Consider the following 576716-nt stretch of genomic DNA (forward strand, 5'->3'; position numbering starts at 1 on the left):
AAAAGAAAAATCTTGTAATGTGTATAATCAAGCAAATAAAATTCTCATATTGGACAATTAAAAATAAAAGATTCATTTTGCCCCCTTTATTATACTGATCAGAGTTAAGTCAATGTAGTGTTTTGTTTTTTTGTTTTTTTTTTAGACAATACTATTGTTACTGTTATAAATTGTTTTTTTCACTTCATTTTGTATCAATTTGTACAAGCTTCCCAGGTTTCTCTGAAGCTTTTTTTTTTCTTAAATGATTTCTTAGATTTTTCACTTCTCAAGAGCAGGGACTTTAGTTTGACATTTTTTGTATATTCAGGGCTTAGCAAGTTGCCTGGTATATAGTAGGCACTAAATGTTTATTGACTGACTGACTGTCTAAGGATCAGTAGTGGTACTGCTGGATCAAAGGTATATATACTTTAATGATCTTTTAAAATATAATTCCAACTTGCTTTTCAAAGTGGTTAGACCAATTCACAGTTCCATTAGCAGTTCATTAATACACCTATTTTCCCAAAGCTCTTTCAATATTCAACTTTTTTCTTTCTCCCTTCCTCCCTTTCTCTTTTCCTTCCTTCCTTCCTTCCTTCCTTCCTTCCTTCCTTCCTTCCTTCCTTCCTTCCTTCCTTCCTTCCTTCCTTCCTTTTCTTTCTTTCTTTCTTTCTTTCTTTCTTTCTTTCTTTCTTTCTTTCTTTCTTTCTTTCTTTCTTTCTTTCTTTCTTTCTTTCTTTCTTTCTTCCTCCTTTCCTTTCTTTTTATTTCTCCCTCCCTCCCTCTCTTTCTTTCTTTTCTTTCTTCCTTCCTCCTTTCCTTTCCTTTTCTTTCCTTCTTCCTCCCTCCCTCCTTTTTTCTTTCTTTCTTTCTTTTTTCCTTCTTTCCGATTTTAATTTTGCCAATCTGTTGGGTATGAGGCAGAACATCAAAATTGCTCTAATTTGCCTTTTAAAAGTTATTAATGATTTGGCACATTTAAAAAAATGTGTCTGTTGATAGCTTTGATTTTTTCCTTTGAAAAATGACTGATTGAATGTTTGAGCCATTGATAAAATATATAATTTATAATATAAATTATAAAGATTTATAATCTTTAGAAAGATTATAAATGGATTGGTCAAGGTTATACATCTAATATGTTCAGCACTAAATGATGAAATTGGAGTGGACAATTCCTGGTTTGAATATTAGGTACAAGGTGAAGGCACATATGAAGAATTCACAATGGCATTCTTTTTCCCAAAAGGTACCTTTATTTACAAGAAGAAGTTATAGACAATACGAAAAGGTAAAATAGATTCCAAGAATGGTAAATATAAAATAGATTCAGGAGATCACATAGTTAGCAAGGAAAGGGGTTTTAACAATTAACAAAATAAAAGATAAGTTCCCTAGTGGAACTCACCATTAACCAAGGAAAAGGGAATATGCCATATGTGGGAGTATGCCATCGACTGGCAGGCTAAATCCATAGAGGAGTTTAACATCCTAAAAATGTTAGTTAGTTATAAGGTGGAGAAAGACACCATGAGGCATGGGGGATAGGAAATGAGAAGAATGATATCATGAGGCAAGATAACCCCAAAAGGGATTCAGCAAAGATGGCATAAGCCATAGACAGATTTATAGGGAAAATTTAACCTGGAAGGGAGAGGGAATTTGACATCTTAACTTAGCTTTCTGATTGGATACAGTAAGATTGGGCTGTCCAAGACTGCCACAGGGGTAGGATTGTAGGGCTGAGCTGATCCCATCAGTGCTCTTCCCTGATTGCCTCCAAGAGTACTATAATCTTATCAGTACTTCAAGCTTTCTCTGCCAGTTCTAACTAGTTACACAGGTATTTCTTTCTTGCTTGCTTGCTTAATTTCTTTCTTGCTTTTACTGAGGCAATTAGGGCTAAGTGACTTGCCCAAGGTCACTCATCTAGGAAGTGTTAAGTATCTGAGGTCACATTTGAACTCAGGTCCTCCTGACTTCAGTGTTGGTGCTCTATCCAATGCACCAACTAGCTGCTCCCCTCCCCCCAGGTATTTCTTAATATAAACCTGCTCCATACACTACTTCTCTGCTCCTCTGGACCCAAGAGGTCCAGAAATGAGGGTGGTCAGGAAAATTTCGTGAAAAATATGACACTTGAGTAATCTGTTAGAAATGGGTAGAATGATGATAAAGTGTGGGGAAAGAAATGGAGGGGAAGTTGAGTGCTCAGATCAATTTTTGGTGAGGACCAACTGAACAAGATATTTAAAAGGCATTAAGAAACCAGAACAATGAGTGCAAATAATTAAAAGCTACAATGAGAAGCTTCCCAACAATTAGAACTAAGGGTGCAATGGGCAGCCTTAGGAGGCGTTCCTATTACTAACAGTCACTAAATAGAAATGAGACCATTGCTTCTCAGGAAATTCAAATCCTGCTAAGAGGTGTGAGGGAGTTGGTTGCTTAGACCAGATGACCTCTGAGGTCTAGATCTAATTCGTCTAGATCTAATTCTGTGATGCTTTCTGGAACTGAGGTTTCTTTCAGATGAGCTCTGGGAAATAAGCCTGGAAAAGGAGGGTGTGTCCTGACCGTGAAGGCCTTTCATATAAAAACACTAAGAACTGAACAAACCATATAGCAAACGACACCGGAATTTTCCATTTTCTGTTATGTCTTATAGAAAAGAAAAAGGACAGAGACAAACTTCATATTCCCTTTTTTTAAAATCTAGAAAATAAGTGATTTCTTTTGGCTTTCCAGTTTTTCACTTGTATTTCTCCCAGTTAAAAATGCTTTTCTTCCCTCTTTTGAAGTATATTTTCAGTCAGTGAGAGATACTTTGGATGCCAATTCTCTTCTAAATGTAACTCAGAAAAAACAAAACAAAACAAAACAAGACTAATAAGTAAAATGTGCTGAATTGCCCTGAGGTTGTCCCAAATGAAAATCTGAATATGATAGTATTATATAGCACTTAACTTTACAAAGCACTTTACTTGTTGGATTTGTGTGAGCTGAGGCAGAGTAAAGTGAGCAGAACTTCAGAGAACTATTTATACGAAATTAAGAGAAACAATTTAAGAATGGTGATCTAGGCAATGACTAGCCAGAGATATGAGGAAATCAAAAAGGCATGTTTCCTGATAAAGAGATGATATATTCAAGATCCAGAATAAAACATATATTCTTGGATATGGACAAAGTGGGGATTTGCTTCTCTTGACAATGCACATTTGTTCCAAGGGTTTTGTTTTCCTTCTTTTTTGTTTGAGGAGAGAGAGAAGGGTGAAAGTGATAGGAACAGAAAACAAGTATTTTTTAATTGAAAAAGTTAAAAAGAAAGGTTTTAAAAAACAAAACTTTTTTTTATATATAATCTCATCTGATACAACAACTGTAAGACAAGGCTGTTATTATTCCCATTTTACAAATAACATAAATGGGTTAAGTGGCAATAGCCACTCACAGGATTCAAATTCAGGTCATACTGATTTTAAGACCGCTACCCTGGTAATACTAGTGACCAATCACCTAAGTTTCAGAATTAAAAAACCCCCCACAAACTATATAGTATAGCCATATATGTCTATCACCAGATCAATAGCCTAGCTACCCAGTTAAATAAATAAAATATTATATATTATGATATATAATTTTATACATATGTTCTAAAATGTTAAATCATGAAGCAAGGATTCTTAAATCTATTTTTGGCACTGATGAAATCTACAGATCCTTCTTCTGAGAATATTTCTCATCTACACTCATAATAGGAGGAAATACAAATTTTCAATGAGAGATTAGTGTACATATACATACACACATATTCTATAAACATATATTTATGCATATATATGTATATATACATGCATGTAATCTATAGGCGTGAACACACATGTATATACACATATACTCTTTTCTCCATTCAAGTTCCTAGCCTCGCAGATTAAGAATTTATTTTAAGTATATTTAAGTATAATCAGATTGAAGAAATATGCAACAGAGATATAACGGGTCCTTAAAATATTGAACTCCAGGGCTTTTTTTATAGTTTAAAAAAACTTTATTCATATCATTATTAGACTTATTTAATCTCCACACCAACTTTATGTGACACTTGGAACAAGTTACTTGATGTCTTTTTTCCTCATCTCTACAATGGAAACAGCAATGATTCATGCCCTACCCACTTTTAGATGCCTTCTATCTTATCTAGTGGAATCCAGTTTCTCACAGAAAAGTCTTCTTGTGATCATAAAGGCATGAAAAAGTACATGCTAGGTTGGACTAATCCTCAAGGCTTGAGATTGGGGGAGAAGAATGTTATAGTTATTCCTTGATCTTGACCATGATCTCTCAGATCTCACCATGTCTCACAACCTAAACTGTGCTGTTGCCAGATGTTTGTCTTAGGAGGAAAGGAGAATGAAAAGGATGTAAGGGGAAGAAAAACTGATAAAATGAAGTAAGAATAGTGTGTGTGGGGAAAATGTTTAGGGAATTCCAGAGTGGTTTGGAGGGACCAAAGAAAAATGAACAGAGTTAACAAAAGAGTTGAATGTCACTAAATTTTGTTGATTCTTCCATTAAAATGACTTTTTATATATCTCTTTCTTTTTATTACCATCAACTTAGTCCAAGTCCTTATCACCCTCCTTCTAGATTATTACAATAACTTCCTAATTTGTCTTATTACCTCCAGACTATTTTCCCTGCAAAATGTTTTATACAGCATTTTCAGATTAGTTTCCCTATATAAACTTCTACTTTCCTCCTGCCACTGCCCCATTCAAAAACCTTCAATGTCCATGGGGTAAATTCCACCCTCTTTAGCTAGTTATTCAAAGTTATTTATACTCTGACACTAAACTATCCCCTCTCTACTCTCACTACTTCCTTAGCAATATTTTTTTGCCCCAGCGAATTGGTTTCTTTACCTTAGTCAAGCATGCTTTCTATTACAGTATCTTTGCTCTAAATGTAATGGGAAAAAGCACGATAGTGATATCATTCCCTCTACCTAAAATGCTCTGTCTTTTTCCTTCCTCCAGGTAATCAGTATCTATCTTTCAAGGCCCAGCTCAGGAGTCACTATCCATAAAAGCCTTCTCTAATTACTCTCACACTGAATTCTTTCCATCCATTTGACATAAGGAAAGGAGGGAGATGAAGAAAGAAAAAGAGAAAGGAGGATGACAGAAAAAAAAAAAAAGATCTCTTCAATGCTTAAATCTATGATTCTATGACCACTCATACCAGCTCCATCTGTAATAAGTCACAAAATTTCTCTAGGCTTCCGCTTCCTCATCTGATGAAGTTACTAGGTCATCATTAAGATCCCTTTCAGCTCTAAACACCTAGGGTTCTGCTTTTCTATTCATTTTGATATCACACTGGACTTTCCAGAGCCCTAGAAAGGGGCCACTTTGGGGTAAGAATTTTCTCAATGAGTCTATACCAAGCTGGTGTGAGCAAGCACCCCCTCTTAAAAAAAAAAAAAAAAAGCTATTAAACTTCTTAGTGATGTGAACCAGATGGAAAATAAGACAAAAGAATTCACAACTCATGTTAGACTGAATTGAATGCCTTTAATTTCACACAATGAATAACATATGAATAGGATTAACTTTTTTTTTCTTTTTTTCCTTTTTTTTCTTTTTTGTAGTTAAGTGCTCTATACTGTGCTAACCTGGTCTGGTAGCGAAAAGACTGAGCTTTCTTTTAGAAAAAAATGTTTAAAAATCAACATCTAAGATCATGGAGGAGCATGACATTAAAGCATGCCAGATGTATCTACGCCTCAAAGAACAGCAAGTCCATATCCATTTTGAAATGTACAAAAATGCTTTATGAATAAAAACTGTTACAAAAAGAACATTTCAAACAATGTACAAGTTTCTTGCCTCTATATTCAATAAAATACAAATACATTTTTTTGCTCTAAAATATGTTTACATACAATCAAAGTAGAACATGCAAATTACACTTTAAAAAAGGCTTTTAAAAACCACTTATGAATACAAACTAAAAATTAGCCAGCACGACTTGTAAAACAATCTTGTGCCCCATTCTTTTTCTTTTGAAATATATACATATTTAACACGTCATGTGCATTTATTATTATTTAAGAAATAGCTTTAAAAAAAAGTAAAGAAAAGAAACCAACATAGGGTGGAGCTGCCCTCCCATTTTGACCAATTGACAGCTCTTTTCCTAGCTTCACTATTTTTTGTTTATTTTTCTTCCGTTTTTTTTTTTTGTTTGTTTGTTTTGTTTTGGGTTTTTTAAATTTTTTATTTTATTTTATTTTTTAGTGTTTGCTACAACCTGGGTAGGTAGGCAGGCAGGCTCTGGAGATCCAGGAAGTTCCTTCCTTGGTTGAAATGTGCTTCTCTAAGAACTGTCCCCAAGTGAACAAATCCCTCACTTTGGACTAATTTGGAAGGACTGAAGGCCAACTCTCTGGGAAACAAGAGGCAAGGGGTGGGGAGCCTTGTTTTGTGTCGAGAACATAGAAGTAATGCAAAGGCAAAGACAACTTGACCAGGTTTGAGAGTTCCTGTCTCGAGGCACTGTAATGCTACTTGCTGTTAACTGTGCTGTCCTGGACCATTATGAGATGACTGCCTGGAGAAGGCTGGGGGTGGAAGGAAAGGATGTCCTTAGTTTTCTGCTATGAACTAAGAGGAATAGAATCCAGTAACTAAATTCTGAAATGGCTTTTAAGATGCATCTGCTTCCACTGCCTCCTCTCCTCCCATGTTATAGTTGGCATTTTTAAGTCCTTGAAAATATATGTATAGAATTTAGACAGTTCCCAGGTAAATCTTCCTACTAGTAGAGGAAAAAAAAAGACTCTAAAAGCTCATTATCAGAATATTGTTGGGTAATAAGCTGTAGGAGTGGGATTTTCGACTTAAGCCCTAAAACCAAATCCTGTATGATCTGCATGTAGTACATCACCTTATACTATTATTCTGTCAGTACTTGCTTATCATATTTATAGACCCAGCAATATGCAGAACACCAATTCTGACTGCTGCCTAACACACATCTCCCCTCTGCTTGCAGCCAAGTTAACATGCTAATCCTCTGCAAGCCCCAGTTACCACCACCAAGCTGTCACTGGGCCACTGTTCTTTAACCAGAGCTCTGCCAACCCAATTCCCAGGGCCTGAAACTTCATCTTTACACAAAGGCTCTCATCACAGGGTTGGGGCTGAGAGTTATTCAAACCTCAATCCTTCTCTAAGAGGGTGCAGAGGAACTCCAAGCTCATTTTTACTCGTTCAGGATGCAATCATGCTTAACAAAGTAAAAGACCTTGCCAATTAATAAAAAGGACACATACCCCAAGTAGGTCCAAAGAGATTGAGGGGAGGGGCTGTAGGCTCTTACATCAAAGTCTTATTATGTAGCTCTTTCTTCCATCAAATCTCCTTAAGTTAAAAGTAGACTTAAACAGAAGTTTTTGGCCTGCTTCAGATGACATTATTATTAATGATATTCTCCTCACTCCACTATAGATTACCTCCCTTGGTTTCTTGAATTGCTCCCTATTAGAAACCAAAATACAGCAAAGAAATGTGGAACAGGAAGGTGTTGTTCACAGACCAATAAATTGGAGAGGGGCATCCAGAGACCTGAAGTGTAGTTATGGTTCTATTTTTAACTGAATGACCTTAGACAATAAGGGAAATTATATTCAAAATCCAAGAAGGAGAGAAAAGGAAAGAAAAATGGCTGATCTTTGACTTGTGGAGGCTAGACAGTGTAAAGGGGTGAAAGGATCTAAATTTTCTGCACCTGTTTTCAGCACCTATCAGATTTGGCTTGGAAAAGACACTTTAAAATTGGCTAGTTTGATTTTGCTGTTCAACATAGAGATAAAAAAGGGCAGAAATGGTATCTCTGGTCAAAAGTCAAAAACATGGGGGAATATAATCCTTGAATCTTTAATGTCACTAGAACCAGGACATGTGTGGGTGAATTTTGTACTAGTGGGTCCCCAAAAGGGTTATAGGGCACAACGACAAAACAATATAATTGGGTGAATGGGGCATGAGAAGTTCCATCTGGAGTCTGGATCTCCTCAAATGGTGCAATGCCCCAAATTCCCCAGGCTGATTCCAGGGATTGAAGGTGTGCTGACAAGTTAGAATGGCCAATGCTGTCAAATCCATAGAGATAATGCCAACTGGGTTGCTCCTGGGTGAGTTGTCCATTGGACAGCTGGTACTTGTATGCACAGCAATATAGAAAGATTGATGTGAGATAAATTCATACTTGTGCATAAGCTTTGACATTGCAACATTTCAAAATCTACCCTCAACTTCATTTGGACAATTTAAAGGTTTTGTTCTGATGTGCGAATGAAAATCTCACCCTGCCTCAGTTGCTGCTGACCTTTCTCATTTGTGAAATACCATTTGGAAGATGACTGAATTTCCCCTTCCCACTTAAGATTATAAATTCTCTTTCTTTATTCCTTATTTTATCATTTTTTTCCTCATATATGGAAATAGATATTCTGGAGGGTGGGGAGAAGTGGTGTAGAAGGACATGATGTAGAAGGAGGAAGTTGACAATAACTATTTGAAATGTTCACATCTGACTGTTAGAAAACATTTACGGCAATGGAATAGCTTCACATTCAGCCTGAGTCTTGTTAACAGTTTAACCTGGGCTGTAGGAATGAATACTGGAGCTGAGCTATCTGTCCAAGCTAAATCAATGGCTAAAGTACCACTCCAATGAGAAATGTACATTTGAAACTGACCATTTAAAGACGATTTGTCACACACAGTTTGCATTCATGCAGACTGATAGCTTTATAATTACATTATGTACAAAAAAATCATTTTAGTTTATTAAGGCAACCACAACCTGGATAACTTGCCCAAGGTGGCTCGATGCAACTGCAGTGGTGATACCCTTGGAGCACTATTTTTTTTTTTTTTCAAATAAGAACACTTACTCCTTTTTTTTTTTTTTTTCTTTTAGGAAATAACTGCCAAGAGATAATGGACTTTTTCAGGTCTCTCTTTCTTGTATGTGTGGGTGTATTTGGGTACATCTTTTCAACAATTTCCAATAGCTATTTGCAAAGCAAATCACATACAAAGGCATTGACACACTTGTGTTTTGGCTTTGACTTTTTTTTTTTTTGGTGAAATTTTCATGTTCATTTGTAGTGGGGTTTTAAAAATAAGTTTCCAGCTGTTCTCTCCTGATATGTATTAAGCATAAAAATAAGATGGTTGACACAAAAGTCAACATATCCCCGGATACTCCACGTCACTTAATAAGATGGCTGTATCATAACTGAATATATAATACTTAAATGTGAAACTACACCACCATTGCTAGGGACATTTTAAATTTTGAGTGAAGTTTGTGTTTATATGTGATTGAGTGTGCACTCATGACAGGTGGACTACTTGATCCAGATATGTACAGAGATGAGGGTGAGTGAATTAATGAAATTTATGGCTGAGTAGTGAGAAAGGAAAAGGAAAAAAAGGATGAAGTGATATCATATATTTGTATACCTGATATGAAAGAGATTTTCTATAAAAAAGTTTAAAATCTGAGCGTGAGAAAGAAAGTAAAGATCTTGTTTATGTGTTTGTGTGTGTAGGTAGGTGTGTGCCTATAGTGGAAGCTCAACTTTAAAATCCAGGAATAGCTGAGAAAGTTTATCATTACAGAAAGATTTAAGCCACTTGAAGATGATGTCATCTTAAATTCTTAGAAGGGTTTTTAAACTGATAAAATAAAGTAAAATAAAAATTAATCAAATGGATTACAGCCAAGACAGTTGAGGGATTTATAGCTATTGGCCCCCCACCCCCCAATCCTAGCCCTCTCTTCTCCCTTAGAGCTCCTCCTAATCAAGCATGGTGCTTCTGTGATTGGACGGCCAGCAAATGAGCCACACCTTTTTGCTTTGGATTCTCTTATCTCTTTAGGTGACTGAGAGAACCCTCTTCTCCCTTCTGTTAGGCTGTTTGACACTCTTTGTTTTTAAAGACAAGCTTGCAATGCTGATTGGCTGGGAAACTCTGTAATGCAAACGGCTGTGTTTCCTTTGAAGGTGCCTCCCTTCCTTGCTCCCCCAGAAGCTAATAATGAGACTCCTGGGGGGGAAAAGCAAGTCTGTGACTGCGGCCAGAACCCCCTCCCTGCTCCCTCCCCTTCCCAACCCTCACTTTTGCATGTTCAATGCCTCAGTTTACCCTACCCCATGTTCCCATTTGCCCTTCCCAACTCTAGGGAAGGACTTCATTTTCATTTCCTCTTGATTTTCGGTGTCTCTTAGCCTTCACCTCCTCCTCATGTTGTAGCTGCTGCTGCTGTTGCTGCTGCTGTTTGTGTTTCCTCTTCCCACCTCTGGGTGTTCGTGGTAGAGGAGGAGGAGGAGGAGGGGGAGGAGGTGGGGGAGGAGGTGGAGGAGGTGGAGGTGGAGGAGGAGGAGGTGGGGGAGGGGGTGGTGGCAGAGGTGGGGTCTCTCGGGCCATGTGGATGACAGCCTCAATGGTTGCCATGATGGTGTCTTGACTGGTCACTGGTTCCAACACCAAAGGGTTTAAGGTGGGTTTCTGACCTCTCTTGCTGGGGAGGTCAATGCATTTTTCTAGCACTGGCATTTGGTCTCTGGAGTCCTCGTCAAAGGAGAGAGGCTGTTTTCGGGGTCGCCCTCTCCTTTTCTTGACAAAGTTATTGCCTGTCTTTGATTGTCTCTGCAGCCGTTTGGCCTTCAGGATCTTGTTCACATGGTCGAGGTTCTTCTTTGTGGACAGGATCTTGGTATAGTTGCACATCTTACGCACCTCGCACTGGATTGCTTCAATTTCTCGCCTCTTGAAGCGTTTCTTCAGGGATGAGCTGGCTGTGTGAAAGAGAGAAAACAGAAACTGAGATTTTAGTTTATTCAAGTTAAAATCACAAATTTATACCTGGAGAGGATATAAAAGATAATCTCCTTCAATCTCACTGTCGACCTTCTTTGAGGCACAAATCCTCAATTTTCTAAGGTGCTAGGACTTAGGATTCCAGCTAAGTTTTCTGACTCTCAAGAGGTCTTTCCACTAAACACACTTCCTCCTCACATTGTGATTGTGGAATGGACCTCAGCAATAATAAGAAACCAATCAAAATTCACCTGAAAACTTTTGATTAATATTACACATTTTCTGTGCCTTTTAAATTGATTTGGCAGATTGAGTTAAAAAGTGAGGAGAGCCAAAACACTTTATACTATACAAAAACAAAACTTTAAAGGACTTAAGAACTATGGTCAATCAAATGACCAACCATTATTCCAGAGGAATAAATGATAAAGGGTGCTTCTCACTGCCTAACAGAGAAGTAATAGGCTCAATACATAGATTATATATATATATATATATATATATATATATATATATATATTTGAGATATGACTAATGTGGGAATCTATTGTATTGACAATGTATACTGTTTTAAAGGCTTTTTTTCCTCTTTCTCAACAGGGAGAGGGGAGAGAGAATATATGTCTTATTTAAAAAAATAAAAAATTCAATATGTGTAACTTAGCACAAAACACAAGTATACTTGTGGCATACATATTGCATACAAATATTTATTAATATTTATTTATTTAAAATGTGTATTATATATATAAAATAATAAAAAAATATTTGTTAAGTGCTTATTATGTGTCAGGTACTCTGTTCTATATATTGGGAATACAAACAATGAAATAACTACTTCCCTCAAAAAGCCTATATTCTTTTGGGGGAGAAAGGGATAGGTAAAACTTATAGACAATGAAGTAAACATGAAATAATTTGAAATATATAAGGCCCTTAACAATTGGGGAAAGATGTCAAAGATACCTTCATGAATGAAGTGATAATTGAGGTTAGCTCTAAAGGAAGGAAAAGCTTCTGAAAGGCAGCAGTGAGAAGGAAGTTCAGGTCAGGCATGGAAGACAGTTTGTGTAAAGGAATGAAATGAGGAGAGAAGACTGTCAGATTTAGGGAACAGGCTTGTTCTGTCTATAATATTTGATGGTGAACAATCTTAAAGGTGAGATTGTAGAGATTGTAAAGGCTTTTTAATGCTTGGGTAAAAAGTTTTCTCACCACCACCTCTTGGGGCAATATAGAGTTACTGAGAGTTTCTCATTATAGGAGTGACATGTTTTCAGCTTGTGACTTTGGGAAGATTATTGTGGCAGCTATGTGGAGGATAGTTTTGAAAGGCACAGGCTGGAACCAAGGCCAATTTAAGAAATGACCACAAGAGCTCATGTTAAAGGGCCTAAATTATCCCTGATTTGGAGAAAAAGAGATGGATTTAAGAGATATTGTAGAAGCAGAAGTAACAAAATTGGGAATATGATGGATGAGAGAGGGAAGAATCAAGGATGAACAAAAGGTACTAAATCTGGGTGACTGGTATGGTAATGCTTTCTTCAGAAGTGGAAGAAGAAAAAATCCAGAAGATATTTGGAGGAGAGATAGATTAAGGGACAGAGAACATGAGGTCTATTTGGAAATGTGGAGCTCAAGGTGCTTATGGAACATTTCAATGGAGATTACCAGTGACTAGAGATATGGGACTGTATTCAAGAGAAAGTTTAGGGTTCTGGTTATAGGTTGAGGAGGCAACTGCATTGTCATCACTGACAACAGTGAAAGTAGAATAAATGAAGAAAAGATAGCAAAGTGAAAAGAGTAGATGGCTTAGTTCAGAGCTTTAGAAGATCTCTGTATCTAGTTACAGAAGACAGAGTAGAAACCCAAAAAAGAGATGGAAAATTACTGTCCAGTGTGATAGGAAGAGAACTGCATAAGAATCAAAGAAACTAAGAATCTAGGAAGAAGGAATGGTTCATAGGATCAAAAGCAGCAGAGTAATCAGGAAGGATGGGTAGTTACTCTTATTCCTTGAAGCAGTAACCTAGCTACATGATAAATAAAATACTAAAGGGTACGATCTTAGCTTATCATGTTATACTGAGTTTGAACACTGAGACATGGAATACTAGAATCAGAAAATCTAGATTTGAAGCTTGGTTTTGGCAGCTACTAGCTGTATAACTTTTTGAAAGTCATCTAACATCTAAATTTCCATTTTTTCCATCTGAACAATGGGAATAATTTGTTGTTTTTCAGGTGTGTCTGACTTTTTGGGATCACATTTTTGAGTGTTTTCCTGGCAAAGATGCTGGAATCGTTTGTCATTTCCTCTTTCTGATCATTTTACCAATTTACTGAGGCAAACAGACTTGTCCTGGATCATGTAGCTAGTATCTGAGGTTGGATTTGAACTAATGAAGATGAATCTTCCTGATTCCATGCCTAGTGTTCTATCCACTGAACCACCTAGCTACCCCAATGGAGAATGATACCTGTCCTATTTATCTCATATGTTGGCTGTCAAGATCAAAAAGAGGCATTGGAGGTGAAAATACTAATACATTTTAGTATTTTATATCACCCCAACTACATAGTAGGTGATCAGCAAATACTTGTTAAATTAAAACAATGATACATCATGGACTTTCTCATCAACTAGCTTTCATGGCAATTCCAAATAAGGTAACACTCTACTTTATATCTTATTTGCATCCCAATAGTAAGAAGTCAATTCATCCTGATCCCATCTGTTAACAGAACATATATTCCCTTTATTTTTTTCAGTGACTCAAGTGCAGGTTGATCATGAGGGCATTGGATTCTTAGTAAGCATACATGTGATTTTCAATTTTGTTCAATGTTCTGGGTTATTCAGACTTCAGAAAATGTCTACCTTAACCACATCCTCCTTCAGCAGCTCATCTCTCTGTGGACTTCAAGGGAAATATCAGCCAGGTGTTTCTGATTCATTTACACTCAAGCTACTAGGCTATTCTCTGGAAAGGGCTCTTTTCATGTCCTGGTGACCAGATGCATCTCCATTTTATGAGCCAAGATTGTCTGCCTCAGGAAGTCCTCTGTTCCAGCCACTAAATGGCCCTCAGAACTGTTTTGTTTTGAAGTACGGAAACCATAAAGTGGGAATAGCTTCAAGATATAGGAGAAAAGATGCCCCATCCCCCTTTCCCCATTCCAGTGTCTCCTCTCCTTGACTCCATACACATACAAACACACAACAAATTCAATCTCAGGAGTCCCATTCACAATATCCATTCTTTTGAGATATGATTCAGTTATCAACTTATCCTCAATATAAGTAGCTATTTCCCCAAAATGGGGCAACCCCTAACATGGTCTAATGTAGGCTGCATGATACTTCTAAATCCCACAGCAGGGAAACAAATGTGTTTCATTTTAGCATTGCGGTTTGTTGACCCTTTTGTTGTTTCACACAATAGTGAGAAAGTACAACAAACATCAGAACAAAGGGTTTTGGAAGAGGGGTGGGATTTATACTAGGGGCTATGCTGCTGGATCTCTACAACCCATCCTTACCTCCATCTGGATAACTTGGGCAAAACCAGCTGAGTAACCCCTCATGTTACTCACCTCACTCCTCCCATGCCAAGCATAGCTGTCCATGCAGGGTTCCTTTTAAAGCCTGGGGAACAGTAAACTTTTGTGTAGCTGCTGGCTCCAGGTTCCATTGGTCAGGTCAGATTTTATTACCATTGGCAAGTCTTACAGGGGGAGTGTGTGATACAGTAGGATCTTTAAAATCAGTTATAAAGATCCAAATTGAACAAAACTGGAGTGAGTTTTTGAATGTAAAAATGGTAACATTTCAGAATTAATTATTTAATAACTGGTACCCAATTGCTTTAAATATAGTGTCTAATATAGTTTGAGATCAAATTTTTTAAACAGCCAGTGTAAATCGTGATTTTAAAACCAACAAATATGCCAACTTCAAATATAGGGAATTTCTTTGGTGGTATTATTCCAGCACAAATATTCACCCCAAATTCCCTATCTCCTTTTCTTCAGTAGTTTTCATTCAAAGACAGAGCGTCACATTATTAGGTATACATATTATGCCAAAATAGCTTATTAACTAACACATTGAGTCATAATGTGTGTGTGTGTGTGTGTGTGTGTGTGTGTGTGTGTGTATGGGGGATTGTTAAATTGTGATGTTGAGTAATTTTCTAATTTTATCCATTTGCGTGTACATATGCATGTGTGCATGTATGTTTGTGTTTATGTGCAGATCTGTAATTTCATCATTATGTACTGGAACTTCCAGTATAGCAACTCTCTCCACTAATGCTGCTTTTCTAGTCTTGGAAAGTTGCCTAGGGTCACTAAGAGGTTAATTAACTGACCAGTCTTCTAATACAGTTCAGAAACTTAAACCTGACTCCTGGTTTTCCTGACTCCAAGGTCTGCCCTTTACACACCATGCCTGGCTGCCTCTCTTTTATCCACTTTGATGTCCAAAAATGATTAAAAGGGAAAACAATCAGCCTGGAAATGAAGTAGGGCAAAAATTTTTTATCTAATATTTTTCCTTCTTTACATAGATCCCAGATTAATAAATTCTTCCCTAGGATAATTTTCTTCATGACATGGCATTGGGATAGACTTATATAGAAATGACCTTGAATATTAATCCATTTCCTTATTTGAAAGTTTATTGTACCATTGTAGAAGGTGAAAGACTATATTTAAAAATTTTAAGCCCTCTTTGTGAAAGAATTCCATAATTTCCCCCAGATAATTCTATTATGAATTCACTCATGACAGTATAGACTTAGAAATCAGGAGAAATTGTCTAAAATCTTGATTCAGAAATTTGACTAGTTTTGTAAACATGGGCATATCCCTTCTCTGAACTCCAGTTTTCTTATCCATTAAATGAGAATAGCAATATAAGTAACACCTATTATCTGAAAAAAATTTCAAGAAACCTTGTAAATCTTAAAGTATTACAGGTATGTTAGTTCAATGAGAAACTGCTAAGTGAGTGTATTCCTTTCCCTGTCACTTGGTAAGATTTTTAAGCAAATGCAGATAACTTCTCTTACTGCACTAGCTGACCTATTAGTCCTTCAAACTCTTATTCATTTTTACCATTTTCAGATATTTTTAATCTTGAATTTAATTTTGTCTTTAGCCTTTGCCAAACTTTGTCTTTTTTATTCTTGTCCCCATGTAAGCATGTCATTCTTCTGTCAATTTATGTGGATCTATAAGAGAGTGTGGGGTGGAAAGGGGAAGCCAGGACAAATTTCCTGAGCTGACTGATATTTCCTACTATAGTAGCTGTGCTGCTTGAATGGAGTAGAGGAGATTCATTTTTTTATTGAAATATTTAGGAATGCTTGCAGCAGGAAGGGGACTGCTGTAATACAAGTAGTTTTGTGGTAGCATAAATCAATTATGATGGGAAGGAAGGAAAGAAGGAAAGAAGGGAGGGATGGAGGAATGAAGGGAGGAAGGGAGAGGTAGAAGAAGGAAGGAAGGGAGAAGGAAAGAAGGAAGAGAGAAAAGGAAGGGAGGAAGAAAGGGAGCAAGGGAGGAAGAAAGAAAAAAAGGGAGGGAAAGAAGGAGGGAGGAAAAGAAGGAGAAGAGAAGGAAGAAAGTAAGGAAGGCCAGGGTTACTAAGCTAGTATCTGAGGCTAGATTTGAATTCAGGTTTTCCTGAACTTAGGCCCAGCACTCAATCTACTTTATCACCTCTGGTAAAAAGAATATAGAAGTAATAGTGCCTCATGAAGAAAAATGGATGCTATGGTAAAAATTGAAGGAATTATCCTTGGGGGAAGATTGGTAGAGACTGGGAAGTATTTGATGAATACTGCAGCTCTAGTCTAGGGTCTCCCTCTCCTCCCCTTGTCACTGTAGAATTTAGGAGGGGGTGGTCTCTCTGAGTCCATGGCTAATGCTTTTCCAGTTCCCCCATGCAGTTCCCCATGCAGCCTACCACAGAACTGGGGAACCAAAAGATGATCAGAGATGTAATCAGATCTAGTAGAGTCATGCTTGTTTGTATTCCATCAACTAAGCTTATTTCTTGTTTCCTATCTCTAATCAAAGATATTCAGGGAAACAGTGAAGTCTAATGGCATGGAATAATGGAAAGAGCCTTGATCTGGTAGTCGGGACACTCAGTTTCTAATCCTTGTTTTGCTTATAACCAGGTGTGTGATCTTAGGCAAGTCCCTTCTTGAGATTGGATGATCTCTCGAATCTTTTACAGCATAGAATGTCTAAATAGCTATTTTTCCATGTTCACTCTCACTTTTGAGTGTTCTCTGCAAATTTATACAAATACCATCCTGCCCAATCACTTGGTGTAGTACTCTGCAAAACATTTACTCCAAACAGTGCTTTGGAAGGAAATTCAAGTGGAAAGGGGCAGCAGCCATTGGTTTGGCAGAATTTATTCTTAGAAATCATTCTCCTCACTGCTCAAGGATTCACTGTCCTCTAAATGCTTGCAGATTTTTTCTCCTCAAATTGTTCCTTTGCTGGATAGTAATTTCTAGGCTCTTGTTGGGAGATTGATTCCATATTTGCTTTCTCTCCTTTCTAATCTTCTGATATATAGCCTGCTCTTCATTAGTTTTCAAGAACAATTATGAGAGCATGAGGCAAACTGTGAACTCGTTCTCTGACAATCCTACAATTCATATAATCTTCTAGACATTGCCTGTACTTTAAATTTCTTTGTGAATTACAGAGCAGCTTTAACCTTCTCTTATAGATTGTGGGGCAGAGTTGACCAGGAGCAGCTTAGATGGCACAGTGGCTAGCGCACTGGGCTTGGAATCTGGAAGACAAATTTTCCTGAGTTCAAATTCTCATTTAACTCCTGTTTACCTAAGTTTTTTTCATTTGTAAAATGAGCTGGAGAAGGAAGTGGGAAACCATTTCTCTATTTTTGCAAAGAAAATGTCAAAAGGGGTCATGAAGAGTCAGATAGGATTGTTTCTAAAAACAAGAAAAATTGACAAAATGCATACTGGATTTCCTATTTTTTTTTTCCTATGGATCTCTGACTTTTGTGGTTCATTTCTACAGTTATCTAAGCTTTATGACTAAAGGGTAGCTACTATACCCCAAATACTCAGTGAAGAATGGGCCTTCAATTAGTACTGCTTGAAATGAATCAGATAGTTGAAAACTTCTTCATGATCTGACATTTCTTCCCCTTTAGGTAGATGAATAAAAATAGCAAGAGTCAAGGTTTCCTTTGCCAAATATCCCTTTTGAAGGGACAACACAAAATGGTCTACTTTAGGCATGGATCCTACTGAAGGCCAGACTTAAGGATTTTAAACTTTTCTTGTATGTCTTTACAAATTTATGCTACTTAATTCAGTCATGCATTTTTACTGAGAAAGTTAATTCTTCCTTCCTGAGATTTGAGTTCTCAAGATCAAAAAGGCCAAGGCCAATTGCTTTCACATTCTAAAACAATTCTGCTTAATCAAAGGTTACAATGATCTGACTGGGAATTTTGTTGTGCTCCATTCCTTTGCTCTTACCTGCACTGTTTCCTTTGTGTTTATGTTTCTTTTTCACTCTTAAGATTGTTCTCGGTGAAGTTAATGTAATATTTTGAAAATGTTAAATTAGATTTAAAAAAAAATCTTGATTGATCCTTTGAGTATTTAAAAATTCTCTGAATATATCACTTTAAGCTACTCTTTTCTAATCAAGGCATCAAGGTCAGCAAGGTCAACATGTTTTCATGTTTTAAAATGTATTACAAAATATATTAAACTGTGTTGTGAAAATGTCCTCAATATCATATTGTCTGTCCCCCTGGTAATCCTGTCTTGTTAATTTTTGACCACAGTCAGGGGACCCTAGAAGTATTTATGATCATAATGGAGAGAAGAAACAGAAACATTCCTTTATACAGTTGGGGAAGGAGGAAAGAGGAAAATATATTGGAAAAAATATAGATATATTGGGAAAATATATATAAGTGTTCCCAGGTATGCCCCAGAGTAGAAAATTTTGGAGAGCCCTGCTTTGTGCTAACAAATATCTAACTCTTTATGATGTCTTCATGTTCAAATGCCCATTTCAGTGTATGAACCTTTGCCACAGCATAGATAACAAGTCATATTTCAGCCTTGGCTTGTAGATTTCCAGACTTGAATACTCTTCTGAATCAGTTCAGTCCATTCCTGATCAGTTCTCATAAGAAAGCTTTCTCTTATACTGAACCAAATTCTGACTTTCTGTACCTTCCAGTCTTTGGTCCTGGGTCTGCTGTCTAGAATAAATTTACTTTCAGCTCTTCCCTTTTACCCTAGGAAAGTCCTTCAAGTACATGAAGATATTTCTTATGCCCTTCTCTCATTCCCTCCCAAAGTTTCTGCTTTCTGAGTTAAACACATGAGTTTTCTCAACTGCTTCTGCACATGGTGAGGATTTGTAATCCTTTTTTTACCATCATAATGGTCTCTCTTCTGACTGCTGGTGTCATTCTGAAAATGTACAACCCTAAACTCGATTTGATATTTTGAATTAAATATTTCTATTATTTTTCCTTGATTTTTATTTTTACTACATAGAAACATTTATAATTCTGTGATTTTATTTTGGCTTTGTGACTTAGATGGAATCAAGAAGATTTGAATTATGAATTGCTTCAAATATTTCCATCACTGATTCTTCAGGGATTTCTAAGTAAACCAAAATGTCTGTAAAGAAGATTGATTTCTTTGTTATTTTTTCTTTGATGATGTTTACACCTTCCATTTATCTCCCTTTCTTTAGTTAGTATTTATAGAACTATGTCAATTAATTCTGGATACCTTTAACATCCATATTTTATTAATTTTTTATTTGGAAAGTTTTACATTTAAAAAAATGAAAGATTCATGAAAAATTGGGAAGATTCATATGAACTGAGAGGTGAGCAGAGCAGAAATACAATTTATATCATGGCTATAATAATATAAGGGGGGAAATACTGAAAGACCAAAATTTTGATCAATGAAGTGATCAACTATGATTTCAGAGGACTTGATGGTAGAACATCCCTCTGACCTATTGTAAAGAGGAGGTGGACAAGAGGTGTGATAGATATATTTTTAGGAATGGCACATGTGCTAATTTGCTTTGTTTGAATGCAATTATTTGTTACAAGAGAGTTTTCTATTAGTGAAGATGGGAAACAAACTGGGAACTAAAAGTAATTTTAAAAGAAAATAAAAGTGTGACAACAACAACAAAATACTTTCAGTTTTTTTTTCCATTTTAAAATAATGATTGCCTCTCATTTTAGAGATGTACCTTTTATCATTTTAAAGATGGGACATTTTGATCCTATATATTTAAAGAATTTAACAAACATTAATACTGTATTTTGCTCAAGACTTTTTTTGCATCTGTTGATATAATTAATGTAGTTTTTATTTTTGTTGATTATATGATTAATTGTACTAATTATTTTCCTAATTTTGTGCCATCCTTAAATCCTCTGGGATAAATCCAACTTGATCATAATGAATAATTTTTTGGAAAAACTGTTATAGTTTCTTTGCTAAGATTTTATTTAAAATTTTTATGTCTATACTCATTAGTGAAACTGAATACAACAATCCAGTTCAGTCTGAATTCTAGCATTGGACTAATACTTCCCTAAAACTGCATCCCGTTTCTCTCCAGGCATATTGTACTATTGACTTGTCAAAAGCCTGCCACCAACTAAAATTTACAGCTTTATCTGAACTGCTATCTATCCACTGACTATTCACCTTCAAGTTGAAGTCAATCCTCCTTAGCTTCAAACTGAAGAAGTGGTTTTGAATGCCATTAGATCCTGTTCATGTGGCAAAGCACCTGGTGCTGATTCTATTCCAGCTGACATTTACAAGATGGGAAGAGGTCCATTGCTCATAAAAAAGCTGACTGAAATTTTCCGGGTTAAATAGCAAGAGGAGTTCAAGGATGTCTCCACTGTCCATCTCTATAAAGGAAAAAAGAATAGATTGTCCTGTGACAATCATAGAGATTGCAAGATTCTTGCTGGAGTCCCTTTTGATAGGTTGATCCTTCACCTGGAAGATAGTCATCTACCTGAGAACCAGTTTGGCTTTTGAAAAGGCTGAGGAATGACTGACATGGTATTTGCTGTCCAACAACTCCAGGACCAAGACCCTTGATACTATCAGTCATGAGAGTTTATGGAAAATTATGTAAAAAGACTATTGTCCAGAGAAGTGCTTGCCTCGGTTCTGGAAAATGAACAATGCTCTTATACTTTCCTAGTCACTAATGGAGTGAAATAAGACTAGGTGGTTGTTCCCATGCTTTTTAGCATGATGTTTTCAGCCATGTTGTCTGTTCTTTAACTTGAAAAGACTACAAACAAGCCAAGACTAAAATGGAAGGAGTGCTGGTGCATGATTTTTTGTTTGTAGATGATTGCTCATTCAATGCAGCCTCTAAAGCTGAGATGTAACAAAGTATGGATAGATTCTCTGCTGCTTGTACTAATTTTGTCCTGACAGTCAACATCAAGAAAATAAAGGTGCTCCATCAGCCAACATCATATCATCCATAGGTAGAACCACTGGTTACCACAAATGGAGAAGTTCTGAATGTTGCGGAGAGGTTCTCTTACTTTGGCAGTATATTTTCCAGAAATATACACATTGATAATGAGGTTGACAAATGCATTGCCAAACCTAGCTCAGTGTTCGGAAGGCTATGAAGCAAAGGGTGGGGGAATACAAAATTAGCCTGACTATCAACATCAAGGTCTACAGAGCTGTTACACTGAGTTCATTGTTGTATGTGAGTAAAACCTGTACAGTATACCAGCACCATGCTAAGAAACTGAATCGCTTCCACTTAAATCGTCTTAGGAAGAGTCTAAAGATCATTTGGCAGGCCAGACACTGAGGTCCTTTCTTAAACTAAACTACTAAGCCTTCATACTCTACTGTAGAGAGGGCTGCCATTGGCTGGCCAAATTTTTTGAATGCTCAACATACATTTGCTAAAAATTTATGGAGAGCTCATGCAGGGAAAACATTCACATGATGGTCAGAAGAAGTGATACGAGGACACTAAGTCTCTCTTAAGAACTTTGGAATTGATTATATGACATGGGAAAGCATGGTATGTCTTCATCAGAGAAGGTGCTTTGTTCTATTGAAGTAGCTCAAAAGAAACATGAGAAGTGCAAATTGACAGAATGCACTCCAAATGTTCACACAGACTATTTATGCCCAACCGGTGGAAGAACATTCTGAGCTCATGTTGGTCTGATTAGCCACAGTTGGACACACTATAACTTGACTCTAACATAGTCATATCATTTTGGTCCTTTCTGAGAATGAAGGAGAACAACCAACCAACCATTCTGTTACCTCTTTTATTCTTGATTTGAGGTTATTTTGAATACAGGCATAAATGTTATACCTACCCCAAATAAATGTCATTTTGATAGACTCAACCCATTGTTCAAACATTTTTTCCCCTCCATGCCACCCAAAGTGTAGCAGGGATTCTCCATAAACCACAAATATTGTTTCTTAGGTAATTAGATGATCTCTAACTATTGTTGGCTAATGAGAAGCTTTCCTAATTGTCATGATTCAGGCTTAAATGAAAACAGTATAAAAACATTCCCACTGTCAATGCCAGGACTTGGATATAATATTGTATGATCTCCATATTTGATTCTCTTGCTGGCTTTTATTACTTATGTATTTTATTACATATATATATCTCCTTCATAATTCATTTGAGTATTTGAGTTTGGAGGAAGACTTCTCTTTGCCCTCATGTTCAGAGGGCAATGGAAAGAACACTGATGTAGGTAACTGGGTATGTATTCAAATTGAATTGCCATTATGAGGAAAATGTTGTTAATGGAAGCATAACAGCCTTCAATTTCAACATTTGTAAAATAAAACCAATGATTCCTACCCTGCCTTATTTTCACAGAGTAATTGTGAAAACAGAGATACACTTGAGTTCTTATATATAAATGGTCTATAAGAGTCCTGCCAGTTCTAAATCCCATGATCTACATAAAGCACTCGAAGAATCAAAGTTGTTTGTTGAATGAAGTGATGAATAGTATCTTTTTCTCTTTACTTAACAGTATTTTATTTAGTATCCTCTTAACTCAAGGAAGAACAAACAGCTTTCTTATAAACAACTAAAGCACACTGTTTTGCAAGATGTGGTAAGAAGGACCCGAAAAGAGTCTGAACACCCAATTGCTGATATAGGCCTTTAGAGGACTGGTGATGGGGGTGTGTGGGGGTGTGAATATTAGAGGTCCTTTAGTCACTGGAAAGTTTAGAATCTCACTTGCCTCCTTACAATTTCTACTTTGACCTTAGTTTTGTTCTCTGAAGGAATACAGAAAATTATCTATTTTCTTTCCTGTAAAATCTTTGCCAGACCTTTATACATTTGAAGACAAAATATACATCAAAGGAACAGTAAATTGAAAACTAATTGGACTTTAGGTCTGGCTATTATTAATTTTGAACAAATAACTTCATCTCTCTATGCCTCAGTTTCTTCATCTATAAAAGGAGATTTGGGATTCTAATTCTAATTACATCAATACTTTCAGTTTGCAAAACCAGTGCTTTTGTATTACTACTAGTTAACTACTAGTTAGTTAACACAATTCAACCAGTATTTCCTAGATTCTAGACATTATGCTAAGTGTAGGGGAATCAAAGGAATCAAAGACAGAAATTCAAACCAAAAAACGCAAAAAGGTCTCTGCTCTTACATCTTATATTTACCCACAAATCATATATTTTGCTATTTAAATCTTTGTTTCCCTTCACAAAACTTATTCATACATTCACCTGAACAATGTAAAAAAAAAATAATATAACTTGTGAGGGCTTCAATCAGTCTTAAGTCCTGTTCTCTAGCATGGGCTCCCCTAAAATTGATTATTTCTAAAATAATTTCAGCTGTAATATTCCATGATCTTGTGACTCTTTAGGGAAACACCTACAAATCTGACCATTTATCTTTGTTAGTGACAGCTGTTGCTTCCATTTACTATTCTTATTTTTAGGCTTTTTCAACCATTCCTTCACAGGACATGATTTCTATATTCTCACCATTCTCCTGTGGTTTCTGTCTACATTATCAAAGTTCCTCCTAAAACAAAGTAACCATAATTGAACACTCTATTACAGATGTAGTCTAATTAGCACAAAGTCAAATGAGTCTATTATTCCTCTTCTTCTGGACACTATATTAACATAGGTCAAGATTTTGTTAGTTTTTTTTTTTTTAAACAGTTATGTTACATCGCTGACTCATGTGGAATGTGAGGTCAACCAAAACCCTTAGGACTTTTTTTTCCACATGAACCATTTTACCTATCCTGTACTTAGGCAATTGAACTTTTCAAATCTAATTGTAGGATTTTATCTGCATCCTTCTTTCATTTAACCTTTTGGTGACTGACCCTGAGCTCAAATTTGTAGTGATAATTTTCAATCTTGATTGTATCACTAGCAAAAAAAAAAAAAAAAATAGTATTCAAATTTGTAGGCAGCTCCCCAAAGAGTTATATTTTATTCTGTTTGTACCAGCTAATCACTGTTCCTTTAATTCCCTTTTGGGACTAAATTCAAGTCATCAAATGCATACTATCATTCCTCTGGATGCTAAAGATATTTTCTGTTTTTAAAAAAGGCCAGTAAAACCAGTGAGGTATTGACACCACAGGATATGGGAAGGGAAGGGGAAGAAATGTTTTTTTAAAATGATAAACATCTTTATTTCTGCCCGGAAAGGAGATGGATGTACTACTAGATTTAGAATTTTTTTTTTTTTAATCAGTTTATGTGCTAGTGCAAAGCAGGGTTCTTTCTATGAGTGACAGAGAAGATGCTGCTTCTGCTATGTGACTAGAAATATAAATGACATTTTTCTTTAAACCAGAAGCAGTTCTTTTCCCTTGGTAGAAAAGCCTAGATGCATTTTCTGTGGTTTTTGAGGAAGAACCTTGTATCTTTCCATCCAAACAAGTAGGACTTTGTCTCAATCAGCATTCAATTATCCTTTCATCTTTTCCACAAGTGTTCCAGATGTGTGAGAATTTATACAAAGTGATCCAATTAAAAAATAATCAGGTCCAAAATGGATTCATACAGAACCTAAGCTTAGGTTCTTAGATAATATGACATGGTGTAAACAACAATCTTGTGGATTGCATTTGAGTTTGGGATTTGCCTCTTGCTAGCCATGTGACCTTGCCTAAATAATTTTACTTCCATGTTTCTAGTTTCCTCATGTATAAAATGGGAGCAATATTATTTTCATTACTTATCCCAAGGGCAATTATGGGGGAAATACTTTGTAAAATTGTCAAGTACTATCTTTTACCTTTTATTGTTCTTTTTGAACTAACCCTTTTGGGTTCACATGGTTACTATACATGAGTCAGTAACTTCCTAAATATGCATGTGGAATGTGCATGTCTGAGGTATAGCAAAAATCTTATGAAGTCTGAATTTAGAATCTAGAATTAACACCTTAGAATCTAGAGGTGTTAAGAACATTTAAGAAAGCACTGCAAATCCAACTTTCCTTATTTGAAAAATAAAACTACTGATTCCTACTAGTCTATTTTATTTTTATAGAAGAGTTCAAAAATAGAGTGTTGGAGATGAATGGGGGCCATGGCACCAATTTTAATTCCCTCTCTATGCAAATGAAAAACAATTAGATCCTTAAAAGTTGAGGTGACTTCCCCAAGATGTGAGCTGATTTATTCCCTATGTCATGACCCTACCTCAAGCTACTAGAAAATAATTGACTGAGGAAGGAAACAATTCTGCAATTCTAGTCTTGAAAAATAATCTGAGCTGAAAAAAGGGGTGTTTTTAGGAATTAATGAAATACCAGATCCAAAGAGATTTTTTAAAAAATAGAACGTTCTTTTTGCAAGGGTTAATGTTGAAAAATTATCTATGCATATCTTTTGAAAATTAAAAAGTTTTATTATCATCATCATCATCATCATCAAATGTCTAAACAGATCCCTCCCATCCCTTGCCAAAAACCAGCCTCAAAGGCATCTGGGATTTATAGTAAAGTTTATTGGTGGTGGTAGGGGGGTGAAGAGGTGGGGTAAGTTTGGGATCGTTATATATTGAAGTTCTAAAGACATAAGTAGTGGGGGGGAGGAGGGAACAGTTATTGCTTTAACATCATTCAAACAAAGTTTGGACAGCCCTGAGGCAACAAACTCTCCTTCCTCAATCTGAGATTTGACAATTTAAAAGGAAAAAGCTCATTCATCATCTTTTCCTTTTAGAGACTATAAATTATTGGCTCATATAGCACCATGTGGCTTGGATTCTGTGAAAAGTTAGAATAAACAAACCGGTTACAATGCAAGGAGTAAGAGAGTGAGTCATAAACAAAACACAGACATATGCGCTCATATAAATAAGGGCCTGGATCGCCAGTTTTCCAAAGTCTGCTTCCCATTAATTACACAACAAAATGCATTTTCCATATGTAAGCCCCAAATCAATTCACTTTGGTGACTTCTTGAAGACAAAAGCCAGGAATTCAAGTGTTTGGATCCTAAACAAATGAAACCTTGAAAATCTAGAAAACCGCCAAGGCTACCAAAATATCTTCTGATACTAGAGAGCCCAACCCTAACATGCTGTCTCAGATGCAGTGACTTCAAACAGTATACATTTAAAAATCATTCAGCATTGCTTGCACGATTGGTTTAGAGGTCCTGCTTTGTTTATGGATGATGAGCAAATCATTTTGGATTCACCCTATTTTATGATCGTCTTGGTCCCTGACAATGGAGACTATACAGGGTCATGGTATTAGAAACCTTGCAAAGTTGACATTACCATGCCCCAGCACATATTCAGTCTCTTCTTGTTTCAAAACTCCAGTTCTGCCACTGACTAGACATGTGAACACCCTACCCACTATACCCACAGTATAGTAGTTTTTGTTTTGTTTAGTTATTTTCAGTTGTTTCTAACTCTTTGTGATCCCTTTTGGGATTTTCATGACAAAGATAATGAAGTAGTTTGCCATTTCTTTCTCCAGTTCATTTTATAGATGAGGGAACTGAGGCAAACAGGGGAAAGTGATTTCCTATGTTTGCTCAGCTAGTAAGTGTCTGAGGTTGGATCTGAACTCAGGAAGATGAGTCTTCCTGATTCCAAGTCTGTCACTCTATCCATTGTAGTACCTGGCTGCCTCATAAAACAATAGGAGCTTCCTAATCTCTACCTTCTCCAGTGCATTTCCACAAAGTTGCTAAAATGTTTGGACTGAAATCTTAAGAAAGACTCATTCATAGGACTCAGTCAACTTTGTGGCTAAAAGGTGTCACCTGGAGTGTCCATATTGCAAATCAAAATGCTGCTTATCTCTGGAATATATGGCATAGCAACTGAGCATTTCCCAAGGAGGGAACATGGGAAGTGAAAAAGAAAAAAGAGTATGGAAATACTGGGAAAATAAGGGTAGAGACTGAAGCTTTTTCTGACTTTCTTTTTAAGAAGGGGAAACTAATAGACTAGACTCCTGAGATACATTAAAAATACTTAAAAAAAAGTATTTCCCATTTTAGAAAGATCGGAAAGAGAAAGGTAGGATTTGTTTTTTGTTTGAAGGGAAGGAGGAAGCTATTGTGGAAGAGAGATTGATTGACTGAATCAATCATGAATTCATTTATGTGGAAAACATGCATAACGGGGAAGGGGAAGGTGAAGTGACTGCCTAGAAGGAGCTTAAAATATAGCCACAGGGAGAAAACTAATACACATTAAACATGTCAAGAGCAATTTAAGACAGTGATGCACAATGGCAAAGTCAGGAGGGGGTGGGGAGGGGAAAGAAAGGGTCAAGCAACTTCTATGTAATTCTAATTCAACCAGTGCCTAGCCATGTAAACCCGATCACCTTTCACAAGAATTATTGAAATGACTTCCTAATTGTTCCCCTTGTCTCAAGTCCCTTTCCTCTTCACTCCATCTCACATAGCTATCAATATGATTTTCTAAGAATACAAGAATATTAATCATGTCACTTTAGTTTTCAATAAATAGCAGTGGCTCCCTATTACTTCTAGGGTCAAATAAAATGTCTCTGGTATTTAAAGTCTTTCTCATGTAGCTCTAGTCATACTTTCTAGTTTTATTTTACATTACTCTCCTTTATTTAGTCTATAATCTGGCCACACTGGCCTCTTGTCACATGAGACAATTGATCTTCTGTCTCCAGACCTAGTAGAAGTTGTTTCCTATTCCTGTCATGTACTTCCTTCTGCCTTCAGAATCTCAGAATCCTCAATTTTCTTCAAAGTTCAGTTCAAACTTCACTTCTCAACAAGGTCTTTCTTGATTTTCCCGGCTGCTGCTAGTGCCACATCCTCCAAGTTATCTTGTATCTACATATTTTTAAAGATATATTTTACATAGGGATCTAGATGGTATAGTTGACAGAATACTAGATCTAGAGTCATGAAGATCAAAATCTTGTTTCAAATAGAAACAAATTTCAAATTTGTTATTCAAATTTTGTTTCAGATACTTACTAATTGCATGTCTCTGGCCAAGTCTGTTTCAGTTTTCTCAGATGTAAAATGGGGATAATAATAGTAATTCCATTTCAGGGTAATTGTGAGAATAAAATTAAATAATTTTAGTAAAGCACTATGTAAATTTTAAAGTCCAATACAAATGTTACTTTTAATTATTATACTTAATATACTTAGTATAATATATTATACTAATTATTATATAGTGTTCAATATGCTATGTTCACTTTTTTCTTTTTTGTTTTTTTCTCCTGTGGTTTCGTCCCTTTTGCTGACTTTTCTCTCAACATAATTCATAAAGAAATGTGTATTAAAAAAAGGTTATATACATGTATTACCAGAAACAATGAAACAATAAAAAACGGTAAAGGGAAAAAAAAGAATATATTTGTGTTGTTTTCCCTAATAAAATTGTTGTTGGTTCTTCATTCTTAAAATTTTTAAAAGAGAACCATGACATCAGGGAGGTGATGCCATGATATGCAAGTGAATTGGATTTAAGTGAGGGAGGAAGGGCTGTGCAAGGTCACTTGCCTTACTTTCCCCTCCAGAACCATCTAGGAATAGTGGCCAGAAATAGGTCAGGATTACTGAAGATGGTGCTGGATACAGTGGGAGACCTTGGCCTTCTTAAGTTAAGGTCTTCAACAGATTTCCGTTTGCCTAAGGCTGTACCCATTCTTTTTAAATTTAGGTAGCACTTGTAGGTACTGTTTCTCCTGATAAAATATGAGCTCCTTGGAGGCAGGGACTATTGTATAGATGTCTACGTATCCACAGTCCCTGGAACATAGTCGTTTTTAATAAAAATTTTATGGATTTGCTGATACTTGGGAATACATTCTAACCTAAAATGATTTTTCCCATCTTTGAACTCTGACTGTAATTACTAACTGCACAATTCATTTACCAATAAAACAAGAAGTGTCTTGTGACATCTTAAAACTTTAAATAATAATTCAAGACAACAATATAAACTATATTTAATTTTTAAAAGTTTCTTTTAAAAATTGAGTAAGTTATAAACTCCTAGAGGGCAGGAACTCTTGTCTTTGTCTTATATTGTATGCTGTTATAGTGCTAGCAGAGTTTCTGGCATCACTTAAATATGTGCTGGGCAATATAACAGCTGGTAGTTGATGTGGACTACTAGAATAGTCACATTTGAACTCAAGATCTGAGGGACATATGAATGGAAAAGACCAAGGAGTAACTCTGCCAGAGAAGTCTCTACCTTATGGTCATAGACAAAATAAGGTATTAATAGAAGATGCTGTATATAGAACTAGTAAAGGGAAAAGAACACTAGAAGTCAAAAGGTTCTTCTTGTTCACTCTTTGTGACCCCATTTGGGGTTTTCTGGGCAGAGATACTACAGTAGTTTGCCATTTCCATCTCCTGCTCATTTTATAGATGAGAAAACTAAGGCAACACTAAGGCAAGCAGGGTTAAGTGATTTACCAAGAATCAAACAGCCAGTAAGTGTCTCAGGCTGGATTTGAACTCAAGAAAATAACTCTTCTTGACTCTAAACCTGGTGCTCTATGCACTCTGCCACTTAGCTGCTCAAAATTTAGTAGTGTGCTATTGTGTAAAAAAACCCCACAGGATCTGGAGTTTGAAGAAATGAATTCAAATTTTAGCTGTTATTTCCTTCTGCAATCATAGGCAACTTCTAGAAGTTTTTGGACCTCTGTTTCCTCAGCTGTAAAAAAAGATGAAGTTAGATAGGATGATCTCTAATGGCCCCCTTTAGATTAAAATACATGATCTCTTGACTGGGATTTTAGATCCCACCCTGTGGATTGTTAGCTATGTGAGCATGGGCAAGTCACTTCCCATCTCTAAGGCTCAGCTTCCTCAGTGCCCAAATATGGGAGTTGGACTAGAGTACCATAATAGTCCAATTCTAAATTGCAGCATGGTGATGGTGTGGAAGGCATATGGGATGATAATTGATTCGCTAGATCAGGAGAACTCACAATGTGTAAATTCTTTTCAATGTGTAGATCAGCAACACCTCTATAATTTAAAATCTCAGAAAGTCACTTGAAATTTTGGGAGATTAAATGAGTTGCCTGTGGCTATACATTAGAAAGATACCAGAGACAGAACCTGAGGAAACCCTCTTTTACTCCAGGGCAGTCCTTTATATTTTGTGGCAACTACCATGTTCTCAGCTGTGATATTCCATTCTAAAACCACCTTCTAACCTACTTGCAGTAAATCCATTTAAAGACATCTTCATTCCTGATGTTTCTGATGACACCAAATGTAACCAGTGCTAAGAAAGTGATGATAAGAAGGGAAGTTGAAGCTAAAAAGAATATTTGCTCTTTCTCCCCCTCCTACTTCCTTCTAACCCCTTCCTTTTTCAAACCAGCCACAGCTTGTCTTTACCCTTAAAGATCATTCTTAATGACAGTCATTACAAAGCCTTTCTGAGATACTCGAAGTCAATTCCCGTAGCACTGAGCAGGAAAGGACCCCCTCCCCCTCCAACAGCTGGGTTCAGTTTGCTAACTTCATTGAAATCAAAAAAGTTTTTTCAAAGACCTCATCATTAATTACAGGAAACTCATAGCATTGTCCCCCTTTCCCATTAACACGGTTGCTTTTGGTGGCCACTAAATTATCTCACCATCATTAAGCCAACAATTTAATTAGACTTCTGGAAATGGAAAGAGCAAGCAAGTCAAGCAAACCCTTTCATCTCAAAACTGATCATAAAATATTTGTGCCCTTTCCTTTTCAGCTGCAGAAAAGCTTGCCCTTGGAAGACATCTTTCATTCTTTCCTCTTTATAAAGGGAGCCCTGAATATTTGATATAAAATGAGTATCTTAATAGAAATCACTTCATGCACAGAATCTATTCTCTTCCTGACTTTGCCTGAGTCTGGAGTCCTCATTTTAATAACAACACCTGATGATCCCACTATATGATGCCTTCCACCTCTCTTGCTGAGTGGCTTCAATAGTTGTGAATGATCATATCACAAAGAAGCTGATAAAATTTATTTTGCTCATTACTTCATTTTAAAGAGGATCTAACAGAGACTTAAAGAGGTTTCCCACATAACTGATACTTGGCATACCGAAAACAGACTTTCTTTTCAAAAGCTTCTACGGGGAATTACTTTAAAAGGTGTTAAATCTTTCTATTTCCCCAAACATGGATCAAGTGTTATGATACTGAGGCTGCAAACCCATCTTGGAAAGGTCTTTCATGACCACAATCAAAACATCTTCAACACTCTGGGCACAGGTTCTTTTTAAAATGAAGGAATGGAACTGGACAGTGTCTAAAAGTTCTTTCCAATTCCATCATTCTGTGACTTTAGGACTAAATGGACCCTAAAGTCCTTCTCAATTCTGTTGTGATTGGTCAACTGAAATTGGTCAAATTAAGGAGAAAAATATGAAGCCTCTTCTATCCTCAGGACTGGACAAAACTGTAAGTTCTCTACTTATTTTGTTTGCCCTATGGTAAGAACTAGGCAGAGAGCATGTGCTAAACATATTCTTGCTGAATTAATTAAAAAGATAAATAAGATGGGGTTCTTGCTCTAAAGAGACTTACAGTAGAGCTGTTCGGGAAAGACTAAAACATAAAACCATAAGAAAGCAAAACAAAGCTGGATGAAACTGTTTAGCTATATAGTTTTGACTATGATTCCTAAAAGAATTCACACATATACAGGAAGGCAACAAGTATTTATTGAGTGTTCATTATGTACTATATATATGTGTGTGTGTGTGTGTGTGTGTATAATGACACATATACATTTGTACACACACTTAGATATTTATTTTCAGTTCTGTCTAATTCTTTGTGACACTTTTTTTTTTTTTTTTTTTTAGCAAGGATATTGAAGTTGTTTGCCATTTCCATCTCAAGTTAATTTTACAGAGGAAGAAACTGAGGAAAACAGGATTTATTGACTTGCCCAGGGTCACACAGATAGTAAATGTCTGAAGCCAGACTTGAATTCACTAAAAGGAGTTTTTCCAGACTTTAGACCTAGCATTATATCCACAGTACCACCTACCTGCCCTCATCTACATGTATACATATACCATACCATATGAGTTAAACTTTTAAAGTTGAAGATAAATATTTCTTTGAATTAGATTTCAGCTGTACCTCAATGAAATGAAAAAAAAATTCTGCAAAAAGTTTTGGTGTGAGTGTATTTTAATAACAGTAAAATTGCTTCAAGCCCCTTTACTTCAAGTACTTCATTTACTTCAGTGGACAGAGCTTGGATGAGCTCATTTAGTAGTCTTTTCAAATTCAAATCAGCACTCCAGAAATGAATTTAAAATGTTTCTAGTCCCTTTGCAATGACTTAGAATGTGCTCATAGACAGATGTTAAAAAAAACAAAAAATACATTAAAAGTTATTTGTAAAATAAAGATTTACTTTTTAAATGAATGGTTAAAAATAGATGTCTTTCCACTGCATTTAAATGAAGAATTTAGACTTTTGGAAATGTATTACTGAATTCCAAGATAGCTTCCAGCTACTGCCTATCAACTTGGAACTGAGAGGCCTTATTGATATTGAAAGCTTGTTGATTTGCTCTCTTTTACTTTGGGGAACATAAGACCTAAGGCTAGGGTGGAGGGCAGATTTGCTAGATCTAATTGTGTATGCCTATGTACAAATAAAGAGCATAAGGGAAATTACCATAGAACCATTTTGAAAGTAGTGAATTCCAATACTTTAAATAAAGTTTTTCACTTTCAATGAAAATCTTTACCTTTACCTTTAGAGCAAAGATCTTGGAGATCTCAAGATTTAGAAAGGCTGTGAAAGATCATCTAATAGACATCATAAATTCTCTGTATAGTAACTATTAGAAGTCATCTTGTCTGCTTGAATATTTATAGCAATAAGGAACAAACTATCTTATGAAGCAAACTTTTCTCTTTTTAGACAACGAACTGTTAAGAATGTCTTAAATTATTCTAAAATTTTTCTTTTTACAATTTCTACCTATTCCTCTTAGCTATGACCTCAAACATAATAAACATAATCCTTCTATGTATTAGCATTTCAAATATTTAAAGACAGGAAAGAGGATCTCTTTAATTTTCTTTTCTTCAGGGGAAATATCCATAGTTCCTTTAACTGATATTCTATTTCAAATGACCTCATCATCCTGGTTATCCAGCTCTGTATAAGCTCCAGTTTATGAATGTCTCTCCTAAAATCTGGTGCCCAGAAATGAACACAAAACTACAGATGTCCAGCAGAACTCTAAAAACACTTAACTTTACTACTTCTATCCTAAAATATTAGAACTTTTGGCTATCACATCACAGTATTGACTGATATTAAGCCTGAAGACCAAAACTCCTGAAATATTTTCCCGCTGCTTTTTAGATCTATATTTCTCTTGTTCTAAACTTATACAATTATATATATATATATATATATATATATATATATATATATATACACATATATATACACACACCAGGGAGAATTGTAAATAGCTTTCTTTGTATAAAAATTTAGTCCTTTAAAAATAGAGATTTCTCATGTTGTGGCTTTTAAATTACTGAAACAAAAAAAGTATAGGTATTTTTGTTGTAGATGCCTCATTATTTCCTCCAAAAGTAGTTTGTGAATTTCCCTTATAAATTTCATCTGCCTATGGATTCTACCTGTTGGAATTTTTTTTTGGATCCTTATTTGGTCATCTACTATATATTAGCTATCTTTCCTAATTTGGTGTAACCCGTGAATGATAATCTATGCCTTTCTCCAAGTAACTGACAAAAAGTTTAATGGAAGAGAGCCAATGAGCAGTCTCTTATGGCATAATTCTAGAACTTTATTCCAAAATGACAGAACTCATTCATTTTTCTTTGGACTCAGCTGTTAATTATTAAATTCAACAATTGCTGAATCTACTCAATTTCATTATCACTCATTCTTGCTCACAAAGATACAGTGAAAATTGGGCAAGATATTTTGCTGAAATCCATTGATGGCCCCTGATCTATCCCTTATCTACTACTCTGATAATATTACTGATAAAAGGAAATAAGGTGATTTTAAGATTACATTCTTTTTTTTGGGGGGAGAGGGGTTTTTTCCTTTGTTTTTTAAGGCATTCTTAATGAACCTATGTTTGCTCATAGTGATCACTGTTTCCCATTTAACTGCTCACAGACTGTCTATTTAATAATATATTGAATAATTATGTCTGAGATTGAGGTCAAGTTCACTAGTTTACATCTTGAGCAATTCATCTTCATTTCCTACCCCAAAATGAAGATTTTTGTTCATCTTCTGTGCTTTGAAATCACTTCTATTTTCCATGATTCTTTAAATGTAAGGCTACAGGGCATTAGCAACCATTCCTTCAAGTTCCTTTAGCATGTAACTCATCAGGACAATAAGACTAATTCATTAAGGTACTTAGAAATTTTTTCTGGAGTTTGAATTCCTTTATAGAATCTTTTGCCTCTCCTTTTCAGCCAAAAGATAATTTGTCCTTGATAAAGGAAGGCTGAAGCAAAATGCTAATGCTCTTCTGAATCACAGTTCTTCTCTATAGCAAAGGATACCATTTTGTGAACTGTGATTGGTCAACTGAACAGGCGGTCTAATCTATTTCATCATAAGATGGCAGGTGGTATTGCTCTCCTTGGGGTCATTGCCTGAAATAGCAGTGAGCCACTGGAGAAGAAGATGGTGGTAGCTTACAGCAATGCATTGCTTCTAAGGTGAAATGGGAATGAATTTGCTCTTAGGTACTCCCTCAGCCACTGAGGGGCATCACCATTCATATAAATCTATAGTGTTACTTTGTCTCCTATAGGTTTTCAATGCTTTGAGCAGCTCCTCTTAGAAGTTTGAGGACTCCCATCCTAAACACATTTCTAATTCACTGACCCAAAATTTTTTCCATAGTTCATAATGGATATAAAATAAATTGGGATATGAATCTCCCTCACTGACAGTCAACCAAAAAATACTTTCTAGAAAAAATTCAACCAATTACATAAATAACAAATATTTGTTGAGCACTTTGGTATCTTTCAATCAGTTTGGCCATTTAGATGCCCTGTGATTAAATGGAAAGATTTTTATTTTTGGTAATGGGATTCCAAATAATTATAAGAACACACACACACACATAAGCATAGACAGACAAATACATTTTCTTTGTTTTCAGTTCTAACATCTACTCCATGATTTTACTTCAAGAAGGACTCGGAAGATGTTTGTGCATTTAATGGCAATCAAACAAGATCCTATTCCAAAATCTCACTATGATTGAGTCTATAGGATGCCAAACATCCAGATGGAAAGTGAAAACTCAGTCAATCATCCAGATGTTTTGTCTACCATTTTCAAATGCTTGAGCATTTGGATGAATGAATGCAATTTTCCAATTTCTTTCCATTTTTTTTTTTTTTTGGCTATTTATAGAAACAGAATAAGACTTTACAGGATAGTCTGTTTCAGTGGATTATTAAAATATGGCTATGTTACGAGAATATACATAAATAACATGGTTCAGGTATGATTTGCCAAAGGTGAAAAGTTAAGTTTGATTTAGGATTTAGAATCATAAGACTTTAGAGCCATAATGAACTTTGGAGAACCCTATTTTATAATGAGAAAACTGAGATTAAAGCGACTTTCTCAGAGTCCCAAAAATAGTTAATAGAATAATTAGGGCTAGAATCCAGACCTTCTGAGCCCCATTTCTATATTTGAAATTATCCAGTTTTGTTTGGTTTTGAAGCCCAGGTCAATCAACTTGGGCCACTGAAAAACAGTACCTTAAATGAAGAAAAAAACAGAAACACAGCTGATAACTTGGCTCTGACATTTATTCCCCGAGTCATCTTCTGTAAATTATTTAGCTCAGTTTTCTATGAAACAAGGAGATTGGACTTGATGACATCCAAGATCCCTTTCAGATCTAAATCTATGACCATATAATACTACATTCCCTTCCACCTCAACTCCAATTCCACAACTCTAAGGTGATAATCAAAAGTATTTTAGAATAGCTCCCAAAAGGTATTCTCTCTTTTTTTTTTCAAAGAAGTAAATTCAAAATTAGGCAAATTAAGGTCACAAATTCTCATGTTGGATGGTACTTCAATAGTAATCAAGTACAATTCATACCTGAATATAATTTCCTCTAATAATATATCTGAAAAATGGTCATCCAGGCTGTCCTTGGAGGCCTTTTCTAGCAAGGGTGATCCCCATTCCCTTTTTATGTAGGCTATCTTATTTGGGGATACTTCTGATAGGGCATTTTTCTTAGGACAAATTTAAACTTGCCACTCTGCAACTTTTATCCATTACTGAGAATTTTGTCTTTTGGTACTAAGCAAAACATGTCTAATCATTCTTCAAGTTAGCAGTCCTTCATATCCAGGATGACAGCTTTCACTTCTCTGATAAACTGTTTTTTCTTCAGGTTAAACAATCCCATGTCTATTGTAGGATCATTATATAGCATGATCTAGAAGTTCATCATTGGGGTTACCTTTTCTGAATGCTCAATTTATTAATATATTTTGTGAAATAAGAGCCCCCAAAAGGAATGCAATCCCCAAATGTGGTCTGAGGAAAGTATAGTGAGGTCTGGAGCTTCTAATTCTGCATATTCTATCTCTCAGTATAGCCCCAGGTAGCACTAGCTTCTACTGACCAATAATAAATGCTGAATCACTGATCTTGCTGTCTACTAAGTTCTTTAGATCTTTTTCAGAACCCTATGATCTTGTCTTTTCTATCTTGTACTTGTGAAATACATTTTTGAGTCAGATTATTTTACAATCATCATGATTTAATTTCACCTTATTTAATAAGGCCAAATGTCTTAGCCTTCTGATATCTTTTTGAATTTCATCTAATGAGTCCCTTTTAAACTTTGTTGTCTTTGCAGATTGGATAAACATATGATCCATGCTTTGATCTAAATCACTGAGAACAATGCTATACAGTCCAGCAGCAAGCATAGATGTGGCAATCAAGATGAGATCTTTGAAGGTCATAATGAAAAAATGACTTCCACTGGGGTACAGCCATTCAATAAGTTTTTGGTTCATTTAACTATATTATCATCTAGTTCTCTGCATCTTGTCTTAGAGGCAGTTAGATGATATACTGGATGAAATGCTGGGTCTGGAGTGAAGAAAACGAGTTTAAATTTGACCTCAGATTTACTATTTGTTTTGCCCTGGGCAAGTCCTTTACTCTGTCTGCTTCAGTTTTCTCACCTGTATAATGGGGATAATAACACCACTAAACTTCCAAAGTTGTTGAAAACATCAAAGAAAATATTTATGTAATACTTTTTACTGTGCCTGGAATATAATACATACTTAATAAATTCTTATTACCTTTTCCTTATTGGATGAACAAAATGTATTAAAAATGAGAAAGTAGTATAGTGTAAAGTACACTGAACTATAAATGTCTATAATATATAAAACATATATTTAGTTTTTTTATATTACTCATAAATAAAAGCCCATAAATGCTTATTTCCTTCTTTCTCATAAGAACAGAACAGAGAGTATATAACAGTGTTAAGATCTAATCCTAGGGGCAGGTAGGTGGTACAGTGGAAAGAGTAGAAGTCAGGAGGACCTGAGTTCACATCTAGCTTCAGACACTTAATACTTCCTAGCTGTGGGACCCTGGGCAAGTCATTTAACCCCAACTGATGGGGTGTGGGGGAAAGGGAGAAGGGAGGAGAGGGAAAGATCTCATCCTAGATTTCTTTTCTTGCCTATCTATTGCTCTTTCTACCAGCAGAACATTTATCTTCACTTAATTAACAGAATTTAAGTAGTGAATCAACTAACGAATTCAATAGTGAATTAAAAATTATGAAACAAATTTTAAAAATTGAAACCCAATCAACTGAAAAATGAAAATGTAATTAACTTTATTTTTTAGATCAGAGAAAGTGATTTATAATTTCATCTTACTAATTTCTTATCCCAAAGTCAATTCTCCCTGCCTCTTTCCTCCCAGTTTAGCACACAAAAAAGTGGGGCTTTTTTTGGTTTGTTTTTTAGTTTTTTTGGTTTCCTCAAAGATAGCTGCTTACCAGAGATGGGTTCTAGTTGAACCTAGAAAATACAATGAAAAACACTGGATGGAAGCTACTGAATAGATTGATTTTATGTTGATGTAAAGACAAAATTTCTAATAATTTTGGCTGTCCAAAAGTGTAATGGGCTCCTATAGGTGGTGATAGAAGCAACTAAGTGCCATAGTGGATAGAGTACCAGGCCCAAAGATAGGAAGACCTGCGTTCAAATCTCAGACTGAATGTGTGACAGTGTTCAAGTCATTTAACCCTTTTGCCTTGGTTTTCTTATCTATAAAATGAGCTGGAAAAGGAAATCACAAATCATTCTAGTATCCGTCAAGAAAACCCCAAAAGGGGTTAGGAAGAGTTGGATACTACTGAAATGTTTAATTTACAACAACCACAACAAGAAAACAAAGATGGTAACAGACTGAAGACTTCAATGGTTTCAAGTGGAAGCTCAATGATTTGACCATCTATTAGGAATGTGGTAGAACAGTTTTCTCTTCATGTTTACATTGGGCTAAATAACAACTAAGATCCTTTCCAATACCAAGACTATATGATTCTGGGTCCTTTTGTACATAAGGGTCCAACATCTATACACTTAGCTGAAAATAACTAAAAAGTTCCTGCTTGTCTGATGGAAAACAGAGAGAAACAAACAACATCAGAAGAAAGGAAAACAAGTAAAGTGGGTTTGAGTATGCTGTCCCACCAAGTTCTTTATGACCACAGGACACGGGCCCTTTTCAATTCCTTTCTATTTTATTTGTTTTCATTAAATAAGTACTGATAAATATCTACAAAGTACTTAACCCTGTTGGCTTTTAATAAAGAGATCTTTGCAAATCAAATCCTTAGTTTACTATTCCTTTAAAAGTAGAAGTTGGGGTTTGTTGAAATAAGAAAATACAGCCTTTTACTCTTTATAATTAAGAGTTTGTGTGTTGAACAGTCTTTTCTGCCATATTCTCCCTCCAATATGCTGCTCAGTGGTTTTGCTATCCAGAAATGAAAAGAAATTCAGCTCTGGCTGAATCTGTGACATCCTTATGAGGAGCTCAATTTTTGTATTGCCAAACAAATGTTTGCCATACGCCTTCTGACCTTATCTTTCTCTGCTTGTATAAGATCTTTCTAGACCTAGTTCAAGTTCTACCTATTCTAAGAATTCTTGACTATCTTAATCCTTAAGAATTATTCTGCTCTTAGAATTTCTATAATATTCTGCCTGCCTATAGTTAGTCAGATTTATTTCCATGTTCCTGTCTCACCCAGATTGGATGGTTCTCAGATTAGGGGCCATGTTCTATTTCCCTTATATCCCCTATCCCTCCAACAATGCCAAAATAGCAGATGAAGTCAATTTTTTCTTCACTTAATACTTTTTACAAGAAATTCTATGTAAGCCACATTCCAGTTTCTCCATCTTTCCCACCCCAATCCTCCCAGAAGGGGAAGTAGCATAAATCCCACTCCATATGTAGCTGATTCTTGTCATTGGTCTTTACAACCTTGAGTTGCAAAAATGATAAGGGGTTGGGAAGAGGAGAAAAAAAGATGAGGTTGGAAGGGGTCTTACATAGATATAGATATAACTGCTTAGGGGTTGCTCACTTCTTTTTAGCTCTATGTATCTTTCAGTAAAGCCTATAGTAGTAAGCCAAGTATGGATATGTCCCCTTGTATTAAATAATGGTAATCTTTAGAATCAGATACTAATATAGATATGGTAAACATTCAGAAAGCTATGGACCACTTACTTAGATAATGGAAGCCAGGATATTCACTATAAGAAAATGGTAGCAAAACAAATATTGAATAAATATGAAGAATATGCAAAAAACATATTTTTGTCTTTCAAATGAATTTTTCAATGTGGTCTGGCTGTAATTATCTTGGTGTATTTCCATATCCTGTCTCATGAAGTAGATTGCAAGACTCTTAGGGTCAAGGACAATGTTTTATCTCTGTATTTCCAATCATGCTTTAGAATTATCAAACATACAAAAATACTTGCTACTGCTTCTGGCTACTCACCTAAACAACCCAAACTCACTAGATAAGAACTTGCCCTTCTTCATGTTACCTGTAGCCCTAATCTACATAGGCTATTTGGCAGATATAAATACAAAGCAATTACCTAGGCAAGCAGCTGTTATAGAAGAGCTCTGTGAACTACCCTTCTGATAGGATGCTTTATGCAATGATCTCAAAAGACCACTCCCTGTCAGGTATAAAAGCATAAAAACATCAGAAATCCATGAGAAATATCATGTGAGTTCAGACATTCACCTCACTACTATATGTAAACAGCCCATGAAATGTTTATGGGGGAAAAAAGAATAGAAACTATCTTCTCTACTGCTGACCTCAAAACTATTCCTTGATCCAGCCCTTATGGAAATCTTTCACTTAATAAATATATATCTGTTGGACATCTACAATGTGCCGAGAATTCAATATTTTGATAGAGTAGAATGCAAATCCCTGTTTTCAGGGGATATAATTAAATTGATTTATGTGAATTTAGCATAGATTCTTGCTTCAGGTCTTCTTTATTCCCCCAACCAACTCTTTGCTATAAACTGATGTGGTATTCTAGTACAGTGGCCTCTAAAGCAATATTGATTATGCACCCTATTGGTGAAAAAAAAATGAGAGAGCGATCGAGGGTGATAGAAAGAGAGAGAGAGACAGACACATACACACACACACACACACACACACACACACACAGACACAGTGACAGAGACAGAGACAGAGAAAGATAAATACAACACACACACACATACACACATACAGAGACAGAGAAAGATAAAGAATATAAGACACACACACACACACACACACACACACAAACACACAAAGACACAGATTTTCCCATTTGCAGTTGCTGTGGTAGGAATTAGTTATAACTGTCCTAAGGGATCTAAAAATCTCCTGATGAAACTTTCAACAAATCAATGGGCTTAGGGCTAATCTTAGACAATCCTGAATTCAGAAACAGAGAAGACTAACATACGCAACAGTACAGGAGATAGAGGGAACTCCCAGAAAAACAGCAAAAGGAGAATAATTAAATTAATGTTTCCCTCAAGGAATGTCAGAATATGGGGTAACAAGAAGACTAAAAATGCCAAGCTTTATTTCTCTCCTTCAGAAGAACTAAGTCCCAGATATTACTAATTTAGTTCATGTTGCGGGTGATAAAAAATCCCTTCATTTCACAGTGGGCTTAGGAGGGGGAAGGCTAGGAGCTTGTACATTGGTAGGAAGGGATGGAGTTGAGGATTAATGGGATGTAAGAGGTGAACATTATGAATAGTTATGTTATAGGCAACTTCCATGCCTTTCTGTCTTGGGGAGGGTAGAATGATCCTTCTTGCTGATCCCATAGTTGTTAGGGTCAAGCCATGGTTGCCTTTCGATGATGCTGCAGATCCTTGGAAGCTATGACTACCTGTTTAGAACTCACTGGTCTAGAGAAATATCATTTTAGAAAGGTAAAGACAGGTTGATTTACCTGCCAAAATCAATCAATCAATGAGAGACTGTGGCTGAAGTGAATTGCAAAATGACAACTCTCTTTCATGGTTTCTAAAATTTAATAGCTATTATTCTTTTTAAAAATTTTTTTATTTAATAGCCTTTTATTTACAGGTTATATGTATGGGTAACTTTACCCATTAGCATTAACAATTGCCAAACCTCTTGTTCCAATTTTTCACCTCTTACCCCCTAACTCCTCCCCCAGATGGCAGGATGACCAGTAGATGTTAAATATATTAAAATATAAATTAGATACACAATAAGTATACATGACCAAACCGAATAGCTATTATTCTTACTATGGCCAGAAATAATTCATTCATTTGTTCATTCATTCATTCAACACTCATTTATAAACCTCCTACTAAGTCTATTATATTCACATCTGGGAGATGAATGTTTTAGAGGATTTCAAACAACAACAAGCACAAAAAACATAAGATTGGATTCTGCTCTCAAAGAACTCATAATAGAACTAAAGAGGAACAGACACATACACAAAAAGTTAAATGACAATACAATATAAGATAGTGATAAAAGAAATATTTTAAGGCAGAATATGATTAAATGTAAAAGAAATGATACAGAAAATGCATTCTGTGAGTTCAGGAGATCAGTAGGTTGGTAGGAAATCAGAAGAGGTGACTAGATTTCAAATTCAGCCAAGACTTATTAAGCACTCTATGTATATAAACTTGGAGTTTAGTCTAATAGCACTATATGATATGCAAAAGTCAACTAATTACCAAGCATTTATTAAGCACCTACTACGTGTCTGGAATTGTACTAGGAAATAGGAATACAAATACAAGGGAATACAATACTTTTTGTTGTTTTGTTTTTCTTTTTCTCATTAGCAATTCTTACTCTCAAGAAGTTTGCAATCTAACAAAGTAAACACATGATAAGTACATAGAAGAAGTGCAAAGTGCTATATTAATTACAAGGGGCCAAGGACATTATTAATACTACCAGAACCTTGAATTATGAGATAAGGAGAATACTATAAGCAAAAATGGTAAAGATGGACATATGGATTCCTGCTTTGGGAACTATGAATTTAACTGATTTGATTCACATGCATGGTCCTATTAAGGGAGGAAGATGACATTGGCTTGGCAAGGTTGTTTGAGACTAGACAATAGAGGCTCTGAAAAGTCTCTGAAAGACAAGATAAAAAGCTTATGTCTTATTTTGAAATCAACAGAGAATAACTGCACAACTAAAGGATATGTTCTGAATATATAAGAAATTGATGTCTCATGATGTTGTGGAGTTGACTTGGGATTTGTAAAAGTAATATCTAGTAACTGGATAAAAGTTAAAACAATATCTAACCTAGCCAGACCATTTCTAGAATATTGTACACTGTGCACCATATTTTAGGAAGGAAATTGACAAATTAGGAGCATCCAGAGAAGAGTAAGGAGATGGTGAAGAGCTTTGGCATGCTATATGAAGTGTTTGAATAAATCACATGAGGAAAAAAAGAAAAGGAAATTACATGGATAAGAAAATACTCATGGGGCACATGGGAGCTGATTCCAAGTGTCTAAAATGTCATCATATGGAAGATAGATGAAATTGGTTTTACTTGGCCCCAGAAAACAGAACTAGGTCTTCTTGATAAAAGTTGTCAAGGGGCAAAATTTGGTTTGTTGTAAGGGGGAAAATACCTTATAATCAGAGCTATCTCAAAGTGGAATGGGCTGCTTCGACAAGTAGTAGGATCTATCTCACCACAGGATTTCAGGGAGATTGTTCACATATAAGTTGGACAAGGGAACCTAGATTCAAAGCTGATTTCTGATTTTTACTACTTGTAGGCTTCAGACATACTTGATTTTTCAAAGCATCAGTTTCTTCACTTGGAAAGCGAGAGAAATGTGTTGGATAGTCTCTTGCTGCTTCAAGCTCTCAATTTATGACTTTACAATAAATCTCTGAGCTTTATTCCAATATTGAGATTCTCAGGTTTTAAAGGTTATACCAATGGAGATCAACTTTGGTGTTCTTACCAAACTAGAAAGACTTAGAATATGTGTGGTATGATATGTTTGTATGCTAAGAAAAGATGAAATTAGCTAAATAGAGGCTGAAACACAAAACAGTTGGCTACCAATTGATCAGTTATTTTGGGGCCATATCAATTTATAAAAACTGTCTAGCAAGACATAGAACGATTGCAATCTGCAATCCTGGAGGAACATCTATATTAGGAGTTCTTAACATTTTTTTGTGTCATAGACTCCCATTTAGCAGTCTGGTGAAACCTATGGATCCCTTCTCAGAATAATATATATTTCCCCCACTTAATAGTGGGGGAAGTAAATTTTCCCTATTACATATAAAGACAGTTTTCAATATTCATTTTTCTAAGATGTTGAGTTTTGCTTTTTTTCTCCCTCTCTTCCTTTCCTTTCTCCTCCCCATGCAGCAAGCAATCTGATATATGTTACATAGGTACAATCATTTTAAACATATTTCCATATTAGTTATATTGTAAAAGAAAAATCAGAATTAAACAAAAAATACAAGAAAGAAAGAAAAGTGAAAATAGTATGCTTTGATTTGCCTTTAGTCTCCATAGTTCTTTCTCTGGATATGGAAAGCAGTTTCCATCACAAGTTAGAATAATATTTTTAAATGAATACAATAAAATATATGATTATAAAGGAAAACAAAGATTAGTGAAAATAAAAGTGCCTCCCAACCAATTCATAGACCTGAAATCTATCTATGTGCCATGGTTAATTAAGAATATTTGGTCTACACTTATAAAATAATGCATTTTTTAAAAACAGTAAATTATCCTGAAATGGATCAAATGAATTGATGTACAGAAGACCCATAACTTCTTCCCAATCTGAGTTGTTTTCTTCTGCTAACTTTCTTTAAAAGTAATTCTTGAAACCATTGGTTTTCACATTATCATAATTTGTGAATCTAACCTTATCTCTTCTCCCTAGGGAACTATCTTTTGCACCAGAGAAAGAGAATAAGATTAAGAATAGGAAGTGAAGAAGAAAGAAGAGGAGGAGGAGAGGGGAAAGGAGAAAAAGGAAAAGGAGGAGAAGGAGAAGAAATAGAATTAGAAGAAGAATAAAAATTAGAAGAATTAGAATTAGAAGAATAAGAATTAGAAGAAGAAGAAGAGGAGGAGGAGGAGGAAGAAGAGAAAGAGGAGAAGGAGGAAGAGGAGGAGGAGGAAGAGGGAAAAGGGAAGAGAGAGGAAGGAGGAGAAAGAGGAAAGGCAGTTTAGCAGAAATGACTAACATACTGACCAAGTCTGACTACAATGTTCCAAACCTCTGTAAGGACATGGGTTGGGGGATATTAAAAAAAAATCTCTTATTTCAAATGTTGTCATTGTAATTATACTTTCTAGTAAATAACAATATTTACTGGCTAGCTAGAAGGGAAAGATCAGCTGTTTAGAGACAAATTATATCATATATTCTCAACTTTATAGAATGTTAGATGAGAAAGGGACCCACTTGAGAGATTACCTTGCTCAATATCCATAATTTACAGATGAGAAGACTGAGCCTCCAAGTATAAGTGATTGGATCGAGGTCACACATGAACACTCCTAGCTTGTTTTCCACAGTCTTCTCATAGACAACATGGACTGACCAGATTTCTCAGGACTCACCTGCTTCAGATGCTGCTGCCGTTGAAGCAAGGAGAGATAATACTGGTGTTGGGGCTATTGCAATACTTTCAACCGATGTTGGCTTCCTCCTGGTCAACATGGTAGATGTGGGGCCCTCATTCTTACTATTCACTGAAGTCTGATCTGCTTTTAAATGGGGACTTGCAATTCCTAGAAAATAATAACACCATAAGCAGTAGATTAATTATTAGGAATTAGAAAAGAGACAGATATAGTAAAAAATCAAGAATTTTTGCTTGATTTTCTTTGTTATAAGGGATCATGAAATTTATGTGGTAGAGAGGTTTTTTTTTATCGAAAGTAAAAATTAAGTAAAGACAAAATGCATTAATAAAACAAAGAATCAAAGACTTCCAGAGTATTACAATGGATGGAATAGTGTCTGTAGGATCAGAAAGACATGAATTCAAGTCCTGATTCTGATACATATTAGTTATGTGATCATGAGCAAGTCACTATATGTTTCAGTGCCCCAAGCAATTTTCTATGACTGTTAAATTATGGGGAATTTCCACACCAGGGAGTTTCCTGTGCCACTGAAATCATGAGTCCAAACAAAGAAAAACTGATGTAGAAGTTGAAAATAACTTGAGGATGTCATATATAGATAAAGAAATAGATACAGTCATCTCTTTTGGGGTGTTTTAAGGTTTTGGAGAAAAATCTTTTAACATGTTAAAAGGGAAAATAAATTACTCATTTTTTAAAAACTAGGGTCTAATCCTTTGATAGAAAACACCTTCTCCCAAAGAGCTTACAATACATTTAAGGAATTGATTGTCTCAGTAAAGCCAAAGAATTTCCTGCTAGCCAATACATCTGACTTTTGGAAGAATTCTGGAGGAGGGATTGCTTGAATTGAAAGAACTAGGGAAGGCTTCATATGGAAAATAGAGGTAAACAACTGAGGGATACATGGAGAACATTCTTGGCATGGGGAACAGAATGAGTAACTGCATATAGATGAAAACAAACATGATTGTTTTCAAGGGACAGCATGAGGTGACCAAAGAAAGGTATATGTTACAGAGTAGTGCATTTTGCACATAATAAAAACTTGTTGGATTAGATTAGATTCATTCTATAGGATAAAGCCAGACTCTGTGGGTGCTTGACACCCAGGCAAAGGAGTCTGATCATATTTCTTTAATTAATGATAATAACAATAGCAATCAACAATAGCAGCAATAATGCTAGTATTTGTTTGTCACATATGTTTAATTCACTCAGTTCTTTTTGACCCGGGATGCAGTTTGATGACAGGGGATTGGAGCATTGTGCCTTAAGTTTAAATCTAATCTCAGACACTTAGCTTTATGATTTTGAACAAGTCACTTAACCTCTATTTACCTTAATCCACTGGAAAAAGAAATGGCAAACCACCCTCGTGTCTTCTCCAAGAAAACTTCATGCCCAGTGTGGTCAATGGGACGATGAAGAGTTGAACACTACTGCATAACTGAGCAACTTCCTAGCCCTAGGTGTAGCATTTTATCCACTGCACCACCTAGCTGCTCTAAGCACTCGGTATAAAATACTGACAGAGCTGGATTTGGAGTAAATTATTGTTGTACAGATAGAAATAATTTGGATGACTACCTGAATTCTTTTCTATCAGATGTTTCTGAGCTGTATGCATGGAATTACGACCTTCACTACCCATTGGACACTTTTTTTTTTCTTTTGAAGTTTTACTCAACCTTCCTCATTGGTGTTTCATCAAATATTTCCTGAAATTCCACTAAGTGGGCATCATTTAAAATAGTCATCAGCATTATCCTTATCAAATACAAGGTACTTTGTATTTTAAGGTGAATATCTATTTTTCTGTCAAGTGCTTTGGGTAATTAAGTAGAAAAAATTTTTGCCAGTGAGCTTAATTTTCTGCCATATGGGGTCAGAGGGCATACTGAAACCCTTCAGGTCTCACTTGACTCAACTGTAGCACTCTACCAAACAATAAAATAAATTATTTAGCTATAGCTGCTTTGAAGATACCTCATAATTGGAAGTCCTAATAGGAATATGTAATCAGCTACCAATGATACAACTGGAGAAGCTGACTTCCTAATTCTAATCAAGGAAGAAAGATCACAGTCTCAGTGTAGGGAAGCACATTTGAGGACATTAAACTTAGATATAGGAAAACTTAAAAAAAACTGCATTCTAAAATTTAGACTATTGCATTTTTAAGGGGAAAAGAAAAATAAGATTTCATTAAATTACCTTAAAAAGATAATAAGGTAAAGGAAAAAAGAATAAAATCCTGAATGACAAAGGTGAGGAAATATAGAAGATCAGGTAATGGCTCAATGGACAATAAAGGCATTAAATGTATGGATGGTTGCAACTGATGGCTATTAACTCTGATAATGAAGAGAATCTGGGGCTAATGATTAAGGTCTATTGCTTAAGTGATCTTTTAAACATCACTAACATTTGTTTTAAATGGAAGCAAGTATTTTTCCCCCCAGAATGTACTTTTTTTTCCATTGACTTTTAAGGTTGTATAAGAATATTGCTATCATTTGAATCTCACTGATGTGGAATTAGTGGCATTGCAGACACAGGCTCAATGCAGAATTAGATTTATCTTTACTCTCATTATGATTTGTGAAGCAAATTAAAAGTAAAAGCTATCCCAGAAGAAGAATATTTAAACTCTGTAACATAACAAATGGGTTTTGAAAGCTTCAGTAACCACTACTTTCATGCACATACCTTTGAGTCAAGTTACTTTATGTTGGTCTTTGGACCAAAACTTACAATCTCTAAAAAGAAAAGGTTAGACTAGATATTCCCTAACATCCTCAGTAATGCAAAAACTCTAGAATCTTTATCTTCTTAAAAAAGCAGGGCTTCTACCAGACACTTTATTAAACCTATTAATTTAAGTGATTGTATGCACTTTTGGGAAAAAAATCTAAGTTGGGCTTTTCAATAATTTACACTGACTCTTTTCCTCTGACTTCATCTAAGTTTTGTGGAACTCTTGTTGTTAATGACCATTTAAAGGAGTGGTGGTAGGGATGGAGGATATCAGCATCACCTTATTTTTTAGCATTTTATATTTCATGTTTAAAATCTCGTTTTGGACTCAGTGCTCTATTAGATAATTAAGGGTTGTAGTGTGTTTGGGAATGACTATCCCATTCTGGATGGAAGAGTTCATATGGTATATCAATGACCATTTAAAGGTACCATTTTGCAATGGTAAATTGCAAAAGAAAAGCAAAAAAGAGACTGCAACAATTTTGGCATTTAAAAAAAAATCTTTCTTTTTTGACTTTGTACTTAAATTCACAGAATGGAACAACAACTCAAGAAGTAGAATATCTGCCTAAGAATATCACACGTGGCTGACACAGAGTACCTAATGCAAGATCATCTGTGTGGCACATAACAGAATAAAAAGCCAAGCTCAGGAAGGGTAGCAGGAATTAAGTAGCGTTAACTACCGAGACAATTGGAAAGGTCATATCCATTCTCGGTTTCCATTTCATTCCAGATAGCTACCAAGAAGCAATTAAGGTGAGGCATTTTGACAGAAGATAGATTGAAGAGTGTGGATCAATTTTGAAATCCAGCACTGGCATTCAACAATGAACTGCAAGAAGAACCATTTTGGAGGGATATCCAGGAGTGCTTCATGTAGTGTACAATATACATTATTCTCCAAAGCGGGGTGGATACTTCTGGAATGGGAAATGTCCTAAAGTTGGTCATTATTTCAGAAATATGGTTCTACTGATCACAATGCTTAGCATGTAGCTGGACATCTTGGTTACTAAAACTGAGATGCTAGAAAAGATTTTTGATGCAAGGCCTACTTTCTGTTTTAAATTCTAAGTAATGAATTAAATACACATGACTTCAAAAGGTGTTTAAATTCAAGATGCTATGCTAGATGGGGATGGGACAAAAGTAGATATAAGACAAGGCACTTCTCTCTAGGAATTTACAATCTAAAGGGTAAGGGGAGGAGGAGAGGCAGACATTTGCAAATAGCTATGACACTTGGAGCAGTGAGATAAATATACAGGATAGGCAAGTCTCCTAGGTAAGTGCTCAGAGAAATCCAAAGAAGGAAGGACCAATTTCGTAAGGGAAGGATGATAGCCTGATATGATGGAGTAAGTAACAGCCAGGAGGAAGTGAATCCTATGATCAAAGGCCGTATCAGAACATAGTGGGGTAAATATGAACATGACATAATACTGGAACATCTGAATAACTCGTCCCAAGAGAAAAAAATCATGAAAGTTTGTAATTTGGAGACCTTCCTCAGCTTCTCCAAAAAGCTCACTTCAAGAGCTACCTCAGTTCAAAAGTCTTTCCTTTCACCTCCAATTATTAATGCTTTCTTTATTGGCATGTTAATTTATATTTATTTATACTATCTGTTTATATGCTATAATTCCTAGCAGAAGGTAAGCATGCTGAGGGAAAGGACTTGTTTTGGGATGTGTGGTGGATTGTATTTGTAGCTATGCATTGCTGTATTGTACATATGCAGCATGCTCTGCACATAGCAGGGGCTTGGTAAATGTTTATTGAATGGAAATAAGCTGTTTTTTTTTTAAAGTGGAGATAATAATGCTAATAATACTGTAGATCCAGCATCTGTTCATAATTAAAGTGGGACTGGATTGAGGAAGGGAAAAGAAACCTATATAAAAGCATGCTGCTCTAACCTGGTGACCTCTATTGATAATTTTTTTTAAAGTCTCTGTGAAACTGTGCTCCAACATATCAAGGGACAGTCATTCATTTTTCAAAGGTAATCTCTCACAAACCACTTATCCCCTCAAATCTCTACCTGCACACAGTGTTTGCATTAGGGACCATGATTTATGGATTCCTACTCTCGTGCTAGGGAGGCCTACTTCCTGTTGCCGTGGTTACTTGGATCTCAGTTCAAGGTTAAACTACTCCCAAATCAAAATCAGTGGCAGGCACAGCTTCTAACGGCCAGGTTATTGACTACCCCAGGATGCGTAAAGGTCAAAGACCAAAGCACTGTTTACTGCCTTGAGGGGGAGTCAATACCTTCAATATTTTTGTTCTGTTTCTTCCCAAGTAGTAGTTGCTGCTCAATTACCTTCTCTCCAACTTGACTAAGGTCATACCAATCACTGAGGAGAATTCGCTTCCAAGTCTCAGTGACTTGCCTAATGTATCATTAATGAGCAGTGAGAAAGAGTGGTGGTAGGGATGGAGGATATCAGCATCACCTTATTTTTTAGCATTTGATATTTCACGTTTAAAATCTCATTTTGGACTCAGTGCTCTATTAGATAATTAAGAGTTGTAGTGTGTTTGGGAATGAGTAGCCCATTCTGGATGGAAGAGTTCATATGGTATATCAATGAGAATAAGAATAAGAAAAATACATTTGTGGATGGCCTTGAATACCAGGGTAAGATATCGGAACTTTATTTTTATATATAAAGTAAAAAGGCACACACAGAATAAGAGATTGACATGATGATAACCTTTTTGGTTATTTCTGATTTGAGTTTTATGCATGCATTTTGTTTTCATATTATAACACTTAGAAATAATTCCTAATTTGTAAGAGGGTTCTTGTAACAAAGTAAAACAGCTAAGTAAAACTAATGATACAGTGACTTGGACTAAAATGCATAAAACATTTTATATCTATAGAACTACCCCATCTCTAATTAAAAAAAAAAACAAACAAACCAGCAGAAATCTATTTTTTCCTCCCTTCCCCAACCCAATTGGAAAAAGAAAAGAAAAATAAATTTGTTGTAACAAATATGCATAATCCAGAAAAGTAAATTCCCTCAACAGCTCTACACAAAAACATATGTCTCATTCTGTACCCTAATCCATCACCTCTCTATAAAGAATAGTGTATTTCATTATCAGTTTATTACATTGATCCAAGTACTTACAGGTTTTCAAAAGTATTTATTTTTACAGCATTGTTATTCCATTTTTTAAATAATAATTTGTTATTCCATTTCTTAACCATTATAGATAAAGTGGAGTTGAATCTAATTCTTAGTCTTACATGTGACTTAAATGCAATTGGAATTCACAGTCAGTCAGTCAACCAACATTTGTTAAGCATTTATAATGTATCAAGAATTGTATCAAGTTCTGGGGATATGAAGAAAGGCAAAAACTCAGTCTCTGCCTTCCACAAACTCACACTGTATCAGGGGAACCACCACGTAAATAACTATGTACATATGAGTTATATAAAGTGTAGGTAGGTAGCTGGAAATAGAAGAAAGGCAACAGTAGCAGAATAGACTGAAAAAGTTATGAACTGAGCCAAGCCTTGAGGGAACTGGGGAACTTTAGAGGCAGAGGTAAGAGAAATATTGGACATAGCCAGTGCAAATAAACACAATTGGGAAGTATCATGTCATATGTGAATAACAGTGTGGCAACATTACGGAGTTTTTGGAGGTGAATATAGTGAAGGACTTGAAATGTAGGAAAAGATTAGGTTGTAAAGGAATAAAAATAGGATTTTGGATTGATCCTAAAATGTAAGAAGGTGTCACTGGAGTTCACTGAGTGGGGGATGAAGAGTGATATGGTCATAGCTGCTTTTTAGGAAAATCACTTTGGCAGATGAGTGGAGCATGGATGAGAGTAGGGGGAGACTTGAGGCAGGGCAGTCAGTCAGAAGATTACTGTAATCATTCAGATGAAAGGTGATGATGGCCTCGTGTTAGGGTGGTGGCTATGGGAGTATAGAAAGGGAGATAAATATATTCCAACACACATATAAATACATATGTGTGTGTATATATACACACACATATATATGTATACACACATATAAATGCACACATATACATGGATACACACACATTTTGTACTCTAAGATGGAGACAGCAAGAATTTGAGAATCTGTCTCATTTTGAAGATTATTTCTGTCCCTGGGTAGACCCATGGCTAATAATTTATCAGGGAAACCTGCTTTCCAGCTGATTCATCATGGAAAGAAAAAGGTGCACATTCAGTCTCCAATGGCTATCATGTGTTTTCTGCAATACTCCTTGCTTAATCTCTGACTAGAGATTACCTCAAAATGAAAATATTTAGATTCCATATAGGGATAGAGATAGGATATGTATTTTCATTGATAGAAGAAAGTTCTGGAGAAAACTCCTTCTATCAAAGCACCTCCAGGAGTTTCTCACAGGTTCAAAGAGTTGCTCTGAGCATTGGGAGGTTGGTTTAAGTGGCACAGATGTGGGGACTGAATTCAGATCTTTCTGTCTCTGATGCCAGCTCTCTATCTACCTGATACAATGCTCTTCTTTATAGATAAATGGGAATTAAATGTCTTGACTCAATCCAAGACTTATTTATATCTTTCACTAATCTTTATGATCAAACTTAAGGAGTAGATATGATTTATATTTTGTGTTCGTTTGTATAGCACAGAGAATGAACCCTTGAATTTTTCCATACATGTCCCCCAAACTATAAGCTTCTTGGACTATCTTCTCATCTCCCATTACACAGGGCATGAGGGTGGGCACATGGGAGCTGCTCAATAAACAGTTTTCACTGATCAGATCTGTTAAGTAGAACATTTTTAGTTTGTAGCATACTGGATTGGAAGTCAGGAGACCCAGTAGCAGAGCTTCTCTTCCTAGCTACTAGCTAGTCCTTATGACCTTGGGTAAATTTCTTAGTTGTGTTTTCTCTGTTTTGCCATATCTAAAATGAACAAGTTGGTTTAGACATTTCCTAAGTTCTTACAACAATAAAATTCATTCATTCTAGCTTGCAAACCAGGCACATAATTAGTGCTTAATAAACACTCCATTCATTTATCCATTCATCCATTCAAACTTCTAATTAATTATTCAATTATAATTCTCATGCCTTTCCCCCTTTTCCTTTTGTACCTTAATACTTCTGAGGTATGGACAGAAATGGCCTAAAATGATTGCATACCTTGGAAAATTTCACTTAAAACCTTCCACAGAAAAATAGATTTTCATTAAAGCTTCCTTGTCTGACTTCATGCATTTCAGTGGAGTGAAGAAATTAGCTGTTTAGGATTTGGTGGTTTCTTGAACCCTGACCTGTATATATCCCTTGGGCCTACAACAGAAAGTTCAACCTTTGCTCTCCCTTGAGAGCTCCAATGATGTAGTTCTATACCTGACCTGAGTCAGATGATCTTAGTCAGTAGTGATTCTTTTCACAGAATAACAGTAAAGGCCAGACTGGTGGCCCCAAGGGAACAATGTTACCATGCAATCTCCATGGAATTTCCTACCAGGATTTTGTGAGGAGAGTTCAGATCTTTGAAAATAATAACCATTGTATGTTTTCATTTTTTAAAAAAAGTTATGTCCTCATGATGATGTTTGCAGGTACATTTGTCAATTCCATTAAGGCTTTGTTGATAAATAGTTGAAAGTAAAGCATCTTGAGGATAGGAATCATTTTCACTTTTTTTTTTTATGCCTAGACTAACATGGTATCTAACACTTAGCAGATATTTAATAATGAATTACCTAGCCAATGTGTAGATTTTATGCTCCTAGGGTTAAATGTTCACATACTAGAGTACTGGTCCTTGTTATGCAGCTATATATTTACAATTCTGTTGGTACTGAATATCTCAGAAACCAACACATCTAATGAACCAAATGCTGCAGGCCTGAGGTCCCTGGCCCTATTCTATATAAAGATTTTTCCTTATATTGTCCCCCAGTGCACAAAACTCAGAACAAACTAATGGAAGATTCCCATACAATCTCTTCTATCTATATCCTGTGTATGTGTTTAGTCACACTTTGCATCTGTATGGTAATGTAGATCTCCTTGCTAACTGGGTCACATTATTTGCATTTTGATTACTGCTTATTTAGAGAATACATTGAGGGGAGGGGGAGAGCTTAATTTCACCAGCATGTGTGTGTGTGTGTGTGTGTGTGTGTGTATGTATGTATGAGTGTGCATATACACATATAAATAGATAAATGCCTATTTACTGATTTGAGAGAATCAATCAAAACTTGTTCTTCTCTTGTGGACAAATTGGCAGAAGCTTGATCATATGGGGATGCTAGAACTATATCATGATAAATGCAGTTATGGAAACTAATTATTCTTCTTAATGCAATACCAGCTACTATCTGGCTAGAGACATTAATTCAGAATACATTATCCTTGTTAAATGGTTGTCTCTTTAATGTATAGAAAAGTTCCATTGTTTTAACAGTCATCAATGGGCTTTCTTTATACCACCCACCTTAATTCATTTTAAAAGGAATATTCTCTACCTCCCTCCTTCCTTCCCTCCTCTCTCATCTCTCTCCTCTCTCTCTCTCTCTCTCTCTCTCTCTCTCTCTCTCTCTCTCTCTCTCTCTCTCTCTCTCTCACACACACACACACACACACACACACACACACACGTCCACATACAGAGCTGTATACTGGGAAGGCCCAAGCCACAGAGTAAAAATGGGAAAAAAAAATCACAGAAACCTAGACTCATCATTAGATAGATCTCCCAATCTTTATCTCTAGTAGTTCAGTCAGAAGAGCTAATACCATGATGATAGCTTTGAAATCTCTTAGGAATTGGATGAAGGGAAGCGATAGTGATGAACTCCTAGCTAATAAACACAGAGTGCTTATTTCGGCAGAATGATCAATTTCTAGATGTCCTGAGGCTTGTCTGATACAGTTGATTTACTCATCCTCGGTTAACTCACTAATAAAGCCAAAGTCCACCATCAGATTACAGAAGAGCCCAGAATTTCTTAAAGGGGCAGCAGAATCTGCAATGGAAGTATCCCTGGACTATTGGACCACATGCTTGGCCAACAGCTGCACTCCTCTACTGAAGGCTTATAGTTGATCATCTTGAGGCTAGTACAGTAATGCAATTAATTTATCTTGTTAGTGGCAATTTAATGCAATGATCTAAAAGAACTCTTACATATTGTGATAAACTTTAGCGCCTCTGGGTGGTTCCTCATGCATTGGGCTCATTTCACATCTCATCCATTATGTAAATGAGATGTGGAAATAGTTTGAGTTTTTCCAATGTCTCTCTACACTGATGGATTGGAGAATCAGTTCTAGTGAAACTAATAAGGCTAAGTGCATCTCACTATTCCTTTCTACTTAGATGGTTCTGTAAGCCTCAAGAAATATGAGGCAGTATACATACATACATACATACATACATACATGTATGTGGATCTGACAATCAGTCTCCCACAACAAGGTGGCCTGAAATAAGCCCTGGTTGGGTAGAAGCTGTATTAGTTGCAACCAAATAGACACAAAATAATGTAAGAATAGTACTTATAGCTAATCGTTTACAAAGTGGCTGAAAGGCATTTAGCATAGGGAACATGGCTAAAAGAGGCTGGACTTCAGATTTTATTTAACAACAACAAAAAAGGGAAATTTCTCTCTAGTTAAAAAGTTTGAAGAATCATCAAGATGGAGCAATGGTGACCTCTAGACATTTCAGAGAGGTGAGAAAGGGAAAAAAAAAAAAAAAAAAAAAACATGATCAAAGGAATAGCATTTGGTTGTAGGGATGTTGAATAGATAGGAGTCACTGTGAAGTAACAGTGGGATATACTGCTACATCATCCTTAGACAAATTCTTACAAAGCAGGAGGGCTTGGTTCAAATTTGGGATTCAATTGGGCAAGTCCCTTAACTTCCCTAAGGCTCAGTTTCATTATCTGGACAATGGGGCTTCTAATACTTGAAATATCTACTTTAATATAAAGAAAGCACTTTGCAAATATTAGAGCATTTTTATTTGAATTATTGTTATTGAGGTCAGAAAAAGAAATTTATTCAGCAGAGAACTTTGGAACTGAGAAGGCAATTTTTAAACTCCAGCTGAAGATTCATAGGAAGCCAACAGGATAACTAGGACTATAGACTCATAGGAGGAGTAAATAATTGTGCTGCAGACTTCCATGCCCCACTAATTTCATTTAGAAAGCTAAAAAAAGGGTGCTAAAAATAACCAAGGCAGGATGCTATTAAAATATAAATAAGTATTTTGCAAGAGGTAGTCTCAAAGCATGATGGACTTTGGTGCCAGATAGGTGGCAGTAAAAAGAAAGTTAAAAATAAAAATTTTAAGCCTTTCTTCTGGTTTTAGTCCAATAAAAGAAATCAGGCTTTGAGTAGAGAAAAGAACTTACAGGGGGAGGAATAAGACATTTGACTCTGGAAGAAATTAGTGGCAAAAGATGTCAAAATCAAGATGATCAAAAATTTTGAGTTAGAAGACACTTTAGTGAACAACTTACAACTGAAAAGGTATTCCTACAATTAACATGTCTGAAAAGTAATCATCCTGTCCCTTCCTGATGACTTTCAATTAAGGAGAACTCATTACTTCCTAAGTCAGGTCATCCCACTTTTGTGGGATCTGAATGTGTAAAAATTTTCCTGACATTGAACCTATCTTTGCCTCATTGTGATTTCCATTCATTGATTCTGAGTCTATGCCTCTGGAGTCAATTAAAACAAATCTAACCCCCTTTCTATTAGGTGGTCTTTTAAATACTTGAAGATTACTATTATTTTCCTCCCAACTCTTCTCTTATGATGAATTTTGCCAGTTACTTTAAGCTACACTCATATATGATCAAAGTCATTAACCATTTCAGTGGTGGTCCCTTGGAAACTCTTCAGTTCTGGTACTGAGAATTAAACCAAATACTCTACATGTGGCCTGACCATGATAGAGCCCAGAGGACCTGTCATTCTCATTCCTGGACAGAGTTTTTCTTTAGGCAGCCTGGACTACTACATCATACTGTTTACTAAAAGACCTAAATCTTTTTCAGGCAAACTGCTCTCTAAATTCTGCCCTCTTATCCTATATTTGTGAAGTTGAATTTTTCATAGTCAAGTGGAAAACTTCAAATTTATTCTTAATGAATTTCATCTTATAACCTGCCAAAGCCTTTCTAAATCTTGGTCATCTAGAGTCCCTCCTCACTTTCTGTCATCTGCAAAATTTGATGAGCATACCATGTATGCCTTTAACTTAAGGTGCTAATCTAAATGTTAAACAGACCATGGTTAAACATATAGCCCCAGGGAACTTTCATGGAGATCTTCTGCCAAGTTGACATTGACCCATCAATGACTATCCTTTTAGTTCAGTCATTTAATCAGTTGCAAAACCACCTAACTGTATTATCATCTAGTCCATATCTTTCCATCTTCTTCACAAGAATAGTACAAGATATTTTATAAAAACTTTACTAAAATGTAGACAAAATGTATCTACTACATTCTTCTGAATTAGTGTTTTAATAACCTTGTCAATAGAGGAAATAATTTTAAGCTGGTATAGCATGTTTTTGATGGCACATGCTGACTCTTCAAAACCACCATTCTCCTTTCTAGATGTTCATTAATCATTTTTCAATAGTCAATTCTAGAATTTTGTCAGAAATCAAACTCAAGTTCACTGGCTTATAACTTAGACTCTAGTTTCTTGTCTTATGAATGTCAAGGCACCTGCTCCTTTTCAGGCCTGTGAAACACATCCTGTTTGCTGAAATCTTTCAGCTTTCAACTATCATTGAAAGTGATTCAAAAATCACATACAACAGTGCTTTCAAAACCTGAAGACTGCAATTTATTTTTATCAAGTAACTTGAATTCAGAGGTAGCTAGGTGGTACAATGCATAGAATATTGGGCCTGGAGTCAGGAAAACTTGACTTTAAAGATGGGCTCAGATACTTGCTAGCTTTGTGACTTTGTCCCAGTCTGCTTCATTTTCCTCATCTATAAAATGGAGATAATAATCACATCTATATTGAGGTAGTTGAAAGGATCAAATATGTTGATATTTGTAAAGCATTTAATATAGTACTTGGTACATAGTAGGAATTTAAATGCTTATCTTCTTCCTTCTTTGATTTCATCAATTCCACAAGGAAACCTAGAATGTCTTTATTTGCTTATCTTGGTCATGAACTTCCCATGAAGTATTTCTGTTCTATTATTTCTGGTACAAAGATAAATTTCTTTGGATGAGAAACTGAAAGGAAAATAAAAACTGAACAGCTCACTCTTTTCTTCCTCCTTTCCTTCTTCCCCTCCTTCCTTTCTTCCCTTCCTCTCCTCTCTTCATCTCCTGTCCTGTCCTGTCCTCTCCTTTCCTTTCCTTTTTTGTCATTCCATGCTATGGTCCTATCTTTTTTTTTTTTTTTTTTTTTTTGATCTTCCTCATTCTTTGAATATTGCCTTTTAAAAGAGGAACTTTTTGCCTTTCTTCTCTCTTCATGCTCAGCTTAGCATTTCATATATTTAATACAGTCCAATATTTAGATATTCATCTTCAGTTATGTGAACTTACTTCCATCTTCTATATAATTTAAATGGGAGTAATTTTAACTCATTATCATTCTACAAACTATACCAGAAAAGTAAGTTGCAGAGTATTTGATATGGATAGATACAGTAAAATAATATTCACTGGTATGCTGTTTCCTTTTATAAGCATAACTCTGGAAATCTATTTTTATATATATTTGCACATTTCGTTGTTCTACTTTGAACTTTAGAACTTAATTTCAAGATCACATTGTATTTCAGATTTACTTTGCAATTTTGGCCAATAAGCCAAAAAGAAAAGAAAATGAAAAACAGCAAAATTCTAACCTGAAATAACAATAAACTGTATTGTAATAGTTAATGCTTAATAAATCAAGGTAGAGTAGACTGGAGTGAACATTATAAGGAAGAAGACTGACTTCTGCTGATAACCAGATGAATTATCTTAGACAAGTCATTTCCTCTCTACAGGTCTCCATTTTTAAAATCTGTCAATTAGGGTGCTAGAGTAGATGATCTCTAAGGTCCTTCTCATGATTCACTTAAGCATTTAGATTGTTGAGAAGTTCTAGTATCACATTCCAAGACAAGAAAGAATTTCCTTTTGGTTAATGAAGAAAGTAGTATGATACAATGGAAACAGCCTCTGATTCTTACTCTTAGCTATGTAATCTTGGGCAAATCACCTAATCTAGGGATGCTATGAAGTTCACCTAAGATAATGAGTGTAAAGGACTTTTCGAATATTAAATGCTGTATAAATGCCAGTTTTGTTATTATTATTGTTATTGGGGTTTTTGTTGTATGCTTATTATCTCCAGGCTTCCATTCTGGGGCCTTCTGCAACATTGTTTCTGAGCTCAAGTTATCTTTAAAGTAGAGAGGTATACTAGTAAATGTCTAATAACTGGACTCTCTAAAGAAAAAAAAAAGTATAAATTTACACTTTTAAATTTAGTCTGCATTATTAAAATTTCCTTCATTTTAAACAATCAACAAAACAATAAATCAAACTTGATATGTGGTAATTATTTCGGAGATATAAATGCCTCCCAGTTAGAACTGGTTTCAGCACATCTATAACTTAATCACTAAGAAAACCAGTTACCTTATCCATAATGGGGAGACTGGACCAAATAACATCTTACATCCTGTCTAGCTCTAAAACTCTGTGGTTCTAAATATTTAAGAAAATCAAAGAGTAAGGAAGGAAAGATACATATGCATGTCAGAAGTAAGAGGCAATAGGCTATACAGTAGATGATGCACATTGAATAGAATGTTTTTACTTAAGTAGAAATTCCCAATAAATAAACAAGAAGCAGCAATAGTCTAGTACTTAAGAGGACTAGAGTGCAATAAAAAACAGCTGGATTGAAGTCCTGCCTTTGATATCTCCTCATTGTGTGGGTTTGGCCAAGTCACAACCACCTTGAACCTCAGCCACTTTATCTGTAAAATTTGAGAAGCATGCTGCAAAACTTTGCATACCTGTATAAATCAATTGTTATAATTTACTTTATAAAATCAACAGTAAAGTAAAATTTCTTGGTCATCGACAAAAGTGAAAAAAATATATAATCCTTTCCATTCCCCTACCTCCTTGGTCTATATACTTGGAGATTATCAATGCTGGAAGGGATCTTAGAGATTACTTAGAAATCCCCTTCACACTATAGATGAAAAAAAACAAGAAATTGCCCAAGGACATGTAGCTAGTGGTTGTCAAAACTCGACACCCTACTTTCCTGACTCAGTCCAGTTGTTACACCATATATTCATAGTTGTGTCATATACACACACATGCATATGCATATATAGGCATATGTGTGTGTATATATATATGTATATTTATAAATATTTATTTATGCATTACACACATAGAGACAGGGTTTTGTTAAAAGGCTTTCTTTGGTGGGACTGGTCTGGGCCATGATTCTTTTAATTACTTTTGGTCCCTTCAGTATCGACCTCATGTCCCTGCTCCAGCTCTAAGACTAAACCAAGTAAGCATGAATTATATTCAACTAGTGAGCTAGAATGACATTTCAATGTACTTTTTGCTACATCAAGAGAATATTGTTTCTAAATATTTTTCTTTTCACTTTCCTGAGGAACTACTATGGATTTCTCATTTAAACCACAAAGCCCTTTCCCGCAGTTACAGGCATACCACATGCCACTGGGAGGTCAGGAAGGAAAAGAGAGAATTGGGGAGGGAAGAGGGACATGAAGTTTCTTATACATTTCCGCTAGACAAAGAAGATGGTGTAAAAGAATCTTTCACAGATAGCTTCTTTGTCAGCCACTGGCTTGTTTCTTAATTCCATTTCGTTAGCTCTGGGTACAAGCACATAATAGCCTAATGCAGGATTAAGAAGTGGCAGAACATGCTGACATACTAATTCTGATTGAATTCTTGATTAGGCCACAAAACTGTGGAAAATCCCCATAAATGCACAGAGCTAAAAAATAACTTCCAGGGTTCCACGTGAGTCTGAGCTATAAGCTGCCTGAAGAGAGAAAAGAAAAATAACACCAGGGTTTAGTCAACAAATCAATGGCCAAGAGGTGTCACTGATGCATATACAAGACTTTTTAAAAAGATGCTGGATAGACAATGTCATTTTTCATTTTATGAGTCATCCCTGGCAGCATCTCCAATGGACTGGAGAACTCTGAAGATTTCCAGATTTTGAAACCAGTTATGTTATTTCCCTTTTCCAAACTGAAGAAAGTGAAAGAATATAGCATGTCTTTTTAAAAATCCATAGTGATAAGTAGAATGCTATGCATCTAGAATGGTTCAAAATGGCATTGGCCATTAAAAAAAAACCCAACAACAATAACAAAAAAATGCCCATTCAATTCAGTTCAACAAGTACATTTATTATGTCCCTACCTTGTATGTGCAAACACTATGCTAGTTGTTGAGGTTACAAAAAATAAAAATTAAAAAAATATAAGAAGAAAGAATGTTATAAGGATTAATTAAGATATTACAAGTAAAGCTCTTTTAAAATACAAAAAGTATTTTGTTAAGTTATAATTTTTTGGAGGACCCCTAACATTGAAAGCTATTATATTATCTTGTCTAGGTATAGACATTTATTCAATAATCATTCATTAAGCATCTTCTATAAATGAAAATACTATGCTTGATTGGGGTTGGAAGGTAGGCACAAAAATAATTGAGTTACAGTCCTTATCCTCATGAGACTAGTTCTTGAAAGGATTTCTTTTCGTCAAAAGATCCATATTAGTAGGTCTTTCCACATCTTTCTAAAGATATCTTAGTTTATGTGACTATGCAAATTGAATGGTTTCCTCTTTCCTTGACATCTTATTTAAAACATTCATCTTCTTTGAGGTCTAATTCAAGCAGTACTTCTTACTACTGGCTTCTTAAACCATGGATTACCCATGCTATAGATTTGGAGTACCTGATTATATTAAATTTATAGGTAGAAGGGTCTCTAGAGGCCATCTGGTCAAATCCCCGCATTTTACAAATAAGGAAAGCAAGGCTCAGGAAAAACAAGTCAGTTGCCCCAAATCACAAAAAACAAACAAGTATAAAATGTGGAATTTGACACTAGGTATTCTGATTCCAAAGATGGTGTTCTTTCTTGATTTGGTTTACCTATAGTCTGAGTTAAAACACTGGAGGACTGAAGCCCTATACCAGATATATGGATCCTGAGGATCCATGGTCAGTTCCCTTTCTTTCCCTCTCCATAGTAAACTTAAACTTCTTCCTCCACCACTATCCCCTCTGACCTCTCTATTTACTGTACCTGTAGGTAATTTCCTTTATCTGGAGTTCTTTACCTGAGGCCATTTTTTGAAAAATGGATTCCCTTGTAAAGATAAGTGTTTTTATTTTATGCATTAAGCCATTATCAGTAAGATATCACCTTTTCTCCTTTCATGTTTTCTCCATCCTGTTCAGATTCTTATTGCTATAATCTGTAGATCTCTATCTCATTCTCCCAGTCTACAATAATTTTACTACTTGGTCCATAGTCTTCTATGTCCAAAATATTTTGAATTGTTGAGGAATAGTTTGTCAACTTCATCAACTCTCATGACCTGTCTCCCAAATCTACCTAATGTTATGCTAGGAAATGTTTAATGAGACTTTTCACACATTTTAAAATTTAATCTGAATTACTGTTAACATCTTCTTCATCATTTTCTTACGTCTAGATAATTAGTAAAACAGCAATTAAAACCTTGATTTATATTGCCAATTTGAAAATACAATGAAAATATAACAACTGATAAGCTGGTATAAGGTTTTTCTAGCATACACAAATCTACCTCAATGCCTTTGCTTTCTCCAAGCTGCCTGATATTCGTCCATAGAGTTCCTATACTTGTAAATACTTAGTTATTTAACGGTATTCAATTGTGACTTCTTCAAGAGCAGGGATTGTTTTGGTCTTTCTTTGTATTCCCTATACTTAGCCCTGTCCTTGGCCCACAGTAAGACTTAATAAATGGTTGTTGACTGATTAACTGATGGCTCAACAACATCCTAGAAAGATTAAAAAGTAGTTTCCCTTATTCCCAAATATCTACACAGATGCATAACTACCACATCTACATTTCATTGATTTTGCCCTTGCTTCCCAAATGCTTACTTGTAACATATATGTTATATATTCTACATGTGATTCTAAGCTCCTGAAGGGTAAAAAAAAAAATGCATGATATATTTCTTTCAAACAGATCCAGAGAAAATACTTTTGAGTTCCATCAATATTTATTCATAAGATTCTTTGGCTAAAAATACTGCCAAAAATTAAAAGGAAAGAAAGAAAAGAAACCCTACATACTCCAAACACTTGAAAAAGAAACAAGACTGCATTTTTTTTCAGGTCTTACAATAAAGCTTTCAGCATTCAATGACTATTATAATCAAGACAATAAGAATTTTATATTTTAGAGAGTCCTAACAGAAGCAAGTTCTTTTTTATTAGTCCATTCCAGGAAGGGTAAGATGTAGAAAGGCATGTAATTGTTAATATCTTCAATTCTTAAAAAGGCAAGCATGGAATAAAGTCTGTGTGTTAATGGTAAGTCATAGGAAACTATATCTTGGGATTGTAAGACTGTAGCTTAGTCCATTGTTGTCAAACTCAAATAGAAACTGATCCCTCTGGGCTGCATATTGATATAGAACATCACATATTACTATCATCTACGTTGTATATTTTTAGGGCAGCTAGGTGGTGTAGTGGATAGACTCCTAGGCCTGGAGTCAGCAAAACTCATCTTCCCAGCTCAAAATCTGGCCTCAGATCCTACCTGTGTGATAATGGGCAAATGACTAGACCCTTGCCGCAGTTTCCTTACCTGTAAAATGAGCTGGAGAAGGAAATGGCAAATCATTCTAGTGTTTTTGTCAAGAAAATCTCAAAAGACTTGGATATGATTGAACAACAATTGTATTTTGTCTATTTTCTTAAACTTTTCTCATTCACATCTTAATCTGTTTGGGAGATCACTTGGGAGCTTTGCTGCTGTGTGGGCCACAGACAAAAGTTTGACCCCTCTAGCTTTAGGCATTGACTCTCATACCAAGAGAGGGAGGCAATTTGTCCGAGACCATACCAGAAGTGTAACTGCTTCTCAAACTAAGTTTTAATGACAGAAGAAAAATTATGTTTTATTAAAACTTTATTTTTAACCTAACAGATCTACTCCCGAATATCCTCCTTCCTTCACTTCCCATCCCTTTCATATTCAGGGAGTCTTCTTTTGGTTTAGTGATTTCTAGATAGATCTCTTTTCACTAAAGCATACCATCACTGCAACAATCATCCTGCTCCCTATTACTTCAAAGAAGTGAAATGACAGCCAAGCAGTGGCAGAAAAGAAAGGTATTTGACTCTGCCCAATCCTTTTTCTAGCACCCATCAGATGAGCAATGCTAGAGATACCTAAATGGGTGAAGTAGGAAATATATTTGCTGTCTTCTCTGGCATTCCCTTGCCTTTCCATTTGTTCCACTGCTTATTAACAATAGCAAAAGGTCCCAGCAAGGGAACAAAACTTCAGAACAAGCATATTTTTCTTCTAGGATAGCAACCACAAGGGCTGAGAAACAAATAAGAACTGCCATCAATAAAAATCTCTGGCAATAATGGGAATGATCAGAGTATGATTTGTGCTCAAAAAAGAAAAAAAAGTATGTGCAATGTCTATTAGTATAAGGAATTAAATAATATCCATATTCATAGGTGGGTTTTTTGGAGACTCTTCTTGTTTTTGTCAAGAGTGGGAAAACAGCCCATCAAGTCTTAAATATCTGACTGAAAATAATGTTATTTTTCCCTAAAGAATTTCTGGGCCAAATTCCAAAACAAAGTCACATGGTCATTCCCAGCATATAAGCATGTAATTCATAAAGCCTTTAAGGGTAAAAGGAGCCTTGAATTCATCTAGCTGAGCCTCCATATTTTTTGAACCAGGAAACTGAGGCCTATAAGTAGTAAGGAGCAGATCCAAAATAAGAACTCATGAATTCTGATTCCTGATCTACAATTCCCTCCATGAAAACTTTGTCTAAATTTTGTCTCTGATTCTTAGTAATTATGTGATCATACAGTCTCATTGGGCATTTTAAAAGTACTTTTAGAGCTTATTTATTCATGCATAAACTAGAAATATCTATATATCTTTCTCCATGTGGAAAATACCATTTCTCCTTGGTACACTGAAATGACACACAATATAAAAAATTCCATATATGTATGTATTATATATATGCAATCCATACATATAATACACACACACATATACATATATATATATATATATATATATATATATATATATTTCTTATATACATACACATACAAATTCCTTAGATTTTTCTTCAAGGTTCTGCAGAAATGTCCCTGACTTAATTTATCATTCTTATATCTTACTTTTAACCTATAGAAACAATCTCTAAAGAGTAAGATAGTTTTTTTTTTCCAAAACCCTTATATACTTCTGGTCTCTAATCATCAGGTCATACAATTCCTCATGCTTCGAATGCTATCTCCACCTCTGCCATGAAAATTATGGACATCTCTGTGATTTAGCTCAAATGCCATCTCTTCCATGAAGTCGATGTACTCAGCTAAATGTGGTCTCTCTTTGTCCAGTATATTGTTGAACAAATTATCTTTGGCACTTTTTGAACTGAAGGTCTTGGTCTATATGTTCTATCTTCTCAACTACCTTGCAAGCTATTTGAGCAAAAGGACAATGTTTTACATATCTTTGTATCTCAGTATCAAATATGACAGGTAGTAGATAGCAGGTAAAGGCTAAATATTCATTGAATGAAGAGTACTAGTTTCAGATGAACACTATTTCCAGATTCTTTCTCTCTCCTTTCTTGCTCTTAGACTGTTTGCTTCCTTTATACCTTTCTCTTCTAATTTTCCTTCCCCACCCCTCATTTATTTCCCCATGTACTTCTCATCTTTGTTCTCCTCTACTCTCATCAATAATTTCTTCCTTCCTAATGTCTTCCAAATGCTCTCCTCCTCTCTACTTCTCATATCCTGTAATAGATTCTGCAAGAAAAAAGATAAATAATCCATTTCTCTAAAATTATAGTCTTCTAGTTACTCTATCATGAAGGTCCTGGGCAACCAAATCTTTGCTCATAAGAAAACCAGGCTAGACAAGTCCTATATCTATCCACTGCTTGATGCTTAGATGCTGCTAAAAGGAATATATATTTCTTTCCCTTGGGTCTTAATATGACTCAATCAGGTGGCTAGACTATAAATTTTGAGGTGCCTTTTAGCTCTCTAGTTCTCTGGATTAGGAATCCTAGAACACTTGGCACACTTACATTCGTTTGCATTATCACACCTGGAGTTAAGATATGCAAGGGACAACATGACAATGAAAAGAATGTTTGATTCAAAGTCTGAGGACCTCAAATCAAACTCAGGTTTAAGCACGTATTGACTACATAACCCTGGAAAAGTTACTATTCATCTTCATTATCATTATGATCACCATGAACATCATCATTACTTGAATTTACATAACACTTTAAGGATTACAAAGGGCTTTACAAACGTCATTTTTTTCATTATGTCCACCATGAAGTAGATGCTATTATCATCATTATATCATTTTATAGATGAAGAAACTGAGGCAGACAGAGATTTAGTAATTTGTTCAGGGTCACACAGCTAGTAAGGCCAGAGTTGAAATCAAGTTTTGTGATTCACTTTTCCACGTAGGTGTCTCTGGCTGTGTTTTCTCATGTATTAAAAAAAGGGAGGGGGAGAATGGATTCAATCATCACTAAGGTCTCTTCTAGCTCTAAATCTATTATTTTGATGATTCATATTTTAATACCATTATTTTGTATGATAAATCATCAATTACACAGAAAGTGGAATATTAGTTATAACACATTAAATTGCAAATATTGTTTAGATACCCACATATTTACCACAATTAAATAAATGTAGTATATCAATATTTTCAGATTGTTAATTTTTCTTGTATAATATGACATCTACTATTCGTATCTACATATATTGCATGTATCTAGTTGTTTATACCTTGTCTTCCCCATTTGAATGTTTGTTCATTGAGGGCAGGAAGTATTAAAATTTTTTTTATATACTTGTATTTTCAACATTTGCAACATTTAATAAATTCTGTTGGATCTGTTTTATTCCTCTGTTTCTAGAGTATTATTCCTGCTAGGACAGGCATTTCTCCCCTTCCCAGTTCAATCTTCTTACTTCTCCAAGACTCTAGTAACAAAGGCTCAAGTAATGAATAAATGTGGAAGTGTGTTTGGAACTGGGGACTATTTAGGTTGCTTTTTATTTCCACAACTAGTCCTAACAATGTGTGCTTTTTTTTTTCCTTTTTTACTGGAAACTAGGATTGGTCAAAGTAATAACCATGTGGTTATTAAAACAGCAACAACAAGAAGAAAGGTAAACTGACTGGGCTTATCAGCTCAACAAGTCAACTCAAGAAATATTTATTCATCACCTATTATATATCAAGCATTAAGTATTCAAAGGCAAAAGTAACTTTTGTCCTCAAGTAGCTTTATACTCTTTTGGGGAAAATGGCATATAGGGATGTAAGTAAATAATCTGTAAAATAAATAAGAAAATAATTTGAGAACCATTACATCACTAATACTTGAGATGGAGAGACAAGAAAGGTAGTAGGGAGAACAGGTTATAGGTATGTCCAATAATATTGTGGACAGAAACAAAGGCAGATTTTTTGTGTAGTTATGAAAGAAGACAGAGGAATCCTTTCCTTCCTTGAATAATAAAGGCATTTGCTAATTTTAACCAGAGCACACGCAGAAAAACCTGCAGTTGCCTGTAAGTCACAGGACCTCAAGGGAATAGAAGGTAGAGAGGGAGGAAAGGGGGGAGACAGAGAGAGAAAGGGAGTTACACACACACACACAGAGTGAGTGTGTGTGTGTGTATGTGTGTGTGTGTATGTGTGTGTGTGTATGTGTGTGTGTGTATGTGTGTGTGTGTGTGTGTGTGTGCTGCTGTGCATGGGTGTGTGTAATCTAACAGTGCCCAGAGCTTTGGAGATCCTGGAACACTTCAGTAGCACAGGCCAGATTCATTAAAAACCCTGGCTACAGTCCAGCAGTTAAAATTGAAGCAGCATATTTATTGCATTTTGCTCAAATAAATCTGAAAACGTGTGAATCATATTCCTTGGAGAGATTGGGAGAAGAAGTAAACAACATCAGGCTAATACTTACAAGCCGAGACTGAGGGAGAACAAAGATACAGAAGGTTCTGCCTTTAAAAGAACTCTGTAAGATGCTTGTTAAAGTCTGAGGTCCTGTGGTAGCTAAACTCTGCCACCATTTTCTCCATCAGCTGAAATCTGGCTCTAGAATCCTATCCAATCCCATTTCCATTCTGTCTCTCGATCCCCTTCCCTTCTCCCTCTTGTTCTCAGAAGCACCCCGATTTAACAGGGTGCCACTCTGTAGCTCTTCATTCTTTCCTAGATGCTGATGCCGACGTAATCCTTCTTTCTAATAGCCAGCAACAGCAGAAATTAAGATTCAATGATGGTTGCTCTGACTAGGACAGAATTGGTTTGGTTTCCTAAAATAGTACATCAGGAAATAGTGGCTTGCTCTGTGCTTTATTCTCTTTAGCCTTTTCCGATGAAATTCTCTGCCAGAGCCCAAGTCAGTCATGTACCTTTGTAAAATAAAATAAAATAAAATAAATATTTACTAAGTTTAAGTCTCTCTGATGTTTGGGCCATGTTTGTATTCACTTGTCTAATGTCCTTTATATCTTAGTCTGTATAACTTGAGTCTGCTTTGGGATATAAACTCCTAAGCTTTGGATAGGATGGGGTAGGGATGGAAGGATAGACTCATTTATATGCCAAAATTCTTAAGAATTTAAGAAAATTTAAAGAAAAGTAGGAGTCATCTACAAGGTTAGGATATATAAGATTAAGGGTCTAAATAAAAATTGATGATGATGAGGGCAGTGGTAATGATAATGATGACGTGACCTTGACATAGCTAAAGTGGAAAGCACCGTAGAACAAAGGCTTTATTTTAACCTGACCCCCTTCTTCACACGGAATAGTCTTTTTTTTTTTTTTTCTAGTACTCTCAGGGATTTGGGAGAAATATTCTGAAAGCTTTGCTCTGGATCAAAATGACATTTAACCAAATTCAAGAAGGTAGGCTTATTCTGAGGCAGAGAAAAAAGGGAATATGCATTTATAAAGCACCTACTATATCCAGTACTTGTCTAAGCACTTTTATAAATATTATCTCATTTGATATTCACAAAAAAACTTCAAGACAGATGAATCCATAATGTCTATCTGAATATTCTCTTTGTTCTAAGAGTCCTGAAGCTGGCCTAGACCTACCACTTTAGGATTCAAACCAGTCTCCTAGGGACATTTAGAGAACTAGGGATGATCTAGAATTTAAGACATATTTTCCAGAGGTTGATTGATTTTGGAGCTGGACCCAAATTAATTCATTATCTGGGGAAAAAGAAGCTAGCTACCTATCCTACATTGCCTTTGTTTCAGCCTTTTCCAATTCCCATTGATACATATGGTGTATTAAATCTCAAAGGAGATTTTGTCAAGGGGAAGCCCAGACTGGATTACTGTTATGGCCTGCTTGTATTGTGACATAATAGAAATTCCATCTTAACAGCTAAGTGGTAGAGCAGATCAAGTCCTGAACTTGGAATAGGGGAAAAAAAACTGAGACTGAATCCTATCTTAGACATTTAGTAGCTACAGTTCATGGACACATCACATAACATTTCTCAGTCTCACTTCCTCATCATTGTAAGGGGAAATTGAAGCATTAGATCTGTTGTGAGATTAAAATTAAATGGGATAATATAAATATGGCACTTTAAAAACCTTAAAATGCTATCTAAATGTTTGAGCTTATAATTAATTATTAGCATTTGTGTTAGAATGCCTATGTTTGCTTTATTGACTTCACTCTCTATCATCTGTGGATAAATCGCTTAACTCTGTAGGCCTCAGTTTCTACACAATAAAAATGTGAGGATTGGCCTAGATAAATTCTAAAGATACTTTTAGCTCTGAATGTCACAGTCCTGGGAACCCCAATTAGAGATGCAGCAGGAAAACTGGTTCCAAATTCTGGATCTATGATTTAGGAATTCTGTGACTTTGGACATTTCATTTAATCTTTTTTTTTTTTTTTAACCTCAATTCCTCATCTGAAAAATAGGGACAGTAAGAGGTATACTGTTTAACTCACAGAGTTGTTCTGCCTATCGAAGGATAAGATGAATGTAAGTGATGTGTTTTTATATTGTTAATCATTAATGATGAAAGATACAAAAATAAATTTTGACAACTTTAAAAAGTAAAGTATTAGATTTGTAAATTCTCAGCCTGTTAGAGAGATCTGAGATCAATTAACTAGCAGAATTGATTCAGCTCAGAGAGGTAACACTTGTCCTCAAGAAGCTTTCAATCTCATTGAGGAGACAAAACTATACAGAGAAAATAACAATGACCTCGGTGTCTTTATGAACTCCACTACACTTTTGGGATTTGCTCAGGCTCTTTCCCTTTCAGCAGGTGCATTCTGTTCATTGAACTCCATATTCTGCCTTGTGTTAGCTATGGCTATTTATACATTAGTTGGAGTCATAGTGCACAGAGTGCTGAGCTCATCTTCTTGAGTTTAAATGTGACACTTAATAGTGAGTGTCCCTGGCAAATAACTTAACCCTTTTACCTCAGTTTTCTCATCTGTAAAATGAACTGGAGCAGGAAAGGAAAAATCACTCCATTATCTTTGCCAAGAAAACCCAACATGAAGAGTCAGATAGAACTGAAACTATTAACAACAACAACCTGTTTCAACTCAGACTCAGTCCTTTGGTTTAGAATTAACCATGCTGAGTGGGAGATGGAGGCAGAAAACCCAAATAGATCATCCCACTGATACATCTGATCTTGCCTGAGGCCTATTCCCTGATCTCAGCTTGAACATTTTTTCAATCTCTTTTCTAGATCCAGCCTCATGAAGTTGCTCATGACTAAGTTTCCAGACAATAAAGTTTATCTTAAGCTGACCTCACTTAATATTACCCTTCCTTTCTGATTATCAAGAAGGGGACTTAATAGGGTAAAAGGTGGTGATAAGAAGGTTAATTTAGCCAATAAGACAGTATTTATTGGCCATCAGGCTTTAACCCTATACATGGTATAGAGCATTGCATAAAATGCGAGGGTGAGGAGTAAGCATTTACATTTATACTACTATGTTCCAGGCACTGTGCTAAGTGCTTTACAAATATCTGATTTTAATTAATTGAATTAGGTGTAGCTATTTAGGCTTCTCTCTAAGAGAGAACCTCTGCTCACTAATGATTCCACAAGAGAACTCCTGAATTAATTTCTTTTCAGAAGTCTTTGCTTTGAAGATACCACTGGATCACAGATAATAAGAGCATAGATTTAGGGCAAGAAAGAACCTCAGAGACAATTTTAGTCCAATCCTCTTAATTTTACAGATGAGAAAACTAAGATCTACAGAGCTGTATTGCCTTGCCCAAGGTCACACAAAGAGTAAGCATCAGAGGCAGGCAGAATTTCAATTCAGGTACTCTTACTTTTCAGAACCAGTTTTCTTTTCATGTAAATAGAAGTATTATTTTACTTAATACTTATTTCCAACAGGTATCATGAGGTTAATACTTGTAAATCCCCTGGGAACAAATGCATCTTAAAAATACCTTTTATTTTATAAATAGTAGCAAAAGTTATAAACAAGCTCTCTTGATATGCTAACAATGGTTGCCTTCTTCAAAAGAAAGTCTTGAGGGTTCAAACCCAGCCTCATCACTTTGTACTATTTAACTATTTGACAAGGAGTCAAGTTTTTGTCATGATATTAATCCTCTCTGTAGACACATTTATTTGAAATAAAATAGGCCATCTTTTATATGTGAATATAACGACATTAACCTATCTTCAGTAAAACACTTGCTTTGAATTATTTTTCTACTGGAGGGAGACGTACGTGTACTGAGTCATTCACACACGCTTTTTTGGTTCCTTCTGTGTTGTGAGACTGCTGGCTGAGTCCATGTAAGATGTTTATAGACACAGAATTGAGCCAATCTAATTACTCCCACACAGGATCAAACCTTGGTTTTGGGTCTCATTCACACTGTACTCTAACCACTTCCTGACCACAAATGGGTTAAAGTATTTTAATTTCTCAGCATAGACTCTTTCACTTTATGGCCTGTGCTCACAGCAAATCCAAGGGATCCAATTCAACGAATATCTATTAATTGTCCAATATGTTCAAGGCACCCTGCATATGAATTGCACAAAATACATTGATTTTTTTTTTTTTTTTTTTTTTTACCATCTATTCTGGGGAAGTAAAGTTCCTTAGCTCAGTTACTCTTGTCCACTACATGACTGAGATTAGAAACTAGATCTCCTCCCATTAATATTATTTGTTTATACAATAAATAAAGGAGGATTTGGAGAAGAAACCAAATAATTGTAAAATCTCTGATGATTGGAACTGTATGTGACTTTCCAGATCCTCAATAGTGCCTTGTAAATGCTTCACAAATACTGAAGGAGAAAGAGAAAGAAAGAAGGAGAAGAATGAGGACAGAAGAGGAAAAAGAAAGATGCAACAAAGGAATGAAGGAAGAAAGCAGCAAAGAAGGAAGAAAAGAATATTTTTATATACTTGAGGACATGGAGCATCACGTGAATTTTATTAAAAAAAAAGAAGGGAAAAAAGAAAGAAAATTGTGTTCAACTGAATGTTTTCTATTGACTAAAACAGCAGAGCTGCAGACCTGATTTCTGTAATAATGATGGTGACTGACTCTCAACTGCAATACCACTAAGTGGCTGCTGCTAGAAAACAATCGGCTATTGATTTCCAGGGTCTCTGGTTTCCAACAGACTCTTGGTTTAAGTGATTTCCACCTTTAGGAGCAGTTCTGTCACAACTAATCCCGGTTGACTTGAGGCAACCAGATCCTCCTGTACTCCTGGCACTCTGAGGATGTATTGTCCCTAGTGGAAGAATGCCTGGTAGTGGTGTTGAAGGCTTACACTAGTGGCTTATTGACCTCTGTGGCCTTTATTCTCTTCTGTGAACACTGAGTGGGCAGTAGGGACCACATTCTGTTAATCAATCAGACAGAATTAGAAAAATGGAATGGACTTTAGGGATTATCTTGTCCAATCTATTCATTGTGTAGATGAAGAAACTGCTCCTGGGAAGGGAAGAGATTGGCTTGAAATCACACAGCTATTAAGCAGAATAGCCAGGACTTGAACTTAGGCCTTGAAAGGTTTCTGTTATTGCTGGTTTTATTTAAAATAACAGATTTATCCTAAGAGTCAAAAGTTATAATTACAAAGTTTGCTGTGCTTTTATAATTGCAAGGTATATTGTAAGTATCTCATTTGATCCTCATAATAAGTTTATAGGGTAGGTGATATTATTATTCATTTTTTTACAGAGAAGGAAACTGAGAAGAAAGAAATTAAGTGCCTTGAGAGAGTCATATAACTAGTGTTTGGAATAGGATTTGCATCCAAGTCTAGACTCCAAAATTAGAATTCTCTTATGGCAATCTATCTTTTGAACATAGGTCTCCAAATCATATAGAAAGTTGGATCTATCTCTCTATGTATCTATCTCTTCACTATTCCAAGACATTCTGAGTTCAGTGCTACTTAGGGTTCTTTGATTTGACTAGGTATGTTTACCTTCTCAACCCTGGACCAAGCCAGATGCCAAATATATAGCCTATGATCTCTCTTTCTCAACTCAAATAACATCTACAAGTCAAAATATGTTTCCCTTAATAGGAAGCATATGAAAATGTTGACAATAGCATGAAACCTAATCTTAGTTTCAGTGGTTGTAATCTAATCAGTAAGATTCGCTCTCATTGACACATTTATTCTTTCTTTTCTTCATTGAGTTTGGGTTCTATCCACATTTCTGTCGCTATAACACCTTTGATGACGCCTCGATCTTTAGATACTTCCAAGTTTCTCCCTGCCACCTCACCACCCCAATTTTCAACCTTGGATTTTTTCTACCACCATGCCTCCTAAAAACAGGCATTGACCTGTATTTGCTTTGGTCCTATGATTTTTAAGTAATGAACATAGTATTGCATTATACTGTTTTATAGTATATTACTTTAGCACTACATCTACCATTGGAATGGGTTGTTGGCCAGGGACATATCCTAGTCTCCCTGTTCTGGTTGTATTCTGGATTTTCAAAGCCTATGGAGAGGGCACAGTGCTACTTATAGAATGAGGCTATGGTGGAATATGGTAAAAAAAATATAAATTTCCTCCTTCTGAACATTCTGCTTTATTAATGCAGCCCTAGACCACACTCCTCTTCTAAAGAACTACATTGAGGAGAAGGCTATGATATTATTAATGATCCCATGGCCAAAGTACTACCTAATCAGTCACTAACCCTCTTTTCTTTGACCTGTGGCTAATGCCTTCTGGGAAGCAACAACAGGCTCAGACTTCAATTCAATGGAGAAGGACTCTGGGGCAGTAAGTCATTTCTCCTCTAGCAGGCTCCTGGGGATGTTACTTAGCGGCCGATGACAACATAGAAGGCTGGAATAGCATGGGGTTGTAGGGAGAGGAAGAGGGATGAGGGGCAGTGGTTATAGAACTCAAGTTTCCATCCTCCCCCTTCTCAAATAGCTGGTCAATAGCAGATCCTCTGAGACAAGTGTTCTGTGGTTAAGAGGGATTGATCTGTGTACCAAAGGAAAGGCCACAACTGATAGGAGGAAAGAACTTGTGATTAAGCAATTTGTCGTGGGTTAAAGGGGATGGGGTGGAATTTTAAAGCACTTTACAGTGTGGTATAGTAGAAAGAATATTAGACTAAGAGTCTAGAGACACTATTCCTAGCTTTGATGATGGCTTGCTGTGTGAGTCTGGAAAAATCACTTGCCTCTCTGGGTCTTATTTTCCCTGTCGGTTAAAAAGACTATTATTAGAACCTCTCTTCCCATGCCACAGGGTTTCTCTGAGCCTTGAATCAGAAATCATTTCAAATGTTGTACCCAATATAAGGTATCACTGTTAAAAAAAAAAAGTGTAAAAGATATCCTGTATTCCTCAAAAGCCAAAAAAATTTGAGATAGAGTAGTGACACCAGTTATGTGACATGTAGTCATGCTAAGTGTTTTGCGTTATAGAAAGAACATTTAGGTGGGAACAAAAGGAGATATTCCTGACTCTTGGTTCTCTTACTACTTTCACTGACCTCAGTTTCCTCATCTGTTAAAGAAAGAACCCCCAGATCTAATAGTCTCTGGACAACAATAATCAATTGATCACATATATTTATTAAACACCTATTATGTGCTAGGGACTGTGCCTAGAATGACAAAAAAAGAAAGCTAAAGTGACTAGTGGTTCCTGTTGTTGTTCAATCATTGTGTGAAATTCTTTGTGACCCCAAATGGGGTTTTTTAAACAGAGATATTAGGGTGGTTTGATATTTCCTTCTTCAGTGGTTTAATGCAAATAATAATGGGCTAAATGGGCTTAGTGCTAAGTGACTTGCTCAGGGCACGTAGCTAATGAGTATCTGAGGCTGCATTTGAACTCAGGTCTTTCTGATTCCAGGCCCAGCATTGTCTACTGAAATTCTTAGCTGTTTCCTGGACTCCAATCTATTTGAAGCTTTGCCATTCCATTATATCATGTGAGGCTACATGAAACCAAAATAGAGATCTTTTCCTCTGATTTGGTACTGTTACAGGGCAATCACCTGGATTTCCACAGGGAACCTGACTGCCAGACAAATGGCTATAGCAATGAACTATTGGCAAAAACAACAACAACAACAACAACAACGACAACAAGAAAACAAGCAAACAAACAAAAATTCCTGACCTCCTTACCCCTTAAAAATGCCTTACAAAGTCAGCTGCTATGCCCACTGCAATGAGGAAAACAGTGTTTCTACTCTAGGTAAGGTTACTGGCTGGGTGGGAATGAAGCTTTGCCAGCATCTTCCCCTCTGAGAGCATCAGCTCAAGAGAGAGCCCAACAAAGACAATGGCCCAACTGAGCAATGGAAAATTGCCCCCAACAGTCTTTCTTTTGTTCATGGAAACATGTCTAGGAGATAAGATATACAACCCAAGTCATAAAGTTGCATTCATTGGGAAGGGAATGCTTGTAGTCTGGGCCTCTCATTTTTTTTTAATACCCTGCTATTCAGAACTGTTATAAGCCCAGTCTGGGCAGAAAGGAAAGGAAATAGACTTGACTTCCTCCTTATTTGGCCCAAGCAGCAGAGCAATGAATTGCCAGTTTTGGGCCAGGTGGTGGTATCTCTCTGGCATTCTCATAGGAGGCTGTCCCCTACAGCTGCCAGACCTGTCTAGAATGATAAAGAAAGAATTCTTGTGATCATTTTCTACTTTCTCTCATCCATCCCATAAAGGCACCAAATCCTGTCAATGTTTCCCTCAAAATTCCTCTTATATTTGTTTTTTTCTCTCTGTTACTCTCTAACCATGAGTGACCCTTCAAAGCTCTCACTCTCAAAGCTGTCACTCTACTCATCTCTACTTCCCTTGCGCTCATACTCCCTGATCACATCAGATCCTTTGGGTGCCATTTTCTTTCTAATATATCCAGTCCTAATCCTTCTCCTGAGATGTATCATTGCATCTCCAACTGCCAACTGGTCATTTCTACTAGGTTTTCCCCTAGGTATGTCAAACTCAACATGTCAAGAAACAAATCCATTAGCCTTCTTCTAAATCTACCTTTCCTTCAAACTTTGTCATTCCTCTTGAGTCATCCAGATAGGCTTGTAAATCAGGAATCATCCTGGACTCTTAATTTTCCCTTCTTCCCTTCTCCCATTAATCCTGGCTGTACATAGTCCCAACAGTGGCCATGTTTGGCTAATTACACTGCTATATCCTGTGCCTCCATCCCTTTATCTCCAACCACAAGGACAGGATACTCCCTTTATTACATATTATCTTAGTTTTAAAAATGGAATGTTTAACTATATTACTGTATTTTTATTTCTTTATTTTGTATTTAATATTTTTACTTTTCCCTAGTTACATTTAAAACACTTTTTTAAAACATTTTTTAATGTATTTTTATTTCTTTTGTAAAATATTTGCAAATTATACTCAGGAATATTGTGACTGCATGCTACAGGGAAGTGTGTTTGAAGTCTTTACTTTAGGCAACTTTCTATGACTCTAAAGTGGAAAGAGCTAACCTGCATTTGGTGAATTTGGTTGTGTCTGATTCTTTCTTGGCAAAAATTCTGGAATGATTTGCCATTTCCTTCTCTAGATCATTTTTCAGATGAGGAAACTGAGGCAAACAGGATTAAATGACTTGCCCAGGATCATGTAACTACTAAATGTTCAAGGGTGGATTTTTACTTGGGTCTTCCTGCCTTCAGAAGTGTCATTCTAATTCAGCTGCCCAAACCTGCATTTGCTGGAGGAAGTTTATTTATTTGGGGGTTTCCTTAGCAAGATGAAACCACAAATCTAGTTCTCATTGGTCTTTCTGACTCCAGGCTCCAGAAAATTAATTTTCTTTAAGTACTGCTTTATCCCTGTCATTCAACTTAAATTCCTCCACAAAACTTGCAAAGTCCTAATTGTGAATCATCCAATCCCATTTCCTCCTTTTCAACATGAAACATCTGTTCCAGTACCTCACTGTCCCCTCTACATGCACCCTGCCAATTTGAGCCTCAGCACCTTCACCCATGTCATTTTCCTCATTGGGAATGCTCACATTTTCTGATTGCCTAATCCATCTTTCCCATCTCCTCCATGATGGTTTATGTGGTTACTCCTACCATCACACACAGAGATGGATTTGTGTTTCTTCCTAAGTCCTCCAATGTTTATAATTTATACCACACAATTAGGCATTATTTGTGAGTATGTATGTCTTGTGTACTTAATTACAAAGGCAATCCCCCAAGAGCAGAAAGCATGCCTTTTATTTTTCTTTCTTGTAGTTCCTTGGTATAGGTACATACAACATATGATATGCCCAATACCTAGCAGTGAATTCAGAGTACTTCTTCTTTCATAGCATCTCAAATGAATATTCTCCTTTCTAATGCATCTTGACAGACACAATAGAAGTGAACTAGCCATGACCTCTGAACTAACAGACCCCAGAGATGCTGTTAGGATGAACAGCTGTACACAAGAGGCTGCAGGGAATGTAGCAGCTCACAGCTGTCACTTATCCCCCAGGCCATTTAAGAAGTATGGAAAGATACTCTGCTCGTGTTCTAAGACATGACAAGAGGAACTCCCAAGAGGAGAGAATTGGTCAATGTGAGAGAATTCTAGTTTTGGTGAAGTAATTTGTAGTCAGTGCATGAAGAAAAATAATGTAATAAAAAAATTAGGGAGAATACTTTATGAAAGAGCAAAAGTAGTTGGCAAATGTGGAAATTATTGGGTCTGCATTGGGCCATAAAAAAGAAACTATGTTCAGGAAACTGTATTCAAGTACTCCTTAACAGCTTTCCCCACCCCAAGCAGTAATCCCAATAGTGGAATGCATGATGAAAAACCCCATCAGATTCTGTACTATAAATGAATATTAAAATTTTGGGTTCCTTATGTCCACACAGCAAAAGAGAGCTCCCATAGTGATGGGTCATAGATGCACTCAGAGCTAAGGGTATAAAGTGATACTAGTGTCAAAAATGTCATCAAGAATAAAAGGATACTTAACACTTTCTCTCCCTCTCCTTGCCCTCTTCTTGTACTATGACAAGATGCAGTCTATTTACTCTTTTTATATTCAAAACAAAAGCCCTTCCCTTCATTTTGTGGTAGGGCAAAGAGAAGCTGACAGATATTTGAGCCACTTTCTTTGGTTGCATGGTAAATTTGTGGGACCCCTGGAGCTTTGAAACTACCTCTTTATTCTTAGTCCAGGATTCAATAAATTAAGTCAAAAAGGGGGCAGCTTATCATTTTTTAAATACACAAGATAGAAATTAGATGCTAATTCTAATCGGAAGAAGCTTGATTTATTGGAATGCAGACATCTCTAGAATGGGCATTTGATAGCTGCTGGGTTCTACTCCTTTTTCTGGCATTAACTATAGATATTGTCCCTAGAAAATAACAAGAGCAAATTATTCATCTACACTTTTAAGGTTTGTAAATTATGTTCCTTAGAATGTTTGGCAGTAGATATTGGAAACATTATTACTCCTATTTGACAGATAAAAATATATCCTGTTTATGTAAATGAAAGATAACCTCACAATAATATTTGTCTAACCTATCTCATGGTGATTTTGTGATAATTATCACATGAAATGCTAAATGTGTGATCTATCTGAAAAGTATAAGGTGTGATGTAAAAGCAACATATTGTAATGGTTTTTTAAAAACTTCCTGAGACTACTTCCAGAGGCTAGGGTATTTTCGTCTTCTACTGTTTTGTCTACACCATCCCTGGAAGTAGATTCTCAGCCTTATGAAAGGGCTCCTGGGAATAGGAGCAGGGGAAACCTATGGGGTCAAACAGGTTAATAGCTTCTAAATATGAAGTAAGTTTGTTTTCCTTCAAGTGATCCACTGGCTTATTGTAAGCCTAGGCTACAATTTGATACCACAACAAAGCCTGTATTGATTTCTCATAGTACATTCTACAGTACCCCCTTGGCCTCCTTGGATTGAGTTTTTCTTCTTTTTTCTTTTTCCCAAGTTTCCCAAACAATGAGGCATCAGTTCAGTGCTTGGTGACCTGATACCCTAAGGCAAGATGGAGAGCCCTTTCTGAACAGAAACATACTGGAAGAAACAAAATAGAGGATCTGGTGTGTCATGCTTCCATTTCTGTTGCCCACATAGAGCCTTCCACCTAGTTTGGGGTTGTTTGATTGAGGTGCAGGGAGAGAGGCACTGGTGTATGAACTTTACATATGTGCTAGCTGGCTTTGGATGTCCGTATTTAGCTCAAGAGGAACTAAAAGAACCTCTGTTGATAAAATAAAACAAAACAAAACTGGTCAGGTTGAGCTGTTCTAGTCCCAAACAAGTAGAAGAAAAACTTTGACTGAATCTTTTCTGGAGATGAGTGGAAATCAAAGGATAACATTCTATTGTTTCTTTTGAAACAACAGAATTAAGAAATTATATTAATTTTGTAATTCAGGTAACTGAATTTTCCAAGATTCTGAATCAGACTGTTTGAGGCAGCTGAGTCTGTCTTCCTCTAGTCCATTTGCTTCCTAATTATATTAAGTAGTTCCCTATAATGACAGCATAAAGATTTCCTGCAGTTTTCAAGCAATGGGATAATATATGTAAAGCACTTGGCAAACCTTAAACTGCCATGTAAATGTGAGTTATTATCATTATTATTAATATAATTCTTAATCCTGACTAATTCTTCTGGGATTTTCCTCATTATGATCATACAAATTGTATTCAATGATGAATCTATTTCTGAGTCCAGAAAATTAGAAGCATAAGATTTCCCTACAGATGATATTCCAGGTAGATTCTTATTCTATTTTTGTCATTTTTCCAAATCCTATTCCTAATGTTTCTTTTATTGGAGCCATATGCCTGATTGTGTTAATTTCCAAGGGTAGCTTGCAACTTTTCTTCCTGATCAATCATACATGGGAATGTGAGAGGACCTTGCTTCACAGTACTTCTGTGGCAGCTTGAGTGACTTGAGTCTTAATTTCTTTTCATTTGGTCTTAAACCCAGTTCTTTTAAAGTCCCTGGGAATGAACTGGGAGGTATTTATTTTTTAATCATCGTCGTCATCGTCATCATCGTTATTGTCATCATGATTTCTTTTCCATGGAGAAAAATAGTAGGCTACTGTCTGGCCTTCTCCTTTAGTATCCCAGAAGCAAACCCACTTAGGGGTTTGCAATCTGGATCATGTTATTGTGATGGGTTGTTGGAACTATATGTGAAACCAAAGAATTAAAGCTCAATCCCTCCTACTTACAGCAGAATTTAATTTTTCCAGTTACTTTAAAATGAATGCATTTGGTATCTAGGGAGTTAAAAGAAGTTTATACAATACTAATTATTACTTGAATTCTCTGTTTGAGAAGTAAGAAAAAAGAGAAATCAAATTAAGGACATTCAGAGATCTATTTTGAGCTCTCACTGTCCTCTTTTTTCATTTTATGCCAGTTGAGAAGGAAGAAAAAGATTGGGTCAAGGATTTCTCATCAAGAATTAACTCATGGGAATCTTCAATGACTAGCTGCTAAACAATAGCCAATGTTATTATCTGCAACTGGGAAAATGTAAAGTATTCTCCTTTTGGTGTTATTATTTTTGAGGGGCCAAGAGTACTAATAAAGTCCCTAAGATGTTGTAGGAATTTCAGGAGCCATTGCCAATGGTATAATGGGGCTTACAGGGGCTATAATGAATCCTTACAGGGATTCAGGGGATTCAAAACAACAAACTGCTGCTCTTTCTCCCCAGGGTTCCTATCCTCTAAATTTCTGGGCCTACATTGATTTCAGTTTCGATTCTTTTTGGTTTGTCAAGGAGGCCTTCAGAATACTGGGAATAACTTATTCAGTCTATCCAGAAACTTGCCCTTAATGTGATATTTATTCTTCATTTAGGAGAGTAACCTCCAGAAGACCAACACTGAAGAGACTTCATTCAGAAAGGGGACAGTGTGGTACAGTGAAAAAGCATCAGCTTTGGAATCAAGCAAACTGAGTTCAAATCCCAGCCTGGGTGTTTACTATTAGAGAGAGGACAGGAAAATATAGTGGGGTGAGATTTTAGAGCAGTGTTATCAAAATCAAATAGAAATGGATCCTTGTAGACAGCATGTTGACTTAGAAACTCACAATTTAATATTATCTGGATTGTATTATATTTTTATTTATTTTGCTAAATATCTTCCAATTACATTTTAATCTGGTTCTGGCTGTACTCAGGCAACTTGAATATGTGACATCTTTCTTTTAAAGAATTTTGAGTCACAGACCAAGTAGTTCAGAATTAATTCTCCAGGGGATTGGAGCCATTGAAGTTTTCAGAATAAAGGAATAAATGAATATTTCCATCTCACCATGCTTTGAGTTAAAGCATAGTCCTGTGGTGTATATAGCCAATGGTATACATTTCTCCACTCTCAGAGATAACTTCTCATGAGAAGCAATCAAAAAGGGAGAAAAAGATGGGGTCAGAGCAGAGTAATGCAAGATATATACTTTACATTGCTAGCATTACATTAGACTTGGAGGCAAGAAATCTGTGTTTCATTCTCTGTTCTGATATTTATTTTGTATCTGTTTAAACTTCTTAGAACCTCTGATTCCTCTACTATAAAACAGGGATAATAAAACTTTTACTATTCAGTTTATAAGGACATTATAAGCAAAGTGCTTTGTAAACCTTAATATACTAAATGGATATGTTATCATTAGTATTGTTATTAATATAGCCATGCTACAACAGATTCTTATATGACTTGGGGTAGAAATCACTCTGATTAAGCTATGAATCTATGAACAAACATGACAACAAAAATACAGCTGAAAACAAATAGGTTCAAGATGAGGAAGCATAGTTTTGATAAAGAAGGAGTGAATCAGAACTCAAAAAAGAAGACTTTAGCTCTAATTCAATTAAGTACCCTTTTCCTGGATCTACTTTCCTCATATGTCAAATGAGAGGTTTGAATTGATGATCTTCATGGTTGCTTCTAGCTCTGAAATGCTATGATCCCAAACATTTTTAAAAGGCTCTTTTCTCAAATAAATTGTAAGCATGAAACCCTTTGCAAATATCTAAGTAGTCAATGCTATTAGAAAACTGATCTGGTAGTTCTCGTCTACCTTTTGAAAGGGAGAGATAAATGTATTCTGGAGTAGTTGAAGGAGGCTCAACAGGGTATTCTGAAGCTGGTCTCCAAAAGGTGTATACATTTCTTAATGCTTTTTAAGAATTATTTTGCAGTAGAAAATGCATTGATCAGAACCTAAGTTTGACCATTGACTATCACTTAACTAGCAATGTGACTCTGGCCAAGTCATGTAACCTTTTGAAAGCTTCTTCTTGTTCATATGTAAAATGAAGAGGCTGTGTTAGATGACCTCACTAAGATCCATTTTATGTCTAGGATGAAGGTCCTAAGTCATTAAGTTTATGTTTTGTCCCATCTTTTTGTCCAGTTTAGTTCTAATTCTTCACCAAAAATCTCTCATGAGGGCAATTCCCTGGCTCCTATATAGCCTCTGTAAAATGGCCAGTCCTTGTTTGAAGGGTCATAACCTTGGCTGTCAGCCTCACCTGAAGCTAGGTGGATGCTTTTTATACTGGTCTTATTTTTGGCTCCATTTTCCCATGAAGAAAATGAGTATAACATCACACAGCATGTTGTCCAAGATTCTTTTGGAAAGCCTCTCAGATTTTCCTGAAAGAAATGATTAGTCAGCCAAGAGTCCCTTTATATTTATGAATTCTAAAACAAGAAAATATGATTAATTGGTCTAGTGAGGGCATACATGCTGCCTGTGAAATTATCCTTGGTGGGAGGCATCTGTCTTGTCACAATATTAGGTATGTCCCCTCAATAAGATATTGTAGCAAACTGAAGCTGTCACAAATTCACCCACTGCCTTTGTCTTTATTTTGAAAATTCAAAATTTTCAAGAAAAGGGCTATTTAAACATTAAGGTGTTAAATAAAATAATACTATAATATAGCACTGATAAAAACAGATGATTTAATTACATGGATTAGAGTACTATAGTACCTTTCTAGGGGGTTTCTCTTGCTAGTTTTTTCTCTTTCCAATGAATCCTTAAATGTCATTGTCAAATTAATCTTCTTTATGTATAGATCTGATATTAAATGGCATTTTCTTGTATTTGTATATATTGTTTTCCTCTGGTAAAAAGACAGTTCCTTGAGGGACACAACTAATTTTTTATTTCTTTGTTTTTGTTTTTTGTATACTAAACCCTAGCACGAAGTTTGGCATATACTGTTTGTTTGATAAATGCCCTTTGAATTGTCACTCTGCCCAAATTTTTCAATGGGTCCCTATTGCCTGATGAATAAAGTTCAGACTCCTGAGGGTATTCAAGACTTTCTATAACCTGCAGTTCCCTAGCTTTCAAGCTTTATCTTCACTGTATATATTTTATGGTCCAATTAAATTGAATTGGTCACTGTTCCCTGTTTGTGACCAGAGCATCCTTTTTCTTTCTCCATGCCATGCTGTTCCTCCTTTCCCCCTACATTTGGAATGCCCTCTCTGTTTTCAAATCTGCTTTCAGAAATCCTTTCAGATCTGGTTCACGTGCTAGAAAGCTTCATGAGACATTCCTTGATCCCTAAATCAGAAAGAACTTAATATTAGTCATACTTAAATAATCTAATCTATAGTATTGCTAGTCAATTATTATGTATGATCACATATCTGTACACATGCTAAAAACCTAACTAGATTGTAAGCTCCATGAAACTAAGACATAACTTAATTGCTCTTATATCTTCTGAACACTTTGTGTGGCTCTTGATTCACAGCTGACATTTAATAAACAGTTATTGAATAACTGAATGTGAAATATCTATACAAAATCTAAGGAGATAGAAGCAATCCTAATGCCCATTCCTTGACACTGACAGAAGAAAACTATTCAAAACAGCTATTGGGGGGCTTGGTTAATGTAAACTTAAGTATAGTCTTGCTTTCTGAGACTGAAAAGAATCTCTGTTTATACAATACACAGAGTAGGGCATATTAAATGGAGTTACAGTTACTATTCATTCTAAATAATCTTCTGTGAACATTAGTTGTTCATAGGGTACATAGCCAATTCATCCCAAAGCTATTTCTACTTGTAAGCTGCTTTCTGCTTTGATGTTAGCAGGACACAACTTGTTTTATTGGCTGAGGGAATGATATAACTTCATAAAAACACCACTTTCAACTCCTCGAGAGAGCTACCAGATCAGAGTTTCAGTGGTATTGGCTCCTTGGATATCTGGGAAAAGTTTGGGAAGAGAGCCTTTTTAAAAGGGTTACTCTAGGAGGAAATGTCTTTACCCACTTTATCCTTATTCAAAGGAAAATGAATAATCAAGTTTTATGTTTATACAGAACTACCTCATTGTGGTAATAACATTTTCATGCCCTTAAAGTAGAAAGTTTTTAATAACAATAATAATAACTAACTAAGGCTAAGTTTCCTCCCTTGTACTATTGCTCCTTAAGCTTCTTATGGCTATTTCTCCAACTCAAATTCACTATTAAATGATGAAGATCTTTCCACACTGAAAATATCAGAATTATTAACATGGTTCTCTAGGTCCTTCCCCAAAGGAGTTCCAATGGTATTATGAATAGCAATAGCATAACATAATTGATAGAGAGTCAGTCTTGGAGTCATGGAAAATTGGATTCAAGTCCTTCTGATACATTTTAGTCTTGTGCCTTTGAGCAAGTCAATTAACCTCTTGGTGTCCTGCACAATTCTGATAATGTGCAAATAAGATCCTTCTATAGATCAAGTTTCTATATTTTAGAACTCCCTACACTGATAAAACACCAAGTCTAGATTTGAAAAAAAAATGGCAAATTTCGTAGATTGAACCCCAAATGAAAAAGGCCAAAAAGAGAATGGATTGCATTTTTGGAAACTGCAAAAAAAAAAAAAAAAAAAGACCAGATATTTTTCTCTGATACAAAGTAACATCTTTTTTATATGAATATTCTGCCAATATAGCTGTATGGCAGTGAGTCTTCAAATACTACAGTCCTCTTAAGAAATGGAAATTAATATTACCTAGAGGGTAGTGGAGAGGAATATGGCAGATGTGATCACACTACCATACATTCAAAGAAGGACTTCTGAATGAAAACTAGTACAAAATGGCTATATAAAACATATACCTAGCAAAGGATCTAGGCTATGCATGTGGTAAAAATGAAATAACTTGCATTCATTGAAGTCCTTGTGATGTCAAAAGAAAGCAAGGTAAGGTCTAGGACCCTATTGGTAGATTCACAAATCTATAAAAGGGCTTGAACAGAACCCCACAAAATGGACAAATATGGATGGGGTGGGATCTATATAACTAGAGGGACATATTTATAATAAGATCCCAAATGCATTTGGATATTTTTAGATGGAATTGGTCATCCTCATTTTGACTACAATGAAGAAGATGTCACTCATTTGCATATGTAAGTTTTAGTGTGCATTTTACAATGAATTTCACAGGATAGAAACATACTATACAGTATCTAGTTCACAAAGTTATCACAAGGAAAGCACTTTATAAAGTTTTAAGTGTTACAATAATTAACAATATTGTTAGGTTCATTCTTTGCAATGCAGTTTACTTATGGTGTGCTCTTTATACCAACTTACTTTACTTCTGTTTCATATATTAAATACATGTAGACCACAGCCAAATAATTGACTAAAATCTCTTTCATTTTAAAGTGTATATGTGTCTTTATCTGGCCTAGCAAAAATGTTAAAATTCAGACTTTGAATTTATTTGCCTTTGAGACACTAAATTTAATTCAAAATATGCATGATTGGGTGCAGCTAGATGGCTCAGTAGATAGAACATTGAGCCTGCAGTCAGGAAGATCTGAATTCAAATGTAGCCTTAGACATTTACTAACTATGTGATACTGGACAAATCTGGACAGCATGGTCTATGGGATCAAAAAGAATTAGCAACTGAACAACAAATGCATAATTGTCTCCCAACCCCTGTATCCACTGAAATAAAAGTTATTTTTTATCCTTTTTTTTTCAGAACCAGACATCTTTTAGCATTCTGTATAAATTTTTATTCTAACTGCTTCTGTTGGGATAGTGGATTAAGTAGGACTAGAAAGTTACAAGAAATTCTCCTGGTTTGGATAAAAACATGTTTAGCAATGAGAGAAGGAAAAATATGTGAAACATAGTAGAGCTGGCACCAATTTGTTCTTTCTTGTTTCTCTAGCACCTAATATAAAACTCAGTGCAGAATAGGATATTTACAAATATTTGTTGGACTGAATTAAATTGTACCCTAGTCACTTATTCCTTTCCATTATCCTCATCTGTTCCTCCACTCCACTTACCAGAACACCCAGGAAATGATTAAGGATCCCAGGTTTGTGGTGTTCACCTAAGTTCCCACTGCTTCTCCACTTCTCCCTTCTCTTGGAATATCTGAACCCAACAAGCTACAATACAACAAAAGGCTGAAAAGGTGAACAGGACAACACTATCACCAGAAACAGTGGGACACTATTCAAGGAAGATACTCTTTGAGGTTCTTGGGTGGGGAACATTTTGGAGGAATAAAAGGAAAAGACAGATACAAGCTGGAGGCCATGAAGACTCAGGGTGAAACCACCCACACATTGTAATAATAAGCAGCACTTAGATTTGGGCACTGCCCTCGGAAACATTTACAGGCTTAAAAACATAATTATAAAAGATATGAGGCGGGGAAAGAGCGAAGAAGAAAGTGAGGTGAATGAAAGAACTGTTTCATACCTCAGTGTCATTAATATTGGAGTATTAAATTAAATCCCAGATGAAGAAAGGAGCTGCGTTGAGACAAACACTAAATTCCAAGGGACCAGACCTATGTTTTGAAAACAAAGATATATGCATGTAAAGGAATGCTGTGTGCTCAGTTGTGTTTACAACATGGCAAAGGACTCAAGAATGTAATCTGTTCCTCTTAAAAAAAAAAAAAAAAAAAAAAGCTCCCCTCTATTCTCCCTCCACCTTCAGCTCCAGATCTGAAAGATGGGATTCTCTGCGAATACTTGGAATGCTCAGTCTCTGCCTGTCTTTCATCAACAGAGATGGGAAGATGGTGGGGGTAGGGCTGGGGGGCTGAGGAATCAGCAGGTAGGGTGGAAGGGGCATAATGCCAGAGAGTTAAACCATGGAGAACACTGCATTATTCTTTCAAAAAAGAGATCAACAGAGAGTAGGAAAAAAAATTTTTTTTAATTTCCTGAGATATGGCTTTAGGCCTCAGATATTTTCACACAAGTCTGTTCCCCTTCTCTCTTTTCTTCTTCATCTTCTTCTCTGACCAATGATGCATTTTTCCCTGAAAGGTTTTTGTTTGTTTGTTTTTTACTTTCGGAATGTGTCAAGTGGGTATCTATTACAATGAGATCTACAGACATGATTTTTCTTATTTTAGCTCCTAAGATTTCCCTGTGACCTACCAGGCTTATGATAAACATGTCCAGTAGAAGGAATTATGGAAATAGAAAATCTGACTTAATATGCCACAAAATCTGACTCCTTAACTTGTGCAGGTATTCATTCTATCATAGCACAGAAACATGTGATCAGCCATTTTTGCCCAGAACATATCCACTGAAGAGTAGCTTAGTGCTGAGATAGCTTATTCTTGTTACACTACTGAGTTAGACAGCTTTTTCATACATTAAACCAAGATAACATTTTCTACTGGTTTCCATTTTGCCCTATCAAGCAACACAAAACAGAACTGGTCCTCCTTATAGGTGGCAATCTTCCAAATATTTGTAGTTCATTATCAAGCTTCTCCTTAATTGTTTCTCCTTTAGGCTTATCACATGCAGTTTCTGATACCACAGATTCTAACTATCCTAGTTGCCAGCTTTGAGATGCCCTTTACTTTTTCACTGTCCTAATTAAAATTCTGAATGGAAATACATAATTCAAAATATAATATTGTTATTTGCTTGAAAATACTGGGTAAATGCTATGTTTGAAGGTGGTATAAATCTTGGTCAGATTTCTTTTCTACTCTACAATTTTTCCTTATCTCTATTCCTATTTGTGCACAAGTTCTCTATTTTAACTTTGAATGAATGAAAAAATGAAATACAATTTATTAAATGCTTATTATATTCCATAATGTGCTAAGCACCAGAGATTCAAATAGGAAAAGCTAGACAAATTCCTTGAAAGCGAAAATTATTACTCATCTTGCCATCCCCAGGAGCATTTAGCATAATATCTTGTACAAAGCAGGCACTCTAAAAGTTTTGAAGAATGAATGAATTCCTTTTTCTATCTTAAAATCTTTAACTTCTATATGGTTACCCAAGAAGCTTTACACTTTGTCACTCCAATAATTTAATTCTACTAGCCCCTTATTTAGAAGTTCTGATTTCATTATATGTTAAGTCCAAAGGCCTTACTTTATACTTCTTTATGTGGAACAGGTGCCCTTATGAAAGAATTATGTCTGTATCCCACCCTTTCATTGAATAACTATCTTACTTTTTGTATCTGATATAAGAGGAAAAGGGCTGGCTTTGGAATCTGGGAGAGCCTGTATTCAAATCCTACCTCTACCACTTACTGACTTTATGATCTGCACAAGTCATTTATCCTCTGTGAGATTCACTGTCCTCTTTTATAAAATGGGCACAAAAATGCTAATGCCACTTCAAAGAACTATCGGAAAGGAATAATTTCTCTAAATCTTGGAGCTTTATATAAATGTAAGCTATTGTTATTTTCACTGAAATTAGCAAAGTCTCAGAAAAGACTCATTCAGAATTGGTTCTTATAAGAATAAGAATAATACACAATTTTGAGGTTGAAAAGGCCTTTGAAGTCATTGATGCAATGCATATTTAATCAGGAAAGTAGAAATCTTATCTATAACATCTTTACCTAGTCATCTACCTTCCTTCTGAAGACATCTAATGATATCACATCATTGTAAATCAACTCATTTCACTTTTGGATAGTTAAAAATCCTTAGGAAGTACTTCCTAGTATTAAGACAAAATGTTTCCCTGCAACTTCAACTCTACCCTCCGGGGTCAAACAAAACAAGGATGATTCATTTTCTTCATGACAAGCCTTTATATATTTGAAAGCAGTTATCATGTTTCAAAGAATTCAGAAAAAAAAAAGCATGGATAGGATACTATGATTAAATATAAATCTACAGTTGACTGGAGACAGAATACTCTCAAAAATAAAATCTTGATGATAAAAGATTATAAAATATTCTGATTAAAATGAAGAAAAAAGACAAGCTATTAAAAAATACCAATGTTACTGATCAAATTGGATTGAAAAAAAATACATTCAGAGGATGGAAATAATTGGAATCTAATTGTGGATGGACACAAAAGAATAAGGTCCTATAGAAGCACTAATTATAATCTCCAATATGACAATCCTTCACATACATGAAGATACATTATCTTATCCTTAGGACTTTTCTTATCCAGGTTAAACATCACCAGTTACATCAACTGATGTTTATGTCATGGTTCCTAGTTTTTTTACCACCTTAGTTGCCCAGCTTTTCTGTTAATGTATTTCTGAAATTCTGCTCGGAGCAGAACACTATTCAGATACAGAACAGTGGAATTCTTTCATATTTCTTCTTGGATACTATGCTTTTCAATGCAAACAAATAAACACAAAAATTAGTCTTTTGGTTGGATGGAGCACTTTAGACTCACTGAAACTGCAGGCCACAGACATTCTGAGATTAATTTTTTTCCATCTCACCCTGGATTCAAATACAGGGAAGATGCACATGGGCTTCATCTCAACCCTGACAGACAAAGGAGATTTGACCTGTCTGCTTTCAGTATGGACTAGTTTACTGCATCCTAGGTAAACTGATTGTTCCTAAAGGCTCACAATATTGATGCTGTTCTTAGCACAGATGTATGAATGGCTTAACCCACTGCAGCTCAGAATTCCCCAAACTCAAATAACCAGCATCAGCTTCTATAGCAGCAAAAGGTATCAGTCTACTGATTCTTAAATCTTGTCTCCCAGGAACTATTTTTAGTCAAGTCTCCTGATTCTGTATTTATGAAATGATTTTTTTTTTGCTATACCAAGTGTAAAGTTTTATATTTATATCTATTAAATTCCTTTTTATTGATTATGACCTATAGCTTTTGCCTGTTAAGATCTTATTGGATCTTGCATCTGTCATTTAATATTTTAGCTATCCCTCCTGGTTTCCTGTCTGTAAGTTTGAGCATGTCATCTATATCTTCATCATGTCACTAGCTTATAAATCACAATCCTAACACTTTAAAACAACATGAAGCATTCCTTCTTCTAACATGAGGCATTCCTGGATTTAATATAGAAGGGATAAGTGTTCTTAGTTTATGGATTATAAAGGCCATCTTTCCTAAGAATTTTAACCACGCTTTGAAATTACCCCTATCCATATTTTGATTTATTGTTAAACATCAATTGAGGGTTAATATCTATTTTTTAAAAAAGCAAAAGAGATGAGTACAATTCTCTTTGTAGTTCTATTTTGCGAAAAAATACTTTTTAGCTTAAGCTATTGTCTGCCTCATTGAAAATTGCTGTTCTAAATAAAACACTGATAGAAGCTAGGTCTGCTGCTTAAAAAATGGCTGGCAGGATGTAATTCACACCTCTGAAATTCAAGTACTTTGTCTTTTACTTCATTGCAGTTAAGACTAATAAATTAAGGCAAAGTCCACAAAGGAATGAGTATTGTTGTCCCCCTCCCCAAAGTATCAACAAACCATAGATGAATTAATTTGTTCAATTCAAACTCATGACAACAGCTCAAGTTCTGTATTTAGTTTTGACATATGTGACTTCTCTTAAAGTTTTTAATCTCCCTTATGTATTTCCTGTGGGTATAACCACAGGCCACATATGTTGGTCTATCCTAGATCATAAACTATTCCTTTTTAGGAGCCACAGAGAGGAGGTTGTCTTTGAACAGTAGCAATCCTATGCCAATCCCAATTTTTTTTCCTTCAGAAGTCATTTTTTATGATGATGGAGAGATGTCAGTGAGATCAAGAGAGTTAACTGACCTGGTAATACAGGCATCCTAAATATTAGTTCTTCCCTATAGGGTGGGAGAAGATTGAAGGAGAGAGGTTAGCATCAATTTCCCATCTATTTTCCTGAGATCTTTTTCATTTGTCCTCTATAGATATAAGTTAAAGTCTACCATTTGTTACAGGACATCTTCCTGGGAATCAGGGAAAAAAAAGGAAAGTGCTTACAGAAGTAAGGGCTATTTCCAGGTATCATTTAATAGAATTTAATTCCCCCCCTATATTTCTACAGAATTATTAGTATTATATATATATATATATACACATATATATATATATGAAAACATCTTTTAAAACATTATACATAGTTCCTCTTTTTAAAATTTTATTTTTTATTGACATCTTTTTTCTTACATTACTTTTATTTTCAAATATATTTTCTTTCCTCCCTTAGCCAACAAGTCTTTCCTAATGACAAAGATTAGAGGGGCAAAAGTGAACACTATATGCAATATCCCATACTCATAGACTCTCACTCTCTCCAAATGAGTGGCACCTACATTTTATCAATTCTTCTTCAGATCTCAGCTTGATTATCATAATTAAATAGCACTTAGTTTTGTTTCTTGGTCATTTACATGTTGTAGTAGTAGTTTATATTGCTTTCCTGGTTTAACTTTGTATCAGTTCACCTAAGGCTTTTCATGCTTCTCTGAATTCTCCATATTCACAATTTATTGTGGTATAGTATATACTATTGACCACACTTTTTTTTAGTCATTCCATCAATGAAGGTTCTGCATGATTGTCAAAGCAGGTTGATATGGTGCTCTAACTAGATCTCTATTCCCCATCCGATAGGTAGGGGAGATAATCCCTCTTTTAGAAATGAAAAAAAAAAAAAAAAAAAAGGATCTCAAAAAGCTCAAGTTGCTCAATGAAGAACTTTTAATAAAGTGGTGAAACTGTTACCAGACCCAAAGCTTTTGATGCCACTGGTGCTACTATGCTGATTATGTATTTATAGAGTAAATTATTCTAAATCCTGTCCAGTTACTTAGTATTAGTCAAAAAATACTTATTCAGCACTTAATGCATATGCTGACAGGCAAGTGGAGTAACAGCTAGAGAGTCAGTCTCAGAATCAGCAACATAAGGGTTTAAATCCTGCTTTTGATTCATGCTATCTGTGTGATCCTTGCTGAGTTACTTAATTTCTTAGTGTATCAGGCAACTTTTAAGATTACAAACTGCAAAAGGGTTGCCAATCTGCTCTGGGGAAAAACTTCCTTACTAGAAATTTCCAACAAGGGGGAAAGCACAGATTTGGACAGAAACCAAAAGGTGCCTAGGTCTATGCGGAGGTGTCATAGGACAACACAAGGAATAGAAATGTTACAATTGAGGAAGCATAACAAGCATGCACAAAGCAATAAGTGATGATGAGACTATAAATTTAGGTTCTATTTTTTTTTTTTTGACTGTGAGTGGGATATTTCAGGGAAAGGAGCCATCAGTGAGGGCCAGAGTGGTCCAAGGAAGCTACCCAAAGAATATGGCACTTAAGCTGAGTTTTGAATAATGAATAGGATTATTATCCATTTAGTAACTAGAAATCAGGAGAATCTTTGCAGAAAGGCTATTAGGATTCCCATTTAACATGTTACTACCTCTGATTTGGTTGGATTTTTAAAAGTCAATTCTTGGTTTTTCTTCCCTCTCTATGTTAATCTAGCAAGCCTCACAAGTAGTAGCCACATAACAAGTGTTCCCTGTTAAGGTTATTTTAGAACTACTCATAAAACAGCAGTAAATAATATTGTTTATGGAGCCTTAGTACTGTATTTGGATACACCATAAACCAACATCCCTGTGGATTTCTTTCTCTGCATCCAATCTTGTACACCATTCTCCCCAGTGTTTAATGCTAAATTGCTCAAGAGCACTGAAGGAAGATGCAATAGAGACTCCCCACACATGTGCGTGTATGTGTGTGTATATGTGTATGTGTTTCTATAGCCTCTTTACATTCTGACTCAAACAGTTCTCTATGTATCTAACCATAGATGTAGAAGGAACGGCAGTAGTTTAGGATAAAAACTGGAAGCTGTGAATACAGTCAATATGTCTGCTGAAGGGTACATATGGTTGACTGAAACAGACACAAGCATTTATATGGATATAATTTCAGTCTGTTTGGGGGCAAGGATTCTCTGGGGTCTCAAATATTCACTAGTCACCCTTGAAAAGAAAAATAAATACACTGAGCCATAACATGAATGAAATCATTGCCATAATAAAGCCAATTTCTGGATAGAAAGTTACAGGATCACAGGATTTAAAGCAAGATAAAACCTCAGAGACATTCTAGTTATACCCTACTCCCTTATTTCTACATATGAAGAAACTGAGGCTAAAAGAAATGAACAGATTTGTCTAAGATCACAGTTTATAAGTGTCACATAAGTGAATTCAAATGCCATGTCTTGTCTCAGAGCTTATATATGGAATATCTTATAATAGAATCATTACATTTGATTTCACACCCTATTTGATATGGATTTTTACAAAAAACCAATGGGATCAAGATGTGTTGAGGATTTAGGCTATACTTAGAATCCCCATTGTCATTCAGGGTCCTGGGCATAGTGATGAAACCAGTCCTATCCATCCTTGATTATTCCCCTCAGTACCTGGCCAGAGCTACTCTGCTGCCCCAAAGAACCATAAAGATCTCAGTCTCTCTTCCCTTTGGCTAGAGCTGGGCTGTTGAATGGCCTCATGCCGCCTTTTGCGTGTGGTGCTAATTAACGTGAACCAACTTACAATATGTGCTAAAGATTCTGGTTTTGTTACTTATTTAATGAGCTTCGTGGGATTTGAACATGAGGCTCAAAGTAGCAGGGGAAACCTCATAATTAGTTTCAATTAGGAGAAGTTCCTACGCATTACGATTATTTGATGAACTGCTGAGGGAGAGAGAACTACTGAACAGATACAAATCACTAGCTTTGTTTCATTTATTATTATACTTATTTTCTTCTTAATTAGTACTGATTGGCTTATGATCCTAATTAATGCAAAGGAATTTGGAATGGTATACAATGGTATGGCTTAGAAGATGCCAGCATGTACAACTGCTAAATTATTGCTAATTGTTATTTACATGAGGAGGGGAAGACTAAGTAATGCAATGCCTAATTAGCATTAAAGATATGGTATCTATTTCCAATTTACAAGAAGGCAATAGAGATCAAATCATTAGTTCTTCTGCCCTATGTTACTCCCCTTTTCCCTTCCCCCACCAGAAAAAAATACAGTGTTTATAAGCCAAAAGTTACTGTCAGACAGTGACCACAAAGTAAAGAAAGTAGATTCCTTGACTCGCATCTTGCTAGGTTTTTGCTGAAACTTTGTGAAAGGAAAGTCACTGAGGACCACATGGATCACTGTTATATGCCAAGTGGCAGAGAGATGAAGCCCAAAGCTTCTGATAGCTTCTGAAGTTCTTTAGAAAATAAAGTTTAGGGGGCAGCTAGGTGGCACTGAAGTCAGGAGGACCTGAGTTCAAATTTGGCCTCAGACACTTAACACTTCCTAGCTGTGTAACCCTGGGCAAGTCACTTAATCCCAATTGCCTCAGCACAAAAATAAATAAGTAAAAGAAAAGGAAAGGAAAAGAAAAAAAGAAAATAAGGTTCAGATGTCTCTGCTTTGATTCCTGAGGAAATTGATAATCCTTTAAAGTCTAGTTTCATGGAAGCCATAGAATTCACATTACTATTGAGAGGTAATTCTGTGATGAATTTGTCTCTAAAGGTTTCCCAAGGCTCTAAGCAAAATAGTGGGATCGATCTCATTAGGTGGAATTTATTTTCCTTCTCTTAGAACACCCCCCACCCCTTTCTTCTGCCCAGGTTCCATTTGGGTAATGATTAATAAATTCAGAATATTGAGCAGTTATCTAGTTCAACTGGAGAGACAAAGACAAGTTCCTGGACTGCTATGAATTCTTGTACCAGGTAATAAACAGAAGGAATTAAGTTTGGAGAACTAGCATGGGGAGAGGGGGGAACCAATAAAACATTAAGATGTTAATCTTCATTATTACAACTGGACCCAGATATAAGTCATTCTGATGTTCACAGAGGAAATCTAAGAAGTGAAATGGAGTAAAGAGAGGTTTCAGTGAGGTTCCATTAAGACAGTTCTCTGTCTGTGCAAACCCAGAACCAATTGTAATTGGTACTATAACACTGTATTTGAATAGTACTAATACTTTCAAAAGTATTTTAAACTAATAATGATAACAAATGTATATGATATTATATGATATAATATAATAATATAGAAAGCCTATAGTACCATACAATATATATTATATAGTAATATACATATTATTACATATTATATAGCATATTATACAATAATGCTATATATAAATTTATTATTAATGATTTAATTACTATATAATAGTTTACACAGAATATGCCATACATTTTATATACTATATTTTATAATATATATCAAAATATATAATATTTTTATAATACTAGTACCTGTATAATAAGGTTAGTGTAAGAATCAATTGAGATAACCTATATACAGAGATTTGCAAAGCTTAAAATTCCATATGAATTCTAGCTATTATTGTCATTATTTCAACAAACTCCCTTACATATTAGTGTTCTGTCCCTCTTCAAATTATCTTGAGTTTATTTATCTATTTCTTTTCTGGGTCCTTTTCTAGCCAATGAATGTAAACTCCCTGAGGGAAGACACTGGTTATTAACTGTTGTCTTAAGTAACTATAGCACCTAACATAAGGAATTTTGTACATAGTAGATGCTTAATTGATATTTGCTGGCCTGAACTGAAAATTGTAATCTGATGACTAAGAGGCAGTCTTTAGTTATCTTATCTGACTTCACCTACTTCATAATGCTAAGAGTAGTAGAGAACTGTCTTTAGTCCTATACACTCCTAGAAATAATCTCGTCTTCTCTTTATTTCTTCCCCTTCACATGTACATTTTCCTTTTTTTAAAGCTTGTTTCTTATCTTCTCTCTTTCCCTCATGTCTTTTCCTGATAACAGGGAAGAAAGGAAGGAAGGATAAAGAGAAGGAGAGAAGGAAATTGGTATTTGGGCCTTTCTATCATAAAGAGCCCTTTAAAGCCTCAAAAGAGAAAATGTATATAAAAATAATCTATATAATGATTGCTCACAAGAAGTTCAACCATTTGTGTGTGCTGTAGTGAAAAAAGGGTTAACTTTGGAGTGAGAGAAGCTGCCTTTGAATTCTAACACTGCCAATGGACCAAGCCCTTCCCTTCCCCCCAAAAAAAACAGCGTAAGCTCCAGATTTATCTAGTTTTATACTTTTATCATTTAAACTAGTTTTGTGGGGAAAAAAAAGGCAAATAAAACAAGTAACAGTTTTTAACTGTCACATTAATAAAACCTGAGGGATTACCCCTCCAAAAAAAGTTATCTTGCAAGGCCAAAAAGAATATTTAAGTTCTGATTCTCCTTTCCTTTTCAGTTCCAATTATGACATTGATGTCCCTATGCCTCTTGAGTTCTCTGCACATTTTATACACTGTTAACCTTATTGACAGAGGTCTGGGCCAAGATGACTGGGTCTTTAGTTTCCGTGTTCCTCTGACAGATTATTTTCAGAAAGAAGACTTTTCATCTTCCTAGACAAACATTGTCTTTGGCCACTGTGATGTATTTAAAGATGCCATTTTCTGTGGCCTCATAAGTATTTTATATTTTTAGAGAGAGAAAACAAGACAGTAGACACTTGATGTTTCCACATAACACAAACTCTGTCTCAGCTCTTTGGGGAAAGCTTCATTCAAGATTTTTACTCTAGGCCAACTAAGATTGAATTTCTCTCTGTGGGTAAATGGCATTTTCTGGACAAAGATCAATTCATATAATTATGCTCAGTAATAAGGTATTCTTTTTTTAAGAAGAGGGATTCACTATTGAATCAAGTCTACATTTTGCTCACATTGCGTATTATTGCAATGTGATATTGCACACATATCACAATATATATATGTGTGCAATATATATATTTACTAAAAAGTAAAGTAAAAAGTAAATATTTCTACTTGTGACTGCTTTGTAATATTTTAAATTGCACTTTCACTCCTATCTTTTACACACACACTAATATATAAGAGGCCTTTTAATTTTCTAGGCAATTTCTAATTTAGCTAACTATGGACTTCACAAAATGAATAATTCAATATAATTTCAAATGTACAAAAAAGGTCAAAGGCATTTTTCAGTGAAGGCCAAAACACAGTAGTATGTACTCACCCTTAAAAAATAAGAACAAAGAAACCTGATATTTGGAACTAATAATGATATGATTAGTCTTGATTTGGAACAAACTGTACCCATTTTATTGACTGGGAATCAAAATGCTCTTCAGGAATTAACATGAATACAACATGCTATTATGAACTCTGATTCAGCTGGGTTTCTAGAAAATTTTCCTCCCACTTTTAAAATATCAAACCATCAAAGATATTGTGAATTTGTGATTTCCTGATCTGATAGAGAGCCATTAAGGAAAATCTTTTGGATGTTATAAATGGAACTCACAGGATCACAGGATTCAGAGGTAGAAAGGGTAGTGGCTATCATCTAATTTAACCCATCTCACTTTATAGATGAGAAAATTTAAGTCCAGAATAGTAAATCACATAGGTAATGGGTCAGCTTTTTTCTACTCACATGGTTGCAATTTTCATTGAGATCCTTATCATGGTTCACCTGGACTATTATAATAAACTTCTAACTGGATTACAGTCTTTCATTAAGTCAAAAAGCTTTATTAAGTACTTCCTATGTACCAGGTACTTTGCTAAGCTCTGGGTTTATAAATATAAGCAAAAAGGTAGTCCCTGTCCTCAATGATTTTACATTTTAATGGAGAAGGACAAGTATAAAAGGAAATTGGAAGTGGTAGAAAAGTGAAGATACTTATGTTGGGAGGATGGTGAGAATTGGAGAATGAACCATGATTAGTCTTAGTTCTTTCCTGAAATGGAGGTTCCAGGAGGAGTAAATCAATGGGAGAAGGCAGCTGATGAGGTAAAGGTAGAAGGCAGCAGAGACATAGTTCCCTCTCTTATCCATCTCCATACAGCTGCCAGAATCTTCTTGAGAGGAGAAATATTTTCTTTTCTTCTCTCTTTTTTTTTGTTTTTGTCTCTCCAGTGCCAGATTGGTAGAGTGAATAGAGGGGAAGTTTCAAAGATAGGAAGACTTAGACTTAAGCCCCACCGCCAATAAATAAAAGCTATATGATCCTCACTTAACTCAAAGGCAAGTCACTTTACTCAAAATGTTCTAGGAAAATGCTTTTTCATAATACTAATTTTCATAGATGGCTCTGACTACCAGCATTGATAGAGGAAGTTTCCTCCTCATGGAGTTCCTTGTACTAATGCTATCATAGAACCAGTCTGTATTCCCAGTTCTGGCACATACTGGGTACTTAATAAATTCTTGATGATTGACAGACGTAAAAGAGCTCAGAATTGAATCTAAGATTTTTTGACTACAAATTTGGTACTCTTTTTATTACACCAGGACCCTCATTTTTTTCTGAATTAAAAATACCTTTCCTACCAAATTCTAGAGCAAGAAGATCAAAACAAATAATTTCCAATCCAATCCAACTGATTTATTAGGTGTTTATTATGAGCATAGCACCACCGTGCTAAGTATAATATGTACTGGATACCCACAATAGACAAAACAAAAATGAAAGAAATAGCAATTCCTTTTATAATAACCCCAAAGAATTGGGTGGGGAGGATGAAGGTATATGACACACATAAAGATACAAATACATAATTGGCTATTTGAAGATAAGCCATCATATAAAGGAATTTTAAGCCATCATATAAAGGGTTTAAAGGAATGGTGGTAGGGAAAAGTATGTTTTGGGTATCAAGGACAGCTTGTGCAAAGGCACAAGGTAGGAAACTGCATATGAGAAAGAGAAAACAGAGGAGTTTTGTTAAAATATATACTGCATGAAGGAGAGTAAGGGGCAGCAAGTCTAGAAATGAAAAGTGGAATAAGATTGTAAAGGGTTATAAATGACAAGTTGAGGAATTTATCCTGAAGGGTTTCTAAATAATTAAATAACATGGTTAGATTTGTGTTTTAGCAAGATGAGTAGAGGTTGAATAGAAAATGGAGGAGACTGAAAGTATTATTAGAAAGTGGTTGTAATAATCCAGGTCAGAGGCAATGAGAGCCTGAATCACGGTGGTGGCTGTGCATGGAGAGAGAGAGAAAGAGAGAGAGAGAGAGAGAAAAACCAAAACCATGTGTGAGATGAAAATTAGCAAGACTTGGCCTCTGATCAGTCATGGGTAGGGATGAAGAAGAAAGAGTTAGAGATGGCTCCAAAGCTTCATGTTTAGATGACTAGAAGAGTGTGGGTGCTCTCCATAAAAATTGGGAAATATGGAAGGAGTGAATTAGAGGGAGGATAATTAGTTTTCTTAAGGTTTTGCCTACTGGACATCCAGTTGGAAGTAACAAACAGACAACTAGTGATGTAGGACTGTGGTTCAGGAGAGAAGCTCATACTAGACATAACAGACATGGAAGTCATCTGTATAATAATATCTAACATTGATATAAAACTTGCTATGTATACTCTGTGCCAAGCTCTATGCTTTCTACTCTATTTGTTGCACCATCTAGTTGCCTACAGAGATATAATAAGTGAACCCCCTTCCTCGTCCCAAAAAAGAGTCTAAGATAGAGACAATGGATATCAATATTCAATGATAGGAAGAAGAATGTAAATGATGGTACAACAAAGTAAACAGAGAAGAGGTCTGGCAAATGGGATGAAATGCATGAGAGAACAGTGTTGGAAAAAGCCAACAGTAAGGAATAAAATGGAAAGCATATCTGAAAAGGTGACAAGAAAGTTCTTTGAAGAAAACTGAATGGAAAATTAAATGATCAAATTGCACATATCATCTATGAATGTAACATGGGATAGCATAATTTTAGACACATTAGAATATACTTGTTTTATTGTAACAATTTTTGTTGTAACAAAGTTTTGATCTTTTTAAAGTAGTCACTTTGCAAGGCCATTCATTTATTCCAATAATGGCATCAATATATTTGTTCTCAGTAATCAGATCTATCACTATGACTCTCTACCACCTGTCAGAAGAGCCATGGTTTGCTTCTATGAAGTATACTCAAAGAACTGTGTTTCTGGTACTAAAGGTTGTTCTCAAACAGGAATTCCGCAGATGTTCTAAGCTGGGGGATCCCTATTTTGGGTTCAGTAACATGCATGACTAAAAAGTTAAATGATAAGTTTCTTTGTCTGGTTTGTAAATAGACTCTAAAGGTAGTACTAAAAGAGAAGTCCCATATGTATTTTGAGTAACACTCTCATCAGTGGAGTCCTCTCAGGGGAAATCTTTGGAAGTAAAACATTCATATGAATATGTAAACTCTAGCCCATTTGTTAAAAATCCAAAACAAAGCTCCACAATTTTATAACTACACTTTGTTAATTATGGTATTATTAAGCTTACTTTCTCTTCCCATCATAATATGAAAATTCTATAAAGTAGGCATATTTCTTTCTGGTCTCTCAACACAAATATTCTAATGGAGTTCCATTACACTTCTATTACCTTTCATAAAGTTGGTTTGATTTTTGCTTTGTTTTTGTTTTTTTTTAAACAAAGTCTTACCGTATTTTAGCCTTCAGTGCTTGATCTTCTTGGCCTTTGTACATTTGACTTTTATGGCAAGTGGAGGCAATTAGAATACTTGTAAAAATGGAGCTGGTTAATAGCTGATGAATAAAAATGAACAATGGAAAAGTCATAGCCCTAAAAATTGATTAAAAATTAGATACTAAATTAAAGAGACCAAACATGTAGTCCTTAAAAATAAACAAATAGCATTTAAACAGCATAGTGAAGGTAAGACTATTAAATAGAAATATTTATACAAGGAAATTTGACCTTGAAGGAAACCACAAATTTATAGAAAACAAAGGATCATAGATTCAGAGCTTACTAGGACCTCAATGGATAGAGGGTTCAAACACCTTTAATGGATGAGCAAAACTGAGAGCCAGAAAAATCACACAATACTCTCAGGTTCACACAGCTACTAAATGTCTGAAGTAGAATTTGAATTCAGGTTTTTGGATTCCAAGTCATCACTGGGATGACAATGTCTTGGGTCCAAAACCAGTGGCTTGTGTTCACCATGCTAGAAAAGGCAAAAGCTAAGTAATCAACAACCAAATTGGGTTAAATGTATATGTACACACACACACACACACACACACACACACACACACACACACATTCTTTATTTCATGGTGAACTATTTCATTAAAGAAGTGATGGAAAATCCAGAAGCCTAATCAATGAGTAAAAATAAGAAATAATGAAGAACATGGTGGCCAAGGCCTACAGATAACCTAAATAATAGAATAATTAAAAAGTGTTTATTAATTTATTCAATATATTTATTAATTTATTGAAATTAAACATGCAATGATGATGGATTCACTCAATACCCATGGAGAACAGTTGAGAAAGACAAGGTGTGAGAACCTCCCAGCCTGTAGTAGTAGGACAGTGTAACCCTGTTCCTTGACATCTGTTTTTAAGACTTTCTGCCATTGTGCATTTCAAAGAACCTACTATCTTTTTCACCCAAAGGGTCAATTTTATACTTGTATGCAGGAATATTTGTACCCAGTCACCTTTATACTAGAGAGTTATGACACAGGGCAAGGATATTCACTCTACATATGACTAATTTACACACTGAAACAAGTGAAGGGCTTTTCCTTTCCCCTCCTCCCCCATTTCCCTACATTTCTACTGAGTGATTACATTTTATAGGTTTTCTGGCTAAATGATTCCAAACTTACCTCCTAAAATAAGACATCTCTGAATATAAACAGACATTTCAGATGCACATGGCACTTTCTATCAGTGTGAATTGAAAATCTTCGAAAGATAACTCTGATGAAGCAAGCGCCAACCTAACACTCTAGTGATTTAATAGCTAATTAGGAAGAAGCACAGGTTCAACCTATTGTGGATTAATCAGCTATTAAATCTAGGAGTTTCTTTTCTTGAAGGAAAAAAAAATAAAATTTCCTTGGCTTCCATATGGAGAAGTAGGATAGAAGAGAAACCTTGAAAATATGTCCAAAATATTTTTCTATTTTTCTTTATATGAATGCATTTTTTTAAAATGCAGGGTAAAATATAAATGTGGAGCTAGATAAAAAACCTCTAGAGGTTTCTGGATTTAAAGACCTTACTTTATCAACAGAAAGATGAATCTAAAACAACTCCCTAGTCCAATCTGAACATTTTACTGACAAAGATGTTCACTACCATACATTTATAGAAGGGTACTTTTCCAAGGGTACTTGGGATTAATAAGCAGGTTTGTGTAAGCTTTCAACTTTATTCAATTAATTTAATGTAATTCTTTAATGTATTGATTCTTTAAAAAGCCAGATACTTGAGTCAGAAATGTCTCTGGAATGGCTCAAGGATATAAAATAGCTCTGAAATAGTTTGTACTTCCTTCATTCTCAAAGAGGGCTAATGACATCACGAGTGTGAGTTGGATTTTAAGTGAGGCAGAGTTGCACAAAGTCTTCAACCTCAGCACCACAATATCACCACCACAAAAATAACAACATGTAATCTAGAGAATTAAGAAGCTGCCCATGGGAGTGGAGACAAAGTCCTCAGTTTTGGTTGGGCACTGATTTTTGCTTATTTTAGCACAATATATTATACAATGCTATGTAACTAACTGGCAAATTTCCAATACAAATATGCTTTCCATAGGAATACTATGCTATACAGGTAAGTTGGTTCTTCTAAAGAATAAAATCTTGCTATTTGGACACCATTAATACGTGAGCTATGCAATTCCTAGCACTGGCTGAGCTGCTAGATTGATAAAAATGCAGAATAGGAGTCAGGTTCTTGGTGTTCAACTGGTCCAATCCATACCTGAACAGAAGATCTGCTTTATAACAAGCCCAAGCATTCACCTTTTCTTTGATTGAAGATCACCAGTGAAAAAAACCCATTGTGGGTGGGTGTAGAAGGACTAAGTCATTTAGATAATACTTACAATGTGTAAGGTAATGTGCTAAACACTTTTTACAAATATTATTTGTTTATCCTTACTACAATCCTGTAAGATATGTACTGATACTCTTGCCATTATATAGCTGAGGAAATATAAGGCAAACAGAAATTAAATGACTTGTGAAGTTTCACACAACTAATAATTGTCTCAGGATGTATTTGAACTCGGCCTTCTTGACTCTAGACTCCGTGCTCTGTTCATTTGGCCACCTACTTCTACTTTTAGACAACTCTTTTACACTGTTATTGTTGTTTTCCTCTCTGCAAGTTAAGCCTAAATCTAGTGTCTTTGCAACTTAATACACATCGTTTCTAGTTTTGGCATCTGGGGTCCAAAAGAAAAAGCTTCATTGCTTATATACCTTCATTTGAGGGCAGTTGTTATTTTCCCCTGAAACTTGTCTTCTCTACATTAAACATCTCCATTTCCTTCACTTGATGCACATGAAGCATGGGACATTACCTTTATAATGGATAAGAAAAAATTTACAAATAATAGAGGAAACTAGGTTTCTGGGGACACATTAATTTGCTTAAGCAATAAACTGTTTTTAAGTACTTTAGCAATACTCATTTGCATTTAACAATAAAAATGCTAATTATATATGATCTTTATCTACTCATAAAAGCAGGCCTGGCAGGACCTCCTTTTGGCAACATGTTGCCAAAAATTGGCATGTGTTACACTGTGGACTTGAAAGCTAAGCAACTGCTCCTTTAAATGTATCCTATAATTCAGATTTTGACTCAGATGGATTTCCTCCCTATTCAGTTGAACTCAATCAGATTTCACAATATTTATTGGCCTATTAACCATGTGGCATTAGCAGGAATTGAGTGAGAATAGAGAGAGTTCCTACAAATCCTCCCAGGGAGCCGCTAGGTGACATCATGGATAGAATGATAGCCTTAAAAAAAATCTTTCGTAAGATACTCACAACTAGATGAACCTGACCAAGTCACTCAATGCTTTTTGCCTTAGTTTCCTTATCTGTAAAATAAGTTGGAGAAAGAAATGGCAAACCATTCTATTACTATTACCAAGAAAGCCCCAAATTGGATAACAAGTCTTACACAACTGAAAATGACTAAACAACATATTTTGATAGCCTATCTATCATATATATATATATATATATATACTGGCCAAGAAGACTCAAAACAGGAAATATCAGCTAGACTACCTACACCTGCTATTCACTCCATGGTTTTGGTCCCCGGCCACAGCCTACATAGTAACCATCAGGGTATCACAGCATAAAAATTACTAGATTTGGGATCAGAAGACTGGGGTTTAGTCCCAGCTTTGCCACTCAGAAGCAATGGCACCTAATGTAGGGATCCTGCATCTGTTTTGCTATCAGAGCTATGAAGAAATGAAACAAGCTATCTCAAGGGTATCTGTTTCACTGCTTTAGTAAACCTCAAATGAAGGTTAGGTTGTCATTTAGTGGGAATGTTTCAAGGGGCTCTTGGTCAGGTACAGGTTAGATTAAATGGCCCTTCAAACTCTGAGATTCTATGATCTACAAGATGGGAATACTATTTAGACTACCTTCCTCACAGGATTGTTTTGAGGACCTCGCTTTATAAAATATAGAGTACTGTATTCACATAAATATGAATTATTATCTTGATTGACATGGCTTATTTAAAGGCATATTAGTTGCAGTCTCTGAGTAATCTCATTATTTGGCACACTGAGTTGTGGCACACCTAAAAACAATAATCAATAATTCTGGCTTCTTTACATCTTGAAAACCTCACTGTTCATTCTTTGTACTGTGTTTATTACTCTGATGAATCCTAGTCATCTAATATTTGCCCACACAATAAGCACTATATTAAATATATTCCAATATATATATTCAAATTAAAAGAAATTATCATTTGAAAACTTTAATTGGATATTACTCTATTTCAAGAAGTCAGCTGAAGTCATGAGTTGAGTTTAATATTTATTTACCTTGAGATGGATACCTTTACATGACTTGTCTTATTAAATGAGCTGGCTCCTTCAAGGAGTACCATAGGATCTTTGTGAAGGTCAAATGAAGCAGAATTCTTATCTACTGAGAGTCAGTCTTGAAGTAGTCATTCAACAAAAAAGTCCACCTCCTAACCAAAGAGTTTAACTCAATCTCTTGGTTCATCCTTTATAGCTAAACTGCATTCAGCATAAGGAATAAATGCCTAATCTCATTAATACAATCTTTATCTGTGTGGATTTGCTCTGTACTACCTACAGCTTTGATTTAATTAAGTTGAGCAAGTATTAACTAATGTGCCTACTATGTGCCCAACATTGTGGAAAATGCAAGGTGATGTTTAAGCTCAATGATCTGCTAAGTAGATTAAAATATAGTACTCTCAAAGGTTCTAAAAGTCTAAGACAAAATAATGCAAATATAGATTCTGTGCTGATCTGAGATCAAGAGTTCTTAACTTTTTTTGGTGTCCTAGATCTTTTTGGAAATCTGGTGAAGCCTATGGACTCCTCAGAATAATGTTTTTAAATATATGAAATAAAATATGTAGGATGACAAAAAAGGAAACCAATTGTATTGTGATATAGGCTGTAGATAGACTGCCATCGCATGAAATTTATCAATGGGTATAATAACTAATAATTTCAAAACAGGGGTGAGTAAAAAGGAGATTTTGATATGTATGCAACAATGACAATGTGATATAAAAATATCTGATTTTTACTTGTGAAAAAGTCACAGGTACTACTAATGTACTACTATGGTTTGTTGCATTTCTTTCACAGATGGAAATGCTAAATTTCCTTTCTAGTCCAAGTTTATGAACCCCTGAAAAATTTTCACAGTGCTCTGTTTTAATTAGGAAAAAAATTCCAAGAACAAAGTATGTTAGAGATTAACTTCACAGATGTACATGCTGAAAAAAAAAAAAAAGCTTAACAGCTTTTTTCAAATAAATCTCATATCTTCAACTGTTTACCTAAATCATCTTCCATTGGTCTTAGATGGAACTTCCTCCAAACAGCTTTTATTTAAGCCACCCTTTCCTCAGAGACAGGCCTGGAGGAAGTAGTAAAATCAACTGTCGGAACACAGAAGTTAATATTCACTCACAGTAGCTTCTACTGGTCTGATGTCCTTAACACATCTCCAAAAAGCCTCATGGACTCTTCACAAGGAGTGTCACTTTGCCTTTCATACAGTTTGGGAATGAATTACTCCCTATTTCACCCTACCCAATTCTGACCATTCATCAAGAACCACCTCAAGCCCTAGTTTCCCAATAAGGACTATCTTGACTATGACAGCATATATATTGAGCTCTTCCTTTTCTTACTTCCTTTAGTACTACCTCTGTTCTTCTCACACAAATATTCTTTCATAACAATTACCACTTCATGTGTGAATGAATGACTTATTTTATCTAAATGATAAATTTGCTCAGGGAAAGGATGACATTCTTTACTCTTCTTCTCTTGAGCGGTACTTCAGGAATATTCATTTGCACTCAATTAAATTCAACTTAAGTGCCTATTATGTTCTAGGTTCTGAAGGTACAAAAATGAAATAAAAAGTTATCCCTTCCTCTGAAGAATCTTACAGAAACCTTGAAGTGCCTACCAGAGACAATGTTCTATTGAAGTTGTAACATTTTCAAAACACTTTTAAGATGAATAGAGGTGCTATATAGCAAAAACATTTAATCCAGACTGAAAAAATTTTAAAAAGCTCATAGCCTTGTTATGACACGGTCACTATTTGTGTGAATCTGGGAAGGCCATATCACATCTTTAGAATTTAGATTGTTAATCTATAAAATGAACATGAACATAACAATTGTTATGCTTGAATACTCTACTATTCTATGGTGCTAGAAGATTATGGGAAATTTTTAGAACCATTAAATGGTAAAAGAAAAAAAATCATCTGGGCTTATTTACTTGTTTGTTTTGTTTTGCTGAGGCAATTGGGGTTACGTAAATTGCCCACAGTCACACAACTAGGACATGCTAAGTGTCTGAGGACAAATTTGAACTCAGATCTTCCTGACTTCAGAGCTGGTGCTCTTTCTACTGTACCACCTAGCTGCCCTTCATCTGATTTTTACATCTGAGTAATCTCCCTTTCATTCACTGACTTAGAACCAGTCTAGAAGGAGTTAAGGAACCCAAAGATGCAGATCCTATTCAGCAACTTTCTCTTTTGCCATTCCCCCAAAAAGGGAAAGAAGACACAAGGTGGTAAGGTGTTGGGATAATATAAAATAATAGCTTCTTCAATACTCATCCCAACTTATGTTAAAGGTGCTTTCATCAGCTCCTATCATAGGTAGTTAGTCTTTCTTTCATCATTATCACAAAGGTGGACATTACTTAACTATATTTCCCCCACTGGCATTCCTTTTTCCAGCTTTTTAAATACACATTAGCTAAGAGCACTGAGTAAATATGCATCACATGTGAGGAACGAAGGGGGAAGCTATAAGATAATATGAAAAAGGACTTCTGCCCTTACACAGTCATCATTGCCCATTACTTTTGATCTTGGGAATTGGGTGAAATATGACTAAGGATTGCAGTGGCAGAGTGTTGAATTTTATGTTATTGGATGAAAGTCCAATATGACTGTCCTTTAAAACCAATGTGACATTCGGCAAGTCCTTAGGCCTTGATTTACTTATTTACAAATTATGGAAAATAATCTGGATTACCTTTAAGATATCTTTCAACTCTAAATATATGAGTCTATGACAACACTATAATGATGTTCTTTCTCCTTGTCTAAACCAACTACAACCTTGGGTCTTACTTTACTCAACTAGCAAATGAGGATCATAACATTTATATGGTATTTACCTTTGCAAGCTCACTAAGCTATCTTAAGAATCAAAAGTAATAAAATATAAAAATGCTTTGAAAATTACAAAGCTTTGCAAAATACTAGGTGTCATGATGAGGATGATGGTGGTGGAGAACATTATCATCTTCATCACTCTTATTTTCACCAGACTACTTCTCTAGAGATCTAGCTAGGTCAAATACATAGAGGAACTTGGCTAGAAAGTGGTCCACTAGGCACTGAAGATATTCTGGCTATGGCAACTCATGAGGATCAATGAGTAAAGTGTATGAAGGCTGTGGAATCGCAGATCTTTTGAATTATTGTTGTATAATTTTGGAGAAGGTGCTTCTTTTTGGCCTTGAGTCCCTCAACAATAAAATGGAGGGATTGGAATGAATAATTTATAGGTCCCTTTCAGTTTTTAAACACTATGATTCTACATTCTATTGTAATTCTTGTAAAAGGTGTATGACAAACTTTAAAAAAATGAATAATTCCAGCATAAAGACTGACAGGTAGCAGTATAATACATTTTTTAAAAAACTGAATTTGAAGTCAAAAGTCCTGGGTTCAAATCCCAACTCTATGACTTATTATATCTGTGACTAAGTACAAATCTCTTAGGCACTCTAGGCTTTAATTTCTTCAATTGCAAAAAGAGATGGTTGTATTATATCAGAAGTTTTTGCTCTTCCATGTGTTATGGATAGTTTTATAAAGCTGGTGAAGCCTATGAACCTCTTCTCAGAATAATGTTTTTAAATTTATAAAATAAAATCCATTATATTAAGATAGTTATCAAATTATTAAAACAAAATAAAACAAGTCAGGGACCCCAGAATAAGAATTCCTGAATCAAATGATCTCTAAGTTCTCTTCAAGCTCTTAATCTATGATCCAATGAACTGATCATCTGGGCCTTTTCTCATCTGGAAAATGATCAGGCTAGACTAGATGACATCCCAAATTGTTTCCAGCCCTCACATTTCTTGACTCTACAATACTTTTAATACATTTGGGCCTTTCCTATTTTTTTTTCCATCTTTGCTGAGAACATGAAAGAAAAGTAACCTTTCCACAAAATGCAGTACAACACACTTCAAAGATCATGGCCTCTGAAGGTGATGTTTGCATTGAAGCCTTAAAATATGAGCCTGTCTTAATGTTTTATGTTATTGATTGTACCTGCCAGCTTTCTTTGCGTGCTAAAGAATAACAGGACTGTTGTTCCTTTGCTCCTACTGGAGCTGGTGCATAGGCTGGAAAGCAGCTTTTGCTAAAGAAGGAAGATAGTCCTTCTTTTTCAATGAGGAGGTTTTTTTTTTTTTTTTTCTGATGATGGTATACTGTTAACCTTTTACTCATCCCTTTGGTTCAGGGGGATATTGTTTACTTTGAATATATATATGCGATATATGTAAATACATATATATATATATATATATATATATATGTAAAGAGATAATATATTTAAGATAATATAATAATATAATATATGTAAAGGATAATATATTTGATGTCTTAAATATAAGACAATATAACACATGTAAACATAAATGCATACATATATTTGCATGTATCTTATTTATATGTATTTGTAATCACATACATATATGTAGAAATTTTATTGATACCTTTTTAAAAACACATTTATTCCTGAATATGTGAATCCCTGCACCCTTACATAGCAAACCATCCCATTAAAATAAAGATTAAACTAGAAAAAGAGATAATAAGGAGCAGTTTGGCAATATCAACCAAATCATCAATTATATGTGACAGTATATATAATATTCCATACCCATTGTCCCCACTTCCACAATGAAAGAAGGGAGAGGCATTCTTTTAATTTTTCTCTATTATTACCTTGATATTTTTAAAGGTACAATGCCCCTACCCATAAGAAATGCATATGGGATTACTTGATATTCATAATGTAATTTCATAGTGTAATTCATTGAGAATTTATAAGGAGAATTTTATAAAAATTCTCTGGCAACTCATTTCTCTTCTGTAAGCAAAGTCCTGTGCTCCCCAGCATTCTCTTCTAAGCATAAAGTGGGGGTGCTATAGGGACTCTAACACTCACCCCACTGTCACATAGTAAATTGTTGAGAAAAATTAGGTTTTTCTAACCTTTCTGCCCTATTGGACAGTCTCCTTTCAGCCTCTCAGTTCCTTCTGGGAGGCTGTTTGAGGTCAACATTTTTAGATTGCATCCTTTCCTGTGAGATGAGCATGGTTTAAAGCATCGAGTTAGTGAGACTGTTCTGGGAGGTGAGGTTTTAACTTCTATCAGGGAAACATAAGAAGCATGATGGCCCACTAATAAATCAGAAGGCAATTAGAGTACAAAATTCAATGTTCAGAAAAACATCAAGGATCTGAATTAAATCAACATCTCAGGGTAATTCAAAGACTTGTGCCTTGAAGGCAACATTTTATTTAGAAACCAATCCATCTATCAAGCAACATTTCCCTTACTTCTATTCTCTCCATTTATTTTGCTTATTAGGGACATGTGCACCACAATGTGTCCAGTGTTCCTGGGTAGAGACTGACTGTTCATTGTCTCAATCTTTGTTTGTGTTAAGGACTAAGCTCAAAGCAAGCCTTTTCTTTTTCTTTTTTTTTTTTTTTTTTTTTTTTAACCATCTGCCCTCCCCACCCCTCAACTTCCTCCCACCCATCTTAAATATCCACACATATTTCTTTCTTTTTTTCTCCCACTTCTATCTCATGGACTCAAGAAATGTCCAAACACAATTTCCACTTGGTTTCAGATATAATTACATTATCGCCACAAAAGAAAGCCACCTTTTCAATGTCTAGATTAGAGATTCTTAATTTAAGGTCCATGAATCCTTATAGAAGTCTTTGGACAGATTTCAGAGTCTTTAAACTTGGAAGGAGAGAAAAAATACATCTTTATTTTCACTAACCATTGTTTCCTTTGGAATCCTATTCATATTTTATACAATATTTTGAGAAGGAACATCAAGATTTTCATCAGATTTCCAAAGAGATCTACATCCCAAAAAAGGTGAAAAAGGCTTATTCTAGATTAAGGCTTAAACAAGGGAAAAGGAGTGGGAGTGGGAGATAATTGTGGGCAACATACAGTTAGTGAAGTGTCAAAATGGGAAGATGATTAGCCCTTTGGAGAGGTACAGAGTGTTAGTACTGCAGAATATAAAGATTGGAAGGGACTTTTGAGGGAATCAAATTCAATGCTCCTTAATTTTACAGATGTTTTACATTTTATAAGCAAACATTACAATGTTGTCATAGGATCATAGGATGAAATGTGGAAATTAAGGTACATATATAGAGATGCTGCTACTTAAAGGTATAAACTGTGGCATCTGTTGAATCTGAACTTTCCTGTGTTTGATGCCTTTTTCATTATCCTGCTGATATTTTTGGCAGCTTAATCAAAAAATACGTATTCACTGAATGCCCACTATATGCCCAGCACTGTACTTCATACTGTGTGTAATGCAAGGGTCACCTAAACAAAATTCTTTCCTTCAAGGATTTATATTTTCCCTGGAGATGGGAGTTGGGAGTTTCAGGGAACTGCTACAAGGAAAGACTCAACAAATAAGTACTGAATTGAATGGAGGGACTAAAGTGACAAGAGGCAATCTTCAACATGGGCTTGAATGGTTACAGGTTTTGTGGAAGGGAGCCTTGAAGGATGAGATTAAAGAAAAAAAGTTAGTCATTAAGAAAATCAGAATCAACGATTTAGAGATAGAAGATAAATTAATGGGCATCATGTATAAACTTCTCATTTTACAAATAATGAAAATGAGCCCCCCCCCCAACCTTAAATTAGTTGCCTAACATCACACAGGAGGAAATCTATATCCTCTGACTCCAAATACAGAATATTTTCCATTGAACTGTGTTGCCTCTCAAAGCTCTTATTGGCTTAAGAGGATCTGATTTCTTTAATTTTCTTTAAATCAATACAAGTTCAGCCTTCTCTGACCCCTTAATATCTGATACTAGTAATGGATGACACAACAAGGCCTATTCTAATAAGTACCTGGAAATTACAAGCTTCAAAAGTATTTTCATTTGAGAAAGTTATAAAGGTAATAAAAATATAGAGGATTATAGAGTAGAAATTGCCTTTGAATAGATCCTCAAAACAGTGGCTTCCCACTGGTTATAGAATTTTAGAAAATCTAGTCTTTGGGAGTAAAACTGACAAACTTCCTACCTTTCCTTCTTTATGCTCAGTCATTCTCCCTCACTTATCATATGTTCTAGCCAAACTACACTGTAAGGGGTTCTTTAATAAGGTTCTCTCTTACTTCTGGGCACTTCCCTACATGTTGACAGTACTTGGAATCCACTCTCTTCATATATTCAACTACTGAGATATTTTGTTTCTACAGTCTCCAAAAAAGTCCTTATTCGATCCTATCTCTGGACCACCTTCCCCATTCCTTCCCCCAGGTGATTTCTCCTTTACAAATAACTTAGAATATTTTTCGTATTTCCTTATTGCATTCCACTCTGGGTCACATGTATTTGTATACATGTCTCATCCTCCTATCACATTAAAAGCTCCTTAAGGATAGAAAACTTGTTATATTTGCATGCTTAAATCCCTAGCATTTGGCACAGTATATGAAAATGTACTTGTAAATGAAAATACAGTACATGAACAGGTATGACTATATCTAACAACTAAGAGTTAGGAGACAGTGAGTTTTAGTCATATATCTGCCATGAATTTGCTTCCTGATCTTGAAAAGGTCAGTTCTCTTTCTGGGTCTCAGCATCCCCATGAATCTGCAAAAGGAGGGGGTTAGATAAAATTGTAAGTTCACATCTGGTTCTAGAATTTTGTTAGCATTCCCTGACATAGGAGGGCCAAGCTTTAGCCCCCAGTAAGGAAGATTGGGAAGGTACAGTAAATGAAACTAGGATAGGTATTTAATAATAAAAAAAAAAAGTACATTGAATTACAGTATGAATGGAGAAATATTAGACCTGAAAGACCTCACCCAAATTTGTACCCTGAGAACCAAGCCCTCAAATGGTGAGACTAAATAAACAAACAACAAACTATTATTTATTTTAGCAAGCTTAGCAGAGTAGGACAACCTATACCCCTAAACTAAAAGATGGATGAGGATAATCATGGTCTTATAGTATGATTTGAAACAAACATAAACATATAGAGTTGCCAGAATAGTTTTATTAGTTTTACACACAACTTACATTTTAAACGAGGGGATAATTGAGATGACTGTGTGTGTATGTGTATGTGTATTACTAAGATGGTTTAAGTAAGAATCATCAATAAGCATTCATTTAGTGCTTACTGTATGCTCTTGCCAAGTGACAAAGATACAAAAACCAAACCTTGTTCCTGTCCTCAAGAAGCTTACATTTTAATAAGTAGGTTGACATACATATATGGATAGAGCCTGGACCTGTTCTTTTTTATTACAGGAAACTTTCATATAAGAATATTTCCTCTACCAATGCAGACTGGCACATTTTCTGTAACTCATAGTCTTAAAGAGTTGCCTAGCCCTAGAATACCAAGAGCTTGGGTGACTTGCCCAGAGTCATCTGGCAAAGATATTCAATCCACATGTTCCTAACTAGAAAGCCAGCTCTTCTTTCTAGAGCTACCTCTATAAACATAAAAGTAGATTAGATGGAAGTAATTTAGAAGGTAAGGTACTACTAGCTGGGGGCACTAGCAAAGGTTTTCCACAATTGAGGAGGAAGAAAGAAAAAGGAAAGAGTTCTCTCCATACAAGTGAACCATCCTCTATAGAATTCCAGTTTCTTTAAACAATTCTTACTTATACAATAAGATCTCCAGAACCTTCACAATATAAGGTATTCTCTCAGTATTCTTCAGTTTATTAATTTCCTTCCCAAAATTAAAAACTATATGAAATATGGTCTTTCCCAAAAAAGGCATCAAGCATTTGTGAAGTACACATTATGTATCCTGCACAGTGCTAAACACTGTGGGTACAGATATAAGCAAAAAGAAAGCCACTTCCTTTCCTCCAGCATCTTATATACAAAAGAAAACAGAAAAACCAAAGGGGAGGGGTAGCAGAAACTCAACTTCTTTCAGTCTTAATTCAGCTTAAGATGGCATTAAATTTTCTGGGCTATCATGCTAGAATGTCAAATTAATTGAATAGTCTGTCCACTCAAACATCAAATTCTTTTTTCAAATAAACTTTTATAGAGCTGTATCTCCTTAATCTTATACAAATGAAGTTGCTTTTTAAAAAATCAAGTCTATTGTAATATTTTACATTTTTTCTTAATATGAATTATCATGTTATATTTATCACTATGCTTTAGCCTAGTAAGATGTTTTTCAGATTCTGATTCTGTCAGCCAAAAAGTATGTCATTCATCCCTTTAGTCAAGTTAGCAATAAGAATGTTAACTAGCCCAAGTTGAAGGAGAAACTTGGGGATACTCCACTGGAAACCTTCTAAATACTACTATCATTCATTATCTATTATTATTAAACATCTCAGTTTGAACTATGATTCCTTAGTATTTATACAGCATTTTGTAACTATTAAAATGTTTTCACAACTACTACAGATAGTAAATTGGAAGCCCTAAAAAAAAGCCCTAACGAGTTCAACTGCTTCTTCTAGCTTATCTAGGTAAATGTGGATGAATCCACCGTACTAAACTAAACTGACACTCCTTTCCACAAGGAGAGCAAGATGGACTTTGTCAAATGTGTGGTCAAAATCCAGACAAAGTATATTTACAGTGTTCTTCTGCTCTGACAGTCTAGCAATTCTGTCACTAAAAAGAAATGGAATTAATCTGTTCTGAGTTTTTATTAATGAGTACTTTTTATGATTGTTGCTTTTTTTCTGGACATTTACTATCTTTAATAATAGGCAAAAATGAAAAATTTAAATTTATTAACAATATTTAATAATGTTAATTTTGGCAGGAATAAAAATCAAGCTTTAGGAAGGTAAGAACTACTTCTTATACTTAAGATGATCATACTTCTTGAACTCGAAATTGGCATGATCTAAAGAAAGGATTTTCTTTTTGAAAAGCCTTGATAAAAATCATTTTTTTTTTTTGGTGAAATTGGGATTGTTCTGGATAGGCTAATGTCACCCAACTTAGAAAGTATATGACTGCTATATTCATTCTGATCTCAAACAATCTCTTATGATAAGGTTAAGTACATATAGCAATACTTCAACAACAAAAAGGAGCATCTTTCAATGGGGCTAACTTTTTAACTCCAGAGCTAGAATGGATTGCTGAGGTTGCCTAGTCCAATTCCTTTATTTTACACATAAGAAAACTGAAGCCCTATTAGATAACTTACCCAAGGTTACAAGAGAATGTAAAGAAGTAGGATTTGCACACAGGGTCTTTGCCTTCAGAGTCAGTAGCAAGTACTTGGCACTTGCTGTACCAAGCTGATTTCCTAAATAGTCCACTAGCAGCCATACAAATACACAGTGAGAAATAGAGAGAAAGAGAAGGAGAGGGAGAGGAAGAGGGAAGAGAGAGAGAGAGAGAGAGAGAGAGAGAGAGAGAGTGAGTGTTAGTTCAATGGCCCGGTTTTGACCTAAACTGTATCTAAATCTTTTAGCATTCTTGAAAAATTGCCCTCTCATGTTTTGACATCTTGTTGTTTTGACAAAGGACAAGGCATTCTGTCCCTTTGTGTGAATTGTCTTCTGAACATCTTCTAATATGATAACTGAGCTGGACACAAGAGGGGGAATAAAGACCAGGTTAATGCTAAATGGATTGATGTTATGGCCTTAAGAAGAATCTAAATATATATATATATATATATATATATATATATATATATATATATATATATATATTTTAAATGCAGGGCTCTGTGTACATGCGTGATTTAATTACTTATAGGCTCAGGTTTATTTGCTTTGGAACTTCCTGAATGTCAGAGCTTCCAATTTCAAATATGAGACAAGCTTTTGCCACTGCAACTGCTCCAGGTTAATATAGACCGCAAACAATGATGTCTCCAAAACTCATTTTGGCTGTGGCAGCTTTTTCCTTCACACCTGCTTCCAACAGCATTTTCCTGATCTTTGTGAAAGGGACTCCTAATTCCCTTGGGAATATTTTCCTGGTCTTTGAGAAAAGGGATTCCTAACTCTCTTGGGGTTGAGTTAACTAAATCTTTACTCTCCTCCCCCTTCTCTGCTTTGCCTAGCTATATGGCTTCATGGCAAAAGGCTACCACCAAGGGATAGGAAGCACCAGGACCTTTGGGAACAAAGTTCTTTATTGCTTATAGCAATGGTATGGTGGAAAGCAAAAAAAAAAAAAAAAAAAATCCCAACAACTAAGAGTTAGGAGACAGTGAGTTTTAATCATCTATCTGCCATGAATTTGCTTCCTGATCTTGAAAAGGTCAGTTCTCTTTCTGGGTCTCAGCATCCCCATGAATCTGTAAAAGGAGGGGGTTAGATAAAACTATAAGTTCACATTTGGTTCTAGAATTTTGTTAGCATTCCCTGACATAGGAGGGCCAAAGTTTAGCCCTCAGTAAAGAAGATTGGGAAGGCACAGCTTCTTCATTTTCTTTTTAACTAAGGTTACTGGTATGATAGAAAATAAGGATATTTCTATATATTTTATATATATCATATATATTTCTACACATACAAAGTCATTTTTAAAGAATGATCACAATTTAGGAAAACTGTTAAGCAACTATATACATTGGATTTTTAGTTTAAATTCTTTTACTAACGAAAAATAGCTTCTGTAGACAAGGGACCTATGACTAGCAGAAATTAAGTCCCTGTCATCTGTGAAAAGACAATTTACCACTTATTACCAGAAAGGTCAAGGTTACTTTCTCTATGCACACAATTGAAATGATTAAAGTTTAAAAGGTAAAGGTTTTAAAAATTATATAAGACTTTATGGAGATTCCATATTTGTCTAAGAATTTAAAATATTGCTATAAAAGGACCTTTCTACTATTTGACCCTTTAGTTTGCAAAAAGCCTTCATGAGGATTTTTCATATGCTTTGAAGGTTCTTGAAAGAAAAGAGAATAAAGGACTTTTAAAGGTAGATAGAATTTGAGTGACCATAGAGTAGAACAGCCTTATTTACAAGTAAGAAAACTGAGGCCCCAAGAACACATAGCTAATTAATGACAGTGCTTGGGACAACAATAATAATAATATAGCAAAAGTGGCATAGTGGATAAGAGTACTGAGCTTAGAATCTGGAAGACTCATTTTCATAAGTTCAAATTTTTCAGACATTTACTAGCTATAGGACCCTGGGCAAGTCCCTTAGCCTGGCTGTTTTAGTTTCTTACCATGTAAAATGCATGGGAGAAGGAAATGGCAAGTATCTTTGCCAAGAAAACTCCAGATGGGGACATGGAGAGTCTTGAAATAACTGAACAACAACAAACATCTTAGAGAGTTTCAAAATTTACAGAATATTTTCTTCACAACAATATCTGAGTTAGGTATTGCAAGTATTATCTCTCCCCAGGCTTAAAAAGGATAACTGACTTTCAGACATTTGTATGGATAAATCTAAATATCATGACCAGGATCATAATTCAGGTACCTTGGCTTATGTCACACATTGCCTTTTAACACCAACAACTTTGTGAATGGCTGAAAGGATAGTTCTTTCTCAATACTTCATGGGAAGGAGCTGGACTTATTTGAATGAAGCTTAGAATTAAGCAATGAAAACTACCTGGGGAAATCCTCATTAAAACTTATTCTCCACCCCCACCTCCTTTCCTGTTCTTCTTTCTAAAGATAATATAATCTGGTCAATGAATCCAGGCTAATGTGTAAATTTCTGGAAGTTATATTATTTCCTCCTGGTCTGAGTTGTATTTTAATCACCCAAGACTGACTCAGTGGGAATTTCAGGTGCCATGGTTAGGGGAATGGATGAGGGTGATGGGAGATCTTTTAGCACCTTATTCATGCCACTATCCAGATTATGTATGGGTAGGGTCTACCCTAATAAAGGATGATCATTAATACTTGAATATCAAAACTTAAAGGCCATAAGTAGGCAGCTAGGTGGAGCAGTAGCACAGTGGGAGCAGAGTACCAGTTCTGGAATCAGAAAGACTCAATTTTTTAAGATCAAATATAACTCCCACTAAATAGCTAGGTAATCCTGAGAAAATCAATTTATCCTATGTGCCTCAGTTTCCTCATTTGTTAAAAGAGCGAGAGAAGGAAATGACAAATTATTCCAGTGTCTATGCCAGGAAAATCCCAAATGGGGTCACAAAGAATGAACAACAACAAGACAGGCAATAAGTAGGCTACTATTTACTCTTGGTTTAGTCCTTGGTTGCATTGACCTGATCACTGTATAAATCTGATTCCCACTGTCCTCCAGATGCCAAAATCTTGACACTTTCCAATTCCACCTTTATTTGGCCAGTGCAATAAAGTATTCTAATTCATGTTTTTAAAAATTTTAAATTTGAATTGTTATTTCATACTAGAAATACAGAATAGAATTTTTGGAACAGGGAGGGATCTTAAGAGTTTACCTAGTCTCTCCTTTTACAACAAGGCCCTCTGAGAAGGAGGAGTATATAAGAGATAGCATGTACCAAGTAAGTCAACTATCATCATGCAATCATGAGGAAACTGAGGCATGAGAGGAAAATTGATTTATTTACCCATGCTCAAATAACTTGGTCTCTAGACTTCTACTCTAATAGTTTTCCTTTCATCACTACAGAACTCCTAATTTTTCTGCCACCCTATTTTAGCTCATTTGAAATTTTATTTGATTGGTTAGCTTTGTAGTAAGAGATGAAATTTAGTCATTAGACAAGAAATATCATGAGCTCCAGGGGTGAGAGGATTATAACCAGGTTAGCCATTACAGGTTAGGAAGGGAGAGGGTCAGAAGGGAAAATCATTTGCAGTCATTAGTGCCAAATATTAATTCTTAAGCTTTCTGAGAAACCCTGAGGTGAGGAAAGTTAGCTCAACGGATATAGTGAAATTCCCTACCCACCTCCAAACCCCAAAGAGGTTATATTGATGCTTGAACAGGGGATGAGAAAAATAAAGTGAAAGAGGGAGGGATAAGGAAGGCTGTAAGAGAAAGGAAAGAGAATTTCATTAAAGGGAAGTACTGATTTATAGATAGGTTGCATGAGAATTTAAAGTAAATATAAACCAGGATGGAATGTACACAGTACTATAACAATTCTATATGATGATCAGTTGTGAATGATTTAGCAATACTGATCGATAAAACGATCCAAGACTATTTCAAAGGACTTAGGATGAAAAATGTTAACTACTTCCAGACAAAGAACTGATAGAAAATGAATGCATAGTGAAACATTAATTTTTTCACTTTTTTCTTGCTATTTTTTGCAACATGGCTAATATGGAAATATGTTTTGCTTGATTTTGCATGTATAATTGATATCACATTCCTTGCCTTCTTAAGGGGTAGAAGAAATAGTAGAGGGAGAGAATGTGGGACTTAAAACTTAAAAAAAGAATGTTAAAAATAAAAATATTTTTTAAAAAAGAAAGAAAATGTAGAAGCAAGGATTAAGTCAATTTACAGATAGAGAAAGCAGGGAAAATAGCCTTGGGATATACTATAATAGGATAAAGATGATAAGCTAGAGTTTTGAAGAGGATACTTATCACAGTTTAAGTTATTATCATGGTATACTAGTTCAATTTAGATTTTTTTAAAAAAAATATTTAACTTGTTTGATATAGATTGTTTTATGATTAATTAGCAAAGAATCAAGTTTTGTGAGTTATAGGTCATTATTTAAGTAAATTTTATTCTATGAAGCCATGAGTTTGTTAAATATAATATCTCTGATTTTCTAAGCTTTACATGCCTGAAGTAAATTCAACTGCTCTGCTTGTACTATTCTAATGAGGCATTACTAATCAGGTGGTGGCAGCTATCAGAAGTGAAGGACAAATAATGGGGAGAAATATAGAAACCCTCTAATAGAGCACTTAACCCAGGGTCTATGAAATTAAAAAAAAATTTTTTGATAACTGTATTGCAATATAATTGGTTTCCTTTGTAATGCAATGTATTTTCTTAAATGTTTGCATTAAAAATATGATTAAAAAAAAAAAAAAACAATTCCTAAAGTGTCACCAGACTGCCAAAGGGGTCCATGACACAAAAAAAGACTAAAAATCAGCTAACCTGAACTCCCAGGACTTATGCTAAAACCTCTACCCTTTCTAAGAGATACAAGTAACATAACCATGCAGTAACAAGAAATTGTTTCAAGAGTATTTTCAACATTTTATATGTAATATAATCATTTACACATTGTTAGAGTCCATGGGTCTACATGGGTTGGAAATAAGTGGGGGAAATTGTTTTAAAAAAAATATTGATTGCCCCTTTGCACTGAGTCCCATTTACAATGCCTAAGTACTCTAAACCAGCCAGAACAAAGCTACTTGCAGTCTTGAAAACAAATGATACTGGAGCTTTTAACTGGGTTGGTTACACAGCTGTTTTTTCCTCCTTACTCTTCTCTCAGATGTTACATTTGGAGAATATTTTAGGTGATGCTAAGTAGGCATTTTGGCACTGCCTCAGAGACTAGAGAAGGACAGCTGTCTGGACTCCATCCTATAGTTCATTATCTCTGCATCTGGACAAACATGGGCAGTGTGGAAGACACATTTATAGCAACTAGGATAGAAATGAGAGTTACAAGGCTGTGACAAGTGACTTCAATGCATTCTCTGTGGGAGCCCTGGAGAAAGGGGCTTTACATTTCATGGCCACTAACAAGTGGCTGAAGTCCATCTTTGTGACCAGCTTTGGTACTTTTACTTAACGAGTAGTTGGCATGTTGCCCACTTTGTTCTCAGCCACTGTGAATAGCAAAGTACACAGTCTGCTGCCCTCTGCCACTAGAGAAACATTGGTCTGGGTCTTTCTGCTAGAGTCAGCCATAGCCAAGAATTATAAGCCAGGGCATTTGAACCATTTCTCTTGCAAAATGTCTCTCAACGTTTTATGGATTTTACTTCAAACTCTAAGACTACAGAGAATAATTCCATTCCAAAAACAGGCCAATTTAGCTGAAATTTTCCTACTTCTATAGTTTAGAAAGAGACAGAGACAGAGATAGAGAGACAGAGAGAGATGGTAAGAGACAAAGCAACAGACACAGAAACTCAGAGACAGAGACAGACAGACAGACACAGACACACATATGCACACACAGACTGAGACTCCTGACAACTGTGGGCCTTTAAAATACAGAACATCAAGACTGGTCATTTCTCTGCTATTGTTCTCCCTGATTTGTCTGTATGATGTATATACTGCCACTCACATCTAACTGAAAACGTCCCTACTTTTCCTAACAAAAACAACCAAAAGGAACTTGAATTATTAACTTCAGTTTACTCAGCTATGAAACTTAAGGAGAACCAACACTCCTGGTTATATATTTTAAAACACTAGTTCATACTTTTTAAATTAAGCTTAGACTTAGGAAGAGTGAATTCTGAACTTTAAACTGGTATTAATACCAGTTCCACAGGACACTGAAATTTTTTATACCATACTCAATATCTCCATTAACACCACCACAAAAAAATACTAGGAGATAAGTTCAATGTACCCAGTGATTTTCTTATTTGTCTGGAGCTAGAGAATTTGAATTCAAATCCTGATTTTGCCTCAAAAACCTTTAAGGTTTTTACTTCAAACTCTTAAGATTACAGAGAGCAATTCCATTCTGAAAACAGACCAATTTAGCTGAAATTTTCCTAATCCTATAATTCAGAAAGAGAGAGAGACAGAGACAGAGACAGAGAGGTCTTTGGGTCACTTCTCTCTAGTTTGTAAAGTTTCTTAACCTGTGTAATGAGAGGATGAGACTAGTTAACTTCTGAGGTCTTTTACTGGTCTACATCTGTGAACCTATAAGCCTGACAAATGTTTGATCATTGGCCCAGATCCAAGCACAGGGTAAAAGCAGAGGCAGGAGAGATGAAACCTGATAGTCAACTTGGCTTCCAGTTCTAACCAGGGAGTAAGAGAGGTCATAGAAGAGAATGTGTTCTTAAGTGACCACAGAAGCATAGCATGGTGTTAAGAGCACGATATTTACAGTTAGACAATTTGGGTTCATATCTCAGCTATGCTATTTACTGTTGAAATGCCCTAAACAAGGATTTAAATTCTCTGTCTTCTTTTTTTTTTTTTTAATCTATAAAATAAAGGAGTTGGACAAGTAGATCTCTAAATGGGCAGCTAGGTGGTGCAGTGGATAGAGGTAGGGCCTGCAGTTAAAGGACCTGGGTTCAAATCTTGCCTTAGACATTAGCTATGACTGGCAAAAATCTAATCCAGTTTGCCTCAGTTCCTCCTTTGTAAAATGATCTGGAGAAAATGGCAATGCATTCCAGTATCTTTGCTAAGAACAAGAGTCAGACAGACACAAATGAAATGACTGAACAGTTACAACAATAACAAAAGTCCCTTCTAGCTTCAAATAACATGAGCTCCCCTTACCCCTGGGAAGTTAAAGCATAGCTTCATAAAATAGGTGCTTTGGGGTTGTTTGCAAGGTTACTGAGTTACTGAGGCTTCTTGAATGAAGCTGAAGCAAGGCAATAGTCAACAGTGGACCTCCATTCTTGGAATCACATCTGTAACATTTGGCCTAGAGAAAAGATGCCAGGAGACCCTAACTTAAGGCAAGACTTTAATTTGAAAAAAAAAATTCAGAAACCCTAAATGCTCTGATTTATAACTTCACAGGAAGGGATGGTAGGCAAAAAAAAGTTTAAAAGAACATTCTGTGTAGAGTTATTATTTTGCCAATGGTTTGTGGGTTGGATGAGAAGTGGCATTCCTGAACATTAGACATGACAGATTTTTTTTTCTTGGGGGAGGAGGATGGCAAGGAAATACAAATACTCTCCTCATATCAATGTTCCCCAGCCCATCTGACTTTTTTGGTGGGGGGAACATTTTTCTTTCCTCTGGTGGCAAAATAAACTGTAATAATATTAGGAAAACTAAGTTTTCCCCCCCTTAGAACCAAGAGAATGTTTAGGATTGTGAGTTTAACTTCAATTTTGTTTCATAATGAGAGGAAAAAGAGGAAGACAGACAGACAAGTAGAGACAGAGAAAGGGAAGATTAGGGGAGTGAAGAAGAGAGAAATTTTGTAGGGATAGATCTATAAAAAGGGGCATTTTGATATTTAACATAAATTACATGTTTTAATGCTTTATAAAAAAGCTTTCAATCCAGGATGTATTATGTAATAAGAATTTCTGGACAGAGAAGATTCTTCCCACTTTTGCTACTTTCCCCCTATCGACCCATGGAAAAATGACAAGAGGAAATAAGAAAGAGATTAATATTATTGATTATAAAGGATTGAGTTCCAGAATGTGAATTGTGAGGAATTTAACAAAGGAAAATGTTTCGGCTTAATAGCAATGCAAGATGGAATTAAGGGGACCCTGGGCCATGCTTACAGTAAGCTCTTGTTCTTCAGTTGACAAGACTTTGAATGTGGTGGTATTGATAATTACAGGCTTCTGTTTATTGTCTGAAGAATAGGTTCACTAAGTATGAAAAAGCGAGCTAAGAACCAGGCATCTGAATATACCAAGTAACAATGATTTGGGTACAATAAAGCATGAAAAAATGCAAAACGTTTGAAGATGGGCAACTAACAGTTTCTGCACTGGAAAATAGGGTCCTTAATTCTTAGACAAACTATAAAAATTAAAACTCAAATTTTCTCAGTCTGTGGGCTCTGATTTCTTTATAAGTTGCATGCTTTTAGTTGCTAACAAGTTTTCAATGCATTTATATATAGCATATTCATATAAGGAAGATTATTTAAATATAAATGATTAAGCCTTTATTAATGTAAAATTGTTGACAATTCAGGTGCATATTGCATTGAAATTTACCTCTTCCTGCATGTGATGGGCAGTATTAGTAATTAACTTGTATGACAAAATTACAGGTTAAGTTTTAAACTATTAAAAGGAACAAGAAGACTTATGCTCCCTTTCTCACAGCTTATACATCTTACAATCTTACAACATCATTTTCATTGTTACTTTTCTCAAGAAAAGAAAACCACACAGTGGCTTCTGCCTGAATACAATTGTTCATCTAGTTCACCTCCTTATTATACAAAAGAGGAAATCGGAGTCCATAGAATTATAATAGTTTGATCAAGTTCATGATATTAATGAGGGACAGGGCAGACATTTGAACCCAGGTCCTTGCTTCTAAATTTAATAATGTTCTACTACAACACACACACACACACACACACACACACACACCCATCCAATCTTACAACTGAGCTCTTAGAGAAGTCATTAGAGAAGTCACCAAATATTCCTTCTTCCCTGATGTAAAACAATACTTTCCATAGCTTGGAACTTCACTTCTTTGCCTGAATGACTTCCCCTTCCCTTTCCACTTGGCCAAATATTTTTCATCTTTCAATCACAGTTCAAATCCTCCCTTTGGGAAACTTCCTTTGGGAAGCTTTCTGGAATAGCCTCTCTCTTGCCGATTTCTCTTATTTATGAATAAGTTTAGCATTTAATTATTTTTAAAATGGATATGACCAAACAAATTATGTCTCAGTTCTCATTGGCTTCCCATTCACCGACTCCAACCCTGAATTGATTGCAATTGAATAACTGAGGCAAAGGCAATACTGGAATTCTCTTCCTTCACATCTCCACTCCTGCCTTCCCTGGAGTCTCAGCTAAAATCCCACCTTTTGAAAGAAGCTTTTCCCAGTCCCATTTGAAATTTATGTCTAATTTATCCTGTCTGTATTTTATTTGTACATAGTCATTTGTATGTTCTCTTTCTAATTCTGGGAGCTCTTTAAGGGAAGAAAGCACACCTATTGGCCTCTCTTCCAATGCCCAGTACTTAGCACAGTGCCTAACACATAGCAGTGCTTATAAATGCTTGTTGACTTGAACAGATAGCTTCAAAACATTTTAGAAATATCCACTCAAATACAAACAATGAATCTGTTATTTACAAACCACTCTATCTAGTCATTATTGACACTCATAAACAATTTAAACAAAATTTCAACAAAATCCTGGTCCAGGGCTTACTCCCTGCCTGGTACTGAAGAAATCATGTATTCTCTGTGGGCCTCTTTTAACTATCAATTAATATGGTGACAATAATACTTATGATATTTAACTCTTGGGTTCTTTTGAGGATCCAATTAGATCATATATATAAGAAAGACTTTGCTGTCTTTAAACACAGGTATTATTATCAAGACCAGTTTTGAAAGCAATCAAATTTTATTTCTTTACAAATATTCGACAAATTCGATTCTTCACTAGTTCTGGTTGATCTCACACTTAAGAGATTTGACAAAAAAATTTTACTGCATTCTGAAACTATTGTATATTGTTTCCCCCTCAAAAAAAAAAAGCTAACTTCACTCTTCCACACCACCACCAATTTGTTAAATTTAAGTCATTTGTTGATAAGCAGTTTCAAAAAGGGTATCCTTTAAAGAAAATAAAACAGGTTGCGATCTACAAAAAACCAATTATGAAACTAGATTTTCATACTTCCTATCAAAATGGCAGAATACATCAGTTGGAAAGTTTTACAGGGCAGACCAGATTTCCATATTAAGAAACTCAAATGCACACCCATACATACCTATTAACTACTCCCTTATTTGCTCCTGTGCTGACACAATGGTACCCTATTTTAGTGCCAGGCACCTCTGCTGGAGCTCAGTAAATACTTGTTGGTTGACTGGCTGGCTTACTGAACAAGCTATTGCACTCTTCCAAAGAAGCATAACTTAATCCAAGGAGTAACTTAACTCTTAACTTGCACACATGGATTTTAACAAGCTTTTTATCCATCAAATGGCAAAATTTTGCTAGAGCAAAACACTTAAGCAAACTCAAAACCAGCATACACCAAACAATGGCAGATACCATTTGGAGGAAATTTGTCCTCCTTGAAGTTGAAATACAATATCTCTTTGTTGATAAAATGCATCTAATCTAAGTAAAAGATTGTTTGGAGGCTTTAATGTGATTTAAGTGTGGGTGCTTCAGAAAGGCAGAGTGATGGATAGTCCAGTCTATGCACACAATATATGATCAGGAAATGATTCTCCAGCAGGAAGTGCTTCTTGCTGATGAGAAATGGAGGGCCCCCAGAGTTTCCACTCAAAAATCTTGCTTAGCACAAGACTAAAGAGAGATTCCCATGAAAACATAACCATTATCTTCATATACTTCAGAAACCATATTTCTTGAATTAGATAAAATTGTCCTTGGCAAAGAACTGACTACTAAAGGGGATTACTGAACTTGGGTAGTAATAGCCATGACATATTTTGTACATTACTGACCTCTCCACTCATGGGGTTAAGAGATAAATTGGTCAATGATATGGTTACTACTGGTTAGTGGTAAAAAGAAAAAAAAAAACTATTGATGGGCATAGTCAGAAATGCATTTATTGTATTGTCAGAGGATTGAGATGAATAAAGATAGGACCATTGCTTCTTTTCCTTAAAGAGCTTCCTATATCCTCATAGATAGATGTTTTTAGAAGCAAGCTTCAATTTAGAAGCAAGGTGGGTTACCACAGCAAATATATAATCTAAGTCATCTTGCATCTGTTCTCTCTGAACTCCATCAAACTACTGCACTTCTGTCCATCAGTTTGTTTGAATGCATAGAAATACATACAAATATGATTTTATTCCAACTAAAACATAATTTCAAAAGAGAATATTTTACTTAAAAAATTTAGCCTTTTATTCTAAATCCAAAGGAGTATTGGGCTTTTCATGATTTTGATTTTTCAGAATTTTTCCTTTCTGTGAGGAAATAGATGATTGATGACTCAATTGATTTTCCTAGGCTAGTGGTTACAAAGTGTATGCTAGGGCCATTACTGATCATGATTTCTAGATTTGGTACCTGTTAGATAGCTGATAGTAAAGTGAATAGAGTGTTAGGCTTGGAGTTTGGAAGATCTGCGTTCAAATCGAAGATCAAATATTTATTAGATATGTGATCCTGGACAAATTACTATTTGCCTCAGTTTACTCAGATGTAAAATAGTGATGATAAAAACACCTGCCTTTCAGAATTGCTGTGAGGATCAAATGGGACAATACTTGTAAAAAGTGTTTAGCATAATGTCTTAGCTATTCCCCATATGATAAGTCATGTAGCAGGTTTTTATTATATCACCAACAATGTGACACCAAAATAGAATAAAACCTGGCTCCTTCCCTGAAAATATGCTCTGGGAAAGGAAATGACAGCAAACAATATCTTTAAAAATTCCATAATTCAAAATTCAATTATGTGGCAGGATGCTATGAGTACTTTACCATTTTAGAACAGGGGAAGATGTCAGAATTGGTAAACTTTATGAGAAAGGCAAAATGGTAGACTCTGGAATGGGAGAAATGATTCCAGATATGGAGAAGAATGTTAGCAAAGACAAAAATGTAAGAAAAAATCATGGCAGACTTATGAAGCAACCCATGGCAAAAGAACACTCAATCTGAGGATGTCAAAATTAAGGCTGGATGGATAATTGTGTGGTAAGCCAAATTATGGAGGGACTTGGAGAATAGGTAGTGCAATTTAAACTTGCTAATAGTAGGAATAGCCAGATTTTCTATTTCTGCCATGAAGCAACAACATTCTTCCTTTTCATTTTGGTAAGCATTTTATTTTTCTTTTTGGAGTGGCAACAGGAAACGGAGAAGGCCAGTTTTCCATAAGGTTATTAGCCAAAGGGGTCTCTGAAATGAGAAGAACTTGTCAAATCCCCATAAGAGAGAAGGCTAAATTATGGCCAAACAGGTTGACAGCACCATAATCTGAAGTTTCCTTGATGAAAATAAAAGCCAAATAACTGGTAGCACAATGAGCTATTCCAGTGTGGTGGGGCACTTTCTCCAGTGACTCAATATTTAAAACCTCTGCCAACTTTAGTGAAAGGCATAAAGAAATGAGATCCTTTTCTTTTAGATGTTTTAAGATGGATTTTTTTTTGTACTATAATTAGCATCAACCGGAACTAGAGAAACAGAGTAGAAAAAGCCAAGGATAAGAGAGATTTTAGTTATTTGAGAAAACCATCTGTGATATATGGCACTGTCAAGAAAGATTTGGGAAGTCTTCTGGAAAAAGCTATCCAGCTATGAATCCCGCATAGAAATCCAACTCTAGATAATCAAGGAGATGAAGTGCCTACATACACTGTATAAGGAAGAATGAATGATTCTTCCATAAAATAAGAGATGGCCTATACCCCAAACAACAAGACCTAAGAATAGCCATACATATGTAGGGACTGGGAATTTATATGATGTAAGTAAGTGCAGGAATAATGAGCTGAAAACAGACCCTAGCCTTTTCTTTTCAAGCACACTAAATTTGAAAAATATCAATGATCACCAATTAATAATGTGGCATAGAACATTCACAAATCTCTAGACAGGAAAGACATGTAACCAATAAAGAAATAACTGAGTTTGCTCAAGATCCCTGCTACTCATTTTTTTTTGCCAATTTTTGCCAAAACATAAATGGGGAGGGGGAACAAGCAATTCATAAATTCAATTTCTGCCTTTAAGCAAACATCTCCAAAATTCTTTTCTCTCTAATTCCACTTTCTCCTGCTCTGAAGCTGAAGAATTGTGTGAATTCAGGCAAGATCACATCATTCATGAGACTTCGTTTCCTCATTTGTAAAAATTAGACATTTGAACCAGACCATCTTCTGGATACCTTCCCTCCAGATGTTGCTGGAACTACTTTGTTTTATTTCCATTCTATACCCATAGACTCAAAGGAATCTGTTCTGTCATTCCTTTCTACTAACATCCAGTTTAAGGAGGTAGGAGACCCAGATTCATATTCTGACTTTGCTACTCGCTGCCTCTGTGACCTTGAACAAGTCACTACATCCTTTTTAAATTTTTGTTTTTTCATCTGGATTATGAAGTGGTAGATGCAATGACTTCCAAATTTCCTTGCAGCTATTCAGCTAAGATTCTATGATAATTCTGTCATCATTCTTCTATTAAATTTTATTCTATTACATTTAAATTTCATTGTTTCTATTCTAACTCCTTTCCCTTCTATTCTATTTCATGGAGGTAGAGAGTCAATTGGACACATTCTTTTAGAGGAAAGTAAACATTGATCCTTAAGACACAGAGTAATCAAGATCTGTTCAGGAATCTACATCAAGAACAACATTTCTCTTTAGGTCCAAGAAAAATGAAGGCAGATTTCAATACCTGAACTATATCAGATTCTTTGAAGGCTGCTTGCTCTTTGCTTCCAAGCCCTTCTCAGCAATTAGATTTCAGCCTTTTAGCCACCTCAACTTTCCGATTCATATAATCCTAGAATTGGAAGGGTCTTCACTCATGAATCTGTTTAACTCTTCCTCAAAATATGAATCACATTTTCAATATCCCTCTAATGACAGAGAATTCATTACTATCTCGGATAGTCAATTCCATTTTGGAAAACTTTCTCATTTTTCAGGTTTTTCCTTATATTGAGTTGAAAACTGCCTCCCCATATCTTCTAACTACTGGTTGACTACCTATAGAAAAATCCTTATCAATACTTTGAATTTATGGGGTGTCTTCCCTTAAAATGGAATCCATGGGATTTTCATAGTTTCTTATCTTTAGCTGAATCCAGATGGCAGAGGTTGTTATTCTTTTATTCCTTATTTAAAACCAAACATATTTGTTTTTCATTTTTTCCCTTTTTGATCTGATTTTTCTTATGTAGCATAATTATGGAAATATACATAGAAGAATTACACATATTTAACATATACTGGATTATTTGCTGTTTAAGGGAAGAGGTGGGGAAAAGGGAAAGAGGTGGGGGAAGGGAAGGACAGAGAAAAATTGGAGCAGAAGGTTTTTCAAGGGTAAATGTTGAAAACTATCTTTGCATATATTTTGAAAATTAAAAGATATTATTAAAAAAACAAATAGATGAATATAAAATTGATAAAGCCTATACTATAACATAATTTTCTTGTATTATTGAAAAGTTTTTCTTGTAAATTTATTATGTAATTTATTGCTTGCACTGTGAATACTGTAATTAAAATAGCATAGGATTTGACATCAGTACAGGTTCCAAACCCAGCTTTGCCATGGAATAAGTAAGTGAACAGAAGTAAATCACTGAGCCTTTCTCTGCCTCAGTTTCAACATCTGTAAAGTGTGAGAGCTAAGATTTTAGATGATCTTTAAGGTTCCATGCAACACTAAATCCAACTAATTCCTGGGATCTATTGAACTTGTTTCTTAAGATAAATTGTAAACTATAAGCTTCTGGAGGACTTGTTTTCCTCCAAATTTTTTTTAATAATAATAATAACAGTTACTATTATTAGTAGTAGTTCCTTCTACTAACAGCTTACTTCTATAGTGCTTACTAAGTGCTAAGCACTATGCTAAATGCTTTACAATTATTATCTCATTTGATCCTTACAATAAACAGGGAGGCAGCCATTTTATATATAAAAAACTCCTAAGTCAAACACAGGTTAAGTTATTTTCCCAAATTGACATGTCTGGGAAGTATCTAAAGCTAAGTTTGAACTCGGGTCTTCCTGAGGCCAGGCCAAATGTTCTATATACAGGCCCACCTACCTGTCTTGATGTTCCTTAAGGAAGGTGTTCTTAACCCAGGTTCTATGAAGCTTTTTTTCCTCCCATATTTTTATAACTATTTCTGTCCTTCAATCATTTTTTGGCAGTGTCCAGGTCTTTGTAAGCCAATTCAGGGTTTTCTTGGCAAAGAAATTGGAATGGTTTGTCATGTCTTTTTCCAACTCATTTTTACAGATGAGGAAACTGAGGCAAGAGTAACACAGCTAGGAAATGTTTAAGACTGGATTTGAACTCAGGAAGATGAAAGTTTACTCTGGGTCCAGGGTTCTGATTTCATTATACACGGTTCTTTTTAAAGTTCTCCATATTTTCATTTTATGAATTAAAAAACATTATTGTCAGAAATCCTAGACTTCACCAGACTGACAAAGGATTCCAAGAACTCCTGTCTTAGAAATACACACTCATACACTTTCATATAGCAGGCACTTGATAATTATTTGTTGATCTGGGTGTGTGAAGAAACCAGAATGTTAAAAGGGCAGCATGGTATCACAGAAACTATGAAGTAAAGAGAATAGACTCAAATAATCCTCTAGCACTTATCAGCTGCACAATCTTGGGTCAACTATTTACTTTTATTTTCTTTATTAAATAAAGGATGGAGGCCAGTTCAGATGATCTCTGAAATCCCTTCCAATTCTAATATATTGAGTTTTAGTCTCCCAGTCTGCTCACTTTCCTTGGAGTACAAATTTACCTTTCTTTTCTATGTTTCTTTGTTATAATTATTCACTAACTTGACCCTTCTCCCCGTCCCCCCTTCCCCTGGCTCTAAAGTTCTAAATACTAATCTAATGCCTCACAGAATGGCAGAATGGGAACTTGAAGTTGCATGGATGGTGGGTCTGGGTAGCATTTTCCAAGGAACAATTGAAAAGATACCCCCCCCCAATCCTGCTCCTAAATTTATCTGCACTTAAAACCAATTCTGAACAAGAATTCTGTTCTAGCTTTTGGATCCTGTTTTCTCCCATGGTTTATCAACAGAATGACACACAATCAGCCCTCACCCTCAAGAGGATGATGTCACTTGGTTTGCTTCAGGGGAAGAACTGGCTGGTTGTATTTTAAGCTTTGGGGGTGGAGTTGTGGTTCAGTTCCTCTAGATTGCTCACAGCCTCTCCCACTGTCGGGGCCACCCTACAAAGACATGCTGCTGACTTTTGAGCACATTCCTTGAAGCCTCTCAACTGGTCAGAGGTTCTGCCCATTTTCTGGTCAATGCCTTGAGGTTGTAAGGCTTGTAGAGAGTGGTTTCTGAGGTTTACTTAAGTAGAACAGACTGGAAATCAGGAAAATTTCCATGTCCAATTGATCCCAAGTTTGTTTTTACATTTATGTTACTGTTTGGGTGGTGGCAAAAACTAAAGAAGGCACCGGTGACTATTCTATTGGGAAAAAGAGGTGAAAGAGAGGAAGTAACAACTGCTTGTGATGGCGAAAGAGAAAAGGGAAGGAGAGCTCACCAAAGTAAAAAGAAGATGGAGCTGATGGTGAAAAGGATCCTCAATCAGGTGGTTCAGTGGAGAGTGCTAGATGTAGAGTCAGAAACCCCTGAGATCAAATCCTGCCTCAGTGAGATCATTTAATCTCCCCAGGCTGTGAATGGAGGGAACCATGAAGTCCCTTTCAAATGCTGTTCTTCAGTAGAGTCCAATCATTATTCTGGTGTTGTAGTTTTCTTTGGCAACGATTCTGTAGTGGTTTGCCATTTCCCTCTCTAGTGTATTAAGTGTTAAGTGATTTCTCCAGGGTCACCCAGTTAGTAAGTGTCTGAGGCCACATTTGAACTTATGAAAAGGAGTCTTCCTAATTCCAGACCCAGCATTCTATCCACTGAGCCATCTGTCCCCTATGATTTTATGAAGCTGAAGTCAGAAGATCTAGCTTAGTCATAACTGCCATTTCCTAGCTATAGGAAATTGCCATTTCCTATAGGAAATATATTTCCCTGTGATATTCCTATAGGAACTGCCATTTCCTAGCTATAGGATTATTTATTCTTTAAGAGCATCAATTTCCTCATATGTAAAGTAGAGATAATAATACATACCCTATACTAGCTCAAAGATTACTTTGATGATCAAAATTGTCAGAATTCAAATCTAGGTACTCAAGTGCTCTTTTTACACAAAAAGGAATTGAAGCTCTGAGTGATTAAATGACTTACCTATGATCACATGGAAGGAAATGACCAATAACCAGTAGGTAATGGCCCTGTGGTACACATACTGATTTAGAAAACCCAATACTAACATTATCTAGATTTTATTTTAGTTGTATTTACTTTGTTAAATATTTCTCAATGACACTTAATCTGGTTCTGGTTACTTGGAAGTATTATGGGCCACAGGAGGCCAGTGGGCAATGTGTGTGTGTGTGTGTGTGTGCGCGCTCTGAATTAAATTGTGCCACTTGTTGGAATTATACATTTAGAACTATAAGGGACTTTATTATCTAGTCCAATCTCTTCCCATCCCCCACTCCCTGACATACACACATCCTACTCACATGACAAAATCTGGGTCTCTTGGGATAGAGTGACTTGTTTGAGTTGCATAGGCCATGAGAGTCAAGGCTAGAATCTGAACTGTGTCTTCCATTATAAATTCAATCAGGGTACTTCCCCTTATGCCAAATGACTCCTGGCTCACATTGTAAGCCACACATATATCATTATACAAAGGGAAGGAAATGGCTAATAATACAATTTTAATGTAATTTATAAAATAAACATACTTTAAAAGTAATATAATTTATAAAATTAACATACTTCAAAAATCTATATAGATCTAGATCCTAGGAAAGTAAAATGGCACAAACATTTGACTAATGTGTCAGATTCCCTCAGGTGAGGCTGGGAAAGAAAGTATGACAGAGAGTAATCAACAATCATTCACAAGTAGGAAGTTCATTCTATAGTAAGGTTCTTTACTAACATCCTTATCCGATGTTTCATTATAGCATAGAGGGGATTATTGGCCCTTGATTTCTATATCATTGAACCACAAGTTTTAACAAATCCTACTTGTCTGAAAAGGCTATGAGCTACAGACCTGGTTTGGGGTTATGTTTCTGTGGTCTGAGAAATGTCTTGCTAAGTGGCTAAGCACCAGAGGTTTGGGAACCAGGCAAGTTAAGTGTGTGTATGTGTGTGTGTTTGTGTGTATACATATATCACATACACAACATTTTATTATTTAGTAAGACTTGGTAGACTTCTGCCATCTGCATTAAAGAAAGCAGTATCACACAGATAAAAATCACTGGTTCTTGAAATAATGAAGTGTGACTGCATGCTGGTATTATATTAGGTGTAATGATTGATATAAGGAAGTATAAGACACTAAGACTTCAAGGAGCAGTGTGCACAGAGTCAGCCTTTGAGGAGGTGGAGCTGGATTCAAGTCCTTCCATATAGCACTTAATCTTTCAATATTCTAGGCAACTGTTGAAGAGAAAGGACTGGCTTGTGTTGGCAAAAGTTTCATATATCAGAAAAAATCATTTTTTAAAATCTTCATTCTTTTCTATTTTTTGGTATGTTCCATATGTCTATCTACCAACATACTCTGTCTCCTTAATCTTTAAAAAGCCTTAACTTTATCTTATTATCCACATAAGCTGATATCTCATATCTCTCCTATTCTTTGTGGGGAAATTCCTTAACAAGATGCTCCTTTAGTGAATATACATTTATTAAACACTTCCTTTGTGCCAGGCACTCTTTTAAGTAATATGCAGATATCTTGTTTGAGCCTCATAGGAAACCAGGAAGGAGGTGTTATTATGATCCCTGTTGAGGCTATCATATGAGATAAGGAAATAAAGTGTCTTAGCCAAGATCACAAGCTAGTAAGTATGGGAGATTACACTAGCTAACTCCACTTTCTTCTCACTCTCGAGCTTCCAATTCTCTTGCTCCAAAGTTACCAGATCTCTCATCATTCTCACATCTGATGGCTTTTTTTTTTTTTTTTTTTTTTACAATTCTGATATTTTTGACCTCTCTCCACCACCAGATATTGTTATCACCTCTTAAATGCACTTTGAACAATTGGTTTTCATGGCACTGCTCTCTCCTGGTTATTATGCTATCCACTGGTCCACACCTTCTAAGTCTCTTTTGCTGGTTCTTGGCCCAGGTCATGCATCCCAACAATAGAGATCATAATAGCATATAGCTTCTAGTGATAGTATGAGGATAAAATGATACATTTATAAAGTACTTTGCAATTCTTAAAATGTTATATAAATCTCACTTACAGTAATAACAATAATAACAATTTTATTATTTGGTGTACAGATGATGTATATTGAGTGTTTTGTAACCTCAAGGTGCTATACTTGTCAGGTATTACTCTTTCAGCATAAATACTTCCACAATTTTACTCTTAAAGTAAGATTTAGATATGTTCTAAGATTACCTGTTTCTAGTTTCAAGAATGGGAGGGAATAACATTTATATAGAACTTTATATGTGCCAGACACTATACTAGGCACTTTACAATATTATCTCATAACAATAAGCTTGAGAGTTATACGCTATTATTCTCATCACCATTTTACAGTTGAGGAAACTGAGGTCGACATTAAGTGATTTGCCTAGGGTCACATAACTAAGAAGTATTTGAGACTCAGATTTTCCTGAGGTCAGGCCCAGCACTCTACAGCCCTATGAATGTAATTGTGGGATTCCCATGGTCCTAATATAACAGGATCAGGGCATAACTTTGGGTTACATCTTCCCTGACATTCCCTTCATGCTTTTATGGATTTTAAACTCATCTCTTTTCTATCTTTGCCTCTCTGGTTGTCATTAAGCTGAAAAGAACTTCACTTTAGAGATTACTGAACACCTGGAGAAAACTTCTGACTTGATATAAAATTCTTTTGAAAAAGTCTTAAACAAAGAATATCCCACTAAATATACTACCAAAGACCTTGGAAGAATAGTCGAGAAACCTAACTTTAGATGTGGGCATATTTGACAGTTTGGACAAAAACTGCTTCTTAGATAAAACAGTGGAATTAAATGCAAAGACCTAAGATTATAAGGATGATAAAACATATTTATTCTTCTTCTTTCTATAGAGAGGTGTGAACAATGGGTGAAGAATTGTGCATATAAACCAACTGAGGTTAATATGGTTATTTGATATTGTTACAAGGTTGTTGTTATTGGGTCTTTTTTGGTTGTAGTTTGTTTTTTGGTAAGGGGCCAAGAATTGGGAAGAGAAGGCATTAAAAAAAAGCATCATAAAACATTTTTAAAGAAAAGAATGCTGGTTTACGAGTATAGAAACCTAGATTATAGGGAGAATTCTATCACTACCTAGTTATGAATTCATGAATAAGTCATTTGACTTGTTTCTCATCTGCCAAAGAAAGAATACTACTGGTCTACCTGCCTCAAGGGTAATTATAGACATGAAATGAGACATGCTGCTTTTAAAAAAAGCATTTTGAAAAGTCAAAATTCTGTGCCAAGTAAGGGTTCTCACTTCTCCTTAAGGAAATTTTTTACCTCCCAAAGCCCTCTGACTCTCCATCTAGCACAGAGGCACAACGTTTTTATCACTACCAACTTCCCACCCTTTGTCTTGTTTACTTTCTGGAGATAGTGAGAATTACTGAGTTGTACTGGATACAAAGCACCATGTCTAAAGGGGCTGTGAAACTGGAAGGCCAATTGGAAAGAGGCATAAAGCAAGTTAACTTAGAGATTCTAAAGAGCATAAATACTAATACAAGCAGCACAATTCAAGCATCTCCAAAGGGTGTTCATGCTAGACAAGAACTGATGAGATCAGAAGAAAGAGATATATTTGGTTAACCACAAAAATCTCCCAAACCGATGACCCTCTTTCTTACTCCAATATCCTGTCAGGACCTCCTGAATCCTTATGGTTGAACCTTTCTCCATTTTGGTCTTTCTTCTACAGTGGTACAGTTTACTTATTAGTTTTTTTCTTCACAAGATGCTTATAATTTTTCTCTTTGAAAAGATACAGGTTTCTCATACTGCTCTTTCATTAGTTTTCCATGTGTACAGGATTTGTCTTCTTAATTAGGTTATTTTTTCATTTCCTTAAAAAAACTTTGAAAGTTTTGTTTGTTGTTTATATATTAGTCAGTGTCCTTTAGGCCTCTGCATTTTCCCCTTCTATTTCAACTAAATATTCCCTTTCTATTTAAGGAAACCTGCTTAGCCCCCATATTTAATGAGGAGAGAAATTTATGGAGAAGGGGTCCACTGAACTCACCATCAATAGTTGATCAATTGCCATTATTGGAAAAGTAAATCCAAGAGGCCTGGAGTGATATCCTTGGAACTAGCAATTCTATTCCCAGTTCAATCCCATAGTCTTTGTTCAGGGGAGAAAGCCTTGTGGAGATGGGATCTGGCAACTGCTTTACAAGTTCTGCTATCTATCTATGCCCTTGCTTCTTCAGCACCACAGGTGCTGAAGATTGTGAGTGGGGGAGAGGAAAGTCAGGAGGGAGAGATGGGAAGCAGCTCTTGCTACTAATGCCTTGGTACTGTCAGATGGTTCACACCATTATAAACTATATATATGCAAATGTATGTACACATATATATGTACACACATATATGTATGTGCACATCTACACATATATTTTTAATGAAAATTATATTCTAGATGTATTAGCATTTGCTTTGCTCCTGTTCCCTAAGGAATACTGGGTGTTTCTATTTGACCTATCTATGAATTCTCCTTATTAGGAAGTCTTCCTTATTAGAGAGTGAGGTCCTTGGGAACAAGGACTGTCTTGTTTTTCTGGTTGTAACCTTAGTAATTAGCACACTTTTATCACATAGCTAGAACTTAAACCTTATTCACTCATTCATTTGACTATTCTTCCATGCATCTATTCATTCATTTATGGCTTTTTTGAAGGTGAGCTCTTCCTCACAGACATCCTAGATGATTTGTTGGAACTCTGTAAATGAAGTGCATCACACCTAAAAGATTAGAATAGTGGCTGACAGGAAAGGAAAAAGAGGATGGATGTAGAATACCTTCTCCTCTACCAAATGTAAGTAAACAGTGCTACACCCTGAATGTGTCTTTAGACACCTTTCATTATGAACTTTTGGATGAAGATGAGATCCACAAGAAGGTAGAAACATAAGATGTATCCATTTGTAAGTGAAATAAAACTGGGCTGTATCTTGGGTCTCTCAGTGTCAGGTGTTGATCATGTTAGAACACAACATTCTTCTTTACAACTCTTGGGAAGACTATAATTCATTATGCCAGGGAAGACTTGACTTCTGCTTACACAGAAGAGGAAGCTTTCACAAAGGGATATTTATTGAGAAGAAAGCGCAACAAGAGAAATATAAAATACAGCTTGGAATGCATTTTGGCTTGATAAAAGAGGAAACTTCCTAACAATGATAGCAGTCCAAAAGTGAAAAGATATGTTCTAAGGCAGTGAATTCCCTATCACTGGGGTGGAGTGGCATTATTCAAATGGAGGTTTGATTCCTGGCTGTTGGAGATCTTTTAGAAGGTGTTCCTGATTGATTTGAGTTGGATTTAAATCACTTCTAAAGTCTTTTCTAGTTGGGAGAGTCTGAGATTTTCTGGTTTCTTTATTCCTTCCTACACACTACTTTCAGCCAACTGGCATTTAAATGCTATTTGGGGAAAAGCATAGTGTATGCCAAAGGTATCCAGCAGGGTGATTTCACCCCAGGTAGCTTCATCCTGAGAAAGATTCTTCTCTCCAAGCCTTTCCACAGTGTCTCCCAATAGTCCACTTCTGGAGAGAAGAGGTAATGTGTCCAAACTTTCTTCCACATAGCCATGTTTTCGCTTATCTCTGCTCCATGACTGGCCACTCTTGGGAAGCCGTGAGTATTGCTGCTTTCCTTAGCCAAGAAAGCCTCAGTGGTATAGCCAAGCCAAGTCTGTCAAAACCACAGTTTCTGCACCGCCAATCCAGAAGGTGCATACTTCCCCACTCCTGTAGAGGTCTAAATAAAACTTCCAACAGAACTTGAGAATCTGTGCCAAACTAGGGAAGATAAATGGCCTAGGGACTCCATGCTCTGAAGGTGAAATTTTTTGATCACTGTCTTCAACATGGCCAAGACAATACAATTTTTTTTACGTTCGCCAAGTTATGATTTACAAAATTTAATTTGACAAATACTAGATTTCCAAAAGAGCTTTATATAGAATCTTAAGATCAAGTAAGTATGTACAATTGTTAAGACAGGGAAGGGAGGAAAAAGCCTTCTTCAGTAGATACCCCCAAAATGGTCTTCAGTCTGATACAACAGTTTCTAGAGGTAGCATGGAAACCAAATGTTTGGCAGAGAGATACTTTTAATAGTAGCTTATAGTAGAAAAAAAGTACTATATAGTTTAATATCTCTTACTCCATTCATCTTTCCAATTTTCCTTTTGCTCTTTTATTCTCTCTCTCTCTCCCCCCCTCTGTGTGTGTGTGTGTGTGTGTGTTATCTAAAGAATCACAAAATATCAGACATGGCAAGAAGAACCATAAGATCATGAAGATCAAATCTTATTTTATAAGTAGAAAAAAGGAGGTGATATGGCTTGCAATGGTCACAAGACAGTATGGAGACCACCTGAAATTAAATAAGCCTAGCAGATAAAATATAGCCAAGAAGTCATCCAGCCTCTGACTGAAAACCTTCAGAAACAAGAATACCATCCTTTCCTGAGGCTACCCATTGTACTTGTGGATTCCTCAAATTGGCACAAACCCATGTGACTATATCATTTACATTTTTTTTAAGATGAAGTAACTAAAGATTTGAGAAAGTAAGTGGTTTGACTAGTTATAAATTATAGCTCTTAAATTTTAGAGCATAGATTAGAACTCAGCTTCCAACTAGACCTCAGATCTGTTCCACTTAAAGAGACTGCATGCAGAACTAGCTCTCACAGTTACTAATTTTAGGACTCCTGATTTCAAGATGAAAAAAAAAATGAAACATACTAAATCTAATCAGTGCTCCTCTTCTTTTTTGTTCTTTTGTTTTGTTAATCTCCACTTTGGGGGATGAATCCTATTCTCCTTTCCCATCCATTTTTAGTCAATATTTTGTCAGAGGCATATTGTTTTCATGCATTTCAAGACTTTTGTCATCCTAGATAAATCTTTCCTTGGGACAGTTGTTTAGATGTTTTCTTTCCTCCCTCAGTTCTCCAAACATATGAGATCTGCCAATGGGCAAAGACAAGGCCCAATTCACCAGCTCCTAATATCTCTGAGGTTAGCTCAATATTATTTTGTAGGTCACAAATATCTGAGTAAAAACTTGGACATTATTATATTGACCACCTAGCTTAATATCCACATGTGACTAACAAGTGAGTAAATTTACCATGCTCACAGCTTCTCCCTTATCTGAGAGAAGCTTGTTCCCTTTCTACTAGCTTGAAGAGGAACACATGTCTGATATTCATGGGAAGATTTGAATAATTATTAGTTAAGATATATGGGGACTATTAGTATTTGAAAAAAATAAAGATTGTGATTAAAACTTCTTTTGCATCCTCATGTGGGATTTCTCTAAAATACCCAGAATCACATTCTGATTTGGTGACTAAAAAGTTCACTGCTGTGAGCTAAATGAAAAATAGTATCTCTGAGATGCTTTAGAGGGATTCTTCTAATGGCTTAAATAAAAATTGGAGTAGTTGACCTCTAAAGTCCAGTTTTAAGATTCTGTAATTCAGTTCTCCTCTATTCATTCCTTAGTTCCAGTCTGACTCTATAAATGACTACATAGTAGTCGGCTTACACTATACCAAAAATCCTAATAGCCATGATCACCTTCAAAACATGAGAGGGGAAGAAGAGAAAGAAGAAGCAAGAAGAAGGAAGTGTTGATATATGGAATGGGTATAAACTGTAGATATGATAAGAGATGGCTAGAAACATAATTTTGCCATCTGGTGGGGCAGAGGGATGGGAAATAAATGATTTTCTGACTGCTGAAGGGGAAATGAAGTGTGCAACTGCTGCTATTGCTAAATGGGGTCTCTAATTCCTTTCTCCATAATGATAATGACTCACATTTATATAGTGTCTTTCACTAGCCCAATCCCAAAGAAGTGTTTCAGAAGTGTAACCAGACACATCTCTTGGTTCATTTAAAAAGTTAGGCCTCCATAGGGTAGAATTTTACAATGCTTTTAATGTGAAACTAACTGTTGGAAAAACAAATATTCAAATACAGAAGGATGAGGGCAGAGGAAAAGTAGTATGTGTGTGTGTGTATATATATATATATATCTTTCCCTGAAATAGGAGAAGATGGAAAAGGAGAACCAGTTTATATTTGAAATCTTCACTCACATTATACTTTGGTCAAGGCAAAAACTTCCATACAGATAAAATCATCCATGGATATGAAGGGTTTTATGTAAGCAAAGTCTAATCTTAATTGCTTCACATCTCTACCAAAAGATAGCATTCACTGGAAGATATATTTTAGGTGAATCCTCCTCAAGTGTTACTGGGTCACTAGGGTAGTGACTTTGGTAGCTGACATCTGGTTCCAGGATTTATTAAAGACCATTTTTTGATGCTCTGGATGCAACAGAATGTTTAGGAGCAATCAAAGATGAAGGCAAGAAGTGGAATGAGGGCATCAATGAATCAAGTTGCAATGAGATAACCAAGGAAAAAGAAAATAGCTTGGATCTTAAATGGCTGTCAACAACATTTATTAAAACATGGGCAATATACTTACTAAGATAATGTTATACACATAGTTAAATATTTCACAAATATTTTGCAAACTGAATCTCAGTAAGAAAAAGAACAGAAGATATCACTGGAGACATTAAAGGGTTGACATTTATATAAGATTGGGCTGTAAGGAATGATTCTACATTGGTATTGAATTAAGTAACAGAATGTCTTAATTACTCTACTTCTCTTGATCAGTTGTATAATCACTGTTCAACCACCTTAGGGGAAGACTAGTAATTTGATGGGTGAATATGTTTTTGAAAGAAATAGACAGTGGGAAGAACACTGACTTGGGAGTTTGATTCTTTCTGGTGCTGACTTTGTTACTGATTAATTTTTTTTGACACTGGTTAAGTTACATCAATTATTTAAGCCTCAGTTTTCTTAGAGGATAAAATAAAGATTAAAAAAATCATTGAGCTTGAGAGATAGTATGGGAACTTGGGAGTCATTTAGCTCCAACCTCTCATTTTACAGAGAAAGAATTTGAGGCCCAGAAAAAGAGTCTTTCCTGAGGTCAGACAGCTAACAATAATAATCTTAAGGTTTGAGAAGTGCTTTAGATATGTTATCTCATTTGAGCCACACAAAAATCCTGTGAGACTGGTGATATTATAGAGAAGGAAAGCATGACTCAGAATTTAAGCTATTTGCTCAGGTTTGACCAGCTAGTAAATATTTCTGGTTAGAATGAAACCCAGAGTTTAAAACTCAGAGCTCTAACCACTCTGCCATGATGTTTGCTGATAATTTAATAGTTAATAATTTATTAAATATGAATTTAATTAAAATAGTAATTTAAGAGTAAAAACTAGAACCCATTCCTCATGATTCCCAATTCTTCCATTATCCACACTTCTGCCTTTTCTATCTTACTGGGCAAGTGTGAAGATCAAGGAAAAGAACAGATGTGAAGGTACGTTGGAGGAAAATGTCACCAGAACCATATAAATGAAAATATAAGGAAAGCATTATGGCAAGACTAGAAGCCAACTGTGAGCCCCTAAAAATAACAGGATCTGAGTGTAACTGGACAATTTATTGAAGCTCAAACAACCCCAGGATAACAGTCTGGTTTAGGAAAATATTAATCAGATTGTTTCTTTAATGTGTGATCATGGTGACAGGACCCCCTTGGCTGCCCTACTCTCTTATTTTCTGACTAGTAAGTAATGTTTTTGTTTGTTGATGCTTCTGAGTAAAACTGTGACAATGTTTTTCATCTAACTAAAGCTCAGAAAATGCAGAAATGTGAACCAACTCTGCTCCTGGCTAGGTGAGGTCCCAAGGTTCAGCTCTGTCAGGCTGAAAGAGAAATTAGGATCATGGCTTGGGCTTAGGGTTAATTTATCTCCTTTCTCAGGCTAGGCTTCACCATTCAGACTGCATGATACTGAAGATACATAAGAAAAGCCAATGAAAGTTAAAAAACAGACTTGCCAATTGACTTTGTGTGGAGGTGGGGGGAAATGAAATTTGGATCATTTATCTCCTACAACATATCCAAAAGGACAGGACTGCTGATTGGTCTTCATTAACCCAAGAGACCATGACCATAACAAATCCCATACTAGGGCAGAGGTTTGAAGGGGAACTATGAACCTTCCTTAAATGATAACTCTTATGACTATTTCTCTCTGAAATATGCTAGCCTGGAAAATATCTAATTTATTCATCAATGGACAGTTTCTACCTTCTCTAATTATTCATTGCTGAGGAGGAATATGAAAAAGAATGGATAAGAAAGCCCTTGCTGCCTAAAGAATTTGTATCCTCCTCCTATCCTTCTGCATCTTAGGTATGGGAAAAGGATCCTTTAATTCTAAGCTCTGGGGTAAAGAGTTGTATATTATTGTGGTTTTATAATTCCCTTGACACTTAAGACAGGGATCCTATACTTTTTATGTGTAAAGGAACTACTTACTGGGTTCTACTTTGGAAGGCTTATAACCCATCTAGTGATTTGTGGGGGATATTGTCAGGAAAGTGGGAGACTTGAGACAGGCTGGTGGTGAAAGTTTGGTGATGGAATATGGGGGAGGTGGATAATGACAGAACAATCTTTCTCACTGCTAGGAAGCCACAAGTAGTAGGAAAGGATTAGGATGAAAACTATTGGTATGGCAATCCACTTTAGTAGTTTTGAACAGTATTTCCCTCCCCAATGGAAATGCCTCAGGATAAAAGAAGTTTCACACAATCCTAGAGTTAGTTCTGGAAAGAAACATGAAGACCAGCAAGCCCCAGCTTCCAATTTTACATTTGAAGAAACCAATACCAACAGAAATTAAATAAGGTTACTTAGGGAGTATGTGATGGAGATAGGATTTGAATTTTAGTCAGCATCTTTTTCACAGTGCCATGTTGAAAGGAGTTATGGCATTAATGAAGACACACATACACACAGACACACACAGACACCCACACATTTCCCTGTCCCCCAGCCATGTTCTTTCCTTATAACCTAAAAATATCAGAGAGACAGAGGAATTGTGAGCCTCATCCCCTTGCTATAGCACTTGTAAGGCAGAATTTTGAATGCAGACAGGCTCCACAGCGAGACTCGGGTGCTGTTTGTGTCTGGTTTCCCCTTGAGCCTTACCACCATTTTAAACACCTGGGAGGTAAAAAAAAAAAAAAGAGTCCCGTATTCAGGAGTGAAAGCCTTGATCTCACTAGGTTGAGATCTATGAATTGTTAGTTGATTAGAATTAACCTGCTGAGAATCCCTGAGTGAAGTCTCAATCATGGAAGAAGATATTTCAGGTTAACTCTGTGTTCTTTGCTAGGATAATAAGAGTCCTGACATTTTAAGAATCTAATAGAGAAACCTACAGTTTTTAGGGGTGAGGCTTCTCTTTTCTCTCCTCACCAATGACAATACACACCTCCTGGCTATATATGTCTTGCATCTTTCATCTCTGACAAGAAAGCAAAGATGGCAATGGTTTTTTATTTTTGCAATTAAGAACCTAACAGCTCCTAAAGGCTCATGAACCTCAAATAATTTCCTAAGAAAACAAATAGACTATACATGAGAGTATATGGATGCTTAATGAACTATGGGCAGAAATGCTATGTGGTCACTAAACCAACTTAAGAGGAAACTGGCTTTCATTTGAATCCAACACTTCAAACAGTGAGTGTAAAAGAAAAAAGGTGAATATGATGAAATCCTAACGTTCAAAGCCTAGGAAGTAAGGAATTGACTTAGACTTTAAATAAGATGCCTGCGGTGGGCAATATCTCCTGCATTTAGGACATTCCGAACCATGGACTTACCTGGAGACACTGAGGAGTCGTAGGTGCTTCTTTCCTTTCGGTTCATTCTGAAGGCTTGGATGTCCTTTTCCCTGTATGTTCCAAAACCTTCAAAGCTCCTTCTTTTACTCCCACTCACTTCACTGTCCCATTTGTCATTCAACGTGTTCATATTGCCAAACACATCCAAGGTCTCTGGCCTCGTGCTGCTGCTCTCTCCGCTGCTGCCGCCAGAGAACTTCTTAGAACAGGAGTCAGCAGGCTCTCCACTAGTGTCTCCTTTTTCCTTCACCTGTGTCCACTGTTGGGCATCAGAGAGTGACAGGGTCGACAGGGTATCAACCTCAAAGTTACTCTTGGAAGCTTTGTGGCTGACCTCACTGTGTTGGTGCTTCTGTTTCTCCTTATGCCTACTCTTCTCGCTCACCATGGGGAGGTCTTTGTCAGCGCTGCTCAGCCGCTCACTCAACACATGGCTAGAGAAGCCTGTGGATTTGCCTGCAAAGAGACCGCTCAGGTCATCATGGGTCCCCAGGATTCGGTCCTCCTTGTGCTTGTGTTTGTGTTTATGTTTCCGTTTGTGGAGGCGACCACTGGACAACCCAGCACTTCCCACCTTGGGGGGATTGAGAGAGGGCTGTAAGTCTCCAAGACCCATGCCCACAGGTGACTGCAGGTGCACTCCATGCTTTGTTTTGTGCCTGGCAGTGCCGGACATCTTCACATGGGAGCTGGCATGGAACTGGGGAGGCGGCACTGATGGCCTCATAAATGGAGAAGCTGTGCCAAGAGTGTGGGATAGGTACAAAGGAGCTGGGTACTGACCATAATAACCAAGGTTCATCATAGGCATTGATGTGTAAGGCATTCCATAGGGTGCATAGTAACTTCCACTGGGGATAGGGTAGCTGAACCCCTGTAAAAAAGGCACCTTTGTCATGGTGTCATTGGTTTTGGCAGGCCTACCACGCTTCTTCTTGGACTTCATGTCTGAGGTCCTTCGAAGATAGAGCAAGGGGTCATACTGTATATATGGCACCGGGTAATAGTGATCAAAGTTGATTCTAAAAATACTGGGATATGGGTTCTCATGATAGAATGTGTAACTCCGGTGGGAGATCCTGAACATCTGGAACTTGTTGATAAGCTCTTCTAGGTCTGCAAGGAACTGGAGGTTGTCACGGTTCTGCAGGCTTTTCCTTTTCCGCTTGTGCTTTGGCTTCTTGATGCTTTCATGGGCAAGGAAATTGTCCACAATGAGATGCTTCTGCCGGTGGCCATGTCGGTTCTTTGTGCTGGTGTCAGATGGAATGGCCTCTGGATTGTCCAAAGAGCAGAAGTCAAAAGAGTAGCGCCGGCGGGATTCTGAACTTTTCTCGGCTTGATCGGATGTGCTGTTGTTGTCCGTCCCGATGCCACTGTCACTAGGGATGGTCTCCTCACTATGTGACTCACTCACAGGGGACAGTGTGATTTCCTTCAGGGACCCAATCTCACACAGGTGTGAAGGGGAGTTGGCCATCAACCTGGGAGGTGACAGCTTCCAGGTTCCGCTGTGTAATCCTTTCTGGGTTTTGGTAGGAAGAGCACCGATGGGCTGAAGATTTGGCATAGTTTTCAACTCTGAAAAATTGATTTCAGTGCTGGCGGGGCTCAGGTTGCCATTAGACCCCACTAACTGTGTGGAAAGTGGGTGCATAGCTGCTGGTGAAGATGCCACAAGTGACTGAAAGTTGGAAGGCACGGCTGGAATATCCGGCTGGCTGGAAACAGGCCTTGGGTGTTTGATGGCTGTCTTAGGTTCTTCAGATGGGGGCTGCAGCTCTGCCCTAGGTTTTCTGCCCCTCTTTTTGCCAATGTAGATGGTCCCTCTCTTGCTGACATTGATCTGCTTACCCAGTCTGCTGTCAATGGCTGCTCCCGCAGGGGTGGTCTGGGGTGGTACTTTTGCCTTCAAGGCAATGTTGCTGGAGCAGGACAAGATCTGATTCAAGATGTTTTTCCTCTTAAGGGTCTTCATCTTGTTGATGGTCTTGATGGTCTTCTTGTCCAGTACACCAAGCTTTCCAACTTTTTTGTGGAATTTCATCTCGCTCATGGATTTCTCTTCTCCTGGCACTAACTGGGCCAGTTTGGCCAAATTGCGTCTTCTCTTCCTCTTCTTAGTGCCAGGAAATTCCCGGCTTATTGGGCTGACTGGGCTGGTGGAAGTTCCCTCATGAATAGTCTCAACAGTGAGTAGAGGCTGTTTCTTTGGTCGTCCTCTTTTCTTTTTAACTGGTGTAATCACAGTGAGACTGTCTGTGTTTGTGTACAGAGGACTAGATGGGGTGATAGGATATGCGGAAGGTGGCTCTACCATGAGTTTTTCAGAAGTGGTCATGGCTGACTCTCTCAGCATACTGGTAGGTTTTGGTTTGCTGCAGGTCCATCTCCGTTTTGCCGCAAATTTAGGATGCTGAATTTCTGGCAGCTTGCTTGAGAGGGGTGGCTCTGTGCATGATGGAGGACTCATAACCAGGGGAGTTTTTCGCAGTCTGGCCGCATTACTTGAAAGAACCTTTTCAGCACTTCCAATACTTTCCAGCACAACTGAGGAGGGCTCATTCTCCATAATTTTAGCAAGCTTGGTAGTACGAGGATCCTTCTTGCTTCCTTCAGGGTGAGAGAGAATCCTGCTAGCTACTTCACTGCTCAGGGGAATTCCAGAAGCCAAGGCTTTCTCTGGTATGATTTTTTCTACTATTGTTTTCATAGACTGCCTTTTCTTCCTTTTATGGCTAGGTGGGTCCAGGGTTGGAGTCTTGATGGGAATAGTAATCCGGACATGACTCATATCATTTTCAGGATTACCAATGGAACTCACATTTTGCCTGGCTGGTGATATCTCTTGGATGTTATCTGTAGAGTAGCCTTCCTTTTTTCCTTCCAAGTTATCATGAGTTTTGGTCTCAAATGCTTTTGGGGCATTTTTGACCCAGTCCAGATCTGAGTTTGGTATGGTTTGATTTACTAAGTCTTTCTTGCTTGATTTCTTCTTGCTGTTTCCACTAGGGGGATCTGGGGGCTCCATTGATCCCCCTCCATCTTGGTCTACTAAGGGCGGAAGTCCATTGCACTCAGCTGAGCTGGTGGTCTGGACTGGTGAACTGATGTTGCTTGGGGCTGGGACCACATTCCCCAAAAGCAGATCTTTGCTACTGCTAGACAACTGACTCCACGTGCTGCTCACACTACTTTTCTTCACCTGGGACTTGGCAAAGGAAGCCACAGGTTCAAGGGTTGGAATCTTAGTAGTGCCTGGAGTTTCTCGACTAGACTCCGTCCCAATAAAAGAATTCTGAGTGGCGGGCCCATTATCCGAGCTGGCAGACCAATCTATGTGGCTCTGGGTGCTGTTTTTTTGCTGGTGCTTTGGTTTTAAGGTATCTCCAGTGAAGTCCTGTTGGAGGCTGGGATCATAGTGAAGGGCTGAGTGTTTCTGTGGCCTCTCATAAACCTGAGAGAAAGAGAAGGAGGAGGGGGATGAGTACTTTGGTACCATTAACAAAGTTAATATTGAGGCTCTTAATTATCTGAAAGTTAGAGGCAAATGACTACTTTAACAACTTCTTCTAACTCTGAGCCATTTTATAAGGGTTCCTTAAACTGCAGTGATAAAACTATATTAACATTGTTCTCAAATGAACCTTAAATGGGATCTAATCTCAAAGTCTTGCTTTCAAATAAAATAGAATCATAGTCTAACTAGTTTAAGTTTAAAATAGAATCATAGAATGTTAGGGCTAAAATGGACTTTAAAAGCCATTTAGTATAAATTATTCATTTTACAGATGAGGAAGTCCAGGTAAAATAAGGTTCTGCCCAAGGTCACACAGTTGTTTAATAGCAAAGCAGGGACTAGAGTCTGGGTTTTCTGACTCCTAGTTTATGATTCTTTCATATCTACCATGGATACCTTCCTCCTTCTTCCCCAATATCCTCCTAAAATGTACTTCTTTCCCCTCTTCAACTTTTCCTCAGTGTTTGTAGATTACAATATTATTCATATTTCACTGAAGTGCTGGTATCATAACTCATTAAGCAAGCATTCTCTATAATGCAAAAAAAAGTTCTAAGATCTGAAATCTAGAAATACAACCAGTCTCCCACTCATGGAACAGGAGGGGACCATTAGAGGACAGAAAAGAAATGGAAAGAGGAAAAAGAATGGGAGTTTTCAACCACTCATCATTTCAACATAAGGTTTTATTTTCGATCCTATACCCTACCCCCATAGAGTGCTGTAAATAGTAATGCACTCTATAAGCTATTAACATTAATAATTACATTTTTTGCTAAGAAAAATAATTACTCTAATTCATTTCTAATGGAGATCCTTTAACCTCTTAAGACAATTTCTTATAGTACCATAGGGGGTTCTTCATATTCTGAGGCACACCCTGGGAATGTAGTATTCTAGGAAAATCAATATCCCTCTTGGGATACTGCCTTGGAATTTTGCCAGCTCAGCTTCATCCCAAGTCTACCCCTGACAGAACCACTTTGGGACTTCAGAAGCTTCCTTGGACAGAAATACAGAGGTCAGCTGAACGTTCAAGGGTGAGGAAAACAGAATCGATATAATAGAGTAAGTGAATGCAAACTTATTCACCAGGTTCACAAATGCTAGAACCAGGGGACAGCTTTTAACGTTCTCATTAAACACACACACATACACACATCCATACTTATAAAACAATAAAAATAGCAAAACTTGATTTTAGGTTGTTGGTAGAAAATTTAAAGAATGTGTGTCCCCCGAAGTGGGGGACTAAAAATATAAATAGCCATAAGATATAATCAAAGGTTCAAAGATTTAAGAATTAAATTAAGAAATTAATCACTTAAGAAATGATCATAGAATAAAATGGTTCTGGTAAAGGTTTGAATGTTGGTTTTTATTTTCCTACTACAATTCCCTCATTTTACAGGTGAGTAAACCTAAGCTAAGATCAGGGAACACCTTAGCTAGAAGGGACAGGACTGGAAAGAAAAAAACAACAAAAACAAACAAGTCAGGGCAGGAGGAAGAAGTCCTAATAGGAGACAACTTTCAAGATTACAGTTTTTTGAAGATTTTCCAGAAAGAAACTAAAACTACCCATTGGAGCAAAAACCTTGGCAAGAATGTTTTGGTCAAATTATAGTTAATCATTCTGGAAACTTAAAAGACATTAAGAGTGTTTGAGGTACTAAACCTGGTTGATGATATATATATATATATATATATATATATATATATATATATACACACACACACTTACAATTTTACTGAAACTTCTGGTATGCCTACTGTGTCCCATTGGATAAACTCAGGTTAGCAGTTTTGGGGGCTTGTATTTTCCGCATTATGGGGACACCTGTTCTTGAAATTCCTGAATAATATGATTCTGTATCTGGGTGTTTGTACAGGTACTAGAAGGATTTATAAAATCTCTACTTTATGTAAGGCATACACAAGGCATTGGAGATATCCCAAAACAAAATTGTCATTGACCTTAAGGATTAAACATTTTATCACCATATAAAACAAATACATATGTAGAAAAACAAGTTGATTTTTTTTTAGGGGAAGGGATGGGGACAGTAGTAGCAGGAAATATCAGCAAAGGCCTCATGTAAGAGATGAATTGTGGCAAAGGCTAATGTGCCTGGACTGAAGTCTGGAAAACATCTTCCTGAATCCTGGCTTCAAGCTTTGTGTGATACTTTCAAGCTATGTGTGAACCTAGACAAGTCATATAACCCTATTTGCCTCAGTTTCCTCATCTGTAGAATGAGCTGGAGAAGGAAATGGCAAGCTACTATAGTATGTTTGCCAAGAAAACCCTAAATGGGGTCACAAAGAGTCAGACACGACTGAACAGGAAAAGATGAATAGATGCTGAGCTGTGCTTTGAAGGAAGCTGAGTGTTGTAAGAGGCAGAGGTGAGGAAGGAATGGATTCTAGGCATCAGAGACAGCTAGTACAAAGACATGAAGGCAAAGTGTAGTGTGGGTGAGAACAAAACAAAACCAGCTTGGCTGGACTATAGAAAGCATGAAAGGTAGTAATGTGTAATTAGCCTGTAAGATAGGCTGGACTCAGAATGTGAATGGGGTTTAAATGCTAAATATAGGAGTCTATATTTTGATTCTGGTAATGAAAGAAAGATAATAGAGCTGATTGATCATGAGAATGACTTCGTTAAACCTGTGTTTTACGAACATTTCTGACAACTTTGTGAAGGATGATTTTGAGAGGCAGGACATTTGTCAGAGAGATCAGTTAGAAGGCTAGTAACATCCATATAAGATGTGATGAGACAATGACCTAAGATGGTGGCCATGTGAGTAGAAAGAAAGGCAGAGAGGTATGGGATATGTTGTGAAGGAAGAATTGACAAGTGATTGAATATGTGGATCAAATGGGGAGTGAGAAATTGATGAGACTGACCTTTTCAATATAAGTGACACACACAAAAAAAGGTTTGGGGTATTTGCAACAAAATAGAACTTTTGGAATAGGGGTGGATTTAGGGAGAGATATAATGATTATTGTTTTGAATATGCAGAATCATCAAATATTTGAATATTTAGACATCACTGAATTTTAAGTGTCCAAAATAGGTAGCTGGAGATATGTTATTTTGCTCAGGAGATAGATTAGGGTAGGCTGTAGAGATCTGAGAGTCATTCACACAGAGATGATAATTAAACCCATGGGAACTAATGAAATCATCAGAAAAGAGATTGTAGAGAACTCTGAGACAGGCCTTGGGCTACATCTACAATTGAGACAAATGACAAGGAGGATGCAAACAAGAGGAGAGATCAGAAAGAAAATAGGAAAATTAACAGAGAAAAGAGTCATTGAAAGATAAAAAGAAGGGGATATTTAGAAGGAGAAAATAGTTACCATTTCAAATGATGTAGAGAGGTGAAGAAAAGGTAATTAGATTTGGTAATTAAGACTACAGTGGTAACTTTGGAGAGAAAAGTTTTGGCTGAGTGATAAGGTCAGAAGATAGATCTTAAGAGAGTTCAGAAAGAAAAGTGAAAGGAGAAAAAGAAGAGATAATCAGTGTAGAATACTTTTTCAAAGAGTTTGGTTGAGAAATGAGATTCGAGATATAGGACAATAGTTAGGATATAGCTAAGGTGAGTAAGTTACAATGAGGATTTTTTTTAAGGATGAGAAGGTATAGGTTTCTTTCTATGCAGCTAGGAAAAAATTCAGTAATAATAATAACTAGTTTTTATTAGCTATCTTTATTATGTAGTGTTTTATTATTTGCAAAGTACTTTACATGTCATTATCATTAGATCCTAATAGGAACCATGAAATAGAAGTGTTACTACTCTGTCTCTATCTTTTTTTCTCTGTTCTACACTGATTATCTCAGACAGATTTTTCCAGTATCTAAGCTAGTTACTGTGAGTAAATCAGCATATATACATATTCAGATTCTACTGTATGCACAGTTATACTTTTCCTTAAGTATGGGTGGAGGTAGACACTGGATTGACTTACAGAATATGCAACTTAAGTTCTTAGTCCTTACTTAACTTACAAATTTAGAAGGAAAAAAAAATATATATATATGTGTGTGTGTGTGTACACACACACAGACACACACACACACACAGAGAGAGAGAGAGAGAGAGAGAATACCTAAAGAAAAATTATGAAGCAGTGGAAGGTAATGAAATTCAAATGGAAAACAAGTTTTTAATTATTATTTAAAATTGTTTTCAACATTCATTTTTTTTTCCAGTCTTTGAGTTCCAAAGTTTCTCCTTCCTTTCTCCCTGCTTGTATCTATTGAGAAGGCAAGCAATAGGAAATCAATTTTTTTTCATTGTTTTTTTTTAAACCAGTTTGGAAGAATATATTAACACTGATGAACTAGAATGTATATTAAGAAGGTTGCTCAGAATATATATGTAAATCCATATCACATAAAATATAAGTAAAGGAACTGAGGATGCCTATCTTGGCTAAGGATGCATCTAAATGGCTTAGTGGATAAAGCCCTGGGACCAGAGACAGAACATGAGTTCAAATCCAGCCTCAGATAGTTACTAATTGTGTAACCTGGGCAAAGCACTTAACCTCTGTTTGCCTTAACCCACTGAAACAGGAAATGGCAAAAACACTCCAGTATCCTTGCCAAGCAAATCTCATGAACTGTATGGTCCACTTGGTCATGAAGAGTTAGACATGACTGAATAATAACAATCCCGGTTATTATGAAAAAGCAAGATTAGATCTGTTCTTCTTAGTCTTAGTAGACACAGATCAGAATAATGGGTAAAAATTGCAAAGAAGCAGATTAATAAATAATAGACAAAAAAGAAGCACTTCCTAAGAATGAGAGCAGACCAATAATAGAGTGGTTAAGTTTTGAGAGGCAATTCCCTTTCATCGAAGGTCTTTAACGAAGTGTTAAAAGACCACTTATTTGTAATATTTTATTTGTGACCTATGCATTGAGTGGAGATTAGACTAAATGAATGCTGTCAAACTCAAACAAAAATGGATGCTTTGGGAGGAGGGGAGGAAGAGTCATTTTGACTTAGGAATCTATGTTATGTTGCATTTTTATTTACTTTATTGAATGCTTCTTAGTTACATTTTAAGTTGTCTCAGGCCACACCTGAAAAATTTTCATGTTCCATTGTACCACTGGAGCTCAATGATTGTCAGTGCATCTGTTCATCATTCAATCAAAAAGCACTTATTGATTACCTACTGTTTTAGGTGCTGATGACATAATGTCAAAAATTAAGCAATCTGTCATCAATGAGCTGACATTCTATCTATCTAAGGAATGAATCAAACACATCATATGATAAGTCTAAGATCCAGGATATTGAGTTTTATTTTAGCTCAGTTTTATTTTGAAAATGCAAATGGCATTCCTTTTTATTTTCCCCTATCACATAAGAGGTATAGAATGACATCAGGGGAACTCTGTAACTCATGCAGGATGAATGGGTGAATGGCAACAATGATAAATCAACAAGATTGGAAATGCTGTCATTCAACTAAGGGTTTCTAATGAAAAACAATGCTTATGATTTTTAGGCTTTGGATAAAAAAAGCTTGCCAGGAACTTAAGGATCTATTACTTTTATAAGAAATTTTTTTCTTCTCCACCATCTGATTATTTCACTTGCCACTTAATTCGACAAAGACAATGTGATTGTAAGCAGGTTGGATTGCACTGCCTGCATTTGATAGGTGGGCCTGGTTACTTAAAAGAACTAGCAGATCAGCAGAAAGTAATGCAGTTCAGTGTATTTGGTTCTCAGTGTATCCATCTGGATCACTGCCTGATCCCATTGTTCCTAATGTCTCTGCTTCAATTTGCCCTGCTGAGAGAGCACTACAATCAAAGGGCATGGTGGACAAAAGAAAAGCACAACAAACGATCAGGAGTAATAGCAGGGAAATGGTCCTTAAAACTCTCTAGTCAGATGGGAAGAGAAGAGAGAAAGAGACAGAAAGGAGGAGAGTGGCTTTCAATGGGGCTAAAATGGCTCCTCAAAAGTCCTGGCTGATGGCTATATCCAGTTGTACTTCACAAAATCCCATTTCTTTATCTGTCAACTAGGACATATTATCTATATGGGGGCAAGGCTGTCACTTCCAATATGTCCCACCTTGAGAACTGAGCACTTACTCCACAGAGAGATGAAGTTGAAGAGTGTGATAAAAGCAGTAGAATACAGGGTCAAGCCAGAGTATGGGTAGGGGTAAGAAGAATAGTAAGAAAAGAAACATTATGCTCAGCCTTTTGGATTATCATTTTGTGATTTTTGTCAGATTTTAGAACATATTCTATTTTTTTTTTCCATTTAAGATATGAGGTCCTTGGGGACAGAACCTATATTTTTAAACATCTTATAGTGGATCCTTAAATATGGTTTATATAATGACTGTATACTAGATTTTTCATTATTTTCCATGTTCTGTGTTAAGCACAATAAACTTTAAATTATAAATGGACCTCCAGTATGTTTTTTTAGCCACTCCTTAACAGTCAGCATGTGCTTAGAGTACATGTTTTAATTCAGCTGTTCTTTAAGGAAATAAATGTGCCCTTTATGCCCTGAGAGTAAAACAAATTTTAGCTCATGGAATCCTATTTTAAAAGCACTAGGGAAATTTACTATTTCAACGAAGCCTGTAGTAAATCCCCCTTCACACTTTTGTACTGATTATCACCCATTCCTAGCATGTACTCCCTCCTCTCTTCTATTTCTTTTTAGAATTCCTAATCTCCTTCAAGAATCTGTTGAATTTCTACCTTCCTACTCTCTACTTGAAGTTCTTTCTTTTCTGAGCGCCAGAATATTAGTGCCTTCTCCAACCCCCAAATCATCATGCATTTACTTTGCATTTATTTTATGACTTTCTGATACGAATCAGATTTCCCCACCTCCCCACCCCCATCAAGTTAAACTCTAGTTACAATTCCTTTTGTCTAGCTTTCCTTTAGGAGAACTTGGACTTTCATAATGGATACACTGAAGAAAAGTTATTCCCTTTCAATAAAATAATCAATTAACATTTGTTTTATCAGCTAGGCACTGTGCTAGATACAAAGACAGAAATGTCACACATACACACACACACACACACACACACACACGCATCTCTCTAAGAGCATGTTATTCTCCTAATAAAATGTAAGTTCCTTGAGAATAGGAACTGTTACATTTTGGTCTTTGTATCTAGCACAATGCCTAGCACATTAGTAGATAATAAAACAACTGTTTGTTGATTATTTTATTGAAAAGGAGTAACTTTTGTTCAGTGTATCCATTATGAAAATTCAGGTTCTCCAAAAGGAAAGCTAGACTAAAAGAATTGTAATTATAGTTTTACTTGGCTGGGATGTGTGTGGGGAGGTCTGAAAATCTAATGCATGTCAGAAGGTCATATAATATTTTCTAGGGGAGATATTTTTTTTAAATGATCTCTGCCAAAGATATTTCATCTAATTGTATGAAATAGGTTTTGTAGGGGAAGCAAAATATATGTAAAGATTATGAAAGGGAAGGGAAAGGAAGGGAGTAGGGAACAAGCATTTATTCAGTGACTACTATATACCAGGCATTGTGCTAATACAAATACTAATTTCATTTAATCCTCATAAGAACCCTGGGAGGAAAGTGCTATTATTATCCCTTTTCAGGATTGAGGGAACTGAAACATAGAAGTAGTGACTTGTCTGGGGTCACAAAGTGAGTAATTATCTGAGGCCAGGTTTAATCTCAGATCTGACTTGCACTAAGGAATCTATCCACTGTGCTACTTAGTTGCCTATATTTCCTTTTTTTTTTTAATTCACTTAAATTTTTTTGGTATCATCTTTATCTCCTAATCTATACTATCTCCCCTTTTTTCCCAGAGATCCATTACTCATAATAAAGAATAGAGAAAAAAAGTATGAACTATGTCTTTATCTGAAACTCACTCATCTACAAATGGAAGAGCATCAATACAACAAAAGAGTCTTCCAAAGTCCTAAATTACTTCTGTGATATGCGTGTCACTTTCTATGGGGTTATAAGAATTACAAAAAATTTAAGAGACTCAGAGTTTACATGAAATGATTCAACTGTAGATACCTGGGCACTATTAATAGAGTTGGGATTTATATTCAGATCCTGACTCCAGATCTATTGGTCTTTCCATTGAATCATTTAATATTGTATAAGCTTTAGGGCTTTCTTAGAATCAGAACATTTTAGGGATACAAGAAACTGTAGCTAGTACTTAATCCAAACGCCCATTTGACATATAGAGGAAGAAACTGAAACTCAGATAAGGCAAGTGACCAGTACAAGTCAAATAGGAAATTAAGAGAACTAGGACAAGAAGCCTACGTACCTGAGTCTTAGCATGCAATTCACTTACAGAACACTAAAGCTCTAGCAATAGTTGACACTTGGTAGATATTTCTAAGTTGAATCATTACTACAAGAGACCTTAGAAATGACAGTGAGATTCCCATATTTTATAGGCAAGAAAGCGAGCTCTAAGAACCAGGAGGCTCCTCTAATAATCTATAAGGATTTCTTCTAGGGAAGTCAAAATGCTGAACAGAATCATTTCCCAGTTCAGTCTGGATTCCAACACCAGGAATATAAAAGCTGGTGAGAATGAATTCAAAGACCAAATGTAGTCATCTGAGTGCATGCTTAGGATAGGTACTGAATATTCAGAAAGACATGCAGAGATACCAGAGCAGAAGATTTCTTCCTCCATATCAGATGAACCTTTAGGTAGTTTAGGTAGAATCCAAGGGATGGATCAAAGAAGTACCCACAGAAGATACTAGGAATAGATCCACAAGACCAAAGAGAAGAAGTACTTCTATTTAGTTCAGGTAAGGTGACTTAGAACATGCAACTAAATAATGATTCAGAGAAACACTACCTATATCAGAGTACTTCGTGATTTTGCACAGACATATAAAACAGATAGTGTGTGTGTGTGTGTGTGTGTGTGTGTGTATGTAAAGAATATCCATTAGCTTTTGATAGCCCCAATATTTTGCCTTTTATATAGCCTATTATGCTATCCATACTTTATTATATGTCGAGAGCAGAAATTGTTTAACTCTTGGCTTTGTGTATTTTGAGTTCTCAATATAGCGACTAGTGCATAGTAGATCCATAATAAAAGCTTGTTGATAGACTGTTCAACAGAAAGTGGATGGACCAGAAAAGTACTAAACAAATGATTTGTACCACCTAGTAATGTTTAATTTCAGAGGTGGACACAATGACCTGGTAGTAGTGTCAGGGCAGAATACACATCTTCTGCTCTTAACATCTAGCTGTTCTTTCCACCATACTATGTAAATAATAGTGACTTTGTTTCTGAAATCCTGGGGAAAGGAAGGCCCATCGCTGAATTTCTTCAGGACACACTAAGTAAAAAAGCCTTCTCATGAACTGACCCAAAGGCTGCCAGTAAATCTTCAGAGTCATTTTTACTCTTTTTCTTTCTTCTTCATGGGTTCTTCATGGCTGAGGGGAGCCTTATGTGGTCCATCTCATGGCATTGCCCCACTTAATAATCCCTGGGGATGATGAAGTTGTTCTCATTATTGGTGATAGTAACTGCTAACCCCCCAAACAAAGGCTCCTACTATATACTACTTCAAGCAGAGGGTAATTTCCCATAATTAAAAATGATTACCAAGATGAACCTCCCCCATCCGACACACACATACACACCCACTGGCCCCAAGAATCACTTGGCAAAATACAATGAGCCTTTTCTTTTCTAGTGGAACACCTAACACAGCCAATCAACTGCCTAATTATTTCCCTTTCAGCACCCCAAATCCTCTCTTTTCTGTACAGGGACAGCTGACTGTCTTGATCCCCAAACAAAGAAGCCCATTTCCCAAAGTGCAGGTGCCTCTGGTGACCGGTGGGTCAGGGTTGCCTTCTCTCCCCCTTGGGCTATTTGAAGAGAGTATGCACATTGTGACCCAGCAGACAGGTAAAATTGTGCCTATCTCAGGAAAACCCCTGGCCCAGCTACAAACCCACCTTCTTGCAGAGGTAACACCGAACAACTGACAAGAACCTGGCTCACCAATCAAAGTTAATACTGCAACGCCTCCTCTTTAAATCATTTGCGGATCCATCTGTGTAATGACTCCTCCAGTGTAATTCCCTATTAAGAGGCTTTATCTGGAGAGATAAGCAGCTGGTTTCCGTGTCACTAATTGCTGTCTGCTGTGATTTTAAAACATCTGCACCATTGTGCTCTTCATTTTCATATTCTAATCACCCTGAAACTTGAAAAAGGTACATCACTGATTGTTTCTATGGGTTAATTAGTACACAGTCTCCTTGTAGAGACAATTTAGAGGCAGTCAGAACCTCAATCAGGAAGTTTGTTTTAAAAATTAATAACATCAGTAGCGGCTGGAGGGACTGACATGTACAGTGACATCGGGATTCTCCTCGAGGGATGAGCTGTCCTTTGTTGCATTCAGTGGAAGAGAAAAGTACCACAGAGTAGGAGGAAAAGATGCAGGTAGGGGGAAATGAGAGCTAAATGTGGAAACAGAAAAAGATACCATTCTTTCACATATGTTTGCAATTTTTCTCTCTCAGCTGGAAAGAAATGGCCATCAAGTCCAGCCCAAGATCTTTTTCACCACAAGCTAATATAAGACCATCTTTTCCTATGTGTTGTAGTGGGTAGGGGAAATGTGAAAGAGACAAATCCCTCCAAGATTATGGAGAAGGTTGTATTTCAAAATATTTTTAGCTGTCCTCTAACGTGAACCTCTTCACAAACCACCAAAAGAAGAATTAAATCATCCTTGCTTCTCATTGTAGAATGGGTTTTGCAGCAGCAAATTAAAAGCTTTTTTTGGTCATGTCCAGACACACACACACACACACACACACACACACACACACACACACACACAGAGAGAGAGAGAGAGAGAGAGACAGAGAGAGAGAGACAAAGAGACAGAGAGACACACACACACACACAGAGAGAGAGAGAGAGAGAGAGAGAGAGAGAGAGAGAGAGAGAGAGAGAGAGATTGAGATTAGCATGGAGCGGCAGGGTGACCACTTAAGAGACTGCCACAATATTGGCTTCGAGTGAGCTAATTAGAGTGTGGCATCACCTGCATCCATTCATGATGTTAAAACACTAAGCTTTCTAATTGCACTATTCAGTTTCTGAGAACCTGCTGTACCAGCAACTGATAAAAGGGAGAGCGAGAAAGCAATCTCTGCTATACTCTGGCCTTTCTCTGCCAAGTTACATGAACAGCATTTTGTTCAATTCACTGTGTGTGTGTGTGTGTGTGTGTGTGCATGCACATTTTTGCATGTGTCATACCGTCATATTGAACAAGTATTTCTCAGAAATCATATCTTCCTAGCTATATGCCATGGTGCTCAGAGAGTGTTATGGGGACATGGTATCTATTTCATAGAATGTCACTGCAATAGTACAGGTAAGACAGAATGAAGGTTTAAACTAGACTGAAGAGGATGGATTGCAACAGAAGGCATGCTTGAATCTGGATTCAAATCCTACCTCTGACACTCAATATTTCTGTGACCTAGAAAGTGTCATTTAACTAATTTTCTTCATCTATGTAAAGAGAGAGAGAGAGAGAGACAGACAGACGCACACACACACACACAGACAGAGACACAAAGAGACACAGATGACTAGATGACATCTTACAGTTCTTTTGACTCTGAATCTATGATTCTGTGATGTTAGGAATGAGAATGAAGTAGAAGAGAGTGTAGAGATACAATGTACAGAATTTGGGTAGGAGTCAGGAGATAGAGAGATGATGGTCAGGAGAATGAATATGCTATAAACAGATAAAGCAAAAACAGTAGAAAAATTTGCAGTGGAATAAAATGAGTTGTTTTTAAGACATAGTTCAAGGTGCCAGAAAATCATCCAGTGAGAGATTTCCAACAACAAATTGGAAATATCAATCCAGGACTGACAGAGGAGTCATGAAAATTTTTACTATCTATATGTAGATTGGAGAAGAAGAGCCAATGAGAAAGACAAAGAAATGATGATAGACAGTTCAAGGTCTCAAGAAACATGGAGAAAGGGAACATCAAGAAAGTAGGTCAAAAGAGATAAATACATAAAAAATTCAGAGGACTATATTATATTTGATAATTAGGAAATGGTGACTTCTTACATGTGAGAAAAGCTCTTTGTAAACCCTAAATTACTCTAGAGAAATTGTGATGTCAACCTAGCCACTTTATATTGTTTAATATTGTCCTAATTGTTCCATGTAGACTGTGTATTTCACTCTCAACTCATCATGTTAATGGTTAGCTCCTTAAGAGCAGACACAGCTTCTTATACTGGTTTTGAGTAGGTACATGCTATGCTCAAGAATTTTTTTTAAATGTAGGATGTAAATAATTTAAAAAAGTAAACCAAATTGGGTTGAATACCCCCCAAAATTAAGAATTTAGTTTTTCAACTCTGGGATTTTTGTATGGGCATATGTGTATAGTAGAAAGAACGAGCTTAAAAATAAAACATATACAGATTAAATGTTAAAGAAAGATCCACCAAACAGATCTTGGCCAAAAGTAGGAATTTTTTTTTTTTTTACTTTTTGAAATAACACTCTTTGCTTTTTATTGAAGATCAAAATGATAGAAAAAAGCTATAAAAGGTCACATGCAAAAAAAATATATTTAATTAGGAAAAAGACAAATATTTAAATAGACATTATAAAGGTTCAATATACCAAGTTAGCTGAAAAATTTTAAATTAATCTATTAATTCATTTGTTACATTCATTCATTCATGAAACCATAAATGAAAACATGTTATGTTGTTTAATCCTATACTAGTTATGTTAGAGGAGATAAAAGAAACAGAAGTTACTTTGTCATTTAATTCTGCTCTCAAAGAACTTACATTCAAGAAGTTACTTTTGAAAGTATCTGGTCAAGTACTATGAGCAACACATGATATACAGTTTCTTTCATTATTCTTGCATCTGCCTATTGTTACAGTCTTCAATCTAGAAGGTTAACCTTGTCCTGCAACCATAGTTTTGCACCAAATCAGAATACCCTTTAGAACAAAACATCTATCAAATGGGTTTATTTCCATAATAATGTAGTTGCTGACATCAAAGTCAAATGGCTTTTGTAATATGTTTTGGTCACTAGGACCCACAAAACAACTCCCATGGTTTATTTGATTTTCCTTTTCTTTTTCTAAAAACAGCCATTTTGCAACTGGCCATGTGGACAGGTATAAACACACACCATGACATTAGAAAATGGAAGCTGCCACTAGCCAATGCTCATTAGAGCATTAGTCATCCTGTACTGGGAATCCTCTTAGGAGAGACCAGCCCTGGGAAGTGTTTCAGTCAAGCTGACATTTATTAAATGCTTCAGTCTGTCAGAAGCTTATAATCTAATGAGAAAGATAACACCACCATATATTGAACAATCATAGAATTACAGAATTTTGAGGCTACAAGGGGCTTTAAAGGCAGTCCAGTTTAATATTCAGTGAGGTTCCAGAAGGGAACAAGACTGACTCAAGATTATATAGCTTTTACGGAACACATCTGGGAATCAAACCCAGCATTTTGTACTTCCAGTTCAAGACACTTTCTATGGCACCTTATAATAACCCTGATGAGAGAATAGGGCAGAACAAACCAGCAGAAAACCAAGTAGCTATACTGCATTTAGGCACAACAAAAGTCTAGAGAAGTGAGATATCAATGGAAGCTGATGTAGGAGAGACAAGTGGGATTTTGAATGATATATGTGATTAATACAGCCTACATTCTTGGAAAAAGAAATATCTTCCAGGAGGCAGGAAATGCAAAGATGTAGAGGCACAAGTGAGCATGGTGGGATAGGGATATGTGTGGAGAGCAGCTTGACTGAAGCACAGAATTTGGCAGTGGTAAGATATGGGGGAGGCTTACTGGATGCGGAGAAACTCCAATACAAGTCAAAAATCAGAGCTTAGTAATAAAAATAGATCTTTAAGGGTTACAAATGACTTTGAACATAGTGTCTCAAAAGTCTTAGTACAGTTTTAGGTTTTAATGCCTTAAATAACTTAAAACCACACTAAGACTTTTGGGATGCCATCTATTATATCATTTAAGCTCTATAACTTCATTCTGTGAGGTAAGCACTACAAGTATGTTTCTTCATTTTACAGATGAGAAAAATGAGTCTTGGAGAGATTAAGGTCTCACCTATAGTTACATGAGTACTAAGTCCCTACCTATAGTTACACAGCTAAGTGTGAGAGGCAGAATTCAAACTCAGGTGTGTCCAACTGAAGGCCCAGCATTTTAGTTGATACCATCATGGCTTTCATACAAAACCAAAGGCTACACATGAATGTAATAAACATTACAAAACAGTGAAGGGCCAAGCCAAGAGTCTGGTGATTTGTTCTATCCCAGAGTTTGAGAAGATATGGGAGACAGAATGGAAACTCTATCAGAATGGAAACTATATCATTTTCATCTACAAAGCTGCATGTACTTTTATGAACAGGCTTTCCTCCTCTATGAAAAAGTAACAGAAGAAAGGTCTTAAATCTCTGGGCTTTTTGAATAAGCTCAAGAGGGGTCCTAGAGAAAAGACTAAAGTCTTAAACAATGGAAACCCTTTTCTGAGGCAATCCTGTTGTCTTCTACTTCACTAGAAGTAGGAAAGAACTAATGAAGTCCTATGATCACCTTTTTCATTTGCTTACAACTGAAGAAAAAAAGAAAAAAAAATGGTATCCTTTTCTCTCACTTAGAGGGTTCCTCTCTCTCCTTGTTTCCCCCTCTCTCTAAATGCCCTTTTCCCCTTCTTTTTGAGGGCTTTTTTTATTACTAATGATAAAATAACTATTGATTATAAATTGAGCCTGAAATGTCAAGAGAATGCTGAATTCACCTGAAAACCCTGCTTTTAAAGCAAGCTATAAACAGTCAACTGCAAACCCTTATTGCCCCATTCTCTTAGTGTGAGCTTTATTGGAAGTGAGTCCAAACACCACAAAATCGGTTCCAGGCAGCATGTGCTTGGGGTGGGGTTGGGGAAGAATGGGATAACTAAGCACCGGGGAATCTATGGGGTGTGGATGCTTTCTCAGCAAGAATGGGGCTCTGGGTTAAGTAATGTACATGTCCTGGGGAGCAGCCAGCCGTTCCTGATTTGGCAATCCTGCAGGACCCTTGTCTAGATAACTCTTCTTACAAACTGAGCACTTATAAAATGCCTTTGAATAATGTCTCACAGTCCTTTTTATTTAATCCTAACATCTGAACAGACTTTAAGAGACTTTTGTGGTGAACACAATGAATGCTCCAGATCTGTGATTTGTTAGGCTTCCTTCCTACATACAGATGCTGCTAGGCATCACTTGGAGTAGATATCAGATTGTTCTCTGGCATTATTTCTCGTATCTCTTCCCCTTTGTGCTAGATGTCATGCCTTTGTGAAATGGTCTTCTGCTGCAAGGTTCCTAGAACCAATATGGGATCTATATCAATTAAACCCATGAAAGAGCACTGATTTAAGTACCCACCATGTTGTTAGGCATCTTCTTATACACTGGGGATTTATAGGGCTTGGATACATAACTGCATTGGTATAGGAAACTCTTAAATGAGAGAACTATCAATGCAGGAGGTCACCTATTTTGCAAATGATATTCCTGGAGAGTTGTCCAGAGTTCCAAGAGGTTAGGCAATTTGGCTAGCATAATGCAGCCAGTATGTATCAAAGAGGGTACTTATATTTTAACAAGGTAAATAACATACATTATTTAGATATGCTACATACAAAAAAGAAAAGATAATCTCAGAAGGGAAGATATAGGAAGTGGGAGGTAAGAGAGAGGATGGAGTAAGTAATTAGCTAGGACTTAAGCTGAGTCTTGAAGAAGATGAAAGATTCTACAAACAGGATAAGAGTGACAATATATTCTAGACATGAGGGCCAACTGCAAGGGTATGAAGAAGTGACATGGAGTGCTGTCAGAATCATCACCATCACCATCACTAGAAGTTGTATAATGTTTTGGGGTTTGCCTAGTGAATTAGAGATATAGGGGGCCAATATGATTGAATTACTGTATAAGCAGAGTAGCCAGGATCTTTAAATGTTAAAAAAAAGAGTTAATATTTGATACCAGAGCAAAGAGGATCCAGCCAGTAGAATTTAATGTTTGGAGGGAGGGGTGACATGGTCAAACCTGTGTTTTAGAAAAATCACTTTGGCTTCTGTGTGAAAGATGAATTTGAATGGAGAGAGACTAGAGGCTGCATGATCAATTGAGTTATTGTCATAGTCCTAGCAAGAGATAATGTAAACCACAACTAGAGAAATAGCTGTGTGAATGAGGAGAAAGGGATGTAGGGAAGAGAAGTTGTAATAGAAATGTCATTATTTGGCAAGTAATTGGTTATGTAGTGATAGTGAAAGTAATCAGGAGTGAAGGATAGCCATTAAGTAAATGTATGGGCTTGTAGAATCTGCCACTCTTGAACAAACTGTTTTAGTTTTGTCTTTCTGAAAAAAAAATCGGGCTTTCCCCACTGATTGTTGGATGCTTAAATATATATATTTATAAAATATTCATAAGTAGAAATTGGAGCCAAGGAGCTTCGTGACAATGACAGAATCCTCAGAATCTCAGAATCGGAAAGACCTTAGAACTTGTCTTCTCCAACATGGATTTTTTCAAGTACTTGAAAGCCTGTCATCTAAAAGTGGGATTAGATGTTTTACTTGGCCACTAGAAGTTATAATGAGGAGCAATGGGCAGAAGTTGAGAGGCATATTTGGGCTGAATATAAGGGAAAACTCTCTACTAACTAAAGCCATTTGAAAATAAAATTTGCTCCCTGTTAGGTAACAAATTTCTCCATCTCTGGAAGTCTTTGGTCAAAGCTGGATGACTATTTGTAGAGATTTTTTAGAAGGTAACAGGAACATGTCTTATTTAAACTTGGTCTTTCCTTGAGTGAAAGTCATGCAGAATTGGCTTGGAATCAGGAAGACATAGTTCAAATCTTGCATATGACAAATACTAACTGTGTGACTCTGGATAGGTCATCTCTTGGTGTCCCAGGGATTTCTTTAACACCAAAAACATGTTGCTCAGTCTATGCTAATATTCATTGGCAGAGACTGTTGCTCATTGAGATGGAACATAAGTGCCCTCTTTGTCTTTGGATAGTCTTTCTAGTTGTATTATCTCAAATCTAAAGGATGCTCCGCATGTTAAAATAGAGAATGAAATACATTTTAGATAGCTCATGTTACATACTGACGGGGGGTATATCATATGTCATAAAACCATTAGACTGCATATACTGGTTATTTTCAATGACAGTTGTACTAGACCTAGAAATACAGTCTTCACAAGACTAGGCTCCATCATGCCAAGTCTTGACTCATCTTACCCTATCTAGCTATATTAGTCAGAGTCTTACAGGATATAGGCAATGTTAGGGATGGATGGGATCTCAGATTCATAATTCAACTCCCTCCTTTTACATGTGAGAAAACTGAGACTAAAAACAGGATGGAGTCACATCCAAATTAACACAGGTGTTCAAAAGACTACAATTTTACATTTGATAGCAAAATACAACAAAATAAGCATTCAACAAAAACAATGCCATGCAATAGAATTAGCAATCCAGGAACAGCTCTTGAGGGGCATAGCATCTGCCACATATCTCTGTAGCTCTTCTGACCTGTTGATTCTTGTCTTCACAAAGAGTTCAGATATAAGGTCAAGAAATGACTCATTTGCTAGTACCAGATCAACAGGAAACAAATTTCTCTCTCTATAGCAGCCATGAACTTGTTGATCTAAAAGTATGAGGTTAAGTCTCCTGTGAAAACTGAGCGGGCCTTGTTCCTATTCTTTAATCTCTCTACTAGCTATGATGTACTCTTAATCAGAATTCCCAGGTAATAGAAAACTAAATCCTAATCTTTTCACTTATTATCTATGTGACAGTGTCCCAGTATCTTAATTTCTCTGAGTTTTACTTATCTAACCTTTAAACTTAAAATAGCAACGAGTACCCCTGTCTTCCTCATTGAGTTACAAAAATATAATCAAAAGTTATGAAGCTGATTCAAATACTATAAACTGCTCTAAACTCCATTTTAGGGATCCATAATTTCCTTGGTGTAATCAGTCTCTTTGATAATGTAATTCCCCTACATCTTTGGAATTTTGTGGCTAAATAAATAAATGAATAAAAAGACAGAGAGATGAAGAGATAAATAGACAGACTGAAAGATATGTATAGATAGACAGACAGATAGACAGAAAGACAGATATAGATAGAAAGACATATATAATTACTGTTCTCTAACTTGCTATTCTGGCTTAGTTGGACCTTCCTATGAAGAGCTTTCAATCCATTGGCATAGCTTTTGAGAACTGGAAGAGGCTTTTAATCTAAGGAATCACTACATAAATTATTATCATTAATAACATAATTATTATTATTGTTATTATTAAGTAATATTATGACTACCAAATACTGAATTCCTTGCACAATCATCATGTGATGCAGAAATGGGTTAGGGCAATATGTATGCACCTATAAGTATATGGATATAATATGCATGCTACATTTTATGCAAGTGTATATATGTGTTTACCAACATACAGTGTGGCATGGTGACCAGAGTTCTTTAGTCTCTGGAGAACCTGGGTTTAAATCTCACTTTTAACACATGATGCCTGGATAACCAATCCTAAGCAAGTCACTTAACTTCTCAATGGTCTAGAGAATCCTGGAATACAACATTTGAAGAGATGTTTTTCTCCTTAGTTCCTTACACTAATGACCAAGTCCAGACCAAATGGTCTATCTGTCCAAGTATCCATCCATCAAGGCATTTCTTTAGATTATCTAGCAACTATACTTCTCAACTCTTCCACCCATCTTTCTTAGTTTCAAGAGACTGGGGAGAGAAAAAGGAAAAACAAAACCTCTCCCTTCCCCCTTTTGGCAGTAAACCTAGAGCTCCAAAAGCAGGTTTTATTTACTGTGCTATAAAAACAGTCATTTCTCTGATCATAAAAGGAGCCTGACTGCACTGCATCATTTTGCAACAGTGAGTTTCATGTGGAGTGGGTCTCTGTTATGGTCTCCAGGCTGTAACCCATCTTTTCCTTCTTCATGACCGCTCCCTCTCCTTCACCTCCAGGTATTTATGAAGTAAAATAAAAGGTGATTTTTTTCCACATTTTATTACATGTGAATTTGTAGCCAAAAAAGTTTATATTTTCAGGGATAAAACTAAGATTTAATTGTCCTTCTATTTTCTGGTTATTGCCTCATGGCTACATACCAGACCACTCTGTCACTGTGGCAAATAAAAAAAAAAAAACACAAACAAGTGGGAGTATAACCATTTTCACAGACATTAAATATGTTATGGAAAGTCTGGGTCATTCTGATTAAATTAAAGACTTATATAGGTTCTAGCTAGAAAAGGAGAACAGGTTAGCTAGGCCAATCTGAGGGTTCCCAGTTTTTTTTAAGCTCCTCTTTTAAACAAAGTCCTGGATCTTTCTTGGTTTCACCTACCCAGGAAGGAATTCTTTCCTAACACCTGAGGAAACATTTATTTCAATGGAAAAGGTAATTTGTTAAATGAGTAACATTGGCTGAGTCCCTTCACCCTGAGGGACTAGATGGTATACAGGCTGGGAGTGAAGTGTGCTCCCCCCAAAAAAAAATTATCGAAGAAATGCAGCTGATGCAGTGTTGTTTCTGAAGTTAAGGATTTCTATTAATTTCAGGGTGCATCTCCATAAGGAATATGGATCTTGCCAAACTTCCTTTCTAGCAAGTTCAATTGAGAAACCTCTTAGAGGAGTAAAAAGCAATGAATTAGCAGGAGGCAGAAGGCTGGAGTTTTGGCTCCCCAACATGAAAGCTTTGTGATTCTGAACAAATCACTTCACCTTGCTGATTTTCTAGTTCTGCATCTAAAAAATGGAGGTCTCGAAGTAGATGATCTCTAAGGTCCTTCAGAAATCTTACATTTTATTACAATTCTTGGAGTCCATGATCTTTGCCCTTCTTTGTGACTTCACTGGCCAACCTAGTTATTTGTCCATGGCACCTAAACAAGTGGTTTTTTCCAGGTCTGAATGAATGTCCTGCTTCAAAGCTCAGAATGCCAAACCTTTCAGTCGTGGGTCAATTAGCTCAAGGTGGGGGCAGGGGAACAATTGGGAGGGGGAAGTGGGAGGGTTCTGCCACATCCATTTCTTATCAGTTCAAAGAACACGGTGGTCTTTGGTGAGTGTCTGCTCTAATGTGAAGCTTCTCCAACTTTTAGCAACCTACAGCATCTTAAATTAGAACACGTGCCATATAATTAGATTTTCCTTGCCTTACCGACGGCTGTACTCCTTCAGCTTGAAAAGAGAGAGACACTTCAGACAGGGGACGAGAGCTTCAGTGTCGCAAGGCTGTCTGACTGCTCACTAGGGTTTCACTTTAGCTAGGCAGGGAAAGCGCTGTAATTAAAATGAATCCTTTGTACTTTCAACAGCTGCTCCACAGAACTAGAGAAAAGAGAGGTTTTTAACGAATAAACACAAAGATAAGATTCTAACCCCTGTCATTGGGAAAGGGGGAAAAAGTGATTTACCCTCTACTCTTTATAAAGATAATTTGCAACTGTCCACACTTTATAGTCCAACAATAGCTGTATTCCACACTGATGGCACTTGAAGCAGCATAAAGCACCCTTCTTTCATCTAAAGAGCTGGTCTAAGTGGAAAGAATGCTAGCTTGGGAGTCGAGAGATCTGGGTTCAAGTTATGTCCATAACTGTCAGTAACTGGTTCCTTTACCTCTATGACTATCCTGTTCTATAAAATGGGGACAATAAAACTCATGTAGCTTAATTTAACTTGTAGGAATTTTTTCTGAAACAAATAAACATTTATTAAGTGCCCATTATGTGTCAGATCCTAGGAACATAAAAAAGATGCAAAAGACAGTACCTGCCCTCCAGAAGCTTCCAATCTAATAGGAATCCAATGAAAAATGGCTAATTTGGCTTTCAACGTGGCCCTCCTGCTGGAGGCCTAACTCGAACCTGACTGGTAAGAGCTCACCATATCTAAGCCCACTCCAGACCCAAAGGAAGTGCTTTTTGACTATTTTCCAGACATGCATACCATTCCTACTTTCTATCTCTAGTTTCTAGAGCCTTAAGCTTAGGAACAAATAATCAAATCGGATCATTCCTGGAAAGGATATGTCAGTTAATTGGTCATTACTTCTATGTATACTGCTGTTGCTATATACCATGTTATATACTATACCATTATATACTATAATAGTACTACTTTTACAGTTAAGAGAGGACCACAAAATATTAGAGATAGAAGCAGTAATAAAGAATATCTCCTTCAACTTTTATTTGATAGAGCTGGTAAAACAACAACAACAACAACAATAAAACAAAACAAAACAAAACCCGTTGTGGCCCAAAGAGATAACAGGTCAATCCCAAAATCAATGAGTTAATCCTTCTTTCTGGAAGAGGACGATGACATCAAGGGGATCATGCCATGACATGCAAGCAAATTGTATTTAAGGGAGGGTAAGCTGTGCAAGATTACAGGGTCCTTTAGGCCTCAGGGCCATCACAGGCACTTGATTTTGAGTGGTACATTGGAAATAGCAGTCAGGAATATTTGAGTGTGAATTCCACCTAGGAGTCTTTTTAACAATGTGACCCTGGACAAATCACTTAAACTATTACTTCAGCTTCATTATTGATAAAATAGAGATAATAATAGCACCTACTTCCCAGAGTTGTTGTGAAGATCTAAAGAGATATTATTTGCAAATCTTAAAGCATTAAGTAAATGTTAATAGTAAGTATATTAGAGGATTTTGAGTTCATATTCCCCTCCTTCACCCCCTCTCCCTGAGGGGAGTGAGACAAAGTCCCTGAGGAATTTTCATTTGACATGGTATCATCTGAGCTATTATTAATTGTATGGTTCAGTCATATTTGAATTTAAAGAAACTTTATGTAGGATGGTTTGGATACCTTACCACTATGAAGCTGACCATATCTCTCTTCTCTTCTTGAAACTCACTTTTGCTTCTATGATAAAATACAAACTACTCTGTTTATCTTTTAAAGCCCTTCTCATCTTTAAAGCCCTTAAAGACACTCCTGTCTTAATTGTCTTATAGAATCCCTTTCTTTCTAGAAGCTCACATACCACCTTCTACTTATAAATTCTCCTCACCTATCCGCTGGCTACTGCCTTCTCTCCCTAACTACCTTGTATTTTTTTGGTACATGTCATATCTCCTATGAGAATGTCAGTTCTTTGAGGGCAAAGCTTGTTTCGTTCTTTGTAGTTGAATTCCAGTGGTTAACACAATGCTTGGCACATAGCAGAAATGGAATATACAAGCACCTATTGATCAACTGAAAGACATATAATGTTTTTCCTATTGTATAACTCATTCTTAGTTCCCAACAAATGACTTAGACATTGATATTTAGAACACAATTTGTTGGAAAGTTGAAGATAATCTGAATAAGAATAACAATAACAACTGTGATTATGTAGGTATATGATATAAAATTGCCATAAACGGAAGAGGGATGAAGCAGGAACATGGGAAATCTATGAGAGGGCTGAAAAAAAATAGAAATACTCTGCTTCCCAGCCTGGATCTAATTTTGTACTGATCTCTCAACTGTGCTGATGGTGAGGAAGTGACTACTCTTTGGGATGAAAGGCCTTGGGATCTGGATTTTCTTATAAATTATAACATATGACGAATCCTTCTATCAGCTTCCTGCAAAGTCCCTTCTTTTTCCCCAGGGCTTTGACATAAATCAGGGAGACTCATCTTTGTAACAAATACTGGAGAATACCATAAACCACAAAAGTTTTTGTGACAACTGCTGACAAATAAAAACTACTCATATTATGATAAATAAGAATTGAGATGGCATCTTTCTTCATTTGGTTTTTGATCCCTAGACTTCTGCTCTGCTTCATTTTTTTTTTTTTAATATCACCTGCCTAAAGTACCTTCCCTCCTCCTGTCTAGGTCATGTTATCAAATACCCTTCATTCATCATTGTTAAGTTCATATCCATAACTTCATCTCATGAACATAAAATCACGGATTAATGGCACCTAGTCTAACTCTTTTATTTTACAGAAGACCATACCATGAAGATTAAATGACTCATCCAAGATCATGAAGATATTTGGACAAATTGTCAGTTAACAATCAATCAAATCAAATCATTACTGAAAACTCTGTTGGGTGCTAAGCATAATGCTGTACACTGGGGATACAATGATAAAAAATGATTCTGATCTTAAAGGGGCTTGCTATCTAGTGGAATGTAATGGCTCTAAACTCTTTGAAGGCAGGGTTTTTTAAAAGCAGTGTCAAGCATAGATGCCTGACCAAAAAAAAAAAAAAAAAAAAAAAAAAAGCTTTGTTAAATGTAATTGAATCCCTGGACCACTACTGACTTCATTGAGCTCTCTCTCTTTTTTCTGAACTAAAAATGATGTCAGCAGCTCACATCACTAGAAGTGTTACAACACAATTTCTTCACAGTACTGTGACAAAAGTAGTTCAAGTAATTATCCCCACATTATAGAGAAGAAAACTGAGGCTCATTCCCACTTACCTCTACAACTTCATATATGCCATTCCTATAATGTCCTGTCCCTGCCCCAACTAGCTAAATTTTTTATGATTTAGTTCAAGTATTTACTTGAACTACTTGAAGCTCTATACTCTTCAGCCTCCACCAGCCCAATGACTCCTTCCTCCTCTGAATCCATCTAGAACTCACACATGTGAATTGTGAATAATCATACAAGTATAACCATTAAAATACTATACTAATTTGGTGATTCTTTTAATAGATACAGCATGGATCATTAGAAAGAGCAGGAGATATGGAGTTCAAAGACTTGTAACTTAGTAACCATATATATAACTTGGGGTTTCCTGAACCTCGGTTTCCTTTTCTACAAAATGGGGAAAATAATTGAGTAGGCTGTCACATATCATAAGTTAGGAATTGCACCAGGATAATTAATATGATCGATATCTTTTATTAGAAATGTATATTTAAAAAAATGGATCAGTGAGGATTCAAGTGAGGGAACTATTAGGAAGGTCCCTAACATGCTGGGATGCCTCCCTCTCATAACAGATCTGTGAGAGGTTATGAACAGAACTCATGCAGCATGGGAATGCTTGAGTGAGTTATGATAGGTATTGTACAGGGAGTACCTATATAGATGAAATCCAATTGAATACAGTAGTACCAGTCTCATGGGGTTGTAAGGAGGAAGGCACATTGTAAAGCAGTGTATGAATATTATTAATGTCTCAGGTACTTACAAACATAATTCAATGACTGGCTGAATGAGCCACACCTAGCCTATAACTATGGCCTATAATTACCCCATGAGCCAAGCTTTAAAAACTCCCAAGAAGTTCCTACCTAGGATGGAGACACTTAAAAAAATATATTTAATTTACACATGACTTAAGGTGTGTGTGTGTGTGTTGATTCCTTAAGATCCTTGATTTCAGCTCAGTCTAACAGGACTTTATTTGTTTGCTAACCATACCTTTGCTAAGTTTTACAAAGAATTCAAGAAAGAAGTGAAAGGGAATACTGAAGAAAGGAAAGGGAGAAGTAGGCATTTATTAAATGCCTACTATGTACCAGGCACTGTACTAAGAACTTTAAATTGTCCCCAAATAAATGACCATATTTGGGAATGGAAAAGTTTTGCTATAATACGAAATTTTTTGATTTGGAGAAGCAAAAGAGAGCACTTAATATCTCTCTTAATGATCTTTGCTCCAAACAACTTGGTATTTGATTATCTGCCTTAAATGACAAATTTTCTGAGCAGAGAAACAGTAGGATTCATTCCTCTATCCCTTCATAGGACCAAATGGGAACAGTTGGTGTATGTACTTATGAATAAATAAACAATAAATAACGTGGTAAAGGCAAATAGCTAATTTTCATGAAATATATACAATATTTACAATGGACAGTAAGGATAGATTGATAGGGTTTTGTAGGACTTAGAATAGGTTTCTTGGAGAAAGTATCATCTGAGTTTGGCCTTGAGAGATTTGGAAAACACATGGGATGAAAAAAGTCTTCAGGATCTAGTTTTGCATAACTGTCCACTTAAGAACATTAAATGAAATCTACCTTCACTTTCCACAGACCTACTTGCAACATGCCCTCATTGCTCTTGGAAGCAACAGTTCATGGGATACAGAACAAATCCCCTTTCACTTCTGCCCTAGATTTTCCCAAAGTGAAATAGAGTGGTGTTTTTCAAGTAAAGAGATGTCCAAGAGGAAATAAAAGAGATACTATTTCCTGAAACCAACAAGGATGGGGTAGCAGCACCATTGATTACTGGTTTTTGACTAACTCTAGTCAAACACCCATGTGACTGAAATATGTTTCTTCCTATGTCAAATTCTACCATATCCCAATCAAAGACATTACACAGCCAAACTTTCAGCTAATATACCCCTAAGAAGTAAACCACAGGTGGACCTGCTTTAGTTCCCCAGGAAGGTGTCAGTAAATTCAACTTTGAGAATTAAAATTTATTTTCCTATTGATTTAATATGCTATCTCTGTGGTCCCTTATGTTTATTGCCTTTAGGGACAGATAGTGCTTCTTCAATAAACAAACATTAAAATGTTTGTGGGGGATGATTATTTAAGAAAACTTAGGGAATCCTCCATTCTAACCAATCACAAGACCTTCCATGACTCTCACCCCAAGTTAATGATAATGCTGATGTAGCAAGTAGGTAGTACAGTGGCAGAGCATTTAGGTTAGAGAAGACTTGAGTTCAAATCCAGTTTTAGAAACTAGCTGTGTGATACTGAGTAAGTCACTTAACTTCTGTTTGCTTCACTTTCCTCAACTATTAAAATGAGGATCATAACACTAACTTCCCAGGTAGTTGTGGATATCAAATGAGATACTTCTTGTAAAGCATTTAGCACAGTACCTGGAACATAGTAAGCACTTTACAAATATTTAGCTATTTCAACTAATAATGACAACAATCCTCCCATTTGCATGACAATTTTTTCAAAGTACCTTTATGACCATTATCTTATTTAGTTCCCTACCATTATCTGAAGAAATCAGAGACAAAGCTACTGATTTACAGAAGAGGAAACTGAAGCTCAAAGAGCTTAAGTGTCTTATCACAGACTGATCTTAAAGGTCATTGAATCCAATCTCCTGGAAGGAGGAATCTAAACCTAAGAAAAAATAAATTACATGTCCAAGAGCACAAAGATAATAAGTAATATAAAATAATAAAAAGTAATAAAAGAGCAAGGAGGTGGACCTGGATGTTTATAAATCTAGAATTTTTCCACAATGTTATGTTCACACTTCAAGTAAACAAAGCTAGAATTGTTACCTATTTCATACCTAGGATCATCCAACTTCTATAGTCATATAATGAAATGATTAAACAACAACATTAAGAGTTATTTTTTTTTCAACAAAATAAATTCATGGCCTCCAGGTTAAGAATGCCTACTCTAGCCTGTCTCTCTAGTTTAGCCCAGAACTGTTTCTTCCAGTAGCAGCTGAGCTGGTTAAAAGGATCATTGCCTTGGAATGGGCCCTGTTATAGGGTACATAATTGGAAAGCTGCATTATAATTCCAATGTAAACAAGAGCTTACTAAAGCTATAGACCATCCAGGGAAAGAGTAATAAAACAAATAACCAAAAAGGGAGGGGAAAGTAAAGGCGAGACTCAGTTAATCAAATCCTTGACAGTTGTTTATTGAGTGGAGGTGCTGATAGGTCAGCAGCTTTAACATGGATTTCTGCTGGAATAAACATTCAGCTTTCAAATATCTAATTCTGGTTTCTTGTCCAAAAATATGTTCTCCAACAAAGGGTTGGGCACTCTTGGTATGGATCCATTTATGGGAAAGAGTGACCTAAGGAACAGCCTGGGATAACCAAGAATCATTTCCCAATGGGGCTAACATCTCCTTTTCTGTTTCATTTTATCTTGCCTTTAGCTCCTCTGTTCATGAAAGCTAAAATTTCCTGCAGAAACACTTCCTGGAAAGCAATAAAATTTAGGAGAAAGAGCAATATTACTCTAATATAATGAGCAATTGACTCTAATTTCAAAAGCCTGGATCCTAGTCTTATCTACCATTAAATCAAGTGATCTTGATTAAGATATTTAATCTCAGTGAATTTCCACTTCTTCTATAAAACCAGGGGGCTAAATAAGTCTAACTGTTCTAAATTTGACATTTAGTGATAAGTGCAGAGTTCCAAAGATGTTTTATGTATTAGTCCTAGTCATAGTATGACTGCCAGCCATTGTCATCCACAATATATTATAATATCATAGGTTATTTTTTGGGGGGAGGTTGTAAGTAGGTTTATGGCTTCAAGGAGTGGGGTGTGGAGGTATAGCCATAAAACATTAACTTAGAAACCAGAGGCATGGTTTCCTCTGGCCAAATCAGGAATATTCTGTCCAATAGAAGACAAAACATGGACAAATATTAATAGATGCAGAGTGTAGCAGGATACTGAGTGGGGTACATATATTAAGAATAGTAAATGCATTAATAAAAGCACTGGATGTTATAGTAGAAAGAACCCTAGATATAATTCAGTGCAAGTCCTTAATTTTATAAATTAGGAAAGTGGGTCCAAAAGAAGTAAACTAACTTATTCAATTCTCCTAGCTAATTTCAACAGAGTTGGAACCACAAAATACTTCCTCACTCAAGCCATCACCTCCATAATAATAATATTTGCCATCATTTGCAATGCATGGTCAATGAATCAATGGACACTGTTCCAACTCTCCGACCAAAGAGCTTCTGTCTCAATAATCCTGGCCCTATCGATCAAATTAGGCCTACAAGAACTAATCACCAATGACAACATTATAACAGCCACAACAATAGCCCTTTCAGCCTTACTAAATCTAATTTTCTATATGAGAATTATTTATGCATCTAGCCTTACCATATCCCCTCCACTAACAACTCCAAAATACAATGATACAATAACTCAATAAAACCTACTACATTAATCCCAACAACTACAACCATCTCATCCCTCCTACTTTCCCTAGGATTCTTATCTTTTGATTCAATGTATTCAATGGTTACCATTTGTTTAGTTTCAGAAGAAATTTAAAAGGCTAAGTTCCCACCACTTGTCACTGGAAATCAGTCAGACACAGGCATTAACTCTCAACATTAGGAGGTTAGTGAGGTTCATTTGAATATGTCAGAGAAGAATTCACAGTGCTGCTGCCTGAACTCAATACATAGGTAAAGAGCTCTGTATGACACACTTGTATATAAATGCTCCTCTTGCAAATAGTGATTAACTCTGTTGCTCTTCTTTCTACTGGTAAGTCTCCCAATTCTTACAAACATCTTAGGGCTCTGCTCCAAGGTCCAGTTCAAATCTCATCTATCAAGAACGCCTCCTACTATTAATCAAATTTATCTTCCCATCCTTGTCTGAGGTCCTATGACACAACTAACTGGCCAGTAAACAATCATTTATTAGGTGGTAAGTATGTGCCAGACACTGAACAAAGCATTAAGGAAACAAAGAAAAGCAAATATAGGATCTTTGGTCACAAGGAGATAACAAGGAACCATTATACAACTACATAGATACAAGATATATACGGTATAAATGAAAGAAATCTCAGAAGTAATGGGCTATTAAGGAGTAAGAGGGTACTAGAAAAAGTCTTCTGCAGAAAGTGATTGATGTTCAATTTTTTAAATAAGCAAAAGAGCAGAAGTGAGAAGAGAGCATTTCAGGAATGTAGGATTTGGTGACAGTGTGTCATGTGTAGGTATGTGCATGAGCATGCAAGTGCATGGAGGAGTATAGAGCATAAGTAAGGAAACTGGAAGGAGTTGGACTGAGAAGGATTTTAAAATAAAACAAGACTTTAAAACTGGAAGTAACAGGGAGCCACAAGAGTTTGCTGAGTAAAAGTGTCACACCTGAACTTCAGGAGAATTACTGACAGTTGAGTAGAGGGTGGATTGGAATGGGAAGAAACACGAGTCAGGAAGATCAATTATAATGTCATTGCAACAGCCCAGAAGAGAGATTATGAGGGCCTGAACAAGAGAGGGAGCTATAAGAATAAAGAAGAAATTTCTTAGATTGTTCTTAAGCCTTTCTTTTTAGTGCCATGAGTTGGCATATTAGAAAACACAGTCCACTTAGAGTTAGAATAGGAATAGGTTCAATACTTGCTAGCTATGTGAGCATGAGTAAGGTATATAAACTCTTTGAATTTCAGCTTTCTTCTTTTTTAAATGCGGATATGTGTATGTATGTGTATGTGTATGTATAAATATGTATGTATAAAAGCACACATCTATATATTTATATGTATTTATATTACAGACACATATATGTAACACAGAAACATATATAATCACCATGACATATAGAGCCCTCCCCCCCAATCTTTGTATAACTTTAAGCTTGCATTAATATTTCTGGGTTTCTAGTTATTTCATGTTCTAAATCTTATTTCTCCATTTTGATTTTGTACTCTCTTTAAGGACAAAGGATCCATTATATATTTACTAAAATGCTGAGCACACAGTAGCAAACAATGGCTACTTGTTGATTGACTGGATAGACATATAGACAAACAATAGATAGATAATTAGATAGATAGACAGACACAGAGATCCATTTATTAAGTGCTTACAATATGCTAGGAAGTGGGCTAAATGTTAGAGATAAAAATATAATAAAATAAGATGGTCCCTATATATAAGGAGTTTACTTTCTTTTTTATTTTTCAAAATACATGAAAAGATAGTTTTCAATATTCACCCTTGCAAAACCTTGTGTTCCATATTTTTGTCCTTCCCTCCCCACTTTCCCTTTCCCTGAGGCAGCAAGTAATTCAGTATAGATTAAACACGTGCAATTCTTCTAAACATTTTCCACATTTATCATGCTGCACAAGAAAAATCAGATCAAAAAGGAAAAAAGAATGAGAGAAAAAAACAAGCAAGCAAACAACAACAACAACAACAAGATGAAAATATGTTGTGATCCTCATTTAGTCCCCTCTTTCTGAATGCAGATGACTCTCTCCATCACCAGTCTACTGGAATTGTCCTGAATCACCTCACTGTTGAAAAAAGTCATATTCATCAAAACTGATCATCGTATAATCTTGTTGCTGTGTACAATGTTCTCTTGCTTCTATTCACTTCACTTAGCATCAGCTCATGTAAATCTCTTCAGACCTTTCTGAAATCATCCTTCTGATCATTTCTTATAGAACAATAACATTCCATTATATTCATATAGCATAACTTATTCAGCCACTCCCCCACTGATAGGTAATAACTCAATTTCCAGTTCCTTGACATTATAAAAAGAGTTGCTACAAACATTTTTGCACATATGGCTCCTTTTCCCTTTTTTATGATCTCTTTGGAATACAGACCTAGTAGAGACACTGCTGCATCAAAAGGTATAAGGAGCTTACTTTTTAAAAAGGGAAGAAAAAATATTAAATGGAGCTGGAAAGTGGGGGGATAGAGGAGGGTACCAATATAAAGGTAAAGTTATTGGTGAGGATGTGGCACAGTCTGGAGAATAAGAATAAATGATTATAGCTGGGGTCCATCATGAAATGGTTAAAATTTTTCTTTTTTTAATTAAAATGCTTTCCTATATTTTTTCCTACTTAGTTTCTCATAATTATGTGTTAACTCTACTATCAGTTATCTAAAAATAAGGAAACCGAGATCCAGAGGGTTCATATGATTTGCCCAGGATCACAAAGCAAGTTAATAAGAGAATCTGAATTAGGACCCAGTCTCTGTATTGATTTTTGATCTAAGATTCTTTCCATTGTACCATACTTCAGGTTTCCAAAATATATCCTTCAATATCTGGCCATGTTCTTAGCTTTATGGAAAATAGAGAAAGCAGTAACTGTTCCTGGCTCACCTCTAACCCGCCCCATGAGGGTGAGACATCGGTAGCAGCAATGAAGGTGGCAGGCCCAGCCAGTGTGCCTTTTGCCTTTGTCAATATTTAACAAGGTGTGTTTTAGAAACAAGAGTGTTCCTAAGGAACTCAATAAATATTTGTTCAACGAATGAATTAAAGAAAGAAATCATGAATGAAAAAAATATATTAGGAAGTCAGGTAATATTTGACAAGTTGTGCCTTCACCAAGACCCTTCATCATGAGTTCACTGAACAAAAGGTACTAGGAGACAGGAAGGCTTCTTGAGACCATGCCACTGGAAAGGGAAAGGGAACTGAATCAGGGGATGGGGTCTCAGTTTTTTCATCTGACAAACAAGGACACTGAATAGTCTCTAAGTCATCTTGCAGCCAGTATATTGGGCAAATCAATGTCCTTTTCTGGGCTTCAGACTCACCTGTCATATGGAAAGTGTTAGACTGGACAGTTTTTAAGATGCCAGTTACCTCTAAGTTCCATAAAATGCAAATTAAACTGTTCTTGTTCTCTTTTTTAGATTAGAATATATCATCTCAATCAACAAACATTTATTAAGTGCTTACTATTAAGTGCTTAATATCCTTAATCTTCAAGGAGTGTACATTTTAGATGGGGAAACAACATGTAAATAATGTAAACAGAGAAAATATATCTAGCAGTGCTGATGATCACAAAGCTTGCAGTTTGGTCTTTCTAACCCTACACTAGCTGCTTATGTAGCATGAACGCTTTATGTGATTCACAAATCTTGAGCTCTGTGTTAGAGTAAAACTAGAAGAAAGAAACCAAATTGTAATTCTCCCACAAAGAAATAGAGACCACTCACAGGGTGAGGGAAGCAGAAAGACAAAGCTGCAATGTGATTATGAGACAACAGTCCCAGAAGAGCCCCAACCCCTAATCAACTCAGAATCTGAGGCTGGGATTTGGGGCAAGGCATCTGAGAAGATCCAAGCAGAGAAGAGTAGCTCTCTGTCCAATGCACCCTTAAGCTCTTTTTCTGCCTTAATAATAATATAATGCTTATTTATGTAGTTAGCATTAATAATATGCTCATTTAAGATGAGAAGAGAAGTCAAGCATAAACTTGTGGGTTTCCATACTGACTAAGAAGTAAGATGAGAAGGAAAGAGGAAAGGGCAAATACAAGTGGTCAGATGACAATGACTTACATAATTAGATCTGGATAATGAGAGGTGTTTGATACAAAATGAAATAACTACACAAGTCTATTATATAGAAGCTATATCAAGGATTAGCACTCCCATTTTCTATATTTGAACAAAAAGAACACTTTGAGCAAGTGAATTACCTGATACATAAGCTTTTTACTTAAATCTTTAATTTTCCTTCTATGCTGTTCACACTGCCCTCACTGACAACCAAACCCTTATCACTCAAAGCCTGAATAAATGACATGATTTCTAGTTGATCACCACAGACATCTAGTCCTGTCTGTTTCAGTAGGTCTTACATATCACCATCAGATTAATATCATTAAAATACAACTTTTAAAATCATTGGACTGAGAGTTTGAAAACTAATTTGCTAGTTATAAGAATTTAGGAACATAATTTTAGAGCTGAAAGGTGACTCAATTTCCTTATTTATACATAGGAAGAAACTGAAACTCAAGGTGAATGCTTGCTTTGCTTAAGGTTGTATATACAATAAAGCTAGAATTTGAACCCATACCATACAACAGAGAAATGTAAGTCATTACTCTTGCCACTGTATCACAATATATTGTTTCTTTAAACTTTTTTAAAGGCTGATTCTCCTTATGTATTAAATGAAGTTCAAATAAATAAATCTTTAAAGTCCCCTAAATGCTCTGACACAAATTCATTCCCCAATTTTAAAAAAATTACTGAACTCTTCCACTTAGCAAGGTCTTTTATAACATCTTCTCATATTAATAATCCAAACTCCATGCAAGCCAGTCTTCTCAATGTCAAAAAGCACACACCAAGTTTTGTAAGTAACTCTTTGTCTAAGTTTAAGCTGTTGCTCTGCCTAGAATGTCTTGCCTTCATAGAATAAAAAGACACTAGCTGGAAGGAACCTTGAAAACAAACCAGTCCAGTTCCCAACTATATTAATACTTTCACTTTACATATGAAAAAACTATGGCCCAGTGAGGTGCAAAGGGGTAATAAGAAGTGATTCCAAGATGTGAAATCAAATCTACTATAAAATACTTCCTTCTCTGTTCAAATTTTTTTCATCCTTTAAGATGCAACTCAGATTGCTGTCCTCCATTACATTTTCCTTCACCATAGTGTAAACTGATTTCTCCCTTCTCTATACTTTTTTTAACATATAAAGTCAATATTACATATTTCCTTACTTATCTTCTATTTGTTTCTTGTGTGTATGTGGCCTCCATAATTAGGAAGATCCTTAAGGGAAGAGATCTTATGTTATACTTGTATTCCTTAGGGCCACTAGCATAGGACTCAAAATGAATAAATTGATCAGTTGATTGATTGATTATACTTTTCCCCCCTATTCTTTAGTGTCCATGGCACAAGACTTGTAATACAATAAGTGTTTAATACATATCTGCTGGTTGATTGATGAGATAAGTCTTTGGGTTCTTCAATAGCTGTCAATATATTTAGGATAATTACCAGGGAATCATTTATGCTCTATAAATCTTTCGAGGCTTTGTCAATGACTATACCCATCTAGTTTAGAAGTACAGTTTGTTTGGAAGCCTGTCAATCAATCATTGAGTGCAAGGGAGAAGAGGAAAAAGTAATATGATGAGCTGGCCACTTGATAATCTTGAAATCTTTATAGACATCTTCCTTTAATACCAATATGAATCAATTCACTTTACCTTTTAACTCATTTGCCTTTCCAGTATGGAGGTAGACATCTTCTCTGGAAATGATCAATTTATATTTACATTAATTTGATGTACACATATAGTATGCATCACCTATACCTTTAAAATTCTAACCTCTTTGGGTATAGATATGGATATGGGTGCTTGATGGCCTCCCATCAGGTTTGTGACCTGATTCATTGAAGAAAAAAAAAAAAGAGCTCAATTTAGGAAATCAGAGCTTACTCTAAAGAAGGCAGGTTCCAAGCTTTCTTTTCTCAGAATGTACTAATGAGAAGGTTTCCTTGAGTGTTTTAAAGGACACTCCTTAAATTCAATTGGAAGTAGCCATATTTCAACCTTACGTATATAAGAATTATATCTTCCAATTTTTGTAGCTTCTTTCTACTTTCATGTGGCTTGAAAAAATTAATAGGATTGTTGGTAGGAGGCAGTCATGCTGTAATAATAATAACATGGTATGCAGAACACAACTGATAATAAATGACATTTAGTATAATAACAGCACTCTTAAACTTGTGAAGCACTTTGCATACAAAATATCATTTTACCTTCCCAACTAATATAAGTAGTAGGTATTATTATCTCCATTTTTAGCGATGGGAAAAGTGAGGTTTAGAGTGACTGGTCCAGATCTTCTTGATCTCAACACTATTACTTTGAAAAGTCAGAAAATAAAATACCTTAAAAAAGGCTCTTTTTTGTGAAGCAATAAGAGAATACAGAATATCAGAAGAGAAATGGGAGAAGCATGAACATTGTGTGTGAGGGTGTAGGGATGTGTGTTTGTGTGTATGTGTTTGTGTGTATGTATGTGTAATGCTGGCTTAAGGATTTAATTTAATAAAATAATAACTTTAATAATTTAATAAACATTTAATAAGCATCTATAAGCAATCCACTGTGTTAGATGTACTTTGTATCTAATGGGAATAAATATAAAACAAAGCATTAAATATAGGATAATGTCAATTACACAATAATGACATGGGGAAAACTAGATCAATATAATCGGATATAAAAAATGTTAGGGGGTTAGCTGATCATAACCTCAATATGAATCAGCTAAAGTAGGAATCATAGAATCTCAGTTCAAATTTCAGGCATGCTACTTATTAACTCAGTGAACTTAGACAAGTCACTTCTTTGTGGCTCAATTTTTCTCTTCATCTATAAAATGTGGGGACTGGACTTAATGGCCCCTAAATTTCCTTCCAGCTTTAGAACTATTATTCTGAGACCTATAATCCCATGATATTACTACTAAAAATAAAATTAGGAAGTATATAACATATTCAATGGTAATAAATTATATACCAAAAGAGATGAGCTCTGATTCCTTTGTTTCTCTGAGTCTCAATAGTATAGAAACACAAAACTGTAGAACTAAGAGCTATTTCAGAAATCACTGGGCAGCTAGGTGGCACAATGAACAGGGGGGCTAGGTCTGAAATCTGCACAAGTCACTTAACCTTATTTACCTTAGTTTCCTCATCTGTCAAAAGAATAGGAGAAGGAAATGGCAAGTTAATCCCTGCCAAGAAAACCCCAAATGAGGTCATGAAGAGTAGGAAATGACTAAAAAAACTGAATAAAAATGACAAAAATCACAGAATCACAGATACAGAATTAGAAAGAACCTGAGAGTGGCCATCTAATCCTATAACCTCAGTTTTACAGATAAGTGGCTCAAACAATTTATTTTCCAAAGGTTACACAACAAGGCAGACATGATCTAGGTTCCTGGTTCCAGTTTGATGTTACAATATATTCTTGACTTTGTAAAACAAGATAGTTTCATTTAATAATTTTGATAGTCCATCCCAACATAAATATTTTAACAGATTTAAGTCCATAGCACTCCTTGACACTTGGGCCACATACACAATAAATAAGGCCAATGTTGGGGTAGAGAATATTTCCTTTATAATAAATTCTGTCTTTTAATAGCTAAGGTCCAGAGCTTAAATTCCCTGTGGCTCATTTTACTTATCTGGAAAATGGGGATAATAAAACTTACTTCATGAGGTTGGTAGGCCATTGAGTTTTGTAAAGTGCTTTGGGAACTTTAAAGAGCTAAGGTTTGCTATTAGCAGTACAATTATAGTTTCATTCCCCTCTATCTCTGCCAACTTTTTGATCTTCTCTTTAAAAAATTTCCTATATCTTAAAGATAGACATCATTTCACTCTACTTTCATTTTCTCCACAGCCATAACCATAACGTCCCTAGCAATCAAGCAAGCATACATGTGAAAATAGGCCTATAATATTATCATTCAAATTTAATACTCACTAAGTGAGCATGTGCAAGGAACTGGGCTAAGCACTGAAAGGCAAAGAAAGGCACAATCTCTTATCTTCAATTACTTTCTAGACTGGTCAGTGCTATGGGCTGGTTATACTTTACAATGTATAACTTAAACTGCCTGTAGGCTTTTCCTCATGGGACAAAGGCTTGTCTTTCTCGGGGACAAAGGCTGTGTCTAGAATAGTGAAATTTTGTGTCTGGCTGATGCATACTTGCAAATATTAGGATGGTAATGATAATATTAATGATGGCAATTTCCAGGCCAGGCCAGGCATGACACTGCAATTTGTTCTGAGGGGATGCTTGGAAGAAGATTGTACAAGTGGAAGATAGAAACCACAGTGAAAATTAAGAAAAGAAGTGCTCAAGGAAGCAAAAGGAATGAGGAAAGACAGCATGGTCTTCTGTCTGTCTGAGGGAAACCCAGCCTCAGCCATTATAAACATAATCCCAACCTGTCTGCCCACAGTCTGAGAATGGAAATGAATCCCTGTTGAAAGTCACAGCTCCAGGATTCTGGGTGCTTAACTAATCATCCACCTCCAAGTTCTCATTTTCTGGTGCTCACACAAATGTCATATCAAGTCAATAAGGCAGAGATGGATGGGAATGAAACTGTAATGGTAATTATAATGCTATTAGCAAACCTTAGTTATTTTAGGTTTTCCCAAGTACTTTATAACACTTATTGGCCTAGCATTCTCATGAGGAAAATCTTTGTTATCAAAAGAAAGAATTTATTAAGAAGGAAATGTACACTATTCTGACTCACTTATTATGGATATGTCCCATGACCTCAGGAATGAATGCTAAAGACACCCCCACACACCCCACACCCCACCCCACCCACCCCCACACTCACACACACCCCCCACCTACCCCCACCCCCACACAAACCCACTCACCCACCCACACATATACCAGAAAACAAAGATTCATGGAAGCTTTGCAGCATGAAATTTTAGTGACCATCAATAGTAATATGAGAATCTCAACTTCAGTTATCAAAGCTTTCTTGTAGAGCTTCCAGATTAACCAGCAGAAGAAACACTTCTGATTGAATTAGGAGGAGGACCTGATTTGATGCTCCTCTATATACTAACATAAATGTTGGCTATAGTTGTCAGGCCATTCTTGGGTAGTCTCAATAAGAAGGGGAGGAAAATGCAGGATGGCTTGAAATTCCATCCTTATTTCCAGGCCTTTACTCAGAATATTCCAACCCCCAGAATACCTACTCCTTCTCTATAATTCCAGCTATATGTCAAATCCCAGCTCAAGAACCACTACCTTCATGAAGTCTATTTTTAATGTTCTGCTGATCTTTTTCTTCCTCAAACTTCCAAAACACTTAAGGGTTTGAAATATACAATTACTTTTCATTCTTAAATCATTATTCTATCATGTTCACTTGTCAGTTTTTACATCATTACTAGATTATTAGCTATATTTTTGGATTTTTCCACAAGTGGCTAGGGATTAAGGATAGGGATTTGACTCGTGATTTTATTAGTACTGGGAACTCCCAAGCAAAGGGCCCCCTTCAGCCTCCCATCAAGACAGGTTAGCATCTTAAGTGAGTTGCTTGGGCTCATTCTACGAATATCTATTAGAGATAGGATTTGGACCTAGATCAGGTAAGTGAATTTTGGCAAATTTTGGTTCCATACTCAAGATTTCAAAAAATCTGAAAACTGATAATAATCATCTTAGTAAACTAAACTGGGAACTACAACCTGACAGCTGAAGATTGGCTTCTCTGCTAACTTTTCCTTTCTTTACTTGAAAAATAAATACTCAAAAAAAAGCAATACTCAAGCAAAAGATTGCATAAGTTTTTCTAATAGAAGCTCCAACTGCTTATTTGTCATCCTCCACTTTTCTCATGTCACCCTGTTAGCTAACTTTAGGGAAGAGTTTGCTGAAGGCACCCCAATGAGTAATGTTCAATATAAACATCCATTAAGTAGTTAAATACAATCATAAATATACATAGTAAAGAAATGAGGTAATTCAAGAAGACTTTTCAGGACAAATTCTTAAGGATTTTTTTTTCTGGTTCATGAATTTGTTTTTTGATTTTGATATTTGTATATTTTTTTTGATATATATTTTGATAATTGTACTTCAGTAGAATTTAGTTTCTTCTGTAACTATGTATCTTATCTTATGAATTTAAAAAGATACACACAGAAAAAGGTTAAAAATCCTGATTTATAGAGACATAAATACAATTACTCTAGTCACTTTCTCTACCAATTATCAAATACTATTTATGACAAAACACAATTTCAGTTTCTGCAGTGGGTTCAGCTATTGACACAAACTAGATGAGCTTGAAGTACTGTTGACTTTCTTTGTGCAGTGATTTGTCCATTCTTATGCCATGGGAATTTTCTAGTGGAACACACTCAGGTAAATCTATGCAGGGAGCAAAGGGTAGACATATTGACCTCTGGGCTCTCCAATGGAAACCTAGAATATATTGCATGAGATGAGTTCTCCAGGCCCCAGAATCCATTAAATTAGACCAATGCGGGGGTAGTCTTTTGGTGATTTATTTAATCTAGCTAAATACCAATAAAATAACCCCACTAAATTTGGTGCATTTAGGATTATGACAATGAAAATATTTGAATTATTCATTTTTCTAGATTTTGAGTTCTGGTGATGAATAAATCGAAAACCCAAAGATTGTCTTTTTTTTTTTTTTAATCTTTTGTTGTTGGGTTTGTTTGTTTGTTTGTTTGTTTTGGCTATTTATACTTAATTAGAAACCCAGAATTGTTTCTGTAGCTCCTTGTGGAGCTTTCTTCCAGTTCTCCAAATACAGAGAAAAGAAGGAAGCTCACCTATAAAGGTTGAGAAGGTCAGAAGGAAGGTTTGGGAAATGGAGGACAAGGAGTTATGTTGGAAAGAGTATCATAGAAAGCTGCAAACAGTCACCCAAATACATTTCCCTATGGGTTTGACTGATATCAAGCTTTTGGAACTATAATTATGTACTTAGTGTGTTTCATTATAAGACGTGGGTTTCTGGCAGAAGGGGAACAAACAGCATGGCATCAATGACAACACTTCAGAAGTTACCCTCAAAGAATCAATTCAAATGAATTAAATTCCATGCCACTCAATAATAACTGTTATATAGTACTCCAAGGTTTACAAATCATTTCTTTCTCAATATCCCTGTGAGAGAGGTTATTATCTGCATTTTGCAGATACACAAATTGACACTCAGAAATGAGATGCCTTTATCTGAACAGCTAGCAAATGTTAAGAGTCAAAGTTTTGATCTTTGTCTTGGGACATAGCTTCAACAATTTGGAAAGTAATAACTAGAGAGATGCTGGTTCAAATTCTATCTCTCATACTACCTATGTGAAAGTGGGTAAATCATTTAACCTTCCTGGGTCTCAAGTTTTTTCAACTATCTAATTAGGGAACTGGATTGGGTAACTCTTGAGATCTCTTACAGTTTTAGATTTATAATCCCATCATTCCACATCTAGCATTCTTTCCAATGTACTACAATGAACCAACTACTAATTCATGTCTTTTAGACTTATTTCCTATTATCCTTTTCCATGTACTCTCAGTTTTAGTTTTACTGAACTAATCTCTCTTGGAAAATACAATCTTCCATTATCTCCATTTCTTTGCTGAAAACATTATCAAGATTGTTTTTACTCATTTATACTTAAGCACCCTTTAAAGAAAAACTCAAAATAATGTTTTCTTTGGGATGGCTTTCCCTAAAGGTCTTACTTCTTAGATTCATGTGACACTCTGAACTTCTTTTCACCTCACTTCATAAACTACTATATATTTTAATCTTTGTATAGGAAGCAACAAGGCGTTGTGGAAGGAATAGTGGACTTGGAATATTGAGGCCTATGATTAAGGATTAGTTCTGATACCAACTAGCTTCATAACTGAGTCACTTTAACTCTTGAGTCTTAGTTTCTTCTATAGGAGGTTTAGCTACAGCAGCTCTCATGTTTCTTCCAACAATAAAATTCTGTGATAGGTCTTGTCTTTCTACTAAAGTCCATGATAGCTGGAGTGTCCCTATTAAACTTTTTTTCCTCTGTGGTATATTCTGTACTCAATGGACACAATAAATGCTTCTTGAAGATAGCTGAAATTCAGAGAGTTTGGCTTTCTCATCTCTTCATGCTACAGAGATTCTTTCATCTCTTTACCTACTCAACCTCAGAAAAATAAATATCTATAAACTGATTTAAAAGGACACTACATCTTTTTATTTTTATTTCATTTTATTTTAAAATTATTTTATTTTTAATTTTTGAAATGAAACAAGGATTTCTTTAATATAGAATAATTTTTAAAATATAATTGCACATGGAACTGCAAATCTATTATGTACAACTTGCTCTTCCTTTTAAACATATAATAAAGTTAGCATGTAAATCTTTCTTCCTCCTTCCCTAAACATGGCTATTTCTAGACACAAATATGTATCTATTTATGTATATATGTGTGCATGTGTGTATGCATGCATATGTATGTATGTAAAATGATTCTTGAGGAAATCCGGGGCTTATAACTTCACAACTATAAATCCCCACACCCATTCCCCATCAATGAGCTCCTAAAATTTCCAAAGGTGACTATAATTATCTCAGTAAAGAAGAGCTGTACTTCAGACCTTTTGGAAGAGAAAGGAATTTATGACCAAAGAAGAACTAGAGATCATTACTGATCACAAAATAGAAAATTTTGATTATATCAAATTGAAAAATTTTTGTACAAACAAAGCTAATGCAGGCAAGATTAGAAGGGAAACAATAAACTGGGAAAACATTTTTTACAGTCAAAGGTTCTGATAAAGGCCTCATTTCCAAAATATATAGAGAATTGACTCTAATTTATAAGAAATCAAGCCATTCTCCAATTGATAAATGGTCAAAGGATATGAACAGACAATTCTCAGACAAAGAAATTAAAACTATTTCTAGCCATATGAAATATGCTCCAAATCATTATTAATCAGAGAAATGCAAATTAAGACAACTCTGAGATATCACTACACACCTGTCAGACTGGCTAGAATGACAGGGAAAAATAACGTGGAATGTTGGAGGGGATGTGGGAAAACAGGGACACTGATACATTGTTGGTGGAATTGTGAACACATCCAGCCATTCTGGAGAGCAATTTGGAACTATGCTCAAAAAGTTATCAAACTGTGCATACCCTTTGATCCAGCAGTGTCCCTACTGGGCTTATACCCCAAAGAGATACTAAAAAATGGAAAAGGACCTGTATGTGCCAAAATGTTTGTGGCAGGCTTGTTTGTAGTGGCCAGAAGCTGGAAAATGAATGGATGCTCATCAATTGGAGAATGGTTGAGTAAATTGTGGTATATGAATGTTATGGAATATTATTGTTCTGTAAGAAATGACCAGCAGGACGAATACAGAGAGGATTGGCGAGACTTACATGAACTGATGCTGAGCGAAATGAGCAGAACCAGGACATCATTATATACCTCAACAACGATACTGTATGAGGATGTATTCTAATGGAAGTGGGTTTCTTCAACAAAGACAAGATCTAACTCAGTTTCAATTGATCAAGGATGGACAGAAGCAGCTACACCCAAAGAAAGAACACTGGGAAATGAATGTAAACTGCTTGCATTTTTGTTTTTCCTCCCGGGTTATTTATACCTTCTGAATCCAATTCTCTCTGAGCAACAAGAGAACTGTTCAGTTCTGCACACATATATTGTATCTAAGAGATATTGAAACCTCTTTAACATGTATAGGAGTGCTTGCCATCTGGGGGAGGGGGTAGAGGGAGGGAGTGGAAAAATCAGAACAGAAGTGAGTGCAAGGGATAATGTTGTAAAAAATTACCCTGGCATGGGTTCTGGCAATAAAAAGTTATTAAAAAAAAAAAAAGAATAGCTGTACAGGTGTCATGGTTTTAAAATGAAGCTCACTAGATCACCGGTGTTCTGCGACTGTACTTCCAGAGGCCTACAGGTTGATTTCCTACTCTTCTGATAAATGCTTACAATATGACTGATAGTCCTTTTTAGTTTTGGAGCTGACTTCTACTTCTCAGCAAAATTTAGACACCAAGAACAACAATGACAAAAACCATGCAAAACTTTCAATGCATTTTAAGGAAGGTCCTTTACTTAAAGGACCCTGAGAGATGGTTAAGGTAGGACAGTCTATGTGGTTCTAAGCTACCTATTTCTAAAGTCTCTTTTACAAGTCTCCAAATAAAAATTGCATTTTTTTTTTTTTTTTACTGCAAATGGAAGCTTTGCCATCTTTCTCTAAACTAGCAGGGGAGAATAGGGTACTGATATGAATTGCTAACCAACAGGTTTATGATGGCATCATAAATATTCAGACAGAACAAGAACACCTTAGTATCAAGAATGGTTCAGCTTTCTCTTTAGCAAAGAGATAGGTGGTATCAATTCAATTCAAAAAACAATGAATATCAAAACAATCTTTACACTGTCAACACAAACGTACCTTATTAAGCAAAACTTTCCATCTATTCTTCTGCAAATACTGTTTTACATAATGGCTCCCTGATTAAGGAAAATAGGAACAATAATCTCATTTGGGCTGAATCATTTATCATTCTTAGCCAATAAGAATATAAGAAAAATTATACAGGTTGTATGTAAAGACATTACTCATTCTAGACTCAACCAATCAACAAATATTTATTAAGTGCTTACTATGAACCGGATACTGTGCTATGTACCAGATATAGAAATATAAAGAATCAAACATCCCCAATTCTTCAAGAGACTACATTTTAATGACTTAATAGGATCAACTCTATCTCTAGCCCCAGGAGCTCTTCACCCTTTTTGTGTGTGTTATGGATCCTCTTGGATGTATAGTGAAACCCTTTCAGAAAAAAAAAAAAAAAAAGTTTTTAAATCCATTAAAAATACAAAGGATCACTAGAGAAACCAATTAAACTGAAATGCAGTTGGTGGACTGTGATCACATAAAACTATAGGAATCCCTAAGTAGTGATGAACATAAATGTTATTTTTAGATATTTACTATTATAATGTAATACAAAAATATGACAAAGTCAGAGATACCATTTGTTTACCTTCATAATTGAGGGAAGTAGTAAATTTCAGTGAGAAGTGAAAAAAATATATAGATGTAACTTTTTTCTCTTTATGTTCACAGATTCTCCTAAAATTTATCCCAGTATAGAACCTTTTCTTTGAACTACTGGATAATAGTAACCCAAACTCGTATTTTCATTTCCTGCCCCCAGGCCTCTTTGTTTAGAAGACAGTATTATCAAGTCAAGAGGGCTATGCTGAGTACATGAAGAGTCCTTGCATAATCCCCTATGGACAGAAATAAGAAAATGGAGTCATGGCCCCTGCCCTGGAGCAGCTGACCATCCTGTTTAGGAAACAAGGCTAACACATTTAATTCAATTCAGTAAACATTTATTAAGTACCTAATATGTGTTGAGACATTGCACAAGGGACTAAAGAAAGCATAGATAGATCAGATACGGGCCATGACCTCAAAGTGCTCAGAGTATAGTAACTAAAATTAAATAGATTCAAAAATGCTATAAAACAAAAGAAAACACATACGCATTGGGAGAGCCTCAGAATACTATAAGAACTCTTGGAAGATCTGGTTCAGCTGTTTGGGGGAGGCAGTGCTCAGGAATGCCTCATAGAACAGGTGGTTCTTGGGTGAAGAGAATGATTGCAACAGGCTTAGGTAGAATAAAGGTGTCCAGGAATGTAGTCTAAGCCCAATGGATAGGATAAACAAATTCATGAAAAAAAAAAAGATCAAAGAACTGAGGGTTGAACTGTGCTATACCAGTCACTCCATAGGTATTCTTACTAATTAGGGACACTAGCAAGGAACTTCTCATATTACCTTGCACTTATCTATTTACACCCAGTACTTCCCAGTAGAAAAAAGTGATGAAAAATACTGATTTTTGTTTGCTTGTTCCTTCATATTCCTAGTGCCTAGCATGGTGTTTTGCTCATAGTAACAACTCGAAAAACGTCAGAAAAGTAAAAGAAATATATTTGGGATAGATCAAATAAGTGCAACTGAGAATTCACTATTTACTATAACAGTAACATTTGAAGACCTTTGTGAATGATAGGGCTCAGGATTTCTGATTTTCTTGATTTGTGAACTTGGATATTTAAATATTCAAATACTGAAATAGCCTGCACCTCAGTTTACTCATTTGTAAGGTGGAGTTAATAATGTGTGAAGTACTTAGCTTGCTATGAAGTGAGGATCAGAGAAGAAAATGTATAGAAAGGTCTTTGCGAAAAATAATTATGTAAATACTAAACATTATTATTAGTTTCTAGCTCACTAAATTCATCCAATAATCATCATTCTTCAAAACTTTAACAAGATACCATTCAAAATCAAAAAGAAATAAAAAAAGAAAGTCCCCCCTGCTCTCAGTTTCAGGCTGCTTTGAGTCCACACCAAGGGTGAAGGCATGTAAGTCACTTGGGAGAGAGAACAAGAGCAGCTGATCTATCTCTTTGTGAGCTCAGAAAGATATCTTTTATTAGACAACTCTGCAGATTTGGACCTTGACCAAGAAAGCCTCCCTCCTGACCATCCCAAGTTAAGTGTAGAGCTTGCCAGCAGGATAAATGCCAGCCAAAAAGAGCCTGGGGGACTCTAGAGGCAAGGAAGGGAGTTTTTGCTATATGCAAACTTATCCAAATGACTGGCTTCCAACTGGAATTGGCATGGGATTGGCAGTCAATAATACAGTGAGATAGTGAGGAGGGAATGGGGTCTTGTTCTCACCACTGGCTCCTAGACTCCCACTAGACACTGAGATGTCTATGAGGCCAAACTAGACCCATGCCAAATTCTTCATATAATCCAAGAATAATAATAATCCAATAATCCACTAATAATCCAAGAAATATCATAATTTCTTCTTGACTATATTTCTCTATTATCTTCTCTGGTTCTTCCTTCCTTTTTTCTTCTTCCAAGAACAAACTCTCCCCATTACTCAAAGGGTAATCCAAAAATTCAGATTTTCCAAGGCCAATTTTCAGCTAATATGGCATAGCAGTCAAGGTCAGTTGTGACTGAGCCCAATTATGACACAGTAAAGACTTCCAAATGAGTAGTCATAGGACACAATATTCGGGTGGCAATCTTAAAATCTTATATCGCCCTTTTGAGAGAGAATTATAGGATCAAAGAATCAGAGACTTAGAACTGAAGGAGATTTCAAAGGCCATCTAGTTTACCACCACTATCTTTTTTTTTGTTTGTTTGTTTTGTTTTGTTTTTAACATATGAGCAAACTAAGGTAGAGAGGTTAACTGACTTGCCCAAGATCACATAGGTAATCAACAACTCTGGAGGTGGAATTTGAACACAATTCCTATGATTCCAGTCAATGCTCTTTTTATACTCAGTTCCATTCTCTTTCTTGTCCAGTACTTTGAACACTTGCTTCTTCATATCTACCTCCTGTTCAAAGGCAGTACCCAAGAAAATTCTAATACAGCAATTTGGTTCAAAGAGAACAAACAATCACTAAGACTTTGAAGTACAAAGGAAATACATCAGGAGTGATCCAACATGTAATATGATAACTGTCCATTTTTCAAAGTAATCCTGATGGTCAGTTATTAACACTAATACAACCATATGACTCTAACTAAAATGTCTTATGGAAAAAGTAGACTGCTCTAGTAAAGGTATGTTACTGGAAATGTCTGTATTTTTATGCCCTCTAATTATAAGTCATCAATAAGTTTTGATTATGAACCTATTATGTGTAAGCTATTGTGTCCAGTGTTAGGGATGCAAAGACACAAATGAAAGCAGTCATATAAATTCTATCTGTTGTTTTCTTTATGCTTTGTACAACACCAGTATGTTTCTTCAATGAAAACCATAAACTATAGTTTTTGACAGAAAGTTCTCAAGAGGTGAAGAAATGGAAGAAAGGAAATGAGAAAGAAAAACAGAAAGCAAAGAAGGAAACATAGGAAAATGGCATAATAAAATATTAATACTTAGTCGTCCTAGTAACAATAATAACGCTTACATGGATACAGTGAATCATAAAGCATTTTCCTTACAAAAATCTTAGAGGAAGCTAGTGTAAGAATTGCTGTCCCCATTTTATAGATAGAAGAATTAAAACAAAGAAGTTAAGCCATTTGATCAGGGTCAAACAGAATAAGCAATCAAACTAGGACATTTGCATTTAAGTCCAGAGATGCTTTTATTGTATCTGTTATATCTATTTACTTTACACGCCAAGTGACTTGGGTAACCTCTAAGATCACTTGTAATTTTTGTATTCTCTGACCCCAAAGCAAAGCTTCTTAAACTATGGATTGCAATCCACATGGGTTCATGTAACTCAATGAGGGATGGTGTCACAAAATAATGATTATCAATAAATGTTTTATTTGCATATCTATTTTATTTACCTATAGAACCAAGGTTGTATAAAAATTTATCATATGAAAAGGCATTATAAGTAGGAAAAGTTTGAGAAGCCCTATCCTAAACTATTAGCCAAAATAGAAAATGGTTTTTTATGCTGAGTTGTAAGATGAGATTTTTCTATTTTCATATTATATAAGAAGGTACACATAATTTTAACACAGATACAAAAATAAATATTTGGAAATGCATTTTGTTGGTCCCAGGGAGGGGGGAGTAAAGGAAAGTTACATGGATTATACTTTTGCTAATATAGGAACTTTGATTCCAGCTAGAATTTTTAATTTTTCATTCTTTTTTTGGGGGGGAAAGCAATTGGGCTTAAGTGACTTGCCCAGAATCACCCTATTAGTAAGTGTTAAGTGTCTGAGGCTGAATTTACACTCCGGCCCTCCTGACTTCAGGACTGGTGTTTTATCTATAATGAAATCTAGCTGCTCTTAGAATCTTTAACTTTGCAAAATGGAATATATCATATCCATTATCCCATGTTATTTAGAAAAGGACTATGTGTAGGTAAGTAAAAAATGTTTAGAAAAACAAGTATTGAATGAATGAATGAACAGAGCATTTATTAAGCAGTTATTTTATGCAAAGCACTCTACTAAAAAGTAAAACAGTCTCTGCTTCAAGCAATTCACATTCTAAAAGAAATAACCTGAGAAGATAAGTGCCTTGTTTGTTGTCACACAAGTAGATAGTGAAGGAGAATAAAAAGACTATACTCAAATATTCTTATTTTCATTTAAAACTTCTTTCCATTGTAATGTTTTTCCATCCTTCTCTTGAGGAGGAGGAGTGGGGAGAACATAAAGGAAAACTGTGTCTTAGAAGAGAGATAGAGGAAGATTTTTGTATAGCTATTACTTTGACCGGGCATTAATCTTCCTTCCTAATACATCCACAACATGAATAAGGAAAACAAATATAATGATTTAAAGTGAGGGAGAGAAATAAAACAACTGTGAAAAGATACTGTAAATCTTGAATATGGACAGTACCATTTCTATTGGCAGTGTCCAAAAGAGAGGCTTCCAATTGCTTCCCCACAACTAATGAAAGGGAGATCTTCCCTGTGGTTGAAATTCTAGATCTAAAAAATAAACCAAGATCAAAGACAACTGGTTCTCCAGGATCATGCCCAAATTGTAGACAAATTTGTATATTCAGAAACACATATCTTTAGAGTCAGGATTTAGTACAAGGCGAGGAGATGGGGAATCAGGAGCCTTTAATCTGGCAGGAAAGTCACTGTCTCCAAAACACATTATTTTCTTGTTAAATAGGACTCAGAAATCTTGGCTCAAGGGCTAATATCATCCAAGTCACTTAATATTCTGCTCAGAAAGGTCATTCCTAGGGGTGTTATAAGATGGGAAGGAGTTGCTGTGTAAAGAGAAGAAGAACAGGATACTCTCAATAATGATAAAATACCTATATAGGTAGTACACAGAAGAGTTATAAAGAAGCAGTAAAACCCTCTTGGAAAAACCAAAGTTCAAAGTCTGTAGCATTGTCAAGAAATTCTCAGTGGGGTAAAATGGTTTTCCCAAAGACTGATTTAGAGTCTAAAAGAATCTCCCCCTCTGTATGACTTGATTAATTTAATTAGATTCATGCTGATGCTACTGGGTAGCATCTGTATAATATTATCTAGTCTTCCATGAGATTCGGGATAATACAAGACCATCTTAGGATCTCAGTCAAGAAGGTTCTTAGAGGTCATCCAATCCAACCCCGCTGATTGAATCCCTTCCACATAGTATTTGACTGTCATTCAATCTCTGTATCTCAAAAGTCCGATGATATTACTGTTCATTGCCTCACAGTATAGACAATTTCAATGCTGAATCAATGCTGATTGTTCAAAAAGTTCTTCCTTACATGGAGCCAAAATTAAACTTTGTTCCATTATTCCTAATTTGATCCATAGGAGCTATACCTTCAGTCACATATAATCCTTTTAAACATGTAAGTCTTCCTTTTGGGGGACTAGACATTCCCAGGCCCTTCAAATATTCCTTATTGTTTCCAAATCTTTCACCATCTGGGCTCTGTCTGTCTTTCTCTTGGATATATCCATTTGTTAAGGTCTCCTTTAAAATATAGATCTCAGACCTGAACACAATATGTTTAGATCTGTACTGACCAGCACAGAGTACAATGGGACTAACAGACTTCTCTATTCTTCCATCTACGCAGCTGTGGTGCATTAACATTTTGGCAGATGAGTCAGACTGTTGGCTCATACTGAGCCTTGCAGGGAACTAAAAGGTCTAGATCTCGGTCATAAGAATTATTATTGTCAGACATCCCAATCGTGTACTTATGCAAGTGATTGCTTTTAACTGAAATGCAGAACTTTACATCTTGTTGAAGGAGAAGGGAGACATGGGTTGGCATATAAGTATACAGCCAATACAACAGATGTAAACAAAGGGCAGTAACTGAAAAATGCATTCATTTGCTGTTACACCTTTCCAAAGAGTTGTTCTGAAACTCTGGGTCCATACAGGGTTCAACATGATTAACTTTCTTGTTTACATTGTGCAATTCTTTTCTTCTTTCAACTATCTGATGACTTTTATTGAAAATGTATCATGTTCTTTGGTGTGTGAATTTTATTTGGGACATGGCCTCTTGATCTGTAGGGTATGTGTGTGTGTGTGTGTGTGTGTGTGTGTGTGTATGGAGAGAGAAAGACATGGAGAGAAAGACAAAGAAAGAGAGTCATAGACAGAGAGACAAGAGAGAACCTTAGAATAAGAAGGAGAAGGTCTCTTCTAAAAGCCTGTGTGGTTTTGGGCCACTTATCACCTCTACAAGCCTTGCTTTCCTGATCTGTAAAATGAAAGGGAGAAATCTTGAGAGCCCTTCAAGTTAGAAATTGCTGTGATTTTACGGAAGATATTTAACAACACAAGGGTTAAACAAATCTATGAAACACTAAAAATGACTAAGCTATAAGTGACACTAAGCATAATAGAATTTCATAGAAAAGAATTTAATCAATTCAATTCAGGAAGAATTTAACAATCATTAAATATGTGCCTGGTGCAAAATATGTTCATTTGCATTTGTTTATATGTTTGTTTTGGAAATGCTTCTAAATTTCTTCATATATAATGTCCCTGTCCATTCTCCTCATCTTTGTATTATATATACAATTGAAAAAATTGAATTGAAAAAATAGGATAGCCCTCTCTTTTTTTCCCCCCCTCATTCCTCTCATCAGGAACTGAACAGAAAATTGGGTGAATAATAGATGCTTAAAATTTTTTGAAGCAGGGATGTGGAACAATGATCATCTGGTCCTTACAACATTAATCCCTTTGAATTGTAACTCCATTATGCAGTCCAAGTCCTGTACTAAAGCTATCTCACCACATAACTGGGCATTGTTCAGTGGGTGCTACTTTTTCATTTTAACAGCTAGTGAGTGAATGAGATTTTTGCTGTCAATACTGACAGACTGTGCTCTATTTCTATCACTGCTATCTGATATCTCAGTGCATCTGAGAAATGACAAAATGCTCTGGAATCCCTTTCTAGGAGAATAGTGATAAGAGTAATGAGTTCTAGGCCATGTTATGCCCCAGCCTCAGGTCAGCACCCCCTACCATAAAATTACTTTGTATTTATTTCACATATATTCTCAATTTAGTTACATGGGTACAGGTTGTTTTTTTCTGCCACCAGTAAAATATAAGCTTCTTGAGGGCAAGGACTATTTAATTTTTGGCTCTGCATCCCCAGCACCTAATATAGCATCTGGAACAAAGTAGGCACTTAATGACTGATGAACTGTACTGAAGTTGGGGGAAAAGGTTACCCTTCTTGAAAGTATTTTATTAAAAGTATTTAAATGGTATGATTCCAGGGCTTCTAAAGCGCTATTATTCCTTTCACTTCTCCCCCATTCAATAAAGCTTGTGGGCAAAATTATAACACTTCAGTTTAGATCTTTTCACTTTAAGGATTCCACTCATGTTACAATGCCCACATCTTTAGGAAGAAGAAAGTCAGAGAAAGTTGTTAAGGTTTTTATTTGTTTGGTTTAGTTTTGAATACTTGAGTACAAGTGAAGGATCAGAAGGTTCAAGTGGACAGGGGGAAAGAAAGAAAGGACCAAAAGGAGAGACAGTTTTATAAAGGAAGGACAAGGCTGCACATCAAGGAAACTGGTGTTCTACACATCAAAGACATCAAAATGTCATGGGGACAGAGACCTGGAAGTGGTAAAAGAAGAGGGTAGAAAAACTACTCTTATTTTCAGAGGAGAGTTTAAAACTGTAAGGATTGATACACTCTTATTTGTTGGGGAAAAGAATAAGAAGAATGTATGTGTGTCCACATTTGTGCAATGGGATGATTGAAATGAGAATATGAGGGAAGGAGAAGAAAGAAGAAAACTTGTCTGCTATATTTTACTAGGAATGCTTAAGGACATGCAAAATGTCTAGCATGACAGCTTTCTTCTCTCACACAAGACAGTAAGTTTTAAGAGCCCCTAACACCTTTCATTTTATTAAGTGTATCACTCGCCGTGTGGATAATTACCTCATCCATATCCTACCTTGAATTTTTCCTCTAATTGTTTCATTTGTGCATGTTTTGTTTCTCCAAATAGAATATAAACTTCCTAAGACATTTTTTCTTCTTTTGTTTCCCCTAAAATCCTAGGATAGTGCTATGTAAGATAGTCATTACTCAAAAAAGACTTAGTGAATTGAATTCCAACTCAGTTGCTCTCCCAAATCTCTTATTTTAAGTTCATAAGATAGGCACCATAGTTTTTAAAAACGTATTTTATCTTCTCTCCTTGGAGAAGTAGGCAGTTCATCTGTGTGCTTTTGGGGTAGCAGTAATAAAAAGAGTTATGAGAATTCTTGGAAGTCAAAAGAGAAGTGATAGGAAACTGTCAAAGGATGAAATATGGGTTGCCACGGCCAAAAAATATTTCAGCTTGTGACCTTCTCTTCTTCTTGTCACTTATTCTCCTAGGATCTCGGTTTTCTCATCTGTAAAATAAAGGAGTTGGATTACTTGAACACTCAACTCCAGAAATGTGTGTGTAGGAGAAAGAGAGAGAGAGAAACAAAGAGAGAAAGAGAAAGACAGAGACAGAGTATCTGGCCAAAACACTTTGTAAAGCCTATATTACTATATAAATGCTAACTTTATTACTATATGTATAGATTATTAGCATTTCTAATAAAAAAAAACAAATGAGATGTCAGAAGAATGCTTTCAATGATGATCTAGAAATTTCAGTTATTCTGATCAGAGATACATATATTACATTCATTTGGGACTGGTGTCAGTCATTAGAACATATATAAGTATGTGTGTATGTGTGTGTGTGTGTGCATGTGCGTGCACACACATTAAATAATAATAGATTAGGACTTCAGAAACAAGGTTTCCTTATCCTGGCTCTGTCACTAACTTGCTGCCTGACCTTAACTAATCCATTTTATCATTGTATGCCTTAGTTTTAACATTTGTAAAATAAGTGGGTTGGATAAGATTATTTCTAAGATTCCTTCCCAAACTAAAATTCAATATATGCCATATGGCATATGTATATATCTACCAACAGAAAGACAATGGTTTCAAGATTCAATGTGGAAATTTGTTTTTTGGTTCTTTTCTTTTTCCAATTGGAAAAAAAGATGAGGCTACAGACAATGCCAAAAAATAAAACATAAAAATAAATTTTAAAAAGGCAGAATGAATAGAAGGTCACTGAAGTACTTTTAAAAATATCCAAAAGGGAATTAAGGAAATGTGGACAGAACTTCAATCAAGAACAGCATTCAAAGCTACAAGTTGAATTTATGGTTGTACGAGAGAAATCCACAGGTTTACATAATTCTTCAAAATGTCTTCTTCTTCTTTTACTACTACTACTACACATATACAAATGTGCTGATTCTATTTGGAGTTTGTTATATTCAGAATAAAACGTAAAGAATATGAAAATTATGTGGAGAGTGGGGAAGTAAAAATTATTTATACAGGGCTGTTATATGGACTATATGATACTGATACAGACTAGGTCTTCTTTATCCCTTCAAAGTGTTGATTGGGTTGTAAATACGGTGGATCAGAGGGAGAGCTGAGATGTCCTAGGAATCATAGAAAGACTCATCTTACTATTCAAAAAATAGTGTGATCCTGTGAAAAAACATCTTGGTCTTTCCCAAATGAAGAGGGCCTGAGGTCATTAATGGAAACTGCTTAACATTGAAACCAGAAAAGTTTACAAGTTCATATACAATTGCTTAATATTAGAAACAGAAAAGTTTCAAAGTTCATATACAATTGACCTTTCTTTTTACCTAGATTTTATTGTTTATACTTAAACTAAAGAAAGTCTGAATCATGCCAGAAGAAAAAGTTACAAACAATAGACTTCCTACTATACAGAGAAGAACAAATGAAATTAATCAAGAGAAGCGAGGAGAAGGAGTTGTGGAGGAGAAATACAGAGATGAAAGAAATGCACAAGGGCAAGGTGAGACACATAGAATCCCAACTGAATAGAAACAGAACAAACATAATCCAAAATGCATTAGCCTAAGTGAGGAAGCCAAACTGATCTTAGGGTGTCAAATGTAACAGTTTTAGATAAATGATTGAGGATACAAAGTTCATGTGAAAAAGCTTTCATGAAACTGAGCTGAAATGGAAAAAAAAATGGGAGTATTCTATTTATTCGTCTTTTTAACATTCATTAGCATAGCTGCTGCTGAACTTGGCTCTTTGGTCAGAACAAGGAACTGCCATACTGTGATTCATCTCAACCTATAACCTTTTTTTCTTTTTTTTTTAGTCACTTTTTCTTTCTATCCCTGCTTTTCCCTTCCCATATTCTAAATGAATTTACTTGAGAAATCTGTTTTTGGGTGACAGTATATACCTTTCTTGATTCAAATGTGAAATAATATTTTTTAAAAAAGTTTGCCTGGAAATGTTATCATCATTGATTCACACTCCCTTTCAAAGGTTAAAAAATAATAAATTGGCTTCTATGACCATATACCATTACCTTGGTACCTTAAAAATCATGCTATCCTTCAGATCTTTTAAAGATCAACCAATAAGAATTTTATTCCTAGGTCTACTATCCCAGATCTAGGGTTTTTTTCCCTTTAAACTCTCCTTTTTAAGGGATCTTCTTCAATGGGTAAATCTATATCATTGATGGAGAGGGGAGTATACCCCTCCACTAGTGAAAATCACAACTTAATCACACAACTTAATTATTCTGCTCATGTCCTCCCACTAATCGTCCATGGGGGCTAATATTATATAATAATCTTCTTCAGACTAATAGACTCTGTGGACGTCATCAGCATATGGCCATCCATCAACAGCCTTTACTCTTGTTACATGACCTGCTCACTTCCTTTTCAAGTAGTACTACAGCATCACTGGGGGACGTCTTTAATGAAACACTCACAAACTTACAAATGACTTTGAAAAGAAATTATTAAATAAAGCAAGAACTGATCCCAAGTTCAATACAATAAATACTTTTTTGATATTGCTAACAGCCACTATAATTTTTCAAATAATCAAATCTTTGGATTACGAAGAAAAGGCTCAACTAATTTGCTGAGTGATGATAGGTGTTGATTCTTTGGTGGACATTAACCATGATACAAATTCAGTCAAAGGAAGGTAATGGACTCATAAGAGAGTGTTCTAGTAACACATCTTTGATTAAAGATAGTCTAATATAGTAGAAAGAATGATGAATAGAGAGTCAGAAAACCTCGTTTTAATACTCAGCAGATGGAAAGGCTGAGCAAATGAACAAAAAAAAGTTGAAGCTGGATGGTTATAGGGAAAGTACTTTGTGAATAATAAAGCACTGTAGAAATATAGACTATTATTTGAAATATTGTAATACATTTTTTCTCATATTGTCCAATTGGGCCAAGCCCAGAAGAATTAAGGGTTATCATTTATAGTCATTGGCATTTGTCCATGTTTATATATTAAAAATAAAAATACTTTAAAAGCTACACCACTGAAGTAGAGCAGAGAAATTAAATATCAATATAAAATCATTTTAATAAATAATGGAAGAACTTAGATAGTTGAAACTATGACTGATTATAATTTTTCAAAGATTTCCACTCAGTTTTTATTGTTATAATGCTTAGACAAATACCTTGAGGGCAGGGAATAACTTAGAATTGCTTCCACAGTGTCTATTAGAATGACTTACATACTATAATTACAATATTTTTTTGCTGAATGAATGAATTATAAAGCTATTTTCATATCTTTTATCTACTGATAATGTTATCCTAGAAATGAGTCAGTTCTATCCTGGTCCTTTTCAATAGATATTATCTCCAGGAATCAGGCTGGATAGAATGAGGTAACCAAGAACCATATGTTGTTGCAAGTTAGCCTAGACCATTCAAGGTGCAAGGTATCAAAGTTCCAAACAAAATACATGAGGGATTGAGCTTAGCCTTGCAATTTGTTTCTTATCCTGTATTTTTCTAAAAATTGCATTAATGAACTGATAAAAAAATCAACTGATGAAAGACAAGTGAAAAATTAGGGTAGAAAAATGTGTACAATAAATAATTTATATAATTAGCTCCTACATAATTGGGATTTTAATTCATTTTTCTATGATGCTGAAGAGATCACAGCAATAAGCTAGACAACCTCTGCTACGTCTTATCTATAGAGTATGGGAAATTATGCTCTTATTGGATTAGAATGATTCATATAGGTTCTTGATTTGGGACTGACAAATCTATTACGCAAGACCCTATTTCCACTGCATTTTATAACATATGGTAGTAGCCTATGGACGTGTAGGAGTTTCAATTTTAAATTATTTGAAGGAAAGAAATCTAAGCATGTCTAATGAAGTCATCAAGGGGTTCTCAATGTCTTTACTCCAAATTACTTTTGTTCATTCTATAAGAAAGTTTCTACTTTCCAGTTGCTTTAAAAATGGAGGGAGAAACAGACAGACAGACAGAGAAAGAAAAAGAGACAGAGAAATAGAGAGAGGAAGAAGAAGCAGGAGGAGAAGGAGAAGGAAAAGGAGAAGGAGAAGGAGAAGGAAAAGGAGCAGGAGAAGGAGAAGGAGAAGAAATCAAAGAAGATGACGACGAAGAAGATGACAATGATGACAAAGAAGAAGAAGAAGAAGAAAAGGAAGAAGAGGAGGAAGAAGAGGAATAAGAATAAGAATCCCTTTTATTGGACTGTGCCCTCTGTCTGGAATCCTCAACTTGATGACTGACTCTTCCTATTCAATATCTCCCCACACTTCAAAGTTCCATTCAAAGGCCATCTCTTTCTCAAAACTCTCTTTGAGGTCCCTCTGACTCCCAATGGAAGCGAGCTCTCTCTTCTCTAAACTATTAGCACTTTAGAGCTCTTCTCCTATACTACCACATTATATAACTTGTCCTAGATACAAGATACAATATCTATGCAGTCTTGGCATTATCTAAAAATGGCACCCACTGAGCACTGCTATCTGCTAGAGACTTTGAGCATTCATTATCACACAGATATTCGACATGACAAAATAAATATGTATGTATCCAAAAAGCTGAATTTTCTGGTGTTAGTAATATATGCATTGACACAACATATATAATCCTTTCTTGCCCCATTCCAGGGACCTGCACCTTATATTGCTATAGCTCCCCACTTCTATCCTTAGTGCCAGCCCTGCCTTGTTTTTTTTGAAGCATATCAACACCCCGATGAAGCTTGAATTTCTCTGGGGCTAAGGATTAAGACTTTCTTCTTCTTTTTTTTATTTCCCACAGCTTCTAGCATAGTGCCTTGAACATAACAAGAAGCTGGGCATCCAATAAATGTTTGCTGACTATATGAATGCATGAACTGCTCCTCCCAAATCATTCTTTTTCTTGTCTTTTCTTAGCTCTTGCTGCTTTCCTCTCTATGTCTCACTGGGTTGTAGGGAAGACAGTTCCATGGAGAGTGTGTGTAACTTATGGAGGTGCATTTCATACTCTTTTACATTAGGAGCCCTCCAACACAGACTCTCCAAACTGTTATGTGAAGTTCTGACAGCTCCAAGCTAATTACCTTTCTAACCAATGCTCTGTTGACTCTCACAACATTCAACAACCTCCAATGAGGTATGTCATATACCGAGAGATATAAAAGAGGGAAAAGGCAGCAGAGCAAATATTTGCTTACTGACAAACCCTGTGCAAGTGTGTCTCTGTGAGATTCTCCAAACTGAAAGGCCCTAATCCAATAACCCCAACATCTATTTGTGAGACCCACAAGAATGTTTGTTTAAGGAACAAAAAAAGAAGAAGAGGGCAAGGAAGATAGAGAAACAAACAAAACAATGGTCCTCTCATTTTTATAGCCACCAAAGGAAAATTATGCAAAAATATCCAACTCATCAAACTACTATTAATGCTACTGAGGAGGGGCATATCTGGAAACTGATTTTTATGAACCAGCCCAATTCTTTTGGTTTGACAAAGAATTATAGAAATTGAATTTTGGGAGGACCTACAAGATAATCTAGTTTAACTCCCTTCTTTTTACAGAAGGGAGAACTGAGACCCAGGGAGAAACTAAATGAATTATCCAACATCACCCAGATACTGTATGAAAGCAGAGGTAGAATTCATGGCATCATGCAAATAAACATTCAGTTCAAGGTTCCCAAGGTTCAAAGATCTCTCATTCATAATATGACATTTTACTCTTCTTTTATGGATACAGCGCCAACAACAAATACCAGATTTGACTTGCATAGAGCATCTAGATGGTTCAGTGAACAAAGAACAAAAGATCAAATCTAGCCTCAGACACTTACTAGCTGTGTTATATTGGGCAAGTCATTTAATGTCTGTTTGCCTCAGTTTCCTCATCTCTAAAATGGGGATAATAACAGCACCTATCTTTCAGGGGTGTTATAAGGCTCAAATGAAATAATGCTTATAATAACTAAGTAATAAAAATGGCACAGCACAGTGTCTGGTATAAACACTGTTAGATATCATTATCACTATTATAATTATTATTATCATTATCATTGTTATTATGTTTAATAATACCCAATTATTCATTGCCATGATTTTGCATTTGTAAGTAAGAAAAAATCAGGAATGACTTATTCTTATCCAAAGGGATCAAGATACCTGGAGTATATTAAGGTCATTCCAAAAGGAGCTCTAAAGTTATAGACCCAATTGAACTCACAAAAATACTTCCCCAAAATATTGACAACTGATTGAAAAAACAGTGGCAGGATTTGGTGTTTCAAGTATATAGAAATTTTATTTTTCATGCACATATTACTGTTCATCAGATATTCATAATATCCGTAAATCTGACCAAGACTCTATGGGGGATACAAGAAGAGGAAATGGTAATAAAGTTCTTACTCTTATGAAAATTACAATGTTATTAAGGGACTGTTTTTAAATTTTTTGGACAAGATCCAAGGTAAGTCACAGAACAATTTGAAAATGTTTAAGATAGTGTCAAAAAAGGAGATTGCCAAAATGAATGGTAAAAATATACATTCTAGAAGTTTAGAGAAAGGCAAAACCAATTATGTAAGTACATAAGAGAAACTGTGATTTCTCTTCTAGAGAGATGCTCTGTCTCTTTGTAGGAAATACCATGATATCCTCACTAAATAATGGTTTGATATGATTCTCCAGTGAAGCTGAAAAAAAGGCAAAGGACACAGGGTAGGGACCTTAGAAGAAAGATTTTTCTGATCTTTTTTTCTAATTCTCCTCACCACTTCTCTTGATACAAATTTTCCATGAAAAGAAGTTTTGCTTTCTTTTATAATAATGGGATGTTAGTTATAATATCTTAAAATATCTACAATTTTTCCTTAGGTTAATTAGGAATAAATTAAAAAGGTAAAAATGCTATCATATATATATTTGTTCTTTTCCCATTCTTCATCTATTTTACTAAAAGAGAGCATTTTTTCTATGTTTAAAAAGATGAAGAATGGGACCACAGAAAAATTAGACAACTTATTCCTGGACAACTAATTAGGAAAGAATGCAGGACTAGAACCCTTGATTCCTATCAAGTGCTCTTTATAAACCTTATTGCCACTATTCCAGATATGAATCCCAGAGGTTAATATCCTTTTGGGTATCTCCTCTCTATAATAGTAAAAACAGTACTGTTAACTGTAGGGATTTTAATCTCCACGTGCAAACCAATGTAATTGATTATTTAAGGAATGTAGCTTCTTATTTTATTTGATCATTATGTAGCCTGAGCATTTAATCTGCTCAAATATTTTTCAATCATTTTCTTTAATTGCAGGGAAAACACACTGAAGTGATACACAGGCTTTACTGCTTCCCCTTATATATTCCTCTTTCTACTTAAGGAAGAATTTGAATCACCTTTCAGGGTCTTAATCCTCTAATCCTTAAAGGAATTTATTCTCTTCCAAACCCTTGGGGTGGGAAAGCCCAACATTGTATATCCTAGAGATCATTCAACAGAGCCTATGTGAGAGGGGGGAAAGAATCTTGGACTCTTCTGTTCTCAGGTGAGGTGGAGGTAGTACTAAAAGGGGGAAGGGGGTTGGCTCCAGATGCTTCAAGTAACTACCTTGTGGAAAAGTAAGCCACAGGAAAAACCAGTGTGTTCATTTCATGCCAATCATGCACGTGTGATTGCCCAATGCACTAGCATGGAACATGGAAATAAAAGGCATGCATAGAACCAACTAGGTACACTTGGCTCATAGTCCTTACTATATACACTTAATAGGGGGGCCAGCATCAAGCAGAATCACAGAATCTTATAGTGTTAAGGGACCTTTGAGACCATCTGGTCTAACATGTGTACTCAAATAAGAATCTATTCCACATCAAACATAACAAGTGGTTGTTCATCTCTTTGCCTGAACACTGTCAGTGAAGGGGAAGCCACCACAGCTCCAGTGAAGAGACAAAATGTTGTGGACAGAGGGTGGTTTAGGAATAAGATTACAGATTACTCATTTAGATCTGAAAATCATCCAAGAGATTCACATTCATTTAATGTGAAACTGAATGGAAATAGCAAAGAAATGAAATTATTTGCCTAAGATAACAGGGTAATAAGAAGTAGAATCAAGATTGGAATGCTAGCCCCTAGACAAGACTTCCAGAGCTAATTCCACTATTCCATTTGATTCTGATGGAGGAGGAAAATGAATCATATAAGGATTAGATAATTCAGTACTGGTCCTCTACCTCAGAGAATCCAGAACCAGAACTCAGGCCCCTCAATTCCTGTTTTTCTAAATTCTCACTTTGTCAGCATTGTTATTGCTTAGGCTTGTCAGTTTTATTATCACATACTGTGAAGATGCCTACTTTGTGAGTTTAAAAACACCTTTCTCCAAAATGAAGCTGTCAAAGAAAAGTTTGAAAGTAAATTGTATATATAATAGTATAAAGTAAAACTTTATGGAGTTTCAGACTCCTAAAGAGCTCTTCATCTCAAACCTACTTCTTCCCAACTAAGGCAGACACATCAAAAGTAAAGAAGACACAGCTGCTGCCCAGCCAGAAATCATGCAAAACATGCATGGCAGTCAGCCAATTTGGTCTGGATGACGGCTGTGTAAACATTTTACATAGAGTCTTATAGTTATGATAGAACCATCTGTGTGTATGTGCATGTGTGTGTGTGATAAGAAAGAGTACTGGATTTAGTTTGGGGGCTTCTGGGTTCAAATCTTTTCTCTGCTCCTCACTATTGTTGTTACCTTCATCAAATGTCTTGCCCTCCTTTGGCCTCAATTTTCTTATATGTAAAATGAAGAGGTTCAACAATAAGAGGTCCAGATTTTATTGTATGATGTTGTGATCCCAATGTAAGTTAGGTAGATTTGTATTTGGATAAACCATAAGCATGTGCCTAATACAGTGGGCCAGAAAGTGAGGAAAATTATGTTCTATGAGGAACTATTTAAAAAAAAAAACTTGGAAAAAGAAGAGACAGTGGCTGTCTTCAAATAGCTGAAGAATTATCATGTAAAAGAGAGATTTAATCTATTAAATGTAGTTTCAAAAGTTAAAACTAGAACCAATGAATTTAAGTTAGATAAAGGCAGATTTCAGATCACTAAAAGGAAGCAAATGAATCGTGTCTATGAAAAGTATTACCTTCATCTCTAAACCACTTTTATCACAACTAGCATTACATATAAAACCAAGAAAATATTCCGCATGGGATATGAGATGAAATGATGGACCCAATTATATGAATACAAAGCAGAAAAAGCCCAGAAATGGCAGAATTTATTCTCAGCATCTCAAATTCAAGAGACATAATTGTGCAATATGCTTAGGAAGACAAGTGGCCAGAACCCTCAAAATGGAAAACAATATGAAGTCTTCTCCTTATGGACAAAGTTAATTCAAAACAAACAAACAAACAAAAACTCTTGGATTTCCCTTGCAATCTCATTTCTCAAATCTGTGAGCTCTTCATTTGCATCTTGTTTTTCAATATAGCACAGGCTTTCCACCCATAGCAAACTTTCACTAGTTAAAAAATCTTTTGCTGTCCAAAATCTTATAACCCAAAACTAAGGGACTCATTGTGACTCTGCCCAGGATGCCTGTGTAGGAATCTCCACCTGTTGTGTCTGCTCATTTGTCAAGGTCCTAATAGAAATGATGTGGAACTTAATTGTCCATCTGGAATGGAGAAAAGAGTAGGTTTTGTCCCAAGGAATAATATTGATTATTTCATTGTTTAGCCTACATCAGAGAAAAGTTTACCAAAGCTACAACATGTTGTTCATGGAGATATTTTGTCAAATTAAAATCCATAAAGCTTTCTTGATGTTTGAGGTTAAACATTTAGTATCTGAACATAAAATCAGTTAATTTTTGGAACAGTAATGTCTTGAAATGAATTGCCAAATGAATTATTTTAAAATGTTTATTAGTTAGAAAAAACTCATGTTTAAACATTCTACATTTAATTGCTGTTCAAATGGTTGTTAAAAACTAACCATTTTCGTAATAATAAAATCCATAGTAAGAAACTGTTTGGTATGTGGATCTGTTCTAGATCTAACAGTTAATATGAAATTTCAAATACAGAAAAAAATCATCATTATCTTCAATATATATGTTTTAAACTGTTTTAGACATTTAACATGTGCATCTATTTTTACATACGACTTCTTGAAGTATGTTTGTGTTGCTTCAGGGATTAAAAACAAATAAAATTTAAATTTAAAGTCACTCTGCTTCTGTGTGTATATTTTGGTCAGAATCGGTGGCTTCATATATATCTCAACATTAAGTATAATGTAATTCTATTGCAAATAAAATCTAAATCAAAAGCCTTGTCTTAGCATGGAAGTGTTCTTTTGTTTTTAAGCTTTCCCAGCAAAATGGTAGGAGATAGGAATAGGTATTGATTTAATTAATATAGGAACTTCTAAAGGAAGAAACTCCCACTACCCAGAGCAGGTCAGAAATTTCTCTGCCTAAAGCACTAAGAAGGTAAGTTACATGTCTAGAGCTGTACAACCATTACATGCCAAAGTTGAGACTTGAACCCAGGTGTCTTCCTAAGGTCATTTCTTAATCACAAGACTATTCATTTGGGCTAGAAGGGACCTTAGAGGCCATTGAGTCCAACTGCTGTTGTTTTACAGAAAGGGAAACTGATGTTTAAAAAAATTTAACTGACTTGCCAAAGGCCAAATAATTAATAAATAACTGAGACAAGATTTGAATGCATGTTCCAGATTCCATCTTCAACACTCTCTCCAATGTCACTTTCCAACCTGCAAAGGCTTCAAATATATGCCTATGGAGAGTCTCCATATTTATTATTTGGAGATCAACTCAGCAAAGTTTGCAGAGTCTAATCACCAGAAGACAATCTTCTGGGTAATTGGCATTGTTAATGTTGTTATCTTGGTAACAACAATGACTAAAAATAAGTTGCTACAATCATATGATGTTTTATCACAATGAGCATAAGTGGATGGAGTATCTACAACAATGAAATGACTATGTTTGAAGAAAATAATTATCATTATTATTACTATTTCATTGTACTTCTGACTTATTTGATAGAAAAAAACTCCCTTTAATGAGTTTGGGTAGTTTGTTTGGGTAGAAAAATATTACTTTAGAGATTTTTACAAGTCATTATAATACATAAAACAATTTTCTCTATTGAATATGTAAGAGAAAGTAGTACTAATGTCAATTAAGTCCAAGAACATTAAGAAAAATATAGAGGTTGTCAAGTTTCCAAGTACTATGACCACAAAAAGGTTTCTGAGTAGAAATAATGTCAGCACTGAATTCATTACATAACAGTAGAATGAATCCAACAAATGTTCATATCAACTACAGAACTAAGTCAAGTAATTTATAGAATTACACCAAGTCAAAAAATCTTACAAAGGTGAAAAATCAAATTTGCCTATGATACTTAGGACCTTTGTAGTTTTGAGCAAGTCATTTAACCTTGTTGGACCTCATATGAATGAAAGGGTTGGATTAATTTGCCTCTGAGGTCCCCTTCCAGCTCTAGGGCTATATTCCTATGATGCTCTACAATCGTTATTCATGCTCATTTTGAAGGTTTCTGGAAAAATGGAAACACAAGTGATGGCAATATTTTATATACCTACTCTTAGAAACTAATTGTTTCTTATTTATTTATTTGTATGTTTGTTTTTGCAGATACCATCCCTCAGCTTCATTAAAAGTTGTAAAAGCTACAAAGAATATTGGGAATTAAGAGCTTAGAGACACAATTTGATATAAACAAAGTGGATGTTAAACAAACATTACAGGCAAGACACTGTCCATTTTGATGGCTTGGGGATTGGGGAGTTAGCGGAAACATAGTCGTCAATTCTTACAAGATGACAGGCTGGATGAAGGATATACAAGAAGACACATTTTTTTCTGACTTCATTTTAGCTGCATCCATGATCAATGAGATGATGACCATAAAGTTTGGAGAAGAAATATTTAACTTCAAGATGTTGCCTACAACTTCTGTATATCAACACAACACTGGTTCACAAAACATGAGCAGGTAAATATAATGCAGAGAACAATGAACAAAAAAATGGGGAGGGGGGTTGTATGACAAATGAAGAGCTCTACTGAAGTAGTTAAAAAAAAAGGATGGATTGGAGATAGTTTATCATATGAAAAGGCACTGTGTAGATAACATAACAAGGAAAATGTATCATAAATAGTCTGACCCACTAACACACTACATACCATGGGACAAGAAATGACTGAGAGGGAGGCAAAAAACTTAATCAGATGAGTCAGTGGTTTGACTATTTCAGCAAGGATATAAGTAAGATAATGAGATCACTAATCCTGGTGAATAGTGGATCTTACAAATTAAAAACCAATAACAAAATTTGAAATAAGAACAATACATAACAAATACATATTATATAATGCACAGCAAGGAAGAACTTAAAATTGCTTAATAATGGGAATCCCTTAAGAGTAGGGTCTTATTTCTTACCTAAATTAGAGGCAAGGTGATCAGCTAACAGAGATTTGTAGAAGGAATACCATCATAAGGTGGGAATTTAAATTCTAGGCCAAAAAGTTTTAAGTTTTGCCCCAAAATCAATCCTCCAATAAATGAAAATAACATTGACGGACTACAAGCAGACAAACCCGAATTTCTATTTGTTGCAGTCCTTGTAAACTCTAATGTGAAAGTGGAGGATTTTTACTATGTTTCACTGTTAGAGTTACAATACCTTTGTAGGTAAGCAGTGGAAAGAAAAGTTATGGGAAAACTTTTTTTTCTTCCTACCATTATGGTAAGTAGTGTATCAATTACTCTTCTCAATGGTCTTTGAATTTGCAACTTGACCTCAAGCAAAAGGCTGGACTGGCCCTCTGGAATGCTTTAGGGTCAGACTGTTTAATACCAAATAAGATCTTGGTGCTTGTACCTGAAAGAATCTTTTTGTAGCCTGAAACGCGGTTTCTATTAAAAAAAAACTGCTCTGACTGCATGTTGCCGACCCATACAGTGTATCAAAATATTTCCTAATATACAGAATGTAATGGGAGTAGTGTTTTTTTTTTGTTGTTATTATATTGTTTTTCTCCTTTCTGGTTAAAACAAGTCATAAACTAGTATAGTTTTTCATTGTAAGAAAACAATATCTTGTCCTAAAAAAGTTTTTTAAAAGTTTTTTTCATTGTTCTAGAAGATCCCTATTTACCAAATGATCATGACTGGGGAGGGGAAAATAAATATTTATTAAGTATTTTACAATTTACAGATATTATCTTAATTGATTGTCATAGGACCCACTGTGAGATAGGTTCTACTATTATATCCATTTTACAGTTGAGGAAACAGAGACAGCTAAGAAGTAAGTCCCCTCGCCTAGGTCACCCGGTAAGTATCTGAGGTTGAATTTGAATTTAAGTATTTCTGACTTGCAGCCTAACACAGACTGCCTCACTTCCTCTAAGTTACCTTTAACTAGAAGTCAGTCCCTTATTTATTAAAAGGGGATACAATGTAATTAAGAGACTAATGCATTATGAAGGAAATGACTTCAGCCACTAACTTTGTGATCTTAGTCAAGTCATTTAGATTCTCTGTACCTCAATTTACTCTAACAGATAATTTGAGGTATTAGCATGCAATCTATGAACAACAATATAGGTCATGAAGATCAAATGGAATAACATCAAAAAAACCAAGGCACACTTGTATGAATCCCCAGAGAGTAAAGTAAACAGAACCAGGAATACAATGTATACAATAACAAGATTTAAGAATTCTTATCAATAAAATGACCAAACAGGATTCCAGAGCACATTTGATGAAGCATGCTTCCCACCTCGTGACACAGAAGTGATGGATTCCAGATGCAGAGTGGGGCATACATTGTTTTTGGATATAACCAATGTGAGAATTTGTTTTGCTTGTCTATGTTAGTTGCTTAATTGTATTTGTTACAAGACTTGTGGTTTTCTTCTATTTTTTTTGTATGGAAGGTAGAAGAGAGAGAAAATAAATGCCTGTTAATTGGACAATGCAAGAATGAAAAATACATAAAATACATGAGAAAATGTCATAAAAAGTATAAAGCAGATGTTAAAAAATGAGGCTGAGAATGAGGATAACAATGGTAAAGCAGCAGGAATAGCAGGCCACCTCTGGTTATGAACAGCAGTGTGGTCTGATCACCAGGGATCACAAAAATGTGTTTGCAGACAAGTGCTTATAGCTCAGAGGGAAAGGAATGGAATCCCCCATCTTGGATGGATTAGTTATGCTTCAAACCATTTGTTCAAAATGAGCTGATGTTTGGTATATTCTGGTCCTGGATTTTTTAGGATTCTCAAGAACTTATGTAACAGGATTTCTCCCACATAACATACATTAGAAATGTGGTTTTCCAGTCAAATTTTCACAGTGAACTGAACCAAAAAAAAGTGTCTTCTCTTCTAAATGGAGGCTATCCAATGTTCCTCAAAGGATAGCTGTGGTATAGACAAAGCATTGAATTAAGAATCAATCAGGGTTCAAATACTCATTCTGACACTTGTAATTCCATTAATTACTTGAGAGGCAGAGGGAGATGATGGGTAGGGAACAGGACTTAAAGTCAGGAAGACCGAGTTCAAATTCCATTTCAGATAACTTTTTAGATATTATTCAATATTTTTGTGTCTCAGTTTCCTCAAAATGAAAGAGCTGGACTTGATATTTCTAAAATCCTTTCTAACTCATATCATATCTATGATATGTTACTGGCTCTCACTTTCTTCATTTTAAATATCTGGGAATAAAAATAATTTTTCAGAAGCGTGACAGAAATGGCAGCCAAAATAATAAAACATTTCTATAATGTATTACAGTTTATAAATGTTATTACCTTGGGGATATATTTTTACATGGACCTAAAATTTATATGACTTAAGAAATAAAACCACGGAGAAAGGCTTGATAATAATTAGATGACTAAAGGAATAACTAAGGATTAATAGCTGCAATTCTATAGTTTTTATGAAGTTTTTATAGATTGGTCTAGAGATGTAAGTCTATGTAAGTTTTTATGAAACCAGCCAATGAGATTCTATGCATATATTAAAAGTATAGCAGACATACTTCCCTCTTTCTTTTCCTTTTAGTCTGGATCTATGAGTTTATATATGTAGGGAAACTGACAATAGAGAAGTATGTAGTATACAGAAAGACTGAATTATATCTGATTTGTGTGTGTGTATATGTGTATATGTGTGATTTAGGGACAAAAAAAAAAGAACCACCACCAACAAATAGACTGCAGATAGATCAGTAACTCTGGGAATATACACTCTTTGCTAGTTGCTGAAAGGTTAGATGATTGAACAATGGTCACAATGAGTTCTATCACAGGATGGAAATTCTTGACCCAGGCTGATCCTCTTTTGTCTTTCTGTGCGTCTATTTTATTATCTCTTTTAGCATATATGGAGCTCTTGTGAAAGAATTTTCTTTCTCTCAGGTTTGCCACTACTTTTCTTTCTTTTTTTCTTTACAGTTTATTTTTAAACTTGGGATTGAGAGAGAATTTTGGTAAACACAAATTAAATTCAACAATAATCCCTAGGTATAACGACCATGCTAGCATCTAGGACACCCCAGAATAAGCCGGAATCAGGGTAAACAAAAGTCCTCAGTCTCTATTATCAGTCTTTAGACACAAGATTGAACAGGATGGAAGCAGATTCTCCATGACCGCCTTCTCCCTTGTCTACCACCAAGAGTGTAACCCTGGCTAGCTTTACTCCACCCCCTAGACCCTCCTACAATCCTCTATACACCAATCTTATCTACTTTGTACACCTTTTGAGGTTTTAATTTTTGTTATTGCTGTTATTTTCTTTTAGCCCTTTAAGTGGCAAATGAACAATTTGGAGATAATTCTGTTTCTGTATAAAGTACATACTCAATCTTGAATTCCTAAAAACTGTCAAAATGTTTAAATGTAAAAGGATTATCTGGGATTCATTTCATGAGACATTTGGGCTTATTGTCAGATGTTTCTCCTCAATTTGGAGCACAGTGGGCTCTTTCTCGACTGAACATTAAACTTCAGTTTTTAATATCTAAGATGATTTGACAAATCTATATATAATAGGATCATAAATATGAGTTGGAAGGGACCTCAGAGGCCATTCAATTCAACTCCCACTTTTTACACATGAAGAAACTGAGGATCAGAAAGGCTCAAGTATATAAAGCTAGGATGTTTCTGAGGAAAGCTTTAAAACCAGAACTGATCTAAACACATTGTTCCATCCACTATGTCATTTCAACTCCTTTGGAGGAGAGTTAGGACAGAGAATGAAAAATTCCAACAACTTCCAAGTATTTAAAAAAATCATTTTTCATTCTTCTTATCCCTAGAATTTAAAGTCATAATATGATTTGAAATGAGATGTCTTAAAGATAACAAAAAAGAACCTCATGACCCCATCCAATACTGATCACTGGGTAATCAGGAAACAAAAAAGTGCTTTGAATACATCTGGATGGACCAAAGGAGTAAATAGTAGAACTGAATAATAGTTTATAGCTCCGATCTCTGTCCAAAGACAATTAAGATCATTCAAATCTCAAACCTTTTTTCCTCAGTAATAAATCAGATTTTCTTTTCTCCTTGAGCTATCCACCCAGTTATCTTTCTACTCATTTTGCTTTGTCTGCCCTTAAACAACCTTAATTTTGCCTCTGCAAAAATACTGTCTTCAGATGACATTAGAAAATCCCATTATATTAACTTGATATACCACACCTTTGATGATAATAGGATTCACCCTGCATGCTATTCAGACAATGATGCACAGAATGGGGGAGGAAGATTGCATGCTCACAGGATCATAAATCTAGAGTTTGAAAGACCCTAAGAGATTACCTATTCCAATCTCATTTTGTGGCTAAAGAAATTGAGGACCAGGGAGGGAAGTTAATGACTTTCCCAGTCATACAAACTTGGGTAAGTCACACCATTTTCTGAGTTTCAATTTCCAAATGTGCCACTTGAGGGGTTCACAGTATCATAGATGTACAGCTGGGGAGAGACTTCAGAGATCATTTCAACCAATCCCTTATTTTCCAGCTGAGAAAACTGAGGTCCCAGAAGATCAAGTGATTAGCAAGTTAGTAGTCAGAAGTGTTCATCAAATTCAAGGTTCTGTGACTCCAGACTTGGAACTTTACCATTCTGGTTTGACCAGATCTCATCAGATGCCTCAAGCTGTAATATAATGATGAACATTATTCCCAAACATGTCTGGAACATTATGACCTCTTTGTCTTTACATCACTCTATCAATTAGAATGTTCTCTCTGTCCAAATCATGACCATCTTCAAAGTACAGCTCACTTTTCAAAGTGTTGTGTAAACTCTTTTTTTGATGACTACAATCTATGTTTTCTCCCATCCTTTGGACTGTAGCAATGATAGTCCATGTAATTCACATGACATTGAATCTACCATCACTACTTCTACTCCATTATATCAATATAAAACTTTATAATGGCTAAATATTTTTCATATCCATTCTCTTCTTTGATCATTATAACAATGGTCTTAGGGAGGTAGGATGTTATGTTCTACTTTATAGATGAGAAAACTTAGGATCAGGTCAATGAAAGGACAAGTTAAACCCAGGTATTCCAACTCCAGGGACAATTCTTTAGGCAACTGTAAGAAAACTATTTTCTACCATTATCCTGAATCTATTATTTACTGTTATTTAATTTCTCCTATATTGAAATCCTACTTCACTGTAAATTCTTTGAGGGCAGGGATAAGGTTTTATAAATCTTTATAATCCCACCATGACACATACAGTGTTTTACACCTAGTAGGCATTCATTAAAATTTATGAATCTTATTTGTTTTACCCAAATTTGTATCAAATAAGATAATGTTTATACTACATGATGATCAATTGTGACTCTTCAACAATGAGATGAATCAAATCAGTTCCATTTGTTCAATAATGAAGAGAACCAGCTATACCCAACGAAAGAACTATGGAAAATGAGTGTGAACCACAACATAGCATTTCCACTCCTCTTTTTGTCCATTTGCATTTTTGATCTCCTTCTCAGATTATTTTTACCTTATTTCTAAGTCCGATTTTTCTTGTGCAGCAAAATAACTGTATGGATATATATACATATATTGTGTTTAACATATACTTTAATATATTTAATATATATTGGTCTACCTGCCATCTAGGGGAGGGGGGTGGGGGGAAGGAAGGGAAAATTTGGAACAGAAGGTTTTGCAAGAGTCAGTGCTGAAAAATTACCCATGCATATATCTTGTAAATAAAAAGCTATAATAAAAAAACAAGATAATGTTTATAAAATATTTAGCACAATGCTGGCAAATAGTAGGTGCTTAGTAAACTTATTCCATGTCTCTCTTCCCCCAAAATGCCTCCAAGAAATTGATTACCTAAAACTCAAAGAAGGTGGGAAGGGCTACTATTAGTTTAATTTTAGCAGCAGTGATATGCCTATAATTATTTTTAATGCCTTTCAGTTTGATTTTATTTTACAATTTAAATCATTTTAATTCTATTTTTATTTGTAATCATAAAAGTTATAAGTATTATTCCACAAAAAGGAGAAAAATTGTGGCATATAATTTTTTACTCCCAGATTAAATTTTTTATTAAAGCATAGAGTTGAAGATGCTTTCTCCTTAGTCCAGTTTTCCTCTTCATTTCACCAAAAAACTACATTATCTGTGATCCTGTAATATTTCAGATGATTATCAGCTGGCTTTTCAGCAAGTGCTTCTGAAGTGTCTCTATATCTTTAACATATATCTCAGTGTGATACAAGTAGAAAGAATAAGCAGACAAGCAGACAGGAGTTTTAATTTCCATTTTATCACTTTCTTGGGGAAGTCACTTCTTTCTGACTCTTGGTTTCCTCATCTGCCAATTGGGAATATTACCATCTTCCCTGACTATATCACAGGGATTAAATGAGGCCATGTATGTGAAATGGCTTTGTAACTATAAAGCACTATAGATAGCCATGTAATGCGTAGCCTTGAAATGTTTACTTTTTGCTATAACTTTCTCTAATTGCAGACAAAGCATTTGAAATAAAAACGAGAAACAAATAACCATGCTGATGAACTGGTAGATTTACCAAGACCTTTAAATACATTTGAATATTCCATCTTCAAGAACTCAAGAACCTACTATTCCCAAGGGGAAAAAAATGCTATGACCTTTCCAGACCATTGGATATCATTCTTAAACTCTAAATTGAAGGGAATGTAGATAAGTATTGTGTCATCAGTAATGGCATGAAGAGTGGAAACTTTTATCCCTATCTTCCTCTTTCTTACTTTTCAAATGAATATTTACTAGTATAATAAAGATAGGAAATGAAAAAAAATCTATCAATTTCAGAAAAGCTCTGTCAAATGGAAAGGACACTTTCTCAAGGAAAATCTGCCATTCTTAGATGGATCCTATAGACAAAAGTTTAAGAGCAGCTAAGGAATCTACATGTATCTTGAGTCTATATGTGCCAATACATTTTCATCAACTATTTTAGTGGGGTCTTTTTTCCATTTTCTGTTTTCACATGCGCGTGCACGGTCTCACACACACACACACACACACACACACACACACACACAAACAAAGCATGCACACACCCTAAAGCTCTTTTATCTTATTTGTACATCAAAGGTCTAATCTCAATACATCAGGAAAGTTTCTTACACTACCATCTTGGAATCTGTCAAATGTTATTCTACAATTTCAGTGTCTTCTAGAGGGAGAGATTGGCTAAGTTTATATTGGGGATCCTTGGTTCTCCAAATATCAAGGCATTGTTGCCGCCTACCTTACATTGTTGATGGGGCTGTGACCCTTGAAATCCACCTGAGCAACTGCAGTTGACATAAATTATCTGTACTAACAGATAGACTTGCTTAACTTTTCAGAATTAATAAAAGTGTTTTCTGGATTTCTAATTATGAATTTGCACATTTATAGCTATGAGGTTAAATAGGTTGTCTTCGTGTTCTATTTATTTGGGACCTGAGGCTTGAAGAGAGGCAATAAATTCAAGCACATTCAATTCAATCATAGAATACAGATCACAGAATTTTAAAATTGGAATGTACCTCCATATCTGATTCTTTCACAAATAGTTTGGCAGGAAATTTTAATTTTCTTAAATCTGTGATGGCCTGTTTGATGTCATTGGAACTAAATTCAAACAAAAACAGACCTAAACACATCAAAGATATTATTCAATTCATTTTTCAAGAGTTGAAGGAAAAATGAAAGCTGTTATGCTCAGAGAAAAGGCCAACACAGTTGATTAGGGAAGAAGCTCAGTTTTTAGATCAATGCAAAGGGATAGAAGGAGGGATGCAGGTGGACAAAGTCAATGTCAGACCCTGAAGGCAAAATAAATTAACTTACCTCCCAGGCTTCCTTTTGAATTGCGGAATTAAAGGATATAGATGGGGAAAATGTCAAGTATAGCCTATATGGAAACTGCAGATTCTCAGGGAGTATCAAAGAAAAGAGATAATATCACCCCAAACTATGACTTGCTAACTGGTAAGGAAAGAACAGGTGTTCATGGGTTCAGAAAAACTGATAAATCAAGACATCCATCTGGCTTTAAACAAGAATGACTTCAAACTAATATCATCAGCTGATTTGACACTCTTGAGGGGACTGTCAATTCTCCCCTGGCTGTCTTTCTTAGCCCCTTTTCTTTGGGTCTCTTTATGGTTTTCTCTCAAACAGTAACCATGCTCTGAGCCACTGGGAAAACTGTCAACACCATCAACATTATTAATCTTTAGTGGTCATGTCAATGACAGTCACCACTCATATAAGTCCTCCCTTCCTCCCCAACCTTTTTCTATCAAAAATGGATAAATATAATAGAAGAACATTAGGACTTGAGCAGGTAAGCTAAGTCTGGAGAAATAAACAAACTGATCATGACAATTTTAAAAAAGTCTTTAAAATGGCACAGCTTTTTATCTGCTGTAGAACTTTTTAGTTTGTTCCAAATAAGAACAATTTTGGCATAGATTCAATAGAATGAATTTATAAGGTTTGCTGGAAGGCAAATCTTCAGCTAAATTGTGATGAAAAAGTCCCAGTTAAGAAGGAGTAGTTCTAAGGGTCTTATATAAAGGTTTCTGTTCACTCAACTGAAGCAAAATTTCAGAATATACCCACCAAGTGGTTTATATTTCAGATTTGATGAGCTTGAACCTCCTGTAACTATTGGACAGAATACACCTAACTTGCATCCAGGGGATAGAACACATAACATTGACTGTTTTAATAATATTCTAACATTGTGAAATAATCAGTTCTTAACTAGTATATGCTATAGTGGTGAGTTGGCAAAGGGACCCAGACCTTCTCTAACAAACAAAAGCAAACAAACACAAAAGAAAAATTTATCAAAGTTTATGCTGCTAACAATATATTTGGGATATCTATCACTGGAAGTGTCTCCTTGGACACATATCATGCATGGTCTCAGAAGAATTGACATATGTCTAAACAGTGATTAAACATGATATCTACAAGCCCTTCAATTTATAGGATATAATTTCTTGGGGAAAGTACAATGACCCAGGACTGAGAACTTTGTACTTGGTGGAAGAAGTGTTTTTTTTTTCCTTCCTTGAGAAATAAAAAGATGAATAGAGGAAAACTGGTAGACATGACACCACAGTAATATGGAACTATAATTCACTGGAGACAATAAGAACACACTTTTTTTTTTCATTAAGAGGAAATTTATACAAACTCAGATTGGACAGCTAGTGGGTCTTCCTGGACTCACAGTGAATATAACAAACATTGATAAAAGGCTTATTATATAGACAATGTTTTCTGCAAGGTGTTAGAAGAAATGTAAAATGAGTAAGCTATATAACCACTTTCTTGGAGTTTAAAATCAATCAGAGGAAATCAAACAACAGAATTAAATCAGAATTCTGATAGGAATCAAAGTGGCAGGACAATTCTTATGAAGCAACCTACCGAATTCTTCTTGCAGGATGGACATTTTCTCTGAGGACATCCAATTCTTGACCCAATACATGGAGCTCGGCCAATTCCTTCTGGCTCAACCATACTGAGCTTGTCTTTGACCTTAAACATGAGGTATAACATGATTAGGCTCTGAAATCAACAATTATAAATATTTGCTAACAATGAGCCCCCCCCACTCCCACTTCTATATGGACACATATAGACACGTAAAAATATACCTACTTTTCCCTAGCTGGGAAAATTTATACCGCTGGATTTACCATTCTGATATGTTCATGGACCTTGGGATCAGTTGTGACATTAATGCCCACACACAAAAGGAAAGGACTTTAGGACTTTATCATTTGGTACCAGCCTATCATCTTAAAGATAAGGAAACTGAGGTTCAAAGGGTTAAAGTGATTTACTTAAAGTTATACAGGTTGACTAGAGGCTAAGCAAATCTATGCTGCCTGACTTTCAGCCCAACTCCCTAAATCCAATAAATTAAGCTCTGTACGTCGTTAGTTCAGAGCTCTTAATTTTTTTTTTCAAACCCAGTACTCTAATCAATATTTACTTCTGTATTGAAGTTGTTATACATTTATAAGAATTCTCTTTCCTTGAAGTATGTTTTAAGAAAATGTAACAACTTCTTCTTATACAATGGAAAAAAGCTTGCCATTTGAAACTGCTGTCTTTATTAGCATATTCTTCATGTAACATTAGTCGTGAAACCATCACTCTCTCTATCCAGGATTCTGGACCTTTTAGAAATGCTCAGGGATTTTATTTTCATTTAGGCTATGACTCTCCATTTAGGCTCCACAATCTAAACTGAGCAAGAGATAGCTATTGGTATAGTCTGGGAACATGACTGGGAGCCCTAGCCTATGGAACGCAGACTTTCCCTTTGGGCTTCATGATAATTTGGGATATGTGACACACATTTCTTTTAGCATATAGATTTCAATCACCAATTCAAAGACTCTTAGGGCTTGAAAGTACATTACAAGTCCCCATCTATCTACCTCATCCTACAAATCTTTATCAGATCCTGGACAGGTAATCACCTAATCCCTTCTCAAGCCTCTTCCAATGAGGGGAGCTCAGTACCTATGATAAGATCTCATTCTCATTCTGAAAATCTCTGATAATTAAGAAAATTTTTAATGAGCTAATGAAATCCATCTTCCTGTAACTTCTCCTCACTGATACTTTTCTGACAAGGTGATTCAGAAATTCTTGATCCATGCATCCCTCTCCACTTCATATCCTCTACTCTACCCCATATTCTCATATAACCTCCAACAAAAACAAACAAACAAACAAACAAAAAACCAGGAACGTTTCTGTTTCTTGGCACCATTAGATTAGCTTTGCCTATCTATCTATCCATTTTCTAGATGAACCTCACCATCTTTTCTTTGCTTGATTCTATTTCTTTCATTTGAAAGTAAGTTCTCCCAATGTAGAGATTGCCCTGTTATAAACTAATATCTAATGTTCTCCTTGAAGCAGATAGTGGGCTTCATGCCTACTAGACCTTAATCACTGCTCTTACTGACCTATTATTATTGACTGAAATCATAATATAAGCCTACATTTGGAGAAAATTCATTAAAATTGGAATTATTAAAGAAGAATAGGCAGCATTTATATAGCATTTTAAGACCTAGAAAGTATGGGCATATGAGGGCTATTTTTTTTCCCTCATTTTACAAGTCAGAATTCTGAGGATGAGAAAGATTAAGTGATTTGAGCATCTGAGGCAGGATTTGAATTCAAGATTTCCTGATTCCTAGTCCAGTACTCTGTTCATTATGCTGCTTAGATGCCTAAGAGGCTTCTTTTTTCGGGGGAGGGGAGGAATGGGGAACACCATACCTATAATTTCAAAACTCTTATGGAGAAACTCCCTCTATTTGGGACTAACAGTTTTAGAGTTAATGGTAGTACTGATTTGATCAGTCACAGAGTCATTATCAGAAGGATTTTAATCCATCTTCCTTACTTTAAGACTGGTTCTCTCGTCCCTACATGATACAATCTCTTATTATTGATCATAGAGATATGTCCCTAGTAGTGACTGGGGGAAGTGGTTTGAATGGGATATAATATTGAGAGGGGTTGGGGGAGGAGGAAGGAAGGGAAATTACTAGACCTGCTTTATTTGCAAGGCCAATGCTAACTTATAGTCTTAGAGACAGTATTTCACAAAGTGGAGAATAAATACTTCAACCACCCTAGAGGATCCCTTTTTAAAGTTCCATCTCAGAATATTAAAGACCTTCTTTGAAGCCTGTGTCCCACTGAAGAATTTCACGCTAATGTAAGTTAAACTATCTTTCTCCTTTATATTAATTTTCAAATGGAAGAAGTTTAAGCTGACAGCTGGGCCAGCAAAGCTTTACCAATTCAAGATAACAAGAAAAAACAAGGTTGGAACAACTATGTATCTGCTACATAGCAAGTTATACTGAAGCAAAAGCATTATTATCTGATACCCTTGGCTCAATTTGGTGTTTCCCATTATTTGGGTTTCCTCAGGCCCACTCCTAACCTCTGATGGTCTGCAGGGAGACAATTTCCGCCACACATCTATCAGAATCTAACATATAATCAGAACAGTTGTCAACAGAAGAAGGAATAGTATCAAAACAAAATGGGCTTTAGTATCTCTTTTCAAGTTGGGGAGAGAGAGGAGGAAAATATATCCTGGCAAACATTATCTATAGTTTATCAGAGCTTCTATACACTAAGTCCTGCCACAAGTTGAGCCTTGCCATTAACAATCTGATATTCCTTTCCATCCCTTCCTGCCAGTCTTATCTGGCTCTCTCTAAACAGGACCTGTTTTTACCCTAGAAACTGTCATATGAAGAACAGGACATACTCAGGTGTGAGGTGTAAATCAGTGTGAATAAAAGTCCTGGCAGACAGCCCTGATCTCAGAGGCAAAGGAACCCAGAATAGGGCTCAGAAGGCAAGCATTGGTGGAGGTAAAATTCATCATGGGCCATAAGCCTGGTTAGTTTTGGAGATCAAGTGACTTTTCTGCAGCAAGACCAGAAACTTCTGCCACAGGACACCCTACACTGAAGATGGAAGTAGTAAAAAGGAAAGAGGCAAGAGGAATAAACATGTACTAAAACTCTGGGATACATAGGGAGGTGATGAAGAAGGGAAAGAATATGACCATCCCTTTTCTTAAATCATCATTTAGATTCTTCTTCTTGCTGAAGGAGCCACAAATACAGTTTACATCTAAAGCTGTCAGTTAAGAAGAGGCTACTTCTTAAATGTTCATGATTAGCTCCTTTCTTCAATTAAGGAGAGATAAATCACAGCTCTTTCCCAAAGTGGATAGAGCAACACACCCATCAATTTTCATGGCACCAAATATAAACAGCAAATGATGCTCTTGCAAAATTTCCAAGAAAGATTAAATTTTATGCATTTAATTTCATCTGCCAAGATGTATATGTTGGGGGGGGGAGTGAAATTTCCTTTCCCCTGCTTACATCATGTAACATTTCTGAAATGAACCAGTTGCTTGACATTCAACCCAAAGTAGAAAATCTATATCATCTTCCCCCTTCCCATCTCATCTCTACCCCATTTATCAGTATTTAAGACTTAATGAACTCTTGGCAGGCTCTGACTTCCCAGAGCTAAATGTTCATGATTGCTATTTAATAGTGAGTTGTCCAATTCACACACATGCCAAGAATCCTTGTCAGTCATCAGAAATATATATTTATTGATGGCTAGTTAATTTCTGGAGAGGTTTTCTTAGGGAATGCCATGTTCAATAAGAACCACTAAGCTGTGTACCTTGCCATTTAAAATCACCAGGGGAACTTAAGTAGAATGGAGAATTTAGTCCTAGCAGACTTCTTACTTCCCCCCTCCTTCTCAACCCTCCATTGATAATCTCCCAGTGGCTGTAAATGAACACAGAGAAGAGAGAACACTTGCAGCTTTAAACCTTTTGGTGCAAGAGACTCGCTGCAAATGAACATTCTGAGTAAACAAAACCCATCAGGCCCCGGCAAGGGTCCGAAGTCTGATTGGGCTAAAAACATCACGATGGAATCTGCAATTGGCAAAGTAATTGGCATTATTACAGCTGATGGGAAATTTCTGTTGCTGCCTGTGTGCTCCCCTTTTGAAATAATACTCAGCCATTTAATTTGTTCAGTTCTCATCGGGCTGATTGCTCTTTTCTACTGGAGTTTATCAGGAATGAAATGGATTGTCTCTGTGGACTAAGATTTTTTTATCCTTTTTTTAAAACTCTCTCCTTCCTCCCCCCTGCCAGAGTTTCAAGATAACAGCAGGGATCTATTGGTCCTCATGCTGTAATAATTGTGTATGGTTGGTGTTCAGATGTCACTCAAAGCTCTATATTTCTCAGCTTCAGCTGGAGAAAAAGGGTTCATGTTTCTCTTTATCACAGAGAGATGAGTGATATTCAAATCCAGAATGGTGTTGATACTTTGGCAAAGGCTAGTCAAACTGGTATGGAGCAAGAATAAGCTCCATTTTGATGCTATGACATATTAGGTTTTGGGTATATGTAACTATATACAGGTAAAGAGAGAACAGACAAGATTAATCCTAGAACAAAAATATCCTTATAATTTATTTCATTGCATTTGATCAACCAATATTTATTGAGTGACATTTACCCCCAAAACTATCTGGAAATTTATGGTCCTATAACAGTAGCCATTTAAAGGATTCTTATTTCTATTCCATTTTAGGATTCTTATTCCTATCTCAAATCAAGAAAATTACTACATTTATGTTTACGAAATTCAGAAAGGATCTGAGCTCAGGCTAAGTATTATTTCTCATTCTTCTTCATCTAATAGCTTTTTTTTTTACCCACATGGTATTATCCTCTAGCAGTTAGAATTAGAATTCATGAGAACTTGCACTGTTTTTTTAACTGTGGATATCAGTTTGACTTTTAAGGCCTATCAAACCTGGACCCAGAAGATCCTCAACCTCACCCTTTGTATCACTTTCAAAAAGTTGGCAATGGGAATGAACAGGAGTCATTAGTTTATGGATGGAAAGAAGGTAATTTATAAAATCTGAGAAAAAAGGAAGAAAAACTCTGAAGGTAGGCTCACTAACTCAGAAGGGCTTCAATCATTTCACAATACTAATCTCTTTTTCCATTGTTTTTCCAAACTGATAAATCACTGGGCTTATGTTTTGCCCATATGAATATTCAAACTTGTTGGTGTTCTTTTTCTAAAAACACAGGAGTTTCATTTCTTGAATTTGTATCTCAACACCTAGCATGCTGCCTAGGATATAGATGTGTTTTGTGTGTGTGTGTGTGTGTGTGTGTGTGTGTGTGTGTGTGTGTGTGTTTTAATGCACATTGATTGATTCATGACCAAATGAAAAGGAAGAAGTAAAAAAATCCCTGAGTTTTTACCTTAGAAGCAAAGAATTTCTTTTAAGTATAAGAAAATGATAGACTAGGAATTCAGTAATTAAATTTATATACTTAGGTATTTAACACTAAGAAATGGAAAGTTAGGCATCAAAGCATTACTCTAGGAATGCTTTTCATAATGGCAATAAAAATGCTGACAATAACTGGCAATTGAAGATTCACAAAGTACTTTACATCTATTATCTCATTTAATCTGCACAAGAACCAGTGCTATTATTATCTTCATTTGATGAATGAGGAATCTGAGGTTAAGAAGTTAATTGATTTGCCTAAAATTCATGCCACTAATAAGAATCTGAGATAGAATTAAAACTCAGGTTTTCATAAAACCAAGTTCAGCAGTTCATCCATTGAGTGACCTAGCTTTCTTTAAAGAGTTCTCAGAAACAAAAATTACACAATTAGGCATATACAATTAAACTATTTGGTGTTTTCCCAGAAAATAGATGATCATATTTGCAAACAATTTTTATTTGTTTCAATAAACCAACTACTTGTGGAGCAAATTCTTTGGACTCAATTTTTTTTTTGGCAGATATAAGAGGAATATAAAGCATAAGACTTGTTATCAAGGACTCTGAAAACAAGAAGGGAAAGATATATATATATATATATATACATATACATATATATATATATATGTATATGTATATATATATATATACACACACACATACATACATACATACATACACAAAAATAACTATGACATAAGGGTGAGTGAAATAAATTCAAAGAAGCCTTTTAATCAGAAAAGATCAGAATGGTAAAAAGTTTGAGAATGGAAACATGACTTTCATCTAGTGGGAAAGGGGTAAGACAGTATGTAAAGGTAAGTTAAGCATGGAAAGAAGAGTTTACCAAGTTGAAAATTGAAAGTGTCACCTTCAGAACACATTAATTTAGTTTAAGGCCTGAATGACTGATCCCAGTTTCTGGATGATATGTGTGAAATAGTTAAGATAATAGATAACAGAATCAGTATTCCCCAAAATGTCAATGACTACATCTTAATAAAGGATATAGACTGAAACTTAGATTTCAATGATATAGAGAATTCCCAGATAAAAAAAAATTCTCTCTCCTAAAGAACACTGGCATATTCTCAGTAATTTATAGTCTTAAAAAGTTGCTTAGGGCACTTGGAAGTTATGTCTTGCCCAAGGTGACACAGGAAGCCAGAGGTAAGATTTGAATCCAGATTTTACTGGCTCTGAGTTCTCTATCCACTATGCCATGTTGTTTCTCATCTAAAATCTAGGAAAATAATATTTAAGAAGAAAAAAAATCAAGTTCTATGCTTGAGTCTTGGAAAAAACAAACTATACAAATACAGTAAAAGAGGCAAGGCTAGATAAGACTTAAAGTAAAAAAAAAATTGGGATTTTGGGGGGCTGAAAGCTAAGAAGGAGTTAATAATGTGATGGGGAACATTAACAGAAGAAAATTTATAGAAGGAAGAAGCTAATTATTTCATTATATTCTGCTCTGGGCAGATATTATCTAAGCACTGTACTCAATTTAGGACAACTATGTCACTGACAAATTAAGACATATCTGGAAGCAAGTCCTCAGGTACCAGAGATTATATAGGAATATTAGCTGAAGAAACTGAGGAGATATAGGCTGGGGGAAAAAAAATCCTGCTAGGAACATTATAGCTATAAGTGCCTGTGAAAGAGATATCCATTTTGTTTCTGCTTTGCCCCAGAGATCAGAACTAGAAACAATGGTTGACTGAGGCAGATTTTGACTTGACACAAGAAAAAAATTTTCTACACTTAAGACTGTCCAAAAGTATATTGGACTACCTTTGGGGGCAGTGGTTTCCATCTCACTGGGCATATTCAAGAAGATGAATGACCAGTTTCTATACAAGTTGTAGAGAAGATATCTATAAATAGGTACAGAGTGAATGAAAGTCTCTGAAATCTCTTCCAACTCTGAGTTTATGTCCTTCCTTTCTATCACTATTGTGTCTTTTGCCTTACACAACAGTATGTTGCTTAGTGATTCAGATAGCACCGAATTATATTACATTTGTAAATAAGTAGGTGTGATTTAAAATCATAATTGTAATAACTATTTGGAGATTAACCTGGTGAATTAGATATATTTTACATCAAAACATGAGGCAACCATTAAGTACCAAAACTGATTTTTTTTTTGACCAGCCAATCAAATGCTTTGAAAGGCAATTTCTAAAGAGTAACTTCAAACTAGTTTTGAGCATCACTGCCTCTTATAATAAATTGTTTAGAGGTAGCAATACTCAGTTGTTGGCATGAATTTTGAGACATTCTTCAAAATATCAGTTCCATAACCTTATAACTACCCTTTATATGTGAATTAAGTGTCAAGATGTTAAATAAAGAAGGAAAAAAAAAAACTTGCAACAAGATAAACCAAAATAGCATCAGAATTCACCAGAAGCTTTCTCTTCTTAAAGCTTATCAATTTAATTTCACTTTCTCCAGTACTTTAAAGTAATATTAAACATCCTGGAATTAATACTATATGGAAGATGTGACCAGTTTGAGCTTTCCTTCAGTTCCTTACTAATGGTATAGTGGAAAGATCCCAGGATTGGAAGTCAGATGACAGAGGAGTTTAAATCCCAATTTTCTTACTAACTACTTGTTTGATTTTTGGCAATTCACTTAAATATTTGAGATTTCTGTTTACTCATCTATAAAACAAGAATGATATGGCCTTGAAGTACATTTCTTATTCTAAACCTAAGATCCCATGACCTTAAGTTATAACACTAACAAAGTATAATGGGAGAAAGAAAAGAATTATTATAATTCTTTTGGGAAGTGCAATGATTTAGCCAAACTGTCTTGAGAAGTTGACTGGAAGTCTGTGCTCTGCTATGACTTCACTGGGCCTTGTTTAATTTTTATTATATGACTGGTTATGAGTAATGGCAGGTGTTATTTTTTCCAAGGTAAGTCTGGGATGTAGAAGGCTGTGGGACCTTTAAAAGTTTGATATCCGGGTAAAAATAAGTATATTAAAAATTTACTCTGATCCCGCATAGCCTTGGGCATCTTCTGAGAATTTGGCTGTACTACAAGCTTTTGTACATTTTTTGAATTTGTGGGAGGTATAAGGGAAAAACTATATATAAGGGTTAATCTCCATAAACACAGACACACACACACATGCATGCACTCATGTACCCACACAAATTAAAACACCTTCCATTATCAGGGAAGCATCAAAAAATTTGTGGTGGAGGGTGTTTGCAGACTTTTCAAAGTAATACAGTCTGTAAGTCCAAGCAAGCAGATGGCTAGAAGGAATTTTTTTTTCTAGGTCTGGCAAGCTGTTAAACTTGGACTTAATTGGACTCATTGTAAGGTCCTCCTAACACTTACTGATTCAAATCAATGGAAATCAGAAGAAGAAAAATTTATTAAGTACTTCCTATTTTCAATCAAGTAGCACAGCAGGAAGACTCATCTTCCTGAGTTCAAATACAGCCTAAGATACTTACTAGCTATTTGGTCCTGGGTAAATTAATTAACTCTTTTTGGCTCAGTTTCCTCACTTGTAAAATAAGCTGGATAAAGAAATGGAAAATAATTCTAGTATTTTTGTCAGGAAAACCCTGAATGTGAACACAAAGAGTCAGATGCAACAAAATGAGTAAAAAGTGCAACCAAATTGCACTTGACCTGAAGTAGCTTATAATCCACTAGAGAGAGAAGATATATATATATATATATATATATATATATATATATATATATATATATATACAGAGAGACAGAGAGACAGAAAGAGAAAGAGAGAGAGAGAGAGAGAGAGAGAGAGAGAGACAGAAAGAGAGAGAGAGAGAGCTATATAAAATTTCAAGCAAGAATGAGAAAGATAAAAAGATGTTGCAATATTCTAGACATGGAGAAACATGGTTTGTGTGAATGCAGAGCTGAAAGACAGCAGTATGGCTGACAAGCAGAATTCATGAAGGAGAGGAGTGTTAAACAAGACCAGAAAGGTAGTTGGGGGATTTCTTTCTGCAAGAAGGCAGATGGCATAAGAAGACACACAGAAAGTACTCATTTGAGGTGTGAGACTCCTTTAACATGAAGTAGGGCATGAGATATCACTGACCAAAGTGAAAGGGAACAGAATATGTTCTCCAGGATCCTGAAGGTAATCTAGCCATCTGGCTTCCCAGGGTAAGATGAAGGTTTCTGGATATTTTATTGAGACAAATCTTTCCCTACAACTTTAAAAATTTGCATTAATCCATTCTCACGTTTCTGCAAATCCACCTATGATCTTGTCATGCTTCAGAAACTTCCGAACACATTTACAGTGATCAGATTTTAAAAAGATCCTCTTCACTAAGAATGACTCTTGCAAAAGTCTATAAAGGAGAAAATAGCACTCAATACATAGACTTATTGGTAATATATATATGTATATATATATATATATATATATATATATATATGACAAATTCTGATATATAAACAAAAAGATTAGTAAGGATTAGAAGATGATTTATAAAATTATAAGGTCACAGAATTCTAGAACAGGAAAGAAACTTAGAGCAGTCTGTATGGTGCCTTTGGAATATGAAGAACCTGATTCAAATCTTGGCTCCGTAATCCTATACCTAATGTGGCCTTGGACAAAGCACTTCATCTTTTTTGCATCTCAGTTTCTTCATATGTGAAACTAAAGGATTAGACTAGATGGTCTCAGAGGTCCTTGCCAACTGTTATTCTGCTCTGGAGGCTGTATATAATCTGCAACATTATGTAGTGCAACTAAACCAGATTAAGATGCAGTTGGGAAATACGCTGCAAAATAAACAAAAAATACAATGCAAGATATCTTAGATAATGCTGATATATGGTTTTCTTATGAAGCAGCCTCATGTGTATTTGAGTTTGAAACCACTATTCTAACAACAATCATAAATTTATATAAGAGAAAAATATGATGGCTACTTGCCCAAGATCACACAGATTGTCAATGGCAAAGCTGGGAAAACAGTCTTTTGACTTGCAGTTCACTGTCCTTTCCTTACAACATAAAGATGTAGATAGGTCCCAAAACTTAAAAAGATTCTAGTAGAGTAGAAGGCTTGAACATCACAGCATCAAACAATAGGACCTTGCAATGTATTGCTTGGTGATTACAGAGGCAAAAAGCTCAGGCAAGCCACTGACCATTAGCAATGAGTAGCTTCCACAAGGTCTTTCTTAATAAAAATTTTCGTAATGAAATTTAGTAAAGGGCACAGGTGGCCTCTGGCATAAAAATGTGAAGTTAGTGGAGAGTTGGTATTTAGATGAGAAATCGGTTGTACTTTTGCAGTTTGGGCTCAGGGTGATAGGGGAGGGAAGAGGATGGCATTATTGCACATGTAAGATAGTTCTCTTAATTGTTTTCAGCTAAACCTGCCAACAAATGGACAGCATATTAAATGAAATGTTGGAATATGAAGGAAAATATTATTTGTCTGGTTAAAAACTTTTGAAAGTTACCTGGTGCCTTAGGGCTGGACTTCCACCTTCCAATCACTTTTAGCAATACACTAAAATACTTTTGGCAGTACTCTGAGGTGGAGCTAAGATTGAGATTAAGGTGAATATAGTCCAGTGTTGTAACCCCCTTCAATCAAACTCTGCTTTTGATGAGAGACAGCTGCTGGCCACGTCAGAAATTGTATCAAAATGTTATTAAAATGTTTCACATGTTTATAATTTGTATCCTTGAGAAGACTACAAGTTTCTGGAGCTCCAATATTGTACATTATACCCACACCTACAATAAGAAGTTAATTGGATGGTCAGTGTACCTTGGGAGATGGAAATACCTCCACAATGGTGTCTCAAGATGTTTTTTTAATCCCAGGAGAACTTGTTATGATTGAGGACACTCCATTCAAGTGCCAGACTCTCTAGGAAACACCTGCAGAATTTCTCTTTCCATGAGTAAATGCCAGCACTAATAAAATATATCTAATAAAAATATTGCCAAGGTGAGTACTAAATGATTACATTACTTCCCAGTGAAAGTATGGTTTCCTTAAGAGAAAGCTGTTAATTATAAATCAACTGCAGCAAAATCACACTTGTGGTTTTTAAATATCCATGGTGCAATGACCACCAAAAAATGGGTAAGCAGGTTGGTGCCAAAGTGTAATATATGAAATATGGACCTACTTGATAGCAATTGAGTTTTTAAGAGTTTTAAATGCTTCTCCATGCTAAAGAAAATAAATGACATGAATTCTCTTGAAGAAGAAGATCGAAGAGAATAGGAGACTTAAGAAATGCATTACTAAGTTGGAATCACCCCAGAGGAAAAATGTTATATCCACCATACATATTTCCATGAGCTTACAAAAGAAGGTATATGTGTATACTAAAGACATATCTAGGAACAACAAATATGGCAATATAGACCTAGAAAAATCAGTCCTAAATATGAGTTGAAGCAGCAGCAGCTGACTTGTTGAATGGCATCAGCCAATGAACCACAGAAGCTTCTGGCAGTCTTTTACTTGGCAGCCTTTTCACTTAGGGACTACTCAACATTTTCTTATCTGACATCCCTTGGAGCTTTGATAAAATAGCCACATGTCACTGTGTGTCATTACAATTGTGGACATTTTTGCCACCTCAATTTTCTTTTAATGAAAATGAGGTTTGATTTTCTCCCCCATTCTTTCTCTTATATGTCAAAGTCACTTTTCAACTAGGAAGTGGTCTATTGTACAATACTGTGCATACAAAAGACACTCAATGGATCTATTTCAGTTGACTGCCTCTATTTTTCTAGCACCTAAATGCCAATGAACATGTTGAAGGTTACAGGATGCCTTATGAAAAAAAGTATTCCTTGTTATGGGATATATGCACACACACAATTTTTTGTTTTTAGTTTCTGAAATTGTGATTATTTTATATGGAGGCTGGCAGAGAATTTAGACTTACAAGTGTACTTTCCTTCCTAAAACGAAAATACCATTAACCGATTTCTTCACTGCTACTACTAACATTAAGGTTGATGAACTTTGAATTGCTCTAATTTTAAATCTTCATCATCAGCACTATATTCCACATCATTTCATTCCTCAAATGTAGCTCACCCGACCACCTTTTGGTTCATATGATAACCTCATCATTTGATTTCAGAGCTCACTGATCCCCCTGCAAACTAAAAGAGAGAAGGACTTGCATGCCTGCTATACCAGTTTAAAAGGAAGAAAAACAGAATCTATATTTGTGGGAAGATCTTCCTATAAAGACACTAGTTTTGGTCATAGAAATGATGATGAAAAAACTATATATGTGGTAGCCTGCTCCTGTAATACTGTGCATAATATATATGCCATGACTGCAATACAAACTTGAAGAACAATATGAATAAAATTATCAAAACTGAATGCTGTGAAATTACAATGACCAAATTTATCCCCAAAGAAGAGATATGAGAGGGCATTTCCATCCCCAACACTTACACATTCCTTTGCAAAGGTGAGGCTCTATGGCTACAGAAAACTTAAGATAGTATTAAGGTTTTCTGATATGTTAGATTTTTTGAACTCTCTTCTCCTCCTACAACCCACCTTGCTATTCTCTGTTATAAGCAACTACCTTTTGAAGATGGGGAAGTAAACTTGAAAATATAGGTAATATAAAGAAAAATATCAATAAAATTTATTTTTTTAATTGCCAGATCTTTTTTTTTTTCAAGTAAGCTCAGTAGAAATCCCTTGAATCATTTTGTTGTTGTTGTTGTTGTTGTTGTTGTTGCTATTGTTGTGGAATGTTTAAGAAAACAAACACAAAGAACACCTTCTCTGGGAGTCTGACAAGGTTCTGGTTATCTTTTGTTATATATAAAGTAGGGTTGCCTTCTGAAGTCTCTGAATGATGGAGTATTTTAGCAGGCAGTAAAGTCAAACATGAATCAAAAGTGCAATTTAGCAACACAAAACCAAGTAATTTCAGACAACATTGGAAGCAGCTTTGCATCTAGAATGAAAGAAACAGTCCTCTTCCTGGAACCCATCTGAACCCATTAGGTGTTCAGAACCCATTAAGTGCTCAGCTCTTGGTGCCACATTGTATAACTGATACTGATAACCTAGAATGCTGGAAAGTGACTAAAGTGGCAAGATGCTTTTAAGATGAAACTATATGAATATGTGCAGAAGAAACTGTAGTTACGTAGTCTAAAAATAAGAAACTATTGGAAGTGAGCGAGCACAATCACTACCTGCAAAGTATTTGAGGGGCATTGTACAAGAAAGATTATATTTATTCTGGTTGGCGACAGAGAAAGCACAGTGAAGTAACATTATGTTTGATGTAAAGAAATTTGTTCTAACAATTAGAACTGTCCAATGGAGAAATAGGATGCCTTAAAGGATAGAAAGTTCCTTCTCAATGCAGTTTTTCAAGAAACTGAGTGGCCACTTGCTGGGTATGTTGTAAAGTAGATTTTGTTCAAGTATTGATTGGACCAGAAAGTCTCTAAGGTCCCTTTTAACTCTGAGGGAATGTGATTTTGTGACCACATATTACAATTGCCTTTTAAGGGACTGAGACCTTGGAGAAAACAGATTTTTGTCTCTGAATGTCCCCTGGGTTTTAACCCACTGTCAGATCCAACACCATGCCATGTCCCAGTTCGGTAACAAAGGGCAATGGAAATTCTGTCTGAGACTCAACCCCAAGAGAGATAATAACCAGGATATCTCTGTTCCTGTTTAAAGGGAGAAAATAACACTTTAAAACACTGCTTTTGTTCATGAAGTTACTCCTCTCTTCTGAACTGCCCAACTTATTGCTATATTTGCCTAACCAAATCCTTCCTATCCTTCAAGACTTAGCTCCAAACCCACCCTTTATATGAGGCATTCTCTGATAGTTTCAGGGAAAGAAGGAGAAGGAAGGAACCAAGCATTTTTTAAGTGCTGACTATGTGCCAAGAAAGGTATTAAGTTCTCATTAACTCATCTCATGCTCCCCCTATTATAACTTAAGAAACTGAGTTATAAACTGGGAAAATATTTTTACAGTCAAAGGTTCTGATAAAGGCCTCATTTCCAAAATATATAGAGAATTAACTCTAATTCATAAAAAATCAAGCCATTCTCCAATTGAAAAATGGTCAAAGGATATGAACAGACAATTCTCAGATGAAGAAATTGAAACTATTTCTAGTCATATGAAAAGATGCTCCAAGTCATTATTAATCAGAGAAATGCAAATTAAGACAACTCTAAGATACCACTACACACCTGTCAGATTGGCTAAGATGACAGGAAAAAATAATGATGATTGTTGGAGGGATGCAGGAAAACTGGGACATTGATGCATTGTTGGTGGAGTTGTGAACAATCCAACCATTTTGAGAGTAGTTTGGAACTATGCTCAAAAAGTTATCAAACTGTGCATACCCTTTGATCCAGCAGTGTTACCACTGGGATTATATCCCAAAGAGATTATAAAGAAGGAAAGGGACCTGTATGTGCACGAATGTTTGTGGCAGCCCTTTTGTAGTGGCTAAAACTGGAAACTGAATGGATGTCCATCAGTTGGAGAATGGTTGAATAAATTGTGGTATATGAAAATTATGGAATATTACTGTTCTGTAAGAAATGACCAACAGGATAATTTCAGAAAGGCCTGGAGAGACTTACATGAACTGATGCTGAGTGAAATGAGCAGAACCAGGAGATCATTATATACTTCAAAAACAATACTATATGATGACCAGTTCTGATGGATCAGGCCATCCTCAGCAACGAGATCAACCAAATCATTTCTAATGGAGCAGTAATGAACTGAACTAGCTATGCCCAGAAAAAGAACTCTGGGAGATGACTAAAAACCATTACATTGAATTCCCAATCCCTATATTTATGCACAACCTGCATTTTGATTTCCTCACAAGCTAATTGTACAATATTTCAGAGTCTGATTCTTTTCTAAAGCAAAATAACGTTTTGGTCAGGTATACTTATTGTGTATCTAATTTATATTTTAATATATTTAACATCTACTGGTCATCCTGCCATCTAGGGAGGGGGGGGGGTAAGAGGTGAAAAATTGGAGCAAGAGGTTTGGCAATTGTTAATGCTGTAAAGTTACCCATGTATATATCCTGTAAATAAAAGGCTATTAAATTAAAAAAAATAATCATTGATAATGATGATCTATGATAATAAAAAAAAAATAAAAAAAAAAGAAACTGAGTTAGATAGCAATTAAATGACTTGTTAACTTTTACACATTTGAGTGTCTGAGGATAGATTTGAACTAGGATCTTCCTCATTCCAGAATCAGTGCTCTATCTACTGTGCTTTTTAAAACAAACTTACTATCCATATCACTTCCTGAATACTTAATACATGTTATCTTGTAATGTATCCTTTGAAAGTATCTATAAAATGTGTATATATATATATATATATATATATATATATATATAGTCCAAACTAAAATCCAATCTCAGCAAGATTCTAATTTCCTTCAAGGTAAACACCAATCATTCTTTGGATAACCCTCAACACCAAGTATGGTTTCTTGAACATGGGGCATTTAATAAATGCTTAGTGACATATGCATCTGTTTTGCTTAAAATCTTAAACTCGAAATGACTTTTTCTTTTTCATTCCATAAGCTTTCTTTAAGTCCACCAACAATGAGTTTAAGTCCTAATGGATCCAAATAATCAGCATGAGCAAGAGGAAGGCTAAAGTCATTTCAAAGAAGTCAATATAACAGTTAAGAATTTAAGTAATCCTGGAAATGAAGGCAATAGAGATCTAACCTGTTTCATTCAAATTATTGACAGCTAATAAGTGAAAGAATTATCTTAATCTGAGGTAACAGGATGCTAAGAATTTTTAGGAAAAACTAAAGGATCTTACCGATGTCATTATCTGTACTCAAAGAACCTTAAACTTCAGGATTTCAATCTTAGAACCCTAATATTTTGGGGGAGAAACATATACTTTGATGGTCATAATAGCAGCAAGAAAATGTTAACAACTAGACATTCTTATCTTGTTCTCTAAGGAGAAGAAATGGGTGCTGACCTATCAGAGTAGTCATTATGAAATGAAATAGCTAAAAGGTTATAATGGAAGAAAGTAAAAACATTTGCTCTCTTTAGTTAGTGAGAAATGTACAGGATAAGCTGAGATCCTATTCCTGCAACTGAGAAAAGAGATCTCTTTAATAGTAAGTAGTTTTCCCCTTACAGATAATATTAGAGTCATTCCCACTCCCTCCTCCCCTCCCGGAAAATATTAGACTGTGGAGCATGTTTTGAGATTGGTGTACACATTAGTAGGCTTGCATTGTGAAACAATAAGACAGATGAAACCACAATATTTGTTGAATATTTTTAATGCCTTACATTATAGTGTTGAGATGAATCCTGTAATCTCTACTTAAGAATACTACTATAGATCCTTCCACTGTTAGGAGTAAATGGCCTACATTTATTTGGAAAACTTCTAAACTAAGTTTCATTTTGTAAGCCCTCATGGCCAAAACTAATGATTCATTTTACAATAATTTATTGAGAATCTACTGTATGTATGACAGATTTCAATTTTTATTTGGTTAACTCAAAACTCTGTAAAGACCCCAGATAGTCAAATTTTGAATGAGAAATGTGAAGATTTAGAGCAAGAGATGTCCTACATTCTTAAAAGGATGAAAGGTCCTGCAAATTCAACATGTTTTTGTCCCCTTTAGTATCTACTCTAAAAGCAATTACTGCTGCAGTAATTACTGCTCTCCCAGTTGTATAATGTACTCAGATATTTAAAAAGACAACTTAGGTGAGTAGCAGATCTTACTAAAAACAATAGATTTCTCTAGCATAAAGGGACTGCAAAGGGAGCTTTAGAAAACTTAGATTTCTTATTGTTATTTGTCCCTGAAAGTTTTTTTGTTTTTTTATGTTTCCCTATAGGGAACTTAGTTATGATCATCTAAATAATATCAATCAAAAATGGTTTTAGATTTGAGAATGGAAATATATAGATATAGACACTTCACAATAGTTTCCTGATATATGCTTAGCAAATGCCTCTATGAAAAAATATACATGACAAAAAACTTCAGAGTTTCAGCTGCATTACTAACATTTTCTCCATTTTCCATTTATTATGTCTAGATCATTGGCAAAACAATAAATCAAGACCTGATTTGTAGTGCTTCTTGATTTCTGAGATGTCAATACTTATAGTGAAATCTAATAATCAGCTCTCAAAATTCAAACTGGCTTCTCTACAGGTCTACATAAATTTTATATATTTGTGTAAACACATATGTATATAACTACACATACATATGTATATTTCTATGAAAAGTAGCAATTACTAGAAATGGCAGACACAAAAACTTCAAATTTATTTGGATTATGGAGGATAATCATAACCCTGATATCTGCTTTAGATTAGTTTTATAGATAACTAACAGTCATTGGGTCAATATCCCTTTTAAAAAGAGGTCAAAGTTCAAAACCAAAGATTCTGGTCTACCTCCCCTGACTCACCTGGATATTAGACAGAGCAAACTGAGAGAGAAGGCTAGGGCTGGAGCAAAGGATTTTGCCATCATGTGCTGGCAGCTAGGGATGGAAGGAAAGGCATAGGTTTTTACCCTTGTTTAAAGTTCTCTGACTAATTTTGATAAAAGTTCCTGGGTATCCCTATGGTAAAGAGATGGACAGAGCCTATTTGACAGGACCAGGTGAGGCACAGTATGAGAGAATCTTAAAATATAAAGAAAGGGAAGGCAGTTTTGAGATCATCTAATCTAACCTGCTCATTTTGCAAAGGAAAAAAAATAAAATAGAATGGCTAGCCCAAAGAAAAATAAAGCAGGCATAACTCAACTGGATGAAGGATCTAAAAAAAGGAAGATGGGAAAAAGCAGAGGCAGAGAAGTGATCTGTGGAAGGATTAAGATATCCTAAACAATGTTTTTATTTAAAATGTAATGTTTTATATAAAATATAATTCTATCTCCTTTTCCAGATCAAGTCCTAAGACATATAAACTAAATTAAGTATAAAAGTAATGTCTTCTATTTCAATAGAATTTTCTAAAGACCAAATGATAATCCATAATCTACTCCTGTTTTTAGTTGGGTGGGGGGAAGCATAATGGTGAGAAGTAGGACTGCCATTTCCTCCTTTAGATCTGTCCAAAGAAATGCAAATCAAATAAAATTCCATGAGTTTTCTGAAACATTGGTGAACTTATGCTCTGGGGTGAATAGTGAAAGAGGACTTGATCCACTAAGGAATAATCAGAAGAAAAGAGAAGGGGAGTAGTTTTGCTTTTGAAATGGAATTTTTTCCCCAATTGAGCCTTTCAATAAGGACCACAATGTCAGTACTAGTACTTGAAAAGAACTTCAGAGAAATAGCTTGTATTACCAGGTAATGAATGGACTGTACCTACTAGCACCTAGGAAAATTTCCTTCCTTGGAGGAAATGCTTATTATGAGCTGATAAGAATTCTGTACTGGAACTGAAAAAGTCATATCTTATACTCTCATTGTTTTTCAGTTCAATCTGAAGATATGAGTGTAAACATACAGACAGTGCATTGAAGCCCAGTTGGCAATAAATTTGTGACTCTCTACACTTTCAAAGCTGAGAGTTATCAAAGATTAGTGAAGAAATCATGACTATTTTCCTTAAGAGCCTGCAGCAGTAACAGACTTGAAGAAAAAAAAATCCCCTTAAATACAAGTGATAAGTGTGGACTATGTGAAGGATGACAGGCCCGATTACAGTTATCATAGTGAGAGGCCCATGGTAAACTCCCTCCTGAAAGGCAGTGACAGTTCCTGGAAGGGAACATGTTGGTGAATTATTACAGACACCAGGATATGAAGAGCTCAGATTCATCTGGAACCCAAAGAGAGAAAAAGAAAATATAACAGCCAACATTTTGGCGGTAAGGACTGCCAGGTGTTGAAAGAGGGGGAAGGGGAAGGTCAAAATGAAGCACAAGAGTGAAATGAGGGGAGGGGGTTGTTTTTCTTTGAAGAGGTATCCAAAAGGACATTGTTGACTTGAGACAACTCTGGATCTTTCTGATCTGAGAATCACTACAGAAGCATCTGATTTGGGTGTTCCATCGTGAACACAATATTCCCAGGGCTCTTTTGGTTTCTGTAATATAAGCCTGAAGGGGTATTAATTGTGCATTTACGATGACATAATGGCAAAAGAAATGCACAACTGAATTACACCAGTGACCAAGCCAGGACAGAACACAGCATCTTTCACATCCCCTTTATAACCTCAAAATACCCGCAACATGCCTAATTTCCTTTTCATGACCTCAGAGTGGTTGGGGAATACCCTAAACAACCCTAACTTCCCTTAATGACTTGACTCCAATCTTGATCATCCCAGATTTATTCAAAGATCGCAAAATATTCACATTTTCTCTCTCTCTCTCTTTCTCATACAGACCCACACTCACCCACTGCCTTTACCCCCTCACACCCCACCAACAATGTTCTCTGCCTCATTTATTACCTAGCCTAAAATCACTGAACGGATGAAGCCTCAGTCAAACTGAGACCTGTTAAAGACCTTAGCTTAAAAAGGCCAAGGTTTCCCACTGCATCCAGGGTCATCTTTAGTCATCCTGATTTATATCTTAACATTGGAGCCAGATGGCTCTGGAGCAGAAAGTGTGGCAGGTGACTTTGTACAGCCCTCCTTCACTTAACTCCAATTTACTTGCGTGTCATGGTGTTACTTCTTTGATGTCATGGTCCTCTTGGAGATTGAAGGACAAATAACAACAATATTATTTCAAAAACTTCAAAATTCAGGGGCAAGAGTCATTACCTATTGTTAATAAACCATCCTTCATCTTACATCTCCATCTCCTTGAGGTCTTCATTATATTCTGCATTTCTGGCTGTTCTCTTCAGTAGAAAATATCTTCCTTTCATGTCCCGCAATATAGGAGTAGACATTTTTTTTTATTCTTCACTGCCACTTTCAACCCTTCTCCTATCAAAGTAACTCAAGAATCTCTTATCTTATGAAGTTTATTACTCCATATCTCCTTCTCCATATCATGGAAGCTGCTATACTAGCAGCAAGGTTATTTTCCCTCCTTTCTCAAGATGCTTATTATCTGGCTCACAGTCTTCTCCACCTCAATTCCTGCCCTTATAATTGAGAGTTTCAAATTACAAATCATGTTTCTTCCTAGTTTCATTAACTTCGTCAACTCCTATGATCTCTACCTTCACATTACCCTTAACTAAACATGAGTATAATGGCTCCAACTTTACAACCCAAAAGTGTGAAATTTCTTTATCTGATCATAACATGTCCTTTCACCTTTTTTTCACCTCATCCCTTCAAAATCTACTCTCAATCCTTACCTTAATCTTTTTCCTCTCGTAGGCAGGCAACCCCCTTTAATTCCTATAAAATCCCAACACTTTATTTAACTACTTCAAATTTACAGTGTTCTCTACTCTTGAAAGCCTTTGTCCTTTCACTACTCAATCCTTTTTATAGTCTAATGCTGGATTTCTATCAGCCTTCTCTGCTTCTGCTCTTTCTGCTACAGAAAATCACTAAAGAGGTTATATCTATGGTATCCACAGCAATATGTAGTTGGTACAAATTTGTGTAATTTCAGTATGATCTGTTTCATATTTAACTGAAAAAAAAATCAAGGTCATCCATCTCTTCACTTCTCTAGCCTAGCACCTCTACCTTTCTGCTAGATATCTTCATCTGAAATTTTCATAGGAATCTCAAGTTCACTATGTCCAAAACAGATTCAATTATCTTTCCCTCTAATGTTCCCCTCCATCTGACTCCCATCTATTCCTTTTTTCTATTCAGGACAACAACATTCCAGTTACTTAAGATATAATTTTGGAGTCACATTCCAGTCTTCACTCTCAGTCACATCCCATATTCAACCAGTTGCCAAATATTTTGATTCTGCCTCCACAATAACTCTAATGATTGGTCTCCTTTCCCCTCTCTAGCTGAAGAAGATAACACATTCTCCATACAACTTCAAAAGTAAAAGACCTAAAGCACATGTCTGATTATATCAGTCCCCTACTCTAGAAGTGCTAATGGCTCCCTAGTGCCCCAAGGATTAGATAAAAACTCTTCAGTATGGTTTTAAAATTTTAATATTCTTACTGTAAGCCCATCTTTCCTGGTGAATAAAACATTAAGCCCAGCTTCCTACACTAGTCGTGTGGACTAGTTAAACTGGAATAATTGGTGTTCCCTGGGAATGACATTCTGAGACTTGGCACAGACTTGTCTCCATGCCTGGAATTTTCTCTCTCCTCACCTCCACCTCCTGTATCCTTAGCTCTCTTCATGTCTTAGGTTCAAGGTCTATTCCAATCTTCAAATTTGTTAATGCTTCATGCCATCAGATTTTTTAAAAAATTAAGCCTCCAGTACTTAGTTATTGCTGGATATATTATATGCATATCCTCAATAGAAGAACATAAATTCCTTGAGAGCAGAGACTGTCTCAAGTTTTATATCTGTAAAGTTACATAATAACTTTAATTTTAATATCTATTTAAAAAGAATATAATTTCTCCCTCCCATTCTACTATGTTATGGAAATGCTTATTTTATTTCTGAAGTTCAGAGTAAAATATTTAAAAAAAGAAATCTAGAACACATGAGTCCTTAACAAATGCTTGTCAAGTGATTGAGTATTTTGAGTAATGGATGATTATGCTATTTGCTTCAATTTTCTAGAATACTTTATGCATTGAAATTAATTTAAGTAAATAAATCCCGAGCAATTTTAGTTGGTTTTATTGATAGACAATAATATTTCCATAACACATTAAAAATATATTATCCAAAGGGAAGGAAAAGATGATGGGGTACACATATATTATTCACTCCTCACAAAGGCATAAATATTAAAACTCATTAAAAAATACAGGAAAATTTGAGAGCTACATTAGGATTAGGTTAACCCAATAACCACTTTTGGGGGCATTATCTGACAAAATGAACAGTGAAATAATAGGACAGATGGAAGTCTGACATTTTTTTTTTTTACATGAAAACACTTGGGAATGAAGTAGTTTTAGTCCTGGCCATGGCCTTAATTAAATGTACAGCAAATTACTTAACTTTTTTGGCCTCAGTTTCTCCATCTATAAAATAGGAATAATAACCTTTGCTTTACCAATCTAATAGTAGTGTTTGAAGGGGTGAATGAGATGGTTTAAGTGCGAAAGGTTGTGAAAGGTAATGATTTTTCTATGGTGGATAACATGATAAAAAATTATTATAATTTTTTTATCTCCTTGCAGTTGCCATGAGATTTGACATGTTTCTACAAGTAAAAGGAAGCAAGCACTTTGTGTGGGATAGGGAAGGGGTGCTGGAAGTGATGGTAGCAAATGTTAGTTATTGATATCTACTGAGTTTAGCTACAGAAGGCATTAAAAAAGCAACAATTTCTCTTAAAAATTTTTCTCAAGGATAAAGGATTCCATGTATGAATATATGCTAATGTGTATAAGAATACACAGACTATATATGTATATCTATGTACTGTGTGTGTATATATGTCTGTGGGGCCATATGTACAATTTCCTTAATGAAAAGGGGAAGGAAATGTATGTTTACCTGTACAAAAAGAAGCTTACATAGAGTATTTGCTTACCCCCTTCCTTTTTTCTCAGTTTGCCCAAGGCATCCTTTCAAACAGCCGCCTGGCCAGAGATAATAGGTGGCCCATTTCCCTAACTAGAATCAGCAGCAAATCAACCATCTGCCACTGCAGGGTTCTGAGATTAACCCAGCCACTGGACCATGACTGCAAGACATTTGCACATTTAGATTACCGAAATTTTAGTCTACCATTCAAAGGGGAGGGGGGAGAGAGAGAAGGAAGAAAAGGCCCCAGGCTCTTTGGGGTTAACCCTTCATAGAGCTTGATCACCACCTGATAGCTTCACACACCCAGTTTTTCTCATTACATACTGTTAAGGAGAGTGAAAAGATGGTGTTCTGTTAATAATCAAAGAGAGTGAAAGACATACACACTTACACACTAAGGACTACCATATGATGGCTAGTGTCTTGGGCCAACAGACAGGATTTAGGCTAATGATATCATCAAATTGATGTTTTCTTTTCCCAAAACACAAAACAAAGTCAGTGGAACTTACCGGTGGCTGAAATCCTTTGAGGTCACTGACTGTGAGGTCATTGGCTGCAAGAAGCTGTGGAAGGACAAAAGAATTCTATTTAAGTGATATAGTAAAAAATGTTGTACATAGCCTTTTCAGGAAATCTGATCCTCATATCACTCTCATGATATTGAAACACCAAAAACACATGTTGTCTTAAGCCATGTTCTATGTCCCTGAAAGCTGTTGAAGGAGTGGGATTTATAACTGGAGAGAATCTTCCAGATTTCTGAGATCTCATTTGACAAAGAAGAAATCTGAGGTCCAGAGAGATTTCAATGACTTTTCCAAAGATACAAGTAATTAGTGTTACAGGGAGAATTGGATTCAGTTCTTCTGGGCCAAAATGTAGAGTTATTTCCAGTGGACAATAGTAGCTACACTAATCACCTCATCTTTAGTCATGCCATCTTTCTCATGTCCTCTTTCCCTGCACACCTCTATCTCAATTCTATTCATTTTCCAAAACCTAGTTCAAATAATTGTCCTCTCTCCAAGAAGCTTTCCCATACCCTCTCCATGCCCCAAGGATCTCTCTTTCATTAAAATTTAATAGTTTATATTATTTGTACTATTCATTTTACACTTATAATAATGACAGCATGAATAAAGCATCTTAAGATTTGCACAGTGCATTACAAATATTATCTCATCTTTTCCTTGCACTAGTGCTATAAGAGTTAGCTGTTATTATCCACATTTTATAAATTAAGAAACTGAAGGAGATTAGAGGCAAAGTGATTTGCCCAGGTCACACAGCTGGCAAATATATGAGGTCACAATGGAATTCAGATTGTCTTGACTCTTAGTCCTACAGTCTACCCACCATGCCACTTATATTGTCTTATAGTATCTTTTGCTGTCACAGTGTCTTGTTGGAAGAAATCTCATGCGTTTTTTAAAGTAGAATATAAAAACCTAGAAATTTATACTCAATAATATGGAAGGAAGAAAAGAAGGAAGGGAAGGAAGGAAGGAAGGAAGGAAGGAAGGAAGGAAGGAAGGAAGGAAGGAAGGAGGGAGAGAGGGAGGGAGGAAAGGAGGGAAAGAGGGAGGAAGAATTATTATGGACCTACTACATTACAGACACTATGATAGGTGCATTCCAAAAACCATCTCATAAACACAAATAGAAAAATATGCCTTTGCATAACTCATAATAATTTCTACATAGTAGGGAATGTATTAGTTAACTGGATGAGTTATTGATTTGTTAATAAAATACCTGCAGTGTGTGACTTGAGAAAAAAAATGACAAGAACAGGGTGGGGAGGGGAGGAGAAAGACAGATGCTTATTTTGATTCCAGGAGTGTGACTGTTAGCTTTGTTAAGCCTGGAGAGAATCTGTGAAAAATAGGAAAGATTTCATGTTTACTGTAACAATATTTTGTTTGGTTCAAGAAGGAGAGGGATTCATGCTGGGCATCAGCGCCTACAGCCATTTCAAAAGCTCAACTGGGCTTTGCAGCTTCCCCAAAAGAAGACATTGATGATGAAGCTTAAATGGTATTAAAGCTGGAAAAGAACTTCAAGCAGAAAGAGAAAAAGGAAACAAAGGGGACAGAGAAGGAATAAGCATCTATGTAATACCTACTATCTGCTATGTACTGTGCTAAATGTTCTACAAATATTATCTCATTTTAAAATTTTATAAAGAGTGTAAAGGTTCTTCTCTCTTAGCAATGTGCTGGGCTGGAGTGGTGAAAAGAGAGAAAGGGAAGAGAGGGAAGGAGGGAAGGAAGGAAGGAAAAAGGAAGGAAGAAGAGAAAGGAAAGAAGGAGGGAAGGAAGCCAAATGTTTATTGAGCACTTATTATATCCAAGATATATAGCCACCTCCAGGAGATTATACTCTTATTTGGTGAGATAAAAGTTCACACAATAAATAATGAGGCAGTATATTAAAATGAGGTATTAACTAAGTATCATTGAATTCTGGGACCACAAAATCTCCAAAAAAGAAAACCCTTTAGTGTCATCTTTAAAATACTACAAAGATATGAATCTTCTCCATGAAACTCTTGATAGATTATTTTTTCATGTCATAGGCATGTGCCTAAATCTTACAGTTTCCTCCAACTAGAATGTAATCCTAAAAGTGATTCAACATTCTTGAGACCTTTCAATCAGAAGAAAGATTCAAGTTGAGTACAGAAGTTATTAAAGGGTGATCCATAATCAAGAGACAGCCTGAAGAGTGTGGTCTGTTAGAGCTGAGCAATGGGGTTTAGGGGTGTTTTGGAGTTCCCAAAATGTAGCAGGCTAACATGAAGCAGCATAAAAGCAACAAGTGGAAGGATAATCTACAAAGGAGAAACCCAAAGGAGAAATTAAAAAGAAGTCTAAGCTTTGGCAGAGAAAGGAGAGACTAAGGTAAACCACTGAACACTGCAAACATCTTGAAACAGGAATGAAGCTATTGATAATACTCAGTTTTTCAAAGACAGAGGGAAGTCTTCCTTCTAATATTCTATTTCTCCAACTTCTCTTTTCCATACCTGTCCAATTAATAGAAAATGTAATATAATGTGCTTACTTCTTTAACATCAATATTTCCTACATCTTGCTTTTTCTTCAAAGAGGACTGGGGGTAGCTAGAGATATACAAAATTTAAATTAGGTCAGAAAGCCAAAGTTCTCTCTAATTGCTAGGACTTTTTCTAACTGAGAGCTCCAAGCTATTGCAAATATATTAAAATTTTAATTGGCTATAAATTCCTTAAAGCCTCAGAAAAAGAGATCATGTGAACCTGAGAGTCATTATATTATCCCTAGGTTAAAAATGAGATAGTTGCTATGAAATAGTATGGCTTAAAAAATCTCTATTCTCCAATATCACAACAACAACAAAAATATAGTAAGAGGGTAATTGAGGAGAGGGAGCTCTAATAAGTGGAAGGCAAGGGGAGGAGAGAGTGGTAATGGGTTAGGAGGAGGTGGTACCTGAGTAAGACTTGAAATAAGAGGAAGATTCTAAGGATAGTAAATGAAGAGAGAATACATTCCAAGCCTGAAGAATGGCTTGCTCAAATTCACAGAAGTGAAAAATGGTACATCCAACTCAGGAAACAGTCTAGAAGGAAAAGAGAGTTTGTAAAGTATAAAGTAAAGCTAAAAAGGTAGGCAGGAACAATAATGCAAGAGGGCCTAAAATGCCAGGCTAAGAAATCTTTGTTGTATCTTAAAGGCCATATATGCATATGTCTGAGTAGAAGATGGTTTATTGTTTGGAAGAGAGGGAAGGATTCTCAAACTTTTTGAGTGTGTGATGAGGTGATGGAATGGTGAGATACAATCAGACCATATAATATATTCCTATGTATCTCCTTTAATACTTATCTTGAACCCAAACAATTAATTGGTTGACATTAATAAAATTAATAAAATGACTATATTATCTTTTTTATCTAAGAAAAGAGAAAGAGTAGGTAAAAAGAAAAAAAAGGGAGCTTATTTCAAAGCTAGTACTGTGACTGCTAATTTTATTAAATTGGAAAAGGAGTTGTAATCCTTACAATGTTCATTATTCAGGCTCCTATTGAATACTGGAACTTACATTTCACAAAGAATCTTCTTCTGTAATTGGACATCTCAATCTGTTACTAAATTCTGTACCCCTCACCTTATGTGAAGTTATAATTTTCACACATCATGGTTAACAGAAAAGAGGTTATAGAAAGCCCCTCAATTATATGAAGACAAAAGTCATTTTTTTCCCAGTAAATCTTCTCTTTCTAAGTCAAATATTCCCAGTTCTTTCCATTGTTCATTATAACAACCTGGATTCCAGATTCTTTATTATTCTACTTTCTTCCTCTGTACAATTTAAATTTACCATTAACATCTTGAAAATATAGTGTTCACAACCAACAGCAATATTCCAAGACACACACACACACACACACACACATAAAATAGGATTAGAATTGGAAGGGTCCTCAGAGGCTTCATTTTAGAGATGAAGAAATTGAGTCCCAGGAAGATTAAATGATCTTTTTAAGATGCTAACCCAGCTCCCCTGACCCTATACTACACCATATCCCTCCAGAGTGTGAATGGAACAGAGTACATTGGTACTACTACTTCCCTGTTCTAATGCTATAATGCTTTGCCAGTCTAAGATCACACTAGTTTTTTTGACTGCCATTTTCTACTACTGACTAGTATTGAACTTATAATCCATCAGATCTCCTACATGGTAAAAACAATTAGTCATCCATCTCTCTCCATCCTGTATTTGTATAGTTGGTAATCAATCAATACACATTTATTAAATGCCTACTATGTACTAGGCATTGTGCTAGATACTACTAACATAAATAGAAAAGTGAAAGTCTTAACCCTTAAAGAAATAGAGAATATATTTGAGTAGAAACAGATACTCTGGTGTGTGTGTGTGTGTGTGTGTGTGTGTGTGTGTGTGTGTGTGTGTAGGAATAGCATTTAAATGGAATGTTGAAGAGAGTTAGGAAATACAAGAGGAAGTAAAAGTAGAACCTGGAGAGGAGAGTCTATGTGAAAGCATATAAGAAGGAGGTAGAATACTGTTAAGGAAAAAAAAAAAAAAAGCAAGTAGACTAGTTTGTCTAGAAGAGTACAATATGTAAAGGAGAGCACTGTATTATCAGTGAGGAATATTATTTGCTGCCAAATATTGAAAGGCTTTATCCATTAACAGAAGCGTCTGTATTTTAACCTAAAGAAAATGGGTGGGGAGGGTTGGGGAGAGAAGTTAAGGATGGGAATGATTATGAGAGTTTCTTTAGAAGGAGAGGAGCATGATCAGAGCTGTGTTTTCACTTGGCAACTTTGGGGAATATGAGGTGAAGATGTGAGAGGCTGCAGATAAGAAGACCAATCAATAGTCCAGTTGAGAGATGATGAAGGCCTAATCCAGGCTGTTTGTGCTGTGAATAGAGGGAAAGGGAAAGATTGTGGGATGGTACAGATGTAGAACTGAGTAGATTTGGCAACTACTTGAACACAAGAGATGAGTTATTCAAGAATTATAAATTAGGAATAATTTCTTAGTTGGAAAGTTAGGTAACTAAAAAAATAATGGTGTCTTGGACTTCTGTATTGAAGTTAAGAGGGAATAGATTTAGAGGGTAAAGATAATGAGTTCTGATTTTGACCTATTGAGTCTGAGGTGCCTATGGGCCATCCATTTAGATTTCAGATTCATTTGTGCAGAGAACACATAGATAATGATAAAAAGAAAACGAGTATAAAAGAAGATGTCTTGGACAGTCTTGCAGTTTACCCATGTTGTGAATGGAAGAGTGTGTGTGTGTGTGTGTGTGTGTGTAGATATGGATGATTAATCTGTAAAAGAAGTTGTGAACCTCAAAGAGGTTCCCCTATCTCATGGATTTTATATAGGACTAAAAGATAACTAAGAGTTCATCTAATTCTATTCCATCATTTTAAAGATGAGAAAATTGATATCCAGAGAGATAAAATAATTTTTCCAAGGTGGTAGGAGAACCTCGCCTCAAATCCAGTTTTTTTTTTTTTTTTTTTTTACTCCAAATTCTATCTCCAGCTCCAAATTCTCCAATCATGAATACAAGTCATGGAGGAATGGCCATTTCTTTGAACCTTCAACAAAGAATCCCGCACAAATCGAGCTCTAACTCATCTTGCCACTGATTTCCTAAATGAGAATAACAGCAAAAATCTTTCAGTTGCTTTAAAAATATGTATTGTTTTCTTATGTTGGCATTTCTATGACTGAGGAAGAACCAGATCTATTTGAAAAATAAGAGATGCTGATGAAGAAATGACATTTTTATCATTTTGTTTTGCTTTTTTCCCCAATTATATAAAATTGGGGTTATTCTCACCCCCCCACAGAATCTTTCTTAACTAATCCAAAGCCTCATTATCTCTTTTCTGTATATATAAGAACTTTCAGTCTGAAGAGCACAACCTAATGCTTATTTTCTATCTTATATTAGTTTCCTTTGTTTTTCAATTAGACTTGGGGTTGACTTTTTGAGAGGCAAGGAATAGGTCTTATACTTAAGTACTGTTCATAGTCTCCTCAATGAACTGGAGTTTCTTTGAGGGCAGAGATGGATTCTTAAACTCTGAGTGGGAAGGAGATTCATGAAAAGTGGAGGGGTCACTTGGCACACTATTATGTTACACCCAAAGTAGGCGCTCAATATAAAACTTCTAATTATCAACTCAAGAGAAATAAGACAATATATAAAGGATTCAGAGAAGCCTAAAATAACTGAAACAAATAGGATTAAGCTAAAAATATTCAAATAGGGAAAGGCAACCAAATCATATGCTGAAAACCATTTAGGTCCTACATAAAATCAGAAAAACTGATTGATCTGATAAGCTCTATAGGTCTCTCTCTTCTTAGAGGTACTAAGTTATTTCAGAGAATCACATGTCTAAAACTTAGCTCTTGTGGGATTTGAGAAAATACTTCCTTCTTCTGTTCATCTCAGAGAAATCTCAAGGGTTGTATGTAGAAAACAATTAATCTCACTTTCACCAACCAAACTGTACACCCTAGCCAGATTCTCAACGAATCATCCCAAATACAATGATTAAGACTTTAGAACTGGTCGCAAGCTACTTTATGGAGACCAGGGCAACACACATGGTTAATAAATGCCCCTCTCTAATCTGCCTTTGATAGAGGAGAAAGATCAAGAGAGTATATTAAGGAAACACCACTTAGTCTAGAATTAATTATCATGTATTTTGCAACTGAGTAAAAGATAGGAAACTTGAGGACAGTGAAGGAGATCAGCCAAGCATTTATTAAGCATCTACTATATGCCAGGTAGAATTTCAAGCTGAAAAAAAAACTAAAATACTTATGGAAATTTTTTTCTATTCCCCATTGAGGAAGAAAAATGAATGAGGTAAAGAAAAATAAAATAAAAATTATTAGGTTTTACAGAATCTTAGGGATCACCTAATTCAAATTCTTCATTTTACAGATGAGAAGACTGAGACGCAGAAAAGTTTGTTTTCCTTCCCCTTGGTTATTCATCATGTTAGAAGTTGAAATTGAAACCTCATCACACTCTTTTGTACATATATATATATATATATATATATATATATATATATATATATATATTACGATATTCTCTAACTGTAAGCTTATAACTTTTTTTTAAAAAAAACTTATTACCAGAGATACTCATATATTTTCTCCCAATCCTCCTTTTCCTTAATTCTCTCCACTTCCTTTCTTTAAAACCCTATCACTCAGACACACCTTCTGGCTACAGAAGAAAAATATATGCTGACCTCCATTATGCGTGTCAGACATTACAAGCACCTAATGTTTAAAAAAAACCAACTGTCTTAAAAACAACCACCCCTATCCTTCAATCACCTCCTCAATCCCATCCCTATTCCCTATTTTACAAATGACTACTAGAAGGCTGCCTCTCCTGGGAAGGTGCAACAAACCAAAAAAAGTAACAAAAGAAGGAAGACCCTTTGAGTCAGTCAGTCATTAATAAAAAGGATACAACCTCTTTCCCAGGACCAGTAAATATTTTCACATGGCAAAGGGATAAGAGGATATGGGAGAGATTGATCTAAAGAGAATTGCATTTAAAAGACAAAGGAGAAAGGAGGGGAGTTGAGAATCTTTTCATTTTGCATTTGAACTTCAGTAGCAGCAGTTCTTTAGCTCTGAAGTCCCTGTGTGTCTGTCATATTTACCCAGATAAGAGTATGATCCTTGAGGTCAAACTATATATTTTTATCTTCATATTCCCAACCCCAAACAGAATGTTCTGCACATAGTAGCAGCTGAATGTTTATTAAAATAAATTGAAACCAATCTAGTCCAAATCCCTTATTTTAGAGATGAGGAAGCTATTACTCTAGAATGTCCAGAAACATCTGTGTTCTCAGATTACTCCTCTATGTCCCTGGGAACTAATGTGGCCTATCCTGTTAGAAATACTAAAGCTTATAATGCCAGTAAGCATGCATACTCTTGAGAAGAGTGAAGGTAAACAGATAGCCCACTTGGGAACAGAGTAGATTCTGTAGTGATATCTTTGCAGAAAACATACAACCTGGCAATCAGAGGGAAAGCAAAGGCTGTACTAATCAATACTGACATAGAATTACAGGATAGATAGCAGAACCCACTCCATACCAACTCTGCAATCTCATTCTCCTCACTACCACTTCATAAATGCATTATGAAATCACATTCCCCTATAATCCCTTTACTAGTCTCTCTGAAGTCAAAACAGTTCCATAGTTAGAGGGGAAGAGGAAGAAGGAGGGGAACGGTAAAGAATGCTTACGTTATTAATGATAAAAAAAGAGTCTAACCTTAGCTATATAAGTTGTCATGGAAAGTAATTGGCCAAGCAGCAAATTCTTTGGCCAAATACTTTGTCTTATGCTATATATATTTTGAAGGGTTTTTAAACTAAGTTTGCTGGAAAGAAAATTATATTTAAACTTAAATTATATCTATCTCTATCATCTCTTTATCTATCTACCTCTCCATCTGTATCTATCTATCTATCTGTCTATCTATCTATCCTCTATCTACTCCTGCCCACTGGTACTTTTATATAGTGTCATAAGTTAGCCAATGGACTAAGGAGTTGTTTGGATAAAATATGAGGTCAATAGCTCACCTTATGTTGTTTCTGATCTAGGAATCTGAAGAGATTTAAAGAGATAGCTTTCTGGGAAAGATAAGAAATGGCTAGAATCCAAAGGAGGAAGAACTCCATAAGGCTAATTTGCAAGGGATCAACAAGGAATCTGAACAATGTAGAGCCAGCTCAGAAGCATCATTTCCTGGTAAGCTGTACTTCAAAAATTTGAAATCACCAAAATTTTTGAATCTCTTTCCTATTGCTAAGTGAAAAACAAGCATTTCAGGAACATAATACCAATTTCTTAACAACTTATTCACCCCCTAGATTTCTCCTTTCAAAAAAAAAAAAAAAAAGCTAACCTGATAAGTGTGGCTACTTTTTCAATGGACTTTACAAAAAAAAAAAAAAAAAAAAAAGCACAGAATTGGAAGTGGGGGAAGAAAAGTTATTGTGGAATTCTATTTATTTTGAAGTTACCAAATGGTTGATGATACAATGAAATCCTTCTATAATTTTTATTTTGAAAACTCAAAATTTGGAAAAGAAGAGGATTGTAGGGTAAAGAAAAAATTAAGATTCAGGAGACCACTACCATCTTTTGTTGTGACTTCTGAGCATCTTACTTTTCCTCTCTGTACCTCCATTTCATCTGAGTTCATATGTGTTCATAAATCCATAGTTACTTCATAAGAGTGTACCTTTACTTTCTTGAATTCTCTCTCATCACTGCCAATAGTATGGGGGTAGTAGAGACCAAAACTAGAGTACCTGGAAGAATGTGATCTTATTTAAGTTCCTAGAGGGTAGGGAATGCCTAGCTTTTGACATGTGTTTGTACTCACTGCACTTAGTTCCAAAGCTTAATAAATGCTTTATCTAATCTCATTTAATCCATGTTTATTGTGTCAGTTCCTGTGTCCCAAGAAGAAGAGGAAGAAGGGAAGTACTCAAGTTGGCTTTTTCCAAACTAAGGTTTTTCCTAAAAATTAGCACTGATTTGTTATGTAGTAACAGCTTCCCTGTCGATCTCCATGATTGGTTGCTGCTTGGGTTTTTTTGGGTTTCCCCCTCCCAAACAGGAATGATACCCTTTTGGACAGATGGTTGCTCACACTGCAGCTTCAGTTAGCTTTCCCAATGAGGCCCAAGGCAAATCCACATTTGAGCTCAAAGTAAACAGCCTTCCAATTCAAAAGGCATTAATTTTAACTGCCAAAGCATTTGGGGTGCTCAGTACAGATGTCAAGTAGACAGTTTCTGACCAAGCTAAGCCAGGGCACATAAGCAAGTTACACATTCTAAGCTGCCATCCTAGCTATGCTGTTTGTCCTTCAGCTAAATCTCTTCAGACTGGTGGAGTTTTAAAGGTTAAATTTGAAGCAACTGACAGTGCCAATCTCTGCCCTGGGGATACTTCCTTTTGGAAGAGCAAAGAATATGGTTGCCAGAGAATCCCAAAATCTCCGAGCTGAAAGGGACCTTGGAAGTGAGCTAATCGACTTCTTACCTAGAGCAGACTCTCATCCTATTAGATCATTGTGGCATCACAGAATATTTAAACTGGGTCCCTATCTAAATCCCTTACTTGAAGCATGAATCTCCTCTTCATGATCATCAAAAGATCACAGAATACTAAGAATGGATCTAGCCCAAGCTGTATTTAAAACAGAAAATTCTCTCAAAAAATGATGAATTTTTCAAGCAGCTAATACTAACTTTTTGAAACATTGCCAATTATGTTGGTGCTCAAAATTTTAGTTTGTAAGGAAGGTGGCAAAATACTTACAGATCCCTAAATACACACTCCTAGAGAACATGCCCAAGGCTGATTTTAAATGTCTTTTGATCCTCACATCACATTCAAAAGTACAACTTAAGTTTTTAAATATTGCTTTAGATAAGAAGTCAAAATTTTCATGGATACAACTCTACTCCAAACTGCCCCTTCCCTTAGTCAGACCCCCACTTTCAGAGAAGGTCCAAAAACTACTAGAAGAAATTGTGAATCTAACTTCTTGGGATGGACTTTATCCTAGATTAGGCCACAACTTAATAATATTTGAATTTAGGGAACATATATACCTTGATGAAACTCCAAAGTGAAAACTTATAATTTTGTAGTTTTGTAGTGAATCTTATAATACACTGGGAGATTAGAATAATTTCTTTTTTTTTTTTTTTTAATTTAATAGCCTTTTATTTACAGGATATATACATGGGTAACTTTACAGCATTAACAATTGCCAAACCTCTTGTTCCAGTTTTTCACCTCTTATCCCCCCACCCCCTCCCCTAAATGGCAGGATGACCAGTAGATGTTAAATATATAGAATAATTTCTTCATAAAACTTACTTTTTAAATTTTAAATTATACCTATAGATTAAAATTTTTAAAAAAGGGGAAAAGGATGTATACATACAAAAATATTTTTAGTAACTAAAAACTGATAGCAGAAAATTGGAAATAATGTTTTCTTATTTCCTTTACTGGCTGTTTATGACTCTCCAGACTTTGCCACCATGCATTAATTACCTTCTCATTCTGAGAGACCTCTCAGCCCCTATGACCTGGAATACCAACACCATTCCCAATTTGGCAACTCTCTTCTCCTACTGAGGAATTCCTCCTAGAATCTCAATTTTTAGGGAAGCAAACAGATCAATCATCCTTAATTTCTTTTCCAGTTCTTTTTCTAATTCTCTGGACTTCAATACTGTGCTTCAACATAAGTATTATCACCTTCCCTCATTTTGATAACTTCTCTTTAGCTACTTTCTTCCCTCCATTAGAGAGAAAGGAAAGCTCTTTGAGAACAGAGATTTTTTTTTTTGCTTATATTTATATCTTCAATGCTCAATACTGCCTTGAACATAATACATTCTTAGTTAATTCTTGTTGACTGATTAAATAAGTTATGGAATACAAATGTAGCAGAATATTATCATGACATAGCAAATAATTAAATAGAAAATTTCATAGGAATCTGGGAAGATGTTTTTGAACTGATGCAAAGAAATGTGTTCAGGAGTAGAAAAATAATTTAAATGACTACAGTATTATAGAGAAAAGCAGCCTTAAAAGACTTTAAAGTTCTGATCTATACAATAATAAACCATTGGTCTAGAAGAATGAGGAAGAAACACATCATTTATATCTTGACAGAGAGAGATGAAATTAGACTGCAGAAAGAAACATATCCTTTGATGCAAGGCTAATGTGAGAATTTATTTTGCTGGAATGTGTAATATGGTATTGAGGGTCTTATTTATCTATTTTTATATTTCTTTAACTGATAGACAAGAGATCTAGATGGGGAACTAAGACATACCAATAGTGATTGTACATGAATCACTTTTTTTTTAATAGGGAAAGCACAAAAGAGGTCATCTTTCTAAAATTTCAAAAAAAAATTATTATTAACTATCTTTGACTTGAAATAAAGGTCATTTCTGTGGTTTCTTTTACTCCATAGTGGAGAGAGTAAATTTACTCTTCCTCTACAGTCTACAACAAATCTACCCAATCCTGTTTATACTTCATCCCTTTTCATCTATTTCTTTTAATCTGCCATGCCTAAATTTCTCTTGCTTTCAACACACATGTAACTAAGGGACTAATCTGGACTGTAAGAAATCTAGCTGGAATTCTTAGCTGGGATATAGTTTGTCTATTCATGTCTTACTGAGTCCATTGAAGATGAATGAACTACCCAGATACTCCATTAACAGGAAGGAAAGTAGTTGGCACCGCAGCTTGCAATTGCTTCACTAATCACAGCCTTATGTTATTGTTGTGTGTTAATTTATATTACAGATGAAGATCCACCATCATAACTAGGGAAGGTTTTGTTTGTTTGCTTTTTCATGGTTTAACAATGAATAGCTTTGCATCTCTCAAAACATCATCACACAGTGGAAAAACTCTTCAGCCAAAGGACCTAGGTTCAAATACAGCTTCTGATACTACTTCTTAATCTTGTGCAAGTTATTTTAACTGCTGTGAGTCTCAGTTTCTTCATCTCTAAGATGGTGTGGGAGGATAAAATGATTTCTAAACGTGCATATATCTATAAACACATCATTTCTACAGTTTTATGAAAATGTATATTTGTGATCCAGTAATATAAACTTTAGTACAGCTATATGGCATAGTGGAGACAGTATCAAGCCTGCAGTCAGAAACACTCCTCTTCCTGAGTTCAAATATGGCCTTATTACCTGTGTAAATGTGAGCATGTCACGTAATCCTATTTGCCTCAGTTTCCCCATCTGTAAAATGAACAGGAGAAGGAAATGACAATCTACTCCAGGATCTTTACCAAGAAAATCCCAACTAGGGTCACAAAGAGTAAGACATGATTGCAACAATTGAATAACAACAAATAAAAGCTTCATGTCCAGAAAAGGGGAAGTAATTATCCCTTTATATTTTTTTGCTATTTAAGATAATATAAATTCTGTGTACTATATTTTAGACAAACTATAATACATACAACAGAAACCAACTAGTATGGTAAGGGGATTGGAGATGGTATTATATAAGAATCTATCTGAGAAACTGAAGGTATTCTATAGAAGAAAAGATTTAAAGGCGCAATATGAGTTTAACCTTAGAATATCTGAAGTTATCATATGATTGTCATATTAGACTTTTTTTCTTTTTTGTCTCAGAAGGCAGAAGTTACAGAGAAATTGATTGATGTAAAAAAACTTTCTAACAATTAAGAGGTCAAAAAGTAGAGTTGGCGACAAGATAAGGGAGCTCCTCATCACCACAGATCTATTATAGATGGATGGCTAAGGTCGGGTATATGAGAAGAGTGAGAGATAGAGACAGAAGAGACAAATAAGTCCAGTCACACAGAAAATTCCTGCTTCAAGCATAGGTTGGAAGTAGATGGTCTTTGAAGTTCGTTCCAACTCTGAGATTTAATTTTTCCTCCAGTGATCTGTAGGGTCCTGCTTTGCTGTGAAATAAATGGGAAACCTGCTCTTATCTTTAGGGACATTAATAACCATTACCTGAACTGCTGCTTCTGTACGGATATTAACCAGCATATAGAAGAGGGTAGATGAGGAAAGGAAGAAAAGAGGGAAAAAGTCTTAATGGTATAGAGGAATGAGCAATAAAAAAATTCAAACAAAACCAATTTTCACCAACATTTTTAACTTGGTAAAGAATTCATAAAGTCCCAGTTTTATTTCCTGTGTTCTTTTTACACTTCTAGGATATTCTTAGAACCTCTTCTTGAGGTGTCCAGTACTCCTCTATGTTCTTTTCTGTCTCTGTCTCTGGCTATCTCTGTCTCTTTGTGTGTCTTTGTCTCTATCTTTCTGTCTCTATTTCTATTTTTCATATACACACATAGTTTTGAATTATTTTGAAAAGATGAGAATCATCAGAATATATCATAATGACAAAACAAAAAAGGAGGAAACATTATTTCCACTCCACCAAAGAAGGAAATGAGGCCCAGAAACAGTTAATGTTTTGCCTAAAGTCACACAATTGATATTGGAAGTGGCCGGAGAGGTCACCTCATACAACTTCCCATCCAATGCAGGTATCTCTATCAAAATTCCTGACAGAAGTCATTCGGCTTCTGCCTGAACAGGTTTAGTGAGAAGAACCTTTTTACTTTGTGAGGCAGCTCTATCCTTTGTTGGACAGTTCTCATTGTTAAAACTCTCTTTCTAGTATTGATTTGGAATCTGCATTCTTTTATAATCCAACCTCTGGGTCTACTCTCCAGATTAGCAAAACAAAACAAAACAACTTTACTCCCAGATTTATTCTTGAACAAAATGAACAATAATACTTCTATCACAAAAAACCAATTTTCAATACAGACAGTTACTTCCAGCAGTTTAATACTGCTGTTGTTCAGACAATCAACAAGTATATCTGGACAATGAATTTCCAACCTGTCTCCAAAGATGACTTGCTATGTGACCTTAGATGAGTCACTAAATTTTTTTTGTCCCAAAATTCTTCACTTAAAAAAATGGGGAAATAATTGCTCTCCCTATCTCATTCAAAAATGAACATGTAAATGAGAATACTTTGGTGAGGATAAAATACTAACAAAAGTAAGACCAATGGGTTTCTTTTATGATCAGATTCAGGGAATATGTATAAGACATGGTCCCTGTCCTCAGTGTTTCAAACTTCCAGGCAAAATTCACAAAAAGATGTGCAACATGAAATTTTTATGTTCAAATTCCAACAATTTTACTAGTTGAGTGACCATAGACAAATCACTTAAACTCTCTTGAATTTGCTTTCTTTAATATAAAACACTGCCTCGACTATCCAGCTCACAGGGATGTTGCAACCCTGTGTGAATACTAAAGGATTGGAGAAATGTGGGTTGTTATTTTTTGTTTTTTGCTAACATTAAAGTAGAAAAATCCACATGATCAGGGAACCAACAGCAAGGATCAGATACTAATGAAAAGAGCCTGGATGAGAAGTTAAGAGATCTGTTTTCTAGTTCTAGATTTGTTCTCTCCTTGACTATTAATCTACCCATATGGGTTTGTTCTTCATGGAAATCATAGATAATATTACACTTGTTACTTCCTTACTCACAGGGTTTTTGTGAAGATCCAAAGAGGTATTGGCACTTTGTCAACTGTACAATACTATAGAAATTATCTATATTGTGATTTCCAAGTTATTTTCCTCATTAACATTTCTCATTTACAAGGGAGACAGCTCTAAGGAGTTTTAGAAAGATTTTAACTCTGCAATTTATTAGCCACAAAATACAGGGCAATTAAAAAAAATCTCCTAATCTTAGTTTCCTTACCTGAAAAATGGGGATGATAATACTTATATTACCTAATTTTCAGGGTGACTATGTGGAGGTAATTCAATTTAATGTGTATGTATTAAGTACCGCCTACATAAGTGAACCATGTAAATGTAAGCTGCTATTATTTCATGCAAAAAGAAGGCACGACTGGAGCTGAGCTCAGGGAAACAAAAGAGAATTCAGAGGCAGACAGTGGGTTACATTTTAGGTAGATTTTTAACTTGGAGAAGAATGGATGAAGATTAGACTTCTTCCAAATACCATTCCTTAAACTTTTTGCGTTCTCTTGGGGGAAATCTGAGAAGACCATATTATGTAATCCTACAAATACTACTTCTAGACAACAATATTATTTATATACTATTTCAAGTTTTGTGAAAAAACTTTATATGTAGTATCTCATTTTATTCTCATAGCATCTTATGATAAAGGTTCTATTATTGTTTTCATTTCACAGATAAGGAAACTGAGGATGAGAGATTAAGTGATTTTCCGAAAGTCATACAGGTAGTAAATATCATGTAGAGAGAATCTGAACTCAGCTCTTTTTGACTCCAAGACCAGCAGAAAAGTTCACTGAATTGGGAAGGGTAAGATTCTAGGGACTATATTAGAGGTGCCAAGGTACTGTTTCATCCTAGCACTGTACCTTTGAAAGAAGTGGTCCAACCCCACCAACCCTTCCCCCATTCTTTAGACAGAAATCAGGTTAGTGATGCTTTTCCTAAGGTAATGGGATGGGGGTAGGACATGAAATTATAATTGTTGCCTCGATAGCCTGTGCCTGCGCATCTCATTATTGAACAAGGATTGGAATCAAAGTATCTCCGTACAGCTGGTGTCCCATTTAATCTATTCATAATCAAAAGTGATTAGCATAGACTCTGAATGCTGGGGATACTGTGTGTGAGATCAAAGCCAAAGGTTCTGGCCTAGCTTTCCAGACCCACCTGGATACTGGAAGGGGCAAAGTGAGAGGGAGGGCTAGGGCTGGAGCAAAGAACCATGCCATCGTGTGCTGGCAGCTAGGGATGGAAGGAAAGGCCAAGGTCTCTACCCTTGTCTATGGCTCTCTGCCCAGTCAATCATGATGAAGCTTCCTGAACAGCCCCATGGTGCAGAGATGGATAAGGCCTATCTGGCAGGGTCAGGTGGGGCATGGAGAGGGACAATCTTTGAATATTAAGAAAGGGAAAGCAATTTAAAAATCATCTAGTCTAATCAGCTCATCTTAGAAAAGAAAAAAAGCTTAGGCATAGTAGGTAGAGCAACTAGCCAAGAGTCAAATAACCAGACATAATCTAGCAATTCAACTGGATGAAAAATCTAAAAAAGAGAAAATGGGAAAAAGCAGGGATAGGGAAGTGATCTGGGTAGGGATCAAAACATACTAAATTTTTAATGCTTTTAATAAAATGCAAGCCTATCTCCCTTTTCCAGACCAAGTCCCAAGACACATAGCTCTCCAAACCAACTGGAAAAGTAATGCCTTATATCTCTTTTTTTTTAGTCAAGGACACCCTATCAATAAATAAGACTTGTATTGCTTTTCCTTATTCAAATTTTATCCATTCTTGAAGTCTCAATTCAAGTCTCACTTCCTCCATTAAGATTTCCATGATTACATTTGCTAGCAAATTTCTCTCTTCCATATTTAGATTCTTCCCGTTACCTAATTATCTGATTGTAACATTTTAAAAAGTTTTAGCTATAGGAAATTTGAAGAAAAGTGGATGTCCATCAACTTGGAATGATTGAACAAATTATGAGATATAAATAGAATAGAATTGTGCAATAAGAAATGAAGTTTCAGAGAAACTTAGCAAGATTTCTATGAATTGACACGTAGAATTCACACACACACACACACACACACACACACACACACATATGTATGCAGACGTCTCCAAGTTACCAGGGGGGTAGACAAAGACAGAGTCAGAGCACTGAAAGCAGAAACAGACTATCAATCTGGTTTTAACAGGGTGAGGGGAGGCATAGGACATTCTGATAAGTTGGGATGACAGAATGGGGAGAGACATTGGACAGTTTGATAAGTTGGGATGGGGAGAAGCATGGGACATTCTAATGATGTCTAAGATAGAAGGTCTTTCTCCTTATCTGGATCATCATGATTAGGAGGGAGGAGTGGTGTTGCAGGATTGAGCAGAACAATTAGGAACTGAGGCCAAACAATTCAGGGAAACTGAGGCAATAGGAGCAGGAAAGTAGGATTTAAATTTAAATTGCAGCATAAACTAATAGTGGGGATAATCTCCATATGTGCCATAGATGCTAGCACCTTGACAGATATAAAATATAAAAAGTTCAGCTTGTTGAATTGAGTTATACATCTTCTGGCTTGAATGAATTATCATTAAGAAGGTAATTCGTGGGTTTTTAAAATGTTAAAACCAGAAAGGAACTTAGAAGGAATTTCTGCAGAGGAAGATAAAGACTTGTTCAGGGTCATGGGGAAAGTTAGTGGAAGAACTTGAACTAGGAATTAGATCTCTTAATCTCATCTAGTGCTCTTTCCACTGCAACATATCAGTGTCGTTGCTGTTTGTGATAAAAAAAAAGAAAGAATGGAAGAAAGGAAGGAAGGAAGGAAGGAAGGCAGGAAAGAAGGAAAAGAAGGAGATAGAGTGTGAACGAAGGAAGGAAGGGAGAGAAGGAGGGAGGGAGGGAAGGAAAGAGAAGAGAGGAAAGGAAAAAGGAAAGAAGGGAAAGGAAAGGAATGGAAAAAGAATGGAGAAGAAAGGAGAGGAAAGAAGAGAGAGATAGAAGAGAAGAAAGAAGAGGAAAGTAGAGGAGAAGATAGGACAGGAAAGGACAGGAGAGGAAAAGAGAGGAGAGGAAAAAAGGAAAACTGTTTTAGTAGATTTCTCAATTCTATTCCCATTTGAGATATTTAAGGTGTAAAAGGAAAAGAGAAAATGTGAAACTTTCATACCATGAAGATGCTTTTGCTACTCTAAGGAATCTCTGACACTTCATTCATTTTCTCATCTATTACATTTTTTTCTACTAAGTAATGGATGGAGGGGAAGAAAAAGGGAATAAGTATTTATAATATACCTACTATGTTTCAGGCACTGTGCTAAGTGCTTTTTATAAATGTTATTTCATTTAATCATGACAACAATCTTGTAAAATACATGTCATTGTGACCCCATTGAGGAAATAGGTTAAATGATTTACCTGGGGTCACATAGCCAGGATGTATCTGGGACTAGATAGGCAAGTTTTTATGCCTAGTTCAAGCACTCTATCCACCAGGCTATCAGTTGCCTCTGGGTCAGGGCAGCACCCTTGGGAAACAAAGGCTAGGGCTACTGATTCTGCATCTTCCAACGTTGCCACATTGATACACTCTCCAAATGTAAAAGGGAACCCTCTAGAAAGTATATTACCGCTGGTCACCAGCTTGCCAGCTAATTAAGTGACTGTGTCAGCAGGCTCAGTAGCACCCTGTTAGCCTTGATAAGTGAGTGGCTCCTGCCAGCACCTAATTCATATCCAAGATGGAGATTATATTCCAAGAAGAATCAGGCACTTTATTTGATGCAAAGGGGAGAATACTTTTTTTTTTTTTTTTGCTTCTGTTGAATGCAGGAGTTCTGAACCTACTTTTGGTGGATCTTTGTATCCTTCCCCCACTCTGGCAATTTGTTGGAGCCTCAATATAGAAAGAACCCTTCTCAAAATGTTATCTTTTCATATATAAAATAAACATAGGGTTACCAAGAAAGTCACTTACACTGAAATATAATTATCCAAATATCCCTCTCCCCCCCAAAAAAGTCTATATGCCCCAGTTGAAAACCATTGCATTATCTAGAAACAAATGATATTGGTATCAAATAAAGGCCCCAACTTCTCATCCCTACTGGAGTCTGAGAGGAGTGGTTATGAAGATATTACTTGCCTTCCCAAACTGAAAATAAGCACTTGAGAAGCATGGAAGGTTATGTCTTAGTCCTCTACCAAAATATTAAGAAAAGTGCTAGACCTAGAGCAGATGGTCAATAAAAGCAATGGCTGCTTAATAGTAGATGAAAGCGAGGTTTCAGAGCCTCTGATTTCTTTCCATGAGTTTTCACAAACACACTACATTAAGACAAAAAGACCTTTGCCTGATACTCTTCTACTCAATTCCTGGTACTATGGATCTTAGATTTACAGTCTAAAAGAACATTAAATGTGTTAGTTCAAATCCCCATTTTACAGATGAAGAAAGTGAGTGTCACAGACGTCAGGTGCTAAGTAGTAAAGTCAGATTTAAAAGTCAAGATTCCAACTTTAAATATAGAATTCTTTCCTTCATTACTCAAAATGAATTATCATTCTATTACTTTTAAAGGAGTATTTAAAGGAGTAAATATTGAGTATTTAAAGGAGTATCTACATGTGGATATAAAAGCAACAGTTCTGATCCTCCAGTAGAACACATTTAAATTGAGGAAATAAGATATACACACATAGAACACAAAAGTGCAAAATGGCATGAAATGTAGTATTAAAGTGTTGGATATAGACTAAAAGTTCTTTTCTAAAGGTGTTTGAAAAGTAATGAAATCACTGATATTTGGAGGAGCTAGGGAAGGCTTTGTGGAAAAAGGTAGTATTTGTCTTGGGTTTTATAATATGGTTAGGAAAATGTCCAGGTTCATCCAAGGAGGTCAGAGCTGAGCCAGATTAGCAAAGTTATCCCAGCATGCCATGGCCAACCTCAACCTATCCTTCTTCCAAAGTATCCATGAGACAGTAAGCCTTGTTTTGGGTGTCTGACCTGTTCCCAGACCCTGACGGGGTCTCATATGTCACTGCCTAAATAGGCATGAAGGGAGCTCACCTCTGCCATTTACTGGCATTGACAATGAATCTCTCTTTTCACATTGCCAGAGTAGCAAGAATGAGGGACTACCTTTAAGCCTAGAGGCATTTAAAGCTATGCTTCCAGACACTGGCATCATGACAGATCTGCTCTCTTGGCAGCTGATCTGGGTGGCAGTCTCAGCCATGCGTTCAACACTAACAATGTGGTGTCCCTATCGCCTGTACAAACTGGCAGTACTGGAAAGTGTCATTTGATAGAGAGAAAAGAAAGCAACCTTACTTCCCTTGCTCTTCTGGTGATCAATGATTTCAGCTTAATTTGTAACAGAATGCAACTGTAAACGAACTGACAACAGGGTTATCAGCTATTCTGTTGGTAGCACTTGAGGCAATCTTACTTTGATTTGACTAGACCCAGCTGCCCACTGCATGGAATGACCTTTTGCCCCATCCTGGGAAAAATGTAATTCTCTTCATGCCTGTTTCTGTCCATGGGGAGTTGGAAACAGAGGCTGCTAGAATAATGGTAAGGTTTCCTAATGACAGATGTTCATGGAAGCAAAGAAATTAGGCGTTGTCAGAAATATAATCTACAAGTCTTCTGTCTTAAAAATAAACAACAAGCCATCTCTTTAAGGAAAAAATAAGGCAGTTGCAAGATTTCCACATAAATAATCACAGAAATCTTTTGTCTCTAAAAGTAAAAGATTAAAAAAAGAAAAAAAGCTAAGATGAGGTAAAAATTAAGGAGTCTGATTTTTTAAAATAATACTTTATATTGAAACAAGGATGTTCCTCTACACATTTAATAGAATAAAAAAACAACTATGTGTATGTCACACATGGCAACAAGAACATACTACATAATTTTTAATAATAAAAAGCATATATAGGGGCAGCTAGTTGGCACAGTGGATAGTTAGGAGGACCTGAGTTCAAATCCAGCCTCAGACACTTAATATTTCCTAGCTGTGTAACATAATCCTAACTGCCTCAGGAAAAAAAAAAAGAATGAAGGAAAGAAAAGAAAAATAATAAAAAGCATATATAGAAGTTACCATCAAATATTTTCTTCAAAAATACATCATTATATAAGGAACATGGGATTTTAGGGGTATGGGAATTCTTTAAGAGTCCTAGAGTTGTCTAAGGGACTGAGTCTAATTTAGCAACTAGATATTCTTGACTCTATCCACAATGTCTGTCTGTTTGAAAAGATAGCAGTATCCCACAGATACTATGAACTTTGAACTGTCACTTCAATAATCATAATAATTACGGTAAGCATATATTATTTTATACTTACAAAGCATTTTCAAATTTCTGATATAATTTCATTTTTCTCAGTAATACTCAGTAACAGTGAGTCAAGAGAGATAATATAATCACCACGATATCAAATTTTGTGTCTCCAGAAGAACTAATTGCCCACAGTCATAAATCTGTTAAATGGTAGAGCCAAGACTTAAATCCTTATCTTCTGTATCCAAAACCCATGGTCTTTTGATTATACCATACAGAAGTTGTATTTGTGCTGATCCATCTAAGTTCTCACCCAATATGCCTTCTGGCCTTGAACTGGTGTAAAGGTTGATGAGGATTAGGTTGAGAATCTGACAATAGCCTCTCTTGAATTTTTCCTTCTTATTCGTATTCATCACCTTGGTTTCTTAGCACCTTGCTCTAACCCTTGAAAATGTATGTATGTGGAGAAAATATTAAAGGCATCAGGAGTTGGGATAATTATTCTATAGTACTTATTAAGCACAAGTATAGAGGATACCAAAATATATTTTCATAGTAGCTAATGCATTCCGGTAAACGTGACAGAACCATGGAGAGTTGTCAGACACCAAAAGCAGACTAATTTGGCATGCAAGCAATAGTTATAAAGGCAGCCCCAGAGAGGTAGGGAAGCCAAACTGAACCAAGCTACAAACAACTTGTATCCCAAAAACACAGAGATATACACTTCAAATATATCAAATTGTTATGCCTGCCCTTAATCTCCCTCCCCTCACTGCCCCCAAATGTAACATCTGTTGAAACAGTTTATGGGCTCATGTTTCATTCCCACTGTTTAACTTAGCTGTGGGGCACTCAGGAGAGCCCAGTCCAGTCATTTCAATTAAAGCCCTTTCAAGGACTGTGCCTGTTACTATAGTTGTTACAGAATATTCTTGTCCTTGTGGCTTTTCCCAAAGAATCCCCATAGTAAAGATCTCCATGAGCTGGATCTAATGCTATATGTAGACAAAGAGTAGTTTTTCTTTCAGGTTGAAGGGTTGTAGTCAGGGCCACACTAAATTGGGTTTAGAATGTAGGATCATCCAAATATCTCTTTGTACAACTTCTCCTCTAAATTAAATTGACTAATATTAAAATACATGATTAGGAAGGTGGAGATTATAGAATGATTATATTCACATATATATATACATATATATGTATATGCATATAGTCATATGTATTTATATCTACACACATGTATGTATGAATGTGTGTATGTATTATGTGCTCAAAACCTTTTAAAATCAGTCAACAAGCATTTATTAAGTACTCATGTGCTAGGTCCTGTGTTAAATAGTGGGGATACAAAGAAAAAGAAGAATAAGGAGGAAGAATAGGAGAAATTGGAAGAGGAAGAACAAAAGGAAGAAGGAAGATGAGAAGGTGGAGGAAGAAAGAAGAGGAAGAAGAAGAGGAAGAGGAAGAAGAGGAAGAAGAAGAAGAAAATGAAAACTACTCTCTTCTCTCAAAGAGCCTAAAGTCTAATTGAGGACACAACATGAATTTAACTAAGTACATAAGGTTTATACAAAGTATTAATCTTATACAAATAGTAATCTAAAAGTGGAAGACATCACTAACTAAAAAGATCAATAAAAAGTCTTTGTTCCATTCTCTCAACTTGGGCTACTTTTCTGAAGTAATTCTTTACTTCCTGGTTCCTATTATACAAAGAGTTAAGCCCTAGAAGGCTTTTCTTCCATGTAAATTTCTATTTTCTGGAAAGTATCAGATTGATTCTAACAGCAATCAAATATGGTGTCATATTAGTAGGTATGTCACTCAATTTAAAAATCTCAGTCAGATATATCTGAAGACGCCTGAACTAGATCTATTGTCACTACCTATTATGGACTTTAAACTATTATAATGTTCACTTTAACACAAGAGTCATTGACTGGAATATTTCTTTTATTTGTCGCTACCCAGTAGTTAACACCAGTGAATACCAATCCTGTTGGAGTTTTAACATCCTAATTACATATCTTATAAATACCTTCTTTTCAGGGAATACTCTATTTTATTTACTCAAATATAATGAGAGAGAGATGAGACAGAGACAGAGAAAGACAGGGACAAGGGAACAGAATTAGGGAGGAGAGAGAAATTTTTTTTTGGAATGAGTTTAATAGGATAAAAAGAAGAGACTTTACAAGATCAAGAGATGGACGATGGAAGGGACCTTATAAGACTTTACATTTTTATTTTACACAAAGAAATTAAAGGCACAGTTAAACAAAATAAATTGCTTAATATCAAACAGGTAGTAGATGGCAGAGAGAAGACTTGTAAACATAGGTCTTCTAACTCTAATATCATTTTTTGAAAAGTATTCTGTACTATCTTTTAATATTTAGTATCCTAAATAATTTCTCTGAGAGTTCCTAGAAAGATGAGAAAGGCAGATTAGTGGTCTAATGGATAAAGCACCAGGCCTAGAGTCAGAAAGACTCATCTTCCCAAGTTCAAATCTGGTCTCAGACACTTGCTAGCTGTGTGACCCTGGGTAAGTCACTTTACCCTGTTTGCTTCAGTTTTATCACCTGTAAAATGTGTTGGAGAAGGAAATGGCAAATCATTCCAATATCTTTGCCAAAAAAACCCCAAATGGAATGCTGAAGAGTAGGATACAAGTAAATAATAACTGAACAGGAAAAAGAGAATGTGAGACATAAAGGGTTAAACCAAGCTTTGCAGGTGAGAATGTGGTTTCTCCAGCTCTTGAACCTGATGAGGCCCTTACTTCCTATGTGGAGGCTCAGAGAGGCTCAAATTTTCAGGCGCCTCTGGGCTTTCATTCAATGAAGCACCTGTGGGAGCTAAGGAAATCCAAAATCTGACGTAGCTCTTGAGAGAGCTGGGATCCCTGTTCTCATTTACTTCAGGAAGAAGGCCTGCTGCCAACAATAGGGCTTGCAACCTGCAGATCTTGATTTCATTTATATATCTATTTTTCCCCAAAACACAGGTTTTCCTCTTGAGCTTTGAGTAGACAGTAATTAATTAGAGTCAGGTTCCCTGGTGGATTCAAATAAATGAGAAAACAGCAGCACTAGGCTAACCTTGCCTAGAATGGGTTTTGGTGAAAGAAGGAAGCCACTAGACTCTGGTTATGGGCTATAGGAATGAGAGGCAATAACAAGGGTAATTTTGGATTAATAAAATCTAGGAATTTTCAGCTACAGTGATTGAACTCTTCTGAGTAAGAGATATTCTCAGGTCTCCCAATTCTCTCTATGCCAATTCATCTACTCCAAGAAGCTTCAATTTATCAGAAACCTTCCAGTGGCTAGAACAGGACCAGCTGGAAAAGAACATCAAAAGCCTGGTGACACATATACATATCTAGAGAATCAAATTCTCTATAAACCTTCAATATTAAGACAAAGTAAACTCCACAATGAATGAAGTCCATCTTCTTTTCTATACCATTAAATAGTTAAGAATTGACCATGAGAAGGTTAAAAAATTCTTCAAGATACCTTGGTGTATCAACAAACCATTGATGGATTGTCAGAAGTGGGACCATTGAAAAATAATATTCTAAGGACAATATTTAAGGCAATATGGAGAAGCCAGACTAGACTAAAGAAACTACATTCATCCTAAATCATCACCCAAACTCAAATCAACTCTTTTCTGAAGTTCAAAGAAATCCTACTATGATTCTCTTTCATCTAGTAACATTTAATTTTAAAATAAATGGAAAGGACATTAATGGCAATCGTATGTGAACAAGGACATATGATTCTAGCCATACCTCAATGAAACTATCCAACTTCATCTTGTCCTGTTCCCTAAATTCTAGTTTGATATGTTAGTATCTTCATGGTCCCCTGAATGCTCATTTCTAACAGCCTGTACTCAATCTGATCAGCCGTCTCCTGTGTTTAACAAGACCCTACTAATGCTATAAGACCAAGTTTATGTTTCATCCACTTCTTAATGCCTTCTCAGGCATTAATCCCACTCACAATGAATTGCTATGTAATGAACTGTTCACATCACTCATATGGGCTTCCAGAATTATGTAAAATATGTTCTACCACCCTGTATTTTTCTTAGGACACAAAACAAGGTAGAGGTCCAAGCAGTAGCTTAAATAATATATACTGAATCTGACTTTATTTTTTTTTTTTTTTAGTTTTCAGTCTAAATCTAGTGAATCCCAAGGATGGAGTAACTTGGGTAAATTTCGGGGAGATAACTCTACTTATGTCAATTCACTTTTCTAATGTAAGTTCTAATTAAGAGATCTTCCACCTCAAATCATTAGCAAAGTAGTTGTTCTAGAGGTTGCAGCAAATCAAGGGAGTGCCACATCTCCCCAACCCAAACTCTGCTCCCTTACACCTTTCTGTTCTCCAGCCTTCTGAAGGTTGCATCTCTGTATTATCCAGCACAGAAAAGTGAAAATGAGAAAGAATCTCACTCTAATTGAAATCACAGCAGTAGCTTAACAGTCTTTGAAGTGTGAGTGAATGGGGGGGAGGTAAATCTAGCAAAGTAAAGGAGGGTTTTTTTTTGGGGGGGGGGTAGAGCTGCTTTTCCTGACAACACTCAAACCAACCATAAATCAAACAGTATATAGCTGTTGGTATCAAATATAGTTCCCTGTGCCACTACATCAAAAAGCCTTAATTAACAAATAATTTATTCAGAAAAGGAAGAAAATTCCCTTGCACTAAATAATTGTATTATAAGTCAGGGCCTCAGCTGTTTGCTTTTTTCCCTCTCTGAAAGCATGACAGGAGTGGAAATTGAGCCTTTGGAGAAAGGATAAGTAGAAAATGGATCAAAGTATCTGAGAAGAGACTGTTGGCTCTGGAGGTCAGTAGGGCTCAACTGATGACTTTTCGGTGGGAAAACAGCCTCCAACAAATCTGTCTGCCTTTAGAACCATTTTTAATACAGCTGTTTCTGAAAAGCAGTAACATAAAGTAGCTGCTAGTTTTCTGAGCACAGGTCATTTATTCAACACTGGAAGACTTCAAGAAGTTTAAGGTCTGAGTCCTATTGCCTTCCAGAACTTTCCATTCTCCAAGAAACCAAGTAGAATAATGAGAAAGAAAAAGGGCTTAGAGTCAGGTGACACAGGTCTGGCTCTTTAGTGCTTGTGTGACTCTAGGAAAATCAATGAACTTCAGTTTTCTTACAAGTACAATAAAAATAATGATACTTTCAGTACCTATCTCAAAGAGTGGGAAGAAGCCCTTTTGTAAACCTTAAAGAAACAGGAATATTTATTATTGGTGTGTGTATTGGGAAAGATGATATTTATGTACATGAAGTGATGACAGGAATCATAGATTTAGAACTAAAAAGCAACCTTAGAGATCCTCTAGTCCAAACTTCTTATTTTAGTTGGGGAAACTGAGGATTATAGGGCTCAAAAAAACTTGCCCACACTCACGTAACTCTTATGAGGTAGGGATGGAATTTGAACTTTAAGTCCAGTGCTCTTTGTACCTCAGCATGCCATTTGATAGCAAACCACCTATTATATATAGAAGTCCATAATTAATTGCCAAATGAGGTAGACGGTAAGTTTTATGAAATTCAAAGGCACAAAAGATTAAATATGGGCTGGGCAGTGTAGGAGGAGAAATACATTTATCAGGGAAGATTTCTGTTTGAGTTGAACCATGGAGAAACTGGTTTCTGTGCCACTGTTTCCAGGGGAACCTTTGCTTTCATATGACACATTAGTTAATGTAAAAGTTGCTTCTTCTTACCACTCTTATACCCAACCCTATCTCTGGAAACATAATGTTTATTAAAGAATGGTTAGATACCGCTGTTTAAAATAATCTTTGTAAATGTAATGCTCTCAATAGTTCTACCAGCCTGCAAAGCTTTTCCTTACTCCTCTTTTCCCATGTACAATTGTAGACTTTCATCCTACAAGGCCTAATTCAAACCCCACTGTCCTCTATCCAAAGCTTTCCCCAACTAATCCTAACTTCCCACAGTACTTATATCAATACCACACAATATAGTCCTTACTTATACTATTTTCATTCATTCATTGAAAAGGTTTTATTTATTAAGCACTTCTAATGTTTCAGGTACTATATTTGTTTTTTCTCTTTTAAATCTTCACCCAACCAGCAAGTTCATAAGCTCCTTGGTGAGGGAGCTCATATTGTATCCTGCACCATTCTTAGTTTTTGGGTAAGCAGACAACATATACCCAATAGCTATTGTTATTCCTTGATTGGCTAAAGGAATAATGCTTTAGGCTCCCTGTAGGTCATTATTTCTGTTGACCAAGAATACCCAGGGCCAGTTTTTTTCTGCCTGTGCTTATCTGTTTCTTTATAATATTGTGATAGTCCCTTAGAATCACAAACCTGAAAGTCAGAACAGAACTTTAAGGTCATTTGTAGAAATACTTCCACTACATCCCCTTACAGTTTCCTATCCAATAACTATTCGAACACTTTTGGAAATGTGAACCAACAGAGGTATTCACAAAGTAAATACACATGTCAAAATGATAACATTTATACAGTGTTTTAAGGTTTACAGAGTAGTTTACAAATATTATCTCATTTGCTCCTCATAAATCTGTAAGGAAAGTCCTATTAGTCCCATTTTACAGGTGAAGAAACGGTTACAGGTCAGAAAGGTTAAGGATCTATTACAGAGAGAATATCCTGAATCCAGAGAACTATTACATTGGTTTTATCTACCTCTCACTATGGATGAAGAGGACGAGGATAATGACAATGAGGGCAATGATGATAATGAAGAAGGCAGCAAAGCCAACAATAATCATTATCATCATGATAGCAGCATTTTATAGTATTTTAAAGTTAATAAAAGACTATTCATATCATCTTATTTAAAACTCACAATAAGGTAAGGTAGGTGCTATTCTTATCAAATATCTGAGGGAGGATTTGAAAATATAGTCCTTATGAATATATATTAATAAATAGAGCATTATATAGTAGAAAGTATATTGAATTTGAGGTATAAGGAATTGCCTCTAATGCTTTATTTTGTCAACTTAGGGACTTTGAGCAAATTACCTCCTGAAGAATCAATTTCCTTTTCTAGAATACAAAAGAAATAGACTAGATAACTCCTAAAATTTCTTTTCTCTCTAAAGCCTATAAATACTATGGGATCTGGGGTCGAACCTCAACTTAATAACCAAGTCCCTGGGTGAATTTGGGCAAATTATTTAATCTCTCTAGGTATTATTTACTTCATTTATTAATTGAAAGAATTGGACTAAGTGATCCCTAGCATTCTGTAAAGTCACTGCCTAGATTCATTTTCAACTAACTCCATTGGGGATTCAATTCTTTAAGTGGTTAAGAGCCTAGAGATGCTCAACAGAACTCAACAGTGGGAGCCAGAATATATTTCTTAGAAAGTCATCCTTCTAGGGTATTCATCAAAACTTTAAAGATGGGAAATTTTTCTTCTAAGTTTCCCATTCTTCTTTCTCCCACTCTCCCAGAATCACCAAGGTTCTATCCTTGTGCCTTTTTCTCTATGAATATCTCCCAAAGGGGTTCACTGATCAATTTAAGAAAATATTCTGAAATTCCATCTTTCAGAACCTTGATGTTTGTATAATCTAAGCAGGAAATTGGTTTAAAAATTTATGTCACTGGTATTTTTCATTCCAAAATGCTAAATATGAATATGTATGAATCAAAAATGCTTATTATTAGAAGTGTGAACTTTTCAGTATGAAAACTGCCTTAATTTCCTCAATTTGAACTGAAAAATTTCTCTGGTCTCCATTTATCCTGGTGGCATTTCATGTTCCCAAATCAATCCCTCCCCTTCCTAATAGCATTTACAGGTTATGTTAAAAGATATAAAACAAAAAAATGCATCATAAACAAATTAGTTTTGGAAATACTGGCTTATAACACTGTCTTTCCCGGGAGATTCTTGAATAGTGTTGTAAAGACAAAGGAATGAATCTCTAATAACAGAAATTCAGTGTAATGGTAGGCAGCTTAGGAAACATTAATGGGAAAGGGCCAAACCCAATACCTCTCAAATTATATACCATGTAGGCAGCTGCCTACTCTTCCTCCCCATAAACCCAGACTAGAAGTTGGGGATTAGAAAGGGAGAAAGAGAAGCTATAGGACTTTCCCATTCCAATAAAAATCGACAATTTGCAGTAATTTGACTGTGATTTAACAATGCTTTTAAAAGAGGAAGTAAATGCCTCATAAAGTCTAGTGACCTATTCACTCCTGTGTGCTTCATCAGGTTTTCAAAGCTGTTGCCCTCCAGAAGGGTCCACCTATTCCAATCCTCTCTGGGTAAATGCTAGAAATGAGCCTTACTGAAGGCTTACACGAGTTTTCTTGTGCTCTTCCAGTTGAAAAAACAGAAAGAAAGAAAGAAAGAAAGAAAGAAAGAAAGAAAGAAAGAAAGAAAGAAAGAAAGAAAGAAAGAAAGAAAGAAAGAAAGAAAGAAAGAAAGAAAGGAAAGAAAGAAAGAAAAAGAAAGGAAGGAAGGAGAGAAAACAAAAACCTATTTCTATTCTTCCTTCTTTTCTTTCTTCAATCTCTCTCTCTCTCTCTCTCTCTCTCTCTCTCTCTCTCTCTCTCTCTCTGTCTGTCTGTCTCATCCCCCTCCCTGTCCTTTTCTCTTTCAAGTCCTTTCTTTCCTTTTCTCTTTCCTGAACAATAAAAGTTGAATGGCAATGCAAATCTAGCTCTCTGCTTAAAACCCGAGCCAGCAAGGCAGCATGTCACCCATATTTATGAGCTTTAAATGGCTTTTATCAAAGTGAGGTCGCACTAAATCACCTCTGAGCTGTCATAAATACAAATGACTCGACATAGGCTGCAACAAGCCTTCGGGGAAAATTATATGATCTGCTGTTGCAGTTATGGTATATCACACAGGGAGCTCATATATTTCCACTGGCAAGGTAATCCGATCCTTCAAAGGACACTAATGGGTGAAAAGAGGAAGAGAGAGATAGTGAATCAAGTCATGTGCATGCATCTGTGTCCATGCATCTATGTGCAGGCTCATGTGAACATAGAACCATGGCTCAAATGACTAATAAATTACAGAGTCTTCTCTGTTGGCAGAACACTGAGAAATAAGTTTAGTCACAAGGAGAAAAAATTAGACAAGTTCTTGAATCCTACATAGACTTTTCTCTTTAATAACCAATCAAAGGAGTCACTGTGGTACCATGGACAGGGTTAGGCCTAGACTCAAGAAAATTGGAACCTAGTTCTAGCTTTGCCACTGACAAGCTGAACTTCAGACAAGTAATTTCCCTTCTCTGAGCCTCAGTTTCCTCATCAGCAAAAAGTGTGTTGGGAAAATGGAACAAAATGCAATTTTATGTGATCTTTAGAAGGTACAGGAATTATAAAGATCTGAACTGGGATATTTTGCAACTTGATGATCTTCCTACCATTTTCCTCTGGGATGCTTGGATGTCTTCCAAGCAAGTCAAAGATAATTCCTTCACTGGCAGCTGCTGAAAATCTGGTTTATGACAAAAAAACTCACCTCCAGGATGAAAGAAATCACTATAAGAAAGACAAGACCCTGGCAAGAGGGAAGACATTAAGAATCCTTAATGTAACAGAATTGTATCAGTTTCCTCAATGTGGTTTCTTTCCCTTATATTACTGAGTTGTTAGTGTAATCTGTTGAAAATAGCATGAATGAAAAAGACATGGGTTTTTGCTCCATTTTTATCAGTTATAGTTGTTAAGCTTAGGTCATATCCTTTAACTTGTCTGAACCTCAGCTTTCTCTCTACAAAATGGGTATAATAATAGTTATATTAACTATAAAATCAAATGAGATCATTTTTTGTGAAGCAAGTTGTAAATGTTAAAGTATCATATAAATATTAAATTAAAATGGCTATTTCTTCAAGAGAACTAAACAAGAATTAAGACAAAGAATGGCACAGCTTTGGATACCCTGTATTCAATTCTCAAATACAACATGCTACCAGCAATTAAACGCCTCACATGACCATCTATAAATTATCAACTAGTGGTTTTTGCTAAACAGTATTGTGGAAAACTTAAACACACACAAACATTTTCTTTGGCAGCACAGAGCCTAAATCTGTTGAATTCTGTTACCTGGGCATCATATTGTTTATCCAGTGATTTCTATTCAAGTTCCTTACTGTCTCCAAGACAAAACATCAATTCCTGTGTTTGGCTTATTATACCTTTAAACCCATCGATATATTTATTTCCAGTTTCATTATATATTAATCTCCTTCTTACACTTTACAGTCTAGCTAAAATAGGTTTCTTTTTATTCTTCAAACACAGTACTCTGTCTTTCATCTCCATGCCTTTGCACTGGCTACCTTCAGAGCTCAGAGTACACTCCCTCCTCACTCCCACCTCATCAGATCCCTAACTTCTTGAAAGACAAAACTCCAGCATTGCCTTCTATTTGAAATCTTCCCTGATCCATCCAACTGCTAATGCTATCATCCCCTACCTGTTATTGAGTACTTCATATTTATTTTATATGTATCCAGCATATCTTTATCTTATATATTTTTACACTGAGCCAGTTTTCTCTTCCAATTGAACATAGTCTCGAATTTGATTTTCTAATGACTAGCCCCCATCTCATCACATAGGAAATGCTTGATAAACATTTGTTGATTGACTGAAGAATCAACTTGATTATGAAATAAAGGAGAGACACACCTCTCTAGGCTCCTGACCATACCAAACAGATTTCTTCCTTTGAGACTCATGGTCCATGAAGGATCCAGGTTTACAGCCTTTGCCTTTTTCCCTTGCCAAGGCTGGCTATGGAAAGAATTACCTCTCAGTTGCTGAATATTAAGGAAATAAATAGGTATGCTAAAGCCAGTTGAAATCAGCTCAGGAAAGCTGATTGTTAAATTTTCCACATGATAGTAAAAAATTGGCAATCACTAAAAATTAGGGCTCAATTCATTGTCTTGTTAATTATCTAGACATGAGAAAGTGATGGAGAAATTGTTAGTAATATAAAATAAACTTAAAAGTATATTGGGCATACTTTTTTTTTTCCTGGAGAACTTGTTGTTAAACATTTTTAAACACTTAAAAATAAGTTATCAGTATATGGCAAACCTTATTTTTTCTTCATTTCTACGTTACTGTGGGTCTCTGCTTTTTTCTAAGCCATGAGGACTGTTTATAATCTAGCAACTACATTTGTGCTATGCGTCTTCACTGTAAAACCTTCCTTGACTATTTCCTTATTATTTACAGTAGTATCTCTTATTTGTGGCAGAGCTTAAACTACCTAATATCTCCTCTTATTTCATCTTCTATTATTTAACCAAGGTAGAAAGCATCTGGATGAGGATCAAGGGAAACACAAGCAGAAACAATATTAAGATAGAACTGTAGTGAAGACCATTCTGTTAGAAGATTATGATGTAATGTTATTAGAGACTGAAAAGGGAAGCATGGTGTAGTGTAATATGGTATAGTATGTGAATATTCTATCCACAGCTCTTAGCACTAGAAGAGTAGATGGGAAAATAAGTGATTACAATTCTGGAGTAATATGTAAAAGTTCAGGGAATTAGACAAATTCCTGGTTCATACCAGGTAAATTACTGAGGCTATGACTTATACAAGATGAGGGTATAGTAGAAAAATTTAATGATTATTGTAAGCAATGTTTTATTTTGCATGAAAAGTTGAGTGAGTGCTGACTCTAAGAAGTATGATGGCTGGGACCACTGAATATCTTTGAGTCTCCTTCCCCTCTGCTATTGTTATCTTTTGTAAGGGATATTTGTCTTAATGAGGATTCATGGCTTGGTTGTTTTACTATCTTGACATAATGTATACACCCCTGGGAGCAATCAATGTTGACACTGATAACATCAAATTTTGTTTGATATTATTTATAGACCTTCTATTAGCTTGGCTTGCATCTGTTTCTCAGTTGCTATATATTACTTAGGGAAGAATGTAAGGCAAAAGACAAGCACTTATTAATCACCTACTACATACCAGTCACTGTGCTATGTTTTACAAATATTAACTAATTTGATCCTCATAACAGCCAAGGGAAATAGGTGCTATTATTAACTTTACTTTATAATTGAGAAAAAAAAGGCAGAGAGATGTTAAATAAGGTCACACAACTAGAAGTGTTTAAGGCCATATTTGAATTCATGCCTTCCTAATTCCCATCCTATTGTTCTCCACTTAGCTTCCACTGGTCAATTTAATACAATACACTCAGTCAGAAGGAAGAAAGGAATGATGAGGTCCATAAGTAGATAACAAACCTGTCAAAGTGACAGGGAATAATAGTAATAAAGAACTTCATCTCTCCAGATATCTGCAAAGATGCTGTGCCATTCTTTGTCCCTATCTGCTAAAAACAAAACATTACATTTCTGATTTGTTTTAATGATAATAACTTTCTTTAAAACAGAAAAAATCACTGGGAGATTGTGAATTGTTTTACTAGATCATATTTATGCCAATAAGGAGAAACTATTTGTTGAAGTGAAAATAATAGGAACTTTGGGAGGAAGTGACTAAACTATATGAAGTTTCATGATAAATAAAAAGAGAAAAAAACCTAGTATAGTCTAAGATAAAGGCTAAGTTTGGAAATCATTTTCAAAAAATGTCCAGAAGGATGGAATTCTGAAGAGATGAACACAAATGTCTTCAATAAGGATGTCAAGTTCAAACAGGAGAAAAAAATTTATGTAGGATGAAGGAATGGGACTAGAGAGTGACAAGAGCACTGGAGCTTCTGATGGAAAAAAACTAACACTAAGTACATTTTTAGCAAAGACACCAAAGAAATATAAATGGAGTGATTAAGGATTTGAATTGGAAAAGCATTCAAAGAAAAAAACCTATCTCAGTAGATAAAAAAGGAAAATGAGTTCAAGCACCCTTGGGAAGGTGAAGATATCAAAACAAATTGTACAACCATATGTATATGTATTTGGTAGAAGGTAAGAGAGGGTATATATACAGGGTGATCAAAAAGTCTTAGTACAGTTTTAATCTTATTAAAGTTCATTAAAGCTACAAAAGAGAATAAAACTTTTGATATACTTTGTGTATATATACATATACATAGACATACAAATATACATATATGTATATATGTATTTATGCATCTAAATGTATGTATAAATATTTAATGGAAGAAAACACACAACCATTATGCCTAAATATAAATCAATCATATAATTGACCAAAATAAGATAACAAAATACAGTCTTTTTGTATACATAAACACATTTTAAAACACGGATGCATAAAGAGTTCATAAAATGAAGGGGTAAAGAAAATCAATTTTTTTCTCTAAAAGACAGAAGATGCAAAGCTTATATAAAAATAAATAATAGGGGCAACTGAGTGGTGCACTGGATAGAACAACAGCCCTGAAGTCAGGAGGATCGGAGTTCAAATCTGATCTCAGACAGTTAACACTCCCTAGCTGTGTGACCCTTGGCATGTCACTTAACCCCAGCATGTTGGGTTGCCTCAGCAAAAAAAAAAAAAAAGTAAATAATAAAAATTTGTAAAGTGATGCAAATAGACAAAATACATCATAAAAACACTGTAGATAATGAAAAAGAAAGAGTATCAAATATGCATGCAACAAATGGAATAGCAGTTAAGTTGTGGTTTGTTTGTTTGTTTTACAAAAAGCTTGGTAAATTACCAAAAAATTAAGGAATCTTTAATATTATTCTTTTAGAACTGGATTAATTCAACAGACAGATAAGAGTGAAAATAAAGGGTTGGGCAATTTTTTTGGAAAAATTACATCTGACTGATATGATGGATTCTGGATGAAATAACTAAAGAACACTATAGTTTCTTATTATGGCAGGGAACCTTTATATAAATTGATCATTCACTAAAGAAAAAAAAACCAATATAAAACAGATCACATCACAATAAAATTAGTAACAAATAGAGGAAATTATGCAAAAGATACAGATCCAAACTGAGCATAAATAGACATTCTGAAAAATAATTCTGTAAAAGCCTAAAATTCTAGAAACAATAATCATTATAAACATAGTAATAACAATGGAACAATATGCTAGAACTTTTGTGACAATAAAATAATCCTCAGAGGAAAAATTCATAACTCTGAAAACTTATATCAACAGTGGGGAGAATCTATAATAATAAGTGCCTAAGATAACTAAAAAAAGAAATAAATTAGTCCAACCTCAGAAAAAGAAATTGTACACCATAGATAAAATATTAGACAAAAACCCTAGGCCAAGACAAATGTACCAATAAATTAGAGCAAATGTTTAACAAGTAAATGATACCTAAACAACAAAAATAATCCTCCAAAATAAAGATAGAAAACACTTATCTAAAAGGCTTTTATGAGACAAATACAGTCCTTATATTCCCCCCAAAGGAGAGACAGATTAAAGAAAACTCCTGTCTAATCTCAGTAATGAATGTTGATACAAAAACCCTAAAAAGATTCAATATAAAAGGATCTTGATTCTATAATATAAAAATGTTTATTTATAGCTTCTAAGAATGAGCACATTATTAACATACATTACACTGAAGAAACTCTAGAAACTTTCTCTATTACAAATGGATAAGCAAGGACTCCTCTCCTCCCCACTATTATTGTTATGACTAGAGATACTAGTTATAGTAATAAGAGAACAAAATCAGGATTGTAAGCACTGGCAAAAAGTAAACAAAACTACCAATATTTGCAGATAATATCATGACATACCTAAAAATTTCCAACCAATCCATGAAGAAACTAATTTAGGTAACTCGTCTTTTCAGAAAGGTAGCAATATGAAAAAATAATCTATTAAAAAATCAAAATGTTAATGCAAGAACAGTATAACACAGGAGGAAATACTATTAAGAGAAAATGCTTTCAAAATAACTACAAGTAGTATAAATTATCTTGGAGAGAACATAGCAAGATAAATGCAGTATTCATCAACCTGTCAGTCAATAAGCATTTATTAAGCTCTTAATATGTTCTAGACACTGGGACTAAGCACTGAGGATGCAAAATAAGACAGAAGAACAGTCCCTGCCATGAGGGAGTTCAACTTCAAACCAAAAGGACAATATGCAAACAATGCATACAAACAAAGTACATAAAGAATAAATGGAAAGTAATTTCACAGCATAAGATATTGAGGGTAGGAAGGTCAGGATAGGAGAGGGAAAATTAAGAAAGGCATCTTGAAAAGGAAAACAAGAAAGCCAAGAGATAAAGACTAGGAGGGAGAGAATCCTAAGAATGAGAGACAGTCACTGTAAAAACACTGAATTGGGGGTGATGTATCACATACGAGAACCAGCAAGAAAGTCAATGTCACCAAATCAGAGTACGTGAATGAAAAGACTGGAAAGGTAGAGAGGCATCAGGTTGTGAAGGTGACAGTGAGTGGAGAATGAATTGAAGTTGGAAAAATGAGGCAGTGAGAATAACCAGCAGCTAAATGCAATAGTCAAAATATAAGGTTATTAGGACCTAGATCAGAGTAGCAGCTATGTGACTTTAAAAAAAAGAAAGAAAGAAAGAAAAGGTATGTTCATAAGAGATTCTGTGACAAGACTTTGCCAATGATTTGGATATGAGGGTAAGTGTGAGTAAGTTTCTAAGGATAACACCAGTATTGTAGAGATTGGGCAATTGTGAGAATGGTGGTACCCTTGACATTCAAAGAGAAAGTTCAGAAGAGGGAGGGTTGAAGAAAAAATAATGAGTTCTCTTTTAGACATACTGAATTTGAGATTTTTACAGAATATCCAAAGTGAAATATTCAATAGACAGTTGGTGATGTGAGAATGAAGGTCAGGAACTAGGTTAGAGCCCAATAAATAAATTTGAGAATCATCTGAATAGAGGTGATAATTGAACCCATGATAGAAGATGAGATCACCAAATTATAATAGTATAAAGAGAGACGAAAAGAGGGTCTAGGACAGACCCTTGAGGGGCAAATATGACTAGTGGGTGTGACCTAAAGAAGTTGCAACCAAAGGCAGATGGATCATCATCAGCAGGAGAGAATAATCTCACAATAACAACAACAACAACCAAACAAATAAACAAACAAAAAAAAACTAGTAAGGAGGGAACATCTAGAAAAGGGTTATCTAGAACAGTAGTTTGAAACTTAAATAGGAAGAGGGGCCACTAAATCATACAAGAGGAATGCTATGGACCACATGTTGACTTAGAAAACTGCTTGTTAATATTATCTATATTTTATTGTTTTTTTAACACATTTTGTTATATATTTTCCAATTCTAACTGCACTGGGAATGCTGTAGGTTAAATATGTCAGAGAGTCAGAGATAAATGTGTTGTGTTGAGAAAGAGTGAGCTTTGACAGTTCTGATCCAGAGAGTCAAAGGTTAAGAAGGTTAAAAAAAATGAGGACTGAGAAATGCCCATTAGATTATTGCTAACTTCAAAGAGAAAAAAATAAGTTCAGACAGTAGAGATTTTAAAACAGAAAAAGTGAAGAGGGCTTCTGGGCTTTCTCAAAGAGTTTAAGCATGAAATGGAGGAAAGATATAGGATAACCATGTGGGTGGGATCAAGTTTTTTTAAAGTTGGGAGAAATATAGGTGGGTTTGGAGACAGCAAGGAAGCCAAGAGCAGACAAGGAGAGATTGAAGGTTGAAGACAGAAATAAAAAGGGGCATTCAATTAGGGAGACAGACAACTTATAGGGTTCAGCCAGGCCAATATAATAAAATAACAATAATCGAAGAAGGAAGTGGTATAATAGAGATGTGGACTTAAGAGTTAGGAAAACCAGAATTCAAATCCTACCTCAAGTACTTACTACATGTGAATATAAAGTCATTTAAATCTCCTGTTTCCTCTTCTATTAAATGAAATAATAATAGCACTTACCTTATATTGTGAGGAGCAAATGAGATAATATATGTAAAGTGTTTTGCAAACCTTAAAAATACAATATAAACAGCTACTGCTCCTGCTGTTGCTGCTCCTACTGCTACTACTACCCCCACCACCTAAATTTACAGATTTAGTGCTATGCTAGTCAAATTGTTGAGGGGATATTTTTTTATACAGAAAAAAATAACATTCAAGTGCTTAATGATTGCCTTTTTTATAACTTGCTTTTTTGTTTTAATAACTTGAAAAGGAACTAAACATGGTAGGATTTGGGTCCATTGTTTATAACTGAATACTGACACTTTCCCCTATTTACTTACTTCCCATTTTACCTACTCAAAAGATTGCATTTGTAAGAACATTTTTTTTTAATTTTTCATTCACAAGCCCAGTCTGTGTAAGATCTTTCCAAATGGGAATTTCAAGTTTCCCTAGACTATCTTCTCTCAGCCTCCTAATCTATCTGTTCTGTAATTCCTAATTATTTGAAATGAAATAAGTGCATGTGTGCACATGCTTGTGTATGTTTAAGATATTAAGAAAATCATTCATTGCTGAGAAACCACATCAGGGTCTCATCCTTCAAACCGACAGCTGAGAGCATATCAGTGCAAGGGAGATCCCAATTAATAGTTTTAAAGAGCTTATTTCATCCTCTTAAAAATAGGATCAGTTCATCTTCATCACATCTGACTGTTTCTCCTAAATGCCACAATAATTTCAGTAAAGGGGTTTGCATTAAGCCCTTTTCTATCAGAGAGGCAACAATAATACTTAGAGCTTCAGTAATTCATGGGTCCTACATTCCTATTTGCATTTTGCAAAAGTACTTTTACAAGGTGCTTCCCAGGCCTTGCAGGAAAGAGAAACACAACTTTCCTTCTTCATAGGCTGAGAATAAAAGATATTGCTAAGAAGTTTGATGGTAGATATAAAACAAATGGTACAACTGTTGTAGCAATTGGATTCATTCAAAACCCATGCCCCTATCATGAAGCCTTCAGTATAAAAAGAATCCCAAACTTACTGTCATCACCCATATAATATCTTTTCTCAATCTTCATCCTTTAAAAACAAACAAAAGACCTCTGTTGAAACTTATGAGCTTTTCTTGATAATCTCCTCAGCTCTCATAAATTTAATTGATACATCTATTCATATATTTCTCAAATCTCTATATTTGCAGCACTAATCTTACTCCTGAAAGTTACTCACTCATTTCCAACTGTGTACTACAGATTTTAAACCAAATGAACCGAAAGTATCTCAAACTTAATATATCCATAACATAATTCAATATATACCCTGTTTTCAAGTCCACGCTTCTTCCAAACTTTCCTGTTTTTGTTATGGCCATGTTTCTAGCCAACCAAATTCACAACTTCTCAGTGATATCCTCTACTTCAGGCTCTCCTTAATTCCACATATCTAATTAAATCTTATTTTACTTCCACAGTATCTCTTATATCTTTTCTTTATTCACAAGACCATTACTCTCCTTCAGGTCCTAATCACTTCTCCTCTAAAATATCACAATAGCCTCCTAATTGGCCTCTCTTACTTTAGACTTTCCCTCCTCAATTCATATTCCATGTAGCTTCTAAGGTGTTTTTCAAACAAGTCAATTCCCTATTCAATTAACTCAAATGCCCCCTATTACCCTTGGGAATACAAATAAACTCTTTTATTAGTCATTTAAATTCTTTTGTGCACTGGTCTCAACCAACCTTTCCAACTTTATTAAACATGAATTCCCTTTATGTTTGTATTCCCTAAAACCAACATGGTGCCAGGTACATAGCAATCATTGGATAAATGTTTGTTGATTGACTGATAAAACTACCTTAGAATGTTCATTATCAATGATATGAATGATTGGAAAAGTTGAAATGATTGCTAAAAAGAGACGCAATTGATGAATTTCTTGAGGGCTACCCAGAACCCTTTTAGATATTAGAGGTGTCAGGGAAAGGCTTCAGTGCCTTATGGAGGATTTGTTACAAAGAATTTATAGAAAGAAATAGTTAAGAATAATGTTACAACTTTAAAAAATTGTATCATAAAATCAGAGAAGATCCGAGTGGCAAAGGAACACAAAGATCATCTCATGAAATCTAGTCTAAACTCTTTCTCCTCCAGGGGAAGAAATGATATTCAGAGATACTAAGCTACTCAACCCAACAGCTTAAGCTTTATTTACAGAGCCTGAAAGTCACAGAACTAGGATTCAAACCCAGATCTTTCTGTCTGCAAATTCACTAAAATTTTCACTAGATTTCAAATAACATTAAGGACATAATTAAGCAGGAGCAGCTAGATAGCACAGTGAATAAAGTACTGCCCCTAGAGTCAAGATGACCTGAGTTCAAATCTCGTCTCAGATATTTAAGATTTACTAGCTGTGACTTATATAGTCATATAAGTTTGGATTGAAGGAAACTTCTGCCCATACTTAATCTTCCATAAATGGAAGCTGGTAGATGATCAAATTATTCCTCAGGTAACTGAAGAATCTACAAATATTCCTATCTCAAGAACTCTGGACAATGTTTTGAGTCTCCTCAAGTGAGCTATGGAATTCTCTGGAAACGTCAAGCCAGTCATTTTTAAATATACATGACAGGAAATAAGGGGTGAGAAAATTATATCCCTGTGTGAGCAAAGAAAAATTAGAGCAGATAGAGAAGGTCTAAAAGTGCCAGTATATGGTATCATATGTGGGAACAAAGTTATTTTAGAACTGCAAAAAACATCCAGTAAGGCAGAAGCGGCACAGTATTGTAAAAACTCAGAACTCAGAACTCAGAAAGAATTAGGAAAAACTAGCCTGTAATTCTGGTTGTCATTAATCAGTTGTATGGCCTCAGACAAGGCCATTTTCTCTCTGAACCTCAGCTTCCACATCTGCTGAATAGAAATTTAAATATGTCTGCCTCACTCTACCTCACAAAACTTTTGAGAGTCAGAGTTCAAGGTTTGTAGGAGAAAACTGAGAAACTCTTTGAAGGTAGGTACCAACTTTTATTAAAGTGGTATGTCTCTCCAAGGGCCTAGCAACATGCTCAGCACACAAGAAATATCTGATAAATGTGTTGTGTTGAGAAAGAGTGAGCAAGTTGTGGCTACAAAGAAAGAGCTGATAGGTTTTCGAGAACATAAAAAAAAGGGAAGATAAAAGGAGGTGAGGAGTAAGGAAGTATATATACTGTTAAAATATAATGAGTCTACAATCATTGACTTCATTCAATGGCTATTGGTTTGGGAATCAGGAGACCTGACTGATAGTTGCAGGTTTTAGAAGAAATATCTATATAATCTCTTATAAACTATTTAGCCTATCTGAGATCCAGTTTGTCCATGCATAAAGTAAGGATGGGGGTAGTAATCTCACGGATCTTTAAGATCTCTTTTCTAGTTCTCAAACAACTACAGCTATATTAAAGAATACTTTAACCTTAAAACATAAAAGGTCAAGAAAGTGTCAGAAGAACAACTGGATAGAAGATCAACATTATGTGAATAAAAAGGGAGGAAAAAAATAAATTAATAAAAAATTGAGCTTATATTCATTGAAAACTCTAATGTCAATGGAAATAGTTATGGTTTTATTCTCATAGAAGAAACAGATTACAAAAAACTGCTTCTTCTTAAGATGCCTTATCCAATTTATTTTCATCTTTATGGGGGAAAAAAAGAAACAGAAAAAGACCAAGGACAATGTGAGAACTCTGGATATCTGATAGAAAAGCTTTGAAAGGGAACAAAAATACACAAAGGCAAATGTGCTCTTTTATCATACCATCAATATCAAGTCTAGACATGTTTCTGAATTATGGATCTCAAAGAACAATTGAGTCCAAACACATAGAACAGTTTTTTTTCCAGCATGAGATATTCTCTAATCTGTGAGAAATTGTCCCTGCAGCTATTTTTCAAATGGTTCTCATCAACTTGGGGCCATTTTAGAAGATGGACATTTACTACAGCCTTCTACATAACTGTCCCTTCACTGGCAGCATTTCTGATGATGTCTTTCCCTTCCCAGCATCTCAATTACATTTGTCCTTCAAGACTTAGCTAAACACTTAGAAGTCCCTATAAGCTTGCCCTGACTATATAGTCCAGAATGATATTTTATAGTCATTGACCTCTCACTCTCTCCTTTAGAAAGTATTCACATGCCACCTTTTGACTTCTCTTGTACTATCATATTGATCTCTTATGTTCTGATTTAAGTCACTCTGAGATTCAAATTCTGAGCTTCTACTGTACCTTCTTAACTAAACTGTAAGACACTTGAGGGAAGGAGTTACCTTATTTTTTTAACTTCCTCCACTGCTACTTATATAGTGCTGAAGGACTACTTGTTGAGAGGATAATTGGCTAATTTGGATTGTGAGGATTCTTATTCCCATTTTTTAATCAATTGATATTAAGTTATATAGCCTCAATAACCTTAGAGGCCCATAGGAATCTTTAAGATTTCCCAAATCTTCACCACTTTTTATAGTATAGACTACTGTCAAGCTCTGCTCAGCACACCAGATCATCTTTAATCCAATTCTTCCATTTTTTCAGAAAGCAGCCAAGACCTTCCCCTGGTAATCTCCTAAATATCTCAAATTTATCTTTGCCACATCAGTTTCATGTGACTCTTTTTTCCCTGATGAGATTCACTGGAAACATTCATGGTTGCTCCTTCTAAGAGAAAAGAATTTTTTTTTTCTCTCCAAACTAAAGTGTGGCTTAGTTGAAACACCTGTCTAGGTCACTTCTTTCACTTCTGGAATGACCTTGTTAACTCATACCATTGGCCTTCTGACATTTACTTAAACTGACTGTTCAGTTTCATCAGACTCTAAGTTACATGAGGCACTAGACCCCTCTCTCTTCTCTTCCCCCACATCCACACATATGCAATCGAACAAAAAACTGGTGGCACACTAACATAGCAGTGTGGGGTCAGGAGCAAGGCCTAGTACTCTGAGAAACGACACCTGGAATCCTGCCAGCAGTCTGTCTGCTGTGATGAAAAACCAAATATGAAATGCTTCAGAAGAGGGAGAGAGGGGAGAGCTGGGGGTCTGGCTTGCATAATATCATGCATTTTGTGTAACCAGCCTAAAGAGTGTGGGGAGCCAGCCAGATGTTTTTCATTTCAACGGCTGCTGTGGCCCAGCAAATCAGAAGCCAAGCACAACTATGGCTCTTCCAGCAGCAGTATAACAAGAACTTGGGTCAGGGTGTTGTCAACTCTTTCCTGGCTGATTCTTGAAGAACACCAGGGGTGTCCAGTGAGGCACGAGGACTCATGTCAGGTCAACGAGTGCCCAGAGGAATAGCTGGCAAAGGGAAAGAATATATCTCTATCTCAATTAAACAACAATTTGAAAGTCTGGTAGACTTCCCTACCAAAAAACATAAAAACCACTGAATAGTTCTCATGCAAGATTAATGCAAAATTGATGGGACTATTTAGGTTCACTACTGCCAAAACACAAGAAACCCATTTCAACAAGAGATCCATTTCAATGGAAAAAGGAACAGGGGAAAGGGTACAAGAATGAGGAGGAAGAGGAAAAGGATAAAAAGACATCAATGAATTTATTTTTCTTCCTTCAAAGTGAGTTGATTTTGCTAAGGATCTAGATGGCTTGGATTGCAAAATGATATTCTAATACACAGGAGGAAAGAAAGAGCTGAAAGCTACCCATGGGAGGATGATCTCTGGTTTGGCTTCTGTCTCACCTCCCTCAACTGCTTCAGCCAAAGGACACCCCCACCCAAACTTAAAAAACACCTGTGGTACACATGCAATGAATAAAAACAAACTTCCATGGACAAAGCATTTTACATGAAGTATATAATTTGAACACCACAGCAAGTTTGTAAGGCAATAGCTCTTAAGTGTCATTTTTCCTTCTTATTTTTTTGTTGTTATTTTTAATGGATAGGGAAACGGAGGTCGGGAAGCCTGGAAGTTAAGTAACTGGTCATATAGCTAGTAAGTATGAGGCATCGAATTTAATACTTGGTTTTCCTGATTTCAAGTCCAAGATTTATTTTAGCATTCCATATTGTTAACCTTAATCCCAGCCAGAATCTGTCTTCCACATGTACCCTGAAGCTATAATCTGCTCTTTAGAGATTTTTCCACTTTCTGTATATCCCTGGTATTCTTGTAACCTGAGTCCATTTGAATAACAGTGACTAGGAGGAAATCACACACTGAGATGTTTTCTTGTTCATGTAAACCATTGCATTTGATTGTTAGGGCAGATTTGGGTTCACTTGTTATTTGTGTATTTTTAATTTTATCTGTAAAATTTTTTGCTCTCTCCCTCACATAAACACAGAAGGGATGCTTCAAAGGGATGCTTCTTTTCTCTCTTACCCCAAATGCAGACTGCCAATACTGGGGAGCTGAAAGGGAATGGGGATATATATATATAATTCCAAAAAATATTTTTAAGTCTTCTATGTGCCCAAAACTGTGTTGGTATTTGAAAGGACTCAAAAAATGAATGAATGAATGAATGAACACATATTAATCATTTGTGATACACTTCTCCTCCAGGGAATTTATGCTCTTGTTGGAGACAGAAAAATAAGGCATGTGGGAAAAGAAAGAAGTGTATAAAATAGATGATTATTGGGCACTGGAAATGTGTACAACAGAAAGTAAATCCAAAGCTAGGTCAATATATTTTGCATCACAGGAAAAGCTACCACAGATAAAGTAAGATTTGAATTAACCCTAAAAATTGTTTTCATTAACTATATATGTTTACTCAGTGTGAGAAAGATGATAGAAAAACATGGGGATTCCCTAAGTTATGCCTAACATAATCCAGAGTTTTTGGTGTTCTGTCCTTCATTATCGAACAGGGCCAATGGCATCACAAAGGTGATATCTTGACTTGTGGGTGAATTATCTTTCTCCATCCATTATATTCAACTGTATGAGAAATCACTTAGGGTCTACAAATTTAAAAAGTCCTTCACTGAATTCAAGAAATGTATAATGGGGCTAACACATCTATTTTTAAAAGCAAGAAAGAAAAAAAGGAAGAATGAAAGAAAAGATTTAACTATATTATATGGTCCCACCAAAAATACACTCTGGAAATTCATTGGGCAGGTAATTGAATTTCAGTTTTTCACAACAAAAAACATTCCCCATCTACTCTATCCTGACCAATCTTTGTGAAATGATGCCTCCCATTCTTTCTCCCCCCTCAATCCTTCCCCATCAAGGAAATAAATCACACTGGAGGAAACACAATGTACTGTTTTGTGAATCCAGGCTTTGGATTCAATTCAAGTTCACAATGTATATGGTTTCTTCTCTTTTTTCTCCCTTTTAAGTCCTACTCTTACACTGTAACCTTCAGTCTTCCTGCTTGGTATTTTTAAAACTGTGTGTGGCTTCCCTACACCAAATGTATATAGAGGTTGGGGGTTGAGATAGAGGTGGAAACAGGATTGGATTCTGCTTTAAGGAAGAAAGAAAATAAGAGTGAGCATCAGTAAGCATGCCCCTCACTCCTTTAAAGGAAAGTGCCTGCCACCCCACCCCCACCCATTTGCAGCATGTAGGGACTTTCATTTGAGGATTTTATCACTGACAACAGAACTGTGGAAGGGAACCACACATTCTCAGAGTGTGAATTCAGCAATGAGGCAAGAGCACAGTTTTTCCAATCCTATTTTAAACAGCCCTCCACAGATGCTTTCCTATCTTGACAAGAGAATCCAGCTTATATTAATGAATCACCTTAAGAAAAGCCACACAATACATATTCATAACTATCCAAATTATAGAACCATAGATTTGGAGCTGAAAGGGGTTTTATGAGGCACTTAGTACAATGCTATTATTTTTAAAGGAGAGAAAACAAGTGAAATAACATGATTTTCTCAAGGTCATATAAATAGCAAATAGTGAAGTTGGGATTTGAACTTAAGTCATCTGAGTTAAATCCAATGTTCTTTCTAGTGTACATGTCTTCTTTGAAACAGTTCTGTGAAGATTTGTTTCTGAGTTGGTGGCATATTATTTTAAATATCCACAGAAGTGGTAAATTACAACTATTTGGAATATGGTTTTGTTTTGAGGAAACAACTAAAGGTTATTTGGAACCAAATCTAGAATAAAGAGCCTGGATGCATTTTCTCTTTGGCTGTACTAATGGTAAATCTATTGTTATAAGGGGGTGAGGTCTTTGGACTTCCCCACCAAGGCCACCACTGATCCAGGTTCTTTACCTTCCTTGGTATTTGTCCTTTTGTTTTAGATGAGGGGCAAGTTTGCTTCTCAGCATCTGGATTTTTACAGCTATGGGTCTCAAAAAAAAATGGCCTTCAGGGCAATTCCTGAAGATGGGCTTTATGCCCCAATAGACCATGAACAGCCTCAATGGATTAAGTATAAATTCTTGAGGGGACTTCGTTGAGAAAAAGAAAAAAAAAAACAAACAAACCACTCAACTGGATTTATATGTAAGGCCTCATAATTTTTCAATCAAGTTGGTCTGATCTTTGATAATCAATTAATTATTTATCTTCTATCTTATCTTTGAGAATCAATTACTTATTTGTTTTCTAAACAGTTCTGACAACAATCCAAAATCTCTCTGAACCTCAGTCTTTCATCTGGAAAAGTATAATAAACATTCATATTACCTTGTTCACAGAGTTGTGGGGAAAGTAATAGGCAAATCTTTAAATACTAAAAGAAATATAAGCTAATATTTCCAGTGAGAAAAACTGTTATATTTGCTTTGTGAATTTGCTTCGACTATTTAGCTATTTATTGCAACATAAATACATGAATCTTAGGCTCCAACTTGATTTCATAAGTCTAAGCCCCACAATATATAGAGATTAAATGCAATAAATGTAACTGTCTCATTACCTGCCTACTCATCCCCAGCACCAATGTGGACTCTTGGGTCCATTTTCTTTTTAGATCTATATAGGAAAGTCCCCAACCCAAACAGACTCATCATCTTCTCAATAAGAAGCTTAAAGAGTCAGATATGCTTCTTTTAGCACTTAGTACCCTACCTTCAAATGAAATAATGATGAGACTATAAATAACATATAAACTCCATTATTCTTAGTCTGATAAAGCTCATCATTTGATAAAGAGAGACAGCAGGGAAGGATAGACACTTACTAGTCAGGTGATCTCTGACAAATCCCAACCTCCTTGAACTTCAGTTTCCTCATCTATAAAATTAATGTCTGTACAACTCATCAGGAAATGAAAAAATAATAATCACTTGCTATATCACAAAATAATACAGACTGTAAATATTAGTTATTAGAAAGATGATGATAAAGTACTTGGCAAAGCCCTCTGAGATACTCCAAGTTAAGTATTCCTGTGCTTTTTTGTATATTTCATGGATCTTCATGGCAGTCAGGATAAGTCTATGGATTCCTTCTCGGGATAATGTTTTTAAATGTGTGAAATAAAATCCATTGAATTTCAAAGGTAACCAATTATATTGCAATAAACATGCTAAAGAAACAAGTTCATGGGGCAGCTGGATGGCACAATGAATAGAGTGCCAGCCTTAAGTCAGGAGTACCTGAGTTCAAATATGATCTCAGACACTTAATACATCCTAGCTGTATGACTCTGGGGAAGTCATTTAACCCCAATTGCCTCATCAAAATAAATAAATAAATAAAACAAAAACAACAAGTTTATAGATGCATGTTAAGTAAAAACTCCTACATTTAAGTAAATTATAATGAATCATTCCTGGAAGAACTTCATTTCTCCTTCCTCTACAGATTTGTCAGAAGAAGGATTCAAACCTCAATTTTGGTTTATATGTGAAAGTCACAGTGTGGAAAGTCTGAAAGTCAATTTCTATTTTAATCTTTCCCCAATCAGTATGGATTCCTCTATGCTATGATAGCTACTCATCTCCAATAATTAAGAACAAGATCAGCAGAAAGCTGCCTTGGATTCAACCTAATCCTTCTGTATCACCATTAGTTACCCATCTTCTTTCTCTCTTTTACACAAGTGGTGAATACTTGTTGGAAATGTAGCCTCCATGCCTCTGAAATGAAGACTTAATTTATTTCATGCATTCTAATTAACCCAATGAGAGAACATTCTATTAATTGTTCTATGAATTGTTATTCTATTGCAATTGTAATCCTATTAATTGTTAATATTAATTGCAGAAAGCAGCAATCCACCAAGTCATCTTCATTAGTATGGCTCTATTTAATACCTCTTTGAATTACCTATAGCTCCTAGTATATCATGTGTGTCCTTTTACCCGACAGTCTGTTACAATATCCTCAGAATTCTAGGGCATCCTGAAGGCTTCAGATATATTTCTCTTCTTTCTACTGATATTGGCTAGACAGAGTCCCCACTAGCTGTGTTCTTCTATTAGATCCCCTTTCCTGTTTGACCAATTAAAAATGCAGCTAGAGTTTAAAAATAGATTTTGAGTGGCTTTTATATAAGCAATATTTACTTTGAAAATATAGCAAGAACAAAGTACAAAGATGTCCATTATAAACTGAAGACATATATATATTTTCCTATACTACCCTGAGTTCTGGGGAGAAGACGGTCAACTTGGTTCCATCTGGTTTGTTTCAATGAAGCATGACTATTAGGTGAGTTCTTATCTTAGCTTCTAATGTAGGTTTATAAAGTTATTTCTAAAGGATGTTCCATGTTCCTTAGCACATGCTGACTCTGGAATCCAAATCCTGGAACATTAGCACACTAGGTCCTCCTGACCTTTTAAACTTTCAAGATCAGAGGTTCCATACACTTTACCTAAAATAGGAAAGAAAAAAAAAACAGAAGCCGAGGACTAAGGACTGATTCTCAGAGCCACATGGTCTTGATGGGAAGAATATTCCAAGGTTTCTCCATGGTGTCTCATTAGAAGATATGGACAAATAAGTCTCTGAATGAAATGAGGAAAGATAGCTAAGGTTCAATTAGGCCTTTTTGAAGAAATCAATCTAAAAACCCCAATCCAAAACCACACAGTTAATAGAGTAGAATCAATTATATAATGTCTACACATGTTCTATAGCCTTGAAAGCACTTCCATTGTAAGTCATCACAACTTTTCCAGAAGCTGGCTCCCTGGCCTGTTCCATACAGACTCACCTATCTAAGGCACTCTGTACACGCACCAGACACCTCCCCCCTCCAATTATGCTAATTTGACACTAGAATGATAGGTAACAGGTATCCAATAAATACTGACTGAATAAATAAATGAATAACCAACAGAGTCCCCCCAAAAGCTGAATATGGTTGTCCCTAAATTGTTACAAACACCTTTGAGGCATTGTATTAAAAAGAAAGCCTATGCTTTGTGGGCATTATCTTTTGGTGGATAGGGTATCTATAATACTTGGGAGATCTACAATCAGCTCCCACAGTCAACCTCTAAGGGTACAATGAAAAAAAAAAAAGTTGGTCATTCATGAAGTATCTGGTTCCTAACATCTCAACAGAAAGCCTTAAACAACTTTCTACAAGCTTTCTCTATTCTGGAAAATGAATACTACCAGAAAATCCTTACCCTGATGATATTTATTTTATCTTCAATCATCATCATCATAATCATCATCATCATTACCACCAACAATAACTGGTCTACCTCTTTATTTATGTATTAGTAGTAGTTACATCAATTATCATCATCATTGGGATTTGATAATGAAATTTATTGCCCAAGATCTTTAGTGCCAATAAATAAGGGAATTCCAATTCCCTAGCCCAGTAGAAGGCAATAAGGCTAAAGAAAATGCAGGCTTTTTCCATGGCCCCTTTGTGGGGACCAAACCAGCAGTTTGGGCATTTGGGTGCTACTGGATTATACACTAGACAAACAATCATTTGAGCCACAGAAGAAAGCATCCTGCTCTCTTTGCATGCTTCCTTTGTCTGGAGTTTGCAGTAACTGTCTGTATGTAGTCTTCCATTCTTTTTCACATCTCCCTCTCCCCTCCCCCTTCTTTTGCCCTCTCCCCTCCCCCAATTCTCATTCTCAGAGAATCTATCCAGTTTCTTTAACTCGGCATGTGTCTGGGCAGATGTCCAAGAATGCTCCTTCCCTTCAATAACAACAACAAAGTTTAAAAAAAAAATCCACTTCATTTGAGTGCTCTCTCTTCTCTCCCTCTGTCTCTGTCTCTCTGTCTCTCTCTCATTCTCTCCATTCTCTTCCCTATCAAGCCCCACCCCAATTCTTTTTTAACATTGAATGATTGATAATGTCCCTGTTCTCTAACTCTGGGACATTCAATCCCTTTCTATTAGCCAACAGAATGCCTTCTGTGGGGCAAACTTGAAGCCCAGCCACTAGGCCCTAGGACGCCCTTTAGTTCTTTTCAGAGAAAAATAAGAAAGGGCCAGAGAAGGGGCTGAGGTTAGAATGGGCCCAACAGGTATAAAGCAAACATGCAGCTGAATGACAATAGTCCTTGGTGAGCACTACCCCTCCCCATCCCTATGTTAAAAGTTAGAACACTACATGAAATCCCCCCTTACACAGAAGGGGGAAAGGACAACTAAGAATTATCTAATTGATACTTCTTTACTCTCTATTCCTCACTAACCAGTGAGGCATTTCAGGGAGAGTCCAAAATGATTCAGGATGGAAGAAAAAAAGGTAGAAAAATAAACAGGTAGTCATAAAACTTATGTGATCTGTTTCTCCATCCACATTAAGATTTTCTTGAGACCAGGATCCATCTATGTCTCTCACTTCTTTATATTCTTCAAAGGAACCAGAACAATCCTTTTCACATAATAAATGCTCAGGAAATGTTTGTTGAATGAAGAAACAAATGATGGATAGCTGGAGAGATAACCTAGTATTATGGGTTGAGAGTTGACATTAAAATCAAAATCATTCAGGTTCAAGCTCCATGACTCATATTTACTAGCTGTTTGTTCTTAGTCACCTACCAAGCCTTTATTGGATTCAATTTCCTAAAGCATAAAAAAGAGGATATAATCACACAGAATTGGATGAGACCTCAAAGATCATATAGTGATTTTACAGATTAACAATTTGAGGTTTAGAGAGATTAAATGACCTGCAAAAAATGTCCCACAGAGAACTGGCAGAAATCAAAGCCAGTCCCCTTTCTACTAACTACCTCATGTGCTCGTGAGACTCAAATGAGACAATGTATATAAAGTACTTTATAACTTCTAAAGTGCTATAAAATATCAACTATTTTGATATTTTCCCTCAAAGTACTTTTAATGAAAGTAATTTCCAAAAAAAAAAATCCTAAGTTTTATTGTTTTTTTTAGGTTAACAAAGAGACAGCTAGGCAGCACAATGAGTAGAGTGCCAGGCCTACAGTCAATAAGACTCATCTTCCTGAGTTCAAATCTGGCCTCAGACATTAATCAGTTGTGTGAATGGGGGCAAGTCACTTAACTCAGTTGGCCTGTTTCCTCATCAAGGAAAGGAAATGGCAAATCCTTCTAGTATCTCTGACAAAAACAAAATGGAGTCACAAGGAGTCAGATGCAATTGAAAAGAATGAACAATAACAACAAAAGTTAACAAGACACACTCTTTATAACCCCACAATGTAAATAAAATCACCCCCATCTTCAAATATGGGAACTGAGAATCAGAAGGATTAGGTCCTCAAGGCCACAAAAGCAAGAAGTGATTGAGTTCCTTGATCTCAGGCCCAGAACTCTTTCTACTATACAGTGTTACTTTGATTTTCTAAGCTCCTGGTTAAACATGAGCTAAGTGATGACCTTCAGAACTAGCCACAAACATTTCCATTTTCCTCCAGTTAGTTCTTTTCCCTGTAGTAATAATACTTTCATGGAGTTTATATGTAACATAAAAGTATGCCCCCTCACATTGAAGAGGGTTCACAGAATCTTTGTATTGCCCCAAAGGAAATTCCAGTCTTCTATTCTGACATCTAATTCAATAAGAAACCTCTTTATAACATTCTCAAGAAGTGAACATCCACCATTTAATCAATGCTTGACAAAGGATCTATAATGTTTTGAATGCCATGTTGCATGTTAGGGATAAAGACAAAAACAAAATAGTATATGTCCTCAAAGAGCTTACATTCTACCAAAGAAACAAGACACCCACAGAAAATTAAATGTAAAATAAATCTAAGATATATATTAATTAATTTTGAGAGGTGTACTAGAAGCTTGGGAGATTTCAAAAGTTCTTCTCTAGGAAAATAGTAATATAGTCAGGAAGACCTGAGTTAGAATCCAATATCAGGATCTGTGTGACCTTTAAGTCATATAAAAAAGGTGTGACAATGTTAAAAAAATTATGGAAAGAAAAATCTGATTCTTAAAGGGGCAAGTCACTTAACCCCTATTTGCTTTAGTTTCCCAAAATTTAATATAAGGTTCAATGAGAATCAAAAATCAAATAATATTTGGGATATTATTTTTTAAAACAGCACTATGCCTAACACATAGTAGGCATTTAATAAATATTTCTCTTCATCTTAGAGATAGCACTAGAGCTGAGGTTTGAATAAAATGAAATATTCTAAGCTGGGGTGGGGAGAGTAAGAAGAAAAGACATAGCAGGCAGACAATGAGAGAGGAGACACAACTGTCTAGGATGAGAAACAGGAAGAAGGCCTTCTGAGCCTGAAACTAGAGTAGGTGAAAAGAAATAATGGATCCAAGAAAGACAGGTTCTAATCCTATTGAAAGAAGAAAACAGAAAAGTTTGTATTTTCTCATAGCTGCAACAAGGATTCACTTTCTAGGTAGGGAGTGACACAGCCAGGCTTGTGCTCTTAGGATATTACCTTGGTAGCCAAATAGAGAATGAATTGGGGAAGACAGAGCCCTGAGGAAAGGAGATCAATTAACTAAGCTATCTCTTGAACACCCTCCAGTTATGAGGGGGAACCCATTATCTCCCAAGGCATAGGTCAATAAGAGAAACATTTATTTGAACAGTGTTAGTGTATCTTTTCTAAAAGCTCAGGTGAAGACCTCTCTCTCCTACCCAATGGCCCATGTAAAAGAATCCACACAATAAATCCCTTGCTTGCATTTAGTGACAGAGAAAAGTTTGTCTTTGCACATGACTTACTCTGCTTTCTTTTGTTAAAAAATGTAAACTATGTAACAGAACATGTTTCTTTTTCTTTTTTTTCCTCTCGGCTGCCAGAGAACTTGGAGCCAAATGTAATTATCAGCTCATTTCAGGTACCTTCTAGCTTCCACTCCTTCTGCTTCCTTTAGCCTGTCCCTGTTGTTTTAGGCCTAATTGTCCTATTTTGCATTACATTTTAACTTTGCAAGCTGCCACAGTTACTTTTTTAAGTGGTTGAGGTATCAATCTGAATACTGTAAATAGATCTGGTTGCAGACCCTGCTGCCTGACTTGGGGCCAGTTATATATTCGTCTAGAACCCTGGTTTCTCCAAATGGAAAGAAGGTGAGTTAAAATGGAGCATTTTTTAAAGGGTAAAATACAGAAAACTGTATTTTCTTGAGAATGGCCTGCTAAGTGACCCTAACCACAGAAGGACCATGAGCAAGACTGGACAAAGAAAGATTATTTGGTCGGGGATTTATCTCTTTTTCTTTAAAAAGAACCAAGGAAAAAGACTGTTTTGTGCTAGATAAGAGCAACAGGTGTTGCATTAGATAAAAGTGACAAGCCTGGAGTTAGGAAGATCTATCTCCCTCAGTTCAAAACTGGTCTCAGATACTTTCTAGTTGTATGATCCTAATCAAGTCACTTAACCTTGCCTGCCTCAGTTTCCTCATCTGTAAAAGGAGATGGAGAAGAAAATGACAAACCACTCCATATTCCTGCCAAGAAAATCCCAAGTGGAGTCACAGAGTCAGACACAACTAAACAACAACATGCTAGGTAAAGACAGCTCTATTTCAGAGACAGCTACCTGGATTTGTGAATTCAAATCCAGTTTCATTCACTAGCTATGTGACCTTAGGCAAGTCATTTAACCTAGGCCTAACTCAGTTTCCCCAACTCAATAGGAATCATATTAGGATGAAATCTGTATAAAGTGTTTAGCAAGTACTTGACACTTTGGTGTTGTTGTTCAGTCCTATCCACACCTTCCTAAAGCTGAGGACCATTGTTTTTTTTTTTTGTTTTTGTTTTTGTTTTTGTTTTTTTTTTTTGATAAAGATACTGGAGTGGTTTCCCATTTCCTTCTCCAGTATATTAAGACTGACATTAAGTGACAGGGTCATACAGCTATTGTCTGAGATTAGATTTAAATTCAGATCTTCCTGCCTCCAGGCTCAGTGCTCTATTTACTGAGCCTTCAAGCTGCCCCTATCTGGCACATAGTAGGCACTAAAATAAAGTCTATTGCCTTGTTCCTTTCTCTCCCTAAAGCATTCATTGGGGATTCCAGTTCCTGTGGTATAGATAGATACTTAGCCCAAAAGTCTTTTGATTCTCTCTACCTTTTTAATCCTCTTCCACTCTTATCACTTTTCCATAATCCTGGCACTCTCTTTAACTTTTCCTACTGCATTTCTCTTAACCATTTATATAGTAAAATAGCTAGCTCCTTCCAAATCTACTGCCATATTCACTCCACCTGTCTGTCCCTTCTCCACTTAAATTCCAGTCAGTTTACCTTAAACCCACATTACCCTCTAGACTGGGTGAATACCCTGACACTGGTCTTCCTGCCTCTGGTCTCTCTCCATTCCAGTCCACCCTCTTCTGCAGCCAAAATAAGAATATGTATGCAGATCACATTACTTAACTTCTCGGATCAAGCTTTCCATGGCTCCCCATTTCCTAAGGCCCTTCTCAAAGTAGCTGTGACCTACTTTCCAGCCATATTTCTCACTGTTCTCTTTCATAGTCTTAAGATCCAGCCCAGATATGCTACTGGCTTTTTTTCTGATTTCACCTTGCCCTCTTTAGTCTTCCTATATTCTTGTTTTTTTCTAATACTATTTTTCTTGTTTTTTTCTTTTTTATTATATTATAGCTTTTTATTTACAAGATATCTGCACGGGACAATTGCAAAACCTTTTGTTCCAACTTTTCCCCTCCTTCCCCCCACTCCTTCCCCCAGATGGCAGGTTGCCCAATACATGTTAAATATGTTAAAGTATAAATTAAATAGAATATAAGTATACATGTCCAAATAGTTATTTTGCTGTACAAAAAGAATTGGACTTTGAAATAGTGTACAATTAGCCTGTGAAAGAAATCAAAAATGCAGGCAGACAAAAATAGAGGGATTGGGAATTCTATGTAGTGGTTCATAGTCATTTCCCAGAGTTCTTTCACTGGGTGAAGCTGGTTCAGTTCATTACTTCTCTACTGGAACTGATTTGGTTCATCTCATTGTTGAATAGGGCCACATCCATCAGAATTTATCATCATATAGTATTGTTGTTGGCCTTCCTATATTCTTGCAGGTTATCCCATCTTTGGAACTGGCTTTCTTTACATCTTTATCTGCTGAAATCCTTTTCCTTCAAGACCCAAATAAATGGAACTAGTACCCTCAGCTATAAATTATTCTCTCCATTGAATCCTTCATGCCATTTTGTTTTTATGTTTCTACATCTAACCATATTCTAACTTACATTAGTCTTATTTGTATATATAGTCTATTCCTTGATTAAGATGTGATCTTTCTGATTCCAAGGTCAGCTCTCTAATCACCACACCACATTAGTATCATGCTAACAGGAGAAGGTAATAACAATAAAAACTAATAATACAAAACTAAACACAAAATGCTATAAGCAGTGTATAAGGGACAAATGTGGAGGAGTTTAAGGTGAGATCAATATGAGTGAGGGTTGAGTTAAGAATTGGGATAATGGGGGAAAGAAACCAACCAATATTTATTTATTTGGCACTTATGTTAGGTACTATGCTCCAGAGTATGGTGGCACAAATATACCTGTGAAACAAGATATGTATATGGGATTGGTAGCCATTGAAAGGTGTGTGTGTGTGTGTGTGTGTGTGTGTGTGTGTGTGTGTATGTGAGAGTGTGAGAGAGGAGAGAGAGAGAGAGAGAGAGAGAGAGAGAGAGAGAGAGAGAGAGAGAAGTGTACTGATATTATTACTGAGCACAGAACTAAAAGGAGGAAGCATGTGAGGGACTTGGGTGCTTTTGGTGGATAAAAAGACAAGGAATAAGAAGCATTATCTTATGGCCTAGTTAGGTATTTTGGGCCTATATATAGTAGAAAGTTGAGTTTAAACACCTTCATGGACCTATCAAAGTAGTAGGGCCCCAAAATGAAAGGGGATAGGGCAGTAGTATTTCAGCTGGGGTAGGTTATCAAGGAAGGCTTCATAGATGAAGTGGGATTTAAACTGACCTTTGAAGAGTAAGTAAAATTTGACAAGGAAGCATTTAGAGGAATGAAGGGAGGGGAAACGAAAGACATTGGTGAGAGAAGAAAGGAAAGAGGAAAGCAAGGGAAGGAAGAGGGAAAAATACTCATCCTTCTTTCTTAGAAGGATAGTTATAATGCAAAGATATAAGCAATATCTCCGAAACAGGAATTCCAAAAGTTTTGGGGCGGGAAGAGAGAGAAAATGGTTGCAAGTAAAATAATCTTGGCTGATGCATATAATTCAGTTCTTCAAAATAAAACAAACTAACAACAATAACAATCAAAAGAGAAACTACACTATGATTTCATCTCGATGGGTAAACCCTCCAACAATACAACATCAAAATACCTTTGTTTATGGTTTCTATTTCATGAGCTACTCTGACCAAAAAAGTCTATCACTTGACCATCATCCTTGTCATGATGAGTCCCTGGGAATTTAGCTGAACTCATCTGGACCAAGAGCTTAACAATCTGTTATAGCTCCTTGTGCTTCCCACATGACAGCTTGGTAGGACTTATCAGGTTTTTTTTATTTTACTGGCATAACTTTCAACTATTCAGAGCTATCTTCAAAATAAACTAAGGCATCTGAATGGAACTTTAATGAAGGTTAGCACAAGAGATAATAAATGACTGTTTATTACAGCCACAACTGTTAAAAAACCCAGTAGTAAATAATCACCATTAATCGACATTTTCTACCAAATAAAAATAAATCTGGTATATAGATATACCTGGCTGTAAACATGCCAGCATGATGATATATTAGGAAAATGGATCAGGAGACTTGAATTCTAAAGTTAGATTTGCTACTTGTGTGATTTGGGGCACTTTTTGGGCACAATAAAAGGGCAGAAATAATTAGTTCAAAGTGGAGAGTTCAAACTCAAATAAAAATGTTTTCTTGAAGGCTACATATTGATTTACTTTAAAAAAACACAAAATGACATTATCTATGTTGCGTGGTATTTTTATTTATTTGTTTCAACATTTCCCAATTACAATTTTAATGTGGCTCAGGCAGCACTTGGGAGTGCCATAAAAGCCAGTCCCAGTTCAACTTTGAAATATCTGGGCTAATGAATCTATGAGATTCCTTTCACCATGAGTATTCTATTAGTCAATAAAATCACTTCTATGACAACTCTCTTCCTTCTTTCATCTTCTCTTCTACAAGCTAAAGAATTCTTCTTTTCTTGTGGGATAAAATTTCCCTGGTCTATAGAGCATCAAGATAATTCCATAGGCCTCCTCAGGCCTCCTGGAAAAGGGGGCTGAGATTACTGGAGCAAGATTTGAGACACCTCCCCAATCTGGGCCATAGGAAATCCTAACTAGTACAAAGGGATGGAATTAGATTAATTACAAGATGTAAGTCTTTGCCAAAATAGAAATATCTTCTGCAACATAACATGGGGTTGTAGAATAAGACAAATATCATCTGGTCTTGTTAAAAACAAAAGTGTACCTGTATTTATTTACTTATGCAATATGTATTGCTAAATCTAGAATTGCTAGAAAACATGGGGTAAAAAAACCTGTTCCTGTTATGTTAGGCACCCTCCCCCCAGATGGAATGGAATGGAAAATGTTACACATTCATTAATATTAACTGCAACACACACACACACACACACAGAGGGGGGGGGAGTGTTTATTCCTTGTTATCTTGTTAAGTACTAACTGTTTGTGAGTAACTAATGCCCCACTCTAGGATTGAGAGAATACTTGATGTTTTGTGTAGGTAGCAATCTACTCTAATGAATAACTCATAGGGAAAGGTAAATTATTTTTTATTTATATGACCTAACTACAAGCATTTACTATGTTAGAGATTTTGGTCTAACGTGGATATATTTTGATTCATTTGTAAAAATGCATTAGTTATCATCAATTTAGAGCTGTAAGGGACCTGGGGGATCATCTAGCTCAGCTCTCTCAATTTAAAAAAAATCAGGAAATTGAGGCCCTTAGAGGTATGAATCTTCTCAATGTCACATAAGCAACACTAATGGATTGTCACAAAGGTAACATTGTCACTTTGACAGTGATAGAAGTGGTATTTAAACCCAGGGATTCACACTCCCTTTATGGCAAGCCAGACACTGCCAATAACAACCCACACAAAATTATTATTATTCCACATGTGCTCAAGAAAATATCATGTTCTGTTTTCCAGACAGAATGATCAAAAAAAAAAAAAAAGTTTGGTTTCACCAAAATGAAAGCCAAGACAAGATTTAGGAAGACAAGGAAGTGGTCTGTTATTTTACCTTAGCTCTCACACGGATTCTCTGGAACCAACTTTCAATTTCATATGGTCAATATCCTTAATAATGTCTTACCAGCACATTATTTAGATCAATTTTTTTTTACTTCCTCAAGATGTTCACATCCCACAATGACCTCCTTTCTCTTTTTCTCCCCATGTGCTAAACACCATATTCTAAAATTTTACTTTGTCATCCCAGAGCACAGTGATCTCTTCCTCTAAACTCAAACCAACAAATAAATCAAAAAGCATTAAATTTCTGCCATGGACCAGGCATTTAGGATACAAAGCATAAAACAACAATACTTACTCTCTGTATTTCTCATTTTTATGTTTAATCAAATACTATTTTGTATTTAGTTTTATATGCCTCTACCTTGCCTCCTCAACTATATAATAGGAAAATAGGGGCACATTTTCATTTCTGCTTTTGTTTTAATCTTCCTCAGTATATAAAACATAATGCATACTTCAGTGAATGAGCTAACCAGTGGATTGAAAGGTACGAACCTGTAAGGAAGTTACTTTTTCTCACCCATCCATCATCAAGTATCTTGAGGTCCTGAAAAGAATCACTGTCTTTTCTTAGCTGGAGTGGTTCATGTCTCAACTCTCAAAGTTTCCAAAGGACATACTTTTCCCTAGTTCTCAAAATATGGATCTAAGGCAGATTACAACACAAAAGCTAAATAACTTCTTTCCCAGTAAGTAACTCCTTTCTCTTCCTAAGAAAAGGGGTAAGATGGTGAAACCAGTCTGAGCAGAATAAATGGAACAATAAATCTCCCATCCAATAGAAGCCACTCTGTACATACTCCAATTATAAAATAGTTTCATTCTACATGGTACAAATGAGCTAGAAAGAGGTTGGATCAGGGAAACTGTTCATCAATTAGTAAGTATTAGCTGGTTGCCTATTGATGAATGTTCAGGATTAAAAAAAGGCCAGGCAACAAGACTATAGGATGATCAATTCTGATGGACATGGCTCTCTGCAACAATGATTCAAACCAGTTCCAATTGATGGTTGAAATGATGAAGGGAGCCATCTACACCCAGAGAAAGGACTGTGGGAACTGAATATGAACCAAAACATAGAATTTTCATTTTTTCTGTTGTTGTTTGCTTGCAATTTGTTTTCTTTCTTAGGTTTTTTCCCCCCTTCTTGATATGATTTTTCTTGTGCAACAAGATAACTTGTATATGTATGTATACATATATTGAATTTAACATATATTTTAACATATATTGGACTACCTGCCTTCTAGAGGAGGGGATAGGGGAAGGAGGGGAAAATTTGGAATAGAAGGTTTTGTAAGGGTCAGTGTTGAAAAATTATCCATACATATATTTTGTAAATAAAAAGATTTAATAAAATAAAAAAAGGCCAGAACCTAATGGAGAAAGACATACTCATCATTCCATACTCTGCAACCATAGAACTGCTTCAAATCTTATGAGGGAGAGTTGAAACAGCAAATACAAAAACAAGAGGCCTAGAAAGATGGAATCAAAGACTTGAGAGGAAGTTCAAGTACAAGGTCTCACCAGAATTCCTTCTAAAACACAATTCCTGATATAATCATCCAGTCATTACTTCTTCTTGAATGCCCTCCTGTCATAGAGACACCCTTATTTTGGAAGTGAATTCATTCCACCAGTGGATGGCTCTAATTAGGAATACAGTCTTATTTATGCTGAGACAAAATTCTGCCTTCTCCTAACATTTGCCCACTAATCTTAATGCTGCCATCTAGAACTAGAGAGAATTATAGCTTATTTCTCTTCTACAAGACAGTCTTTCAAGTATCTAAAGACATCAATCTCTTTTCTTCATTCCTTTCTTTAGTCTAAGCATCGCTAAGCTCTTCCATCATTTCTCACAGGCCATACAACTAGAACTAAGAAAAGGAATCATGATTCAGATTCATATAATACTTTCCCCTGCTAAAGTCCTCTTCTTTTTATTATCTCATTGGATGCTCTGAAGAGCATCTATCCAAAAGATAGATAGGTGAGGACTTTTTTTCTTTTTTGCATTTTGTAGGAGAGGAAGTCTTGTATATGCATTCTCTTTCCTTCACTCATATAATTACAATCTTAGTTTATGTCTTAGTTACTGGTCATCTAAACAACTGTTAAGTCTTTTAGTCTTCCTGCTTCAAGTGTCACCATACAATGGTTCATCCTTCACTCAGATACTGAAGTGATTTTCCTAAAGTTTAAGCCTGACTATCATCATTCTTATTAGTAGATTTCAGTGGCTCCCTGTTATATCCAGAATTATGTGAACCCAGGTCTTCATGACTCTGTGACCAAATCCCTATCCACTACATATACCATTCTGTCTCTCTGATAACAAGGAGTAATCTTCAGTCACAAGAAGTAATACAAAATAAAGAAAGCAACACCAGGTAATTTACACAATAATTAAGATTACTCAAAAGAAAATAGTATGTCTAAATACAGAAATGAGTAAACAGAATGGAGAGAGAGATTTAGAGATTGTAACTAATGTTTTTAGAGATATATTGTATATAGAAATTAATTTAGGGTAAATGGTTGCAAAACATTTGTTGGGCTTAATTTTGTTCAGAGTTAAGGGCATACTAAAGGCATATTCTTTGATACATCAGTGTTTCTATTGAATTTATGTCCCAAAGAGATCTTAAAGGAGGGAATGGGAGCCATATGTGCAAAAATGTTTGTGGCAGCCCTTTTTACAGTGGTAAGAAACTGGAAACTGAGTGGATGCCCATCAGCTGGAGAATGGCTGAATAAGTTATGGAATATTATTGATCTGTAAGAAATAATCAGCAGGATGATTTTAGAAAGGCCTGGAGAGCCTTACATGAACTGATGCTAAGTGAAATGAGCAGAACCAGGAGATCCTTGTACATGATAACAACAAGATTATATGATGATCAGTTCTGGTGGACATGACTCTCTTCAACAATGAGATGATTTAGAGCAGTTCCAATGATCTTGTGATAAAGAGAGCCATCTACACCCAGAGAGAGGACTGTGGGAACTGAGTATGGTTCACAACATAGAATTTTCACTCTTTTTGTTGTTCTTTGCTTGCATTTCATTTTCTTTCTAGTTTTTTCTACTTTGATTTGATTTTTCTTGTGCAGCAAGATAATTGTATAAATAAGTATGCATATAACATTTATTTAACATATATTTCTACCATGTTTAACATATATTGGACTATTTGACATCTAGGGGAGGGAATGGGGGGAGGGAGGAAAATTGGAATACAAGATTTTACAAGGGTTAATGTTGAAGAATTATTCATGCACATAACTTGAAAAAAAAGCTTTAATTAAAAAAAAGCCTACATAATAAATACTACACATTGTGTTAAAAAAAATTGAGCCCCAAATTTACCATATTAAACTTTCTTAAACCAATCCTGTCCACATTCACTTTTTTCTTCTCTGAATTCACAGCACTAAATAATAATCAAATTAAATTAAGTGATCAAATATTTAAGATAACACTATTATTTGCAAGGTCTATTCCATTCTTTGGAAACTTCATCCTACCCTACCTTGGAACATTTCCTGTAAAATTGCCAAACTACTTCATATGCATACAGTTTCTCTCCCTACTTATACTATAATTTTTTATATGTACATATATATATTCACCAACTCATTGTCTATTTCTCCACACTTTTTGCAAACCGTAGCAGAGGCCCGAGAGATCTTTTGTTGTTCAGTAGATGATTCTGATTATTGATATTCTGTCCTGGTCTGGTATTTGAGACATAGTTTCACAATATAACATAGAGTATAGCAATAGATATGTCCCTATGCTTTCTAAACCAGTGAACTCTTGGTATAATTATATCACTAAGACTAAAGATAGTGTTGCTTCAGAGCTCAGGAATCTCCCCAGGCTGGTCAGGATATGGTTGAGGTGCCAAATGATTGGATTAATGGTTTTTGACAGCATCATGATACCACTATAATTCCTAGTCCCACAGAACCAAAAATGCTACACTCACCAAAAGGCCTAATAAATCAATGTCATCATTGTTCTTCCCTCTCCACTACATTTCAAATACTCTATCTCTCTGTTTGTCTGTCTGTCTCTGTGTATATGTGTGTCTTTCTCTCTGTCTCCTGTCTCTATGTGTGTGTCTATCTCTGTCTCTGTCCTCTGTGTCTCTGTCTCTGTCTTTCTCTCTCTCTCTCTCTCTCTCTCTCTCTCTCTCTCTCTCTCTCACACACACACACACACACACACACACACACACACACACATACACACACTGTAAGTCTCAGAATGCTCCACAAACATAATTTCAACCTGGTCAAAGACAAGATAAATATAATTACCAAGTATTTAAAAGAGGCTGGAGAGTAGAGGATAGTCCTAACTTTGCAAGGCAATCTATGTTGGTGAAGTCTTTAGGAACAACTCCAGGAACTGTATCATGTGGGATGGTGTAAAGAATATTGCAATTGCCATTGGGAAACCTAAGTTCTTGTCCTAGCTCTGCCACAGTACAGCTGTGTAACTTGGAGTAAGTTACTTCCATTTCTGGTGAATGAATGTTCTTACAGATAAAATTGGGTAGTGAGCCTAAATGACTTCTATTGTCATTTAAGCCTACTATCATGTAAGTCTGCCCTCACTAGAGCAACTATGCCTGTTTCTAAGTCTATAATTTCCAGAACCACCTCCTGCCATCTGAAGAAATGCTCAGCATGAATGAGCTCTGAGATCCTTGTTTAGTGTTTGAATTTAACCCAGGGGGCAATATTATCATGTGACCCAGGAGAGAACAAGCCCCATAAGATCATCAATTTCCCTAAATCAGTGCCTGGAATACATATTTAATAGATTCTTTTCAATCCTAAGCAAGACATACAGTACTTTAGGAGGACTAGAGGAGAAATAGACGACAGAGATGGGGGAGACAGAGTAACACAGAGGAGGGAGGAAAAGGAGGAAGGGAGGAGAGGAAGATGGAGGAGGATGAAGAAGCCAGTCACAGACAATGACAGAAATATCTCAACAGCTATTAAAAGTAAATAGGGAGTGCTTTAGAGATAAAGTAGTGTCCAGAAAAATAAAAATTAAGAAGAGAAGGTCTTTATAACCTGGAGGCTGATGTGCCTACAGTATCATTTTCACTTGTACCCAAGTACAGGCTCCTAAAAGGTTATAAAAACACCATTTATTACCCTTGGACACTGAAGAGTCATTTATGGAAAGTCCTGCTAGGACATCTTGTGTTACAGATTCCTGCATTTTGCATGGAAGATGTTTTAAGACTAATGCCTGTGTTTTGCATAGAAGAGACTACTGTGATAATTGGACACTAAAAGGTGTTTCAGCCTTTTATTCAGCCTGGAATAGCAGCTATCTCATATGTCCAAGAGGATTCCTATTTAGCAATAGAGAAATTTTGATGGCTGGTTCCCTCAGAATCTCTTCCTTTCATCTGATGCATTATTCCCCCCTCCAGTCCTTCTCCTCCAGTCAGCTACAGACACTAACTTCTAGCTGCAAAGTCCCCCCACCCCAACCAAATCCCTTCTGCCTTTCCCAGTTAATGCATTCTAGACTCTTCATGTACCAGCTCTAATGCAAAGGTGTTTCCCGCCCCCTTATCCCATCCCAACGAATCCTCCTTAACTCCTATTAGCAGCCTGTCCAGGTTCTGAAGCAGATGCGGCTGAATGGGAGGCGGAGGAAGCCTCTCTAAGCTGGCTTGTTCTAAGACTGCTATTCTTTCAGCAGGCTGGTTGGCTTTTATCTGCTCCTCCTCCCCCTATACCTCCCTCCCTCTCATCCCCAGCGCCAAACCTGACCCTCTAAAACCTTACTGTCTGATCAGCCTAAAGCCTAGTGTCCCATGCCTTCTAGACAACTTCCCTGATGGGTTTTTAATTTAACAATAGAAAATACCGTGGTACTCTTGAAATGTACTACACCAAGAATTAGGAGATCTGGGTTCCAGTCTTATATCTTTACATCTATATCTAAATCCATATCTATATCTACACACACATACACACATATATATATATATATATATATATATATATGTTATGACTTTTAACAAGTCATATCCCCTCTTTGTAGCTATTTCTTCAATAATTAAAAAGATAAATGAACAAATAAAACACACACAAGGAAACTTTCCACATCTATGAAACAGCATAGAAGATCTCTGAGTTCCAGTTATGTGAATCCCATTAAGAATCCAGAAGTCGACCTAATCAATGATATGATTTTGAGCTCTACCATCCCATGAATCTATGACTATGAATATTTAGTGTGATCCCAATTCAGGCTCAATAGTATACTATATATTATGAAAGACAAAGTTGAACTAGGAAAAGCTATGAGAATGATGGTCCTTCATTACTTCATGGACTCATGATTTCATCTGTGGCAGTAGTCCCACCATTGATACAAATCACAGTCTCTCCATGCCTATATAGCCTATTTCCTAAGTAGAGTGGGCCAAAAATATTCATTATTTAGTGACCAATCCTCTGGTAATAAGCTTCTCTAAACTTAGCAAAACTGGTTCAGGGGTGACATGCACATATGCACATAATTCATTGAATTATGTTCATTCTTGAAACCCATCCAGTATTTAGAGGATCAGTGAACACCTGCATCCTGCTAGGATCCCCTTGGAGAACCTGAGGTCACCTGTGGGCCAGGATGAAGTTCCAGGGCTGGACTTTAATAGAAATAACCCTCTACAAAATTTTAGTTCCCATTTATGATATCTTAATAGCTATAGTAATAAAAACCAGTTCCCATTCTTATAGCTCTTTATGGCTTATAAAGTATTTCTCTTATAACCATCCTATAAGGTAGGTACAGTTAAGTCTAATTTTCAATTACAGATGCAGAAAACTGAGAGAGATTAGGAAATATGCCTGGATGTGTGTTTGTGTGTCACATAATTAGAGAAGAAGCTGGTGAAACAGGAAAACTGCCTACTGTCCTCAAGGTCCTTAATATCTGGGTTCTTAAACCTTTTGTGCATCATGGACTACTTTGACAGTCTGGTGAACTTAGAATAATGTTTTAAAATGCATAAAATTGGATTACAAAGGAAAGAAATTATTTTGAAATACAGGCATCAAAATATTAGACTAGAAGAATCACCAAGCCCAAGATAAAAACCCCTTGATTTAAAGGGAAAACTACATCACTATATAGCACTTTTATATATATAACATAATTTAATTATAATTCAAAATATTACCTGATAAAGTACCAAATAAGGGACATATAGCAACAAATAACACAAGAGCTCAGGAAAAGGGTCAGGATGGGCCTGAGTGTATTGGAAAGTTTTTATGCAGGAAGTGATAGTTGGGTGAAAATTAAATCTTTGCTAGTGATGGATTTGTTTCTAAAAACAAAAACTCTTTTGTTTGTTTTAACTCTCAAGAAACTCTTTAAGATCTGCTCATATTTATCAGTTCCAGAGATAACAATGAAACAAGTAGGAAGGAGATTGTGAGTGATCCTGTATATAAAGGGGATTGAGCTTCTGGGATCTACTTGTCCACATCCAAAGCATCAGAGAAAAATCAAATATTGACAAATGAAAACTGATTAATATACTTCCTACCTAACAATGCTAATTTCTACATTCTATTCCATTTCCCGACTCCATCCCTTGTGGGTCAGGAAAAAGTTCTTCTTGTCCAGGTGTTTCTTATACTCTATGGCAGAGCCTTCTGGGATACTAGGAGGTATGGCCACAAATTGAAAGGAATTTACATTTGCCATCTAATATGACTGCACATCTCCCCACTCTTTTGTAGTGTGTTCAGAGAACAGATTGAAAAGTCATGTTCTTCCCTCTCCAAAACTTCAAAATACTGCTCAAACCCCCTCTCTTCTTTAGAATTTTAAGGAGGAGAGCATTAGAAGGGATCTTAGGGATAATCTTATTCAATTAGCTATTGAGTTTAATTTTTAAAATGCTATTGCTATTATTTTCATTTCCAAACACATTCCTTCCCCTAAGAAACATTCTCTATAAAAAAGAATTTAAAAAGGAAGTCAGTTTGTGGAAACGAGGGTTAGTTAAGGAATTATTTCAACACAACTTTACAAGATATCACTCAGTCTGATATTCAGTGAAATCCAATCTCTTTTTTTTAAAGCTTTTTTATTTACAAAGCATATGCATGAGTAATTTTTCCAACATTGACCCTTGCATAACCTTTTGTTCCAAATTTTTCCCTCCTTCCCTCCACCCCTTCCCCCAGCTGGCAAGTAGTCTAATACATGTTAAAAATGTTAAAATACATGTTAGATCCAATATATGTATACATATTTATACAGTTATCTTGTTGCACAAGAAAAATCAGATCAAGAAGAAGAAAAAGAAAAACCGAGAAAGAAAACAAAATGTAAGCAAATAACAACAGAGAGAGTAATAATGCTATGTTGTGTTCCACACTCTGTTCCCAAGGTTCTCTCTCTGGGTGTAAAAGGCTCTCTTCATCACTGCACAAGTGGAATTGGTTTGAATCATCTCAATGTTGAAGAGAATTGAAGTCCATCAGAATTGATCATCGTATAGCCTTATTGTTGCCATGTATAATGATCCTGCTCATTTCACTCAGCATCAGTTTATGTAGGTCTCTCCAAGCCTCTCTGAAATCAACCTACTGGTTGTTTCTTACAGAACAATAGTATTCCAAAGCATTCATATACTATAATTTATTCAGCCATTCTCCAATCGATAGGCATCCACTCACTTTCCAGTTTCTTGCCACCACAATCTCTTGTTTTAAAAGGAGAAACTGAGGCTTAGAGTCATTACAAGATTTACCATGGGGGAAAATGAAAGAGGGAGATTCAGGAAATCTTAAATTATGAAGATCAAATGGATCCAGTGGTATGAGAATAGATACAGAAGGGGCAAAGATCCTGGATCTCACACATTCCATACCCAGCTCAACATATGGATTGTGCTCAGGCTATTATCACTTGAAATTTAAGCAACATAGTTCAATAAGCATTGAATTGTGCACTGCCAGCAAAATACTCATTGTTAGACACTAGGAAAAAAGCCCAACTTTCATAGAATTTACAGGACAGTACAGTAATGTGATAGAAAACACAAAGAACCACAATACCAAATAATATATGATAAATGTATAAAAGAATATGATGTGAAATGGGATGTTCAGAAGAGATTTTAGAAGGCAACATTTGATTTAGCTTTTACAGGATTGGTAGATTAACAGCAAAAGGTGAAGCTTTTCCTGATCCCTCCAACTGCTAATGTCTTTTCTCTCAAACTATCTTATGTTTAACTTTTTGTTCAATCATTTTTCAGTCATGTTCAATTCTTAGTGACCCCATTTGGGGCTTTCTTGGCAAAGATACTGTAGTGTTTTGCCATTTTCTTCTCCAGATCATTTTACAGATGAGAAAACTGAGGCAAACAGAGTTGCATGACTTGCCTAGGATCACACAGCTAATAAGTGGTTGAGGACAAATTTTTAGTTCAGGTCCTAATGCCAGCCAAACACTTTTAACTGCTATGCAATCCAACTACTCCTATATCTTAACTTTAAGAGCAAGGACAGTTTCATTTTTTAGCATTTATATCTCCAGCACAGTAACTGATATATTAAAGGTTTTTAATAAATGCTTGCTGAGTCACTGACTCTAAGACATTCTAGGAAGAGAATATGTTGTCAGCAGCAGAACAGGATCAGGAAAGCATGGATTATGTATATGCAAAAATGATAAATAGCCTAGTTTATCTGGAGCATAGAACATAGAGTACATGTAAGGGAATAAAAAAAGCTATAAATATAATACTATAAAACTACAAAAGCAGGTTGGCATGAAATTGAGGAGACTCTTGAATTCTAGGCAACTGAAAGACATTCCCACATCATTTTTCCTATATATTCTATCATTCAAATCAAGTCCCATGTCTTTCATCAAGTTTTTCCAACTCACCTAAACTCTACTTTCATTGCTCTAAACTCCTCCAGCACATAATTGCCTGAACTTCATAATTCAATATTTGATAATGTGGTAAAGAGACTCAGTCTGTAAACTACTCTGAAAGTTCTTGTTTCATGCTCACCTGATATCTGGAGTCATTTAAGGTAATAGGCACAAATATTGCTCATCCATATCTACTGCTACCAGTGTGATTTTACTGTCAGAGTATAGGCACTCTACTAGGCACCCAAACATGACTCAAGTATTGTCCAATCTTCCACTAAATTTATGACCTGTCCTTTCTATACTAGAGCATGGCCTCTGTGACCTTTAGAGAAAGAAGAATTTCACCATTACTATCCCACTTCCTTCACTCTTCACATCCCCCCTTTGCTTCCTTGCCTCTGGCAGGAGGCAAAAGGCCTGATTTATTATCTGGTCTGATAAACAGCCTCACATCTTTTGACCAAACAATCTCAGTCCACTTCCTTTTGAAGTAAACTCCAATCATATACAAAATATTTGATCAGAAGTCTGCCATTGAAGACATGAGGAGAAAGAAGTAATAGAGGGAAGGGAGGGAGAGAAAAAGGATGTAGGGAAGTAGAAAAAGGAATCTAATTGGGGTGCAATTTCAAAGATGTAGGAGAGCCATGGTTACAGGCGAGAGATAGTTAACCTTCAGCCCACCCCATGAATCTTGCCTTTTTTTTTTCTGTTCTCCCTGTCATCCCTTGTGGGGAGAGGCTTTAGCACTTCTACCTTATCCATAGCTCCAGCGACAAAAGATCTCACTCCCCTTATCTTCCTGACCACCCAGGATATTTCCTGGCTGTATCATCTATTTTAGAACTTGCCGATATTTAATTTCAACACTTGACTATGTGTATTCTCTTGTACAGATCTCTAATTATCCCATGTACATATGCCATGTCTCTCCAAGTGGGTATAAGCTGCTTAAAGCAACAATTGCATTTTTGGTACTTTCTTTACTTAATCAGTCAATCAAAAGCATTCATTGAGCTTTCCTATGTGCCAAGGGCTAGAGATATAAAGAAAAAAAATCAAATAGCCTCTTCTCTCAAGTTGCTTACAACTCCTCAGGATATACAAGTATGCCTCTACAACAGATATACTAAATACACACAAGGTAATCTGTGAAGATAACAACAGCTAGAGAAATTGTTCTTAATTTTTTTCTGTGTTGATAATCTGGTGGAATCTATGAACCTTCTCAAAATAATCCAAAAAATAAAATGCATAGAGTTCTACCGAAAATCAATTCTCTTTGAAATAGTTATCAAAATCTTAAAAACAAAAACAAAAACAAGCTCACAGATTTCAGAGTAAGAATCCTTGGCCAAGACAATCAGTAAAAAACTCAAGTAAGAAGTTTATACTTCTACTAAGTAGGGGTGAGATAAGAGAGCATTCCAAGAGAGATGGAGTGTCATTTGGGAAGAAGATTAAGAAGACCAATTTGGCAGGAATCAAGAGTTTATAAAGAGGAGAAATGTATAAGAAATTTGGAACAGTAGGCCGAATTCGAGATTTTAATCCCATGGATTAAAATGGAGATTTTTTTTTTCAGTTTTATTCTAGAAACAATAGAAAGGAAAATGAACTGAGGGTTTTTATTCTGTTTTGTTTGTTTTTGGTTTGGGATTTGTTTATTTTTTAAGTTGGGAAATCTTTCAGACTTGTGCTCATTTAATAATATCACTATGGCAGTAATGTAGAGAATGAATAGCAAAATGGAAAACTTCAGGGAATCTAATTAGGAAACTGTTGCAATAATCTGAACTAGAGGTAGAGAGGTTCTCTCCACTCATTTTCTAGTGCAAGACTAGTAGTTAAATGATCAAAATACCCCAGTTGATAGTGTTCTTTCTTGGTAAATACTTTGTATACATTTTGTATTATATTTTCTATAGCTATGTAATTAGCCTCCAAAAGAATGTTAAATCCTCTACAATTGCTTTTGCTTTTGCTTTTGCATGTAGCATTCCACACACAAGAAAGTACTCAATAAATGCTTAACAAAATAAATTCAATTGAATATGTGTTATATCAGATGTTATCCCTCTCTTCAACAATCCCCCAGCGAGGAATGTTCATCTTACTCTCATGCTCCTAGCTGTGACCTGAGAAACTAAGATTGTTTAGGAGATAAATTCTCCCAGGGCCCCACAGATAACCTCACTCTGATAAATGTTCTGGGATTCCCTGGCATCTTTTTGCTGACTATGTGTTCCAATATTTCTAAAATCAGAAAAGATAAGAGAGATACCTTCTGTGTATAGAAGTCAGTTTTGGTTAAATGGTTTAGGGAAGAAAAGAATTGAAGGGAATAAGCATTTATTAAGTACTTCCTATATGCCAGACACTGCCCCAAATAAGCACTTTGTAAGTATTATAAGGGGAATGAACTGAGATGAGCTGTCACTCCCCCCACCAATATCTAATCATGTTCCCTCTTCCCTTGAAGCAGGATCATTTGAATGCACTGTTTTGGTGTATGTGTGTGTGTGTGTGTGTGGGGGGGGGTTAATGTTTTGATTTGGTTTGAATTTGAGATTAATCTCACCTAACCACGAATCCCAGTAGCCACATGTAAATCCAATCCCAATTCTGATCATCACACAAACTTTAATTTGCTCTTTTTTGATATGGGTTAGTTCACCTCTTCTTTGGTAACTTGATAGCCCTCTGCTCCAAGACCTTTACCATACTGAGCCAGACATAATGTGTGTACTCGATTACTTCTAAGCCTAAAGCAACTCAAATATCCCTCATTCAGGTGATCCAGTAGTTTAAGGCTCCCTGGAAGCAGAGATTACAGGCTATGTGTCACCATGCCAAGTTCTAAATGTATTTCCCTAAGTCTGGAATCAGGGAACTTTAGACTTCCTCAGTCCTCAAAAATTCCATCACCTCATTTCATGGATATAAAAACGGCTCATTTCCAGGAACCCTCACCCCCACCCCGAGATGAAATGACTTGCTCACAGGATAACAAGGTTGTGGTGAGAAATGGACTTTCAGGAGCCATGACAATGTGGGACAACCGAGGCGGTGGGCTCTTTGGGCTCCCCCCACCCAAACTCTCCCTCCTTAATACAGAATGATTCCTTCTGGGAAAGCCAAATAGAAAGAAAGCCCCAGACTCTGAGTCTGTCTGCCACCCCACAGCAGGTGTCTGCTTTGCAAAGATCTGCCTCCTGAGAAGCTCTTTCCTCAGTTTCAAAGCCAGGGGATTTCAAAGCCATTGAGGCTGTTCAGCAACATAAAGACAATTCAATCCAACAAGCATTTAGTAAATACTTGTTGAAGCCCAGAAAAAGCCCAGAAAAAAAAGGCAGGGTCTAGAATGTATTGTCCAGGGTGCTATTGACTACTGTTGGCTGCTCTGCTTATCAAAGAAAATGTCCCACTCTTTGCCCCCCCCCTCCCATCCAGCTGTCTCTCTGTCTCTTTGTGTTAATCCAAACCAGAAAGAGTTAAACCACTTAACCTGGCCATGAAATGGGTGAAAAGATCTAATACAACAGATCTTTCTGTTCTTTGATTTCCTGTCAACCTTATATCTCTCACAGAACAGCAGGCTAACCATCCTAAGCTTTGCCTACCTTAAATAACAACCTATGTCCCAAAGGTATGGGGCTGACAGTGAGGGATTAAGAGCAAATGATGATCTCTGGTCTGTGGGCTACTTTATCAGAAGGTTTGGACGGTTGCTGAAGATTTTGTAGAAAAAGTAGACTTGGAAGGAAGAGTATGATTAAAAAGAAGCTTTTTTGTATGTCTGAAGAAGAAGGACGAGAAAGAAGAAAGACACTGAATGGCAGAAATAAAGACACAGATATGAGAATGTACGAGTTTTATTATCACTGAAGACTGAATAATTTTTTGGGTTCCAAGGCACTGGCTTGGAGTCAGAAAGACCTAAGTTCAAATACAGAAACAAGACACTTACTAAATCTATGACATTAGGCAAGTCACTTAACTTCTGTTTGCTTCAGTTTTCCCATCTGTAAAATCAGGATGATAATAACATCTACTTCCTAGGGTTGTTGTAAAGATCAATTACAATAATAATTGTAAAGCACTTAACACAATGCCTGGTATATGATAAATGCTATATAGTTTATCTATTGTTATTATTATTATTATAACAGAAGATAAAAGCCTATTTGAAAATTCTATATAAATTATTTATGTATACACACACACACACACACACAAACACGTACATAATGACTAAAGGTATAGGAGGCCTTCTCATCATTAAATAGATTGTTTGAGGTTAACTGGATTTTCTTGTAGAGAAGCATAGGAAATGAAAAAATTTATATCTCTCCCTCAGATAAAAGTGGGCAGCCATACTAAAAAAACTAAGTTTAGCTATTTCTTTGAATCACTGACTTAAACATCTCCTTTCCTTGGTTGCCTCCCTATTTCTCTGTATTTTGTAGATATGATCCTCAGGTTGACTGAGTCACTAAGCAAGGCATGAAGATCGCTCCTCTAGTCACTCATTAGGAATCCAGAATAAGAAATGGGCTTGAAAACATTCCCAGTTGGTGAAGATTAAGGGGAAAAAAAACTTTAAACAAATATGAGAAAGTTCTAGGATGGCTAAAAGGAATAACCAGAATGATATGAACTAAGGTTAAAACATAATAAAATTCAAGTTGTCATTTTCTAGCTTGAGCCACTGAAAAGATTAAGGTCTCCAATATACACCAGCCCCACACTTAAAGAACAGATTGTCAAAGGGTTGTTAGGGAGACAATCAAACTTAAGTAATCATTAGAAGGGATTTCAGAGGTCATCTAATCAGTCCTTTCATTTTACAAATAAAGAAACTGAGGCTCAAGAATGTGACATGAAATCATTTTTTTTAAATGAAAAAAAACGTGAAAAAGATTTTTCCAGACCACACATTAGGAAGTAAGGTCAAAGATGGGATGAATCCAGTTTTTCTTAATACAGAATCATTGATTTTTATATTATGACATAATCAACTGACAATTCAATAGCAATGTTGCCACTGAAGACAGAATAGAAGGTTCTCTTCAGGGAGCAAGCTAAGCTCTAAAGAAAGAAAGCTCAAAAGATAATGATGCTCCAGACATTAAGAATACTATTCTGATCCCCTCAAAAAGCATAGAGTTAAGTTCCACATTAAGCAAAGTTGATATGGACAATCTGATCTTGCAAAAATAGATTAATCACATTACACAAATTATTTTCACTTCATCAAAGAACTCTCTGCAAGTTTCCTTTAAATGCCAGCACCCCTAGTGCATTTCAACACTTATCTACTGGCCCATAACTACATAGAAAAATGGAAGGAAACAGACCAAGTCTTAGGTACCAGTAGAGATCAATCAGAAATGAAACTGCAAGGCAAAATTGAAAAGTTAGTTGGAAAGGACAGCACCTTGTTTACAAAAATTGGGATTTTATAATTTGTTTTCAAGAGCCAGTAAATAGACATAACTAAGTATTTTTCCAATTGCTGGACTTTACAGAGGGTAAAGCAGTCAGTCACAGTACCTGGCACACAGTAGGTTCTTGATAAATGCCTTTTGCCTGAGTATAGGGTGAACAGTGTCCTGTGATTTACCAACATCACTTGTTAAAACTTGTAATGGGCTGAAGCTTGATTTGATGCACTGAGGTCCCAAGCATGTGAGGCTGAATAGTAATTGGACCATACTCTATTAATATATGCTTGAAAAAAGAATGGCCCCCGTCCACTCTTTGTGCAAGTTCTGAGGTATTATATAGGAAATGACATAGGGACGATTTTGGTGGGTGGAGAGAGAGGGGCGGGGAGAGAGGCAGAGAGACTGCTGGCCAGGTTCATGTAGCAGCTGCTCACATTCCTTTTGCCATCCCCCTTCACCTCCACAAAAAGTAAAGATGGAAGATTTTCCCTTAACCTGAATTTCTGACTCTGGCTGATTTTAAAATACAAAAACGAAATGTAAAATGAATACAGGACAGAGAGCAATTTAGATGGAATATTGGAAAGTGGTTGCTATAGTTAATATTTCTCATCCATTAATAGCACAGTTGTTATTAGACAATATCACTGACATTATATATGCATAATAATAAAGAATATAAATATATTCTTTAAATATCATAGCTCTGTGATTTCTTTGGTATAAGGAACTCCCAGATGAGGTATCTCTTTCACTCTTCCTCTCTTTCTGTATTTCTCTCTCATTTGAAACAGAGAGAGAGAGAGAGAGAGAGAGAAAGGAAGAGAGAGAGACAGAAAGAGAGAGAGAGAAACAGAGGGAGAGAGAAGAAGGAAGAGAGGGAGAGAGAGAGGAAGGAACAGAGGGAGAAAGAGAGGGAGAGAGAAAGGGAGGAAGAGAGGAAAAGAGAGGGAGAGAGAGAAGGAGAGGAGAGGGAGAGGGAGAAGGAGAGAGAAAGGACTGCATACTCTGTCAAACTTCTTATAATTTAGAAAGCTGTCTATGGCCTTGGAAGTTTCTGAAACTTCAGCCAGTGTCAAAGGCAGTAACTGAACTTAAAGCTTCCTGGTTTTAAGACCAGTTCATTAGTCACAATGCCAGGTATCTTCCATATTTTGTGTTAAGATATTTTTAGATAGATAGATAAATAGATATACATAGATATATTATTATATAGATATATAGGATAAATGTGGAAGATACACATATGGATTTGGAAATATCAGAATGCATATTATATAACATATATAAAGTTATATATAATGTGTATTTTTATGGTTCTTATAAGCCAGCATAATCATGAGTAACTTCTCTGACTTCTTTGAACCCTAATTTATTTATCTGCAATAAGGCAGAATTAGATTAAAGATATTTTGAGGTTCCTCACAGCTTTTAACCTTATGATTCACATGTTAGTCTTCTCTCTCATTATAGTATAAAATCCTATTTAATAACAACTGTTTTTTCTACATACATTCCCCATAGTATTTAGTGAAATGCTTGATATATATAAGATAATCAGAAAAAGCACAGAATAGAATAATACAGAATTGAAGTGAACACTTAAATTGATTTAGAATTGACTTTGTACTATCTTGAGAGATAGATTGAGGGGTCTGAAGAATCTAAACAATTTGAATACTAGAATCCCTTATAAAAATGCATCTCATCAACCAAAAACCATGAAATTAAAGAGCTGGACTCTTCTCTCAAGTACATTCCAGTTCTAAAATATCTATGTTTTTAAGCATTTTATGTGCATAGCTATGTTACTCCCAACGACATCATAAATGGCTTGAATAAAAGAAACATTATAATTAGAACTGCAAACTATTAGAACTAGAAAAAGCCCAAGAGTTCAAGTCCAACCTTCTTATTTTACAAAGAAGAAAAAAAGAGGGTCTGGAGAAATAAAGCAATTTGATACACATCAACAAAGGTAGTCAGTAAGAATTAGATTGGAACCTAAGTCTTCTAATTCTAAGACTATTGCTATCAAACTACATCACAACAGCTCTTTTTGCCCCCCACCAATACTAGCCACGGCACATAGCAAGTATTCAGTAAGTATCTGTTGAAATGTGTATAGGAACAACTTTTATTGAGTGATCTCAAGCAATAATTCCCATAATCAGTAGTTCCTGAGCCCATTTTTGAAAGGATGGGCAATCAAGCTGTTGTTCTTTGGTGAGTCGCCCAGCTGTCTAGCTCAGAGGAAGCTGCCATGCCGGGGCTACAGAGCATGAAAAGCAGACCAGTTTGCTCTTCCTGCTGGTACTTGGGCCTGCCATCCCAAGAATGCACATCTCTATCAGGAACACCAAGCTGACAAATTGTGACTGGAGGCCTTTCTGAGAAACATGGAGGGAGCAGAGGATGATTTTCAAGCTGTGTGGGGGTACAAGCCACCTACTTGCTTTAATCTTGTTCATGTTAGCAAGGAAGAAAAAAAGAAACAAAATGCCTAGAAATATACTTAGGGTTCAGAGGCTGACATAACATGTCAATGCAAAGATTTTATTTGCAATTCTGGCAGAAATCTTTTTTGTAAAACTAGCTTTCCATCTCCATTATTCCATAGGGTCTATCACTTCACAATCTATTCAGCAGACATGGTGAACATTTTATTCCCTAAACACCTGCTCTGCTTGATAAAGTAGACTCTATACACACAGCCTTTAGGGGGTAGAGAAGCAAGCAAACTATGTAGAAGGAAGGAAAATAATTTTACACTTCAAAGAAAGCTTAAGTAAACTTTGTAAACTAACACAAAAAATTGACGAGGCCACAAATATTTGAATAGTTAACATCTCCTCCAATTACTTGTACTCAGTAAGTACTTAACAGAAGCCAGTTGAACTTAATTATTAAATAGGAAAAGAGGGGAAATAATAGACACCAATTGGCAATTTCTACATTTGTTCATGTTTGACTTTTTTTCATAATTTCGCCTGGGGAGAGGGAAAGGGATGCTATCAAGGCTGACTAGATTCCATTCAAACGAAGTGAAATTTGTAACATACTCCCACATTACTGCCATTTCTAAATTCTTATACCAAATTTCACAGCCTTCTGATTAGAAAGGATTTCTAGGATGCCACAAGATTGTGTCATTCTAAAAAAACAAAGGTCTCATAGAATTTAGAGATGGAAAGGGACTTTCATATTCTTTCCCATTGTTTATTCTACAAATTAATAAACTGAAATCCAGGAATCTTAAATGACTTGTCCAAAACCACACAAGATACTAAATAGCAAAGGCTAAATTTAAACACAAAATTTTTGGACATACCTTTTAGTAAATATATAGTCTTAGGCAATATATAGTCTTACTTAGTCAGTTTCAACTTGGCCTTCACTTTATTCATTTACAAAATAGTCACAATACTTGTACTACCTATTCCCACCATGATGAAAAGTTCAGATGAGAATTAATATATGCAATAAACTGTGTAGTGAAAAATACCACATGAAAATTAGATATTTTATCCTATTGCAGTTATCCATTGAAACCAGTAAAATAAAAGCAAATCTTACATAGGCCAAGTCATGCTTCCCCCAAATATAATGGCCATACCAGAATCAAATGAAACAGATTATAATGAATATCTTAATTACTTTTTAAAAAACTATTTTTATTAAGGCTTTTTATTTTCAAAACATATGCATGGATAATTTTTCAACATTGACCCTTGCAAAAGCGTATGTTCTAATTTTCTCCCCCTTCACCTTATTCCCTCTCCTAGATGGCAAGGGTAAATATATGTTAAACATAGTAAAAATATAGAACATCTTAATTCTGTCCCTTCCCACTAACTTAAGGAAGAACTCCACTGTTCATTCTGCTGTAGAATCAGAGAATGCTAGCACTGGGAAGGATATCTAGCTATCAGCTAACCCAAAGACCATGTTTTATTTCACAAGACCATGTTTTATTTATTTTTGTTCCATTTATTCATCCATTCAACATGTATCTATTAAGTTGGAGATTCTTAACCTGGGGTCTGCAATCGTTCTTCAAAACTATTTCTGATAATTGTATTTTAATATAATTGGTTTTCTTTGTAATTTGATGCATTTTATGTATTTAAAAATATTATTCCAAGAATGGATCTGGTTCAAAGGTATACAAGAAACACAAAAAAAAAGTTTTAATGGCCTCTGTATTAAGTGGTTAAAATATATAAAGCATTCTGCTGGATGCTAGGGGAGATACAAAGATACTTAAGATAATTCTTTTTTTTTTTATAGAGTTTACTATAATGTAGAATCTTCCAATGTTTTCCAGACAAAGTTCTCTGCAAAATATTTTCTTCATACAGAAAATGTTTAATGATTGACACAGCAGTCTGATGAGGTTAATAATGCTAGTATTATCATATTCATTTTACAGATGACAAACTAAAGTCTAAGACAAATAAATTTGTTTCTTCATCTTTGTAAGCTAGAAATTGCCTGAAATATGATCCAAACTCAGGTTTCCTAACTCAATTCTAGTATATTGCCTAATGAATCAATAGGTGAATGGAACAATGAATGATTAAATTTGGAGAGATGAAATAATTTACCCAAAGTTACACAGTAAATGATAACAGATGGGACTAGAACCCTGGCCTCTACCTCTATTCTTCCATAATCTCTCTCTGTCTCTCTCTGTCTCTCTCTGTCTCTCTCTCTCTCTCTCTCTCTCTCTCTCTCTCACACACACACACACACACACACACACACGCACACACAGAGGAAGGAAATGAAATAAAGGAGAGGAGAAAATGGGAAAGGAGACAGGGAGGGGAAAAAAGAGAAAGAAGTAAAGTAAAAAGTAAAGAGAGGAGAAAAGGGAAGGGGGAAAGAAGGGAAATGGATTGGGTGGATGAAAGGGGAGGGAAGGGAAGGAGAGGAGGGAAAGCGGAAGAAGAGGTGGTGAGGGGAAAATATGGATGCTGCAAGGCATGGAGAGGGTAAAGGCAAGGGCAATGGGATTTTTTCCACTGGAAAAGAAAATTCACTTACTACTATAAGGAAACAATCCATATCAACACTAGAGCAGGTGTGTTTATAGAAAATTTCATGCATTTTCATTTTTATAGAATGATTCCTATTTTCCCACTGGCTTACATGACTTTAGAGATGCTTTGCATTCCTTTTTAACTGGCCTTCAATGGGAGATGACAACTAGTATTTAATTTTTTACTTTCTCTGCCCTCAACCTGGCATCTTTCTTTTCCTATCTGTGATAGGAAAGATATAGGAAACTCATAATTTAGAGATACAAGGAGGTAGAATTTTTTTTCTATTCAAGAATTCTTTTGACATATGAGAAATCATATAATTCATTGTAGTAATTTCCAAATATAATAAAACAAAATGACTATGGAAGCATGGTCCATAGAGATCTACAACAGTTGATGACTCCAGCATGGCTTTATTCTCTCTCAAGTTCTTCATACTCCACGAATAGTGGTTTTTGGTATGTTGTTCATATTATTCCTTAGACTTAGAATGCAGATACCTTGCATAAATTAACTGCTTAATAATTGATTCTTGAAACTCCTCAAATAGCCTCCCCATTATCTCCATTTATTGATATTATACTGATTTTTCAAGGCCTAATAAAAAAGTATCATCTCCTCCGGGAAGCTTCCCCTGATTTCCTTTTTTTTTCTGAATTCATTTAAATTTACTAAAAACATATTAAATGCCCACTAAAATGGGGTAGAGAAGAAGTCAGTACATCACAGTGATCCTACATGAACTCAGTTTTAAAAAAAAATCTTGAATTTTCTTAACACTCAACTTTCTCCACACCAGACAACTTTCACTCACTATCCCAGCCACACTGTTTTCTCCTTCATATATAATTATCATCATAAACTTGTTTGGAGTGCATGTCAAAGTCCCAAACAAAGAACTTGGAAGCATCTACTTCTTTTGTATTAGTTGTGTCATTTTTATACTTCAAAAGCACATATAACTGAAAATTAATTGGACTTGAATTTTGAAAAACCTTTTTGGTGACAAGAATGATCAGCTCAAAGAATAACCTCAGGAAATGAACAAAATTATTTCCTACAGGAATTTCCACAGAATACATCTTGATGTTTGTCATTGTTTCCCCAATGCATCACACAGTGCCTGGCAAACAGTAGTTACTTAATAAATATTTGATGAATTGAATTAATCTGAATGAACTACAAGTATATGGTATGTATCACTACAATTTCACTGATTTTTTTCAATTTCAGTTAATTCAATTCCCACATTTTACATATGAGGGAACTAAGGCCTAGAAGACTTACCCAAAGTCATAAAAATCATAGATTAAATCAAGATCTTTACTACTATACTAACCAAGATTATCCAGAAATGATTCTGCTACCATGGTTACTACTATACCTGACTAAGTGGGCTACTTTCTCCAATTCACAAATAAACCGAGAGCAACTAAATAAATTCATGATCACTTGGAGAGAAAAGTATGATCCTTCTTAATGCTCAGGAAGAAGCTCCCATGCTTACCTGTGATAGTTCCTGATTCAGGGTCCCCAAGCCCAGATGGGTGGGAGGTTGCAGGAGCAGCACAACCACTCTTAACTGTTGTGGAATTCCAAGAGGATCCTTCAACTTCACTCATCTGAAGGTATTCAATAGTAAAGTGATCCCTTTCCCCTTTTTAGACATCAGGAATGACTGATAATTTAATTAAGGAAAGCATTAGGTCTGGAGAAAATAACTAGAAAATGATAAGATGCTGACAGTATCCCAGAGAATATATGTTATTAACATTACCGGTTTTGTTTGGCCATCAAAATGAAAACATGAGGACTCTTGGCCTGAAACTAGAAAAGCAAAACAAAGCCAGCACACACTGGAATGAATGGAAATGCCTCTATGAGGGTGTATGCTTATTTTTAAAAAGTGGATCTAAAAAAAGTAAAATACACTTAGAACATTTCTCAGTGGTTTAGATCCTTAAAAATATCTTTGAAGGGAAAATACTTAGGAGGGAAAAGAAAATATATTTTGAATGTGAAAAATATAAGTATTATAAAAGAAAGCAAAGATTTGAGATGGGAGGGTTCTTTAAACAACATTTCTTTTGTATTTAGTATGTACTAGACTGAATCTCTATTAGTAGGTATATGCAGGACTTCCTCATGGCTCATACTCCCAGTGTCCACTAGAACTTGCTAATGGGTCCCAGAAAACAAATAATGATATTTTTTTTATCCTCTTCAAGTCATGGGAGTAAAATCTGAAAGGTAATAGATGGCATTCCACTACTATCACTCTTGAGTCTCTCTGCCTTGTATGCTCCACACTGATTATCAATTAGCCAGCCATATTTAACTAGATTTTGGATAGGAATATTCATTAAGGTGTTATTATTATAAGAGCAGTTGGGTACAAAGCACCAAAAAAAGATGTCCTTTTTCCTTCATTGATGATGTCATACTCCTTAAAGATGCCTTTCCTCTGTGTTTCTAGTTTGTCTTCTTAATCTTCTTGGCTAGATGAATTGGTTGTGACTAGTCTAGTCATTCAATAATGTGGAAAAGATCAGAGGATTCAGGGAGGGGGAAAGTACATGAGATTCCTTTTTCCTAACTCCCTCTCCTTTTGTGGTTTTTGGTGCAAATGGTTTGCCACTTCAAGGCATTCTCAATGTTTTACTGCCTTGCTGCTAGAAGTTCTTCTTGATCATTCTTTTACTGATCTCAATGCATGTCCTATATATGCATCTGATTTGGGTACATGACTCATGGTATTCTCCTCTTCCAAAAATAAGGATTTGTTCCCACTTAGCTTACACTTATGGTTGGCTAATTAATTCTGTCAATCAATCAAAGAGGCATTCCCAATGATAAAAGCATCAAGGCATGAAATTTATCTTATTGGTATTATAAACTGGCTTTAGGGTGTATGGTACTGCCTTATTATGTGTATATTAAGCACTAGATTTATACTAAGTACCGTGGGAGATAGAGAACTAGAAGCCATTGCCACATTATCTCTCCCCTTGAATTGGTTGTAGAATAGGGGAAATAAGCCAAACTCTCTGCAAAATAAACAGAGAAATTTAGTGCTAGCCATGCCTGCATGAACTAGTCAGAGAAGACTCTTTGGGGAATCTGAACCCTCTCAAGAGAAAGGATTATTTTGCTCTTTGGATCTATATCCATAGAATTCAACACAATGCCTGTTACATAGTAGGCAATTAATACATGCTTGTTGATAGACTCATTGATTAACTAATGTGTAGTATTTGATAGGGCTGAAAGAAACACCATTTCCTTCAATAATAGCCAATTAAGTCTTCAGCAAATTTATTTCAAATTAAATGTTTCACAACTGTAAATACTCCAGCAAAAAGAAAATGCATAATATCACCATGAAAAAGAACCACATAAGTTCATATTCTTGGTGATATTGAAGCGCTAACATTAGTCACATAGTTAAGGAAATTCAGACAGATCTCAAAAACTATAGACAAATATTATCTTTATCTCAGCATTATTTCTGAAACACAAACACACACATGCATACACATACTTCTTAGAACAACATTTCAATAAAGAAGGCAAATCAAAAGAGTGTTATTCAGAGAGAGGATATAAAGATGAGACCAGGCAAAAGGATTTTGTAATCATTCCAAAAAGTAAACAAATTATTCTTCATAGCAAGAAAGAACAAAGCAGAAATGATCATTCCAAAGCAGAAGGAAGAATCAAAAGGTTCAACAAAAAATAATGCTGGACAGCAGATGATTCTATCCATATGCCTATCCATTCACTCAAAAAAAAAGTTTACCATCTCCCCTCTCTCTCTCCTCTCCACTCCCCCACCCCACATTACATATTTTATTTACTCAAGCCATGCTATTTTCCTTTGTCACCAAAAAACGCTTTCTTATTTTAAAACAAACTCATACTTTCACATCTTAATTCAGCAAAAGGGAAAAAAGGAGAAATATAAAGAGAAGGCTGAGAAGAAAACAGAGGTTTGGATGCAATTTTCATAATACTTTTGCCAAATATATAGTATCTTGTAGACAGGTTGTGTAAGCAATGATCACTTCAAGTGCTTGCGCTGCAACCTTCTTTCAGGAACTCAGCTTGAACTGGAATGAACATCTCTACTTCTAGTTCAATGTCTCCCAAGTAAATAGATAAATAGAGCTTTATTTCAGTACTTTGTTGTTCAGTCATTTCAGTTATGCTCACCTTTCCATGACACCATTTAGGGTTTTCTTGGCAAAAATACTGGAGTAGCCTGCTATTTTCTTCTCTATTTCATTTTACAGATAAAGAATCCAAGACAAACAGGAATAAGTGACCTGCCCAGGATCACACAGCTAATAAGTTTCTAAGGCTAAATTTAAACTCACAAAGATTACCTGACTTTAGGGCCAGCGTTCTAGTCACTGAGTTTACCTAGCTACTCTGTCTTCCCCTTAAGCTATCCAACACATGCATGTACAGAAACATACATATATTTCAGTGATGGGAAGATTCAAACCACTATTTCCCTTTAGAAAATGAGAGAAAATTAGAATAACTCAGAATAACTCCTAGTGGCTGAAAGTGGAAGTGTTTGCCTTAATTATTAATATGCCCACATTTAAAAAAATGTTCAGATATTTTATTTATATTTATACACATATATTCATATATATTTCATAACATGTAAAATTATACATATACATTTTAATATATATTTTTCACATATATATATATATAAATTCATATATTTTTTCATATAATTGTATTTGTGAGTATATACCAAACCTATGTATATCTCTGAATCTATACAAAGAAGCTCTCTCTTCCTCCTTCCTCCTTTTATTTTTGGTTTAATTTTTTTTTTTAGTCCGAGCCTGTGATCTCATCACTATTAGTAACTCTTTTCACTGCAGCAAATCAGTCACTACTCTTTAATTCAATCTTATTCTCTCTGCAATTCTCTGCAATCCTCAGAGACTTAATGACTACCCAGAGTGACAACCCTGATACGTTAATGGTAGAACTTGAACACAGAACTTCCTGATTTCAAGGCTGATCCTCTGTCAACAATCCTATGTTGCCTCTGTGGAACCATAGATCTACATCCATACAGATACACTTACAAAATATACATAGAGGATTTTAGAGAATGTCTCTACCATATGATGTTGCTTCTTCTACCAATCATATACCACCTATACATATTCACATATGTGTATAAACATTTATTTATGAATGTATATCTGAATCATCACTTGCTTTTTATAATTTCTTCGACTTCCATGTGGTATCTCTTCTCCATTAGAGTGTAAGGTTGTGGATAGGAATATTTTTCTCTTTTCCTTGTAATCAACATAAGATATAGAACAGGGCTATATTCTAAACCCAGTTTCTCTGAAATTTATCACTATCTTGTAGTTAGATGGTGATGAATACCTAGTGAATCAAAATAACATGACATAGTGGAAAAACCACCTAACTTTCCATTGCATGACCTCTGTTATTGGCCCATCTTTGCCACTAATTAGCTAAGTGAGCTTAGACAACTCCTACTGGACTTTCACTCTATGGTCCTCAATTTATTCATCTGTCAAATAAAGTGGTTGAACTAAGTAATCTCTTAGGTCTCTTCTAGACCTAAGAGGCTGTAATGTATGATTTATGAATGAAGTTCAACTCTCCTAAATTTGTAAGGGAACAAATACATAGATCTGGAGCTGGAAGAGATTTCAAAGCCCTGGTGCAGTTTCTACTTTCAAAGAGTTTACTAATTAGCTTGGGATATAAGACATATATTCCTGAAGCAAATAAGTATATAATCAAAGGCAAGTTATATGGAGTAGACTAGAAAGAAATCAGTTCAGAGAAGGGAGAAGTCCCTTCTTGCTCTAAAAGCATGATCCTATTACTTCTCTGGGTTTCCTTCTCTGTAAAGTGGGGACAGGGCATTGAGCAAGATGATTTCCACATTTCCAGCTTGAACATTCTGTGTAATGTGAACTTTTAGCTAGAAGATTAATGTTATTTGGTTTCAGATTTCTTCTGACTTTCAGCTACTCCCCTCATGGAGGAATAGAATGAATGAATAAATTGCTTGGAGGTCCATCAATGAAACAGGTGTTCCAATTATATGAAAGTTTGATATATGGAATTCTAACTCTTATAAATAGTTAAATTATGAGTCTGTTATTTGTTTTATAAAAGGATACCTCAAAAAGGCTTCCATAAATCCTAAGTATCCTATTGCTCTTAACATGAATATACTTGAAATTCAATTTATACAACTTTATTTTTATAACAACCATTTCATGAGAAGGAATGCTTAGTCAGAAGAAGGGGTAGCTAGGTTGGCACAGAAAATGTGGTAGACTGAGCCTGAAGTCAGGAAAATCTGAGTTCAAATACAGTCTCAGATACTTACTAGGTATATGACTAAGTAAGTCTCAGTTTACACATTTCCTCAACTATAAAATGGAGATGATAATAATAATAGTACCTACTTTCCAGGGTTTTTGTCAGGATCAAATGAGATCATATGTGTAAAGTACTATGCCTGGCACATAAGTTGGTCCTTAATAAATATTTATTCCTTTTCCCTCCCATATCTCTCCCCTTAGGTTCATCAGTAGAGGGAGTTTGCCCAAAATTTCCTTCACAGATGAAACCAGAGATCTGGGGGTCCTCTCCTTCCACCCCACATTTCTCCTCTCACTTCTTCTAAAAAACAACCCACAATAATTTAATAAAGCGAAGCACATATGAACTTAAACCAGTATATTAAAAAACCCTGCCATTTGGGCTTCAAAGGCACTAACCAACTCATTTGTTCTTTTGCTTAATATATTCCCTGAATGAGATAATCATAATCTTTATGCAAACATAAACAAACATTTGCACAATGACATTCACTCTAAAAGGAATAGTAGGTCCCAGAGTGTCTACACTAGCGCTTCTTTTTAATTTGATTCAGGTGTATCAGCATTCTTAGTAATGACTTGTCTTCTTATAATCTCATACTCTGGGCAACTGGGTAGGTTTGCAAAGATGGCAATGATGATTGTAAGCATTTTATTTCCCAATCCACTCATTCCTAAAGCAAATTTCAGATACATTCTCTCACTTTTTTGTCAGTATCATTGATTTAGGAAAAAAAAAAAAAGTTAAAAAAATCATTTGGTGCCATAATATGATTTCCCAACACTCTTTCCCCTACCTTTACCTAATAAACTTAGCTATTAACATCCATCCCCACTAAAAGGAAGTGGGGGGGGGGAGGTGGAGAGGCAGACCTAAAATTCAAAGAATCTTTTTTTCCCTGAAAACATGAACTAGTAATTAGCAGTAAAAATATTTTGAAAGGGAAGCGAGGAGATAAAGAGAAAAAAAAGAGGGGAAAGTAGAGAAAAAACAGGCAACAAAAGCTATGAGGAGATGAAGGAAAAAAAAGACAATCATTTAAGAAGTTCAATCCTTTTCACTGTATAGATGAATAAACTGAGATCTAGAGAAGGGGAAGAAGGTGAGCAAAACCACCTGGAAGTGATAGGAGGAGGGAAAGAGAAAGAAGACAAAAGGCTGCATTAATATCGAAGGAGCATCTGTAAAGAAACAAGCTAAGAAATCTGCCCATCTGAAGAGCACATTCCGTCCTAGTTATTAGATGCAATCCTGAGTCTGTTACTGAATGGTTATATTTAGCTCCTGATGTAACCAAAGTCAATAGAAAGCCATTAGTGGAGCTGCTGCTGTTGCAGTCTTGAACAGCTACATACCCTCCCCTTTCAGCCATGTCAAGAGCCTGGACACTTGCAGCTACAGAACTTCACCGTGTTTATATACAAAAGAGACGAGTTTTGAACAGAGCTGATACCATTGTTAACATACTTTAATGGCCTGCTGTATATAACCCAGCCACATATTCACAAGATCAGCCCCTCAGTCCTAACTCCTGAGGGTGCAAGACCTAACTCAAGCAAATATTGCCCCTTACCGTTTATGGTATCTTCTCTCCTTAAAACTCTCCTTATCTCCTAGTCTTCAAAGCAACTCCAGAGAACATTCTGTCATACAAAGGGAAGATCAAACTGCACCCCTGACCTGGGGGCCTCCTCTTCCCTGCCTGCAGAGTTAGAGCCAGACATTCCCTGATGACTTGGGATGTTTAAGAGAGAGGATGCTCAAAAAGCTTTTTTAAAAAGCCTGATTAAAGAGACTTTAGAGGACATCTAATCCAACCTCCTCCTTTTATATATGGGGAAACTGAGGTTGAGAGAGATGAAGTGACTTGCCCAAGATTACATCAATACCAAGTGGAAACTGATCTCAAGATTTTTAGCTACAAACCAAGGATTCTACTCCTTATGCCACTGTGAGCTAGCAGATGGATAGTACATACAATAAGTACCATGGGATTTCACAAAGGGAAAGAGCCCTGGGGCCCAACAGCAAAGAAGTCTTACTTTAACTGGGCCTTGAAGGAAGACTCAGATAACCTGAAATGTGGGAAGATGTCACTCTACTTGGGGAGACTGAAACAAATTTAGATATCATAATAGCATCTATAGAAAAATCCTGGGAGGGTCTTTGAGTTGACAAACATGGATCAATTGTCAGTAGTATAAAACTCACTAGGACAGAGACTCTTGAAGGAAATCAGAGTCCTCATCAAGCATCCTGATACCAAATTCAAAATGATCTTCTGGCAAGCCTCTAGTTCTAGATGAGTGTGAAGGGATACAAAAGAAGTTAGGTTTCCCACAAAGTAGTTGGTTCTTTGTTATATTAATCATCACTAGAGAAAAGAAGTAAATGGACACAAGGACACTGCTCCCTTAAAGAGAGTAATGCTGGAGAGACTATTCAGAGCTATAATTTTGGACAAAAAAGATTTTATAGCATGCAGAGACCCAATAACCCAGACCATGAATAGTCAAAAACACAGAGAGATTTGCAACTCGCTAAAAGTAGTAGGTGCAGTGTAAACAGATTATCTTTAGGGTACAGAATTGGCTGATTTTACCTCAGCCTGGAGCATCTACTGGCTATCTACTTTATAGCACCAGGAATAAACTGAAAAGTATATAAGACAAAGCACATGCCCCATATAAAACAGATCATTTCCAATGGACAGATGGTGTCCCCTATATACACTACATTAATGACTTTATAGACATGTAGAACTGAAAAGGTTAACAGCAGCTATAGCATGGAAAATGGCCCTCTTAGAGTCTACATAAATGCAGCGTGCCAAACAAAGGTTGTGTAGCAGATCATCTGTTAAATTAGGTTCTCTCCCCACCCCCAACGCTGTCAATTCTTTCATGATGAGCGGCAGGGTCAATAAGCAGGCCAATATTAAGTTTGAAAAAAAAAAGAAAATATTGATGAAATATACCTGTAGAGTATTTATGCATGTGTCATGCCCTGCTTCCCTGTCTCCCATAATATCTATCCCATAAACTCCTCTAAGGCAGGTTCTAGGTTCTAATAATCACTGTTTTGTTTGCACAGTATCTTGCATTTGATAGGTACTTAATGCTGCTGATTAAGTTGAACAACTAAGAGAATCTGATTGATAGAAACTTTAGGAAACTAATATTTCTCAGCACCAATAAACATTCATGTGGACATATGACCACACATGTAACACTGGAGTGATCTTGACCCAGGAAGGGATGCTGGCTGAAGATAGAAAGGAATATAACTCTGCATTGAGAATTCCATCTCTGACTTTGGGGACTTGAACTGATTTAATCCTGTGCTTCTTAAAGTTTTTCTATTCACGATTCATTTTTGTCCAAGAAATTTTTACACAAATGTTTATGTATATATATAAAATAGATATACATTTACTGACAATAAATTATAATTTGGCAACTCCCACATTGTTACAAACCTTATATGGGATCACAGCTCATAGTCTAAGAAACTTTGATTTAAACCTTAGCCAGCTGCTCTTAGGTAGAAGACCTAATGTTCCACTCCATTCATCTGGAGAGCTACAATAATAACTGGGATTTATTTAGCAGATATTTATATGATCTCATTTTAACCCGTACAACCATGCAAGCTAAGTATTATAGGCATTATAATTCTCATTAAATATATGAGGAAATTGAAGCTCAGGGAAAAGACATGACTTGTTTATAGTCACATTAGTAGCATCAGAGATAGGATTCTTTTTAATTTTTTTTTCAGGGACAGGATTCTGATCCAAATTTTTTCCTGACTCCAGTACCAGTATTCAATTTAATTCACAACCCTGCATATCTGAGTCATAATAGAATAAGAATGTATATTTTAAGAAAGGAGCATTGTATTGGTGATGGATCAGTAGCCACAATAGTCATCTATATGTGTATTTGCGTGTTTTTGGAATGTGTAAAAAAAGGTACAGGATCTTCAAGAATACTTCTCAGAGAGGAAACAAAAAGAATCCAGGGTTCTGATAACTTTAGTGATTTTAGTCATTTTTATCTTTACCTTAACTTGCTATTTTAATCTCTCTGGGGCCCAGCTTCCTCATCTGCCAAATGGGATAATACCTGTTCTGTCTTCTGAGTGACTAAGAGGGTTTAAATGAGAAAAGAAATGCAAAATTGACTTTAAAAACATTATGTCCAATTTTATTTTTCAGCTACTCAAAGTACTAATAAGGAAAACTAATCCACAACAATAAGTCTTGCTAAAACTCAAATATTGAAATGCATCTGTGATGTAGACAGGATGTAATGTAATTCAATAAGGTAATCCATATGCCTATTTTGTGTGACTTGGTTTTGCTTTCCTATAAACTCTCCACAGTAGGTCTACCCAATGTGTTGAAGGTCCTTTCTGCTTTCTCCTAACATAAATAAGGGTACTAGTGAAACACTGCCTACTTTTACTCTCTTGGCCTTAACACATAACTAACCACTTATCTCTCTATTATCAAATTCTTTCCTGATATCTATTACTCTTATTCTTTTTCCTAGTTCCTCAAACAGACAAGTACCCATTATTAGCCCTTCCATTTTCTTCTAATTGATATTTATTTCTACTTTTTTTTCAACTATATCATTATATATGTACATTATATCACATTTCACTGGCATACAGCAATACCAGTGAAAAGCTTTTTTATTTTAAAGAACTGTGGATTTCTTGGAAGATTGGGGTCATTAAAGGAGCTTTGCCATTTTGCAAAGGCAATCCAACCCGTTCTGCTTGTCTTGTTTAGCTCTAATCCCAAATCATCCACCCATACTGTGTGTCCCAAAGAGTGGCACGACAACCCATAAAACTCTGCCAAACATCAAAAGAAAATAATTTTCACAGCATAACTTTACTGTGCTGCAACAGTGGGAATTATAATTCAATGAACTTTAGAACCTGAATTCTGCAAATATCACATAAATGGTGCAAGAGAGATTCCCCTAAAACAGATACAAGAGTCTCAACATAGTATCCAGGATTTGAGGTTAAAAGTAAGGTTCCCTGGTGTTTATGAACTTTTACCTGAATCATGCATAAGGAGTTCCATAAATGAAAGGGAATGAAATGGGAAGATATAGATTAACAGAAATGACATGATTAGTCTCCTGTGGATCAGTGTCAAGTCTGAGCAGTCAATTGGTTCTTAGATCCCTTTCAGATCTAGATCTATAATCCTATCAGGTAGGATTAACATTCTCCCTTAAAGGTAAGTAATAACCTCTTTCAATTCAAAAAATATTTATTCAGCACCTACTACATGAAGAACCCTTTACTAAACCCAATAAAAATGGGAAAAAAAAGTTTATATCATAGAACTTAGACTCAGAAGCAACTTGGAAACTAACTTCCAGTTAACTGTTAGTGTAACCTTAGATAAGTGAATCTTGCTTCAAGTCATGTTTCTAAAGGTCTTAGATCTTTGACATGGCAGATGAAAATTCATTTTAATCTTAAAGAGGGGCTTAGAGTGCTCAGAAGAGGAAATGACCCAAGAGCTATGGCCTCTTATGTAAGGCAGGTACTCCTTATATCCATGGAATTTCAGCCATTAAAATTCACATGGTAGAAATTTGGCCTCATTATGAGAGATTCCTTTGAGTCCTACTAATGTGTATTGCTTTATAAATAGTCCTCTCTAGAACCTGAATCCCTACAGACACGTGCCTGACATAGTGCTAGACACTGGGAAGTCAAAAAGAGGCAAAAAAAAAAAAGTTCCTGCCTTTCAAGAGTTCATAATTATAGTCAGCAAGCATGCAAATATGTACAATGGGCTGCATACAGAAAAAATAGAAATTAATTAAAAAGAGGGAAGACACTAGAATTTAGAGGAGTTGAGAAAGGTTTCCTGTAGAAAATAGGATATTTAGTTGGAACTTGAATAAAGCTAGGGAACTGGGGAACCTAATAAAGACTAAGGTGAGGAGGAAAAGCATTCCAGGCATAGGAAATAACCAGTGAAAATACCCAGAGGCAAAAGATGGAGTATCTAGTTAGTAGAACAGCAAGGAGGCCTAGTAGTCACTGGATCAAATAGCATGTATGTGGGAGTAAGATGTTAAAAAGACTGAAAAGGTAAGGGGAGGAGAAGGAGCTAGATTATGAAGGGCTCTAAATCACAAACAAGATTCTGTATTTGATTGTGGAGGCAAGGAACCACTGGAGCTGACCAACCAATACAAATTTAAAAATCAAAAACACAAGGCAGTGTGGCTTCACAGAGAATGTGCTGAACTTTAAAGTCAAGAGACCTTTACTAACTACATGAAGAATTTCATCATTTTTAGTGATATTTCAATGACAAGACATTTAACCTCTCTAGCATCCATTTCCAGATGTTGTAAAAATGGGGATAATAAAACTTGCACTCCTTACTTCATAGAATTATTGTGAAGAACATGCTTTGAAAAGTTTAAGGTACTATATATAACTGTGAATTCTTATTATTCCAAAGACATCACAGGATAGAATGCGATGAAATGCAAAGATTTCCTGTGAATCCAGGAGAGATGCTAGTAGAATAGAGTAGCCAGATAAAACTTCATGGGGCTAGTCAGCCTTAAAAGAGCCTTGAAAATGAGCTTTGAAAGATGGTTAAGATTTGAGTTGGTGAATGAGGGTAAGGATATTCTAGGATAATTACAGGGGAAAAGCATTGTTAGGATAATATTCGGTGTAACTGTAAAATGTGGGATAAATACACGGCGCATTCTCAATTAAATAAGCTCCTGATCTCATTGAGGATTAATTCTCTAACTATTCTGCATACTTGGGGACCACATCCCCTTCTCTACCCACTATGATTTCCATCAGTTTAAGGACAAGCAGAGCCTTATTTTATTTCGTTTGGAGGAAGGAAAAGTGTTCTGTTTGTTGATTATTTTGTTTTAATTGGGACTCCAAATCAGGCAGAGGTTTGTGGTGACATTCTAAGTCTTTTAGAATAAATTCTGGTCCAGATGTTACTCAAGCTCACTGGAAGGCTCAAAATTATTAACAACAGTTAGCAATCATGGGGGTGTGATAGAACTTTTCCTTCAAAGGAAAGGAGCGTGTTATAACAGGTACCAATTTCAGTAAGACAGCCATGGGAAGACACCTGGAGTCTAAATATTTCCTTTGAATTTACTGCAAAATGGATATCTTTATGCTCACTTTTTTTTTTAGAGAATATTGAAAACTACTTAGTGGGGGACAGATTAATGCAGAAAGAATAAAGAAGACCTGTATTTTTGTCCTGAATCTTCCACAATATAGAAAAAGTCACTCTGGATTTGGAGACGATTAGATTTACCTATATGAACTTGGGGAAATTATTTAACCTAGGCCAGAATTTTCTTGTGTACCCCAAAATGGGGAGTTAAGTGACCTCTAAGGTCCTTTCCTTATCTAAATCTACGGTCTTAGTTGTGTGACTGGACAAATCAGTTAACCTCAGTGTCCTCATACAAAATGAATGGGTTAGAAGTCATTGAGATCATTAAAGAGTCTTCCAGACATAACATTTTATGATTAAAGTCATAGGATGTGAATTAATTCATATAAGCTGAAACATAAACAAATCATATAGGACAAAGAGTATATAAATTTGAAATATATGATATAATATAAGAAAACTGAATTGATAAGGGTTGCTACATAATATATGTGATATGGACTGATGGATGCGTATGTGTGTGTATACTCACACATCCATAGAAAGAGAAAGACCACACCTAAACTGGCAGTGACCCAATTGAACAGATACATTAAAATATAAGTTACAAAATGATTTGGCTTATTCCACTTACTTGTAGACAAGGAAAAGGACCACTACTGAACTTCTCTGGTTAAGCATTAACTCACAACAGGACCTGCCAGTAACCTGTTTGTTAAGGTGCAATGCCCTAGCTATTTAATATATCACTGGTGAATCAAGTCAAGAAGAAAAAAAAATGAACAAGGGAATTCCAGGGGCCTTATTTAATCTTTTTAGGGCATAAAAAGATTTTTAAAAAGGATATGGGAAAAGGGAAAAAGTCAAGACTGGAAAGAAACTGAGAATGTCTAATCTTCAGAAGAGAAACTAAAGTGAAAGTAGGACAGTGATTCCAGTCTTCAAATAAATGAAGCACTGTCATGTAGAAGGAGAAAACAGATTTGGTCCACTGTAATGCAAATTTTGGATTAATATAAAAAGAGATCTATTTATACATTTGAGATATCTAAAAAATCCCCAGAATTTCTGAAAATTATTGTTCTTATCAATTAAATTATTCAAAAATAAGTAGGACAGATTTTTATAAGGAATGCAAAGATCCCAGTACTTGGTTAGAATTTGGGATAAATAATTTATAATGTCCCTTGAGAATCTAAATTTAAAATAATACTTCTCATTGAGATGCTTATAATCATATAAAAAAATAACAAACTTACACGTAAAATGATTCAAGAGTTAATAGTTAATGTTGTTTTTACTCTTTGCAGTCATGTCTGACTCTACAACTGCTTTCAGCATTTTCTTGGCAAAACCATTGGAACAGTTTGCTATTTTCTTCTACAATTCATTATACAGATTTAAAAAAAAATTGAGGCAAACAGGACTAAGTGACTTGTTTAGGGTCACACAGGTAATTGAGTATCTGAGGTTGGATTTTAATTCAGGTTTTCCCGACTCCAAGCCCAGCATTTTATCCACTATGCTCCCAGCTGCCCTAATTCAAAAATAAAAACACATATTTTATGGTATGGTTCAAGCAACAAGATTAACAGTAGTTAAGAGGAAGGGAAAAGATCCATGGACGTGTGTGTGTGTGTGTGTGTGTACAGATAAACATACATACATAAATATATATTCTTACATGTCTATAAATCTATGCATAAATAGGTATACATACATATATGACAATATATTTTATATAATATATATATATAAAATATATTACTATGAGAATGTCCATGGAAAGAGAGGACATCACACACAGTTAGAAAAGAAATTGGATTTTTCATAGAATAATAACAGCAACATTCCAACAACATTGACCCTGAGGTGGTTTTTTTCCATTATCCTAGCAATGGAGCAAGAGCACACATGATTATCTATCAAAATCATAAAAGGGCACATCAGGCAGAACTTACCAAAAGAGGAAAACAGGAGGGAAAGGATTTGGGAAGCACTCTCACTAAACAGCCCCAAATCCTATCACTTATGGTGGTTAAGCCATAAAAAGTCTCAGTATGCAGAATTCTTTGGACATCTTCTTGACCAAGGAACTACAAAAAGCCCAGTTGATTTCACAAGCATTTCAAAATTAAGCTCCTTAAAGACAATGGCTATATATACTTCACTTCACCTAGTACAATGCCTGGAATGCAGTAGGTGCTTAATAAATTTTTGCCATACTAAGTCTTCAGGGATACAGAAAGGACAGCTTTCTTTTTTTTCTATTCCTTCAGTATAGTCCTGGACACAAAATTTTTCCAAAGCCAGTGAAATTCCTTCATCTTCTATCTTTACCTAATAACCTTCACCTATCATCCCTTGTTTATCTTCATGCTTCAAAGTGTCAAACCACTTGCCATTATGTAACATGATGGTATTATGTATGTAGAAGGAATTAGGTGAGCTGAGATTTTCTCTTAGCTCTGCTACTAAAGAGTTGTGGGATCAAATTATTTAAGTATTCTGGGCCTCAGTTCTTCTGTGGATATAATAAGGGTGGAGACCTAGAAGACCCAAAATGAACATTCTAATTCTAAATTCAATGGTTCCATTTCACTTTATCTTCTTCATTCCTGGTCAGTCACCCACCATGTGGGAAGCAATTCAATAAATAAAACGAGGGTTTACTATTAGCAAATGTGACCCCAATATTAATCAATTCAAGAGCTTAAATTCTTGTAAGAAAACACTTTGTAGCATTATAAAGAAACTTTGAGAGAAATAAAAGTCAAAGGGAATGAAATGAATAATTTATATACAAGACTAATTTAGCTAAGTCAGTTTAGAAGGTTAGAAAGTTTCTTTGAAGTTAAGCCTCCCATTCTCCTAGATGATAATAGGAAAATAAAAGAGACTTTCTTACAATTTTTATTTTCATAATGGTTGTATGAGTTCTTCCTAGATTACCAAAAGGGTAACCTCATTGAGGGCAGGAGCTATGTTCATTTTTGTAATACCAACACCTAGACCAAAGCACCTAGACAAAAAAAAGTCATTGGACTTAGTAATTAAGAGATTTTTAGTTATCTTGGAAAAAATGAGGGTTAGGTGCTCCCTGGCAGATTGCTAGGAGTTAAGAGGTAAAAGAAATAATGACAGACAGTTCACATAAGTAAGTAAAGTTCATATATTATAATTTGGTAATCTATGCAGATCCTCATTTATTTACCTTTACTTACATACACATATACACACACAAGGAAAGAGAGAGAGAGAGAGAGAGAGAGAGAGAGAGAGAGAGAGAGAGAGAGAGAAGAGAGAGAGAGAGAGAATTTGATTATCTAGTTTTCTGAAAGCAAAGATGAAAATCTCTAACTCAGGAAAAGAAGTAGATAAAGTAACAGATGAAATAAAAAGAGAAAATGGGAACAAATACAAGAAAATAAAAGATGAAGTACTTAGGAACTAAGTATGGTACGATAAAGTATTACCTCACTGTCCTCTATATGTAGTAAGGTAGATAAATAATGCTACAATAAAGGATTTGTGATTTTCTCAACTTGGATACAAAACTCTTAGATAATATTCTTAGCCTGGATACAAAGGTCATAGAACATGTACTGACCTAGACACAGAGAAATTAAATGAGATTGTCTAGAATCATACAACTGGTAGGCTTAAAGGAATGCTTTGAATATAGGCATTTGTGAATCCAAGCCTAACATTATGCATTCTGCCACTGCTTCTATAGTATCTTTGGACAATAAAATAAATGGAGTGAATCAGAATATCTATGAGTCACCAAAAAAGTGTGAAAGCAGAACCTTAAATGTTACTCAAGGCAAAATAGGGCAGTGCCCAGCTTCTGACAATGACTAATTGTGCAATCTTAGAAAAGGACTTCATCTTTCTGGGAGTCAGTTTCCTCAGGTATTCAATGAGACTAATAATTCTTCATAAGACATTTTATAATTGGTACCTTAGTTTATAAGCTTGAGGATGAAAGGCATCAAACTATGCAAGCCCCTTACATCTAGCAATATTCTGTATACAGTGGGCACTTAATAAATATTGGATGAATGAATGAATCATTGACTAAATACTGCCAATAGGGTTAATAAATTGGCAGGGATAGAACTCGATTATCTCTATGATCTCTTCCACAACTGAAAATGCTAAGAGACTCTTAGGTGTTCTATTTAAAAAAAGAGAAATATATCTTATTTTAGAAAGATTTTCTGGTTGATGGAGGGGATGGAATCTTTTTGTTTGTTTGTTTGTGATTTAAAGGGATAAGCTTTAATTTTTTTGTGAAATTCACTTAAATCACATATCCCATTCCATAGTGTTGTCAAATAAATGGAATATTGCTTTATTTACAGTTGAGGGATAAACCACTCATGGTTTCCCACCAGAAAATAACTCCCCAAGCTTTTACCAGCCAGTCTTTCCCAAGAGATGAAGATAGTGAAGATACCCAATTATTACAATCAGATATCCCAGAGTTTACAGTGGGCTGAGAACTAGGAAGGCAAAACTAGTTACTATGCTACCCATGGTACAGTCAATATGTCAGGATCTTAATAAAAGGAAGTCTTCAGTGGAGGAGTTAAGCTACTTCCTACTTCATTTCCACTGAACTCCGCAGCCAGTCAAAGGAAATCAAGCTGTGAGGAAGAAATCTTTGTACTAACGTGAATATCCTGGGTCCATGGGGGAGGCTCACTGCTATCTCTGGTGTGCAAATATATATGCTAGGTAGGCAATGCATGCAAAATGAAGAATTAAATCAATAATTTCATAAGGAGAAAAGAGGAGAGAGAAGGGAGGGGAAAAGATAAGGGAGGGCCCTGATGGCGGTGAACAGCTAAAGGGATACATCTGATATCCTAGTCACATTCTCTATAATTTGAAGCACTTTAATAAGCAGGAGTATCCCAAGAATGGCAAATGGGAAAACAGCTATGAAATCATTAGACCATCCAAGAACAATTCATTAGATACCATGCACAGCACTGCCAAGTTATTAGCAGTAATGCCTCCTGATAAGACAAGACATCTATTTATACACCAAAGCCATTGTATTTAATTCAGTACTTATCAGTTTGCCTTTCTGTTACAAGAGGGGTCAAACTTAGCTTGATAGTAGAGGTCCACTTCAAAATCCAAGAACACTGTAACCCTATATTCAGTCAGTTAGGTATGAAGTTGCAGACAGGAGAGGCCCTTTGTCCCATGGGGGCTAAGCAGGGAGGGAATAATAGGACGTGAGGACTAGGTGTAAATGTGTCTTAAGCAGTCTTTTCCTCAGATCCTTAATGTTCCAAAAAACAGACTGAAATACACTTTCTCTAGCAACTCCTATCCTTCACCATTAATTCACCACATCCCCATGGCTCCTCCCTCCAAACTTTAATAACTAATCTGCAGTCTTTTTTTACTCAACCCAGTCCTGTCAAGAAGCCTCATGTTTCTGCTTGCCTAAGAGCAATTGTTTGAGGTGGGCTGGAAGAAAAAGGTGTTAGTTGTTAATTTTGTGGTTGAAATTCTACCTACTACCACTCTAATTCTAAGCAGGTATAAACGAATCCATAGTAGTTCCCTTGCTTTCTCTCTTTTCTCCTCCTGTGCACTGGAAAAGAGGCTTAATTGTATCTCAGAAGATGAATTATGATAATAATAATCATTCTTACTACCAACAATTAGTTTTTAGATAGCTCATTTTTTCCTCACAAGGACCCTAGGAGGTAGGTGCTGTTGTTATCTCCACTTACAGATGAGGAAACTGAGGCAGAAAGCAATTAAGAGACTTGCACAAGATCACATGCCTATTCATATTTTTTATTATCTGTCTATTAATTAATTAATTTGGGAGGCTATTGGGGTTAAGTGACTTGCACAGGGTCAGCCATCTTATAAATATTAAGTGTCTGAGGCCAAATTTGAAGCTCGTGCTCAACCTGCTGCACTATCTAGCTGCCCCTTGTCACATGTCTATTTAGCTGGGATATGAACTCAGGTTTTCCTGATTCCTGATTAGTACTCTATCCATCATGTCATCTCCCCCAGGCATGACTCTACTGTTAATTTATATTTTGGCCAATTCAAGCTCTCTGGATCTTTCTTAGTTTCCTCTTTTATCAATTAAGGAAATTGATGAGTTTATCTCCTGTAGAAAGGAGAACTACTCTTGTTCCTTTATCCTTGAAATTACTATGTATATAGTCTGTATTTACTTTTATCTGCACATTTTATCCCCTTCCTATCTCTGAGAGAATATAAAATTTCTTAAGACAACAGTTTTGCTCTGGATCCTAGAACATATTAAGAGATTAATAAATGCTTGAATGAATGAATGCATCACACAGAGATTTTTCTTGACCCCGGTATTTACAGTACCTTGAACATAGTAGACACTTAATATTTATTGACTTCCTTTACTGAATGAATGAATATTTACTGAATGAATGGAATAATCTAGGTACCTTCTGGCTCCAATACTCAGTGTGAATGTATGATTATACTTTTCCTCTTCAAAAATCCCAAAGCCTTGATGTGGTGAATAGGAAAAGACATGAAAAAATTATCAAGGAAGGAGAAAAAAGAAAGGAATATTTTGCATCCCAATCTCTACTTAAAGCATTGTCGTGTTTTTTTCTTCATTCTTCTAATGACTAAAAACAAGTTATATTTAAAAATTACAAACCAAGTAGGCATCACTACTAAGCATGAGGTAATCATTGCATTCCTTTAAGTGTTTTAAGTATAGCCTTAAGAACTTCTGGGGTATTCCAAGGAGAAGAGTGCCATTCAATTCCCCACTCTATCTTGGTTGCCAATCACCTCTCTACATTTAGCTGTACTTGGTCATTAGCCAATAAACTCATCAGACTAACAACCCTAGCAAAGGCTCTTCTTAGCAACAGCCGCAATAGAAGCCCAGGAAATGGCTAACGAGCTATAAAGTGCCTCTGACTCACCCCTTCTGACATGCCTAGAAATTGAATAATAATTTCTCTTTGCCAATTAAATTCCATGCACTGCAGGTACACCACTGGCTAAATATAGTATTTTCTCCACAATTCTAGACCTAGGGAAGGCTAAATTCATTCAGGAAAGGGAAGGGGGAGGAAAATGACTTGCTCTCTAGGTTCTAAAACATCTTTCTAGTGGAAAAGGAGATGATATACTAGACGGAGACTCAGAAGATTGAGATTCTAGAGCCATGTCTCCCACCACCTAGATGTATCACTTTAGCAGTCATTTGTGGTCACTGGGCCTCAGTTCAGCATTTATAAAATGAGGAAATTGTGAATAAATCATTCATAAAATGTCTTCCAGATCAAATGTTCAATGATTTATTTTTCTTTCCTTATTTAATTCCTGCCATTATTTTCTTTCTGTCCTCTTGCTTATATTCATGAGCTTCCCTTACCCCCTCCCACAATAACAACAAAATCATATACAAGACAAAACAATGCTAAAATCCTGAATAACAGAGAATCTAGTGACCAGGAAAAGAACAGAAGAGCAAGAAATAATAAAGGAAATACTATACCTGGTCCCTTCCAGGCAGGCAAAGACTACTGAAACACAACCACACATTCTTGGAAGAGTCTCAGTACCCCCCTAAAACTCTTCTCTAAGTAATTGCTAAATATATTAGGCAGTCCAACACTATGAGTAACTCTTGGCTGGCTTGCCTTCCTAGGATAACCGTTTGTTGTTATTCCTTTTTGCCCCAGAATGTTGTGCTGCTACACTGGGAGCTCAAGCCTAAGGGGAGAAATTCTTCTACAAAGTCAGGAGTAGATTACACTGTGTGTGGTATTCTGGTGGTGCTCTGAACACTATTTAGAAAGAGAAAAGAAGGTGGGAGGACAATTGCTCTTACATGCATCAAGAAACATCAAAAAGAATGTACACATTGTGTGAGAGTATGGTGTATGCGTATGTGGAAAGAGGAGACATAGACATGGATTGATTCATGAAAGCTCAGAGAGAAAACAGGAGAATATATTGATGGGATTAAATTACTAAAAGTCATAAAGGACCATAGGAAAAACTACATGTCCTAGTGGACAATGTAGTTGACAATAGATCCAGTGGACCTAACCAGCTCTATCTATATTGACCCTCTTGGTAGAAAGGAACCCTATGAAAAACAGTACAGTGGGAGAGGGGGCTATCCATGGAGTATTCAGTTACAGCCCCGATTCCATTCTAATCCAGAGAACAGAAATTTTTAACCCCAGCCTTTAGATCCTGCTGTTTTTCTCAGCAGGAGGAATAACTTTGAAGCAACTTTATAAAAGCTTATAGCAAATGTCCAAACATTGTTAATGCTTCCCCTCCCCAAGCTCTCTCTTTGTGTCTCTGTCTCTGTTTCTCTTTCTCTGTCTCTCTCTCATCTCTTGTTTTTCACACACACACACACACACACACACACACACACACACTACACACACATCTCTTACTCCTCTCACTTAAGTTTACTTTATGACAAATTAAAACATTCTCTTACTCCCTAAAGAGTTTTCAGAAGAGACCTTGCAGAAACTACATCATTTTACAGATAAGGAAACTGAGGTGTAGAGAATGAAATGATTTGCTCAATTAATGGCAAAACTAGATTAAAAACTTAGGTTTCAATGCAAATCAAAGAACTCCTGACTTGTAATGGTAGTAGAAGAGGATCCTTTATTGTATTTGGGGATTTTTCTTAGCTTATGAAGAAACTTAGACTTTTCCAAGTGGGAAGAGGCAATGAACTAATTCCCTAGTTGAACTTAATTCTATAATACAGTTTCAGAAGAATAAGCCCGACTTCCTTCCCCCGAGTAAAAATCCTTATTGCTATTAACTAACTCATGGGCTTCAACTTGGGCTTCATGCCTATGTTATTCAAATTTATCTACAAGATAATTACAATATTTGTCCTCATTATTGTTCAGAGCTGTTGTGAAGAAGGCACTTTGTAACACTTAAAGGAATACATAGATGTGTTATTATTATCATAATTACTATTCTAGCCCCTCATATGACTTATTCAAAAGTTCTGGACTTTAGGTGAATAAGAGTATTTCTCTTTCGTTTGCCTGAATAGAATGTTTTGGGGTTTATTCCCCTCCAAGACCAAGATCACCATGCCCAGTTATCTGAAGTAAATTAAAATGCTCAATTTCAAGGGATTCCCCTACTATGGGAAATGAGGTTAATGCAGGGAAAGATAGTAGTGTAGGGAAATTCTGAATACTTCTTGTCTTGGGAATCATTATAAGAATGCTCAACTTCTCATTTGAGGAATACAAATTTCCCTCGAGCAGCAGTGTCTAAGCAGAGTTTCATTATTTTAACTTAAAAAAATTATGATAGTAGACAAAAGAGAGGTGTAATCCCTCCAAATTTATCTGTACCAGTAAACCCCACCTCTTGCAAGCAATCTGTGCTGGATTGTTTAACCCTGGCACCACACACTGCTAATCAGGGGAAAAAAAAGGTAATTCAAAAGTATGTGCCTGGAATTCACTCTGAAGCAACTGATGAGCCAAAGTTCATATTCAATTGTCATATAATTCTAGTTGATTAAGATAGCAGAGCTCCGTCCTAGGAATTTATGGATTATGAGAATAACTAGTTTTAGCTGAAGGCCCAATTTTTGTGACTTAATATAATTTTTTTACCTACTATTCTCTTATACTATTCATTACCATCTATCCAGAATACGCTCTTCCCAACCTCATCTCTTTATCTATTTAAATCCCATCCATGCTTTGAGACTCAGGTCAAGTCCTATCCATTTCTTTTTTAAAATTAATTTGTTTTTTTTTAAATAATGATTTTTTATTTTAAAATATGTGCAAAGATAGTTTTCAACATTCACCCCTGCAAAATCTTGTGTTCTAATTTTTTTCTCTCTCCATTGTCCCCACTTCCTCCTCTAGACAGCGAATATTCCAATATGTGTTAAACATGCACAATTCTTCTATATACATCTCCACAATTATCATACTATACAAGAAAAATCAGATCAAAAAGGGAAAAGAGAGAAAGAAAACAAAAAGCAAGCAAATAACAGCCAAAAATATGAAAATACTATGTTGTAATCCACACTCAGTCCCCACAGTCCTCTCTCTGAATGTAAATGACTCTCTTTATCATAAGTCTATTGAAATTGGGCTGAATTATCTCTTTGTTGAAAAGAGCCATGTTCATCAGAACTGATCATTGTATAATTTTCTTGTTTCTGTACACAATGATCTCCTGATTCTACTCATTTCATTTAGCATTAATTCATATAAGTCTCTCCAGGCCTCTCTGAAATTGTGCTGCTGGTCATTTCTTACAGAACAATAACATTTCATAACATTCATATACCAATGACTTACTCAGTTATTCCCCAACTGATGGGTATTCACTTAATGTCCAGTTCTTTGCCACTAAAAAAAGAAGCTCTATCCATTTCTTGAAATGAAAGACCTGACCACTCAAGTACATAATAACCTGTTCTGAATTCCTATAGTATTCATAGTGTGTATTACACAAATCATCATGGGTAGGTTGTCTTCCATGAATTTTATATAGTAGACCATTCCTGCTAGGTGTGAAAAAATTGAATGGAACTTAAAATCACCTTTTCAAATATCTCCAGTCTCCTTCTTATACAAAGATTCCTAATGGCAAATAATAATACTGTGCCATGTGCTACTGTGCTAGGTTATAGATTGTTTCTTACTATCTTCTAATTCTTAAATAAATGCAACTATCACTTTCCCAATCACTGAGAAGGAAATTTGTCTTATACGTCTTTAAATGAATCCCAAGGTCTTTAAAAAAGCTCCTAGAAAGATGCTGTCAATTAAAGTGAGGAGAGAAAAAAAGGACACAACCATTTCTTGTCTTGAGCAAAAGAGATCAAGAAAAGACTGCTGAGCTGCTTGACCTTGAACAAGTCAGTTACTTGACCTCACTGGGCCTCATCTATAAAATGAAGGGCTAGACAAGATGGTGTCTAAGACCTTTCCCAGCTCTGATATTCTGTGATTCAGTGACTTTAGTGTGAATATAACTATCTCTCTACCAACATGACAAAGGGCTCCAAGTCTCTTCCTTCTTGGCCATCACAACTAAAGCACAGGAATGTAACTTCAGCCTATGGTACCAAAGTTCCAACAAAGCCTGAGAAAACATCACAGTGGGGATTTGTTTCAGGGAAAAGACCTCAATAAATGACATCATTCTTAATTCTGTCCAGTCTATTGGCTCATCTTACTAGGACTTCTCAGACTTCTGAAGCAGGAAAACCAATGCTTAGATTAGATATCAGTAGAAATCAGTGTGGAAAAGTACTTTCTTAAATAAAAGCAACTTGGATCAGGCATGTTGTGGTTGGTCCCACTAAAAGTCAGGAATGTGGGGAGGAGCTAGTTTACTCTACATGCAGGTTGGAACAGACAGTCTAGTTAAAGATCAGTGGCAATTCTGCCTCACACCCTGAGTCTACACGAACTAATGTGGAGTCTCTGAAAATGAAATCAGAGACATTTAAGATCTATCTAAATTCCCAGTAAGTTTCTAAAAGTAATAATTTTGAATGGGAGGTGAGAAAAATGAATTCTTGGCATCAAAACCATAGAGATATTCAAGTGAATCTGACTTAGACTAGTTCCTCATGAATGATCCTCTGTTACTTTAAGAGATGACCAGTTAAACATTCTATTCCATCCTCCAGGAGCAGCCTGGTAGAATGGGAAGAACCCTGAACCCATCCCCAGAAGGCCTAGATTGGAATCTCAGCTCTGACAATTATGGACAAGTTCAAATCTGGCCACTGGAACTTCTAGCCATGTGACCTAGGGCAAAGAACTTAATTTCTGCCTCTGTTTCCTCAACTATAAAATAGAGATAATAAAGTACCTACTTTCCAGAGTTGTTGTGACAATCAAATGAGCTAATAATATTTATAAAGCACTTAGCTCATGGCTCATAGCAGGCATTATGTAAATGCTAATGATTATTGTTATTATTAAGTCCTATATTTATGTCTTTGAGTCTTGGTTACCTCTTCTAAAAATGGGCATAACATTTCTAATATCTATTCAAGATCATAGGATCTTAAATCTAAAACAGGAAGGGCCCTCTATTATAAATATGTCCAATACCTCTATTATAAATATGAAGAGACCAGTGCATAGGGAAGTTTAACCATCAGAAGTGATTTTGTGGCCCAGATCTTCTGAGTCTAGAGTCAGTGATAACTGACTGTCAATCATATGTGTAAAATGCTACCTAAGTTTGAATAAATATTATGCCATTTACAGAGCTCAAGAATTTAGCAGCATGAATTCATAGAAGGGGAAGTAATCATCTCCCTCTAAATTGTGGTAATGTGGGGGCAGAACTCTAGTCATGCATCCTCATCAGAATTATAGCTCAGGGGAGTTTTATGGTTAGATTATTCTTAAATGGTCATTTTTATAACTGATACTTTGCGATTAACACTGACTTTTTTCTTTCTCATAAATGTTCTTACTACTGCAAGTATTTTGCGATTAAAAATATAGGAAATAAAAATATAATTCTCCCAAAGATACATAAGAGAGATCATGGGATCTTAATAAAATGAGCTTCTTCTGACAGCTTCTCAAAAGAATATGATTGAAAATCAGGAGTCTTTCCCAACTTTTCTACATGGAATTCAAGACATACTAAGTGAGCATGCTCAGAATTTGCCATGGCTTCCAGCAATAGAAAGGAAAAAAAACATATAAAAAGGATAACTTGGAATTACACTGATGATTTGATGGTGAATAAGTTAGAAGTCATATTTAGATTATACAGAATCCCTCCCCGGATCTCACAGATTAATCAAAGCTCACCACTGTAGTTCACCAAGTATAGGAAATGTTTTATCTGCTAAATTAACTCTGGAACAGTTCTGCAAAAGTAAAGTGGGACCTCTTTCTGTACGACTGGTATCTTTTCCATATCCCATGTGAAAATAAGGCTCCATAATCAACCTTCCAGGTCTACATCTGAAGGATACACCCTCATAAGTGCATGGGTGATATCCTCTGACTAAGTAAGTATCCATCGAGGAATTAGATTTTCTTTTCTTACAGTCCTATAGATATTAATGTATTTTGTCTCCAGCTCCTCTTAAAAACAAACTATCTCTGCCTGAGTTTGATAAAAGCATATTATGGAGGGAAAAAAGGTACAATACATTTAACAAAAGGTCAGTATTCTTAAATTCTTTTTAATAATTATTTACTAAGTGCCTTCTAGTGCAAGAAATTAAAGATTGAACCTGTGATTTCACCAAGGTGAAGAGTTCTTTTTTTTTTTTTACAAAAGGCCAGTAAGCACCTTCTCTATTAGAGCACGAGTTCTTAACCCAGAGCCCATAAACTTATTTTAAAAAAAACATTTTGATTATACACTGGATTTCCTTTGTAATCTTATATATTTTATTTTACTTTATGCATTTAAAATATTATTTTGAGAAAGGGTTCATAGACTTCACTAGATAATCAAAAAAGTTTATGACACAATAATTGTTAAAGACCCCTGAGCATAAAGCACTGAAAAATTAAGTGAATTATTCAAGGTAACATGAGTAAGTATGTGTCAGAGGTAGAATAGTCCAACCTAGTCTTCCTGTATTTGATATTGCCTAGCTAGCCCCAGTTCCTGCCCTCAAGGAGATTTCATTCTACTATATTCTATGAAAACCTGGTTATTTTCACAATACACAGATACTCAATACACTTAAAAAAACTCCAATGCTAGCAATATTTCCCTCTAAAATGTTAAATATGAAATTATATAAGTATCTAGTATATTTTCTGTGGTGCGACTTCTCAGTATAAAATTAAAGATTTTCTTTTATTTTATTGCAAAGTTTCCCTAATTCTCCTTTACCTAGAAAGCTTCCCATACTTTCAGACTATACCTTCATGACAAACCCAGTCTTTGCATGTACTCTGAGTATATTTTAAATTTTAAAAATGTACTGTGGCTAACATTTTAGGAAAGGCTGAATTGAGGGACTCATCCAAATTATAAAAACTGATTCACTTTGCAGAAGAATTCCCTGCACAGTTCCTTTGAACAACAAGCCCCCTAAAAGCATTGAAAATGAAATTTGATCTGTAAACATCATGAAATCCTATAACTCTTTGGGAACACATCCATCACACAATGTAAGGGACAACTTTCCTAAGATTCTGTATCACAATAGCGCTTATGGTCTTTTGCCTTGTGGCTTTATCGTGTTCTCTTTTACAAATGGCTTCATTTCAGTCCCAGGGAAAGCAACCTCAGGATCTGTAAAATCTGAAAACACTTCAGGTTGACAGGTGCTCTATAAATGAAATATCCTTCAAATTACTGCTACTGTACTGTACTGAATTAAATTCTATCCCTATAACTAAGGAAACAAGCTAGTCTGTGCATCAGTCGCATTCCTTATACCACCCCATTCAAATCCATCTCCTCATAAATAAACTCATTCCTAAAGAGAGAAATCTAAATTACCTTCAAAAGCAATATTATCCTTTGTACATTACTACAGACCATCAGAATTAAATTGGCAGGGCTTTGAAGTCTGTAAACTGACTCCTAGGTAGTTGTTCCAAGTGTTAACTCCGCCTGCTACCCACATCTTTTTATTTGATGTTCTAGCAGGAAGCACATCTAAAGGAGGATACGAAACTTAAAGCTATTGACAGGGTGACAAGAATGTCTTAGAATGACAGCCGAATGAACTGATCCCATTTCACTGACAAACTCAATTGCCTCAGTAAATCCAATGAAAGTCAATACTACCCCTCCCTCCCTAGGTTCCGCTCTGTTCTTGCAACCCTGGGCAGTGAACTAGTTACCCAACAGGAGATAGTTGAGATTCATGCTTTTATAGAGTATAAAATCAGAAGCAACTTAAGAAAGAGGTAGTTGAATGCCCCTCTCATTTTACAGATCAGGAAACTGAGGTAGAGAGAGTTTAAAGTTCTTTGCCCCCATATTCCATCAGTAGTTGGTAGCAGAGCTGAGGTTCAGATGCGAATAGCATGACTCAGTATATTTTCCACCACAGATGCCTCTTTGCAATAGCTCCTCAGATGAGGCTGGCCAAAGGTTTTCTCATTGCCAGTAACATCTGTTCATTGCCAAATGGAGCTACTGTTTTCTTAGGTAGAGCTTCAAACATGTTCTCTTCTCCCCTTAGGTTCCTTATATGGACTTTACACCGTTGTTTTCTTTCCGATGTTCTTTACCACAAAGGTCCATTTGTCCAAAAACAAGGTGACTGAGGTGCACAGGTGGTTCATCTACATCTTATGCTTTGGCCAATGGACTTCTATTTGTGCCAGCACAGCAACAAATAAAACAAGCACTGACATTATAAGCAGGTGGTAATAATATTAAGTTGCAACAGAAATGAAAAAAAAAAACAACCCAAAGAAAACTAATATTAGGTTGTACATCCTTGTGTGTGAGAGAGCACTCCATTACAAATTTTAGCCTCTACATTAACCAGAGTAATTCTAATACACATGCCTTACTTAAGGGGGTAAATAATACAAATGTGAGTAGGGAAAACAAGCAAATGTCATTTTCCACACTAGAGATGTCATGTTTCACAAGTGGGACTCCTTTGAAGAAAGAAGAGGAAGAAGAGGAGGAGGAGGAGGAGGAGGAGGAGGAGGAGGAGGAGGAGGAGGAGGAGGAAAAGGAGGAGCGAATATAAAGGAGGAAAAGGAAAAAGAAAGAAGAGGAGAAGAAAGAGGTGTCACCAATACATTGGTAGGGATGTTTTATAAGAAATAGGGAAGTAGCTTCAAAATTAAAAAACAAACAAACAAACAAACAAAAAAAAAAAGAAAACCAAAGAAAAACCCTCTAGTAACTATGGGAATAAAATGGTTCTTTTTCTAAAACTAAAGAGTAATTTACATCAACTGCCTCTACTTACATACACTATCTCCTCCTCAATCCATTGTAATCTGGCTCCCAAATTTAGTATTCTACTATTCTCTTAAAATTTACTAGTAATATTCAAACTACTAAGTTCAAAGGTTTTAAAAAGTTCTTATCTACCTTGCCCTCTCCACAAGATGACACTGTTGACCATCTCTTCTTTGATGCTTCTTTTCCCTTTCATCGTTCAGCCAAGGTCTTCTAGTTCTCCATTTGTTCTTTTTCCTAAGCCATTTCTCAATTTCTGGTAACTCCATATCTTTCTCTCATTCACCCCCCCAAAAGTTCCTTATGGATTTACTTCTCTTTCTATCATATCTTCCTTAATATCTATTTTGTGTCTTTAATATCACTTCTATGTTTATCACACCCTAATTATCAACTCCCTCCCTAGAAAGAATTCAGTTTATATCTATTAACTCAATATATCTAAACTGAATTCTTTCCTTTGTATCCCAAACATTGCCCTTACCCAATATTTTCTTTTTGTATTGGTGAAGCCACCATCTTACCAATCATATAAACTCATCACTTTAATATTCTCTTTGGAAGTGCCTTTTTCATCCCACATATCCAATCAAATACCAAATCCTGCCAATTCCACTGCTACAATATCTCTTGAACTGATTTTATTTTTATTTTATTTTAAAATTATTATTGTTATTAAATTATTAAAATTATTATTTATCTTATTTTAAATTTATTTTATTTTTATTTCCATTGGAAACACTCTAATTCAAGCCCAAATCAATAGTCACATACACTATTTTAAAAGTCTCAGTCTATTTTTTCTAGTTTTTCTTAACACTGCAATTTGAGTCAGGCATTTGAATATAAAACTTCTCTACTCAAAAACCAATAGTGATTCCCATTGCCTAAAATATAAAGTCATTATCTGGTCACTCCCCTTCATATACTCAACTTCACTTAGCTCACCTCCATCCTACCTTGTTCTGTTTCTAAGCCGGTATTCAATCACATATGTCACTCCTTGTGTCTACTCCATTTGTATCAGTTCTACTTGCAAAAGTTACTCTCTTTTTTGTCTCTTTCTGAGTTGAATTTCTTATAGGAAAAAAAATACCAAGAACTGACAAAGAGTTGTTAAAGAATAATCTAATTAATCATTATGGAAAAAACAACAATAACAAATGGCCTTTAGAAAGACCTGGAAGCTAGAAAAATTTTGCTATGGAATCTACAGTAAGGTATAAGATTATTGAAACAAACAAATAAAAAAAAGAGAAAATGTGAGTTTAGGTTTTTGTTTTGTTTTGTTTTGAGCCACAATTTCTTTTGAACTTCTGTTCAACAAGATCCTGTTTCCCTATAGACTTGGATGATCTTTGATTTACCCACACCAATAACACCTGAAATGCTCTCTTTAAGAGAATTGACTTTTGCATAGTTGAGAGCAATATCCGTTATTTAAAAATACAGAATTAAAGCAGCAAATGATTAAAATGATCCACACACACACATACACACACACATACACACAAACATAAAAATGTTCAACTACTTCACTGACAACTAACTAAATGTGGGAAAACGGCTCACTTATTCTAGTTTCATCTGTTCATAGTCAAAAGTTTTAAACCAAATGTCAGTAAAGTACACACAACATTGCTCCCATCAAAATAAATCAAAGATGGATAAATGATATTACTGATTAATTTCATTAATTAAAAATGAAAAATAAATGAAATTATTGCTTTCCCCCAGGTAATTCACATACCACTTTATTGGATGAGGGCATAAGGTGAGTTAAGGAGAAGGGAGGGGCTGTAAAGGGTAAAAGAGCAGCTATTGCTGGCATGTTAACCTTGCTATCTGTCCTTGTTGTACTATATTCTTCTCTGTAGGTATATCTTTCCTATTAGGAAGAAGAGAGAGCATTTTAGAATTTTCCCAAAAGAAGTAAGTTCTATTTTCATGGGATTAGAAAAGCTACATTATATAAGCTCAGTCAATACCTTTTGATTTATTCAATCTACTTTTCTATTCTAGTCTTCACTGATCTCCTCAGAACACTACCTACCATTTCTAATTCTATGCTGTATTTAATCATATATGCACACTGAAGTGAATGGTTATTTAAGTTATTTTAGGAACAGATAGCTTTGTTGCCCTATCTATACAGTCAAGACTTTACGAGCAAGGATCCCATCTTCTTCTCCTATATTTTCCATATAATTTACCATCATGTTGGTCATGTCAAAAATAAGAATAAATATTTCTTGATGGCTTTTTATTTTAAAAAGTGACCTACTCCATTCCCCTGGTTTCAGATACTACATCCGACATTGGTTGGAAAAGTGGGTTTCTTTTGAAATCTTGTGACAAAACAACACATACCTAAGTAAGGAAACTTCCACACAGTCATGAGCTTGCAGTTCCTGCCAAAGGTATCTAATGCAGGACTTTTGACCCAATTTCCTTTCTTTTTGTTCTCCTCATTTGTCTTTCTGTCCTCCTGGGTTAAACAAATATTTTAGAAATAAATAACGTTTGGTGTTCTTTGTCTCTCCCTGAGCTACAGCTACAATAATCAAAATGCTAGAAAGTTTTTTCCCCTGTTGTTTCAGTTCCATTAGTTTCATTCCCATCTTCACTCCATCACCCAAGAGAGTACAGTTAACCATCTAACATACATATTCTTTTTTATTTGAAAAACTTGATCTTTTAAATTTAAAAAATGCCAGGAAACTCATATTAGAATGTGAAAGCTCAGGTGTTAGTTTTCTTTTCTTTTCTCCTCTCTACTACCCAACAAAAAGAAAAGAAAGGGAAACATCTCTATTCATAATTGAGTCTACTTAAGATAGCATTTACTATGTGCTAGGAACTGTGCTAAGCATTGGATTAATGCCATTCCCCCTGTATTTCCTCTATCAGTTTTCTCTGCAGACCAGATTTCTCTAAATATTCATTTCTTGGGTGCTACAATTATTGAGTATTACTATACGTTGTTTCCCTACAAAACTATATATTGTAGATAATACAATTGAGCATATAGATAGACTAGACTCTGTTTTCAATCATCTTACAAGTGTATACTTGCTTAGAACTCCCATCACTGAAACTACTTTTCATTTTATTATCACCAAAATTAATAGAGTTTCTGCATTGAACTTTAGGGTAGTAAGAGGTTTTAGAAAACATCTATTCCCAGTATCTCATTTTACTGAAATAAGAAAACTGAGGTTAACTGCCAAATCTAATATCACATCAGTAGTTGATGCAAAAGGCAGTTGAAGGATGATTCTTAATGGGATGGGTCAGTCCTTCCTGACTTTCCTTGCTCAGAGTTTACATGTTAACTACGTATGAAATACTCAAGTCTTTTATAGCATCTAGAAGAGACATCTCTTTTTCCCCCACTAGTTTTCTCCCTGACCACAAAGTCTAAGGTAACATACCTTTTTCTGTGCATAGCTCTGAAAATAGGTAAGTTATTATATTCTAGCCTCCAATATAGTCTTTGCTAACAAATAATCATGTCTTTGAGTTAATAATATAAAGTTACTGAATACGTTTCCTCATCTGTGAAATGAGTGAGTTGATATAAATGATTTTTTAAAACCTTTCTTTTTTATTGTAGTGTTCTATCATTTTCTTCCTTACTTTTGACAAATTTACTAAGGAATTAATTATAAAAATAAATGTCTTCCTATAACATATTCAATAAAGTGAATGCTGGGTAAGAATTTCAGAATAGTAGACTTTAAATCAGTATGGAACTCAGTAGCCATAATTCCAACCCATATTCAAACAATTATACCCATTGCAACATATATGACAAATAGACATCCCATCTCTCTGAATATCTCCAATGAGGGAACCCCTATTTCTACCTCCTTTAGAGATATTATTATACTTGAATAACTATAATATTTAGAAAGTCTTTGCTGATATTGAGAATAAATTTGTATCTTTGAGACTTTCACCCACTTTTCCTTATTCTTCCTGCCAAGCAAACAGAACCAGTATAATCACTTTTCCATATGATTGCTCTTTCAGGATAAATATCACCAGTTCTCTCAACTGAATTTTATATAGCATGGTCTTGAAGCTCTTCACCATCCTAATGAACTACAAATATTCTCAGTTTATCATGTCTCTTCTAAAAGAGTGAAGGCTAGACCTGAATTAAGACCTGTTAAATCACCTATTTTGAATTCTGTTGAAAGGGATGACATATAAAATGTTCACTAAAAGATAAAGATATTTGGGACTAAGTGGGTTACTGAGACATTAACTTGTGATATTCCTACAATTAATCTACTATTAACAGTGACTTCTCAGATTCCCTTTTGGCCTACACTTGCTTTGACAGAGGCCCATTCAAAAACATAATCTGTTTTTCTAGAAGGTTATGTTAAGTAAAGACATCACAGACACAATATTTGTGAACAAAGATAATTATATGATGAATAAACATCACAATATTCTAGCACAAAAGTGAACCTGGTAGGAAAATTAAAAGATTAGCTTGGTTCCTAAGAAGAACATGGAAAGTTTCCTATCCTGACTCAAGTTCTCCTTCACCTAAGTAGAGTATATATAAGTCACCTGGCTGAACTCTTTGGGACTTTTGTCATATCCTCCAGAATCTCATCATCCCAACAAGATCATATTCACTCTGAAATTCTATCTTCTTAGTAACCTCTGCCCTAGGGCCATTCCTCCCCTCTGACTGGAAAGGATGGAAGGTAGGAAGAGTTCCTCTCAGGTCCTTCATTTAAGAAGTGTCAAGGATCAACATATTAGGTGACTGCATGACTTTATCATCCCTCCCTCCCCATATCCAGGTATTGTCCCCTTCCCTTCCAACTCTGACTCCTTTTTAGTTTATTCAGAGTAATTTTTCTCCAATTAGATTAGGAAGTTTTTAAGGACTGGCCTGTCTTACCCTCAATACTTAGCGCTGTATCTGGCATACAGTAGGCAATTAATCGAATTTTTTGGTTTACTAACAGATATATGTGGAATATCATGTCAGATTTTTTTCATTGTGTTGATTAGTTATGATTTCCCCACCTCTTCCTTTACTGAAGGAATTCATTTTTCTGTAAGATACTGCTCTCTGGGCCATCTGCATCCTGAGAGCGGACTAAGGGGACTGAATGTGGATCACCGCATAGTATTTTCACGTTGTTGTCATTTTTATTATTGTTGTTTACTTACTTGGTCTTTTCTTTCTATTTTCCCCTTTTTATCTGATTTTTCTTGTGCAGCATGATAAATGTGAAAATATGTTTAGAAGAATTACACATGCTTAATCTATAGTGGATTACTTGCTATCTAGAAAAGGGGAGAGGTAGGAGGAAGGGAAAATTTGGAAGACAAGATTTTGCAGGGATCAATGTTAAAAAACTATCTTTGTATATATTTTGTTAAATAAAAAGCTATTATTATAAAAAAGATATTGATCTCTGGGATGGGATGGGATGTAATGATAGGAGGATACAGGGAGAAATATGTATGATGTAAAAACAAAAATAAAGATGCATTTTTAAAAAATAGGCTGAATAAGAATTTCTCTGAAATATTCCCAACAAGTAGTCAACTAGACTGTTCTTTAAAACATTTACACGTAAATGAAAGCTAAATCAATGTTAAAACATTAGTTTGGACAAATCCACCAACTACTAGAATATTGGAATAAGAGTATGGAAGTTATAATTGTGGGATAAATTAAACAAAATTCTACTTTGCAACAAGACACTACTATTAGGGAACTCAATATTTTAAGAATCGGTAGAGGCTGAAAATATTCATCATTTCCCAAAAGATTTAAACAAATTTAGGAAAGCATAACAAAGAGAAGTGGTCTAAGCAATGGTATGTCTTTCTCTGTAACAACTTGAAGATTTTTTGGTCACAGAAGGCAGATCTACTCCTCCACAACCTGTCAAGAATCACTATTACTGTTCAAAGTGGAACTCTGGACGAGATGGACAATGTGCTCTAATTAAGCCAATATGTCATTCACTGATGATGTTCTAATGTTGTTAATTAGGAGGTGGTCGCTGTTAACAGTGAGTCCAGAGGAATAGGTGGGAAAAATCCAGAGCCAATCATTTATTTAGTTCTAGATTTTCCTATTTACAAGCAGAAATGGAGTTAGTTTCCATTAAGATTTGGAGAAATAAAGATCTTTAGGACTAAAATTTCAATTGACTGCTTCAATTTAAAAGGAAGAGATAAGGAAGTAATAGTGCTTTCTCTTTATATGAGGCGGGGGGGGGGGGGGGGGGGGAGAATGACCATATAAAGCAAAGTCAAGAATTTCAGCTTCTTTTCTGACATATCATAGTAGAGATGGGAAGATGTTCCAAGAAAAAAAAAAGATTAAAAAAGATGAGCATGAGGCAGAGGGTAAAAAACTCTAAGAGATAAAAAAGCAGAGTTGCATAAATGGACACACATGAAACAAAAGATTTGTTGATGTTGTCATCATTGTTGTTCAGTTCTTTCCAATTCTTTCTGACCTTATTGACCATAATACAATAATGCTGTCCATGAGGTTTTCTTGGCAAAGACACATTTCTTTTTCCAGGGTATTAAGACAAACAAAGTTTGCATATCTTGGCCAAGGTTACACAGCTAATAAGTGTTTGAGACCATATTTGAACTCAGATCTTTCTCAATCCAGGTCCAGCATTCTATTTACTGAACTACCTGACTGCCTCCAACAAAAGATTACATACATACGTAAAGCCTTCTATACTTTTACTTCTTCCTCGTACTTATCTCAACCCAACTAGTGACATTGGATGATTTAGCTTGTTTCCTTTCCCCCAAAAAAAACCTTCCTGTGTGATTTTTTTTAATTTTTAAAAATTTTGATTTTTTTCTGATAATACATGTATATTCATTTTTAAAAATCACATCTCCTTATGAGTCATGTTGGGAGAGAAAAATCAGAATAAAAGGGGAAATTTTAGTTTATTTCCTATACCTGCCTCTGGATATCAATAATCTGTTCCTCAAATAAGCTTTTCAAAGGTATTAAAGGTTTGGAGAAAGAAAGAAAACTTTAAGAGTGACAAGTTTAGATAGCTTTTGCACAATGACACCTCATTTCACTGACATGGCAATCATCGGTGGCTGTCCAACATAAGTGGCTAAGCTTTTACAAAAGCTGTCCACAGCCCTGAACATAACTTTGACCTTGAGGGGGAACCATAAATCCTAGCCACAATTACAATAACCCAAAAAAAACCAGTACACACACACACACACACACACACACACACACACGCTAAAGTATAGCACACACACAAAGGAGGATGGAAACATATATTTTCTGTCCCTTCAATAGTCTTATTTTCCCCTCATAAAAGTCCCCAAACCCAGCTCCTCTAACCTGTCTAGCAACTTGTAGAAGTCACAAAAGCTACATTGTCCAGCTGGTCTTAAGGAAGATTAAGCTGCATATACCAAACTTGAAAAGAAAATGATCTCATTGAAAAATCAACACATCACTTGGGAGCTGGCAGGCAAGCTCTCTGCTGCCGTTCGGCGGTCACCCAAATATGTTGGGGGCTCATCAGTCGTGTTCCCCCCTGAGTCTTCCACTCAGCTGCCCAGCTTGCATGTTTCTGATATGATGACATCACCCTGACTAGATGAAATACTCCGAGGCTAAGTAAACAGACTCTGACAGGCAGCTCCTTGCAGAAGTTTCCACTGAGGAAGCCTAGGGTCTCATTGCAGGGCCTTTTGTCTGCTCTAGAACCTACAAGACAAATTGGAGACCTGCTGACAACCTGCATAAATCCATTCTGCTCTTATTCCTGAGTTGGTTGTAAAGAGAACAAGGAAAAAGTAAGAAAAAGAAAAGCCAAGGAGCATGATGGGAAATTCTATAATACAGAGGTAAAATAAAGGACTTGACTATGCAGGTTTCAATGTGACCCTGGGTATGGTACCTTTGTTCTTGTATCGTTTGTGCACTAGAAAAAAAGAAAGAAAAATAGACAAGTCAGGAATAGAGTTTTGGGGTTTGGATTTTTCTATGCATCATTGTAATTTTAAATGTTATGACTGCAAATCAATCAAATGTCCCTCAGCTCTAATAGGTGAATATTTTGTTAGCTTCAGTCTAACATTTCAAACTATCAAAATCCCAGTTCTATTGTTTATTCTGCCCCTATTCCTCCAGTATTTGAACTGACAAAGTCTTAAGTTCAGATTAATAGAGAACTACTGATGCTGAGTGATAGCAGACATGCTAGTTTCATCAAGGGCATGTCAAGTAAATGAAAATCCTCATTGCCAAATATTCTTATTAACTTCCAAATGCCAAGCAAAAGCTTCCAAAATGTCTAAGAATAAAGATCTTGGTGGAAGGATGTGGTCAGGTATGTTTGTTCTGTTCTCAATAAAGATTACTGCATGGCAAATTATTAAGGAGATGTTCTTTACTTTAACCAAACACCAATCCTAGTCATTTAGAAAATAGGAGCCCAACAAAGAAGGTCCATCCCTTGATCTCTATAGAACTAGGCATGTATGAGAAGCCTGAAGAACATCCACAAATGAATTTCAGGAAAATGGTCCTTTAGTATCAAGGCCTTCACAATCTAATACACTGTATCTTGAAACCATTTGTTCTTGTCATAGTTACAGCATCAGTTAAAAAAGGCTTTAACAAACACAAGGAGCTTGTATTTCCATGTAAAAGAAAACATTTTTATTTTACTTTCCACCAATGATCCAATTTCCATCTCTGCGCTTTTTCACTGAACATTCCTTGCTTACAATGAACTTCATCCTCCATCTTGTCTTATAGAATCTTTTCCTTCCTTCACTCAAGTCTCAGCTTCTACATGAAGTCTCTCCTGATCCTTCCAGATTCTCGAGTCCTTCCTCTCAAAAGCAAGTTATATTTACTATGCATATACTTGCTTACATGCATTTTGTCTCCTCTGATAAAATGTAAACTCCTTGAGGTCAAAGAGTCTTTCATTCTTTTCTGTCTTTGCAGCCCCAGTGCCTAAAACAGTAGCAGGTACAAAGCTTGCAGTAAATAAACTGATTTAATTCCCCCAAAGAATGTCAGAGTGAAGTTGTTACAGTTCAACAGAAGAAGTCTGATGGCAAAATTAAAATGTAGAAATTAACACATACCATGATTATTCTCAATGGACAAAGGGAAGAAGGTGAAAGATTATTACTCTGACTCAAAAGATTAATAGAATTAAGCGTGCTTGAGAAATCAGACATACTCTCCCCAAAGGTGAGTTCAACTTAGCAAGTTTAAAGAAGCCTGAGCATAAACACATAGGGCCTCCATATTGTGTTTGAATTTTCTCTACTCATCTATTTTAGGATAAGACAAAGTATGAACTAATAGGAGAGGAATAATCTATAATCCATCTTTTTCTTCTTTACCAAATTATATTCAGAAATCTGTTATTTATCAATTTGAATGCTTGAAAATCTTACATTAACTTTGGTTGCACCTGCCACATGGAGTGTCATCTCATGACTTCAAATAAATTTATGGCAAGAAAGGACTTCTTTTCTAACTCCTTTTTACAATGGAAAAAGCAGAAGCCCCAGAGTAGTAACATGCCTATGGCTAGAGATCTTTCCCAGAGTCTATGGTGAAGGCAAGAATAGGGAGAAACCAGATTTTCTGATTAGATATCTAGTCCTTTTTCAATAACAACATACTTCCTAACCATAAAATTGTCATCATATGAATAAATACATATAAAGATGGACTGGCAATTTCAGCTATAAACTTCTTCAGGGCACTATCTCCCAAGAACAGTGGCTTTGTGACTCCTTTTTAATTAATTTATTTATTTTCTAGCTCTAGGATTAAATGGATGGGCTTCTTTGGGTATCACTGCAGGGCACAAAGGATAAGTCCAAATGGTGGGGCTTAAGTGATGAATACGGGGAATTAAAGAGGAAGAGTAAAGCTTCTTAAAAATAGTCTTTCCAATTGCTCTGTGGCCCAGAAGCTTAAATATTTACTATAAAATTTTCTGTCCCTTGACTTTTGGAAGCCTCTAGCTCAATAGATATAGCCTCTTATCCTGACAGTCTCAGCTCAAAGTGACCCTGAGGAAACCAGAGCAGAAACTGATTTTTTTTTAACAAAACTAATATGATATATGATATTCTCTCTCTCTCTCTCTCTCTCTCTCTCTCTCTCTCTCTCTCTCTCTCTCCCTCTCTTTCATTCTCACTTTCTTTTTCTCTCTCTTTTTCTTATCTTCCCCAATATTTTGCACAGACTTTGACTTAATAATTGTTAGAATCTAAAATATAAGTTTTTATAGAGAGTACACAAAAGTACTCTCTATAAAGTAGAGAGACACAAAAAAACTTTAAAACAAACACAAGATTGTTCTGTTGAATTTGGTCACTTGAAACATAATGTACAAATGTTTAGAAAGCAATGTTTATAGAGGTCAGTGTGTACAGAAGGAGGAAAAATCTGATAGAGACATGAGCACTCACAGGTACTTGCTCCAGTGACTTCTCACAATCGGGATTGTAAAATCTACTTAGCCTGCCCATTAAGTTAGATCTTATATTGGGGCATGCCATAGACTAGGAGCTAGTCTATTCTATTTTCTTCTCTCTCAGGGAATATGAGGAGTTCCCAATTCTTATGGGATGGGGAGCAATTCAATAACACTAAGATAATCAGGAAAGCTGGAGAGAGCTGTAGTGAGAGAAATCCTTGAATAAAGAACAGGAAGGGCCATCTCTCTCTAATTATAATCAAACTCTGCATTTTGCCAAATAAGACTTCCAAAAGTAGTCCCATAGCTAGTTTACATACTCAAACAGGACAAGGAAAAGTTGTTTTGATTCTTTTTCTCACAAGACATTGGTTCAAATCCTATCTGTGACTCTCACTGTGACTTTAGTAATATTATGTACTACCTTTAAAGGTAGTGAAATGATGGAGAAGGGAATAATAAATTTCATATAATGTATCTGAAGAAAATTCTCCTCTTAATTTATACAATCACAGATGTGTGGATGGAAGAAACCTCCAAGATCATTTCATCTAAATCTCTTAGTTTATACACTAAGGAACTAAGACCATGAAAGGTTAAGTAAATTATCTAATGTTATTAAGACTGGATTTGAACATAGCTTTTCTAATTTTATTTTGAAAATTCCCCCTTAAAATATGTATTTTAATTAAGCTCTTTTTTTCCATCTTACCAAACTGTTCCTTTCCTTTACAATGTTGTTTTTCAGTTGTACTTGACTCTTCATGACTCCATTTGAGGTTTTCTAGACAAAGATGATAGAGTGGTTAGCCATTTCCTTCTTCAGCTCATTTCACAGATGAGAAATTGAGATAAACATGGTTAAGTGACTTCTACAGGATGACATAGCTAGTAGGTGAGGTCAGTTTTGAATTCATGAAGATGAATCTTCCTGATTCCAAGTCCAACATTCTATCCATTGTGCCACCTAGTTGCTCCTCCCTCACATCCTGTCATCAATTAAATTTGACAGTGTTCTTGGCCCTTTGGAGATACTGTTCCACCAGTTCAGAAGAAAACTGGTTTTCCTGGAAAGGACCAAAGCCTAGGAAGAAATATGAGGGAAAGTATGCCATGTTCCTGCCTTTCCATCTCTGCATAGTCACATTCCTTGGGAGAACAGAACATCAAGGCAAGAGTGGTGAGGATGAAAAGAGAAGAATTCCTCCCCCCTGACTCATATGCCTGGAGCCATCTGACCAGCCTGAGTGAATGATGAAGCTAAATTTAGTTTGAGCATCTCTGATTCAGGAGGTTAGGGACAATGGAGAGCTAGGCAGAGAGACAGACTCATGGAAACAAGAGCCAGAGAAGAGGTACACAAAGATTAGGGATGTCAGAATGTCTGGAGAATTAGGGGACAGCTGACTGATACCAAATAAGGCTTTTGTCAGTAACGCACACCAAGAGTAGACAAGGTAATTTCTTTATAAAACCTGACAATCTAACAGAGCCTAAAAAATGCATATACAAGAATACTTTAAAAAGCAGATATATAAGTAGGTAATAATTATAAACAAGTAGAAACTGTAGTAGACATGGTAATGTACATGAGTATTGAGAGAATACCAGAGTAAAAGAAACTTATGTGGGTGTATTGTAACAAAAATTGCTGGATAAGGTAATTACATTCGTTTCAATTTAGATAGGATATTATGGAGTAGCCACAATTTAGTGGATCCAGAAGTGGATTAAGAGACAGAAAGACCTGAGTTCAAGTCTTCCCTTTGAAGCATACTGTCTATGACACTGAACAAGTCATTTAATCTCCAGTTGCCCCAGATATTTAGTCTCTAAGTTTAAGTTGCAGAGCAAGTACCCATCTATATTTGGAGTTCCCTTGATCAATAATAATAAAAAAAGAAGTCTAATCCCCATTAGTCCTCCCACTCTACTCCCAAACCTCCAAAAAAAAAAAAAAAAACATAGCATAGCTGAAAGGTCACCGAGTTTAAGACAGAGCTTAAAAGTCCTGGGAATATCTAACAAACTATGCAATTTTAATAAGCCCCTTCCCTTCTCTGTCACTCAATTCCCTGATCTATAAAAGGAGATGGCTGTAATAGATGATATAAATTATCAAAGGTAATATTTCCCATGCTGAGGGAATGTAAAGACAAACCTGATCCCAAAGAGTCAAGTTCCATCTTGGCTGACATGGCATAAGTGATGAATGAAACAGACAAAAAGACTAGAGGTGAAGTAATAAAAATGGAAAAACATAAGTAGGTGGATAAAAATTATTGCTTTGATGGCAAGCAGGTTAAAGGACAGAGGGAAGAAAGAAAAAAATCATTTTTCTAGAATCAAGGGGTGACTCACTAAAGGCAGACAAGAAGAAATGGGGTGGAGGGGGCAGAAACTAGCTCACCACAGATGGACAAGAGAAGCTTCCATATAAGAAAGGCATGAAAATCCCCCGAAAGTTTATTTCATTAGGTTTAAACTAACTTCACCAGATAATTTCCTATCCTGGTCAGCTGCTGAGCTATTTTATACAGTAGACAATGAGAAAGAAAAAACAAGTGAACTGAACTAAAGGGAGTCTCATCTCTCAAGATTCACATCATCGTTTTGTCAGGTATAATATCTTAAGTGCCAACTGAAAACAACCTCTTGATTCACCAACAAAGCATTATAGTATCCTGAGGCTAAAATTGACAAACAAATTCCAGAGCATTCTAGGCATCTAGAGATTATAGAACCTCTGTAGGTTCTATAATAGGAACCTATAGAGTTCTGCCTTTTCTTCATTTTCAAATTTAACACCTCTGCACTAGTCTATGTAGTGTTACTATTAAACTATATTTTGTTGCTATTTTTTAAAAAGGCAATGATGGACCTCATCCATGTCTTTATGGGAAGTTCCGGTTATTCTTCCCTGGGAATCTTTTAACTAGGTGATAGGCAGTTTGTTTTAAGCAATTTGTGTACAAGCTCATCTGGACAAAAGAAGTTTGGGTAGGTCAGACATGAAAATAGGCATATACTACATGAAGTGGGAACAGAAGAAATCAGAAAAGTTCTAAGAGAAATGAAGTAATGATTCTAAAAGGAATATGTATTTACTACTTAAATGGAATATTAGAAGAGGGCATAGTAGAAAGAGCATGATGGAACTGTAATCAGGAAAAGACTAGAGTTCTCATACAACTTTTTAAACTTACTTTCTATGAGACATTGAACAAATCAATTAACTCTCTTACTGTTTCTTAATTTATAAAAGTGAAAAAAATCATACTTTTGCAGCATGAGACAATCTAAATAAAATATTTTATAAACATTAAAGTGCAAAAAAAGATGTTTTTCCTTCATAACTGAAAGCAAAAAAAAAGTCTCTTTAGTTCAATGTTTGTTAGTAACATCTTTCTGTCTCTGAATTCCTGCAAATCATAAGTATTTCTTTGATGATTGAGGGTATTTCAGAGATTTGGCTCATCAATATAAGAATCAGAGTATTAGACAGCATTTTGTTCCTTTCTGGAGAAATATCTTTAAGGAAGGACTTTAACAAGCTGGAGTTCATCCAAAAGTGGGTAAGCAGGGAGGGGAAACCAGGCCATATGAAGTGATGTTTAAAGGAACTGGCCTGTTTAGCCTGGAAAAGGGACAACTTGAAGGAAAATGATAGCTGCCTTCAAGTCCTGGAAGGGCTGTTGGGTGGAAAAGAGATTAGATTTGTTTGGTTTGGCTTAAAAAGCAGAACTAGAAACAGTGGGTAAAAGTTGCAGAAAGGCAGATTTTCTATTGATATCATAAAAAACGAAAACTTCCTAACAATGAACCTCGTCCAAAAGTTGAGTCAATTGCCTCATGAGGTAGTGATTTCTCCAATACTGGAGGTCTTTAAGTGGAGACTGGAGGACCATTTATCACAGATGATGAATGGAAGACTTTTTACCTAATCCCAGGTTGGACTAGATGATCTTTTAGGTTCCTTCAAATCCTGCAATTCTGTGATTCAAAAGCACATAAAAAAAGTAATAAAAAATATATACAAGACTGAAAACTGAGAGACTTGGAATCCCATCTAACAAAGTATATTAACCTTTGAGTAAATAACAGCTAAAATCCTTTTCACTTCTAGCATCACATTATCAAATTGCTATATGTTATAGAAAATAAAGATATATACTGTAGCTAATATATTGATGTGACAAAGATATGTAATGATATGAAAACTTGAAGCAGAATTTGTAGTGATACAAATTCAATTTCCTCTTCTCTTATTCTCTTTATTAAAAGTATAGGACAAGACTTATAACAACTGATGAAAAAGTAAAGCAAGCAGAACTATATGAACAATGACTACAGCATGGCAAATGTAAACAACGAAAACCTAAAATAAAAACTAAATGTTGTATGAACTTAGCCCCAAAGAAAAATTTTGAGAATATACTTCACTTCTTTTCAGAGGTAAGTGTCTAAGGAAGCTCTACAAACATTATAGGACTTAATTAATGTGTTGGTTAGTTTTTATCAACAATTTTTTTCCTCTTTATTTGTTATGATTAGCAGAGAAAGGAATATATATCTAGATAGAGATATAGACAGAGATAGGAAAATAAAGTGACATAAAAATAAAAGACATCAATAACAAATTTTAACACCTTTTGAAAGAGCAAAATATTAAAGAAATCCACCTAATTGATTGCTCTTGTTCATCATATTTTGGTTAATAAACATTTACTATTAATATCCTGAGCCATTCTTTCACATTTGGTTTTCATGGGAATCTGCTTGGGGGAAACTGCATGTATTTCTAGAAACATATGCTTATGTTCTCTTTGTTTCCTATGTTGTAGTAAAAGATAATGGGCTTTACTAGTAGATAGGTACTACACTGAAAAGATGACAGACCAATAAAAAGGTTGTGGCAACTTGTGCCTAATTGTTTTTTTTAAGACAAGTTTACAACAATTTACATTGCTGATATGGTTTATTCCAGAGATCCTTTCCACCCTTGTGAGTCCATAATTCAATCAAATTCTCAGCCTTAGTACTCAGGCACCCATCATCAATCATGGTTCTTTCCAATAGTGGTAGTATTTTGAAGCCTGCAATTCAGTACAAATCCAGAGTCTCTTTTCCACCTCTGCTTATTTAGGCATTTAACCAAACAGACCAAAGTTCAAATTTTGGATGTTAATCTGATTCAGTGAGTCTGCTTTCTCCTGACACTTATAAATAGACTAGGGAGTGAAGATAAGGCATCAGGCAACATTCTAGTCACTGGATGTTTTCTTTTTCTTTTATTTTGGCACATGTCAATAAATGAGAATTTCAAAAGTCCAAGCATTCTAACAACCATCCTAGTGTGGAGTAGAAAAATGAATACACCTACATTCCCATTTCCTATTAAAAGAACAAGAAGAGAGAGCTTTATTGCAGTTGGTATAGAAACGAAGTGCTCAGACAAAACAAACACCTCAAGGCCCGTGGAAATTGGCTGATGAAATGTTAAGCTAAGGAAACCCTTCTGGAATGAATGAATGAATGAATGAATGAATACCCTGATTATACTTACTATGTGCCAGGGAAAGTGCTAAACAATGATGAGACAAATGCAAAAGAGTACCAGCCCTCAAGGAGTTTGCATTCTAGTGAGGAAAAAAAAAACAGCACATATTAAGTAAAACTAACTAGGAAAATATATTTCAGGTTTGGGCAGTCAAAGTGGTGAAGAATAGAGTCAATAGAACAGTCACTTAACATACCTTTCCAAAATAACAGTGGTAGTGATTTGATTATTATTTCTAGAGCAAGAGTAAAAGAGAGAGAAAAAAAAAAGAATGCATAGCATACATAACATAAAACTTCAGTGTCTACACTTGAATATTGTGGCTGGTCATAAAGTCATTTAAGCATTTTTTTTAATAAGTTAAACACAAATCCATTGATTGGCCCTGTAAAATTTCTTGTCCCTCCCCTCTATTTCTGCACTCTTTCTGTCTGTCTCCTAAAATAATAGGCTTATTTACTTCAAGATTCAGCTCATGTCCTATACCTTACCAGAAGCTTTTTCTGATCATCACAGTTGTTAATGTTCTCTGAATCCTCCAATAATCACAAAGCCATTCTTCTTCTTTTTTTACACTCTGTAATGTCTTCAGTAGACTTCAAGTCACAAAAGACTAGACCTGGTTTTGATTTTTGGTTTGTATACTCAGTCCCCATATTTTGTATATAAGTATAAACTTGCTAAGTGCTTTTGGGAATAAGACTTTACTATGTAGTAAATAATAAGAAAGAAGGTTCCAGTTTAAGTACCCAATATACCCAAGCACCAACTGGACCCAGAGCCTGAGTTCAAATCCAGCCTCAGACATTAACTAGCTGTGTGACTGAGCACATCACTTGAGCACTGCCTGCCTCAATTTCCTCAACTATAAAATAGGGATAACAACAGCATGATAATATTTTTAAGTTCTCTATAAACTTTAAAGCACTATATAAATGCCATATTATTTTGAAACTTTACTGATGTTCCTCATTTTGTTTCACATTGTCTTTACCAAATAATAACTTTCCTACACCATCCTCAATACAAGTCTCTCCTTTCTGTAATAAAGAAATACAATTAAGCAAAAAAGAAAAACCCCAAACTATCCTTCTCTGAAAATGTGTGCCTCACTCCACATTTATAGTATAGTATCTTTCTACTAGAAAGAAAGGTCACTGTCAGGAATCTGATGATGAGATTTTGTAAATCCTTTTTTTCAAAAATCAGGATGGGGGAACCTATCTCCTTCTTAGAAATCTTATATTCCTATTTATACCCAAGTCACTTTCATTTTTGTTTTCCACCAGCACCAATTATGGAATGATTCTGAAGGACAATAAGGTATTGAGATGTTGAATAATCCAAATTTCTGGACTTATAAATGTGGGTGTAAGGAACACATAAAAAGATTAACTGTACCTCTAAAAGGAAAGGTCATAAATACAATCAAATGCAAGAAACTAAAGGAAGAACTAAGAATATGGAATAGGAAGTAAACATCAAAAAGGTTGTCATTTATCAGTCTGCCTGTTCTGTTGAATGAATTCAGAAGAGTCATATTTATACTACCAAGCTGTCTCTATTGACTCCTAGAGATGCCCAGCAGGACCAAAAGAGTTTTGCCAAGAGAGGTAGAAGGAATCTATATAGGCAGGAAAAAACTGCCTAAGAATGTAATTTTCTTTTCTCTTTGAGACAACACCCTTATGAAAATACCCCCATGATCTTGGTGAGCTTGAGGCATGAATTTTCTCTTTTCCTGACAATCAATAGCATTTCCAGCTCCTCTGGCTCCCTACTGGGTCCTCAGGATAGAATGGACCCCAAAGAAATAGTATTCAACCTCCTTACCAAAATGCCATCATTACACCATTCCTGTATCCTAAGACCTTAACAAGACCTTTTCTCCAGCAGATGTGTGCTGAAGAGGTGTTTTCTTTTCCTTCTCTTATTTAAAGAAAAAACAAAGCCCACTGCCCTCCCCACATGTGAAATACCACTCAAACCTCTGCAAGATAATAATTTTTCAGTCACACAATGAACCCTGTGCAAAGCAAGGAAGAAAAGCTTGTGTTCCCCACCCAGTCCCAACTAAGGAGGAGCTGCCTTTGGAGACGCCCAGGTCAAAAGAGATCAAACTCACATACCCAAGAACTACAGGAGGCGGGAATGTGTGTGTGGGGGAAGACTGGGGCATGGAGGAGAGACAAGGAAAGGAGGAAACAGAAAGTTTAAAGGTCAGAACAAATGTCAACCTAACACTAGTACTGTATGAACAGTGTGTAGTTTCACAGCTAGACAAATAAATGTTGGCAAGGAGAAAAGGTATCAGGAGGCTTTATTAACTCTTTTCCTGGAATTACACACACAGGAGCTGTGTTCTGCCATATAATCTATGTAGCACAATATTTATTCCTTGGAGAAGGGAAAAAAATGCAGGACTTATTACTGAGAGACAATATTGAGATCTCATTTCATTCTTCTCCTGTTAAGACAGTAATTACTTGACACATAGTAGGTTCTTCAAAATGAATATTGATTTGACTTCACTTTAAAACTGCCTGGTGTCAAGGAATCAAAGGAGGAATCAAATCTATTTATTACATGAGTGGAAAGAATCACATTGTAGTTACCCTTGAGGATGCTGCCAGGGCATCATGGAGTCAGAAGATCTGGGTATGAATAGTGACTCTGCCATGTGATTATCTAGCCTTAGTTTTCCATCTATAAAATGAAGGGGTAAAAGTAAAGGATGTCTTTTCTCTAGTCCTCATATAGGGTAACATATCTTCTGCCTCCTTTCTTTCTTACTCACCATTTTCACATAACTGGAATGTATTTCCCTCTTACCTCCACTTCATATAATTCATCATTTCCTTCAAAACATAGTTCAACCTTCTACATGAAGCTTTTTCTGGCTCACCTCAACTGTGAGAAGACCTCATTTACTACCTTATATTTATTTATCCATTTTATATTTCTTCTGTATACACTGACATATATACTTGCATTCCCCATTAGAATGTAAATTTCTAGTAAGGATTATTTTACTCTTTATATTTGTATCACTGTGCCTAGCACAATACCTGAGACATAGTAGATCCTTAATCATTGGTTCCTTACTGATCTATTCCAATCTATTCATAATCTGGCAGAGAAGTTGAGTCTATTTGGTGAAGGGTCTCTGAGAGTTGGGCATGAAGAGGGAAATCAGCTGTTAAAGAACTATTATTCCAAGGTTTATGGGAATTCTAGGAATTGTTTCTGGAAGGTGGTATGAAAAAAAAAAAACTAAATTTCGAGACTTGAACTTGAACCTCAGACTTGACTCTCAACTATGTTACTTTCTATTTATGTGACCTTGGAGTAAATACTTTAGCATCTCAAAGCCTCAGTTCCCTCATCTGTAAAATTAAAGGGTCAGACCAAATGATCTCTGAGATCTCTTCTAATACCACATCTATTTTCTTTTATTCTAAAGGTCAGCTTTGTCAAGATTAAGTTTCATTTTCATGCTTTCAACCCCCATTTCTGTACCCTGTTAATGCATTTATGATATTTCCCCTTTTCTCCTTTAGTGAAACTTCAGGAGATCAGTTTATGCAATCAAATTCTTATCAAACATTATTCTTAGAAAGATACACCCAGGAATGAATATGATTTTTTGTTCTCCCTAAGTGGGCTACATATTAAGCTTGATAAAAAAAAAATGACTATGCTGTAAAATTAACTTCATGTATTGTATAAGGGAGCAGTTACTTTGTGTTACAAGGGAATAGGAGCTTTTGGCCATAAAATCATCTGTAGCCCTGCCTTAGGTGCTTTTGTGAACTCTTTGGTTTGCTTGAATTCACATGTCATATGCCACGTATAGCCTGAATAGGCATATAACAATGCTTTGTCCTCTGTCTTCAAAGATAAGCCCTGTCACCCTGTAAGCATAGTTAGAAGGACCATCATGCCATCATCTGTTATCCTTTCCATATAAAATAGAGAAGAAAGGTCCCACGGAAGAAGGGAGTAGTTTTCGTCTAGGTTTTCTCCTAGGAGTGATATTACTCCTAGAGTGATAAGATCTGAAATCTACTTTGTCCTCTGTCTCAAATAAATTAATTCCAGATATGGAAGGAGAAGAATATAACTAAAAGACTACTCCTTCCAGAAAAACATGACTTTGGACAGGACTGATGAAACAGGTGGTTCTCTTCCTTCATTCTTAAGAAAATCACTACCTAAAAATACAGAAGACAAAGAGCATATTTGACTACTTTGTCCATTGTAAATACCAAATGCTCACACATCCCTTCTTATGTCCCAAAATTGGAAAGACAGCCTGTGAGGTACAGGACCTCGCAATCTGATGTCTATCTGTGGCTGTGAAGTCCAGTGTCTATTTGGTAAAGGGCTCTGAGAGTTGGGCCATGAAGGGGTAATCAGCTGGTAAAGAATTATTATCCACCATCCTCACCCCCTTCCTATCTGTGATTTTCCAATTTTTTATCCAAAGACATAAAAAGGTACATGTCAAGGTTGTAACTAGGTTTTTGAGGCTGGATTCCAGTTCTGTGCTCTCTTGAATTCTGCATATCGAACCTTCTCTTCCAGGTGAGCAGAAGAATGCCACTGGAGGATGTGGAAAGAAGCCAAAACAACCTCATCGAATCCCAGTCCAAGTAACCTCATGCCTTCTCTGCTGTGATGCTGCCGACTCAGCTGAATACACCAGGCTAGCTATTTAAAAAGCCACGTTGGCTTTCTCCTTCCTTGGTTAAATCACCTTTCCTCTTACCTAGGATTCAGCTAAAGAGAAAGGCATGCAGCAGGTGGATTACACTTCCCTGTGGCTTTGTCCAACTCTTCCCATGGGCACTTTCTAAGAGATTAAAAGATTATGCAAGGTTTGTTTCCCACTCCCATCATCCCCCGTGGGTATGGAAAATGAGGAAGAGCAGGGCAAGAAGGATTTGGGGACTCATCCCTAAGGGTTTCCATGGGATTTTCAAGAGCAACCAATCGTGATTGTCAAAGTAATTGAAGGGTATTTTTGAAACACATCAATGTGTTTGAGTATTGAGTATGCTACATTTCAGAAAGGGCAGTTTCTGTGTACAAGTCATTGTTTGATGGGGTTAAGCAATGATCACAATAAATCCATTAATGTCAGAGTTAAACCTCTTTATAAGAAAAAGAACAAAACACCCTGTAATCACTGAAAATAATCAGTAAATATGAACTAAATCTTTAGCTAGTCTCAACAGATCCTTAATAGGGTAACTGGTAATGTAACCATAGTAACCTACAACCTAAGACCACTAAGCTGGAGAACAAGTTGGTGAGAAATGAACCCTGTTTTCACAATTTTCAAAGTATTTTTTCCTCATCAAAAATGAGAGTCAGAGATTGAGAAAGAGAAGAATAAGCAGAAGGGAAAAAAAGTAAAAAAGACAGATGAGGAGAGAGGGATAAAGAGAAGGTAGTAGGGAAATTATAATGGAAGTTCAGTAGAACTACCTGAGGGCAGAGGCAGCTTTATTTTTTTTTTAAATCAGCAACACCTAGCCATACTCAATACAAAGAGGGAATTTAAATAATGTTTTGCTATTTTAATCAAGGGAGAAGGGGATAAAGGAAAAAAAAAAAACACATGCTTATATGACTTGTTACAATCAACCTGAATATGAATCCCATATCAAATACTTATTAGTTAAGTGATACATAACTTCTCTTGGTCTTAGTGTTTTTATCTATAAAATGGGACTAATAATAATAGTACCCACAATAAGGCCCTGTGGGGAACAAAATAAGTAAGGGCTCTGCAAACCTTGAAGGGCTTATATAAATGGCATCTATTGATATAGAAACAGAATTTGATTCCAGTTCTTAATTTTTTTTTTTTTTTTTTTTTTTTACAAAATACCTACTGGATTCATAGTAACAAATGAAATTCAATTTCCCTAACCAAAAAAGTTGGATAGTTGATCCTATCCTGATCCATGGTCTATTCAGACTTCAAGTCTGATTCTATTAGATGCATTAAAATATGGATCATGGAGCAAAATTTCCTTGGCATTAACTTTGAAAATTAATTTTGCCCCATTCTCCAAAACATGTTCGTTTCCTTGGTTATTCACCATGGCTATGTCATCTTTGAATTTAATAAGCTTTTTTTTTTTTTAATGCTTCAGGAGTTATAAAAAGACAAGTATACTAGCATGTTATAGGTAGCTGTAAATTAGTACAATCACTTTGGAAAACAATTTGGAATTATGCAAATAAAGTAGCTAAATAGTGATTGATACCTTGGGCATATAAACTATGACAGTCAGTGACCAAAAATCTCCAAACACAGCAAAATATGCATAGAAGCACTTGTTGTAGGAGCAAAGGAATTGGAAACAAATTAAAGAATGTGTGATGGGGGGGGGAGTAGGAGGGGGGAGAAGGATGATGACTAAAGAGAAATAGAAAAAGCCTTATATAAACTGAATGCAAAGTGAAGTAAGCAGACTCCCCCCAAAAAGGAGACATGAACAATGAGTACAACAATTTATATGTGAAAGAACAGGAGTGACAAAATAATAAAAATGAATATTATAAAATTACAAAGAATAAGTTTGGACCCAAATAAGAAATATGAGAAGATACTTCCCTCTGCTGTTTTGAAAAGAGAGGAGAATATCACACAGAACATCAATTTTTTTAGACATTAGTTTTGGGGGGGTTTTCCCACCTTATTCCTTTCTTTAAAAAAAAAAAAATCTTTGGGACAGCTAGGTGGCGCAGTGGATAGAGCACCAGCCCTGAAATCAGGAGGACCTGAGTTCAAATTTGACCTAAAACACTTAACACTTCCTAGCTATGTGACCCTGGGCAAGTTAATCCCTTATTGCCTCAGCAAAAATAAATAATAACAAAAATCTTTGTTTTAAAAGATAGTCCTCTGGAAAAGAAAGATATATGGAAATGTAAATAGTAGAAAAACAAAACAAAAAACCAAAATTTATTTTTAAATATAAACAAAGGAGTAATGAGAGGGGAAAATTTTGTTAACACTTCTTATGTTCTAGGCACTGGACTAAGGGCTTTACAAATATTTTCTCATTTTATCCTTACAACAACCCTTGAAAGTAGGTAATGTTAATTGTTTCCATGAGGAAACTGAAGCAAGCAGAGGTTAAATGACTAGTTCAGATTCACACAGTCAGCAAGTGTCTGAGGCTGTATTTAAACTTAATTTTACTTACTCTAGGGATGGGGGTTTTATGCATTGTACCAACTATCTGTTTAAAAAAAATGTTTACTATGTTTCATGTACCATGCAAAGCACTGGGAAGACAAACAGAAAAAAAGGAGGCAGTCCCTACTGTCTGAGAGCTTATCCCGAAATAAAGAAAACAAAACAAAAGAAGAGACTCCTTGGAGACAAAAAGGCCCAGTGGTGCTTAGTAGCCATCCACTGAGGCAGATGGCAAGGGCCAGGCCTTAGAATTTATTTGCAGGTTAGATTTTGATGCCAACAGAGTAAATAATGAAGTGCAAAAATTAGGCCTGCTAAGCACTTTATACGGATGGTCACTTGTTGCTAATCCTAGGGATGTTAGTGATCATGAGGGAAAACTTAAGGACCTTAATTCTATCTGAGCTACAAATTGTTCTGGGAAAAAATGGCAGAGACCTAGCAGGAGAAGCGAGGTGGTACACTAGACAGAGAGGACTCAGTATGGAGTCAGGAATGCTCTTTTTTGTGGATTCAAATCTGGTTTCAGACATTTAATTGTATAATCCTGGGGAAGTTACTTCACCCTGCTTAGCTCAGTTTTCTCATCTGTAAAACAAATTGGAGAAGCAAATGGCAAATCACTCCAGTATTTTTGGCAAGAAAACCCCAAATAGGATCAGAGAGTTAGATATGAGTGAAAAAAAGTGGAGGCCTCCCCATTCCCTGCCCCGGAAAGGCCCTCCAGTAATTCCACTGACCACAATCCCTCAGCTAATAAGCATCTCAGAAAAGATTTTAATCCAAATCAACTAACTAAATACCCTTTCCCAATATAACTATCAACTAGAATCAGAACCCCAAGTTTCTAAGTCTTGTGATCAGAGGTGTTCATTAGCTACCTAACTAAGTATTCTTAAATCACTATTACTACTTCATGTAATTTGTTTCCTTTGAAGGAATTCAAATTCTCAGGCTACTTTATTAATTCAGAGTAGGTAGAGAAGAATACATCAGATACTACAGATACACAAGGGGAAGGAAATAAACAAACTCTAGCCTTTCAACAATAGACTAGGTTTCACAGGTATTTATTTTTTATGTGGATGTGTGTTGGTTTCCCTCCTACCACCAACAATGTAACCAGAGATGGGGCCCAACTATTCCTAATGGCTATTACTTCTTAATAAAGAGCAGCACTTGGGAGAAGGGATGAGGTTACTGTCAGAGAGGGCATGATTAATAATGGTTAATCTGATCTTTACCAACATAAGCTAGATCCACTATTTGCTAAATAATTACTCTGTAGGCTGGCATCCTACCTATCAAAGGTTCCCAGTGCTAAACCGTTTATCTGATGAGGAAAACAAACAAAATAAGAACCTACATGAAGGCAGAAGAGGTATAAAAGAAGGAATTTTCACCTAAAAAGTACATATGCAATTCAACTAACTTTAAAAAATGGTACAGAGTTCAGAAATAGGAGAAAGGATAAATCTATGTTGGTCTCATGCAAACCATAACAGATGTACATGTTCATATACTCCTATGTACAGTGAAATAACAAAGGGCCTCTTTTCCTTTCAAAGGACAAAAAAGGGATAAAATATAGTCCTATTCACTGATTGAAGCCTTGTGAATTTTAGTTTATGCTATCTTTGAAGTATTTATCTGTGATTTGAAAGTTTCGGCCCCTTTAAAGGAAGCAGATCAAATTATAACATAATAGCATTCAAAACAATACTTTGTGAATCTGTTCACAATAGGTATATTAAAACCCATTGGACTGATGACTGAGGCCAAAAATGAGTTGAACAATGTTTAAAGTCATAGAATAAGTCTGAGCCAGAGCTAGGCCTGAAAACCAGTGTCCAATGGTTTAGATCATAAGTATTTTCCGTTATACAATGTTGTCTCCTAAGTGTGAGTTCTGACCTTTCTATGAAAAAGAACATCCCAAATCAGTCTTAATCCAAGACCAACTAGCCCCAGCTCCTCTCTCTGACATGAGAATCAAAGGTAACATCTAGGAGTGTTTGGTGGCCTTAAAAGCAAGAAATTTTCAAAATGTTACAAAAACATACTCAAAGTTTCACTTTCAAATTAAATAGTTCAAGAAGATGGCAGAATAAAGATCGTCCAGTTCTGGATTGCCACTTGTGTAAGGATGGATTTTGCTTCCTTAAAAATTCCTAAATGACCCAAACCAGTCTTTTACGTCAAGAAAAATAGTATTTATTACTCCATGCTTGTTTCTGACAGAGAATCCTTCTGCCATGTATCTTGAATTGTTACCATATACATAAATGAATTTCTTCATCCCCAATTTAAACAGTCTGAAGCATCAGACTGGCAAAAAAAGTACATACATGCTTCTGAAATACTTCATCATTTTGATCATATTATTTCCCTAATTGCAAACATTCAGTTACTTCCCATTGACTGACAAGGAAAGTCCATAGGGTACTATAGAAAGAACTCTGGAATCTTAGGCCCCAAGTTCAAATCTTCCTTTTGATACTTAGGATGTAAACGACCAACATTTCCTCATCTGTAACATATGGGGGTTGAACTAAAAAATCTTTGAAGTTCCTTATAGCTCTAGACTATGAGCTTTACTCTGGCATTTATAGTCCTTCATAATCTGCCACTAAACTATATTTCCAGACTTATATAAGTTCCATCATACATTATTTGAAGACTTTAATCAAACTAGTCTGGTTATCATTCTGGAAGACATATCTTGCAGTTTCATACTATCCACACGTTGTTGCTGCCAGCCTACTATTTCACCTAGTCCCACACCTTTACAAGGTTGTGTCCTGAAATTCTGTCTGCTTTTTAAAGCTCTAATCAAATGTCACTTCCTTGGAACTCCTCTAATATTAAGTCATTGTTTAAGTCATTCATAAGGCATTTATCAAATGCTGTCCTGCACTTATTTGTATACATTCTATCTTCACTAATGGACTGATAGATCCTAAAAAAGAGACAATTCACACTATTAAAGGAATTGATGAATGAGTAAGTGAATCAAAAAAAAAAATAGCATGGTCTGCTCAGAACCTTTTAGCAAGACTGGGACCTTAATAGGAATATTCTGATGCCTGGACTTTTTCTTGAGCCATTAAGTCTTCTTATTCTTCTTCTTTCCCTAAGCCTTAGTTCTGTCAGAGCCAGAAAGGCATAAGTAATGATGGCTGGAAAACATTTACAACCATCTTGATACCCTGATAGAAATATCTGTCTTGAAATAAAATTATAGTCAAATCTATTAATTATGAAACAAACAAATGAGTCAAACAATATTAGCCTACTGTGATGCCTTTGATTTGGATCAGACATTGTGAATCTGACATTTTATAAGAAGGGCACTGGAAAATGTATCTAAGAAATCAGTAAAAAGAAAATCCCAGATTGAGCATTTCACTTTAAAGCTAACAAAATCAGCAGGGTTTCAAATTAGGTCACTTCAACTAGGTGAAAATTTGGCTTTTAATGGTAACTGACAGTTTGAAAGACTGGATTATATTAGAAGAAGCAGTCCTTCTTAAGTTTCTGAATAAGAATATAAAGGCTGGGCTGAGTTTCCACATGTGGATTTATACATATGTTATACTCCATGAAGCCAGCCTTCATGGAATAACTTCTTCTCTGAACACACCAAATATCTTCTAATATTGCCCCAAACCCCACCTTATTTTTCTAATATTATCTTCCATCATTCATGAAACTACAGAACCACAGTCTTAGTTGGAAAACAGCTCAGAGATCATGTAGTATAACCCTTACCTGAAGTAGGAATTCTCTTTGAAATGACTCATAGAAGTAAATGTCCAGTTTCCATTGATAGACCACCACAGATAGAGGACTCATGACCTCCAAGATCAGTCTGTTCCACTTTGCATAGTTCAATCATTACAAGTTTTTCAATAAATGAGGATAAACCTGCCCTCTATAACTTATATAAGTTGTTCCTAGTTCTGACTTCATGGGCTAATAAAAGAATATTAATCCTTAATCCATAAGAGAAGCCTTCAAATATTTCATGGTAACTATCATGTCCCTCATCTTCTCTTCCCCTTTATGAATCTTCAGTTCCAAATCAAACTGGTCTACTTACTATTACCATGAATGTTTTCACTTTCTAATAACTCCAAATGTGTTTCCTTTCATTAAAACTTCACATACTTCTTCTCTTCCAAAGTCTAATTCAAAAGCTATTGCCTCAGTGAAGTTCAATTATGTCTAGCTGGGGTTTGTTAATGTTCTTCGATTAACGATCACCACTTGCTCTATCAATCACTTTTGAATTCAGAAACAATGACAAGGCTGAAATGGAAGTATCTAGGAAGACCACCTTATAAAGGAAGGGCAGAATTTCAGAAATGGAGGTTAACTTCCTAAGGCATAGGATTGGTGCCCTTTTCATCATCAAATCCCATAAAATGGCTTTCATATATGAATTCAATGAATACATGAATAAAGTAGCTGGACAAGAAAGTTTACTAGTGATACTAGAAGAGTCTGCATGGCCAATTGTACTCTACTATGACAAGGGCTGCCTCAACTGTCTCAAAGAGTAAGAATTCATAGTTCATAGACTCACTGGATATCTGAGCTGGAAGGAAACTTAAGAGATCATACTTTCCCACTAAGAAAATATAGATTCAGAAATATTGAATGATTTGCCCAAGATTAGAAGAGGTAAAATATGACTTAGGCTATTTACATCAAAAAGGATAATATCTCATTGTTTTACTTCCTATATTTTCTTTTTTTTTCACATGTAAATGAAAAAAAATCTTTTATTGTGGATTTAAATATGTTCTTACTGGAACTGAAACTCCACAGTGCTAACCTGGTAGAAAGGAACTGAGAGGTGAAACTAACTTTAAATAGGAATGAAACTGATTAAACTTTAGTCACTGGTTGAAAGAAAAGAAATGAAGAAAACAAAAACAAACAACCTTATTATAAAAAGCCAATTGGAGCATGAAAACACTGTCATCTGAATAATTTAAGCTTGGAATGGAGATTGTGCCCTCCATTTTAAAAGTTGTCTTCTATTCCAGAAAGCTGAATTGTTAGGCAGATATAATATTTCTTTCAACCACCATAACTAGACTATTTAAAAATGACTACACAAAATAAAATGGGAAGTCATCAGAGCTTGTTGGTCAACTTGGTATATAAGTATTCCCAGTAAATTCAGAGCAAGAAGATATAGGTCTTTAATAAAACCAAAAACATTTAATAAACACCTGTGTTGGACACATGATAAAGGCAGAGAATGTAAAGAATGGCAAAAAAATAAATAAATAAATAAAAACAAACAAAAACAAAAACACAGTTCCTGCCCTCAAGGAGCTCACAGTCTTCAGCCGCAACAAATCCTAAGGGGTTTAGGTTTGAAATAGTTAAGAACTTTCTGATATAGAATGGTATTTCACAGAGGAATTTGGAAGAAAGGTACATAGGAAGGTTCCGGTTATTAGATACTAAGCCTGGTTCATAGGAAGTCAGTCTTTTATGGTCTGCAATATGATGGAAGGACCACAGATGAAAGAAGAAGTAGCCTGTCCCTCTAATTAGTTGTGTAACACTCAGGAATATCAGTTAAGATCTGGATACCTCAGTTTCTTTATCTATGCAATAGAAAAAGTAAAACCTCTCCCACTTTACCATACAGGATTAAAATGATCATTCTATGAAATAATGAATACCAAAGAAGTTTTAAAATTTAGCATCTCATTGGATGTCCATAATTTATGATTTTAAAGAAATTTAATTGAAATCACATGTAAAACATGTCCATAATTTGTGATTTTAAAGACATTTCATTGCATTCACATGTAAAACATGATACATGCTCTTCTTCTAATGAGGTATAATGAATTAGAAAGCCAGGATTTAAAAAAAAAGGAACATGAAGTCATAGATATCAAAAGAGGAAATTAAGGAAATGGTCACCCTCTTCCCTACCCCACCCCATAAGATGATCCTTATGGACAATGACTAAGAGTTATGTTTTGGTGTGAGCGCTGCCTATATCCTTCCTGGTCTTATTAAGAAGACAGATAAGACAGCTGAAGCACTTGGTCCCCCTGTCTTATTTGCCTCAGATTACCCAATCAGGAGTAGAGAGCATCTCACTGGAGTCTAGGAAATACTTCTGAAGATTCAGGAAGAGAATAGAAAGATGTTCTTTTCCTTAGGAGCACACACAGCTGTTCCCTTTACCTCCATTCCCATCTCATTTAGGAACACAATCCTACTCCCACCCCAGAGACAACGTGCCAGACACTTCCCTATGGAGAGGGGAGTATGTTACAGTTCACAGAGCATCCTAGCCAGCAAAAGCGAGACACTCTGAAGAATGGCAAATTTTCAGAGCTGTGTGGTTTTATATGGAAAAAGGATATTGCATCATTAAAGAGGTTAATGAGCTTAGCAAGGCAGATGCCCTGAATGATAGGGAGGGGAGGGATTGGGGGAAGGGGTGGGGAAGAGAGAGACAATTAAAGGGAATTGCATCTATTCTTCAATGTCAGGCATAGTCTCCAGGCAGCCTCCTGGTGGTGATAATTGCCGACAGAAGGATAAGCTCCAGGTCTCCTGGTGAGCTTCTGGAGTCAACCTTAGTTGCTGGCCACAGTCACATATGGCCTTGGACCCTTAGGGCTCTAAGTGGATTCACCAGTAGCTTTTTACAGATGAGGAAACTGAGGCTCCAGAGAAATGAAGCCATTTGCCCAAAGTCACATAGTAGTTGCTATTATTATCATCAGGGTAATACTAGAAATATGATAGTTTTCAGCAAAGTAAAAGTAGTATCTTCTGCAATTTTTTTTCTGCATAAAGTGGAGAAATGCAGGGTATACTATAAAGTATTTTTTGTATGTTGATATTGATAAAGTTAATTGACTGAAATAACCATACTGACAGAGCACTGAAAATGGACTGGTATCCACTAGAAGGGAGGTTTCTAGTGGCATATCAGCTAATCAATAAACATTTATTATGCATCCACTATAGGCAGCTAGGAGGCTCAGTGGATAAAGTGCCTGGTCTGGAAGGAAGGCTCATCTTCCTGAGTTCAAACTGGGCAAGTCACTGAACCCTGTTTGTCCTAGTTTCCTCATATGTAATATGAGTTGGAAAAGGAAATGGCAAAGCACTCCAATCTTTTTATGAAGAAAATGGGGTCACAAAGAGTTGGTCACAACTGAGAACAACTGAACAATAACAATGACAATCACCCACTATGAGCCAGGCACTTCCAAATTCCTCTGTGAAACATCCCCTGTCAGAAAGTTCTTAGTAATTTCGAAGTTAAATCCCTCATGTTGTAACTGAAGACTGTGAGCTCCTGGAGAGCAGGAACTGTTTTTGTTTGTTTGTTTGTTTTTTTGTTTTGTTTTTTGTCATTCTTTATATCTTTAGCCTTTTCACGGTATCCGACACATATTAGGTGCTTATTAAAGTGCCAGGCTAAAAATACAAAGAGAAAAAATGAAACAGTCCCTCTCCTGAAGTAGCTTACATTTGACTACAGATCCCTTGTTTCAATGCCGTTTAGCATTCCCACATCACACACACTGGAGTATGTCTAGGTGGTCCAAACTTAGATGGTAAAGAACACAAAAATTACATTTCATGAGGAAAATTTAAAGGAATGGGAGTGTTTAACTTCAGGAAGAAAAGATTTAGGAAAGCCATAATCATTTATTTAAATGTTTAAATCACTGCTATGTGGAATGGAGAGGATCCTTGTTCTGGGGTCCTTCAGGGAAAGGAACTAGGACCAAAAAGATGAAGTCAAAGAGACACAGGAAGAACTTTCATCAGTTAAATTTGTCCAATAAAGCCAAAGGTCACCTCCTGAAGTAATAATTTCCCTGAAACTCAAAGAATTCAAGCAGAATCTGGATGACCACCCATTATAAATTCAAAAGAGTAGATTCCTACATATAATTATACATTAGAAAAGTTAAACAATCTCTAAAGTGCTAACTCCAAAATGCTATAGTCTCAGGTTACAGGTTTAGAGTTGTAACTAGAATCTGGGTCAAGATTCTGATTCTACTCAAGACACTATTGTCCTATCTCCTCCCTCCGGATAGAGGGAACCCAATCTGAATCTCCACCCCAAAAAGTAAATACCTGTCAATAATGAATACTTAGTCTTCTCATCCCAATGACACAACATACTGAAAAATACTTACTATAAAAAAGATAGGCACAAGAGAGATATTGAAGAGATCTGGCAACACATAGGCCCTGCATCAACTTCTGCAGTGTTCACTTAGAACACACTCTCAGTATAACCTGAGTGGATAAGGCTTCCCAACAGTATATCTATCCCTAATCTCTTCTTAACGGCTCATCCTCTTCAGCAAGATTTAGGAAATAATCCAAAAGTGAAAGTGATGATTTAAACTGTCTCTACAATTTAATATAGCTCTAAGAAAGAGAGCCCAGAGTTCTGATTCCAGCTCTTTTTATTTGACAACCTACATTCCTTCTCTAAGCGTAGATTTCCTCATTCATAAAATAAGGGGATGGACTAGATGATCTTGATGGTCTTGTCCAATCTGCAGTGAACCATACTTACAAAGGAGATTACTTTCTTTTTTTTGTCTCCATCTGAAACATTTAAGTGACTAAATGAGGGTTAATAGATGAAAAAAAAAAACATTTGTCCACACATTCTGAATACATAAAGATGGTAAGTTCCACTAGGTAGGAGAGAATGTACAGATCCATCTACAGTCTCTCATCCCGTCTCTTGATGTGATCACTATGTACCAGCAAGGTTGGTAAAAATATGGCTATAATATCTGCTTATAAGTAGAATAAAGCCATTTCCAGTCCATATGGATTTTGAATTCAGTTTCTTGGATTTATTAGGGAACTCCCTTCAACTGAGCTAATGTGCTGGGCAGAATTACATTAGTCAAGCTGGTCTACTCCCCATTTCTCAAATGAGCCATGCTTATTCCCATTACTGCACCTTCACTTATGTCAGTCATTCCTTGCAACAAAAATGTCTCCTCTTGCCTCTTCTTTGTCTTTCTAAATCCTGCTTATCCTTACAGATTCTTAAGTTCCACCTCTTCCAAGAAGACCACTCTAAGGGCAGTTAGATGGTGCAGTGGACAGAACATCAGCCTTGGAGTCAGGAGAATTTAATCTCAAATCTGGTCTCAGACACTTAGTAGCTGTGTGACTCTGGGCAAGTCCCTTAACCCTCACCATCCGCCCCCCTGCAAAAATGATAGGTTAAAAAAAAAAAGAAGCCTACCCTGATCATCATAGCCTGTAGCAAGCTCTCATAAATAAAACATTTATTTCTTGTCTGTCTGTCTGTCTCTTTCTCTCTTTCTCTCTGTCTCACTGTCGTCTGTCTGTCTCTTTCTCTCTCTCTCTCTGTCTCACTGTCGTTTGTCTCTCTCTCTCTCTCTCTCTCTCTCTCTCTCTCTCTCTCTTTGCTTTTGACTCTCTATTTCTCTCTGTGTGTCCCTATCACTTATCTGGCTTATAACCTGATGAAGCTTTGTGACATCTCTTGTATTATTAATTTTGTATCATTATTTAACTTTTCTTATACATCTCTCCCTGAGTTCAGGGTCTCCCTTTGGATCTGAAAATCTTGCCTTCCTACCATTGACTTTTTTCCAACTATGTCTTTTTTGTTTTGAAGAAGGACAGTACTAGAAAGTTAGTGTAATATCTTATTTTAATAAAGCTGTTTATTATTTGGAAAATGCATATCTTTTCTCTTTAATTCTCATAACGATCTTGTGAATTAGCAAGTATAGGTTTTAGTTTAGCTATTTCCAGTTGTGTTAACTCTGTGACCCAGAATTTTCTCTTTTTTTCTTTTTTCTTTTTTTATTAAAGCTTTTTATTTACAAAACATATGCATGAGTAATTTTTCAACATTGACTCTTGCAAAACCTTGTGTTCCAAAATTTTTCCTCCTCCCCAAGATAGAAGGAAACATGTTAAATATGTTAAAATATATGTTAAATTCAATATATGTATACATATTTATTTAGTTATCTTGCTGCACAAGAAAAATCAGATCAAGAAGGAAAAACAAAACTTAGAAAGAAAACAAAATGCAAACCAACAACAACAGAAAGAGTGAAAATGCTATGCTGTGGTTCACACTCAATTCCCACAGCCCTCTTTCTGGGTGTAGATGGCTCTCTTCAACACAAGATATTTGGAACTGATCTGAATCATCTCATTGTTAGAAAGAGCCATGAGAATTGATCATCATATAATCTTGTTGCTGCTATATACAATTATCTCCTGGTTCTGCTCATTTCCATCAGTATCAGTTCATGTAAGTCTCTCCAGGTCTCTCTAAAATCATTCTATTCATCATTTTTTATAGAACAATAATATTCCATATCATTCATATACCATATTTTATTCAGTCATTCCCCAACTGATGGGCATCCTCTCAGTTTCCAGTTTCTAGCCACTACAAAAAGGGCTGTCACAGACATTTTTACACATGTGGGTCCCATTCCCTCCTTTAAGATCTCTCTGGGATATAACCCTAGTAGAAGGTGTTTAAATATCTTGAGAATTTAATCTGTGTTCATCTGCTCCCACTATCCTGGAATTGTATAGTCAGGTGTACTTGCAATAGGGTTCTCCAGCTAAAAAGCATGCCTTAGCTTCTCTGTGCCTCAGCTTCCTCTCCTACAAAGTGGGGCCAAATGATGTTTAACTTCTGGAAAGATATAAATGAATAGGAAGTTAAAGGGATGAGTGAGTATTTGGCAACATATAAATGCCCAAGAGGAGTGTGCCCTATAGATGTGTTGCAATGCATAAGGTTATAAAAGCAAGAGAGTACCTTGAGATCGTAAGTTAATAGCATCTCTATAGAGGGTCATTACTATAACTTACATCTATCTGGCCACTCATCCCTCTAAAATAATTAATATTCTCTGTGTATACACATCAAGGAAGCTTCATAGGATTGGGGTCAGGGAAGTGGAAGGGACAATAATGTGTCTAAGAAGGTAGAATGGTCCAACTAAGAGCCAGAAGCAAAGGGAATGTGCAGTGAAATAGATGAGTGCATAGCTTATGAAAATGTTGCCAAAAGTATAATGTCCCTAACTGTGTGTGTGTGTGTGTGTGTGTGTGTGTGTGTGTGTGTGTGTGTGTATGTTTGGTATATCAGCTTCATTGCAGGATTTCAAATAAATAAGAGACTCAATTTAAGCCAGCAATACTGCTTATCAGAATTTGCTTTTAACATGTGGGCCCACAGGTCCAAGAATACCAAATCGCTTAGCGTGGAAGGTAAATTAGATCTGGATACAATTCACTTCACCTCAATGGTTCCTGTGAAAGCAGACACATATTTGCGCACAAATGTACCGCATGCCCACATCCACAGACACCTTGGCACACATTCCCAGAGTACATACTCTATCTTCTCACAGAGATACTGTGGCCTCTACAATGAATTTTTTTCAGGAACATTGCTGAGCAGAGTTAGACTAGAAACAGATCAAATGAAAAAAACCTTACCAAAAATAATTTGTACTCCTTGTGACTTGGCTGGAACTGTGGACAATTCATATTTTTGTTTTTTTTTTAATGGTGTCAGCCCTTTCTCTTCCACCATTTTGCAGAAGCAGAAGATCCCTGGACATAGAATATTGGATATATTTTTTCAGATATTTTTCAATATATTGATTGTTTTTTCTAGATTTTTTTATTCTCTTCTTTATTTTTCTTTAAAAAAAAACACTTGTTAGATGGAAAGAATGGAGAATTTGAGTGATGTAAAATGAAAAATTATCAACGAACATTTATTTTTAAAACAGGTATCAACATAATGGCAGGGTCACTGTAACTGTCAGGAGCTATTCTAATTAGCTCCTTTTTCCTCCCTCCTAAAAAATAAACATGAGTTGCACTTTGGATTCTCTATACCAGCTTGGACTATTCCTGCTTCCATAAAGACGGAAAATTTATAGGAAAATGTGAACAAGAATTACTCATGATGACAAAGCATAGAGAGGAAGTGATCTACTTCTGGTTGGAGGGATTTACTCCAAAGATATCATGGTTCTATCAAAGTACTGGACTCCATTGGTTTGCCCAGGAATGCTCATTAGCATACAGAAACCTCATACCTTCCTCCCACTCAACTCGGACAGATGTGTGTGTTTTAAAGAGTTCTTGGCTGAAGCCAAAATTTACTCTTCTTCAAAGGTCGAAGGAACTCTTCCTCCTCAGGCTCTAAATGTTTCAGTTTTGGTGGAAAATGCCCAGTGAGGCAAAGATGCAGGATTCTTCCCACTCTTCTTTTAAAGCCAATCCTCCAGATTTAAAAAAAAAAATTCTTAGCTTGTGGACCACACAAAAAACAGGCAGCGAGTTAGATATCTGGCTAAAGGATCAGCTTTTGTTAACCCCTGATTGAGATATTGGGAGTACCAACTATATTTAAGGTTAAAAGCAATCAAATGTGTTGGATTGTTCACCTGAGAATTAAACAAAGCTCTCAGAGGCAACAACTCCTTAAGAGCCTTTGCTGGGAAGACTTCTGCATATAAATTCAGCAAAATGGTCAACGAAAAAAACCTTAAAAAATATCAACTCTAATATCCTCATTTTACAACGGAGAAAACGGAGGTTTAGAGAGATTGAATCAGTGTCCCACTATTGGACAGCTAGCAAGTAATCTATGATTTCCAAACCAGCACTCTTTGCAGACAAAGCACCATACTCCTAAGAAGACACCAAGAGCATTTCTATTCTCAGTATTTTTCTGGGACCTTTTTATATTCCCACAGGTAGAAGAGCAGAGTGACTTAGGTTCATATATTGTTGTTAGCCCTTGAGCTACAGAAGAAGAGTCTTTTCTCCCTTTCAATTTACAGGTTCATAGACTCATGAACAGGAACCATTACACCCTACAGTCTCTTGTCCATTAAATCATTTATAGCTCTGTATCATGATCAGATGATTGGGGAGGGAGGAAAGGGTGTGTGTCAGAGAAATTAGAACTAATTCTTTCAGAGAACATGAGGGCTACTCCTCTTTCTTCCATGATCTATTTTACTTTGAATCACATTTTGAGTCTTTCTACTGTATGTCACAGTTGTTACTATACACCCAGATATGGATATCTGTTTTCTCTTCTGTATGATGACAGACATGTCTGAATGCTCTCTAAGGTCTCTTCCAATTGTAAATCTTATGATCAAGTGGTGTTATTAGTAATGACAGAACAACAAGAACTCCAGCCCATTGGATGATCTTGGGAAAATTTATAGAAAAATGTGAACAAGAATTACTCACGATGACAAGGTATAGAGAGGAAGTGATCTACTTCTGGTTGGAGGGACTTACTCCAAAGATATATCATGGTTCTATCAAAGTACTGGACTCCATTGGTTTGCCCAGGAATCCTCACTGCAATTACTACAGAAAGAGTCCTTGTCAGATTCAACCAATTTCAGAAACAGAAGGAATCATCTTGAAGAGAAATCCCATTCTCCAATATCTCCAATAATTATCCAAACTTTCACTTAAAGACATCTAATAAAGGAGGAAGCATGTCTGTTAGCCCACTCTTCTCCCCCCAAGGCCAACTAAAAAGGAATCATAACTATCAGATTCCCCCACCCCAACCAAGGCAGTTCAGTTAGCTCTCATTTAGTAAGGTTTTCTTGTCCTCAAGCCCAGATGGACATTTATGACTGTCCCTAAAATGCTTCCTAATCTAAACTCTATAAATCAAAGAATTAGCTAAACAGGATCTGAGAGATCTTTTGGACCAACCTACTAAATTTACAATTGAGGAGACATATGTAGAACTGTTTAATGATTTGCTCAAGCTCACACATCAAATTAGTGGTAAAGATGGGACTATAAGTCTGGTAAGTAGCCTCTCAGTGCTCTAGACCATGGCTTCTTAAAAATTTTTCCACTCATAACCCCTTTTTGTGTCTAGCCTTGAATATATAAGTATACAAAATAGGTACACAAATCATTTACTGATAATGAATCATAACTTCAAGATCCCCATATTCAATTATGAGACTTCACATGGGGTAATGAACCATAGTTTAAGAAGCTGCACTCTAAACTACTCTTTAAGACTCATCCTTTCTCTCTCTGTTTCTGTCTCTCTGTCCCTGTCTCTCTCTTTATCTCTCTTCACATATATATATATATTTATATATGTATTATATATATTATACATATACATAAAAGTATACATATATATGTATACTATATAAAATATATATATACACATACAGATACACATTGTGTTGTGGATATATACATATGTATACTGTATATTATTGTGTGTATACATACACATAGATACATACATACAAAAATATATACACACATTACAAGGAATAAAAGCTTGATTTAAAGTGGGGAAGTATTTTTTTTAAAAGGAGGGAATTAGGATATGTGGATACAGTCAATCCAAACTAGAAGAGGAGAAGGAAGAAGAGGAGGAGGCAAGAGCAGGAGCAGCAGCAGCAGCAGCATAACAGACAGCTGGTGTTTGGGTGGTAGTAAATCACCCTGAAATGAGCCTCTTCCGTGGACTCAATGAGGCCTAAACAACAAAGGGAGGCCCAGCTTGCAGCCGGACAGCCCGCTAGCCAGCCACAGACACACATAACAGCTTCATTCAGGAGCCCCAAGTCAATACAAAAGCTTCGAAATCAATCCGACATCCCGCCACCCCAGACAATGCCCCAAATCTTCTCAGAATCGAAGTCTCAAACGAGGGGACAGCATTCAGGAGAGATCAAACTGCCGGCCTGACATTGAAAGGGAGGCCAGAAAGAAAAAAAGGGGGGTGGGGGAGGGAAGGAAAAAAAGAATGTCCCTGTTTATTAACAGTAGTGGTTGTGCTCTGGCTCACATATCATTGCCTACATTCATTAAAAGGTTGTATTTTGCCAGTTTTCAAGCAAATTACAAACCAGTGTGCAAATGTTTATGCGTGCCAATATCTCTAGTAGGGCTCATCTTCCTACTTAGCATTGCTGTCTTATTCAGAAATGCCCCGTGTGAACCTTCCAAACAGCTCTTTCCCACTGGATCATCAGTTGCTGTACAGTACAGTACTTACCCAAACACAAGCACACACATGCAAATTCCACCAACAGCTTAGGGTGTTGAGTCAAAACCTTTTTGCCTGTGTCTCTCACACTACACAGATGGGGGCACTTTTCCCAAGCTGGGCCCTCAGGGTAATTATCTGCACCATTCTGAACTGCTTAATCCTGTTATCAGCTGCAGACTCAGTTGCCTGGTTCAGGCAAAAAGCCTGTGTGAGCTTTATTGAGGGCTGTGTGTAAGGAGGGAACTGAAAAGAAGGTGGAGATTTCGTACTCTCTCCCCTACCAGTCTTTCCTAGGGTTATTGTTACAGTTTCCCTGTCCCCCTTTCCCAGGGGCCCCCAGCATTTGAGAGCCAAGAGAATTCTTGAGTCATTGACCCCAACCCACACCCTAGGAAGCCTGTCACCAATAGCAGAGTATCACCTGCCCAGGACAGTGGGCCAGCTGCTAAGGCAGAGATGCCAAGCTCTAGGCTCTTAAAGAATAGAATGAATCTGATCCCAGTTTTCCTGGGGGGCAAGCTCAGAGAAAACCGACAAGCCACAGGTCAGGATAAACATGGTTGCCAGGGCTTCCTGAAAAGTCCTGGATAACACAGCCCGAAAATTCTTGGCAGCTCCCAACATAGTTAAGTAACCTTCCATTGAAGCCACAGGGCTCATGGCACAGGCCCAGATATCCACAGCCTAGTGTCTCTCTCCTCCATGAGCCTAATCCTGTATAGCCATTTCTTAAAGAAAAATAAACAAAATAAATTGAAACAAGGAGATATTAAACAAGAACTGAAAAAAATAAATAAGATTGGGGTAGGGAGTGGAATCTAGAATTTGACAGAGATGTATTAAGCTGCTAATAATAATAACCACATTTACATAGCGCTTTAAAGTGTGCAAAACACTGCATCGCTGGTCTCATTCTAGATTAACAACCTTAAAAATGAGATGTCACAAGTATTATTACTCCCATTTTTAAATAAGGAAACTGAGATTTGTAGTAATTAAGGAACTTGTTCATGGCCACCTAGCTAATAAGCATCAAAGAAAGGATTTGAAACCAAGTCTTTCTGACTCCAACATTCTAAAAGTTCTGTCACAGTGCCCCTAAAAAATGGTGGATATCTCGATCCAACTGCATACCCAATGAATTCTGCAGGACTCCAGATTTTATCTGTTCTTTGATTTCTCTGTTTATAAATGTAGGCAGGGAGGAATATATTTCCCCAGTTAAAAAAAGGGGAAAAAAAGACTTAAATACTTGCCACCAAGGTGCTTTAATTAACACTAAGATGTCAAATTTATGTATTGCCCCAACCTTTCTAGTCTTTATGAACTTGCAAGAAAAAAGCAGGATAATCTACTTCTGTAGATCTCCCATCTTATCTAGTGTAATATTTTAGGAAGGACACTAATTCAACTAAGTTCACTGAAGGGGTAAACATGATGGGCTGTCATTTATTTATCTATCACCTATCTATAGATAGATATAAATATAGGTGATATAGATATAGATCAAATGAAGAAACTGGGAATGTTCATCCTGAAGAAGCAAAGAGTTGGGGGAGACTTGAATGATAGCTACTTGAAAGTATTTAAATACTATTATATGGTAGAGGATATAAATATATGGTATTTATCACAAATAACCCCAGAAGGAGCTTTAGGAATAGTGGACTGGAGGTGGCAGACAAGCATATTAAAATTACATATAAAGAAAAATTCTGTGTGATCCTGGGCAAATTAACTCCAATTGCGAAAAAAGAAAGAAAGAAAGGAAGGAAGGAAGGAAAGAAGGAAGGAAGGAAGGAAGGAAGGAAGGAAGGAAGGAAGGAAGGAAGGAAGGAAGGAAGGAAGGAAGGAAGGAAGGAAGGAAGGAAAAAAAGAAAAAGTCTTCCTAACAATTCATTTTGCTAAACAATAAAATACCAAGAGCAAGTTCTACAATCACTTTTAAGTTTTCAGGGAAAAGGTAGAAGTCTACTTGGCCAGTCAAATTGGAAACTGAAAGCTTTCTTATACTAACACAGTACACATAGTAGGGCTCAACTAAAGGTAGTTTGTTGTTTGACTGACACAATCCAGAATATGTCATACTTCAAAAACTGTTATAGGACACATCCATTTTGGAACAAAAAATTAAAGAACCCAAAGTGGCATTGGCAAATAGATGAGCAAACAGCTAAATCTTAGACAATTCTAGGATTTCCAAGCAAGAAGTCACATGAGCAAAAATCAATTTCACAATATCCCCAAGCAATGACCATTTATCCTCCACCAGAGCTAGGAACCATTCAAAAATACTTCTGTTACTCATTAATGTGAGTTCATTTATCTCTTTAGAGAATTCCACTTCATTTCTCCCAGATCAAGCCACATGATATAATGAAAAAAATATATATTTATAAAAACACCCACTATGTATATAATACAAAGAAAGGAGTCAATCAATAATACTTATTTACTGGCTACCTAACTGCCAGACAAATCTACTCTAAACAAAGTCAGCTAAAACAGCAACATTTTACCCCCATTAAAAAGTTTGGCAAAGAGCTAGAAACTCAGACCCCTGAGCACAAAAGGAATAAATAATCTTAAAATGTTCCTTTTCTACGTGATTACATTGACTGCAACAGCTAACATTCAGATGGTCATTGTCAGTCTTCTAGGAACAATGTCAAGAACTGATGGCAAGGTCACAGAGAGTCTACTATCTTGCTTTGAATTGGGATTAAACATAAAGCAGGAAACATTGCTTACCATTTCAAGGCAGGCATTAAATATAATTTTTTGCTACAGGGACAGCAGCACTACCTAAATGGGGGAAAAGAAGATACTATGGAAGGAGAAGAGTGGGGTGCACTTAGTTTTTACTTGTTTGTTATCTAAGATCTTTACATCTAGGAAAGAAGAAGGGCCTTAAAGATCAACTACATTTTCACATGGTAGAGAAAAGGAAGGGTAAGAATCTGGTGTTCCAAAACTAATAAGGGACATAGTTGAGGAGCTTAGTACAATTTATCAGTCTCCCAAAGCATCCCTCTTCTCTCTCACTGCACTACCACTTGGGAGCAAAGGATTTTTAACTAACACTGATGGCTAATTAGATTATACCATTTTTCTAGGTTTAAAAGAGAAAATCAAAATATGCTCAGATTTTTATTTTAAGTCTTTACTGAAAAACATTTTTCTTTCTTTTTATTTTCAGGACTTTTGCCTTCCTCTTCTCTCATATATATTCCCTCTTCCTCATAATAATAGCTTGCATTTATATGACACATGAAGATTTACAAAATACTTTTCATACATTTTCTTATTTGATCCTCACAACAATCTTGTGATATAGATACTCGATAGATATAGGTGATGACACCTGTCTACAGATATGGAAATTGCATCTCTGAGAGATGAGAAGACTTGCTCTGGGTCAGAAAACTAGTGAACACAGAGCACAGAATTTTAATCCTGGTTTTGTCAACTGAGTCTCTCTCACATGTTAAACAACTAACTCTTAGAATACTAACTCCATTTAAGGCTCAATCATGATTCCATTTTCCTCAGGAAAGAAAGCACTCCCCCTTTCTCCTTCTCCTCCTTTTCTTTCTCTAGCTTTCTATTTCCATCTCTCTGTGTGTCTCTGTCTGTTTCTGTTTCCATCTCTATCTCTGTCTCTCCTTGCCTCTGTCTCTGTATCTCTCTCTTTCCCTCCCTCCCTCTTGATATTCCTCCCTTCCTCCTTTCTTCTCTCTCTCTCTCTCTGTCTCTGTCTCTCTCTCTCTGTCTCTGTCTCTCTGTGTCTCTCCCTCTCTCTCTGTCTCTCTCTCTTCTCTTTCTCTCTCTCTCTCTGATTCTTCCTGTCTGGCTCTGCCTCTGTTTCTTTCTTTCTGTCTGTTTGAATGTCTGTCTTTCTCTATCTTTCTCTCACATACATACATAGAGCGAGAGTGAGAGTGAGAGAGAGGGAGAGAGAGAGAGAGAGAGAGAGAGAGAGAGAGAGAGAGAGAGAGAGAGAGAAAGAGAGAGAGAGAGAGAGAGTTATCACTGTTGTTCTCTCCCTCTTCAAATATTCTTATATTTAATTTCCTATGTACATGCTGTATCTCATAGCAGAAAGTAAGATCCTTAGGGACAGGGACTACATCATGTTTGTATTCCTAGCACCTCAGACAGTACCAGACACAAAGCAGGAACTTAATAAAAATTTGTGGAACTGAAACAAATGTGCATGAGCATCTCAGAACAAACATACTCTATGGAAACATCAAATGCCACATACCCATTAGCTGTCTCCACAGAGGACAGAAGTGAATCAAACCAGAAAGGTATCCTGAGTTCAAGAAAATGGAAGAAGTAGGCGCAGGTGCAAAATAGAAACAAAAATGGAGCCTTTTCCCCTTTACCTCTAACACTGCTCATTTTTAGGACAAACAGTTCTATCTTTATTCTCCCCAAATAGCTAATGATATGTCTTCTTGAAACTAATGGGGAGACAAGATATTTTGAAAGTAACAAGGCCAAAATTTGCTAGCCCCACTCCCACTACCCATCCCCAATCAACAGCTCAGAATTAAGCCCCTCCACAATATCTAGTGTAGGTGGGAGGTGAGGACAGAGGGAAAAGAAAAGAATGGCACTGAAACTTTCTCGTTTAGATCCACTTCCCACTCAAGGGATTCTGCTGGCTAACAAGAGTAGCTGATTTCCCCCAAGGAAAGGTCAGTTGTTTGTCTCTGTCTCTCCCTCAGCTTCTGCCCCCCCTCCACCCCTCTTCCCCTCTCCATTTTCTGCTTTTGTAGCTCACCTCCTCCAACCCACTTCCCAACAGGAGCTGAAATTAAACAAGCTCCCATATGCCATGCCTCACTTGTTGTCTGTTCCCTTTGCTACCATCTGGCCTATTTGCTCAGCCAGAGAGAGAGAGAGAGAGAGAGAGAGAGAGATTCACAGACACAGACATAGACAGACAGACAGAGACAGAAAAACAGAGATACACACAGAGAGAGACAGAGACAAAGAGAGAGAAGGAAAGACAGAGAGAGGGAATGAAAAACAATGGAGAGCTACAAGCTCTGACAATCTACGATGTGTAATTTATGACCTTTTCACTCACCATCACACATACCCCCCCAACCTACCAAGCACTCAACTATTAGGTTCCACAATTCCTGCAGATGAATCATGGTACCAGAATGTGTGGAGAGAGGGGTTGTTGAAGGGAGAAGAACATGTGGATGTCTCTTGACAGAGAGAGACAGAGACAGAGAGAGAGAGAGAGAGAGAGAGAGAGAGAGCGAGAGAGAGACAGAGAGAGAGAGACAGAGATAGATAGAGAGACAGACAGAGAGAGAATGAAAAAGAAGGGAGCTCTAGACACAATGAGGCAGGGGGTGATGACGCTGTCTCTCCCATCTGCTCCTTGGCCAGAGTCCCGGATAGAGCAGTAATGGAGAGCAACAGAACCAATGATAATTAACCCAAACACAGACCTGTTTATTTAACCTGTTCAGATAGATCGCCTTGGAGGCTGTTCTCTAGCAAAGAAAGCCTGGGACATGCTTGAGGAGCAACAAGGAGAGGCAACAGGAAAGAAGAAAGAAGCTACGATTTCTAAGCAATCAAGGAAAGCCAGGGAATAAATTATTATATTGGGATGGGGGGAGGAAGGCAAGGAAGAAAGGAAATTCCCATTTCCTGAAGAATAATGATTAAAATATACTCAAGATTTCTGAAAAACGAATAATTCTCATACTCCTCTTCCTCATTTGTATTCCTCTGAGCTTCTAGGTACAAGGTGCTTCTGCACTGATAGTTTCCCAAAACACAATCAATCAGCTATCCTTGTCATCCAATATCTTTCCCTTCCACTCACTCAGAAGAGTATTAGGCCAGAAATAAAAAAGGGTAGGCTACAATATGTAGGCATTGGGGAGTGGAGGCTCCAAATGACTATGAAGGTCAGGACCTTCATTAAACCAAGAGCAATCAGTTAATAAACTGCCATTTAATAAGCCCTTACTATGTGCCAGTCACTGTGCTAAAGCCTTAGGTACAAAGGCAAAAAATAGTCCTACCCTCAAGAAACGTATTTACACAGTAAAACATTCCAGAGGAGCACTGCTGATCAAAATGATATTCAACATAAGAGGAAGCAGTACATGGGTGAAGTGGTCAGAAGCCCTAAGGCAATTTCTACTACTATTTTATGTAAGTATCAGTTTCCTCATCAGTTAAATGGGAAATACTTGTGAAGATTTAAATGAAAAAGCATGCAGAAAAATAAAAGTGATATATGATCATAAAATATATTTACAACACACAAGTGATTTTATTGTGTGTTGGAGGCAGGGAATCTACAAACAGGATTTTCTACCAGTAACAAAGTGAGTAGTAGGTTTTGTGTCCCAGAGTTTTAGGAAATGTCCGTGCCCACAAAGAATGAAAAAGAAAGAAAACATATGATCACATGTGTGCACATGCACATTACCACACAAATTAAATTCCTGGAACATTATGACTCAAAAGAGAGAACATTCTTAGGACTGCATAGACGCAACAGATATGAGCTGTGATTTGGGGAGTTGGCACCCAAAAGTGTTTTGGCTGAATACATAGGGGTAAATGAAAAGGGTATCGTGGTGAGATTGGCTTCTCATGATTGGAGAAACATGGCATTTGGAATGGGTGAAGAACTGGAATAAGGTTCCAAATGGCTTCATGCTCCTTGCTGGAAGAAACACAGAGATAATTTGAACATGGCGATTTTCAAGCTCCTACAGCTGAGCTCCCTTGCTCTCCCACCCTACACCTCCCACCCAGCCCTACAATTTGGCAAACTATGTCTGCTGGCTGCTCTCATACCCAATATGTTGGGTTGCCTTAGCAACTAAGGCAATTATCTCCTTAGAACAGTTAAAACAATGATCATAAATAATAACAATCAAAACTGATAATAAAACTAATCTTGAGAATTCAGAATTGGGAATTAGTATAGATCTGAAAATAGGGATCTGTGTACAATTAAGAGACACTGTCTCAAGGAATCAGGTTACTTTTTGTCATCTAAAAAAAGATATGGGCAGATAATTATGGTGAGTGAATGAACATTTTTTTCTTTTCTCAGTGGTTAAAAACCTCCTCTAAACTATCTTACTTCCAAGGTTCCTTTCCATTACTAAAACTAGGAATCTATGACTTAACAGAATAAGGTCCAAGTTAAAGTATATTCCATTTTTCTGAGATCTAAGCTAACCAAAAATGGAATTCAAAAGATTTCCAAGAGCAAGTAGGTGGTACAGTGCTCAACTTGGAGTCAGGATGACTATATGACCTGGAATGAATCACTTTACTTTGCATAGTTTTGGTTTCCCCATTTGTAAAATGTGCTTAATAACAGCAATTCTTAATAACTTAATAACAACAGGGTTGTTGTGAGGACCAAATGAGATAATCTGCAAAGTTCTTTGCAAACCTTAAAGTACAGCATAAATACTTATTATCATTATTATTAGCTATTATTTCTGTAATGATTCTCTAGAAGCAATAATTTTTTTAAAAAGGGGGTTTTTAGGTGTCTCTAAACTTCTTTTTAAACTATTTTGATTACTGTATTTCAATGTCATTTGTTTTCCTTTGCACTCCTAAGTCTTTTATTTTCTGCATTTAAAGAGATTTTGAGATATCTTTTTTTTAAACTTTACTATCCTGCTTAAGAGGTCCATGAAAAAAAAATTTAAGAACCCTTTCATAAAATTTTGTGAACATAGACAGATCCCATGATGAGGCTATATGAACACAAAGACTGTGAATGATTCCAACCAATCTGGAGAGCAATTTGTTTAGTTAGTTCCAAATTGTTCTCCAGTTAGTTCCAAGATACATTGTTGGTGGAATTGTGAACACATCCAGCCATTCTGGAGAGCAATTTGGAACTATGCTCAAAAAGTTATGAAACTGTGCATACCCATTGATCCAGCAGTGTTTCTACTGGGCTTATATCCCAAAGAGATCTTAAAGAAGGGAAAGGGACCCACATGTACAAAAATATTTGTGGCAGCCATTTTTGTAGTGACAAGAAACTGGAAACTGAATGGATGTCCTTCAATTAGAGAATGGCTGAATAAATTATGGTATATGAATGCTATGGAATACTGTTGTTCTGTAAGAAATGACCAGCAGAATGATTTCAGAGAAGCTTGGAGAGACTTACATAAACTGATTCTAAGTGAAATGAGCAGAACCAGGAGATCATTGTACACAGCAACAGCAGAGCTATACTGTTCTGATGCATGTGGCTCTCTTCAACAATGAGATGATTCAAACCAGTTCTACTTGTGCAGTGATGAAAAGAGCCATCTACACCCATAGACAAGACTGTGGGAACTAAGTGTGGAACACAATATAGCATTCTCACTTTCTGTTGTTATTTGCTTGCATTATGTTTTCTTTCTCAGTTTTTCTTTTTCTTCCTTCTTCATCTGATTTTTCTTGTGCAACAAGATAACTGTATAAATATGTAAACATTTATTGCCTCAAACATGTATTTCAACATATTTAGCATGTATTAGACTACCTGCCAGCTAGGGGAGGGGGTGAGGGGAAGGAGGGGAAAATTTGGAACAAAAGGTTTTGCAAGGGTCAGTGTTGGAAAAATTAACCATGCATGTGATTGGTAAATAAAAAGCTTTAATAAGAAAATTTTAAAAATTTAAAAAAAGAAATATTCAGTTTTCCTAGCATACTTTAAAAATGGATATTCAGAAATTTGATTTAAGGCAAATATTTGTAGGAACCTATAGCTAATATGTAAAGAGACATATAGGACCCGGATTCAAATAATGGCTCTTTCCCTTACTTCGTTTTCAATTTTGAATAAATTCTATAATCTCATCTATAATGTATGGCTCAGTTTCCATACATTCAAAATGAGGTGGTAGGATTAGATGACCTTTAAGGTTCTTTCCATATCTAAGTTAGTAATCTTATAATATTATAGAGGTTAAGCCCACCTGAAATTATCCATTGGCAGACCCAGCTCTGAGCTCAGTTTTTTCTCCTCAAACTGAAATCTTTCTTCCTTAAAATATAATCCTAAGGATTATACCTCTGGAGTATCTGGGAGAAGTAAAATGTTGTAAGACTTTATTAGTGCCATTTACTTAAGTGTCCAATACTATACTAAATAAATACTGAGGAATACAAAAGAACGCCTAGTTTCTGTCTTCAAAACATGCTGATTTGCAAGAAGGGGGAGGGCAGAGAGAAGAACAATGATAGATGGACAAATGAAACGGTCAAATAATAATTCAAGATATTAAATGCCAAAATGTAAATTGAAGAAAATGAAACACTTCATAGTTGCTTCATAGAGAAGGCATCAGTGTAGTTTATAACAGTTGGTGAGACCAAATAAGAACAAATGTATGATGTTTAAAAGACATTTCCAAAAGACTAATATAAAGGAATTGTCTTCAAACAGGAAGCACTAGATCAAAGATCGCTTACTATTGAGGTTTAAAAATCTGTGGCTCTTTCTTCAGAGGGTAGATAGCTTTAGATTTCAAAAACGAATCTAAGAATTAGCTCATTTCTTTCCTCCTTCCCTCCTTTCATTTCTTCTTTCTTCCATCCATCCATCCTTCCTTCCTTCTTTTCTTCCTCAGAAGGATATCAAGCATCTATTACATTTAAGGTATAGATAGAAAGATAGAAATAAGATAGAAAGAGAAGTACAGCTCAACTGCCTCACTCCAAGGAACATGTAATTTATTAGGAAGATTAAATAAGGTATCAAATAACTATAATACAAGGCAGAACATAAGTAATATAATAGGTATATAAAATACAGTGGGTACTTCTAAAATAGGAAGAATCACACAATTCTGGGATAAGAGAATCAATGTTTGAACTGAGTCATGAAGGACACACACACACACACACACACATGCACATACACACACATATACTTATAAATGTATATATATATATATGTGTATATATATATATATATATATATATATATATATAGTATAACTGTTGTTAGGATAAAGGACCATAGAATTCCAGTAAGATGGAATAGTATGAACAGGAAGGCTGACAAGAAAAATAGCTCAATCTGGCTGGATCATAGAGTATTGAGCTTATGCAATCAGGAAATAAGGCTGAAATATAAATTGAAGTCCAATCAAAATCCCATGAACATCAAGCCATTATTAGCATTATTATTATTTAATAATTAGCAAAATAATATTAATATTTATTCACACATACATGGAGCTAAATGATTTCAAAAGTATTTTCTTAACCCTATATGGTAGATATTATAGCTATTAACCAAATTTTATGGAATACAAAAAGTTTTGTTTTACTCTACATTTTTCAGGTCAAGAAAAGGAAAATGTCTTCAAGTCTTTTTCACAGCATGAAAAACTTTCTTATCATTCTCTTAAATGTCTAAAAGAGATTATAATGAAAGATATCTACTCCTTCTTCTTAATGCACCTACCACTTAAAAAAAAATTTTAACTAAAAGAGAACAATTCACTACTGTACCTTAATGAATATGTAAGGCTCCCCTCTGAATGTCCTTTAGTGAGAGGATTTTGTGCCAGAGAGAGGATCCCAGAGATGCAGGGCACTATATCTTTTCCAAGTAGATGCATGTAAGCAAAGATATCTAGTTCCCTGACATTCCAAAAGAGTTCTGGGAGTTGTTTCTACTCAACAAAGCCAATACCACCCCCCTATATCCATGGAATTCCATAGGCCAATTGTACTCTTGAACATGAGGCCTTCTGACTTTCACTGATGTCGAGTATTTACCCAATCACTAGACCAGCTCCCTGGCAGATATTTTTTTTAGCTTGCCAAAACATGTTGAATACTTACCTGCCTGTAACCCATCAAACCGGTTTTATGAGCATTCACAAATACATCTTCAATTTCTTCAGTATTTTAAAGATTGATTTAATAAAAGTAATCACTAAATCTTCCTTTAAAAATCCCTCCTAAATGTAGAGAATCTTACCTAAAATTCAAATACTATTCAAAGTGAAAAAACAGATTTCCATAGGCGCCTATGAATAAAATAATTGGCTAGGATTTTTGAAAATTTATCTGTATGTAGTTTCCTTCAAAGCAAAAATTCTGGTATTGCCTTTGCTTTAGTTTGTATACAATTTTACTATATGTATACAGATCCTATCTCTATTCCTCTCCCAATAGAATCGAAGCTTCTTGAGAACAGGAATAATTTGTTTTTGTTTTTTGTTTTTAGGGTATTTTTGCCCTTGAACTTAGCAAAGGGTCTGACACTTAGCAAAAGCTTAATGAAGTCTGTTGATTTAACTTGAACTATTATATCATGATTCCTTGAAAGTAAATGAATGTAGTAAGAATCACAGAAATCAAAACTGACAAGGGAAAAAAAAAACTTTTTTTTAAAGAAAATCTGGGCATACAAGAAAAAGAGAATAAACTTTTAATGTTCCAGTATTTAAATTTCTGGAATTATTGATAATTGCATATGTGCATTATGTATCCACTTGTACCCTTCCAGGATTTGTCATTTAAATTTAAAGAATTTTCAAAATATGCACTGGTTTTAGGAGGCCAAAATTTAATAAAATAGAGCTGATGGGATCATCTACTTCCCTGGTCTGTGAGACTACAGCAGAGTTTTAATGTTAATAAAGATCTCTAACAGCAAAGACAGACAGACTGTATTCTGAAAGAGTGGAAAGAGATGTCAAAACAAGGCACATTTGACTGCAGGGTTGATGTCACTCACCAAACAATGGCAATTAGACCATTAAGTGTTGTAGGAGATCCTAGTGGCTAGGACTCCTGCTGTGGAAGACAGCTAGAGATGGAGATGCCCTTGGTCTCTGCCTTCCACAACAGATTAAGCAACCAAGTGAAAAAAGACCACAGGTGCAGTGTTCTTGAAAGAGATGAAGAGATGGGGGGCAAGGGGAGAAGAGAAAAAGGAAAGTAGGGGAGAGAAAGGGGGAAAGGCAGAGGGAGAAGGAAAGGGAGGGAGAGGAAAAGGAGAGATAAAGAAACAGAAAAAGACAGAGACAGAGGGGGAGGAGGGAGAGAAAAGAAAGGGACAGAATGTGTACAAAATATAGGAAATAGCACAATATTTTAATCAATTCTCAATTATCTAAGAATGTACTATATAGCTGTTTTTTTTCTCATATATATCTCATTTTGAACTACTTCCATCCTGACACCAGTGTGAAGCACCTACACAAAAAGAGGGAATTAATTGTATCACTAGCTTAGGTCAATTATAATTTGAAGACTGGTGGATAGACCCTTTCCAATTGGATATGCTTCCTGAAGAGGAGAAAATTGAGATCTAGAGAAGTAAAGTCTCTTCCCTTAAGTCCTATATCCAGTAAATGGTAGAAACCTAGATTCTAGTCTAATGCTTTTCCCACTGTTCCATAAAGTAAATAAATCCCTACCATCACCAAAAAGAAGAGGGAGAAGAGAAATGAAGAGAGGAGAAGAAAGGACATGGGAGGAGATGGAAGGGGAGAAGGAACAGAGACAAGAGGAGGAAAAGAGAAGAGAGGGGAAAGGGAGAAGAGAAAGGGAGAGAAAAGAGAAGGGAAATCATGGGGGAAAGAGAAGGGAAGTGAAGCAGGGAGGGGAAGAGGAGGAAAAGAAGGAAGATAGAAAGAAAAAGAAAGGGTAGGAGAGGGAGAAAAAGAGAGGACAGGAGAATCATATACTACATTCTAAAGTCAAATCAAAATTATTTTTTCTGACCATTAAATGAGTGGGAAGATGCTAGTTCCCTTATTCCTGGTTTGATTCCTGAGAGTGAGAGTGACAGTCTCCAAACATATAAACTGGTCTTCCCCTAATCCCACCACACAATCCAATCATAGCCTTGCATGCTGCTTGCCTAGGCAGGAAGCCAAGAAGGCTGAGCCACTTGCTGGAGTGAAAGCTGCTATCTGCTATGTCAAATAAATGTGGTTTCCCAAAAAGTCTGGCCCAGACAGACCCCTGGTGAGGAACAGCAGGGCAGGCTTGATGATAGGCATGAACCTTTGAGGAATTGCCAAGGTCACACCCAAAGTCTCAGAGTCGTCCTCTTCTCCTGTCCTCATAAAAGCAGATCCTGAGCTCTTGATGTCCACAAAGTCCAGATAAAATCCAGAAATGAATATGAGAGTTTAGTTCCCAGAAGGAAAAACCAATGTGATAAACAGGACAATTAAATCAAGTAATTAACCAATGGAGCAATGACCAGGAATTTTTTTTTAAATTTCTGTGCTAGATATTGTGAGTGGTACAAGAGGAGACATGACTTCAGGAACTCATGGTCATAATGCAGTGATCAGATTAACACAGACACAGTTAAGAAACCAAAAAGTATTATATACAACAAGGGAAATATCATCATTGGTTGGCATCATAAGGCATGATGCTCCCAGAAGAGATGACACCTCAATGGGATGGGGTTTTCTTTATTTCTGTTAAAGACTCTGCATTAATCCACACTAAACTGTATATTGAGGTCAGAAATCATGTTCTACACTTCTCACTAGCATGCACCAATACCAAATGGTTCTCATATATTGTTTTCCTCTTTTTGAATGAATGCCAATAATAGTCAATAAACATTTATTTAGTGTCTGCTATTTATTAAATGCCTAGAACTGTGCTACAAATGGGAACACAAATATTGTATCAAAAAAGAAAAAAATAATTTCCCTCCAGAAGCTTACAATTTAATAGAAGAAGGTAACCCCCACAAAAGAAACTGAGGGTTGGGGGGGGGAAGGTATCATACTCAAGATCATGGTGAGAAGTCAGTTAGAGAAATCCCAGTTAAGTTCTTTCCTTAGGTTTGAATGTCCCATTTCTTTTTTAAACACCTGGCTTGAGCATCTGGTAGAGACCACACACAATGAATGGATCATCAAACTAAGCTGATGTCAGTCTTGCTGAGGCCACACTAACTCACAGATCAACAAACTGAAAACTAAGAAACAGGGGTTCTGGTCCCTTCCTGGCCACTTTACCATATGACGGAGCAAATTCCTCAACCTCTCTCTTCCACAGAGCTTCTCTCTGTAAATGGAATGAAATACTATTTCTTGTCCCTACCCAGTTCATTGGGATGGGATCAAAGGTGAATCTTTCTGAAAAAAAGCCTAGAAATGGAATGATTATTAATTATTTTTACAGATAGGGGCATTCAGGCATTGAAGTAGCAAGTGCACCATCTGTTAAAAGAAGGTGGGATCTGAGAATGACCTCTAAGAAATAGCACTGCCAATCCCACTTCATCAACTAAGTGTACTGCCCCCTTTTAATACAGTTGCTGTGCTTTAGTCTGTGTGTCTCTCTGTGTGTATGTTCCTCTGGCTTTCCTGTCATCTGTTAGACTGAATGCCTTGACAATGCCTGTCTTTTCTTCTATACCACTTGTGAACGTGCCCACAGGCTACTAAACAGTGGATGAGCCAACAAATCATTTGAATATACAAACAACCCCAAGAAAAGATCAGATCTCCACAAATTTTACTCAAGGGACTGATTTGGGAATTTTAAGGGCTATTCAGTATCACAACAGAGAACCCCAAAACACTGAGGGAAGATTTCCCAAAGGATCCTAACAAATCCTAAAGGAGCTAAAACATAGCATGATAATTATTTTCACAATGAAAGAGGACAGGTGATTTCAAACTCAGATACTCAGGAATGTTTTCAGTGTTCTGTGTGAACAATATCGTCTTATGTTATAGCAGATCCTAGGTGGTTACCGGTCAGGGTAAGTTAAGGTGATTGCAGGACCATAGGACTAACCTAAAGTAGAATTGGAGGGCATAGGAATTCAAACAGAATAGAGGTCAAGTCCAAGAAGTTTAATATAATGAAAAGTAGTAAAGGATCTAGACCATAGGTTAAAGAGAAAAGAGGACTTCTTTATGCTTCCTTATTCCACACTCCTATTTCCTCCTTTAACCCTGTCACACATAGAGAGGTGATCTTTCTCCCTGTCAAAGTTAATCCTTTTATATGCACATGTGATTCCAAAACATCTCCTCTTCTCCAGAAGATTGCCCTTCTGTCCGCCCTACTTATCTTGACTCTCCCTGTGCAATGACTCCTTTCCTACTGCCTAAAAGCATGCCCATGACTCCCTCGTTTTCAAAAAAAGAAACAAATAAAAAAAAAAAAAAAAACAAAAAAACAAACCCTCACTTGAGTCCTGTATCTCTCCTCCCTTTTGTAGCTAATCTCCTTGAGAAGACCACCTACAAGAGGTATTTCTATTCTATTTCCTTTCCTCTTGATCTGGTAATTCTCTAAAGTCTGGTTTTGGAAATTATCATTCAACCCAAACTGCTCTCTCTTAAATTACTAATGGTCTGTTTATTGCCAAATCTCATGGCCTTTTGCAAATCTTCATCTTTCTCTAACTCCTTATAGCCCTTTGATGCTGCTGATTATCCTTTTCTTCTTGGTATTCCTTTCTCTCTAGGTTTTTGGATACTACTATCTTCTGGCACTCTAACTATTGCTTCACTTTTTTTCAGTTTTCTTTACTGGATCTTTATTCAGGCCATACAAGCTAAAAGTGGGTATTCAACAAGTTTTATCCTGGGCTCTCTTCTCTCCTTCTATACTATTTCAATTGGTTTAAATATCTCTATTATGATGATTCTCAAATCAATTTATCCAGCCCTAACACCTTTCTCCAGACTTTCAGACTTGCTTTTCTTACTACCTATTAAACACTTCAAACTTAATGTCCCCTAGACACCTTAAGCCCAACATAGTACAACTAAATGCATTCTTTCCCCTCAAATCCTCTCCCTCAATGTCATTAATCCATTATCCTCCCTGTTATCTACCTAGATGCAATTCTTATCTCCTCACTTTTATACAAATAGCTGTTTTCATGTTCTCTACCCCATAAGATTATGACTTCAATGACAGCAGAGACTTTTTTTTTAAACTTTATTTATATGCACAGCATGTAAGATGGTGCCTGGTAAAGAACAGGGACTTAATGTTCACTAATTGAATTACCTCTAGATAGTAAATATACTGTCTCATTCTCTCCTTTAACCAATACATTCAACTTTGTATCATACTAAAGATTTCTTGGGGATCTGTCACTTTTTATCTTTGTATTTTTCTCTCATGAAGCATCTTGCACAGAGTAGGTTTTCAATAAGTGTGGAATAAACTGAATTGAATTTTGTCAACGAACAAAGACCAGTGCTTATAATTGTCCATGTTCAAAGGGAAAGGGAATATCTGGGAAGTAATTTAAGTAAATAAACAAACAAACAAAATAACCTCAGCATCTACCCAACTCTAAGACAACATATAATGCTAAAAAAAATTTAAAATTTAAGTTTCAAAGTTTGACCTGACAAATCAAAGATCTGATCTAGAAGAGACCTCAAGAGAAGGTATCCCCCAAGCAGGCTGATTTCAGAAAAACTTGGAAAGACATATAACCTGAAGCTGAGTGAAGTGAGCAGAACCAGAAGAACATTGTACACAGTAACAGCAAAATAATGTGATGATCAACTACCACAGACTTAGCTCTTCTCAGTAACTGATCCAAGACAATTCCAACAGACTTGGGATGGAAAATTCCATCTGCATCCAGAGAGACTGAATGCTGATTGAAGCATACTATTCTCAACATTTTGTTTGTTTGCTTTTTCTTTCTCATGGTTTTCCCTTTTTGTTGTGATTTTTCTTTACCAACATGACTAATACAAAAATGTGTTTAAAATTATTGTACACATATAACCTGTATCAGATTTCATACTATCTTCTGGAGTGGGGAGAAAAGGGAGAGGAGAAAAAGAATTGGAACTCAAAATCTTAGAAAAATGAATGTTGAAAACTATCTTTACATGTAATTGGAAAAATAAAACACTACTGAATTTTTTAAAAAATATATCATATCCCTTAAAAAAATGTAAAGCATTATTTCCCCCACTTTACAGATGAGACAAAAGGCAATTAAATGACATATCTAAGATTACAAAGTTATTAAGTAGCAGGTGAGGGACCACAACTTAGGCTGCAAGTTTTTCAATGTTAAGTAACATTTCTAGAGGTTTATAAAGGTTTAAAGTGTACAAAGCAATTTTCTCAAAACAATATAAAGAGATGACCACAACTTAGGCTGCAAGTGTTTCAATGTTAAGTAACATTTCTAGAGGTTTATAAAGGTTTAAAGTGTACAAAGCAATTTTCTCAAAACAATATAAAGAGATAAATCTGACAAGTATTCTCATTTTAAAAGTATTGAAATCGAAGCTTAGTCTAGTTAAGGGTTATTTAATTAAAGTGTAAGTGAATATTCATCTCCACTCCCTACTCCACCTCCACCCTAGGTCAGAGAAGCAGTATGTGTCCTAGGCAAAACTCAAATCTTAAATACACTATAGTGAACAAATCACTGAGTTGTTAATCAAGAGATCTAGGTTCAAATCTTGACTCTGCCACTGTTTGGGTGACCATGTACAATACAATTGAGTTCTTAAAGCCTATTTCCTCATTTGTTAAATGAAGATAACAGTACTTAGCTCACCTGTGGAAAAGGTGCTAACTCTGCAAGACAGCCAGGTCTTGAATCCAAATCCTTTGACTCCAAATCTAAAGCTCTCTGCCCTGCATGTATCACATTAGTTCAATTAAAGAAGTGAGTTTAATATTTAAGAGATACTGTAATCTTAACCTTGAAAATACTGTCTCCACTGCTACAGAAAGAAAACTATATAGGTCTTCTCATCCTTTGCAAATTTGTTTTTGTTTCTGTTCTAGGTTTTTTTTTTTCTTTTTTTCTATTTCTTTCCATAAATCTTCCAAGGCTATTCAATAGAGGCTATCCCCTGCATCTTCCAGTAAAGCATGAATCTCAACACAACACTATGTTCTCCCATTCTCCCTCTAAATCACGCCCAATTACTTTTTAAGTTATGGTGTCCTTAATGATATCTCTCAAACATTAAGTCATTAGTAGTAATAGGCTGCTAACTACTTAAACTCCATTCCTAGTTCAACCCCACTCCCTATCCATCTGCCTATTATTCTTTTGGTCAACTGAAGTTAGAAGTCATCTGAGACTGGACATCTTTTCATGATTTGCAATCATATGTAACATCACCTGGAGAAAATATTTGTGTGATAGATGGGGAGGGGGTTGTAGTAGGGAGCAGTTTGGGTTCATTGAAAGCACTGAAATGATCCCACAAAATGTGATCCAATCAGCTTTCACCTCTCCTTATTCAATTCTGGGCCCCATTCATTGTACGAATAGTCATATCCTTGTGCCAAAAAATAAAATAATATAAATTAGGAAATAGACATGGACAATATTTGTTCATCTTCCTCCCTCTCAGAAATTATTCCCATTAATTCATTCTAGATGATCAAAGATCAAGAGCTAGAGGACACCTTACAGATTACCTAACATAACCCCTTCATTTCATCGATAAGGAAATCTAGGTACAGAGAGTTGCAACTATTTCCCTAAGCTAACACAGATAGCAAGTAGCAGAGTTGGGATTCAAATCCAAATACAATAATTCTAAATTCAGAACCCATCACACTTCCCCACAATATGAATGCCTATCCTTTGTGTCCTGCGATGATAACCTGAAACCATCATAGAATTCTGTTCACACTTCTGGCCATTCTGACTTCCTATGTATATCTCAGAGTCCTACCCAAAATGCCCTTTGCACAGAGCTCTCCTTTAAAGTTGTGGTATTTAAGCCATTATCCTCTCTTTAATACCTCCAACCAGATTCTCTTTCATTTGAACATCTGTATACCTGATGAGTTGTCACCTGTCAGGTCAAGTTGCTAGATTTCGACATTTTCTCTTCCAACAATGGAAGATATTCTGATGAATGGAGTATGTTTAAAAACCAGACAATCAATTAAATTATTCATCTTTCACAAAGAAGCAAGCAGCAACTATCATCTTTCACTCTCAGAGAAGAACATGACAGTGTGTAAGGAGAGCACTGTCAAATTCAACACCCCCAGATATCTCATTAGGCCAAAGGCTACTTGAAAATTTCACCATTGCTCAGGTTTTCCATCTGATGATCTTTTGAGTATATTCCCAATAGAGTCTAATGTCTTATCTCTGCACCAAATCTGCCTTCTTCAGGCAGCCTTCCCTGTTTAATATTAAGCAATCCACCCACACCTTTCAAATATGCTAACATCCTTAACAATACTTTAAGTTAGCAAGTATCATTAGGTTAAGAACTTGTAGTTTTTGTTTTGGGCTGTCTATTTATTCATTGCTTTTCTTCCTCCTCTCCTTCCATAGATGAAGCTAATGTTCTTTGTGAGCATGTGTCTAATGCAAAGTGCAGTACAGGAGAATAAGTGCTGGCTCTGAAGTCAAGAGGATTATTTCATTTGAGACACCACCTCTGATGCTTACTAATTGGGTGACTTTGAGTCTCTCTGGGCTTTTTTTTTCTGCAATGGATGGCCTTCAAGATCCTTTCCAGCAAAATTTATGATCCTATGAATTCAGCACATTCTACCAAGTCAAGTTAAATCAAATTAAATAATTACTGAGCAAAACACCATACAAAGTACTCAAGGGAAAACAAAGAAATACATCCTAGAGCTTGTCCTCAAGGAATTTATAATCTAGTTAGGGAGATGAGATATTACTGTGAAGATTAATTAATAAAAAGAATTTAATAATATCTCAAGATAACAAAAGTAAATTTGTTACAGATCAGTATAGAATTAAGTGGTAACTGATATTTAAAAAACAAATGTAAAAGGACTTCAGAGAAGAGATCAAGTAGGGGTGGCCTAAATTATAGTGTGGTATACTAGAGGGTTAAAAATGAATTACTGTAGAGGGCTGAAACTTTGAACCAGACAAGAGAGCACTTAAGGCTACCTATTTGATGTGAGATAATGGCTCTATTAGCATATATTTAGATGATGGCTCCTCACCATTGGAGCTTGCTGAATGTTTGGTAGGCAAGGACTGGGTGGGGGGAGAAGTCAGAGTCACTTGCTAGCAGGACCAGGAGGAGAGCCGCTGGAGACTTCGGACTCCAGAATCCAGGAAACATCTTTAGCAACCTGAATGGCAGCTTGCCTGCCTCCTTTGCTTCTCCCCCTAAAGACCAAGGACTTTAATTTATCCCAATTCTGGCTGACCCCGAGGCCCTCCCAGGAGCTAGACCCTAATTTACAAATGACAGAAAAACTAATTTTAGAATCTCACATTGATAAGCTGACCAACCAAAAACAAATTATTTAGATTGAGACTCAGCTTTCTTATCTGTGAAATAATTCAATTCAAAATATTTATTAAGCTCCAACAATGTGCCAAGTATTGTGCTAAAGATAATAACACCTATAATATATCACTCCTAGGATGACTGTGAATAGCAACTTAGATATTTCATATCAGTTATTATTATTGATTCCCAATTATTTTGTTTCTCTTGCTCTTGCTCTCAGTATACTAGGAAAAAGATTTACAAAGGGCATAGGATCTGAATGGGTCCTTATAGGATCTGGATAGATGGTAAGTAGAAAAGTGGGCTCTTTGGGCAGAATAACAATGTTGTTAACAAAAACAGAGGGATAGAAATATATAAAGCATGCTCAGCAAATATAAGTAAACAAGTTTACTTTGGCAATGTATTCATATGAGGAATGATGAGACTGAAGAGTAGCAGTAACAAGGTTGTGAAGATCCTTGAATGCAATACTTTCAGTCCAGTAGATGTTTTCCAATTGACTATTAGAGAATGCTAGATGTTGATGAGAAAGAGGAACATAGTACTAATAAGTTCTGCCTATGGGAATGAGAGGGCAAATCCCCTCTTAGCCAACCTAAGGGATATGAAAGAGCTATGGACCATAGAAGCTGGCTGCTGAAGGAAAATCCAGGTTAAATGAAATTGATAATTATAGAGTAAAGATAGAAAGGTGGGTCAAATCCCATTGTGCAGGGTCTTGAATGCCAAAACAAGGAGTTTCATGATTGGTAGCAATGAAGAGGTATTAGACATTTCTAAAAGAAAGAGTAACAGTGGATCAAAGGAAGACTTTAGGAAGAATTAATTTAGTGTGAAATATGAATTGGAACTGAGAAAAATAAAAGCTAGTTACATAGTTATTGAAAAAACCTAAGAGGCAACAAAGACCTGAATTAGGGTACTGGCATGGCAGCAGGAATGGAAAGGAAGGGACAGATCACAAGATCATAGAAATCAAAACTAGAAAGCACAGGAGCAATCTCAGAGATAGAATGGAGAGGACTTTGTAACTGACTGGGTAATAAGTAAGAGAAGATTTAAGATGAATTATTTCATGAAACTTTCCCAAATATGGTTTTTGTAATTTATTTTTAGACCCCACAAATGACCTCAACATGCTGTAGTAGACTGAGACCTGGAATAAGTGTCACTCAGTCACTCTTGTGTTTTAATCCTCAACTCTGCTACTAATTCATTATTTGACCTTAGATAAATCATTTAAACTTAGTGGTCTTCAGTTTCCTCATGTTTAAAATGACAAGGTTATACCAGAAGATGTCTTATACTTCCTTCAAGCTCTGACAATCTATGATGTGTAATTTATGACCTTTTCACTCACCATCACACACCCCCAACCCACCAAGCATTCAACTATAAGGTTCCACAATTCCTGTAGATGAATCATGGTACCAGAATGTGTGGAGACAGGGGGATGTTGAAGGGGGAAGAAGATGTGGATGTCTCCTGACAGAGAGAATGCAATGAGCTGTGTCCTTGGGGTCTCTCAACCATACAGCTGTGAATTCTCAAATCATTCCCATCTCAATCAATTTCCTCATCTATGAACAAGGCTGGCCATGAGGTCATAAGGGATCGATATAGAGAAAAATCATTCTACTGATAGAAGAAAAGGGCTATCCCAGCCTCTTCAGCAAACTGTCTATTAACCTTTGAAATTCAGCTAGGGCACTATGTAATTCAAAGGCCACAGCCCCCTCAGCTGGAAACCAAGACAGGGTTTTCTTTTTCCACGAAAGGGGAAATTGAGGTTTTTGTGGCAAATGAAAAGAGATAAAATCCAGCCATGTAATGAGTTATTCACTTTCTTATCCCTAACCAAACCCACAGTGGTATCAAAACAGAGAGAGACTCATCTCTTTTGGTGAATCATCTGGACTTGTATGTTCTTATTATAGATTCATACCAAAACTCCCCCCTTGATCAGCATATGCAGACATTTCTGGTAACAGGAGTTCTGGAGACAAAGAAACCTACTTCCTTGACAATTTAAACAAAGAAAACAAGAAGATCTGGCTTCGCTGAGATCCAAAGGGACAGGCACCTTCTTCTCTTAGAGTAAATACAACAGGGCCATACTGACATTTGGGGCCTGTCATTTGATCCCTTTACAGCTAGCTGATTTTTTCACTGAGATCTCCCATCTTTCAAATTAATTATTTACCCACTAGAGATTCTGCTAAGCTATTTCTGATCGAATTATGCCTTTCCTTTGGAAGATCTTTTCTAGTTTACCTGGGCAGGAAGGAAAGTATCAGGGACTGGACCAGTCTGGCACTGTTTTGTTGTCCTCGTTTTTTTGTGTGTTTATTTGTTTGTTTGTTTTAGGTAGTGAGATTTAGGAAAGAGTTTTAGAGTTCAACAATTATAAGTGATTACAATGCAGAGCCTCTAAAATGTATACTACCTGATAGTTACTGAGGAAAGAGTGGCTAGAGTTCCCACATCATGTCAACTTGACCCCTGGAAATGATCTCACTTTGTAAAAAGGATAATGGTATTCAGCTAGCAAAACATGCAAAACTACTGTTTTTCTGAGGCTTTCCATGAACAATCAGAACTTTGAAACATTGAAATCAAGGACAAAGAGTCTCTTTCTTGACCTGTAACACACACACACACACACACACACACACACACACACACATACCCCTCTCTCTTCAGCGGACTTCCTGTGCCCCCCACATGCTTATTTCCCCTCTGTTCCAGGTTGTTTCCCCTACTTATACATTCTTCTCTCGTAGTGCTAGCTATCTGAATATTGCTAATCAAAATTCCATCAAAATGTTTCAATATATCTCTTTCTCATGAGTACCCATGAAATGGTTGTCTAAATCAGTGGTTCCAAACTCAAATAAAAAAGATTCCAATGAGCCACATACTGACTTAGAAAACCACAAATTAGCATTATCTATGTATTATTGTACTTTAATGAATGTTGTTGAACATTTTCCAATTATATTTTAATTGCGCTTAGCTGCACTGAGAATTTTGCCTGCTAAGGCCATGTACTTTCAACCATTCATTTATAAAACCATAAATTCATTCAAGCTCTTGATCACATATCAACTTTCTATGTTCTCTCACTGATTCCTCTGCTTAGATTTTCTCTCCCTTAGAATGATTTTGTAAAACTTCTTGGAGGTATCAAATGATTTGTCTCATTTTCCCCCCTACAATCTCCTTAGAAGAGTGTTAAGTACACAACTGATACTTAATAAATTCTTACTAAATTGAACTGAAAGTAACTGGATTAAGTCTCTGAGAAACATGCTCCCTTTTAGCATTTGTGATAGCATAATTTTTGAAAATTTAATGTTATATTACTTTCCCCACAAAATCTCCTGCTATAAAAGTTCAGTTCAGGATACTTAAGCTAATCCCTTTATGGATTACTAATTATTTTGTTCTCTTTAACTTCCTTGAAAATTCTGAATTATCTGACCATGGTCCTAATCATTTCTGTAAAAATGCAACATTGCAATAATAATGATGGCAGTGATAAAATCAATAAGAGATTGTTTATTTGTTTTCCTTTTTTACAATCCAAATTCTGGAGGTTTTAGTGAGCTCCTCACACATATTTCTCCAAGTTATTTCAATTTAGAACAGCAATTAACATTTTCAACTAGCCATGCAAACATGGCCCACTACTCCATGATTGTAATAAGCTGGGGATTGAGGCACTTAGAGATCTTTTCCTCCAAATTTAAAGCACATTTATTACATATAATACTCATTTGACAATTCATTGCCTTGTTTTGTCACTTAACTCTGTATACTGACACCCTTTGTTTCCCTAAGAACATCATTTGTTCCTAAGAGCTGTGGCCATATGATATACTTCTTTGGATCTTCTTGTAACACAGATGCAATAAACACTTAGTAAGTCACTGGTTATTAAGGAAAACCTTCACTAAAAATATCCTGATTCACAAGTATTTCTAGTTTTTAGTATAGTTGCATCTCTTAAGGTAATAAAATATCAAGGCAGCATCTTAAATTGGTACAGTGCTTATTTGACACATGTTTAACTGTGATATTTAAAAAGGTTCAGGAGACACAGTTTCTGAATGATTTAGTCATTTATTAATCAGGCCAGCATATTTATTAATAAAAGAGTGGTCATTTGCTCAGCTCCCTCTTTGCCCAAAGACTCTCATGATGGTGGGCTCATGATTTATATGCTGTTGGAAGAGTAGGTATTCCTGAAAGTAGCAATCAACTCTGGTCAACAATTAATGAGAAAATGAATATTACAATAATAGGCTGGACTATCTTACAATGAGGATCTTAGAGTATATGACTTGGATAATTCAAGTCTTGATCAAAGAGATTTTTGAATTTTCATAACACCAGACTGATAAGACTAGAAGGAAACACATTTTCCCAGACCTGTCTGAATAAACACAATGACAAGAATATATCCATTAGCCTAAATTTATAATTTCTTTTCCACCTTTGATTAAATCTCAGCCATCCTAACTGGGTAAATCTTTAAGAGAAACTTCCCACACTGATTGATTTCTGGATGAAGAAGAAAAAATAAAGGGGAAATATTTTGTTCCTAATGCAATTAATACCAGAAGCAATAGCTTTTCACATTATTATTTCAGAACAATCTATTCACCTCCTAAACCTTAAACAAATTAACTTGAACTGGATCAACTCATCCACCAAAGGGTGGAATAAAATTACCATCACCTCAATCCTTGCTCTGGAGTTAGATTATTAGTGAGAGATCATGGGATCATAGATTCAGAGGTAGAAGGGGCCCTCTCAGAGGTCATGTAATATAATCCTCTCATTTTATAGAGGAGGAAACCAAGGCCTCAAGATAAGTGACTTATACATAGTCACAAAGGTAATAAGTAACAATAAGGATACTCTAGACTCTGATTCCAAATACAGGATTCTTTTCTCTGTAGCAAGAGGACTTATTGTGTAATACCATAGCAAGGCTTGGATAGAAATCCCTATGTCATTGGACCTGTGAGCATTAAGAAGACCAGCTCATCTACTCTTCTGAATAGGGCAGCAGACACAAAGGATTTCACTGATTTAGGTTTTCTTCAAGGTCCACCATTACCATAATGCTCATGAAATGTTCAACTCTTAACTAGTCAAAATACTAGAATGTAAATTTTACAGAATGCAAATTCTTATGAACTAAAACTCCTTTCATCTCTATTCCTTTTAGCAAAAAAAAAAAAAAAAATATATATATATATATATATATATATATATATCATTCAGTAAATAACCCAGTAAAAATCTTTTTAGAATGGTCTATTGGCTCAGTATCCTATCATCAGATATTCTTACTGAATATCACTAAGGCTCTCACTTGGAGGGACCTCAGGTTCAGCAACAAAGGATAAAATCTTCCCTTTCTCCAAAATCAGAAAGTCAAAAGGGGAAAGCATCTTATTATGCAAGGGTTCTGATTAATCGATTTTGAAGCAATATTTGAGAAAGTGTTGAGCAGCTAGTACATCTGGAGGAAAGAATAAGAACAGAGTTAGAACAAGCTGTTTGTTAGCAGAGGGGATAGGTGTTAAGTTACAAAAATCAAAGCATGTGAGCATCATAAAGACACTAGGTAAGTGGCAGTCAAAACAGCAAGGTCAATGTTTCTTTTCTGTACAACCCCTTCCTGAAAAATAAAATAAAATAAACAAACAAAACCAAGAATCTGTCTCTTAACTTTAGGTTCCTAAAGAGATCTATACTTCTCTTGTTTATGATTCTAAGAGACTTCAAGAGTGTCTTTGCGGGGTAACTTTTTTTGGTGGGGAGAGAAAGGTGGTGCACTAACAACTCCAGAAGTGTTACAAGAGTATTATGGGAGTACTAAAGAGACCATGTTTGTGAATTATGTCAGCCTCTAGTAATCAACTAAGTACAGTTCATGGCTTTTCTTAGGGTACAATCTAGAAATACATCTGTGTTTTTTCACTTAGTGGAATAACTGTACCCATTTCTGTACTTGTCAATTCGCGAGTTTAGAGTTTTTGTTCACTTCTGGTACCTACCCAAGCGTGGGAACTTCTTGGAGCCTAGAAGTTTCTGGTTATACATGATGAAGATGGCAGGGGGTTCTAAGGAATTCAGATGACTGGAGCCAAGTTTCATCAAGTTTAAGAAAAAAACTAGAATCTCAAAGCCTTGCTCATCTTTACAGGGAAACCAGCTAAATTCTGAGAATATCACATTTGGAAACAAACTATGAATAGCTGAAAAGTCAGAAGGAGGAAATGATACAGAATGATTTTTTTTAAACTAAGGTCAAAATTTACCCTGTATCCTTCAGTTTTTTACTAACACATGTCCCTCCTCTTTCCTCCTCCTCCCCCAAACAACATTAGTCTTTTTTATCAAAGACAAAATCTGTGATTTCATATATGTGGGGAACTCCTGATAAGGAAACTTCCTCTATCAATGCAAATTGGCATCTGCTTTGAAATTTAGGCACTAACATAGTTGCCTGGGAGCCCCAAGAGGTTAAGTCATTTGCTCAGTCACACAGTTACTCTGTGTCTAACATAGCATTTGAACTTGGGATTTTCCTAGCTCTAAAGATGGCCCTTTATTCACTATCAGGCAGTTACCTTTGTAGGAAGTTTTTAACCTTAAATGACATATTTTCATATGCTAGGAAGATAAAGAACAAAACAGAAGCTTAGAGAGGGGATTTGGAACAGGATAGGCCAAAAACACCTAGGGGAATTTTCTTTTTTTCCTAAGGAAAAAATATAAAATTTATGAATGTACTAGAATCATCTGAATAGTCACTATGTGAACAAATTACTTTAGAAACATTCAGCTTGCAATTTTAAACAAGCAAAATAATCTACCAAGACAAATTCCCTAGGATCAGAACTTGTGGGTTTTCTATGGTGATCTCAACAGCTCTCATTAATGTAGTGCTTTACTGCCTTCAAAGTGCCTTCTTGATAACAAATAATATTATTTCCATTTTACAGGTGAGGAAACATGAGCACTGTGACTTGTCCAGGTTTACGCAGGTAATTACTTGGTAATGGAGATATTAATGATTCCCAACTCCCCATTCAGCATAAGTCCACTTCTATCAGGCTGCCTCCCAATTATGACCATTATCAATTAACCATGATCCTTTCTGAATACCTATAGGTTACTATAATCTAAATTATTTATTAAAAATAAAAAGTCAGTATCTTCAAATAAAGTGTTGAACATAATCATTCAATTCAGCAAACATTTATGCAAATATTTTATGTAAGAAAATTCACATAGAAATTTGAAATCTAGATCCTATTCCTGAGCTTATAATTATCATTTTCCTGCAACTACCAATTATGAAGAAAGAGGAAGGGGGCAGGTAGGTGGCAAAGTGGAGAGTACATGCCCTTGAGTTCAGGAGGACTGTATTCAAATCCAGCCTCATTCATTTGACATTTATTGACTATATGACCCTGGGCAAGTCAACCCCATTGCCTCACAAAAATAAACAAATAAATGAAAGAGGGGAATGATGGACTAGCTATTCAGAATTCTAAGCCTAAGAACAGTCTGAGCCATCAGATCCCACCTCTTCTTAAATCAGGCCTGCTAGGTATGTTAATGAATGAGACACGCTGAGACCTATAATATCAAGAGGGCAAGTTTAGCCTGTCATGGACAAACATTTGGAATCAGAAGAATAGGATTCATGTCTAGCTCTAATGCTTGCTACTTAAATGACCTTAAGCAAATTATTTAATTTCTCTGAGACTATTATTTCCCTAGAAGTATATTGTATTGATCATTTCAAATATTTCTTCCAGCTTGAGATTTTATAAGGTTCAATAATTAATAGTGGTGATGGCAAAAAAGGAAGGGGTTTACATAAGACTAGTGGTCTCTTTGGGATTTAGGAAATGGGCAGGCTATCGAAAAGACAGAGATGAGCACATAATCATGTATTTGGTTATTCTCTTTCCCCTTTCTACTTTAGCAGTTCCATAAGCAACTTCCCAGAACTACAGAATCTCAGAATTGGACATGTATCACAGAGGTCATCCATACCAATCCATACCTGGCTCAAGATCCCATCTACAACAATGTCAACAATTGATTATGCTGTTATTACTTGAAGACTTCTACTTAAAGGGAATGCATTACCTCTCAAAACAGCCTGTCCAGCCATAGTCACTGTTTGCCTAATTTCATATAACTCTTGCTAACTAGCTCCAAAAGCCATTGCAGTAGAGTAGTATCTAAGAGATAAAGAAGCAGAAACTCACAGTGGTTAGGTGATTTACCCAGTCACACAGTAAGCTTGTGCAGACTGAGACTTAAGATCAGGTTAAGTACCTCCATCTTTGCTTCAAGCTTTTTTCATAGCACCATGCTACTGTGCTGACTCAATCACTATCAACTACAGAGACCCTTCCCATTACCAATTCTCATAGTGAAAGGCTCACAAAGTTATGTTTGCCTTGTTTCCTGGCAGTCTTACAAGAGGAGGATGAGTTCACTAATTAACACAAAGCAGTGCCTTTCTCATATGTAATCAGAAGGGAAGAAGAGAAGAAATCTTGTATCTCCTAATGAGGACTCCAAGTGCCATTCCATCATCCCATCACTCACCAAATCTTCCTAATTCACCTCCCTCTGTTTATTCCTTATCTCTTCTCTCTTTCCTTGTATTTCCTCTTTCAAAATTCCTTTCTAGAGCAACAAGATATATGAAGAGAAAGAAGAAATCTATTAAGACAATGTAAACTTAAAGATTCAAAGGTAGGATCATGGATTTTAGAAAGAAAAGGCCTTAAAAGCCAACTAATACAACTCCTCATTTTACAGATGAGGAAATGGACTCAGAGATTAAGTGACTTGCTGAGGATCACACACCTAATAAGTATAAGAAGTGGAATTTGAACCCAGTTCTTCATGACTCTTCTAGAAATCTATCCACTACCACCATGGTACCATGGTACACTATTCATATATTTGTCTGGCACACAGTAGGTATTTATTAAATGTTTCCTGACTGATTGACTGATTCATCCTAGGAAGGGAATGATACCTATGACATTTGCCTAGAATATATAAGGAACCTCTTGGATAGAGAAGCATGGCAGCACAGGTTGTTGGGGTAGTCCATGGCAAAAAGGTTGAGCAATATAACTAGACTAAGTAGAAATGGGGAAGAGACAGGTGAGGATGAAAGGAAAGCAGTCCAACTGACAAATAAAATTCTAGCTCTGAGAGTTCCTCTCGTACCTCATTGTCTGTAACCCATTTCATATTCACCTATCTTTGTGGACCTTTGCTGATCCTTTCCACCTCCATCCCTCAATATAATCTCTCTACTCTTCCTATCCCAATATTTCAAAGTCTACATCAAAAGTCTGACTTCCTCCAAGAACCACTACATGTCAGTGATCTTCAATTCTTTCGCACTTTCTGTCATTTTTATCTGATTAGCACTTAATTTTGGGTTCTTAGCATTATAAATTATAAGCTTTCCCAAATGGTAGATATTTTGATAACTCTCCCACACACTCACAAACACACACACATACATACATATCAATACACAAAATACATGTACACATACTACCTATCACTAGGGATAGCACAAAATAAGAATATGTTGATTCAAAGATCAATATTAAATATCCCCAGGAGAATCTGTGAGTTCCTTGAAAACAGAGACTATTTTTCACTTTTTGTTCCTTGCATCCCAAGAATCCCTGGACACATCTTGCACACATATAAACATTAATTAAATTGAACTAAATCATTCAGGCTCCAGATCAAGTCTCATTAGCCAACTTCATGAAATCTTCCCTAACTACTGTAGTTCTCAAAGACATTTCTTGTCTGATCTCTTACAGTACTTACAGTCCCTACCTTCACACACTATCTAGTGCTGTCTTGGTCAGCTCCTTGAGGTAGCTCAAGTTTACCTCAAGTGAGGTAAGTAGTTTGCAATAAATACTTTCATTTTTACTTACTATTTGAGTCATTCAAGCACAACAATGGTCCAAAGAATTGCATTAGCATTACCATTCCAACTCCATCATAGTTAATAGTTCACTTTGTGATGATACACAAAAGACTATTCAATAGACCACCTTCTCAGATCTGTGTCCCAGAAAACTAAATCATCTTTCCTGCCTGACTCTAGGCTCTTTCTTGGGATCACACCACCATTCCTCCCACTTTCTCTACCCTTTGAAAAAAGCTTCTAGATGTATCAAGGAGGAAAAAAATATGGCTCTTTCAGGAGAAAATTTTTCTTTATAAGCCAGGGACAATCTAGGACCATTTATAAAATTCCTGTTACATCGGCCTGTGGTCTCATTCTGCTTCTGAAGGCCAGGATCATCTCTGGCAGTCTCCTTCATTCAAATTTTCCCTCTCCTCAGAATACAATTTATTGCATTCTTTCCATTTTCCATTCTGTCTTATAAGTGTACCTACTCCATCTCTATCCTCTCAGGGTTTTCTCCAAATTAATTTGATATCTTTCTATCTGATAGAAGCTAATTTAACAAACCATCAATGGGTGCTAATGTTTTAATAAGTATTATGTCTGTATTTACTAGAATCTTAAAGCTGGAAGAAATCTTAAAGGTCAATGATCCAATTTTTTTTTTCTTTTGGCAAGGTAATTGGGGCTAAAGGATTTGCCCAGGTCACACAGCTAGTAGTGTTAAGTCTGAAGTCAAATTTGAACACAAATCCTCCTGACTTCAGGACTAGTGCTCAATCCTCTGTACTATTCTAGATGTCTCCCAAATCTTTTTTTAACCCATTGGGGAAACTGAGGCCTAGAGACCAGAACTAAATCATCCAATGTCACAAAAGGTAAAAAGCAGTGAATCAACACTCAAATTTGAGTTGACTCCTCCAGACCCAAGGCTCTTTGCTGCTGCATCAATAGTTTCTGCTCACCTTCGCTAAGGAAAAGTTAACTAAATCACTAAATAACACAATCATTAAAAGGCTGATTTTAATGATTATCATCCCATTCACTTTTGGAAGGCTGGTAGAGATGACCATTGGTTGTATGTGGAGGGGATAAAGAAGCACAAATAACTTCAGTATCCTGTCACTCATGTGGTTACCAATCTTTGCTACACATCGAATTTTGTACAATTTTCTTCATCTTCACTGCCCATTGATGAATACTGGGATATGAGAAAGAGAGAAGTTACCATGCAATAAGAACTCAAAGAGTTTTATGTATGGAAGGTTAAATATCAAGTAATCATTCAAGGTGCTAACATAGTTATACAAATTAGTGGGCTAGGCTTTAATATAGAATTTCCATTTTATTGACTACCTATACATCACAGAAAGGAGCCCTTAGGATGTTATCAGATGAAAGGAACTAAAATGCACCTATATAATTTATCATGATCTCCATGCTGTATTGATGAAATCAGACCCTGAGGAATGAAACACTTCTTAATTGTTTTTGTGTGAGTGACTAAGAAAAAAAATATTACCACATACACTGCAATCAAGAATTTAAGTCCAAAGTTCCCTTTCTTTCAATGAGTTAACAAAAATTTAAAAATACCAACAAGAAGATATGAATTACTTCAGCAACTCAAATTAATACTCTGGAAATAGACCTCAAGGAGAGAGACTCAGACACTGGTCAAGTTTAGACTATAAAAAATATTGTTTATGTAATAAGTTTATTGCATTTAAACAGTGCTTTACATTGTTCAAAATCATGTTATATTTATTAATTCATCTGATACCTTATGAAGTAAAAGCAAGGCAAGAATTATTATCCCCATGTGACAAATCAGGAAAGAGAGACCTAGGACATTATACACAGTAAATGAGTCAGACAGCCAATGCTACTAGAACCTTAGTCCAAGACTCTTCTCACTACGTGATCCATCTGATTGGGGAGAGGAAGAGAGAGGGATAGGAGTTCTCAGTTATGATCCTAAATTTTGTGATAGCATACTGCTGATTATTTTTTAATACATCTCAACATAACAGCTTCTTCCACCATCCTATTTCAATGAGTCATTGAGGTCTAGAGGCAATCATGAGATCTTCAAGATCATGGCAATAAAGGAAAACCTCTGGAAAGTCTTACCCAGATAAAAAGATTTCTAGTATGGGGTGTCACAGACTATGTTCCTTTTCCCTGATGATTAACCTAAGTAAATTCAGAGAGGCTCAGCACCAGATTGACCATCTACTGAGTTGTAGATTGGGCTAAGATCTTGGTGAATGGATAGAGTACCTATATTAATTAAATCCACAGATTCTTTAAGTATTAAGAACACTTGTTAACAAAAGATTTTCATAAAATCTGAGAGTATTTTAAAACTTGAATAGCTTAGGTTTTATTTGTGGCAGAAACAATCTGTAAGCAGCTTTTAAAGATTTATTAGTTTAGGACGATTATATGATGTAATCAAGTACAATGGGTTCTTATTTCAGGCTCTGCCACAATGGAAAGATGGCAACCACAGACAAGAAAGAAAACTGGATCCTCTGGCAAGCAGCAAGTCTCTATCAGCTGTGGCATGACAATTCAATTGGACTCTAAAATGCCATTTGTAAATTGCTCCTCTCACACACCAGTGACTGAATTTAAAAAAGCAAAGATATTTTGTAAAGCATCCTCCTTAGAACTGTTATCATTTGATTGGGGGTGGGAGGAAGAGCTTGAAAAGATTTTAGAGACTATTCAATCCAATAATATCATTTTATACATGAAGAAACTGGAACCCAGGAGGTAATGTGATCTTCCTCATAGTCACACAGCTAACTGGCAAGTCATAATTAGAGCTCATATCTTCTGCCTCTTGATCTAATATTTTGTCCATTAGCCCAACTGCCTTTTCTGATTTCACAATCAACTAGTGTTTGTGCCCAAATGATAGTTTTGACTACAATTAATACTACCTAAAACACAATATTAATAAGAGCTCATATTTCTTTAGAATTTTACATATTATTTGATTCTACCAGCATTGCTGTGAGCAGGAGAGGAAGCAAGGACTGGCCTCTAATCTAGGGCTTCTGGGCCCAAGACTACTGTGTTTTTTTTTCCTGCTAAAAACACTGCCTCATCACAAACATCCTTGTGTTAAAGTCTGATGATGAGATGTTGCATCTTTGGGAAATATTCTTCAGCAGGTTGGAGGTCCTGAAATCACAGAAATTCACATAGACAGGGATGAGTCTCTGCTTCCAATCAAACAGTTATGGGAAAAAAGACAAGTCAAGTCTGGCCCCCTCCTCTCCCTGATTCTACTCTAACCACCTCTCCCTCACCCCCTTCACTAATCACATTTCTAAGTAAAAAGTCATTTCCTTAGCATTGAAAACATTTTAGCCTATTGCTAAATCTGTCAACTATGGGAAGAAAAAGGAGAGGGCTCAGTTGATTACCGATTACAGAAAGTAGAAGGGCCAGAAGAGAGCATGTTACACAAATCTGAATCACCTAGAATAAAGTTCACAGTAGAGGAAATGTACTAGAACTCACACAATTGGATTCTAGTACTACCTTTATCATAATTCTAGCTGTGTGACCTTATGGCTGGTCGTTTTTCTTCTCTTGACTTCTGTTTCTTCATCTGTAAAAAGAGAGGGTTAGAAAATCTCTATGTACCCTTACAATTTAAAGATTCAATAATTGCAAAAGATGTTATGTGATAGAACCATAATAGCTACAGGTAGTCAGTGTACTAGCCTCAAAAACTAAATTTTTAAAGGAATTTTCCCTTTTGAAACATCTTTAATCATCTACTATATCCAAGAGCAAGGAGGGCTAAATTAAAATATTTGACTGTTTGGAGATGATTCTTGACAAGTAGCTTTTTTCCTCCCTAGTACATATATGCTTCTGGGGCACACAGCCCAGCTCCTTTTCTTTAAACAAGCAAGAAGAATTCATATGTTCTCCAAACACAATTCACTAGATGAAGCACATAGATCTGAAGAAAGCTTTCTTCTCTGTCTCTTACACACACACACACACACACACACACACACACACACAAACACACATTTCCTCTCTCTCACTTTCTCTATCTCTCTCTGTCTCTGATGTGTCTCTGTCTCTCTTGCTTTTTGTGTGTCTCTGTCTCTCTGTCTTTCTCTCTATCTCTCTACCTGTCTCTCTGTCTCTCTGTTTCTGATGTCTCTGTCTCTGTCTCTTGTCTCTCGCTTGCTTTCTCTCTATCTCTGTCTCTCTCTTCTTTCTCTCAGGCTCATTATGCAGTCTGACTGAATACTACTCAAAATATTTTCTCAATTAGAGGAGAAAACAGGAATTTGCCACTTGTCTGCCTCTATTCTGTTGCCTGTCAGCATTCAGCAAATATTTCAATCCTAGCATTTGCCTACTGCTAACCTCTCTCCTTTAACCTTTGACCCTGCTGTCCTCTAATCCAGTGACCTTTATTTTCTAATCTTCCCATCCCAGAACCAGTGGCAGAGCAGGGCCCCACAGTGGAACGAGCTTCTTCTCCATACTATGTTTAGCCAAAGGGAAAAATGACGACGCCCCCTCATAATTCAATTAGAGTAATAAACATGCTGCTGGGATTTGCTTGAATGTTCAAAAGATGATTAGGAAAATTAACACATTAAGTAGGTAAGGAAGCTTCCTATATCACGGCTAGTCTAAATGATGGCCTCCATCCCCCTTTCTGCTTTCCAAGTCTTTCCCACTCCTACCTCCCCAGCACTTTCACCCACCCCAGTTCCTGCATATCATCAAGATTACTTGCTTAGGCCTGGCTTTCAGAGGCACAAACACAAGATGAAAATAGTGGTAGTAAAAGCAGTCAGTTAGATCCTAACATAAACCTTCTGCTCTATCTCCATGCAATTCATCCTTGATCCCCAGTCCCCAGGATTTGTATTTGGAAAGATTACAGTTGACCACTCCCCCAACTACCTTTGTCACATCCCTCTACCCCATTCTCCTCAATTGTATCCCAAGTTGATGAGAAATTGCTAACCCTGGCTGAACTTAGCCAGTTTTAATGGTATGCACTGATATCTATGTGAGGTTTTATTTTATTTTATTTTTTGGGGTGGAGAGGACATATGTGATAGAAGGTTTTTTGTTTTTGTTTTTGTTTTTTTTTAACATGTTGCAATGGGCAGTGTTCTGTCTGTTATCTGTCCTTCACATATAATTAATTGTGCTGTCTCTTGGCTCGTTAGAAACGAGACCCCCAGGTCCCGGCAAGCATTATGCAGAGTAAATCATGTTTAAGTAACTGCATAACTAGTGGGTCAGTTTTGTCTTTTGTCTCTGCTGAGACCGTTACTTAGCTTGGTTCTCAAAACGCCAGTCAGGGAGGCTTTCATGTCAGGCCCATATTGAAAGACAAATGTTTTCACCACCTCCCCCTCCCCATTCCTCTTTCCCTCCCTCTGCTTACCCTGTGAATGCTGCATACGGCAGCTGGGAAATAAAAGCCTCCTTTCTCTTGTTCTCCAGGGTACATGGGTGGCATGTACAGTAGAGTTCAACAGAGAAGCAGCAAACTTTAATAAGACAGGCCAAGAAAAAAGATTGAAAAAACTTTCTAAGAGGAGATAGGTTCTGTGTTTGTTCCCTAAGGATGTCATTTACAACTGTGAGATTCGTTAATTCTAAAGTTTGAGAACAATCTGTTTAACACAGGGCATCGCCCATATTGGCAAAAGCAGTCACAGTGGCTGTTTTTTTTTATCTGGGATATGTCTGTATGATGTGGTAGAAAGTGCACAGGGAGAAGAATTGGGAGATCTGGATTTTGGTCTAAGCAAGTCGTTTCTCCTGTAGGCCTCAGGTGACTCTTCCATCTGTGAGAGCCTTCCTACATTTCTATTCTTTTTACACATCACTCCCTCCCCCACCCATGCACTCTATATTGAAGCCAACATACTAGTCTCCTTGCCATCCCATCTTTTAACATGAGCCATATCCCATCTCTGGGCCTTTGCACTAGCTGTCCCTTATGCTTGGGATGCCATCCATTCTCACCAGTGCTTTTGGAATATCTGATTTCCTTCAAGACAACTCACCCTTTACCTTCTACAGGAAGCCTTTCCCATTTCCTAGTTCTTCCTGTCTTAAATGCTTTAATTTTCTTGATTCATTGACATGCTTGGGAATTGGACTATATAATCTCTATGGTTGCCATCAATCTCTACATATATGTCTACATTCTTTGCCTATGATCTGAAGCAGCAGATATCTTGCCTAAGGAGATTTCATATTTATTCTCAGAAAGCTATGGAGAACCTGGCTTGGGCTTCCACTTTTCTTTTACAGAACTCAAAAGCTTTGGCAGATTTTCTTCCACTAACCCCCCTGAAGTTCAGCAGTAAGGAGAGTTAGTCAAGTCTCGTGTGCAGATGGGGGAATTGGGTCCCAGAAATCATTAATCCCAGGAAAAAAAGATTTAAAATAGAAAACATGCCTTTTGATGAAGTTCTGCATGCAATATATGCATATATTAATATAGAAATGTATTTGCCAAGCTTTGTTAATATATTTATTATTCTTCAATATAAAGAATGATTATAAAATACAGCAACAATGTGTTATTATAATATATAATATTAAAGACATTTTATCTTATATTTTTGTTAAGATCTTTTATCATTTCATATTCCACATTTTATGCTTTGGGAACTATGAGCTCCATAGATATAACCCAGGTCCATTAAAACTGTTACCCATTATTCCTCCCTCTCTATTAACAAATCCAAATCTTGAGCTAGAAGGAAAGATTGTCTCAGAGATTGCTGAGATGATCAGCCTAATCAGAAGTGATTTCTAATTCCTCTTTACAGTACTTTGCAGATAACCACTCATGTATAAACATGCTTCCTATATCTTACTGTGTGTATGTGTATATATACATATGCATGTATGTGTGTGTATATATACACATACACATTTTTTCTCCTAAAGTTCTTTGTGGCCAGGAACTTTGTGTTATATATAATTTCATAATAGTAATAATTATTATTATTATAATTACTTCATTTAATAACAGCAAATATTTTATAGTACATTAAAGTTTGCAAAGCTCTTTATAAACAGTACTTCATTTTGTCTTCACAACAACTTTGGGAGGTAGGTACTTTTATTATCCTCATTTTACAGTTGATGAAACTGAGGGAGACTTCAAGTAACTTGCTCAGGATCTCACAGATAGTAAGTGTTTAAGGCAAAATTTGAATTCTACTTTTCCTGACTCTAGACAGTCCTCTATTCATTATACCATCTAGCAACACATCCTTAGTGAGGTTCTCTTGAATGAATACATATATGAATCTTGGGACTGGGAGAACACTTCATCCCAGAAAGAAACGAACATCTTTTATAGACATTCACTGTTCAAACCACCAGGAGAAACACATCTTGTCATTGGACTGCATAAACACTGTTCAATAATTTAGAAAGTAAGAAACAATGATAGGAGAAGCAATAACAAAAAGAGAAAAAAGTCAAAAGATAGGAGAAAAAATTTAGAGAAAAAGAGAAGATAATGTACATGTCCCAGATTTTGACTGAAAATGTCCCTCAAACAAAAGTGGGATTTCCCTATAGGCTGCCCCTCTTTTTCCCAACAGTTATCAAAGATTTGAGTCAAGCCAAAATAACTTCTGAAATATCAATTTTAATGGCATATCCACTTTGGCCTCTTCACCCCACACATATAGGTTCACACAGATTCCCTTCTCATATATCCATACATTCAGATATTCTCCAGTTGGCAAATAAGTGACAGTATGCAAATTCTCAAAAGCCACAAAGATTTGCTTTGATGAGTAGACTGAACAAACAGGGAACAATTTTGCAAGTGGTCCCAGATGGCTCAGCTTCTCTGCTTACAATGGACACTAACAAGATTTGCCATAACTAATTCATTCTTTCACACCATTACCCAGTTCCCTCACCTTGGGTGGGGGGGAGGGGGAAGGAAGGGGGAGGAGGTTGGGAATCCCAATCTTGGCCATAAGTATTTCTTGCTTCCTTCTCACACAGGAAATATTTCACCCCAAGCTGTGTTGGGAGGATTCCTATTTGGGCTGGTTAGAATGAGTTCAAGAAGGGTAAAGGTGGAAAACACACACAGACTGATGTTTTTATTTTGCTTTGCTGAAAAGCTTATTTGAGGAAGCAATGACAAAGAGAGTGTTTAAAGGGTTCCCTACATTACTGGAAAACTCAACAGCAGCCAGAGCATGGTAGCAAAAGCCCAGCAAAAATAAAATGGATTACAAAGAGAAATTGAAACCCCTAAATGCCCCAATTCCTTATTTCCTTGGCTATAACTACTTAAAAGACAGGGAATAAACTCATAGTATCCTGTTAGGAAGGAAAAAAAATCAGCAAAAATATGATAAATTTCTCAACAAAGATAAGAGTAGAGCAGAGTATCAGCAATGTCAGTTAAAGAAATCTGTAAACATATAGAATAAGAATAAGAAGTTGGGAGTTGGAAGTTTTTATCCATATGATAAGATGGGTATCACCTCATAAGATTTTTCCTCACTTCATTGGTAGGATCTCTTTTTTAATCCCCCTTTTTTTCAAACAAATGACATATAACAGGCTATATTCTACAAGTTTTTAAAGAAATTATCAATCTTCTTCAACCGTTGAAATTTAACTGCTGGAGATTATAACTTTTCATGGATCTCTTTGCAGCTGGAAGAAAACAGCAGCAACCTGTGATACACAATCACCATATAACTGGGCTCTTCTATTAATTGTCTACTATCTTCCCATATCCAGTCTCTCTGCCCTCCAGTCCAGCCCATAGACAACTTCCAGATAAAGATTCTTACTGCAATAAGTAGCTGAAAAGGGGTACTCCCTATTTAAAAGCCATGATTGTCTACACAGCAATTTAAAACTATTCAATCTGTTCTTCAAGGCCCTTCCAAAATCTAGCCCCTAAAAATCTCTGACACCTAACCTCCCACTATTCTCCAAGACAAATCTTCCACTCCTGCCAAGTCTTTCTCCCATTGTCCTACCTCTTGACCTTTGTTCTTCCAGCACTTCCCCGTCTGAAACCCCTCATCTGACATCTGGCAAACATTTCCCTATTTTTTCCCATTTTATATGTTCCATTTATATATTTTCCATATATATGTTTTCTCCAGCAAGACTTTAAACTCCTTGGAGGACACTGTCTTCTACCCTAAATACATCCAAGTTATACAGTTTTGGAGGTGAGGTGGGGTGTGCTTTATGCATTAATCCTTAGAAGCCCTGAGCAAGGCCAAGGCGAGACTTCTTACACAAAGATAGTCCCATTTTGCTGCCATGTTTTTTTGATTTCCTGTATATAACCCTAACTTAAATGAGATCTGGTTACTTGCTTTATTTTTTCCCCTAACAAAAGTATATATTTAGCATCTTAGAATAGAAAATGTGCAATAATTGATTTATAGATAGGCTGGTCAACATCCTTGATTCTGGGAAGCAGGTAAGCATGAATCTGTGCACAAGAATTTATAAAAATAGAGACATCACATAGAGATGTCACAGAATCACGAACTTTTAAAAATGGAAGGGAACTCATCTGAATCTCTAGTTTAACTTCTCCATTGTAAAGATATGCAAAATAAGATGGAGATCATACATCAACTTACTGGCAGAGTCAGGACTATAATCCAGGGTCTTTTGACCCATTTTCAATAAAAAACATTAGTCATTAAATGTATGTATATTTATATAGTATGCACTATGGAACAGTCTGTAAAATACATACATGACACATTATAGAAATAGCATTACATATGTATTTACCAAAATCAATGTGTACTGGTTATGCAGGTGAAATACAGTGAGAGGAATGGTCTTCAAACATATCTCTGAAGATGATTCTCCTTCATCCAGCTCTTCCCTACTATTGATTGGACATTCTATGCTTTTTGCCTTGCAATAGGACACAGATGGACTGCCCTAGGGAGGAGGAGAGGGCCACCAAGGGCCAACAATTATCTCTCTGTATTAAATGAGATGAACAAAGGGAACCACTGTAGCTTCCCAGATCGAGGCCACAGATTGTGAAGAATCTGGTGCAAGAGTTAATTTGCAAGCCTAAAATTGGGAGCAAAGGTCACCTGTCATCCAAGAGTAAGGCAGAAAGGCAATTCAGTGATCCAGAAGGTCAGCACTGGCTTGCTCCTTGGAGGCAGAAAGCAGGTGGATCATGGCAGGGCAGCCCCTCAGCAAGTACTACCCACCTGTATGGTAGGTCCTTTAGAGGCAAAGTTGTCCTGAACATCAACAATGGGCCTGGATCACACAGCATATCCCTCAAAGAGTCCCAATGCTCCTGAGCTAGTCCAATGTGACACATAACATGCACATTCAGCAAATGTCTGCAGAGTGACTCACTGAAGTATGCCTCAAACGCCCAGGCATAGAGCATGCTATAAGGCAGATAGGTGATACAGTGCATCAAGTGTCAGGTCTGGAATCAGGAAAACCTGAGTCCAAATCCAGTCTCAGACACTAGGTAGGCAAGTCACTTAACCATGTTTGCTGCAGTTTCCTCATCTGTAAATGAGCTGAGAAAGAAATGACAAACCACTCCAATATCTCAGTCAAGAAAACTCCAAATGGAAGTTCCACAAAGAGTTGGAAATATTTAAAGGATGCAACAACACTAAGTGATAACTTATATTTTTGTAAATTTAAAGTTTATAAGTACTTCATATACATTATCTCATCAAGCCTGATAACTACCCTCTGAGGTGAATATTACAACTATTATTATCATTTTGCACATGATCATGGCTAGAGAGCATAAAAGACTTGCTCGTGGTCACACAGTAATTGTCAAAGACAGGTTTTGAACCCAGGTCTCCTAGACAAAAAGCCTAGCATTCTATCCTTACACCATAAAGGTTCTCTCAATGTTTCTATTCCTCTTACTAATATTCTCCTTCCTGAAATATGTCATGTACATTAACCTCTATTAACATAGGGCAGTTCATCTATTCTTATTGATATCACAACCATAGTTTCCTGAGCAGATACTTTTCTTGCAAATCCAGGTTCCTTTCTTCTTTCTTCTTCTTCCTCAATATCTCTGATGTGAACATCTTCTTTGTCCTTAAACACAATTTATCAGGTATAACTCTGTTCTGTCAATCAGAATTCAGGAAATGTTTTCTTAAACCACACTACCCATATTTTTTACTCATCATTCAAATGGCTGAAGGAATACCACGTTAAATTTAAAGAAACACAAAGATATTCACATTACCCCAAACACAGCAGAAAAAAGACTTGGTTTCAGTGGAGGGGAGTGCTCCTCTACAACATTTGCCAACTGTACACGTAGTGGGCAAATCATTTAAACTCCCTAAGACTCAATTACTCTATCTGGATAATGGGGAAAATAGGATCTGCATTATTTCTCTTATCATTTTGCTATAAAATGTTATTTTTTAAAAAAACTTAAAGTCATGTAATTGAGGGTTTTGTTGTTATTGTTTTCCATGCTTTCACAGCCATCTCCTTTACTGCTTATTTTATAACCTGTTACCTTCAACACAGATACTTTCTCAAGTATTCTATCTCTGGTTAAATTATTTCTGTAGTTAACTGGCGCAAGGCTTACAATGTTGGACCTAGAATCAGGAAGAAAAAAGTTCAAATTCTGCCTCAGGTATTTATTGACTGTGTGATCCCAGGCAAATCACTTGACTTCTGTCTACCCCAGTTTCCCCATTTCCAAAATTCAAATAATAACAGCACCTAAATCTCAGATCTGTTGTGAGGATCAAATGAAGCAACATTTGGAAAGCTCTTTGCAAATCTGAAAGTCCTTATATAAATGCTAGCTGTCACAATTAGCTATTATTGCCATACTAGAGAGATTCCTTAGAGCAATGACCAGCAGTTCAAGAAAACCATTTACAAGAACACATCCCACACGAGTATGCTCCTTCTGTACTTTAACTGAGTCTTTTCTTAAAAAGAATACAAAAAAAACCTTACTGATAGCTTTTCATTTTAGTTCATCATTGACTTTGCTTGTCAACCAATTGATTAATGAATCAACAATATTTACTAAACACTGCACGATGTTCAGTTCTGTGACATGTGCATTTAACATAGTCCTTATCCTCAAGTATCTTAGAAGTTACAAATATAAGACCAGCACCAATGAAACAATCAGAGAAGAACACAAGGGGAAAAAAATCAACTGTTGAATATTGAAGTACAGATATGATTCTTCAATTGGAATTGCAGTACGAGTCCTGCCCATCCCCACCTTTCCACAGACTGCTCCAGCTGGTTTCTATGATGCCTAGAGCATCTTTTAAAGATGAAGAAAGTTAAGCAGAGGAATTTTAAGTGACTTGGCCAAAGTCATACACATAGTAAATGAATCTCCCTTTTCACCTCAGGCCAAATGATATCAGGTTCCCCTCAAATATATAACATGGAGATGTCACTGATTTCTCTCAGATATATGACATATTGATGTAACTCTGAATACCCTAGCTATACGTGGCATTCAATACTCTTTTCTTTCATTTCATTCTTGGGTGACTTATCAATCTTCCCCAACTTACCTCAAAGTAAGAAAGTATAATTTGATATTATCACAGAGGTGCTGATTGATAATTAGGGTGACCTAATCTCCCATTGTTGTTGTTTGTCCTAGATTTTTGAAGAGAATCAATGATATCACAGGGTGATATCTTGACTTTAATGAATTGGATTTAGGTGAAGCAGAGTTGCACAAAGTCATCAGTCTCACCTGTCATTGAAGTGCAATGATAAGACTAAAGTTAAGACAACTGCTGATGAGCCAGAATTCAGTGGATGACTTTGGTTCTTTGATAGTGCTCCACCTGTTTTAGCCACCTTTATGTTTGTTGGAACAAATTTCTCATCCATCCATTCCATCAGAGAAAGTCTTCACATACTTGGGATAGACCTCCTAAATCATCAGTGGGTTTGAGTCCCATTGGTTATCCTTAATCTGGTTTAGCCTATCTGTTGAGACTAGTTTATCAAGGTGTGAAGCATGCTATAGTTTCCTGGAGCCACATATGAGAATGGAATGCCTGATAGACTCTAAAGGCAGTGAGCATCCCTAAAAAGGGTTCAACCAACTCTCATACCAGCAGGACTAGTTCTCCTTCCCCCACTCACCCCAGATCTGCTATTAAGTTGCTAGGCAGCATTGATCACTCTATGAACCTCAGTTTTCTAATCTGTAAAACAGATGTGTTGAAACAAATGGTTCCTAAGATCTCTTACAGCTATAAAAATCTAACCATCTTTTCTGGTTTGCCAGAAAAACTATATGGATTACCTTCCAATCTTCTTTCTCATTGCTTAGTTCTCAATTCTCAAATACTATAAACAATCTCACCCTTCCCCAGTTAACTGCCTTTTGTTTCCTCTTCTCTTTTCTTATTGTCTTTATAACTGAATTTTCCAGTTTTTGTTCTGTTTTGTTAACAACATGGTGTCTTTGCATTAGTCACTATTTGCTGGCACATGAACCATATATTTTCTTGTCTCTCCATGCTCTTCAAATATCTTTTCCCTTTAAAGGGCACGCAGGTATACAACATGACTTAAAAAGTGGACAGAATATAACCATGCATTCTACATGGCTACAAGATCCAAATGAAACCTTGCACAATTGCTCTAATCCACATTGATTACACAGAAGCAGGGAATATTTGATTAGAAAAAGATCTAGTATAGTAAAACATAATGATGCCTCAATAAGGCATCAACAGGTCCAGGTTTTAGTCCTGGCACCCTGCTATTCATAAGCTATATGACCACTCTGGATGGCAGTTTCCTCATTTCCTCCATAACAACATCTAGCATTAATATAGAGATTTAAGATATAAAGTTTTCTACATATGTTAACTCACTTGAGATAGGGAATGAAATGGAAATGTATTTATTAAACACTTTCTATGTGCTAAGAACTAAGAATACACAGAGAAAAGAGTTAATCATCTCAGTCATATTTGCTACTCAAGGATATTAGTAGATTTGAATGAGATAACACAAGTAAAAATCCTTAAAAACTGTTTGATAGCATGAAAAGATAAAAGTATTATTTTTAAAGTATGGGGAACCAGGCCTGAAGTCAGGAGGAGCTGAGTTCAAATTTGACCTCAGACACTTAACACTTCCTAGCTGTGTGACCCTGGGCAAATGACTTAACCCCATTGCCTCAGGAAAAAAAAATAGGGAAACTTGGAGCCCAGAGGAATTGAATGCCTGGTTTAAGGTTTGTGAGCTGGTTAGTAACAGAACTGAGACCACAACTCAGAAAAATCTCACTTCTGGCCCAGGCTTCTTTCCTCCCAGAAGACTATAGATGACTTTCTCCCATCTTTCTTTCATCTGTACCACACCACCTAATGCCTCGTTATATTCTCAAACTGTTTCTTGTCTGAATGTCTTACTTCCCCAAGTATATTTTATTAAAATCTAGGAAAAGAGAGAAGTAGCATTTGATTTTCCAATGTCTTATTTCATACAAGTGTGGCTTCAAGTAAATGGGCTTCCTCATAAACCAAGAGAGAAAACTACTTTGGGTGACTGACTAAAAATAAGTTTCTCAAGAAGATCCTTACCAACCATGACATGCACATTTCTCAAAGTTTTCAAAGTTCAAAGAAATGGAGGTGCTCTTGTTTGATGTTATAATCTGTGTTTTTGCAAGTGAAAGACAGTGGGGAGAAGGGGGGAGATCCCTGGAGTTGGATGTGGAAGCTATCACACCATCTAGATAAGGTGTATGATGCTCAGAAAAGAGCCAGCAGGATGGCCAGGGACACTCCAGAGACAACATCTGGCTACATTTTTTTCCTTTACTTCTATGAGTATCCCACTGGGTTTTTTTGATTACCCAAGTTCTGGGTCATCTGCAGCTATTAATATTGGAATAATAGTTTTTCCCTTCCTGGGTTACTGTTCTGGAGAATCTTTTATGAATGGATTATTTATGAAAACTAGGGCAATGGCAATCTCTACTCTCCTTCACTGCATGAAAATAGACCCCTCTGTTTATAAACATTCAAGAAATTTAAAAACATGCAGTCAAGAGATGAAGAGGCAAACACACCCATAACTTGACCAGTGCTACCCACAAAACGTCCTAGGAGCTCTGTCTGAAATACCACAAGTGTTCCATTAGAGAAATTGTCACAAATGAAAGAGTACAAAGTATAGAAAACCACAGAAAGAAAAATAATAAAGAGTATTATTGCAACATTTAAAATGATGCCTTCTATCTTGAAGACCTATCTTAAGTTTTAATCAGTGGTCTTTTACAATTTTGATATTATTATATATTATATTATTATTGCAACTTTGATATTATTATACACATTTTAAACAGTTGGAGATACATATTAAATGTCTTGCCTAAAAGTAGAGATATAAAAAGCAGATTAGCATCTCTAGAATCTCAAACTCAGTGCCTTTGGATTCATACCACCTGTATTAGGTGAGAGCTACTGCCCTACTAAGACCTACTAATAGGAATATGCAGAGCAATAGTACACACCAAAAACAACGAGGCATTCAGTTCTCCATAAAATGTTGTCAGAAAGGGATGGTAGCCCTTTCTGTACCACACAACCTAATGTGTCATTATCTTACTGCCTTATATTCTCATTTCTTGTCTAAATATTTTACCATGAGATATATTTTGTACATTTTAAATCCTATATTAATGCTAGCTGTTGTTACAGAGGAAATGAGGAAACTGCCATGCAGAGTGGTCATATAGTTTGTGATAAGTTTAAGGAATCATGACATGAACAAGAAAAGCTTATATACCCAATCAGCAATTCTAAATTTCCCAAATGTGGCAAAGCCTAAATTGAAGTGGTCATGGATTTCCAGCCAACATTGAAAACTGTCTATGTGTTGGGAGGGGAGAGGGGGACCCAGAGTGGGTGGAAAGCTGTGTGTTGTTGGTGGTTTGCTTTTTTTTCCTGGCAAAGGATTAACACGTAGGTTCTTAAACAAGGGGTCCCCCCTTCCACAGCTGACAGCAGCAGCTGCAACCTCTGACTCACTCACAGAATGGCAGGGAATCCAATCAAAGAGAAAAGAAGAAAGTGGACAACCTTTCCTCAGGGAGCATGAAACACAATACCAGCCCTTCTCCAAACCCTGCAGACACCAGTCCTGATTGGAGTTTGCGTTGGAACAAAGGGAAATTGGTATTTTAAAAAAAAAAAAAAACTCTTCTGAAAGCCAACTCAGCAGATGGTTTTTTTTCCCCCTCCTGAGCTATACCAGGAAAAAAGGGGAGTGGGAAGGAGGGGGGAGGGGAGGGGATAAGGGAGGAACACAACTGCCACCAGGATACAGATGACTGAGAAGTGACAAAGATGGGCAAAGTGGGCTGACCTCTAACCCGGCGGCTTCACAAAGGGCAATTAAACCATGTGTAGGCGATCTGGACTCTGTTGCCGACTACACCCAACCTGCAGCTGTTGTTCATCACAACCCCGTCTGCAGGCTTTATTAAAAGAGAGGCAACGAGGGAGGGGGAAGACAAATGTTGGGGGCTGGGAAAAGAGGAAGAACATTAGAGAAGAAGGCGGAAGAAAGAGATCATAAATCCCCACGTAAAAACTGAATGAGGACTTAGGAATAAATTGGGTGACATCTCCAAAGAGCATGTCTGTCAAGACTGCAGTCACACAATAATAATAACAATAATTATTATAATGATGATGATTACACCTTACATTTATATAACACTTTAAACTTTTCAAGGTGCTTTCATAGCTTTTATCTCATTTTATCATCCTTAACCACCCTGTACATTCAGTAAGAATTACCATGCTTATTTGCAAGTTGAAGAAATTGAGTGAGGAAATACAACTAAGAGTTAGTAGAAAAGCCAAGGTGAGGTTCAGTTTTGCTTTTTGACATTAAAAACATTGCCCCTAGAAGATTTACTTCTACAAAATGAGGTGCTTTACAGGATCTTACCTTGAGGTGAGCCCTTTCCTCCACAGAAATATTCTCATTAGAATCCAGAAACTCCCAAAGTACCTCAGATGTCACTCCCAGATTAAGTTATGGTTAAAGATAAAAATCACACTCAGCGCTGTGCTGCTACAAGACCATCCTGCTTCATGCCTCACTGCTGCTGAAGGCCTGCTGAGGATTTGCTTGTAGGGGAAGGCCCTAAAAGACTCAAAGATAGGGAGCTAGAAAAGAGGTGAGAAGCATCAGTGGCAGGGTCCAGGCTCTACTCTGCCTGAGATGAACAACAATGATGATGGCTATGATGATAATGATAAGGGTCAAATTCATATAGCATTTAAATATGTGAAAGGAATTCTTTACAAATATCTCATTTGATTTTCATAATAACCCTGTGAGGTAGGTATTATTATACAATAAAATATAAAAATAAAAAATAAGATTTTTTAAATTATTATTACAGATTATATTTTACAGATGAAGAGACTGGGGCCAATGGAATGTTAAGTGACAGCTACTAAGTGTCTAAGGTCATATTCGAATTCAGATCTTCTTGACTCCAATCCAGTGCTCTGTGAATTATGGCACCACCTAACTGCCAATATGAACTATTCCTTTTTTCCTGTTTTATCCACATCTAGAAAGTAAGGTTGTGGGATCTTCACTAAGCTAGTCATTTTATATTCCTCTAACCAGGAAAACAAAAAATAAAAATTAAAAATTGTTTACTAGTCTGTATAACCTTTTGTGTTCCTGTCCCCAACATGACCTGGCGCATCCTCCGCCCCTATAAACACTCATCCTGCAAGATCTGGTTCAACTCCTGTTTCTTTGTTAGACCTACTCTTATAATCCAAGTCTCCCTGTCACTACAATCTCTGTTCTCAATGCTTATTGCAGGAACCTCTCAATCATCTTTGCATGTGCTATGATGGTGTTCAGTAAATGTTTATTATTGGTTAAATGAATGAAAAATGCTTTTCAAGTCAAAATGTTCAAGGAAAAATGGAAGATGCCTAGCAATACCATTGTCACAATACAAAATTGTATTTTTCTCTTCTTGACGTTACTAGGGCTTAAGAATATTCTAGCCTTAGAATCAAACCACAGAGTCCAAGCTCATTCCCTGGCGATAAAGGGTGACTAACAGAGATGCATCTATCAGACACAGCAAACTAAACAACTCCTTTCTTAAGGAAGTGATAGTGGGATACCTAATCTGGAATTCTCTGTCCACACATTCATGTTTAACAGCTACTGAATGCACCCCTCATCTGTAAAACACATCTGGACACTTTAATAATATCCTTGGTTCTTTAAATGATTTGATTATAAATTCCATCTCTAAGATAAGACTATACACTCCTTGAGGCCTGGGACAGACATGTTGACCGGAATAGAATTAGTTGAATCAATCTGGAGAAGAAAACTTAATTGGGAAAGAATATTTCAGTTAGTTCCCAGTGCCTGGTGCAAAAGTAAGGGATGTAGAATAGATACAGTTGTACTGCTGTAGGAAGAGGTTTCATCTGGGAAAAGTTATTTTTTTTCTGTTTTATTTTGTTTCACTTTCAATATTGTTATCCTTCTGCCAGTCATAAAGGAATAACCATGTTTATGTCTACATGAGCTTCTGGGTGCAACAATGAAACTAATTTTACAAAGAAATCAAAAACAAAATTTCCTGCTCTTGTAGAGCTTACAATCTATTTAAGAAGACAATAATGAAATCTGACATTAGCACAGTGTTTTGTGTTTCTGAAGCACTATTCCCATTTATTATCACATTTTATTATTACGCTAATCCTGTGAGGTAAGGAACTGGAGCAGGTGTTATTCTCATTTAACAGATTTTCTCAACTGGCTTGCTGAAAGGATCATGTTTAGAAGAAGCAGGAAACAAACCCAAGTCTCCTCATTCTTTGCCCTTTGCTATTTCTTTTCACCAAAACACAGACTTGTCTTGGGGGGGAGGGGACAAACCAACTTACCAATAAGTACAAATTACATTCTCTTGCTCTCTCATTATTTTTTCATCCTCATCTACTATATCCCAAAAGTCCAGAGTCTCTGCCTTTCATAGGTAAAGGAAGCTTTTAGCCAATATATCTTTTCAATCTGTATTTCAAAGTAGATTTTGGCCTCAATTTACAGGAGGGAGAGTCCAGGGATATAGAAGTTTCTTCTGTCTCCAAATACATATGTGACCTGTAATGCCTGAAAGGTAAGAAGATAAGGTCCCTGGCAAGCCATACTACATCTTCCTAAAATTTGGTTCTCATCCATGCTCAAAAACTTGCAATAGCTCTCGATTTCCTCCTAAGTCATCTTTTTGACCTCCAAAGTCCTCCACAATCTAGAGCTATTTAATCTCATTTGTTCTTATTCCTATTCAAAAATGCTCCATTTGAGTGGTTAGTTTTAACTCATGGTTTCACCCATGCAACCATCACCTGTCTCAAATACCTTCATGATGCTTTCTTTCTACACTGCTAGTCTTGATACTCAATTATATTCAGTTGAGCATTTGAATATATACTAATTTCTTTCTTAAATTATTTTGTCTTATTCCCTTGAAAACACTGTGTTTTTCAAAGTAAAGAATCTCTAAAATGTTATGATTGTATTGATTTAAAATATTCACCACTCTGCCTGGTCCCCACTTCAATTCGGTCTAAGACTTCCCTGCCACCCTCTATATCCCAACCCTACAATTCTTGCCTTTTACTTGCTTTTCTATTCTACAGCAAAATAAAGACTAATATAGAAGCTCTTACACTAATTTGGCTGCCAAGGACACTTTAGTGAGCTTATGCTCATGCTGCTCACCTATGTAGGGCAGCTCAAGGGAACTATGAAAGCAAGAATATAAGTGAGAACTTTGGCCCTTATCCACAGGGAACTTAGATCTATTCCCAGATGTTGCCACATAATCTTATTTCTGACCCCACACTCTTTACTCCAACCTATTCAGCATCTTCCTAACATAACTTGTCAAATCCCACCTCCAGATTCTGGCCAGGTTTCATTAGAGAGGGGAGTATATGAGATGTCTCCAAGTCTGAAACAAGACTTACCTTTTTCTATTCAAGGAGGATTGAACCTACTGTCCTGTTCTGCTGGCTCAACTTTCACTCACTGTTCTACCTCTGCCTCCAACTTCTATGTACTCCATGGTCCCTGACCTCATAGTTGGCTTTCAATACCACAGCTAGTTCTACTTTGACTAGAACTATAGCAGGGACAAATATACAATTCTAAATTTAGGGCAAAAAAATCAATTGCAAAAGACCAGAATGGCAGAGGCCCAGATTGGCCATAGTTATTATGATCATGGGATTTTCACTGATCATATTTTTAATATGAGCCATTTTTAAAATGTACTTATCTAGAGGGAAAAAGATAAGGTGATCTTGAATGCTCTCCCTCTCTCTCTCTCTCTCTCTCTCTCTCTCTCTCTCTCTCTCTATATATATATATATATATATATATATATATATATATATATAATATATGTATGCCTATGTATTATTACATATATATACAACATATTATATATATACAACATAATATTTTGGTTATATAATATATACTATGTATGTGGTTATACAGTGTAGTTATATACTATATAATGGACATACTCACCAGTGAATGTGTACGTGTGCATGTGTGTGTGTGTGTATATATAATATGTAATGTGTGTATAGACATATACAAACACACATACATATACATACATATATACATATGTGCAATATACTATGTTAAAATTTACTACACCACATGCTATACTTTAGTATACCAGGATATGCATATATATGTATACATAATCACTTATATGCAGCAAAGTATGTAATTATATACCGTACTTGAGTATACTATACTATACTCTTAAATTTCTTCTACTTGCTTCCCTTTTTCACTTGTGAACTTTTTAATATGACCCCAAGTATATAAATATATAAAATAAGTATATAAATCAAATATTTGCTGATAATAAATCATAATTTCACAACACTTACTGTTTAAAAAGTTGGGATCTATAGTATATGCAATTATACAGAGCATATAGCATAATAATATACCTATGTGCATGTGTGTATACACATACACAGGCATATATACATATGATATAGTATCATATACCCTCCTAACCATGGGAGGCAATAAGCTGGCCCTATTCTTCATTCATTAAACAACATCCAGGATATCACAGGCAATTCTTGACACCATAATGAAGGAGAATTGCAGACAAACTGATGAGGTGCAGAAGAGAGCAACATAAAGTCTAACAGTAGGAACCAGATCTGCAAGAGACAGCACTGGGGATAGTACCTTGGCGAAAACACTATGGGGAGAAATGATAGCTCTCTTTAAATATCTGAACACCTGTCAAGAGAAGAAAGCACATTCATTCTCTCTAACTCCCAGGAGCAAAACTAGGACCAAACCATGGACGTTATAGCAGGCAGGGTAATTGGCCCACCTGGGGAAAGAACCTGAGACTTTGGCCTCATTAGCACCATGCTATAACCAATTAAGTTAAGTGACCTGGCATAAACCACCAAGTGTTAGACAAGGGGCTATCTTAAAGGATACATTCCCATCTGCAAAGAGTTAAGGAATGGCCATGGACAATCCCTTCACAATTCTCTCTCCACCCAGAGAAAAGAATTCCACAACCAGTCCTAGCCCATACTGTTAAAGCCACAGGAATCTTGTGCAAGTCCGAGAATAACATCGAAGAGGAAATACAAGCTTTACAAAACACACCGAAGCAACCTGCATTTGATACTCATGATGGTTATCAAACATCTTCCCAGGCCAGCCAGGAAAGTGGGAACACTTAAACTTTTCAAAGTAAATAAAAGCTTCCACTGTTTATTCTGGTGAAGTCCTAGGCCAAAGGCAAGGGCTGAGGAGGATAGTGCTTAAAGGAGGCATGATCAACAACAACAGCAACAACAACAACAACAACAAAGACCCTCTCACAGAAACACTAGACCCATGGTATTTTGGGAATCAACTTCCAAAAATATGAGTCACCTTGGAATTACAGAATCTGAGTAGGAAAGGGACATCATGTTTATCTAGTTTAATCTCCCACCCAAAGCAGAAACTTTTTAACAGCATTTCTGACGGATGTTTATCCAATCTCTGGCTGATTACTTCCATCGACAGGAAAAATACTACCACATAAGTTAAGCACATTATTCAGTAATTTTATATGCTGTACAATTTTGTGTTTCTTGTGTGTGTGAGCATGCACATGTGAGGTACCCATGAGAATATGAATGTTCAGCTATTTATTCCCAGATGCATCAATCTCCTGGGAGTATCAAAGTATTTGTCTGGTTCATACAAATGTACCTCTCTTTTTCCTTCCTGCCCAAGGTTTCTTTTCTGAGTTTCTGAGGCCACCTGTTCTTGCATTCATCTGCTTAAATTCTCTTTTTCCAAGTTGCACATATATCTGTCTTTTAATGACAATAGGAGTCATAAAAACAATTTCTTAGGAAAATTTCATCAAGGCTTACAACATGTCAATTACAAAAATTCATAGGTAAGGTAGATAAATAAAAATGTTTTTCCCTTTCTCATATTCCCACACTATTTTTTCTCATGATTTCCATAGCAGACTTTCATTTTCTTTTAGTGGAGTCTAAAAGCTGAATCAACTCCACTACAGCAGTATCTCTGAACTACTCTGGTAAATTCCTTTGCTCTCTGCCCCAGCTGCCCCTAACCGGTTCCAATTACTTCCTGGCCAAAGCCACTTGTGTCTAATAAACATGCAAGGCAGTTTGTGGGATCATTCTGCATTGTTGTATTTTGAACAGAGAGCTTCTGTCTTAAAGGTACAGGATACCAAGAGGCTAGGAGTACAGGGAAGGAAAAAAAGAATTTACATTTTCATTTCTTAAATCTAACTGGGGTCCAACAGGAAACCTTGGTGTATTAGAGTTTTTGAGGCAGTAAATGGAAAAGAATGAGGGGGAATATCCTCTTCAAACAATAAAATAATAACAGCTGTTAACTGGCAGAAGCAGCTTTCAGCTCAGTTGCAGAACATCGTTCCTTTTACATAACTTAAAAACTTCCAATTTGAGTCATTCTTTGTTCTCAGCTATAAGTATTTGTTACATTGATAAATGCCCACATAACTTTGAAAATTTCTAAATAGATCAAGAATGCCCATCAGTGTTTTCCCCTACACAAATTCTTGTACAGAAAGACATAAATACTGGGGTTGAGGAAAAATGAAAAATAAAAGGAATTTTCCCTGCCCTCATACAATACAACCAAACTGTGAGATCTGAGAGGATAAAATAGGATATAAAAAAGGGAAAATAGGTTAATGTATCAAGAATCCTGAGATTGGATCAGTTCAATCCAATAGGTACACAGTGAGGAATTACTTTGGGTTCATAACTGCTATAGGCAGTTGTCTGTCTATATAAGTATAAGTATAAAGATAGAAATTATAATCTCCTTTGGAGGAACAGGACTTATATCCATGATTTCACTAAATAACAATGTGATATGGGATAATGGATTTGGATTCATTCTATTTAAGGAAAAAAAAACTGTTTGTGTATACAGCAATTTGATGGCACAATTTCTGCCCTTAAGGAGTTAGGAGCTAATAAGTTAATAAAGCACATGGTTGGAAATTATGATTCATAACACCACTTGATAAGTGTATTCAAGAGGTAGAAAAGAAGATTATATGAGGCCAGAAGAAGATGGTCATTACTTCCAAGGAAGATTAGAGGAGGCTTAGTGGAGGAGATTGCCTTTAGGTCTGGCTTTAAAAAAGGAACATTCTTAAAAGATCCTTAATAGAGGATCTAGGATCACATCCCAGGTATTTCTGTGTCTTCCTGCTTTTGGTGATTCTGAAAAAATCATTTCATCTCCCTAAGATTCCAACAAGATGATCCTTAAGATCCTTCCCATCTCTACATGCAGTGATCCTATGATTATGCATCAACATGAGCAGTATAGATAATAAGTACATGCGAGTTTGGAGAAAATAGAGGTAACCAGGGGCTAGAGATAGTCACAAATGTAAGCTAGAAGGAAGCTTACAGGACATCTTTTACTAGGCTTTTCTTTTGCTAATGAGGAAAAAGGGGTCCAAAGAGGTTAATAACCTGATCAAATTCATATAGTTGCTAAGTGGCAGGACTAGAATTTGAAACCAGGTCTGCTGATTCCAAATCAATTATCTTTTCCTGCATCAAGATGCATTAGAGATGAAGACTTCCTGTTAGAGGTAAAATTTCAGCTAAATTTTGAAACATAGGTATTAGTATTAAGGAACATCCAAAAAAGATCCTAAACATTGTAAAAAGGGACTTTGAAAAGTTGTCTCTTTTGCAAAAAAAAAATATATATATATATATATATATATATATATATATATATATATATATTTGCTTTAAGGCCCAAAGTTAATTTTATGCAAACGAACCAAGGATCTGAAAGGAAAGGGGTAACTTGGGTTCTTCATTAATAGAAAAATGTCATTGGGGAAATTAAAAAAAAATTAATAGAGCTTGTACTTTTACTATAAAAATGATATTTCAGTAGGACCAAACCCAAGGCTGAGTTCTCTTTTGAAAAAAGTTGCACAGAAGGTCACACTCCACATGGAACAATCTCTCTCTTCTTCCTATTCTACTTCAGGTCTTTCCCAACCAACCCTTGCCCACACAATCAATTGTTTTTCAGCCATGCCCAGGTCTCTGTGAATTCATTTGGGGTTTTCTTGACAAAGATACTGAAGTGCTTTGCCATTTTCTTCTTCAGTTTGCTTTACAAATGAAGGAAGTGAGGCAAACTAGGTCATATAGCTAGTAAGTGTCTGATAAATGTTCCTGACTATAGGTCTAGTGTTCTATAGACCATGTCTCCTAGTCAGCAATAAAAACAACTCAGATACCAGTGTATCTGGTAAATGGAAGATGTCCAGAGCCCAATGGAAGATAATTTAAAAATGAAGAACTTCTTGAAAAAAATGGATTTCCACATAGAATCTAAATTCCTTGAGAGTAGGTCTTATTTAAATTTTCTCTTTGCATTCTCCCAGTGTCTAGCATGGTGCTTAACTTATAGTGGGTGCTTAATAAATGCTTGTTGACTGATGGCAAATAATTGTCCAAATGTAGGAATGAATCAGTCTGGGTATCATAAAGATCTTCTCACTATTATTTGCTTCATAACAATAACTACTAACTGACTTTCTGGAAAAAAAGACAATGGGCTCAAAACAAGGAAAAGAAATAACTTCCCTATATAAAATGAGCCTTCACAATGCATAGAATCAGAAAATGTATGAATCAGATAACCTTAGAAACCACATTGGTTCAATACTTGCCCAATCCCACCTTATTACAGACAAGAAAATGGAGGCCAAGGAAAGGTGATTTATCTTAGACCATTTATCTACTTACTGTCCCTAGTCCAGGCTAGAACCTAAATTCTGATTTCCAATCCAGAGCTGTTTCCACTATACTAGATTACCAATCAGAAACATACCCCCCCCAAAGTCATTCCTACAAGACAACCTGTTATTTTAACTATAAGAGAATGAAAAAAGAGAAACTTTCCAGTTACTGTAAGTGGAAGATATAGTACAAGGAATATAAAACTGAAGAAAAAGAGAAATCCTGTGGGGATAAAAATAAATAAATAAAAGAAGAAAACCAGCATCTTACAAAGAAAGGATAGTGAGATGCGTCTAAATAGGGAATGGGCTGAGGGTCCTGGAGAGAAAGAAGCTTATACTCACAGGGATTCAAAGAATCTATGTGATACTTCCCTAAAGATTTGAATTGATGGAAACTCCCAGCTAAATGAGTGTCATCTAGGCATCTACTTGTGCCTGATGAAAGAAAAGTGTTTCAGGTGGAGATTGAAAAAGATGACCACAGAGGCTCCTTATATTCTATGATTCCATAAATGTATGATCCCCAGAGTGAGTGAAACAGAGAGGGTTGGCAATTCTCAGAGAAGTATTGGGACATAAACATGTGATCCAATATTGCAGAGAAAACTATAAGGAGAGTTAAGGTCAAAGGAAGTGGACCCTGAGAAGTATTGCAATCTAGGAGAGAACTTGGGGTATGCTACAGTCACTTCAAATAATTTCAAGAAACTTAATTGTTAAATTTTCAATATGAGCATTTATACCTTAGAAATCAGCAAATGCTACATATCAGGGCTTTATTTATTTATTTGTTCATTTATTCATCCATTCATTTGTTTATTATTTCACTGATTGTCCCAATTTAAGAAAGGAAAAAAGAATATTTTAATGATATTAATTAAATTTAAAAGTGTCCTATGCATACATTTTCCCCTGGAGAGACAGTTTTTTGCACAAGGTCAAAAGGAAAAAATAAATTTCTCTTTCTGGTTCCTATTGACTAGTCTAGGTCTTAATCATCTCATAGCCAGATGACTGAAACAATGCCATAATTGCTCTCTAAATCTCCCACCTTTCTCATTTCAATCTAATCTGCATCCACTACCAGCTGAGTCTTTCTCAAGTATGATTTGGACCATCTCATTACTCTGTTCAAAAATTTCAGTAACTTCTCAGTTTTCTTCCTTTAGATCTTAAAGTCATCTTCTGATAATTCACTGTAGCATGGACACAATCCTGCATTCTCAAAGTGGCAGCCAAATACAGAATCTAACAGATCCTAGATCAAACCATAAAGATTTTGAATCTGGGCCTAGGAAGATGCAGAGGCAAAGAATGTCAGAAAGTCCATCCTATAAAAATGAAGATAGGCCTCTCTTCAGAAGGCATGGGATCTTCAAGTCATAAATATTTTTGGCCATAGCAATTCATGAAGTTAACTTATTAAAAAGCAAAAAGTGAATCCTATCATATTCTGCTCCTCTGGGACACATATTGCTTTACTCTTGTCTTTTTACTCCTAGATATTTAGAGTGTAATAGGAATATAATAAAGAATTTTTAATTGATCAATTGTTATCTGCAGAGAAGGAGGGAGAACCCATGTCAAAAAATAAAATAAAATCAGTATTCTTTTGAAATAATGATACTTAGGGAAATTGAGACTCCCGAGATATTACCTACATTCCTACAAGTTTGTGGAGGAGTGAGACCTAATTCTTGCTCTTTTTAATGTAACATGACTATATTTCCATAAGTTATCATGGAATCTACAGCAATTTCTGAATCGTCTCAAGATAGGAGAAAAGACTAGGGTTTGCTTGCCAGCCAGAACACTCAAGGTAAATAATACTTTATTTGAAATTTGTATAGCTAGTAGGAACTGGATTTGAAAGCCTTCTTTGGACCATGCTGGCAACATCCAGACTTTTCATGTCAAAATCTTTGTAAAGTTGCTTCCAAGTTTTCATTACTCAAATCCTGTTATTTATATTGATACTTTAACAAGCAAAGTGGACTCTAGGGGATGAAAAAGAAGACTTCTATAAACAAAGATGGCTAGAAGCGTCTCACAGTATTATATCATCAAGAACGTCTAACCCTAACTAGTCCACAGAAAGGTAATCAATTTTTAAAAAAATTAAAACTTGACTTTATGCTCAACCTCTGCTGAACTGAAAAGTAACCGATCTGGAAAACGATGCAGAAAATAATCCCATAAATACAAGTCTGGATACAAGACTAGCCTGAGGTAAAATTTTATTGTCAATGAAGACTTTTAAACTCTACAGGTAAACTTTTCAGATCCCATTGGAGCTAGCATGCTACAGTAAAAAGGCTATGAACTAATCATCCTCACCATCAGAAAAAGAAGACTTGCTGCATTCAAATACTGCCTTATCTGTCATTTAACCTACTTGGTCCCCAGTTTCCTCATTTTTAAAATTTGGGGGTTGGACTACATGTCTTCTAAGGTCCTAGCTCTACAATTATGATGTTTTGTCCTCTTGAGGGGTCCTTCTCTTTGATTGCTCTGCTATGAGTCACGACAATCTGAGTTCATAGGACAGTTAGATGGTGCAATGGATAGTGTACCAGCCCTGAAGTCAAAAGGACCTGAGTTCAAATCTGACCTTAGACACTTTACATTTACTAGTTGTGTGACCCTAGCTAAGTCACTTGATCCCGATTGCCTCCCCTTGCCCCTCCCCCCAAAAAAGATCCTAATTCAAATCCAGATTGAGACACAACCTGTGTGACTCTGGACAAATTGCTTTACCTCCATCTGTCTCAGTTTTCTTGACTGTAAAATGCATCTACTTCACAGGGAACTTGTAAGGAAGAAGTGAAATTTTCATGCAAAGACACTTCTTGGAAATTATAAAATCCTCACTTCCTCTTCTATTCCTTGTACTTCTTTTCTCACTTTTCTTTCCCCCCAAATCCACCTGTAGGTAAATCTAATTCTGTTTGACAGGTCATGCTTAATGACTGAATTGTGGCATCAAAGTTTTTAATACAAGTTTATACCTCTAATGGACTTAATTGGGAGAATGTATATGGTAGTTCAGTTTGCTAGAATATTTATCACTCATGTTTCAGCAATTTTCTTCTTACTGAATTAAAGTAATAGCAAACCAGTTATGACTGGCTGTCTCTAAGGATTGTGTGATCATAGACTCAGAACTTAAAGAGACCTTATAAGTCATTTATTCAACCCCCTCATTATTACAAGTGAGAAAACGGAGGTCTAATTTGTCCAAGGGAATAATTAATATAGTCAAAATTTGAACTCAGGTCCTTTGACTTAAGTTCAGAATTAATTTCACTGCATTAAATTGTTAATTTTAACTAAATTAATTAACCAATCCTGCCCCAAAGTGGTCTTTTTTGGGGAGGAAAGTGTTGACTTTAGAATTGATTAAGTGTAAGGTAGAACTACACAAGTCAATCCAAACCTATGCAGTAAAAACAAGGTCTCCATGAAAAAGATCATTATGTTATGGATCTGAGTCTAAAGAGAGATTGTAGGGAAAAAAAAGAAAAGAGAAGAAAAGAAGAGATGAGAACTGTTGAGAAGAGAAGAATAAAGAGGAAAGGAGAGAAAAGGAAAGAAAAGAAGTGATGCTTCTGACTACTTAAAGGAAATTCAGTTCCTTCTCTCTATACAAAGGACTAATACCGCAATTTTATGCAAAAATGAAAATTTGAGCTTTTAAATTCACAGATATCAGTTTGTTTTTTCACCTTTTTAATATCCCATCTAGTCCCTTCACTGCTAGTTTTATGTTTCTTTTGTTTTTTAAAGACATATTTTCAAAGCATATCAATGGAAAATGTCTAATGGTAACTAATACTGGGCCCACTGCCTAAGCACGCACTCACACAGAAATGGCTTCCATCATCCTTCAAATAGTCTGATCATAATGTTATGGAAATGAGACTAGCAGCTCACCCACCTCACCAATAACCCTATCAGCTATCTCTAGGCTTTCCCTTTCCTAGGAATCAAAAAATTTAGGCACAGGGTAAAAAAAGGCCAGATTGAAAAGTATAATAAGAACCAAGTCTCAAATGACCCTCTATCTTGTGTGAGAAGTTCTTGCCCTGATACTGGCATTATCCAGTATTTTGTACTAAATTCCTGCTGCTCCCCAGTCCTTCCAGTCTCTGCTAAGTGCTGAACTCTCCTTTGTCTGGTCACACATCAGAATTAGCACAATGCACCACAGATAACGAAATTCATCTTAGATTCAATTAAGACTCACCAGCATCTAGAGGAGGGTGCCCAACTCCATGAATGAAACTGGTTTGCCTGAGCACTGGCATATGCAAATGTATGCCACACAGCACTTGCTGGCATTGTCATCAGTGGAATCAGTCCCAAGGCTTGGATTCTAAGGGGTAGCCTGAGGTACTCTGAGGCATTCCAACAGTAACAAGGGAATCCTGGGGGCAATTCTTTTGGCTTTAAAAACGGTAGAAGAGGTACTTATTAAAGCACAAGGAATTGTTGGGGTTTTTCCCCAGGACAAAGAATTGGATTTTTTTTTTATCCAAAAGAAACAAGTGATGGCTGTTCTGTGGGCAGCCATTCAAATCCTTCTATTTCACTGGGAATAAAGGGAAACAGACAGAGGCATTTGTTTACACGATCCCCACCTAACATGATAGATGTTACAACAAAGTAGTAGAGTCAGTGGGGCACATTTACATCATCATGAAATTCCAAATCCAGAGCAGACATGCATTTTTAAAGGACCTCATATGGATTCATTCATGATTCTAGAAAGTTTTCAAAATGGTTGAGATACCCTTTGATTTCTGTGTGTGTGAGAGAGAGATTGCATTTTAATACAAAGAGAATCTAGAAATGATCAAAAAGATCTAATAAAAGAGAAAAGTTACACTTTTAAGCTGTGGGTATGAAGTAATAATTCTCAAGGATCCTCTGTACTCACAGAATTTAAAGATTCAAGTTATCTTGATTTTAAAATGCAGCAATCTAGCAACAAGCTCAGGCATTGGGTTTAAACTGAAGAAATAAGTAATTCTTAACTAGGCAGTAGGATCAGTATTATTATAAAGTGCTACCTGGAAACCAAAGAACCAATGAGGTCAAGATTGTTTATAGGTATACCCAGACTATAAAAAGATTCCCTTAGAACCTAGTTAGGTAGGGACACTTATCCCTTCTAGTATTCTCAATCACCAGACAATGAAGACTCCAAATAGAGGTGGAGATGGAGCAGAGAATGAGCTCTTGACCCACATGGTATTCTAAGTGTCTGTCAGAAACAATGATAACCACAAAGAATCCAGGAATGGATAATGATAAAATTATTTGTTATATGAAATGGCTTTTTGGGAAAGGAGAAAAGCAAAGATACAGAGAGTAACACAGATGATATAAAAACAACAAAAAATTAAAATGTACTTTTAAAAAAGGAAGTGGATGGCAATCTTGGTTCAGATGACTATGTTATCATAAGAGAAATTATTATCTAATAATATATATTCTTGTCACTCCTACAAATCCATGCCTAGCACAGTGAAACCTCTATTTAGTGGAATTTACCTAACTGAAACCATTCAACCGAGACTCTTGCAGTTGCTGATCTTTAAGGGAAAAGATCTATGCATACCAAGAATTTAGTATTAAAACCCAAGTTCAAGTTATATCGCAGAGTTAGGACATTAGAAAAGTCAGTAGATTATCCTACCTTCTCATTATATCCATCTTCATTCTTAGAAATCGTCACCTTGATGTTCAAAAGTACCACTCTAAGACCATGAAAGATCATGAGACTAAAGTTATCCAGTAAAGCTACTAAGACTGTAGGCTTAATGTTGTAGACAGCTGCCCAGAAAATGTCAAGAGTGATTCTCAGTAATAAAGACTGAAATCAACTCAGTTAACCAGAAAATTCACTTCACCAGAACTCCCTTACTTCCAATCTCACCTTGAATTTAATGTTCTATTGAATTGAAATTTCACAGTTATTTTGTTTACATTCTGACCACTGTATCAGAAGACCTTCGCACTTCCAGTTACAATCAAACTGACTGATTGGCTGACAATCAAACATAAAACTGACACAGTCATCTAAGGCTGATAAAGGACACAAGCTCTGTTATCAGACCTTCTGACAAGGAGGTGATAGTGTTATCAGATCTTTGTGTTCTTCATAGAGAAAGGTAGGTAAGAAATACATAGAAAGACAAATCAAGGAAGAACAACTCCTTTCCCTTTTGGGTCTTGATTAAAAGTAGGTCTTATTTGTACAAACCCTAAGGTTGATGTTTGAAGAAGTATAAGCAGTGGCTAGCCAAGCCTTGGAAAATACATGAGCAATAAGATATATATGAGTCCTTACCTTTTTTTTTGAGTGGCTTCGTTCCTCATCCTTGGTGACTTTGCTATTTTTCCCAGCACGTGAAAGCTTCTGGTCCCCAGATTGCTTGATAGTGATCTTAATCTCAGGTGGGCAAATATAGTTCTCCAGATTCTTGGGTGGCTTCTTAGCCCTCTTAGTGGTCTGGATCTTAAGTTTCAGGCTCCCCTCTGTGAAGTTAGCCTCCTTGATAGAAAACTCCTGCTCTTCCAGGCCATCTCCTGCCACCCATTTCTCACTGTCTGCATTAGAGTTGGAATCCACATCCCGTCCAGACCCCAGCTCATCTTCTTCCTCCGGCTCCATCCGCTCTCCCCCTGCTGGGATCCCTTTTCCAGATCCTGGTGCAGGGAGCAAAGATTCCCCTGGACAGCTTGGAGTGCCTGGGGGTTTGGCTGAAGTGACAGACAGGAACTCGTTTTCACTTCCCCTTTGGCGGGAGCTGCTTAAAATCTCCCTGGACTCCATGACAGTCCAACAGCTCCACAGGAGTTCTTAGGAGGGGGAAGGGGAAGGGGGAGGGGGAGGGGAACTAAAAAGAGGAGAAAACACCCAAAGTCCCCAAAACAGAAATGTCCTGCTACTGTGTTCAGAGTCACAGGAGTCCAGACACGGCGAGATGTTCAGAAGTGACCAGATCTACAACTGAGAAACAGAGAGAAAAAGTCAGCAATTAAGGCATGATAAACCAAGATCTCTATAGAAACTATGAGCCTACCCTATCCCACCTAAGGCCTTAGAAAATAGATTAAGGGATAATACTGAATTCTCCACAACCCCCGAAGGGAAAAAGAGAAGAGGAGTGAAAGAGAAAAAAATTAAAAAATTTGATTCCTGTGTGTGTGTGTGTCTTTTTTTTTTTTCTGAGTTTCACTAATTTCTTCTACCAGGAGTTGAAAAATAGAAGGAAGTGATACTCCAAGTTGGAGAATTCTTTTATGGACATTGAAACTGGCATTGCCACAGCTAAAACCCCAACCTCAACAGAAGAGAAGTTTGAAGTGCTGATATTCTGGTGTAACAAGGTTAATATAAGTGTTTATTTTATTCTGGCTTTCCACAACTACCCCCTGACCTTCAGTAAATTGTACACAGGCTGGTTAACTTAGCTCTACTTCAATGCCTTCCATTCTCAAAAGCTATTCCATTTGAAGGAAGAACATTCTATCTGACCTTTCCCCTTTACTTCTTGAAAGCAATGTAAAGTTTAGATTTCAGGCTGTGAAAGAGAGAAAAAAAGTTCAGCACAAAATTGTTGAGCATATAACACAGGAATTGTTTTTATTTTTTAAATAACTGGCATGAATTTAAAATATGCTATTTTTAATAAGGAAAGATATTTACTTCATTGCAGTATGAAGACACAAATTTGTTTAATTCTCTCCTTATTCTCTACATAAAATCATACCACATACAAACAGTCCAGAGAGCTAAGGACAATTACCCAAGATTTCTCCTCTCTCATTTATTCCTGGTAGAGAGACAAAAAACAATTGGGTATCCCCCTTACTAGAAATAATTGAGTTAAATCATATAATCCCCTAATGCAGTGTCTTGCCCTTCCTTTTCTTCCCCACCCATAATTTTGAAGTGCCTAGCCAAAAAAGCTTTCAGTTGGCAGTAGTTTTAGAGAGTCCCAAGGCAAGAAGCTAGAAGAAACTCAAGAGGTCATTTTGTTCATCTTCTCAACTTAGGGTCTGACACATTTAAACCATCTTAGTAGTAGCAAAGACTGTCATCCCATGGATTTCTTAGGTTTTAAATCTGTTTTAGACTTAAAGACTTGACAGGTAAATATTTCACATTTAGAGAAATGCATAATTATACCTGAATAGCATTCATATACTGAAATAAGGAAAGATTTTCAGATTTCCCCCCCCATTAGTATTATCAAGCAACTCTTAGCAGTAAGGGGGCTTTTAGGGATGTCAAGAAAGTTTCTTAGACGTCACCATTTCTCAGATTCCCTAGAGACATTGAAATACTTTTTGGATTCTGGAAATATCTAAGCTTGGCAAGAAGGCAGTGTCTTTGTACCAATCACCACCCCACCAGGAATGGGCAATTCTATCTAACTTGTCTGTAAGTTTAATAGACTGTTGCGCTGAAAGGGTGGGAGTTCCCTATCATTGGAATTATTCAAGCTAAAAGTAGAATGAATCCATAGCAATGAAGTATTAGAAGGAAGTCAAACTTAAAGGCCATGAAATCATATATAAGAATCCCTGCTGGCTTTCAGGATTCAGAAAACCACATATTAACATTTTCTATGTTCTATTGTATTTTTGTGTATTTTGTTTAATACTTCCCAGTTATCCTGGAAGCTGGTTCAATCCTACTTTGAAGCGTGGTAGATAGCATGACATCTCTGTTATAAAGGATTCTTGCCTTGCTTTCAAGGCTGAATTAGACAATAGATGAGGTCTCTTCCAATTCTTGGAATGAATCAATAATTTCGAGCTCATTCAGAGCCTGAGCTACCCACTTGTCCATTTCTTTTTGACAATAACTTCATTAAAAGAAAGTAAAAACAAAAAGAAAATTTGGCAACAGATCTCAGAGCTTTTCCTATCTTATCAATAATTTCTATCTAACCCCAGGGATAGTATCACCCGAAGCTGCTATTTCTAACTTTTTCAAGGCCTCTTCTACAATCTAGAAACAGCTTCAAAGCCACAACTAAATTCTTAAAACTTGCTATAATATCATGCTTGGTGACTATGCATGAGAGGGAACCATGAATAATTCCTGGAAACTAAATTGGCTTAGGGTTCAAGAAGTTATGTACCACATCATACTACATCATAACAGATTTTTCCACATATAAGTAGTTCCCATTTTAAGTATTCTCAAAACAACAGAAATCTGAAGATCCAAAATAGATGAATTGATTGGAATTGTCTGGGAAATGTTATATAATCCCAAACAAGTCAATTAAAAGTTTTGGCACCCCAGACAACTCCTTAAGACTGTAAGTTGCAGAAACAGATGCAGACCTACATCATTGGTAGAGAGAGTTCCTCATCTGGGAGTTCCCTTTAAGAATTAAATCAGAGGTCCAGTTGAAAAAAAAAAAAAAAAAAACATAAGGAAAGGGATAGTAGAGTTAAAAAGGCCTTGGGGGCAAGTTCTGCTTTTGACACCGCATTATTTGTACAAACTTTGCAACTATGGACAAGTCATAACTTCTTAGAGCACCAGATAAGAAATTGTAAGTTTTTAAGTTACAGGCAAGGGATGCCCACACCAATAAAAATAATGAATTTATGTCAACCAAAATGAAACAAGACAAAATTCATAGCTCGCTAATTGACCAGGACACTGTAATTCATGATATACTTTAAATGTCATCACTGTTCCTAAAATATAAATAAGTCCACAAACAACTTCTATCTTCAACTTTTGCAGTTTTCTCAGACTTTCTCCCCAACTATATCTTGCTCATTCTTTAAGGAAGATTCCACTTATGTCCCTCCTACTCTTGGAAAAGTTCTCTATCTCATTTCTGAATTCCCAAAGCACCCATTTTGACAGCTGATTACTACTAGTCCTTCATAGCTTTTCCCACTATTTCAAGAATATAGATCTTAGCTTTCCAGCTAATTTCCAGGAAATTCCTTCACAGTCAGAGATATGTCCTCTATCTACGCTTGCAATCCTAGAGCACACAGCCAGCACTCAGCACACTACTAGGCTCATGGAGGCACTTACTGTTAATTTGCCTCTTGGCAGCTGATAAACTGGGCTTTTCTCCTGCCTATGTTAAAAAAAAGTTAACCCTTTGTAAGGGGTGAATCAGTAGACCCTGGAAATCTGGGGTGAGAGTTTCTTAGGGCATCTTCTCTGAATAACTGAGGGGTAAGCTCAAGGGCTTTTCCTGCCTTATGCTCCAGCTTCTTGCAAACACACACATACATACAACAGGGTGGGAGATAAAATAAAGAATACCCAAAGAAAGAAACCTAACTTGTCTGTTCACTTCAGCAGTGCATGGTACTTTGTACCTCCTCCGCTGGTCTTTTCCCCAGTGTTTACCTCATGGACCAAGTTCGTAATTCCAACCATTTAGCCCAATGTCCCATCAAGTAATAGGAAAAGGCTGCCAAATCCAGATGTGATGACACACAGTCCTATGAATGAACATATCCACATATGCATAGACAAACACAGGCAGATGCAGGGGAATATCAATACAAGGTGAAACTATTTTTCCTTATCACATTCCTGTAGTCAGTTACTACTTCTAAGAGAAAGAACACAATGAACACACTGTGCTTTTCTCCTACCTATGTTAAAAAAAAAAAGGTTAACCCTTTGTAAGGGATGAATCAGTAGACCCTGGAAATCTGGGGTGAGAGGTTCTTAAAGCATCTTCTCTGAATAACTGAGGGGTAAGCTCAAGGAGTTAGGAGTGGGAAGAAAGAAAGAAGATTAATAGGATTTGGAGCTGAACAGATCTTAGAAATCATCTAGTTCAATCCCTTTATTTGTCAGATCTGGAAACGGATATCTAGACAAATTAAAGGCTGGTGTATATGTTCATATACTGAGTAACAAAGATTCAAGCCTAGGACCTCTGGACAACACCATTCTTTTTAAGATTTCCATATGGCATTTCACTAGCTGTGTGGTGATGAAAGACTAGTGGTACTCTAAGGGGAATGGGCTAAAAACCTGGCAATGATTTCCGTGTGTGTGTGTGTGTGTGTGTGTGTATGTGTGTGTGAGAGAGAGAGACAGAGACAGAGACAGAGACAGAGATAGACAAAGAGAAAGACACAGACAGAGAGGGAATGGGAATGAGGGAAAGGGAGAGGGAGAAGAAGAGAGAGAACAAGAGGAAGAGAAAGAAAGAGGGAGAGGGAGAGGGAAAGAGAGAATTAGCCCTGTTCTACTAAAGAAAACCTGAGGGGATCTGGAGCACAGTGGTTCTAAATACCTAATATCCAAACCACACCTAACATTACCTGTGAGGTAGATGTTGCTATTATTTCCATTTTACAGGTAAGGAAATGAAGGCAGAGAGAGGATAATAGCTTACCCAAAGTGTACAACTAATGTGTCAGGCAATATTGAAAATAAGATTCAGTGATTTATCTACTAAACCACATAGCCTTTAATAGTAAACAGAAATCCCAGCAGCCCAGGGAACCTATATTAGTTCTTCATCCTTTTCCATCCACCCATACCCATCCTTTCCTTTCATTTCCATTCCTAAAGCTACAACTCTAAGTTCTTATTTTATTTTATGCCTTAATTAGAAAAAAGCGGGATGGCATCATAGCAAAAACTAAACTACAATCAGAAGACCCAGGTTCCAGTCTAACACTTACCTAAGTAAGTTACTTGCCTTCTTAAAACTCCATGGTCTCTATAAAATGGCAACAATAACATACCCAGGGAAGAACCCCTATTTTGCCTTTCTCTCAGTATCACAGTGGGAGTCAAAATGGAGAATAAGAAGCATTTTAAAAACCAATAGACCATATATAAAAGTGAACTATTATTATTATGATAATAATGCAATGGCTTTTAGGATTATAAGATCTGTGATACAGTGGTAAGAATTAAATTGGAAGACCTGGATTCAAATTCTGCCTGTTGTAAATTGTTTGATCAATTATATAACCTCCACAGGCTGCAGTATCCTCATCTGCATAAAGAAAGGGTTGAACTGCATGGCCTCTGACGTTCCTTTTAGCTAAATGGAATTCTTTCTGCCTACACTGATTTCCAGCAATAACAACAATGCTACAAATGTAAAGTAGCATTTACATAGCACCTTAAGGTTTGTAAAGCGCTTTACAAATATTACTTCATTTTAGCCTCAAAACAAACCTGTGAATCAGGGGCTATTATTATCTATATTTTGCAGATAAGGAAACTTTGCAGAAAACAGTTGAGTAACTGTCCATGGATCACATACATTGCAAGTATCTGAGACAAAATTTGGTTCTTCCTGACTCCAGATTGAGAGCTTTATTCCACGATATCAAATCTCTCAGAATAAAAGCACCAGGTTAAGCTTCCCACAATGCACCTTGAATATGTCAAAATCTTCTAAATCCTTCAGTGACTTCATGTTTCCAATTCCATGAGATCCAAACATTTTTGACTGAATTTATCAATTTATCATCCCCTGGTCTTACAGTTCTGATAAAACCTTATTTTTCTCAATCGTGTACCTTCTGTTCTATTTAGACCAGTTTTCTTACCGTCCAATGAATAATTCCTGCATTCAAGAGATAGAATAATAGACAGGCTGCCAACTTTGGGGCCCAAGAAAACCTAGATTTAAGTTCTTCCTCTGACATCGAACTGGTTTTGTGACTATGAACAATTCATTTAAGTTGTCAGTGCCCTGAACAACTCTCAGATTCTAATCCACAAAGAAGCTGCTGATCTGAATTTGTAAGGAGGGAGTTTCCATATCAGAAGTTCTCCTGATCAATGAAATGGGACCTTCTAACAGTAGTCCTATTGTGCTAAAGAAATCACAGGTCCCAATCATGACTATTTTCATTCTTTCAACTGAACTAATGAACCTCAAGTGGTATTTTCTTCCAGTTTCCCATCAACCTATCCCAATTGCTACTATATCCCTTGGACGTAGTTCAAGTCTCACTTTGACTCCATGAATGTTTATGATGCTCCAAACTGTTTTGACTCTATGCCTTTGTAATAGTTATAGCCCTTGCTTGCAACGCTCTGTTCCCTCACCTTTGCCTGACTTTCCTGGTTTTTCTTCAAACTCAGGTACAATCCCACTTTATAAGGCTTCTCTGATGCTCCCAACTTGTAATGGCATCATCCCCTCTCAAATGGCATTCCATCTCCCTTCTATGGATCTAGTACATACCAAGTTATTTATATGTGGTCTCCCCCATTAAAATGTATGTTCCTTGAGGAAAGATATTGGTTTTTGCCTTGCTTTGTATACTCTATACTTTACATTGAGTCTGGCATTAAGAGTGCTAAATGAGTTCTTCTTGACTAAATAACTAATTAAAAGAGTAGAATACTGAAAGTCATCAGTCTAGATGATAGTTCCACTTTGGCTCTTTGTAAACCCTTTGACTTTGGGCAAGCTACTTAATCTCTCTATATTTTATTTTTTATATTCCAGTGATTCTTACCCATTTTTGCATTGGGGGACCTCTCTGGCAGTTTGGTAAAGCCTAAGCAGTCCTTCTCAGAATAATATCTTTTTTAAAGTATAAAATAAAATATATAGAATTCCAAAGGGAACCAATTATATTGAAATACCATTCTCCAAATATTTTTAAAACAAGTTCTCTGACCTCAGGTTAAGAACCTCAACTTTACCAAGAAAATGAAGGTGTTAAACTAGATAATCAAGGTCTAGTTGAATCCAAGTTCTCAAAAGGGAGAAACTTGTGCACTGCTGTCTGACTATATCCAATCCTTAGCAAAGAGTCTTGCACACAGTAAGCACTTAGTCATTGACTACTAAACTGAACTGAACCAAAACTGAAGATCTTTATAATTCTAAGAATCTATGAGCTATATCACTTTACCTTTTACAAAATTATAGCTTTCCCTTGATGAGTTGTAAAGAACAGCTATCCAATATAATTTAATTCATTTTTAATATCTTCAGTTCTTATTAGTCTAACATGCTTCTGAATTTCTCCCCTTGACCCCCAACTATTAAACAGCTCTTATTGAAAGAGAAGGCACTGATAAGGTAGGAAAAGCACAGATCTAATACTTAGGATAACCCTGGCAAGTTCTCATTCTGCCTCCAACCAACTATGTGACTATTGATAAGTTATTCCAGACCTTAGCATTTAGAGATAGAATGGGCCTTAAAATTTATATCTTACTTTTCTCAGTTAAATTAGAATAGATGATCAATGGGGTTTCTTTCTGTCTAAAAAATACCTTTTTCTATGTCTTATAGATTCTAAATCATTCTTACATAGGAACACTTCATAGATGCTCAATGAATACTGGTTAATTAATTGATTGCTTCATTCAATCTAAAACCACCCCATACCATAAGGCTGGTCAGTCAAGTCAGCTTATAAATATTCATTATAAATGACTACTATATGCAAAGTATTGTATTAAGCATGGAAACTACAAAGAAAAAAATAAACAGGAAAAAAGACCTTCCTCTCACAGTCTAATGGGAATGCAACATGCAAACAACTATGTATAACCAAGATATACATGAAGTAAACTGGAGATAATTGAGAGAGAAGACACACAGAACAAGCTAATATTCAATAACCTTTGTTGAACAAAAACTAAGACTCAATAGCTTACCTTTATCATCAACCTACCTACAGATGCTTAATATACATTACTCTCCTTTCTGTACTCTGAACTCCAGCCACATCAGCCTTCTTGATGTCTTTTGTACTCAACCATTTCTATTTCCTATCTCTACATTTTTGCACTGGTTATATCCCCCCTTTAAAACTCAGATCAAGCAACACCTTCTAGATGAAGCCTTTCCTTATCATCCTGATGTTAATGCTATCTTACTAAAACAAAAAAAAATACATATACTATATATGTATATACATTATCATTTTTTTCATAAATTGATTTTTATGCACATTTAGCTCTACAGATAACCCATAAGCTCCTTAAGGATAAGGTCTCTAATTTTTGTCTTAGTAATTCCAGAATCAGGCATACTATGCCTATATCCAGTAGGTGTTTGTTAACTGATTGTCATCTACGACTCTGAAAGGCCACTCTACTATTTTCAAAGAGACAAAACATGAATGACAGACCAAGAGAGCTTCACTGATGACTTTATCAATGCCCAATATCCCAGAGTCAGCAAAGCTAAGAACACCTGGTCAGTGCTCTGACTTTTGTAGTGTCTTGAACACAGTACTGTTGGAAGCCATAAGATTGATCTCACGTTTTCAGTAGAACCCCATTACCCGAGCCATCCTCTACCTATCAGCTTGATAACTGAAAAGGGAAGGAGAGTACCCCCATCTTCCTAGAGACATGGCTGTTACAGTGTGATTTTCACACAAAGAATCCTCTATTTCAAGAAAAATAGTCTTCTCAAAAGGGGTTCATAGGTTTGACTAAAGGGTTAGAATGGACTTTATAGTCAGAAATACACAGTTCATTCTTTTCTTACCTACTGTTGGGATCTAGGACACCAAAGTTCAAATATGACTTCTGAGACTTATTAACTACAGGACCTAGTTTCAGCTTCAGCCTCCTCTAGCACAATGGAAAAATTGTTGCATTTGGAGTCAAAAGTCTGAATTGAAAGCCTCACTTTTCCATGTGCTTTCTGTAACCATGAGCAAGATAATTAATCTTTCCAGGTATCTCTTCTGAAATCGAAGGAATTGAACCAGAGAACCTATAAGGCCATTTCTACCTCTTGAGCTATGATCCTAAATTGGAGAGACTATTAAGACCTAGAGAACATCAATCAAATGAGAAAATGCATATTTTACAAAGCCTTATAGCACTAAATAAATGTGACCTGATTTTATTCCTATTAGGTCAGTCTCCTCACTGTTCTCTTGAAATACTGTTTCCATCCTCGTACTTTTGCTCATACTACTGTCCCTATATTGTCCCTATTTAGAATGACCACCTTGCTATTTCCCTTTTCTCCTAACCAAATTTCTACCCGTTCTTTAAGCCCCACCTCTTCAAAGAGATTACTTTGATCCCCAATCTCCACAATCCCAGTGATCTCTGTCTTCTCTGACCTCCTATTGCACTTAGAGTCTGGAAAATGTCACTCAGCACTTACATTCTGCCTCATATTGTTTTCTATTTCTCCTGCGCTAAGTTAGGCTTCCCAAGGGGATTTTAACCTTACTGATTATGGGACAATGACTTGTATCCTTCACAAAATTGCATAGGAATTGGCATATAATAGGCACTCAATAATTTTGCTGATTGACTAATCAATCAGTTAATTAATTAATGGTCACATCAGGAACACTGAATAGTCAGAATAGTGCTCCAAACTTCTGACCCTTCTCTTCCTAATAAAGGAAGGAAATGTAAATGGGAGCAAAAGACAGGCACAAGGGAATCTCCCACTAATAAACAGTAAGCTTATTATACCATTCTCCTAATGAAAGGTTAGCAACAACTTGCTTTTAATATATCCCTTGAATCAAGCACCTAAGCCTCATTGAATACCAAAATACTTACAGATCAGGCTTGCTTTATATTGTCTTCTCTCTTCTTTCTATAGATAGAAATTCTAATCCTGATAAATTGGGGGGAAGGGGAGAAAAGCAGCTCCAGGAGGCCTACACCATAGTTTTTTTTTGTTTTTGTTTTTGTTTTTTTCCTGGAGAAAGACTATGTCCCCTCATACACATTGGTGTGTGTGCTCATGCAAGCATATGCACATGAATGCAGACAAAGAGAGATGACTATATCCTTGCTAGTGCCAGAAAGAGCATGTTTATGCACAAGTTTTCTGATTCCAAGACTAGAACTTTTTCTACTCCTACTATATGACTCATCCACAATGAAATGTGATGATGACATCTCTACTGTCTGCTGGAAGCCCTCCTGATTTCAGAGAATAATCAGTTCTCAACTGGGTCAGAATAGGTCATGTTTCATTGCAGTGGCCCAGAATAATCCATCTAGGTTTTCCCTATACCCTACCTAATATCTTTGCTATTCATCGGACCTAGAATCATAGCCAGAACTAAGTGTAAGCAAAATGGGTAGTCTCCAAGGGCAAAAAATGTGGGAAGATTGTGGTCATTGTTACATCATTTCCATCATATCCAACTCGTCATGACCTTATTTTGGGATTTTCTTGGCAAAAAATAGTAGAACAGTTTGCCATTCTTCTAGTTAATTTTACACATGAGGAAACTGAAGCAAACAAGGTTAAATGACTTGCTCCAGATCACACAACTAGTGTTTAAGTCTGCATTTGAATTCAGATCTTTACTATGCCATCTGACTGCCCCCTACAAAAAAGATAGTCCTTTTTTCCCTTAAACAATGTATATTTTTTTAATGTCAGAAAATTCTACTGTCCCAAGTCCATATTTTATGAAAAAGCAAATGGCATGTACTATACAGTCACAGATTCAAAGACTATGATACAATTGTCAAATCCTGTCAAGCATTTTTAGACTCCCTCACACTTCTGTAGCATTTTAAGGATTACAAGACATTTTCCTCACAACCAAGTAAGAAGTACAAGCATAATTTTGCCCTAAGGCTCTGAGGAGTTAAATACCCAGCCCATGATTAAACAGTAACACCATATCAAAGTTGTGACTAAAATCCAGGCCCTTCTGATTTCCAGGTCCAGTGTTCTTTCCTGTCTTAGATCTACCTGTAATGCCTTCCCATTTCCATCTATCCCTAAGTCAAGTCCCAGCTTGTCCATGAAGCCCTCCCTACCCACTTCAGATACTTCTCTGAACTTCTCTAAACTATAGGTCTCATAATCTAAACTACACAATTCATCCTTTGATTAACTATTATTCCATGCTTCATTCACCAACTATTCATCAACTGCTTCATGTGTGTTAGTCTTGTATCTCCAACAATACTGTAACTTTGTTAACAGTGTTTTATATACTTTTTCATACTTTTCTTTTACATGTCTCACATCACCAAGCACATTGCTAGAGCAACATTATTGTGACTGGTTCTCAAAAGCTATGTAGAAACCGCATGGTCAGGTACGAGAGCTATGCTTCTAAGTCCTAATACTGGGGAGGCTAAGGTTGGCTGATTTTTTGAGTCTGGGAATTCTAAACTAAAGTACAGCTAAAGCAGATCTAGGGTCCAAACTAAGTCCAGCATCAGTAAAGTGAACTCCAGGAGATCAGGGGTCCACATATTACCTAAGGAGAAGCAAAAAGACCCTGATCAGAAATAAAGCTAATCAAAGTTCCTGTTATTATAAGGTGATAAACAGTGGGACTGGAATCAGGGATAGACCCTTTCAATCTAGGAAAGGAAGGAAAGAAAGGAGGGAAGAAGAGAGGGAAGGAAGGAAGGAAGGAAGGAAGGAAGGAAGGAAGGAAGGAAGGGAGGGAGGGAGGAAGAGAAATAAGCAAAGAGAGGGGGAGGGAGGGAAGATAGAAGGAAGAGAAAAATCACAAGTACAAGGTCTTTATATCTCATTACCTTTGTAATTTTTGATTAATGATCTCTTTTTTGCATTTCAAAGATCTCAAAACAGAAATAATAATAAACCCCTCAAAAGACGCTGTTACTAATGATTCTGTTGTTTTTTGCTTACAACTTTTAATTATCCTACATCACTAACAACTTCCATGACCCAAGTGTTTCAAATAGAAATTCCTATGGTTCATGATTGAAATACAGGTCCCTCCCAATCCAATCCAAATCAATCTGGCCTGTTCTCAGTTCCCATACAGTTCCTTCCCCTTTCTATAAATCCTTGGCAGGCACAATGAATGAGTCCAAGTCTTCATGTTTATTTAATTTAACTAACAGTATTGCTTTATTTTTCTTCTCCTCATCCTCCTACATATTCCACCCCCAATTCTCTAATAATATTAACTTATATTTGTATAATATTTTGCAATTTACAAAATACTTCCTAATACATTCATTAATTTGAACCTTACTAAAACAGTTTGAGATAGACAAGGAAGGTATTAAAATCCCTATTTCAGAGAATTGAAAAAAAATTAGACTTCTCACTCTCTCAAATCTGTTTCCTAGAGAAACCACCAGTTGCCCTCTTTCCCCTAGGACAAAACCATATTTACTAAATACAAACTATGCAAGTAAACCTTAGACAGAAGGTAGAAGCAACAGCAAGAAGTGTTTTCAAAAAATAGACACAATTCCTAATTTTGAGCCGCTTAGAAACCATTTGAGGAAATCAGTTTCTCCTGTATTTGAAACACTGGCTTTTCCATAGAGTCAGAACTGGAGAGATTTTAGGATGAAAGCTAAATGCAGGAATAGATTCAATCCCCAGAAAATTCCAGCAGTGTACTTTCTTCCTTGTCTCCCTTGTCCAGTTATACCAAAGAAGACAAGGTAAGAGGAAGATCAAAGTTTTCTCAACCATTCAAATACTACCTCAAATCACATATTCACATGCCACTACTACTCTTCAAACATCTTCTTCTTCTAAACTTTATCCAGGATTTCCACCCTCCATAAAGCCTTCCCAGAATAATTCAACCTATCACATATTCATTTTTAACCTGTTCCGCTTTCCAGAACACTTTGCATATTTAGGCATATTTCAACATAATTATGATTGATTAGATAGATGATCTTGGTTCAGTCCCCTCAGACAGATTTGAGAATTCAACTATTAGAGGTCAAGTGAAAAGATCACCAGTTTTCTTTTCTTTTTCTTTTCAAAACAGGCCAGATCTATTGCTAGGTCACTGAGACAACTATAGATATGAACGAAGCTAAATGTTTAACTAAGATTGGACAGCAGTAAAATAAAGTTTAAAAGAATATTGTCTTGAACATCCTCATTTTTTAAATCTCCCCATATATGAGACCTATAATAGTAATTTCTTTTGAAATGAATTTACTATAGGATTTCTCAAAACAGCACTCTACCCAAATACACTTAAAATAAAACAGTACTGGGATATAGTAATGTGATGAGTATTATGAAGTTCACAAAATATAAAACATGACTATTTCTCACAAGAAGTTTAGAGTCTAGTTAATGAGATAACATATAAACAAAAAGAAAGTTTAATTATAACTCAATAGTAGAAGAAAAAGCAGTCCATTTGTCAAATGAGTGATACTAGCAATAACTGCTATTAGACAACCTGGATTGATAGCTATTCAACTTCAGTGAAATCACTTATAGATTTAGAGCCAAGAGGGACCTTAGAGGTCAAACAGTCCAACCCTCTCGTTTTACACATGAGGAAATAGTCTCAGAGAGGTCAAGCAACTTGGAGGTCACACAGTTAGTTAGCAAAGGCCCCTTCAAGTTCTAAATCCATGGTCCTGTGATTCTAAAAGGACAGATCAGTGAGGACTAGAGTGATCAGGAAGCAGTTCATGAAGACTGAAATTTGACTTAGCCTTTAAGGATTAGTAAGATGTGGACAGGTAATAAATACTAAAAGTATCCCACCAAGAAACTATAGGAAAAAAAAAGCAAGGATTTGGGAGAGCTTATAGTTTATTCAAAGAAAAGTAAGTAGACCAATAGCAAAGAGCCTATTATAGTCTATAAAATACAACTTTCCTAATACCTGATTCAAATGTGAGGGAACATGAAAGAAAGAGTAGCTAGATGAGGGAACAAATGTACTATGAAATATTTTCTTAGTAACAATAAGCATCCCAGCTTTGGTCCAAACAAAATCCAGAACAGGCCAATTATGCTAACCTCTTTTTTCTTCCATGCCTATTTAAAATATAGCTAATAGTAAGAAATGGTTATCTCTGCCACTGCCTATGAGGTTACTTGTGGGGGCTCTTATTCTCACTTCATCATGGGCACCTTATCCATTAAATTGTTCTTGCCCCTTGAGAGCCTGTGGATGATATAAGAGAAGTAAATGACTAGATTTCTTCCTTATCTGCACTCTAGTCAAGGGTACAAGAACTGCACAGCTCAACTGAACTTTTAAAAGAGATCTTTCTTGACTGTCTTAGATCTGTCCAAAGATTCTCTGGAACTTAATTGATATTGGAACCAAATGAATTGGCACCAATAAAGTGATCTCCTGGCACTTGGGAGTTCTTGTGGCATATACGATGTGATGAGTTCTGACATCAGTTCTATTCTAGAGCCTGACTGAGTTCTAATCTGGATTTGCAGCTAAATCTTAGGTGATATTTTGAGAAATTCCATTGAAAAGCTTGTACTTCTGTTTGTTCTTCTATCAAAATATGATAACAATGCTTGCCTCACCTACCTCCTACAGACATCTTGGAACTCAAGTGAGATGAATTACAAGATTGAATTCTGGAGAAATATAAAGTGTCCTACAATAGAAGAGATTATCAGTGACAGGAGAATATGCTCGGAAGGGAGAACTTCCCCCCCCCCCAATTTGACAGAGCTTAGGAACTCTCATTTGTTCACCATCCCCTCATCCTTCTCTAGAAGTACAAGAATCAGGCACCTTTAGTAACATGAGGGTCAGCTCAACTCTGCTTGCCTGTCATTATTCTACAAGGATCTGAGGGAGTTAATCTGTGCCTGCTGATCATAATCAGTCATCAGTTCCTGAGGAGAGTGGGGCCACTTCCTACAGCCAGAGAAAGCCTTTGGACTTTAGGGCTGCTTATGAGGTTCATCAGACACCAGTATCATTCACTCTGGTTTGAGTCAGAAGTCATCCAAGTGCTGGTCTTCAAACCAAAGGCCAAAGCTTTTCCTCCCCTTCTTTCAGTTCTGAGGAAGGGAAATTGCCTAAAGGAAAACACAAACAGCAGAGGAAGGCCTTGGCCTGAACCACTGAACCCTGTGGAGAAAGCCAGTTAAGAGTCAGTGATTTCTCCAAGATCTTGTCATCCAAGGTCAGAGCTGTCTCAGAGTGTTACTTTTCCAGAGTTGGGTTCAGCCTAAGGAGGTGTTTAGATGCTAGTCAGAAGCCCAAGAAAAAAAAAGAAGAAAAAAGGAAATGAAAATGCCGAGCCAAAACAATATCCTAGGGCTGCTTTTTTTTCCTTTTGCATGAAGTCTGCACAGTGGGTGTCTGGTGTTTTCTTTTCTAAGCATATCACCCTTTTGTTCAGACCAAGTAGAGTATTTGTGACCTCATGAGAACTCCTATGAATCAAAGGAGAGGTTGAGAAATAAAACCACAAAGACACTAAATACCAATAACTATATTTATATGGCTAGAGCACCTTGCTGAATAGGCTAAAATATAATTTATATTTATTGCTCATGTCCATATTATTTCACAGAATGAAGATGGACTAATAATCCCATTCTACAGAGGAAACTGAGGCTGAGAGAAAAACAGTGACAGCTAACAACAACAAAGGCCTAAAGGTTTCTTTGAAACTGATCTGCATTTGTCTTACAAACCTCAAGTAGGAGGATACCTACTCCATAATTATTTAAAACCAAAGCAATTCCATTTTATTCTGCCATAATTTTCAATACTACAGGTCTCTAAGCAAAACCAATACATTATTTCATTTTTTTTTTTTTAGACAACACATTTCCTTAAAAATGCTAATGTGTTAATAATAATTTACCTCCTTTTTTTGGCAGGAACCAAGTTTGAAAAAAACTGAAAATGCCATCACCCAAAAATTTATTTATTTCCCATCCCTGGGTTATAGGGGAAATGGAGGGGAGGAGAGAGAAATTGGCTGGGTCCCTTCTCAATAGCTTTCTGGTTTCAATTAAAACTTCAAGTCTCCAAGGGAAAAAATTGGCATTCTGGGAGGCTGAAGGAGAGCCAAGAGTCAGTGACTCCACAGGAACCCAGAAAGGATGTCCCATTCCTCTGACTAATTCTCATCTTTCTCCTTTTACATACATGCTAGTAGAGATGAAAGGACATTCTTGACAGAACTCTTTTTTTCCTTGACTCTAGCTTTGGTGCCAGGGAACTATTGATTGGGCCCTTAATGGAAGTGAAAGCCAAGATAACAGGAGGAATTAAATAGGAAAATCTGAAGGGAAGGGCATACCTATTTATTTCTTCTTCAGCAAAATTCTCTCTCAACTGGTAATTTTTCACCTACTTATCAAAGATTTCTGTCCCAGAATTCTCTCTTCCCCCATTACCCCCACCCTATTTCAAGACACTCCAAAAGTTAACAATATTTACTAAGTATTCTATGTGCTAGACACTGTGGTAAGCACTATACTAGGCACTAAGAAGAGAAACAATCCCCGTGTTCCTGGAAGGGATGTCAGCTGAGTGGACTGTTGGGTCAATAATGGACCATTACTGGTGTCTGCTGGGTAAAGTGCAAGATGGGAGCTCCCAGCAATTCTTTACTGCATAAGCTCCTGATGTTAACATAGAAAGGATCAGATTACAACCCTTCACTTGCCTAAACCATCTTAGGAATTGCATCAATGAACTAACTCATTTGGCAGTTGATATTTTCTTTTCCAAAGCTAGTAATAGACACATTCCCCAAGAAAGTACACTGCTCAGGAGATACTTTTTCTCTATTTCCCTCCTAGCCACCTCCTCTCTCTACTCCCAGCCCCACTTGTTTGTTCCAATAACTCTATTTTCCCCTTCTCTGAATGCCTATTACATTTGCTCTTTACCTCCTTCTCCCTGAGCTTAGGTCAGGTTACATTGCTACTACTATCTTCCACAGTCTAGGTTTGACACCAGCCCAACACTGAGAATCAGAAATGACTGTAGGCAAAAAGCCCCACTCTTTATCCTCTCTGGAAACTTGCTAACAGGGTTCTCTCTCCCTTTATATTGGTTAACTCATTTGTCAACCCAAAAAATCAAAACAAAACAACAAAACACAGTACCTTCAGTCTGACACTATTTCTGACACTATTTCTCTGTGTCTTTCGATGTCTGTGTGTCTCTATTCTCTCTGTGTGTCTGTCGTGCTCTGTCTCTCTTCCTGTCTCTGTCTCTGTCTCTGAAATCTCAGTATTTCTCTCTCTCTCTCTCTCTCTCTCTCTCTCTCTCTCTCTCTCTCATTCCAAACTCTCCAAAGCACCCCAAGCTGTCTAGTTATCTATAGAAGAAAGATGTGTTTCATCTCTCTGGGAGTTTAAGGGTCAGAGAAATGGAGGACAGAAGGAGGAGAAAGGGAGAGACTGACCAGGGACTTATAAAAGCATCAGCTATATTTCTAAAGTGCTACTGACCCAGGTTCCCTCCCCTCAGTCACACACCCTCACCCTTCATCCACCCTTTAGTTACCCTACTCATCTGATGCCAAACCTCTAACTCCAACAGGCATAGTGGATGCTGCCCTCCCCATCCACAATGGAGTACCAGTTTCTCAGATATAACTTTCCATCAACCCTCTGCCACATCCCACACTTCTACATTTCAAATGAAGAAAAAGGAGAGGGTGGCTCAGATCAAATTTAACTATTTGACAGAAAACCAAAAAAAGAATGGGGATGGGGTGAACCTAAAACTGACAAGTTGTTTCCTGGAAACTTGCTTTTCAGAACTATCTTGGCATAAACCCATGGGAAAAAAAAAAAAATAAGAGGGAGAAGAGGGAAGAAGGAGAAGGAAGGCAAGGCTGGGAAGGCAAAGGAGCAGTTTTGACAGTTCTTACAGAATGAATTTCCTACCCCAGAACTTTAGGAGGGGGAAAAGATATGAGAGGTGGGGGAAGTAAAGGGAGAGAGAGAAGGATTACTATACACCTCAGCAGAAATTGCTCTTTTGGGGAGAGTTTCTCCAGGGATAAGAAGACACAAATTGCCCTTTTAGCATTAGACGTCAACCATGAGATTATCAGTAGAGTTTATTTGAAGCGGAAACAAATCGGAAATCTTTCTCTCAACTGCCTTTTTAGACAGATATCATACACACTCGGAATCACACAGAGACACATGTAAAGAATAAACGCTACATCAGGGGGCAATAGGAAAAAAACCCCGGAGGCAATAGGTTAAGGTATCATAAGCAAGACATATCTCCTACTACCAATCAAGCAAACTTTCAGATCTCCAAGGAAAATATTTCCACTTCGAATTTGATTATGGAGTTGGGGGGCTGGGGGAAGAGTTGCAGTGGTTTGGTTTGGGTTTTTGGTGGGTTTGTTTGTTTTTTGGTAGGCAGCATTTTAGCAGTAACTTCATTTAAAGAACCAACATTGCATGGAAGAGATTTCTAAACAATCCTCCCCATCATAGACACAACTCAAAAACCATCATCACCATTATCGTTATCCTTTAAAATATCTGCATGACCAGTTTAATCTACTAATGTCTATAAGAAGCATCTAAAAGGTTATTTTGGCCAAATAGTAGAGGTATCTAAATAAATAATTTTTTTTTTTTAGGTGTAGGAGGTTTCTCTTGGTTAGTTGTTTCCTTCTGAAAATCACAGAAGGGGTAATTTTGCCATTAATTTCGGAGCATTCTCTCTTGCCCTCTATCTCCTCACAAACATAAACACAGAGTTTATTATAGCAAATTGCTGTTTTTAGGGAATGCCTGTCCTTTCAGTGTCAAAGAAAATTAAAAAAAAAAAAACAAAAAACAAAAAACAAGAAGAAACAAACATAAATCCACTCAATGGGATCTGAAGAGAAAGACACTAATGCACATACACAACCACACACCAACCTTAGAGAACTGGACCATATCTTCCCTGGTTCTTCTTTCTATTAATGACACGTTAGATTCTGATACATTCCACACACACACACACACACACACACACACACACGCACACCCCCTTAAAAAAAAACAACTAGGTTACAATGTAGCTCTCTAGCTTCACTTAACCTGTAAGTTAAAAGGGGGAGGGGGGGAAGAAAAAAAAAAAAGCCCACCTCCTTCCCACCCCCTTCTGAGCTCCCTCCCCTCTTTTTCTGAGTTCACCCCAGCCCACACCAAACCCGCCAGCCACCATCAGCAGGCAGCACAACCGAGGTTGGGTGGAAAAAAGGGCGGGGGGGGGGGCGAAGGGGGGGGAGGAGAACCAGAGAAAAACCAGATTATGCAAAACTCAAAAAGCTCCCAACCCGCCAAGCCTGACCCTTCCACCGCCACCGAGCCACTCCAATGGAGCCCAGTATCGCTCCCCACCCCCAAGATCCCGCAAGAATCGCTCCCCCCCCCCAATATCCCAACCCTCCTAGCTAAGACTAGCATCCCGCTGTCCACCGCCGCCCCCACCCCAATGCCACGGCAACCCCCTTCCCCCCCACCGAGAGACATTAACTTTTGCATGCTGGAAAAAAAAAAATAATAATCCTACTCCTCATTCACATCCTTTTCAGGCAAATCGCACCTCAGGCGAACCCCCGGACGCCCGGGCGATGGTTTCAGGATTCCTCTCCCGCTCCGAGGGTTTTGCTTTTTTGTTTTGTTTTGTTTTTTGTTTTGTTTTTCAAGGTCGATGGTATTTACTAACCCATATCCCAAAAGGCCGGCGCGTCTCGGGAGGGGGGCTGTCGCCTCGGCTCGATCCTCTTCCTCTGTCTCTTTCTCTCTTTCTCTCGGCTTTTAGATCCCGGTTTCAATCGCTCGCCCGAGCCCCCAAAGGTGCTGTTGCGGCAACTCCATCGCGATAACCATCTGTCAAACAGGGAGCCGCGGGCGGGCTACACACGCACGGGGGGCGCAGGAGGAGGGGGGCAGAAAGCGCATAGAGGCGGCGGCGGCGGCGGCGAGCGCGGAGCCCCCGGAGCCCCCGAGCCCCGCAGCCCAGCGCCGCGGCGGCTTCCCGACGCTGCCCAGCTCAGCTCGATAGATTTATAGAGAGAGATATCAAGGGGGAAAATGGCGTCTCCGGAGCTTGAGGAGTCCTGGAGTAATCAAATTCACACACACACACACACACACACACACACACACACACGCACACACACACACACACACACACACACACACAGCAGTCTGGGCTAATTTTAGCAGGAGCCCATTAAAAAAAAAAAAATCCAGTCTCTGATCAATGCAATTTTTTCCCCTTAATGGTGGAATTGATTTGATTTTCTTTAAAAAAAAAAAAAAAATGTTCTTCCCCCTTTTTTTGGCTTGCAGAAGACGGTGCACGGAGAGCGAAAGAGGTTTTGCTGATCTCTGCAGTTTAATCAGCGCCGAAGCTTTTCTCTTCTCTCCTCTCCTCTGCTCTCCTCTCCCCTCCTCTGCTCTCTCCTCTCTCCTCGCTCCCTCGCCGGCGATTGCTAGTGCTGCTGCTGCGGCTGCCGCTGTTGCTCCATTGCTCACCGATCCACCTCCCCCCACCCCCACCCCCTTTGCCTCTCTCTCCTCTTGCTCTCGCTCTCCTCTCGCTCGCTCTCCTCTTCCCTCCCTCCTCCTCTCTCTCAGTCTGTGTGTGTGTGTGTGTGTGTGTGTGTGTGTGTGTGTGTGTGTGTGTTTGTGTGTGTGTGCGCGCGTGTTCCTGTCGCCCGCTCCTTCTCTTGCTCCTTAGCTTCTTCTAAGTCCTGAAGGAGGGGGAAATGGGGGGGAAAGGAGGAGTGAGCCAAGGGGTAGGGGGTGGGGGGCAGAGAATTGGAGAGGAGGCTACAGAAAAATCAAGCGTGCTGTTCCAAGCCCCGGGTTTGCTCTTGGAGTGAAACGTTGGAGCGTACTACTTAGCAAACCGCTCCCCTTTAGCTTCCTTCCCTTTCTTAGATGAGACTAAGTGGGGGGAAAAATCCCCCTTTTTTTCCCTTCCTAAATGATGAATTGGGGGTGGGGGGAAAGAGGAGTTGTTGTTCAAAGGGAGAGAGAAAGAATAGTTTGTTAAATCAGATCTGGAAGCTCTGTCTTCCTTTCGCCTTTCCCTCGGTCGCCCCCCCCCAGGGACGGCAGTGCCCCCCCCCCCCCCACCCTCAGCAAACCCCGCCACCACCCCTCACTCCTTCTTCTGTGTCTGTTTTTCTCCGAGTCCTGCAGTAGTCAAAATGGGAATGATCAGACCCAGGGACGGCAGTGCTCTGAGCTGGGTTACTGCGCTCAACACTGCCACTACCTGACACAACAGAAGCACTGTTGGGAGGGGGGAGAGGAGAGAGGGAAAGAGAGAGACAACATGTGATAGGCTATAAAATTGGTTGCATTTTTTTTTTTAACCTGGTAATTAAATTTCACTTTCAGGGGTTTATTTTAAAAATACATGGATGCATTCAGATGCTCATTTGCAATTTCTCATTATTTATGATCTCGATTAATTCCTTCTGTTGGTAGAGTTGGAGGAAGGGAGGGGGTTAGACTGTTGCAATATTAATTAGAAATGTATGTTCACGAGTAATTCTGTATTCGGCGATGGTGGAAATGAATAGCCTCAAAGCTCCTCAGTTCATCCAAAATGTGTCATTTTTAAAAAATTGCTTTGAATATTTGTATTTGGGCGGCAAAAGTTCTTTTCTGGACGACCTCAAAAAGAACACATACTTTAATAGACTCTTTTAGGTTTGGCATGACTAACAGATTTCTGTGAATGCTGGATGGGGGCAGGGCATGAACATGATAAACTATGAGGTCCCTTTTCAGGGACCCTAATATCCCTAAGATAATTAAGATATAATAAGCATTAAGACATCCCCCTTTATTTGTGAACTTATTTATATCAAAATATTTATTTATGAAAAACTTTATTTGTGAACATATTTACATGAAGACTTTAAGGTAGCTTCTGAAAGTAAAGGCAAGGAAGTTTGGAGGGGAGAGGTTACCTAAAAATTTCCAGAGCTGTTATATAGCTGATTACCTGAAGGAAAGGATGTTGCTTAGTGGGTACTCTAGGTGTCTTCCTTCACTCCCAAACAACCTTTCCACATTAGTGACCTAAAGGGCTAAGAGGAACTGAATCATATGATTCTTCTCCCCTCACTTCCTGCTCCCCCATAGTAGAGCTCACCTCACTATAAACCACAGGTCTTAAAGGCCACACAAGCTCTCTTTCCTCTTTTACTTTTGCAACAGTCAAAATGACCTGTTTCAGAGGGCCTTCAGCCTGTTTTCATATTGTGTAGTCTTAGTGGTGTTAAGCAAGTGCTTAATTTTCTTTTCTTTTTTTGTTTTTACAGCATCTGGAATCTGTATACCCAAATATCAGTGTACCCATTTTATAGATAAGGAAACTGAGAGATTCACAGCTTGCCCTCAATCAGTCAGCAGCAGACTTAGGGCCCATAATTCTAAAACAGGTTGTCTCTCTAGTCAATCAAGAGGGAATTGTACAGGATCAGGCACAAAATATTGTTTATTATTAAATCACCTGTGGCATGAAAAAGCACCCTACTGAGAAACTAAAGGCTTTCATATCAGTTTCCAAATCAACCAGAACAAGAAGAAATATTAAAGATGATCTTGTCTAAAAGAAATTTTAGTGCAAACAATGTAAATGATTCTCATTTATAAATAAGTTCTTATATCTTAAATTAGATGATTATCAGGTAAAATGTGGAGTTTTTTGTTCAATTATGAATTAAACCTGATGGCCTCTGAAGTCCCCTAATGGATCATAGTAACAGAGGTTGAAGGGAACTTTGAGGTCATTCAGGTAAATCCCTTCATTTTAAAATGAGGAAAAAAAGATCCTGAAAAACTTAAAGAGTTATACAAGATCACAATTTAGCAAATAACGAAACCCACATTTGAGCTCCAGATTCCATGCCTTTACCATTTTCTCATCCCTGAGATTCTGTGACCATGAGGAACTCCATATTCTTGGAAATTCTCTATATAGGCAGGTTGAAACCAGATAATGTGAAAGTTTGAAAGGAACTAGAGAATGAGCTATATCATGATGTAAGAGGGGAAAGCAAGGGATCTGAAATCAGAGAATCCAAATTCAGATCTTGATATTGTTACTTCCTCTATGAGCATTACTAAGTTTTCTAGTTTCTGTAGGCCTCAGTCTCTTCAAAACAAAGACTTTGAATTAGATGATTTCTAGGTTTCTTTGCTTTAGGACCTACAAAGGAGGACAAATCCTTCATTTCTAAAAAAAGGAAACTGCTTCGGAGAGAAGTTCACACCATGAATTAGAGATTATCTTCTAACTCAGTGTAAGGTTCTTTCTATTTCATTGTTCTCCCTTAATATTTTCTTAATTTTCTACTTTCTATTATATATGTATATACACACACATATTCCTTGGATTAAAAAAGAGTTTTCCTGGAGGATTACTGAAAAATGTTATCTCCTTTTGTTCAAAAGTGTACAAATAACTGACAGAATAAGGACTTGTATTCAAATCTCAGGAAAAGTTTCACTTCCAGGAGTGCTAAATTTCTTTGGAGCCCTTCTCCCCCTAGTGGGCCACATAATAAAATGTCTCAAATTCAGACAGTTGGCTTTGACTATATATCAGGAACATAGCAAGCATACCTCTTTAAAAGAGCAGCACCTTGTAGCCCCCTTCATTTGGAACTTCAGTGGAGAAGGGGGAGGCAGAGGCAGCCAAAGAAAAGAGCAGCAAGTATTTGTCTGGGTTTTCTTCATCCTTCAAGGCCTAATGTAAGTCACTTCTCACCTCCTTGAAACCTTGACTGAACCCCTGTGTTCCTGAGGCACTTACTGCTTGGATCACACATTTTCTTACTCCCCCCTGCCCCCCCTGGCCCATCTTTATCTTCTCTGGATTGTTTGAAAACTATTCGTTCCAACTTCATAGTCCATCTCACGTAATGTGCCTTCCATGAAACCTTCCTTCATTGACTTGCTGAAATGAAAGAACTTCAAGTTTTCTCTTTTTCCTCAAATAGTCTCTCCTTTGCACTTAGATTTATTTGTATATTTTTCTTTTGTACTAATTAGTAATAATAATTAATATAGCTAGCATTTATTTTGAAGCATAGAGGTGGTCCACCAGATAAACTGTAGAATCTGGAGTCCAAAAGACCCCAGTTCAAATTTGGCTTCAGGCCCTAAGCAAGCCATTTAACCCCAGTTTTCTTCTCTAAAACAGTGATAATAATAATACCTATCTCCCTGGGTAGGATCAAATAAAATATTTATAAAATGTTGTAAACTTTTTAGCTCCATATAAATGCTATTATTATTTTTATAGTGTTCTAAAGTTGCAAAGGTTCTCTCCCATGTGATTGTAATGTTGATTCCTTTCCCCTCAAGATTTAATTCAAACTCCTCCTTCCACTATGAGGATTTTGTATATCAACTCTAAACTCCCTAACTTTTCTTCTAGTGGACCAGACCTTTTTTTTCATTTATTGTAAATTTGAAAGAAGGGTGCAAGTACCCATACATATACATACAAATCTAATCTGGGAGGTAAGTAGGTATATATATATATATATATATATATATATATATATATATACACACACACACACACACACACACGCACACACATATATATGTATGTATATATATACGAGTGTGTGTGTGTATGTACATATATATAGGACTAGGACCTATAATTTCATTAATGGGGGAACTCTTTCTACTAATACAGGTCATTTCCTTTTCTGCATTCTATAATCTTAAAGAGTTGTCTAAAGCAGTGGGAGGTTGAATGATATCCCAAGATCAAAGTCAGAGTCCAGTAGGAAAGTCCAACTCTCCATTACTATGACAAGATATATCCATACCCACCTGCCCCAAACACACACATGCACACTTTTCTTATGGTGTTCTATCACCTAGCAACTACCATATACAAAGTAGAAGGTATTAATAAATCTTTATTGTATTGAATTCAATTGTATATCACACTATACTTAGTGTCACAAAAACAAGGAACTTGTGTTTTTGCCCTTTCATAAGCTGACACAGTACCCTACACAGAATAGGTACCAGATAAATAGTTGTGCATGATTAGAGCAAATACACATGATCTCTAATCTGTTAGACAACACACAGTAGACAAGATGATACATTGGAAAAAAGCTAAATTTGGAGTCATAGGACTTAGATTCCAATCCCAATTATTTCCCTGCCATGATGATACATTGGAAAAAAGCTAAATTTGGGGTCATAGGACTTAGATTCAAATTCCAATTATTTCCCTGCCATATGATCTTAGGAAAGCCACATGATCTCTCTGGTCCTCAGTTTCCACATTCGTAAAATAAGAGTGTTCAGCTAGATGACCTCTAAATCTGTGATCAAGTGTCCTTCACATATGTCTTATTCCTATCTACAGAAAAGACATAATATATTTGCTCATCAACCTGTTCCCCACATCAAATATGTTATAAATATAATTGATATAATAATGCCTTACTAAGGCTTGAATAATTATTTGAAAGATACAGATGTAGGTAGCATTATGGATGGTGTGCTGCATTTGGAGTAGCAAGGCTTGAATTAGACTCTTATATTTGACACTTAAGAACTATGATTCTTAACAAGGCACTTGACCCCTCCCTCTGTATTTCAGTTTCCTCAACTGGAATATAATACAATCTAATAAACATTTATTAATTGCCTATTATGTACCAGGCACTATGCTAAATGTTAGAAACACAATGAATAAAAACACAGTCCCTGCACTTGAAGGACGCAAGAAAAACGAGGGAAAATCAACCATGGTTTTCAAACTAAAAATCTCATTACAAGTCAGGGACAGCCTCTGCACCTCCAACCCAGAATAAATGCTCAGGGATCTCTGGGAAATGGGAGGGATGGAAGGAGGGAAAATATGTAGTGTTTATTATATGACAGGCATTGGCTAAGCATTTTTTTTGGGGGGGTACAAATATCTCATTTGACCTTCATAACTCTTCATTATAGTTCATCAACCTATTTTACAATTGAAGAAACTGAGGCAAACAGAGGTTAAGTGACTCTCCCAGAGTCATACAACTAGGAAGTGTCTGAGGATGGATTTGAACTCAGGCCTTATGCCCAGTATTCTATTCTCTGAATTTAATTGTTTCTTACAGAAGCAGTTTAATCATATAAAAAAAGATCACAAGTCTATTCTAATATCATGAAAATAGCTAATCCAATCTTGAACTGAATTAAAAGAAGTGTAGTGTCTAGAATATGGGAGGTATTTCCCCCACGCTTCAATCAATCAGACCCTGTTAAGAGGATTGACTAGTTTTGTGCACCACACTTGAAGAATTTGACAACTAGCAAAGAACTGGAAATTGAGGGGATGGCTATCAATTGGGGAATGGCTGAACAAGTTGTGTTATATGATCATGATGGAATAGTATTGTAATGTAAGAAATAATGGGCTAGATGCTCTTAGGAAAAAAACCTCAAAAGACTTATGTGAACTGATACAAAGTGAAGTAAGTAGAATAAAGAGAAAAATATGCTGAGTAACAGCAATATTATGAGATGATCTACTGTGAATAACAGCTATACTCAAGAATATAATGATCTAAGACAACTTTGAAGGACTTATCATAAAAAACATATATATTCATCCCAGACAAAGAATTGATGGAGTCTGAATTCAGATCAAAGCAAATTTTAAAAAAAACAAAACTTTATTTTTCTTGGGTATTTATATTGGTTTATGTTTTCTTTTGCAACATGACTAATATGGAAATATATTCTACATGGCTACACATATTTAACCTGTATCAAATTGCTTGTCTTCTCATTGAGGGAAATGGGAAGAGATAAAGGGAATTTAAAACTCAATTTTGAAATCTAATTTTGAAAATTACTTTTATATGTATTTGAGAAAAATAAAATACTAAATAAAAAAAGAATTCTAACAATCTTTGCATGAAAACATGAATTGCCAAGGTTCTTGTAATCATATCTTATAAAAGAGTGATTGGGAAATTGGGGTTTTTAAGTACATAAAAGGAAATAAAGGGGAAAAATTATAATTACTATAATTGCTAATCTAATGTTCTATAGTTTATAAAGCCTTTTATGTACTTTTATGTTCATTATTTCATTTTTCCTTACAACAGTGGTATAGAAGGTTCTATAGGTGTTATCATCCATGTTTTCAGGCAATCATTGTCTTTAAACATTGAAAGGATTGTCCTGTGCAAGGATGTATGTATGTGTATGTGTGTGTGTGTTTGTGTGTGTATATAACTAATACAGATGAATAAAATTACTAGAAGGCATATATATATCTATGGAACCTCTTTCCGACACTGAGGAATGACCATCAGAATGTAGGGGCCCATGCCTGCTAAACTTTTTGACACGAAAGCTGAAGTTGACAGATGTCTTGAACTCAGGAGTTCTGAGCTTTAATGGAGTAAGCCAATTGGGTTCAACATTAATGTTATTGGGGAGGGGGTAACACACACATGCATACATTCATGCATGCATACAAATATCCATACACACAGAGATGCAGTGATCTGGGAGTCCTTGTTGTTCTTATAACAAGATACTCAAGACATTCCCAACTCTAGGCATTTTTACTGGCTGTACATATGCCTGACACTCTCTTTTTCCTTATCTCCATCTCCCTGGCTTCCTTTAAGTACTAGGTAAAATAGTTCCTTCTAAAACAAAACAAAACAAACAAAAAAACCACACACTTTCCTGATCTGATTATTTACAAGTTAGATCCTGACTGTAGGTTTTTTTTTTGTTTGTTTGTTTGGGTTTTTTTTGTACATAATTGTTTGGTGTTGTTTTCTCCATTAGACTACTTGAGATCCTTGAGAGCAGGAATTGTCTTTTGCCTTTCTTTATAACCCTGGTACTTAGTACAGTCCCTGACATACAGAAGGGACTTAAAAAATGGTCATTGACTGTGTGACTCAAGTGGCTAGATATGAGATTAGGAGTATAAGTACAGTTAATGATCAAATGACCTGGGTTCTAGTCCTTTGCCATTCCAAATGTACAAATGTAGTCAAGACATTTATCTCCTTGCGATCAAATTTCTTCAACTTTAAAATGGAGAGAGAGATAGAGACAAAGAGACAGAGACAGAAACACAGACAGACAGGCAGAAACAGACAGAAATATAGAGAGAAAGAGACAGAGAGAGACAAATACATAGAGAGAGGAAGAGAAAGAAAAAGGGAGAGGAAGAGAGGAGGAGAGAGAAAAGGAAGGAAGGAAGGAAGGAAGGAAGGAAGGAAGGAAGGAAGGAAGGAAGGAAGGAAGGAAGGAAGGAAGAAAGGAAGGGAGGGAGGGAGGAAGGAAGGAAGAGAGGGAGGGAAGGAGGGAGAGAGGGAGGAAGGAAGAAAATGTTGCCAAGATGGTCATTTAGAGAGTTAAATGAGAAAAACAGAAAAGCACTTTGAAAAACAAAAGCCTTAAAATCAGTTGTAAAAGGTCAGGCTCCCTATAAAGTCCGTTTTTTATTTCTACCCTCACTTCCACTCCCCACCTTTTCATATTATTGAGGCCTGTTTCTGATACTTCCTAGACTTGTAATGCTGGCCAAGTTATTTTGTTTCCCTGAGCTTTATATTCCTTATCAAGAAAAGAGATGAAAGGTAGGTTGGCAAAATAGTTATCCTTGGGACCAGTAAACTCTGGATTCAAGTCCTGCCTTTGATACATACTGACTGAATGAGTCTGGGGAAACCATTTGCTCTCTCTGTGCTCTAGGAAATTCCCCAAGACTACATGACAGAGAAATTGCTGTCCTTTATGAGCAGAGGAAATTTCTATATCTAGGACTCCCTCAAACCAATAAAATCACATTTACAGTTTCTATCAGCATAAAAAGGCTAAATAATAATAGTGCTGCTTATCTTATAGGGTTATTCATTCAAAAATATTCAGTTATTAAAAAAGAAATAATTTGCAAATCTTCAGTTCCTAGATCCTCAGAATATAGATTTATATTTGTAATGCATCTAGTCCAATCTTATCATTTTACAGATGAAGCCAAAAAAGAGCCTCAGTTGATTTTCCAGGTCACAAGAATAGTAATAGCCAAAGACAGATTTGAAGCCAGATCCTCTTTAGATCTGGATGACTTTTTCCTGTCCCATATTACATGTCATATAAAAATATGAATCACTATTTTCACTAATTTAGACCTAGGTTATACTATAAGAAATCAGGAAAGGTCCTTTCTGCCTCTCCTTTTTCAAGGCATTCTTCTTTATATGAATTCTTATCTTTTGCTGTGGCTAATAAGGATCAGAGTACTAAAGAAAATTGGGGGTGGGGTGGGGAATAATGGTTGGGAAGAGACTTCTAGTTTCTGTGTAAATAGTTGAACTAAAATTCTGGAATCTCTCCCTTCTGCCTGCCAGGAAATGCATTTAGTAAACTTACTTGGCACTTGTTCATTTGGGAGGATCCCTAATCATTGTCCCAAGATATTGACTTTCATTATTTAAAAGGCAAGAAATTAGAGACAGGGTTTAAATTTTTCAGCACATTGGAAGATTTTTTTTTTCTCATAGTAAATTCACAGTTCCTCAAATCCCGGTGAGATTTAGAATATGTTCAATTTAATCACCAAAACTTTAGGAACTCCTTTTTGGGATATCATATTTGCATTAGTCTATATAATATACTTACCAAAAAAAAAAAAGAATGTCTTGAAGAAATAAATGGAATTTAGGGTTAGAATTAGAATATATTGTATGATATGAATGGAATATCATTGCATTATTAGAAATATGAATGTGAAGAATACAGAAAATGTACAATTATTGGAATTGATGAGTCAATCCAGTCATCTTAAGGTGAAGGAAAACAACTTTGAAAACTTCCAGAAACTGATCAAAGTAGCAAGCAGTAATGACTTCAAAAGGCTGGTGATGAAGCATGCCTCCTACTTCTTTGAAGAGAGGTGATTGACTAGAGGTGCAAAATGAGACATGTACTTACAGACATGGTTAAAGTACTGATTTATTTTGTTTGACAATACATATATGTATATAAATATATGATATTGTATATTCCATATTATAAAGAAAAACTCCCATTTTAGAGGGGTGGGTGCCAAAAAGAGCACTAATAAAAATGCTTTCAAAATTCTTAGAAGAAGGGAACACAATTGGAAATTGTATTATCTTGTTAAGTAACATATGTATATATATAAAATGTCTTTTGAAAATAAAGTGTATATAACAGAAGTTCCATCTCTTATACAATATTCTTTACTTTTCTCCCTGATTTATTGCAATTGTCGATGATTGTTAAGTTCACAATGAAAAAAAAAACTTTAAAATAGAGAATGAAGTGCGAAGGTTGGAAAGCTGACTTAAAATTCAATTCAAAAAGGGTGCTGCATAAGTTTCACCAGAGAGCCCAAACACAAAACAAAAACTCTACTTATAAAGAGGATTTTTTTTTACATCAGATCTACTCTAGCCTCTCTACAACTTCTACCCAATGCTATTAGTTCTGTCTCACATAGAAACAAGAAAAATATATTGAATATCTAAAATATTTCAAGTTTCTCCAATCAAAATATTCCAAGGGCCTTCAACCGTTCCTCCTATAGCATAACCTAGAGACTATTCACCAAATTGGGCAGCCTCTTCTAGATGCCTTCCAATTTTTTAACATCTTTAACAAAAAGTAGTGCCCAGAACTGAGTGTAGTCTGATGATATGGTCTGGCCATGGCAATGTCCAATAAGACTACCACCTCCCTCATCACTCATCTCTCGAATTGCAGCTTAAGACCACATTGTTTTTTTAGGTTCCATTTTGGTCACCAATCATGTTTACCCTCATTGGTCTTGCTGTCTGCTAAAACCTCTAGGTTTCTCCACCCCCAGGAGTGGTTATTCATTCATCCAATATCCTGTAGATGTGGAGTTGATTTTTTTAAAAATTGTGGTGTAATAGTTTAAATTTTCTCCTATTAAATGAAATTTTCTTAGATAATGCTTATCCTTTTAGTCCTTTAGTCTGTCTAAATCTTCCCCTAAATATTGATTTCCTCATCTAACATATTAGTTATCTTACTTTTAGCTATATGCTTGTCCTCTAACATTTACAGGGATCTGACTGAGTCTAAGTAACTGACAAAGACACCTCTGAATTACTAAACTCATCCAAAATGGAATGTTTCAATCAGTGGACCTGTATATCAAGATTCAAGATGTTTCTCTGACCTCTCTCCCTACCTGAGTTCTATTTTTACTTTAATGCCTCTCTCCTCTAAGAAACTTTCTCTGATCACCCCATGAGTACTTAGATAGATAGATAGTTAGATAGATAGATAGATAGATATAGATATACATATGTACATATATATATATATATATAAATATATAAAACATCTTAAGGAATTCATCTCATAGCTTAAAAAACACAATCCATGGCATATAGAAGGCACTTAATAATTGTCAATTTCCTTATTTATCTAGTTCTACTGGTAACATAGTTTTCTTGTATTCATCCTGCATTTATAACAGCTATAGTATCCTTCATCCTCATTCTATTTGTTTATGCCTAATTTAGGCCAAGTGAAGATGTTATTTCCAAGGTAAATCATTTCTGAAAAAAGCCCATGAAACCTCAAATCTTAACAATAATAGTTTATTATTCATTGATCCAGTGTGATTCATTCCCACAGAAGGCAGGAAATACCAAATACATGACATTTGTTACTGTGGACTAATTCTCAAAATTAAATAAACAATTGTTTATTAATAAGCATTTATTAAATGCCTACTATGTATGAGGCACTGTCCTGGGTATGCAAATCAGACCAGGAATCAAAGTCAGTGAAGGCCAGTTACTAACTATTCTCTGGAAATAAGTGACTATTTTGTTTCTCACAGGAATGTAAAAGGGGTTATTCCCCTTATTGGGGAACTTCCCACAGAGTTTGATGTGTGCTCTAGCTCCTTGCAAAGAGACCAAGCCTTGCTGGGATGATACAAGATGCTCAGGACTAATCCCAGGCAACACCCATACCTCAATAAGATTAATAGGAATAACTTTCTATTACTCTTAGGACAGATTGGTCATTATAGTTAACATCTAGAAACCTAACTTTAGAAGGGTTGGATATAAATTCATATTTTTTATTATTATTATTATTTGGTGAATCAGTTGGAATTATATAATTTTCCTAGAGTCACATAGCTTGTAGCTATTAAGTGTCTGAGGTCAAATTTGAACTCAAGTTCTCCTAATTTCAGGGCATGTGCTCTATCTACTACACCATCTAGCTGTTTCTGTAATTCATACTTTAAGGATCCAGATTATGCTCCTTTCATTGAACTTTGACCCTTCCACTCTATAATCTGTACTTTAATGAGCTGCTGTGGCTTTAAAAAAAAAAAACAACAAATAACAACAAAAACATCATTATTTTTGATAGTGAGCCTATCTGAACCAACCTTGGCTGGTCCATTATGGAGTCCACACCTGAATCTTTTTAGCTTGGTAAGACCTGTCAGAACTTGTGTCCTCTTGGCATACAATTCATAAACTCATGAGATGTAAAAATGCCCTACAGGGGGAAGAAAAACTAACTTGTTAATTAGTTAGAATCTTATGTATAGTCCTATTGTGAAAGACTTAATCAATGTTTGTTGAATTAATATTGAACTAAATGACAATCATTTGTTAGCTTAAGAAATTGTACCTTGCTCACAGATCTCTATGTATAAATGATGAAGGAACCTATTGGGAAAGGGAAGGGGAAAGGTATTTTAAGCTCTCATTTTTTTTGAAGTCTCTCCCAAAAGATTTTCACCAAAACATGAAAACTCTATAATAAACCTTTTTGGAATCACCTCTGTATCCAAATTTGCTCATCTTATATTCCATGCCCTTTACCCTCTCCTCTGGTTTCCAGAGGCTAACTAATTATCTTGTAAATTAATCTATACTTCTGTGCTCATGGGTAATGGTGTGTAAATGGAGAATATCAGTCCCCTTCTCCATTTCCATTTTCATATTGGCCCTCTAGAGACAATACTTAACTTCTCTAAATTACTCTAATGATAAGGATTTCAGGTGCCATGACAGGCTTTTAGGTTAGATACTTTGGTTAAATCAAGTCCTTCTGGTGCCCATCAGATTCTACTTCTCAGGAATTTAACAAATCACTTACTCAAAGATTTGTAAAAATTATTCCCAAAATAATATTCTTGCACAATCAATTCACATTATCTTTTCTTATTGACACCCATAAATACAATTAAAGGGGTTTTCTTTCAAACAAACAAATGATTACAATTAACAAAAGGAGTATAAATATAAACTTGCCACTGGTTATGATGTGAGTGTTACATACATTTTTAATCATGGCCTACATGTTGAAGATGGCAGATAGGAGAAGTAAGAGAAACTTCTAGCAAGTTGTCTTGTTTGTCTTGGGTACCTGGCTTTAGAAACCACTAGAGTTCCTGTGTAAATATTGCAAAGTATTCCATGGAGTAATTTGCTTTGCCAAAAAATCCCAAATCATTTTGGGAAAAGGTTTTCCTTTTCCCCCTAACCAACCACGGATTTAGATAATAGTTCCCATAATGCAAAGAAGGAACCTTTTTTTTTTTTTCCCTAGCCTTGACTTAAAAATTCACATTCTGTTTCAGCTCCGGAATCTGTTGTAGAGACTCCAATTACTCATGTGAAGGTGATTAATACATGTTATTTAATTATAATGCTGTTGTGTCACTTTACATAGAAAATAATTCTGATTTGTAGTCTCTGAGTAAATATTGAGGCTTTATTTATTGTTTTAATACTCCTACAATATTGATCTAAAAGTGAATTTTAACAGTTTAATCTTCTGCACATAAGTGTATTGTGTAGGCTCATTGGCATTGCAGAGAGCTGATCTCATTCATTTTAAAATCTGTTACAATGTTCAAACCTACAGTTTCAGTAAAACAGGAACTATTTAGAGCAAATTCTGGGTCTTATCATTCTTTATACAGCAGCATCTTTAGCCAATCAGAAAGTAAAATACAGACATATTGCCTTTGAGGTCAGGAGGCTTCAGCACTACATTGAAGCTGGAGAAGACTTGATTTCCATCTTCAAAACTTTGAAATTATTCTGAAACTAAAAGTTTCTTTCGGTACAGATCAGTTTTTAACTTGGCAAGTTAGGGAATGGAGTGAATAGATGGTCTCTTGAGGACCTGAGTGCCTTATAATGCTTTGGGAAGCAAACTTATGGCTTTCTTCATGTGTCCAAGATACTGCTATTTAGCTGTCACCACTTCCTGTTGAGTAAATTTAGCCTGAGAGAAAACCAGGCTTGCTTTCCTATTCTAAGACCCAGCCTGATCTTTTTCCAAGCTCTTTAAGGCTAAGTTTAATTAAAGGAATTGTAGCCAGCAAGGCTACAGTCAAGTTCCAAGTATTGCACCTTCAGTAGAAGAGTGGGTGCATGATGTGTATCTCATCAGTTTAGATGAATTCTATGTCTGTCTACTCAGTTGCTGTAGCAAAACTCAGATCTTTTTTCTTTATGAGGTATCTTCTCCATAGACCTGCGCTAATAATTGGAATTCCCACTATTAGAAACCAACTTATGAGCATTATCTGCTGAAAGTTCTTTCCTTTAAAATGTACATATTACCTAGGAAATGACAGTGGGTACATAGGTTATCAATACATGAGATAATATGGCCAAATGGAAAAATTCTTGACCCTCACATGAGGAGATCTGGGTTTGACAACTATGTAACCAGAGTCATTTAACTACTTAGGGCCTTAATTTTTCATTTATAAAATAGGGGTATTAATATTTCTTCTATCTACTTTCTAGGTTTGCTGTGGGGAAAATACTTTGCAAGTATCATTCTGAATTGTTAATATGATTAAGACTTACTATCTTACTATCAAAAATTATGGGGCAACATAGGGTAGTGGATGAATAATAGAACTCAAAGCCATAAAGACTTGGATTGAAGTACTGCCTTTGATATATACTTACTATCTGACTTAGAGCAGTTATTTATCCTCCCCAGGGGACTATACATACCAAGAGCTATTTATCTATTAAGCAGAAGTTGTTGACCTTCATTGGTAGAAATAATTCTTTCTACTAAGAAAATCACAGGTCTAGTCTTGATTATACAATCATGGATTTGTTGTTGCTTAGTTATTTCACTCATATCAAGCTCTTTGTGATCCCATTTTGGGTTTTCCAGATACTGGATTGATTTGCTATTTCCTTTTACAACTCATTTTACCAATGAGGGAACTGAGGCAAACAGGGTCAAGTGACTTGCTCAGATTTACACAGCTAGGAAGTGTCTGAGGGCCACATTTATTCTCAGGAAGATTAGTGTTCTGACTCTAGGCTTGGAACTCTATCCAACATAGTATCTACCTAGCTGCCCCTACTGTGGATTACTTAATAAGGTTTGCTCATCAAATTATTTTAAAAGCAGGACCCTTAGGGAATGAACACAAGACTGCTATTTGATAGGGGGAAAAAGAAAAAAAAGCTCTGGGCTATAGGTAGGTTGGGTTTCCCCAAAAGGCAAATCTAGCTGGGATATTGCAATGTGAAAATTTAGAAATCTAGGGATTACCAAAATACTTAGGAGTTCATCTAGTCAAATTCCCCTCATTTCATGGACAGGGAACTCAGGCAGAAAACAAGGTACTAGCCAAAAGTTCATAGCAAAGCTGTTCTTGACTCCAAACCTAGAATCCTTTCCACTCTACTAATTTGCTTACAATTAAGTACCTGTTGACTAGACAGTAAAAAAACTGGTCATCAAAGACAAACTTTATACAGAATCTCAGATGTTAGCATTAGAGAGGATTTTAGAGATTATTCTAATCTGATCCTCTCCTTTTGTAAATTGGGGAACTAAGGAGTCAAACCAATTGGACATAATTCTCTCCTCTGCTATAATTTTCCTATTACATAATTTTAATGGGTACAGCTCTGCTCCTATAACTTATCTGACAAAATCAGAAGGTGTGGGTTCTAGCCTTTTCTTGGACAAACCTTTTAATGTCTCTGGGTTTCTATATTTTCATCTGTGGAATGGAGATTATTATGCTCACTTGACTTGCATCTTAGAGTTGTTATAATAAACATGTGAAATAACAGATGTAACCAAAATTTAAAAGGTTAAACCTGTCAACAAACCAGTGGCACTTTAAAATTGATTCTAAAGTGAAAGAACTTGGATTCAAAATCTGCTAATTTCCTACTTGACCCTGAAAAGTATCTTAATCAACCTAGATCCTAGTTTCTTTATCTGTAAAATAAAGCTTTAGAACCATGATCTCTTGACTTATTATTATCCTGTGTTAATGTCAGAGATAGGCCAACTCTCACTGGTAGAACATACAAGAGCTCTGACTTCCACATTGAAGTAAATTTATTTAAAAGACACTTTTAATGCCTTTATTGTCTGACTTACTACTTATTCTACTTTTTACATTATTTTAATCCTAAAAACCTGAAATAAATAGCAAAACATTGCAAGTCATTTCCCCTGCATTTAGGAAAGTAGTAGAGCAAAGCAAATATCTATAAACATAAAGAATACTGTAAGAAACATTATGTAGATGTAAAAAGAAGCAGAAATAATGCCAGGGGAGCAAAAGAAAGACTTTATAACTTGTCTCAAAAGATTATAAAATTAGTAGATAAAGGCTATGCTGTTGCTTTTTATATTTGCATTTTTGTCAATGGATGTAATGTAGCATCTCATAATATTATACTTGTAGACTGTAGGCAAATTGACTCAATGGCCTATGTTGAAGAAAAACTGAAAGTCTTTGAAGTAAGACAAGCTGCTGAGTATTTCCAATTCCCAGGAGAAAAGAGGTAGCTGAGCTGAGCTTGCTTTGCTGTGTAGAGGAATCTTGCCATTTTGAGTTGTGACACAGGGGTCAAAAATGAAACCTGTCTTCACTTAAGAACTCTTCCTTATGGTTCTAGCCTGGAGATTAGAGCCTTCCCCCTAAAATCTACCCCAGGGAAAGGACTTGCTTTAATTAAGAAAATCCCTCAAGAGTCTACTGTAGCTGTTTGTTCTTTTCTTTTTATATTTTTGAATAATTAGACATCAGTCTCTAGCCTACTTTATGTTCAGAAGTTTTAATCTGATGATATGTCTGTCTATTTAGGATATTAGGAACTAAGTGATTCTACTTCTTGTAGTCACTCTAATAATTACATTCCGGTATTTTTTATGGTAAGAAAAAGCATAGAAAAGGAATAAAGAAATAGATGGTGAATCAGTAAGACCTAGGTTCAAATTCTCTATCAATAAATAATCATAGAGTAGAGCAAATCCTTCCCTAGCCTAAACCTCAGATTTCTCATCTGTAAAATGAGAATAATAATCTTTGCTTGCCTACCTATGTATGATTGTTGTGAGGATTAAATATAATTACGCTAGAAAATTGCTTCAGCCATTGTAAAGCATGGTCCAAATGCAAGATATTAGATACAATACCCATGCTGTTTTGTTCCCAGTCAACAAAGAAGGAGTCATTTGTCTATTGCATTGCTGAGAATGTTTTTTGAACAGATGGGCTAAACTTCTCAGTTTATCTTCATTCCTTCAACCTTCACTTTTATTTTTCTCCTATTCACTCAAGTTCATAAACTTGTAATCATCCTTGACCTCTCCTTTTTTTCTTCATTAAACATAGGCAATTATTTGCCAAGTATCAGAGTTTTAACCTCCACATCCTTCACATCTCTCTCCTTCTCTCCATTTTCACCTCTGCATCACCTCTAACATGGATTATTGTCACAGTCAGTAATTGTTCTCCATTATTCTGGTATCTCTCTCTTTATAATCCATGCTTCCCATGGCTATCAAAATAATGTTCTCAATGCACAGGTCTGACTATATTATTCTCTGCTTAGGAAGCTGTAATAGCATCCTATTGCCTGGAGGATAAAGTATGAATTCCGGAGCTTGACACTAAAATCTTTCATAATCCATTGCTAATCTACCTTTCTCGATGCATCTTCCTATTATTCTCCACTGATGTACTCTACATTCCAGACAAACTAGATTCATTGGTTTCCCTGAACTCAGAATTCCATCTCTTTTTCCAGTAGTCACTGGTCCAGCCAAACTGACCTTCCTGCTTTTCTTCCTTCATTTCTTGTTTATATGATTTCATCCTTACTGTCCACATCTGTGGAATACCTTCCTTCCCCACCTCACTTCTGAGAATACCGAACTTCTTCATAGACTAAGAGTAGATGTAGCTCATAAATGAAACATTTCCTGATCATCCTTGTTGTTAGTGTTCTCTCCTCATTCAATTATTTGGCTTCTTTATTCAAATATTTTATCTCCCAGAAGAATGTAAGGTCCTGGAAGGTAGGGACTATTTATTCATTCCCTCTGCTCTGAGCACACTTTTTTGTACATTGTGAACCAAAGGGGAAAATGAAGTGTTTTTATGATTTCATTGGAGTAGGAATATCTTGGTGAGTCAACTTTGTCTACCAATGCAGATCTATAAGTGCTCTGGAGTAGTCTGGAAGCACTGAGAAGTTAAATTATTTGCCCAAGATAACATAGTCAATGTAAGTCTGACGCTGAACTTAAACATTCTTTATTCTGACACTGGCTTTTTATGCACTAAGTCAAAGTTGCTAAAATTGTGCTCTAAGGAAACATGAAGTATCCTATCGTGATTGTTTGTTAATGAGCCTTGCATTATTTGATATTCAACTCAACAAAAATAATTTCATAGAATTTAATTATAGTAATTACATCAAAAGTTTGTTTAAACAGAAGTTTTCTAACATTGTAGAAAACATTTTTAAAAACCACTTTATTAACCAAGATATGTTCCATATTTTGCACATAGTAGGTGTGCATATTCATTGAATTGACTTGAACTCCATTGAACAACTGGGAAAATAAGTGATATTTGTTTTTATAGCTTGGGATCTAGTGATCTTGATATTTGGCATAATTGTCATGTGGAATAATGTAATGGGCTGAGGCTTGAGTTGATGCACTGAGGTCCCAAGTACGTGAGGCTAAATAGTAATTGGGCTATACTCTATTAATATACATGATTGGATAAAGAATGGTCCCTGCCCATTCTCCTTGCAAGTCCTGATGTGTTGTATAGGAAATGACGGTTTTGGTGGGTGGAGGCAGAGAGAGAGACAGGAAGAGAAGCTGAGAGAGATTGGACCTGGGTTCCATACTCCTAGTTGCTGGTCGTGTGGCTGCTGGTCTAGCTAGCTTCATTGACTCAGCTATACACATTGCTATTGCCCATTCTCTTCTACCTCTGATCCTTCTTCACTGAGAATAAAGACTGACGATTTTCCCCTAACCTGAATTCCTGACTCGGACTGATTTTTAAATACGTGATCTTCACAGAATAACATTACTATTAATCCCTAATCCTAACTCCTAGCTCCAGTTGAACAATTTCTAGTCAGATTCCCAATAGGTTTTGACACTTACCCTGATAAAAATTGACTAATTTCCTGATAAAATATTAGCTTATTATTATAAGGATAGAGTTACTGGACCAACACAATATATTTCTCTTAATCTAGCTTATTAAAAGCCCTGCCATGACAATGATCATTTTAGGAGAGAGGAACTTGATGATATGGATACAGTGCTGGATGTAGAGGGAAATGAAGGAAGAAAGGAAAGAAAGGAAGGAAGGAAGGAAGGAAGGAAGGAAGGAAGGAAGGAAGGAAGGAAGGAAGGAAGGAAGGAAGAAGGAAGGAAGGAGGAAAGACTAGGGAAAAAAGGGAAAGGAGCAAAGAAAAGGAGAGAGGAATGAAGAAAGAAAGGAAACCCATTTGTTAGATACACCAAACACTATTCTAGCCAATCATAATTCAAAATGAAAGAGTAAAATAATCACTGCCTTCAAAGATCTTCTATTGTAATAGGAGGAGACAAATATGAGAGTAGAAGGAAGAGATTTTTGTACTGAAGAGTCACAAGACTGTTAAGTCACTGGTCAGTCCGTGATCTCGAAAAATAGGGACATTGATCTGATTACCTTTGGAAGAGCAATATTATTCATGTAGTAGTAGGGAAGGTGGCAAGATGTTCTAAGATGGGAACAAAGGTAAAGCATGATCTAGGTCTAGTTAGATAAAGCTCTTCTAGTCCAATTGCAATAACTCACAGGATAATTGAAATCAGTCTAGAGTAGAGTTCTAAGCTGAAATTCCTACCCAGAGGGAAACATGGCTTCTGGTTTGGATAAAGTGATTCTATGTGGGAATAGTAAGAGTAGTGACTGAGTAGATGATAAGATATTCCAATATTCAGCTCCAAAATTAACTATCTGTATGATCTTAGGCAACTCATGTCATACGATTTTCTATTATATAATTTGTAAGTTGAGAGAGCTGATAAACTGATTTCCAGTGTTTCTCCACTCTAGGATTCTATAGCTTTTTGGAGAATGAGAATAAGATTGAATAGTCCAGAGAAAGTTAGTACAAATATTTACTAGGAAAAGAAAAAAAAGGTTAATTGGATGAGTATTTCAGCTGCCAACTACATCTAATTATTTTCAAGAAGAAAAATATATGGATATGGAAACAGATACCTTAAAAGGTACATCTATTGACACAATAAAAAATGTTTCATAAATTTCCATTCACCTTGAACTGAAACAGCCATAAATATTGAACAACAAGCCCTTTACCCATCACATTTGGCTATCAATCCAAACCTCACATTGTACTTCTGTAAATGATAAATGATTTGATAAATTATACTAGGGATTTTTTTTAAAAGGCAACTTCTTGGCTGTGTATTTAGAGTCAGTGCTATTTCAGTCTAAGCTACTCTACGTTGCCTAATTCCATCTATAATATTGGATAGAAGGCTATCATGTTGAGAAATATTATTTTGAAGACCCATGCATAATAATGAAATGTATTTTTAATCATTCAAGAAAAAACTATTTAGAGTCAGCATATTTTAATTTTATTTTATCCAGAATGAATCCTGAAAACTGCTAGTTGCTTTACAGAATACATGGTTACTATCATTTAACCAGAATGGTCAAATCTATAAATGTTTTATCTACCTTAGAAATTAATGTTCCCAATGAGAAGTTTTTCCCAAAAATATTCTTATCATTATTATTTTTAATGATTTGTTTAGGTATCATGCATTATTTGCTTGCTTATTTATCTTATTCATAAATAATTTATTCATTTACTTATTGAATAGTGTCTTGAACTTTAAAGAGAAATATTTTTGTAACAACTATTCTTGGCATAATCTCTTAGTAAATATATTTGCTAAAGGCTAATTTATTCTACTGGGCTGACAGTTAATGGGAAACCCACTATTGGGGATGCCACAGAGCTACCACTAAGAGCACACAATAGGAGTTTAACAAATGCTTGACAAAAGATTGATCAATGGAAATAATTATATATTTTTATCATTGAGATCTATTAAAGAATAACAGAAATAAGGCATGCAATTGGTGGGAGGGAAGGTGGATGGTAAGAATGGCCACATTAGAAATGGTTTCCCAAATAAATTTAATATTCTAGACAATAAAATGCTTAGTCTAGAAGTAATCTTAGAGACTCTACTACCAAGGCTTTTAATATTATAAATGAGAACTGAGTCAGAGAGAGGTAAGTAATTGACCACAGATTACTTAGCTAGGTGTCAATCATTTAATAACCAATAGGTTCTCATTAAGTATATATTATGTGATGCGCATTATGCTAGGTTCTGGGATATTAAAGAAAAAGACAACTTCAAGGAATTTTCTCTAGGGAAAGAATGTGTACATGAATACACAGATTACAAATATTTACAAAGTAAATGGAGTGCAAATTCATAGTAGATGAGGACATTAAGAAAGAACTTACTTTAGAGCTGTCACTTGGGATGAGCTTTGAAGGAAGTTAGGGATTTTGAGAGTTAAAAGTGATGAGTAAGTCTGTTGCAGACATAAAGGAAAACATATGCAAGGGACCTAGAGACAGAATTTGAAATATTCATGCAAAAGGAACAGCAAATAGATCAGTGGTTAGAGTTTGTGAAGGTAAACAATGTGTAAAAAGCCAGAAAAAAAGAGACTGAATTTAAATTTTGAAGCATTTTAAATGCCTATCAGAGAAGTATGAATTTGAGATTGGAGAAAATTATATTGTACTGCCTAAGAATATGATGATGAATTAAGGGTTCATTGATCATTTGTCAATCTTTACTTCTCATTGCTGTTACAACTCTTTCTACTCCCTTATTTACATCTCTCTTGCTGTACTTCAGGCTTATTTTCTGCCTGTGAGAGTTCTTTAAAAAGATAAAGAACCTGCTACCACATATTCTGTAGATAGAAGATTAAGAAGTTTGGCCTAGAAGTTAAAAAGTAGATTGTGAGGCTATACTATCAAGTAAAATGGGTTCTATTGTTGGTTGCTTTCCAGTATGTAGATTTATATGATGGCTCTACCCAGTTAAGATGAATTTGCAGAATGAAGACTATGCACATTTAGCCAGTGAAAGGAGAATGAAAACTCCTCATACAAATTTAGCTTTCTCTCTCTCCTATAGAAAACACAGCTGAGAGCCAGGATGGAAGCCAAAAAAGATCTCTGAGCCGCCAAAACAGGTGCCACAAAATCCATGCACTAAAACTTAAACAATTTTACTCAAAAATGGCCTTTCAGACCATTTCTCAGAGACTGTTTATTCCTATTTTACTCATATTTCTAAAAAGTTTGGTTACCTGGTGTCTGAACACAAAACAGATTAGAAGAGGGAAATTAGGTGGGAGGAGAGAGATCACTACAGGAGGGGTTGTAACAGTAATGAAAATTGAAGATTGATTGCATAAGAATAATGTAGGAAACATAAATACTGCAAAAGATGGGCACAAAAACAAACAAACAAAATGAAAGTAAGACTATGTAGTGTAAAGGCCAAATGATCAATGTACCCATAGTTCATCATCATATTCATAGGCAGTACAATAATCAATGTTCATACTGATGATTCTAAGTCATCAAGAAAGAGCTAAATTATATTCAGAGTAGTTTGCCTAAGAAGTCAGACTTCATTAAAATATTTGCATTCAAAATGGTTAACATTTGAAAAAAAATTTGATGTTTAAAGGGGATAAATCCACAGCTATAAAAAAATAATCTGAGCTATCCAGAATGAATTATCAACTGAGAATTCCAGGTAGCTGAGATCACACTGAATTTAGCCCACAAGAGCAGCAGATGAGAGAGACAGAACCTAAAGAAAAAAACCCTAGGCAAAAATAAATGAGAGTTAGACCATATATAGGATTTCGTCTCTGTGTACACATGGTGGCACAGATGTATATACAGATTTAAAATACCTTCCTTTTCTAAGGGCCTTATGATTTAAGATTTAAATATATATCATGCATTGGCAAAGTTTTCATATGGTATGATGTATCATCAGTTAAATTTTCTCTCACTCAGTCAGTCCAACTTGTTTGGCTCTCTGTCCTAGACAGTTAAATCCTAAGATTTGAGCAAATTCCTTTACAAGTTGCAAATTGCCTTTGTCCTTTGTCATTCTAGAGCCATAGAAAATGACACCCTTTTGTTTTTTCATGTTCCATATTTGTAATGGGTTTTGTTTTTCTTGCTGTTTCAAGTGGAGGGGAAATAGAGAAAGGAAATTTGGAATTGAAAATAAAACAAAATTGAATTAAGAAGCTGATGCCCTCATTTGGAGCCATGAAACAGAGTTTGAATTTCTCTTATGCAATTGTTTATAGCAACAAATAAATGAGGGAAGTTGCTGCACTAGAGATTTTTCATCAGAGACTATCATTTATTCAGAATGGTAGGTGCTAGAGAGACTAAAGAATTTTACTGCTATTTCCCGAACAAGGAAGAATCAATTGGGGTGAGCCCAAAATATATGTTATATATTTTGTGTGTATGGTATATGTATCCTTTTTTCTTTTGTTCAATCCCCAAATGCCCAGAGGAGATGTGATTTCATCCATAGTTAGAAACTCCTGGTATGAGCATTTTATCCAATAGTGTTTATTTCCACCAGTCTTTGACCTAGCAGATAAGTCTTAGGGAAGCCTGAGGCAGATAGCAGTTAAATGATTTGTTCAGTCATCCCAGTTTGAGAGTCAGAGATAACCATGAAGTTTAGGACTTTCTGATGCCAGCCCCTGCAACTGGTCACTTTGCCAGGTGGCCACATTTGCCTGATATTTTCTTTTTTGAATCATTCAATCAATCATGAAGTATTTGTAAAGTATCTACTAGACATCAGGCACTGTGAAAGGCATTGAAAATACATTTATGAATATATAAATATAAATATAAAGAAAATGAATACAATTAAATACAAAATTGCTAAAGAAGGTGGTACTTGAGCTGTGCCTTAAAAGTAGTGATTTTATGAGGTGACAGTGAAGTGGCCTATTAACTCAGCAAACATTAATATCACTTACACAGGCTAAAACTTAGAGCAACTAAAAGTGTCAATTAATGTCAGTGTGTGCAATGAGGAAAGACTAATAACAAAAACTAACAACAAGAATAATATGTATGTAATGTCAATATGTACTTGTTGGCTATTTGTTAACCACATCCTATAAAGGAAATTACTGGTGCCTTGTCTCTGGGGTTATTTTTCCAATAGTGGAGATGAGAAATCCATATTTCCTTCTCTAGCTCCATGTATTCAGTGGACAAAGTACTGACAAGGACTCAAATGACTGTGATTTTACTTCTGCTTTGCCATTTGCTGGCCATTATTTTATTTCTTTGAGCTTGTTTATTCAACTGTAAAATATAAAGATAATAAGAATTGTCCTACCTACTGCATAAAGTTTTTATGAGAATTAAATGATGGTTTTCATTTCATAAAAAGGCTCTATAAATAATATAATATATAATGGAGGAAGGGTTCATCCATTCACCATATAACTTGATTAATGCAGTCCTAGAAACCACAATTGAATCAATTCACCAATCAGTTCTGTAAAGTAGATATTTAGAAAATTTTCAATAATCCCACAATTTGTAAATAAATCCATAATTGCTTTTAGAGGGTTAGAATAATTTGGCCATTGGATAAAGCCACAGTACCATACAGAAAACATCTTATAGTTGGTTGAGAGAATCAGATATGTCCCTGGGTCTGCACACACAAATTATGTACATTTACACATATACATTATATACATATATTCATAGCTACAGATATACATATATGCATATACATAGGTATAAATATATGTATGTATGCTAGAAAGTAAATTGGTCTACAAGTGAAAACTCTGAGTATAAGAACTGAGGATTACAGTTCAAGAGTGGAGCCAGATCCCTGATAGAGATCTGTTGTTATTATTTTGTAGTAACAAGGATAAGAGGAAATTAGGTTTCTCTCTGTGTTCTCTGTCTCTGTCTCTGTCTCTGTCTCGTGTCTATCTGTCCATTTCTTTCTTTCATGTCATTAAAAAGACTGGACCATGAATGAAAGAAGATACAAATAATGCATCCTCCTGGGATCAGAAAGGCTAGACCAGAAGGAGACAATGGGAAGAGACATACTGAGGACAAAAAAAAAAATGTAGAAAGATAGTCACACAAAAGGATTTGGATGAGGATACTCTAAAAGAATAAAGGACATTCAATACCAGGAGTTATGAAGAAAAGTAGCTTCAGAAAATGTGACCCTTTCCCTATGGATGAAAGAAATGCCATTTGTGGACTCTAGGAAAGCACAAATTCTAAGAGTCCAGCAGAGTTACCTAAGGTGAGCTTTATAAGGACTATATTAAAGAGAGAAAAGACTACCTGTAGCAGCAATTGTGAATTTGCCACATAGATTATAAATAAATATATATGTATATATATATATATATATATATATATATATATATGTATATATATTCTTCATTACCATTGTACTCTAAATTTGAGGCCACTTATCTTATGGATACTGTTTATATGTGAAGAAGAATTTACATCAGACTTTTTTGTGGAAATGTTTCTGTAACTACTATTTTCTGATTTATCATTTTAGTAAGTGCCTTTGCTCAAATCTAATTAATCTATTGTCTGATTATTACTGGGAAGTACATTGGTGGGGGCTCGTGTGCTACAGTGTTGGAAGTATAGCCCTTCAAGGTTTCCCAAAGAATTCTGAAAATGGTAGTTAGATGTCCTCTGTGTGCTCTAATATGCATAAATTTGAAGAAATTGTCCAGAATGAATGATACATATGTATAAAGTAAATTCAATTCAAATCAACAAATATTTGAGTGCTATGCTTAAAAATATATTAAGACTTTTGGAACATCCTGAATTTATTTGTGCAGATCTAATAAAAATAGCTTTAAGATGAAAAGGGAGAAGGCAGGAAACTGTTCATATGGATTTAGTGAGTCTGGAACCAGAGATAATAGTGGTATAATAGAGTTGTGGGAAGAGAGCTAGATTTAGAGTAAGAAGAAATATAAGTTCTAATATTGCCCAAAACACATTCTAATGTGTTCACAGGCAAAAGATTTCTCTTATGCTCAGTTTATTCATTTGTATTCCGGGTTTAATAATAGCTATTGTTGTTTATACCCCCATGGGTCTAATGTGGCAATCAAATAAAATAATTTATATAACATATTTTGCAAACATTAAACTATTATGTATAACCTCAGTTGCAGAAGAGATGACTAATCATTCACAAGAGACAATCTCTAAAAAAGACAATAATAAAAATCTTTATCTTTAGATGTCTATTAGATGTGCAGGAGGTATAAATCACTAATGGAAATGTATGTAAAGAGATAAAATTGATATCATAATCATCATTTAGATTATGTAGGATGGTACTTGGGCCTGGACTTTATCTCTGAAAGAGGATAGCTTATTTTAAAGGAAATAATAATAAAGTACTATAATAATTAAGAATTTATACTCATGTGAGGAAACCTGGAACTGGAGATAGGGACATGATGGAGAACATTTGGGTGAGGATCAATGAAAAGAGAAACAATATTTTTCTAAGAGTGTATTACACAGCACCTGTAAAGGTGGAGGAATTAGATCAGGAGTTTGGGAAACAAATCACAAACCTGTTATGGATCCATGGCATTGTCATCATGGGATATTTCTACTAAGCAAACATCTGCTGGTTCTCTCTCTCTCTCCCTCCCTTCTTCCCTCTTTCCCTCTCTCTCTATCTCTCTCTGTCTCTCTGTCTCTGTCTCTGTCTCTCTCTGTCTTCTGTCTCTCTCTTTTCCTCTCTTTATGGAGCAGTTGATCTACTTGTTACTTGTCAATGATGATTTAATTCTGCAAAAGATAAAAGAAAGAATACAGAGAATTTCTATCCTGGACCTGATTTTTGAATGAGAAAAAGGAAAAGCAATGCAAGACAGTGGAAAGGAAGAAGGGATTTGGAATGAGAAGAACTAGGTTTGAATCTTAATTCACAATGTACGTGACTATAGTTAAGTCACTTAATTTTTCTGAGCTTCAATGTCTTCATCAGTAAAACAAAGGGCTGGATAGAAGGACTTCTGAGTTCAGTTCCAGCCCTGAATTTACCATAGGAATCTTATGGGGAAATGATTACTTCATCATAAAGTATTATAGAGAAGGAGAGAAACTAAGTGTAGTTTGAAATGCTATCTAAACTTGCAGAGAGTACATTTAAAATGATTCAGAATAAGCTCAAATAGGATTCCATGGGCTAACAATTTGTAGGGGAATTCTATAGGGGAAGTCAGTTTAAGAAGAATGGAAGAGTTAAAAATGAAATTTGAAAGAGAGAACCAAAAAAGAATTCTGAGAAAAGGGGGCACTGTCTAAAAAGAACAATGTGGATGTATAGAAAATTCATTTGCTGGCTCAGATTTGAGATAGATATCTATAGAAGATAGAAGCAAGGGCAAGTAACTGAGTATAAATACAAAAGAGCAGCATGGTTTTTATAAAAATTTCATCACACACACTAAACCTAGAATAATCTAAGTCTGGGAGTGCATGTGAAGAAAAAAGGATTTTCATGGTGAAGAAAGGGAAGGAGAGGAAGATCAAGGAAGAGATGACTTTGTCTAAGTAGATGGTAGGATGATAATGGTAAGGAGGCTAAACTACTCAATTCTCATTTGCTTGCTTGTTCCCTACCCTGCCTCCCCCAGGAAGATTATTGCACATTTGAAGTATAGATTAAAATTATCATTTGCTTGCTGGATTTTTCCCCCCATCCAAGGAGGATCATTGTACATTTGGAAAAGATAGATTAAAATGGTTACAATGGAATGGAAAGCTGAAACAAATAAGGAAGTAGTAAAATATTTTTAAGTTCAAATTACCATATGTGAATGAAATATCTCTTAGAGTTTTTAAAGGTTAGGAAGCTGAAATGGTTAAACCACTCAGCAATCTTTGAAAGTGACTAAAGAAAATGAAATGATCCATAGGACTAGAGAAGAGAAAATGTCTCTACTTTTTTTTCAAGTTAAGAGTATGACATCTGCAAATGATCAATAAGCACATTTGACTTTTATTCTTGACAGCATTCTAGAACACACTTAAAAGGGAATCATTTCTGATTGCTTAGTAAGGGAAGCAATGATTCCTGAAATCTTCCATGGTTCCACAGAGAAGAAATCAGGCCAGAATATTTTCAATTCCTTTTTTGACAGGGTAACTAGACTAAAATTATGGAAATAAAGAAGACATACTATCCTAATATTTCAGAAAAGCATTTGACAATATTTCTCATGCTGTGCTTTTCAATAAACTATAGAATTATTAGCTAATCCATAAACCTCTTAGATGAATATGAAACTAATTGAATGGATTAAGATTAGTTTGGAAGAAAGTGTACAATGGAGTACCTCAGAAATTGACTTGGTGATGTTAATTTTTTTTAAATCAATAACTTTTGGATGAAGGCTTAGATAGAAGTTTTAAAATTGCATTAATGGCATGTTAGTAACTAAAAGTGTGGAAAAATCAAGGTGCCACAAAATATCAACTGAGAAGAATGATGGACCAAGATGAATAAGATTTTGTTGAATAAAGATCAATGTAAAGCTTTATATTTGTCAAAAATAAATTTTATAAGTAAAGAATGAAGAATTGAAAAAAAAAACTTAAAAAATAAGTTCTTCTGGAACTGGATCTGAATGTTTTACTATAATTACCATATGTCAGTGGGATGAAATGGTAACCAAAAGAACAAATGCTATACCAGATCAAATTAGGAGAAGCAGAATGGTGAAAAGAAATGAAATGATAGATCTTGGTCATACCAACCTGAATAGGTTCAGCTCTGAGTATCACCATCTGTGAATCTACAATTTGTACATGTTTAGAAATATTTGAAACAAGGATAGAATAGCAATAATGATAGCTAACATTTATATAGCACTTACTATGTACTAGGAACTGTGTTAAATATTTTTAAATGACCTCATTTAATCTTCACAGCAACCCTGCAAGGTAGAAGCTATTATTTTTCCCATTTTATAGATGGGAAAACTGATATAGTGATAAAATGACTTACCCAGGATCACAGAGCTAGTAAGTATCTGAGATCAGATTTGAAACCATCTCTTCTTGATTCCAGGTCCAGAATTCTTTCCGCTGAGCCACCTGACTGATTCCTCAAAGTTTAACTCTCTATGATGGCACTGATTCTCCCATTCTTCTACACCATTTCTCCCAGTATTGGAAAAGAAAGTAGATTGACTAAGGAATGATATTATATTTGAAAATGAGTCAATAGCCAATAGGCCAGAACTGTCCAGGAGAGATTGGACAGAGAGTTCAGTTAAGTAAAGCTAATATTATTCTTCCAGGCAATAAAAAGAGCTTAGATCATACATTAAGACAGAATAGCATAGATTAAGACAATCTGGGAGACAGGTGTAGCATGAAGGCATTGATGCTTAGATATGGTATAAGGGTGGTGCCAGAACGTATGAGACAGGTGTTAATAAAAGAGATGAGGAGTTAGAGAAAAAACTGCCTGCATTCTAATTTTTTCTTGGGGCAGCTTCATAGCACCTACAAGCTCTTCACACATAGTTTCAGATGCTGAGCTTCTCCCTCTGTGTACTTTGTTGGGTATACCCAAGAAAAACAGCATCTCTGTAGTTATACATGGGTGACACCTGAGGAACTGAGGGTGGGGTGATTAATACTAGTATGTCTGTAGTGCCCCTCCATCACACCACGTTCTTTCCATTTTTCTCAGTTGCTGAGAAAATGCTTTTCACAGCTATGATGACACAGCCAGAAATATCACCTTTTGAAGACATCATAACTGTGAGATATGATGCTCTTTTGGCCGTTAGAGGGTTATTTGCCATAACCATTAAATACAGCCCTGTCACTCCCACTCACCTGAGCCATATTTCCTTCCTCAATAGATTATCCATAAATATAGGACTGGGTACAAATAGAAATAATCAACATTCATAGCTAAAGGACACGTGCCCAGCCAGATCCTGCTAGAGGGCAAGTTGTGCCCTGGGGGGAGATGAAATGCCCTTCAGAGACTAGGCCAAGGCAAAGTCTCACTTGACAGAATTCCTAGCTGTTCAGGTCTTTCCAGTTTCTTTCCAAACCATGCAAATAGATTAAAAAAAAAAGTACACATTAACTGTATTCTTGAACTCAACTCACCTATATCTTGACAAAAGAAGTATATACCAAAGGACACCTAATAAATAGCTTATTGTCTTTCTAAATTCTATCACCAGCTTCTGCATCTTTAGCCTTGGGTAGACATAATTCATGAAATCTATGCCTATATAACTCTCCTTTTATTTTACAATGTAGCTTCTGAACATGAATTAATTCTTAGTATGAGGTCCCACAATATTACTGCCCTGACTGTCAGGAAATCATAATAATACCTAGTTGTTGCTAGCATATGCAGAGTATGAAAATACATACACACAATAATAATAACTGAAAAGATCAAAATATGCCGCTAATAATACTTTGTTAGAGATAAATAGTCATTGATTTTCTTTGAATCCAAAAAAAAGTTTTTTGGTGTGCTATTAATATTTCATAGCTATTTCGGACTTGTAAGTGACTTCGTCTAATCTCTTTTTTATAAATGCAAAACTGAAGTGCAAGATAAATTAGGTGACTTGTGTAAGGTCTTTCATCTAGTTAGGGTTAGCGGCTAGGCTAGATCTCAGGTGTTTTTCTCTTAATCCAGTTAGTTTTCCAAAGCGTAATCACTTTATTTTGCATTGTTGTTCCCAACTGAACTATCCACACTCCTTCTCCTGATCCTACCTTAGACAAAATTCCTCTAGGAAGACCAAAAGAAGCACCTAATTAGGGATATTCTGAGGACGAAAAGACATCATGATGTGAAGTACTTTAAAAACCTTCAAGTGATATGAGTGCTAGTTATTATCATTATTATTGTTCCACAATCAGTTTAGTGATGATTTCATTCCTTTAACTTTCTGTTGCATCACTACTGAGTTCCAGCTATGTTTATTGAACAATACAGTGGTGTGTTAGTAAAAAAGATAAAATAAAATAAAATAATGACAGGGCTCTCAGGGGAGGGGGACGGGGCAGAGAAATATGGAAGGACACTTTTAAATTTGATTTGAATTCACATTTTACCCATCACTTTCTCAAATCTAAACTATCAACAAAACAATAAATCAATTCTAATGTGTAGCAATTAGCAAATTTCAAGTATAACTCTAAGTAACTAAAGTTACAGGTGCTATTTGTGGTCTGGGGACAGAAGGAAGTGAACTATCCCGCCTTCATTTCTGCCCCAATTTCCTGAGTTTTTTTTTTTTTTCCCCTGAGGTAATTGGGGTTAAATGACTTGCTCAGAGTCACACTATTAGGAAGTGTTAAGTCTCTGAGGCTAGATTTGAACTCAGGTCCTCCTGACCTGATGGTGCTCTATATACTGTGCCACCTAACTGCCCCATCCTTTCTATATTTAAATTATCAAAAAACTTAAGTGACATCTAACCATTTTAAACCAAAACTCAATTCTCCTAGGCAGAAGAATTAAATTAGGGTTCCAATTCCCTTTTGGTTATAATTGACACCTGAAGAAACCCACATCTAATAAAATGACATGAAACACGACAGAAAGTAAATAGTATCTAATCTAGAATTGGAACTTACTTTAGGTATTGTTTTCTAACTAGTGTTATTCTTGTTGGTCTGACTTACTATGACTTCTTGGAATCTGAAACCCTGTCTATTTAAATACATTGAATAAGTAATACAATTTGCAAGCTTCTGACTGAGACAGCTTTACAGTCAGTCAACAAACATTTAGTAAGTGCCAAATATGTGCCAGATAATGTGCTAAGTACTGGGATACAAAGAAAGTTCTCCCCAAAAAAATGTTCTGAAAGAACTCACTATATAATGGATTAGACAACATGCAGACAACTATGTACAAATAAGATGTGTATGTATACACACAAACATTATATATATATATATAAAAATACAGCTCAAAGGGAAGGTATTAAGATTAAGGAGGGCTAGGAAAAGCTTCTTGTAGAAGGTTGAATTTTAACTGAGACTTTAATTGAGTCAGGGAAGCCAGGAAGCAGAAATGAGGAAGGATAGAATTCTTAAGTGTGAGAGATACCGAGTGAAAATGTTTGGAGTTGGGAGATGGATTGTTCTATTGGAGGATTAGCCAGGAGGCTAGTTATAGGACTGCAGAGTATAAGATGACTGGAAAGATAGGAAGAGTCCAGATTATGAAAAGCTCTAAAAGTCTAACAGAATTTTTTATGTTGGATCCTGGAGGTAATAGGGAGCCATTGGAGTTTATTGAATGGTGTTATCACAAAACGTATGGGCTTGAGGAAGATCAGAAGAAATATTCAGGGACTATAATTTTAGTTTTTAAATTTAGTTTTAGTTTAGTTTTAGGAGAAGGTTGACAAATTACTCTTCTTTAGCAGAGGTCACAGGATCATAGAATGATTGACTTAGATGTTTAACAAACCTCAGAGGTCAACTAATCTAACCCCTTATTTATACATGAGGAAACTCTGGGAGGGTATGAGATGGTAGTGGTGGAATGATTTGCTTATGGTTACACTTAGTTACTTAGTGCTAGAGGTTGGATTTGAATCCAGCTCCTCTTTTTCACATCCAATATTTTTTTTAATATGTACCATTACTTCTATGTTTAATAACCAGCAACTGTCAAGGAAGCCAGCTTATCACAGCTGCAAGACTAAATTGTTAAGATGTGGTATATTGTGTTCTGCTTCTGAGACACTGAATCTCTTGTAAATCTCTATCTCTAGGTAGCTTGTAAGGATGCTGAGGCCCTGGCTTTTCACTGCTCATGGTTGAAGGGGTGTTCACTATTGTGAGATGAAAACTGGACCCTTACTAGACTAATTAAAATCCTGACTGAAAATGTGACTCTGAGGTTCTCCCATTTCTTCTGTCATGGAAAAATACTGTGGAAGAAAATGTATTGACTCATTTACTTGCTTAGTCTTCCATTGCTGATGGAGTCTTACATAAGTAGACTTCTAAAGGGTCTCTTCTTCAGTGTGACAATGGACTTGAAGGAAAATCAACAGTAGCTTGTCTTATATATATAGTTCCCACAGTACTCAGCCTCTGTCTGGGCCATTATCTTGGGACAGAGGCTGGCACAAAAATGAACTCTTCCCAAAAGCTCTTGGATGAAATTTTATGATTTGCTTCCATGTCAGGCCCAATTTTCTGGCTGTGTAAAAATTCTTGGTATTTGCTTGGCCCTGTGGCTTGGGCTCACTTGGCACCACACCCTGCCATAAGTTAAGCCAATTCATTCCTCTATCAGCACCTTTCATTGACTTGCTGCTCTTGGATCTCTGCCTTCCCCTCCACCCTGTATCATATCACTGGCTGCTTATGAAACTTTGAGGTTCACCTACAACCCCATCTCACCCATGATTCACCATAATAACAAGCCTCTTCACTGAGAAGCAAGTGAGAGTAACTTTTTCAAAGAATCAGGGACTCCCTGGATATATCCTTTGATAATTATTCTCCCTGCTCATTGGGAAAAACCAAGGTTACTATGAACTTTGTGATCCTCGTGAGTCCATCGAGGAAAGGAAGTGTCATTTAACCAAGCCTTCAAGTTTCTACCACTACTCTGACAAGCTATAGCACAGCCAGGGTTTCATTTCAATTATATTCCATTCAGTTCTTTCCATTCTGTTCAGTTCCATTTAGTTCCAATCCATTTTGCTCTAGGTTGTTCTGATTTTCTTTTCTCCAATTAATTGTTTCCCATATGCCCAATGATATGCCCATTTAAAATAAGACAGGAGTTCAATTTTCTGATCTCAATGCCTTAGATTTTATTTCTAAGACTTTAACCACAAGTTTGGATTTCTAAGAATCCTCCAGAATAATATTAGGCTTACTATGGTGTGGGAATCCAAAAGGCTAATATGACATATAGCTTCATTGAACAGAATCTAGGATAGATTAGTATTTAAAGTAAATTTACTCTTCAAACAGGGTAAATATTTAAAATTACAAAACAGATGTCCTATCATATTGGGCAGCATTGAGAAGACTGTTGGACATAGAATGAGAAGACAGCTTCAAGCTCAAGTTCCTCTAGTAACCAAAGGTTCAGAAGTAAATTTCTTAAACTTCTCTTATCTTTGATTATCTACTGGGTATTAAGAAGTTCATGTTTACACTACTCACATTAGTTCTTTGGAAGGAAAGTGCTTTATCAATTATAAAACAGGCAAGTGTTGGCTTCCTTAATGATTAATGTTTAGAACTAATGCTAATTTTGTCACTAACAAAAAGCAATACAAAATTAACATCTTTATTCAAAATAAACAGGGTACCTGTTTTATGAAAGATCACAGATAATCTGGAGAATATTCTGAAGAGCACAATCAAGGTGGTCAGAAATCTTGAGACTATGTCATAAAAGAATTAATTGAAGAAATTTAGAACATTTAGGCTGATGATTAGAAGGCTTCTCCTATGGATCTGTTTTAGCTGATTTATAGTATTTGCAGGATTTTCTAGTAGGAACAGGATTCTAATTGCTCTCTTTGGCTTTAGAGTACAGGGTTAGGAACAATGGGTGAAAATTACAGAGAGGCAGAGTTAGGCTCAATCTAAGGAAATTCTTTAAGCAAAGACTGGCTAAGTATTTGTCTAATATGTTGCAAAGGGAGTTATTGCAAAGTAGGGGTTGCATAAGATAGGCTCTTAGATTCATTCCTAATATTGTTTAATTGCTTACATCCAAGGGGTTTCTAGAAATATGCTAACAGTATAAAAACTGACTTTTTAGGAACAATATACATTTAAGTCTAATCTGCATTATTATTATTTTCTCTATCACTTTAAACTTGTCAACAAAACAATAAATCAAGCCCTGATTTGTAGTTTACTAATTTTCAAGTAGCAAACATTCACACTGAAGATTTAATAATCAGAAATTGGAGCTGGCTACAATATAAAGCTTCCTACATCCCTCCATTAAGCTTTTCTAAATCCATTCACATATTCACATATCCATTCACAGCACACATGTACTGAATACCCATTCTGTGCAATGCACTGAATTAAGCACTTTGAGTAAGAAAAAAGACAACAAAATACAATCTGGGCCAGAGGAAAGAATACAAGATTGGGAGACAGCAGACAGCCAATTGAATATCTTAGTGCCATTGTCACTTGGGGTAAGTCACTGTTCTAAGCTTAATTTTCTTTCTATTTTTCTTAGCTTTTTTATTTTCAAAATACATGCATTGATAATTTTCAACATTCACTCTTGCAGAACCTTTTGTTACAATTTTTTCCTTCTTCCCTTTCCTCACCTCCTCTCTTAGAGAATAAGTAATCCAATACATGTTAAACATGTGCAATTCTTCTATACATATTTCCATAATTACCATGATGCATAAGAAAAATCAGAACAAAAAATGGAAAAAAACAAAAAACAAGCAAATAACAACAACAAAAAATATGAAAATACTATGTAGTGATCCACACTTAGTCCTCACAATCCTCTTTCTGGATACAAATGGCTCTCTCCATTACAAGTCCATTTGAACAAGCCTGAATCATCTCACTATTGAAAAGATAGGCTTAATTTTCTACTGCAAAATGAGAAGGTTGGACTAAGATGACTTCTCTGGCCTCTTTTGGTTCTACAGATTTATGAATTATACTGTTGGTAGCTTACAGTTTAAAAAAGGACATAAAACATGGAGGTGATATGATATTTTATAAGGAATTTTGGATTAGAAATCAGAGTTCCAATGTCAGGATCATGATGAACCAGCTATTCAAAAAGTGACTTTGGATGAATTACTTTACCTATCACAGCCTCAGTTTTATTATCCACAAAAGCAAGGAGGTTTTTCACTAGATAATCTCATGGTATTTAGTGCTAGATGGAGCTTATGGACAGTTCTTATACAAAAAAATACAGATAGATCATACAGTTTAAGCACACTTGTCAAAAATCACATTTAAGTGGTATAATAGTGTCTAAGAGTTCAAAGGAAAGAGTTATTATTTCCAATTGAGGTAATCAAGAAATTTTCCATGAAAAAGAAAAATCTTGTTTAAATTTAATATTGAGGAATGGTAGAATTTGATTGTACATCATTTAAAAATTGAGGGCACTTTGCATTTATAAATTATACTTTTGTTCTGTAGAAGATTCCCTTTTTCTTTGGGCCAGTATGGCATGATAGTAGAATCAATCCAGAGTAAGAATTTCTGAATAGAAAGCTCCCTCTAACTTAGGAAGCTTTTATCCAAAGAACTGAGAATGGACTTTTTCTGTTGAGCCTTGTAAGAAGCTGAAAAAAAATGCATTCCTCTCATCATTGTTCCACAACTTAATGCTTTAAAATGGCAGAGTTGAAGCCAACACTTGATAGAAGTAATGGATTTATTGTGAAGTGAGGAAACTTGTTTGAAGTATAAAAGCTACTTGTTGAATACACTTGGAGGTTATAGAAAATGATACTCAATGTGTGGGCATTTTGCGACCATATGAGCACTACTTTTAAATTCTGTGTTCCCTCACCTTCCTCTAATGCTTACAATAGGGCCATTGGAGAAAGAGTGAAAAAAGTTAAACCTAATAAGAACTTTGCTATTGATCTAGTCAAGGAGGGCAAGGCCAGCCCAGTGAAGTTGATGGCTGCTTTCTTAAGAGATGATGAATTATTGTTTAGCCCCCAACATCTCTCCCATCCATGAACCCCATAAGTAATTCTTATAATTCAATTATTTAAATTAAAACACTCTCTCTTGAAATCTCCTCCTAAAATATAAGATTGGCCTATGAACAATATTACACTACATGACACATTACATAAAAAAAGTAGAATATCTGGGATCCAGAAATGAGATGTAGGTCAAAGAAAATTTAATTGGGATGAAAAAGATTAGAAGCATGGGATGCTGCCTGAGGTAAATTGCCCCTTGGGTACCTTAAGGATATAGAATACCCAAATTTCAAAGTTGAAAGGAAACCTAGAGCCCATGTAATTCAACCTAGACTTAAATAAGAATTCCCTTTATCTCAAACCTGATAAGAGGTCATCAAGCCTTTGCTTGAAGACCTCCAGTAAAGGGGAATCTACTCATTTTTGAGACACAGTGTTGCATTTTTAGGCAACTCTTAATTACCATAAAGTCTTTTCTTCACTTTAATTTTATTTTTTTTCAACTTTCGCTCATCGCTCATTTCAATTTCAAAAGAAATTGAATCTCCACATATAAATCCTTCAGATATTAATAAATCCACAAATAAATAGTTGTTTGGTAACATTATGTGCCAGACACTGTTTAAGATATTGGGGATACAAAATCCCAAATGAAACAGTAACTGAATTCAATTCCTCTAGAGACCATATGTATGTAACTAAATATTTACAAAATACAAATAAAATATTTTTTGAGGTGGGGTGGTAGAAGAAAAGTGATTCTATTAGTATCTGGGACAGGGATTCAGAAAAAAAAAAGTCTTCTTTTAGGAAGTGGAGTTTGAGAAGTTTTGAAGCAAACAAATTCTAAAAGGCAAAGGAGAGGAGGGAGTGAATTCCAGGCAAGAGGATCATTCAGAGCAAAAGTATGGAAACAGGAGTTGCAGAGTATTCTGTGGAGAACAATAAAAAAGCCACCTAGTGTAAACTGTGATGTACAGAAAGAAAGGTACTTGACAGCTGTTATCCTACCCTCTCCAATTCCCTTCTCCCCTCTTACTAGTTTCCTGACTAAGATATAAAGAAAGAAAAGGCCATTTCATAGTGCTGGATCTACTGCTTGTTCTATAGCCTCCAGGGTAAGAGAAGAAATACCATTTTTTTTCTTCAGTTATTCAATCAACAAACATTTGTTAACTTGCTATGAGCCACATGTTTAACCTATATTGGATTACTTGCTATCTAGAGGAAAGGGATCAGGGGAAGGGAGAAAAAATTGAAACATAAGTTTTGTAAGAGTGAATGTTGTAAATTATCATTCCATGTCTTTATACACACACACCTATATATACCATATATGCATATAAATTTGCTATGTAACAGGCACTGTCATAATACTTGGAATACAAAAACAAGTTGGGGGAGGGGAGAAACATGATTTTTGACTTCAGGAAATGTCCATTCTAATTGTGAAACAAAATGTTATTAAGATATATAGAGAGATATACAAAGCATAGTTGGAAGATAATCTTTTTTAACATTTAATTTTTGTTTTATTGAGAAACACCATTCTTTCAAGCATCTGATTCCTTCCTTTCTGAGACAGGGGGAAAGACTATTGCATTAAATCTCCAGTCAGTATGGGTTCTCTTAGGGGAAGGAGAATAACACCATTTCTTCAGCTCATAGTATTTGTCCACTGAACTGAACTTTCTAAGGCCCAAGGGAACTCCACCTTGAGCCTCCTATGTAAAATAAAAACTGAACTTATTCCTCAATGATTAACAATCTCTTCATTGCTCATATCTTCCTCATCCTAATAATTCTAAACCTCTGGCTGACTATCATCATGCAAACCTTATTCTCTATTTTTCTCTGCTTGATCCTTTATTCTAATTCCCCTTAACTCAACTCTTCTTCCCCAACCCTCTTCCATGTTTCATTCTAAACTTGCCTAAGCCTTCCATTATGCTCTCTGGAATGTCTGTTCCATAGGCACACACTTTCATTTAAAATCTTTTCCTTTTCTGCTCTTTCTACCTTTCTACCATAATTGAGATCTTATTCCCTTCTGAAAATACAGGCCCCCTTGATTAATTTCTTGGTCCTGACTGTTTTCACTCATTCTTCCAACTGGTTAAAGTAGGGGAGATAGAATGCTCCTTGTTCTCTATTTTTGTCTTTAGTCACCTGATAGTGTAATGCTGGAGAAAACTGAGGCAAGATAGAGATTAAAGAGTTTTTAATATTTTATTTGAGAGGGAGAGATTTGCTGGGGGCAAACCGGGATCTATGTTGACCCCAAATTTGAATGGGACTCAAATCTCAAAGCATTCAGTAATGAGTGAAGAATTCCAGGGATTTTTATAGGCTCCAACTATCAGGGAAACAAAGGCAGGAGGGAGGGGTAGTGCATTGGTGAGCTGGAATTTCCAGGAACAGACCATAAATCCAGTTCTGACAGGAAGGATTATAAATCCCTACAAGTTGGAAGTGAAATAGGTAGTCAAGCTAGAGACAGGAAGTCTGGAAGGAGAGAGATAAAGGGTGCTCAGGGCTCTAATTTATATCAGTTCTAATGTTCAGGAAGTGTGTGTGTGTGGGTTCAACCAAGGAGACTGAGGCAGAACAATTAAAGGAACTGTGGCATAACAATAGTATCCCAGTTCAATAACTTCTCCTCCTCTGAGGTTCTCTCATTCACCCAGTAAAAATTCAAGTTCAACATCCAGCTACTACAGACGTTCTCTCCTCCTTGATGCCTGTAGTCTTATACTGATACATCATCAAATGCTTTAACCTCACATTCCTTGACTTACATTTTTTTTACATAATCTATTGATTTATCTCACCTCAATCAAACATATTATCTACAAATACACTATTTTCATAATTATAAACTTTGAAATTATCTTATCAGATCAAAATCCACTGTCATTCTATCTCTCAATCTGCTAAGTCATCCCAAATTCTGTTCTTATCTATACCATGGCCTTAAACTCCCAGTTATTTGTCAAGTTATACTATCTCTATTACCTTCTCCTTCTTTCCCTACTATGACATCTTGGTGAACCAGTTCAACTCTACATTGTCCTCTTGTATTTCTTGCCCTCTTTTCATATTGCCAATCATCAATTATGCCCTAACAAGCCTCAACCTTGAATCACTTCCACCATCTTCCACTTTTGATAGTATATGCTGATAAATGAAGCTGGAGAAAAATCATAAAATTGTGTTGAATTTGTCTATTGCAAATTTATGCTACATACTCTCTCTGTTGGAGGATAATCTTTTTATTCCTTTATAATTAACTATCACATTTATCACAGCAGCCTTTAAAAATTTTTTCATCCTTCCTCAAATCTACCACAAATCCTTCCCTTTTATTTTTTCATACGAGAATCTTGCTTCATTTTACTGAAAAAAAGTTGAGGCCATTTGCTGAGAAGTTCCTTCTTTCCACCTTACCTCTCATTACCTAGATGTCTTTTGCTACTATCTCTTCCTTTATTTTTGTTTCATATAATGAGATGGCCTTTCTCCTTGCCAAGTCTAACTTTTCCACATGCACAAATCATCCCATTCTATCCCATCTTCTGCAGCAGATTGCTCCATCTTTCATCTCTGTTGCATCACACCTTCAATCTGTCCCTATCTATTGAAAGTTTCCCTAGTGCCTACAACATGCCATCCTCAAAAACAAACAAACAAACAAAAACACTCACTTTATCCATTATGGATTAATTCTTGCTAGCTACTGCTCCATATATTTCCCTACTTTCGTGATTAAAGTTCATGAGAAGATTAGTTTTATAAGAGATATTTCTCCTTCTTTCCTTTCTTCTTACTCTCAACTCTATAGTTTGACACCCAAACTCATCTGCACTGAAATTTATTTCTCCAAAGTTACTAAGGATATTTTAATTGCCAAATCTAATTGCCTTTTCTTATTCCTCATCTTTTTTTTTACCTCTCTGCAGCCTTTGATGTCAGTCACCTTCTTTCTTTAATACTTGATTTTCTCTATCTTTTTAGAGTTACTTTCTCTTGTTTTTCATCCTACCTATGTGATCTCTCCTTAATCTCCTTTGCTAGATCTGTATTCAGGTAATGTCTGTTAAGTCTGGTTAACCCAAAAATATCTTTTCTAGGTCCCCTTTTCTTCTCCATGACACTTCATTTGGCAATTTTATTGGCTCCCATGGATTTAATTATTATGTTTATGTTGACTTTCAAATTGAATGCATTATCTATCTTTTCCTCTAAACCCTTCTTAACTTCTCTATTACTGTTCAAGGTACCACCATCTCATAGTACCCCAGGCTCATAAGCTTGGCATCATCCTTGACTCTTCAGTTTCTGTCTCCATATTTAATTTTTTGCCAACTTCATGTGCATTTTTCTTTCAATAACTTCTCTTCCATAAACCCTCTCCTTTTATCTGATATTGATACATCCATCTGTGTGTCCAGAGTATTGAGCATCTCACACCTGGATTATTACAGTAAGCTTTTAATTTGTCTCCCTGTCACAAGTCTCTCCCTACTCTAGTCAATAATTCACTCAGTTGCCAAAGTGATATTCCTAAAGTGTAGAGCTGACCATACCTCTCATTCAATTAAACTCTACTAGCTCCCTACTAATACCAGGATCAAATATAAAATCTTTCCTTTGATATTCAGAGCAATGTGGTATAGTGAAAATGATTCTACTATTGAATCTACTATTTTCTATGAGCATATCCTGGACTATTACTAAGGTTTGTCTCAATTGAATTGCACAAGTATTTATTAGGTATCAACAAAATGAAAGGTATTGTGCTAAGAACTGGAGAATCAAAAACAAAAAAAAAGTGGATTTTGCTCTCAATAAATTTGAATCTTTCCAATTCTAAATACTATTATTTATGACTTTAAGATCAGAACAAGTATATTATGGTCATAGAAGCAAAATGGGTATCTAGCACAGTGGATTTGTGGTGGTAGTAGTGTTCCACCTCTAAGAGTATACATACAGAAATTATCAGATACACACAAAAAAACTTTTATCTCAGTTATAATATTATTCTCATGATGGTCTAGTTGCAGGGGTCCTCAAACTTTTTTAATAGGAGGCCAATTCACTGTCCCTCAGACTGTTGGAGGACCAGACTATAGTAAAAACAAAAACTTTGTTTTGTGGGCCTTTAAATAAAGAAACTTCATAGCCCTGGGTGAGGGGGATAAACGTATTCAGCTGCCCTATCTGGCCCACAGGCTGTAGTTTGAGGACCTCTGGTACATAAAGAAAAAATCTGGAAGCCAGAACATTTGTGGTCTAGAAATTCTTTTGTCACTAATTATCACTAGTCAGGCAAACTACCCAATTTCTCTATGTCAGGTTCTTCATTGGTAAAATGGTATGACAATTCCCTCAAGCCTATTGTGAGGACTTAGAAACAAAAGGTATGCAAGATTTTTAAAAAGTGAAAGCATAATTTGGCTGCAAATTATAGATATAGCTACTTCTTTAATGTCCATAGGGACAAGGGGTCTGCTATGTGAACTCTAGCAGGACACCAAAAAAAAAAAAAAAAAAAAAAAAAAAAAAAGAATTCAACAAAAAGTATAAGGGAAATTGATCTTTCTGTTTTCTTTTTAATTAACTAGAGTGAAACCAGAGTAATCAGTCTCACACTCTTTGATACCTGATCTTGCCAGCTAATAAAAATAAGACATGGAGAAGAGAAATGAATTCAGGAGGTGTGGGAGGTGATATATAAAAAGTAATGAGGTTGAGTTATCTAAATTCACCATCTTAAGAGTTGGCAAGCAAAGTGAGGCGTGTTCATAATAATGGCCTGGTAAACTTGATATGGTTAGTAACAGTGAATTAGTTTTAGTATTAATATTACTTAGCACTATTATAGTTCTTTGTTTTCTAAGTTCTTTACAATCACTAAATAGTTAATTACATTCTTGTGAATTAGGTCAGCATAGTTATTTCTCTTTAACTCCATTAATCCCCTCTCCTTCCTCAAGAGAAGGGTCTCTTAGTCACCTAGTGAAATTTGCATCATTAAGTCAGGTATGTAGTAAAAAAAAAAAAAAAAAAACAGAGTCCTAAGGGTAGGTCCATATCATATATATTCTGTCTTTCAGTTAAATCCCAGCAAATTTATTGGAACACAGCTAATAGTAGCATCAGCCATTCACTTTTCAAAATCAACTTCAATTTAATCTCACTTTCAATATTTTGAAACATCCATTCTCACATAACATGGTCTATTAGAAAAAACCTGAATTAAGATTCAGGAGATCTGACTTCTAGTCCTAATTATGGACAGATCATCTGTGTGACCTTAGTCATCATTTAACCTTTCTGTGACTATCAATATTTTTTTCCTATGTAATCTGACACTTACTTTAAAGTAGAGATTTTAAGGTTAAAGTAATACCTTAACATTTATAAAATACTTTACAAATACTATTTTATTTAATCTTCAGAACAATTCTGTTTTATAGATGAAGATACAAAATGTTTAGTTTTGTTACTAAGTATCTGAGGATAGATTTGAACCAACTCCAAGTCCAGAGTCTGTGTATTGAGATACCTAGCTGCCTCTAAAATGATGTGGTACTTGTGAAAATAGTTTCTCTCCCCAATATGACAGATGTACATTCTAAGCCAGTTATGTATCTAATACAAATTCTTTTTGATTAGTAAGATGAATTTCAAATGTAGGTCCTGGTTATATTTTTAAGAGAAAATTCAAATTTGTTCTAATTACATTTCTGTTCTGGTTACACAGTAATGCAATGAATCCTTGTTGAATTGCATTGCATTGCATTGCATTGAATCACATTTCTTACCTAGTCTGATCTTTTTGAAAGCATAACTTTCATATCCCTGGCCATTACAAGCTAGGATGAACTAAAAAGAACAGTTGGAAATTTTATCTCATTATTAAGTCCTGAGATGGCTTCTTCATGTAAACTCTATTGGCCAATGTGCTTAAAAGGGAGAAGCTAGAGTAGAGGATTTGGGGAGATTTTGGTTTTCTATGTGAGGAAATCAAAGTTATGATAAATCTAGTAGGGTCAACCTTATCTATAGCTGAAATAAGTAGTTGCTTATATAGTATAATCATGATGGAGAGTTTAATACACATAAAAGTAGAAAGAAAAAAAAACATGATATAATATCATTTAAGTTCTCTCTTACTGAAATAGTTTAAGCAGGGATGCTAGCAATATGTGTTTGGGAATTTTGTTTTTGAAAGGGAGGTGACTAGATGACTTTTAAGATTCTTTCTAATGTTCTGATGATGCTTCATGGAAAGGAAGAGAACTTGAATTGGAGGGGGGAGATATTTCATGGCATTATATCGCCATCACCACTACCACCAATGAATTATTGATAAGACACCAGTGAGAGGCTGAAAGAACTCATTGAAACTGGGGCAAATCCCCCTTCTAGTAAATGGTAAAGGTGGCTTAGAAAGATGAAGCCCTCCCTTGCATAAAATAGAATTGCTTACTCACACTTCTACCAGTAGATGGTAATTAGGATATAAGGTGGTTCTTAAAATCATTAAATAACTGAAGACCAGTTGAAATTGGGTTAATATGCTTGGTAAAGTAAATAGGTCACCCAAGAGGGAATAAGCCCAGTACAAAACAGGAGATGTTGGCAACTCTATAGCTTTGAAGTATGAGTTTCCTCTCCATGCATATGTAGTATGCATGCACCACAATATGATGCTAATGAATGTCCACTCTTCCTATAGTGAAAGTGTATGTGTGAGTATGTATATGTGTGTTTGTGCAAGATAGCTCCAGATTTATAGAGAAGACATTTTGTTAGCATCTTATTACTAATTATATTTTATAATTTGCATTTACATAGGACTACTTATCTCTTCTGGCTCACTAGTAGCCATAACTACATATCTGAGGAGGGTATGAACTTTGATTTAGAGAGGAGTCTCACCCACAAAGTAAGTAGAATCTGGCATATATTTCTGGAGGTGCTGAACAATTAGATATTAAACCTCTTATAGACAAGAACAATAGTTCAAGGATCAAATAGGAGTGATATTTGAAAGATGAAATAATTCTTGTCAAGTAAAAGGCTAAGTGCATGGATTAAGATTGCATTAGAAAATTGGGCAGGTAGCTATGAATGACTTTGAGCAAAATAAAGTTAGCAAAAATAGGAAATAGGAAGTATCCCTAGGTCTGTTCAGTCAGGAACTACAATCCAAGAAGTTAAGAGGATTAGTAATGGTACTATTAGTAAATAGGTGAGATCTGATCCTGGGTTAAAGACTATTTTCCTCCTTCAATCTAAACTTTCTGTGCTGAGGAGGTAGTAACTCCCACATATGGATTGGCAGCTGAAAGGAAGCACAGAGGACCTCTCTAGGGGGTTGCTCCTGTTTAAATCAAGGGAAGTTGGTTAGACCTTCTGGGATGTTCTTGTAATAAAGAATGTTTCAAGTTACATGCTTGCAATATGAAAAGTCAGTGTGAATTTTATGTTTTGGTCAATTAAGTTTTATTTCGGTTCCAGATATTTAAAGTAACTAGTGGATTATCTATCAGAACCCACAAAACACATTTAGAGCTTTAAAAGCTCTAGAAACACAAAGTTACCACTTAAATGATTTTGCTATTTACCTCTCAGGTGTCATTAGAAGTATGATGTGACTGAAAAATGCTAATCTAATTCCCTTGAACTGGGCTTCTTTTTCAGAGATTTAATAACTAATTGTTTAGCACTTCCAAAAATAATCACAGGATTCTGCTTACTTTATGTAACTATGTATCTTCTTTGAACTGAAGTTCATGAACTCATCTGTGATCTAATTACTTTAATAGTGAGCCAGAAGATCTAGTTAGTTCAAAGCAAATGAAATACCAGTGGTTCAAAGCTATCACTCGTATGGTATACATTCATTCAGCAAGTATTTACAAAGTGAAAGGTATTGGGAATACAATGGGAAACAGCAAAAAAAATTTGTATCTTTAGGGAGTTTATTTTCTACTGGAGGGGAGGGTTACAAAAAGTACATAGATAAGACAATGAAAAATATATACAAGATAATTTCAGGGAAAGATAATGTTTCAATCTGAGTATTTCAAAATTTTCAGTGGCTCAAATCCATTGACTCAAGCCTTGAGGAAAATAAATTTAAAAAGCAGAGGTAAGAAGAGAATGTATTACAGGCATAGCTGAGGAGGGAGTAACTAATCTGTACAAATATGACAAAATGGAAAATTGTACATTGTCTATAGGAAATGGTAAGCAAGACAATTTGACTGAAGCATAGAGTGCATTGTGGATAGTCACATGCAATAAGCCTGGAAAGACAAGTTAGGAACCAATTATGAAAGGTTTTCAAGACCAAATACAGGAGCTTACATTTTAACATAAAGGCAGTAGGGACCGCTGAATCTCATTGAACAGGGGAATGATGTGGGCACATCTGTGCTTTTGGAGCATATATTTGGCAGCTATGTGGGGATTGGATTAGAAAAGCTAGAGAGCAGAAATGAGGAAGCTATTGATTTGTCCAGTTTATAATAATGAGGGACTGAGTGAGGGTGGTGGCCAGGTGAGAAGAGAGAAAAGGAAAGATATGAGGGATTTATGGAGATAGATTTGATAATATTTTGCAACTGTTTGAACAAAAGGGAATAAGGAGAGAGAAGAATAAAGGAAAACTTAACTATGAAGCTAGTTAACCAACACTCTCCAATTCTTCAAGGACAATTGAAAGGAATTTAGTGATATTATATTAAAAACAAGACTTTTCCTCTTTTATATGCAAGAGCAACTACTCATATTGTGTTGCTATTAAAAATAATCACCATTGCTTGCTTTCCACTGATGAGAGTTATCATTAGAATGCAGACATAAAGACTTACAGTACTGAGAAGAATGTAAAAGACAATAATATTCCAGCACCTTTTCCAATTGCTTAGGATCTAGATGGCTGTACTGTATGATATAATTCCCTCCCTTTTCTCCACTGCAGTACCACCATATTATATATTAAGTTATATATGAGTCTCTAATCTAATTTTTTTTTAGTGATAAGGTGGTAATGCACAACCCAAAGCTATCCACTTAGAGAACATTTATAAATAAATGTTGGTATATGGGCATGGAGTTATCATCTCTTTGGACTGCAAAATTAGACCCTAAAACCCTGGAAAGCTTTAGAAGACCATTGTAGAGATAATTGCTTATAATCATCTTGGAGACCATGGCAACACCTAATTGGTCCTTTTAAATGATGCATTTTACCCAATTGGCAATGCAGTTGCTGTCATGTTTGTAGTAGATCCTTATTAGGGTAATGCTTGCCACTCAATTAAGTGAACACCTGGCACTAGGCCCCAGTTAATCAAAGGGGAAAAACCTTGAGTGAAATTCCCCCATTAAACAAAATGAATACTTGAAGGCTATATACATATCGGCAACAGAATGTTTATAATAAGCATTTAGTGTTAGGAATCTGTTAAGTTTATCCAACCCTTTAAGAGTGCCAAATATTATTACATATGATAATGAGTGAATGGCAATAATTTATTAAATCTTACTATGTAACAAGGTATTAAGTAAGTATTGAGGATAAAAAAAAAAAAAGCAAAAACAGTCCCTTGACCTCAAGGAGCTTATACTGCTAAGGAGGAGTGTGAGACAATGACTACTAACCCAAATAATTCAAATAGATGTTTCTCAGGTCCAGAGCAGAAAGCAGTTTGCTCACTTTCTGCAGAAAAAGGGCATCACCTCCATTAGCATAGTCTACTAGAGTGAGGCAAAGGACAGGCAACAGAGAACAATTTTTATACCTTAAAATAATTTTTACCACATCTTGGGTCCCAGCTGCCCCTGATTTATCAGGGCCCACAGTCTATCATTGGAATCCATTCCACCCTCAGGGTACAAGAACAGGGGGACTATAGATTACAAAGCAATTTGTGTGAGATTAAGCAAGGGTACAGGCAAGGGTTTTTTTCCCTGGAACTGTAGCCCAAACTATGGCAGGGGTTAGTTCTCTGAGAAGGCCTCAAGTCCATCCTACATAATCCCTCCTCCTTTTTAACCATTTGGGGATATCTCATACCAATCCTGATACAATTTTTCAACTTCTATTTCTATCTCAGTTTCAGGATTTCCCCTATCTTCTTGACTTATGGGCTCCCATCCCTAATTTTCCATTAATTGGATGATACAGAATTAGAGGAATCGAATCTTCACCTTTCATTACATAGCCAATCCCTGACCCCTTTTGGGAGAAAATAAGTTCTACTCTGGTTATTCCTTGATTTCCTTGTGAATTTCTGTTTTCTGATTTGTTTCATTTCTCCAATTTAATTTTCATAACTGTGTAAAAACAAATGCCCATCAATTTCTCACATTCCCACTTTTTTTCCTTTTAATAATTTGGTTTACATGTTCTTTTTAACCCCTCACATTTGGCTAATAATTTTTTTTACATCCCACTTCATAAAAGACTATACACAGATCTCCTTACACAGAATGGATAATTAATCCCTGAATTCTCTGCTAATTCTCCTGATAAGGCTGTACTAGGAGCAAAATTTCTAATTGTAAAACATGTTCCTTCTTTTCCTGCTATTAACCTTTCTAGAGTCATTCTATTTTCCCATGTCATTCTGCTAGTGTCATCTAACTCTTCTGTTTTTCCCTTCACAGTATCTCTGGTGTAATTTATTCAATAATATTTACTCACCAGAGTAGGAATGACCCAAATCCAGAACTAGATTTCTAACCTTGAATTCATCAGTTACTATCCTTGACTTAATTCTTCCTGATTCAGTCTTTCTTGCTTCATCAAATGCCAAGGTAAAAGGAACAGCCAATTGGATCAATGAATATGTGATCACTCAGTTCTCAGGCAAAGTAAATTTGAGAGGGCTGCCTCTATCCCAAGGTTTGCTTGGTGTATATTCATCTGAGAAATAGCCAGAGCTCCCCTCAGTTACATTCTAGACTCTGGTACACACCACTATAATCCCTAGATTTTGGAATCTTTCACCCTGCCATGAGAGGCAAGCTGATTAATCTCCAGAGGTAAGGAACTAGTATAAAGCATTTCAATTCTCCCCAGAAATGTTATTTTGGGAACAAAAGAAATTCATCTCATTTTTTTCCATATACAATGGGAATGGTACTATCTGAACATGAGGCAACCTGTTTTGGGATATGGGCATGGAGTTATCCTCTCTACAGAATGATAACTCTTTTTTACAGGATGATAACTCTACTCTTTTTTTAGCCTCTTTTACAGAGTACTTTACCAAATCTACCTAGGTATTGGTTTCTATCACTTGCCTTAACTTCTTACCTTGATTCCAAATCTTCCTAAAAGAACTTTACATGTATAACTAACTTATTCTTTGATCTGCATTTTCTAAATATCTAGCCCTTGTAGCAAACCAAACATTATTCCAAACTGGACAGACAGTTCCATTAAAACTGCTTTCTCTATTAGGACACAAGTGTACCTACTTGAGTAGGTAAGTCAAGCCTCTGCAATTCTATAACTTGACAAGCATCAAACTGAATTGTTTATGCAATATCCTTTCCTAGTAATATTAACCCAAATCTTAACCTGATGTCCCCATCTTAAGCTCCAAATACTATTGCAGCAGGGAATAGCATTAACTCCCTTCACAGGACTGATGGACTCCTTATAGGGAACCCACCCAGATACTGGATAGTTTGGGGTCCATTCACCAACCAGTTCCAGTTCCTTCCCAGACAAATGGGGTTCAAAGTCTTTTAGGGAAGGGGTTATGATCTCATCTTCTCAAACTACTTCCTGCTGAGAATGGACTTTGAGGTGAGTCATCTTACAGGGTCCCATTTGAAGGGATTTGATCTGATTGAAGATCCACTGAATTGAGTCAGACCCCTGAAGCTGGTCAATACAGCTGTCTAGTGCTGGTCATTTGACAGTAAATTGCTCACATTCTAGGGGAAAACAAACCTAATTGAAGAGACAGAGAGCAAGTACAAAGAGCAGAATCCTCATTCTTAGGAGATGTGCTTATATTTTTCTCTGAAGATTCTGTAAATAGTTAGGCATCATCTCCTTTTTAGAGACTACATTATACCCCAAAAGCAATTTTCAGAAAGAAGGAAACCCATCAGAATTACAGAAGTATTCACAAAATCCTTCATTAATAGTTCTCATTTACCTGTCAAAAGCAGGACAGTGATAGAAATTAACCCAGATTTCTGTATGAGACATTTCTAAAGCCTCTGCCAGTATGTGTCTATATGTGTGTTTTCTTTTAGACAAGTATCCCTATAACTCTGAACAGGTTTCATGAGAAAGGGTTCAGTGGCACTTTCAGAAGTCACTCAAGCTCCTAGCCTGAGATCAGTGAAAATAGATTTCACAAGAGCCTTTGTAGCTTGTTGTAGATTTTAGGAAGTTCCACTGGGCTAAACTCTGGGATTAGAAACTGGCTCAAAGATATTTTAAAAAATTCAGATTTCTATAAATTTTACCACTGATATAACAAAACATTCCATAAGTTATATCCCTCTAAGAAAACTTGAATTCACTAGAAACCTCTTCTCTAAATGAAACAAAAGATATTTCAGTTTTCAAAAATCAATAAAATAACAGATCTCACAGACAATTGCATCAATTGTTTTTACATTTGCGTGGAGGTTCTTAAAGGACATTATTTCAAACAGACACATACATTTTGTAACAAATAGATCACCAAGCCAAATACTCATTTACTTAATTATAAGATATAATGATTACATATTTTCAAATTGAAAACAACAAAATATTACATACTTGATCTATGCTTATGGCTTCTATTGACCACTTACTTTGATTATAGAAAAATCAGGAAAAAGCAGGGGCATGATTATAATAGTATCAAAACTGATTTTCAGGGCTTCAGTCTGAGGGCACAGTTTGACAACCAATCATGTAGAGGAATCTCATTTTAGCCAATTAAACTCTCAAATGTTGGGTTGCTAATTTAATAATTTATCAAATAATCATTTCCAAATTCAAAACTCAAAACAATAACAGTTATAATCCCAAGAGATTTCATCTCAATAGCAAGTTTCAGCAATCAGATTTTAAATCCTAAACTATCTATATCGTGACTGAAGAGCAAGAAAGCTATAAATCATATTCATTAAACAATGAGACTATGATGCACTAAATAAATATTAGATAATTTGCTGAATGGGTTTTGAAATAATCAATTTCATAGAATTTGCAGTTAATCAGAAATCTAACAAACTTCTCTTGGAAGTTCCTTGCAATACATGTTTAACATATATTGCATCACTAGCCCACTTCAAAGGGGAAGGGAGGGAAAAATTAGAACACAGGGGTTTATAGGGATTTATGTCAAAAATTATCCATGTATATATTTTGAACATAAAAAGCTATAGTTAAAAAAAGAAGTTCCTTGCATTACTAAATGGTTGAACCTTTGACATAACATTATAAATGACTTTGCTCTAAAACAACCACAGACTTGAAAAATAAAAACAAACATTCAATTATTAACACCATGTAAATGTAAGCTATTCCTTTAAACAATAAAAGCAATTAATGTTAAAGTAATTTCATTTAACTAGCAAGGGGATGGCAGAAGTTGGGGGTGGGGGGTAAGCTCCAATAAGTGAACTTCCAAGAAGCTGCTATATTCAGTGAGGGAAGATTGGGCTGAACCTTTACCTTCCCAAGTAGACACCTTTCTCCTTCCCCTTCCCCAAAGCTATGTGGTATTTCTCCTAACTCCATTACACTTTCTGACCCTACTTCTCCTTATAACTAACTCTTTTAGGGTACTAAGTCTCTTTCAGGATTTAGCCTGCCATGGGCATGCACCAATCCCATGGGGTGTTTCCTTTCTCCTGGCAAATGACAAGTCCCACTAAGGAATTTGCCCTTTCCATTATTAATTATTAAAACTCCTTTCTATGCTCTCCTACTCTATTTCATATTTGCCATTTCTGGTGTTTATTCTATGCCTCTGTTTTTGGGTCCTGGAACCATATCTTTTGGTGCTAGCTAAAATATCCTACTCTCTGCAACAACCTATCACATCAATCATTAATAATTTTAGGTTTCAATATTACAATAGTAACTTAATTAGTGACATTTCATAATTTTCATAAATGATGGCCAAATAGACATAATATAGTTTATCACAAAAATGGATAGGAACCTCATGTAATTTATAGTCATTTCCAATTTTAACATACACACCATTTGAAAAAAAATTAAAAATCAGTACTTTAATTTGTGAGATTCTAGATTGATGTTCCATTCAAACTATCAATTGTTTTTTTTTTTTTTTTTGCAAATCATTCTTTCATGTCCCTCATTGAGGGGAAAGAGGAGTTTTCTTCCAAAAATGTAACCCAAATTACTGTGTTTAAATTTTTTTGTTTTGTTTTGTTTTTTCTATTTTTATTGCTACCTTTAGATGTCTTTATTTTTTTTTCTATTAAAGCTTTTTATTTACAAAACATATGCCTGGGTAATTTTTCAACACTAATCCTTGCAAAGCCTTCTGTTCCAAATTATCCCCTCCTTCCCTCCATCCCCTTTTCTAGATGGCAGATAGTCCAATACATATTAAATGTGTTAAAATATATGTTAAATCCAATATATGTATACATTTTTATATAGTTACCTTGCTGCACAAGTAAAATCAGATCAAGAAGGGAAAAAAAACTGGGAAAGAAAACAAAATTCAAGCAAACGACAACAGAAAGAATGAGAAAGCTATATTGTGGTCCATACTCAGCTCACATGGCCCTCTATTTGGGTATAGATGGCTCTCTTCATCACTGAACAATTGGAATTGGTTTGAATCATCTCATTGTTGAAGAGAGCCACGTTCATCAGAATTGATCATCATATAGTCTTGTTGTTACATTGTAAAATAGTCTCCTAGTTCTGCTCATTTCCCTTAACATTATCAGTTCTTGAACGTCTCTCCAGGCCTCTTTGAAATCATCCTGCTGGTCATTTCTTACAGAACAATTATATTGCATAACATTCATATACCACAATTTATTCAGCCATTCTCCAATTGATGGGCATCCATTCAGTGTCCAGTTTCTTGCCACTACAAAAAGGACTGCTACAAACATTTTTGTGCATGTGGGTCCCTTTCTCTCCTTTAAGATCTCTTTAGGATATGGGCCTAGTAGAAACACTGCTGGCTCCAAGGGTATGTACAGTTTGACAACTTTTTGAGCATAGTTCCAGATTGTTCTCCAAAATGATTGCATCCATTCAATGTTCTACCAACAATGTATCAGTATCCCAGTTTTCCCACACCCACTCTAACATCTGTCATTATCTTTTCCTGTCATTTTAATCCATCTGAGAGATGTGTAGTGATATCTCAGAGTTGTCTTAATTTGCATTTCTCTGATCAATAGTGATTTGGAGCACCTTTTCATATGACTACAAATAGTTTCAATTTCTTCATCTGAAAATTGTCTCTTCATATCCTTTTACCATTTATCAATTGGAGGATGGCTTGAATTCTTATAAAGTTGAGTCAATCCTCTATATATTTTAGAAATGAGGCCTTTATCAGAATCTTTGAATATAAAATTGTTTTCCCAGTTTATTGCTTTCCTTTTAATCTTGTTTGCATTAATTTTGTTTGCACAAAAACTTTTTTAACTTAATAATATAATCAAAATTATCTGTTTTGTGTTCAATAATGAACTCCAATTCTTATTTGACCACAAATTCATTCCTTCTCCACAGACCTGAGAGGTAAATTATCCTACATTCTACTAATTTGCTTGTAATATTACTCTTTATGTCTAAATCATGACCCTATTTCAACCTTGTCTTGGGATATGGTGTTAGGTGTGGGTCAAGGCCTAGTTTCTACCATAATAGTTTCCAATTTCCCCTGTAATTTTTGTCAAATCATGATTTCTTATCCCCAAAGCTGGTGCTTTTAGGTTTGTCAAACACTCGATTACTATGGTCATTGACTATTTTGTCCTATGAACCTAGACTATTCTACTGATTAACTACTCTATTTCTTAGCCAGTACCAAATGGGTTTGATGACCACTTCTTTATAATGTAGTTTTAAGTCTGGCACAGCTAGGCCATCTTCATTGGAATTTTTTTTTCATCAATTCACTTGAAATTCTTGATCTTTTGTTCTTCCAGATGAACGTTGTTATTATTTTTTCATCTGTAAAATAATTTCTTGGGAGTTTGATTGGTTTGGCAGGTAAGTAAGTAGGTTAATTTAGGTAGTACTGTAATTTTTATTATATTCGTTTGGCCTACCCATGAGCACTTAATATTTTTCCAATTGATTAGATCTGACTTTATTTCTGAGGAAAGTATTTTGAGGTTGTGTTCATATAGTTCCTGACTTTCCTTCAGCAGATAGGCTACCAAATACCTTGTGTCATTGACACTTATTTTAAATAGAATTTTTCTTTGTATCTCTTGCTGCTGGATGGTAATATATAAAAAACTGTTGATAATTTATGTGCATTTATTTTGTATCCTGCAACTTTGCTAAAGTTGCGAATTGTTTCTAGTAATTTTTAGTTAATTCTCTAGGGTTCTCTAAATATACCTTCATATTATCTGCAAAGAGTGATAATTTGGTTTCCTCATTACCTATGCCTTTAATCCTAATTCTTTTAATCTTTTTTTTTCTTCTCTTATTGTCAAAGTTAAAATTTCTAATAAAATAATGAATAGTAATGGTGATAGGGGCCAACCTGATCTTATTGGGAATAGTTCTCTTTTGTCCCCATTACATATGATGCTTGCTGATGGTTTTAAATAGATTTTACTGATCATTTTAAGGAAAACTCCAAACAACTGATTTTCTTAAACACAGATTTGACCATAATATTTTCTGGTTCAATAATCTCTAGTGGCTCTATATTACTTTTACTAAATGATAAAATATATACTCATGTTGCTATTTATTTATATAATCATCAGTGCCCAGTAGGGTATTTTGCATTTATCAGTCTTAAAAATTCTTGTTTATTAATTGATTGATTACTGTCTTTTCCTTTTTTCGTAAGAAAACCAACTGTTTATTAGTTGAAGAAATTTGGGGATCTTTTCACTTCCTTGATGTCATGATTATTAAAATCTGGATGAAATGGGTATAGACATCAATGCTTTTTCTTTATCTCTTTCTAGGTCTTAGTGCCAACAATTTTTTTTTAAAACTCATCCTAGTAGAATACTTTATCATTTTCTGATCTTTATCTTTTCAAATGAAGATATTCACATGTCAGTTTATATAAATATTTACTTGCAGTCTATTGAGAGCGAGTATAGTACAGTAGGTGACTGGAAAACTAAAAAGGCAAGTTCAAGTCTCATCTATGACATATATTTAGTGACTTTGGATAAGTTATATAGTCTCTCAGTTCTCTAAGAAACTCTGTAAAGTCATACGTTACTAAACAAGTACCAACCTGTATTATTAAAGGGAGTTCCTTCACTTGAAATTTTTATACTAATGAACTCACAGGTCTGATCCCAATCCTTAAGGTATTGTCTAATAATAAGGGTAAAAAATATTTTTACTTCTAATCCGCTTTATAGGGAGATTATTTTTGAAGTCAAGTCATACGAATATACATAATTTAATTTATGGGAGAGTTCACCCCATTCACATTTATGTTTAAAACTATTGATTCTGTATTTCCTACCACCTTAACTCCAAATTATACTTTTCTCTTTCCTTTCCCTCTTTCTCTCCTCCCCAGTATTTTATTTATGAGCACTACTGGCCTCAATGAGTCCTCCCCCTTTAGAGACCTTCCCCCTTTCTTATATCTTACCCTTACAATTTATATTTTCTCTTCTATTTAGCCTACCCCTTCCCTTTTCCCCTTTCCCCTCCCTGTAGGCTGGAAGAGACCTTTGAAATCATTTCCCACAACCTTTGTTGTACTCCCAAAATCTGTGGATTCTGCAGTTCAGAACTAATTCTGAGGCTGGATTTGCTCATTAGTTTGAGGATTGTAGGATAAGGTCAGAAAGAAATGTGTGTCCTCTCCGCCATCTTGGATCCACCCCCTATGTGTTTAAATTTATTTATTTTTAAAATTTTTTAAATAACTTTTTATTGACAGAACCCATGCCAGACTAATTTTTTACAAGATTATCCCTTGCACTCCCTTCTGTTATGATTTTTCCCCTCCCTCCCTCCACCCCCTCCCCCAGATGGCAAGCAGTCCTATACATGTTAAAGAGGTTACAGTAGATCTTGGATACAATATATGTGTGCAGAACCGAACACTTCTCTTGTTGCTCAGGGAGAATTGGATTCAGGAGGTAGAAATAACCCGGGAAGAAAAACAAAAATGCAAGCAGTTTACATTCATTTCCTAGTGTTCTTTCTTTGGGTGTAGCTGCTTCTGTCCATCCTTGATCAATTGAAACTGAGTTAGATCTTCTCTTTGTCGAAGAAATCCACTTCCATCAGAATACATTCTCATACAGTATCGTTGTTGAGGTATATAATGATCTCCTGGTTCTGCTCATTTCCACTCAGTATCAGTTCATGTAAGTCTTGCCAATCCTCTCTGTATTCATCCTGTTGGTCATTTCTTACAGAGCAATAATATTCCATAACATTCATATGCCACAATTTACTCAACCATTCTCCACTTGATGGGCATCCATTCATTTTCCAGCTTCTAGCTACTATAAACAGGGGTGCCACAAACATTTTGGCACATACAGGTCCCTTTCCCTTCTTTAGTATCTCTTTGGGGTATAAGCCCAGTAGAAACACTGCTGGATCAAAGGGTATGCACAGTTTGATAACTTTTTGAGCATAGTTCCAAATTGCTCTCCAGAATGGCTGGATGTGTTCACAATTCCACCAACAATGTATCAGTGTCCCTGTTTTCCCGCATCCCCTCCAACATTCATCATTATTTATTTCCTTTCATCTTAGCCAATCTGACAGGTATGTAGAGGTATCTCAGAATTGTCTTAATTTGCATTTCTGAAATCATCCTGCTAATAATTTCTTATAAAAAATAATATTTCATAACATACATATACCCTAATTTATTCAGTCATTTCCTAACTGATGAGTATCCACTCAGTTTCCAGTTCCTTGCCATTACAAAAAAAGATTGCTACAAACATTTTTGCATATGTGGGACCCTTTCCCATTTTTTATGATCTCTGTGGGATACAGGCCCAATAGAGATACTGCTGAATCAAAGCATATACAAGTTTGGTAGCCCTTTGGGCATAGTTCTATATTGCTCTCCAGAATGTTTGGATCACAAGTCTAACAAAAAGTATGCACAGTTTCATAGCCCTTTGGGCAATAACTGAGCTATTTGCATCCCTACATGGGAAGATGACACTTTTAATTCTTTTGTTGTTGTTGTTGTTATTATTATAACTTTTTATTGACAGAACATATGCCTGGGTAATTTTTTACAACATTATTCCTTGCACTCACTTCTGTTCCGATTTTCCCTTCCCTCCCTCCACCCCCTCCCCTAGATGGCAAGCCATCTTATACATATTAAATATGTTATGGTATATCCTAGATACTTTATATGTGTGCAGAACCAAACAGTTCTCTTGTTGCATAGGAAGAATTGGATTAAGAAGGTAAAAATAACCTGAAAAGAAAAACAAAAATGCAAACAGTTTACACTCATTTCCCAGTGTTCCTTCTCTGGGTGTAGCTGCTTCTGTCCATCCTTGATCAATTGAAACTGAGTTAGATCTTATCTTTGTCGAAGAAATCCACTTCCATCAGAATACATCCTCATACAGTATCGTTGTTGAAGTATATAATGATCTCCTGGTTCTGCTCATTTTGCTCAGCATCAGTTCATGTAAGTCTCGCCAGTACTCTCTGTATTCATCCTGCTGGTCGTTTCTTACAGAACAATAATATTCCACAACATTCACATACCACAATTTACTCAACCATTCTCCAATTGATGGGCATCTATTCATTTTCCAGCTTCTAGCCACTACAAACAGGGCTGCCACAAACATTTTGGCACATACAGGTCCCTTTCCCTTCTTTAGTATCTCTTTGGGGTATATAAGCCCAGTAGAAATGTGTTTAAATTTAAATGGTATATGATAAAATTACTTTCAACTGATGCATTTGGGAATACGACTTTAGAAATGAGTACATTAATATTATAGAATCGCTACTAGAAGTTTAATTTTTTTTTATTTTATTTTAAGTTTAAAAAATGGTTATTAAACCTAAGTTCTCTGGTGACTTACCTCAAGAGATCACATGTTTATATCTCTCACGTAAATGAAATATGTTGCATTCTAAATTGTATATTGAGTGATTTGTAAAACTTATGAGCTATGCTTTAAAATTTAGTTCTCTCTTCTGCACATATGTATAAGTTTTATGAAATTTGATCCAATCTTTACAGAATCTATACTTGGGCCAAATAGTACCTCCTCCTAGCTTACCTAGGGGACTCACCCCAATCTTCAATTTGTTTCTTAGATTCATGTTTGATTTATTACTGGATGCCAATTATGGAGGAGTTGCCTCCTTCCCTCAGTCACCTGGAGAGGCTTACTAAGTACTACCTTTTTAATGGATCACTATCTCTAATGGTCCCAGGGCCCAGTTCAGCTTGGCTTAATAGGCACTGCCCTTTTCAAGGCTTGCTTTCAGCTTTTACATTGGGCTATACAAGTATACCTTGAATGACTGTTCTTCTTACCAAAGGCCAGGCTTTTCCTCTTTTTAGTTTGTTGGAACTTCTTCTGGTTTCTGCTCTGACAAATCTCTTCAGACTCCTACTTTTCCTAACATGGGATCTCCCCCATCAAGTCCAAAGACTATCTGAGCTGCTCTTATGACAGTTCTTTGGGAGTGATGAGAGAGTTGCCAGTGAGAGATCACACTTCCAGACCAGCCCCTTGAAAACTGTGTTGGACAGTGACCATTAACTGAAAATAATTCAAATAGATATTTCTCAGAGCTAGAGCAGAAAGCAGTTTATTCAATTTCTGCAGAAAAAGGGAGTCACCTACATTAGCATAGTCTAATGGAGTGAAACAAAGGACAGGCAACAAAGAACAGTTTTTATACCTTTAAACAATTTTTACTCCATGTTGGGCTCTAGCTTTCCCTGACTTATCAGGGCTCCCAATCTATCATGGGAATCCACTCCATCCTCAGGGTACAAGAACAGGGGGACTATAGATTATAAAGCAGTTTGTATGAAATTAAACAAGGGTACAGGCAAGGTGGGTTTTCTTAGAATTGTAGCCCCAAACTATGACAGGGGTCAAGTCTCCAAGAAGGCCTTAATTCCATCCCATATAGACAATATAAATGGGAGAATCGTGGCTAGGGAAGAACAATTTGGTCCAGAATGTATGTAGAATGAGTAGGGTTACAGAGAATTACTTTGATGCATCCCACAAAGAAATAATGGCAAAATGGATATGGTTGTGGTTTATGGTCCAAGAACTTGAAGTTGGGTACAGAACAAACATCATGTTTGGGTCTTGATGGCTCAGAGTGAATGTAAATAGCATTTTTTTTTCTCTTCTGGCCCAAAACTCTGAAGGTCTTCCCTTCTCAGAATGATTCTTTGGGGAAGGCAAACCAGACCATCTTTTGTCTCATTTGTCATGTATTCTTTAATTACTGAATGGATGTTACTTCAGAAACAAACTGAGACCCAGGGAAGACCTTTGCTTAAAAAAACTTAAAACCTTAGAGTTTCCTACTGCATCCTAGACCATTGCTAGTTGTTCTGACCTATGTCTTGTACTGGACTCTGTTGACTTTTAAGGAGAAAGTGAGGCTGGTGAATTTGTACAGCTCTGCCTCATTTAAACCCAATTCACTTACAAATCAATACAACACCATCCTGATGTTGGTTCTCTTTGAGAAAGAATGAGGAACAACAGTAACAAAAACAAACAAATAGCATTTAGGAGCAAGGTAGTTTTCAAGACTGGAGGAAATGGCCAGAGAGTATGGAGGGAAGTGAAGCATGACTGAAACTTTTTGTTCTGGCACATGATGATGATGATGTTGATGATGATGATTGTGTTAAAATTCCAACTCTGCCACTTAGAGATCATATGAATCATACTTTAGAAGCTGAAATGGACCTATAAGACCATCTTATTGAATAATTTCATTTTATAAATAAGAAAACTAGAAGCCAGAAAGGTTAAATAATCATCTGCCCCAAATTATATAGTCAGTAGCATACCAGGATGTGAAACCAAATCTAACCGCAGATATATAGCTCTTCCCATCATACCACACCACATTAGGGGCAATAGTTATGTGACCATGGTCCTTGGTAGGTGCTTTAAAAAATGTGTGTTTCCTTTCTCTCCCTACATATTAGAGAGCAGAAGTTGTATCTTCTCCTTTCTTTGTAACCCTCATAGCATCTAGTACAGATTAGAAAGGGACAAGACAATATATGTTGATTAAACTGAATAAGTTTAGCCTGTTCCCCAACAAGTGAGTTTAGGATTTTTGTAAGCCATTGGTAGTTTGTGTGATGACAAAAAATAATAAGATAAATCTAGTTTTGGAAGGGTATTTGGAGACAATATCTTAAAAGTCATTTCCTGACCTCTGTTTCCTCACAGTGAGTAAGTTGGAATTAAATGATTTCAAAGGTCTCTTCCAGCCCTATCCTTTTTCTGAGTATTTAAGATATAGATAATAATAGCAGAGACTTCTCTTCTCCTCAGCCCCACAGTAAGAAAAAGCATAATAAAGCTTAGAAGAGAAGAATACATTTCTACTCCAAAGGTTTGCTGATCCAGTTCCCTAAGAAAAACCAAGAATATGATGTAGCAGAAAGAGCATACTCCAAGTCAAGTAATTTGAATCTAATCAACTAAATTGCATGTCCCTGACATGTTGCTAAAATTCTTGGAGCTTCATTGTTTTGAGTATGTAAAACAATACATACCTGGATAATGACACCTGGCTTCCCTTCAACAAAAGGAGAAAGCTCACTTTAGACATTATCTTGATTGTGTGATCTCTTGGCACCTTTCATTTTTAGTGAGTTTTCATGGAATGTTTTGGGAAAGACCTTTGTCTATGAACTGGGCCTACCTTTCAGGTACCTGATGATGCCTGCTTTTACAAGAAGGCTTTTAGAAGTACTTAAATCATTCAAAATCACAAACCTGGGGGTCTCTGTGGGACTCACTTAGATCATCTCCTCCCCCCTATTATGGCCATTTCCTGGGCAACCTCTTTGAAACTCACTGTCTCTTTTTCTTTCTGTCACAAGCAGCAAACTATTATTGGGACTTCAAAAACCTCAGGGATGCTTGAAACCCAAAGCTATTTGACAGCCCCTGTAGCTAGTTGCAACTGCCTCCTGGGCTCATTGAATTTTCACCTTCATGAAAGCATTCCCTCCTGGCAACCCTAAGGAAGACTATAGCCAGCCCAAGAGGCAGCAGTCTGAACCCTATGGCTGACTCTTTTCCCTAAGTAAACTTATCTGTGCTATCTATCTATATCCTTTGGAGATGTCAGGCACAACTCTCTGGTTTACATATAAGTAACAGGAGGAAAACTCAGCAGTTCCCACAAGTTGTCAGTTAAAATTATAATTTTTTAACCATGAGGTTGCAAGCCTCACCAATTTTAAAATGCTAATGAATTTTCTCAGAGTTGTGATCATGGGAGATTCAGAGTTAAATCCCTAGTTGGCTCTCTGAGGACCAGGGCATGTTGTTTCAGCTTTGCCCATTTGTTTCTTTCCCTCCTTACTATTTTTATATAAAAATGCATTTCCTTCAACTCCTAACAATTTCTAAGGTCCAAACTGGCTGGCTTCTCTGCTTCCTTTGATTTCCATACCTTGCTCATGTCAAAACAGAAGTTGGGAACGTTTGCTTCTAATGTATCCCATTGTTCAGGTGGGAAGTATTTTTCTCTTCTCTCCTTAGTTTTCTCACATACTCCTTGGATCCACAAGTTGCTTCCTGTTTGAATCTTCCTTTTTAGTTCATCTCTTGTATAACTGTCTACCCTTTTCTCTTAACTGTTTGTAATTGCTTATATATAGATAAACTAATTTACAACAAGGTGTTAATGGTCTTGTGGGTATTTCCCTTTCAAAAGAAACAATTCATTTATTCAGTAGGATGAACCTCTAATTCTGGGACTGAGAGAAAAAATACTTTTCTGCTGAGGGGTCCTTGTTATCCCTAAATCACATAGATGAGTGCTCTGCCTTTGGCTGAAATCCACAATATAGTATGTGGCAATAGCTTGGTAGATTCTCCTTAGGGAAGCAGCTGTGGAGAGGCAGCATAATTTAATAGAGAGGCAGACTTCCACAAAGTCGAGCTAATTCTCACATCTACTAGCAAGTGACTTAACCTTTCTAAGCCAGGATTTCCTCAGTAGGGAAATAGTTATAACATCTAGAATGATTACTTCATGGTACTGACCAGGGAATGAAATGAAATACTATATGATAAATGGTTTGCAAAACTTAAAACTTACATAAATGACAATGATGATGTCAGAACCTAACTATCCCCTTTTTCCATCATCTGCAAAAAGGGAGGAATAATACACTACAAATTAAATCATTAGATTGTTGCTGAGAAAAAAGTGTTTGGTAAAGCTTAAGATATTCTGTGTAAGTTGCTTTTGTTTTTGTTTGTTTGTTAGATCAAGGGAGAAGAAGTAGTTGACTGGAAAACATTAAAAGTTTAGGGCAGAGATTATTCACCTGTTTTGAAATCATAGCTACCTTTGGCAGTCTGGCATAGCTGATGAACCACTTCTCAGAATAATGTTTTTAAAAGCATAAGTCAGTCAAAAAATATTTGTAATCCATTATCCTCAAGAAGTTCATAGTCTTAATGGAAGAAGCTGAAAGGTGTTATGGGGGGGGCGGGGAGGGGGAATTCCAGACAAGAGGCATGATGAAGAAGGAGATAGAGGAATGCAGCCTGATAGCAAATAAAGAGATGATTCGCCAGGGCAGCTTTTAAAAATGGGGATTCTAGAAGAAAATTCCATTTTCTTCAAACAGAAAGAGGGACCTCAGGGTCAACGGTATTGAGTATCAGTTTCAGGATTGAAATGATTTTTCAAGATGATGATTATAAAGCATGGTAGTGAAAGTCCAGGGGAGAACAGGGGAAATAAATGCATAAGATTACAAAGAATAATTGTATTGAAATATAGTTTGGCATTGCAAAGTAAATGCAAAGTATATTTTAAATTGGTATTTGTGTTATCATTGTGAATTAAAAGTAGCATGGTACTATCAGTGTAGGTGGCTCTCTGAAACTCAAGGTCTTCAGATAAAATGTGCACTTTGGCATTATTTTTTTTTCTTTTTTTATTATAACTTTTTATTGACAGAACATATGTATGGGTAATTTTTCAACACTGACCCTTGCAATACTTCTGTTCCAACTTTCTGTCCCTTCCTTCCCTCCACCCCATCCCCTAGATGGCAGGCAGTCTCATACATGTTAAACATGTTAAAGTATATCTTAAATACAATATACGTGTATATATTTATACAGTTCTCTTTTGCACAAGAAAAATCAGATTTAGAAAGGTAAAAATAACCTGGGAAGAAAAACAAAATTGCAAGCAGTTCACATTCATTTCCCAGTGTTCTTTCTCTGGGGGTAGCTGGTTCTGTTCATCATTGATCAACTAGAACTGAATTGGATCCTCTCATTGCCAAAGATAGCCACTTCCATCAGAATTGATCCTCATATAGTATTGTTGTTGAAGTGGATAATGATCTCCTGGTTCTGTTCATTTCACTTAGCATCAGTTCATGTAAGTCTCAACAAGGCTCTCTGAATCCATCCTGCTGGTCATTTCTTACAGAACAATAATATTCAGCCATTCTCCAATTGATGGAAATCCATTCAATTTCCAGTTTTGTAGCCACTACGAAAAGGGCTGCCACAAACATTTTTGCACATACACGTCTCTTTCCCTTCTTTAATATCTCTTTGGGATATGTCCAGTAGTAACACAGCTGGTTCAAAGGATATGCACAGTTTGATAACTTTTTGAGCATCGTTCCAAATTGCTCTCCAGAATGGTTGGTTCTGTTCACAACTCCACCAACAATACATCAGTGTCAGGGGGCAGAGCCAAGATGGCAGAGAAGGCACACAGTGCTCTCATGCCTTCACGACCAACATTAAATTCAGCCTCAAAAATAGCACTTGACTGCTAAAATTCATGAAGATTAGAAGCACAACTTACTAGCCAAATTTAATCTGGAAGATCATGAGAGCAGGTTTGTCCTGAGGGGCAGGAACAGACTAGCGCAGGGAGGGAGATAGGAGAGATAGCTCAGGATAGCATCCTGAGCAGACCAAGGACAGGGGTCACCTCTGTGGCTAGAAAAGTTATAGAGACGACTCTGCCATAGGCTGACTACTCTACCTTGATTACAAAGCAGTAAAACGGCAGAGAATTTAAAGCCAAAGACAGAGGGTACTATAAAAAATGCCAGAATCTAACAAGATCTGGCTATACACACCCAAAACCGGAAGTGACTCAGCACTGAGCACAGTATAGCTGTGTAGCTGCATCCTGTAGGCAGTTACAAATATGCACAGCAGGGGGACACAGCCCAGGGCAGCCTCCAATCTGCACAATGGGGGGCTCGGTCTGGTGCTTCCTTGGGCAGGGACACTTCTGGTCCCTGCAGGGCTATTCACTGGTCAGTTGCTAATACTCACAGTCCCACTGCAGGCTTTGGCCTGGGATAGTGCCACTTTCACTGCTCAGCTTCTAGACCCAGGCCAGTCATTAACCCACACAGCAGGGCTCTTTTCAGGGCACTTCTGCCGCTTGGCCAGCCTGAGTTACTTCTGGTGGGGAATTCTTTCCCATAGCATTCCCATATCTTGCTGTTCTTTGTAGCCAGTTGGCAGGACAGCTATTTGTCCATACACCTATTTCTGCTCTGCAGAGGAAGCTGGTAACCTCCTGGTCCTGAAGGCAGACCCTACCAAAAAAAAATGAGTTAAAAAAATCAAAAGGACAATTGATAGCTTCAATACAGAAAGAGAGCAGGTTTTCAACCCTGAGAAGACTAATAGCAAATAATCTCCAGACAATTGTTGGTCCCCAACACAAAAGGCTCTCCTAGAAGAGACTATGAAAAACCTTAAAAGAGAACTAGAAGAAAAATGGGGAAATTTGATGACCACGTTAGCACCCTGGATACTTTAGAATCAGCAGGAGTCAGGATCAGTCAAAGTCCTTGATCTTTATTCTTTTTGGACATGAACAGAATGGCAATACAAAGTGAGAGTGATCATGACACTAATCTGCTAGGAGTGACTCTGGCTTTCTCACTCCACCCCCTAAATACTCCATCCAATCTCCTATACAACAGATCAAATTTGCACAGAGTAGTGGTCAGGGCCATTCTTTCTCTAAGCATTTACTAATAGAGTATTGTCCAATTGGTAATTAGCCTTAAGTACTTGGACTTTCATACATCTGCTCAGTTTCAGCCCATAACATCTCCTGCTTTCTTTTGTTTTAGAATACAGGTGGTCACACTATCCCTGACCTCTCAGGGAGGTGAGAGCCCCCAAGGGGAGGTGATCATACCCTCCCTGACTTCTCAGGAAAGGAGGTGAAAACACCGAAAAGAAGGTAATCATGCCCCCCCTCCCCGACTTCTCAGGAAGGGAGGTGAAAGCACTAAAAAGGAGATGATCACACCCTCCCTGACATCTCAGGAAGGAAGATGAAAAGAACCAAAGGGAAGTGGGGATTGCTAGTGGGTTTCTGCACTGAAGAGTCTTATTAGAAACAGGCATGCACCAGCCCATCAGTATGAAAGGTATTACACAAGCACATAGCAATAACACACAGGCTATTAGTAATGACTCTCCCCACAGTCAGTGCAGGCTCGATGTGGTGTAACAAACATAAATGGTACATGCAAATAGTGTTATAACAAACAATATAAATCAAGATGGTATTGTAAAAGATTTCCAGAAATCCTAGAAGGAGGGTATGTAAACCACATTCACACATACGCCTTCTTAAGCAGCCAAGAGATAGTCCAAAACCAATCTATTGTCCATTGCTTCACGTGTCAGGAAATCCAATGATCCCCACAAGTTTTTGAAGTCCTGTAACAGTCTTTTTATGTGTTAGGGAATCCAATGATTCCTGCAGATTTTGAAGTCCTACAACAGTCTTATCATTTCTCAGAAAATCCAATGATTCCTGAGGGCTTTCAAGTCCTACAATAATCTTATCATGTCTCAGAGAATCCAATGATTCCTGAGGGTTTTCAAGTCCTACAGCAATCTTATCATTTCTCAGAGAAACCGATGATTCCTGAGGGTTTTGAAGTCCAAAAATTTTTGATGTCTATGATTCAAACGTCATAACTGCAATGCTCTTTCAGTAGTGGGCACAGTCAGCTACAGAACCACCCGATGTTTCTTGGGTCTTCTTCATTTCAAGGGTCTGCTCTATCTCTCTCCAATGGACAAGGTGAATATGGCTCATTGGCACCCATCTGATCCCTTCTCCACCTGTATAGATACAAGCAAACCCTCTCCCCCAAGAGTTAACTTATCTGGTCCCTTCCATTCACCACTTTCTGGGTCTCTCCACATCACCTGGCGATTATCTAAAGATAGTGGAGCTGCTTGCACTGGACATTGCCCTTCCAGTAGGTTATAAAACCTGTCTGCCGGAGCCAGTACATCTTTGTCAAAAATCAAGAAGTTAATAGTATAAAGAGCTAGATTTAGAAGTTCTCTAGGGTTACCTGTGGCTCCCCCTTTCTTTTATTTTTGGAGAAGCATCTTAATGTCTCTGTTTCTCCTCTCTACTATTGCCTGTCCTTGAGGATTCAAGAGTATGCCAGTGATGTGTAAAATCTTATACTGTGCACAAAAGTATGCAAAATGTTTGGAAGTATATGCAGATCCATCATCTATTTGTATGGCTTGTGGCACACCCATAATTGCAAATGCTTGGATAAGGAATTCAGTGATCACTCAGGCTATCTGTTTTTCTGCTGGTATTACAAAAGTTTATCCTGAAAAGGTGTCTACCACAACATGGATAAAAGACAGGCAACCAAAAGATTTATAAGGGGTCACATCCATTTGCCAAATTTCATTGGGTCTCAAACCACAAGGGTTCTTCCCTGGAGGCAGTGTAGGAGCATGGAAAGGAAGGCAAGATGTACAGGCTTTTACTATGCTCCTAGCTTCCTCTCTTGTTATTCCAAATTGTAAATGTAAAGCTCGAGCAGCCTGATGATATTTAGAATGAGATTCTTGGGCTTCTTGAAATAAAGGAGTATTGACCAACATAGTTAGAAGGTTATCTGCCTTTAAATTACCATCAAAAATAGGACCTGGAAGTCCACTATGAGAATGGACATGCAAAGTATAAATCTTACCTGGATGTTTTTTTCACTTGCTCCTGAAGTTTCTTAAAACACTGATATATATTAGAGGGTACAGATTTTATTTGGGCTATGGCAATTCTTTGTATCATACCTACTGAATAGGCTGAATCAGATATTATATTTATATCTCCTGGATAATAAGTTAGAGGTAGAATGATTGCATACAATTCATTCTGCTGAGTGGATTGAAAAGGAGTTCTGACCATTCTTAATAGTTAAGTCATGAGAGTATACAGTGCAAATATTATGTTTGGATGCATCTGTAAAGATAGTTGGTTCTTTAAGAGGAACTTTAGAAACCTTCTCTTCAAAAATCCATCACCAATTATGTAATAGTCTGGTTATCCTTAATGGAGACCCATGTGTAAAATTTGGAGCCATAGCTAATAAAATTTGCCACTCTGGGATGGTTTCACAGCACACATTAATTTGTTTATTAGTATAAAAAGTGTATATCTTGTCAGGTCTTATCCCAGATAATTGTATTGCTTGCTTAATGGCCTTTAATAAAATTCTAGCCACAAGCACTGGGTAAGGAATGAGGCTTTGTTCTGGTTGTGACGGGAAGTTCACCCACACTATCACACTGTCTCCTTGATAAAGGACTGTTGTGGATGCCTCCTGTGTAGCAAAAAATCTGATATTTCCAAGGGTTTTTGAGTGACTCTTTCAACCACATTGGATAAAGTCAGTTCAACTACTCTCAAAGCCTTTTGAGCTTCTTTTGTAAGCTGGCATGGTAAACTTAAAGCACTGTCTCCTCTTAAAATGTCATATAATGGTTGTAATTGATAGGTAGTCAAGCCTAACATTGGTCACATCCATTGGATATCGCCTATCATTTTCTGAAAGTCATTTAAGGTGTTTAGCTTCTCTGTTCTTAAGGACAGTTTTTGTACTGTAAGCACCTTAGGATATACTTCATATCCTAAATATTGAAAAGGAGCATGTCTTTGAATTTTTTTCTGGAGCTATGTACAATTTGTAGTTCCTTAGTGTTTCTATGGTCTTTTGTAGACATGCTTCTAACATTTGTTCCTCAGGTGTACATTCCAATGTATCATCCATATAATGTAATAACATTACTTTTGGAAATGCTTTTCTTAATGGAGTAAGAGCAGCAGCAACATACATTTGACACATAGTAGGGCTGTTTTTCATTCCCTGTGGCAAAACTATCCATTCATATCTTTTATAGGGCTCAGCTAAGTTAATGTTGGGTACTGAAAAGGCAAATCTTTTCATATCCTTCTTATCTAGAGGGATAGAATAGAAACAATGCTTAATGTCTATAACCCAAAGAGGTCATTCTCTAGATAATTGAGTAGGACATGGAAGTCCAGGCTGAAGAGTTCCCATAGTTTCCATCTGTTCATTTACCTTTCTTAAATCAGTCAACATCTTCCATTTTACAGATTTCTTTTTTACAACAGATACTGGGGAATTCCAAGGACTTAGAGGAGGTTGTAAGTTTCCTTGGTCAAGTTGCTCCTGTATTATATCTAATAAGGCCTGAATTTTATTGCTACCTAAGGTCTACTGTTCTATCCACACTGGTGTATCAATTTTCCTTTGGATAGGAACAGGTGAAAGTGTTGGCAGACCTTCAACAGCAGGCCTGCCTAAAAAACCGAAGTACTCATTTTTAACCCTAGTTGTAAAATGTCTCTTCCCCACAGATTGATGGGGATTTTTTCAACTATAAAAGGAGTAAAACCTCCTGTTTCGGCTTGAAAAATCCATCTCAAATGGGTAACACTAATTTCAGTTGCTATTGATCCCCCTACACCAGAGATGTAGATGTCTGCTTTAATCTTTGGCCAGTGACTGGGCCAGTTGGCACTTCTAATGACTGTACAATCTGCACCAGTGTCTATCAATCCTTCTAATAGTATGACATTTATATATAGTGAGCATAGGTTGGTCAGCTGTCACAGCTGCTGTCCAATATATTCCTGGATTTTGTTGCTGGGAGTCAGAATCTGGGCAACTATCACCAGATTGCTTATTAGGAGTCTGTATCAGTAAATCTGATGCTACTACTTCTTTTGGTTGATAATTCACACATTGTCTACCTGTATTAGTGGCTGGGATATTATCTACACATTTCCCAGTTTCCCACATCAGTGTATGTATGGACACTGTTTTGTATGTACTCTCAGGAGGTGAAATGGTCAAGTCTATTGTGTCTGGAGGGAAGGGATCCATAGGCTGGAAAGGAACAGATTTCACTTCTCCAGGGGATATCTCAGTAGTGCCAGCTGCATACAACTCTATTCTCCCTAATTGTAATCCCTTTCTCCCATCAGATGGCTTCCTGGCTGATTGGTCATGTCTGGATACTGGACTTCTAGGTATTCTCTGGGTGTAGCATTGGCTGCCATCATGCCCCAAGTGTTTTTTGCCTGGGGCCCTGGAACTGGGCCCCTCATCCTGTTTCCCTGAATCAATCTACATTCTGAGGCCTAATGAAAGCCTCTTGTTGCATTTTGGACATGGGGTATTGAGTCTTGTTCTCCTACTCTGTTTTCTTATTCCATCTCTATGCCAACATTGGCATATTACTTTACCACATTGAAAGCACTGATGAGTATCTCTGAAAGTCCCTTGCCAAAGGGACCCTGTCTTCCCATGTTGGGATCTTGGGAAGTATGCATCATAGCCTGGCTATAAAAGGCATTTGTGTCTACTGTGGCACAGCATCTTATCTCATCTAAAGGAGCATCCTTGCATAGTCCTAGTATAATTCTTCTACAAACCTCATTAGCATTTTCTTTAGCAAGTTGCCTTATCAAAATGTCTGTTACTGTATTTTCACCATTAGTTTGTATGATAGCTGTCTGCAAATGTCCCATAAAATCAGCAAAGGGTCTTTTCTTTGGCTCTTGTGTTGTTTTTATGAAGGCTTCACCCTTGTCATTTTTATTGTGGAAGGAAGCCCATCCTTTGATAGCAGCAGCAGCAATTTGCTCATATGCTGCTGTGGAGTAATTAATCTGTACTGGCATGTCTGCATAGGAACCTACATCTGTTAGTTGGTCACAGGTGATTGAAGTATTAACTCCATTTTGACTAGTTTGTTGGGCTTGTATCCTACAGAGCTCACTATATTCAGAAAGCCACAACAAGTTTTGTCCATGTTCCAAGCACACCCTTGCTATAGATTTCCAGTCACTAGGGGTTAAGATTTCATAAGCCAAATTCTGTAATAACATCTTAACATAAGCTGATGTAGCCCCATAAAGAATGCAAGCCTTTTTCAGGTCTTTGAGGATTTCTAGATCAAAAGGAGCATATTTTCTACTTTCTTGACCTGAAGAGTTAGACTGTTGAATCACTGGATACATGCCCAGTTTCAGATCACCTATATCCTTCCTGTCCTCAGTGACTTTGAGCACTGCCTTTTTCAATTTACTCTTAGGAGGGGGTGATTTCTGGGGGGGAGGTGTTGGTGGCATAATTCCCCCTCCCACTCCTCCTCCTCCCTCCATCCTAGAAGGTGGAGTTGATTGGGGAGGGTCAATTATCTGTTCTATAAATAGAGTTGAAGCTTCCTGGTGGGATGGAAAGTCACAACACCCTTGAACTGTGTGTAGTTATACCTTTGGTTCAACTAGATTGATTCTTCCTTCCACTCCAAATACATTCACCTCCAGGCATTTGTTCTTGTTCTTCGTTCTCCATACTTAAAATGCCTTCTCCATTTTCTGGTTAGTTGAGTCCTACATTCTACTCTTCAAAGACAGCTTAAATATCTACTCTGTAGGAAAGTGGGAAGATTAAATGTTGAAAATTGAAGCCAGAATGGTGTTGTATGACCTAGTTCAAAATCTAATCTTTGCACTTACTCATTGTGCAGCCTTTGGTGAACTACATCACTTCTCTGCGTCTCAGTCTCTTTATCTATAAAATAAGATGTTTTGTAAGGTTTCTTCAAGCTCCCAAGGAAGGAGGCATCTCTTCCTTCCATTGTTATAACATTTGATTTTAATCTATCCTGCATAATTTTACACCTGATACTGTATTTTCTTCTCTCATTTTCTAATAGGTTATTCTACACATTTTATAATTATCTCCTAAATAGATTATGAGCTGTATGCCTGAAATCAGGAGCCATGTGTTAGAGAGTTTAATATCCCGAAAATGCCTGTTTTTCCTGCTAATGCAATAGATGTTCAATAAATATGTAATAAATACTTGTTGACTATTATTCTTCACTACCATCAGCCTGAGGCCCTTTGGTATGCCCTTCTCTATTCAATGCTCAAACTGACTTTTTAGAAGACCATACATTAGTGAATATAGGTTGTTTACCCTCAGAGAAGAAGAGTGATAATGAGAAAGAAGGTCAGGAAAAGTGAAGGTGGTATCTGTGGGAGTAATTCAATAATTTATGAATTATGTTTAATGCTCTTCATGTCATATCTGTTTGCTTTGTATGACTTCCCAGTCACTGTGATCTCTCCTTCTGAAGTACTTATTAGTTGTTCTACTGCTTATTTCCCACTTCATATCTGCACAAAATATCAGAACTCTCAGGGGCCTTGGAAACCATCAGATTCAATTACCTCATTTTACATATAAGGAAACTGAGGTCTAATGAGATACAATGGCTTTCCAACAGCTAATTGATTTTGTTGAGATTGAAATACAGGTCTCCCAAATACAAGCCGGGATTGTTTTTCTCAAATAGTATTTTGTATCATTAGTTCTTTCTTGTTTGTCTAATTTTCCACAACAACAATACAAATAACAATTATGTAGAGTCTTAAAGTTTGGCAAAATGCTCCTATTAATATACACGCATGCATGTATTATCTCATTTAATCTTCACAACAACTCTAGATGCTATTATCACCCCAATTTTGTACAGGAAGAAACTGAGGCTAAGAGGCTAAGTAACTTGCCCAGAGGCACACAAATGCTAAGTATTGGAGGTAAGATTTGAACTTAGTTCTTTTCATCTCTAGAACCAAAGCTTGATATATTATACCATTCTGCCTTCCATGATTATGACCTCCTTGATGGCAGGGCCCATGTCATACTCTTTGCATCCTCTTCTTCCTACATGCCCTGAATAGCTCTTCAAATGTAGTCTGTATGAGGTATATTCTGGTTCATTGACAAATTGATCATATCTATGATTTTAAGTTTAATGTTGCTCCAGGAGAGAAAGGCGGGCTTAACCCCATTATAGGATGGAGACCCAGATAACTTGTTCTTTGTATATTTCCTTTTGGAGTTGGGTGTACTTACCACTGACATTTCTATCCATTCCATTTCTGAAAGCTTTAGAAAAAAAGGTCCTTTCTGATTCAGTGTATGCATCCTGGCAGTTGCTGGTCCATAAGCTTCTTAGGGACAGGAATTCTTCTTTAGCTTCCCCAGTTATTAATACATGCCCTGGAGCCTGGGAAATCTGATTTCCCTTATCATACTCTTAGAGATAAACGTTATTAGTGGTCATAAAATAATTCTCTAGGACTGTTTAAACATTCAAACAAGGCATCCATCTCCATTAACTCAGGGAAGGACTAATCAGTTTTCAGACAGCACTTTATGATACTGAGGACCGTGGTTACACCCTCTGTTAACCTTTCTCCTCTGATATGTTAAACATTCATATACTTTCAAAATCTATTCACTTATGCTAAATCACTCAGACCCAACTAAAATGTCTCTATCAGACTTCTTCTGGAACTCTGGAATCCTGTCCATTACATATTTCAAGATAGATAGCAGCAACTAAATGAAATCTAACATGTAGATTCTTGTGGGGTGGTGGTGGTATGGAATCATAAGGGGACCTTGAGGATCATTTCTGGGTCTCCCTTGAAGTCCTTTGAAATATCGGTAGAATGTTGGAAATATGGATGTGAATTGTTTGAGTATGACTGTGCATGACCTTGGCAAGAAAAGCAGAATGTGTGAAGGTTTATGATCTGAAAAACTCAGAAAGAAAGTGATAGAGATACTGTAGTTCTAGATCCGGATAATTGGCATAAGTTAAAATAGTGGGAAATTGTGACATGAATTAAAAATTAATTCTAATGAGTTTCATGTCTGTCAACATCAGGAACTGTTCCAGGAGCAAAGGTGTGGATTTAAATTTTCTAGGTTTCATTGTGGGAAATTCTGTCACAAATACTCTCAGGATTTCCCTTGGAAACATCAGAATTTGTTTTTTGCTACAGAAAAGTTAAAGGACCCTTAGTTTCTGTGAGAATGATTAGCCTGTCAATAAATCTAATATAGGACATATTTGATTTTACTTGACAAAAAATTCAAAGAACTCACAACATAGCCCATAAAGAGTTAAGACAATTCTCTGTTTGCCTTCCTGAATCTGTCTCTCTTTCTATTTCTCTCTCTCTCCCATAGGTCTTGTTTGGGAAGTAGGTAGCTACGGTGGTACATTGGATAAAGCTCTGGACATGGAGTCTAGTAGACAGATTTAAATGAGTCATTTAACTTCTCTTTCTTAATTTCCTTATCTGTGAAAGGGAAATAATAATAGCACTTACTTCAACAGAGTTGCTTTGAGGATCACATGAAATATTATACTTAAAATGCTTAAAGCATTTAAAACACTTAAAGTATTCCATAAATACTAGCTATTATTCAGTCCTCCAGCCTGGCATTCTGCAATTGGTACTCCCCAGTAAGGAGAAAGTAGAGTGAAGATTTGTTTAAGAATAGCCTCCTTGATCATTGTACTTGGTAACATCAATATTATATGATAATTAATTCTAATGAATGTGACTCTTTCCAACAATGACATGATTGATGCCAGTTCCAATGATCTTGTGATGAAGAGAGCCATCTATACCCAGAGGGAGGACTGTGGAACTGAGTGTGGATCACAGCATAACATTCTCACTCTTTTTGTTGTGGTTCAGTTGCATTTTGTTTTCTTACTCATTTACTTTCTTTTTTAATCTAATTTTTCTTGTATAGCAAGAGAATTGTATACATATATTTATATATCTGGGGTTTAACATATATTTTAACATTGTTAATATATACTGGATTGCCTGCCATTTAGGGGAGGGGTGGGGGTAAGGAGGAGAAAATCTGAAACACAAAGCTATATAAGGGTCAATGTTGTCAAATTATCCATGTGTATGTTTTGAAAATAAAAAAAGCTTTATTTAAAAAAAAAAAAAAAGAATAGACTCCTTTCCCCCATACTTGAACATTTTACATGACCCACAGTACTAGGAAAGAATTTACTCTTCTATATTACATCTTCTTCCTCTACTAAAGCTGTAACTTGCTTAGAGAACTCCTTCACTTGTTCAGGCACTCTTCCATCACTATTTCACTGACATATATCTATCTCTGTTAGGTCCTGGCTTGTCTCAGAAACTCTTGTATGTTCCACTTTTGTGGCTGTCCATTGCTATCTTTGGATCTACGAGGTTTCTTCCTCTGCTAGGGCCTCAATGAGGATGGTTCCCTCTGGGTGGTGTGAGGTCACATGTTTTGATAGGCATCCTTTCCGAGAACTGGATTCCATATGAATGTACCTGGCTTCTTTCTCCCTATCCCTAACTCTTGTTCTTTCTGTTTAGTTTTCCTCTTTAAAGGTCTAGTTCAATGACCTAACCCAGATGCTCTGAAACTGGCCATGCGTCAATCAATTATCCTTAATGTGGTGTCAGTGAGCCAAAAGTACACAAGGCAAGGTGAGTTCATCCCTTAGCAAAAACAAAAACAAAAACAAAAACAAAAAACTTCATCAATGCTGGAACTAGGAGTTAACCTTTCTAAGAAATCTCACACTTCATTAAGGATATACAAAAAAGGATTCTAGAAACGCTTACCAGGCCCATTCTAAATATCACTACCATGATCAAAATCAAAGGGGTTGGAAAAAGTTTTATCTTGGCTATTCTGAAAAGATTCTATTTAATTTAAAAAATTCAATTTATATTTATTATCATTTGAAGAATATATGGCAATTAAAGACCAAAGATCTTGAAGAATATAGGCTTATAATCAAAGCATAATACAAGGTAAGAATCTTTCATTCATTCCTAAAATATTTCTTGAGCACTTTGGGGGCAGAAATGAGATTAAAAAATGTGCCAGGCATGACCTTTGCCCTTAAAGAGTTTATGATTTAGTAAAGCTCACAGGACATATATGTACATAAATAGCTATAATAAAATGTAGTAAGAATGAAATAATTGTCTCCAAAGTAGTGCAGACAAAATTGTATTCATACTTATGAAAATAGAGAGCTTACTTCCTGCTGAATTGCCCAGGAAAATCTATAAAAAGGTAGCAAAATTTGATCTAAGTCTTGAAAAATAGATAAATAAAAGTAATAGCTGTCATTAATACAGTACTTTATAATTTAAAAAGTGCTACCACATTCATTTTATTTGATGCTCACAAAATGAAGCCTATTTAATACAGGAGATGAGAAAGCTGATGTTCGAAGAAGGTAAGCAACTTGGCCCAAAGTGGCAGAGGTAATAAATAGATCTTGAACCCAGACTTTTAAATTCTAAATCAAAAACTATTTTCATGATGTCACAATTGATCATTATAAGCAGACATTATTGCAAGTGTTTGAGGAAATTCTAGGAGGGAAAATCACAAGAAAATGCCTGTATGAGAAGTCAGGAAAGAAAAAAAAATGGATTTTATATAAGGAAATATATTCTCTCTCTCTCTCTCTCTCTCTCTCTCTCTCTCTCTTTCTCTCTCTCTCTCTCTCTCTCCCACACACACACACACATATATTATATAAGGGAATAATTCTAAAGAAGGCTACAAAGGCTGGGAGGGGCTAAATTGGATGATCTTGATTGCTGTGGTGAACAATGGGGAAATCAATGAAGGTGTGGTGTTTTCTTCTTTAAAATATAACGGTTCTCTCTGTGCAGGTTTCTTGGAGAGGTTTTCTGGAGGCAGCCTTAGTTTCAGTTCAGAGTAATAATCCTTTCAAATGCAGCCAGCTGATAAATTCCAAATGTTTATTTTCTCCTTCCTTGATTCCAAGAGCTCTTGCAGCTTGTCCTTTGCTTCTGCCTTTGCCTCAACTCCGACTCATGGCTTTCAATCTTCTGAAGTGACTTCTGGCTCTAGCTCAACTCCCACTCATGTCTTCTTCTGAACTGATACTCCTACACTCTGAATCTTTTCAACTGAACTAACTCCCTGAAGCTCTAAGAGCTTCTTTATATATGATCTCCAAAGGTTGACTCCTCCTCTGAGAGATTGGGATTGGGAGTTTCTGGCTTGTGAATCTCATACTGAATACTGACTTGTGAATCTCCCAAAAGTGTGAACTCCAATGAGTACTTAAATACATTAGTGAGCTAGAGAATTTGCTAAGTACCATGCTAAATTAAACAACTGACATCACTTTGTAAGGATTCTAACATCTTCCATTTTCTTTTGATTTAGAACATAAGGTGGTCATGACCTCCCTCCCTGACTTCTCAAGGAGGTGAGAAACCCAAAAAGAAGGTGATCACACCTTCCCTGACTGCTCAAAAAAGAAGTGAAAATACCATAAAAAGAAGGTGGTCACACACTCCCTGACATCTCAGGAAGGGAGATGAAAACACCAAAGGAAATAGGAAGTCAAATCAGATTAGCGGGTTTCTGAAGGGGCTCATTCTTAAAACAGGTATACATAAATCCGTCATTATGGGAGACATTACACATAATTACATAAAATACATAAGCACATAGCAATATAACACAGGCTAATAGTAATGTAACAAATAACATGAATCAACATGGGAATTGGTGAAGACCGTTTATTTTTAAAATCAGCAGGAGTCCGGAGTTCAGGTTAGGGGAAAATCGTCAGTCTTTATTCTCAGTGAAGAAGGATCGGAGGCGGAAGAGAATTAGCAATAGCAATGTGTGCACCTGAGTCAAGAAGCTAGCTAGACCCGTAGCCAGACAACCAGCAGCTAGGAGAATGGACTCCAGGCCCAATCTCTCCCAGCTTCTCTTCCTGTTCCTCTTTCTGCCTCCACCCACCAAAATCATCGTTTCCTGTACAACACATCAGGACTTGCACAGAGAGTGGGCAGGGACCATTCTTTATCCAATCATGTATATTAATAGAGTATAGTCCAATTACTATTTAGTCTCATGTACTTGGGACCTCAATGCATCAACTCAAGCCTCAGCCCATTACAGGAATTTATACATATCCATAAGTCCTAGAAATAGTCCAAAAAGAATCCATTGTCCATTAGTTCATGTGCCAGGAATCCAATAATTCCTGTAAGCTCTGAAGTACTGTAATAGTCTCATCAACAATTTTTCATCTCAAGGAATCCAATGATTCCTGCTGGTTTTCAAGAACTGAAAGCTGAAGATTTTAAAGTTCTTTTAACAGTCTCATTATCATCCATGCTCTTTCAGTGTCAGATGTTTCTTAAATGTTCTCCTTTGTTTTGAGGTTTTTCTTTTTTTCTGTTTCTCTCTGATGGACAAGGCAAATACGGCTCATTGGCACCCATCTGATTCCTTCTCCATCTGTAGAAATACAAGCAAATCCTCTCTCCCAGGCAGTTAACCTATCTAATTCCCTTCTATTTACCACTTTTGAGATTTCTCATCATCATCTGGTAATTACATTGGAGCTGTTTGCATTGTAAACTGCCCTGTTGGGTTAAAAGGACTGTATTCTCCCCAACTGTAATCCTGATTGCTTTTCTATTTGTTGATCACATCAGAGTGCTGACCTTCTAAAGACTCTCTGGTTGTAACCTCAGCTGCCATCATGCCCCCCTATCTTTTGATTGATATCTTGGAGCTGGGCCCTGCCTCTCATTTCTCTGGGTCAATATACAGTCTGAGGTCCAGTGGAAGCCCTTGTAGCATTTTGGACATAGGGTTTTGGGTTTTCTCTCACCCTGTTTTCTCATTCTATCTAGAATGAGCTTTCAAATGTCCAACTTTTCCACACTGAAAACATCGACAAGTTTCTCTAGAAGTTCCTTGCCAAGAGGGACTCTGTCTTTCCATGTTCATCATAGTTTGGGTATAATAAGCATTTGTGCCCACTGTGGCACAGCACCTCATGATCTCCTCTAAAGGAGCATCTTTGTCTAGTCCCCATATAATTCTTTTCAAACCTCATTGACTTTTTCCTTAGACAGATGTCTGGTCATTATTTCTATAGCTGTATTATCTCCAATGGTTCTTATGACAGCTGTTTGTAAATGTCCCACAAAATCTGCAAAGGGTTCATTGGGACCTTGCTCTACTTTTGTCAGGGCTTCCCCTCAATCTTTTTGTCCTGGGAGGGAACCCCAAGCTTTTATTGTAGCCTTAGAAATTTGCTCATACACTGGTATGGGATAATAAATCTGTTCTGAATTCTTTCCATACGGACCTTCACCAGTTAGTTGGTCAAAAGCTATTTGTACATTAGCTCCTGTTTGCTTGTTGCATTGGGCTTGAATCCTACATAATTCATGAAACTCCAAAAGCCACAATAAATTTTGCCCTGGTTCTAAATATGTTCTAAATATGGATTTCCACTCATTCGGGGTTAAGATTTCATAAGACAAATTATCTAGTAACATTTTAACATAAGATGATATAGCCCCATAAAGAGTGCAACCCTTTTTCAAATCTTTATTTTTTTCCAAATTAAAAGGAGTATATCTTCTCCCTTTTTGACCTGAAGTGTCATTCTCTTCAGTCATAGGGTATGCATTTATAAAATCAGATATATCTTCTCCTTCATTTTTTGCCTTAATTAATGCCTTTTCTAATCTTCTCATAGGCTCCTGAATAGGTGGTTCTGATTGCATTACTGCCTTTCCCCCTCCTTCTCCCTCCACACATGAAGGCTTAATTGAGGGGGGAGGGTCATGAGATGTGGAATGATCTAATTTCTTGTGCTGTGAAGTATCACACTCAAAATTGTACTTAACTCCATTCTTATCTGATTCTTCCTCCTTTTCACCTAGTTTAGTTGGCACCTCCCCCTCCTGCACTTTCTTCTTTTTCTTCATTCTAACACTTAAATAATTTCTTATAGCCAGTTGTATTAAATTATATGTATTAAGTATGTCTTTGAAAATTGCATTTTTGTTGCAGAATTAACAAAGATCTTCTCCTACTAATTTCCACTCCATTGAGTTTGGATTAGAATTGTAGTATTCACCCATTTGCTCTCCTATTAATTTCCACTTGTGTAGATCCAATTCTTTTCCCATAGAGAACCAAGGACATATGTGCTTAACAGTTTCTAAAAGTTCAATGATCTGCTCCAGAATTATAATAAAACCTTGGCTTTTCATAACCTTAACAATGCTCTGCAAATATTTTCCTTGAACAGAAACAGAAGGCTGTTTTCTAAACATCTATCCCATCTTAGCTGAAATTCTACTTTAATATTTTTAACAAAATTTCTTTGTTGTACTCACCCTAATTTCTGGGTTGAAGAGACTTTTCCATTGGATCAGGATTAGGGCTTTTCCACTGAGATCAGAGTCCTATCAGTCCCATGTTCAGGGGACCAAAATATGGTGTTCTTTTCTTTAAAATATAACGGTTCTCTCTGTGCAGGTTTCTTGGGGAGGTTTTCTGGAGGCAGCCTTAGCTTCAGTTCAGAGTAATAATCACTTCAAAAGCAGCCAGATGATAAAATCCAAACGTTTATTTTCTCCTTCCTGGATTCCAAGAGCTCTTGCATCTTGTCCTTTGCTTCTGCCTCTGCCTCAACTCCGACTCGTGGTTTTCAATCTTCTGAAGTGACTTCTGGCTCTAGCTCAACTCCCACTCGTGGCTTCTTCTGAACTGACACTCCTCCACTCTGAATCTTTTCAATTGAACTAACTCCCTGAAGCTCTAAGAGCTTCTTTATATATGATCTCCCAAAGGTTGACTCCTCCTCTGAGAGATTGGGATTGTGAGTTTCTGGCTTGTGAATCTCATACTGAATACTGACTTGTGAATCTCCCAAAAGTGTGAACTCCAATGAGTACTTAAATACATTAGTGAGCTAGAGAATTTGTTAAGTACCATGTTAAATTAGGCAACTGACATCACTTTGTAAGGATTCTAACATGGAGGTATTTCATTAGAAGTAATCATTTGATCAAAATGGTGTTTTTAAAAGATAAACAGATATAAAAAAACATTTCTTGGTCCCAGATAGAAGAGATATATAATAGAGACCAATGACCTTGACAACCACAAAAGTTATTATGAACCTCTTATATTCATTAAATTTTTGAATGAAGAGAGAAGAAGAATGCTTTGATGATTGAAGAAGGTAATTTTAGGTCAAATAAAATGAGATCATATTGTATGATCCATATATACTTGTTGATTACTTCATTTATTCATTTTATTTAATAAATATTAAGCTAATTCTATGTGGTATGCATTATTCATGGAACTCAGGAAGATGCAATGATCAGCTGGTCAAGGGTCTGGCACTTAAGGAACTTACAGCATGATAAGAGAAATGCTAAATGACTGGAAAGGAGGGCATTTTCCACTTTTTGACCAGTCTGATTATAGGCACTGTGGGAAAGATAAGAATTATTATTTTTTTGTCAGTCTAAACCAAATCACTTTTTTGAATTAAATAAGCAAGAAAGATCATCTATGATCAAACACTACAACAAATATATAGAATCGCTAGTTTGGCAATATCATTAAATGTTGGAATATTTACAAAGTTTTAAGTCATTAGAATTGATAGAGACAATAATTATCTAATTTAGCATAGTTCAGTATGATCCTGATCCTGTTATGAGCCAGAACTTGAGAACTATATGATGTTATGGGCCAGAACTTGAAACAAGGTACTAAGTACAACTGATAGAAACAATACTTGTGTTCACACCTTTAGAGAGCTCATATAAGCAAGAAGTATTTAAACACTCATTGGAGTTCACACGTTTGGGAGATTTCAGTGTTTAGTATGAGATATCTGAATTCACACCTCCCTTGAAGCTCTCAGGGCCAGAGAGCACTCTGGGAAAAACCCATTATCCCACTCTCTCAGAGGAGATCATATATAAGAAACAGATAGAGGCTCTCTTGAGAAGTTCATTTGAATTAGACTGAAGAAGGAATCGTCGGTCAGTTCAGCAGAAGCCCACTCTTGGAGGCGCAACTAGATTCACTTCATCTCACACAGCTGTGGTGGCTGGGTTCCTGCCCTTCCCCCACTGAGACCAAGCTGGTCTGAAAAGCTCTCCAGAAAGCTGCCCAGCCCCAAGCAAGGAGGTGCTGGCTGGAGGCTGAAGAAAGCAGAGGCAGAAGCAAGGAACAAAGCTCCAAGAGCTCTTGGAACCAAGCAGAAAGATAGGCCTCTAAGAAAACTAACCAGGCTATTTTGGAGGAAGCAATAAAAAATCTGAACTTTTAATACCTGGCTGCATTTGGGTGATTATTTACTTGTAAGTGAAACTAAGGCTGCTTCCAGAAAACCTCCCCAAGAAACCTCTCAGAGAGAACCATTATTATTATTTTAAAGAACAAAAACACCACAATTGAACATTCTTTTTGTGCAGAAACTAAGATCATAGGATAATAGAAAGGGACTTGAATTCTTTCTAAGGACGTACAGTCTTAATTCTCTCATTTCATAGATAGGGAAATTAAAACTCAGAAAGTTTTAGTGAGTTATCTGACATTACATGGGTTAGTAAGTGGAAAAGGTAGGATTTGAACAAAGATCCTCTGATCCCATGTCCATATTTTTTCCACTGTGCCACAAAACAAGGTTCCTGGCTTTAAAAAAATTTATAATTTGGTAGGAGAAATGTATTATATATAAAGATCAGAATAAAAGACCTCAAACAAAGAGGACATTACTGTATCTTTGAATGATAAAGAAAGAAATTGTGATGGAATGAGGAATTAAGCTGGCCATTGGAGGATGAGTTAGATTCATACAGGTGGATGGGTTGTTAATAGAATGAGGGAAATCCTTATTGGGAATATAATATGAATGAAGGCTGAGAGGTAGAAATGATTGTGATGTGTATTTGGAGGAATGTATATTTTGAAGAGTGAGGGGAAGAACTGGGTCTGTGAAGGTTTAAATGTTTGCTCATGTTGAGTTAGTCATTTTCCATTGTATTTTCACTTCTCAAAAGTTCAAGATAGTATAGTTTTTCTTGCAGAGATTGAATCTTTAGATCAATAATATATATATTGTTTTAGATTACTAGGTATAAGATTTTTAAAACATCTGCTAAGTGGAAAAACTTAAATGAAAACAAATGGAATGTGTACATCTATTCATATACATCATGTATATTATATAATGTGTTATCATGCATAGACAATATATATAACATATATAAACCTTTTCTCTTAAAGTAATATCAATTAAGCTAAATATGTGTGTATGAATATACAGATTCTCTCTGTCTCTGTGTCTGTCTATCTGTCTGTCTGTATCTTTCCAAAAGCACAGGTCTTTCAAGTGTGGCTGGTGTTATTATTTCTCAAAATGAGTTTCATTTTGATCCATAAACATTTTATGCCAAGAATAATGCTATTTTAAAGACAAGAAGTGCCTATTTCTGCCTGGGGCCATCGGAAACCCTGTAAAAGAGGCAAGAGGAATTAAAGGCCCTTAATCATATTTGCCCATTTTTAAGTGTTAGTTTTTACAATCTTAAAGCATTTCTCCCCTCTTGCTGAGACCCACTGAGCCCCATAAATCTTAATTAAAGATGGAATTTTTTTCTTATGAAATCTAAGCTGCAAGGAATCTTTCTTATTTTATTTTTTTTTATTTTTAAGACTAGCTCCATGTGCTGGCTCATAAAACAAATAAGACTTTTACACTCAAAAGGTTTTGAAAGCTGTTATTGGCATTGTCATGTGGGGTTGGTCTCATAATTATTATTATTGTTATTTTTTTTTACACCTGAGTTTCACATTTCTATGAAGAGGGCATGAAAAAAAAAAATGTAGCTTACAATGAGCACATCTTGTTTTAGAAGTGAAGTTATGGTCCACAGAGACATAAAAGTGGAAGAAAACAGGGACCCAGGAACAAATGGTTGAAATACATTGCTTTTTCTTTCTAATGTAGGTTTGTATATTTAAAGGGATAATTTCCCACTAAGTTATCAAGAACTAGTTTTAGGGTAGGATTTGTGGGTCTGCTTTGCATCTGCTGCCCTGTGCTGATTTCAGTTCCACACAACAAAGATGATCCTTCCTGAATAAGCTCATCACTTCCAAATTTACTACCATGCTGCTTGAATTAGCACCTCTCAGTCTTCTCTTCCCTCTGAGTGGAGGGAGGGAGAGTGGAGTACCAAATTCCTCTTGATGCTTTCCTTTATTGAGGGCAGAAACTGAATTTATAACTCACTCTGCGTTTCATTTGTTGCTGTGTCTAGTTTCAGTTTCATGGACCCAGATAATAGAAGGTGCTTTCTCTTTCTTTCCCTGTTTACTTTAAATGTTATTTTTCCCTTTAGATTGTAAACTGTTTGAGGGCAAAGATGATTTAAAAAAAAATTACCCCCTGGGGCTCAGCACAGTACCTGGCACATAGTTAGCACTTAATAAATGTTTATTGGATTAGACTAGATTATTGAATTGGATTCCGTGTGCTATTAGCCTGTGGATAAGGTCATATCTCCATTATGCTCTTGTATCTAAATACACACAATGGCACAGATAATTATTTTTCATACAAGAAACTAGGGCATCTATACTATCCCCAAGAATATTTCAGTGGATAACAGAGTATTAATACAATTGGAAGCGAAGGTATGCCATATAGATAAAAATTCATTTAGTTAAAAACCTTCATGATAATTACCTTCCCCTTTCCAATATTAATCACAGGTGTTATGTTAGTCAGTTTCTATGGATAGAGAATTCTAGAATATAACCTCCTCCTCCCCCCCCCCCCCCCCCCCCCCGACCTTTTTCAGGATACTTATTCTCTCTAACCAACACACTATTATGCATAAGGACATAGGAAACACGGAAAGAAACATCTCATTCAGTCATTCAATAAACAATTTTTGATTCTCTAGCTAGGTATTAGAAGATATGAAAACTTAGATTATTTTTTCCTTAAATTCATAAGCATTTGTACTCTTTTCTTCCCACTTTTCCACCTTCCTGTGGAACTCTTGTAATAAATAAGTTTCAAAAACAACAACAATAACACTATCAACAACAAATTCCCTTATTATTCATGTGGAAAAATGTGTATTTTCTTCTATACCCTTTAGTGGCCTGACCTCTGAAAGGGTGTACTTGAATCTAAGACATCAGGGTGCTTATAGTTAAGTACCTACTAAGAGTGAGCTGGTGGTTGTGGAAGCACATACTTGATGTAATGTAATGATGTGGTCAATCTAGTTGATGTATACTTAGGGTAATGTGGTGATGTGATGTTCTACAGCTGCACATGTCCAGTGTGGTGTGGTGGTGTAGTTGTGCTGGGGTATTTAAGAGGAGTCTCAGGGACAGAGGGCTCTCTATCAGCCACAGTGATCTCAGCTACAGAAAAGACTTTAGGCTCCAAACTCCAGACTCCAGATTCCAGACTCCATCTTGGATCAACTGCATGGTGGCTCTCCTGTCTCCTTCACTTCTCAACTCTAAGACCAAGGACTTTGCTTGATCCCGAGGTCCTCTGGACAGCTAGGAATACCCTAAGTTCATTATCATGATTCATGATTACTCCTCTGAAATCATGGCTGATCATTATTTTTAAATTTTCAAAATTGTCCATTTTTGTACTGTTGTTATATAACAGTATAAATTTTTCTGCTTCTGCTTACTTCACTCTGCATCCTTTTATACCTGTTCTCCCATGTTTCTCTGAAATCATCTTGTTTACTATTTCTTTCAGAACTAGTATTTATTATATTCATATACCATATGTTCAACCATTCTCCAATTTTTGGACCCCTTCCTAGCTTCTGGTTCTTTATTACTTCAAAAGATTTGCTATAATTCTATATGTATAGGTCTTTTCCCTTTTTCTTTTATATCTTTGGGGTATAAGCTATTAAAAGTAGAGACAAATCTCTATAAAACATGATCCCTATCTTTAAAGACTTTCTAATGTATCAGTAGCATAATAATATTAACTCAAGACATGAATAGAGTATAATGTATTCCCATCACATGCAGTTAATTGGGTAAGGGGATAAGTGTTTAATTGGGTGGAGATCAAGGGCTATACTCTCATGATTGGTGAGAAACCTCTGTTATTGACTGAGTCCATGACCATACTTCATTCTGGTCATCTTCCTGTCATGATACTTGCCACCATATGCCAACCCTGCCAGCACAAATTTTCCACTTCTTGTTCTGCAAGCAGTAATCAAATTATCACCATCATTTGTAGAAAGAGGATGACAATCTATTGCCCTATGATTCCATTTTTCATCCCTGTGCCTTTTCAGACCAGAACACCTTTCCTTAATTAACACTCCCCTTTATGCATTATTTTTCACTATGAGTATATAAACTCATAAAGGACAAGCCCGTCTCTCTTTTATCCTTGCCCCCTACATGCTTAATACAGTGCTTGGCATATAAAGAAATTAATAAATAATTTTTCATGCCACTAGTGAAGGGATGAAGAGGGACTAGATAGAAAAAAAGCAGAGCACAGTCAAAATTGAAGGACTGGAGTGTGACTAGAAATGGTTTTAATTTCTTCATCTGAAAATTGTCTGTTCATATCCTTTGACCATTTATCAATTGGAGAATGGCTTGAATTTTTATAAATTTGAGTCAATTATTTATGTTTTAGAAATGAGGCAAAAGGAAATATTATCAAGAGGAAAAACATGAGCAAAAATATGGAGACCAAGATTAGAATGATAGGTTAGGGGAGATGGACGGAAGAAGCAATGAAAAAGATGGCCTAGGTGGAGCAGATTTCATAATGGGGAGGGGAAATGAAGATTTTTTCCTATGGGAAGTTCTGACCTGGTTATGCAAGACCAATATTAGTTGTTATTACAGTTATTTTAAAAAGTGAAACAAGAACAAGAAGTATATTTATTAAACACAGATACTGTACCATTCTAGGCATTTTGAGTGATATAAAGTTTAGATAAGACACAGTCCTTGTCATCATGGAATTTGTAGTCTTGTGAGGAATAGAAATATAATCCTAGAGCTGAAAGAAATCCGAAGTCACCTAGACCAAAACATACTCCAATCTTCAATATTGATATCAATATCCCTGACAATTGGTTATCCAGCTTCTACTTGCAGACATCTAGTACTAGAAACATTTAACCCTTCATGAAGCTCATTATACTTTTTTTTTTGATAATTTTGATTTCTAGGAAGTTATTACTTATGTTCAGATGAAATATGCTTCCTTGTTGCTTGAATCCTCTGGCTCTATTTCTGCCCTTCAAATAATTGCCTCACCCTCTAAATAATTTTAATCCCTTTTTCATATTATAACCCCCTAAATATTCAAAGTTTACTTTCATGCTTCCTCTCCACATTTCCTTATTCCTCCCTCACCCAGGAAGTCTCTTCAGGGAAAAATATAACCAATTCTTTCGACTAGTGCTCCTGTGGAGCAATATCAAATCTCCTTTCTGGCCTGGTCATATTCAAGTTTATAAATGTCCTTTCTAATATCCTGTATGATATTTCAAATGTGGCCTGAACATGACATGGTAATAATGATAATAGCTGACATTTATATAGTACTTTACATTCATTATCTCATTTAATCCTCACAACATTTCTGTAAGTAATACAGATATTACCATTTTATAGAAAAGGGAACCAGGTCATAGAAAAGACCAAGTAATTTGCCTCATAAGATTGTATGTGTATACATGCATACATATACACATACTTATATATATATGCACACATACAAATATGTGTATATCTATTCTTTCCAAGAAACCTCTGCTTTTTCTGTAGCAACACCATCATCTTCTTTCCTCTAGATACTATACTTCTATTAATGGAACCCAAAATCATATTAGCTCTTTTGACTGCCACATCTTGGTAGTGACATATACTGGCTTTCCAATCCAGACCTTCTCCACACTCCATGAACCATTGATCTAGCCAGCAGTCACTTCTGTTTTTTTTCCCATCTTATAAGTATGCAATTAACTTTTTGAAGTGGAAGAAGATATGCATAGTCATCAATAAAACATTTTATTTGTGAGCTCCAGCTTTTGATACCAACTTGTCAATGTTTTTTTTTTTTTTTTCTTTTGACAGTGCATTTTGATCCTATTATCTAAAATATTAGTTAGGTATTATAGTTTAGGGTCACTTAAAATTTTGAAAAGCCTGCCAAGTATGACATTAAATTTATTAATAGATATGCTGATCCAAATAAGGACTCAGTGTTCTTGGAACCCTCTGCTAGATACTTGTCTCTGGGTTTACATTAAGCAATTAATCATTTTTTGGGCTCTGGCCATTCAACTAGATTCTAACCTATGCAGTTGTATTCTTAACCTATTAACTTACTTTATCTTCGTCTCCCAGGACTTCATGAGAGATTTTGTTAAATGTTTTGCTGAAATCCAAATCTGCTAATCTGTTGGAGGCATTTCCCTAATAACTAGCCCCAAAAAGGAAAATGGAGTGCCCTTGGTTTTTCTTATGGTCTTTCCTAATAATCACTTCCTTCCTTTTAAGTGTTTATGAAACTTTACTTTAGTGATCAATTCAAAATTTTATCAGTAATCAATATGAAATCCAATAGCATATACATACTTTGAAGTATTAGTCTTTTCTTTTTTGAAAATCAGAGTAGTGTGTGCCCAGGTCCTCTCCTGAAGCACCTTTTCTTTTTTTTTTTGTCATAATAATTCAAAAATCAGATCATAGACTCAGAGTAGGATTGTATTATATAAATCATATAGTCAAATCACCTCATTTTATAGCTAAGGAAACTGAAGTCCATAATGGTGAGCATAATACTTAAGATCACAGAGCTAGTGAGTAGGGAGAGTTAGGAGTCAAATCTAGTATGTTAGTAATCCACTAGTTTGAGTAGCCAAATCCTTCTCTAGCTCCATATCACTGTTTTCTCAGAAAGCACATTTAAAATATTCCTAATCCCTAAAATTCAATTTACCTACCTCAGTTTATTTAAACTCATTTAGTCCAGGTAAGTTTTTTTTTAACCATCTCTCCATTTTATTATCATGATCATGTCTGTTATCAATCACAGTCTGATCATAATTTTTCTTCAGAGAGACAAGAGAAGAAAAATGAAGAAAAATAAAGAATAAAAGATGACTTACTCCACTTTTTTTCACTTGTTCACTACTATCATGCCATCTACACCAAAATTGCAGTGAATGCTCCCTTTCTTGATCTTTCTGTTACTAATAGTTTTCCATACCTGAATACATTCTGTAATCAACGACTGATAGAACTACTCACCTTCTTACAACCTTATGATTTTGTAATTCCAGAGGACTCCAAAATCAATACAAGTCAATATTATGAGATGTCAACCAAAAATTCTCATGTAACTTAAAAAAAGCATTATTTTTTATTTATAGAATAAAATAAACCTTTCTATGGCAATATAAAAAAGATGATTGTTCACAAACCTGAAAATCTACTATGTATACCATGCTATTCCTTTTACATATACAACAAAATTATTATATACATTTCTTTTTTCTTTTTTTTTTCTTCCATGCTTTTCCCCATTCTAGGGATGACCCCCATTGACAAAAAAATGGTATTCATGTGTATATATGTGTGTGATTCTGTTATTCTCTAAGCTAATTTGATTTACTATTTTTTAGTAAGCAGATCTAAACTCTTATTTTCCAGATATGGGGGAAAATATCTCAAGGTTTCTTAGCTGGAATGGCCCCCTAAACACAGTCTAGTGTGGTGAAGAGGATAATGAACTTGGAGTCACAGATTCTGTTGGGAATTCAAATCCTGATGTGGTTACTCACTTGTTTGACCTTAGACATGGCTCAATCTTCATTTGCCTTTATTTCCTTGTCTATAAATTGAGCCATTAGAATAAATAATTTCTCTGTTTTCTTGCATCTGGAGATCAAGGATTCTATGATCTATAAAGTCAGCTAAGGCAATTAGACTCAACTCTTTGAAATGAAGAAATAGGTCATGACATATTCATCAACCAACAATCATTTATTAAGTACCTCAATATGCATCAATTATGTTCCAGGTTCTAGAGATATAAGTATAACAAATAAACAACTCCTACTCCCAATCCATTTGCATTTTATCAGATAAGACAAATAATATATTCAGAATAAGCATAAAATAAATATAAGGAAATTCAAGATAATGTAGTTAAGGAGGATTATCATCTACTGGAGGAATCAGGATTTAATGTAGAAGGTAGGGCCTGAGTTGCATATTAATGGAAAGGGGGGATTCTAAGAACCAGTGATAAAGAGGGAGTGCATTCTAAGAATGGGAGATGACCAGTGCTAAGACTGGTGAGAAGACAGAATGCTGCAATTGAGGAACATAGAATGATTTGGGCATATTGAAGAATATGGGAAGGGGAGTAATGAAAATGAAGATAAAAAGATAGAGTCACTTTACTCTGTATTTGCTGTTCAGCTTGTTTTTAGCTCTAGGAAGATGCTCCTCTTAGGTTAACTCATCACCTCTAGTCTCATCACCATACTTCTAACTGAAGCCTTGATTGAACCCATCTTCCTCTTTGCTTAGAGAATTGGAGGATAGGATATCATAGAAATTGGACTTTTGAGCTCATTTCACTGCTTGCCTGCTTGTTTTGACTGGTTTTAACTTCATAAAACATGATGCATCTGCCCTTATACTACCTCATGTCTACCCCCTTTTATGATTCTTTTTTGGGTCATCTCTGCCATTGGATTGTAAGCACCTTGAAGGTAGGGAATACTTTCCTTTTTATTAATTATATCTCCTATACTTAACACAAATGTCTGAAACATTGAAACATTGCTTAATAAATGTTTGTTGAATTGGACTGGTATTAGAGTATGAAAGGTTTATAAAGCCAGTCAAAGATGTTTATATTTTATTCTAGAATCTAGAGGGAGTCACTGGAATGTATTGAGTAGAGAAGTAAATCATACTTCTGCTTTGGGAAAATTGCTTTGGCAGCTAAATGAAAGATGGATAGGAATGGAGTGAGTCTTGAAACAGGCAGACTAATAAGGAAGCCATTTTTAATAATCTGAATGAGATTGATAGAGGCCTGAATTATGGCAGTGAATATGCAAGCAGAGATAGAATATATAAAAGAAATGTTTTAAAGATAGAAATTTGACAATTGAATCAGTTCTGTTTTAGACATAATGATTTTGAGTCACCGCTGGAATACCCATGTAGAAATGATAATTCAGAATTGCAACTCATGTGAGAAATTGGAGCTAGATATATAGATTTTGAATTCATCTGCATAGAAATGATCACTGCACCTATGGAATTTGAGGAAATCACTAAGAAAGAGAGTGAAGAGAACAAAAATCTTTTAGCACAGATTGCACAAGTAGTTAGTCTTAAACTTAGGGCTGGAAAACAGCTTAGTGTTCTTTCTGTTATGTGATACCTGAAAACTTTGGAGGGACTTTTGAAAGAAAATAAGAGAATCAGAATATTATTACACAGAAGCATAGATGCAAACAATTACCAGAAACATGATTCCATGCCAATGTTTATGAACTGCAATATTTTTTATATTACTCTAAACATTAGAATGACAAGATAATACCTGAATTTATGGAAAACTATATAGATTTTTTTTGACATAGTCTTATCCTGAAAGGCTTGCAGAGATGTTAAGAGGACAATGAAATATCAAAACTGACGCTTTCAGAATCTTGTAGCAATTCTATTTAGGTCAATTTCTTTACTTTATAGAATAATTTTTGCTTTATTTAAATTATTTTGTTCAAAGTCAACTTTTTGTAAAGAATTGTGAAAGAAATCTGCATTCCAAAAAATAAAAACAACCCCATGTAGGCTTTATCATACAGTGCAATGCTCTCTCCACTCCTGCCTCTCAGCTCTTTAACCTCCTCTCTCTCCCCCAAAACAAACAAATAAGCCTTAAAAAAAAAAAATCTCTCCAAGTGTAATCAGATGAAAGGATGATGGAAAAGACAGCTACCTCCTCCACTTGTATAGGGTTTAGCTTGAGACCCCTACAAGATGCCTTGTGCCTACAGATGAGACCTTTTACCAGCTTTGCCCACCCACTTACAGATCCTGTTCATGCCTTCTTGGCATGTCCCTCACTCCCTTCCTCTATTGCCCCTTTCCTTTGTTTCTTCCTTCCTCACATCTAAGGGTAAATTCCCACTACATAAAAATTGCTTTTAGTAGAAGGCTTCAGCAGCAAATACTTTGATTCACTGACTCTTTGAATGGTACCTTCTGAATGGGGTTGTTCTGTTCTGAATGAGAAGGAAAAGGCTTCCTATGTATTGAATTTATGATGACAAACAGGTTACAGTATACAGAAGGGATAATTAAACAATCTTCTGATAATTACTACAGATTACTTCTCTTTGAGCTTCAATTTTCTCATCTGTAAGATAAAAATGTTGGACTAAATGACACTTATGCTTTCCTTCAGATCTAAATCTAAGAACTTATAGTCATATACGTTTTAAAAAGTGATTTACTTCAGCAGCTTGCCATTTTAAAGTAGCTGGTTTTTCCATAAGAACTTCAGAAGTAGTAACTTGAGTTTTCTGAAGCTTGGTTCCTTATTATTATAAATGTCATCAGAATATGCTTTAGTGAGAACAAGGAAAACGATTTACACAATAACAACATTATAAACTAAAAATTAAAAAATCCAAGGATTTGATCAATGAAATGATCAACTTTGACAGAGAGATGACTGACGTCAAATTCAGTATAAGACAATTTTATATACTATTAGTTTGAAAATTTGTTTTGCTTGACTATTTATATTAGTTATATGGGTTTTATTTTTGTTTTTCAAATGAGAATGGGGAGAATGGGAGGAAAGAAGAAGGAGAGAGAGAGAGACAGAGAGACAGCTAGAGTGAAAAAAAGAAAAAAGAGACAGAGACACATAGAGATAGAGTCAGAGAGAGACAGAGGGTGAGAGAAGAGAAAGACAAAGAGACAGAGAGAGAAAAGAAGAGACATAGATAAAGATAGAGAGACTGAGAGTGACAGAGAGGGAGAAAATAAGAAGAAGAACAAGAAGAAGAAGGAGATGAAGAGAGACAGAGAGAAAGAGAGACAAAGAGGCAGAAAGAGAGAGCCTGCGACAGAGAGAGACATGGACAGACAGAGAGAAAAGAATGAAGAAGGAGGAGGAGGAGGAGGAGGAAGAAGAGGAAGAGGAGGAGGAGGAGGAGAGACATACAGAGATTCAAGAGACACACAGAGAGAAAGACAGAGAGAGAGAGACAGAGGCAGATAAATCGAGACACAGCAAGACAGAGACAGAGAGAAAGAGAAAGAGACAAGAGAAAAAAGGAGAAACAGAGAGATAGAGAGAGAGAGAGAGAGAGAGAAAGAGAGAGATGGAGAGAGAGACACACACAGAGTCACAGAGACACAGAGAGAAACAGAGATAGATAGATAGATAGATAGAGAGAGAGAGAGAGAGAGACAGAGAGGTTTGAAAATTATAGGATAAACTTAAACACTTAAAAAAGAAAGGCTAAGCATAGAGATCTCTAGAGAATTTTATAAGAAACTTCTACTTTGCATATGGAAATTCCAGGTTTTGTTTGTTTGTTTGTTTGGGTTTTTTTTGGCTTTTGTTAACCTCCAAATAAAACTACATTTAAAACTTTAAAAATGCCTTAAAATGTGTTTGTGATTAACACCATAAGTGGCTAAATAAAACTTAGTGTATAGATAAAAGCTAGTTAGTTCTATAACAATATTCAGCAAGTTTTACAAAACTATAAACCTGGGAGAGAGACAGATATTTCGGGAGTTAGGGATGGAAGCAAAAAGGTAAGTGATCAAAATGCTTCTTAGGTTAACAGAAAACCAAAAATGTCCATATTATACACACTGATACAAAATTTCCTGGTTTGCAACCATCTCTCATGTGGTAACATTCTGCCTTTGAGAACTGTATCTCGCACTTTGTGTCAGGTCCACAAAATACACAATTATGAAGCAGAAAGATCCCGAATAATCCCCTATTTCCTGATAGAAGGAGAGCAGCCGCTCCTCGGAACCTAGATGTTGACTCCACATCTCACAGAAGCTTCTCAGTGGGAGTAACTAAGGGATAAGAACTTGCTATTTCCAATTTAAAAGATGAGATTGAGAGCAACAAAAAAATCTTTCCATTCATTTGTATTGTTTTCATAAACTTAATTAAAGGAATACACACTAGGTCAAGACAATAAAACAATAGCCACAGCCACAGAAGTAGCAGTACCTCTAGTATCTAAGGGATAGATTCCAGGTGGAAGATACCAATTTTCTTAGGAGGACAGCAAAGGCAGCTAGATGACAGAAAATATAGTGCTGCATCGAGAGTCAGGGGATGCTGATTTCAAGTCTGTTTTTCACAAATCTGTGTGATTCTGCACAAGTCATTTGCTTCTCTATGCTTCATTTTCCTTATGTTTAAACATAATAGCAAACCTTAAAGAGCAACATAGATGTGAACTATTTAGGCTCTTTTCATTGTAGTATACTGTCTGGAGTGAGGAAAGTGATGATCATGCTCTATATCTAACTTGTGTGTATGTGTGTGTGTGTGTATGTATGTATGTGTATGTGTGTATGTGTATGTGTATAGAACATTCAAGGAAAACTAGCACCTCTGGTGAGAGGGCTTGCTGAGTCCTTTTCAGGGCAATGAATATGCCTTTGGTGTCTATCTGTCACCCAACTTTCACCAAGAAGTTGTAGCATGGACAATGGCCACATCCCAGTAAAGACTGTCTCTTCAGATGGGTTAAATCAGGTTAGGGTAAATGATTGGATTCAAACCCATCTGTGAGTTAAAGTAATGTCTATCCCAAGCATGTGGAGATTTGAGCCAATAGAATGAGCAATTGAGGACAATTTGTTCCAATGACCATGAAGACTGGCAAAGTAGGTTCTATGGAGTGCATAGTATTTGTAAAAACATTGAGATTGCCAAGGTCATCTATTACAGACCACCACCAGTCTTGACTTTTTGTTTGCCACTAGAATTCAATGACTCAGGAAGAGAGAGTAAGGCTGACAACTTTGTGCAACTCTGCCTCACATAAATCCAATTCATAAGTCAAGATTCCATTCCATATAGCCATTGGTCCTCTTCAAAAACGAAGGATGAACAATAAAACAATCTTACTTGAAGTACTGTGTTCTGGTTTGTCCACCCCATTTTTAAAGAGACATTGGCAAGTGAGCATATCTGGAGGAGAGAGAAATCAGCTGGGCAAAGAAATTCCAAAACACACCAGATATTCATTGGTCAAAGAAAATGAAGATTTTATCCTGGAGCAGAGAGGAATTAGGAGGGAATTGATTGATAACTTTAAAAATTTCAATTGCTATCATATAGAAGAAAATTTTTACTTGTTCTGTCTGATTCTAGAAGTTAGAAGTAAAAGTAGTGAGTGGAAGGATACAGATGTCAACAGGAAGGAAACTTACTTATAACCCTTAGAACTATCAAAAAATAAAATGAGCTGCCTTTGATGATGAGTTTCTTTACTGGTAAGGTCTTCAAGTGCAGGCCAGATGACCAGTGATTAGGGTAGTACAGTTATTATTATCATTTTATAGATGAGAAAATAAACCCAGATTAATTAATGGATAATCAACTATTGCAGAGATAAGTAATGATTTGGATTAGATGATCTCTAATTTCCTTTGTAACTTTAAAATCTTATTTCTGTGGTTTCATTAGCCTAGACAAAAGTGATCTGAGTAGTGACTCAATGTCTTTTATTAAGCATAAAAAGTATTAAAAAAAAGATTCCTAGAAGAAGGATGGTTAGGTAAGCAGTTGTTCTTCATGAAAGAGCTCATAAAGTATAGGAAAGTGTATACTTGATCTAGTGTCAGGGGTGATGAATTAATACTGCATCAGTCCCTCCCTCCCCCACTCCACATATACACATATACACACACTTATTAACTGTAAAACTACAAGCAAGTCACTTAATTTTCTCATTTTTAAAATGGTAATAATGACTGTTTCTCCTACCTCAAAAGGTAGCAACAAATGTGAGCAACAAAATGAGAAAAATGTATGTGAAGAAACTTTAGATCCTAAAACGCTGAATAAATGTCAACTATTATTACATTATCAGAAAAACAAATGCAAATAGATACGAATTGTGGTGGAGAGTATTTGAATAGAGATCAATAGAAGGAGAAACTATATATCTATCTATCTTGCTATCTATCTGTCTAGTTACTGGATTGTAACAAGAGTCCACCTGGACAGGGAGACAGAGTGAGGAAGTTGGAATGAAATAAATGTGACAGAAAGGTGATGAAGCATTTCAATTAACTGGACTTCTGTAGCTCTTTTTCTACTAAGAGCAAGGCAGTCAATATTTTTTTTACTTGTTCTAATGATTATTGTAACCTTCAAAAATAGGATGAATTATAAGGGGAAATTATTTTCTGGAGAGATTATCAAGTAGAAAGACTTTCTGCTAGTGTGGTACTGATGAGCATATTGGCAAGGAAGAGTTTGCTCCCCTAGAAGGGAAAGGAAGGAAACTGGTCATAAGCTGAAATACATTTTTGGAAAGTGACTTAAAGGATTCATAGGGGTACCATCAACTAAAAGTTTAGAGGGAAAGCCAATCTAAGAGGGAATAAATAGCTCTCAAGAATAAAATTCTGAAGACACTAGAAAAGTGATTCCCCTACACAGGACACAATGCAACAAACAGGAAAAACAGGAATTTGTCTAAAGCAACAAGTGTGGATGAACATTGTAGTTGTTTATACTTACTGACTGATTGATGTACAAAGAACTCACCAAGACAGAAACAGGGGAAGATGACAGAATTTGATGAAAGGATATAGTATCAAATATCAGCAGCAACAATTGCTAGTATTTTCAATGTCCCCCCACAAAATAGTTTGTCCATGCTAGGTAACTTAAATTCAGCAAGGAGAACTCTCTTACTACCTCCTTTCATGTGTTGCTGGTAGCTCTGTTTTCTCTTTATTAATTATTATCATTCTATCCACCCCCAAATAATGAACATCTCTTATTTGATTTCCTATTTCTCATAACATAACTTGAAAATTTAAATGAATAGCAACTTTTGCTGTCTTTAACTTTCTTTTTTAGCTTAAGATCATTCTGAACTTTATTATTCTTGACTCTTTTCTCATAAAATTAAGCTGTACTTTTGAAATCAAATTGTACAAACCGATAGCAAATAGAAATCAGGTCATTCTGACAGATTAGACTATACCAGAAAATATAAGCTTTTGAAATGGGACTAAGCTTTTTCAGATTAACCAAGAGAGAACCCATGATCTCAAACAAAGGAAAATTCCTCAGAATATCTAGGGAAGTTGCTTAAGGGATATATGAAAAATAGAGATATGTTGAAGTTCTAAGTCCTCTCATACCTACCACTTTTCAAAGTATTTTTTATTCTTTCTCTATGGGTCTGCCATGAGAAAATCAGTTGAGTAAACTTAGAATGTCAAGTCAGGAGGAACATAGTTGCTGTCTTCAACTATTTAAAGGACTGTCTGTCACATGGAAGAGGAATTAAGTTTGTTCTATTTGGTACCAGAGAGCAGAAGCAAGAACTGTGAGTGGAAAAGGAAAGGGGGACAATTCAGGCTGGAATTCAAAAAGAATATTCCAGCAATTAGGATTAGCCCTAATTAGAATGGGTTGACTTGGGGGATAGTAGGCTTCCCTTCATTAGAAGTCATCATGAAGAGGTTAAATGGTCATTTATTGGATATGTAGTAATGGAAGTTCTTTTTGGGTGAGAATATGGATATTACTAGATGGCCCATAAGGTACCTTCTAATTAACATTTTGTGATTCTGGAATTCTGAGCAGAAGTGTGATAAATTTTATTTAAACACTTTTTTCCAGTTAAACAAATATAGAGGGCATGTAGGTAAATTCTATTTCATTTAAACATATTTATTTTATTATTTAGTTTATGTAATAAAGCATTTCCATAATATAGGATAATCAAAAAGATGATTACATATGAATTTGCAAATCTATTACATATAACTTGCTATTTTCTTTTAAACAAAATCACATAAATTTTTTTTTATTTCTCCCTTTTTTCCTCCTCCCCTGCCCTAGCAATGGCTATAATTAGATACATATTATATGTAAAATCATCCTATGCATAATTCTATTTATCAGTTATTTCTCTGGATGCAGAAATTTTTTAAATTTTTTAACTATTTTTTAAATAGTTAATTAGGATATTAATAATAGTAAAACTGACTTGGTTGTGCAAAGTTGTTCTTTAAATAATATTGCTGTTACCATATATTGTTATATATTCTTTTGATTCTGCTCATTTTGCTCTTTATTATTTTGTGCCTTTCCATGTTATGTTGCCTCTGTATTGGATTCTTACTCTGAAACTCATATGTGTTACACAATTACTATTTTAAACTTTTCCCAAAGAGTTTTGCTTTTTAGTCAGATAATACTCAGCTCTGCCCCAATCTTTCTTTTGAGTTACCCAATTGCTGATGTCAATCTTAAACAGATGGTATACATTTCCTTGTAAAAATAATTTATCCGTGTTAAATTTCTTGAAATTAATTTGTAATATTGGTTCTTATATGTTAAATTTTCTATTTCTATTACTAAATATTTCTAAATAATAATAATATTAATAATAATAAATCCAAATATTTCTGTTTGGGTTTGGTTGAGACAAAGTCCTGAAAATCTGTGAGTTTATTGAATGTCCATTTAAAATTTTTTTATTTTATTTTTAACAATCACGAATTTTAATATTTCACTTCCATCATTTGGCACATATCTAAGGCACATTAGATAATTAGAAGAAATCATATTTTTTTTAGAAAAATATACATAAACTCCATTCTACAAACATACAAGTGTTTTTAAGAACATGCTCAAGCTATCTTTCTATAGTAAAAAGGTATTTGAAAACATACTCTGCATCCTGAAAGTCTGGGGCCTTAGACAAGTTATCTATAACATACATTAAACCATAAAACCAATATTTTCTTTAGAAATTTATAAAAGGAACAAATGTGAACAAGGCAATGATTTCTTAAGTCAAAATCACA

At 36.0% G+C, this 576716-nt stretch overlaps 1 protein-coding gene across 3 annotated transcripts; it reads right to left on the reverse strand.

Annotated features, from left to right (window-relative positions):
* Positions 1–5541: 5541 nt before the first annotated feature.
* SETBP1 (SET binding protein 1) lies at positions 5542–478325 on the reverse strand. Of its 3 annotated transcripts, none has more exons than XM_023495842.2 (7): positions 477457–478325; positions 457412–458074; positions 247658–247711; positions 223963–224073; positions 146470–149947; positions 45789–45959; positions 5542–10864 (listed from the first exon to the last, which is right to left on the reverse strand). In XM_023495842.2, exons 2-7 carry the CDS (start codon positions 457895–457897, stop codon positions 10245–10247), a joined length of 4920 nt encoding a protein of 1639 aa, XP_023351610.1. In that variant the 5' UTR covers positions 457898–458074; positions 477457–478325; the 3' UTR covers positions 5542–10244. The 3 variants fall into 3 exon arrangements, with proteins under 3 accessions (XP_023351610.1, XP_031801870.1, XP_031801871.1); XM_031946010.1 differs by having other exon boundaries at positions 477334–478325; XM_031946011.1 differs by lacking the exon at positions 45789–45959.
* Positions 478326–576716: the final 98391 nt, after the last annotated feature.

This window comes from Sarcophilus harrisii, chromosome 1, assembly GCF_902635505.1.
Source record: "Sarcophilus harrisii chromosome 1, mSarHar1.11, whole genome shotgun sequence".
Classification (NCBI taxonomy): Eukaryota; Metazoa; Chordata; class Mammalia; order Dasyuromorphia; family Dasyuridae; genus Sarcophilus; species Sarcophilus harrisii.

Excerpts from the sequence above, each read along its gene's own strand:
- SETBP1 (XM_023495842.2), bottom strand. The coding sequence starts at position 457,897 with ATGGAGTCCAGGGAGATTTTAAGCAGCTCCCGCCAAAGGGGAAGTGAA. Across the intron at positions 149,948-223,962 it reads CATCCTGCAAGAAGAATTCG|GTTTATGAGAGGCCACAGAA; the intron begins GTAGGTTGCTTC and ends TCTTTCTCTCAG. Across the intron at positions 45,960-146,469 it reads CGACTCCTCAGTGTCTCCAG|GAATTGCAAGTCCCCATTTA; the intron begins GTAAGTCCATGG and ends ATTATTTTCTAG.